This window comes from Coloeus monedula, assembly GCF_965178545.1.
Source record: "Coloeus monedula genome assembly, chromosome: 2".
Taxonomy (NCBI): Eukaryota; Metazoa; Chordata; class Aves; order Passeriformes; family Corvidae; genus Coloeus; species Coloeus monedula.
In genome coordinates, this window is record NC_138782.1 from 23,190,253 (window position 1) to 23,766,968 (window position 576,716).

The 576,716-nt window shown below is 39.6% G+C and overlaps 2 protein-coding genes across 16 annotated transcripts in view; both read left to right on the forward strand.

Annotated features, from left to right (window-relative positions):
* Nucleotides 1-76,131: 76,131 nt before the first annotated feature.
* Nucleotides 76,132-467,048, forward strand: ESRRG (estrogen related receptor gamma). 15 transcript variants are annotated; one of them, XM_082303289.1, is made up of 9 exons: nt 92,653-92,683; nt 125,894-125,939; nt 238,599-238,752; nt 342,898-343,313; nt 355,181-355,297; nt 414,619-414,729; nt 418,979-419,140; nt 451,958-452,227; nt 463,325-467,048. In XM_082303289.1, exons 3-9 carry the CDS (start codon nt 238,718-238,720, stop codon nt 463,567-463,569), a joined length of 1,356 nt encoding a protein of 451 aa, XP_082159415.1. In that variant the 5' UTR covers nt 92,653-92,683; nt 125,894-125,939; nt 238,599-238,717; the 3' UTR covers nt 463,570-467,048. The 15 variants fall into 15 exon arrangements, with proteins under 15 accessions (XP_082159407.1, XP_082159404.1, XP_082159412.1 ...); XM_082303283.1 differs by lacking the exons at nt 92,653-92,683; nt 238,599-238,752 and adding exons at nt 101,932-102,137; nt 126,185-126,219; XM_082303276.1 differs by lacking the exon at nt 92,653-92,683 and adding an exon at nt 101,932-102,137 and having other exon boundaries at nt 238,599-238,657.
* Nucleotides 467,049-496,118: 29,070 nt separating this feature from the next.
* The window catches only part of USH2A (usherin), a gene marked incomplete at its 5' end in the record, with an annotated part of 385,998 nt that continues 305,400 nt past the window's right edge, over nt 496,119-576,716 (forward strand). Inside the window, 15 exons of the mRNA XM_082300920.1 lie at nt 496,119-496,639; nt 501,844-502,009; nt 526,665-526,800; nt 527,959-528,022; nt 530,324-530,618; nt 531,929-532,113; nt 535,192-535,413; nt 536,723-536,816; nt 543,626-543,821; nt 544,593-544,723; nt 554,235-554,430; nt 557,658-558,299; nt 564,379-564,562; nt 569,608-569,771; nt 573,575-573,733. Coding sequence (XP_082157046.1) covers nt 496,119-496,639; nt 501,844-502,009; nt 526,665-526,800; nt 527,959-528,022; nt 530,324-530,618; nt 531,929-532,113; nt 535,192-535,413; nt 536,723-536,816; nt 543,626-543,821; nt 544,593-544,723; nt 554,235-554,430; nt 557,658-558,299; nt 564,379-564,562; nt 569,608-569,771; nt 573,575-573,733 — 3,355 coding nt within the window. The remainder of the gene's footprint in view (nt 496,640-501,843; nt 502,010-526,664; nt 526,801-527,958; nt 528,023-530,323; nt 530,619-531,928; nt 532,114-535,191; nt 535,414-536,722; nt 536,817-543,625; nt 543,822-544,592; nt 544,724-554,234; nt 554,431-557,657; nt 558,300-564,378; nt 564,563-569,607; nt 569,772-573,574; nt 573,734-576,716) is intronic.

A 576,716-nucleotide genomic window follows, 5' to 3' on the forward strand; every position in this document is an offset into this window, starting at 1 on the left:
GACCAATTGGAGCAGTCAAATGAATGAAGTGATCAAAAGCAACAGGGTTTCACCATCCCATAAGGATTAACATGAGAATGTGGTTTAAATGGGCTGTGCTCTGCTGTGCTGCCACCAGCCCAGCCAGGGCTTGGAGCCAGTCAGTGTGTTAGGCTTTTTTCCTGCTAGTTCCCTCTCACACAGTTAATGAGGGTTGCTCCAGACATGCATCTGTTTTACCTTTATATTCTCGCACTAGCATTTAGAGGCCAGAGAAACCCTGGGGCTTTGATACCACTGCCTTTCGTTGATAGTACAACTCTTTAAGAGCTTTTTCCCTCAGATAGATGTCTGGGATTGTGGGGGCAGATGTAAGAACTGCTGTGAGAACTGGTTCTGAATTTGTTGCTCTCAGTAGTCATTCTCGATTGACATAGTTGTTAAAATAATTCCACTATTTTGTGAAGCATTGTGTATTGATAACATTAAATAAGCCTCAGAAGAACCGTGTGAAGCAGAAAATGTAATTACTATTTCTGTAATGCAGATACAGAAACAAAGGCACAAAAGGGATGAGTGACTTGCCCAAGGTCATACAGTAAATCAGCAGTGTAAATATACCTGAGCCCCAGCCACATCCCATTTCCTTATGGGGTGGGTGTATTCAGGAATAAATAGCTGACTTGATTCCATGATCTTTTGCAGTCTTTCAAAGGCTTTCTACTTTTCTCTTTGTAGGCTTCCAGGATGTCCTGATAAACCAACACAAGCACTTCCATAGGCACTAAGGAAAGAGCATCAGGTGGTAACAAAGTCATGCTTGAATTTCTGTTACCAAAGTAGATGGCAATCAAGTGGACTGGGCATCCAAGCCTGGGATGTCTTCTTTACCTGGGAATCAGATTTTGGACTTTCTGCTATGTCTTAGAAAACTAACTGTGGCATAAACGAAGCTTTGGATTTCCAGCCTAGGGGAGCCTATGCACAGATTCATAGACAACTGTCCAAACATAAATGACGATGAGCATGAAAAGAGTATGAAAAATTGAGTATGCACTGGAGAGACAGAACTTAATTCATTAAGTAACTTCAGCATTGACTTCTTAGTGTTATGAGTAAACCCATTAAATCACAGCTCAGATGCATCAGGTTTTGCTCTAAGAATTGAAGCAGAGATATATAAGAACACAGCAAACCAGAAGATTAAAAAGTAGTACTGCATAAGTCAACTGCTAGTTGCTGACATCAATAAAATATTGTCCTTTATTATAGTCATTAGGGAACCTTTTAACAGTCATTAAAATTTCCTAATGCTGTAGTAAAATTTTTAGCTGTTGCCTGGAAAAAAGAAGGTACTCTGAACTATATGGCATGCAAATATTTCAAACAAATGCTGTCATAGGATGGAGGTATTAACAAGTACTTCTTAGAGCTGATGGGTTGTTTTTGGAACACACTCAGGAAAAAATATATATATGAATATATATTATATATAATACAAGAACATTGAGATTTTTCTGGCAATGAAATAGGGATAAATGATTTAAGCCCTTCACAAGGGAGTTGAAACCTATTAATTACGAAGTTCTGATACATATTGACTGGGCTTTGGTGTTGATTTCAGGTCCTAGATAGTGTCTTCCTTTTTTCTTCTGCATTCTGTTTGAAAAATGTGAAATCATTAAATTAAACTGAACAGTTTCAAAAGGTACAGGAAATGTATGATGATGACACTAAACAGAGTAATAGTACAGGAGCATTGCTATTGATTAGGAATGTCTTGGAAAAGCTGTGGTTTAGGTAGCTAGAAGGAAATTTTTATTATTAATTAATTAATTTTTGGAAATACAATAAACTGATATTCAGTGCTACCTATATAGTGTTTGCACTTCAAGTGCAGGCACACAGAGCCAGGATTGTTCTCTTAATACTGTAATGGCAGGAGTGTTTCTCTACTTTGACTGAAGTTCAGTTCGTATGAGCTTGGCACAGGATGTGTGAGACCAATCATATGATTTTTGATACAAAAAGACAGGGAGCTTAGAGAAGCTTCCTACCTGCTCTGTGTGCTGCAAACAGCCCGCCGTGACTGGAAAACTGGGTCATATTCTGATGCATTTTAAATCACAACTGGTAGAAGAAGGCATGGGGAAGCACAACACATCTAACAGCACCAGCAAGGATTAAGGCAAACAGAGCATAAAGTTCTTAAGCAGCATGTTGGCTGGGGAGAGGGGTAATGACTTGAGCCTGGTAACATCTTCTGAGACCTTTTACAGCCTTAAGTATTTAGGTTACACACCATGGGAAAGAGAGCACTTTTGGAGCTGCAGTGCCCCACAGAACGGAGTGAGAGCACTGATGAGAGGGAACACTGACCAGCTGCGGAGTTGTCAGCAGGTAATTTCTTACCTGGGAGAACAGAGAATCTCTGCTCATTGCTCACAGCTTTGATTGCACAGGGGTCTGGTCCAGACACTCAAACTTGCAGTATCTGTTTAAACGGGCTAGTTTCTGGTCTTACATTTAATCTTACCTGGAACCTAAGTGAATCTAAAGCAGTTAGTAAAAATTATATCAAATATATTCCCTTTCTCATAGCAAACCATTTGTATTTAAATGCACAATACACAGATTTTCTCAGTTCTGAAAAATCTTTGTGATTATTCAGATCGGAAGTAAAAACTCGACCATTTGAGGGAAGAATTCTCATTCACACCTTCAAAGAAACAGGTGACATCCAAGAATTATCTTTTCACTTTGCAAGAATGTTCAGTGATGGATCCAGTCTGAGAGTGATATACCGGGTTTCAGTCGCTCTTATCCAGTACCTAATCTTCATCAACTTTTTGGGGCAGCCAAAACTTTCAAAATTTGAGGTTCTGCTTGTATCTGCAGCACAGCTTGATGCAAGGTAAACAGGTGCAGGAAGACCAGTGCTCTGCTGTAGATCAGAGAATTGGATAGGGATTTACTAAAGTTGAAGTAAGCATAGGGCCTTAAAATGTCCAACAAGGTTCATGTATCAGCATGTCCTGGGAGTTCATCCTGCCCTTTGCAGTGTTCTGTGAATGGGTGTTACAGTAAAGAGGCAATGGGAATTTCAGGGGAAACTTCCTGATTTGTCTTTCTCACAGTTAGGACCACCTTATAGCTGTGATATTCTTTAATAACCAGGAAAGTCACTGTGAAAATTTTTAGGGGAGAAATTTCCAGAATATTGGATGAATATTTGTGTTAAGGAACACAAATAGGTTTAAGGATGAATTAGCTGTTTCTTGTAATCTTAACTCTGTTTCATATCATTATGGTACATGGCACATACATTTCACCCTGAAAGAATACTCTGGGCAACATGGAAGATCACAGTGCTCAAATGATGAAAAAGAAAATTGCAACCCATGGGCAGAGAAAACAGAAATTTAATTTAGGTCAGTGTTAGCTATTAGCAGGGTTTTGTCCACGTCTGCAGCTCACCAGTAACCTCTATTGGCTACCTGTTGCCACCAGGTGATGCTTGCCCTGTCCCCTCTTCTGCCATCCATCATGAGGCTGTTACAGATCCCAGGAATATGGATAAGGCTATTTTTTCTTCACTCCTTCCACGATGCACATAACCGAGGACGGTGGTGGGGCAGCGGTGCGGACGAGGATCTCTTTCAGCTCCGAGGGCCGCCTTTCCAGTGTGTGCTCTGTTACTACCTAGTTTAATTAACATCTGTGCCAATCACAGCAGCTGCCTATAAGATAGAGAAGGTTAGCCGAGCATTCAAGAAGATAAATGAGACAAGGGGTTGCCAAGGGGATGGTGTGTCAGACACGTGCCGTGGCTGCAGCGAGCGTACACATCCCCATTAGCTGCACTGCTCTGGAGTCTGGGGGCAGAGCTAAGGCTTTGAGGCAGGGATGATGCATACCTTAACTTCACATTTTTTATATTTAAAAATGGGAATACAGATATACTGGCTATTCTGAAAGGCTATTCATCAGTCAACTTTAACCCTGTAAGAATAGAGCATTAAAGCAGCTAATAGAAACAATTAAATATTTGACATCTGAGAAGGATTTCAGGATTATGTATGGTGTTCCCTCCAGGAAATCTAGAAATACTAGAGCTACCTATGTTCAAATGAAAAGTACCTCGAAACCAGAAAATTTAGAATATCTTGCAAATTAGGGTTCTCTATTCCGACTGCATGCATCATATCCCAGAGTCTCATGACCCAACTGGTGCTATAATAATATGGAAGAGTCCAAGCTTATGTGCCTTACTAAACTTGAGTGCCCTTCCCAAACCTTAACAACCTTTCATATTGTTTTTGGGTTTTTCAGTTCTTTTTATCTGTTTTTTCTTTTAAATTTATTGGGAAAACAAGCCACACTGAGATCATCGTATCTGGACGTATTAGCTTCAGAATGATTGCAGTAAAATCTTTATGCCCCAGCACCCTGACAGCATTGTAATGCAATAGTCAGAGGGGCTAGGCATACAGTGGAATAGTTTTACCATCACGGTCTTGCATCCAAATGGCCTGATAAGACAATCCCTGTAGACATGCAATGAAATCCTTTCCTCCAGTGACAGCATCACAAACTCTAATTGTTAGGCATTATTCTTCCTTTGACATTGACGTGAAACCTGTACTACAAAACACAGATCTCATGCAGGTTTACATTGCATTAGCACACTCTATTATTTACCTATGTACTAATTATTCTCCAGTTATACTGAAGTTGTACAAATGTTTTGGCTTTTCAGTGTTTTCCTGGCCTAGGTGCATTACAATGGTTTTGGAGGGAATAAAGCTTGCTCATCGAGGTTTGAACAGGGAAACACTAGCACTGGCTTGAAAGCATTCAAGCAAATGGTTTGCAGTTCTACAACAGAAAGTTGTTTCTCCTGTTTTTTCCCCCTCAGAAACCTAAATTGTCCATAAAGCAAGTAATCTCAGGTTTACTTACAGCAGGATTTTTATTCTATTTTTCTCCATACCCTTTCATAAAGAAAACCTTTACAAGGAACTCATCAACAGTAAGATAAGAGCTACTGTACACTTCTCTAAAGTTTTTTCTGAAGTGACAAAGAATATTAATTCCCACTGTCACCTATGCATCTGCAGCAGCAATACATTCACAGTAAGTTATAAAGGTGTGGGGGTTTTTAAATTATTTCTAATTTCCTCTCGGCATTTCTTCAAGAGCAGAAGATGATTGGTCTTGGAAGCTGAAGCACAGAGAGTAGTACTGTGCTTAGCTCTACTACTGATTTTCAGTACAGTCACTTTGCTTCAGCAAAGTCTGGGCACCTCTGTGGTGAGGAGTACGGGCCTCCAAGGAGACAGAGGGTGTACGCACAGAAGTGCGCAAAGACAGATACTTGTTCTTTTATAGCACATGTGCAGTCCAACAGAATGCTGTTTCTAAGGGAAAAAACTGAATGAAAGGGCCATCACGGTACCAGTCAGAACAAAAAAATCCTTCCTTTGTTGGCACTCTCATCTGCTTTTTTGTGTGCTCTCCTCCCAAAGGGAAGCAAGGTTGGGAGTTACCCTAGTTGCACAGGGCAACCTGAAGTGGAGAAAACCTCTTCTCCTGTGAGCCTCCCAGGGGACCTTGATTGGTAACTTGGAGAAGAGCAGGGAGCAAAGATTCATCATAATGGAAAAGTCCTAAACTTTGCATGGCCAAAAAAACTAACTTTGTCCTAGGGATGGTTTTGGTAGGTATTAGATGGGGATAGTGGGAAATCACCCTGGCACCTCTGGAAACCCTGGACAAGGCAAGAGTGTCTGGAGATGTTTGCCTAATACCTGGAGGATGCTGGTGGCTGGCAGTGCAGCTCCTCGTTGCCACACCTTCCATGGAAGAAACACGAGGATACTTCGCTCTAATGTAAGATTTTGCATTTCTGTAGACTTCTATCCCCATAAATCAATGAGATATTCACACACTGTCTGTGTGGTGCAAGCTGTAGGCAACACAAATGGTCCAAAAAAATTTTGCTGACATCTGGACTACATTTTATTGGGGCATGCCATCAAAGGTTGTGTCACCAGCTAATCTGGGTTCTCCTTTGTCATGAGCGGGCTGACACTGACAGAAATCAAGACAAAATGCAAGCCTGTTTTTAACTACCAAAAGAGAGTGTGGGTATTCCACCAAGTCCACTACACACTTGAGCATCGTTGTTGATTTCACTTTCAAGGCACTACTCCAGCAGTGCTGAGCAAGCAGTACCAACCCTCTAATAAAATGTTCTAATAAAGAAAAGTTCCAGTGAGTGGCAGGCACTTAGGCTGCAATGGGAGTATTGGTCACATAGGAGTATACGGTTGAAACAGGGGTGTTGGCAGATGAAGATAAAAGAGATACTGCCACCGTTTTCATGGTGAAAATGGTGTGTTTTTATCCCAAAATAAAGCTGCACTGAAGGTTTTGCATTTGAATATTTTCACCCACATAGAGGAAAAAAAAGTCTTTTCGTTAAGGAGTCCCAATGTGTTTTAAAAATGCTTTGGTGCCTTACTCTAAATTTAATGATGCGAGTACCTTTGCAGTGGACTCATTTGGGGTGTATGCATGCATACTTCGTGGATAATGAAGTCATCAGCAGTTGCTTGGCATTACTGGATAACTAAATAAGTACTACAGCATTGTTGTGAAGAAGCTAAAACAGCCTGGGGCAGCCCTATTTTATGCATCTGAGTTTTCCCAAACTAATTCTGCATTCATGAACTGTTGCTATTTGTATCTGGAAGGATGAAGCTTCCAATTTTTTACCCTTTTCTCAGCCTCTTTGGAAAATTTCCCAATTTTTTCTGTTCAAATAAAAATAGTGGGAGTTACCCTTCATATGAAGATGGAGGGAGGGGATGAGGTACACATGAACACAAAGAGTCCCTCAAAGGGCAAATCACTTTTCAATCTGTCTTATGGTAGAAGCATTTTTCAGATGAATCATTACTAGAATACAGCTTCTCGTGTATCAGAGTAACTCAGTTGTTTAATTCACTAATGTATCCACTTGATGTCACTGTCACTGCCCAGTAGAATTGTTAATGTCAAAGGGTTTTCTGGTCACAAAGACTTTGCACCAGTAAGTGACTGAGCTGCACAGACAGCCACCTTTTGGACCCTTCCAGGTAGCTTTATTCCTGTGACAGTCCGTTTTGTTGATGTGGACACTTCTACTTCCTGATCCCCTTCATTCATGTTTTGCGTCTCCCTGAAATGCAAATACTCATTTTTGAAGATTGTATTTTCCTGCATAGAAATGTTCATTCATTTTATTTTTCTTGTACAAGAAAAACATTGTAGCATTACTTTAATGCTTTGTTTTTACTCATTTCTTAAGGATAATGACAATTTTTCTGAAGTCAGTGGATGGCGTTTATTTATTTGTTTATTTAATTATTTATTAATGGCATGAAGCTGAGTCAGGGCAGGTTTAAGTTGCATATCAGGAAAACATTCTCCACCCAGAGAGTGGTTGGGCACTGGAATGGGCTCCCCAAGGAAGTGGTTACAGAACCAGGCCTGACAGAGTTCAAGAAGCATTTGGACAACGCTCAGGCACATGGTGTGATCCTTGGGGTGCCCTGTGCAGGGCCAGGGGTTGGACTCGATCCTGATGGATCCCTTCTAACTTGGCATATTCTGTGATTCTATGTTGCGTCTTCTCTTAGTACTTTTGTCATCATTAGACTTTTTAATTTTACGATGAATGAACTGGTTTTTGCACTTTTCTCTCTTCCTCATTCCAGCATGCTTTTTTGTTTTCCTGCCATCTCCCATAATTTTGTTTACACTCATGGAAGCAAAAAGGTGATGTACATCTGTTCCCTATATATATCTTTTCATAGTGAAAATAGATGTTTCCAAAAAACAGAAAAAACCTAATTTTTAGTTATTTTTGCATCCCTTTCCCCTAGATTTATCAGACTGGAAGATCATCATGTGAGAGGGAGTAGAGCACTTAACTACTTTAAGCTGGGATTTAGGAAATCATCCACAGCAAAACACAGCTATTGCATGTGAACTGTTCCTTGCCAAAGCCCGTTGGCCAGGATCAAGTTCTCTGGGGACAGCTGTATCCTGGTTTAACAGGCCTTGATCCTTTCACTGTTGCCTTCTTGCTGCCTGGGTCATAAACACTTTCTGTCAGTCTATAGCTCTGTCTTCAGTGCCAGAATAAAGATCTGACCTGAGAAAGCATTTCAGTATGTCCTTTGCTCCTTGTTCTGGGTGTCAGCATCTAAGCTGTCCTCCTGCCCCCTCTCTAATGCCACTCTGTTGGAGCCCTTGGAAGGGCTGGAAAGCTGAAGAACTGGCATGCGGTTCTGCATATTTGTGCATGGGACTTTATTATTTTTGTGCACTTAGGTATTATTGTGGGGGCTGGAAAAGAAGATTGTAAGCATTTCATGGAAACATGCACTCAGAGCCAAATCCTCATTAAAAACTGCCTTAGCATCCAGGCCAGGAGAGAATTGCAGGCACAAAGATTATTTGTGTATACTGCACTTTTAGAGGGTTACTGAGATTCATGTTCCTTTCTACAGCATCTCAGACAGTCAAGCTTTGCTCTAACAGGAATTGCCAAGATTTTCCCCTGTGGAGCTACAACAGCTTTACACTGCCCCAGAAGACCAAAGCGACCTTAAAAGTGGTGAAGCAGGAAATAAGAGGATTATATTATTTTGAGAGACAACTTAGAGATGGCATTCTCAAAATCAACACCTCACTTTGCTGCCAAAACAGGATGCATGGCAATGGTGCTGCTTGCCCCAGTTCATGCTCAGCTCTTGCACTCCTGCCCTCTGGGCTGTTGGTAGCCGGTGTTATTTAGAGCCGTCCTTATGCTTGGACTGCAGAGCACTTGCTTGGCATGCAGCCACTCTGGGCTCTGAAGATAGCAGAGGCCAATGCTTCTGCCCTGAGCTGTGCACTCAGGCCATAGCAAATGATCAAGATCAAAGGTTTTGTCTTTTTTTCTTTTCAAAGCTTAGGGGTTAAATTCTTTCCTGTGAAAAGACTCCCTTCAATATATTCTTAAGAGCTGTTTTAAAGGCATTTCGCTCCCTCCCATGGCTAACAGTAATTACCAAGTTGTGCTGAACTGTAATTTTGGAATAGACCATTAGTGGATGGCTGTAGCTATACACCACCATTCCCAAAATTTACCCTTCATCACGCAATGTGAATAGGAGAAGGACTCACCTGAAGGAAACTCAAGTCTGGCACGCTTAGATGACTGTGATTTCCTTTTTTCCATCAAAATCTTAATTCTTTATGAGCTGTTTGTGGCCTTATTAGCATCCCTTTGCAGTACATGAGCAGCACAAGGAAGCTGGAACTGTGGAGAGAGTCTGGTTTATTGCCATAAACAGGGCAGCAGATGTAGCACTGTCCCCACAGCAATCTGCCTTGCTGCCATGTCAGCTAGTAGCAGCTGCAAATATGGCAGTTCTCCATGTTTCACCCTATTCCTCTATTCCTCACTGAGGTGTGAGCTTGCACACCCAGATAATGCTGTTTAAATATTAGTAACTATAGGTTGGGATTTATTCCATTAGTCTTTTTTTTTGGACTGAGGGTGAAACAAGAGGTGAAATCTGAAAAGAGGAAAACTTGTTCGTGAACATTATGGAGAAGAATGGTAGAATGAATAATTTTTAAAATTTTATTCATGTCAGCTGCAAAATTGCTGGAGAACAAAACTTCTTAATACAGAACAAGTCAAAAGCTAGCTGTACATGAATTTTATAGAACACATGTTACATCTAGCTCATCCATTACAGGTGTCTGCATGACCTGGCTCACTATGTTTCTCAATGTAAAGGTTTTGGCTCAGAAGTCTGACAAATCTTTCTGCATGGAAAGTGAATTCTTCAAGCCTTTACCTGCTCTGCAAGGCCTGGCCCAAATATTAAGGAATAATAGACAGGTTTCGAAAGGTATGCTTATAGAGGTGCATCATACAATGTTTCCTGAATGCTGTCAATTATTTTAAGGATTTGTCAGGGTTTTCTTCCCTGCATCGATAGGATTTCAGAATACCCTGATAATAATGCCTTTGTTGACCTCAAGGTCTGACACTAGCAGTATAACTCTCAGCCTGATCTTAGAGACAAAATAATGAGTTTAAAATGTTACAAGAAAAATGGGGTTTATACAGATTGGGATAGAAAAGATTAAGCTGGATGTTAACACACTTCAACAACACATTGTCTGTACTAACCCCAGCAGAGTGAATGGCTGCTATTAAAAGCTGCCATAGAGATGGGGTATGTTCTTCTATGCCTACTGGGAAAGTTTCTCCACTGAAAAGGTTGTCAAGCACTGGAACATGCTGCCCCAGGAAGTGGTTGAGTCACCAACCCTGGAGGTATTTAAAAGCTGTCTAGATGTGGCACTTTGGGATATGGTTTAGTGCTGGGCTTGGCAGTGCTGGGTTAATGGTTGGGCACAATGCTCTTACAGGTCTTTTCCAACCTAAAGGATTTTGAGATTCTGTTCAACTGACTCTATCCACAAGTGACACCAGCTAGTCTTATCTCTAGCTAGTCTTGTCCCTTGTATGTTTATCTCAGACTTCCTTGGTGCTGTGTAACCACCAAACATTTCACGTGGTCTCCAACACTCCCCTGATTGCCGTCCTGGTGTTTACAGTTAGAAAGGACACTCATAAAATCGCCTTTGTAAACCTGAAGGGAGAGTGTCTAGAATAATTTTGGTTTGTTTTTACCTCCATGCTTTTTTGTGAGAAATGAGCTGCAAGGGGCAGCTGGGAGTATGCATAAACATAGTCTTGAAGAAGCAATCAGAAATCTTTTTTTCTAAATTGTAAAAAAGTGGCACTCAAACTATTGATCTGTCTTTCACCAGTCCAGCTCTAATTCTGGGTCCTAAACTGATCAGCAGGTTTACGAAAGCAGCAGCTGAGGCGCTTTCTTTCAGCCAAGAGCAGCATCAGGAGCTGCAGATCTCTCCAGCTTACAGCTGCTTCCATGTAGATTTTATTGAAGAACAAATAAAACTGAATCCATTTGTTGTTCTGCAAGACAACAAAGGTCTGTGTGCTCCAGCGTTAGGCATACCACAAGGAGAAGAGGAATTTCTGCTTCCAAGAAGCAAATGCTTGTGTGTATCTGAGCCAGGCCAGAGAGAGGTCACTTGGATGTTCAGGTTTTCCAAACTCTCACATGTCCTACAGCCTCTGGCACCAGAGAGTGCAGCAATGTAATGCAGCACAAAGGGACTGTGACCCTTTAAGAGTCAGCAAGGCAAAGTGAGAGTGTGAGGGGAGCACGCTCACACCCGACCTCCGACTGGGTGCTGGAGATTGAACTCTCAGTAGGAAAGATACTCCTCCATAGGGAGTCTCCTAGGAAGTAATTTGTTACTGGAAGCAAGACCAGGAAGCACTTCTTGGAGTATATCTGCCATGTGGGCAGTGCCCTCCTGGGTGACTGCACAGCCCCTCAGTGGCTCTGGGAAGGGTCAGACAAGCTGTCCTCACTGCCCAGGCCTGGCCAGACCTATAAACTCTCTCTCACACAGCGCTGCCCTCCTGCAGGAGCGCTTTTCCAGCCTGCCTTCCCAGGACAGCTCTTCCCATTAGGCACAGCCAAGCAGCTGCACCTTCAGCAAGCTGCTTCCCGGCCACCTGCTGCCCATTTTGGTGGTCCAGCTGGTGAGCATTCCTAGGCTTTCACCCGATCTGCCTCTCCTTACCCCGAGGTGATGATATGTTCTCAGACGGGGCCTCAGACCCATGGCTAATGAAGCAAATTGTTCTTGGAACTACTTCCTGAATATTGGCAGCCTTGTTCCTTTGCATCTTAAAAACAAACCCAGATTTTTAATATCACTGAGCACAGTTTGTAAACTCAGGACAACTCTTGCATGTCAAAGACAGTCATGCTACTACTGTATGACACGATGATTGTTTCTTAAATCCCCACAGTATACTGGAGTTCCCTAGTTTGTCTTAAAACCCCTTCTTTTTGTCTCAATGCCCTTAACAGAGTATCTAAACAGTGGCGAAACCCGTTCCAAGCTAATTCCTTTCCCAGTTTTCAGAGAGCAGACGTGAAGACCTCCCACCCTGCAGCCATTATCCCCATATCAACCAGCATAACCCCATGTCAGAGCCCAGCAGAGCCACTGCTCCTCATAAGGGAGCTCACCCTCCAGGTTGCTCACTGCCCATACATTAAATGTAAGCTCTGGCCATCTCCATTTTTTACATACAGCCTGAATACCAGCTAACTGCTCTGGCTGACAAGTGGCTGCAAATCAGGGCTAAAATGATTTCAGGTGTTTCAACACTGATTGGGAGGTAAATGTATATAAGCTTCAACTTGCTTTTACTTATCCTGATCAGGTGCTGTTTAATGAGGAAGGAAAGCCCTTCTAATTAAGCTGAGCTAGCCAGGGTAGAACCACTCTGCTGCCAGCAGATAAAGTTTCTCCTGAAAATATTCCTCTGGTCTTCTCAGAGTGAGCTATCACACCAAGGACAACCCCTTGTGCCCAGGCTGGTTAACTGAGTTGTGACAAGCTTGTTTTTTGACAAGGTTATTAAGGTAAGCAGAATGGCTGGAGATTTTTTTTTTCTTTATCTTGTAGTCAAATTTGGGGAAGCCTATCTAAAAAACTTGGTCATTTTCTTCCCCCCTGTTAAGGGAGAAATGTGTGTCCCCTTTGGAACATGTTGTGAGGGGATGGATATTTTGCTGTGGTTTTACTATGGAAAATCCAAGGTTGGAAAACACTATGCTTGACTCCAGAAACTTTGCCTTATGCATTTTTCAGAAAGTATACTTTTGTGCTGGATCCTCTGACAAAGTACAAATACTGTAAATGGGTTTTTCTTGCTTGGCAAGTATTTTGTGTCTCTAAGTGCCAGAACCACAGATTAAATCCTGAAAAACATTGTCAACCATTAAAAAAAAATATGTATTTTGCCCAGGATACCCAAACCCAAGAATTTATTTAATTTTTGCCTTCCAGTTTTATGGTTAATTCTGAGCTTTCTGGCTGACTTTGTATCTTGGTTGTGCTGATCTGCTCTAGGTTGTTGGGGGTTTTTTTCTATTATATTTTTAGTTGCTGCTTGGGCATATTCAACCTCTAGCATAAATCACTTATTGTATTTTGAAAGTTGGATAATGTGTTTAATGCACCCAACATTGAAAATACACATCTGTTTTGATGTTAGGTGCATCATGGCAGTAAATAGCATCATTTATCTTAATATTTTTCACTTCATATATAAATGAGTAATGAGTTTACATCCATAGAGGTATTTGTAAGCAGCATGCTTTGGTGGTTGCTTTTTTTTTGTTTTCTTCTAGGTTTTTACAGCACATTGTTAGTTTATAGAGAGTTTTTTAATTATTTATTTTGGTGTTTTGTTTTATTTTTTTAATTTCTGGGCGTTCATTAGCTTATCTCTGCCTCCCCCCTGACACAGTGTCTCCACTCTGCCTCCCATCAGGCTGCATTTTATACTTTGTGCCTAGCGTGGATGTTTCTGTGGTTGTGCATTCTTAGCGTTCATCACCAACTGAACTTACTCTGTCCCTGGCCTCTCTGAGCCCAGAGCTGCCATAGATGTGTCTGCTGAGGGGGGAGGATGGAGGCAGCTATCCTGCTTTCCACTCTTTTGCTGATGCCAATTCAGCGTGGGAAGGGAATGCAACAATCTAGTTATTGGGTTAAGTACCAAAGCTGCAATTTTTATTGAAATACAATAATTCAGGCATCAGTGGTGCCTGGCAGATAATAGACCCCGTGGTAGTGAGTGCTCATAAAGCTTGAGGCCACCACATGCCCTGGGCTGCAAAGCAATGTTACCCTCGAGAACCCTGCCTCTTTCTGCCCTTCTGTCTCCCAAACCACAATATTCTTGTCAAGCTGTTTAACAAGAATCATGTTTTCTCATGGTAAATTGTACCCATGCACTATTTTACACTCTTCCCCCTTCTCCCTTTGTAGGGATACAGGGCTAGAAGAAAGCTCTTGGCTTCTGAAACAGTTCTATACTGCCATAGGTATCTATTTCATATTGTTCTGTTTAAAAATATAATAAAATTACATGATCAGGTGGAAAGAAAATTGGGTTGCTTGCCCTCTTACTGGAAGACAGCTCAGGATTCATAGACCTCTGAGCCTCAGAAACTTAGCTCTGGTTTGCAGACTAAAGTTATTTGGCCCATCACCCATGTCTTAATATATGATCACTGTCCTCCAGCTTAAGCAACCCTTTTGTCTCCCTGGTGTCTACTAACAATGACATGTTAGGAAACATCATTTATTTCCACCCTTGCTCTCTTTGTGCTAGACATACCAAGACCTTTAATTCCCACGAAGTGTCCCTGCTGTATAAAACTGAGTAAGAGGTTTGTGGAGTCATGCAGCATCTGGCCTAACATCACCACATCCTCCTAATTTCACGTCTGGCTCCTGCAGTACTGAGAAAGTTGTTCCTTCAGCTCATAATTTACTGCTAGCAGATAAATTCACTGATAATGAGAATCTTCATCCTACTTTCAAAGATGATTGTGAATGCCTCTCCCTGCAGAGATAGTCCTCTCAGATCACAAACCAGATATGATGCTAAAGGCACCATTTGATGTTGGTACCAACCCAACCATTACTATTTGCTTCCTAATTTTGGTTTTTACACACTGTCAGATTTGCATCTCTAATTGTCACTAAATTAAGAAAATTAAATTAACAGCACCAGACTGTGTGGGAAGGGAAAATAGGAATAGGATATGTTCTATGTCTCTTTTCAGTTGGCTTCTACTTTCTTCTAATTAATCACTCAGATTGTGGTGACACTCCTGGAAACTGTCACATATTTTATATAGTTTTTTAAAATATATTTACATATGTGTGTGTATTTTTCTTATTTTATGTATATAAAATAAATGTGTGTATATGTAGAGAGGGAATTAGAAGTTATCTCTCTCTGACATCAGTACTTTACTGCCTGTAGTTCATGGTTCATAATAGATGCATGAGAATTATGTCATTTTCTGTCACAGAGACTGAACAGCACTAGACAACCTCAGTTCTATCCCTGTTTTGCCTGTACATTTTTGGGAGGTGCCATGTGGTAGTGACATCATCCCAGAGAATCCACAAGTGCTACTGTTGGGCCAACAGACATCATACAGAGCAGATTTGTCATTGCAACCATACATTTTCATTTTTCAATGGCTCAGCATGAACATTTCAGGAAGGTCATACCAATGAACCAACACAGAGCTCCAGAGTATCCTGAAAATGGATAAATGTCAAGCTTATCTTTCTTGTTAGACTTTAGGGGCCACTGTGCTTCCATGGGTTGGTGTTTCCAGTCACACAAGTACTTGCATCTCAGACCAGCTGAATTTAGGGAGTGCAAACCAGCCTGATGCGATGGATGCGAAAGCTCCCAGATAAATCAGTTTGGATGATCTTGGTACCCCACTGTACATGAATACATTCAATGAAACAGCAATGCACTGGCACCAGCTTCTCACTTCCAGCTGTGGGAGGCCCACAGGGTGGAGGGAGAAGAGAGAAATACCTGTCTGGGGCCGGCAGCGGGTGGTGGCCCAAGGTCAGGTGTGATCCTCAGCAGTGGGTCAGTGGATGTTATGACAGTCTCGTTGTGCAGCTGCTCTCCCTCTTTCTAAGCTGTCCTAAGAGAAGAGGTGGGAAAGGCTTGTGTACATTTTATTTAATGGCACCTCTTGGTAGTGTCAGTGACCCTAAGATCTGCTCTTGCAGCCAGCAGTGTGTAGGCAAACTGATGGCCCTCTGCCTGCAGCCATGGAGAAATCTGTGGGGCTTGGCGTGGACAAAGCAGTCTGGCCATGTGGTATCAATTTCAGAACCAGAGCCTGGAAAGAGGTTGTTTTACATCTTTAATGCAGTTTCAAACCTTTAAGTAAAGCAGAGTAAATGAATTCATGAACTAAAGGTACCTGAAGAGTCAGAAGTTGCTATATGTCTCCCTAGGCCTGGTGCAATCAAAAAACATTTCTGCACCTTTGGATCAAACTAGGCAGGCCAAAGGCATGTGATATTTTTGGTGGGGCTGCAGCACACTCTGCAACAGTACTTCTTCAAGAAATGTGGTGGTGTGCATCCTGCCACTGTACATATGCACACTAATATAGATTTGCCTGGATCTTTTATTCTTTGTTAATGGATAGTGACTTCTTTCTCTATTGTATAAAAATGTCTCTTGACTAAATTCCTTGAGCTATGAAGCAGTTTAAATTTTTTTTTTTCACCTATATCCTGATGGACAGCAAAATCCAGGGTGTGACAAATGGCACCTGACATCCAGGAAGGAATATATCCTTAAGAATAAATCCATATCTCCAAACTCTCTCTAATTTTCTAGGACAGCCTTTCATTCTAGATCCATATCTACCGCAGTTTCACAAAGACCAGATCTTATTTCTCAGTTCCTGTGAATTACAAGCATTACAAAAGTTCAGTTACAAAACTAAGTTTCTGTTTACTTCAAAAACCTGGCTGAAGTTCCTAGCCATTCCTCTGCATTTTGTATTTAGTTTCAGAATGCAAAATTTAACTTGGAAATATATCCATAATTTGGAGAGCAAAAGGCAAAGAAATTACTCGTCTAGAGGTATGTTTTGTATGTAGCCCAAGAGATCCACGTTTTTTTTGTTCAAAGATGTACTTTTTTAGGGTGGAGAAGGTATACAAGAAAGGCGATACTAAGGCATTAGAGTATTTGAGTATAAACTTGTGGTGGTATTAGTGGATTTGGTGGAATATTGAGCCTTTAGCAGTTGTAACTGAAGTGCTGGAGAGGGAGAGAAACTGATACTATTTCCTTTAAATGTTTGATGGAGTTTGAGGAATTCCTGGGAGTTTGAGGAATTCCTGGGAGTTTGAGGAATTCCTGGGAGTTTGAGGAATTCCTGGGAGTTTGAGGAATTCCTGGGAGTTTGAGGAATTCCTGAGTTTGTTAGAAATGACCACAGGTTTTCTATAGAGGCAGATAGATGTGCTTATAAATACTCATCCACACTCCATGTTTCTGAAACTTCTCATTACAATATTGTATCAACAGCTGTGATTTATGGACATTAATTTCTTTGCTGCTGCTATAAATCATTCTTTTTATAACACTGAGAACACTTCATTCCCTGCTGCCTTCTTATGGAGGTCCTAAGTTTTCTAATTGAAGAGGATTTTATGTTTCCTCATCTCTCTTTATAATCTGGGTGATACCTACAGTGTGGTTTTGTGGTTCATCATTATTTCGTTGCAGCATTTTGGAGCTTCCCAAAGTACTGAAATAAAAAGGAACAGGTAACAAGGAAAACTGATCCACTTGTAACAGAAGGAGGAAGAGACCACGTAGAAAAAGTACCGCAGGTCTTTCATAGAATGCTTTCAAACAATATTCTATTTCTTTCTCTGGATTGCTCTGTGTCTTTTTGAGATGCAGGTTTCTTTACCTTTGCTTAGCAACAAGTTTCTGACTGGGGTTTAAAGGAAGAAACTTAGAGGGCAGGGAGTGCGGGTGTTGCACAAGCCATATATGCTCTGCCTTGAGAAACCTGTCAGTGGTTTGCAAACATGAATACAACAGAAAGGATGTCTGAGAGGTGGGTCAGAAGTTAACAGGATTTTGCCCTACTATGGAAACTTAAGCCTCAGATCGGAAAGTGTTTATGTGATATCACAGTTTGAGTGACAACTGTCAATAGGTGCTGGATGGAGGTGAGGTCGGTATAGATTTTTCTCAAAGGCTGTCTGCTGGTATTGCCTGTCATGAGATAGCTGTCATTTCCAAATCACTCCATATGTTCCATAAACGTAAGGCATCAGCATGCTGGCAGAAACACTGAGGCAGCAACTGTTATGAATTTATTTCTTAGTGACGGTGGTATTCTTTGAACAGTAGTGAATGTAAATTTTCTACACTTATAAAATATTTGGGAGGACCCACAGATTTAGTAAAAGCATTAATTAAGGTATTTTACTTAAATTTGTGTGTTTGGTAAATTTATGGTGTGCAAATCGGTTCTAAGAGTTTTAATTAAGTACCCCAATGTATTTTATGTTTCTTTTAATGGACAGAAAATGACTTTTGCTCAAACGGACTTCATTGTACAGTGTTATGCATTTTTCATCTGATGTGGGGAAAAATCAATTATTTTAAGAGTTCTGTTCTTCTGGCAGTTCATTTAAGTGAATTCTTACTGTGTTAAATGATCATCAGTATTTTCTTTTTACATAGCAACTCTTGTAAAAGTATTGTAATGCACACAAAGAAGTCTAATTTGCCATCACATAGAGAACATTAGTCTTGTGCCTTTTATGGACTCATGAAGCTCTCAGTTTCAGCCACAGTGCTTTAATTTCTATTTGGGTAAAGTTTGTGGGGAAATGAAAATGAAAGATTAAGTAATAGGAAATTGCTCACAGATTTGAATATATCTTTTATTTATTGCAGCTAAGGGGCTGTAATTCTGATGAACCCATTTGTCTCACTGCAGTTCCAACAAGTCCAGTGGAATAAATGAGGAATTGTCTCCATTTGACCTCAGAGTCATTTCTGCAATAGTTACTATGTGCTTTGGGTCATGCAGAAATATTTGTGCTGAAAGCAACACCCAGGTAAATGTAATACAACTCCAAAGAAAAGTTAAATCTGACTTTGTTGCTACTGAATTACGGTTTTGACAAACACATGCATAAAAGATTAATTTGACGTTTTGTCTAAGATTCTGTTTATCTTCCAAACCACAGAAAGAAATATCTCACTCTGGATTTTTTAGCTCAGGGGCTGCTGCACATGATTGTTTTCATAAAATCATGCATTTCTTGATATTCACCCTGGGGTTGAGGGTCTGCAACTCTGGAAAAAAAGGGTTTCTAGAACAATCACATGCTTTTCAACTGCTTTCATGACTACAAAATGAGAAAGGTAATTGCTAACAATGACAAGTTCAGCAGGCTGCAATAAGTCTTACACTTATGTGTATGTATGGGTGTGAAAAGTGTCCTTCTAAAATGGAAAAGAAGGGAAACCCATCTCAAATATAAACACACCAAGTTTTCCATCCTGCTAACTATCTTTGGATGGTTATTAAATTTTGTATTTGGAGTAATTATAGTATTACAAGGCATTTTAGCAGAAGTGAGCCTTTTAAAAAATGTTTAAAGCAGTTTTCCAAGCATGAAAGCAGGTTGAAGACATGAATTTTTAATGTATTTCCAGGATAATGTTTTCAGAACTTTGAGTCATACTTCCTAATCCTAATTTTCTATGAACAGTCACAAACAAAATGCCGTGTACACAACAGCAGTCCCTTTAGAATAAAAGTATTGTTTCAAATGTAGGAATTTGGGGGTTGGGTTTTTTGGTTTGTTTTGTTTGGCTTTTGCTTTTAAAAAGATGCAGAACTGTGACTTGGGTATGCTGCAGGTTCTTTCAGGTTTTATTTTACAGTGTTTACACTGGAGCAGCTCAGGAAGAGCCAGATGTCCAAGGGTTGCAGGCTCAAGAGGTCTGTGATTCATGGAGAGGTGGGGTCAGATGTTCCTGTCCCAGTGATTCATCCCTCCCCTGTCCTGACAACCGACTGTGTGGCATGGCCAGAGCTGAGGGCCTGGTACCACGGTTTAAATCATTATTGATTTCAGTTTACAGGAATATCCCTGGCTGTGAACTGCTGCAGCTGAGGGCTCTGATTCACAGTCTCTGTCAGGCTTAGAAGTGGTGTCTGAGGAGTTTTCTGAGTGCAAGAGCCTCCTTACCAAGTGCATCTAATGCTATACAAATTGGGAACTGGATCTTGGAAAGTTTGCTACCCTTTTGGGAATATTTATTGTGTTCTGCTTAGTATTTGTATGCTTGAGTGTAATACAGAAAAAAAATACAGTTGAAAAACTACTTAAAATAAAGATCTCTGAGAGCAGCAAACATTCATATTGTGGGGGGAAAAGCAGCATGAAAGGCGTGTGTTCAAACTCTTGATCAAATCAAGAAATGGCAATTACTTTCTTGTAAGTTCTTGTAAATGCTAGAAATATTTTTGGTGGAAGAACCTTATTTACACCTTGGTGGAAAAAAATAAAATGGCAGAAGAAAGTATCTTTTCATGGAAGATCAGAAACTTCCTTCTGGCAGGTTCTTCCTATGGTCCAGTAGATTTTTCTTACAGAGAAAAAAAAATCAGACAAACTTTGCAAAAGTAGATGTTCCAACGTCATCGGGAACACTTTCTAATAGAAAAAAAATGTGTGTTGGGGGAGGATTGTATGCACAGGCCAGTCTTTTATTGAGACTAATAGTCCAGGGTTCATCAGTCTAGTAGCTGTGACAATCTCACCTGTCTATATACCCACATATAGGTAAAATAAGTAGATGGCAGCAACCTGCTGAGCCACTGATTTATCTGTAGATTAGATAGAATATGGGCCCTTACATTTGTGCAAAGGTTGTGATACCTGAACTGAAGTTTCAAAGGGGTTTTTATTTATTTCTCCATGAAAACACCTCACAATTCCAGCTGCTCAGAATTCATGTACCTTCCAAGCCACAGCGTGCAAACAAAACAAAGCTTGTTTTGCCATGTCCTTTGTGACTCCCTGTGACTCCCCATATTAAAAGGGCCATACTTCAGTTCCCAGGCAGATAACTTTGGTTATTAGGCTTTTTAGACAGCTATTAAAGGTGTTTCTATATTCTTTTGCTACATAGGATGAATTTGCAACCTGACAGACCACTCTTAGTCATGGCCTCGTGATGCTCAGTGCACATGAGCAGACAAGAAATTGGATTATACCTCAGACTTCCGTTTCCTCATCTGCTCCTCCTTTGCTCTGGGGCAGAACCTTTCTCATCTCCCGTGAATTTCTCTGTTCCTGTCATGCCAGGTCTTTTGGTCAGCATGCAGAGAAGTGCAAACCCAGGCTGTACCCACTTCTTCCCTACCCGTGGCTTTTCTCTGCCTCTTTCTGTCCCTCTGAGACCACCTGGAAGCAGTCCAAAAGAGAACAGTAAGATTGTCAAAATGATTTTTAAAAAATATGGCCTAAATGAGAGGAGTGGAAGAGTTGAATGGTTTAGTGCAGCAAAGAAAACGGGAAATGGAGATGCAAGGACAGGATGCGGTAGCAATCTTCAAAGCTTTGAAAGCCTGAAGCAGAGGGTTGAATCTGTAAATTATCTGGGCTTTTCTTCAGGTCTGCAACAGGTGAGAGGCAGTGGCTAAAGTGCAATAAGACTTCAGAAAAGTTGTCTCATGTTTAAGGTAGGTGGGCAGTGGGATGAACAGGCTGTGACCTCTCCATTGTTGAATGCTGTTAACGAGATTTTTGGACATGCATCTGTCAGCTTTGAGACAAGGGAATGGACAAAGTGATCTTTTGGGAAGTTCCTGACTTGTCCTGATCCAGAAAATAGGGTCAGGAGGGGGGTTGAAACAGGGATATGGCAGGGCCATGCACAGAGTAAGATGCAATTAGGCTGCATGGAGATCAATATTGTTGAGAATTCAAGTATGCAATAAGCCTGTACGAAATACTGGTTGGGCATCATGTATTTTTACAATCACATTTCTGTCTTGGTTCTGATGTCACCCCCATTAGGGAGGGGGCAGGAAGACATAATTCCTTTCATTCTTGTAACACAACTATTGGATGTGAAAATTGCAGCCCACAGCTGCCATGTTTTGAACGTGTTACTGCAGTTCATTTGGAGGTATCCTTGACCCCCCTGGAGTGGGTTAGTGACTTCCTGCTTTCTTAGTGGTATCTTGACCTGCTTCAGACTTGCATTTTATTTACGGGTTTATTTCAAAGCACTGGTTTTGATGTACAAAGCTCTTTTTGGATTGGATCCTGTATATCTCTGAAATTACCTGTCTTTTGTATTTTGCTTCAAGAGTTCAAATTACCTAGAAATTTGAGTTAAGGTGCCTTAAGCCCTACACCAGAAGATGCTGATGGTAGGTTACATTGGCTGTATAATACCTTTCCTCAGTATATGTTGCCCTTCTGGATACTACTTTTTTCTGTAAAGCAAAATGGATGTACACAAGAGCTATGTTTTACTTTCCTTGATTAACCTGAAGACTGCCTTCATGTTAAATGAATTCAGGCAGCTGCTTTGGTTAGGTTTTTGCATTTTATTGTAAACACATTCTTGGACATTCCATGTGACTCATTAAGTAAATAGGAGTAAATGGACTAATCAAGTAAATAGGAGTGGTCATGTAGTAGGTAGCAGTACACTGGCTCATAGTGTTTGCTGGAGTTTTGAAGTCTCTTTGCAGTGTCACCCACAATCTTTACCTGGACATTCACGCCCTTTTTCATGGACAGTTGGAGTAGAGCACTGCCAGCAGTAGGTGTTAGAATATGCTGGGAAGCCAAGCAGCATTACACGTGATGGTGGTGCACAGATTTTTTTTCAGTTGCCTGAGTTGCTGAATTAAGCCAATTTGCTGTTGGCAAAAAGCTGAAAGGCTCATCCACATTGCAGAGGATGATTCCTCTGTCCTGGGACTGGAGGTCTCCCAGGAGGACCAATGTCAGGAGCACACACGTGGTGTGCGCAAGGCAGCGTTCTTCAGGAGCTGATTTATAATTTACCTATTCTAGCCCTAGGCTTGGAGGATGAAAAGTCCTCCACAGCAGTGGAGTTTCATTATGGAAATAGCACAAAATATTTGCTGATTAGTGGCATTCTTTGGGTGTGTTTACTTACTGGTGACACACCTTTCCTCTGTTGAGGAATGACACTATTCTGGCTGCAGCCATGCTGCTTCCCAGGGACTGCTCCAAAGTGTGCCAGCCATTCATTTCACTGGCTGTTTAAGGGAGTTTTATGTGTTGGTCTGAGGAGCTGGTGATGACAGGTATGTTTAAAAAACTGCATACCAGAAAATGTGAACTGCAAACTCTAAAGATGAAAAAGGTTTGCTCTAGTGTCATTTATTTTTAAGGGGGAGAAGGAAACAAAACCTTCAGCTAAATTCATATGTCTTAGAACAGTTATTATTTTATAAACTATTTTAATCTCAGCACAGCACACTCCTTTTTCCTTGGGCAGTTTCTCATTGACTTATCTTCTTAACAATGTGAGTTACTCTAAACAACAACTGTGACATTTTTGCAATTGCAGCTCTTCTGCATGTTTTGGGATACATTTGCTTGAATAAAAACAGGAATTAGGAAAAGAAATATTTAAACAGATTAAGGATTTCAGAACTTGTTCTTCTGGAATAGTCATATTGACAAGAGCTCTGCCATGCTAATACATATTGATTTTCTTTTTTTTTTTTTTTTTTTTCCTATTTTTTTTAATCTTTGATTCTTTTGTTTGGGTGTTCTCCTGAATTACATTTTCTCCAAGCTGCAAACATTAACGAACTTGCACAGAAGAAAAAGAACAAGTAAAAGTAAAGGGGGGGGGGGGGGGGCGGAATCCTTTCCTATCTCTGCAGCTGGCAAGGACCCCTAAACAGCAGGACCAAGCTGTTCTGCTCTGTGTGGGAGGAATAACTTGATAGCTAGTTCAGATTCAGCAAGACAGTTTAAGCAATGCTCCCAAGCTGCTTTGATGTAACAGCTCTTCACTACCAAAAAGAAAAGGTGGCAATCTTATGCACTGACTTCTGGTCTGTGTTAACCAACCAGGCCACACGGTGAAGGGGCAGGGTAGGGCTGGGGAAGACTGGCAGAGACACTTGTGCTACTGTTGCTCCTGTCGCTTCCCATGTGCCTGGAAAGGGTCCAGAAACATGCAAGCAACATCTGACCTCAAGATATCAATGAGCACTTCAAAGTGCCGATCTGTTCATTCATTCTGACTGTCATCATGGCCAAGGCATTGGGAAGATGACAAACCTGATCAAGGCCATGCTGTGTATGTTCTCTGAGATAAGCCAAATGAGAAAGCTGCATAATCATGCTGACAACAGTGATAAACCTTGCTCCTCCCATGCTAATAATATTGTGACTGAATAATGGAATTCATACCCAATTCATGCTTGCTTTAGACACTTGGAATTGGATTGAAAATGCTATTTAACAGTTAAATGCAGCCAATTTCTGGTTTTTTCAAACTGGTAATTCAAGTAAGATGTGGCCAGTTAACACTGGGGGGCTGGGAACACTCTTCTCTCTGTGTTTGAGTTTTGTTGCACAAGTTAGAAAAGCCCAGGTAAATTTCACATAGTTTTATGGCACTCTTAAATGGCAGGCATGATAATTCTGGTCAAGAAAATACAAGCACAGAAGCTGAACTTCTTGGTAATGGTTGAGGATGTGCACAGAACCAGACTGTTCTTGCCTTGGCTCTAAAACAGCAATTTCTCAACAGTTCTGCAGAACTTCTGAAGAGCTCTCAAAGTGAAAACTTCAGTATTTGGGGGACCTAGGGTCATGAAATCAACTGCATAGGTTCTGGTGGATGCTCTTGGTATGGGTCAGCAGTGTGTGGACAGCATTTCTGAGCCTTTTCTGGCACACTGGATGAAAGGAGACAACTTCTTGTTCAAGCCTTGTTAAGTTTGCTGCTGCTAGGAAAAGAATTAAATGGGTAATATGAGTTTTGCTCAAGGCCAGAACACTTGATAGAGTAAATCAGCTCCCTGTATTGCAATGACTAATACCATTGATTATCGCCAGCTGAGAAGTGGGCCCCAAAGAGTATAAAACAATAGTGGATTAGAATGAGCAATCTATTTTCATATATCCAGAATGATTATGTCTCTCTAGAGATGGAGCCAGGCAGAGTTACAGTCAATTATCACTAGTTCCTTTTCATTGGAAAAATAAAATAGAAATTGTTACATCCATTTGTCTTTGTGCTTTGTTGTATCGATACTGTTTGTAGCTTAAAACTAACAGATACTCTGGAAATCAAAATGTTATCCACTTGGATTAACAATGCACACTCCTGTGCTTATATCATTAAATTCTTCTTTTCATTTATTTGCCACCGCATGCTTGATCTTTGTTTTCCTTAGAAATTCAGCCTTATTTACACTATTTTGTGCTTCTCATACCAATTTTTTTAAGTTACACCTGCAGATTTTTATCTGCTTTCCCTCAGCATAAAAGTCTTGGGATCAGCACTTTTCCATTCTCCCATGAAAAGTGATGAGGTCTTGCAAGGGCTTAAGTCATATGATCTGTCTCATTGCTGCCTCAACCAGACACCAGGAGCAACAGCATAAAGCCAGAGCTGTTTTGGCAGCACTTTCCTGAAGTCCCCATGCAGATGCTCTGCATGGTTCACAGTAGAATTAGTAACAGCAATCATTGTCAAAGGCCGAAAATGTCCCTGTTTGGGACCGCTCCTGGCAGCGGGCGGTGACAAATCTGTTCCCTTCACTCGGCACCATGAGATGTCCATGAGCTGCAAAGCCGCCGGTTCTGAGACACTAAATCACATCCTGGGAACAAGCACGACTTGGCCGTGGTACCTGAGGCTCTCCTTGCCTGACATATTACACTGTCAGGCTTTACAAGGCACAGTAGATCTCCATGTTTGGACTCTGCTGAAAGCCCCACTCTCTCTCTTTAATTTGTCAGATGAAGTTCTCCGTATTCAGAGTACATGTAATTGTGATCTGTACATAGAGAATTTAGTAGGAGTTCACTTAAAATGTGCGGCTTGAATAGATAAGCAGTCTTTTCTGAAGTGTTCTGTGATGAATTTTAAACAGCAGCACTGAGCTGTACTGTTTGAAATAAATTTGAAATGCTTTCTCCTACCTGAAACAAAATCGGCTCAATAACTGTTTCTAAGTCTTAGTAGTGTCCTTAAAAGCACAGGCTTCAGTTTGAAGTCAGATATCTTGCACATAACATTTCTACTTAAAATTTTTTAGCCTCAGCTAGGGCAAGGGATTTATTTATTTTATAGTAACAATAGGTATTTTGAAAGTTTCTTTCAGAGGATATAGCTAAACTGAATAGTTGACTTTTAGTGCACCACTGTCTCATCAAACCTAACTGCAAATCCAAAAGTGCCTGTTAGTTGTTCTCCATACGTTCAAGTCAAAACAGTATTCATTTATAAAAATGGGTTATGAAAAGGTTTACACTGTCAAAAGAACAGCATTCAGAAAATAATTTTATTTTCCAGTAGGATGGTGATAGCTTTAGCATATGTTCTAAATAATTATGTATTTTAGATGGCATCATTTTTTTGACTGGGCATTAAAAGATGATGTGTGTCTTACTGTTGCTTATATCAATTTTGCCCCTTTGATTTATGGAAACTAGCATGAAATGGAGATGGGAACTCAACAATATCAGAAGTATTAAATAATTTAATATTTTATTCATTTAATCATGGCCTTACCGGATGCAGGTTGTTGATAACTGGAAGTAGCCAAAGCTAAAATTCCATAGAAGGCAATGGCATAGAGGCAAAGCAGTGCATAACCCAGTTTGTTTCGGCATAACCCAATGAAGACAGTAGAAGTGAATGCATATGTGTATGTATGAGTTAGCTCTTGGTTCTGAAACCTTGATTTCCTGTATCTCTTTCTTTTTTTCCTCCCACATTGGAGATAACAAATGGCAAAATGCAAGTTTAATTCATTCTGAAGACAATGCATGTGAGAAATGAAAAGGAACTTGAATACTGAAATCAAGATTTGGCCATTTGAAAGTAAAATACTTCAATTTTACTAGCGAAATGATGATGCCTTGTTTGAATAATAGTATCAGCTTTTCTTTGCAATCAAGGATCTTCCCCTTCCCACCCAAATAGTAATAGTTTTTTAAAAGTCAGATTTGGGATTGTTTTTGGTACTGATTGCACAAATTAGAAGGTGGAATTGGAGAAACCTATTTCAGTCTTAACAAGTAATTATGTGCTTATTGACATTGAGATGAACACAGATCATCTGCTTTTCATCCTGGATTCCAGCCTATATTCTTGGGGTTGACTCATATGACCAGTAGGTTGGTTAATTGTAATACATGGAGATCCTTCAGCTTTTCTCTCTATGCCAATTCACAAGGATTTTTTGTCTTGGACAAGATTAGAGGGGAGGTCTAATTTCCATGCATGTTTTACCATTTATTACTTCTCCTTTTGTGGCTGTGGTGTTCTTCTTTAGTTAGGGCTATTGGTAAGAATTTTTCAATGAAATGCTAATATTAAACAAAACCTGAAGGTATTCAAACTAAGAAAAATAATTTAAAAGAACAGAAATAGTTTCTAAATGTCTGTAAATTTACATCTTTTATAGTCTTAAATGGAGAAGTCATTCTCAGCTTTGTTATACAGGGGAAAATAATGAGGTATACACTGCATGATGGTAACTCTCTTTAATCAAATTGCAAGCATCCCTAGCTGAGCAAACCGAGCTCTTCTCTGCAGCTAGAGGTCCTTATAGAGCCTTGCCAGGGAGGTCAGAAGGTTTAGACTTCAAGTGATCTCTCTCCTGGGCTATATTCCCTTCTTTGGCTGGATCAAAGGCCATCATGATGATGTTTCTTTGCATGTCTGCTAATAAAGGAGGACTTCCTACAGCCCCAGAATCTGTATGCATCTGAGAAAATAATAATCTCAACTTCAATATTTGCAAAGTAAGCCTTTTTTCCTTTTTTCTTTTTTTTTTTTTTTTTTAATTTTACAAACCCTTGAAGACGTAAACCATAAAATCCCTCTTCAGCAGAAAAACTCAAAAGCTTTTAAAATCAAGGGTTTGGGGCAACTCACTGGGTTTCTTAGCACCCTGTAACTGGCAATACCATAACAATTTCACATAGGAATCTGCATGCCCTTTATTACTTGGTTTTTGCATTATCTTTCAGCAGGGAGGCTTGTTTTCTCTATTATGTTCAATTAATTTTTTTTAATTACAGAATAGAGACAGAGATGCAATCCACAGTGTCGTATTGGTTTCCCATTATGTGACTGAAGTTTATGTCTCTTTTGGGGTATTAAAGTGGAAAGTGAGTGAAGTGAGAAGTAGTAAATGAAAATAAAGCCTAACTTTTTGTAATGGAAAGGTTATATTTTGCAAAATGTGGACTTACGATGCTTCTTGAAGACTCCACCTCTAAGTGTTCAGGATGGTTAGTTGTAGCCTAACTCCTTTTACTATTGTGGGTTCACAGCAATGCTGAATTTTGGCTGTAGACCTTGATGAAGGCCCCCAAAACTGTGATGTTTCTTGCCCATGTTTTTTCTGGGTTTTTTGATGGCAAGACTCAGAACCTCTAATTCTAAAGAGACATGGTCACCATTAGTACTGTGGATTAGGTACAGTAGAAGTGCTCAGCAACCACAAGAAGTCACTTTTAGGTTGATCTCAATACGGAACACAGAGGAGGGGACCTGATAATCTTCTAATGTGTGAAGTTGAATTTCCCCCTTGGAGATGACTAATAAAACTTGTAAAAATTAGGCTGGATATTAGGAAAAAATTCTTTACTGGAAGGATTTTCAAGCACTGAAACAGGCTGCCCAGGGAAGTGGTTGTGTCACCACCCCTGGAGTTATTTAAAACACTATTTACCCCAGGTGGCACAAACTTCCTCTTGGCAATTAGAAGTTATTTGCCACCAGAAGTCTGAAGTCCAGCCAACCTTGGGACAGTGTCTCCCAATTATTGTTTTGAGCCTTTCTTTATGTTGTGACTGTCAGTGCTTGATGAGACTTTGTGGCTGCTTGTTCCTGCTTGTCATTTGACCACACAAGTGCCTGTGTCTTCTCAGTGGAAGGGCCATGTCTTGAGAAATCATTGGTTTGAGTTTGCCCTTTAGATTACTCCACAAGATTACTTTGTCCAGCTTTCTGTATAGCTTATTATTCTAGGCTCTTACCATGCTCAGTCTTTGGATAAACCAGAAACATTTAGGAAATGTCAGCAGTAGAATTTACAAATACACTCACTAGTTCTGGTTAATTGGTGATCAGTTAACCTGAGGCAAAACAGTCTATCACAGAAACACACTAAGCCAGTGCTTACTATGAGTTACCAAAGTGCTTTTTGTTGCTCTTTCTTCCTGAACAGTTTGATTTCAGTGGGGAACTGAGTTAGGATTCTCTAATATGCTCAGCTCTAACTCACCCTTGAAATGTCCAGCCTCTTTCTCCCAGTCAAATATTCTAGAAAAGGAAATTTTCCCTGAAAGCTGTTGTGTCAGACCTGCTGTATCATCACATTTTATTATGGAAGACATCTTTTAAATGTAAGAAAACCTTTTCTTTCTAGGGAAGTGAGTTAAAACAATAGCTCACTTCTTTTTTGTCATTAAGAACCACATATTTGAAGTTATCATAAATTTCTTGAGGTTGAAATAGTGTTAAAATCAGACCCTTCTGTGCTGTTCTCATGGTTCTTACTGAAAAATATACGCCAGGTGAGCAGAATATATTTCTATTTTTGTATGGTTGGGTTTTAAAAGACAAGTGCAATTATTGTATCAGGCAAGTATTATTTAAGACCCAAAAACTAAAATGAGGTTTTGGAAACTCACTCAGGCTCTCCAGTTTTGATCCTCACTAGGATTCTTCTCCCATGCCTGTCCCATTTGAGTAACAAAAGCCAGGCTACACTCTTTTGCAGGGTCTTTTTGGCAGTGGGTTTCAACACCACTTGAACAGCAGACGACAGTATTGTATCCTATTTTCTGTAAGATGAAAGCGAGGTGCAGAAAATCAAATTATTTGTCCCCAAGGTCGTCTATCAAGGCAGGGGTAAAGATAAACTTTACAACTCCAGAGAAGTAGCACAATGATACATTTCTTAAAAGTCACCATGTTGGCTTTTTCTGTATAAGATTTAGTACGACTAAATCTTAGTTGTGAAGGCATTCCTAATAAACAGTAGGTTGTGTCCAAAATTTTTCTTTTTTTAATAGTAGAATGTAGCCATTGCTTAAACCTCTCTCTCTTTGTTCTTTACAAAGAAATTGTCTAAACCACAAGTGCAGCTTACGTACTGGAGCAAAATCCCTGTAGTTTCAGATAATTTGCGATGGTATGGGGTGTACTCTGTGTTCTGCTGGCTGTATATCATTGAAAATCCAGAGGACTTCACAGCAGTGAATGTTTTAGGTTTGCACACATTTGTGGGGATGTTAATACCACATTGTGGGAATAGTGCTGAGTTCCCTGTTATCATGCAAGCAATTGCTAACTGTAGACCTCTGACTTTGTAATTTGTTCTTTATGGACTAGCCTGCAGCCAATAAGCAAAATCAATAGTCTTTGCTGGAAAGTAAGCAAGTGCCAGTGTGTTATGTGACAGGTGAAGATACATGTGCTTACCAGGGGTCAGGGGGCCACATCAAATTTCTCTCTGACTTCTTTTCAAAAAGCTAAATCCATTTAGGGAGCATTCGTCATTGGAAAATGTTGCAGTGGGGAATTAGACAGGCTCCTGCTCTTCTTTTCTCATTTAACGATGTTTGTTTTCAACAGTCTGTTCAATAATGTCACTGAGAAGAAATTATGTGAGAAGAATAAAGTGCTTATAGTCTATTTATTTATTCATTCATTTCTGTAGAATAACACTAGCTGTTGCATTCTCATGTTTATTAATGGTATTGTGGCAGTCCAAATATTTGTTTGTTCTCCTTTTCCTTTGGAAAAAAAGGTGGGATAGAGTAGCGTGGAACAGATTATTTCCTATTTAAGCCTAAGGTGAAGGTTACACACCTCCCAGCAATGTTATATATTTTATATATATATATATATATATATATATGCTTTCCTATACTTGAGTACGACATACATAATATATATGCGGTGATTTTAGCATTGCAGAGTTTGCGAAGTCTCTTGTTTTCCAAGTGGAATGACCAGGATTGAGGCCAGTCAACTCTGCTAGAAAATACAGCAGCAGCAGCTGAGATGGATGCTGCTGGCCTGTGATAGAACAGGCTGTTCATGGGGGATGATACTGGTGCAATTCCCTCTTTTACATTAAATGCTGACAGTGTTTAGTATTCTGAGTTCTAGGGAAGTTGTTATTCAAACCTATCCTATCTCAACAGATCAGACTATAATGAAAGGCAGAAACTGAAGGGGAGTTTTTTCGTGAAATCCTGAAGTTGCTTAGGTTCTTAAACTACCCAAAAAAAGGGCTCTGGTATTTAGAAGTTAAAGTTTTATATTAGCTTTTCATGTTTAAGCACCTAACTTACATTCTTTTGAAAACTTCAGATTCAGTCTAATAGCAAAAATGATAGAAAGCTTAATGCCATTGTTTGCTTCTTATTGAGTGTAGTTGCTCCATTTAATAGCCTGGCCTGCTGCCATGGTACTATCACATACACATGTGCACTCCCAGTCAGGAAAAACAAACAGTCACCACACCGGTTCAATCAGATTAAAGGTTCCCTGTATGAGAGCTGAATACCAAAAACCAGATTGGTGTGTTAGATTTCTCTCATGTCCTGTTTGATTTCTTTAACATGCATAGTAAATGTCTCTTAATTTCTCTACCCCGCTTTCTCTATGGCTGTTACTTGGCTGCTGACTGCACAAGTCATCACTGTAGTGCTTTTAGCTAAGCACTAAATTTGAAGATGTTGAACAATACTCAAAGCTTCCGGAAAGCTGTAGTTGAAGCCCTTCAACCTGGGTTCTGTCATGCTTCATGGCACCTTTTAAACTCCGTCTGAGGGCTCACAGGCTGTTTTTGAAACCGTGTTGTACCTAAAGAATGTCCAGGTTCAGAGTATTCAATAAGACAAATTTTGAAAGTGACTCACGGGGTCTCTCAACCACCAAATCTACAAATTGAAGGAAGCTTGTTTTCAGCATATTTAAACAAGACTGATGCCTTCTTAGCCACAAAATACTTAATTAACACGTTTTAGACAGAAAACCTGTGGGCTCTTCAAAGTTCTGTACCGCTAAATTTGGTTACTATAGGAACAGTTAGTATGTCAAGATATACTTCTCTTCTTGACAAAAATTCCCAAGCAAGTTCTTGAAGTTCTGGGAGACAGCTGAGGAAAAGAAAGGGGCAGGGTGTGGATCTTGCAGCTGATCTTTTTCTCAGGGAATGAGTCTGTCAGCAGACTACAGACAAATCAAGAACCTGCCTTTCCATCTAAGATGTTGTAAAAATTAACTTATAAGGGATTTTTTAGAGTTTGAGAACTGGAAAGATAAATAGCTATTCCAACCTTCCTTTCCTCATTTTCCCTTCAAAGGGTAGCACAGTTGCTGTTCTGTAGTGACAAGATGAGATAAAATTCAAGTGACTTGAGAGATCCCCTGAGCTCCAAGCTACAAAGGGTTGAGGTTAAGCTTGAGGTTTGCCTGCTCAGCTCCTTTTTTTTTTTTTTTTTTATTGGGTCTTAAACCTTTCCCACACTAAATAAACACCCTTTTATAGGCTTTTTTCCTCACAAATAGCAAGTTTTGTAACTTTATATGAAAAAGTCTAGTTGCTGATCCAAACTAAACTCTCCTTCATTGCTAGCAGTCCCTCTGCCCCTGAGAACCACGGTACAGGCCGGTGCTTGCCTGGACCCTGCTCCCATGCTGGGCCTATGTTGGAGCTTCAGGTCTAATCTGTTTTGAACTTCCTGTCCTGGATCTGGTTTTGATCCCCTGGAATATACCTTTTGATCTTGTTTCATGAGGCACATCACCCAAGCGCTACACACCTACCCTGTTGCTGTGCCTGCATGGCCAAAGGTCTGTGATGGTAACGTGGTCAGGTGCATGCAGTCCATCTGTAATTCAGCTAGCACACGTAATTGCAAGAATGCAGAGGGCACAGGTCCTTTGGTGGCCAGCAACTGCAGCACCATGCCAGGGCCCCAGAGGGCTTGCTCGGTTCATGTCTGTGTTGCCGCGCCCTCGCAGCCGCCGCTACTGATTCGTTGCCACGCCGTTGTTCGGCTGCTGAGACAGACCATTCAGTCCAGCTTAACCAGGAGTCTCTTCCTTTTAACTCCCCCAGAACCCTATCATTTATTATCTTGTCTTTTTCTTGCTTTTATACTTGCAAGTATCTCATCAAAAGAAATTACCAGCAAAATTTCTCTGGTGCTTGTCGCTTCCTATTTCATCACCAACACGCAACGTGTACCATTTACAGTAACAACTCCTATCACTTGTGTGATGGCAGAGCTACGCATTTGGTGTGACACATGCAAAGAGAGAGCAGGGGCAGAGGCAAGCAGCTTGTGTTCTAATAGATAACAAAACTTTGGACATACATCGTTCTTGGCAGTGGTCTCCAAAACTGTGATCTGTTGAGGTTTTAATTTTGAGGGCTATCCAGATCATGTCACTTAAATTTATTTTCTTTTCTGCCCAGCTCATCAGCTGCAAGATGTTCTTTTTTCGATATCTTCATTCTGGACATGTTAAAATCAAATAAAATCTTTCTGAGAGGAATACTCTATCACAATTTTATTATCCTTTCTTTCTCAGTGGGTTGCTATGCCAAGTGTTACATTCTATCAAGGAGGGTGGGCTCTATTTGCTTGCAAGATTCTGCTTGCTACAGAGAATGTATCTTACTGTCGACAGGCCTTTCACTGGAAGGGAATCAAGTGAACCTGTCTAGAAATCAACAGTATCTGTGTGAGCACAAAGCATCTTCCATATGGTTACCTATTGCATTATTCTATATTAGCCTGTTTGCTTTCCTTTAAGCCACCTTAAAGTAAAATTGATTCGCTCATCTTTATTAACGAGACCAAAAATACATCATATATTTATGTAGTGTTTAACTTTTTACCATTTCTCTCCTTTTCAAAACACACTGTAAGGATTTCCTGCTTTATACATGTGTTCCTGTAGTGCATGGCATGGTGCTGCTGAGAAAGAAATACTGTTAATATCTATATAAAGCCTAGAGAAGAGCAGAGGCAAATTCTAAAATATTTCACAGAACTGATTCTTGCCTTAATCATTCAGAAACAGTTTCATGGAGAATCAGGGATTTGGAATATTTCTGTGATCTTTGCTTGTCCACTATATAAAATGATTCCTGCTGACCTTAGTGGGTTTTGGGAAAGGTTCCTGGAGTGGCAGAATGGAAACAAGAATGAGATCTAGGATCAATAAAACTTCAAGAGACCATGTGCAATTGTTTCTTAACCATTTTCTTGAAGGTTTATTTTCTGGCAATCATAAATGGGAAAATTTGTTCAATTAATTTAGCTTTTTCTGTTTCTAATAGTGAGTAATAGTCTAATGATTCATTATTTGAAATTCCTCCTAGAGCAAGTTCTTCAGCTAATACCTTTATTCATATACAGAACAACATTTTTAATTACATTAATATATTTTTGCCAAAGGAAGCCTTTTTGTCTGCAGTTTTTCACAGGTAGTTCATTACAAATGCTTAATATTTAAAATTTCTTTGTAATGGGAGATGGAAAATACATGATGCTTAATACCAAATTGTTAACCATAAACATTCCTGCTGATATAACCACTCTAACTGATTCTTAAGACTAGGACAACTAAGTTTAGTAAATTTTGTACACATACACTGGTAAAACTTGCTTTGCTTTAATATTGCTATCTTGCAGTGCTTTCTACAAGAAAATGAAATATTTTTGGAAAAGGAAGCCCTATGTGATTAGAATGCAATTCAAATGAATCAACTTCAGGGAAAAAAGCTCATGCATCAGGTTGTCTTTCCATAAATAACTTTTCTTTAAAGAAAATATGAGATTAGGCTGTCGGTTGGATCAAAATTACTCAAAAATGGTATTAAAAAATATTAAAAAATTAAAATTTCTTGAGTACATGTCCAGTGTGAAAAAGATTGAAACAACTAGTAGTTTTGAAGGTTCTGTTAATAAGAAGTGTTATGTCTGACCAGCTCTCTGAAGAAGTTCTGCTGCTCTCCGCTGAGCAGTAATGTTCACTTTATTTTGTACCTCTAAACAGGCTGGAAAAAAGGTATCAATGTTACCCAGCTGTGGTGCAAATAAATATTCATAACAATGGCACATGCATAGCTAATTGAACAGTTTTTGTTAATATTATACTAGATATTCATGGACATGTGCCTTTTTCTATAATGAAAATACTGCCTAAGGCTAGCTTTGTTTTTCTTGTCAAGAACACTTTATGTGCTTTCATTTAAATGAATATAAACTTCTATTCTCATGACAAAATAATTCACCATTAATTTGGGCAAAGAATTTCTTTATTCCCTTTGTGGTGCATTTTATTGGAAAAGAAAAACCTAAGTGTATCTCAGAAAATTTCTCTATGCATTCTGTCTAATTTCTGTAATAACTGGCATGAATATGTAGGGATTTCAGTGATTACTTGCTGAGTAAATACGGGATATGGGCATATATTTGATTTAAAATTAATCTGTAACGAATTTCTTGAAGTAAATGATTCCTTCACAGATGTTTTCATTGTTTTACACATACAATTTAGGAATGCAAACATTAAAAACACTGCTCTTCCCTTTTTTTTATTTCCTTTTCTTAGTTTGGTTCTTCCTCTATTATTTATAGCTGAGACTCTGACATACCTCTGAGGTATGTTTTGGAAGATGAGTAGAGCTAGAGCGAGGCAAAAAGCAGATCTCACAAATGTGACTGAAAAATGCAGCTGCTGAGAAAGGTCTGAGTATTTTTTTCCTCCACTGTGTAGCAAAGTATATATCCCCTCTTTCACAGGGCTCTTATTTTCTCATCTTATTAACTGTTTATGCAATCCTCTCATTTAAATTTCAGTGATGTTACTTAAAGGAAACAAATGGCACTACACACTGATTTAACTAATGAATTAATTCTGCTCAGAGGCAAATTAAGGCTCCCTAGTAAATAGAATGTAACTATTTCTATTAGGAGAGTGAACCTTAGGCTACTCTGCTGTCTGTGCCACCCAGGTTATTGGCTACTTATGATTCTTTCACCAAGTGCTTAAATTGAAATTCTTGGCAATGGGCTTTTAATCAAGTGTGGATTCCCAATATGGAGTTCAAGCACCTAAAGGGGGGAAAAAGGAAATGTAGGAAAAGCAGGCAAAGACTGACTGTTGCTGGAGATGATGGATCTAAGGCAATACAGTCAGGAAGTTCCTGACTTACTTTAAAATTACTTTTCAGCTTTATAAATTAGTACTTTAAAAAAACCACCACATTGGCTTTCAGGAGTGATAAGCTCCACTGGCATAGAGGTTTTATAGGTAATTATAATGCAAGGCATTATATAGTCTCATAATGCAGACATGCAGTGACTCCCTGGCATATTCCCTTTTTGGATTTAGGAGCCTATTTCCAGCCAGAAGATATTAGTCAATGTTTCCATCACAGACATCTCATTCTGAGTGAGGGAGGTGACATTTCCTTTGCCGTGTGTAGCCTTACCTCATGCTGGATTTCAGATGGTGTCTCAGAGTAAACAAGCTGCCTTCATTCTTCTGCTCCTGACATCATTTAGACCAGTCAGACATTAATTAACCTGGAAAGCTAGAGAGGAAGAGATTTTTCCCATTAGGAAGGGGCAATCTAATGTGATTGGTATGGCCCATGGCTTGTGCTGCCTTTAAGTTCAGAGAAGCTATTTTAGGTTAAACATATGCTGCATCCTGACAACCTGCACAGTCTGCAAACATCCGAGTACACAGAATATAAGCACAATACGGTGTTTAGGAGAAGGAAAATCATGAGACCAAATGGGGTGTATTTTGGCATGCCAGATCTTTAGAAAAACTCTCTGATCTCTGGACAAAAAGGACTGACTTGTTTGTGGCCTGCTACTTTCCTTACAAAAACAATACATTAAAAAAAAAAAAAAAAAAAAAAAAAAAAAAAAAAAAAACAAGCCACCCTGCATGGAAGGTGGTGTGAAAAACTCTCTCTAAAGAGGACATTAAGCAAATCAGAAGGTTGTTACCAAGTTAATTTAAGAAAAGGACATTTGAATTTTATTTAGAATTTTTTTTCCATTTAAGAGCTATTGTAGATGGAAAGAGTGGATATTTAAATAATTCTTAAAGGCAATTATGCTCCTCCCAAAGGAGTAGTACATCTTGAAAAAACAGAAAGTCTTAAAACATTATAAGGTTTCTTTTTTTTTTTTAATCTTTTTAAGTGAATGAGTGTAGCAGAACTTCCCAACTAGCCTCAAAAATTAGAAGATTCTCTGAATGCTGCTATTTGCAAAAGCAGCTGTGAGCTACAATGAATTGTGATTCATGTTTCCATTCCTTTCCTATTCTTGTTCCTACACTGCTCTGACAATGTCTCTAATCCTGAGAATGACTTCTGGCTTTCTCCCTTTTCCCTTATTCCCCCATCCACCCAAAATTTCCTGCTGTATCCAGGTTTTCCACTTTCATTTCTTTTTATAAGAAAATACATTCTTTCCTGGTTTACAGGTTCATCCTCTTACTTATCCATGGCAGGTTCACCTGCTCAACAGCAATCTGTGAACAGGTGCAGGTTTTTATGATGGTACAGAACAGTGCCACCTGGTGATTTTTCCATCATCAATGAGACTTTTAGAGTGTTCTTGGTCAACTTCAGCTCCCTCTCTGTTGATGGGAATTTACATTTAGTGGAAGTATTTCCACTGCTGCAGGAGGCTCTCAGAAATACTGGCTCATTTGTTTTCCATACACTGTAAACATTATCCCTTCTCCTACTCTTACCCAGTCTTGCTTTTTTGCATCATTTAGCTTCCAGTCTAGCAAGTGGTATCAATCTACTGGGCTAATTGTATTTGATGGGTAGTTAACAAACAGAGAAAGGGGCTGATTCAGATTCATCAAGGCCAGATCATGCCTTGAAGGTCTCCAAGAAAAGAAAATGCTGTGTAAATAATGTTGGGCACTGCTAAGAAGAAATAACTTCGTAAAACCCTTAATTGAATCAGATTTCATGGCATTACCACCTTTTCAGACCAAAAGGCAAATGTATTCTCCTGCCAAATCAATGGCCATATATTTCAATTCAAGTTGCTGGAACTGTCCAGATTATCTAAAACAATAAAGATTTTTTTCTGTATACAGTGCATAAAAACACGTTCATGTAGTTTAATATAAAACAAAGGGCTTATCATTAAATTCTTTTAAGATGTTGCTACATCTTATCTCTTGTCCAAACTGTTCCTGTATAAGCTATTTAAATGCTGCTTCAGAGAGATACTGTGTATTTGGCAGAGAAGCCTTTTACCATCAGCAAACAGAAATGTATTTTTGTGTAATGTATCAGGAAAATGTTTTGTGTACAGCAAATGCAGGAAAGTCTCATATAACTCATTGAACAGGATAAAAAGCTGAATCAATGTACACTGCTGCATCCTTTACTAAAAAAACGTGTTGTCATCAGTACTTAACCTTGCATACAGTTGAGAACTGAATTTGATTCTTCCTGTCTCACAGTCAAGCATATTGCAAGAAATAGATCTGCAAACAGATGATGTTCCTTTCATTACAATGCACTTTGTAATGAACTAATGCACTACAATGGATGGCTTCAGTTTTATTTGTTGCATGGTTCCATGCAGGAACAAAACCTGTAGAACCTCTGTCATCAGACATGCAACACTTGAAGTAGGAATCTTATAAAGATGTATTCTTGTGATTTTAATATTCATAGATTTCATTAATATTGGGGGAGGGTTAATTTGTTAACAGGAAAAGTAATATTGATGAGTATAGAGACCATGTCTGGAAAGACACATCTCTTTTCCTCAGATGCTGGCCTCAGGAGTAGCTTTAGATCACACCTCGACTCTTCACAGACCTTTTTATCATCTGACAAATGGGAACACGGAGGCAAGTCTCCTTCAGCAATGGGCCCAGAGACTTACTGATGAGAATGCTCTTTTTGCTTCAGTTTATTTAGCAAAGTAAAAAAAAGATTGGACAATATAATTCATATTTCTCTCTCTTCTGCAAGGCTGCCAATAGGCGTGGAAAGTGAGAAGCAGGAGTAGTTCTGTGACTACGGTTTTGCGAAACTCCTGATCCACCTATTTGGAGGTGTTTCATGGAGATTTGTTTGCTCATGGCCTTCACATGTCCTTAAGAAAAGAAAAAATTGTTTCTTTGCAACAATGACTGGAATGAGAGGATCAAGTGCACTCTCAGCAGGTTTATAACACCAAGCTGATGGGAGTGTTGTTCTGCTGAAGGGCAGGAAGGCTCTGCAGAGGGATTTGGATTAATGGACCAGGGCCAATTTTATGAGGTTCATTAAGGTCAAGTGCCAGGTCCTGGCCTTGGGTCACACCAACCCCAGGCAGCAACACAGGTTGGGGGCAGAGTGGCTGGAAAAGGGCCCAGTGGAAAAGGACCTGGGAGTGCTGGTCACCAGTGGCTGAACTGAATTGAGCTGGTGCGTGCCCAGGGGGCCAAGAAGGCCAGTGGCATCCTGGCCTGTATCAGCAATAGTGTGGCCAGCAGGACCAGGGCAGGGATTATCCCTCTGTACTGGGCACTGGTGAGGCCACCCCTTGAATCCTGTGTCCAGTTCTGGGCCCCTCACTGCAAGAAAGGCATTGAGGGGCTGGAGCAAGTCCGGAGAAGGGCAGCAGAGGTGGGGAAGGGCCTGGAGAGTCAGTCATGTGGGGAGCAGCTGAGAGAGCTGGAGTTGTTTAGTCTGGAGAAATGAAGGCTCAGGGGGGATCTTATTGTCCTCTACAAGTACCTGAAAGGAGGGTGAAGTGAGAAGGGTCAGCCTCTTCTCCCAGGTAACAGGTGACAGGACAAGAGGGAATGGCCTCAAGTTGCATAAGAGAGGTTTAGATTGGATATTATAATTCCTTCACTGAAAGGATAGTTCAGCCATTGGAACAGGCTGCCCAGGGAAGTGGTGGGATCACCATCCCTGGAAGTGTTCAAAAATGGGTTCGTGTGGTGCCTGGGGAGATACTTTAATGGTGAACATGGAGCTGCTGGGTTAAAGGTTGGACTCAATGACCTTTTTCAATGGTAATGATTCTATGATCTTAGGAAAAATAGTGAAAACTCAGTGTTTTGCTTGTTTATTTGATAACACTGCAAATGGAGTAACAGCTGAAGTCCAGTTCACCACCTCAGACTGCATTAAAAGTGCTGTACCATCACACCATTTAATGATGTCTTTTATGGCCACAATAAGATATTTAAAATGAGAGACTTAAACTTTCACGTTTCTTAATTAAAGAGATTTTCTAAACTAGTTGTAACCTGCATTTGGCCTTATGATGCCTCCCAGAATAACAATGATCTACCAGTTAATATGTAAGGCTCACGACTGATTGTTGCTCCTCTTCTTCTGCATATTAAGTAGTGTTCATTAATTAATATTCAGCTTGCTTGCTTCTTGCACACAGGACATCATCTTTGCACTGGGTTCCCAGTAGACAAAAGAATAATTGTAGTTTAAACGAAAAGCTTTAGAGATCCCTTTGAGTGGGGTGTTAAGATTACAAACATGAAAAAGAGTTCAGGGGCTAAAGAAATCTAAGATTTTCATTTTTATATATAGCAACAAAAATGTGGCTCTAACTGGTTTGGTTTGGAAAGTCAGGCTATTATTTGTGTGAATGCCCTAAATATATTCTCTATACAAAATAGAAACTGCAACCAACTGGTTGAAATTTACACTATCAGGTAAATCAGCCTATCTACATTCCCATTGTTTTTCCCAGAAGACACTATATTTTTAGAACTGGTTTTGAAATAGAGATCTTATTTTATTTTGTCACTTAGTTGATATGCACTTGTATGTAAGACCTGGTTAATCTGGTTTCCAGTTTGCACTGATCTAAGGTCTAAGTTTTCAAGTCAAATCTGTTTCTTGTTGAGCTGAAGAACAAAATGCTGTACACAATCACTTTTGTGGCTTTCAACTAGTCTCTTTGCCAAGACTATCAGATGGCAAAAGCTGTTTAGTTTGACAACTGTGCAGAAATTCTGAAAAACAAAAACGCAGCAGCTCATCCCAGTCCTCACTCCTCTGATAGTTAATACTGAGTGCAAGCATGCCTTATTTTGGAAACACTGATTCTACAGCAATTTATTTAATTAATTTTATTAATTTCTACAGAAATTACGATATTAACCTACTCCAATACCGAAAGCAAAAGTTATAAATAGATCTGATTTGTGTGTGTGAGAGAAATTACCCCACAAAACACACACTGCATTCAAACATCTCGAACAACTAGAGAATTTACAGCCACATTTCTGCACTGTGGTCTGACCCTATTTGCAGTCCCTTATAAAAGCAAATAAAAATACATACATTATGAAATTTGCCCCACCAGAAGCTTAAAGTTATCTCTACAGTCACAAAGGAGGTCTGTTTTGCAGCTGCATGTTATTTTCCTTATTTTTAAAGTACCTCCCTCTCAGGGGACCAGAATTTTTTTTTTGTATTTGCTCACTTTTTAAAAATTTTTTTCTTTCCCCACATTTTTTAAACAGTAAGTCTCCCTTTGGGACATGTCACTTGAAGCTTGTGTTTGTCATGCTCCTAGTGCGGGGAAAAAACACACACTAAATTCAATCTTTAAATTAAGCTGTAACCAAGCTTGTATATTCATTAGAGGAGAAAAATTCTCTTCTGAGAAGTTCAAATTGTTTATTGATTTTCATTTCTGTGTTCAAGTGAAGCTTGAGTAAGTCTGTCTCACTGCAGTCCCTCTGGGACAACACTGCCAACAAGTGCATCACATTTCAACCCAAGTGAGCAGTCAGCAACAAAAATCTGAGAATTCCTTTAAAACTATATTAATAAATAGTTAGAGGGTGAGATTTCCAGTTCAATATAGCTGATTCTTTTGCAAAAGGAATAGCAGACTTGAATTGCAGGCTGTGAATGACAATCTTCTTGAAATGCCCAAAACTTAAAAGTCAGCTGAGTGGCAAGTGCAATTAATGCTGTGCTGTTCGGGGGAGTGGGAGGAGGGGGCAGCTCTGCTACATTTTTCTTAAAATCTTGTAATGTCACATTGACACAATTTTGTCCAGCTGTAATCACTTCGGGAGCATCTCAGCAAGAAGAAAAATACACATAAGAGTAGTTACAACACTTGATATCTCTCTTCTCAGTCTCTTCTTAAGAGCACGTCTCAGCAAACAAACATCTTAGGAAAGCATAGAAGTACTGCTTACACAAACCCAGAGCCTGCCTTGGAGGTGGGTGCACTGAGTGGCTGAGCCTTAGTTTTCATGGTACTAATATCTCCTACAAACCATTTAAATATCACACTGTCTAGTAAAAAGTAGGATGAGCTACTTCCTTTCAGTTTCTCAGTGTTAATTTCAATTTTAAAAAAATCTAATTAAATGAATTTCAGTTTATTAAAGACGGCTGATTTTCACCAGGATGCAATTTTTTTACCCTTTCTTTTCCAAGTTCCTAAGTGGGTAAGAAGAGCTTTTTTCAAAAACAAAACACATTTGTATGTTCTGGTCTTGTCACTGGTTAGGAACAGTTTGTGTCAGCAATGTGCAGTAAGACCATGGAAGATAATTCCAGCTTCTCATCATAAAGATAAGCAGGGAAGCAGCATTTTGTGACAAACAGAGAAACATTAATTCAATATCATAGAGGATCCCTTTACTTTCTTTGACTAGTCTTAGGTCAAACTGAAAATATTCCTGTGAGAAATTACCAGCTGTGTTCTTCAATAATCTAGAAATTAGTAGAGGATGTAAAAAAGAAGTTAAAAAGGGGCACAAATAAGCAGAGTCTGTGTCTCTGTTGCACTGCCTTGTATTTTGTGCAGGAGAGAAGGGCAATAATGGCTGAAATGCCTTTTTGAGTAAGATTTGTAGGTGTCAGTGGGCATTTTTTTCATCAGTCTTGTGGACAGCCACTGGTTCCATAGCAAATGGGTTGGCCCAGAGGAAATTACGAGGTTGCATTTCAAAATATGGATGGTGTGTTCGAATTGTCATAATTTCAGAGCATTCTGTGGGGATTTTTTCCTCCTGAGATATCCATGTCGCATGTGGAGTGTGAGGGTTTGAAATATTCATTTCAAATGGCTGTTGATTAAAATATAATGGTGAGGTCATCTATTTCTGAAAGGTCTATTTTGGACAAGATTTATTCAAGAAAAATTAAGTAGGGTTCTAAAACTTGCTCTGAAGATTAATTTTTTTGGTTTAAGAGCAGGACTCTGAAAATGCTTGTGATGCTTTTTAATTACTAGATTATTTTAAATACCAAGTGATGGCTTTTAATTCCATTTAATTTTTTCAGCCAAATTATTCAGGCACTGTTCAAACTGCTCAACTCCCCACTGTTAATGTGTAGGGCAGAAGAAAAAGCACTTGGGCTGTTAGTACTGACCAACTGCTGCAGACCCCATCCCATGGACACAATCTCTAAACTGAAGAAGATTGACTCCTCCCCATTATTCCACTCCTCCCTTCTGCCTCAGCAGACAGATTCTGGCTGCCCACTGGCTTCAGGTTCCATCTAGGTCCAAGAGGGTTACTTCATCTTCTGTCTTTTGTTTCTTACTGACCCTGTGTTTCATCATTCTTTTGCATGGCTCTTGTCATGGATTAGGATGAGGAAAATCCATGTGGACATCCCTCCTCTCATGTGTCTGGTGGTGCAACATCTGCAGATCGCTGTGCTGGAGCTTCTCTCCCTTCAATCTTTGGAGCTGTCCTATTATATAAATATATCACAGAAACTAGATACACGTGCACAGAAATGTTTCTTGGAACAGACTGTTGAAAATGTGTCTCCTACTTCGGTGTTTGTCTGTTGGAATATTTGTTGCAATGAAGAGTTGCATGTACAGGAGACATCAGCTGGGCTAATAGTTTGGTGGTTATGGTTTCCAACCAGTTCAGCAAAGGGACCTCAGCTGCACCTTGAATGTTCCAGAAAATACTCCAGACTGTGGGCAGCTCTGAAATAGCAAAGCTACAGACAAAGGAGCTGAAGGGGAGAAAAAGGGATGTTCAATCCCGAGTTAGCCATTCAGGAGCTTTAAAATTTTTCTAGGTAAAATGTCAGCTATAATGTTTATAGACAGCCATAAACACTTCTGATAGTGTCAGCATCTCACTTTCCAGCTCAAAACAGACAAAATTTTGCTGGAAAATTTCCAGAATACTGTTGTTCAGTGTCACAGTGACAGACTGATGAAATGAATCTGCAAATCCAAAAGTGAAGGGAAGCTAGAATTGAAATGAGACGTTGCACATGTCCTCTATCTAGCAGGCAAAATAAAAAATGTCACTGAGAAAATGATGATTGCTAAATCTCATTGGCAACTTCATTGCTTTATGATTTATTAGGTTCCATATTTCTTTGCTCCTTTACAATTCTCCTTTAATTTTCTCACTTGTTCTAGACTTTTTTGGTCTGTTGTTGGATCTGTTTGTTGATTTGCTGTAAATGTTGATGTCTAAATTTTACAGACTGTTATATAAACAGACTCCAATGACACTACTTGCTTGTATGCAGTTTTCATAGGGGTTTTGGAAGTCTGTGCACAATTATGCAGTATAACAACATAATAATTCATTAAGCCTGAGATCTCCTAAAGACACAGAAATCACCAAAGGTTTTTAGAGAACTATGAGCTGCAAAGAATGATTTGGATAGTAATCTTCCCTCACTTGCCCCCACTCCCCTCCAAAAAGAAGAAATGTTCATGGCATTTTGGACTCTCTTGGTTAGCTGCATACCAGAAGTAGGTCTGCCAAGCTGGCATAGAGCTGAAGGAAAATTTAGAATTTCCACAAATGGCAGGGTGGTTTGAAAGGTGAATGACCTATTCAAAGAGGGTTAATTCAATGTAAGAGGCAATATAACCTTCCACTTCTTAGAGGGATTTCTTCAACCACACATAGAGAGTGTCGAATTGCTTTTCTTTATATAAATGAAGACATTTGGAGAAGAAGATGCTTCTTTTTTTCCCCCCTAGTCCTACAGAGAAAAAACTCTGTATCTGTCTACTTTGAGCAATGGTTTAGGTCCCTCCAGACCATCACACTCTGAGGTGGAGCTTGGTGAAAGCACTGTCCTTCTCACAGGCCTCTGTCTCCTGTTCTTCCCTTAACAGCAGCTGGCTGCCATTAGCTGGATGCTTCCAAACACCTCTGAAGTCCTACAGCATCTGGTCCTTGGGCCACATGCCATAAATGCTAATTTGTGCTGGAGAGAGCCCGAAATCCAATTATTACTGCTTAAGGACAGATTTTTTTTTTTTTTCCCCTCTGCCAGTGCCATTTCTTCCTTATGCTATGCCTTTTGGCCACAGAGGACTAAATCACTCTGAGTAACCTAGATGTGCAAGACAGTTGAAGCTTCACCCTGTAGCACTTCATTATGAGCCACCTACTCAACTAGCTGTATGACCAGTGACCAAGAAAAAGGGCATCTGGGATCTTCTGTTGAATTTTTTGTTTAAAAAAAATAGTATCTCTGTCCTGTTGTTTCATTTTGTCCTGGTTTTAATGAGTTTTATTTATTTATTTATTTATTTATTTAATGTAACTTGAAGTTTGCATTTTGGTGTTGAAGGGAAACTTTTGCGTGACTGTGTCTTCTCCAGGATAGTAATCATTCCTTTCGTGAGGCCTTATTGAAGGGCAGGGAACAAAAAGCAGTAAGGAGAATGATTCTGCTAAAAAGCCTTCTCTGTGTTTCAGTAAATTGTTTCCAGATCCTCTGTTTCACAGAACATCAGCTGACTTCTCTTTTTTATCAGCTATGACATTTTTTTCAAGCCTTTCACATGCAGATTTTTTTTGTGGGGTTCTGGAGGGAAAGTAATTTTATTTTCTCAGATTATTTTATTTCTTCTCTAAAACTTCTATTCCTTTAAATGTATTGTCAGCTGTCCTAGAAAAGTGTTGTGCTTATCTTTACCCATCCTCCTCATCAGCCTTGAATGTGTATGTGATGGTGGTACTATCAATGCACAATTTTTCTTTGGTGAAAAACACTGCACAATTCCCCATCTGCTGTTTCATGTGTGAGGGCTTACTTGTCATCAAAGAGATCCAATTTTTTTCAAAAATCAAGAGTCTACCAGCCAAAAATTAATTCCATCACACACTGAAAACTCTTGGACCTTTTACCAGTTGATTTCCATAAAGGTTCCCTGAATAACATCCTGAGAGGGGACAGGAATCAGTGTGTACTGTCTTGGATATTAAGGGAGATACTGAATGTATAGTTGCATCTAGCCAAATTCTGCCAGGCAACTGTCTCAGAAGAAACTTTAAAAAGAAAAACTTCTCAGAATTAAAATCACTTTAGATTAGGTGAAACAGGCAAGGACACAAATTTTTTGTTTCACAAGGAAGCCTGTTTAGTTGCCTGGTGTCACAGGCTTCTAATTACTCTGGATCTAAGTTTTCCCCTCTTTCAATCGGTCCCTACATGCCTCCTTCAAATAGAAAAAAAGTCTGTCGTGTTTTTACAGGGAGCATGTTAATCTGAGCACTGACCTTCACTGCCTTGTCGTGGCTATGCTCAAAGATGACTTTGTGGGAAGCATTTTCATCGCCCATGTCAAAAACCTTCAATAATTAAAGTTACTATCACATATGTACATTTTTTCCTTTTCTTGTAATAAAAGAAGTCTCCTCCAGAGCAAACAAAGAGAGAAAAAATTAATTGATCTGACACTTGAGCTGAGAAGACATACTTTTAAAGAATACTGCTTAAAGGACAAGGAAGTTTGGAGTCTCCAAAAATTAAAATGAGAATTTGGCCAAGCAAATGAAGGCATCTTCTTTCAATATACTACTTCATGTAAACATGCAAAGTCTTTCTAAATGTCTTTTAATGATGGACCTTATTTCTGAGCTTTAGAAAAGCAGCATGATTAAGCTCAGAGTATGTTTTTTCTGTTACAAAGGCAAGGAAAAAATCACGACTATGTAATTTTATTCCGGATGCGTAAGATATAAAGAATTTTATTTCCACTTCAGCCTGCACACACTTGCTCTGTTTTCTGTAAGTCTTCAGTAGGCTTGGATGTTATACAGGGAACTCATTTGCATCTTCAAAGTTAGATTGGCAGTTAGCAATACTTACAGCTCTTCTAAAAAAGCAACCACTATTTTGCCTAAGGATATTTTATGAACATGGGAGAATATATTCCAATAAATCAATAAACAGTTTAGAAAATGCAGGTCAAGAGGTGGAAAAAAGAGGGGGCAGGGTGAGGGACAAAAACAAAAGCACCCTCTTCTTTGGCAATGGATTGATAATTAATGAAAGAATTAAAGCCTTGCTATTGAAGCATTTGAATATTCATTTTGAGCCATTTATGATAGCAATTCTCTTTCTGCAAATGGAGGCCCTAAGATACAGAATCTGAGATAATATGTGCGATCTATGTACCAGCCCAGTTGTTCTATCAATCATTTTTATGCAGAAGATATTTATATTCTTATTTCATCTATTTGAAGTCCTTCATGTCCAGCTGTCAGTAGAGAGTATGTCAAGGCCCCCAAAACTTTTTATAAAGACTTAAAGAATAAGTCAACAATATTTTACTACTTTTTTTATCTAAACTTGTACATTTTTTGATACCATAAACTCCCTTTAAAAAAACGAGATTTCTTGTCAGAAAGAAGCTACAAGTCTTTAACAGAGTATTCATCATAGCCTGTCTTTATCTTTGCCCACAAGTTCCTTTGCAAGCAATGAACAAGCCTTATAAGAAGCAACTTAACAATAGTGAACGTTGTCTTTGATTATATAAATAAATAAAGCAAGGCAGACATTTGAAACAAAATCACTCCATCAGTTTGTGGCATTCCCATAAAAGGGAGAGAAGAGAAGACAAACATTTATAGGAAGGGAAGTTTTCTCCCCATGTAATGGCCACAATAAATTTATGAGGTGAGGAAAAATAAACGTGAGGAGAAGACATGTTCACCTGATGTTGAAGGAAAGCCTTTCCTGCTTAATACATTGGAGAAATTGTTCAAGAGCTGCTCATCCATGTTAGAAATTATTACCCCTGTAACCCTGCCAAGGACAGTGAGACCTATTGTAGTTGACTGAATAAGTACTGGTCGTTCAAGTTAAAGTGCCACAGGGGCAGCTGTAATTTATACAGCCAATTTTTTTAACACATCCAAAAGTTTTCTTTTTTTTTTTAAAGAAACAGGCCAGAATCTTGGACAACATAAAGTGGTACAGCTAATTAAAGAAAATTGCTCCATTTCAGGTTTTCTGAGCTGTGTCTCTTGTCTACAATGCATCACTTTGTCAATTTGCACATGTTGGTCACTTTTAGCTCTGCCTGAGATCTTGTGTGCTTCTGTTTGTCAGTTGTAACAATCGTGGGAGAGATTTGTTTAATTTTGATTAAGACTGGATTAAAAAAGTGCTAGTCTAAACTTACATGAAAAGCTGGAATGCACAGGAGGGTCACCAAGGGCAGGACAGAGACCTTAGTCTGTGCAGGATTTATTGTGAGTAGACGAGCTTTATGCCAATCACCATCGTTATCAGGAGCTGTATTGCAGGTCAGCAACCAACTTAGAAAGGAGATTGACCATATGGACGTAAACCTAATGGATTTGTATTTTAATAAACAGGACATGCTGATGTAAAATAAAAGAGACATGATAAAGTATCTGATGCCAGCTAACTGGTTTGTTGGACTCAGAAAAAAAAAAAAAGAGTAAAAAAAAAAAAAAAAGCATGTTAGGGTGCAGAGGAGGGTAAGGAGATTCTGGCTTAAAGGGTGCCAAGCCAAAGCCCAGCATATCAGGTCCCTATCAGCACATTCACACGAGCTGGGAGGGAGGGCCGTGCCCAGTAATGATGGGTCTCAGGACTGTGAGTGACTGCTTTTGCGTGCTCTCTACAAGGAGGCTGTCTCTGACCATCTGATCCTGGTTGGTCCTGGTCCTGAAAGCCATCAGATTGAGCAAACAGTGCCAGAGTCTTTCTGCTACTCACCTCTGCACTCTGGGGGCCAGCACCTAACCCTGTATTATGAATTATCTGCATTATAGCAGCAACGACAGTTTAAGTTATCCCTCCTCCCAACTGCTTTCCCCCTTGCCTAAAAGTCTCTCTGTCTCACTATCCAACTGGGGTTTGTGCTCACGTTGTAAACCAGGTCAAGAAAAAGATACGTTTTCAAAAAAATGTCTTTTAATTTGGTTAATCATTGTTTCCACAGATTTCAGATAAGAAGGTGGTAAGTAACATATATGAGGGAGGGAGTAAGTGATGCAAGAGGACTAAAAGATCTCCATCACAAAAGAAAGTTCAGTCTGGATCCCGAATTAAGATTTTGTGGCCTGGACTTGTTTGCAACAATTCATATGCCTCTTGGTGTCTGCTGTAGAGCAGATACAGAACACCATCTGGAAACTCAGAGAAAGGTAGGGGATGTGTTGAGGCGTGTTGAACAATCAGAGGAATTAGAATGGAGGGGGGGCGGAATCAATTACTTGAGAGTTTCCCAGTAGAAAGGACCTCATAGGTGAGATATTAGAAACAGATTCTTCACCCAGAGAGTGGCTGAGGACAGGAACAGGCTCCTTAGGGCAGTGGTCACAGCACCAGGCAGCCTGACAGAGTTCAAGCAGTGTTTGGGCACTCAGGCACACAGTGTGACTCTTGGAGTGTCCTGTGCAGGGCCAGGAGCTGGACTCTCATGATCCTTGTGGGTGCCCTCCAACTCAGCTTTTCCTGTGACTGTGGGATTCAGTTTATACTCATTCACCTTTTAGGTAAACTCCTGTACATCAAGCCATGGGACTTGCATGTAAATGTTGATAGCCTTCTACCTGGTGCCCCAGCTACCAGGATAAAGCCAAGCACCAGCCTTGGCTCCTGCAACTGAGCCAGAAGTGAACAAGTACCTGCCACCTGCAGCTACTCCAGACTGGGGGAGTAAGGATTGGTCTGTCACAGATGTGAGAGGGATGCAAGGAGCTAATACAATCAAGAGAGAGATTTCTTTCTCTTTCATTTTCTGGAGGTTAGAGGTGGAAATATTTTGCACTTTGCACTGTGCCCTTTGGTCATCCCTTCCTTAACTTATTTATTTTCTTTTCCTTTTCTTTAAGTATGGTCTCTAAAGACTGCAGCAGAAAAGGGGTGCTTCTGCTCTCCTAATCAGCAATTCCTTTGCTGTAGTAGAAAATGTTAATACACAAAAGATCAATTCCATAAAGAAACTGGGGACACACAGTTTAGTCCCCATACTTTTCCAATCAAATAAATGTGAGTGCATCCACTTATCTAGTCAGCCAAACACAGAAAGTTTCCAGAACCTATATAACTGGTAGTAATGACAAAAAGGTTTCACATTATCTACCTCATCCACATTTCCTCAGAGATCAATATAGCTGAGCACATCTTCTGCATACTTCCATAAGGAGACAAATATAAAACTTTGTTGCATCAAATGTGTTTAGAAACCAGTTTTTAAATTGAAAATAAGGGGGGGAAATCTGAAAGAATATCAATACAATGTTAGAATTACATTATTTGAAACAAGGATGAATGGGATAACACAAAGTCAAAAGGATTTGCTCAGCAACTTTCCAGCGGTGATAAATGATCTTTGTTAAAACATGGTTGGTACAATGCATTTTACTAACATGTAAAGTGTTTCAGTTTGCTCATTTGAAAATGTCACAATGATGAAATTCCTCAAATGGCTTTGCAATGAGGGGAGCAGATATTAAAACCTTATATCTGATTTATTTTGCTAATTTCAGGCAAGTTCTAGCCTCTTGAAGAGCCATCATTATTTGGCAAATTCGGGCTTTCACTGGTTTGCAGTAAGCACAGTAAGATTGCTGCATGTATCCCACAAAGTGGTTTGGTGGACATTTAGGATTGGAACTTCTACAACCTCTATTTAGAAGCCCTTTTTCACCTCAGGCAAAATACTTAGTGGGGGAGGAACAGACCTCAGGACTACAAAGAGGCTTGGAGGCTTCAGGTGCCATTCACCCCTCTGGAAATGTCTCTCTTGTTTCCTGAGTCTTAGTTCTCCCCTCTGCATGCAGGGATAGCAGCCCATCCCTGCTGTACAAGGGTTCTGTGAGCTAATTAACATCCGTGATTCATTCTAGTACCACTGCAGATGATTTTTTACTTTCCGTGTGGTCCTGTGTGCTTTCATATCCATGAAATGATACTTGTTTCTCTCTTCTTCTGTCCCATATTTGATATGATTCTTGGGCGTGTGTTCATTGACTGGTTTCAAGGCCATTATAATAACCTTGGTTTGTGTTACAGAGCATCAAGCCCATGTGAGGCAGTGGGTCCAGGTGGATGCCATGTCTGCACGACCTGGGTTCATCCACTACACCCTCCATTACACACAGTTCAGTTCTGGTTTGGCCAAGCAGATACAAAAGTATGTAGGACAGCCAAAAATGCCTGGCCTGCAGAGAGTCACCAAAACTATGCCATGACCTGTGCTGGTTTTCTCATGATTAAGCATATGAATTTTCCCCATTGAAAAGCCTTCAATCATTCTTCACAGCTTTCCAAAACAGTGCGAGAATTTCCAAGGGCCTGCACTGTTCAATGCAAAGCAAGCACCAGGCCCCACACCATCACTTTTCTGTAGGAATCCTGGACGGCTCATGGGTATCTGAGAGAGGTCATTTGGATATTAGTGCTCAGGCAGGCAACACCTTGATCCTATGACTTCTCTAACCAAACCTGCATTCAAAGCCAGGTCAGCACCCAAGTCACTCTGCAGGATCCTACCTCTGTGCTCCACAGGCTACTGACAAACCTTCACAGTTCTCTCATGTGCTAGCACTAATTTTGTTCATGGACTTGCACTTAGACATCCAGTTTTGGAGCTGCATTGTGAAGAGGGATGTCTAAATGTACCTTATGGTTGGATTAGGAATAGTAATTTTTAACTTAAAGCTATATTTTTAATCCACTATTTTAGCAGCCAGCCTTTAAATCCCCACACCCTCATGTCACCCCTATGCCCCTGACAATCTACACAACACTGCAGTGTATGTTCTAGTGATATGGTTATCAGCCTTGTTTCTGGAAAAGGAGAGGGAGACACCTTTTCAAGAGAGCCCCACAGCAGGGACAAACAGCACTAAAGCCATGCAGCAGTAGGCTCCCAACACGTTTTTCCTTAAAACTTATTTGTATGACAAATTCACATTAGAGTAAAATAAAGTCTGGATTTTCTCCAGGGTGCTTGAGGGAAAATTCATGAACTCCTGTTGTCCATCAACTGCCCTGACCTCTGCCATACGTAAGTGAAAAGGAAATCATAGCAGGTCTGTTTCCCATCTTGAACCTGCAACTAGCAAAGACAGATGTAAAATGAAAGTGGGACTTCTCTATAGCCTCTAAAGTAAATAAATTACTTGAAATAACAGCTGCAGCAAAATGGATCATTCAGAACACAATGTGTCATTCTTCAAGCTACAAAATGCGTGGCCTCTTTATATTTATGGATGCCCTACTGCTTATGATAATGGAGTGATGAGGCAGAAGAGTAAAAGATTGTCCATTAACACCAGAAAGTGATTTTTTAGCTTGCTGCCTTTGTCTTCATGCCATGGTATGAAAATAACAATAACATGATTTTTATTTGTCAATGTAAATACGTGGCTTTTAAACATATTTCAGAAAGAAAGATTGGATTTATTTCCCGTGTCTTAGGAAGTTAGCTTCACTGAAGCCAAAATAAGTTTTTGGACCCATTTCTGCCCCTCTCAGTTTTATTTTTATCTTTACAGGTTAAATGTGTGTTACTACAGGAGTAATCCCATTCTAGACCATAAACAACAGAGCAGAAACTGATTCTTTATATTATTTGTACAACGTCCTGCACTATTGTAATAAAAATATTTAGTGACAGTAGCACAAATTCTCAGGAACACTCATGCAGTGCAGAACTTTTACATGAAGAGATAAAAATTAAATGTGAAACTTTTTAATCAACTTTGACCTGATAGCTATCACTGTTTTTCTGTGGCTTTTCATTTCACAGTTTGTGAATTCATAAAGAGAACTGGAAAAGTAAAGAAAAACTTGAAATACAATTTCAAATTCTCTTAATTGAACTGTATCACCTGGCCAACGTTTTTTGAGGGATTGGGGATATCTGTTCAAGAAATCATTCCTAATTTTTAACTGTTTCCTTACAGACCAGGAGGTAGATAGGTTTAAAAATTCCCTAATAAACAGGAAAGTGGTTGTTTCCTAAGGTGTATATATGCAGTGTGAAGAAATGCAGCAAAATGTGGCCTCAGTTGACGTGAGCATACAATATATTGATTTTTACGAAGAAATCTTTTGATTCTTTTCTTTCTTTTAGGGAAATGCACTGTTAAGCTTAGTTAAAAGGGAGAGAGACAAACCAAATCCTGAGTTGTCTTTAATGCAGCTTTCTGAAGATGGCTTTATAAAACCAGAGAGCAAAAAGCCATTTTAAAGTGATTTGCAAGAAGGGTATATACCTCTACAGAGAAATCTTGGTTTGGGTCATTTGGATTTCTCTCTTTTCCCTGGAAGCAGCTAGTCAAAACTGTCTGTATGCAACAGAAAGATAAAAATTTCAATTAGGTTGAGTGCTGTCATAAGCAGACTACATGAGAAGGTTTGAGATAATATGCATTACATATTGATGTCTATCAGCCCTGAGAACATAGCCATGTTTTATTCCATGCCCCTTTTGTAGGTTTGGCAGCAGTGGCACCCAATAAAGGCCTAATCATATTAATTTATGCCCCTATCAATTATGCATTCAGATTCCCCCGATAGCTTGTCAGGTTTTATTCACTATTTTCTGAAAAATACGCCTATTACAGTTACTGAGCAAATAGGAGGACTGTCAGAAACAGAGATTTAAAGAATAGTACTTAAAAGGGGTGGGTTTCTTTAATTTATAAATCTTGTACTATCTGTCATGCATTTGTTAGTTTTAAAGGAGGTGACAGTGCAGGGACAGATGTCATGTTAAGGACTTTCTGAAGACAAGGAGAAAAGTCTCCTTAAGAAAGCTCTGTGATTTATTCAACTTTTCGTGGAAGAAAAGTGTTCTGTGGTCTGTAGACGTAGTAAAAATGTAGCATCTTTGCTAGTTTAATATGGGCTTGATTTTGCATCTCTCAATTGATGTGTATCTAAAGAACTTATCAATTTACAGGGTGAAAATACTTTTGTTTTCTGGTACAGGCAACAGTTTTATAGCCAGCAGTGTGGCAGTGTCTCAAACTGTGTTCTTGATCCAGCTCCATCTTTAGGGTTGTCACAAGTGGCAAATAAGAGACAAAAATAGATGTAGTGAGTAAAGAACCCAAATTGCCCCATTCAGTGATATCTACCAAGGAGCTGTGGAGCACTCTGTGCTAGCAACTTAGAAATGGCCTTGGTGTCACTGTGGGATACAAGACAAGGTCCAGCCTGTCAGAGCATTCTCCTTCGGAGTTGAAGTGCTCTTTGGAAGAAAATCTCCCAGATTTCTCCACCTACCACTCTTTGGTTCACATTGCTGGGCAATCTCGGAGGTGACAGGACTCCTTTCTGTGGAGCTAACCCAGGCAATAAAAGCTGCAGGACAGGGCAGCATTTTTCAACCAGGAGCGGGCATTCAGAGCAGGATGATGGTAGAACTGGTCTGGAGACAGGACCAACTGCTAGTCCTTTCCTGTCAAACCAGTAAAAAGGACTGAGCTTTATCCCCAAAAGTTGGAGATCCTGTTCAAATCATAGGCTCTCAACTTGTTTTCTCAGGTTTACTACAAATATATTTAAAGAAAATAATAGATCTTGGCACTGTCACAATCCTCATTTCTTAATACTTGAAACCTGACTGCTATTTTCACCTGCTCCCTGTCACTGACCAAGAGAAGTCCCTCTTTTTCCTCCCTCTGACTGCATCTCCCTCACTCCAAACCTCCACTTCAGCTTCTCCTCCTCTTCCTCATTCACTTCCAACCTCTCCCTCCTACTTCTAAAGCAGCTAACCTGATTTCACATCCTGTTATACCGCTCTCTATGCTTCCAGGCTTTCCCTCCACCCTTTTTTTAAGAATGTGTTTTTTCACTAAGGCCTTTAAGTGTGGAAAAAAACTTTAGAGAAGGTTAAAAAAAAAAAGGGGGGGGAGGAAGGAAACCTCAGAAGTGCTAATGTTGCTGTTTTATCTTATCTGATATTCTGTGTGTGGGATTTGCCTCTCTCTGGGTGAGCCCAAAAATGCATTCCTTCTGGTGTAAGTGGGGCTTAAGATGAAGATAGGCTGAGAGAGTTTGGGTTTTTGAGCCTGGAGAAGAGAAGGCTCCAGGGAGAATTTATAGTGTCTTCCAGGTGCTATAAAGGGAACTACAGGACCAGGACAGCTGGAGAGGGATGTTTTTTTCAAGGGTATGTGGAGATAGGACAAAGGGGAACGGCTTTGATCTGAAAGAGAGTAGGGTTAGATTAGATATTGGAAATAAATTCCTTATTGTGAAGGTGGTGAGGCACTGGAACAGGTTGTCCTGGCCTTGGAAGTGTGCTAAGGGCAGGTTGGATGGAGCTCTGAGCAACATGGTCTTGTGGGAGGTATCCCTGCCCATAACAGGGAGGTTGGAACGAGATAATTTTTAAGGTCCCTTCCAACACAAACTAATCTGATTCTGTGATTAAGGATTTCAGGACATTGGTGGCAGGCCCAGAGTCTCCAGCAGAGGTCTGGGGGCTCCCACTTTGTCCTCACTGCAATGAGTTTAATGCAGTCACCATAGGACGAGCTCTCTTCCCAGTGGCTTTACTGGGCCCTTTTCTTCTAGAGGGATTTCCAACCCATCTCTCACCGTGCCAGGACTTCTCCCCTGCTGAAAAGTTCAGCAGGATAAGCATCATCCTTTTGCATGCTTCAATCCTGGGGAACTCTCAGAGCATCTCGTGCTGTTATGGAGAAAACTATCTCCCCTTCCTTACAGGAGAGGAAGGTGTGAATGGAGAGGATTTCTTTTGACATCTGTGTTTTCACATTATATAGGAAATAAAAATAAACCCTCAGGTCCCTCCTTGGCAAAGTTCTCTCTAGCTCAAATACAGGGGGTAACTGAGGCTATGCTTCTTGTTTTCTTCACCCACTCCTGAGCATGTGCTGCTTTTCAGCGCCATCCAACCACTTCAGTAATTAATGAAGAATGAACTCTTGCCTATTAACAAACTTGTTCTCCTTCCCCTACAAATTCACCTATCCTTGCAAAGTGCTTCACCTTCACAATAGGCTGTACCTTCCCTTTCCTCTGGCTCTTTGAAGATTTTGCTCTTTGTTCAGTGAAGTTCCCCAGTTCCAGGAACATGTACAGCATTACCTAAATCATCCGGTGTTTATTTTGGTCTGATGGTGTTAATGAGGCTTAGCTATGTTACAGCATTTGAAATCTTTGTAGTATCTTAAACATATTGTATCTTAAAGTATCCCCTTCAGGTATGTAAGTATTATCCAAATCATATAAATGGAGAACTAAAAACAAATGTTCAGGGATTTGCCTGAGGCTGTGCAATAAGTCAGTGTCAGAGCCAAGAGTCAAACCCACCCCTTTGTGGTGAGTCAGCCCACGCTGGCATGGTTTGGTGTCTTCCTACCATGGAAATCAGCCTATTCATTGTGCATAGTACTCATTTCAATCATTTCATAAACTGGCTCTAGTAGTTGCCTTCCCTTTAATAACAACTTGCCCAGAAATGCTTTCGCTTGCCTAACTCCATGTACTTCCTACACATCGACAGAGGGAGCAGCATATGGTGTCCACAGCTTGCATAGTTGCTGGGATTTCTTGTGTTTTGGGGATTTTTTTTCTTAAAAAGGTTAGAAATTAAGCAGAGGGGACTGTGTTCCTAAAGGGTTATGAAAATTCCCTCTGTCTGCCTTCAAAATTAGAAAGTATCTGGACAACCATTTACTCTGTGCGGTTTAATACCAGTTCATGCTCCATAATTTTCCTTTCTCTACTTTTTAAGAATTCATCAGGGCTCTTATGGAAGGAAATGTGCACGTGAAAAGAAGAAAACCATACAGGGTGAAGATACATTTGAGAACATTTATGCTGGGAGTCAGTAATCCAAAAAGTGATGAAATGGTAAAGTGACAAGACCTGGCCTGAACATCTGAAACTTTGATGATGTTTGGCAGAGAAAATGAGACCTATTAAAGGGTGCCTCTGGGAAGCTTTACCTTGCATGACCAGAACTTCTACACAACATCTTGGTGCACTCGGTGCTTTCACAGGGCTCATGCTCATGTGAATATGAATGGCTTTGCCAGTACGTTAGTCATCCGCGGCAGTTTAGCCTGCTCTCGGTTCAGATGTGTTTCTGTAACACCTGAGAAGACCTTGTGGTAATGTGCAGTTCAGCCTGACCCTCTGCTGTTGTCTAAGTTCCCTTTTCACAGGATTTTAAGGTATTAGTGGAGTGAAGGATCCTCTCTTCTCTGCTTGCTTTCTCAAACTTCCCCTTTTAAAACTGTAGAGCCTGGGGGTCACTGGTTGGTGTTTAATAACTACCCTAGCAACTTTCTCTCCATCATTGTGCTAGATTTTTATGCTTCAGTATATTTGAGTCTTAAGTGTTTTCCTTGATCAGCCTCTGGATTATAGCATACCACTCACAGAAAGGATAAAAATTATGTATCTTTTAAACTTTGGAGTCAAAGGCACAGAAAAACATTCCTGGCTAGTACTGAGATAGTTTACCTCTTCCTAAAAAACAGTGTAAATATAGCCAGTATCATAAAATGACTTAGAGAAAGCAGAAATGTAGTTAGAGAATAAATTAATCTGTTTGCACAAAAACCAAAGCTGATAACAATATACTCTGAGAGACAAAACAGTTCTTGGTTGGGAAAAAAAGAAATACAGAGACCTCTTCAGACAGTCTCTCTTTACTGTGAGCTGTAATCTGTAGTGGGGAATAGAGCTTGTTTGAGAGGCATCTGAAGAACTGCACAGGGAGAAAGCAAAGAAATAGTGCCTCTGCATGTGATTTTAGAAACAGTCAAGCCAGACCTTTTTTCCGTACATCTCATCACCTAAACTATTCAGGCATGATTCACTGGTAAAATCAGAGCTGCTGGTACGTGATACTGCAGTGATTGATCATTTTGACCTCATACCTTAAGGAGAAACGCATGTGGAAAGGTTTAGAGACTAAAAACTTCAGGTTGAAAACATGCTTCATCTCTGTTTCTGGCTGAAGAGAAGTGTGTGCTTGCAGTCAGCTGTTTTTCCACATGACTTTTGGGTTTAGGTGATCATGTGAGTTCCTGACAGGCAGAGTCATCAACATATTTTCAATTTATTACTTTCCTGTTGCGAAACAGTGTTTTGTAAAAATGGAGATCCCAATAAAAAGATCTATTTCTATTCTGCTTTCCATTCCTTTGAAAAATAAAAGCAATAATTAAAAAAAAAAAAAAAGAGAGGATGTGGGATGGGCGTTCCTCTGCAGAAGTTTTTTTTCTGACAGGCGAAGAATACACACAGGTAATACCATGTTCTATTGTTGTTTCAATCATTAATTTCATACAGTTATTTTAGAGGCCATAATTTCAAACCTGGATTATTCAATACTCACAATAACAATTCACAGAGAAAAAACAAGAACTGATTATAAGGATGAAGAAAGTTATCAACTAGGAGAATATGAAAATTTTCCAAAAATATTATCCAAAATAGAAGTAATAAGAGAATACTTGGTAAGAATCTACAAGTATATGAAAACTTGAATTCCCAAAGGTTTTAAAAATAACGCAGCTTAGTGTCAAGGTGACAAAAAACCAGTAAATTAGAGAAGCTCATAGAAATCTAAAGTTCCTGAAACTCAAGCCAAAAAGTGCTTGAACAGTGAGATTGTTTCAAATATAAAATAATTCTTAAAAGAATTGGAGAAATTTTATGGATTGCGGCACTTATAAGAAAGGGACTACACTGGCAGATTGAAGTATATTAAAGATGGTGAATGTACTATTCCTCATCTTTACACATTGACCTTGTTTCTGTGTTCAGAAACCATATAGAGAGTTGTTGAGTTGGTCAATAAACTAATCCAGCCATCAATAAAGCACACCTTCTTGTTTATTAATATGTGATTAAAAATGTATATGATAAAAAGATATTGACTGAGCAGAGTTTGGGTGACAAGAACAATTATAGCTTCAAGCCTAATCAGTACATGAGCTGTTTAACCCAGTGAAAGTCAATAGTCTATCTCTGAACAATTACACATTTTGTTTTAAATAAAGTATTTGGATTTTGCTAGTGGTCTCATTTTCTCTTCATGATTTAGACATGAACATAGAAACAGAGAGAAACAGCCACAAAATAAATCACCCAGTATAATTCCATTTTATGGTCCTTGTATGATAAATTGGTAAGTACGCAGCAAATAGGATTTGTTTTAATTAAAACTTGCTAGCCACAAATAAATTAAACTTGGAATAAGTATGTCTCTTTTTCATTTGTATTACCAGTTGCACTCATCTTAATCATATTTCTACAATGTCTTAATTTATTTATTCTTAAATATTTCTGTTGTTATTTCAAGTTAAAGTCATAATTTTACTGCATCCAAAGTGTTCCATCTTGATTTCATTAAAGCAGTTTCTTAAACCTAGTAAGAAATTATAATCAAAAGCCATTCAATTTCTCCTTGAGTGATCTTTAGCTTTTACAAACTTTCCTCACAGCTCAATGAGCACTCCAGAGCAGGATGAGAGACTATTCCATAAAGCAGGATGGCTGATGAAAAGTCAGTAGCAACACAGAAAAGTTTGAGCTGGGTGCATCTTTAAACACCAAAATATTCCAGCATAGTGGGCATTCAGCACAAACTGGTTGCTGGTGAATGGTCATACATTCCTGAGTGTGAACACAGGGTCACTGGCTTGTCCCCAAAATGTTAACAATTAACCATGGGCCCAAAGAAAGCAGCATCAGATGACTGGGCTATCCACAAGCAGAACTTTTAGTGCTTTCAGCACTGGTTTGTTGTGCCAGCATTCAAGATCCAGTTAAATCAATGGTACTCCACAAAGTGTTTGCAAGTCGTAAATCTTTTAAGTCCCAGATCAGAAGGCTCCTTATCTATTCCATAAGTATCATGTTCATCAAACAGTTATAGTGACTGGCACTTCCACAGACATTTTTCTAACCTGCTAATCATGTCATCTTCTTAATTCCTTTGCAGGAATAAAATGATAAAGACTTCAGAAACCCAGTCTTTTGCCATTAAAGCTAACAAAATTCCCTAATTTACTCTTGTCAAATGTGTTTGGTTTAGGTGAATGTAAAATTCACCTTGTTCTTGATTGCTGCTGTAGGAAGTTACTGTTTCATAGGGAAGAACAAATGAACAGAAAGAGAAATGTGCCATTGTGCTCACATACCCTTGAAAATGTTGCCTTCTTAGCAATCAGTGTTGACACTATAAACACTCGTTCCTGAGTACTTTTATATTAATACATCTCTTCTGATCCAACCATAAGAGAGCCAATCATCTCTTCTCCTGACTGAAGGAAGAGTCACTGACTCCGAAAAACCAGAGTAAGCCCTCCAGGAGGTCAGTTCCACTTCATTATGGTGCAGTTCCAACATTTGTCCTGGATGTGTCTGCCTCTGATTCTGGCTTGTGAGGAGGTGGCAGACTGGTGTAGGCAGACCATTGGTACAATCCCAGCGTGGCACCTGATGGTCAACAAGTGAAGTTTTCAGTTTCTCATGTCTTGTGAAAGAACACTCACAGAGTGAGCTTTGGTTTGGTGTGTGTCTGGTGGTGTCTGGAGCTTGGGAGAAGCCAGAGAATGATTGTCCAGCCATTGAGGAATTCCTATTTTTAAAATTTCCTCTTTAAATAGATGGTACACTCAGTGCCTCAGGAGTAGGTGTGAGGGTGCAGCAGCTGTGAGTAAAGGGATTGCCCCAAAAGACAAATCAGGTCATCTGAGATAAGAATCTTGCCCCAGGTTGCCTTCAGGAGAAGAGAACTCTGTAGCTGCACAGTGGAGCTTAGGGAAGTCAGCCCCAGCAGCCTGATCACTGTGGAGCTTTCACTGCATAACTTCTCTGCAGGACGAGCCAAGTACAGTAGGAAAGGTCTGAATCTCTTTTATCTGAGGCACTGATACATCTGAGCAATTCCTAACACATTCTAATCTGAAGAAAGAGTTGGATTTGATATCCATCTGTTTCAAGATAAATGTGTTTCTCCATCAAGGCTGGGGCAAATATAAATATGCATGGAAGAAAACTTATTCCTGAAGAGAGGATCCAGTGCACTTTCAGATTAATTAACTGTCCCACCACAATAACATACTGACGAACAGTAAAAAAGATACTCGGGGAGGCAAATTTATTAGGCCTAAAAGTCTATTTTTCTGAGTTTAAATTCACCCATCTGCTTATCTTCAAATAGGGTCTGAATACATCATTGCTGATTATAGGCTCTGTTCCAGTCCATTACTTGATTTAGTCACATGCTTAAAAATACTAGTTCAATTAAGATTGTTGGTACATTTATGACTCTGAATATGTGTACTGCTGTTCTTTATTCTTCCACTGAATAAAACAGGAATTTAATTAATTTTGGATTTTGTTTATTTGTAATGCTCATTCTCAGCTTTTCAGATGAATACTCTAGCATTAACTGTATGATTCTCAGTATTTAGGACAAGCTCACCTGCAAAGCAAATGCCCAAGGTGGGTTGATTTATTGGGAAGGTGAATTAAATAAGTGTGTAGTTACTAAAGAAAAATACATATTTTTCAGGTGCAGAGAACATATGAAATCATTAAAATAGGATAGTGTTGAGGGTTTGTATGATGGCTAAGAATTAATTTCTGGTTTTATTCATCTCAGCACCCTTACTTATCAGTGTGTTTGAGCTTCAGCATCAGCCCCCTCCATGCAATTCTACACCCTTTACCTTCTTCATTGTCATTGCCTTTTGTCCATGCAGAAGAGGGTGGCTTACCGGGCTTTCTGCACACTCTTGTCTTCCATGTTCTATACAGAACAAAATATTAGTTGTGTCTGTTGCAGTGAAAGCATGCTACCTCTGCTTTTATGGGAGCTTCCCTTAAACAGTGAGAATTCAAATACACAGAATCTTCATTCCTGTTATTGTCAATACATTTTATAATGGATATTTAGTTTAAAAGCAATTCCATTTTTTGAAGGGAAAGCTGATCTGAAAACTTATTAAGAGTCAAAAATAATAGCTGCCTGTTACCACTTCTCTGACTTCTCTGCTAAGTGTCACAACTAAGCCTGCATATGCTCATCAACCTCAGAAAGGTGGAGTAACCCTGGGGGGCGGGGAAAAGGGAAAAACTACCCCAGGAATGTAGTTTAGACACTGTAGCTCTTCTCAATAAGTTGAGCTTGGTGCGAGACCAGTGCTCATCTGCCTGTAGTGGGGTGGCTCTTGCCTCTACGAAGTTAGACTTGGCTTGTTTTTACCTCTTTGCAAACCTTCCCCAGGAGTGAGGCCACACAGCAGGCCCAGAATATCTTCCTCATCTTAAATTTAGCTTCACAGACAACTCTGCCTTTCTTTTCCTATGTATTGGTGGTATGGGTGAGTGAGTGTGGAGTTCTTGAACACGTGTGACAAGGATGGACCAGCCACTGCTAGTGGAAACGCCATCCTCGTACCCAGAAAATCACAATAAACTTTCATTTCACTCCTCTCTCTAAACTCACACTGGGAGTGTTGAAGTTAGTGATATCATTGGTGTATTTATGAATAAACCCTTTCCCTTTGAACATGTCTCTATGAAATATTGCAGTGCTATTGCAGGGAGTGCTAAACTTACATTCGAATGATTTATTGTCACCACCCCTCCCTACTGTTGTTTTGGGGCCTTTCACATTACATAGAGATACAGTCAGATTACTGTACATCAAATAGGTACATACTTTTATATAATGATCTATTCATTCACCATGAGTTATAGCCACCTCAGGGTGGGATGATACAGGGTTATCATCACAAGCAAGAGTCAAGCTTTATTGACATAAATACTGGGTCTTTGACTTGGTCAGATACACTGAGAAAAGCTTTTTTTTCCCCTATTCTCTTCTATTATTACTGGCCATGGTGAGAGGAATCTTGCTCTGCGAAGAAGGTGATAATGTATATGATATGCATACAGCAGGAGATATACTGTTTTCCATCAACATGACTTCTGTACTGCATCTTGAAATTGTTTGTTTTGTCATTATCCATGATAATAGGAGAGAGGTGGATGTTGCATCTAAAATTTTGCCTCCGATACAAAATACATTTGCTGTTATCTGGGTCAAATGCAATTCCTAAGCAGCCAGATGGTCACATCTGTGTTGCATAATTAAGATTATATTAGTTGTTCAGTCTTGTAGATTGGTTTAAAAGTGATGGACTTGAAAGCATGCGTTGCTTTGTTAGGAAATCCAAGCACAGTACCTAATGTGAGCAGGAACAAGGCAGAGGCTCTTTTCTCCAGCAGGTCAGCTTTGTCATGCTTGGTTTTGAAATAAGCTCTCTCTTTTATGCACTGGGTACTTCACATAGTTGAGGTCTCTAGAAAGCATTAAGCAATTTACTCTCTAACGTTTCAATCAAGCCTGTGGTTTGCTGGAGAAGAAAAGAGTTAGGCTGTGGTGGTAAAGGCGGTGCTGAAGAGGTCTTTGGCTCAGAGGAAATGACACTTTATTTGTTACAAGTTACCACTCAAAATAATGGTGACTGCTGATTGCATCAGGACTCCTGAAGTCATCTTTGTACTCTGCTCTCATGCAGTCTCTGTGCTACTAAAAACAGGATGAGTCTTCTCTTTTTACATCTGCATTTATTTATCCTACTTGTTGAAGTTATTGGAGGTACAATTTTACAATGCCACCGTGGTTACTGCTGGGCAAAAAAACCTGATGCTGAACTGCGGGTTTAGTCTGAATGAGAGTCTGCTACGAAACAAAGTAGGAGTAGCAAATTACTGTCTCACTTACTGTCTTGGATCAGTGAATGAATTTTAATCCATGGCTAAGCAGACAGTTAATTTGACTTTTTCAGTGAGTGCAGCGACTGCTTGACTCCAGGCCAAGGATCCTCCAGCTGAGGTCAGAACCATGCGCCTGGCGAGGGCACTTCTGAACTCTGACTAAAGAAGAGATTCTGGAGCTCTTCTACATTCTAACATAGAAAACAGAAATTCAAATGTTTAAGAAGTTTGTTTCCCTGTTGTTTGTTAAAGGGTTGTTAGTGTTAAATCCATCCCCCTGAAATACTTCGGGGACTTTAGTCCAGTTCCAAATGAATAGGTTCCAGTGCTACCCTCTAAAAAAGGACTTAAAGATGTGCATATTTGAAGTAAAAAAGTTAGAAAGTACTTGGGCTCTCCTGTTTGGTTGCCCTTTTGCTATTATGCTTAACTTTGGTAGGACAGAAGTGTTAGCTGTGCCACACCTGATCAGCAGATGAGCTGAAATACTGTCTGGAAGGTGGCAACCTGTTACCTGTCATAAGTGCTCAACTCCCTAAAAAGTAAAAAACCCCATTTGTTTAAAAAAAAAAAAAGTGAGATATTACTAATACCCTTAACTTGCAGTGGGACTGGCTGAAATTGAAAGTCAAGGATAGAAATTTGATAAGGAATGAAAAATTGAATAACCAAGGCAAAAACATATTTTAATGGAAATTAAAAAGAACAGCAATAACTTAAGGGATAAACCTTGTGTATCCATATAATATTTTATTCACACACACATGAATTAAAAGAGTCTTACAGGCTCTATAAACATTTAAAGCCAGTAGGAAGTGAGAGTGAAGGACCAATCCCTTGTGCAGGCGCTTTATCATTACACCATCACGTACTAGGAGATGATGAGAAATTTTCCAGGGAAAAAAAATGTTTTCCTCAAAATTCAGAGACAAAATGCCAAGAAACAAAGGGAAAGAGACTGTGCAGTAACCAAAAGGCAAGGCACTATGGCATAAACCTGACGTGAAGCATCTCCAGACACAAGTGCTTTCACTGTTACGGACACGCGCTTTTAGTGTCTTCTGGGTCAGCACCTTATTTCCACGACCTCTGGTGTCCTGGGCTTGTTCTCTTTTTTCCTCCCCTCTCCTCCCTCCTTTTCACAAACAACTTTACAAAGCCTTTGTTTCATCTGCACATGTGCAGTGAAATATGAACACAATTTGACAGGGCAGTGGGGCTTTTCTGCTTGGTCTTCTTCACAAGCACCCCTTTGCCGTGCAGAGTAGGGCATGTGCAAAGCTTTCTTCAGGAGTTATTTCCAGTGTTAAATGTACCTACATGGGGCCATATCTGGGGCATATAAATCCTAATGTTGTTCTTTTCCTGTTCCTCTCCCCATCACATTATAGCATCTGGGTGCTTCTTTTTTGCAGACTGAAATGGAAGGGATGATACCATCCTATCCTTTTTAATAAATCTCTATTCCAAACAAATGAGATTAAAGTACAAAATGCCTCCTAATTTGGGGTATCCAATTAGGGACATTATCTACTTGATTTTTCAACCTGTTTGGCATTCTACATCACTTGGCCTAGTCCATGCAAAGTCCCATGGATTCAGTCTGGGGTAGTGAGTGATTCACTTCAGCTCACCTCCAAAATTTCAATATTGGGCCTCGTCATACGAAAATCTCAACTAATTATTGCCTCTTGAGGCAACTTTCCCTAGAGTGTAGAATCTTTGAGGTGACAGGGGGATGGAAGCAAACTCAGCAGGTAAAATTCAGCTACCACTCTGCCACAAAGCCCTGCTTTCCCTCCTTGTAATTTGCTACCTTGTACATGAGCTATACCCAGTTCTGTGATAAATTAGGCAGGAATCCAGTGAATAAAATCTACAAAGTACTGATCTGTTCCCAGAGGAAGGGGTACCTTGCAGGGTTTCATTTCTGCTTCAGGAAATTTGTGGAATATAATCTGTGTGGTCATGTATCCTAATGTATGGAAGCTGAATCGAGGTGCTGTGAACCCCTTAGGTTAGCCATTTCCTTAGCATCCATGATGTTGATGTGGAGGCTAGTGTTGAATAGATAACACATTTCCTGAGTTCAGTGGTCACACATACACACACAAATTAAAATATGTTTTGAATCATCTCAGAAACACTTCTCTTGAAGGTCAGTTCTTTTTCAGAGTTAGAAAGCAGACTCTATTCCAAATAAAAAAGCATTAATTATGTAGCTGAACTGCATCGGCTAAAAACAGTGGAAAAACCCCCTACATTTTGACTGTCAGAGTTTCTACCATGTTTCAAGTGAAATTCAGCCCAGCTACCCTGGACATCCTGCAATTAAGCATCCTTGCTCTTGGCAGACAGCATTAGCTGGTTTTTCTAGCCTTGCCCTCCTATCTCCCCTGCAGGTTCCTCTACAGAACGGTTTCTCTCTGCTCTCTCTGCACAACCTCTGTGTCTCCTTACCTAATCAGTCCCAGGCTCCTGCCTCAAAACACCAGTCCCAGTGTTTCTCTCTGGCTGGCTTGGCTGCTCCTTTTGCCTGCTCTGTCACAAGCTGGATGGTTTTTTCCTCTGTGCTGTATTCATGTGGAGACCTTTCTTCCTGACACAACCTTCAAATCACTTGGAGCTTAGGAGAGATAGGATTCCTACCTCTCAGATTCTGTGCCAAAGCTCAGGCTCATGGGGGAAACTTGGAGGTGGGGATTAAAGTGGAAATCTAGCCTCACCCCTGTATCCTTAAGCTTCTGTTTGCAGAGAGGGCCAATCTTTAGCAATGCCTTTTTCCTGGTAGAATAAAAGAAATCATTACTGGCCATCTGTTCATTACACAATTTCTAATATTTGTAAGTTAGACACATTTGGATAAATTTTCAGACAGAGAGGGAAAGGCACATTTTAAATAAAAAAGGTCACATTTTGAGGCTATGCTTCAAAGCCTGAGGGCAGCAGAGCATTTCAAAGGAAAAAAGTTTCCATTTTAGTATGAGCAAAACTGTTTATTTTTCCATAACCTTGTTCTTGGAAATGGACAAATTGTTTTGGCAGGTATTTTCAAAATAATCTGCCCAGTACAGACAGTCAGCATATCAGTTTTCAGCCTAAGTGATGATGTTTTTTTCTAAAGCTACATGCAACAGAAAATACGGTCTCTGCTGAGAAACGTTTGCCAACCCCAATACAGGGAATGGCAGTACATCTACCTTAGAATATATATTATCACAGATTACATTTTCTGAGGATTTCTGATTTTTTTTCAAACAACTACTGCCTCGTGGAAAGGCAGTGACTCTCACTTCCCTATTTTAGAGGCAGAAAAACTAAAATAAGAGGAAAGGAAAATGAAAACTAGGGATAGAATAAAAAAATCCCGGTCTGCTCCTTATTCCCCTATTTATGCACCCATTGGTGCCACCTCTGAGGTGTGTTATTTGTGCAATGGTCCTCTGGTCTGGAGTATTGCAGGTGTTCTTTACACGGCACAGACATGCACGTCACAGATAACATCCCTGGTGTAATTACCGTGATTTAACTCTCTGTGATTGAAAGTTTTGGGGGCCTGTAAGAGAGGGCACAGTGGGTGCAGGAGATATCTTCAAATAATAGTTTAATTCAGTTAAGAGCAAGCAGCCTCCATGCTCAGCTTGGATGAGTACATCAGTATGGTATAAAAAAAACAAATTTTAAGCATTTCTGAGGCATCTGATGAAACTCAGGGTCAAGGCCCTGTGGTAGAGAAAGGTGTGAGGGGAAAGCTGTGACAGGGCTGCACCAAGACAGCAGGTTGCTGATGTGACCCACTGGGTGATGGCCGCTGGCTTTGCAGTTGCTCCAAGTTCTCTGGCTGGGGTGAATCCCAGCAAAAGCACGGGCCAGAGATGCTGGAGGCCCAAGGCAGACAAGCTGCATGAAAGTTCCTGCCACAGTCTGGCTCACTTGGGAGAGTAAGAAACACAGTTAAGTGTTAACAGTACGTGATGAGATAGCCCCATGCAGACCAAAAACCTCCACTAAAAACCGTCCCACCAGCAACAACAAATTCCTTAGCTGAAACTGCGGCTCTCTTCAGAGGGCAAAAAATGAAAAAAAAAAAAGGAAAGAATTGCCAAAGCAAACTGCTGACTCCTTTTTTCTTATCAAAACACCACAACATACATCTTAACAGCCTGAAGTAAATCAAATGCGGGGCCAGCTGGAACTGGCCAGTTCTTGACCCTCCATTGATATCAGGTATGTGCTGCACTTCTCTGGCAGATTAAATTGTGATCTCAGGTAACTCAGAGCCCCTAAAATTTTCAGTACGGCTGTTAGGACAAGGCTGAAGGTTTTCTTTGGAAAGAGTCACCACTTAAAAATGTTGGAGTTCTTCCCACTAGAAGGAGATACTCCATTTCTGATGTCAGATGACTTTGCTCCCTCTATATCTCTTATTTTTAAACTCCCCCACAATGCGACAGTGGGACAAAATTCAGACTTAAGGCCAAAGCCTGCAGGTGTGCATCTGAGTAACTGGCAGTCCCCTTTTGCATGGGGAGCTTCCTCTTGGGGGGATTTGGAAGTGTTCCTAGAAATGCATCCCTAAAGAAACCTTTCAGCTCAAGAGAGAAATGGGAGAAGATCTGGGAAAAGTTGCGCAGAGCGCATGGAATTGAGAGCAGCTCACAGGCAGCGGCTCTGAGGAGAGAGTGTGCCCGTGTGTGTGATCAATATAATCTATTGCGAAAGACAGCCTCGGTGCTTCTGTGGGGGAAAGAGATTTAGAAAGAAGGTCTTTAATTATTACCTGCAGAGAAGTTAAAGTGTAACTCGGCAGTAACGTACTCCAGTGCCAGTTTTGGGGGGTGGGGGCCGCATCAAGCATCCAGCCTGCCTGAAGTGTGTATGTGAATGGAAAAATTTAAATTCATTTTAAAACTATGTTTAATTTAACCATGAAGGAAGAAAAATAAGACAAAGCGTTGACGAGGCAACAGCGGAGAGAAAAGGAGTTCATCTTTCAGGCTGCTGACCTCTCTTTGTGCTTCGTGTGGGGGAGCTGCCGAACAGGCTCTGGAGCTTGTAGCACCCACGCGTGAGGCTGTGTTCGCCCCTCACTGGTGTTTGTACCACACCTCCCATAGAGCCCAAACCCTCCGCCTTACTGCCACGGCCTTTTCCTCTCACACGCTGCTCAGGGGTTCCGGTCATAGTCCCCCGCCCGCTTGGATCGCCTCCCCCCTTGCCAGGGCCACCGCTGCCCGCGCAGCGTGAGCGGGGCTGCGCGGCGGGCGGGTGCTGAACTTGCGCATCTCCTCGCCCCTTTGGAAGATCACCTCCTCCCTACAAAAAGGGCAACGAGAGCCCTGGGGTATCCAGGGTCACGCTGATACGGCGGTGTATGTGCGTGTATATATATATAGATATACATACTTATTTTTTTAAGGGAGTTTTGCTTCTTCGGCAGGTCAGCGTGCTAATTAAAAGTTGGTCCAGGTTGGTCACTTGCAGTCCCAGATGTGCTATTAAGACATAACCAAATTACTATGTTTTTTTAAGGTATCAAAATGCAAAATCTCGATAGAAACCCCATTTCCTCCTTACTATTAACTAGCAGTCGCACAGAGAAAATCATTAGAGCTATAATTAAATATGGGTCTATTTTTGATGAATGTCCTGCAAAATAGCCCCAAAATATGATGTAGTAATTTAATTTTTTTTTTCCTTTGGCACTACAGGTGCTAGCTATGTTTTCCCTCCATTTCCCACACCATGTATATTAAACAGGGAGGGAACATTGCTCTATTGTCGGTGGTGACCCCAGACTTCGCCAGAATATTTTGCTCCTCGATATAAAATTGTGAAGTGGGTCTCTCTTTCAAAATCTCTATATTGGTTTTTATAATTACCTCGTGGTCTAAACTTTTTCGCAATCTATTTCTTAAAGGATGAAAAAAAAAAATCGAGAAAGGAAAGGGGGGGAAAAAAGACAGAAACAAAGTTAGCTGCATTAACATTTGCGTTTGTCTCATCCAGGCTGTCAGTAACTTTCCCGGGAGCGGGTCCTATGTTTCTATAGGCGCCCTGCTGAGGCGCGCGTCTGCCCCTGCCTGCCTGCCCCGCCTGCAGCTCGGCCTGACCCCGGCCCCTCGCAGGCCTTGTGCCGCTGCCGCTCCCCCCCGCGCTCCGCCGCGTCCCCGGGCTCCGGCCCTCGCTTCGCGGAACGCGTGCGCTGCACACCCCGGAGAGTGAGCTCTCGCATTCCAATGGAGAGCTAAATAACTCCCAATGTTATTTATTGCAGACAAAGAAAAAAAAAAAAAAGAAAGAAAGAAAAAATAAGGAAAACAAGCAGATTGCACCCCCCCCCACCCCCTTTCATCCCCAAGATTTTATTCTTTCTTCTGGAATATTTTCTCCGCGGCCGGTAACACGCAGTTCGCGGCTTTGGTTTGCGTTGCCCTCGGCCGAGGCTGACCCCCGCAGTGCCTCCGGGACAAGCGGCCGCGGCCGGAGACCAGCGCCGGATGGAGGAACCCCGTGGAGCTCCCGCGGCCGCCAGCCCCGAGCCGACCCCAGAGCCCCGAGCCTGGGCAGGCGCTGGGATTTAAACCCGGCCGGTCTTGCTGTTACCAGGAGCGCGTTTTGTTGGTTTGGGGTTTTGTTTTTCCTTTTTTTCCCCCTTTCTCCTTTGGAAGATACGGAAGGTGACTAATGAAATCCCTTTGCTAATAGTTTATGAGCCATGAGATTGGAAATGTGTGCGGACGGACCAGCGCGCCGGGCTGCGCGTCACTCGGGCGCTGTGGGAGCCGGGCGCGGGGAGGAGAGGGATGCCGGGGTCGCCGCTCCGGCAGCGGCAGTCGCCACCGGGGCCGGGGCTGCCCGTGCGGCCGCTGCGTGTCCGCGCGTGGGCCCTTCCCCAGCGGGGCCGCGGGAGGGAGAGCGGCTCAAAGCGAGAGGGCTCGGGGGGCCCTGCCGCACCCCCCGTGCGCTGCCTGACACGGGCTCCTGCGCGGCCCCGCGGGCGGCACAAAGGCAGCGTGAGCCCTGCCCGGCGCTGCCGAGGCTCAGCGGCGGCCGCCTCCGCCGAGGGGCGTGGGAGCGAGCGGGAGCGACCTTTAGAACCAGTTTGGTTCTAACTGGGGGCGCGGCTCTGGCACGGGTGCCGAAAGCCCCTTTCCTCGGCGATCCTGCGGCAGGTCATGTACGCGGGGACGGGGCGGGAGCGGTGCCGCTGCCCCCCTGCCCGCCCGGTACGCGTGTCGGTGCCACCCGCGCCTGTACAGGAGCGGACATTTCCCATCAAGCCTGTGCCACGGGATGTCCGAGGGCATCGCTACCTCCCTGCCATAAAAACAAAACACTCATCAGCTCCGCTCGGTGTGTGCCATCGAGAGAAGTCGCCGCGGTGCGAACGGGCACCATCTGTCCTGCCATTCCGGGAGACGCAGATATATTTCTTTAGACAGGTCAGCAGTTCTTCCCGGCCAGCCCTGTCAGGCACCTGTCAGGGGAGAAAACCTCTTCATAGCTGCCGCGGTGGGATCCTTATCAGCGGCAGCCCCTCTGCTGACAGGGCCCAGCCTTAAGCTTCCCGCAAATCAATGTCCTCGGGGGACAGGGGGCTGTCGTTACGGGGGGATGCCGAACGTGCCGGTACCGCTCAGACCTCCGACAAAACACGGGAGGGAGGACGGCGGGGGGAGCCGGCCCCGAGGAGCCCGTAGACTGCCCGAGGAAGGCCGGGGTGGGCTCTGGAGCAGGGGGTTCCCCCCGGGCCCCAGCCGTCGGGTCGGCCCCGCTGCCCACGCGCGAAAGGCCGGGCCCCCTGGCACCCCCAAGGACGAGGTTGCGGCGGCGCCCACGCGTGCCCGGGGCTCCGCTGCGCCGGGCGGGACAGCGGCGTGGGGGGACCGCACCGCGGAACCCCCGCAGCCACGTGTTTCGAGGCGCTTTTTCTCGAGTGGGGCCATCGCTCCGTGGCTGACCCAAAACCCCACTCACACACTTCGTCCCTACCAAAGTACCGCCTTCTTCCCTCCTCCCCCCCCCCCCCCCCCCCAATAATTCCGACCTGTTTTCTTTCTGTTCCTCACTTGCTTTCAAAATGAGGGCACGTTCAGGGAAGTCTGCCCGCCCGCCTCCTGCATTTCCACGCGGTATCGCGTGGACATCTTTCCCCCCCCCCCGCCGCAAAAAAAAAAAAAAAAAAAAAAAAAAAAAAAAAAAAAAGAAAACCAAACCAACAACAGGCACCACCACCAAAAGAAAAAACCTCAAACGCGCCGTGTGTTCCCAACTTGGAGTTAAAGTCGGTGCTAACACGGGTCAGTTCCTGCCCCTAGCTGGGAAGGCAGGGAGGAGGATGTAACGTATAGGTAACGTATAGGTTGGTGGGGGGCGGCGATGGGGGGAGGAACAAAAACAACCCCCAAAATAAACAAACAAACAAATCTCGCGCACGATCACAATAAAGTGAAATTCCTTTCTACACACCCACAACTTTAGCTCTGTCTGCTGCCTGGGGGGTTTTAATCTTGCAAAGAGAAAGGGGGGCTCCCTGCGCAAAATTACGCCTTCTTCTCTCATTTGTTAGCTGATTCCATCAAAAAGTTCGCTATTTATAGGCTACACACACGAACCTGGAGTAATACAAACCCTCCCGTGTTGTTGCCCTCGCAAAGTGGCCGGTCCTGAAGCATCTGATCGGGTTTGTGTGTGCGCGCGAGTGAGAGCGAGCCACGCAGAGAGCGCTGCCATCCAAAAGGGGAAAGAAGAGCTCAAGCTGAGAGACTTATTAATTGCTAAGAGCTGCTCTGCCACCAGCCATGTGAGTACCTAACAATGATCACCTTTTGCACAGATGGTCAGCGATCAGGCACAGACACTCTCCGTCCTTTTCCTCCTCCCTCCCCTTTCTTATTTTTTTATTCCCCTTCTGTATCATTCCCACCCACCTTTCCTTTTTTTTTTTTTTTCCCCCCCTTTTTTTTTCTTTTTAGTTTGAGTTTGCACGGTTTATTCCTCATGAAGAGGAGGAATGAAACGTGGGCGAGCGCGGGGGAGAAAATGTGCCGGCGAAGAGGAAGGAAGGAAGGAGTGGTGAAGGGAGAGGAGGAGGAGGGTTTGTTAAGCGATCGCCTTGTCCCCTGAGTCCGAGCCGGCTGGGAATTAGTAACAGCGAGATAGCGGAGGTTGTATTCCTCTCTCTTCCTCCGCTTTTTTTTTTCTGGAGCGCTCAGACCCCCTGACAATTATTACCTTGGTATCAACGCGGACAACGGGCTGTATTCATCAAACCTCATTTAGGGGAATTGAAAGGGAATTAAATATAAATAAATAAAGAGAGAGAGAGAGCTCGAGATCATGCACGGCTAAGGGGGTTTGATCGCTCCGCGTACAGCGATCACTGTCCGTCAGCTCCCAGCCCTCTGTTCAGGCAGGTAGAAAGCGCCCGGAGGAGCACCCCAGTCCCACGGGCTGAGCGTGCGATTTTGGGGTGAGAAGGAGAGCCCCGACCCCTCGCTGCCCCCGCCGCCCCTTCCCCGGTGAGGGGGCAGCGAGGGGCAACGGGGGGGGGGACGACAGGCAGCGCCTTCCTTCCCTTACGCGAGGTCTCAGCGCTTTGCAGGCAGTGCCAGACCTCGGCGTGGCACAGTGCGTGAAACCAAGCCCCACGCAGCAGGCAGGGCACGGCACGTGGGTTTGGGGAATTGCACAGTTGTTTCGAGAGTGGGCAAAAAATGCACTCTGTGATAGGGAACGTGGCTCTCGGAAAGGTAGGTGTCCTGGTTTGTGCAGGAATGCAGGGCTGGGAGACTCCGCGTGGAAAGGGGGTGGGTGTGGAGAGAGAAAGGGAATTTGTTTCCAGCGTGGAGAGGCGCTTTTCTAACCCAACACTCGAGCTCCAATCACACACTCTTGAGGTTAGCGTAGCATTAAATTAACAGGGTCGGGGTTATCCAGGGCATTACACCGCGTGCCCGCGATGTAACCTCTGCTCATTTATACACAAAGAAGAGGGCGAGACGGAGTTATATCTGGAAAGCCAAAGAGCACGGTGAGTATCGGTATTCGCTGCTCTCCCTCCCATGCCTGCGAACAAAGTTCAAAGGCGGCCGGTGCGGGACCGGGGCTGGCTCCTCCGAAGCCCCCCGCTCCCTATGGAGGCGGCAGCGCAGCCGCCTTTGGAGCCAGGACCCCCAGTGCAGCCCCTCCGGGGCGAGCCCTCGCTGAACAGCAAGGAGAACTTGCGGTATCTTGGTTAGAACTTTGCTACTTTACGTAGAGAGGGAAAAAAAAATAATGAAAAAAATTGACTTGGATGCAGCGCTATTTATAGGTGGCGGTAAAGGCTCCTTTTCAATAAGCAGCCGTGGAAAAGAAACGTCAGAAAACTGGTTGCTTTATTGATCCGAGGTGCTGGATGGTCAGAGCCACGCCAACCAGGCTGCAACTACAAAGTCGCGTCTTCTCTCGGGTTAGGCAGCGAGAAGGGAGAATAGGATGAGGGTTTTGCTGGCCACTAGCTTGGATACGATTCAATTCCCAAGCACAGGTACAGGGCAAATGAGTGTGAGATGGAAGACTTTTCCCTTTTCTTTCAGGCACGCACACAATGCGGGGCACCCGCAGGGCTGAAAGTGGGCCAGGGCTACACGGTAGGTATCAGATCACACAAAGCAGAGGAAAGAAATCCAGTTAAAAATACATTAGTTGAAATCAGAGGACGAACTTGATTATTTTTTTTTTTCTTTTAAACAAAGGTGCACGTTAGAACAAGCTGGAAGCACTCCTTGTGCCTGACGGTATCCCCCACGCCCATTGGAAATAAAGCAAGAGGCTTGCTCTTTCTTTACATGTTTTAAACCTTGTTTTAATTAGAATTGCCAAAGTAGGACACCCCGGTGGAAGACGTTTTCAAGTATCCACCTACCTCTCTGCTGTAAGCAGAATTGCTCTCTGCTAAATTGCTTGAAACGCAAAATTCTGCCCCACCCCCAGCTTGGTTTGGCACCTACTCACTTTTTCCCCCCCGAAATTGCAATCGTTTATGAAAGGTTACTCCATTGGGAGGAAAAGAGAAACCCCAAACACCCAGCAGTAATGAGATGAGTGGACTCTGAGAGCCTGGCTTTGCTCTGTACAACAGGCGATGCTTTGGACAGAGAGCGTCCCAAAAAAAAACTCATGCCTTTTTTTTTTTTTTTTTTTGAAGTCACAGATTGGGCGTATCCTTACCCTTCTCCTTTAATTTATTTGATTAAATCATAACCAAAACAGACTCATCAGCTTCTCGTATTTCCTCAGCTGTAACCATACGCGAAACCTTTTATATGGAGACAAGTAATTGGCTTTAGTTAACTCAGGGCACAAGCTACGCTCAAGTTTTCCTCCCGTTCCCAGGGCAGCGTTTCACGCAAAGTTCCAGCTCTGCCTCACGCTCCTTAGTCGCCAGTCTCAGGTTTTTAAACTGTTTATGCCGTTCCCCACCATTCTCTGATTTCTCTAATGAGGGATGCTCACGGCAGCGGCTTGTGGGACGAGGGGGCTCTTCCCCCTCGGGATTTGGGAGTGGCGGGACTGGTTCAGGGAGAGTCCAGCTCGGTTTGAACTCGGAACCCCTCCTGCACCGCGTCCCGCGGCCACCCGCATCCCACCTCGGTACCGGGCTCCCGGATTGTTTGCGCTCCCGTTTACGGGCTAGATATATTTCACCTTCAGGAAAGCGAGGTTCTGTTAGCTCACTTCTATCTTAAATAAAAAAAAAAAGAAGAGGGGGAGGGGGGAAGAAAAACCTCTTAAAGTTTCTCGGGTAAATCTCGTCTTTCTTTTGGTTATTACTCAAATGAAGAACCGCGTCAATTAAGTCCAAATTGGAAATGCCTGCCCGAGAAGAATAATGATAATTCCCTGCCATTCTGTAAGAGGTGGTTGCAGGATGGCACTTAGTGCGTGTGGTCCCTAATGACAGGATTGCTGCCCTGCCCGGTGTTTGGCTCTTCCTGCCCCGCTGGCTTCGCTCTGAGGTCGGGCAGCGACGCCGGGCACAGCTGTCCTGCCCAAACCTTCCCCCTCTTCCCTTGCACCCTGCCCCCAGCCACACGGGGTTTTCACCTCCCACAGCCAGCACAGTATGACCACACCATGAAAACAGATTTAATTACCCCCACCCCTCGATAGGAGGGCAGGGGCCTCCTAGCAACAGGTAACGAAGGCACCTGCAGCTCTTCGAAGTTGTTTAACTGAGAGCAGAGGAAGCAGGACGCTGGCCGAAGGGTCGCTTTCGGTAAGACGGGGTGTCAGGGGAGCGGACTATCAAAAAAGGGCTGTACAGTGATACTTTTGCTAAAGTTTAACGTTGCTGCAAGGGGAGAGGGGCCCCCGCAGCGAAAAGGGACGGCTGCTTCGCCTCGGTTTCTTGCTCGCTGTTGTCGAGGTGCCCCCAAAAGCCCCTCAAGCCGCCCGGCGGAGCGGCCCCAGCTCTGGCACCGCGCTGTGGGGTGGACACGTGTTGCTGTCCCGGGGAACGGGTCGCCTCCGGCCCCCTGCGGGGGATGCTGCCGAGGGTGCTCGGTGCGGGCCCTCGCTGGGACACGGCTGTGCGGGGCAGCCTCCCCCCGCCTATCTCATCGCTGAGAGCACGGCGGGAGCGGGCGCTGCGCGGTCGGGCACAAACCAGACGCCGAGCAAGCCCTGGCAGGGTCCGTGTGAGGGCTCAGAGCCCGCGTGGAGCGCCCACGGCCACCCCGCGGCGTCCCCGCTGAGCAGCCGCCGGGGCTCCGCGGCGGGCGGGCAGGGCTGACCCTGGGGCGGCCGGAGGGGAGGGTCTCCGGCCTGACCCGAAAAGGGGGAGCTCCCCCTTCCCTCCCCTCCCCTCCCCTCCCTTTCCTACCCCTTCCCGGCTCTTTGTTCTTTGCCCCTTTGTTCTTCCTCTCGAAGTTTCCAGGGGGGTTGCTGGTGCGGAGCAAAGTTGCCGAAAGCTGGGGAATTACAATAAGTGGATGTCTGAGCAAGGAAAGAGGGTGGGGGTCCGTTCCCTGGGCTAAGAGCTATTCCCCAAATCCCGCCGCGTTGTCTGCGTGCGCAAGGGGTCGGTGTGGGGTGCTGGAGCCGGGCCGTGCTTGCAGTGATGCTGAAACAGAGGAGGCTTCTGCGGCCACAGCACCAGGGCACCGGGCATCCCCTTTCCCCATTTAAACACGTTCTGGGGAACAAGCGTCCTTTCGGGTGGGAAAGGGAAGAAAATAATAATAATTGGTGAACATGTCGTAATGAGATGAGGTGACAGAGATAAAGGCTTTCTGAATGCTAGATTTTAGGGCACACATATGGTTTGGGATGTACAACCTCAGAATGGCTTTGTCTCCATCTCTTTCTTTTTGCTGTTTTTCGTGCTTGCTTGATAGGGCTATGGTAAGGTGTTGTCAGGAGTTAAATAAGTTGGGGCTTAATTTCAAAGTAAATGGAATATCTTCACAGAACAACATCACAGCTTAAAAGACAGGCTTAGTGTAGTTAATGCGAGATCACAGAGTAGTTCAGTAGTGACAATATTGCCAAAACTTCCCTGGAATAGGAAAACATATTTATTTGTTATAATATGGAGTAGTCTTATCCTCTCTTTACTTAACATTGTTAAATGTTAGAGAACTACAAGTTTATTTTGCCTTGCCCTAAGAAATCCCAAATAACTTCACAAATATCCGTTATCACAGGATTCTTACATCTCCTCCTGATACATGAAAGTAGGAAAACACTTTATTTGGGTGAGTTAGGTATTAGGAAAGCTGATGTGAGAAAGGGAGTTTTGATCCGGTGCATTGGAGTAGGTCACAGCAGGTTACAGGCAGGGCCAGGTCGGAGTCCTGAACTCCAGCACACTTCCCTAACAGTGCTGCTATGCTCCCACCTTTATAATGGATATCATGGATGAATGTATCAGCGTTTGCTGAAAAACTGCATGAATGGAATTCTTGTAATCATGAGAATGTCCACAAATATTTGGTGTTTTTGCATCTTATAGAATTATAGATCTTATAAAATTATTTAAGAAAATATTATATTTGCAGTACTCTTGTATTATAGAAAAATGCCACAAATGTTTATTATTATGTGCTGAATTTCCGAATTTGCATACCTTTTTTTCTTGTATTCAACAAAGTTGAGAATAAGGTGAGATAAGATTGGGGTTGACTAAACAAATGTTCCAGACTGGGATTTTTTTCATGTGAATACACTATTAGGGATCAGCCCATCCTTCTGGCAAAGGTTAAACCCATTTTTCCAGTGAAATTGGGCTTGATTTGAGGTGATGTGGGGCCTGTTTTGGTTTTGTTTTTCCTGATGTCGAGGGCATACAATCCCAGTGAGAGATCTGGAAACCTAGCAACTGTAAAACCCAGCTTTAGATATTTCAAGGTGGCAACTCAAACACAGAAGATAGCCATGAAAACTTTGACCTTTATTATTTAGGACTGTGGTTCGCAGCTGAATGTAATAATTGGTCAGTAGCAAGTTAGAAAAAGATACAGGCATTGCATCAGATATTTTGGTGATAGCTCGATTTTCTAGCTGTGTCTCCACCCAAAAGTCTACTGGCTTATTGTTGAAAGCCAGAGGCCAGCAGCACAGCTTACTGTTCTGTTTAAATCCCAGTGCTCATAATGTGGTGTTGCAATATCCAGGTAAAAATGTCCAATGCCATTTAGAACAAGGAATCTGCCTTAAGCAATGCTGTAATCAGTAATAGCCAACGTTACTGAGAGCCAACAGCTTCTGCAAATGTCTTACTGCCACAAGTTAACCCAAGTACAGCTGTAACTGTGCTCAAAACTAAACAAAAGCAGACGAGTGAGAAGGAGAATAAAAACTTAATTGGAAAAATGGATTTTAGAGAATGCTGCGTGTGATCAACAAAGGCTGTTTCTGTCTCAGTAATGATGATGATAAGAGGGACAAGTGATGTTAGTGGGTGCTCGTTCAAATACAGGGTTTCTGCAGCATCAGAAAAATTATTTTCTGATTCAAAAGCATTCACTAAAGAAAGGGTGGTTGCATTTTTTATGTTAATTAGTCTTTTCTTTTTACCTGTCCTTTTTGCTGATGTAGGTAGATTTCCTTTCAGCAGGTGAGAAATGTATATATATTTTTAAAAATCAAAACAAAACAGACAAGCCCCTACTATTTCCCTTGGAAATTCTGCCATAAAATACAAGTTGCTAAATATTGCACAGGATTTTAGAAGGCAAATCTAAACATACAGTTTGGGATTTTATCATCTTGGTTTTTGGAGCATGGGACAAAACTTCTGTTTTGTAGCAGTTTGTTAAACTGCCGAGCTGTTTAAATGAGATGTCAGGCGAGACCTTTTACCTCTGCGTTTTTATCACCTTTTTCTGTCCATAAGTACTTGCAGAAAACGAGGGGGAAATCCCCATTGTTTTTTGTTTTACTTCCCTTGCATTTGTTACTGTATCTAGAGCAATTCCAAACAGCATCAGTGCAGAGGAATAAGGCATAAAATCAGAATAAGGAGGACATTAAAAATGAACACTCTCTGCTTTGTAATAGATACTTCTAGGCATAGGTGTGAATGAATACTGATTCATTTATACAGTTCTTAAATGGAAAAGCATCAAGTTTACAACAAAGGTAAACAGCATGTCGTGCTGCATTTAGCAGATGTTGGCTTGCTAACTTTAGGAAAACAGAATGGTACCCTTGACATCCCTGCAGAGAATTACATGTTGATAGAAAGGAAAGGAGAGCACATAACTATAAGAATTTTGTTGAGAATGGAGCATTAACAACTTTAATATTGTATTTATTTTCTTTTATTCATTTATCTGAGCTTTAACAAAGCTAATTTTTTTTCTGTAAATGCCCACGTTTAGTTCTGTCAGTATATACCTAACAAAATTAAAAGAGCCTACATGATAATGCAAATCTCAGGCTTTCAAATGTTATAAGTGCCTTATGTGCTTATTATATGTGTAAAATTACCACTAACCATAGTAAATAGTAGTACATTTTGGCTAAGGTTCAGTTGCTGAATAAATAGCGTTTAGATTTTTTCCTTTTATTTTTTTCTTACGGCTATATCATGCATGGAGAGAGCTGGAGCTCATTTCATCCTATAGGATAGGACTACAATTAGGACGTTGACTGAACATTTGCAGAAAAAACTGGCGATAGTGGCGTGCTTCCATTTAAGTATTTCAACTGTTTCAAAATTTCCCATTCTTAATAAAGAGAGTAGTAATAATAAGCTTAGAAACTACTTCCCCATGCTTATATTCTGTCACAAAAGACTTCTTATTCAAAGCACAAAAATAAGTATTTCTCTGTATTTTCTTAGTGACTCACGACCCTGAAGAACAGCACTGGCATAATACAGGCAATCTCCTTCCCACAAAATATTTGCAAGAACTGCATGTTATTGCCCACGTGTGGGATTTTGAAAATATGTCAGTAATGTGTAAGTGGCTGTGGCTCTAAACATGGAGGGAGAAAAGATGATAAATCAGTATCAGCTCATTCTAAGTAACTGATTAAGATAAAGGCTCTGTTCTGTTTTCAATGCAGTTAACACCAAAACTCTCGTGACTTTGAATAGCTTCCTCTTATTGTTTGGGTTGTGGAAATGCTCAGAAATTCCAGCCAGTGTCTTGGTTTTCTCTTGCAGAAATACACAGAACTGACATCATCTTCTTTGTAGAAAGCTGTAGTTTCAGGCTTTAATTTCTACCAAGGTTTCTAGTTAATATTTTTATATTTTTCATCATGCAGTAGGAAATTTGCCATCCTCCCTCTCCCCTGAAATAGTTATCATGTCCATGAGTGGCATCTGTGGTGTTTTGCGTTAAACTATTTCAAACCTCCATTCAAATACTGGATAACAATGATTTTTTTTTTTTTTTTTCATTCATATCAAATACAAATCCTTACATTGATGGCAGTCTTGGGAAGCTGCCAATGAACTGTTGCTGCTAAGTTTAACATCCATTATGATGGCTGTTAAAATGGGTGAGGAACTCGCACATTTTCTTCCGGTTAGGAGAATATTCGGGTAGAACTGAACTAGGTAATTCCATGCAGATGCTTATCACTCAATGCTTTCTGAACAAATTAAATCACTATTTACTATCTTGTTTTACCTTATTCTTTCATATTTTTGTACTCACACAAGAAGAGCAAGACATGTAAAATAGGCTTGCAATTTATAATTTAAAATAGCTCTTCAAATGAGGAATTAAAATAGCACAGATCTCTGAACTGTAAGTAAGAAAATATTTTTTTCTCTTTCTGACTTGGAATTTTCTCTGAATAATTTTGTTCCCTCCTCCCTCCATATTCATCTTGTCTACTTGAAAAATGTTGGAAGTAGTAAGCATTTTAGTAGGATATAGTAGTGACTCTTCTATGTTCAAAGATACTTGAAGTTCTTCATATCATGTCTCTGTAGAAAGTGTTAAATACTTTTAGGGTGACTGAATCTTTTACATATGTCCAAAAAATACTGTAATCCAGTGATGGTTTCCACTGACATCTGGATGTCAAAAGATTTTGCAGCTGCACACATGCATGAACTGCTACTGACATCAGGTACTTTTGGGGCAGGTGGTGTATTCAGGTGACAAAAAATAAATTGAGTTTATACTTCTAAATTTGGTGATACTAACTTCTCCTAAACACTGAGTAGAGAAATTTGCACTTTTTGTTTTTCTTTTTCCAATCTGTAATAACATCTAGCCAGTGGACTAAGCATGATAAATACAGGTATCTATGACAGATACAGATGTCTGTGCACCTCTCTATCTATATATATATCTCACATTACAGCCAAGGAAAAATTTACTCAAGGAGATAAACTTGCTTTAAAGGAAGTGCCACATAAAAGAGAAGCTTTATGCATCCAATGTTATCTGTCTTGGTAGAATAAAGAAATTACTGAAAATGTAGCATCCAACTTTCCTTATGTAAGGAAGGATCATCAGTAGTAGACCCATGTAAGTGAGAGTGACTACAGTGAGTGAATTATATCTCAATTCCTTTACTGATTACCTGGCAAATAAATTTTCATTAATATTTCAAAATAAAAATTATTTAAGAGGGAAAACATACTTAAATTCAACCATAGAATGCTGGGGGGTCTGAAGTTTTTTTGATTGTTTGTTATGGAGCAAGCAGCGTTCATAGGAAAATATTCAAAGTGGGGGGGAACAATAGTTGAGGAACTGTGACAGGACAGGCACAGATCTTTCCTGAACTAACAGAAGATGCAGACCAAATAATTTGTCGCTGGAGTGTTAGGATCTTTCAAATCACATTGAAGCTAATCTTATCTCTAAGGCTGGCATCACATCCATTGAAATCACTGAGATTCATGTTCCATAGTCTGGGACTTCTGCAATCATTGCTAATTTTTGAGTGGCTTATTTTGATATTAATAATTTTAAATGGTTGGGTAGAACAGATGTGGTAAGCCTGTGATTGATTGTAATACTTGACATTTAACAGCTGAGCTTGTTCTGTTCATCCAAGGGGCACCAAAGACATTATCCTGACTTTCATATAAGGGAACTGAGGCACAGAGAGAGAGAAATGACTCTCAGAAGCCCAGGTTTCCAGTGATATGTTGGTGATCAATTTAGGAATACATAGCAGCTTGCATATACCTGCTACACACACGCTGTAGCCTCATAAAGTGCATTCATTTCACGGTGCCTTCACAAACTCCTAAAATCTTTTTTCAACTATTTTCTCTAGAGCTTTGTGACACACTTTCATTTAGTGGCAACCCTTCACTCATCAAATGTCTATAAAGCTTGTACCTTGTGGTCACCTGTATGAGGATTGGAAGACCTGTTAATCTTTCCACTACCCAAATAACTTCTTGGATGTTAACTCCTGTATTTTTAAGTGCAAGAGCAGAATTATGTGAAATCAGATGGAATTACTCTTGCATAGCATTTTTTGGACTGAGGGCATGGAGAGGAAAACTAGGATCCCATTTTGTACATGCTCGTGGCAGCATAAAGCTGAGGCAGAAAACCTGAGCTGTAATGGAAAATAGTGAAGGGCCATTTCTATTGGACTTGTACCTAAAGAACTGCCCCAAGAAGCAGCAAGTGCTGCTGGAACAGAAGAAACTGCTTCTGGATGTTAACTCTGAGTGGTCTTGGTAACTCAGAAAGAAATCTGATATCCTATCTGCACAGGTAGAAAGGTAAAGCAACAGTCTCCTAACAACTGGAAATTACTACACCAATTTCTCAAAAATCATTACTCGTACAAAAGAGTTAAAAAGAAAATAAATTGGTTCTCCTATCATGTATCTGGCTGTAGCAAGTAAGGTTAGGAATATGTTTTTACATTAGCAGCCATTAAAATGAATGACTGTTGATTGTGGTCATGGTTTCTCTTTTTCTGTAGTCTTAACTGAGCACCCACGTCCCAAGGGCTCAGAGCAGGGGCTGAGACTTAGCTGTGCGTGCAAGCCTGATAAGCAGAACACTGAGGTTCTTGGGAAAGTTCCATAGGGACTTGGATGGGGTGTTTGTGAGCTAGTGCCTCTACTTCTCAGCAGAAATTTAGTAGCAAAACATCCTGGTGGATTTTCTAAACTGGTGAGTTTGTTCTACAGCAAGGAACTGTATCATAGTATCCAGTAGCACAGTGCAAAAATTTGCTCTAAGTAAAATCATCCTTGGTGAAATAAGTGAGTAGAAGGAAATAATGGACACAACTAAACTCTGGGTACTGTATATAAAAAACAGCTTTAGGAAAAAAATGGCTTGATGTCAGTCAGTAATGTGAGTTTTCTTGATGTTTCTTTTAATTCTCTGTAACTAAAATGAGAAGTGGCTGCAGCATAAGGGAACTTAAAGAACATGTTAAGCAGTGATGTTTTATGTGCACCTTCTAGTGGGCTGGTGGACACAGTAACATAATACCAGGCTGAAAATTTTCTGCCAAATAAGAGCCATGTTTGGCCATCTCACAGGAGAGGGTAAACGGGGACGCAGAGATCTTTGCAAGGGAAGCAGTTCCCCAGTGTTACCTTCTCCGTGCCCTCCCCTGCAGAATCCCATTCAGAGGATGAGCTCCAGCTTGGCAGCCTGGCTTGCCAGTCCTGCCACACCTGGCTGGACACCAGGTCTCTCCTCCTGTGCCTGCTTTTTGCTGTGCAGAAAGGCAGTGCCAGGTGGCTACGGCTGTCCTCTTTTCTTCTCTCCTTTTGGCTGGAGCTGCCATCTGACCAGAGGGGTAACGTGGGGGAGGCTGATCCCTTCCATGACCTGTTTGGGGCTATGATTGCACAGCCCAAAATTGAAAAGACAGTCCTCTGCACTGAGTCTCCTGCTTTTGGTGAAAATGCTTGGCATTCTGCCATCCAACTACAGAGCAGATTAAATGACTGACACTATTTTGAAGCACCTTTTATTTTCTACTTCACTATCTACAAGTAGATATATACAGATTTTGGGACTATCTTTTAGATTCCTTTCTGAATCTTCTAAGAAGACAAAAACAAGACCAAAATTATCCCTTCTTTATTAAAGTCATTAAAAACCCCACTCTGACAACCACAACCCCAAAATCCATTGGAGCATGTATTTCTACAGAAATCGATAAATTGGTACATATTGTCTTAGATATGACAAAGCTCCTAAAGCTTTTTAAACTTGATGTTTGTAAGCTATTAACAAACCATGATTCAGTAATGCAGTGGAAATAGCATAGCTAAAAAGGAAATAACTTGCCTCCTTGGCAGAATTATCGTTACCCTGCGTGTAGGAAAAGCCTCCATAGCTGGCTGCCTTTGCTGCAATCACTGGTGTACTTTTTTCCCAGGATATCCCATTGTTTGCCACTCTCCTTCCGCAATCATTTTTGTAGTGCTTTCGGATGCAGGAACTTTTTCCGGTGAAACGTTTTGTGCAGCACCTAACAAATTTCCCATCCTACCCTGGATAGTGCTACTATGCTGTAAATGCCTAATGAGAACACATCTCTGGTAGTGTAAATCTGGTGCAGTTACCCTGGTTTTTGTAGCCATTGCTCTGCACTGACACTTGGTTGGGTCTGACAGCAGCAGGTCTCTCGCTCTGCCTTTTGTGGCAAGAGAGAAGGACCTACTATTTTGGGAGTTATTTCTGCCAAAAGCTGAGACCTGTAATCCTGCTAACATCAGAAGGAGAGGAGAACATGCAGCTCTTGGCAGCAGCAAGCCCCACTAATTTCTGCACTGCCCAGAAATTAACTTCAAGAGTCTCAAAATTGTCATTAAAATTCAATTGTTTCCCTTCACATTTAGACATCCGCCCATGGAATAACACCCATTGTGTAACTTCTCCCCCTCTCCCTGGAGGATGGGAAGGTTGCAGCCCTAATGGTGGCTGGAAAGACAGAGGCAAGAAAATGAGCTTACCTTGCTGCTCTAAAGTTAAGCAGTAATCCACATGGCACCAACATTGAAGTACCTAATAATTTGGATGTAGAATTTAATTGCTAAATATTTCCCATTGGTTCTACTTCTGTCTTGGTTATATAAATATCTATAACTTTATTTTTTGTTTTCTTGCTTTTTTTTTTCCCCTGTACGATATAACCAAAATACCATGGAAAAATGCAACTTATCAATTTTTTAATTTGAAAGTGAAGATTGGATTCTCACCTAGGATAAACTGGTATGACTCCCCTGGGCTCTCATTGGCTGCATATCTGGTTTCTAGTCTGTGGCTCTGACCAGGTAATTACCAAATAAAACTTCACCATATCGTAACATTCACATATAGTAACAGAATTGAGGGTTCTGACTGAGGTTAGGCAGTTAAATGTAAGTAAATGCCTTGGTCTGTGGAATAAGATATTTTCACTTTTCTCATAATTTTCCATCAAGAACAACTGGATTAAAACTGGCATTCTCTCCTTCCCATTGGCCTCTTGGCCATCTGCTGAGGCCTGCTGGTTTAAGAGGAAGAATGAGTTCAGTATCACATTTCACTTAGGGGTCTAGAAATGAGCATCTTTAATGCACACCAAATGAGCTAAATTACAGGGGAGTGTTTCCAGCAGGCATTCCAGGGCTGTGAATACAGCCTGGGAATCCATGGGCCAGCATGCTTTGTCACCCTGGCTGATGCTTAGAGGCCTCCCTACATGCTTCTGGTACACCATTTTCTACCTGTATCTATCCCATCTTTGCAAGCACAGCTTTTTGTGTGTGCCTGGGGATGTACTGACGCATTCTGAAAAGTCAGAAGACTCACTGAACTTTTGAAGCTGGATAACGTCAATGTGCTTCAAACAGGGTCTAGATGGAGTTGAGGTCCTTCTATCCAAAATTATTTATGACCTAATATTGACCTATCCATCTTTTAACTTAACATGCCAGGTGAAGTTGTGCAACCTCAGAGAAGATAATTCATACAAACAGCATTGAGGTTCCCTAACCGAGTGTCTTGGGTGCTTTCTTCTCTACTGCAATAGTATCAGTTCCTCTGTCATTATATAAAACAAAACACTTGGAGAATTCAAGTTCAGGGACGAAGAGTTTTGTTTGCTCTTCTTCCACTCTACAAACTAGTCTATGCATAGGCTGCTTCCACTCTCCTTTTGAAGCTCTACCATCAGCATTTAAGGTCATTCAGGCAAGAGAAAGGAAGTAGCAGAGAGCATGACTGTAGGCTCCTGTGAAAACATTGAATTATGTGGGGTAATCCTGGATTTCTGACTTCCAGGACTCCTTTAGCACTTACACATTAAGAATAAAATACATTAATGGGCTTTTGAGAATTCCTGAGATATGACCTTAATCATAGATAGAGCCTATCTGCCATTAAACATAATACCTTCTTGATAGTCACCTCCTGCAACCTTTGCCATTGAGGTCTGTTTGGAAAGGCAAGAGGCATTCTGGAAATCTTGTAGTGAGTACCTGCACCCCCAGGAATTGGGCCCATCACGTACTGTTTTGCACCTGTACTTTCCCCAGTGTGCTGCCTGTCCCTTGCACACACAGCACGGCTGCTGAAGTGTAGGCTCTTAATCGCCTGTTGGTTTAATATTTGTGCAGCATGTCAAAGGGGAAAGGGCTTAAATTCTGTTTGCATTTTAAGTAACTGTCTTGGCAGTTATACAATCCACAGTGTTTATGTTTTTATGGAATGCAGCATTTGTGACTGTTGTTTTAAGAAGTGCAGATATTAAACATGGCCAAGCAGGTTCTACAATGGGTCCGGCCTGGGTCAGCCTCGTACTGGCTGTCAAGGGCATTTGGGGAGGTGCCACTTAGCACTGCACAGTTTGCCTGCTTGTACTGGCATATTATAATGTGGTGATGGCAGTTTGGCAACTTCTATCTCTATCAAGCAAGCCAAATCCTGATCCCTTTACTTACAGCTAGTTCAAACTCCTCTGATGCTAGACTCAACTCTTGTAAAAAGCCAGATGGTAGAAACTAAGAGCTGAGCTTATTCTGAGCAGATTTGGATCTCACATTAGTTGAGGGCCCCACCCTGAATCCTGATCTCTGATAAATTAACTTTTTAATGTTTCATTACTGCTAGGGTACAAGCCAAATGTCTACGCAGATATTTGTGTTCCAAGAGACAAATGCAAGCTCATTTTTTTCTTCTGATTTATAAGTATGTTATGTTTTACAGACATGAGTAACTCATGTGGGATCTTTCCCACAGAGAAAAACCAATGTAAATTCACATGACTCAGGGATTTGTTTCAATGCTCATGTATAAGCTCTCATTAGAAATGATTATGCTTGAAGATCAAAAGAAAGTACACTCACTTGTATTAATGTTTAATGCATAATTCACATTGTTAGAACAAAAAACAAAACAGTCGGTGGTTGTTACGACAAATATCAAACATTGGCACTACTAACCAACTCCCACAGAGGATCCTTCATTGCCTGGCATTGGCTGCGCGCTGAGATTTCCTCTTGCGTATGCCATTGTCTCGGAGATTTAAAGACACCTTCCCCACTGGATGAGTAATGGCCCTGCAATGACAGGAGTGGGGGAGAGCCAGGATACCCCACCACTGCAGGTGGATCCAACGCTCAGAAACCTCTCAGCAGAAGTAGAGTGTACAATAATCCAATCCAATTTTTTTATTCAAGTGGGATTTCAGATCAGGCACGCTCCTATAAAACTCTAACTGCCTTCAATCTGAGTGTAAGATTAGGCTTAATATTTGAGCCTTAATATCAAAACCCATGGTCAAAGTCATCCAGCACCACTGAATCTAAGTACTTGATTTCTCGTTTACGTTTCTTCACGTTTACCTTCTTCAGTCAATGCTTATTTTGTTACCAGAATTATTCTTACTTAAATAAGCAGATTTGGCGTGAGGGAGTTGTAGGTGAAATCCATTCCCTATATCCTTAACCAAGACAAGCACAGTAGGGCAAAGCCATGCTTGTAATCACAAAATGAGAATCCTGTAGGCATCATTGCCTGTTACACCGAGTACCTGGGGCTGCTTCATTTGTGTAAAGGAAGACCCCGGCTAATGTGTGACACGTTTTTGTTCGGTTTTTCTCCCCCCAAAAAAGCAAACCAACAAACAATCTTAAGTTTAAAGGTTAGGAGGCTTCATTCACATCAGAGAATCACCTCAGTTCCATGGGTATCTGTGGCATGGAATGACACTGAATGACGTTTGACAGACTTTGTGCTTGGCACAAGGTAACAAAGCATATTGTATGTTCTCATTATCAGTTCAGTCACTTTGCCATATGCAAGTGATGCGATACACCTGATTCAGAGCAGAGGCAGGGTGGCTGCCTGGGTTTCAGGTAGGTTCTCCCTGATTCAGACCTCTGTAAGCAAACTATAAATTAGCTCTCTATTCTTAAGGTGCCTCACCTGAAGGCCCTGCTGTACTGCAAACTCTTCTGTGAGAATCTGTGAGGTTCCTCATTCAGGAACTAAAATTGCTGAATCAGACTGGGTGCTATTGCTATGAATGGAATGCAGTCAAATGGATGATGGGTGTCTCAGAGAGCAGAGCAGAGCTTTGGGGTTTGTTTTCCTTTTGTTTGGAACAACCCGCTCAAAATATTTATGATTGAGAAGCCAGTGTTTCTTTCAGTAAAGAACCTTTTGTCCTCTTTAGGGCAGCTGAGAAGGTATTTAGAGTATATACTGGTTGAACTGTTTCAGTGGAATACACATGGCATTGCTATCTTGAAACTGATCACAAATACATTTCTGTTGCGGGGTTTTTGTTGAGGAAGAAAAACCTGTAATGAATTGAATATGCTTCATGAGGAAAGAAGTAGGTCACATGTTGGGCTAAATTAACCTCATGTTATACAAAATGACTAAATTCTGTTGTTTTCACCTGTGGGACTCTGGACTTGTCTAAACACCAAATTATTTCAAGGCACTTATTAGGTACCGCAGTAATTACGTTCAACTAAACCCATGTGTAGACAACTCTTACACCAGTGTAACAATTCAGTTTCTTGAATTACCTTAATCCACTTTGAAAGTGGATTAAGTGAAACCAGGAAACAACTCGGTCATTCCAGAATGAATAAACTATCTGAACACAGTTTGGCTTTACATTCACATCCGACCTTATTCCAGCATAATTTTCCTGGGCTGAGAGGTTCTTAGGATATATCTGCATAGCAAATGAATGTATGATTACAGACACACCAACCCTTCCTCTACTCTCACTGGCATGAGTAACAGCAGTAATGAAAGACGGTAGCACAGACTCCAGTAGAGCCTATTAACTGGAGCATATATATGCAGTTGGTTGTGAACAGCCTCTGCTGAAATCCACCTCATCACACCCTCACTTCAGACACAACTCACGTCCTTTAGCCAGATACAGGGGCTGGGAATGCCTCTCTGCATCTCCAGTGTGTACACACCAAAAACTGCATGTGTGATAGGACTGCACAGCAGAGCTAAATGGGAACCAGGTGAATTTAACTTCAGAGGTTAATCACACCAGAGAAGAAGCAGGGCTCGCACATTTTTAATATACACACCTCTGACAACCAAATAAAGCGTCAGCTGTGTGACTGCAGAAGCCAAATTAAATGTGCTGTAGACAAGCACAACTCAGATGACTTCACCAGGGCTGGATGTGACTCCATAGTTGAGATCTTGCTTATTTGGCTGGCACTTGTTTTGTTACCTATCTGCTCATTTATTTTAATGAAATTAATGCATTTTAATGTTCCTTTAAGCACACTCCAAAAATAGCAATTTGATTAACTAATTCACTTTTAAGAGTGTAACAATCACAATGAAAAATCTCTCTGTTAGCTGAGGTATGGTGTAATTGTAACTAGCATCTTGGGTAGCTATGCCATACCCTTTTACACAAATTCCCCACGTCAATCAAAAGAGCCTCACTTAAAAATGAGTGGTGAAATACAGACAACAATCAAGCTCTACACACTGCTTCTCAAATCTATGAAAAGTGTGTGTCAGTAATGTACTCTGTTGAGACAGTAGAGTTAAAATGGGTAAGAATTTAGCATAAAAGCAGTTAAAAATTATTTCAGAACAGAAACATGTAGCAAACTTGTCTTTCTAGCCAAGCCAGAAAGCATCCTGAGTAGTTTACATTTAAAAACAAAACCAAAAAAAACACCCCAGTGCTTTCAATTTCAGGCTTCTTAAAATGATGCTTGGACTGTACAATATTCCAAGAATGATTTCTTTTTCCCGAACTCTTTTTCCAGTTGCAATAGGTGCTCCCAGCATTTAAAATAAACTGCTGCTAAGGGCACTGAGCCCAGCAACAGAGAAGGTGTACACTGACTTTTCCCTGACTTTATCGCCTTATAAAAACTGGAATTGCAATACCTAATTAGTAACAATATTAAGCAAAGGCAATCTTCCCTTTTATTGTATTTAAATGAGGAAAATGAAAGTATTAATGCTAATATTAAGGCAGAACAGAGGCAGTTGCAAAAAATAATTTAGTTTCAGCCCTGCTACATGCATCACTTCACGAACTCCGCTGCGCTAGTTACCTGTGCACTGGCGATGTTGTAACTTGTTATTATAATAGGTGGTGTGAAAAGCAACACAGAAGAGGGACACTTGTCTCAGGGCTCTGCTGGGACGCTCTGCGGTCACAGAGTAGGTGGTGTGGTGCTGCAGCCATGTGTGGTAACAACTGGTTTTTAGATGAAGACGCACTTAAACTCAGGTTGCCATGGGTAGTTTAAGCGAGGCCTAGTTCTGGGAATACTTTTGCATGCGAGTTAAGTCTCACGTGTGAAAATGTCCTCGGAATTTAGGGGGAGCGTTCATGGAGATCTGCAGGATCTGGCTTTGCGAAGCGCACGAACCCAGGGCAGCGGATGCGTGTGGCTGCTGCCATGGCCGGGCACAGCGCTGCCAGCCTGCTCGGCGGTCACAGCGGCCCCGGGGCTGCCGCAGGCCCCGGCTCGCTCTGCTTTAACGCAAACCCTCCCGCCTTCGGGAGCAGCTGCTCGGCTGCCCCAGCAGCAGAGGTGGGAGCGATGGCTCAGGCTCCTCTCACCGAGCCCTGCCAGGGTCTGCGCCAGCGCTTGGCTCTGCTCGGCGGCGACGCCATTGCGCAGCCCGGTGCCCCAGTGCGGCCCGGGCTGCCCGGCCCGCAGCGCCCCCGGGGCGCCCCGGCTCCCGGCGGGGCCGTGGGGCGCTGTGCGCCGGGGCTCCCCCGCCTTCCCTGCAGAGCCCTGCAAGGCATTGGGGGGGCGCGGCGCCGGGCCTGCACGGCAGCAGCGGTGCGGCATCCTCGCTCCTCGCCCGGCCTCCTCTGGCATTCCGGGTGCTTTTTTGTCTTTTTTTTTATTTATTTACTGGGGTTTTTTTGTATGTGTGCGGTGCCCGTTCCCCCGCCCCCGCCGGCCGCTCGGCACATGGCCTGCTAGTGGCCGGCGGCGCGTGTGTCCCCGCGTCCCCTGGGCGAGGTGTCCCGTCCGCCGCCCGCATCCCGGCCGTGGGGGGCTGGCACCCCCTCCCTCCCCATCCCCCCTTTTCTGCAGTCGCCTTTTTGTTGTTGTTGGCTTTTTTTTTTTTTTTCGTGGTTTTGTTTGTGTTTTTTCCAGGTGGGACGTGGCGGTGACCGGCGAGGCTCGCCCGGCACTGAATGTCACCCTGAAGGTAAAATGAAAGACACGGAGATGAACGCATGCCTGCGCCCCGCGCCGCCGCTCCCCCGCGCCCGCCGGCGAGCGGCCGCCACCATCGCGGGGCGGCAGCCCCCGCCGCGCCCCGGATTTCCTGTCCCGGCTTTTCGTTACTGCGCCTTAAAAAAACCAAAAAATCAGAAAAAAAAAAAATCCGCATGCGAAAGAAACGTGCACGTACCCGGTAACGAGCCCAGGAAAAACCCGGCCGCTTCCCCCTGCTCCTGCCAAGTTATCATTGGGAACACAGGCAGGCGCCGTGACGTCCCGGGTCAGGCCGAGTGCGGACCGGCGCTACCAAGGCGGCAGGGAGGCGCGGGGACGCCGCCGGGGCCGGGGCCGCGGGGACCGGGGCCGCCGCCGCCCGCCCGCCGCCGCTCTCCGCCCGCCGGGCCGCGCCCGCCGCCGCCGCCGCCCCCCGCGCCCCCCGCGCCGCCGCCGCGGCGCCGCTCGGCCTCCCGCCCGCCGGCGGCTCCCCCCTCGCCGGCGGAGGTCGCGGGAGCCCAGTTAAAGGAGGCGTGTGTAAAGATTTTGCAATGTCCCTGCATGGTGTTGTAGACTTTCCTAGCAAAGAAACCGGCTTCGGCTTCTTTAAAATCCCCGACGACTCACCTGATTAACCTGCCTGCGGTTCTGAGCTGACCAGGTAAAGCGAGCCCCCGCACCCCGCAACCCCCCGCACCCCCGCCAGCTGACATTGCATGGGGGGCATGTTTGTGCTTGGAGATGAGCCGCTGCCAGGAGCGCTGTACACCCCCACCCCCCCCACCCCCCCCCGCCCCATTCCACCTTCAGCCCTTGCCAATTGCACTTGCTCAGAGTCATTCCCCCCAAAAAAATCCAGCTTTGGAAAAAGCCGCACGACAGCACCGGCCACCCGGGGTTCAGTGGCTCTCGCCTTTCGGACAATCATTTAGAATTACTGGCCCGGGTGTGTGTGTGGGGGGGGTGGGGGGAAGAAGGGAAGGAGAATGATTTTTTGGCTGCTGACAGATGCTACCCCGCAGGTTTTGTGTGTGTGTCCCCCTCCCGCCCAGGGTCAGGAGTGCTGGGAAAGTGACGAGGCTTTAGCCAGCAAGAGTTTAGGGCCGGGGTCCCGGGGTGGCTCCGGCGGCTGCGAGCGGAGCAGGGGGACCGGAGTCTCCCAGCCGGTGCCGGGGCGCGCGTGTCTGTGGCGGCGGCTGCCCGGGCCGCCCTGCCCCCCCCGCCGTGCCCGCTCGGGAGCCCCGAAGTGTCCCGGCTGCGGCGCGGGGCGAGGCCGGCGGGGGGGCCCGTCCTCGTCCCCGTCCCTCCCCCGCCGCTCGCTCCTTCCTGGAACACTTGTGCGGGCGGCCGGCGGGAGCGGAGCAGGCCCGGGGGGAGCCCTGCCCGCCGGGCGGGGGTCAGGGCGCTCCGCTGGCGGCGGCGGGAGCGGCGGCGTGGCCGCCCCACGCGGGACGCGCTCCGCGCCGCCCGTGCCGGGGTATCGGGAGCCGCGGGCGGACGCGCGCACACAAAGGCAGCGGGGCCGCGCGCTCCCGGGATCAGGAGGGGCGCAGGAAAGTGTGCGAAGTCCACGCACTGCTCGCTCCTCCTGGCACTTGGCCCTCCCATCGCCGGCCGTGGGGAGGAGGGGGTTTGGGGAAGCGGCTGCCTGTGGGGTCTGAGTGTGACCTGGCGGTGAGGAATTTTTTTTCCTTTTTAATTAAAAAAAAAAAAAAATTATTTTTTATTTTCCCCTGGTCGTTAATGCGATGAAGGCATGACTGGTCTGGAGGTACATTTTGAAGTGCTGCAGGGGATGCACTCCGTGTACTGGTTCTAGTTAATATGTTTTTCGTGATCCCAGAGAAGAGAGGACTGCATTTAAGAGATGACTAAATAATGGGGGAGGGAAGTAAAAATGAGTAGAATATAAAGGAGACGAAAATGAAGGTGAATGGTAGTGTGGGAAGGCAAGCACTGAGCAGCTTGGGTTTCTCTCCTGTAATTCTCCCCCTCCTCTATAGTGTACCCCCATCCCACTCCACCCCCGCCCCCTGGAATCCTGTCTTTTCATACCATTAAGGAGATTCTAATAGTAAACATAACACAACAGAAAAACAGATGACCCCCCCCACCTCTGCTTGAACCTATCACTGTCTGTGACTGGGAGGGAAATCTAAGTGCCCTTTGTATAAAGCCACCAAAGTTCTAGGCATTTATTAGCTACCCTGTTTAAAATACAACGTATAAAACTTGCTTGATACATTTCATTGTTACTTCCCTGTTTTATTTCAGAGGACAAAATGTTCTGGTGTGGCATGCCTACCCTCACTTTCAGAATGAGAGTAGTTTACAATATAACCTACATTAGATTATACATGGTGTGTGCGTTGCATTTCCACTGAAAATAGCCAAAGACTTAAAATGATGAAGCGACTCGTGGTTATGATCTTCCTTGTCTTGGGAGCATCAAGGTAGCTGTGGTTCATTGTGCTGGGGAGGGGGACTCCGTGGTCTGGGGTGTTTCATGTCTCTACAGGAATCTGGCAGGTTTCCTTTTAGAGGACTTTAAAAATGTGCCAGGGGCAGGAGAAGGTAAACACGACATTCAGCATGCTCATTATCAAAATAAGGAAAACAAATCGATTGCATTAACTGTCTGTGCAGCATCAGAATTATTCCACAGTATTTTGTCAGAAATTAAAAGGTTACCACTAAAGTACTATATCCATATCTCCAGCCTGGCACCACTTATTACTGCAATGGTATTTCAATATTAAGTGATCTTAGAGATATTTCGTCTTTCATTTTGAATCCTGAATTTGAATCAGCATTAGGATGTCAGGGCTGTGAGATAAGGTATAACAAACTAAGTAGACAGCTGAAGGGCTCCTGGTGAAGGTGTTGCTGAGAAGGATATCTTGGGCCGTTCGCAGTAACCTTGTTTACAGGGACATTTCAATTGCAACCTGAATTTCAGCGAGAGGCTGCCTGGACTAATGCCTGCTTGTCTGAAACCCATCACAAGTGTCTTTCGCACTCTAAACCTTCTCTCTGCCTTGCTTGCATACTCGTATAAACTTTTCTGGAAGGTTAGGATGATTTTCTGATATGAAAATTAAGATGTTTTCCTAAGAGGAACACTGCTCTTTGAACTCGTGTACATTAGCAACAAAGTATTCATGAGGTTTGATTTTTTTTTGCTTCTCTGATGTGTCAGGATCAGTAGTTGCACCAGTCTTTTAACTTCATGTATATGGCTTTGATTTATTATATTTTAGCTTCGGCAGTTTTGAGCATATTTTGTGGCACATGAAGTCGGTTCAAGTCAGTATGTGGAAAAGAGGCATATAGTAACAAGGAACAGTTTTGTAGTGATCTGCTAATTTTTTGTTTTCTTTTCCTAAAGCTGTTCCAGGAAAATCACGTGAATTTAGCGAGTGGGTGCTAAACACCAGCAGCAGCATTGATGAAGAAAAATGCTGTTGAAATACTTTGGAATAATAAATAGGATATGTAATGGTCAACCACAAGATAAACATTTTACACGGTGTTTTTATGGCTCTAAATTGGCTGCATTGTAAACCAAGCTCACTACTCTATTAAGTCATCAGAGTTTTCAATTATTTAAGATTTTTAGTCAGGCCATCTAATACAGTCTTCATCATCCCCCATCAGAGAATTATGCATAAGGTTGTAATTCCTTGTTGTTGCTATGTGAAGGCTTTGTTGTAGATGGGGGTTTAATTTTGACTTATCATGACGAATATTGCAAAGCATGCACCCAGGAAAAAAATGATATGGAAATAGCCCCAGTCCTACGAAATGGGGATAGTTACGGCACTGAAATGTACCTAATACAATTTGAGATCCACTCACTAAGAAACCTTGACAGTATCTGCCTTGCAGGTACTGTGCATTTGGAAATACTATATCTCCATTTAAATGCAGATCTTCAGTTTTCTCCAGGGGGCAGTTGGCGAATCTTTCGATTGAACCACCGGTACTAGAAAAACTAACTGAGGATTTACCCATGAACAAGAGACCCTTTCAAGTCTGCCTTTTTGAAATAATGATTATAAAATTTCCTAATATTGCAATTTTATATTGATTTTGAATGCCTTTTCAGAAGTCACAGGAAAGGAATAGTGCCTTTTACTCAAGGTAGGCCAATGTCTGCACACTTGTTTAGCAATCCTAACAGAGAGAACTGCTACAAATAACTTCTTTGTTTTTACATGGGTATTGTGTTTGCATGTGAGTTTTGTCAAATGGACAGAGCAGTCTTGCTTTGATTTTGACCTAGATTCCTCCTGATTATTCCAATACAGCTAGTACCTGCTTATTTCCCACTGTGAAAATAGGAGAACAACTGTTGATGCTATCTAGCTGGGGCTGCATGGGCAGTAGGCACGCATGTCCAGTCCTCTCCCCTCCTCCTCCTTGGCTTCCTTAATAAAATAGCACTGGGGGCTAAAGAGGGAGCAAGCCAGTATTTCCCCTCCTGTGGATTTTCATTCTTTGAGGGTTTGATTCAGAGAAAATGGGGCGGGGAGGAAGAGTAGAATGAGTGAATTTATTCCATCTCCCTATTTGGCATGTGAATTTTGCACACACAGACATGAACAGGGCCATGAAACAAGTCACATACCCACCTTATTCCATATTTGCTGGAAACTCAGTATCAGTAGGTGCCAGTCGTCCTTAGAGGGGCTTGTCCCATCCAGTCCAGTTTCCTGTATTGTTTATCAGCTGTTTAGTTTGCAGTGTAACCCAAGGATTGAATTAAATGCCCAGGACACAGGGAAGTTCCCTGCCCAGGAATGGGAGCTCCCTGTTTGGGGTGGAGACAGGACAAACTACCTGAAAGCAGGGCAGACTGATCTTTTCTGTGCTGGGGGGGAGGGGTCCATGCACTCACTCTATGTGTTCCTGGCCGCTCCTGTCTTCCCATCGTGGGCAAGGGTGCTGCCCGGGGATGCTGCCCTTGTCCCTGTGCCAGAGCCATGAGACTGTGGAAATACCATCCATGTTATGCTTACCTGTTAATGGCATATAACCCACTGGCCTCAGTGCCCCAGAGAAAACGTGCACTTCGGCCTCTGCGTGGAGTTCAGGCGGATCTGCAAAGTCCAATCTTACATGCACCAGCGTTAATGGCCGAGCTCCCATTCAGCTTAATTGATATTCCTATAAACATCTGCAGGTTTCTGTTGCTAGTGGAGGCTACAGCTGGGTGGACTTCTTAAAGGGATGTTTTGCATATTGAGGTTGAAAGGGAAGTCGAGCCTGATACATTAACTTATCATCTGTGTCATTCTCTTGACATCATTTGGATTACTACAAGCATACATGACAAGGAGATTAGGTGCAAGATCTTCACACACACATCCTTTTCTTAGCATGTTGATCACTGGAGATGTTACTTCTCTGAAAACCTTGTTCTAAGTCAAGTCCAGGCAAGCATAAACCTGTGCATGCATATACAAGTGGAGCAAGGCCTATCCTTTATAGTACGGTTTTTTTTCCTTTAATATCTAGGCAAGATCTCTTATTATAACTCAACCATTAGGTGGAAGAAAATGGAACTTTTCTCAAACAGCTTTTCTGTTGGGGAATCTACTGGCAGTTGCTTTGAAGCATGTGTAATTGATTATCATACATTTATTTTAAAAAGGAGACATAACAAGGAATCTAACATGATGTTTTGGAATATATCTTCTCCCCACAATGTTCTTGAGGGAAATGTAAGGTTGCAGGCATCATTTCATGCCCTGTATGTTTTTGAACATAAATCAAAGAAATTGTTGGAGAGTTATAGATGTTCATAGCAACTGTAGCTATAATAAACACATGCAGTATATATTTTCCAAGCTATTTTGTATGGGTGAAAAGCTGAAGCTGGCGTTTTGTACGAACAATTCAACTTAATCACTGAAAATTTATTTCCTAGTTAGGGTGGTTTACCAGCATAGCATGAAGTTGTACACCTTCATTTAAGTTCATCTGGTTATGAAGGCTCAGTTGAAATTGGAAAAGAATTTAAATTGGCTCTAGATACCCTGAATGAATTATTCCCAACATCAGATTTATCGTGATGCCTCCATGGTGATATTTACATCTATATTATCACCTATATTGGTTTCAATGTGTGCTGGATATTTTAGAGACCAAATTAAAGATAAGAAGTGCGAAAACCCAAACAATTTTAATTGTACCCATAGCACGAAATATGAGCATATTTAATACAATGGGACAGAGAATCTTGAATGATTGAGTAGTGCAGAGCTTCTAATGGGAACAGCAAGTAGCTTAGGCATACACAATTCCCAATGATTGTATTAGTTTTGGTTTGAAGTCTTGATAGATGAAAAGCAAAAAGCAACTTTTACGGACCAGTTTCAATGAGAGCCACTCATTCTGTGATGATGAAGAAGGTGTTCCATATTTTGATTAGGATCCATGTGCATTAAAAAGTTAAGAAGAAAATCCAGTAGTCACAGTTATTATGCATATGGATAGACTGAGGAAAGGACACATTCAGGATCTGTGCAGGAATCAGCCAGGTCTAGATGAACAGAGTTTCAGACTTAATATTTAAGCAAAGTCCTAAGTGTCTGAATAAAACAGGTTTCTTGGAGTCTCTGTGTGCTATTGGATTCTGAGATTGATAATTAAAACTGATACTGCTTATTGAAAATTTTGAGACTAGCTGAAAGGTGGGACTTTTAAAAAAGTGTCACTGTGCATCTGCTGGACTTCTGGTTTACTGCAGTTACCTTCAATTGTTCCTCTTTAATTACAAGAGCCTGAAATCTCTTTTTAAATGAGAGAGTGTGTCACTTATTATTTGACTGCTGGAAACAAGGTTTTAAAATATAAAACAAATGTTTACGTAAAAACTGAGAATTTGCTCTGGTTTAGTTGTTTGTAGTATTAGCTATACGTGACTTCTTGATGATATGTTTGAATTTTAAGGCTGTCATGAATGAAACAAGCTTTCTAAATTGTTACAACTGGCAGATGTCAGGAAGACAGGGCATGGCCTATCTTGGACACTTGCACGGGTTTAGACTGTAGAAGAGCAGGCAGTGGGGTTGGCTTCCAAGGGCCACCCTTTCCACTGGGGATAGGAGGGATGGAGCCCTACAGCTTCTGACATCATGTAAGCTCGGGGTCAGCCTCCCCTTCATTTCTCTCCTAGCTCTTGCTCCCCATCCTCTCTGAACATGTTTTTGCGGTCCTGCCTCAATAGCCAGGCTACTTTACCCCACCTTCTGAAGGTTGGAAAACAGGCTTTGAATTGTTACTATTCTCCTTGCTGGATACAATGCTGTGAAAACAAAATTCAATGAGCAAATCAGAAAGGAGTGAAAAGGGAAGTCAGAGTCCTGCAGGTTGAGGTGTATCTCGGAAGACCGGGAGGAGAAAGATTTTGCAATTCCCGTTTGTCCCATGTTCAGAACCTCTGTATACTTTTACAAAAGAAGGTAACTGAAAGAGCTGTGTCCCTGGATGTGTATTGAGCCAGCTGTGACAAGGGGGCATGGTTATATAACAGAGGTAAGGAGAAGTGGAGTCAAATTCAGAGTGGATGTCCTCCAGCCTTGACAAGTGCCAGTGGGTCTGTGCGGGGTAGGACTGCTGGATACAGTCGTGCTGCGTTCAGAACTCTCAGCTTTTCTGTGCTGACAATTGGGTATTTAGAGGCTCTTGAGGAGAAAACTTCATTCACTGAAATTCCTGCTTCCACTGGGATTTTTTTTTTAAACTTGTCTTAAATTAGTGCACTGGGTTTCACCTGGCAAAAAGAACTTGTTTTACTCTGTGCTGAATTTCTAACAGAAAAAAAAAACCCTCTTCTGCCATACTACAGCCAAAAGAGACCAGGTGGGCAAGTGCTGTGAGTGAGTTATGTGCAGTCTGGGCAGCAGGCTGGGCACTGGAGCACAGAGAGCAGGCGGTTCAAGGTCACTCATGGCCCTTCATATGGCACATCTGGGAGCAGGATGCAGAGCCATGAGCTTTAGTCCTTGACTTTTCTCCAGCATGCAATCCCTTTCTCACAGCTTGAGCAACAGAGGGACAGAAGCTGTGCTTTTGCAACATGCACTAAATGTGATGGTGTCAGTTTAGGTGATGTGTCAGAGGTGACACGGGCAGACAGTGAGCCCTGCCTTGTAGCCAGGATTTTGAGTCGCTGCCTTGCAGTGTCCCTTGAGGGAGAAGAGCAAGATTAAACCTGCTGATGCTACCACACACTTCCATTTCTCTGGTCTGACACAGTCCAGGAGTGAACAGGATCCTTCTCCCAAAGGAGAGAGGCAAATTTGGGTGGAAGCACATGTTGAATCAATGTGCTTACCCTGCTATAAATGGTGCCTGCTTTTTACAAAAATTGTTTTTGATGTTTCATTGATCAGATTTTGCTTGTTCTTAATTTTTTGTATTTGAAGGGAGGTGAGGACATGAACTATGGGTGTCTTTGAAAATTGGGCCACAGGCCCTTACACTTGTTTGTGCTTGTGAATGAGTGTGTGCGCACGTGTGCAACGTGTGTACACAGACTTGGATGTTGTGTGTGCACAGGATCTCAATTATTTTGCTATTTGAATCACAGAGCATGTTGTCGTGATGTACTGTCAGTTTTGGTTTCTGCCCTTTGGAATAAAGTTCAAAATATTAAAGAAATAACACGCAATATACTAGTAGCTAGAATAGTCATAGTGCCCGAGGGGAAGAAAGGGTGGTGATTAATCTGTTTCACAAAAGCCCAGGAAAAAACCCTCAACTCCTCCTAACCAAACCCTGCAATGGTGCACTTTTAAAAGGGATTTTTCTAAGTTTTGTTTCTGAGGTTTTCTGGCTATCCTGGAGAGAGAAGTAGGTCCTGTTTGGGAAGCAGCATGCAAGCTCTACGGTCATGCTCTGACTGAGTGCCAGGGGAATGTGTGGTCCCAGTTGCTCTTCGGAGAATCACCCTGGGCTAAATGGTGAAACAACTACATCTGAATTAATTATTGATAATTCTTTAACATCAAATGTGAGGATGTGTTTGGAGTATTGCTTCCCAGTTAAGAGTTGAAATAGTGCTAGCAGATGTATTCTTTTCAAATGTTGCTTTTCTGGTCTTACTAGTTTGCTTGGACAGCAGTAAGAGCTGCAGAAGCTGGTGCAGGTTCTGCCCATCCCTGGTTTGGTTCTGGAGGGCTGAGGCAGGAGCTAAGGGAGCACTAACAGATATTTGGAGTCACACTGAAACTTTGGTTGGAATACCAAATTTGGCAGAATTTGGGATGTTGTGCTCCATGTTTTTAGTCCAACAGGGACCAGGCTAGATCTGGCTGTAGATAAAATACTTAGTGAAAGAACTAGCCCCCTCCCACTTCCCAAATCTTTTGATTTGTACTCTGTATCAGAAAAAAAAAAAGCTCTGAGCAGTGCGTGACTGATGCAGGGCAGGCTCAGGATTAATTTAGGATAAACAGGATGCCTGTTGCACTTAATATAGCAATTCTAAGACAGAAAATGCTTTTGAGTGCAACTAACAGCTTCTCATCTGCAAATGTCACAATCAAGACAAAGCAAAAGATATTGTGGTGAATTCTGCAGTTCACAGTCCTGACACAGTCAGAACCTCCTATTACAGTGAGGGAGACTTCTGCTCGTATCACAGCTGCCTGGGATGCAGGATTTCCTAGTGGCATTAATAAAAATAATACAGTAAATATACCATCTCAAAAGTCCTGCAGGACATGCGGCAAACGCCGGTGGTTTGAACTGGGTGAAGTTGTCAAAGGTTGCTTTGCTCTCCAGAGCCTGGCAGTAGCTCCACTGAAATGTGATGCCATTGGTTTTCAGCAAAGGTTTCTTTCTGCAGGGCTGCAAACAGAGATCAGCTGCTACTGTGTATACACAACTAGGGAGCAAATCAAGCAGCACATTTAAGCAGCCTTTTTAACCCTGAGACTTTCCAAGATTTCTTCTTCACGCAGGAAGTTTCCTTTATATTGTCAGCTGTAGCACTTTGCTCATGTAATGAGATCAGAGCTAGGATCACTGCTGCACAGTAGAAAGACTTCCTTAAGACATTTGTCCTTGAAACTGCACCAAACTCTTGGAAGAACCCAGAACCTGTAAGTATGTATGATATAGGCAACAATAGCACGGTGCAAAGCTGCAATCAACCATTATACAATATCCGATTAGCAGGGCAGGAGGGATTTCTTTTTTCGGATGTTATGTTACATTCATTTTCAATTTGTTCTAAGGAAACAAATCAATTCGGGCTTCTGATACAGTGACTTTGCAGTAGATGAGCTAGTAGTAATATGTTTGATTTAACTATTTGTTGCTGTCATGTAGCTTGTGGGACAAATGTTGTAGCCATCAAATTGTAAAGAACTTTTCTTATGTTTTTAGGCATTTTAAAAGGATTTGGGGGTCCATCTTGCAAATAAGTTTCTGCTTTGCTCTTTGCTTTTGGCAACCCCACCCTACGCCAAACTATAAATAACAAAGCAAACGGAATTAGTCCGTATTGTTCGTAGGTGGCAATAAAATATATTTGTTTACAGGCTTAAATTTAGTCGTTAACAATGTTGCTCTGTTCGGGGTGTTTTTTGTCTTAATTGGATTCTACTCAAGGCTGTCTATTTTGTGTTTTACTATCTTGTCTGTGTCTGTTTAAGTTACTTTGCCGGGACTGCAGTCTGGTTAAACCTGTATTTAAGCACTATTTGTATTCCGAGCACATTTCTGGTAAAATAAGTGTTTGAGATTTTTATTTTTTTTAAAGCCTTGAACAGTATAGTTGTATTAGCAGTGAGCGCCAGAGGAGGCACAACATGGATGAATGTCAGACATAGACCTCGTAACCCAAGTCTGCCCTGTACTAAGTCTGACCCAAACGTGTCCACTTTTGCAACTGCAACTAATAAAAGCCTTGAGCTCCCTTTCAATAAATTTTTCATACACGGTGATACTTCTGTTTATCAGATTAATTTCTCCCAGGTTAGCCTGATTGATAGCTGGATTGTGGTTTCTTAAGAGCTTTCTCCATGAAACCCCACTGAAGAGCTGCATTCCATTTAACCAGTGAATGTAAAAACTGGTAACCATGGATTCAGCCACCACTAACTGTCGAGAGCAATGACTTGTTGTAAACAATACAAATGAGCCAGGATAGCAGAAGCAACCAGACATGAAATGATTTTAATAGAAATTACGGTAAAGGTCATGTGATACTGTATTGGCTTGAATTCAGTGTTAAAGGGAAAGTATTTTGGTTTTTCAGGTTTGATTTAAATGCACATCTCCACTGGCTTCACATCCGTGTAAGACCTCCAGAAGGGCAAATGAAACAGTTCTTTGGGAAAGCCTGTGCTTAATTGCACATTGCGACTTAGGCCCTGATCCTGAAAGTGTAGGAATAGCTACAGTATGTGAATAATCAGTGGGATTATTCCATACTAAAAATTAAGTATGTTTGTAGCATTCAGACCTTTTATAAAATATATATTCTAAGGAAATAATGACCTGTCACTAAAGGTAAATAATGGAAATGCAGGTTTTACTGGTGGTGTGTGGTTTGACTGGAGATTTTTGTTTGCTTCTTTCAATAACGTGCAAAGAAGTTACATTTATCCCTTTGTTTTTAAATGTTATGAGTTTAATTTCTCATCCACTGTGCCTCAAATCCTTTTCCTAATTTATAGCCTCTCTTTTGGAAAACTGGTAAACCATGGTGTCAGCTATTATGATATAGCATGATGATAGGCACATGCAGATCGCATGAGCAGTCGTGTGTCTTGTCTCAGGAATTTCCATCCCTACAAAATCTTTGCTGACTCCCAGCTGTCACATGGCTGTCACTCACAAATTCTAACCATAACCAAATCCTCCTTGCCCGGGCATGCGCTCACCAAACCTCTCTATGTACCCGTAGACACAGGCACCAGTGTCCGTGCTTAAGCACTTTCTCTGCATAAATTGGTCTCTGCCCCAAGCCTGCTGCATTCCATTAATGTTTTTCCCTTAATTTTTTTCCTGGGTGCTACTTCCTTGATGTGCCTGTCCTTTGTAAGGAGGAACCTGGAATAGGAATAGTAGTCAGTATGAAATGCAAGCAAAATTAACTTTATGTGTTATTTAATATAACATTTCAAATTGGTGTGAATTTAAATTCACAACTTTCATGGCCCCCTAAACTTCTTCAAGAAAATTAACCCTTACTGTTCTGTGGACAGAATATTGTCACCTTGCAGTGTGACTGACTTACTGTTTTGTGTATTTATATTTTGTGACATTAATATAATTTGGAAAACTTGTATTGTAAGAGTTCTAGGCTGACGTCTGTTATTTTTATTTTTCTCGGTTATTTCTATATTTCATACGTGTCACATACATCTATGCTGTTTTACCAGTAATTTTGATTTATATATTTTTCAACCAGAAGTATTTTCAACAATTGTCATCAGTCTCTTACAGCTGACCAGACTCAGCCAAGCACAGGTTGCCACTAAAATGGATAGACAGATACAGGACAAATCCTAGTTTCCCTGTTCTTCTGAGCTGCCTTGCCAGACCAAGGGGGCAATTGCTTGTGTGAGTTGGGAAGGTGAGATTTAGTTTCTACATAGATTTACAGCAGGCAAAAATAGACTGAATTCTATTGAAAAGAATTATTTATGAGAATTAAAGGGAAAGCGTTTAAACAGGAATATTTGGGGGGAAAAAATGCCAAATTGCAAAATGTTTTCTGTTGTTTGACTTTGTCAGTGTTGAGAGTTATTGGCGTCCTCCTGTATATCAGACCTGTAAGTCTATTAACATTTTACCAAAAGGGAGGAGGTGGCTGGACAGGAAAGATACCACCTTGACTTTGCGTCTTTATCCTGGAAAGAATCCAGAACCGAAAGTAAAATGCAGGTGAAAGCACAGTGAAACACCAGACCAATATCCAAGTAAATCAGGGAAACCACACTGGCCTCCTTACCATGGGCTGATTACAAAGCATTAGTAATTCCTTCTCCCCTTGAAAACCAGGTGGGGGCTTTATCAATTGTTGAGCCTGCCAGAGGAAACCACGTTTCAGTCTGGAGGGGATAATGCAGTGTTCAGGAAGGAAGGAGTGCACCGTGACTCCATGGACTTCAGTGGCATGGGAGAATGGGCAGTTTTCCTTTGTTTAAAGTAGCTTTGGCATCTTTACGATCTGTGACATGTGCTTATTCTACTCTCCTGTATTTTGCATCGAATACTCATTTTGTAATGCAAAATTTGTAGGAGTTAATGAATGAGTCGCCAGAACTCTTTGCCCATCTGCAGATAGGAAGTACTGGGAAGCAGGTCTCTTTGTTTCCCTCATGGTTTATAAAATTCAGATGCTGGTTGATGGGCAGCTGCAGGAGAATTTTCATTTGGAGCAGAGATCTGGGAAGATGTATTTGAATCCCCAAAATGGAGACCTCAGTGTTTTAAGCACAGAGGAATCTCAGTGATTGCAGTCAGTTAAATGTTACAGTGCATACCTGGGATCTGGCAGAAATATTTACCATTAAAATAATTGGTAATAATTAATAGTATCTGTCTTGTAATAACAGTAATATAGAATGGTAACATTAAGTTGTATTTTATTGTTGTAATTCTATTCTACTTTTATGCCAAGATCACTTCAGTCAATAAGATAATTTGTATGTGAAAATATCATATTTGCAGTTCTTTCAACTAAATTCAAGGGGGGGTAAGTACAGGCACCTTAAAAAATTAAAAATGCATTTGTGATATAGAGATACAAGGTGTAGGGAATAGAGGGTAAACTGTTATCCACATCCACTCACACTTTGCTTCATGGTTGAGACAGCCAACAGCACTGCAGGTAAGTGAGAAATAAATCGGTAACTTTTGCCAGGTGGATTCCTGGCTATTAGAAACTGCACTGAAACTACTTAATTCCATGGAGCATGGCAAACTAGTTGGTCACTGAGTAACAGAAGATCATTCTTTGAATTATTAACCCTTTGTAATCATTACAGTGTTTTTTAAATTTCTGTTCCCTTCTAGTTTTACCTCTTAGCTGGTGTGGGTAATTGAAGTGGTTTTTTGAGGACTTCTGTAGTCATTTTGTCTTTTGAACATTTCCAAATGTACTTCTTCCCATGAGCTATTGGAGACCCATGATTTATGGGTTATAATGTTCTCCAGGTCAGCATAACTGTCACAGGGCCTAAAGACAGGACTGTGATCTGTATCAGCTGCATTAACTTTCCATTAACTTTCCGTGACTAGAACGCGTCTTTGATTATTCTGCATTATTCCTTTGTACAAAATAAGGTCGTTCTCTGTGTAGTTTAGTTTTAACAGAACCAGACTGTCACTGACCATCAGCTTTTGCATGCATAGACTCTCTCCTTCCTGGCAAGGCTTTAGGCCCAGATCCACAAAAGGATTAGATGCCTTAAGTGGGACTTAAGTGGGATTTAGGCATTGAAAGCCCAAACTGAGATCCTCAATATCCCCACTGAACTGCCACCTAACCTTAGAAGTTGCCTAACCTGTGTGAGTGCCTACATTTTCAATATCCAGCTTTCCCAGGTGGCCAGAGATCTGCTTTGGATGTTCTCAAGCACTTCCATCCTGACAAGGTTGAGCCTCTCTGCTCCCATCTTTCCCTCACATCCCAGCAGACTTCAGAAAGTGCAAACTCTTCTTGCAAAATGGTGGATTTCTGTGTGTGATGTCTCTCTCCAGCTGTGTCCTTGAAAGAAAGGACCCTCCAGTAGGTTTCTTTCAGGAGCAGCCTGGGAACCTTGAGAAAGGTATTGAAACTAAAAAAATTGAGTATCACTGCTTAAAAATACAGGTCCTAGAGAAGAAGTGGGGCTACAGATGAATGTGGCCTTGTCCTTCTCCTACTGGCAGCACTGGATCATTCTTGCTCGGCGATGGCTGCTCCTGAGTTGGGTGGCACTGTACGAAGCACAGGAGTGACTAGCAGGGCTGAGGGCTCCATGGCACAGGCACAGCACCTGAAAGTTCGGTACTGGGGTGTGAAATCAGCATTGCTCCCAGAGGTTTTCTTGGAGAATCCAGGCCCTGGTGTTTCATAACAGCAGCATTTGAAGGAAGAGCTCTTTTCTGCAAGAAGTCACTTAGAGTTTCACCTGACTGTGATATATGGTGGATGTTTTGTTTTTTGATAGCCAGACTTATTGGGGTGTTCCATGTGCACACCCAGAAATAATAACCACTTTTTTTAGGGCTTCAGTCTCAAGCATTTCTGGAGCGGTGGCAGGATTGATAGCTGTCTTGCTCTGCGGAGGCCAAAGCAAATGTCTTGTTAGTAGCAGAGTAAGTGGTCCTGTGCCATCACTTATTTCTCAGCTGTACTCGTGACTTTTCATGTGTTCTCAGCCATGTCTGTTGTTTGTTTAAATCCTGCTCAGTTCCTTGATTTATCAGTTTCCTGTAGACTTTTGTTCGAGTAGTCCCAAATGCTATCCTATTTCAAATAAATGCATCCTTATCAGCAAATAGTCTTTCATCAATAGCTTTAACTCTTTCACATAACTCTGCATATGTCCACTTTGACCTTCTCTTTCTCAAAATACTGATTTTTTTTTTTTAAACAGGGACAGTATTTAGGAAATCTCTTAGAATTTCTCCTGAATCTTTCTGTCTTTTTGTGCCAAAGTACCTTTTATCCACATTATTAGATAAGAATATTTTTCTTTTTCTCTCTCTTTTTCTTTTTCCTGAGAGAGAGAACTCTTCTCAGGGAATCCCTAGTTTTTTTAGTTTGTCAAAGATAGCCAGACTGCATCCAATCTTAATATTATTTCTTGCTTGATTTATGGACCTGTGTACAATCCTGAAAACAGAAATACAGAATGTAGAACATATTTGTATAGAGATATAGCCTAGAAATTATAAAAGCACAAAAAAGATATATTTGTAGATTTAGTAACTGCAATCATGAAAAGCTTGTATACAATGAATAAACTTAACGTGTAATGTCAAGTGCACTGTGTGTTCCTTAAAAAGCCTAGAAGTGTTTATGTAGAGGTAGGTAAAATTTGTAGGACTGTCTATGATAATGACACCTTAATAGCTGAAGATATTATTCATGTATTTTTAAAACTAATACAGGGAGATCTGTTATTTTAATGGAGAGTATATGTTGTAAATTAACCTGTAACATTCAATCCTCTCACTTTGTGTTTTCAGAATAGCATGCTTGAATTATTATACATTTACTTTGGCATTTTAGCACACACAAACATTGTGAGCATTAGTTCATCATACATCACGAATGTATGACTATTGTATGGAACCAATTTTAGGTATAGGAAGTTCAGCAAGTATTGTGCCTCGGTGGTTGCCAGATCACTTGCATGCTTGCTAAATCCTATGCACAGTGCTTCCGTTTGCTGGGTTACTCACTGAGCTTTTAATAGTCAACTTAATTTTAGTTAAGGTTCAGTTTAGTAACTCTTGCAATTAGTGGAAAATATTGCCAGCATTCATCTGGTAAACCATATTACTTATGAAAGGCACTCACAGGGTATGTGTGGAGATAAAAGGTAACAGATTCTGGTGGATCCCATCATGACTGGCTTTTAAGGATAAATTACAGAACATTTTAAGAATTGGGGGTAACCTTGCAGAAAACGGAATCTTGAGCTTGTTCATAGGAGGAAGTTTGGTGTCCCTTGCTCACCATTGCTTCCCAATACCGACAGCAGCTCTGCACGTGGGGTCCCCGGCTACCTGTCAGGCCATGGGCTTCACGTCAGCGCCAGTGAGGTGTGCTGCTCCTGAGATGGGCTTGGAACCCTCAGAAAAGCAAGGATTCCTATTTTCAGGGCAAGCTTTTGAGCCCCATCTTGCTTATTTGCTTTGCCTCTCTGAAAACAACTGAGTATGGGAGGTAAGTCTGCTGCTCGACTCAGAATTCTAAGGCAGTTTTATGGGTTGTTTTATGAGTACAGGTAAAGGACTCCAGGTGAGATTTTTTTGCCCTCATATAAAATGAAGATATGATTTCAGCCAGCGTGTTAGTGTCCTGAGAAATGAAATACTGGGGACAATAATCCTAAGTAAGGAATGACTTGGAAATAAAGGCAAATGCTCAACAACCCAATGCAGCAAGAGAGGGTTTTTTCTTTTTTTGCCAAATGAATAGGTTAAAATGGATCTGTCTGATGTTACTGGAAAACGAAAGCCGTATGTTCCCACAGGATGGACACTACAAGGACAGTTAGAGAAGTGTTTTGCCCTGTCAACAATGCTCATGTCTGATCTGGGATTTCTCAGATCCATAAATACCCAAAACGCATATATCTGACAAAATAAGTAGAAACTGTATAACAGAGAAGGCACAAGGGCACATGCTGATTGTGTCTCTTGCTCAGAAGTAAATGCCAGTGACTTCTGAGAGAGTGAAATTCAGGAGTGCATGTCCCGATCCAGTCTGTTGGGCTACAAGCCACTGTCTTGGACCTGCCTTGTGTGAGCAGGGTAATAATATTTTTTTGCCTTAGAAACCTAGTGTAGAAAAGTGGAGACTGTCGATAGGCCCCTCTTGAGGTGGGTGAAGAACAGACATTGGAGAACTCTGATTTGTAGAAGGATGTAGGTAAGTGAAGATCTTTGCATATGAAATCACTCCCAGGTGTATGGAAAAGCATACAGGATAATGTCTTGGCTTCACTGAGATCGGTGGGAATCAGTCTGGATATCACTGTAGGCTCTGCATGTTCGGGTGCTGCTGTGGCGAGTGACAGAAACCCCAGCAGAATCCTAACTGTTGTGTTAGTTTTGGTCTTTACAGGAGAGGTATCACTGCTGGTAATACTGTGGAATAAAAAATTACTGCCAAAGACAGGGGGTTTAAAGCTTTCTGTTTTATATTTTGACCCTGTTATTCTGAGTGATACCAGTATAGAAATTGAAACATCCATGGGGCTTTTTGCAAAGGAGGGCAAGAATGTTCTTGGTTCCCCATTTTTTTCTAGTTACAGGAAACTGAGTATCAAGGTTTTGGATGCTAATCATAAGAGGCCTTGAAAAAGGAAAAAATAGCAATACCTACCTTAGAAGAGTATTTGTTTGTTTGTAAAATTATGTGAACTCCTTGGCAGAAAGGAGCCATAAGAAATTCCAGGCAGTTATTCCTCGGTGATAGAAGTCTGTATTTAGGCTTCTGTTAGTCTCCTTTATTTATAACAAAACCTTTGAATATAATTTCCAAGATGTTCAGCTATCAGAAACGAAGTGATAATGAGGACAGAGGGTAGGTCATGAGTCTGCAAATAAGTGTGAGGAGATGGTGAGCTTAACCTACCAGGTGAAAGAAAAGTCAGTATAGCAACTGCATGAACACTTCAAAGCATGCACCTAGTTTGCTGCACTAACTTAATTATCCCTGCTATAGATATGTTTGACAAACATATCTATAGCCCAGATCCTGTTACTTCTCAGTGGGAAATATCAGAAGGCTTCTGTTTGGTTGCCAGTTGACTGAATCCTTCCTTCTACTTTCTTGCATTAGTCTTTTCAAGGACTTTGCCTACCTCTTTGCTCATCTGATGAACAGAAACTTACCTCTTTCTGTTTAATGGTGGAAAATATTGTGAGATGGAGAATGATGCAGACCGATGGGATGGGTGTAAAATGGTTTTTAAGCAAGTCTGATGAGGATTTAATCGTATTTTAATAAAATACTGCCTGAACCAACCAAAAATTAACTTTTGTCACTCACGCTGAATCAACCGTATTCTGGTGTCAGCACTATTTCTCAGCAAGCATCTTGCTTCCTCTGTGTAATAGTACAGGGTGTTTTTGAGCATCCCAGTGTTGTCAACTTTCTCCACAAACAGTGTGATGTGAAATGTGAAGAGATGGGAGTACCCCAGCTCTTCCATCACACAGAAACGCAAGCCGGTGCCCTGTTCTGTGGCACTAAAACGTGGCCTGCTGTTGGCAAGCTGTGGGATTTAATAGGCAAAGACCGTGGGGAACTTTTCAGCCTTTTAGTCTTTCTGCTTCTGCAAAGTCTGTTATGTGGGGAGGTACAGTTTTTAAACGTGGTCATTTTTAATTCCTGTCCCTGGAGTCTGGCTGACAGATTGGGAGTGCGGAGGATGGGAGTGGGCTGAAAAGACAAGCTGAAAACACAGGATGTATACATACATTAAACTGGAGCAAAACAAAAATAAACTAACTTAGGTGAACACAGATGGGATCTGTTTCAGGGCCACTCCTAACACCTGTTTTAGATGGCCTGTGGTGAAAATCATTAGCTTAAAAAGATGCTATTTATGTCTTGCCTGAGCTGAGTTTACACAAACACCAACAGTTCTAACTGGAGGGAATGGAGATCAAATTTTGGTAGATTTTTTTGATTTTCTTTCCTTTTCTTTGGCTTTTTTTTTTTTTTTTTTTTTTTTTGGTCTGGACAATACTATTTTCATTGCAAACCTTAAAAAAACCCAACCAAATAAAAAAAAAACTTTGACAAGTGTTTGTTTTCATATGCTGTTTATATTAGTTACAGCCCTTGTTCAGAACCCCATAGGCATTGATGTATGCAAAATATAATTTGTTCAACAAATACTTAGAAATCATCAGTGTGGTTTCATAGGTGTAAATCTGAAATCTATCCTCAGCCTTTTGAGGTGTTACCATGGATTCCCACTTTTGTAGCAAAGACGAAAACTTGTTGACAGAAGCTTTCTGATTTGAGAGTGCAGGTGAACATGGGAATGTTTTATCGACTCCCTTTGCTCTCCATGCTGATTTTGACAGGTCATGCTGAAAGTAAGACTTTGAGCTTTCCAAGTATTTCTGCTCCGTGTTGGCATTTGAATTTTGTTACGAAACACTCCTTCTGTGATAATTTCTGCAAGCTTGTCTCTTTTGGAGGAAAGCACTGACTTTTCCCTATTTCTACCAAACTCTCTTCGTGGTTTTGTTTCCTCTATCATCTCTTTTTTTTTTTTTTAATGATTGTTAAACCTACTTTTTCCTTGAATCAAGGTTTTGAGAGGAGGCATTTATAGCTTGATTATTGATTACATTCCTACTGTAACTGAAAGGAGGACTGCATCTTGCATGAAGTATTACTTGCACATGTAGTATCACAGTAACATAGGTGCGTGGTAAGCTGTTACTTTTATACACAGAATGTCTGAAACAATGTATTAAAAGCAATCAGTGCATAGGAAATTAAGTAAAAACTATTCCTTTAATGCACATATGCATCTTACCATACCAGCTGCAAGAGAACTGTGCTCATACTTGGAGGTAGTGATGCAGTCTAATGGAAGGAGCAAGTCCCTAGGAGTAGCTTGCATTCTGGCAAGTCTGCACACTCTTGTAAAGTATTTTGAGATTTCTGGATGATAGAAAGAGCTAAATACTATTTAAGCCTGCTTAGTTAGACAGTAGGCTTTGGTCTGTGTTATTTTTGGTTTGTGTATTGCATGAATAGAGTGTGAAAGTGCCAGGAGAGTCTTTTGTTCTTGCACACTGCACTTTCCTTTGGCCTCTTCTTTTCTGACTTAATCACATTTTGTTGGGTGGTAAAGAATAGAGTAGCTACGTGTGCAATGAGGAGGTGCATAAATAGCAAACATATCGAACTGTGAACAAGAACTGGTTTTTTGGATGCCTCTGGAAGAGCGATGACGCTCTTGGTGTGTTACTGTGAGGAGGTGACAGGTGCATGCTGTCCCGTGATTGTCCATGTAGCTGGTACTTCTTCAGTGTTCAGCAATGTGCTCCCTATCCTATTTTGCTAAAAGGCCACTTATCTAAACAGTGACAGGAGATCAAAGAGTAACCTCAGAGCTCCATTGATGACAGATCTGTATTTATGGCTTTAACAGTACATGTGCAGCTCAAAATCATAACCTCTAGGATAGGAGTTCCAAACTTCCACCATCACACAGGGACCTTTCCTGCTGTGCAATGCCATGGCTGCAGCAGACCCCTTTTCCCTCTGGATTGTGCACAGAAGACCTGTACAGCAGCTCAGGCAGCATGGGCTGCCCAAATACTCAGTTTGCCCTTCCCTCTGGGATGAGGGCAGCAGGCTGGATTTTTCCATATCAGTATGTAATAGCTCACTTAGTACAAGAAACATGCAGTGTAGCTGGAGAACCTTGCTCTGAATAATCATCTGTAACAGCAAGTGAGGATTTCTAAAAGCAGATCACTAATCTGGAAAAATTGTATGTATTGTGTTAAAGGAAGTCTCTGAGCCGCAAATAGATGGATGTTGGGAAGAGTAGTCTGGGGAATTGTCACTATATGCCTGCTCCATGACCTTCACTAAGCATCTGCTGTTTGCCACTGGTCCAAACAAGCCTGTCAGCCTAAGTGGCCCTTTGGTTTCACCTGCTGGGGCTGTTCTAGGTGCAGCAGGGCACGGATGACCGTGAATGTATCTGCATGTGTATGTGCAGGGATGGCTGAGCGGACATTCACTGGGCACTATACAGCAGTGGGCACGTAACTGCATCACATTATAATCCCTTTCCTGATACTTCATCTTATGTTCCTTTCTGACTGTGTATGAAAATGCTCTTGACTACTTTGTGCTTTAAAGACCAGCATATTCAACAAGCTCATTTACCCTTTGTTCTTTGTGTGTCTTCTGTAGTGAGAACCTAAACTCCTGCAATTCTAGCCCTGTGTTTGCAATTCAGCGTGTATGGTTACCAGAATGCCATGGATTTATTACATTATTCTTATTATTGTTACTATTTTGTTTAATTTGCTTCTTGGTTAAGAAGCTGTAAAAATAAGGCCAATCTGTGAAAAAAAGAGATGGTCTAAAACTGATGTTAAATAAATAATCTCTTACCACACCAGAAAAGGAGATGGGACTCTTGCAGCAGTTTTTAATACCATACAGAGGGGGGGATGACACTTCCCTTCAGTGTGGAATGTGAGTGCTGCCTTTGTGAATGGCAGAATATGATGTTATCCTGTGGCATAGTGATTTCACCTGCTCATTTTTAAGGGACTGTCCTGCCTGTGAAGCCTAGGAGCTTCTGTATAATACTATTTAGTTAATTCAAACTCATAATTGTCTCCAAAATATCCTTGTCTAGAGTTTCTATAAAGTCCATAGAAGCTTGATGCATGATGAATTTTTTTTATCAAGCACCTGCTTTCTTTGCCTAGCTCACATATGCAGCAAGGTTGTTTTTACAGTATTAAGAAGTGAGCAATATATTCCATATGCCACCAAGCTTTGTAAAGAATCCTGCTGATGACAATTTCACAGCTGCTGAGAAATAGGCCAAGCCTTCCCTATAAAGTGACAGTAAGGAAAAGCATTTGTACTGGCCATGCATTCTCTCCAACTTTTTCCCTCTTGAAGGAAAATGTTAGCCCTTCTGAACTATGGAACAGCAGATGGTGGCAGAAACCGATTTCTACTGCAAAGCCATTTGGTCAGGAAGTATCAAAAAATGTTTTGGAATTGTGAAAATGAATTCTTGGCTGCAGGGCTACCAGCAGCCTACTAGAAATGAGACACGAAGCAACTGCTTAACAAACCCAAGAGCCTGCTTGGCCTTGAGAGAAATGGCTTTGGTCAAACATTTTGGAAATTAAGAACTTTATACACATAGGGTCTGGACTTCAGAAGTGTTCTGTGGATTATGGATGTTATACAGATTAGATTCTTAATTTCTGGTCACTGGTTGCTTGACCAACTACCAAGAAAGTAGCCTTCAAAATATGCAGAATGACCTCCAGCTGAGACAAGCTTAATATAGCTCCTCCTGGCCTAGTCAGGTGGAACCTTCCCTTTTGGCTCAGCCGATTTGCTGCCCACAGACCATGAAAGTCCCAGGGATCTGGTAACCTACAGGGACACAAAATTAATGCAGAAACAGCACAGGCCACTCTGCTCATGGGTTGTGTTTAGTAGGTTGTGTGTGTCTGCAAGTTGCTGGATGCAGCAGCTTCCTTTGGCGATTCCTGTACCTGACCAAATGCATCTCCTTGGAGAGCAGTTTGAGAAAGAGAATTTGTTTCTTTTTTGGAAGTGACCGTAGTTGTCTGTCTGTGCCATTCACTCTGAAATAAACAACAGCATGTTTTTTCCCTCAGAATTTCCATTGTGAGTCTTAGCCACTCCTATAGAAAATGGCTTGAGAGAACTCCCCATGCATGTGGAACAAAACCGATAGTAGCTGAGCCCTCTTGTTTTATCTATTCTGTTATAAACGTATACCAAATTGTACGGTAATGTCATGTCACCAGAAACACAGAGCAGATGGAAGTATCTTTCCACATACTGACTCATGTTACTCTGATAAAAGGAATTTGTTTCTCTCCTTCTGTCAAGCCTGCTAGCCTCTGGCAAGGGATGCAAGCCTCAGTGAGGAGAACTTTGTCAATAATGTTCAAGTGACCATCTGATTTAAATATACTATCATTGGCCAATATAATTAGCCTGCACCAACAACTGCTTGGAGTAGCCAGTTCTATTTCTTATGTCTGTGTGAGGTAAATTAAGCCAGGTAGTGTTGTTCCAGGTTGAAGAGACCTTGGGGAATTAACCCTTGAAGAAGTAGATATTCAGCTTTTATAAGGATCCTTTCAAGGCCCCAATATGGGACCCTTTGGAGACTATATAATCCTAACAAAGCAAGTGCCAGGTCTCTGAACTGGATGTTGTTACAGAAAAGTGACACCCCCTGAACATGGGTTGCAAACTCTATGTATTAGCTACCAAAAATGTGGTTTGCAAAGCGCCAGAAAAATCCTGACAAATAAAATAACTACAGTGTGCCGTGAGCATCTGAAAAGCAGATACCCTCCATATTTCTTTTTGTGGTGAGTGGTATTTGACTTGATGAGAGCACAGTTCTCAGATTGAAAACACGTGAAGCTGAAGTCAAAAGGGAGACAGTGTAATCATTAACTGACTCACCTTCTAGATGTGACAAGTAATGAACCATTCTAAACTTGCCTGGAGCTTTCTTTGGGACAATACCCACAGGGGAAACCCTCTTACGCTCAAGTGAAGTGTTATCAAATGGGCCCTCTATTTTCCCCAAATGCCAGCTCTTTTCTGTCTTGTCTCTAACCACCTGAGGACATATAACTGCTGATCTCAGCATCCCAGCCAACATTTGCATCTCGGGGCTTGAGTACAGGATAGTAAAATCCCCAACACAGCCGTTTTTATAAAAATTGCATATGCTTTCTGTTTCTTTTTTTCTTACGAGCCTGCTCCCACAATGGGGAAACGTTTTATCTGCCCGTGTTGGGATTTTCATGTTAGCAAACCTCTTTAACCAGCATTTGGCTCTTTCCACTTTCTTACTTTGATTTGGATGACTGCCTGAAGCACCTGCTAATGGCCTGAAGCGTTGGAGCCGAAATTTGCAGTTTGTGTCCCACGATCACTCTGTTTTGTTACCTGCCTTCTGGAGCACCTGCTCCGTGGTCTGGGCTCAAGAGCCTGGTTTCTACCTGCTGACAGCAGCACTCCTCACAACTCTGCCTCTTCTCAGCTTTGTCCTGCACTTTGTCCTGCTCTCCATAGCCTCTGCTTTGGCTTTGCCCCGGTCTTCAAGGTAACATCAGCGCGTCCTGCATGTTCTAGTGCTTGAGAGAAGTATGGTGTTCCTCCTGGTATTTAGGAACAAAGGTGATGCCAAAGTAAATTGCTGATTGTGGTCATCCTAAAACCTTTGCCATGGCATTCACCAGCAGGGTTTTTTAGTTTTTAGAAATAGATTTTATAGGGAAGTTGTGAGCTAGGCCAGCTGGCTGAAATCAGCTTGTAGGTCAGCAGAGGTCAGAAGCCTCATGGTAATTCAGTGTTCAGGAAACATAGGAAATGGCATGGCCACTTAACAGAGAGGGACCAAAAGAAACTCAAAAGACCTGAGGAACACTCCTCCCTTTCTCCCGCTCCCGCTGCCTTTTGAGGATCTGCACGCTTTTCCGTGAGGCTGCTTCTTATGCCTAAACATAGGGAAGGCTGTTAGAAGTAGCTCTTTAGACTGTTTCATGAGAAAAACCTCCTCCTTGTCAAGGGGCAATCCTAATGGAGGATTTCAGCGGTAACAACTTCCAACAGGTTATTTTCTTTCCATTCTGCCTTGGGAAGCATTAGTTTTTTCCCAGAGTCTTGGTTTGTGCCAAGGGTATTGTTTATATGGACCTTCCCTTTCCAAAAAGGTCGTTTTGTTTCTGTGTTAGAAGGATGCTGTTAACAGCAACAGAAGAACCTAAGTACTGGCTTCCTGCTGGTCCCCTTGCTGACAGGGTCATCCTCCTCCCCAGTGAGCTGTATTCCTTATTACAGCCACACTGTGCTCCCCCACCCACCTTCCACACTGGTGCCGTGTGGGGTTCTCCGCTGGAACCATCTTCCTGAGTGCCTAGGCTGCAAACTGGGTCTTGTCCATACCAGGGACATCTGCTCTTGCAGAACTGGGCAGGGCAATGATTGATTTCTTCCCCCCCCCCCCCCCCTCCCCCCCCCCCTTCTTGCTTTCCTTTGGTTGCCTCAAAATAACCCTAATTAATTTTGTGGAGAGTTTAGTGTGCTCCCATCATGGGATTGCTCTTTGTGCGGATCTCTTGCATGCTATATTTAGGTATGGTTTTTGGAACACCATGTGACCCGAATCAGATAACTTCTGAACTACTAATCATGTCTTTGACACTGACTCCCTCTGTGGCTTTGGGGCATTTTACAGTTGTTTTCTTACATACAGAATGAAAACAGATATACTCATCTGCCTGGTAAGAGCTTCTACCAGGTTTAACAAATATTTATGACATTGGTTTAGACTAAATTTGATTATATTGTTTCTACTGTAATCTCAGTTTTATTGTTTCTTAGATGTTTAACAATCAAAAATGATTCATCACCATATTAATTTTTCTTGATGGATGCCCCTATTTCACCACTTTAAAAGAAAGAAACAAGTTTCTTCTATGTTGAACATGAAAATAGGGCAGAAGGAAAAAAGCTAAATGCCCTCATTTCCTGCCCCACACAAATTTTCTTCCTATGTTTACTTGCTGATCGATCCATGGAGATAAAAAGCCCAAAACATTGAACTGAACTATTTCCCTTTGTGCTAGCTACGTCCCTTTTTTAACATGGGAAGTTAGTGATCTGCTTGGTTTTTTCCTGATTTTTTGAGTTGTGCAGCCTGACTTGTATGCTGTCCTCTTGCACTGCTCGAGGCTACTCCAGCCCTGGAAGAAGCTGAGCTCCCTTTGGCTCCACATGCAGCATGGCTGGGGTTTGGAGCCTGTGGTCCATTTCAAGGCGTCATGTCTTTGTTACTCATGTCCATAATTGCTGCTTTCTGTGTCTTGGATACTTCTGCAGGGAGCTGGAGTACTGGGAGTTCTTCTGGCTTTGCCTTTTTTTGTCCTGACCTCTTAAGACCTTTTCATAGGCAAATGGATCAAAAGACCTGTTTGGCCTTTGAGTGATAGGAAAGGAGCTCAGTTTGACCAGGTAGCTAGTCAGATAAAGAAGAGGAGAAATTATGGCAATACTTCCCATCCTTTAGGAAGTAGTGAACAGAGAGGAAGAGAATCCTTCCTTGTTTAAGTCAATTTTATTGTCTAATTATAAATAGTAGCTCTCTTCCTTTTTTAATTCCTTCAGAATTAAATCCTTTGCCCAAGTGCTTATTCTTTCCCTCCTATAACAGCAGTAAAAAGCAAAATAATACATAAACCGAAAAATCAGCTTTGAGAAAATGGCCAATAATGAAATATCTGCCAAAGACTCTGCAATATGTGTCTGTCAGAGAAAAAAAGCAAACATTCGTACATTTGAATCTGTGAAATGTAACTGCACCAGACTAGTTGGGGAAAATTTGTTTGAAGATGTATTACGTTCCACGATCAAATGGAAAAAATGGCACCTGTCATCATATTTAGAAAACAGCTGGGTAACATGGCCAAGTGCCATAGTCTCTTTTCACATGGCCTTTATGCTGAAACCATCCAAGCTCCATTCTCAGCAACTGGAGAAACCCTGTGCCTTTAAATGGTTACAGAAACATCTACTTAGGGGCCAGCTCTTATTGCAGCAAAGCCTGCTTCTGATGCTTCTAATTAGCAGTTAATGGATTATACTTTACTTTTATAACCAACCCAGCAGGCACTCTTCTTTAGTATTTTCCAGCTATTTTTGGTAGAAGATATATGCAGTTGCACTGCTCTTCATGCTTTCATTTTGAGCATGCAGAAAATATTAGAAATAAAGCACTATCTGAGATTATTTTACCACTCAAATGCTTAATTTAAGTCTGATTATGCGTTTCCTAAATGTATTTTCTTTCATCTAATATATTAGAAAAACTGCAATGGGTTAATTGCCCTATCTGATCTAGACTTTGATGCAGAATCTCCTAAATACATACATATTGTTAGCTAAAATATTTATATACCCGGTGAAAAGCCTGGGTTTTTTAGACTTGCAAACACAGGTCCAATATATATTCATTTAGGAAAAAATGTTTTTCTAGGTTAACCCAGTACAGGTACATTCAGAAGTTCCGATGGGCTTGTAGAAACTAATGTTTTTTATCCTTGCTTTGAATTAAAATAGCAATGAGGTTAGTAGCACTAAAGATTTGCAATGCTACGTGTGTGTGTGCACATACATGTGTGGGTATATATATGTGTATATATTGTGTATACACAATATCCATAGCATGTATACAAATTTGGGCATGTGAATACATATCTGTGTTCAATAAAGAAGTAAATTTTCATAGGTTTTAGTTGGAAGTTTATAGTTATACCCCCTCAGGGAATTAATTTTGGTGCCAGTCTCTGGCAGGAAACCTAGTTCACTGAGACTCTTTTAGAACCTGCTCTGTTCACTCAGGCCACGCTTCCAGTACAACAGGGTCTAACATTGGTTAAACTGGAACAGGAGAGGGAGCTCTCACAGCACCAGCCGGGAAAGGGGAGGATGAGGTGCCCAAGCCTAGGAAATGAGGGGGAAAAGAGGGGTAGAAGCCACCAGCTGCAGATGAGATGCACCATCACTCTTTTACTGTGGTTCCTTCACCAAAGTGTCTTCTCCATCCCTTACTTACGTCCCCCCCCAAAAAAAGGAATTGGCTTAAAATGGCTTAAAAAGGCAGGGAATGGCTTAAGAGATAAGCAGTTCCAGGTTAGTCAATGAGAAGCTCAATAAAACCCATCAATGTGCTGTTGTGTCCCAGAAAGCCGACCATATCCTGGGCTACAACAGCAGCTGCGTGGCCAGCAGGGTGAGGGAGGGGATTCTCCCCCTCTCCTGTGCCCTGGTGAGACCCCACCTGGAGTGTTGTGTCCAGCTATGGAGTCCCCAGCATGGCAGAATGTAGACCCAGCAGACTGAGTCTGGAGGAGGCCACAAAGATGCTCAGAGGGCTGGAGTCCTTCTCCTATGCAAACAGGCTGAGAGAGTTGGGGTTGTTCAGCCTGGAGAAGAGAAGGCCCTGAGGAGATTTTATAGTCGCCTGTAAGAAGGAGGGGAGACACTTTTTAGCAGGGTATAATGATAGGACAAGGGAAAATGGCTTTGAACTGACAGAGAGCAGGTTTAGATGAGATATTAGGGAGAAATTCTTTACTGTGAGGGTCGTGAGACACTGGAACAGGTTGCCAAGAGAAACTAGATGCTTCGGCCCTGGCAGTTTTCAAGGCTGGGTTGGATGGTGCTTAGAGCAACCTGGTCTAGTGGAAGCTGTCCCTGCCCATTGGAGTGGGGTTGGAACTAGATGATCATTAGGGTCCCTCCAACCCAAGCAGTTCCATTATTTTATGACTTGCAGCAAAGGAAGTGCCACCTGCAAGACTCCTGCTTTGAAAGCACTACACTTGCCAGGTACAGCACTAAACTGGTATGGTCATGTTGGTTGAAGGCAGTGAATTTCAAAAGGATCTCCAGAAAAAAAATAATTTTACACTATTATTTTTACAGAGCAAATGCTAAAAAGGAAAGGAAGGGAAAGGAAAGGTTGGATAATGGTTATTATGTGAAATAGCTCCCTGACTGTGATGAGACATGGGCAACTTATTTTCTGTCCTGGTTCTTGAGGAGGATGGGTTTGAGCTTTTCCTCTGTCATGTAACATCCCAGTGGAGTAGGAGGAGGAGAATGGCTGTGCAGGGGACGAAGAGCTGTTGTTTCACTGCCACTCACAGCCCCTGCCTGTACTGTAGGTTGGGAACAGAGAGATATCTGCTGGGCAGGGCCAGTCCCACCTTGTTCCTGGAGCAGGTTCTCACTGTTTAATCCATGTCCCTTTCCATTTTTTTCAGGACAGTGCAGCAGGAGACTACCCCTTTCTTGAATTAAGGCCATAGTTGAGCCTCTCTGCAATTGTTTCATGTTTGCTCCCTTGTAATCAGCTGAAGCTATTCTGACATGCTCAAATGTGCTGTTATGTTTCCTTTAAGAAATAATGAGATTAATTAATCTTTTTTTTCTTTTCCCCTTAAAAGATCTCCCTCTCCTTTAGCTCGGTTTTCTCCCTAAACTTCTGCAAAGTTAAAGTCCATCTGTGTGTCTGCACTATCTCATCATACTGCATTGTAAATGGTGTATGAGGGCTGCAGGATCTGCCTTTTCTCAGCCTCTGTCTGAAGTGTTGGTCGAAGCATGTGGCTCCTTAGAGCTGCATTTCTGACCTCCACATCAGAGTAGTGATGGCAAGTCTGAGACATCTCAAGTTCAGTGACAGAATCCCGAGATCTCCATCAGCCAGAGCTCTGGGATTGCCCTTCTGAGTTTTGTCTCTCAGCAGTTTGGTGCCAGGCAAGCCAAGCTTTGCAGTAGTTGAGGTTATTGAGGAGAACTTCATCCAGAAGAGTAAGGCTCCCTCAAGCAGAGTTTGGTTTGAGTTCTCAGAAGGTCAGCGTGGGAAGCTCCGCAGAAAAGCTGAACTTTGATGTTGTCAGCCAAGACAGATTCAGAAGATTTGGGAACATTTTTTTTCCTTCTTTATAATTATATGAAACACGGGAGACCTGTGAATAGGGTATTTTTAGATTGTACTTTCAAATACACAGTATCATAGTATGACAGCAAATTAAAATTCTTATCAAATCCTTTTTTTTTTTTTTTTTAAGAAATGTACTGTAACTCATAGTGGAAAGTTCGGTGAAGAGCAGTGTGCTGCTTGGCACAGGAACTCTGCTCTTGTTAAAAATGAAACATCACTAGTTGCTGTCATTTAGATGAACACTTTTGGAAGTTCTTTTATTTAAGGCTAGCGGATTGGACTTCTAATTTTAACTCATATGGTTTATAATTAGAAACATTTCCAAACTTGTTTACAAACACCTGCACTTGACAGTATGTGTCTGCAATTTTAGAAGGACTCACTTGTCACTTCCAGTGGGGGTTGAGAGGGCATCTGAGTTCTTTGTGTTTGTACAGTTAGTTTCAGGACACTGGAACAAAAGTGCATTTTTTTAAATAAGTATATGAGAATGTGATGTTTTGTGAGGGGGTTGCATGCACCTAGTCAGCAAACAGATCATATTGAGTAGTTGTGGATTATTTCAAAGTCCAGAGGATTGTTAGTTAGTGGTCATTTGGAGCAAGGTCTGAACTGGCACCCAAAGGAGAAATTCCAAGAACTAATTTTAGCAGTTGAGCCTCTCAATTGGAAAAGATGCTTTACAGGTTTTCTGTTTTTATCTGTACTTAAGACATATTACCTTCCTGCCAGCTGTCCTTAAGAAGTTATTCAGAAAGAGTTTTAAATGACTTTTGAATAAATTATTGCATTGTTATTTCATATGAATTTGGAAGTGAGTTTGAGTTGCTGAGCATACAGTGACTGGTGGAGCATGGTTCCCCTTGCTCCTGAGTGGGATGTGGGTGTTAAGTTTGTATGCAACTTGTTTGCAGTGTGGTAAATATCATACTATGTTACTCATTGGTCAAGTGTACAATCACATTAGAAGTAATCAAAATACTTTACCAAAATAAAATAAAAAATCCTTTGGCTCCTTGATATGAACTTTACATCTGACTTTCAGCTGCATCACATAGGTTAACAATGTTGCTTATCAATTTCCAGTGTAATGGGAAAGATTATTGTTGCTAAAAATTGATGCTGCGTAGGAGGATGTCAGGAAGAACCCTCCAAATATGCTTCAAGGGTACATCTGAACCAGAAGTATTCAAAGCAGACTTAAGCAGTAGTGGCATAAGGTGTCCTATTGATTGCTTAATGCTCATGTTGTTCCTAATTAGTGTGAAAAACTCTGGTTAATTAGACCAGCCTGTTTGGCTGTTATGTCTTCTACCAGGGACCATGGTCTTAGAGATAACTCCAATATAGAAGAGGATAAGGAGGCCAACAAAGCAGAATGTTTTTATTTTCTGCTGTTTTGGTGTCCGTAAAAGCACGGACCTGGATCCATTTGGGGAATCCACGTTGATGTCAAAAGATCACGTCCTCAGAGGCACTTACTCTCCTCAATTTCACTGAGTGTGGGTATAAGTGGAATTAGGCACCTAAATACCTTTGTGTGTGTGAAGGCAAACCTGCAGAGCACAGTCTGTATGTTGTGCTTGACCCCTCTGCAGAGCACACAGCAAACACTCACTGGGGGACTCCTCCGAAGCAATTGTTCATAAGTAAACAAACAGATAATTACATAAAGCTTTTGGAGTGTGATGCACAGGTCTGAAGAATTAGGTTTTTCCTTCTGTAAACCAGCTGTGCCTCATATCAGTGATACATACATACATACACAGTTTTAACAAGCATTCACTTTCTGTAGCAAATAGGCTTTTAAAAACAATTTTACTTTTGAAACAAGTAGGCTTACCAAAATTATGATGTTACTTAGATACTGGACAGCATAATTTCTTAGCAAGTATAGCTGCAATTAATAAATTGTGTTGTAACCATATTAGGCTGTTACCATGTTTGAAAATAGCTTCAAGCACAGCTTAGAAGCGCCGGTGTTGTCAGGGTCCCAGTTCACCAGAGTTAGGAATACACGACATTTTAGAAATGGCTCATGATTCAAATATGACCATAGAAATTAGACTTAAGTGGAATTTAATACCACTTCTTGCTTAACTAGAAACTTCTCTTTTTATGGTGAATTCTATCTGGAAATAGCACTTTCACAACTGATGTACTGAGAGAAATGCCAGTGTTTTCAGTTTCCCTCTATTTCTGTTTGCTAGTGTCTGCTCTGTGCCCACTTTCTTAAGTGTTAATATGTAGAAATGTTTCCAAAAAGTTAGAGGAGGCTCAAAAGCAAGATCTGTGCAAGTGTAGAAAGATCCAACTACCCAGCAATGCCTTGAAAATGGGCAAAAACCTCTTTAATATCAGAAGTCTTGACTGACCATGAAGTTAGTGACAAGATTTCTCAGATGCACCTGATAAGAAAGAAAGACCTTTATGGAATATTTTTAGAGTTATCTAACCTGCATGGGCCTGACCAGTTCTTCAGTGAGAATCTTTAGGTGAAGTAGAGTATATGGTGTATGCATGAAGTGATCCATTCTCAGGATAACCTGCCTGGCTCCTATAGGGAAACTGCATGGAAAAATTGTTTCTTTGGGTGCATTTAAAGCGACACTGTCTTCCTCAGGAAGTGGTAATTAAAGTAAATACAGGACACATGAAAAGAAGGAAAATGGGCTTCAGAGTTCTGCTTTGGTTCTTCTCGTAAAAAATAACTCTTACTTCAGGTAAAATTGTTATTCCTCACAAAGAATCCCATGGTAAGATTGAATATTTTGAGCCACAGCATTCACGGTATACCAGAATGATTTCAGAATTGAATTCATATCCAGGTAACTGGGCATATGAAGGTATATCATATACCATCACATACCACAACGGAGGACTCTCAGGGAGGCAATATTTGTTTGTGGTTAGAAATCAGCTGTGGATATAAGGGAACAGCTTGTATATTGCCTGAGGGAGTTAATGGAGGTTCCCAGCCCATGAAGTCCCAGCATTGGAGTTATGGTTGCATCCCCAGGGCTGGAACACTTTGCAAATCCCTGAGATGCAAATCCTTTGCCTGTGTCTCCCATGGTACATAGCTGTAAACCAGTCTTTGAAAGTCCATAAATAGGTGTAAAACATGCATTTCCCATAGAACTAATGATGTTAAAGAAGGACTGTGCCTATTACAATGGCCTATTGAAAATTATCTGTAACTTAAATTTTTGCTTTTATTTTTTATTCCTGGTACATATGTTTTATGTGAGCAGCTCTTTCATATTTCTGCAGTAATTCCATGCCATAAAAATATGTGTGTTTTCTTCTTAAAGAAACTGTTATATGCCAGTTGTACCTGAGCTGAAGGGTTACCCAGAGCAAATGTGTACGAAGTGAAACTGCTTCAGGGTAACCTGCCTTGGTTTAGGGGAGAGTTAATGATAAATTTATTTTCGTGACCTGTCTGCCAAATATTTGTACACTAATTAGGTCCTATTTTGAGGGCAGAGCATGTGAGCTTGCAAGGAACCCCTTGTACAGGATAGGAAGGGCAAGAGGATTTTTGTCCCTAGTGAGTACAAACCCCATCTTTTTCATGTAGCATCACCCAAATATGTGCATTATTTCTAAGTAGCATATGAATCACTGGGCTCATATGGAGGCACTTTTTTAATTGGCTCATGGGAATAGCTGTAGCCAGCTGAGGTGTTCAAGTGTAGAGCATTGGGGAAGAAACTGAACTGAGTCAAGGCATAATCATGGTTTTTACTTTATAGAATGTCTTTTGCTATATAGTAGAAAACTACCCTTATGACTAGTGGCAGGACCTGTTGTATGAGTAATCCAGCCATGGTGCTGGTTGGTATCTTGCTTTTCACTTGAACCTCTCTGCGATACAGGTCTTGGAGGAGTGAGTGCCTGGTGCAGTCTCTGCCTGACTCCTTGGTAAGTTATTCAAGTCTATCTTTCTCTACAACCACTTTCCAAACTGCTGAGTAAAAATAAGGAAATTTTTCATAGAGTGCTATAAAAGAGAGCTGCTAATCGATTTTTCTTATTATTTTATGCCCTGTGATTTTTACACCACCCCCACCAGCTGGTTAATCATGCAAAAGCTGAACACTTCATTAGCCAGAACATGTTTGCCCATGGGCATTTCTGTAGTAAATTAGTTCTTTCTATTTATACAGGTAAGTCATGGCCAAAAGTCTTTAAGGTGCCAAAGGTAAGGGTTCGAATTAATTCTTTTTCTGAGTTTTCAAAAGAACTAGGTTTAACTTTGTGTGCTGTTGATTTGAAATTACTTCTGAATTAAAGATAGCTTGGGTGAAAGAGCATTGTCAGGCTGTTTGGAAATGCATTGTGCCTTTCTGGATCTCAAATTTGGCCTTTGTAGTACAGGCTGCCTTAAAAAATACCCCAAAAAAGCCCAGAACACACACATGCACTCACATATATATACATATATATGTATTTGCACAGTATCTTCATGCAGAAACTCTGCTTCTGTGAGTGGCATGTAGCATATTGACCTGTGTTTTTCCTTTCTTGCTCTGTGCCTTTTACACTATTAATTGAAAATATGTGGTTTGCAGATGCTTTTTTGCCTCAAATCAAATGGTGCCCTCTGAAAGCCTAGTTTAGCTTGACAATGAATTTAGCTTTCAGGCTTTGGCCATTGCAATATTGTTTGAATGCCACCATTTCCTGCAATCAATGTAATTTTATATCTACTTGGAATAGAAAGTCAAGATGGTGATTGCCTTAATTTAACTCAGTGTTGTATTCATTAAGGAGCTGATCCCAAATTCCTTTCAGATCAAAGTCTGTCTTGATTTCAGTGGAACCTTTCGGCGCACAAGGTGTGCGGTAGCCTTCTAAAATGTTGTCATTGTGACTAGTGAATAAAAACTAAATGTGTTGCTAAATTTAGGCTGTTGCTCATGTCAGCTTCCTTTTCTAAATGACGGTAAGTGCATTCCATAAATAGTATGCCTCTTATGTTGTCATATCTCTTTGGCTTGCTTTGCAGTATTTTACAGGATATTTGCAAATGAATTTTGTGTTCAGTAGGCAGGGGATGAAAATAACACTACTCATTGGGACTCCATTAACCCGCAGCTAATGAGGAACCATTTCGAGGGCTGGATGAGTGTAATTCAGATTAGCCTGCGTGCCAGGCTGCTCTGCTCCCGCTCAGGCTCGCCCTGTGCCGCGCTCCGGAAGGACGGAGCCCGGAGCGGCGCAGCTCTGACACTGCCTTTGGCTGGTTAAGTTTTCTGTGCTTCGGTTCCCCTTTTGGAAGGTAGGAGAGGAGAGGGAGTGTGTGTGTGTGTGTGTGTGTGTGTGTGTGTGTGTGTGCATAGATAGGTGACAGTGATCTTGACCTCCATGGTCAGGTGTTCTGGGATGTAATGAAATACTGCTCAAACACTCTACTTGTGCTCGCTGGTTGATAGCATTGTTACTTGTAGAAAAGGGTACTACATGGTGACAGTAAAGGTGGTCCAGACTGGCCCTTAATTAATTTTATTTTCAAAATCTATATTAGTGACTGTCGGGAGGGCACCTGGGCACTTTACATCAATAAAATAATCAATTTAAAAAATGTGTAGACCAGAACTCTGTGTTCACTAACAAAACTCCCGTTCCCTGTTACGACTAAAGGTCAGTCCAAGGCTGGCCAAGCAAGCAGGACTCGCATTCCTGTGCCTTGGCACTTGCCAGGCGTGGCTCTGGCGGAACACCACCGGCAGCAGCTTCCAGATGCCCGTGGCCTCTGCAGAGAAGGGCTCGCTGGTGACCGGTGACTTGTTAACCCCCTGCATGTCTCAAGTTGGTTTCAGGACTGAAGGAAAAGGTGGGGAAAGTCTTAATTTGGAGGCCAGTCCCAATTAAAAATGTGACTTTGCCAGTTGCCAGTACTCCACTGGAGTGCAGGCAGCAGGGACTTGGTGGAGCTGTGCTGCTGGAATAGAGAGAGAGGAAAAGAGACTTTCTTCTGGAAAACAGGCTAGAGATCTCATAACTGAGGAAACTTTATTGACGACAAATGTTACATTATGCAAGCTTAGCAAATTCTCTAGGAATATAATGCTTCCCAGCTTTTTCTTAACATGTGTTAATATTTTATGATACCTGTGCATTAAGGGCCAGTTCCTACAATGTTTAAGTGAGTTTGGGCTGCTAAATTGCCTTTGTGGACTTTTAAAAAAATACTGCTGGTCACTGCAAATTAGCTAAATTCCCAATCTCAGTTAACATGCTGATGATATAAAATCAGCTTCTCTCTGTTTTTCATGTATTAAGTGAGCATGTGTAATTAAATGAAATGTTGATGCAAAGCTGCATTTTATTTATTTCTATTAGTACATTTGGGGCAATAATCCTGCTTTAATATGTATCTAATTGTCCAAGCAGTACTGAAACTAGAAGTTCCTGGACACTGGTGTAATTTTTTGAATGTGAAATGATAATACATTTTCATGTCTTGAAATCCAATTGAACTCAAGCTGAGCTTAAAAGTCCAAGATCTGATTCAGGAGAATTCAGTCCCATCTGGCTGGTGGGTAGCAGGTGTGCAGTGTGTGTTTGAGGGAGGGAGGTGATTGCAGGGACTGAAACATATCTCTTTTCCTGTAAAGCTTTAATTCCAGTTTAATGTTGTGGTCTGAAGCTCTCTGCAGTTTAAGTTCTTGTGTAATTACCTACATCTATTGTTGGTCTCCATTTCTAGACAACATAATGGTGATGGTGAATGGCAGAAGCAAGTAAATGTCCAGCATTATGAAGAAATATGGTTTCTAACTCTCAAAGTTTGGATTTATTTTCTGTAACACCCAAGTCCTTTGTATGGAAGAGTATGTTTTTGCAAATTGATAGAGACGTGATCCTTGAAGACCAAATGAGAAAGGCTTCATTGCAGCGTTCAGGATTAAGGTCTCTTGAGTGTTGTTACATGTTTCCACAGCAGCATAGAGAAGGTTTGTGTCATCTGGGTATTTTTATAAAAGCAAAAACCCCTGTATTATGCAATTTCTGTTTTCATCCCATAACAGACAGGCTCTACATTTTTTATTATTGCAATTATAATGAAGGAGGATTTTTTAAATCTTTATAAGTATTTTAGCAATCTTTTGGATACTTTTTACCTCATAACCTTAAGAAACTTGTCCCAGCCTTTCTCATTTTCCTCTTTCTCTTGCCTTTCTTCGTCTTTTGATCAGATACTGCCAGTCACCCCCTGCCTCTGCCTGGAAGCTTTTTGCTTGGGAGTTCGAGAATCTGCTCTTACTTGACTTTGTCACTAGCTATCAAGTCAGCTCCTTTTCACACTCCTATTAGCTCTTCCTCTTCCAACTTTTAAATATTTTCTCTTCTTTTATTTGTCTTCACTGCTTTATAACTTTGTGCTGAAAAGTCTTCCAGCACGCGAGGTTTTTATGGGAGTTGGCACGCAAAGCGCTTCTTACTTAACAAAATAAGTAAGCAAACATAGTTCTTTTATAGTTTTTGAGTTCACATTACTACAGTAGATGACACTTTTGCTGCTGTATTTCACAGGTTTTTTTCATGGCGAACTGACTTAATTTCTAACGTAGAGTGGAGCTGGTGCTGTGTTGCTGTTGCCAAGGGAAGTCCGTCTGGTTTGACAGATGAAATAATAAACATTTCTCTGGGCATCCCTGTAAAGTTCTCCCTTTTGTTTGTTTGCTTTATGAAGTAAATGGAAGAGGTCACCCCCTTTGATAGAGCAAATTCTTTTTTCTAGCAATCGGGCTTTGCAAGAAAACATTTTTTATTAAGCAAGTCATCCATACCACACCGTAGGCTGTTTGAGTGTAACAGTATGTTACAGTCTGCAAAGTTAATGCAGTTAATATTCAACTGAACTTTTGGGGGGTTGCTAATCCCTTAGGCGGGCTTAGCAGAAAGGGCAAACATATTTATAGCACTTTGAATCAGACTGCAGTGAACAAGTAAGAGTATGTGTTATACCATGCAAATGTTACACAATTTCAGGAAAGCTCAGTGCATAATCATCTTTTAATAGTATTTAAGTTGATGAAATATCTTGTCTGTAAGCAACAGAGTTGTTGGTTCAGTGGACAACAGGTCTGTTAAAATGAAACTCAGTGAAAGGTCTTGAGATCCTGTTCTGGTGGTAAATTGTGAAGGTTCTGAACAGATTTATGGGCTGTCTAATTAGGAGCTAACTGTATTCTTTAAGCTCTGTCATTTGTATTATTCCCTAATAGGATTTAATTGGACTTTGTCACATATCTATGACTGAGTAAGTGCGGGGTTGTCAACAGCCTGTTCCATGTAGACCTTGGTCTATTACTGTCTTTGTAGAAGTAAAAAGATCATTCCTGAGTGGTCTTTGCTCCAGAGTGGAAGTGTGACATTGGACAGAATTTGCTTTGGTTGGAGCCATTGGCACCACAGGCAAAAGGGACAAGAGTTAAGTCACAAGTTGCAGGAAGTTCATGGAGAAACTCAAGTTCTCAGGCTGAGAATGTCCAGCAGTGAGGGTCTCATCTCTGTGAGACAGAAAATCTCCACATTTATGCCATGGACAAAACTTGCACTGAGTGCAAAGCTATATAGTAAAGGGCCCTGTAATGCTACTATCCCATCAGGAGCCAGAAAAAAATAATTACGATCTTGGATTTTACACACAATTTGACTGTGTAGAGTTTTTAGGCAAATGAAAAAGAGATCTGTCATCTGGCAGTCAACAAAAAGTCATTTGTACATTTTTAAAATTTTATTTTATTTTGAAAGAGATTAATGCAGTTGGTAACAGCTGTAATCTGTATGATAGATTTTTAAGGTCAGTTTCTGGTGCCATATCAATGCAGAATACAGGCCTGACAAAGTGGCCATTCTATTGTAATTAAGGTTTTTAATATGTTTTACATTTTGGCTATATCTTCCATTTTTCTAGATATTAACTATTGGAAAGAGTCACTACAACATGGAACCTGACTTTAAAGGGGGCTCAAGTGCCTGAATTTGCACTCAAGTTACTTATTGATTTGCCACCTTACCTGTACCCACTCCCTTCCTTTTTCTTTTGCTCTTTGTGAAGCATATTGGCCATTCATAGTCCTTCAGGAAAAAGTCCTCAACAAAATAAGTGATGTGTCAGAATTGTTGGAAAAATGGAAATATGTTGCCAAAGATTTTCAAATCTATTTGTTATATTTTCAGTTAAAAATACCGTGACTGAGTACCAGAGCAAGTTAAAAATTTGTATTGGAGCTATTTATATCTGAAGTACCTGAAAATAACTAGTTTATTTTGTACAAAATTTGAAATTCCAGAATATACTAAAATATTAGCACAAAGGTCAAAAGCCTCTCCCAAGGAAGGAAGGAAATCAGAAGGGAATTTGGGCTTATCAGGTCTGTAATGGTTGCACACAGGTGATGTGGCTGACCCTGTTGTGGCTTCCTTTGTTTATTCATCCTGAATGTCCCCAGCCCGTCATTGGATCAGCTTCCATGCAAATCCTAAGCGAGATTCAACCTAAGCCTTGACCTCTACAACGTGATCTGGTAGCATTTCTGTCGTTGTACTAAGCAGCAAGTGCAGGGGTCCATTGCAAAGGCCTGACTTCACAGAGTGTGCTGGTGGAGGTGTGCTGGATCTTAGCTACACATCCTGCAACCATCTTGGAGCGTAGAAATGGATTAAACTATCTGCAGTTTTATTATGAAAACAGAGTTAACAGTCTGGTGATGCTAACTGTGTTAAAAGGTGGAGGGGGGGGGTGGTGCGTGTGTTACTGTGCTGAACTCTATACATTTATGAGCTCTTTTTATAGTACTGTTCCCAGCAGCATTCCCAGGAGCAGTCCAGGTCCAATCAGGACTGGTATGCCATTGTGTGAGGTGTTGTTCTAATTCGTGTGTAAATGTGGAGTGGTTGCTGCCCTGAGGATATTACAGTGAAATTACAAACAGGATGAAGAATAGGAGGAGGTGTGGAGGAGGAGGAGGGTGGCTGCAGTAAGGTGCACTTGTCTGGTCAGGGTTGTGGTACATACAGCCTGATACCAAGTGATGGGCATTTCATTATTTATAAGTCTGCTGCCTTCAGAACAATTAGGCTCTTTGTCTTTTGTTTGTGTCTTAGTTGTTTAAGCATAAATGTAGAGAGCACGAAACTAATCGTTCCCAAGATCCTCCTGCTCTGTCTCTAGCAATGACCAACCCCAGGCACCTCAAGTAAAGTTGTAAGAGCCTCACAATGGGCAGACTTGGGATAATCTTCTCTCTACACATTCTCATCCTAATCTTTCATTATTAGGGATTAATTTAAGCTTTGAAGCATGAGGTTTAAAAAAATATTATATTTGTTGTTCCCCCTCCTCCACTGTCAACCTTGTTTAAAATATGAAATATCCTCCCAGGCTTGTCGTCTGAGCTGTTCTCAGGGTAATCCTACCTGCTCCTTGGTATGTTGGCCAAATCTGCAGCTTGAGAGCTACTGTGGTGGTTTTGCTTCCTCTGGTGCCAGAAGGCACTGGTAGATCCTTTTCCCCGAGGAGGTGGGTGAAGGCAGAAGCATGTTGAGCATTATGGCCTGGGTGTTTCCATGTCACCATATGTCAAAGCTGTGATGCTGCAGCTGGATCTCTCCCCTTTCTTTTAATATTTTAGTGGCTAATTTGCAGTAAAGCAGAATAGGAAATAACCATAAATAAATCTGGGAACCTTTGTATTAATTTCTTTTGCTAGCTGTGTACATACGAGCAGCTTGCCATTTGCATATGTGAATCTTGTCATAACAATTTTGGGAAGTGATTTGTTAATAATCAAGTTCTCAGAACAGCTCTAAATCAGTAATTGATGTAGGTCTGGATAAAGCAAGCCTTCCGCCTGCCTGTTTTGTGGAGCATTTTTGGCAAGTTTCAAGCTAGTGTGAAAACTAGCCATCAGAATAAAATTTAGGACAGCTGGGATGCTTTGCAGTGAAGACTTTTGGCTCCACAGTTCAAATAATCACAATAGCAGCTCAATTTAGCCTTTGGCTGGGTAGGTTTGGCAGGGCACAATGAAAAATAATTATTTCATGGCCTGCTTATTTGTCCCTTAACAAATAAACTCTCTGACCTATGCAGGCTTATGTAAATATGCTGCCGTATGTGGGGTTGTAGAACACTGTCATGTCCCCATTTGGAAATATGTTTTATTTTGCCCTCACGTTACAAACTTTTTTTTGGAGTTCTGTTTTGGAAGCAAAGAAAGGCATAGGATGTATCAGATACTGAAGCCCAGACAGCCAGGCATAGAGTCTAAAAAGCCATCTAACAGTCTTTTTTTCTGAAAACACATCCATTAGTATGCAGTGTTTTCACTGCTGTAATAATAAGAGCAATCATGATACGAGCAAGTCCGTCTCTTCGCAGCCTTCCCACGCGGGATGGAGAATGACAGCTCCTAAAGCATTTGGATATTTGCCTGAATGTGTGCTGCTTAGCTAACAGCAGTTCAACTTGCTCTCCATCTTATGGCTTCCTGGATATCCTTCTCAATTTTTTCAGTGACAGCTTAAAATGTGAGATGTGGAGGGGGGAGATAAAAGCTTAGCAAAAGGCTTTTTGTGTGTGTATTTAAGGGGAAGTTTTATTACACTTGATGATGGAAGGATGTGCCACGCTATTTTCTGTTCCTACCATTTTAGTATTTGCACTTTCTGTTGCAGTGGCAGGAGCCAATCCATAACATTGTCTTTCTGCTTCCCCCTCTGGAGGGGGGGAAATACACAGAAGAATACGTATCGGTGGTTTTGTCTTCTGGTGCCACCATTTTGGTCGTGCAGCAGTAAAAGAAAGCCTTTTCCCCAAAGATCTGAAAGATCTCTCTAGAACATCTGCCGTTGCACACTCATGCACATACACACGCACACATGCACAGGCTCTCGCTGAGGTGGCTATGATCTGTTTTTAATAGTGGCACTTCTTCTCAAAGTGTCATTTAAAAAAACATCAGCAGTCATGTCATGCATCGGGATGAATTTCTAAATGTAAATGAGATTCTCTCAGTAATTTATTTACATTTGTTTTCAGCACAACAAATGAGACATCACGTAGCTTCATAATTTCCCATGACCGAGTCACCAGCATGAGGTGTGTAATTTACCCTGATTTAAGATGCTTATCTAGAGGTTCTTGCAACAATACCTGGTGGGCTTTTTAATGCTACTTTTTGCTGGCTTTTAACCCATCTACTTCACCTCCTTCTCTGTATTTTCAGTTAAAAAGAAATATAAATGTGTCTGCTTCTTGAGGCCTTTTTTCAGTAGAGCTGAGAGGGATGGCTTTGTTTCCTTTGTTTAGTATGCTATTTTCCCTGCCATTCCCTTCTCATTTGGTAAAAATCATCAAGGGTTTCCAGAATGTATCTCCATTTACATTATGATGATGCAGGAAAGCAATGCTGATTGTGGACATTTCTGATGGAAAAATGTTTGTCCAGAAGTGAAGCAGTGCAGTGGGAAGCATCCTGCACTCGTTTGTTCTCTCTTCTCAGCTGAAATACTAAATCTTAGTCCTGTTCTTGTCTCTGCTACTGAGTTTAAGTTTCTGATCTGCCTGTAGCTGAAATGATGCTTTGCTTGAGATGGAATGTGAAAGCCAGTTTTCAAATTACATGGACACAGTCATGTACTACAAAACTCATTTATTTTAAGCCTGTAGTTGGACCATTTAGATGTCTAACTACTTGCTTAAGTATTTCAGGTAGGTAGATGATTAAAGGTGCAATGTACCATGCATACAATTTTGTACCTCTTATCTTGCAGACCTGGTTACATCTTGAGTAAAAATCAGGGCAATGGCTTTTGCTATTTTACAGGTTATCAGCACAGGAGAACTGAGATACTTTGATGAAAGTTTCTGGTAAGTCCAAAAGTGGTACAAAATGCTGTAGTTTGGGATGCTATGGTGCAAAAATATTGTACATCTTCATGGAGATCTGCAGATTTAACCCTGTGTGGGTGATCTTTCCCTCATAGGGAGGAAGCATGACATTCCTTTGTGTTAATTCCCAAAGCAAAAATCAGTGTCTTCCTTTAAAGTGAATAAGCATATTCCAAAAAATAATAGATTTGGACTGGTTTTTAATGTGCATTGTACATACTAGGTCCCAGTTGATTTAATTTTGGCCTGCTGGCCATTTCCTTAACATTGCATGGGTCTAGCACCAAATTATGCTGATGGCCTGTCTATCACCAAATTATTTACAGAACTGTGGTTAAATTATAGAAATCTTCCAGACAAGCAGTGCTCTGGGCAAATTATTTCATCAAAGTTATTTTCCATGGTATACTTAAGCAAAAGCTTACAGGAGCAACATTAATCTTTTTTTGGTATGTGATTATGCAGACGTGGTAACAGCCCCCTTTTTAGAAATAGCTTCCTACCTGGGAAACCAGAAGGAAACCATGATATGAAAATTAGTTCTCTCTGTGCTGTCCTCGGTTTGAAGCAAAGGTTTTATGTCAGGGAAACACAGGACTGGGGCCAGCAGTAGGATGGCCATTTCTGCACACTGTCAGCTCCATCCAGGTCTTGGGAAATTTTTTTTCAGAAGACTTTTAACTGCATGCTTCTCTGAATTTGTAAAATCAGGTACTGCAGAAGAAGGTCAGCTTACTTTACTAGTTCTTCATCACATCCAGGCCCAGTGGTCACTGCCCACTTCTCCAGAGAAGAACATTTGTGTGTCTGAAGGCAGTGTAGGCATTTTCTGCATTACCCCCATCTAAGAAGATTTGAGCTGCTGTATAATTATGAAACATACAGAGAGAATATAAATCCTAAAAGCAGCCCTAACTCCCTATTGTAATTGGCATCCTTTCAGACTCTGTTCCAGAGTTTAGAAATACAGTCCGAGTAGAATATCTATACTTGGGTTTATATGTAATGGTCATACCTACTGGTTCACTTGGAAAAATGTTGGCATAGATCACTATTTCAGGACCCTGGGTGCAGTGTTCATGTTTAGCTCGGTGGTTTTTATCACTGTGTACTTTTTTTAGTATTCCATGTTGCCTTGTTTGCACTGTGAGACAAGAATGCCTCCCCAGCCTCTGTGCGGTTGTGCGTTTTTTGTTGAATGAATATAGAAATTCAGGTTTTAAACTGACTCCCATGAATAAATTCTTCTGAGAAAACAGGTTATAAAAATCTGTGTTTTTCAGACCTCTCTCTGCCCACATACTTAGGGTAAAACTCAGTCGTGTGTAGATGGCCCAGAGTCCATCTACATGGGACCTCTGTGCTCAGGGCCCAGATGTGGAAAACCTTACGTGTTTGAGGAAGGACGGCAGACTCCGGAAATTTAGCACGAGAGCTAAAGATTTTTGCAAGCTGAATATCTGATTTAACTTGATTTCTCTCTGGTGTTGGGTGTGGGGCCAGACCTGGGGAACCCCCCTTGGCAGCTCACCCGGGGGGACTCAGAGGCACTTGAGGGGTGACACTCTAATAACTGGGGTTTCATGGTGGTGTTAGAGGATTTTTTTTGGTTTTTTTTGATCAGCAGGATGTGAATATATGTGAAAGCTGGATCTCCTTTACTTGTGATCCTCAGCAGATGCGAGTCTGATTAAGAGTCCCCTTAATTTAGAAATGCTCATAAAGACAGGAAGATACTTAAAGCTGGCTTTGTCAACAAAATGGAGGAGCTGTGCTCTTGGGGCCCATTAACAGCAGTGCCAAGATGGCCACTGCTGCACTAATACTGGGAATTAAGTTTCTACAAAACCCTAGAAGCTCCAAATTGTATATTTCACCAGTTCTTTACTCCCCCAGTTATAATCCATATCTCACTTATTGCTAGAGTCAACAGTCTAATGGTAACAAAAAATACAACCTTTCATCATCCATTGATTTTCAGTCTTTAAAAACTGACAATAAGCTATTTTTTGTCCAATTTCTCAATAAATAGGAACATTTATTGGTTTTCCAGTTTTATTGTATTACATTAGAATATATTTTATGGCATATAGTGGGTAATGTAGTATCAGGAGATATGTTTACGTTCAGCAAGTAACTTTTGAAACTGCATAGCTCAACTGAGATATGTAAACAAATTTGTAATACTAGTTTAATTTAGATTACAATGCAGAATACTCAGCCTGGAGCTCATTTTTCTATTTATTCCATTATGATCCTCTAACTAATGGAAGAGAATTGCCATAAAAAATAATTACGGTAAAGGTGAACATCTACTTTCTTCTCTATCTGAGGGAGAGGGAGGAATTTTGAGGTACAGTAAGCACCATGATATTGGGGTTTATTTCCTAGAAATGCACCACTTACGGTGTTGTATAGGTTGGGCATGTCATAAATTCTGTCTGTGTGATACTGTGTCAAACAACGTGGCACAAACATCATCTTTCTCAGTGACCTCAGTTACATTCTCTCCTCTCGAAAAAGGAGACAAGTTTAAATTGTGATTTAGCTGTGGCAGAACCTTGGATGTAGATCCTGAGTTGCCTCCCCACTGCTGCCTGCCTTCACAGTGGAAGATCACCTGGTAGGTTTTGTTCCTTTCCAGAACCTCTTAGGAGACACTGAAGATCGACAGTTGCCTCTTGCTTATTCTTGTGGTGATAAATGGCAATTTGATTATATTTTTATCTCTGCTATAAAAATAAACCCAGTTTGGGTTTGTTTTGTTGTTTGTTTTTAAATTAAGAAGCAGTTCATTTCTCTTCTGGTGACGTTCTATCCTACACCCAAAGGCAGTAAGCTCAAAGATGTTTCCATTCTAGCACCAGAAAACTTGAGGTGGAGGTGCCTCTGATGAGGTGAGGTTGTACAAAACAATGTCTGCTTTAAACCAGCTGTGCCACTGTGCCACCAGCACTAGCCTTTGCTGACCTGCTGACCTTCTCTGGCTTCAAGGCTATCACAGTGATCATCCTGGCAGGCTTCTCAGGTGAAAACATTCACTTAGATGATGAAACATTTTCCTGAACACTGAATGGGAGACAGTTCTGGCTTATGTTTCATAACTCTTTCACAGTAAGCAAAGAGGGAATCATTTGGGCAAAACACTTCCTTTTGGGTAGATTGGGTGTGATTCTCTGAGGCATGGGCCCTTTCTCATAAGCTGCTGTGGATCTTGTTGTTATCTCTGTCTCACATGATCTGATGTACAAGGAGTTAATAGATATCCAGTGACCAAAGCCATTTATATTTCTCTTTATATACAGAAGTGAAGTGGAGCATGTAAAATTGGAAAGCAGAACCAAACCTGGAATTCTCTAACTTTATGACTAGTGTGTGTGTTATTTTCCCATGATCTTTAATTACATTCTGTTCTGGAGGGGGGAGAAGGGGAATGCTAATCTGGTGCACCAACTGGGGGAAAAACAAACTGTTTTACAGCGGGAGTCTAGATGACAGCACACAGCAAATGCAAAATCTGACATTCATATGAAAGTGAGCTAAGCAAGACCAATAGAAGAGATCCAAAATGACTGCAGCAAGAGGAATGCAAGTGGTTTAAGGAAACCATGGTTTCTCTATTTATTGAAATAGCACAGCCGACCTTTAAGGTGGTGCTGATACAATGTAGATTTTGTCGAGCAGCACCAAGAGAGATGGCTGTCATAAAGGGAATGTGTGATTGGATTCAGGTTCATGAGAAGCTAGGTTTAAAAGAATATTGCCCTTCCCTCTTTGAACATACAGTACAGTGAGGCATGTCTCATTGCACTGAATGGAAAGATGCTATTTTCAGGTCTGCTGTTTGCTGTGCTTGCTAATGAATTTCCAAGGGGTGTTTGAGCCTTGGATATTGACTGTAGAGATGGTTGCAGTCAGTTGGAAGAGATGTGACTGAACATGAAGCTTAGTTCTGTGTGCATACAATCCTGCTCTCTGTGATTTTCCCTCAAGTTGTGCATTCAATATCAGTCTGCAATCATAAATAATTTGTAGAAGTCCAGCTGTGACTTAAGGCTTCTCTACAAACAGCATCCAGGACGCAAAGTCACGTGATAGCCTTTTTTTTCTCTCGCTGACTAAAATAGCCTTTAAAAAACTATTCCCACTTCCAGTCCCAACATTAAAGCTAACTGGGTGGATGATTTTGCTGGGGTACAGCACAAATGGTCTCTGCCCTGTTTCTTGGCCCTGATGTCTTCTTCATCCCCTTGGCTGGGAGCTGGGTCACAGCACGCTGCTGTGCTCTCCTGCGCCACGGGGGCTGAGTTTCTGTGCAGAAGTAAATGTCTTTGCTAAACAGCTTGACTTAGCAGCACTCTACACTTACTATTTATTTGAGTAGGGGATGAGCAGACTGTTTAAAAACAGCACTTCCAGGGTTATTCTAGTGTCATGTTTGAAAGGCAATGGAGAGTCTGGCTCAAAGGTATCCTTTGTAAATAAAGGTTTAGGAACAAGTCTTACCTTGAGTCTTTCCCCTTCATGTTCATTAGCCTACTATTCAAATGTCAGTGGATGTTTTTTTTCTTGGGGGATAGCATGTTTGTTATTCTCTGTGAGAAGAACCCAGGGAAGCTATGATGTGTGTCAGTTTAACACCTTTGAGTGGCATGTGAGGGCATCTCTCCTGCTCCCCAGCACCGCTAAACCATGAATAATCATGGAGCCAATGGGGCAGTATGTCTTATACCTCTCAGCATCAGCTGTGACTGGCGTGGATCCCTGGGGTGAGATCAAGGATGAAATGAACTCCTGTGTGCTTGGATGTGTCGATTATGAGCAGATCATCACTCAACACCCATGTTGTTATCACATTCTGGGCAGTTTACCCCCAGGAACAGTTGTAGCAGTGAGCTTAAATCTGGAATCCAATTTTAATTTTAATTTCTATGTGAACCCCTAGAAAAAAAAAGTTAAGTTATGCTTTGAAAAAGAAAATAAGTGAAAGGTGGAATGAGAGGGTGTGGAATAATCAAGATGTCTTTTTTTCCTCTTTGGTAGATGCTAGGAAGGAACAGGAACATACTGTGACTCCTCTCCTCTTGCTCATTGTTTGTTGATCCAGTCCATTACATACACAGTGGTCTCAACACCTTCAACCACTTCCTACCAGCTCTGTCACTCAGAGGCCAGACTTCACTCCCATACCTTTTAGCACTGCTGTCTCTTGGGGCATTCCCTTGGGACGTCCTCTGCACTTGCTACTTCTTACCACTCTTGGCTGGAGAAAGCACACTGCACTTGCCATCCAAGCCCAGTGGCACACTTAAGCATATAAAGGCCACTTGACATCATTTACATCTTTCATTAACCTTCTAAAGTAGTTTCTCAAAAGGTGCAGTGGCTTTCCTAGCTTTTGTACTCCTTTGGAAGGCTGTAATTTTGGACCACTAGTCTACCTGTGGCCTATAATTGTTATGCAAAACATTGTCCAAACATAACATAACTAATTGCACAATTAAGACTGCTTTCTTCTCATCATCCCATTCATCATGCTCCTCATTCACACCTATAGTCAGCATCTGGCATTAACAAAGGCTGTATTTGTCACATTAATACATACCTTTCGTATTGAAAATGCCTTTTGTGTACTTCTTTGCTCCTTAAGGGTCCTGTTAGCTTATTCAGTAAGCCTGAAAACAGTGTTTAGAAAGCCTTGTAGGGTACGTCCCTTTTTCAGCTGTTTAATAGGAATGTATAATGCAGTGGTACTCCAGGATACAAACAGCAACTCTCAGAGCTCAGAAAAGGAACCTGATACAAGTCACCAAAAGACCCCCCCTTTCCTTAACAACACTGAGGTAAGTAATACAGTGTTTTGCTGTTTTTAAAAATCTGAGGCAAATAATGCAGAATAGCTTTTCTTAACAGCGGACATTTCAAGGTCATTAGTCCTGTTAGTCTGATATAAGGCACATAATGAGTTCTTTCTGATAGTCCACACCAGAACTGAGCAAACCAAACCAACTTGGAAGGTAGTGCAGGAGGTAGCAGGGAAAAGTCCAAGAATATCTGTGAATCAAAATGCAAGAAATTGCCTGGTGCCTTTACCAGCCAGACCTACACAGAAGGTTTTGTTCTGGAAGGGGTTGAGGGTGTGTTTGCCACTCACATAAGGACAGGGTGGGAGCGTCTTTTATTGGAAGCCTAGGAGGTCTGCAGCACCATAATTCTTCTTAGGAAAAGGAAATGATGTAAGTTTCTACTTCTGGAATCTTTCCCCACTACTCTATAAATTTAAAGAAATAAAACACAAACAGAAAATTGATTTTTGAATGACAGTGAATTATTGTCATTAGAGGAACTGTAGTTTTGTGTGAAGGGAAAAAAAGCTCTGTGTACTATATGCTACAGTGTACTATATGCTACTTTCTGAGGCATTACTTAATGTACCAGTCATTGCTGGGAACATGGAGTCCTTTTAATGCTAGTCAGGTAATATGTCATTCTCTCTGTAGAAACTCTGCAGCAGAGACATGAGTTATATACTGATGTAGTTATCAGAAGATCATGTGGTAGCACTAATGTGAGTCACTACAGTGGAGTTTGCCCCATTTGAAATTTTTACATAATTAAAGTGAGTCATTGTCCAAATTCTGCCAAAGTGCAGATGTCTTTAATTTAATATATGCAGTTCAGCCTGCATATGCCTTCCATAGGTGAACATCTTTTCCTTTGTGCACTACCCTGGGTTAGCTCTGGTCAGGGAGACATTTCCCTTTGCCATTCAATGTGCAGTGCTCCCACTGAAATCCATGGCAGTTTCAGAAAAAATATCTGGAACATCCAGACCTCAAACAGACCTCTCAACTTCATTTTATGTTCTGCTGGTAATTCTTTAAATACACATACATAGATCAAAACAAGCATTTTTTTGTTTCTGTAATAACGAAGGATATGGCCCACATTTCCTGGTGAAATACATTCAGTTGCCTTCTGTGACTTCTGTCTCTGTAAGAAGGCAAAGACCAGAGAGAGGATTAAAAAGGTAAGGAAGGTTTCTTTAAGAGAAAGCAAGCTGGACATGCTTACATAAATATCGGACTTTTAAAATTATAAACTTCAAGATGATGGAGGGCTTAGTACTGATGGGGAGTTAAACCAGGTTGCTTTAGCTGAGAACAAGACCACCCGTCATGCAGCTGGCTGAATCACCAATGTTTCTGAGGATTTCACAAATCATTTGGTTTCTGTGCTCTGAAGATGACTACTCTGAGTCATTTGGCTGAAAGGACAGTACCTTTTCTTTCTTTTCCCCTTTCCCTCTTCTCTTTGTCTCATTTTTTTTCTTCCCCTCATCCTTTTTCTCAGCTGCAAATCTAGTTGTTCTCCAGCTAATGCTGAAACATAACAAAAATGTGGTTAACTGTCACATCCAGACATAGCTTGTAGTTTTGCTCGGCAGAGAAGGAACGAACAGGCATATATGGAAATTTTGGGAAATTTTCTGATTAATAATGAGAGATAAAGAAAATTACTAAGGCTGGTTGGCTAATTTCTGAGTCACTGGGTAGATGCTATTTTTTCTTATTTGCCAATCCCTCAATAGGGACCTTAAATAATGTTTTTTACTATAAGTTCTTTCCCAGGGAGGAAAGGAGGTTGTGATACAGGGGAAACTTGTGTATTTGATTTAAAAAGTCAGCTCTTCTCCTGCAGAAGGACTGCAGCCTTACGCAAGAGGGCATCATGCATGCTGGTCCATCCGGAGAGTAGCCAGCCAAAGGGCCATAGGTTTCAAGCACCTTCTGAGAGTCCTGAAGGCTACCTTAGTAGTTTATTGATGCTGGAGATGAGAAATAAAATCTTCCTGTAGTCTCCCTCCCCATGCTGTCAGTTAATACTGCCAGGAAAGAAAGAAGTTCCCACACCTTCACCTTCACTTGCTGCAGAGAAAGGATTACGCAGGTAAGCAGTCCTGCGTGCCAGGTAAATAAACAGACCCAGAAGCATGTGATTTTTGACACTGTCAGTGACTTCTCCCTATTCTGTTATATTTAAGTGTTCTGTCTTCTGTTGTTTGTGATCTCTAAGCTTGTTCCTCTTAACTTTTTTCCCCCCAGAAAAAAATCTTTGTGGCAAAAAATAAAGCCGCATGGATGTGCCAGAATAGTGAAGCACAGTGTCCTAAATGATGTAACTCAGGTTTTGGGAGCAGGATAATTGCAGTAGTGTGATGCTTCTTTTAGAATAATTAGTCTTGCTGAGAACCAGGGTATAAAAGCCTGTGCAGAGCACAGTAATGAGGCAGTTACACCATTTCCAGTATTTGTGTGCCCCTGCATCGCACTGCAGATCAGAGCAGGCGTGCCCACAATGATGGTCAAGGAATGATTTCATCTTTGTAGCCCTGTGCCAGGACTGTGATACAAAATACGTGGGATTCATTCTAAAGGAAAGCAGTACTCATCTTCCATACTAAACCAGGGGGCCTTTGAGATCATTAAGAATCATTTTTACAAAGGAGAGGTTTATGTTTCCGTTCATGGAGCCAAAATCTGTTCTCATGCCCTGTTACTGCCTGGCACTTGCCCATCCAGCAATGAACTCTACTTCAGCTGCGTGCACTTGCAGGTGTTGGGATTTCAATTTCAAAGTACAAACAATTCTAATATTAAAAAGACTGTTTCCCCAGTGGGAATATGGATTGCATGAGCTTTCTGACTTTTCTGTTTTGTCTTTTGATCACATATGATATCACCTTTAGATCTCTCTATCAGTTTGGGGTTTTTTTATCAGCACCACAGTGGACAAAATGTCAGTAGAAGTTAAAGTGGAAAGAGTCCCCAGAGAGATAAAGGTTGTCTTCCACTTCTCACTATATGGTTGACTCTGCTGCCCTTTTCTGCTGGGGTTTAGTCTGCTGGGGCGTTTCTTTGCTTAAGTTAAATTTACTTATCTGTTATATAAATAAGGGATAGCCTTGGCCATTAGGTAAATCTACTGATGGAGGGAAAAGGGATTTTCTAGAGTGCCTCTGTGCCTTTCTGAGACATGGAGTTCAAAAACATCTGATAAGGTAACCTTCAGCTGGTTTTCTGCAATGACTTTTGTCAATGAGCCTTAAAAGCATTGATATTTTCAGGCATTATAGCTGAAGAGTACTGCAATGTCCTTGAACTACCCACCAGCCAAAGAATGACATCTCCAAACTCAGCTGGTGAATTCCCATGTACTTAGTTTTTCCTTCCTCTCTGGGGCGTCCAACTAGAATTACCAGGACCTTGGCTCTACCCAGTATGCAACACTAGACTGGTACCACTCTCAGGTGCTGCCTGGATTTGCTGTTGCCCTCAGAATATTTGCTCCTATATTGTATAGTGAAGATAATCCTTTGTTTAATTTTTTTTTTTAACATTTTGAAAGGAAAATAGGGGTCTCATTCAGGTCTTTACATTTTTGCATGATAGTACAGTTGAACAACGTGTACATGTGTTAATTAAACATCCTGTCTTATCACTGTTTTGGTAAGTGTCCTGTAAATTTAATCACTACGACACCTCTGTACACATTACAATCCTTTTAAAGATCTAGAGAAAAATCCTGGTGGATTATTCAAAGCACTAAATCACACAGAATTACAGTAGTTATTAGAGGCATTAAAACCTCTGATAAGAAGCTTTATCATGCATTTTTGGGGAAGCTTAATCTTTATCAGAGATGACTGTAAATAGAAGGGAACAGTAAAAAAACTTGATAACAGTTTATTTTACAGTACATCAATAATCAGGTACTGTAATTACAGTATAGTTACATATTTATTGCATAGTAGGTAACTACAGTTTATTGGTTTTTTTGTCTTTCTATTATTGCAATTACCTGCAAGACCTGAGCCAACAAAGGGCTTTACTCTATTTCCACTTACCCTGGCTTTACACACGCATGCACACACATATTTACATTACATATATGTTTTGACTACTTCAGAGAAGTTGAACCTGTTTACATGGAGGAGGAACAGGCAATGGACATGCTAAAGATCTCTTCCATGTGTGCATTTATCTAGATTCAGAACTATAAATGAAGGGAATCAGATTTTAGCTGTGGTTATATTTAGCAATCTAATTTTTTCTTCTCTTTTTGGCACTGGAAAAGTTGTGGTATTCTTAATCACTTAGATAAACCTCTCAGTTACAGACCTACTCAGTGTGTGGGTGTTTATATTTTATCTGTACATTATTTATCTCTGTACATCCACATCTGAGTATAGATTAGATTAAGTCTCTGTTAATTGTTCTTGGGCTGTGTGTGCATGCCTGTGTGTATTTCCAGGAGTAACCCTGAAATGTTCTGTCATTTTGGGGTGTAGGCTAAGTGAAGATAGCTGTTTAAGTGTGGCTTCTTCTAATTTAGTGCTGTTTACAATATTAAAGGTTCTAGTTAATTTAAGAGTTGTTGTGAAGCTGGCAGAAGAAATGTTCATGCTGGAATTCAGAGCTTTCCTTGATCACGGGTGATGAAGGTGTAATACAAAATGTAGCCCAGGAGTGGTTTAGAGTGACTTCTGCTCCTCATGCCTTTGGTAGGAGCCCAGCCATACCTCCAAGCACAGATTTGGGCAGCACAGCCTAAATAAGCTACAGAGAATTTGGTGAAAGTCCAAAGAAAAAGCAATGAGGGTGATAAGAGAGCAAGGAAATGTGACCTGTCAGGAAATATGGAAGATATTGGGGGTGCTCGGCCAGGAAAAGAGATCTCTGAGGGACAACATGGCAAAGGGCAGTAGGAATACAAAAGGCTGTGGGAAAAGAAAGTCAGTAATTTGTTCTCCTTGGTGAGACATGGGAGGGAATGGGATGTAATTGGTTCAACAGGACTAAACAAAATTCACATTAGGTATTAGCAATGACCTTCTAAAGCAGATAAAACACCTGAAAAAGGCAATTTGGGATGTTGTGGAATTTCGTCTGTTGGAAATTTTTCAGAAACAGGCATAGGTGGCCCTGCCTGGAGGCACACAGGGGGATAAAAGGCATCAAGACATCTTAACAACACTCGTAGCCCAGTTTTCTGTGCATTGAACCATCTGTTTAAGAATCATGGTTGTGAGAAGGTGGCATGTTCCCAGTTTGCTTGCCAGTGGATCAGAAGAAAAAACAGGTGAATTGCTCATCTAAAATAAAACCTCTGTCCAGTAAAAACCTTGGAAAGAATCAGCACCCACATGTGTCTCTTAAACTACTGAAACTTCATTTCTATCAAGATTTGAGGGCAGATGCTACACTGGCTGAAGCCAGTGGCAAAAACTTCCCCTGGCAGTAGTGGAACCAATGTTAATTTATACCATAAAATCCCTGTGTTTTGCTGACTGTTTTCAGCTAGTGATTGCACATGACAGGCACTGCTTAATAATAAACTAGACAGTAAGATGTATTTAAAGTCTAGTAGCAAGTGTCAATATATACTTAACATACTCTTATTTTCCTTTTCTCTTCCTTCTGATGGAGTAAAATGTCAGGTAATATATTTACTATCCAGGACTTGTTGGTTGGGGGACTCCAACACGTTTAATTTTCAGGTGAAATAACTCAGATTTTTCTCTTCTTATGTGAAACAACTCTAAGTGAGATAACAGTATAACTTTTATTGTTATTTTTTCTAGAAGAAGTTTTGGTTTTATTTCTATAGGAGCTGGCATTTGTAATAAACAGGGAGAGGCAATGACGCAGTGTGAGAATGATTGCTTGATATACCAAAAATTCTTCCTGCAGAAGATGAGGGTACTGGTATGTTAGGCTGGGTTTGTACAGTTCAGTTCAGAGAGGTAATTGTTTGGGGTTTTTTCTCCTAATTTTTGGTCTTATGACTGATGAATAAGTACTGTATTTGCAACTTTTTACCTGTACTGCAAGAAGTCCATGCTCTAGGCCACATGGAAAGTAGGTTGCATTAAGCAATACACTTAAACCTCCAGATGCTTTCCCTGTGGGAAATGCTTCCAGCTGAGACTTAAAAAAAAAAAATTATAACATCCTTTTAATCACAGGTGATCCTCATGGACCCTTTTCCACTTAGCCCACCTTGCTTCAAATGGTCTTCAAAATGCCACACTCATGAGTAACATGGAAATGCAGCACTATCAGGACAGAAAGGTTCAAGTCTTGACTGGGAGGACTAATTCGGGGGATGTTGGTTCCTTTGCAGGTATTTAACAGGAAACATGAATAGAAAGATGCTGAGGTTGCTGTTTATGGCTCAGGCCACTTTCATACAGTCCACTGAGTGTGTTTACAGTGTTCATAATACTGCTGTGGGGTTTCGCCTCCATTTCAGAGAGAAAGGGGTCTCCAGTGGTTTTCTGAACACAGTGTACAAAGGACTTTCTAAATGTTTTTATAGGCTTATGCTATCTCTAATGCTAAGGATTTTAAGGATATGGTTTTTGAAAAATCTGTTTTATTTTAGTAAACATTCTTTCTACAGAGGCACATTAGAGAGGAAAGAATAGGATTATTTAAGGGAGGGGAATTAATTGTGTCACTTCTATACGCATTAGGCAAATTGCCTCACTTATAGTTAAGAGGTAGCATGGGAGTATTTAAGTGTAGGGTACCTGCAATGCACTTTATGATAGTCTTAGCTTATGACCTTATATCATTTTATTTCTCTATTAAAGTAAGACATTCCTCATGGAGTCTGCAATTGTTCACAGTGCTGTAGTTAGCATCTCATGTCCTGATGACTGCATGTTGCACTGTGATAAAACAGGGAAGGAAGTGTTGAGTACTCCAGAAGTTTGTATGGGAATCCAAGAAGTAAAAAGTGATATCTGATATGTAGTAGGAGGGAAGATATGTAAATGAGATGTGAAAATGTCTAACTCATAATTACATTCTATGTGTTTTACCCATAAACCCATTTTAAATGGGTACAGCAGATGCCACAGTAAAGAGAGTAACCTAAAAAGTAATTATGGGCCACCCAGAAATAATAGACTGAGTCCCTGACTCCAGAGGTAGTAAAGACCTCACAGGTCAGTCCGGTGACGATGCTCAGCATTTATGTGTGAATTTGGCATTCCACAGAGGAGTGCTCAGATCTTGAGGAACAGACTGTACTGACTTGGAGCACCCTCCTGCCTTGGGGAGAAGGAAGAGTGACTGATGAAAGATACTGTTTCTGGGCTTTATTTTACATGAAACAAGTTGTCACAGGAGGAGCAAGAGAATGCCTTTGGATACAAGCAGTAGTGAGTTGTTTTCTGCATGAGAACAAATGCTGACCCTGGTGGTGAGTGCTTCCTGTAGCCTGATGCTGTCGGTATTGCTGCTTAAGGGACTTAGGCAGAGGTAGTTTATGGCTCCTGGTAGGTTTTGGGGCACATTGCATGTTACATTGTCCAGTCCTTTGCAGAGGGATAAATTGGGTTGTGAAGAGAGATGCAGCTCTAAGGTTATGTGGACTTTCAAGTCAGAGTTGAAAAACAGACTGTGTTTGGACATTTTCAGGGTTGGGGAACAGTCAGATTCTCAAGCTTACTGCACAGGGCTCTGAGTTCAATAATTAAATTACTGCTGAAAACTTAGATACTATAATTGACATCCACATGTCTCACTCTTAAATACTGAAATGAGTATTTTTTTCCAGTTACCTCAATGGGAAATATTGTAAATTTGGCGTAGTTACCATAGAAGGTATTAAGTTTAGTTATGACCCCTGGAACATCATTTAGCCTCTTGACTGAGAAGTGGGTGATACTTTGTCCTCAATATCGAATCTTAAAACATCAGACAAACTTGTAAAATGCTTCCTACCACTGTCTGTATGCCAAACATATTGCAGTTGCACTTTGAGTGTACAATGTGGCTGGAAGAACAACAGAAAGGGTCTTAGCACAGCCTGTAATGTTTGCAAAAAAAAAAAAGGAACACAGCTGAAATGTTCCTATGTGTGATTAAAAATGTATACCTTCATTTGTTTTTCCTCATGCAGCCAAGTCATAGTAAAAGGAATATACCTGCTCAGGCACCCAGAGTTTCTTCCAGGAAGGTCAGCTCCCAGAAGTGAAATGGAAAAATAAATTAGGTAAGAGTAATGGCTGAGAAAAAAAGTGAACTTTATAGCAAAAAGACAGAAGTAAGATCTCAACATAGGAGATTGGTTTTTTTTGCAGTGCAGGAGTGAATGAGCAGTAAGTTCTTAAGTTATCACAGAACAGGAAATCATCTAAATACATAGATGAAGAAAGGTTTCATTTTCTCCTCTCACCAGTAGCTGTTCTGTGGTTTGCGTTGTTATGACTTTTTACAAGCATTGTTTACACAAAAATCACATTATTCTCCCACTACTGACGTAGCCGGTGATGTAAATGCGCCTGCTCAGGGCCTGTTCCTCAGGGAGGCAGAGCACGCAGGGCTCTCTGAGCACCTCGTGTTGGTCAGCAGCTCCTGATGCCAGGATTTTGGGACCGGCTGCCTTCGTGTTGAGCTCTCTGAGCTCCTTCACGGAAAATGAGATTTGGTACTCAAGGAGAAAGGACCTTGTTTGAGAGCTGCGGTGCAGGGTAAATCTCCCTTTTCCTTCAGCAAAGCATTGCATCCTCTCTCTTCTGAAAAGAGGTACACTCCTGTGAGTCGTAGTCAGGAGGCTGTGGCTGGCAGGATGCAGGATATGGGAACAAATTAACCCAATCTCTGCATTTAGCAGCAATATTAATATTTTCCCAGGAGCACTTACAACGTGTATCTGTTTGTTTGGGGTTTTTTAAGTGACATTAAACTACCTTCAAGGTAGCTCTCTTCCAAAATCCACTGCAGACAGAGAGGAGGGATGGTCTGACAGGAGCTGGTGGCAGCAGGATGGGCTGACTGCATGCTCCCCACCAGCAATGAGTGCTGCTCTGAGTTAAGACATGAGGGGAGGACTTTCGCAGGAAAATAATGAAAACACTGACAGGGTGAGACCACATGCTGAAAGGGAAAACTTATTTCCTTAAGAGGCACAATCATGCTTCATTAAAGGAGCATTGTAAGGAAACAAATAGGATTTTTAAAAAATTGCTTCTCACAGAAACAATAGAAAAGGAATTTCTCGTAGGAAAGGAATGCTAACTGAATTTTTTTTGTGATATAAAAGCATTCCAGTGTTGTGCTTGCAGCCTGTGAGGAAGAGGGAAAGAAAGAAAGTGAAACTAACTGGAAACAGCTGAAACCAGCTTCACTGTATAGGCTGAGAGCAATGAGAGATTAAAAAAATAATTAAATCAGTTAACAGTGTATTAGATAACTTTGTAAGTGTTTACATTTAACAAGGGAAATATTTGTTCTTGTGTGTGTGAATGCAGCCTTTATTTTCATCAGTTTTAGTCTGTCTTGCTTCTAATGGCAGCGAGTTTTCAGCAGAAGAGACAGGCCACCAAGACTCCTGGTTGTTACATGCATAGCTGGAGATTTTAGCAGGTCCAGGTGTAAAGACATTGGAGCAGAATGTATCCTGTAGCTCTGCATTTAATTTCTAACTTTTAATTATTTTCTGTTTCTGAGCAAAGGTTCTGTATTCAGTCTTCTGCCAAACATGATTAGCATTAAACCCAGACCATGCATTATGCCTCTGGACTAGGGGATGCAGGTTTGCTACTTAAATGTTTGGTTTCTTTCTGTCTGCCAACTGCTTCGTTCTGACTATCTGCTGTGGAGCTGTTGTCCCAATGATCTGAGTAATCTTCTTCCTTCAAGCAGCTCTTAAGCATCCGTGTTTTCATGAGGAAATATGTAATTCATTCCATCCCATAGGCCAGTAGTGGAAAAGAGCATGGGGAATGGGAGGTGAACTGGGATGGTGTGCTGGGGAAGACAAGATAAATAGCATAGTACTTATGCAAGAGGGAGAGGGAAAGTCCTGATCCAGGGTTGAGTTTGGCCCATGTGTTGTCTTCTGAGAGACAGTGGGGTCTGGGGAGAGAGCATGCCCAGCAGCACATGCCACAGAGGCACGTGCATGTCCCCGGCATGTCCTTCTATGTCACATGTAGGCACAGGGAACAGAAGTCACCAGCAGCTTCCCACAGCTGTGGCCATCCCCTCAGTAACCTTTGGTGACTGTCACAGTTTACCGTGGCACAGGTATAGATCAAATGGCCCTGGGTTTTGATTTGTGTGGTTGTGATTCATTGGACTGTAGGAGATGTAATTTTGACATGGAATGGCAGAAGTGGAGGTATGTGAGAGCCATCATATAAAATGGTATAAATTGGATCTCATTTGGGACTCTTGCATTGTCTCAGTACCCAGGGATGGCTTAGGCCATAACACCCCTTAGCAGCATAGGAAGAGAGGTGTGTGATTCTCACCTTGGAGGCAAATACTTTCTTCAGTGTCCATGTGCCAGCTGCATCAACTCAGAACACTGTAAGGAGCTCCATTAAGTTCTATTGGGTCCATAATCTGCACATTAAGAAAAATTTACATGATAGATGGAGCTGTTAAAGTCTAATTGGGTAATCAAAAATTAGTTAATGTGCCAAAATATGTATTTAGCTGATAAACTCTAATGGTTCCAAAGGGTTCTAGTATTAATAGAAGGCATGCTTGCACGCTAAGGAGTTGAGAGTAAGATATTGCTCTTGTAACACGCATTTCAAATAAAGATCCCAAAGCACTTGACAGATATTAAATCACTTATTGATTTGATTTTTCCAAAATATGTCCATCCAAGGCTCTGGGGGAATATATGTTAACAATAATGTCAAATTTGCACATAAGTAATAAATTATCATTTCCCCCACTTCCCAAGTCTATCAAGTGCAATAATCACTCCTGCCCTTAAACCCAGTTAAAACCTCTTTAGGCTGGGTCTTCCTTAATTGAACTGTATTAGGTTCCCAAGATATACTGTATCCACTTGAGTGACAAATAAGTTGAATCCCAGTGAAAGTAACTGGTTTGAAAAGGGTTAGAGGTAGAGTAAGTGGCACAGTCAGTAGAAGAACATGTCATTGCTGGTTACTTCTCCTTTACTCTGCAGAGTAACCAGCACAGCATTTGTGTATTCTCGGAGCCAGAAGGATGTTTCAGCATTCTGCAAATAGCTTCCTTACCTATTTGTTCAAATTTCATTATATTTTACATGGAGGACATGAATAAGAATTTTAAAATAACTCTTCTGCTTAATCTTTCCAAAGTGTCCTAATGTATTATTAATAGCATGCCACTCCCACATTATAATGGCATGTGGTTCTGTGTTTGTACAGCATCTAGTGTAATAAGAACCTCATCCAAGAGACTTTTGTAGGCTCTTCTACAGTTCAAACAGATAATGATAGCTTTATTTTAATATAGAAGAAGGTTATCCTTGTTTTATGAAGGAAATGGAGGCAGAAAGGTAACACCTGTCATAGAAGTAGAACTAGACTGCAGGCTCAGATGTTTCTTTTCTGCTCTGGCTGCCACACCACAGCACAGAGGCATTGCTAAAACTTGCAGCTGTTAAACACAATTTATGGTTTGGTTCATATATAATGTGCCTTTATTTCTCTATGGGATTTTTAACAGTAACTATCTTGAGTGTATCAGACCTATTGTGCTCTAAAAAAGCCTCCAGACACTTAGAAGTGCCAGACAGCCAAAGTCCCTTCTGTTCAACTAGGCACACCTTTGAGGAGGGAAAAAGAACATGTCCAAGAAAACTCAAGCTTAGGGTAACCTAATCCTATCTCCATACCATGTAAATATTTAAAGAGAAAATGCAACAACCACATTGTTGAATTTCCTACTTCGGATGACTGTCACATTTTTAATGATAGTTGAATAGTTTTGTATTTTATTTATGTGGTATCATTTGTTTGCTGGGGAATATGAATTGAATGGTTTCCTTGCCTCTGAATTTGAAAATGTATTTTCCCCGATATCATTAGTTGAAGGATGGTACCACATAAATAAATAAATAAGCCAAGTGTTGTGATTGTTTGCTGTCTAATATACATAGATCCAAAAGTATACTGAAATGCTGTTTGAAACAGATGAGTCAATGCCACATTTTCTGACATCTGCCTAGAAAGGGAGAGAAAAAAAAAAATCCTTACAGAGAGGGAAAAACCAGAAACAGTCACTTGGCTTTTTGGGAAAGCTCTGGCCTGAGAAAGGAGCTAGAAGGAAAAAAAAGAGAAGGTGGGGAATAATGAATTCATCAAGCTGAAAATGCACAGGCCAATGGACCGCTTAGATTTCAATAGAAGGCAAATGGAAAGAGAACCCCCATTACTGCTGAGATGCAGTGACACGGCTGCACTAATCGCTTGGTCATGCTTGGGAGACACTAAGCCATCATGGGCCACGACATGGGCAGAACAGGCACCAGGGTTTGTTGTAAGAAAAAATTGTTTATTTAACATCCACAACCAGCATCATCCCTCTCCTTTACCTTGCACCCCCGTGCCCAGATCCATCCCTCTCTGCCGGGGGAGCGCGTGCCAGGCAGCATGGCCGGGCTCCTGCCGCGGAGCAGGCCTGAGCAGCTGATAGCAAGAAGGGAATGGTTTTGGTAGGGTGCAACCAAGGTGGTGACAGGCAGAACTGTCCTGCAGTGGGAATCAATGTCTCACCAAATTGGTCACCCCTTTAAACAGAATTTAGAGCACTTACTAGCTTCAAAATTCATGTAAGTGTTGAGATTACTTTTATGTGAGATACGCCCCCTCTCCTAAAAGAAATAATTCTCTTTGGCTGTTATTTGGACAGCCGGCCATTTCTGTTTGAACAAAAGGGAAGGTGCTGAACCAAGTGATGTTGGGCTGAGAAAATCATACTTTCTGGGACCTTGTTATGGTAACATTGAGGAGAGTCTTCTCCGAGGCTGGTTTTCCAAGGCCAGCTAAGCTTTGGCACAGTTGTGCTGCTTGAATAACGCAGTGCTTGAAAGGAGTGCAGCGTTGGTGCAGGAGCTTGCAAGTGCTGGGCTCTATTCTTGGCTCCTGCCACAGACTTCCTATGTGCTGAGGAACAAATCTTTTAGATCAACGTGCTTTTTTTTGGGGAGGGGTTCTTTTTTTGGTTAGTATTTCCTTGCATTTTAGATCTGTGGGGAATTAAATGGAACGGACATTTAGATTCACTTCCTCCCCCCTTCCTTTAGTAATAGACGAAATGGAGAGGATATAGAAACATGTTTAAAAGATCAAATCAATGCACTTATTTTGTAAGCAGAAACTAAAGCAAACAAGCTGTTGGTTTCTTTAAAAAATACACAACTGCTTTTTTTCCCCAGCCTCCCTGTGAGATAAATCAAAATCAGTCTTTGAAAGATTAATTGAGGAGTCCGTATCTCACAAAAATGTAGGCGATGACTAAAAAAAAAGGGCATAGTGTTGACTAGTAAAACTGTCTAGCTATACAAACCTTTAAAATGAAGAAATTTCCCATCCACATATTTTTTCTGACACATATCTTAATTAGCTCCACAAAAACCACTGCCTACTTCCACTTTCTCATTAATTAGTCCCATGCTACTGTGAAGTGAGCATTGAAAAAATAGCCATTCTTAGTTCCTTGTGTAACAATACAGGACATTACCTTCATTCTGACCAGAGGAGAAGGGAAGACACTCTATGAGAGCACAGCTGTCTTGTAAGACTCCTGAATTAATTTACAGATTTGCATTACATCTGTGTAAGAGAGAATTTTATGTCCTGAACTCACACACACATATATTTTCACGCAAAATTAGTAAATCTACAGTTCTGAACTGTGATCTGCTCTGGGGTGTTCCTCTATGATAAAACTAATATTAGGGAAAGAAAGAGACTAGGAGACCAGAAGTTAATTAAAAATAAAAAATTACATGTGTTTAAGGCAGAAATAAAGAACTGAGAATTCTTTGTTTTCTTCCTCTTTCTGTGGTCCAAAAGGAGAAATAATAATGAAGAAAGAAACCCTAAATTGAGCTCAGCCTACTCTTTAAGAAAAGCCCCCAAAATTCCTTGAATCTGGATAGCTATAGCAGATTCATTTACAAAATTACCATTGCTCCTCCAGAGCAAACTTATTCAGATAAGTTCTGTTTTTGATAACGCATGTGTGTGAGCTTGTTAACCGAACCCATACTTAATGGACTTCTAAGATCTACAGGCCCAAATAGCTTAAAAATGTAATATCTTGAGGATGCTGACCTGTGAAAGCATGCTCCTGAGCTTTCTGAGGGGCCAGGTAACAAATGTAGTTTAGATATTTTCTAGTCAGGTGAAAACTGTCTACTGTGGTGTCACAATTTCTGTTATTAGTGGCTTTAGTTTTATTCTTTGCAAACATGAAGTTGGGGGATTGAGCTGAAACTGATGGACTCACCTAGGAGTTTTCCACCACCAGGAGACCACAGGCCACCTTGTGAGGCAGTCTGCAGTCAGAACAGAGCAGTTTGGAGGGGCTGGAAATGTAGGGATTTATGGCACAGCATCAAAGTGCAGGTAGGTAACCCTGGCAGTACCCACCCTCCAGAAAAATGTGATCCTGAATAGTCCTGAGTTTCCACAAGTTTAACATTATGATATCAGTTATTCAACGTCTCTCTAGTGAATTAAAGTTCAGCCTGAGGATTTATCTGCTGTTGCATCTTGATGAGACAGAAATGATTGAGTTTAGGCTAGGCATAGCTAATTTATCTTAATACAGATGAGGCCTGTGTACCTATCTTCAAGTAAAGATCATGTTTCTCATCATGATATCTGAGAGTCTTTAACTCTCTATCATGAGAACTTCCAGTTCCTCACTTAAAAAAGAATAATTAGAGAATTCAGTATGCCAATTTTATCTGATTAAAAAAAGCATGTAAGCTCTTCACCCATAGTTTGTTGAGCTTATTTTATGTAAGACCAAAGTTGAGTAAAGAGATAGGTCATTGAAAGAAGACTATGTGGCATAGTATGAAGGTTGTTTTTCAGGTTCATAAAGTGATCTGATTTCTTTTTGAGTTCCCAATGTTTGTTTTTATTTAAAATGTCTGTAAGGGTGACTGTTCAGAATGTACTATCCAAGATAATAGCATTAACTGGCATAGCTGCAAAATCAATAATAGTAACAAAAATATACCTCTACTGATTAAGAGTGACATAAAATAAATTTGTTAACTGAAATGGATGTAGTCAACAGTTTAAACACGTGTCTTAAATGCTGTAATGCAATTCAGAGTTCTTATTTTAACTTTTAGATAATTTTTTAAAAGAACCTTTGAAAATATGTATTACGTTTCTCTCCTTATGAAAAGACAAGCTAAACTGAGATAGAAAAGTATATCATTTCCTCTAATAGAGCTCCCACCTGCAAAAATAAACTTGATAACAAAACTGTAGTGTACTAGAGAAAGTAATTGAAATTGGTAATTCATAAACTATAGACTAGCTTTGAAGGACAGGTCTTTGTCATCAGGCTTCATGAGAAACAGCAGAGCAGAAATAAAAATAGATCATTGACCAAAAATATCCTTTTCCAGCTGGGTCATTTAAAGAACTGTCCTTTTTTTTTTAGTCATAAATACATACAGCTGATTCCAAAACTACCCCAAAAAGGGGTCTAACTCTAGAGGTCACATACTCTGGAGGGTTTTGTTGTTGCTTGCTTGCTTGCTTGCTTGCTTTGGATTTTTTTTTTAGAGCAGGAATGGTTATGGGGAGAAAGAAGTGTGATTTGCAAAAATATAAAACCTGCAATAGGATCTTTGAGTCAGGTATGCAAGCATACATTCACCAAGCTGTGACCACCGGGGCATGTGCATCCCAGTCATGTCACTTCCAAGCCCAGCAGATGCAGCTACTTGAAGTCTTCTCTGCACTGACTCATGGGTTTTGGATTTGGCACATAAATGCAGATGTGTGGGCCACATATGCATTAACTTGCTAAAGCTAATTATTTATGTCTGTCACATAAGGAACCTAAAGGCTTTTGGGAACTCAATGGGAGCGCCTTGGGCACTCAACATAGCATCATCATCAAGACACAGGTCAGCAATATGGCAAGCTGATTTTTACCTCATTTTGAAGGGAGAATGAAGAGACTTAGCCATTCATTTAGATGTCTTCAAGCTGTTTGCAGACACCGTAGTTGAGATTAGCTTCTTATAAATCAGGCGGTTTTATATCTATATATGCAGTTGAAAGTCATGGAAGTGCTCTGTTTTTTGTAGATTTATTTTCTTTTTTATTTTCCATTTAGCTGTGAGGATAAGACAAGTAAGAAGTACAATGACCCCATGTGGGTAGAGAGGGCACTGAGGGAAGTGATTTTCACTGTGCAAGGACAGGAGGTCGGCTGGAGTTTAGCTACAAGGATGCTGTGCAGGTACACGCCACACAATGTCCTTGTGTCTCAGCATGCCAGAAAAAGGCTGAGGAGCAGAAGGATGAGCAGCATTTTCAGTGGCAGACCTGCAACAGGACCAGCCACCCCTTGAATGTGAGTGGTGGAAAGCAGGAGGCTGCAGGAGAGGGTCCCCATGGATGTGCACACTGCACGTGCTGAGGTGCCTCTCTGAGCAAGGCACCTGTGCTTGCCACAGCCCTGCGCAGCTTTGCTCCATCCCAGGGAAGCCCAACAAGAGCTAACTAAGTCATGCACTGCAGACAAACACTCTGACATTGACACTGACAATCTTCAGCTTCTGTAAACAGCTTTTGCTCCAGTGGGGGCTGTTTGTTCATGCCAGCTACTTGTTCTGGCTTCCAGCTTAAATGAAAGTTTGGCAAAACTCTGCTTGTGTCCCCTTCACGCAGTGGCATTTCACAGGAAAGACACATCTGGGAGACTACTACAGATGCTTCAGACGTGCAAAATGTTTATTCACTCTATCTCTTAAAATTATTTTAACACTTAGGCACAGCTTGGAGCACAGATATAAAACTAAGTATTGACAAAACAAAAAAGTATGAAGATTCTAGTTCAGGACTATCAGAGATAATGATATCTAAACACCTTAACCTCAAACTCATTAGTCTCACATATCTCAATCAATATGGATTCTCTCAGAAATCAATTTTCAGCAGCAAATATGATTGTTAAATAATTCACAAGTTACAGGCCTTCAGGCAAGAAGAGGTTAGAGAAGCAGAAGGAAGTGGTGATCTTGACCTGAGATGTGATTTCAATTAAACGAGGAGGGCATCTGTAAAACACAGTTTTATGTTCAAGGTGTCAAACTGTTTAAAGAAAAGAGGATTACAGATGTAAATTGCAGTCTAAAGTATTTAAAACACATTCTTATTTTTCATATATTAGCAGAAAGAATTGATCAGCAAGGAATGTGCCATTTTTAGACATCCCAGCCAGTACTACTGGCATAATTTCTTTTGTTTATTTGCTTTTGCTTTTCACCAGTCTTTATTTCACTGCTAATTTATTATGCAGTCTCAGTGAAATGTAGACCTGGTAAAAAACTTCCGGAAATTCTTTCAGATCTTTGGGCATTTCTGGCCAAAGGCATAGGAATTTGTGCTTATTACAAATTTTATTTTCTCATGTCTACTTGGTTCATACCCATGTTTTCATGTTTACTATCAAGGGAATGACAATTCTGAGCAGAAACATTATTTTAGGGATGGAAAGGTTAGCTTGGTGGGATGGTAGTACCACTCCAGCACTTTTCTCAGGGCCTTATCATGCCTACTGCAGCCCATGGAAAGATTTGTATTGATCTGCTGAATCTTGAATCTGACTCTAATTATGCTTGTGTAAATTTGGAGTTGCATCACTGAAGTTAATGGTATAATAACTATATTAGATTAATTCAAATATTCATATTCAGGCGCTGAATTCTTCTGATTTGTAGTTTAGTTGTGATCTCCATAGATGCAAGTTGTAGTTTTAACACAATTTAGAAATCATAATTTAATTAAAAATATTTACTAACCTAATTATTTCTATACCAGACATCTCTTTGAAGTAATTATAATGATACATTTTAATCTGATGTTATCTGTATTCTGCCAGGGATTTTTCAATGGGCATAATTTGGATAAATATCAAGCACTCCAAATGCATTTGAATTCAGCCCAGGTCAATAATGGTATTACTGTCTGAAGGCCCTCGATGGGTTTAGTCAGATGAGCTGGGGAGCTTATTCCAGTTTTGACAGCACTTAGATGCTCTGATGTCAGATACCAGCATAACAATTCAAGTAGGTGGAAGAATTGCAGTAAAAAGGTACCTTTAAGGAGGCACACCTGAGGCTTTTGTGTAAAAACCTAAATTCATTCCTAGTCTTTGAAGTGATCTGAGCTAAGGTTTGGGGTTACCATGCATGAGACAAAACTTGAGTCCCACACATGTTTTTAATTTCTTTCCAAAGCACCCCACCCTTTGTGGTTGGCTGTCAGCCTTTCACCTGCACAGTGTTTCAGTTACATCAAAACTAAAGAGGAGGAGAAAAAAAAAAAAAAAAAAAAAAGAAATCCCAACAATGAACCTTTCCCTCCTGATCTTAGAAATGCTGCGTTAGTTCACCATCTCGAAGATTGTTCAAAACATGAAAAAACCCTACTTCTTAAAATTCTTTCAGTGTCTCTAAAATTACTTCAACCCTTTTCTCTGTTAGCAGATGCATGAAAGAGTAAAGGGCTCTGGTTTTCTCTGCTGTGGATAATGAGTGAATTGTGAGCAGAAGTGAAAGGCAGCACCTGGCTGCTCCTGAGAAGAGGGACAACACTAAGCAAGATCGTAGAGACAGTTTTGTTATGGACTCATGGGAGTGAAGGCTCGATCCCTTTTTCTGTGTCAGATTACTGTGAAAACAGAAAATTTGTATCCATGAATAGGGTCACGGTCTGAGCTCATGTCCAGGAAAGTGAAAGAAGGATCAGGAAGAGTGTTGGTGTTCACTGCTATGGAATTACAGCCAACCACCTAAAAGGGATTTCTGTCAAAAATGGACTAAAGTGAAGTGGAAAAGGTATAACATATTCTTATGTTACTCTTTGTTTCTAGTCTGGTTTTGTGTTGAATGAACTTTGTTTTTAAAAATATATTTTGAAATGTGATTAGTGGTGAATGTCAGTGAAATTTATTGTACTGTTAAAATCCTATTGGGTCTTTGTTTATGAAATGTATTTTCCTGCATTTGAGGTTTAGGGAGGCTTGATAATGAGGCTGTGAAGATTCATGGCCCCTTTTCTGCAGCTTAATTTAGGCTCTATATCAAATATGTAAAAAAACATTATATCTTCCTGCAGCCTGTGTGTGTGATACATTTTGTATTATTTCCCTGCCAATGTTATTTTTTTTACAAATGCAGAGATGGAAAATGGTGACAAACTGACAAGCTTTGCTTTCTGTTGTTTTCTGGACTAGGAAGAGTAAATCTGAAAGCTGCTGTGGATGTAAGTTTTATTAAGGTGAGACGTGCCCATGGTCACATGCTCACTGAAGATTGCATTATTCTTGGCTGCAAGTGTTAGTGGACAGCCAGCAGGGCAATTTGTGGGGAGCTGTTCCAGAGGCCCACTGTCTCTGCTGCCAGCTGAGACCTTCCCCTTCCAGGGTAGGACACCTGAAGATAAACGTCCCCGTCGGAAAGCGGCATGGTGCCCCCAGCCATATGGCAGTGACCTGGCAGTGAGCTTTATTTAGCTGTAGAGGTGTAGCTGAGGGATACTCTCGTCCTTGACTGTAATGAGCTTGGGAGGATGGTGATTACAGTGGAAAGGTGTGACTTAGATTTCCACAGAGTTGGTCTGATCTCCTCCTTGTTCTGCTGATTCTCTGTGCTGCCATCTGTCAGTGCAGAGAGGCTCGGGCATGGTAGGATTGGTCCCCAGGTGATTTTGGTCTGTTGCTCCAACGTAGCATATCTCTTCCAGGGAGGTGTTACTGTACCTGATTTAGAGAACCACCATATATTGATCTGTTCCATAATTTAAGAGGATCTTTAATTCATGTTTTCCCTGTACAGAGGATTATTTTCCTCTCAATGCTCAAATCCTGTCCAAGACCCAGGTTCATTGAGAGTGGTACATAGGTGCCTCTGGACACAATGGCTCCCAGTTCTGCAAATACCCTTTTTGCTAACTTGGTCAAATGACTGTTGCTGGCCATAAGCAGAAATTCTGAGGTATTTCTGGGGGATGGATATATAGGAAGAGTAGGGCAAGATGTTTCCATTTGTTACAGGTGCATCCTTAAGTACAAGAGAAGGGCATTGCTTCCTGCACGTCGGTGTAATTGAAATTAGAACCCTGCCCCAGCAGTCGGTAAAGAAACTGATAAAGATCAATTTTGTTGCCTCACCAAAAACTGAAATATCACAAATTAACCTCCTCTTGCTTACACAATAGAAACTCTGAGTAATCCCACTGAAGGCTGGGGAGTGACATATGTAAAACTCTTGTTCTCTGATCAAGCCCCGAAGTCTTTGCAAGGGAAAGCTTTCATTTGCTGACATCTTTTGGATTGATAGGAGCAGTTAGGGAATGAAACCATCAGCTTCATCTCAAAGATCTCTAGAAGCAGCACATCCCTGCTTTGAATTGTTCCAAGTTGTGTCTTTCAATCCTACCTCTGCTATGTTCGAGATGTTGTTTAGCCAGAAAAAACCCAAATCTTTAGGACCAAGCTTCCCTTTCAGCTGTGTCCTGGGATGTCAAGAGAACAAAGCTCGTTTAATTGTTCTTCATTCAGGATGTGTCACATGGCATTATAATAGTCAAACAATATTCATTAGGCAAAACAATTGCAATAATTATCTTATAAAAAGTCAGGCTGGGTAATTTCTTTTAAAATGAGGATAATCTCCAGAGGAGATTCTGCTCCAGTTTTGGTTTTGTTTGTTTATTTTTGGCTGAATGGTTTTAAATAGAAATTACTGAGGTGTCAATGACCTCTGGGTTCAATTGAATTAAGACATTTAAATGAAGTTTAAGCAATATTGGTATTTGCTGGGAGGTAGAAAATGTTGTATAGGAAACATACTGCAAATTTTGTTTTGAAGCAATGGCAAAAAATCAGGTGGTAGAGTGGTTTTAAGCATTTCAGTAAGTGCCTTGAAATTTGGAAAATGAGATCTTATCCTTAGTCCTCCTCGGGATGTTCTGGTTTTTAATGCTTTGTAACATTACTGGGCGTTTTTTGTTCATCTGTGGGGACTCATACAGGGTATGAAAAACAGCAGCAGCATTCCTCCTCCTTAATTTCTTTTGCTTCTCACTCTTAATGTCATTCCCAAGTATTAGGAAAATCCTGTACGTGGGTCTTATTATACATGATCAGCACAGAAGAAGGACATGCCAGGCGCTAAGTATTTAAAAAGTCAGTCATTTTTACTGGACACCATGATAACTACCCTTCAAAAATCAGGAGCATTTCTAGCAAGCCAAGGTTCTCCTTCTTTGGATTCAGTACAGTAGTTTCCAGAAGACACCAATAGTACTGTGAGATTAATACTAGGATGCAGCTGCATTGATCTTTCTGATGTCATTGCCTTGAATTATTATAAGATACAACTAAAAACCAGATCTGGAATATATATGAATAAGAGCAAGATCCAGGAGTATTTCTCCTCATTCTAATAATGACTTAGTAGACTGAATCTTTGCTTTGAGAAATCCAACTTTATTCTTTATTCCAGTTTTCAAAATACGTTGTTGTTTGTTTTTTTTTTTTTTTTTTTTTAATTTTAAATCTGAAGGGGGTGGGTTGTAGCAAGAAGATTGATCACTGAGAGAGAAGGCTAGGAGCTGATCTGATCATATACTTTCTTATTCAAATTCATGAATAATTTTCACTTGTATGAATTGCCCATTGGAGTCCATAGCACGTCTTATGTGACACAGGATCACTCATGCAAATAAAGGTTTACAGGATGAGGATCTAGGTTGTGTTATTACAGGGTCATTTCCTGTTACATTTCCTTGCCTTTTTTACTTCTTACTCACTAATTTTATGGGTTCAATTCTTCTGGTAGAAGAGGTTGTTGCATCATTAGTAATGGAGCTTATTATTCTTTTTAATATTTGAATTATATCTGAAAAAGCTTGAAAGTGTATTCATTTCTTCAGGAGCATTAATATTAAAAGATGCTACAGTCTTTGAGTTATACTATGGATAATTTAGAAATAATTTTGGCATTTTTCCCCTCTGGCAACTGAAGCCTTTAACCTTACAGGGCTCTGATTTACAGTGACACCACAGTCTTTTCAAAGGCAGCATTATTATGTGACTGGTACTGAAATGGTACAGTCAAAAATAAGCAGAAAGTAATTAAGGAACAAAATTGTTACAATAGGGCAGACCTGACTTGGAGACCTTCTGCTTGCTTTACTTTAACAAGTAGTCCCGTTGCATCTCATTCAGATGTGCCGCAGTAGCATAAACCCAGGAAAAAGCTCCCATGAAGTCATCATTGTAACCAAGGCTGGAATCTGAGACAGAATTATGCATGTGTATGTAGAGGGAGGAAGAGATTGTACAAAATATTCATTTAATTTGAATATGTATAGGACATGAATGAAAGTGTTGGGCCAAATCCTGCTCTCATTTACATTAATGCAGCCCCACAACGTCTGTTGAAGGTAGAATTTGATCTGACATTAGCACAAACTAACTTTTACATTTGCCAGATTCTTATTTGCTCACAGTGTGTGGCCAGCCAGAAATATAAATAAATCAAATCTGTTTCTAGGAAGATTCCAGCAACCCTTTGAAACTTTCCTTCTTTGCATTACAAGAAAAGAAGGGGTAGAAAAAAAGGGGAGAGGATGGAGGGTTACATAAATGAGAGCAGGTGCGGTCGTGCAGAAGTAACTATTCAGCATATGTAAGTGCAGTTGGAAAATCATTGTCTTGCAGAGAACACTTGAAATTGGTCCCTAATGGCCTTGGTTTTTGTCATATGGTCTTGATTATCAGGCTAAAATTGCATTGCCGATGCCTTTAGTGTGAATGAGATGGATGAATAATTATTACGTGCACTGAATACCTCTCTGCGAGGAGGAACCAGGACATCCCCTGGTCACCACAGCTACCATTTCACCTTGCTGTCAAGAAAACTGCAAGTGGCCAATTCATCACTTCCTTATTGTTCTTAAAATATATGTTTATAATAATAAGTGCTCATACCTGCGCTAAGAATGGGCAATGCAAAACCTCAGTGTTGCGAGAAATAGCTGCGAGAACGGTTATTTTTGGGACTCGGGGTGTGCAAGCCCTAAGTGCCTTATCCCTTTTATAAAGACCTTGCTTTATCTTTGTATTCGTGCAGATCTCTGGGGTTATATTAAGGAGCAAAATTAATTCCTAGTAAATAAAACAAGCACGTATGAGATACCCCAAATTAGTTTTGGTGTCTGTTGAGAAATTAGTTGCCATCTTTTTCTTTTTTAGCTGTTAAAAAAGGGGCTCTTGTGCTGCCTTACTTCGCTCTGCCTACCTCGGTCTCCATTACCAGTTACTACCATAATAACAGAAATAGTCATAATGAGATTAACAGGAATCTTATTGCTAGCACTGAGACTCTGTGGTATTGAAAAGATCACCCCCCACTGGCCCCTCCACAGGAAGGGAGATGTGATGATGGTGAGGTTCAGAACAACTCTGACATCCATGAGCATGGCCACACTGCTTGTTCATCGCCTGGATATTTACATTAAGTCATGGCTGGGTGTGACTGCTGCTCAGTCTATGTGCAATCCTTTGCAATAGTGGCAATTAGCTATGGGATCCACCACCAGTTCCTAAATGATGCAGGTTGAGCCACAAATAGGTTGAGCCACAACAGCCTGCGTTTCCTCTTGGCAGCTGATCAGAAGGATTGCATGTGCACAGGGTACAAGTGTTTCAGGACAAGATTTCCAGTGTCTGCAGGTTTGTCTAATTAATTGTGTGTTGCCATTTGCCATTAAAACCCTAATGAAGTGCCTAAAAACAGTTTTGATTAAATAATCAGACAATCACCCCAACTATTCAAATCTACTGATTATCTCCCACCAGTTGTTACAGCAGTGACTGCCTATTACGGACCTAAAAAAATAGCTTACATTTGAAGAAAAGAAAGAAAAAGGTAATAAAAAAATCACATTTAAGAGAATGGGTTTTAACCATGGTTTAGTATTTTCTATCAAATTCTCCAATTACTCTTCTTGCATGACTAAATTAATCATTGCGAAACATTTCCCTTGAACTTACATGTTCTTTTAGACCTGGATTACAGATCTCTACCCCAGGGTGCTGCATCCCTGCGCTCACAACAAAATGTGTACTTAAGACAGGTTAAATATGATCCACTGGTCTGGATGATGACTGATCAAATAAACATCTGAATTAAACCTGAAGTCTGAAATAAAGCACAAGCTGCTAGTCTCAATTTTCAGTTTTCTCTTGTTAGCTATCCCAGGTTGTCTGGCCCAAGGTAAGGTGGATTTTTTTGTTCCCCAGAGTACCAAAAATACCTAAGGAAAAGCCAAGTGACATGCCTAAAGAAAGTGCCAGAACAGGGTTGAGGATTAGGACTTCAGCCAAGCTGCTGTGTAACCCGTCAGCACTTGCAGCAAACTTTGGGTCGCAGCCTGTCCCCCTTGTCTTTCTAAACCAAATATGACAGGCATTGCTCAAGTGGAACTGAGCCATTGACTAATCAAATCACCTGAAGGAAGATCTGATAGTGAAAACCAGATGTTCTGATTGTTTTGGAGATGTAGTCTATCCACTTAGGTAGGATTCAAGTGGTCTGAATCTCCCCCATAGCACCTCACTGATTTCTGTTGATATTGATTTGGATTGGAGCAGCCTTTGGCTTTTTTGAAGTACCATTTTAAAAGCCTTACTCTGTTCAGATAGTGGACATCAGGCTTAGTCTGGGACTGTGATGGAATTTTTTTGAGATTGGAGGTTTTGGCTCTCACAAAGGTCTCGGACTCCTTCTGTATCATGCAGTGTTGCAAAAGGTCATGCATTTCGTAATGTTCTCCCCTGCAATCACTGAGCTGCTACAGGGCATTGCCAGAGGTCACAGCTAAGAGGGTGTCAAGAGTTTCTGGCTGTCCACACATGTGGCTTCCTGAACAGGCTGTGGTAAATTCAAGCTGTGCCTCTTGGTAAAAATTACTGGAGTCATCTTCCTATGATTTCCAACCATAGACATCAGGGATATTATGTAAGGTATGCTATTGGTATTTAAAAAAAAAAAAAAAGGCATAACAAACAACATAAAAAACCTGGATGCTAAAATTTGGTTGTTTATCATGTCTCAGGGTTTTCTTTTAACTTTCTTCTCTAATTGAAAAAGCTAAATTGATTGAAGCATTTGAGCCCTGATTTAGCTTTTAAAAAAAGAAGCAGAAGCTAAAAATGGCTCAGTGAAGCAACTGAAATGCTATCACAAGCTCTTGAGATCGATAAGCTAGGGGAAAAAAAGGAAGAAGAAAAGTTTTTGAGTGACAGTGTAAAAATGGGAAATTTAAATATATCTATATCGTTGCATTTTGCTCCATTGTGGAGTGCATAAAATACACTTTGGCAGTGTGTTTTCATGCAATCTAAAAGGTGATCTCTTAGTAACACTGAATTTGTGTTTATGTTCCAAATTGTAAACTACATTTATAGCAATATTTCTATATCAAGTTATTAATGCCAGAAGTGCTACCTAAGCTTAACTTTACCAATATAACTCAAAATGTAGTTTATAGCACTATAAATAGTAACATTGATATTGACTCTTACAGCAGCATCTAACTCCCTGGAAAGCTGTTTCTGATGCTAAATGAAAATGCAGGAAGCTGACAGTGTATTTATACATACCAGGGAGTACAAATAGTATTTCATAGTTCTCGTTGTTGAAATTCCCTTGTGCTAAAGAGTATTTAAATATTTAGTGGCATTGCCAAATATTCCAATTTTAAAAACAATGTTTGCATGTATATTAAATACATGTTATTACTATCTGTAATAATGCTAACCTCATGAATAAAAATATTAAACAGCAGGCATAATGGCTGTTACCTGTTGTTGGAGACTGATCATTCATGATGGTCTTTCACTTTGTTCCTTGCCTGTTTTTTTGGAGTCTTCTGGGTTTTCGCTAGAGGTCTTCTCACATCTCTGAAACGTCTGGAAATCACAACCGCAACTGCTGACTTCCCCAAACCCTCCTTTAATTGAAGGGTCTGTGATAGGGAGCCACTTAATGGCTTTACCTCTCCTCCTGAACCACACACAGCAAGCTGCTGCATGCAGAACTTTACCTTGTTTAAAGAAAGGAGGAGCAAGGGGGGTCATCAATTCACCAAACCCTGATTTTGACTATTCTGAAAGTAATAAAAAGTTAATCCATTTTTTCCCATACTTTTAATTTAGAATAACGTCTGACAGGTTAAATCATTTAAGAAGTTTGTAATTGGCTGACACCTCATTTTAGGCATTAGCTCAAAGTTCTCACTCCGGACCTCAGAAACACAAATCCAATTCCTTTTTCTTTCTTGGAGGTCTTGAGCTCTGTTCTCAAGAGAAGACCCTGTGCACTGCGTGTCTGAAAAGGAAAATTTCTGAAGATTCCATATAACAATCTATCCAACATGCAACTTCTAAAAAAAGTATCTGCTGAAATGCAAAATTCATTATTCTCTGTCTTTTGCGCTGACATTTTTACTTGCAGTTTGTGGCATAAAAGGGTTTATGTAATTTTTGGCTACATTACACATGCTGAGTAGGACAAGGATGATGTTTCGTGGTTTAGAGTTCTAGGTTTTAGTCTCAGCACTCCTAGAGAATCATTGCTCAAGTATGGACAAGTTTATTTACGGTCTTATTTTCCTCATTTCTAAATTAGCTATGATTGTTTCCTTTGTTGATACCTTACGTAGGTATTATGTATTTTGGATTACTGTGGGCCTCATGAGAGGTGCTTCAAAGTATAAACTATTTTATCTAAGGTGGATATGTTTATTATGTGTGCATGATGTGAATGTGTACTTATGCATATGTTTTGTATCAAAAGCATTATATGTGTTACAAGTTTATCTAGGTTTATGATGTATGTATAACAAGAACACCAAATGAAATTCCTTTACTTGAATGGTAAGTACCATGCCATAGTATTCCCTTTTAAAAGGGTATTCTGTCCACTTTGACAGAATTTTAAGCTACTCACTTATGTGAGCCAAGTTATGCCCTCATAGAATATTTAGTACTCGTGTCAAACTGACTTTAGGATTCTTGGTCCTTTGCATATTTATTCACTGGAGATGAGTAAGCACTGAAGGTTGTGAATGTCCCATGTTGACCTGAGAGGCATAGATCCCTCTGAGATTAAGAAATGTGAGAGGATCCACTCTCTGTAGACCTCCTTAAGTTCTTGCACTTGACTTTTAAGTTCTTCTGCTCTGGTCAGAGCATGTTTTTAGCTGGTGAACCACAGGGATAATTCAGAGGGATGCTGTATGTCAGTAGGATTGTGAAGGTGAACATGAGCAAACCAGCACAAAGATTTGGAAATATCTATGAGGTCAGGGCTGGTTGGTTGGTTTTTTTTTTTCGATGCTGTGGTTGTGCCCAAATCCCCAAAATCTCACTGAATCTTAAACAGTTCACTGGATCATTTTGAAGGAGTGGTAAATAACTCTTCAGTTTCATTAATCGTGATTAGTCATAATACATCTACTTAGATTGTCAGCTGCTGTTGTAAAGAGAGGTTAGAGCAAATGTTCCCTTTTTCAGTCCAGCTGAAAATGCCAGTGCAGAGCTCAGTTTTGTAATTTTTCATGTATTTTAGCTGTTGATATCTGGGATTCTAATTCAGATTTTTATATTCTGAAATGAAATTCTCACTTTGGTCCACCAGAGCCCATGTTTGATGTCTCTTTTCTGATGTGAGTTGTGGCCTTCTCAAGCTTTTCCCTGAGAAGGTGACTATAGGGTAGAAGATTTTTGTCTCTTTTGGACAGCAGTCAGTAAATTTTATGCCTTGTTGGAAGAATATGTTACAATAAATGGGAAGAGGGTTTGCAGTTTTGTAGCTCTGTTCCTTTATCTGCTCAGGAAATAACAGATTAGTGTATTAAACCACACTCTGAGAATGCACCTGATTTTAGAGTATTGCACTTCTGCTTTGCATTTCATTTAAAATACCTTTTAAAACCATTCATACAGTATTCATGAAACATCCTAATAAATACTCTCACAATAACAACTTTTAGAAAAGTTAGGAGTATGCTATTCAGATTATCTTGGGTTTAATTTTTTAATTTTTTTTTCCTCTTTTGTTTTGTATTCCTCTGTTTAATTAGGTGCCTCATCCTCCTTTCCGTCAGAATCCTTTGATTTTATTCTGTCGCAATTTGTGACTTACTGGCTAATTTTAACTGTAGTTTTCTTTACAGTTAAAAAACCACCCCCATATATTCAGATTTGTGACTGTGATTAATGTATGGAAGATAAGATGGGGATATAAAACTAAGAAAGCAAGAGAAAAGGACTGGTACCTGTATATATGGCAACTGTGTCACAGCTCAGTTATTTATTCATCTGAATGATGGATAAGTGGCAAAACTCCCATTGATTTCAGTGGCAGCAGAAGTAAACTCGAAATGAGCAGCTTTCCTACCCGTCTAATGTTCTGAGTACTCAGGTGCTAATTTGCGAAGAAAGATCAACACAGATGGGAAGAGTTATGGCGTGTGGAAGAATAGCTGGTTGAAATGCAGATCCACACAGTAAGGGCCTAATCTGCTTGATGCCACATACCAACTTCAATAAAAGTCAGGGCCCTTGCAGGAATCCAAGTTAAATGCTAGCAAAAAATCTAGACAGAGGCGAGGGAAAACCCCTCACTGGTGTGAAATTGTGTGCACATACAACCTTCCACATACAGCTTTGTACATATGTTTACTTAGAATAAAACGTTAATAAAAGGAACGTGGCATCCAGGAAGACAAAGCATCCAAGGCAACCCATCTGCACTCTTGTCATATGATAGACTTGGACAAACCTAAAGCTGCCAATACAACTGCTCAAGAAGTATGCCAAGGGAGCAGATGCTACCTCTGCAAGGATATTTTCCAAAGTTTGGCATTCAGAATCTTGCAGTTGCCATCCAGAGAGGAAGAAGGTGAGGAAGAGAAGTGGAATGATGTTGCCTTGGCACCTCCTGGTGTCAGCTTTCTCATTTACTTGAGTGAGGTCTTAGCAGTTCTTTCTTTCTTCTTCTGCCTAAGAAAGGCATCTGATGTGGAAGTTAAAAAGGAAAGCAGCTATGTATGAAAGCAGAACACTGTGAAACTTGATACTACCCTTAAAATATTTATTCAAAGGCAAATTCATGAACGTATTTAGATTTATGATGCATAATCATGTTTGGGTTAGCAAAAGGCCCACAGAGGTACGGAATAATTCTGTGAGATCAGAAGCCAGTGGGGATTTTGTGAACTCATGTGGTTGGAATAGAAGATTGTATGGTTTTTTAGGAGAGCAGCCTGAGAGCAATGCCTTTGGAGAAGAGCAGGTCCTGCAGCACCTTTGTTCCCTCAGAAGGCGGGGGCATCCCTTCAGGGCACCGCATGGGTACTGGGTGAGCCAGCGGCGGTGCAGTTGGTTCCATGAATGGGTGAGGAACAAGGAACTGCTTTTGTGTAGACTCTTGCCCACCAGCAAGACCAGGCCATTCACAGTGAGCCCTTGCAGCCTGTGCTGAGGCTGCTGTGGAACACAGTGTGGAAAATGGGGAGGAGCAGGGGCTGCTGTGATACCACTGCTAGCACCCAGCAAGGTAAGCTGGGCCTAGTGCTCTGCCCTGTGGTCAGCACCACCCACTGCCAATTATAGATATTTTCTTTAGAAAAAAATCCTCTACAGATTTGCTTAAATATTTCTCATTGTTTTCATTCCCTCTCATTACTAGTTGTAAAAGGGTAACATGACAGCCAGCAATCCTGTATTCAAGCACTCCGTCTCTTCGGTGCATTGCTTGCAGCCCAGAAAGCCAACTGTATCCTGGGCTGCATCCAAAGCAGTGTGGCCAGCAGGGTGAGGGAGGGGATTCTGCCCCACCTGCAGTACTGCATCCAGCTCTGGGGTCCTCAGCATAGGAAAGACATGGACCTGCTGGACTGAGTCCAGAGAAGGGCCACAAAAATGATCAGGAGTCTGGAGCACCTCTCCTATGAGGAAAAGATGAGAGAGTTGGGGCTGCTAAGCCTGGGCAGATCTTACAGCACCTTCCAGTATCTAAAAGGGGCTTTTAATAAAGATAGAGACAAAACCTTTTAGGAGGGCGTGGTGTGACAGAACAAGGAGTAATGGCTTTAAACTAAAAGAGGGTCTGTTTAGATACAAAGAATAATTTTTTTGCAATGCAGGTGGTAAAACGCTGGAACAAGTGTCCCAGAGAGGTGGTAGATGCCCCATCCCTGAAAACATTCAAGGTCAGATTGGATGGGGCTGTGAGCAACTTGATCTGGTTGAACATGTCCCTGCTCCTTGCAGAGGGGTTGGAGTAGATGACTTCTAAATGTCCCTTCCAACCCAAACTAATCTATGAGTCTGTGATTCATAATCCATGTTATGCTGACATTAGGCCATAGCTGTGAAAAGGTCCCTCTCTGAGCTGATCTGAGGAAACACAAACATATCTGGCTAGTAATGGTCCCTGCTTCCAAAGGTTTGTAGTTTCTTTCAGGCTCGTGCTGATAAATAATGCTCCAGTGATTTCTTTAACATGAGAAAATACTCCTTGAGGCCATGTTCACAGTTCTTATCAAACTTGGCTTTTGGACTAAGCACACTTTTAATCAAGGCCTGCCAGCAGAGGAACTAGTTAGTGATGACCTTTGTTTTGTTTTGGAGTTGGAGCAGGGGGAGAAGGAGGCAGCCTAAAACCCGATTCCCGAGGCTCATCCCTGCCGAGCCATGACCGCCCTGCACTCTCCCCATGCTGGAGGGAGTGCCAGAACCTTGGTTCCAGCCCCTCCAAGGAGGAGAGGGGCGAGCAAGGGAGCCTTGGTCAAGGCTCCCAGCTGCTGGCGACCACCCGAGGCCGAGGGGAAGGAGCCCCAGAGCCAGGAGGAGGCTGAGCCTCTCCGCCCCGCTGTGATCACGCGCAAGAGAGCTCCGTGTTTTCATAAAGCAGCATTTGCCCTTTGCAGCTGCTGGACGCCACAAAAGGTCACCCAAAATTATCTAAATGCATAGTTTCCCTGGTGTGAAGGATGAAGCAGGGAACCTTTGAATGAAGGCAGTGTTTTGGTTTTTTTTTGTCCTGCAAGCGTTCCCTTTGCTGTTACAGTTCCTGCAGTTGAGTGCTCATCACTGGTTGGAGCCAACCTCTGCTTGTGGCCCTGGCGTGACTCTCTCAGGTGTGAACTCTATGTCTGACCAGGTGCAGACCCAGGGACTGAGACTTTGGTCTCATCGGCCCTACATGTCCCTGGAACATTGCAGAAACCCCAACCAACATCTGCCAAGGAGTAGGTTTTATACTGGTTTTCGCAGGGCTTGTTTGACTGGGGGTTAGCAGTGTCCTGAGCAGAAAACCACAGGAACCAAATCTCATTTCCTAGGATTGAAATATAGCAACCAAAGCAGATAATCCTGTCTCATTGTTTTTATGTGTCCCTGAGTCTAAAGTCATTTTTAAAATGTGAGTGATGCAATTTCTTGCATCTTTCATTTAATATGCTGCTTGGTAAACAGTGTTTTAGATTAGTATATTTGTAATTTAAATGAAGACAATACATCAAGTCAAGTCAGAAAAGAAGGAAGAAGTTTAAGCAATGATTGATGCCTCTTTCAGTGTTATACCCTCTTGAAAAAGAAAAAAAGAAAGCATGGGGAGAGGTGAGGTTATTGAGGATCTAGTGGGGAAAGGGAGAAAGAGAGAAACTGTTGTTCATGGGCAGAAATACACTGTTTTTAAAAGCACAGTCAGCTCTGATAGCTGAATCTGTTTTCTTCAAGCGCACTAATAAATTCTGCCTAATTCATTTTTTATTCTCTCTTGGGGTCTGCTTGCAGATTTGCCTCAACAAAGGAAGCATCATGTTACTTCTTTTAAATAATTGATGGCTCTTGGTCCAAGCCAGCTTGAAGGAAATTCAAAAATAGGTACTGATTGAGTAAATACCCTGCCTCCCCCTCTGCTCCCCCCGCCCCCATCCCTTATTTATTTTTGCAGCCTGGGTGATTGGCAGTTGCTGATGATGTCATTTGGGTACACCCAGCACTTAGCAGCTCTGATTTCATTTATGTATTTATTTATATTTAAGAAAAGGAGAAGCTGTTAATTGTAAACTGTCTGATGGAGCTAAGAGCTCTTAATAAATCATCAGCAACCTTGTGCCATAACAACCAGGGATGGACCTTAACAGGGTGAGGTTGGAATTGGTACCAAGAGAGGCATTGGGGAGACTTATGTGCATTCCACTCCTCTTGGCTGTGGGATGTGCTCCTCTCAGGGCACCCCTGGGTCAGTGTTTCTCACCATATTGGTTGTTTGCAGGTTTTGGCATGCCACCTCTGAGAGTAGTGTTGTTTCCATGGAATAAGTCATTTCCCTGGCCAACATGGATTTGCTGAAGCTCTGTGATATCATCTATAAGAATACACCCTTTATAATTTACCTTTTAAATAATTCAAAAAACAGTGTGGTCTAAATTAACAACGAGAAAACCCAGCAATATTTTTCTCCTTTTTTTGTCTAGGTTTCAAGAAGCAGGATGTTCTTACAGCAAATATTGCTGCAGTAAGAACATTTTTGGTGTAAAATACTGCATGGGAGAAAACAGTGGTGAAGTTCACATCTAGCGAGTTTTGCAGTCATACTCTGCAGTCTGCACTCTTCATGCCTCCCCAGTTTTGATAGCAGTGAGCTAAAGGGCTGAAGAAAAGTTTCTGGAAGGTGACTTCTGCGTGAAATTGTTATCCCTCTTAGGGTTTCTTTGTAAGGTATGCCCATGTTTCATAATGTTAATTATGCAACGTTGAATAAGTGACGTTCAACTATAAAAGGGGCTGATAGGAGAAAAATAGGGCACTTTAATTTTTTTCCAAACAGGCAAGTCCTCCTACAGGTCACATCTTGATAAAATATTTTAGTGCATGAAACCAGCACTCACCTAGTAAGTAACATAAGGTCTTCTTGACCTTGCAGCGTTACGTGGGCATGCATGCCATTCGGGTAAACTACTCTAGTGTCCAATACCTTGGAGAAATTGCCAAGTATTTCCTCTGATGCCATGCTTGTCGCCCACGCTTGCCCGCTAACGGCGCTCCGGCCATGGAGCAGTTTGAGCGCCGACAGCCATAGCGGGATCAGGCAGGGCCTTTCCAGCTGGAAGAGCAGAGCACCATCAGGGGCATGTCCACTTGAGTAGGTGCAGATGGACCGCAGCGGACTGGACGTGGCTTGGCTCTGGTCTGGAAGCCATGGCGCTGCTTAGTGCAATGCTGTCATCAGGCAAATACTCTTACTGTTTCTTATTAGTAGTGTTAGATCTAGAAGCTCCAGGACAAAGACTGATCTGTCAGGAATATGCCATATATTTTGCATATTTGTTGTTCTTGTGTCCCTCCTGTAAAGTGAGTATCGTCTTCAGTAAAGTAAGCATGGCAGTTAATCTGATTTACAAAGAAAGCTTTCTTTGAGAAATGGAGTGGTGGAGAGAGGCTTGAGTGTTTCTCCTCTTCCCCTCCAGAAATGAACCTCTGGCATGTGTGCTTAGGGGGACCAGAGCATATAAAAGGGCAACGTGGAGATGGGAGATCAGTATTTCTGTGGCATTACAATCAAGGCAGAAAGAAGTCAAGAATGAAACTTGAAATGATAATACCCAAAAATGCCTTCCAGAATGAGGCATACAATTGCATATTTGGGTATCTACAAAGTGCCCCATACTCTGAGTAGTTCCTCTGACCAGTGTGGTGCACAACAACGTGGTAAGGTCTTTTTCAAGTGATTGTGAATGCTTACGCATTTTTATCCAAGTGCCTGCAGTATTTGGAAACTTCTGTGTGGTGCAAAGTTTGCAAACAGGATTTAGAGGTGTTCAAATTGTCTCTTTATCTGCCAAAAGAACAGGTTAAGAATTACTTTGGTGATGGGAAAAGCTTAAAACCAGCACACTAGCTCACTTTGGGTGTTAATACAGTCTTTAGCCATAGAGGGAAATCTAAGCCTTGCTGAAGGCACAGCATACCAAGGTATATCTAATAGCGTGTGCTTAACTCTGTTGCCTGGGAGCTTTTATTAAATGCAATGGCCAGGAAAATTGACCTCATGTTTTGGGTTTTTTTTTTTTTCTTTTGGGTTGGATCCTGACTCACATCACCTACATGTGTAAAGCCGACAATTTACTGATTTATCAATGAAAAAAACCACTTAGTTGGAAAAAAGAGGAAAAATTTGTGATAAAAACATTGAGCTTTGAAATACCAGCTGCATCAGAGGATATGAGTGGGTTATTGGGTGTAATAGGGACCATTCTATCTGTGAACATGATGCCACACAGCAAATACCAAGAGACAAAGTAGTAGCCAGTTTCTCTGATGGCTGGACTCTCCAGTTCTAAATGCTACTGCAAGCATTCTGTTTAGGAAGGGAGGCTAAAAGCCTCTCAAGGGTACATAGAAAATGCTGATCCTGAATGTATAAATGGACACATTTTAATCCTTAACTTATTAATTATTTCTCATGATTAATTGTAATTATTTTATTACTACTCCAGACCCTTGGGTCAATAGGCACACTGAAGTCTGTATGAAATTTGCTGAAGAATCTCTTGATTTGGTATGTTATCATTTTTATATTGATATTGGACATTATCAGTTGCATTAAAGAGACCAACAGCTATCATGCCATCAAATTACAGGATATATTTGGGTTGCAGGCGTAACTCCATTTCTTTCAGTGTCATCAGATATAACTGTAAATTTAATGCACAAAGGGAAGGGGAAATAATCCCTTCACCCACGAAGACATAAATTAAATGTTACCCCACGCTAAAAAATGTAACCTTAAATGAACCTTACGTTCAGGAAAATTCAGTGCATACATTCAGTGTATATGCTCTGTTCAGGGGGGTGGCAAGTACTTTCAGATTAGTCTGAATTATTGAGGATTTTCTAGTGGGAAAGCTGGGTACCCCCCTCCTTCTGGCTGGCTTTACCTTCCCACTGCCTCTCTCCCCTCAAGTAACCAGAAGAATCTTTTTCTTCTGAACATATAGCTTGTAATATACATAAAAGCAGAGTTTGCTTTGATCCTGACAGCAAAATGTTTATTTTTAAACTGGAACTGGGCTGTTGTCCAGCAATGCTCTTTCCTTTGCATCATGCCCTGCGTTTCAGCTCCGCAGCCTGCCTGGGTGCAGCTGGACCTGCTGCAAGAGGGACTGGGCTTGATGGGTCCTGCTGAGCTCTCTCCCTCCCTCTCCCCCCATTCCTCCTTCTCCTCTGGTTTTGAAATTCAAATTGAATGCAATTTTCAGCTCATTTAAGCCAGAATATACTCTTGCTGAGCTTCAGTGGCTCTTAAATTCAAACTCGAAGGAGAAAACAGATATCATCTGTCACCGAGGGTGGGAAAGGGTGTCCTCCCCACATTTTATTCATGGGAGACAGGGCTTCACTGACTAATTCCAGTCTTTCTGACTAATCACTCACTGGCAAACTAATCAGCTAATCGATGTGACTGGTTTCTTGTAGTTTGGTCTCTTTTTGTAGGGTTTTTTTTTATTATTATTACTCCAGCCTATTTAGTATTTATATTTAAAGTCCTAGAAGTGCCCTAGCTGGAACGCCTGTGTCCACATTTGACGGTACCTGCTCGTTTCTAGTCTCATTGTCCCCATCACAGACTATTCCCTTTAAAGAACTACAGATGAAAATGCCCCAAATTGGACAGTTGGTGGAGAAGAGGCGAGGGAGGAGAGATTTTTCAAAAGAAGCTTAAAAAATAGAAAGGACCAAAGGGAGAAAAAGTGTTAAATCATTAGGTGTTGTTCTGTCAGCAGGCGTAGGACCATGTACATCTACAGGGTACATACCACAGGTACTTATTCTATAAAATCTGTGTCCTATTAACACATGTGGCAATATCTCTTGAGTCATCTGGTGGGAGTCCTGCTTAAAAGTAGAGAAGAAATACAACTCACTGTTCTTTTCCTTACTGCTTTGGGTTTTTTTCTAGTATTATTTTTGAAATAGAAAAAGACTCTTGAAAAGAGGTCCAGCTCCTGCTTTTATTGTACTCCTTTACAAACTTCTTTTTCATTTGGTGAAAATAGCATTAGTTTGGAGAGTGGCAGCTACCTTCAAAAGGAAATGTTGCAAGAAACAGCAATTTGGTAGGTGTAAGGGCAAAACTAAAGTACAATCTGTGCTAGCAGAGAAAATAGGTTGCTTAATCTAACAGCATGATAGCATTTTAATGCTGCTCTGAGCAACATCAACTTGTCACTGGCAAAAATCCACAACCTGAATTTTTGTTGTAACAGAATCTACATGCTGTAAAGGACGTCATAAATAGACGGGACATCTGCAAATGGTGAGAACATATTAAAGTCACACTGGAAAGAATATCAAACACCATGCTGGTCCCTTAATTGTTTTATATGTTCTAAAGCTTTGATATATTACTAAATCTGGCTTAAGGTTGGAAACTGCTGTTCTGGAGCTTTCTTGGTGCCTGTTCCCTGTTCCTCATGCTGGGCAAGGGTTGACATACAGTCAGGGCCCAATCCTGCAAACAGTTTTGTGTTTGGTATGCTAACATCACCCAAACTGAAATGAAACTCTGAGGTAATATTTAGTTATCGCTCTGGTCACCTTATGTACTTCAGTTTAGTGTGTGGTAATCCTGAAAAAAAACCTTTTTGCTGTGGGCTGAACCAAAGCAGAGATTGTGCCTGTGCAGTCGGCTGACTGGTTCATGACAGATGCCTTGCACAGAAGCCGGTGTGCTGTTACGGCAGAACTTGGGTATTTCATATTGGAGAGTCTCTGGCAAAAAGCAGGGCTGAGGAAAGAGGGCACTGTTGGTGTGTGATCAGAGTAGCCCAAGCTCGCCTTTGGGACTGGGCCCCTTCACAACATGGGCAGTGTTGGGAGACCTGGATCTGGATCACAGTGGAGTGAGTTTAGAGAGGTGATAGGCACACGGCTACCAGGGTAGCAGGAATTGATTTCCAGCGGTCTTTGTGGTCATAAATGTTAGCCCTAATGCATTTACAGTTACTGAAGCAGGGGATTTTGGAACCTCTTTTTTAATTAGGCAATTAAATTCAGGCTAAGCCCTGTTTCAGGCACCTCAGTGCCTCTCTGAATCTTCCCCTTTGTCTCCAGTGGCTCTGTTAGACATTGACACTGACCTGCAAAGCTGGTACTACAAGTCCTTATAAAGAAATCTGATATTCCTATGGAAGTTATGATGATGTATGTAAATCAGCTGCCATATCCACACTGTCACCTCTTCAGCTGAAAAAGAAGGGCAAATCATTTCGTTGGTAGCTGCTGAAACCGTCAGCTGCACTGTCATTAATACTCTCCCCTCTTTCCTGGAAACTCGATATGTCAGCTACCTGATGTACCCTTCCTCTTCTAAGAATACATCTCTCCATTCCTTCAAATTCTTCTTGAGCTGGGACCTCCCATCTGCCAGTTTATTGTTCTTCTTCTGGCCCATTAGTTTTTCGTCCCATTCTTTTACCATAGCCTCGTGTTTTTTATAGAATTTTATCATGTGCTAATAACCAGAGTATCTGAGCTCTATCCAGGAGTGTATAAAGTGATGTGTCCAACTGCTGTGATGACATTTTTTTTTACCCCTCCTCTTTCTTGTGGGGAAAACGGTGTGGAGTAAGGCATTAGGTTTTGAATTTTTGTATTGCTGTGTAATGTACACTTACACCATCATGACCCTGGCCACCCTCTGCCTTCAAGGCATCCCTTGAACCACCCCATTCGGACTTCTGTGCTGGATCTGTTCCTCAGGAGTATGCCCAGATTTCTTTTGCTGCTCTGTGAGGAGAGTGTCCATGTAGTCTAAATTCTCTGAAGCAGGTGTTTCTGGACCCTCTCTGTAGATGCCATTGCTGAACTTCTTGTTCTACACCCTGTACTCTGTCTTGCTGCTTAACCCTGATGGTTCCAGAGACCTTCCATGATCAATCCCCTCATCTATAATTGATCCTTCAGGGGCCACATGGCAGCTGAAGCATTTGCACACAAACTTTATACTGGGATTTGTATAATAGAAACTATTTTGCTTTGCAGAAATACAAGAGCTGTAGTAATCCAGGTGATGTAAGAAGTGCCTGCCTCCTTGCTTGGGTGGCTCTCCTGGATCTCACCCCTCCCTGGCCCACCTTCTAGCCCACAGCCATCTCTCTTGGTTTGTGCTTGGGCCATATATGAAGCTTTCCATTCCAGAAAGAAGCAAAACTCTGACAGTTGTCAATAGACATTGGCATTAATGGGATTTTTACTTAAGTCTCTGCGATTCACCTTTTTGTTGTAGCAGTTATTCCCATACAACTGCTTAAAAGTAGCAGTTGTGCCTGTAAGTTTTCCACATGAGTAAACTCTTGTGCACCTCAGGACTCCTGTTAGAGATTTCCACATAAGAAATGATTGGATTGCAAGTCACAAAACTAAAATTGTTGTCCCATCCTGTAAAAAACCTGTTGGTGTGTCTCTGTGGGATGCATATCTACAGAAAGAGTTGCATCTGGTGATATTTCCTCAATAGCAGATTACATGCTGCTGTTCAGAGGTCATTGGGTGACCCGTAAGTCCTTCTTGATTATAACATGCTCAGTGGAGATCACAGTTTCAAATGAACAAACAAGTGCTGACCAAACTGTGGGTGTTTGTGGTATAGAACCTGTAATCAGGTTTTTGCATTTTAATTTTGTATCTACTTTTAAGAATATGTATATTAATTCTTCTGGTTGGTTCTTTATCATTCTCCATACTTTTTAAAAATAATTCTTTTCTTTATAGTGCTTTGAGAAATTTAGTAGTGTAGGATCAGAACTCTTCTCTTTGAAATTATCTTTAAAACTGCTATTGACTTTAACAGGATTAGTGTTCATGTTAGGGAGCCTGAGAAAGTGGTCTCACAGCTCACACAGCATCTGATTCCAAATAACAAACGCCATCAAGTCAACTATTTCTGAGTCACATTTTGTTCCGTCCTGGCACAAGCCAGACTGGGACAACAAATTGTATCACCAAAGAGGCATGACATGAGCCATGCGTGTATTTTCACCAGCCTTTGTATTGCCATGGCAACAATAGTTTTAATTATGGAGAGCCAAAACAGTAAGTTGTATGTCAGATGGGGCTCCATTTCCCTGTGGACAGAACTCTGATTAGCCACTGGAAAAAAGCTTTGTATCTCGGTTTTCCTACCAGTCTGGATTTTATTCTCTGCTTTAGCAGGCAGCTTTTTGTGTTCAGCATGTGAACTTGGAGGGGCTGCAGCCAGCTGGAGGACAGTGGCATGGAAGGAGTTGAAGTGACCCTCCTGTCTCAGGGGCAGCCTGGCACTGTGCTGGTTTGGGTGTTTAGGAATGGTTCTCTCACTAAAGGACTGCTCTTGGCTTCCCTCTAAACCACTGGAGATCTGCAGATTTGGAACGGGCTGGTGTGAAGTGATGTCTAATAATCGGCCTTGACAGTGTTCAAGATTGTGCTTAGGGGGACAGACAAGGAGCTCCACTTCAGCAGTGCACATGAAAATTTGCAAAGCAGATCCACATCTACATCCAGCTGTGGGAAATAAATGTGTCTGCATGGTAGGATGCAGGTCAGGAGTGGCTTTTATCACAGTGGCAAGGGTGTTGTTTAAGTCACTTGTCTGAAGGGGGGTGTAAGGGTAGTGACCAAAAGTGTGTATGCCACTCAGGAAACTCATAACAAGAGAGGAAAAAATTCATTGATGTAAATCAGTGTCTTCATATATATATCTATAAATCAATTATGTGGCCTTCTAATGCACTAATTTCCTGTTTTGTTTGAATGGTGGCCCTTGGTGGTTATGGTAAGGCTGCTTCTGGGTTTGTGAACTTCCTGGCAGTGTTTGAAGAGTAGTGAGGTTGGAGAAGAGATGGAGCCCTGTAATTTTTGTCTGGATCTTCTCTGATCATCTGTGATTTCATGATCACAGGTCTGAGGCAGTGTCATCAGGAGATCATGGCCGGAGATCATGATATCACAGAGAATGAAAGTTGCAAGATCACACTGTTAACTAGAAATTCAATTATTCAAATGTGGTTCCAGCATGCAGGGGGCTCAGCAAGCATGTAGTCTAATATTTAGACTTGCTGAATCTGTAATCTCACTCCTTACAGTGTTATGACAGTTTTTTTTTACAACATGCAACCCCGAGCAAGTAATTCACTGGTAATTTTACTGTTGATTCACTTACACTTCTTGAAATTTAAGAAGTCCTGCCTCTAAGATTTTCATTTTGGAATTTGAGATTGTAAATTAAGCCCTCTTATGAAAGAAAATAAGAAGTTTGCTGTTGTTTTTAATAAGATTTTATGGTAAGTATGGCAACGGCAAGTCTGCCAGTCCCAGCTTTACTGCACGTGTGTAGCTCCGTGCTTTGAGACCCTTGAAATATCTGGTTTTAGGACATCAGCAGGGGGCTAATGAAAAGGCTTTGTTGATTTTAACGAATTGCAAGCCACTGTAGCCAAAATAAATATAATCTGCTTTTTGGATTAGTTGTCACACATGATTTTACCTACTAACAGTGATTAAAGAACCCTGGTGGACCAGAAGCATAGCTACTCTCTAGTGACTCTTGCTAAAATAGCAATAAACAGAAGTAAATAAAGTGTTAGGGCATTAGTTATCTTTAATAAACACTGACACTGCATATAATGTTTGGGAGGAAGCTTCAGAAACCTCCACTGAGTACAGCAGTGTCACTCTTTCTAGCACAGAGTGCATTGGTCATTTTGGATGTCTGGAAATTATGGCATCGCCAAGCCGTGTTCCTTGTCACTGGGCTGCGGTTCCTCCTCGAGAGGTGCTGACCCGACTGCACACCTCATGGAGGCCTTCATCACTCAGCTGTCTTCATCCAGCAGCAGACACCAGGACCAAAGTTGAAAATATCCCAAACTAGAGGGATTATGACAGGAAAATGAAGGGAGTGTTAATTCCTTGTGTAATTCTGCAACCTCCAAACCGCTGTAATTCCATCCAGTTAATGAATGGAGGGTTGGTGCTGGTCTCTCTCTTACCTTTGTCTGTGTAAGCTGATGAACAGAATTACTTTCCCCTGCTGACATCTTTTATCCCTGATATTTTCCCAGTAATCAAGGGTGGGTGTGTTTCCTGATCCCCTTCACATTTGTTGTGAGAGGCAACAATTACACTTGATGGTATTGTACTATTCCTTTGGACTCGTTGTTGCTTTTAATCAGTGGAGAGAAGAAACAAAACAAACGAAAACATGTTCCTTCTTCCAAGAGGGAATTATTGCTGCAGTACTGAATGTTGGGAATGATTTTAGGTTCTTTTGTAGGGGGGATAACACCTTCCTGACAGGAGCAGGGAAGGGAGGAATTTCCTAAAAGGAGCAAAGAAACTCAGGTATTTGGAAATTAAAAAAATTCAAGGGATAGCAAAACATTAGAAATATTACTTTAAGGAAAAATCCTACCAAAATAGGGAGGGGGTGTGAGTTTTCTAATGAGTCTTCAACTTGTATTCATCTGTTCCTAATTGTTCATCCCTGGAAGGCACATGGCACTGTTCTATGAGGAGTTTATCTTTTATATGACAGCTACAAAACTTCAAACTCATCAAGTAAACATCCTCGGGCTTTTAAAGAATTGTATAACTCCTTTTTGATGTGTGGAGTTAGATTCTTGTGTGGTGTTTTTGGTAAAGTCATGCAGCAGTTAAAACGCACTTCTGGCTTTACAGTCTGTGGAAAAAATACTTTGATACCATGCTTGGGAAGGGAGTAAGATCCACCAAGGACCCATCCTTCTCTTGGCTGGCAGTCATTAGGAATTTGGAGACTTGCCCGATGGTGTAATTCAAGTCTTGACTGCATATCTTATTGGTTAAAAATAAGAGCCAACTCCAGCTCATCAGTTTTTGCTAAGAAACTATTGATTGTGATTAGCAAGCTTAAAAATAATTACCTTGTGTGTTCATTGCTATCTTTGGACATACTCTCATATTCCTACTGTTATAGCAAGTATTGAGCAGCACAATAGGGTGATTTGATGACTAAGGTGTTACACCGAGTGGGCGGTAGAAAGGTATTGAGCACGTCTTAATTGTTCCATCTCCTGGGCATGGAGCAAACACACAACACCTACACAGGGGAGAAAACCCACTGGCCTTGCTATGAGCTATCCCTCATGCCCTTGATCCCATGGGGGAAGGTATATCCAGTCCTTCCCAGTTCCAGTCATCACTTTCACCACGTCTTTGGCAGTAGCCACAAGCCCACCCAGCAGCACAGGGATAAAACCCTGGTTTGCTTAGCACCTGGGGAAGGGGGGGATGAGTTTCACCTGGGTTTTAACACCTGCTTTAAAAGCCTGATGGTGCTGATTCATACCTGGTTGCAGGTGACCCTGAATGGCTGACTCAGTTAATGATAACTGAAAGCCTGTCTGCCTCTGGAAGTTGTTGTTCCTGTAGCAGGGACAGTTTCAGCAAGCAGATGAATTTTTGTTCCTTACGGCCCTGTGTACTCAGGTGAACCAGCATCCACTTCAATCTGCTCAAGCCTGGGCCACCTGCTGAGAGTGTGAGAAGAGCTCCCTATACCTGTCAGACTCCTAATGCAGGTCAGTAGCCACTTCAGGGGGCCACCTTCCCCAGGCTTTAACTCTTGAGCACCCCTGGAAAAGCTGATTTTATACCACGTTGTTCCTCTCTGCTGAGAGAGCTAAGGAAGAATAATTTCTGCGTTTAAGTTGGGTGTCAGAAGTTGGGTGGTGAGACTGCTGTATGGTATAACTGTGTGTATACATATATATATGTGTGTGTGTGTGTGTGTATCTTCTATGCCTATAGGATCTCTTTACCCTGTTCTTTAGGTTTCGTATCCCCTATGAATATGTCAGTAATTTCAAATCATACCAATCTGTGATGCCTAGTCTGAGTTTGCATTTTCAATTTACATTTCTCCTAAAGGTTTACTCTCCTACTGGTTTGGTGTGTACCAGGTTTACCCTTGGCAGGCACCTTGCAGGGGCATGCATGGTAATGTGGGTTAGAATGTCAATTATGGGGTGTTTTGCAACCCGGGCTGCTTGCTGTGGGGCTGTGCCTTTCAAACATAACCTCATTGCATAACCAGATAGTGATGTGTGGGGCAGGGTGCAAACTCTTCAGGCCAGCTGCAAGTCACGTGAAACTGAGCGTGTTTTCGTGTCCAGGAGAGGGATTTATTCCAGCTTTTTGTGTGTTAATGGCAGCTTTTGAAATTCAGAGCTAGAATTTACGGGAAGGAGGAAAAAAATCACTTGGTAAAGTATTTCCTGGTGCAATGGTCTTCAGATCAGCCCAGGTGGGAGAGGTGAGTGCTGGGTCACACCAGAGTGACTCCCTTATGTGGATTTTGGATTTTGTGATTTGTGTTGCTTCAAACACATAAAAAGAATGAAATCGCAAGGCTTTGGTACAATAGCAAGGGAAACTGTGGTCTGTGTCAGAGGAGATGCAGATGGACTGCAGCTGCAGCTCTGGGAAAGCAGGGCTGGAGCAGGAGCCCTGAGGGCTGGCTGAGAAGCTGGGGAACCTGGTGGGGAAGGTGCAGCTCTTTTCCTCTCGCTGCCCTACAAGGGATATTACAACAGCCCCAAGGAAGGTCTGGGCTGCACGGACAGAGAGCAGGTGTTGGTTTGGGAAAAAACTTCGCTGACAGGAGTTTCTGACAGCAGCTTTATGCGCTAAAGGTATTGTCATATGCTTTTTAAGACCTTCTAAGTGACTCTAAATCTGTATACTGCAGTAATTTCTCTATAAATATCTGTGTAAACTCTCAATAGACTTGTACATGTAAGCTTTGTATTCCAAACAATTTGCTTCAAAAATATTTGGCCTGACTGAGAAAAATATTGTTGGAAGAGCTATTTCTTTCCCCTGCTGTGTTTAAAGGGGCTTAGACTTGAGTCCTTAAATTCAGCATCCTTTATTAGCATGATTCCAGGATTCTCAAGGATTTATGTAGGAGCCTGAAACATTTAAAATGTTTGTCACATTTAAAACCAAATGCTACAACTTTAAAATTTGATCTATTGGGCTGTACCAGAGCTAGAAGTGAATGTTGTGCTGCTTTTCTGTGGTTTGAGTACCTTCTCCTTCACCCAGGAGACTGCAACGTATTTTTTCGTGTCTGGCTGTCTCAGATACTTACGTGGCTGCAGCTACTGCAGTTTCTGAATGTTTCACAACACTTTGGGGAGAATATTATTACCTTACACATATCACTGGCTCATGAATACTGAGTGCCACAGATGATCTTTGACAAGGTGTTTGGTACCTTTTTTTGGAAAGAAGGGCATGATTTTAGAGCAAGTTTACTAACATATAATGAGCAACTGCAGATTTTGCACATCAGCAGGGGACACTGGGCTGAAACCCATCAGGTCTGGGCCCTGGAGAAGCTGAGCTAGTCACAGGTCCCCTGTTTACTTATTTGCCATGTGAATATAACTGTTATACAGCCTATTGGCTATACAAGCAACTTGTGATCTTAGACAGTTATTTTTTGCGTTGTATTTAACACTTTTCTTGTCAGAAGCAGGGAGAAATACTTCCGCTGGTATGTAAGCTCATGGCTTCGAGTCAACTACAGCTGCTAGCCTGGCAATAATTTGAATTGTTGCAAACACATGGAAAGAGTAAAACAGAAGATACAGGGAAAAGAAAATAATCATCACCAGGGACATTTCTTTAGAATAATTTTATTAGCAGTTCATGTTTGAAGTGATGTCATCCTTTTCGTTCTCTGTATTTAATTGTCCTTCTGAAGCTTGGCATAGCTATTCTGATGTGCAGCAAAAATATTACATCAAAGGTGAATGCTTGAATCCTGGCTGAAAAGTAAAACAGAGGGTGGTGGGACACAGAGCAGGGGGGAGAGCCCCCAAATGACTAAGAGTTCTTGAAAGTAAAATATAAAAGAAAATAATAATTTCTCTCCCCTGACAAATAGTTCAAAAAGTAGCCAACAGTTTGGATCTGGTATGTCACATTGCATACAAATGAAGCAACTGTCACCATCAGTTTCTTTTGAAACCTTTTGATCTTATCTTCTCTAGTAAAGGGCATGTGACTTGATCAGGGCTTCTCTTCTCTGATACATAGTCAGAGTCCTGATCTACTGAAATATCTGTGACAGATTTCTCTACTCAGTTGATACTTTTTTTTTTTTTTTTCCCCCTTTCCCTTCACTGCCTTTGTCTGGGGTGGATATGATTTACCCTTCCCTCTGCACCTAGGAAAGCCAGTTTCCTAATCTGGCAATTTCCAGCTAATCCTGTATATTGTCTTAGTCAGTAGTAGTCTTATACCTGTTTTCTCTTGGCTTGTCAGGCTGCCTTGTTTTTCTAGTAAGAACAGGAAAGCGGAATGACGATATTTTGTAAAGACACATTGGACGTGCAGTTCTTCTGAAAAGTCATGGGGTATGTGTTCTGGCAGTTAATAAAGGATTGTTTTATTGCAGAATACCTTTAAATGGAGTATTTGAATATGCATAGTCAGTATCGTCAGGGGACAGCAGTGGAAGGAAAAGCTTTCTAAAGACCTCTAATACTTAAAAAGCACAGTTTTTATGAGGTATTTATATTTTTAATACAAGCTATAATAGCTAATGAGCTTTACTTGATTAATGTTTTGGTCCAGAACTAGTGAAGTCAAAGAAAATTTTCCCGAGGGGCTAAACTTTGCTACTGTGGCAATTGATGGCAAAGCTGGTTTTGACTTCTCTATGGTGAGACTGCTCTATGAGGGAGAGTTGAAATTAGAACTAAGCCCTAGGAGGTCTTGATGGGCTCCTCTTTGCAGAGTGAAGGCCAGAACAAAATATCCTTGGGTCCACGTATTGTCACTGCTGGGCTTTGCTGCCCAGTTCCTGGTGGAGGACATCCTTCTTGGCGGTGGCCACAGGGTGGTTTCTGCCCCTGCTGGGACCCCAGGAACAATTTGTAAGGTTTGCAGCAGAGACAGAAAGTTTGTACTGATTGGTTTTTTTACTTTTTTTTTTTTTTTTCTTTCCCTGTGGAAAGTAAGCAGTGATTGAGATGTCCAGGAATTGTTTCTATCCAAACTTGCTAATTAGAAAAAGCGCTGGAGTTGCCGAGTAGAACGCAGCATTTAAATGGGTGAAGGTTACTGGGCTGTGTTTGCACAGGAGGTCAGACTGGGTGATCTCTCTAAGCCTGCAGCCAACTCCACCCTGGGGCATGAGGTGCACCCTTGCAAACAGGGAGTTCTCAAAGAGGAAGCCAAAGATTTCCAAGTTCATAGGAGCAACCGTGGGCTGCCCGCTGCCTGGAGCAGGCTCTGCTCCGTTTGGTTTTCCACTCGGCTGCTGTTGTCGGCATGTCCCTGTTAGGAGTAACAAGCTGAGAGAGACTGGGAGCGAGCCTGCAGCGTGCCAGCTCGTCTGGGAGGTGCAGCTGGGTAAAGTGCAGCAGCAAATCCTTCGCAGTGCTGGTACTGAGAGCTGTTTCAGAGAGTGATTTTGTTCTCCGGTGGTTTTAACGTCGCGAACAGTTAGATGTGTTTACGTGGTGAGTGTCCCTGTGTGTGCTGAGGTGGTTTGTGTCAATGTCCCTCAGAGCTGGGGAAAGGTGGCTGTTGGGCTGCTTGTACAGAGGGGTCCCTTTTGGAGTCTTTGTGTAAAAATCTGGGAGAACCAGAATATGTGGGACTGGTCCAGTAGCATGTTCCCTTGTCACTGAACTCCTCAGCTCTTAGTTCCTGGGTTAGCAGAGTAGGAGAGCATGTCAGGACATCCTGCTGGGCTTAGGATGGTGCTTCTGGGCTAGCAAGGAAAGCTAGCAAAGCTAGCTTGACTTTTTCATCTGAAGAATTTGGCTCTTCCGATGTCTGGGCTTTTTCCTCTTCTGTAGTCCTTTGTGTGATGAGTAAGAGCAGAAGTGGTGCCTGAAGAGCGATGGGTTTGTTGAGTGGAGCTGAAGGTCCTAACAGTTGGGATCTTGGAACACAAATAGCATCCAAAAATGGTTTTGCTTTTTATCCATTAACACAAACACAGGTCAGATGTTTTAACTATCAACATGGGTGAAAAATCAGTCTTCCTGATGCTCCACAGGACTACCAGTTCAGTATATTCTGGATGCTTCAGCTCTGGAGTGTGAAAGGCCAGGGACAGAAGCACTAGGAGGTTGCTTTCATTTGCAGATTTTTGCAGCCTCTCCAGCACCCTTTATCTGGGATAGGCAGCACCTCATCAGCCAGCTGCCGAGCTGCTGGTGGTGCCGAGGGCAGGAAGGAAACCTCAGATGTGGCTGGAGATAAACAGGGTGCCATTGAGACCCCCCCCCCCCCCCTGCTTCTCCCCTGGCTGGTGAGATAAGGATGGTGGGGACCTGACAGACTCCTTATTTCCCCATCAAGGAGTGAGGATGTGGGGGGAAAGTGATGTTTAACACTCAGCAGCAGGGCTTAAGAGATCCTGAAAACCACCCATTTGCTTTCAAGGCTTATTCTGCAACCAGCAGAATTTCTCAGGAGGAGGGGATTTTACTGTGTAACAGAAGATTGGGAAATGGAGTGTTTGTAAAGGGAAAAGTAATTCTATTTATGGGCTGGGAGTCAAAGACCTTTTTGGACCTGATCACCTCTATCTGTCTGTTTTGCATACAGGAGACAAGTTGTTGGATAGTTCAAAGTGTTGGCTATTTTATAATAATACTAATAACAATTTAAAGATTTTCCCAGCTGTTGGAGGATGCAGTTTTTCTTTGATAGGCCATTATGTATGCAAGACCAATTGGTAAACTGCAATGTACTGTTCTGTAATTATTCTCCCCTGTAGCTTTAATGAGGAGATCTGTGTGCAGTTTGATGGGAGAATATACTCTGCCGACAGCTACATCGAAAATCAAGACAGGTGTAATCTGCTTACTGTAGTCTGTGAATCCTCACCATGTGGCTATGTTATCTCTAGTGCATGTTTATAGAAAGATGCTTGTAAAAGGATTTAATTTAATGGAATAATGGTAACGGACACTATGAAAATGAAGGGGCTCAAATACTATGGTGAGCAGAGTTGTATAAATGCTAAAGTACATGATTAAAAAATTGGTGTATTACATCATTTAGTTATGTGAAAGGAAAATGCAAATCAAGCCATGGTATGGACTAAAGGATAGCATTCTCTACTACTAACCTAGTCTTAGAACAGACTTTGGGGTATGCACACAGTGATACCTGGTCAGTCGTGCAGATGTCACTAAAGCTCTGCATGGGCCCATTTCCAGGACCCGAGTCCAAAGAGCAAGATATCTTTTAGAAGGCAGATACTCTGCTGAGCTGTAGCCAAAAGCTGCAGCTTTCTTCCAGGTGGAAGAGTAGTTGTGTGATGAAAGGACAAGTTCAAGCTTTGTTTAGGAACCTACTCTGGTGGGGAAGCTTTGAGACTCTCACATGTGATGGGTCTCTGTTTCCTTACCTGCACAGTAATGATAACAATAAACTATTACTAGAAAAGCAGCCCAAATAACTTACTATTTTGAAGCCCATTGAAAAAAAAGGAACATCTCCTTGCTAGCAGCAGTTGCACAGGATGGTTAATTTGGAAAGATAAAATTACTTAGGTCTGTGAATCTAGCTCTTCTTTTCAGAGGCTGAAAGAAATAATACCCGGTCACTCTCCATGGATGTGATTCATTAATTATCAGTCATTCTTAACCACTTGATACTGACATATATCTAACACACTGGAGAGTTTAATATCGGAAAGAATACTTACCATGATTTTTCTCAGCAGTCCATTTTTAAGTGCTGGGGGAGATAATGTGGTGCCAGCACTTTGGTATTGTGTTTCAGATCCAGTGTGACTGTCCTTGAACATGGAGGATGAGTGCACAGAGGGTGGCAAAAAGTTGTTAGCAAGAGCTGTGCTAAGTGTGGCCATCCTTTTCACTGAATTGCTTGAAAGCCTTTGGCTTGTAACATTCACACGTCATGACACTTGGGGTGGGGTTTTTTTCATATTTAACGTTTTTTGTGGTACAGCAAATGAATCTGATTTGTTATTCATACCGAGGGTAGTCAAAGTGCATGATTGGACATAGCATGTTGCTGCATTAAGGAAAATGTGTTTAAAAAAATATTGAGAAGCTCTTCTGCTGAAGAAAGATGGGGATTGGATGGAGCTGGGCATGGCTCTTAATTATTCTTATTCTGCTGATCTTGCTCAGATTTTTGAGTCTGGTGATTGCACTGACGAAGGAGCAGCCTTGATTTCTGCACATATGTTATATTTACTTGTAAAACTGGGCTCACAGATTGCTCTGAAGCTTTTACTGTTCCTGCAGAACATTTTGGTAGTTCCAGCAGTTTGATCACAAATGCAGCATCTCTCTCCTAATGCTGTGCAGGTTGATAAAACAGTTGCCGAGCTGGAATCCCTAAAGAAATTATTAATTATCTGGTTAATGTGCATCAGGCTGTGGGAGTGTGAGATTAATCACCAGTGCTGGGATGAGTTGCTGAAGTGGATTTTGGTTTTTCGTCTCCTGTCACTTGGTAATGGCTTTTCCTTCCTTCACCATCAGGTGAACAGGTGCGGAGATGCTGTATTTTCATTTTCCTGTAGTCGGGAACAGCCGGTGACCAGGAGATGCCTCTTTCTCAGTCCTGCTGCATGAGCAGTTTACAACATGGAGCGCTCCCCGCTTCGGATGTTCCAGCTGCGGGAGATGCTCCTGCAGCACAGGACTGACCTGAGCCTTCCCAGATAAACACATTCGAACACATGTGCCTGGGGAAGAATGCCGGGGGAGGAGTGTTGGGCTGAGCTGGGTCTGGCTCTCCTCTGTTGCTCAGGTCTCAAAGGGGTTGACTTATATTTGGAAGTGGAATTGCAGCTTGACTCCTATTTTGAGTGTATTTATAGTACGTGGAATTTTTCAGTAAATGAACATTCAGCATGCCTCTTTTGTTTAATGTAACAGAAGAAAAATGCGCTCGCTTCTTGCAAAGATGCAGAAGAAGGTGGTTGTAGCTCAGTCTTTAGGGGTGCCATCCTTGAAGCCAATGGGTCGCATTAATATTCAGACACTTGAGACTGAGTTGGAGTCCTTTCCAGTGGTAGTGGATCAGGGCATTGAGGTGCAACACTGCAAGCACTTGTCCTGCCCTGCTAACCATCAGCAGCTGCCTCAGAAATGGTTCAGTGAGGCCCTAATGTTCTTCCAGAGGTCCCTACTGTTTTACACACACTTGCACCACACACTGTGCTGATGGGGAGGAATAAAAGAAAGAAGTAATTTATCTTTTAAATCTGACAGTTGTGTAGCTATGTCAGTCTTGTACACAAAGCCATTAACAGCTCCGCCCCAAGGCCTTTGGTTTCAGTGACTACTCAGGAGGAGAGTATGGAAGGAGCTAAGCACCTAAAGCAGAGCTTGCCTAGGCCAGGACATGTCTCTAGTTAAGAAGAGAAGGAGCTGTAGGCAACAGTGCAACAATCATTCTGCTGATGTGTGCTGCGGGACAGAAGTAGGGTTTGAACCTCTCTCTATCTATAAGGTCTAGGCATTTGGATTACTTTTTCACCTCTAACTACAAGTATTGTTTCTCCCTGAGAAGTCCTGTAAATAACCACAGCCACTGAAACTGAGATGCACAGCACTTGAGACTGGAGACCTGTTTTTAACCTTCTATTTCACTATGTTGTAACAAGTGTTTGGGTTTCTTTTTTTGTTGGTTGGGTTTCTTTTTATGTGCATGTGCAGGTATTGGCCTTAATCAGCTTATGGGGTTTGTTTCTTCTTGGCTAAACCACTGGTGGTTTTTGTCCCTGGTGAAACAAAAATTTTTGATTATCTTGCCACTTCAAGCAGGCAGAGATGTACTTGTATTTGAGATTGCATTGCACTAATCCATTCTTGGGTTTTGCTCTCCATATTGTACTATCCCAAATCCCTGTTCAGCTAAAGATGTTACCTCAGGAGGTGAAGAGATAGGTGTGCAGTTTTCAGAGAATTAGCTTTTTGTAATAGCTGTGTGCTCCACTCTGGAATCCCTGAACAGCCCATGATGGCATAAACATCTATTTGTTTGACAAGCTATGGTATAACTTCACATTAAATGTAGATGACCCATTTGTGTTTGAAACCCCCCTAACCAGCAAGTCAGCATTGCAGCAGTGGGGCTTTAAATGTTAAGCAGTCTTCAGGGCTTCAGGCTGAGTATTTGCACTGGAGTTGTTTGGGTTTCTGCTCCTTGCAGAGCTTCCTGAGCTTGTTGTGATAACTAAAATCAAGTTTACTTTGTTAAGCTCAGCAGTTCCCAGAACTGAAGCGATAACAGGGGGAAAATAAGACCTTTAGGAGGCAAGAAGTGAATTTCTGTCTGTATGGGGATGCAGGTCACTGTCTTTGTGTGACTTTTTGCTGATGGTGTGCCCATTTCTTTATGCATGGTTGTGTGCCTGTGCATGCAGGGGTGCTTGCCCACAGTGATGTACAAAAGCAACACAAAAGGAGTGTAAGACTTGGGAAATGTACTGACCATAAAGGCAGTAACTTGCCAGCCTCTTCTGTAGCTCCGGATCTCTGGTGCTTAAAAATAAGTGGAATAGCAGATTTTCTGATGAGTAAATTGTGCAAATTCATGCCTAATTTACATGTATGATCACCTTGACTGCTTGTACAAATCAGGTAATTGTGCATGCAAATAGCTAATTAACACAATTAGCTGATCTGCTGATGCAGTCTCGGGATCCGTAAGTGTATGCTAGTTATGTAGTTACCATGTATCTCCAAACCAGTTGTATGAAGAAAATATAAGCCCTCGTAATTTAGTAGCTGTGGGGAGTTGCTTATTTTTTAGTATCAGTGGTTTTGGCTTTGGGGTGGAAGTGTCTTATGGGGATCACAATTGTTATTGCAGCTGGAATCCAAAACCACTGAGGTTCAGTAGAAAAGTTTAGTAGAAAAATTTTGCTTCAAAGTAGAAAGTCAGCGTTCCTGCTGATGCACATTCCCAGCACTGCAGCCCATGGCAGGCTAGCTGGTCTGATGGCATGAAGTGCCCTTCCCATATAAATTGTCCATAGTTTGCCTCTATGGTTTCATAAAGTATCTGTGAACAAAGCATTTGCTAAATGCCTACTTATAGCTATTTTTAAATACACAAAGTATTTAATATTTTAAAACTGCCTGCCTCCTTCCACCGTGGTAGAAAAGAATTTACTCAAAAAAGGTTTAAAGGGCAAGTCTCCTGGTTTTATTTGTCTTAGTCTCTTCCTTAACATATTTGACTACTAGGTGAAGATACCCAGGCAAGTTTAAACGTGCAAATTGTTCAAGTTTTGCAACTGCCTCTGTGGACACCAAATACGAGTGCAGGGATTTCAGAACTGTTTCTCCTGTTTCTGTTACTTTTATAGCTCTTGTGGGGTGGACAGATAGCCTTCATCATAGTAATTATTTATAATTTCAAACCAAACATAATGTGAACATGCCATCAGTTCCTACAAGTAATTTAACATCAAGATTTGTGGCTTCACATTGAGTGTGCACAGAAGTAACAGCAAAGTCTTCTGGAGGCAGGTACTTCTTGAACTATCTCTTAAAAAATGTCTCCTAGTTATAAAATAGAAAACCCAAAACCTGTGTATTAGATTTTTGACCTACCTAGGATCTCATTTGCTCTCTGAATTTCCGTTCTTAGAAGTGTATTTTTGCTTTAAAACAAAGATGAAATATGCCATTAGCACGTAATGGACCAGGACTCAAATCCTAACAAAAGTTTTGTGTCCAAGACCATGGCACTGTATGTCTTTCATATTTCTCACATGGGTGTCTGTGGTCTGTAGCATTTTCCTTACTGGGACTTCAAAACAAGCAAAAGCAGCACCGTGCTATGTTCTCCGCAGTAACACTCATTTCCTTAAAATCTCTTCTCTGAGGGGAATTAAGTGAGGCTGAAATATGTCTTTAGAAGAACTGCTATGAAATATTTTACTGTCATCTAGGTGGCCTCCAAACAAAGAACCAAGGGACTTCAGTGTCAAACACAGTGTGGAAAAAACCCTGTTTCTGGTGGAGCCGCATCCATCTAGTGGTAGTTGGGTGCAGGGTCAGGAGAGGAGTGCCAGCCCTGGTGTGGTTACAAAGGGTCTTCTCTGAGGGTCAGTCTGCTTCTAGGCATGTACAGAGGAAACCCTCAAACATGGACAGAAAAATCTACTTTAAAGGTAACTTTTTTTTAAAAAGCAGAATGAAAAGCAAAGTAATGGAGACTTCCACACTTTTTGTCTGCGAACAACATTAAGAAGTTTAAAACCCATATATGATAACCTCCTTTATCAAGCTATGTACTGGTGGCAATTAACACACACCCTCTTTCAAAAATACAAAAACCAAAGCAAAACCAAAAAACACTAAACCCAAGCAAAAATCACCACAAACCTACTCCAAGAAAAATACCGAAATCCAAAGCAAAAAACTTCCCAACCAATCAAAAGAAGTTAAGGGTTGGATGCTAGTCAGCATGCTGATACCTGAGAGCACATGCAGCCCACGGCTTGCTCTTATCAGCTCGTGTGTCCCAGCCCTGGGAACAGAAGGCAAGGCCTTGCTAGTGTGTGCATGGGCTCTTTTCCCCCTCCCAGTGCGTGCTTTGCAATTTAAAGATGCAAAATTCATTGAGTGACAAATGATGATTAGTGAGGAGCTGAGGCCTATCTGCTGCGAGAGGGAGCTGGGGAGGGTGACTTCATTCCTGCTGGTGTCAAGGCTTTCACCTTGCTGCCCTTTAAAGGAACAGTGGCAACTGTCTGCTAAGCATTTTATTTAAAAATTTGTTTCAACAAAAGCAATGGCTTTTATGACTTTTATTACTTGTTATTTCTCAATGAATCCTAAAATGTAAAAAAATAGCTGGTTGTAAAAATCTTTTCCATCATCCATCAGCCAAATTTTCCTATTGACTGTACTGGCGACCTGGAATTGAAAACTAATGGGAAATGAGAAGAAAGCAACAATAAAAATAAGCAGTCTGGTTTTAAATGACAAGCATAATGAGACTAAGGGAGAAACAGAACTGAAATGAACTGAAAATAAGTTTATGTAGGTGTTCATGTTGGGACAGATGAAATCCTTCTTTCTCCAGGAAGCAGAACTGCTTGCAGAACTGTGGCTGAGAGCTGTAATGTGCTCAAGTGTCCCATAGGTGTGTGGTGTTTTTCCTTCTAGCCTGGATCCAGCTGTGGGCTGTACAGTGCCAGTCAGAAAACGAAGGAGCCATTTACTGAACTGTTTAGAACTGGGAAGGGCAGAGGAGACACTTGGCTATGGTGATGATGTTTATGCTTTTGGTTGGTTGAAATCCTCTTAATATCCATTAATACAGGCTTAAAGCCTTCTCTGAAACTTTTGGAATTACCTGTCTTTCTGTTATTTTAAGAGACGGTTCTTTTTCTTTGGATCATTGATGCCCTATTGAATTCAGTGGGAGAACTTGTACCTGTGATGGGATAAAGTTTCCAATCCCTGTTTTACTTCCTTAAGGACTAAAGGAACAGATAGGCTTTAGGTGATCTTTTTTTAAGATCCTTTTTAAGAAGGGAGGCATGTGCCAGGTGGTGAGGTGGCATTGTACAAGCTCATATTATTTTTTTCTCCAGTTACTCATAGGCACTAAATAAATGGTACTGAAAATGCAGTGCTGGTGCAGGTGCCAAGTTGCTGTCATATGCAGATGACTTCTCTCCTTGCCCTTTCCTGTCAAAGGCCTTAGTGCCAGCCAGTGACATGGCTGATTGCCTTTGCCTGATGAAGGGACATTTGAGGGAACAGCTGATGGCTGAACTCCTCTGAAATGGAATTGATGATTGTAGTGGAGGAACCTGTCCTAAGGGTTGGTACCCACATTTTATCTAAAAATGTGTGCCCGCAGGCACTCACTATAGCCTTCAATTCAGGAGCCTGCTTGAAGTCTCTCACGTTGTGATGTCTGCAAAGTATGATCACCATTATCTCCAGGTGTTCAGAAATATTCCCTTCTGGCAAAAGGTGGCCTCTTTCTGGGTAGTTACACCTCTGTCTTGCAGTGCCATTTGGTGTCCCTGGACCTGAAGACAGTAGCACCCAGGCCAGTCTCTTTTGTGCAGTGAATAGGACTGTTGGCCTCAGCAGAGCAAATCTCTGTGAGCATCCTGGTGCTGGCTTCCAGGCAATTTGTAATCCTGGGTGTTTATCTTTCAGTTTCTTTGTGGCTGGGTGTTGCTTGGGTATTTTTATTGAAGTCCTGTGACAAAAAAACATGACAAGTGGCTTTGTGCCGCTAGCACAATAGAGTGCTCTGCAGTAACAGTGCTAACATTTTACCCCCAAAAAGAATCTTCAAGTGGAGTCACAGACAGCTATTCAATGAATTTAAGTGACTGTTCCTCTTGGTCATCTCAGGGTTTTTTGGTTCTATCAATTGACATCTGTCAAAATCCTGTGCTCTGCAGCCAGTGCAGAGCAAGTCTGTGCAGGATTTTCTTGTGGGATAGTCTGAAATGTTTAGGTGGACTTTCCCCAACCTTCCCAGTCACATGTCTGGTCCCATGCATTGAGCCCATGTTTTACTTCATTCTTGTCTCTATCACAACCACAGGGTCTCTGTTTACAGCACAAACAAAATGCTGCTCGAGTTGTTTCCTTTGTGGAGGGGATGAGAGAAGAAGCAACATGTGAGAGATGATAATGTTTCCTTGGTGTGTTGGTACTGGTGACTGTGTGGCAATACTCCCCTAGCACTTCTTGATCCCTGTTTCCATAAAATATAGGCTGTTACACCCTTCAGAAAGCAAAGGAAACATGCCTTGGAAGAGACAAAGGAAAAAGAATTGTGCTTTGTCCTCCAGTGCCTTTATTTACAGAGTTTATCCTGGGAACCTCAAAGCATCACTAAAGAGAAACTCGGTACACAATGACTTGCCTTTCCCAGGGAATCAACAAGCATATTGCATTGACATTTAAGTTTTGAGGTCTTTGTATATCCCTGGTGCAGGAATGAAGCTCCCAGATCAGCTACTGCTGGTGAGGAGACGTAGATGCTTTATTAGGGATAACTTCGTTTATCTCCTTTGACACTTTTCTGATATCTCTTGATCATTAGGGTCTGGATTAAGTGGAAAAAACATTACTTGCACAGATGTTATGTAGCTTATGCCTCAGATCTTTTATGAGAGAGTTTGGGTGCTTAATGTCTCCTAATTCAAAAAAAAAAAAAAAAAAATCAAAGTCTTATGTACAGCTTCCTTCTGTCAGGTGCCAAGATGAGGGTTAGGTGAGCACGTAACAAAAACCTGGATACTTGAAAGTCACATTTCCAGCTGAATTTAAGGAATTGTAGATAAAACACATTGAAAAGAAAAGGGCTGTTTGGGGCTGGGTTTGCATTTCCCAAGTGGGTTAAATGAAATTTAAGGTGTACTCCTCTGCAGCACTCTTGGGAAAGTAGTCACCTGTATTTTCTTTCCCATGAACTTGCATCATGACATCTTTTGTGAAGTACTGCTGTGTATCAGGAACTTGCTGTATGTTCATTCCTGGCTTTGGGAAGAGAGGGTTCTCCAGTAGTGGCATCAGCAGCATTGCACAGATGAGAAAAGGTACTTGGCAGGAGGTACTGGAAGAGTATGGGAAAGTAGGTCTCTATTTATTTGTCTGCCCCCCCCCCCATTTTTCATACCGTTGTATGGGTTTTCAATATTTTGTTCCCAATCCCTACTCCACTGAAAATGTAGCTATTTTTTATAATCAGTAAATATGGCTTTGACTCTGAGCCTGTACCAATGCAGAAATCAAACATTCCTGTGTTTCACTCTGATGGTGTTCCACAGGAACGCAACAGGCATTTCTGGGGCTCCTGGGCTGATGAAAGCTCAGGGAGGCTGCTGTGTTGCTTCACTGTGATAGTGGAAATACCGTGGCAATTTTGAAAGACCTGTCCGAGGGGACTGAAGGATTTAGCAGCCCGATGCACCCTCACCAGGGCAGCCCTTTATTTGTCCTAGTTTGCTCTTCTTCAGCACTTTTCATCTGAGGATTACGAAAAGTGGACTTCACCCTGTGAAGCTGTTACTGTAACCATTTATGGAGGGAGAACTGAGACTCTGACAAACATGACTTTCCAAAGGTTTGCTCTCATGCCAGTAGCACGAACAAGGAGCTGTGCGTCTGTTTCCCAAGCCCTTACTCTTTTGTTCCACATTTTCTTTAACCATGTGGGAGGAAATCCATTTCTACGCAGGGTCTAGCACAACTTATGTAAACAAGGATCGTGTAAGTTGTCAAGTGAGAGCTTCTGCTGGTGCTGCACAGAGGGATAGATTGGTTGAGAACTTTGTGGGCTGCTTCACTAAAGACAAATGACCATGTGAAATTTGATTTGCAGAGGAATTTTCTTCCTAGGAGAATGCAGAACCTCAGCATAAGTAGATCTGCAAGCTAATGATGTAAAAATAGCTTGGATAATAAAAAGCTGGTAAATAGAGGTATGGTAGCAATTGGGATGTATGGGAGAGACAGGCTAAACTGATCTGAGTTTATTATGAGGAATTTATTCTCTCAGAGCTCCTCTGGTTTAACTCAGTCAGCGCCGTGTCAATTTTAGCTAAAGCAGAATACCTTTTGTAGAATTCTAAAGTCATTTTCCTGTAAAACAAAGCAAAAAACTGTTCAGCTGCAAACTTCAGCTCACTCAGAATAATCCACATTTGTTTTGAAGGACTTCAGGGATATATTTCCTTCTGAAGATTCCCATTCTTCTGTATTTTCTTTGCCAAGTGAGTAATTAGTTGCTCCTTGATTATTGCTTATCACTTTATACTTTTTCATGGAGACAGCAAGGGACTGTGAGGCTGTTAATAGCTATGCTCAGATCACCTTTCCTTCTCAAGCATGGTTTTATTAGCTTAAAAATAACAGTGGGAGTGAAATGCTTTTAAGTTCTTGTATTTATTGGTTTTTTTACTGGAATCCTGAGTGCTTTCCAGTGAACACCAGAAGTGCACAGTCTCATTTTTCTTGCCTGGAATTGCTACACCCCAACACCGTGGATCAACAGCATCGGACGCAAAAGCTTGACTTAGGCAGTTTTAGTATGGGATGAAGAAGAGACTTGAAAATTTTCTTTCATCCTTTCAGATGTTCCTAAACATGGCAACAAGCATGGCTCTGCAACAGATGCAATTCTTTCTAGGTCTCTAGGTAACATTTGAACCTGTGTAATGTTCGCAGCACAGCACCGTAAGTAATATTCCAGGAAATGCGCTGCCGCTTGTTAAAAAGGATAGGACCCCAGAGATGCCTTTAAATATGCCTGTAAAGTGAGAGGTGCCAGGAGAAAGATAATATGGCTGATTATAGTTATTTACCTTACATTTTCATTCGCCCTTAACTGGGTGTAATTTAGGGGCATGAAATCTCTTATTGGAAGTGTATTTGCATTAAACAGCTCTAAGCAACCATGAAAGTGCAGAAGCTGAAAAATTGACAGACTGGGTTTCTAGAATCCCAAAGTAGCATTTTTTTAATAGGCATACAAACAAATCAAATAAACATGTTTTGCTTCAACGATTTAAAGAATATGGTCTTTGGAGTAATTTGTCTCTTTTTTTTTTTTTTTTTTTTTTCCCCCCCCCTATCATTTCTAACCTCTTTGCTGCCTATCTCTAGTTTGCAGCTCCTCCTAACAATCTGCAGCAATTTCCAACCCAGCTGTTGTGGTTGCAGTGCATTGTGCCTTTGTTTAGCTTTCCCTGAGCTATCAAATCATGCTATAAAGGGGATTACCTGGCTAGTGATGTTGTTTTTGAGGTCTGCACTTTTTAACAAATAATTGCTTCACAGTGGCTCTTCCCCACCTCCTGCTGCCAAAAAAAAAAAAAAAAAAAAAAAAAAAAAAAAAAAAAAAAAAAAACCTCTGAAAATCAAACTTTACAGTTGGATGGAATCAAGTCTTGCAAGTAAGCACCTTTGGCTAGCTTTGGTAAAACCCCTTCACTTCCTTTGCAAGTAATCATAACCAAGTTGAAATCAATCAAAGAGAAGTGGATCTTTTCAATCAGCTGGTGTGTTTGTAGCAAGACTTAAAAGTCCATGTGTGCTTTTAGAAAAAGACAAACATGTTTTTCCTCTACTGTGATGGCATGTGCTAAGCTTGAGAGATTTATAATCCAACTGTGTGCTGTTAAACAGGTATGATCTTCCACCTCTACCCCCAGCACTCGGTCAGTTCTTTTATAGCCACTGCCTCTCCCACAAGGCAGTTTATTTAACTGATGTTTGTGAAATGTTGTGATCTTCGCATGAATGGAGTTATTGAAGTGAAAAGCATTAGCAATATTTATTTCAGCAGGTTGTGGAATTAACGACTAAGGAAGGAAAACTGGTAAAACTTGCTTTTTAGATGCACAATAGAGTCTTTAAGAAATTTAATTCATGTGTGAGAATGCAGATGTCTGAATTTGTTACAGTATGTATGCTTTGTTAGAAGTTTTCTAACAAATATATATGCTGTTGAAATGTATCTATAGCATTCATTTTACAGTATCTTTTGAGTGTTAAATGGAAGCTAGTGTCTGTCTTGCTCTGCTCAATGCAAAAGATATATTTACTGTACTTGAGTGTCTTCAATTTTGGTTCTCATTTTGCAAACACAGTACATTTTAATTAAGGCTTGTCACTCGAGATCTAATGAATACATTTACTGTAATGTCTCCATCTTCAGGAGGTGAATTTGACTTAGAAATTGTCTCTGTCACAGAGGGCCTGATAATATCAGTTTAAAGATTTCTTTCTTTCCTGGGGAAGAGCAGTTTGTGTCGTTCAACCAGCTCTCACTTAGGTTGTGCCTGCCTAAAAGGTTGCAGAGTGATGTTTAGTGCAACATACACACAAGAAAAGTCTCTAAAGACAAGAACGTACATTTAGCCCAGGGAAGCTTAGGTACGTACATAAGATTGTCCTATTCCCCGCCCTCTCCCCCTTTTTCTTTGACACAGTTTCAAAGGTGGTTTATTGATTATATTTGGAAAGATTAAGAAACTCCTCTCCCCAGTCATGCTTCTGTTGGTATATGAGAGGACTTTGATCAAACAAACAATGAATTGTCCAATACACACAGTAAAAAAAGGAAAAAAAAATCCTATAAAAGCTGGTTTCAGTCGACCTTTTACCTGTGCCTGTTTCTACTCTGGTGGGTGGGGACTGTGCTGGAGGAGGGTTGTTGTCCTCCTGTGTCTCCAACTCATGTTATGGTTGGTGTTAAAATTCCCGCTCTTAATGTTAAGTCTAAACCATAAATACTTTTACTGTCATGCAAATGCCATTTTATGTTCTGCTGTTGTGCAGGAATGTACCAAAAAAGTGAATTTGGAGTCTTCAAGAGGAAGAGAAACAAAGTAAAGCCTCAAATTTTTTGCTTTTCACTGTTGCTGTATTTTAAAGAGTACAATTTTTCCAGCAAGGTAAATCAAGATTATATTATGGTGTTGTGTCCTGGTGTAGTGTTCTGGGAGAAAGGCTTTAGATCCCAACCTTCTCCAGCCTCTTCTATGTCACCATATTCCAAGTGTGTTATACCAGCTTTGTTAGAAAAGGCTGAGGTTTGCACGAAGGAAGAGCCCAGTAGGGGCTGAGTAAAGAAGGAGATGCTGGGGGAACCCCACAAGACACAGGGGTGCCCAAAAGAGCAGCCAGTGGGGGAACAGCCACATCATCATTGGGTGTCCTGGTTAGGGACTTACTTGGCAGGTAATGTGTGATCCAGTGCAAACACTTGGGAAAAGCTATTGCATCTCTTCTGCATGGAGCTCTGTGACAGAAAAAGAATCAAGGCTGCCTCACCCGAATCGTGCCACAGGACTCATCCTTCCCTCTGGCAGCCTATCTCTGCCTCAGGGATGGCAGGAGCAGGCTGGGGACCAGGATGCTCTGCCCTCTGGCTGGCTCTGCAGAGGGGCAAGGAGTTAAGTGCTGCAAAGGGCCCTGAATGGGCCACCCATGAGGTGGCAGGTTATGCTGGTGACAAACGCGTGCCACAGATGGGTACATGCTTTTTTGACCTGCTTTAATTTTTCTAGCTGGGCCTCTAATTGCTGGGGCAAGGTATAGACAAATGCAATAAAAAAGCCAAACAAATCAGAGCTATAGCAAGGCTCTACAAGGAAATACGTTTTAGCAAGACTTTTTTTCCTTAATTAATCGGGATTTTGTTGTCAGGCTAAAACAGACTAAAAATAAACAGCTGTATAGTACTTCATTAAGCTGCCTGCTTGGAGTGATTTTCCCATTGATTAGTCTCAGGGCTAATGCTGGTTCATTCCTCATTTCATTGCTAATTAACATCAGCTCTGCTCCTGACCACTTGACCGCACTCTCTCTATGAACATGTGCTGGTTTGGCAAGTAATAACTTCTCCCTCCCTCTTAAAAGGGAGAATTAAGGTACAAAATAGCTATCAAGAGTAGATCTGTGCCTCTACTGTAAGGAGAGCAAACTGTAAAACCGTGTTGGCCCGTAAGAAGGGTAATAAACGTAGTTTACAGAGCGCAGGAGTTTGATTGAGGAACTATGTAAATACAGATGATGAGCTCAAGCTGCTGTATGAATTGACAGGCTTGGCTCATCTCCTGTCAGTTGAGTTGATTCAGGCTCTTCTGGGATGCTCGTGGTGCAGATTACCTGACCCAGGGGCTTTGGGCTGCTGGCCGTTGGGAAGAGGGCAGCTCTGGATGGGCAGCATTTACTTTTACCAGTCTCTGGAATGTTCTCAGAGTTTGAATAATGAAATACATTGGCCGTGGGTACAGAAAGAGCAGGAAACAACACCATGGTTATAGCTTTGTCAGGCCACTTCCATGCAGGAGGAATATAGATTAAAATAGGGGAGTGAAATACTAGAATTGGCATGGATGCCCTCTGAGGAAATATCTAACAACTTTAATGAAATTAGCAGCCTCTGTTCTGGGTGAAAAGGTCAATTTTTCCATAAAATCCAAGTAAACTGGCATTTTGGAAAACATCTACTAAACTTGGCACAGAATAAATAACGTTATCCCAAAGTCTTGGTTCAATTCCAGATAATAGCTTTTTCTTTTAATTGAATTGGATATTGCATTTCATTTTCAGAAAGTATTTTTTTATTCCTACATTTTGAAGTATTCATATCTCAGAACTAATCAGAAACTCAGCCTTATACAAATCTATCAATCAGAAACAGTCACTGAAGAGAGAGCTTGCCTGAGTGATAATCTTTTTCTACTTACTTTTGAGCAGAATCCTAATTCACTTGTTCATCAATTATATATTTTATACATTTCTGCCATTAATTTAATGGATTTAGGGCTCAGTCTTGCAAACACTTCTGCACGTGAGTAACTTTATTCATACAAGCAGGTGCTCATGTGGGTAAAATCAACCATGTGAGATATTTGTAGGATCAGCTTTGCAGTAAGTTTGTATCCTGACACAAAGCCATTGCATTCCTAACTTCCCTTTGCTGATCTGTAGTAACAAGAAGCATATCTTACTCAAATGAATAAAAAACCCTACTTAAAATATTAGTAAGTGTACTAGTTATGGTAAGAAAGAAGTCATTCCTATGTTTAAGAACATAACCACTTCAGGCCAGGAAGCACTGGCTCCTAATTAAGTATTGCCTGGTTGGTTACATCACATAACCTTCATGGATGATTCTGGAACTAGCCAGAGCAGAGGCTGAAGTGTAGGAAATCCCATGTTATTGTTAACTGACTTTATATACTGCTAGACATTGTGCTGTGGACCTTGTTCAGCTGGAAAATGGAAATGGAATTTTGATTCCTGTTCCTGATACATGCTGCACCTCTTATTTCTAAAATGATGCCTATGATATTTTTAACTTTTCTCATGGGACTTCCATTTCCAGTCCTGCTCAGATGCAAAAAAAAACCCCAGCAAACAAATATTTATATTAATAACAAATAAACCCAAGAAAAATATTTCCTTGAGTGCTCTTTAACTGTAAGGAATCTTGTTTGAAGGAGTGTCTTGGTCTGCATCTTCCTTTTGGTAGGTTGGGACTTATATTCTCTTGCTTACATTCATTGCATCTCATTTTTTCCTCTCCTGTGGAGAGGTATGGGGAAATGCTAAACCACTTATTCATTGCTGGCATAAAAATGACCCCAAAGTTGTTTTCTTCCCTCACACTTCTGTAGTGAAATAAGCGTATCTATATACTTTTGCATCCATGCATTAGGACCAGGCGGAGTTCTTTTGCTGGCGGCGTCCAAGCTGCTTGCTGGTGGTCCTGTATCAAGGGCAACATTCTGAGTAGATTCACTGGCTGCACCATGTGGGGTAACAGAGCCCCCAGGACATGGGGACGAGCTCTGGAACCCCTTTCCATGCTTGGAGCGGACTCCAGCGGTGATGGAGAAGAAGAGCAGGCAGATGCGCCAAGCAGCTTGGACAGGACTGACTTGGAGGCTGTGGGTGCCCTGGAGTATTGCAGGTTTAGCTAAAGCAGTAAATCTGTGGATGGTTCCTTACCTCTTAACAGAGCATTTAATATTGAAGGTTGAGTGTTTTCTGTTTTTCTGCTTTGCCTTTTCATTCAAAGAATGCAAAAGGAAGGAACTAAGACAGCTTTAAAAACCTTTATGAGAGTGTCATGCTTGAAATAAGATCTTAGAGGAGGCTGACTTGGATGACAGAGACTTTGTGATCCTCAGCAGTGGGACTATTTAAGATGTAAACCTTATGATAAAGTTGCTCTTTCTGGCAACTTGTTACCCTCACTATTTAAAAAGAAAATTAATCTTTGAGTTTTCAAAGACACTGTGAGGGCCTCCAGTCATTTGAACTGTAAGTTGGCGTATTGTATTGAATAAGATTCAGTAGCTTCTTGTGTCACTACAGGCTAGAATTTGGTGAATAAAGTACGATTAATAGCTCTTACAAACCTCTGGATGGACACCCAAAGGAGAGGAATAATACACTTGCAGTATTACAAGCCAGCAACATATTAAACATTTTTTTTTTTCCTTAGGAAAGGATTTCCTGTAGAGGTCCTGAAGAAAAATAAGTTTCATTAGTCGAGCATTGAGCAGAGATAGAGCAACAGGATTGATTGTAATAAGCCTCTCCTTTTTGCTGAAATCCATTACTTTCTGAGCTATTAAGTGATGAAAGGGATTAAGAGAATAAAAAAATATAAGCGGGACTGTATTCGTAAATCTAATAAAGTTGATAACAGTAGAGCATTTTGTGAAATTTGCATGTGAATTTATAACATCCTAATCCATCGGCAGGCAGCGTCGCGCTGCAGAGGGAAGGGGGTGCACTGTGCATACAGGATAAAAATGCAAGCACAGAATTTCTGGCCAAGAAGCTTTTTTTTTTTTGCTTTTTTTTCCCCCCCCATATGGATATCCATATGTTTTTATCACAGATTCCATACTTTCAGTGCCAGGATCCATATGTTTAGCTTTTTCTCAAATAAAAGACTATAAAATCATTCTTCATTATCTCTTTCTTCCTAGCTGGTGTTTTTGTAGACATAACCAAATGTGATGCTAGATGGTTGAGGCATACCCAGATAGGCTGCAGTTGGATCTCATCAGAGGTATTTAAAACCAGTACCTAGGGAGTTCAAGGGCTGGATTATCTTCTGAGCATAATGCCCCTTGACAGTGCTTGAACAATGCAGGGGGTGCTATCATCTGATTGCAAAGTCCTGGCAAGGCTCTTCCCCTATAAAAGAGAAGCTCCTTTGGGACCAGCAATGAGAATTTTCCTCCTTTTTATTTTATTTAATTCTCAACCTGCACCTCTGCCTCTGTGCTTCTGGTGAAGGGTGTGTGGTGCAGGGAGATGGCATGACAGGGCTTTATTTCACTTCTGCTTTTTCTGCTTGCCCAAGGCCTGCAGTTGTAGAATAGCAGCAGAATTTAGAAGTGCTGATATAGGGAATTTGGGGTTGGCGTAAGGATGGTGTGTATCACCATCTCCTTGACACGACCCAGTCTGCTCTGTGCCAAGCAGATATCACTCACTGAGAATTGTGCCTAATAAGGTTTTATTTCTCCTTTTCTTTTTTTTTCCTCTTTTGATGGAAATGTTAATATAATGCTTTTTAAATATGTAAAACACAATTCACTGTCCATGGTTAGACCTTGGAATAGGTACCAAGTAACCTTCAATAGTAAAATCTGCATGTTGACTTTGCAGTCAGATCCCATCTTCACTTGGACTTTCAGTCCTTCTTTGCTGGGACAGCATGTGGCAGAAAAGCAGCTGTGGTGTGTGCCTTTCCTTCTCTTGGGAGTTTGATTGCCTGCCAGCAGGTTCTGACTGTCCTGTGGCTGTGGTATTTAATGTGCAGAAGGGGTAAGGAATACCCTGTAATTTTGAATAGGAGAAAATTAGGGTAGTCATAATTACAAGCATTACAGTACACAGTTTCAAAATAAAGCCATCAGTGTGAATATTTTATTCACAGTTCCTGCCTCTAGCCCCTGAAACATAACCCTGAGGCAGGCTTGGAGTTATGCTTTATCCTCTGTATTGCTGACAATAATAGAAATTATTGTGAAAGGTTAATAACCATTGTGCATCGGCGCTGTGGAAGAAGGTGGTAGAAAGAAGAGGCGACTGACTACCTTCTCAGAATAAACAAAGCAGTAGTATCTTGACTTAGAGAGGAGACAATCAGTGCCCTAAGAACCCTACTAAAGCAGCTACATTTTGGCTGGAGTCATTATATTAATTTTCAGGCTAACCTCACTCTATCAGAGACGAAAGTGAAACCTACTGCTGGTATCATTCAAAGCAGACATTACTCCTGATAGGATCTTTAGAGAAACTATAGAAAAATTTAACCTTTCTTGTGAGATTTTTCTTGTAAAAATATGATCCATTTGAGGTTGACTTTAGTTTGTATTTCTGTAGAGCTAACCCATCATTTTTCAATGCTGCCTGTCCTTCCCAGGATTGTGGTGGCTCTGGTGAGATCAGTGGCAGGTTTGTAGTGAGTTGCCTCATAGGTCTTGATTGGCAGTGCAATGAGCCACTGTTCTCCTTTCAGAAATGATTCTCTTGTAAAAGTGCTGTGCTTTTTTTTTTTCCGCTCACCCGGCGTTTGAATACCAGATTGAGCTAATTTTAAGATTCCTCAGGGCAGTGGCACTGCATTCCTTCCACTCCGCTATTCCTTACCACATTACCTCACTGCATCAGCACTCGTATCTCCTGCTGATGGCATCCAGTTTCCATTCCATTCACAGCAGCCAAGGATCATATCTCTGATCCACTTAGAAACACAATGATCTCTACCCCTGAGAATGCAAACGCTTTCTCAGTCAAATCTATTGATCTTCAGGGCTCTATTTCTGGCTTTCCATTCACTCACTCAACGTTTGGGATGCTGCATATTCATTCTGGGCAAAGAGTTAACTTGGCTACTAGGAACTCTGTGAAAAACACTTCTGCAGAATCCAAAGATAGACATGATCTCTTATATATTATTATGTCTGTACAAATACTGCACTTCTTAACTGAGCAAAACAAAAACCTCCCAGCTGGCGCTGTGACAATGACAGACCTGCTCGTGCCATCACATTCTTATCCCAAGCCAACTCACTGAACATGCTAACATTGATATGGGCAAGCACATGCTGAGTTCTGCAAGGGAAGAGGTGAACACAGAGGGTCTCCAGACTAGAGGGGGATTTGCAGTCTAAAAGGAAAAGATGAGACCAGCAGGCAAGGGCTTTGGGTACGAAGAAGGATGTAGTTTGACAAACAAGCAAAATGAGTGAAAGCACTTTAAAGAAAAACATTTTTCTGAAGACCATTGCTGTCAGGGAACTTGCCCCTTCAGGGCTTGACTCTGGGCTCTCTCAGAAGTGTAGTTAAAAGAAAAGCAGGGATTTATGGGGTGAATATTTCAGCATCTCCTTGTAGGTTATGTACTGAAATAGGCCTCTCCTGGAGGTGAGCCCAATATGTTCTTGAGATGGTCCTCAGGAAGCCCACTTCTTCCATCACCAGTAGTACAGGCTAGAGAACAAATACACCTAACTTTGGCTTTGTTGGTGTTCAGATGTTCACTGTCACCCCCAAATAGGATTTTGCTTCTTGAAAGACAGGATTTTTAAGGATTTTCAGGTATTGCTCACCATTGACCTTGAACCCATGTTTAAAAGAAATCCAGGCACCATGATGTTGAGTGAGCTGTGCCTGAGTTAATTTAATTATCTAGACCTTAGACAATTTTGAAAATATTACCTGTAATTCATATCTTCTGGGTTCCAGCTGAGTGGCCTGTTTTCTCTACTTGTACATGACAAATGAATCCACTGTTTTTGTGTGGTTTGGGGTTTTTTTTATTAAATACAAATATTAGGTTACTGCTTGGTCTAAGAGAAGACTTTTGTTATTCAACACTTACACTGCCGGGGGCACAGTAGCTCACCTGGTTTGGTCTTGATTGTGTCACTCTATACCTACAGTTGTTTCCCACAACTCATGGTGCTCAGTCTAAAAACTGATACCATATAGCTAAGTTAGGCAGGAATGGAAGGGGTCCCAGGTGAAATAATTATGGGGTTGACTATTGTGATTATGTATAATTTTAACCTTTCTTAGTATATCACTAAGAGGACTGAGGTATGAGAGAATTTGACTTGTGAAAGAGTATTAAATTTTAACATGAAAACTTACTCTGAGCTTAGATACTGGTTCCCCGTGTGCAGGATTAGTACACAGTTGGTGGTGAGCTGCCTTACTTCACTTTCTTCTTTACCCACAAAAGTTTTCTCCTCTTCTCTTGTGAGCTTTGCCTACAAAGTTGGTTAATACGGAATAACTAGTACACTTCCTTGTAGCTTCCCCATGTAGCCATTTCCTGTCACTGTTCAGCATGTTTGTCAGTATTTCTGAATTTAAACTGAGGGAGGGGCAGGAAATTTTTATTTATTGTAATCAAAAAATGCAGGAATAATAGTGTAAAAATATGAACACTGAAATTCTTATGTGATGTGTTATAATGTCCTTGTCTGGATGTTTCATTGCCTTTACAGTAAATTTTTTATTTAATGTTCTAAAACTCCAGGGACATAATGGTACATGGATGATCTGTCCCTGCTTACAGACATGAAATAGGTGTATATGCATACATACACCCAAGCGAAAGCTTCCTCTCTCTTCATCTTTCTTCCATCTTTACAAACCACTGATCATCTTTGATTCCTGAAGAAACTGAGGGAGTGGGCAGGCATTTTGTAGGAAAAGTTGAGAGCTGCTTGCCCAAGGCTTTGATAAATCCAGTCCTCTTGACTCTGAATCCTGCACCTTAGCTGCCTTCTCCTAGCAAATGATACAGATTGTAATTCTTTGGCATGAAATAAGAAAGACTGATTGCTTTGAAGATTTTATTACTTTGTTTTTCAGTCCTTGCTCCTAGTACACCGTTTGCTAATGCTTTTCCCTCTGAAAGAAAAGAACGTTGAACTCTTTTCCATCTCCATCCCTTATCTCCACATGTACATCTGTGCACGCAGCACCCACAGGTCTTGCTAGAAAAGAGTATCTTCACCAGCAGGTTATCATCATGTGCTCACCAACAAAACACTTCTATACCAGTTTGGGCAGTAGATTTATAAGATTTCGAGTCTCCCTCTTCTTACCCTTTCCCGGTTCCAAATAAAGAACTTCAGAGGGCAAACGTGCCACCGCTGGTAGACGTGTAGCTACTGTCATATTATGGGGTTTTGGTTTGTTTTTTTTCCAGCTACTTGACATTGTTTTACAGCTGGACTGTGCCGCTATTTCCAAAAGGCTCAGCTAATTCTGTTGTCCTTTTTTATCAAGGAAATTCTTGAGAAACCACAATAAAGCAGCTGTAACCCTGGCGATGCTTACAACGGTGGCCAAAAATAGAAATCAGTGCTTCATGCATTTTCTTAATGAGGGTATAGGGGGGTTTTTTCAGTGTGGTCCTTGACACCTAGCCAAGTTAGGGCTTGGCTCTAAATGTTTAGTGCAAGCTTTATAAATAGCCCTGGAGAGAGGGGGCATTTTTTTTCCCAGTGGCGTGCACCCTCTAAGGTGTTGCCCACGCTGGGGCTGCTGGGGGCAGCTGTGCTCTCAGGGCATGACAGAGTGTCTGCAATGAGCCCTTTAGGGCACAGTTGCCAAATACTTTGCAGGAGGTGCCGATCACCTTGGGTCCCTCTTTGCTCGGAGGGGGAGGCTCAGCATCTTGCAGAATTAGGTCTGTAAGCTGTTGTTATTAATAACTGCCTTCATGGTCGTTTTGCTTACAGACAGGATTTATTTGGCTTTTGACTATCAGTGAAAGTGTCCCTATAACTGGATTTTTATGCTCTCTCTGTGCAAATAGAAAATCATGGTTTGTTTGCCAACCCAAATAAGAATTTACAAATGTGGGGGGTTTTTTTCTGTGGCGCATAACATAGCTAGTAAATGGGCATGAAACGGCTGGATGCAGGGATTTTGCAATGTTCCCACAGGCAGAAGAGAGAGAGATGAGAAAAGATGAATTAAAACTTGGGGAAAGTTCAGTCAACAAACTAAGAAGTGCAGACATACTGATTTATAAAGAGACTATAACTTTTAAACATGTACTTTCAATCTGAAGGACTGCAGTAGGGATTTAAAATATGACTATTTAATTTTTTAAAATTACATAAATTAAGTGAACAGCCCATTAATGGGATGCCATCAGGATCACATGGCCAATTCAGTTCAAGTTATATTATCTTGCTGGCCGGATTTGAATAAGAATTAAGAAATTACTATTCAAAGTAGTATGGGACATTGATCCTCATTCACAATGAAATTCGTCACCATAACTACCTGGAATTCCGCTGCTTTCACAGAGGTATTCCACTGAATCTTCTTTATGGAGCAGCTAGAAGGGAATTGTATTAGTTGGCGGAAAAAAGCCGCTAATTAGTTGTTCGGCCTCCGCGTTAAGTAAGTCCCGTCTTGCAGAGGGTTCGCTGATAAGCAGCAGGATGTGTCTAATGACCAGATCCAACAGACACCACCCTCCTCCAGCTGGTCCATCCCTTGACTACAGGTTCACCTCGGGGGCTATTTATCTGTCCCAGCGAAAGGACCTTGCCTCTTTGTCTTGGGGTGACTTTATGATGTGTATCCCATGTCGCTGCCTATGCCCAGAAATTAATTCTTGTGCCTTTCTATGCCTTTAAACTGAGCCTGAGAAGGGGAAGGGAAAACTGAGCAAAACTTTTTCAAAGCAGTTTGCAGCTTGTTCAAGGTCACACAGAGATAGCGACTTTTTTTTCCCCAGCTGCGGCAGGGGAGGGAGGAAGCACCCGGCTTGCTGCTCCCGGGTCAGTTTTTGGCCAGTTGTTCAGCTTCTTTTTCTCCAGAGAGAGACTGAGAGCTGAACTTTTTTTCCTTCCCTGGAATTTCGGATTTTCTCCCTTTTCTACTGGACTGCTTCAATATCAGAGCACACCAGGAGGACTTTCCAGGGGAACAGAGGGCCTGGCCCTGGGCCAAGCCCCAGCTCCGAGGAGACCAAAGGGAGGACTCTGACACTTCCCCAGGTTTTTCCTCCACAGCGAAAGATTTTATTATTTAGCATTATTTTCCTTTTCCCATGTGTTTGTTAAATAAATAGTTTTATCTCCTTCACTTTCCTTCGAGGAAAATTTATTTTTCCCGAACCTGGTGGGGGAGGGGTGGTTGTGCCTTCTCTCAGAGGATGTATTTCTAAATTTGGCCAAACCGGAACACTCTTATTCACAACTGGTGCTTCGTGTTCAAACTTGGCAAATCGAAGCATGTGGTTGAGTTAGCCAAGCTGAGGGATGTCCTCTAAGGATGAATGGTTCTCAGTGCGGTATCTTCCAGAGTCTCCATTAAACTGAATAACCAAAGTGCACCGTTACATGCAACTGTCTAAATACTATTCATGATTTTGGAACCCCAGTTGAAAACACCTAAAAAATGCCAACTTAGTTCTACACTGTCTTAAGAATGCATAAAGAGTAAAACAAAAAGCTGCTACAAATGGTCAAGCAACTTGTGCTACAGTTTAAAGGAACAAGGTCAGCGTTATTAATCTTAACTCTGTTGTTTTAATATTTTGTAAATACTAAATTTTCTTTTTTCTTGACTTGACTGCAGTGCATCTCAAGTCTAATTTCTGTGATAATTAAAATGGGAATATCAGAATCTTTGCACCACTTTTTTCTTGCTCCAGTTTAATTCCATTGACTTGTTGCTAATTTACACTGGCATAAATATAAGACTACTGGGCTCAGCAGTTCAGCACATTGAGATCAAAACCTTTTAAAACCTTTTCCTGACAGAGAACATTTGAAATGGCAGATGCTGAGTATTTGCATTGTTAATCATTTAAAAAATGCGATAGTTGTATATAAATACCAAAAGATAAGTTATACATCCACACATCAACTGAAATTAGCATTCTGGAATTTGCAGTCCATGGAAAGAATGGCAGTAGATGGTCATTAATATTTGTGTTGCTCACTGTTACCTGAAGATTCATAGTCTGGAACCTGCATCTGATGCAACACAGATGTGTTCCCTTGAAAAAACTTCAAGTCTTTTCTGCACCTGGGCTCTCCTAAGGGCACAAATTGCTGTCATAGGTGCTTTTTCCCCATTTTGCTTATAATGAGTTGGTACCAACAATCCATTTTAAATAATTACAAACAAAACATGGGAAATATCCGTGTAATGAAGTTAAGCAATCTACCACTCACTGATGGTTACCTACACTTGTAGGTAAGAACCAAAACCACACTTTTTTTTTTTCCTGTCTTTTACCGTTCTGTAGCATTCTTGCGTATCTCTTCACTACCAGCAACATAACGGGAAAGGGACTTCTTGCAGATTTTACAGCTGTGGCTAAAAGCAGAAGAGCCTAAGAGGAAAGACTAAGCTAGTAAGATTTGCAGTCACATTTGCAGTCCCAGTTGAATCAGAGACACTTTTAGAAAAGCAGCTGGTGATGATCTGAATTTGACCAAAATTCTAAACCTTTGATTTAGCTCGTGTACTGATATTGGTCTTGAGTACCCTTTTTTTGAAACACAATATTGGACTTAATTTTAGAGTATTACTTGGTATCAGTTTTTTAATTTTGACATTAAATTCCAAGTTGGCAGCAGGCTGTACTTGAGGATGCCAGTGGGGCTGTGCTCTGCTTTCTTCAGATGATAGGGAGAGGGGAAATTTGTACACTGAAAATTCAGAGTTTCCTGGTGTGGCATAAACTACAACCAAAGACCTAAAATACAAATTTATATTACTCATCTCTTTTGAAATCACTTAAGCCATAAACATGAGCTTGAATGTTACTTGATGAGGGTCTGCAGTACAGTGAATTCCCAAGTCTTGTGCTTGCCAGACACTGGTGTTGTTATATGACTTCTTTGATGGGATGCTGATTTGGAAAACCAGATGGAAATTCTCATGAAAGAAGCAGATCAAGGATGATAATGTGGGATCTCACTATGACCAGAAGATACGAATATATTTTGTGTGACTGTAAATGTTAACTGAAAGAACTTAAATGCCCCATGAGCTGATCATCTGACAGCAGCCTAAGTTATTTTGGGGGTTTTTTTAGATTTTATTTAAGCCTGTCAAAGTGCTGTTGTATGCAGTGTGGTGGTAACTAGAGACTTCTGTCCCTTTGTTCTAAGCAAAAAGCAGGTATGTATCAAAATGAGTTTCTAACAAATAGTGATTTCGTTTAGACTGACTTTTAAAAGGAGGGTTTTTTTTAACAATTCCTATAGTTTTCTTCTCTGTTATTTCTTTAAATGTTCTGGTTTTCACTGGCATTTGAATGGTCTTGACCTGTCTGCAGAGTTTTACTTATCTGGCCAAAGAAGAGAAACTCTTCAGCGTGTTTTGTGTGGCTAATGGCAATTAATTAACAAAATTTGGAACTGATTTGTTGTAGGGTCAATAAAATTTATTTTACTTCAAAAATAAAAACACTTTAAAGTAGTAAAAAAACCTTCAAAAAGGGACAAATTACTTCAGGCAGGTGTGTGTTGAGGGATTATACAAACAAGTTGTTTGAAGCTGGCTGGCAAGCCATCTACCTATGTGTTAGACCATTTTTTAATGGTATTCTCCTTACCAGCCTTTCATTTTAGCTTTGCCTATCTAAGGGAAATGAGCTTATATGACACCAGGATGGAAAACTTGCATAGTCCCCCAGTTTACAAGTTTTCTGTTGCTTATGGATCAAGGGAATATTTGCCCTCAAAATGAGTACTTAAGCAAGTTGTGTGGTTTGGGGTTTTTTTGTTTTGTTTTTATGGTTTTGTAGGGGTTTTTAAAATTCTTTTGAAAACACAGAGGCACAATTTGTGTGTAAGACTCACGTTCATACAATGGCCTTTTGATCAGAGAACCTGTTGCAGTGCTGTTCTTTGAAAAATATATTGTAAGAGGCTCTGTTTTTTTTGTTTTTAATTTACTGCCAAGCTGTATTGGATCACATAGCTCTGGAGAAAAAAAAAAAAAAGTATATTTTAATTCAAACTTTGCTTGGCATTTAAACCGCTTCTGTTTTGACTTTCAGTTTGAGGCAGTCTTTAGACATGTGCTTAGGCGGAGCTTGGTCAGGTGGATGCACAAGGCTGTGCTCATCTTTAGTGCTGCTCAGCACAAGCTGAAGCAAGTGTTGCCCAAATTCATAGTGCTTTCTTGCAATGGTTTTGGCTGGGAGGGAATCTGGGGCATGGAGGCACTTGATCCTCCTTCCCAACCTCCATCTCATTTGCTATGGGAATTGTGGAAGATTTGCTGCTGGGCCCCACTTTGATGCCCAGGGAAGCCCGTGGCAGGGCTCACTGGTGGTGTGGGTGTCACTGCAGGGGGAAGGGCAGACCTGCAGTAAAAGAGAGATGGCGCCTTTCCTCTGCTGGGGCCACATTAATGCGGCAGTGTGGCCCCAGCTGTCCTTTTTAAACAGCTTTATTTATATATTTTTTTTTCCTCCTGTGGAGTAAGCTGACCAGATTTGCAGTTTATAAAACTGGGACAGCCTAGCAGGGGATAGGGTTGTCCACACACCATCTTCAGGGGATAATAATATCTGTCAGGGAATGACTGTGATGACAATTGCAGAGAAAGGTGAATTGCTGTGTGCGTGTGCCCACGCAGTAAACAGTTCTCTTGAAGAGAGAAAGAAGGGGAATTCTCCCCAACTGGGTGCTGCCTTGTGCTAGAGCTGGAGTGGAGTGCTTGCTGAACTCTGGACAACGTGCTCCTGTAAACTCTTCACCTCGGTATTGTTTAGAGAGAAGGAGAGCTGCAAGAATTGGTTTAAATAAATAAACAGCGCTCACAAGGATCCTTTCAAGCTCCAGGTTTGCAGCTAGAAGTAAAATATTGTGGATAACAAAAAGAAATTGCTCTCCTGCTAGCAGTGTTTTTCTTCTTGCACTGTGGATCTCTCTTTGTACCAGGCACTCAAGCACGACTCCTCCTATTTCTTAATTTCTTGTGTCTCTGCTGGTCCCACAGAGCTGGGGTAATTGATGCTAGGGGCATGCTACAGGGGCTGCCTGTTTGGATGTGGCTCTTCCCAAGGGAGTGGGTTAGTGGGGTACAGCAAGGAAAGGCAGAGCTGTGGTACAATGGGTTTTTGAAGGATTGTTAAGGTAGCTGTTGGATTAGCAGCGACCACTGTACAGAACCTTCTGCTGGTTTGTACCCTCACCCTGAGTTTTCAGAGGAAAAGGTTTTTTCCCCCTGTCTGTTTTTAAGTGGTGTATAGGAAAACTTAAAAAACCAAAACAAAACACAATTTGAAACAATCTTTGTTCCTTGTGTTCTGTCGAGGCCTTGGGGGCAAAGAAGAGCAAGTAGCCCTGAGCCTGCCCAGCTGTTTGAACACCAGCCGTGTTTAGAAACCCACAAGCCCAACAAAACCCTATTTACTTGTTGCTCATAGGATGGGTAATGTTCCGTTCCCCTACCTGGTTTGCAGTGTTCCCAGGGGCACTAAGAGTAAGAATTGCAAACTCGTGCAGGTAGAAAGGAGGATTTGATTGCCTGGGCAAGACTATAACAGCATAGCTGCCAGTTTTTCACTTTTCCTCTATCTTTAAAATTGTAGATTTGGTCTTTTGTCTTTCTTCTGCAGAAGTGGTACATGCACATGTGCATCATACATACGTGTGTGTATGAATATACTTCTCTGGCAGCCACCCAGATCTAAATACTTCTCTTTCAAAGTGCTTTCCAGTCTCTGAACTGAAGCAGAGATACCCAGTAATACTCTACTGTTTGGTCACTGTTAATGGGTACTTCCATATATCCCTGGTGCTCTTATAAACCAAGCCATTTGGATTTTTCCATCACAATTGATGTTTTAAATAGTCAATACAGAAAAATCTCAGCTGTGATATGGCTTGGGGAGTGTCACTAGGAGCTAGATGACTTAATCAGTATGTTTGAAACAAATCTTTGAAAGAGAACAGGAGATGCATGAGAAATTAGAGAGACGGGAATATATTTTCCTTTTAATATGGTGATAGGACCAAATTTAAATGAGGAAAAACTGGGACTGTAAGGCATGTTTTCCAGAAGACACTGAACTGATAAAAGCAGGAGGAAGATTGTATTTGTTGAAAGCCTCTGGTATCTTGAAAATGATATACATCATTCCATTTCTCAGTTTTCACTCTTGTCTAAACAGTTTAAAGACAAAAACTAGACCATCTATTTTGTGTATACATGTGGTTATCTATTTACCCATACACATCAGAGTGTGCACATCTATATATACCCCATAGGTCTGCTTTTAGAATGCTTCTCAGTGATTTTTTTTCTCCTCAACTCCTGGATTTCAGTGTTTTACCCCCTACTTCAAAAAAACCAAGAGATTAAGCAGGACCTGTTATTTTGACATCAAATGCAAGCCCTAAACCGTTGCTAGGATACAGGATGTGGCACTATAATATTGCCATGGTGTAGGGTTATATTGTCTTAAGTGTGGGGAGCAGGCCATATTGTAAATCTAAGTAAGTTGATAGAAGAGATAACGATTGCTGCTCTTACTCTGTAATTAAAAGGAAGGGAATGTGTACAGAACAATTTGGTCAAATACTCCTTTTTTATCTGGACAGTAAGTGAAGCACTATCAATAAGCAATTTCATTACAGTCTGTATGGGTTTTGTATACTTTCATTTTCTATCTGCATTAATTTAGAATAACTCTATGGGTTTATTGTCGTTTAAGCCATGCTAAAATTTGGCTTTGATGTCAGATCTGTTAATTTTCTCACTTTATTTTTCTTTTCTGAACAAATTAATAGAAAGTTGGCTTCTGATTTCAGCAGTATTAATTCAAGTCTGCTTTCTTAAGCTTTCTGTGGGGCCTAAATAAGCTGCAAAGTTGTGGGGGGCAAAATGAAGTGGTTTTGTTGTAGACTTGAGGGAGTTGTATAATTGTCTGTGATGTCACATCTAAATTGGCTCAGATGTAGTGTCTAAGTGAGCCAAATCTAGTGTCTGCGTGACCATACAAAAGAGAAGCGGATGTTTTCATTACTTGTAATTTGTTTTGTCTTTTCAGGATGGAAAAAAACCCCAACAAAACAAATAAAACCACATACACACAAAATGCCCCCCCATGCTGCTCCCAAACCATCAAAATGCAGATTCCTTTCTTTTATTGTTTCTTTTAAATGCAAGTGAGTTGTGTTGAGGAATGGCAGTGGTTGATATGCAGCCCCTGCATGCAGTTGGCACTCGCAGAGCAGCTGGCTCGTGCAGAGTGAAAGCCTGCACTCTGCTGTAGAGCTGGAGTCTCTATCACCGAGGAGAAATAAAGACCTCTTGCTACACAGGTGGCACTCGGGGGCAGGTGCAGATGGAATGTGAACACAGCCACCTCCAGGACCCGTTGTCCACTAAGTGCACACAATGTGCCAGATTAGCACAGCAGCCTCCTCACCTATGAAAATTAAGGATTTTTGTAGGTGAGGATGCTGCCAGTGACTCTTGGCTTCGTCACCAGTGGAGACAGACCATAGGCTGTGCTCCATGGGTCTCACCCAGATGCAAAAACTCCTTTCAATGTGCTTAATGCAAGTGTGTTTGTCCTTATCACAAATGCCAGCCTGAGGGACGTGACGGCTGGCACCTCAGGCAAGCAGTGTTAAGTTGGAGATGGATGAATCGTGAATGTGTTTATTGGGGCCAAAATAATACATGTTTGGATGGAGCATAACTGTGAGCCAAAGTGGTGCTAGGAAAGAGGTTAGTGCCTTCACAGAGAGGTAATGTGAGCTTTCCCACTCTTGAAATGGTGCAGTGAGTGAACCTGCTGGAGGTTGTGCTGGAGCTGGTGAGTCTGTGCTGAGACCACCGGTCAAAGCAGAGGGCAACACTACCTTAAAGCAGCAGAGTTGCTTCCAGCAGGCTTCTCTGTCCTTGCTCCTGCAGCCATTGAGGTGCATCCTATTTGGGAAGCACAATAGGTGTAAGAGGCAAGGATCATGTTCTCCATGTTCCTGTAGCCCAACCTGGCTGTTAATAGCTAAGATGCTATTCCATCTCCAGCAAATATCCAGCCCATTGATAGAGAGCAGATTAGCAATTATTTTAGGGTCATTTTAGTTGAACAATTAAATGCTTCCATACCTGTTTAATCACATCTGTGCAAATATCAAATTGATCCTTGTGAAATCTCTTTTAAGGATGTTAGCTTTGCCTTCCCAGTTTTGTGCATAAAGACACATACGTTCACATCTTGGCTAACAGACACCTGAAAAATCAGATTTCATTGTCGGGGTCTACTAGTCCTCTCTTTTCAGGACACTGATTTAGGAGTCTAACTATGAACCTAAACAAAATGAAGTTCAATGTGCAATAATAGAAGTATAAAACAGTCCACCTATTTTGGCTAAAAAGCCTTCTCCAAGGTCAAAAAGAGATCCAGTAGCAGAGCCAGGAATAGAACTGTTATCTCCCAGGCCTTTTTCTTTTGCTTCTGTCCCAAAAGACACTATGCAAGGTACAATATCCATTTGACAAATTGCACAGTTATGTGATGAATTGCATTTTTAATGCACATTTTATGGCCTCTTTTGGCCACTTCCTACTAATCTATCTTTCCTGGGCTATGTTCTTAACACTCCACAGAGTGGCTATTAAACAACAACACAAAAATGTTCTTCTCTCCCAAATGTAGAATTTACCACAACTTCTCTGGTCTGAAGCAGAGGCCTGGAAATATCCCAGCCTGCTCAGCTGACAGGTTTAAGGCCTGATTGCCTTCAGCCTAAGGGGGTAGGAACAAAGATATGTATGGCAAAAGGGACATGGGAATTCCTAGTTTCTCATTAAAAATATAAATTCCATCTCCCCCTGCATGTTTATAAGGTCTGGTATTTATACATAGTTCTGTGATTTGGTACTAAATGTAATCTGGACTTTTTTTCATAAGATTTGCATCCTTCAGCCAAAGCTTTGCCTCTCATTAACTCCTGTCAAATCTGTAGCAATCACCAAGTTACCAATTGCTTCTTAACTTCATGTATATAACATTCCACATATATGCACACACTGGCCTACCAGGAACATGAATGTATCAGAATATATCAGAAAATGGCTATTTACTGTGATTCTAGCTTCTTGAATTTCTTGCAGTAAATATGGATGTACTATGGTGTAGGATAAAGTGGCTGGACTGGGGCCCAAGTTAGTGGGACATATTCAGACTTATGCTAAGGAAGTGCCTCCAATCAGGACAGCTGGGTGAACAAAAACCAAGTAGTTACCTTTATTCTAAATTAACGTTGCAAATGTACTTAATTTCCAGCAAACCTGATGACCCCTTTTGCTCTCCGTCTTTCTTCCTAGAAGACTGGGAGAAATAAACTTGTTACCACATCAGTTTTATCCTCCTGCCTTTGGCATTTTATATTGTGTTTCTGAAAACATGAACCATGAAAAAAAATCATGTTTATTTTTAAATATGAAACTATGTGGACAATATTATTATTGCATTTCTTGAAATGTGTCCAGAATTCAAACCTGGAGGCAATAGACATTTGAGAGTGAAATTGGCCTCAGACAGTTAATAAATTCTGAGCAGAGATGCATAAATCAGCAAGAGTATTTCACAAACTTCCCCCCCCCCCCCCAAGGGGTGGGGATGGGGGAGGGAAACGTCTTTGGAGAATTGTTTTCTATCAGTTCAGAAAATAGAGAAAAGAATTCAGCAATACCCAGTGCTGGTTAGCAGATTGTCATTTTTTGGGTTTGATGTTCCTGGGTTTAATTGTCTTTCATGTGAACAATGGCAGGAGCTCTCTGGTGTGCCATGCGAGCATGATAAAAGGGGGCCGTTCTTGCATAGCAATGCCTTTTTTTTATTATTAGCGTAAAAAATTAGCAAGCTGGAAGTCGTTAGAAGGAGTTCCATTGGCATTAATTGTAATGCAGCCTGAATTTGTTTGCAGACCAGTGCAGCAAGACAATAGCAGCAGGGAAAAAAGCAATATTAATAGCCTTTTACTTATTGTATCATTTTAGTGAGCCTTAATAAGGTGTCTGCTGTCAACTGGAATTTATTAAAATAAAAAAAAAAGACGTGGTAATTGATGTATTGCAGTAAGTATGGATGAGGGCTCAACTTGATTAATGTATGAGTTGGCTTTTTAAGGCATTTTAAAAAGGCTTCTTAACTGGGTCTTAAGAGACTGGCACAAGCCCACTGTAAACTACCTCATTGCAGTTGGAAAACAGCCTGACAGCTGCTGATGTCTCCTGTGGCTTTGCTTTTTTTTCTGATCAGAGAAAACTGAAGTAATATAGTCCTCGTCAATAATTGCAGTGCTTAAAAATCTTATAAAGGGATTTCTATTCTTCCCTCCGGAGATAACTTTTCAAAGGTTAAATTAGTTTTACTTGTGTGTGCTTCAAATATCTCAGCTCCCAATAAGGATCAAGTTTTGTTTTAAATAAACTGCTAGTTTGTGTGTTGCATTGGATTAGCACCTTCCTGAATACCCTCTGTTTCAGCATGAGATGGACACTACAAAGCACTCGGTTTAAGTCTAGTTGGAGTCTCCCAAAAACCTTCAAAATATTGACTCACTTGGGCTAGTTTAGTTCAGAGAGGGGCCCTGTCTTTTGTTATTCTTTGTGGTGAACATCTGAACTTATCAGCTTTGCTATGCCATCTTACTACTCAACTTTAAGTAGTGGTGGGAAAAATTGTGTGGAGGGAAATGGCAATTAGGGACCCAGCTATCTTTTTTAAACTTCAGAGTGATTTCAAGAAGGTGTCAGCCTAAAATACTGTGTGTAGGTGGTTCTCACTCTGCCAAAATACCAAAGCATATGTGGTAACAGGAAGACCCTAACATATGAGGAGGCTGTTTATGTGGACTATGAGGAAACAGTTTTGTGGAAGTATGGCTTGTAGAGCAGTAGTATTTCTGTAACTATGTGTTGACTTTTTTCCTTCTTGTCCTAGGTCAAAACCCCAACTATTTGACACACAGCATGGAGCAGTTGCTTGTGCTTACATTGTGTTGCATTTGTATTTACCAGGTGGTCTGTGGTCATGCAGACAAATGCCTTGTTGTTAAGAGCAGATGGAGGTGTCCCCTATAGAAATTGTTCAGTTAGTCTGAATTAATATATTCAATACTTTCAGCTGGGGTCACCATGAGCACAAGATATAAGGTGAAGTGACAGTGTCTAGTTCTGTTAAAAATTTCCAGATTTGTGTCCTAGGATAAACTGGCTAGACTAATCAAGGTTCTTCTTTCCATACTGTTGTCTCCATAAGTGCTGCAAATGTCATCCAAGTAGATATCAAAGTCAAAGGGAGAGAAACAGACTTTTAATTTGTTACAGTACCATGTTGTCCTTCCTGATAGTTGCAGGCCTTTCCCAGAGGAAGTGCTCATGCTTCATTAAGGATGTAAGCTTTATTAGGATGGACGTCATCAGGTTCAAGTGTTAGGAAAAGTCACTGCTTGTTAACAAAGGCCATGGCCTTGGATAATGCAACTGTTCTCCTTACTGAAGGCTGTAAGGCAGTGTGGATGATACTGTTCTCCTTGTATTTTTTTTAAAAATATCCTGATCCTGCTTGGAGATCTTGTGTGATGCAATTGTCCTTCTCCAAAGGCTAAAAAGGAGAGCTTGAATGCTCTGTTTTCAGTAAATTCAATCACTCACCAGAGAAAAAGCCTAGCTGAAATTATTTCAGAAGTATGTGTGTAACTTCCAGTGAATTAATCCACAGCCTGCTATATACAAATAATATTTCCTTTAAGATTTCTTCTTCAGGTTTCAAATATAAGAAGTGCAGCAGCACAGCATACGCACTTGCAAGATTTTTTTTTTTTTTTAAAATCTTTTCCTTTCTGGCAGGATTGCTATTAAATGAAATTATTCTATGGTTCTAAGTATGAGTTTCAGTTTCTTTTTACATTAGAAGTGTGAACTTCAACTTCTTTCTATGCAGGCTTCCTTCTGCATGAGAGATGGAACTGGGGCTGATACTTCTAGTAACTTTTGTTTCCTGTCACCTTTATTTTATCCAACAACACTTCCTTCTCCAGTAGCTGTTAGGTAAATCCTTTCTTTCTTCTGTCCTCTGCCAGCAGCTGAGAGGAAACCTGAATGAATTGATAATGATACAGCATTGCATTAATTGCAGTTCCTGCTCCTTCTTCAGCCCATTGGCCATTCAGGCTTTCCAGTTCCAAGCAACACTCCAGTAGCTCTAATATGGCACTGAGGATAATATTTAAATATAAGCATCTTAGACAGTTACTCTTCTAGTTACACCACCGTGGCAGATACCGCAGTGGTCCAACATATCTCTGTGATTTGTGGAAAAAACTCCATGCTGTCCCAATGATTTCTTCATTTAGCCTAACTCACAGTTTACATAATAATTCACTCCAAGGTCTGATTGACCTCGAGTCGTTTTCTCCTTCTCATTTCCTTCTCGCCTTCATTTTTAGGCATGGACTTTTTGAAATCTGCTCCTGAATATACCCAAAGGTTGCAAGCACTTGAAAGCTAAGTGTGGATTCTGATCAAAATTTTACAAATGGTTTCCATTTTATTAAGGAGTCAGATTGAAGACCATTAATAAAATGGAAACTCTGCAGCTTAATCTAACCTTGATATATTTCCAGCCTAATGCATCTGCTTATAGCCCTGTCACCGCTGGATCTGAGCACTGAGAGCATTGTTGAATACATTTTCATACCTTTGCATTTTTTCCCCAACATCCCAAGATAGGCCAATTCTCTGCTGTTCCAGGCATCTTTCTTCCCCTGACTCTGGCTGGGGTTAGAAGACCCGTGCCAGCCTTTATTTGATAACCTGTTTGCTGCTAAGTGTACAGTTTGTTTAGTGGAAGAGGAATGATGCAGAAGGGACATTGAACTTGTGGCAGATTTTGAAGGTGACCAAGACCAGGTGCCATGTTCCTTAGTAACCTTCATGGAAACTTGTGCTGCTGAGCAACTCCACAGGGAAGCCCTGTCCAGACAACTAGCAGTGGTGGGGTGACCTAGCAGGATTCTGCAGGCCTGACTCGTGAGATTGCATTTCACAGAATTCACACTGCCCACCACCTTTGCCTCTGTTTTACCGTGATATTTATGTGGGGCCTTGTGTGAGCTGGTGTCTTTTCTTCCTCCCACCCAAAAATTCAGCTTTCCCAGTTGATGCACAGAGGTGACCTCAACTTCTTAGGCTGCAGGTCAGCTGCAAATCTGGATGAATGGTTTTATCGCTGATTTGTGAGTTATCCCTGAATGATAACTATCACACAACTGTAAGATATTTTTAATTAATGTAATTGTTTTACAGTTGTGATTAGAAAGTGGAATTGGGGGTGTTACAGGGCAAGTGTTTCTTCAGGCATTCAAAACATGTTTCTCCCAGCTCTTCCTGGGACTGAATGACCTTAGCAAATGAGTGAAATAATTGGCTTTGCAACATGGATCCAGTGTTTGGGGGTGATGGCAAATTTGCTTCCACTTGCAGTTTGTGCCTGAAAAAGCCCCATTTCCTCGTTTGCTCAGGTACCGTTACAAAGCCTGGTGCAAAGACCTTTCAGTGGTACCAAAAGAGGTCTCATCTCTCACCGCATCAGAGCACAAATCTCAGATTCCCTCTTCTGAAAGTGGCCTCTAGTTATAACACAAGTAAAATAGAGACGCTCTCTGCCAGACATGCACGGAGACTAGGTGTCTGTGCTGACACATCAATACAAAGAACTGTTATCAGAGGAAAATTTCTCCTTCTAAACCTGGGCTTAAACTAATATGAACAGACATATAAAGGCCCCGGTGGGTGACCTTTCTTCACACGAGAATATGTCTGCTCAGGGATTTCTTAGTTCATGTTAATTGATTGCCTGATGGGATTGATTAACTAATTGATTTACTGTGGTTTGTGATTTAACACAAAGATTGGCCTAGGGTAATCTTCAAAAGTTTTCAATGTGGAAAAGATACTTGGAAAAATCTGGCACTGGCAATGAGTCTTTCTGAGTGCAAATCCAGTGTCTTGTGTTGGATGAATCCCATCGCTGCGGGTGTAATACTTGGCATGAGGAATGCTGTATAGGCTGGGTTAGAGCAAAGCAAGCAGAGGAGAAGAGCGAATTTACAGCATCTTTGTTAACCTGTATTCATTTCATATACTCCTGCTTCGAGTTCGTGTTAATTATGCCAGTGGGGGAGGTATCCATCCTCTCTCTTACCATTTTGCAGGCAGAGGGAGAGGGAATACTGACAGAGTGTGTGCTTAAAATCATTGTCCTTTCCCCTCTTTCTGCAGGAGTGGGCTCCTAATCATTATTCTTCATGTGCTTCTGCTCCCCCCTCACCACCTTGTGTAGATACTCGTGCAGTTCTTACGGTGGGGGTGCAGGGAAAGGCAGGAAAACCCTCTCGGGAGAGCAGCCTTGCAGCAGAGAGTACCCCCGATGCTGTGGTTCACACGTGTCTCTGCCTCCTGGTGAAAAATGCCATTTAGTGTGAGGCACCAGAACCAAAATCCAGATCTGTATGACAATTCAAAAGCATGGTGCAAGCGCCTGGTGGCTGCAGTTGGAATGGTTTTCCTCTTGCTTATATAAACTTGTTTCAAAGAAATCCTGCTGTACACACACAGTGAGGGCGCAATAGACTTTCTATTCTCTCCCTGGGTATTTCTTGGTGCTTGGGAGACTTGGGAAAAAAAAAATATATATATTTCCTATTAATCTGTTTTGAAAATTGTCTTCCCGTATCAAAGCATGTTTAAAAAGCAGATTGCATTTGATAGCAGTAGCTAAAATGCAGTAAGAAGCAGCCTTTTGATCTGTTGCAAATAAACTCTTCTGCAGATAAATACGTTACAAGTGTATTTTTGTTCATTTGCTATCAAATTTAATAACAACCAGTGGAATTGAGTTCAACCAAAATGGTCTCATATCAGACTTTGAATACATACTTTTAAATATTAAAAGATAATGATTTGTATGGCATTGTTATATAATGCATTTCTTGTCTTCTCTTGTGTGCATGTGACGAATTCCAGTCGATAAGCCCAGGACTCTGGAGTCGGTTGTCTGGCTAGTTATTAAGATTAAGATAAGTGCTGAGAAGGGAAAGATACAGCACATTGTACTGCCCTGCTGGGACGGGGCCACCTCGGATTCCAAGTGTAAACAATGCATTAATTCTCCCTGGCTTATTTCAAACCCGAGGTGTACACTGTAAATATTTGGGAAATATGATGGAAAGAGTGTGGAAAGACTTTTCTATTTTTTATCCATTAAATGTTATTACTAAAAAGTGAACCTTACCTCCCCCTTGGGTCCTAATCATTATGCATCTGTAAAAACCCAAGACTAATTTCTGTTAATTACTTATGAAAAGCAACTTTTTTCTCCTTACCCAAGCCATAAAAAAGCAGACAGACATTTGGACGGCGTTATCACTAGTCACTTCATACTGAATGTGCCACAACAATAACAACATAATTAATGCTCACACAGCAGAGCTCAATTAGGGCTTGGGGAGGAGAAGGGGGCCAATACGACTGGAAGGTCTGAGCTGAAGAATACTGAAACTGATGCAAAGTTTCCTTATGATTTCAGTAACCTTTGAATTGGGTCCAAGATGAACGTTAGTGAGATCAGGGCTCTCTGAGCATGTTGGAGCTGTTATTGCTGGTGTCTCTGCAGGGGAACCTTCAGGACATCACTCTGCCTCTGCCAAAGGGGGAGAGGGAGAAAGCTGTCTGTTATTCCAAAATATTAATGAGATATTAAAAACAAGACAACTATCCTGAAGTTCAGTTGTTGATTCTCACTAACTTAAACATGAGCTTTGCTACAAATTGATAGTCAGTGCCTTCAAGGCAGTAAAGTCTAACTTGTCTGTAGGATTGCTGGGAGGAGTGACAGAAAGCAGTAATTTAGAAAGTGTGTTGAAGCTGTGTGCAGTGTAATGTAGACCACTGGGTAGCAATTAATTTTTGTTAATGAATTTAAAACTAGATGTATGGAAGTGGTTATATGAAATGTATATGCTGCTAAACAGCTAACTAGTCCTTGGGGTCTGCGTTGTCATTATCTGTATGTAAATCATTTCAGCCAGCACGATCTAATGAGTCAAAAACTGCTCTGAAACTGTGGCTGAGATTTGCAAGACACTTTTTGAAAAACCTTTTACCCTGCTTCATTGTGTGGCCCTTACAACGAAACTGTGTCTTATCCACTGGCTGATTAATCATGTCTTATGTGGAGACACTTTATAGGTTTTATTGTGTTTCAGAGGAGTTATTTCTAAACCCTAGGAATATCCCATGTTAGTGGAGATGGGAAATTAAGGAACATTCAAAATCATTCAAGAGAAAGAAGGAGCACAGCTGAAAGGTCCCCAGTGACCCCTCCTAAATCTTACCGTTCTTATGTGGCAGGAAATAGATCAAAGAAATAAAATAGTTAACTGTGAAAGGCTATCTGACTAAACCATGCACACCACTGTTTCCTGAGCATCAGAAAGTTCTATTATTGAATTAGAAGCTGTCTCTTTCCTTCATATGCTTGTTAAATCATTGTGCCTCCTTAGTTCCCCTAAGGTATATGCTACAATTTCCTCTTAACCAGCAATGAAGATAAATAGCTCCTGTATCTTTGCTGTTTACAGTTATCTTAGGCAAAACCAAAATTAGAGCAGAATCACTGCAGCATCACAGTGTCTTTACAGAATCTTGGGTATAGGACAAAAAGTTGGAATATCTCAGAAAGGATATATGATACATGAAAACTAAAATATGCATGTGTATGTATATGTATGTATATTTACAACTAATCACTAATAAGACCTCAAAAATAAAAATAATTAAAACAATAGATAAGCCTGATGTGCTGTAACCAGATAATGAAATGTACAGAGCAGACTGGAATATTTGGAATACCACGCTCTGTTTCTCACCTCTTTTTTCACGGCGTGGGCATTATATCATGGTTGTGTACATTCCAGTTAGCTGCAAGTGAGAAATCACTGCTGAGGTCGCTGAAATGTCAGTGCCACAGACGCTGAGGACAAAAATGGATGGAATTCCCTGTTAAAACTCTAATTATCAAAACTCAGATGATCCAAGAGGAAAAGGTCTGTGTCCTATATGCTCTGTACTGCGGTCTAACAGAGACACTGCCTGGCTGAAAAGCCATACAAACAAACCTGTGCCATAACCTATTTCAGATTTTAAAACACTGAGTAAATTTAGTCTCTGGCACACAAATACAGCTTTATGCTGTGTATTTGCTGAATACTCTTGAAACCGGCTACGTGGTTTTTAAGCTCTTTAGCTGAACCCTGTATGGTCTGAAATACCCAGGTCGTTAGCATTCCTGCCAGTTTGATATGATGGAGACCTTTACTTGAACTGACCTCAGAAGGAATAGAAGACTAATTGAGGCAGCCCTAGTTCTAGCTCTCTAGAGGTGTAAAACTGCAAATGGTATCTGGTGCATGCATAAAAAGGTTTACATAGGGAAGAGGGATATGGGAAGGAAAAGAAAGACTTTTCTTTCTCCATGTCTCAGCAGCCTATTCCCCCTTCCCCCTGAAGCTTCAAGAAAAAAAAAAATTCCCATCTTAATGTCATTGCATGGTAAAATAATAAGCAAAATAAAAGATAAAAAAAAGGGAGTGCACCCAAACAATCCAGAAGGTGAAATTAAGACAGTACTTGGGTGCCTCAGGGCTGTAATTAAAACTATCTAGATAAAAAGAGATATTCTACCTCAGATTTATGCTTTGAGAAGAAAAAGTCTGAAAGTAAAACACAGCAAAAGAAATCCGTAATTCCAATGTATTCAAGTCACCCATCAGAAGAAATGGCATTAATTCAGGTACCCAATTACTGTAATGTGGTTCAGAGCACCTCAATAGGTGTTTCAATCTCAAGCCAGGACTAACATTTGTAATCCTTTAAATGCACTTAAGAAATTGATGTTACAGCCCCACAATCTGTTAGGGGCCTTGCTTCCTGGCTGATTGCAAAGTATCCCACCATTAATTGGATCATCAGAATGTGATCCGCGTTCTGGTCCCCGGATTATGTAAGACTGACTTTGCTCTGACGCGCTGAACCAGAGGCTTCTTTTGCTGGATATTTTGACCCTTAATGTAGATAAGTGGTATTTTTCATCAATCTTAGATTGCATTAAAAAAGGGAAATGTCAGTTCAATGTGGGGCGTTTAACTTAATTCAACATCTTTTAATTTAATACCTTAGAAAAGTTAGTCCGTCTCCGACCTGCCGGAGACTTCTGCTGATGGAATGGTTTGTGGAGCAGGGCTGGAGGCACGTCGTTCCTGCTCCATAACACAGTCAGGTCCCAAGAGTCTATGCATGCTTCATCCCTATATGAAAGGAAAAAGTAGAAAAAAACCACAAAACCCAAAAAACCCCAAACCAAAACAACAACAAACCCCCCTCTCCCCCCCACTCCAGAATGGTAACCTGGCCATGCTTTATCAGATTGGTAATGAGTTTCCTCAGCTTCTTTGGACAGTTCCCTAATGACTGCTCTATGTGCCTGAGGGAAAAGAGGCCAAAAAAAAAAAAAAATTCAGTGTTTACTCCCCTTTTTTTTTTTTCCTTGAGCTTCAGGTTTTCTTGATTTTGTTTTTTTAATTTTGTGTGTTTTAATTAATTGGCTCAATATTCTTAATGTGCTTTAGTGCTGCAATAATGGCTGGTCTGAAAATCCTCTACAGAGACTAAACCTAAAATCCTGTTGAAAATATGGGACATTTTTTTCTGACAGAAGGAGGCTTTATCTCAAAAAAAAAATTATATATATATTAGCAGAATAGGAACAGGACATGTTGTAACACTTTTTTTTCCCCTCTTTTTTTTTCGTGTACTGCATCATGAAAGCCTTCCTAGTGCTTCTTCTCCTGATATTGAGTGTGTTTATCCCAGTGGTACAGACAGAAGTTCAAAGGTGTCTGCAAGGTTGCCTTTTTTTTTTCCCAATGAAAACAGTAAGTTTCCCAGTTTTCTGAACATTGCAGTAGGCATCAGATTGATCTGAGTTTTACTGTGGCTTTGGGAAAACCATTACAGGGTAGGGTGTCTCTGGGGCTTGTGAAGATGTTGAGGTGAAGAGAATAACATCAGGTATCATGATCAAGGCTTGGTGTTTCTCCTGGAACTGATGCTTAGTAATCTTGGGTATGGCAATGATTTCAGTAAAATTAGTACTCACTACCTACATTATATATATATAGATATATATGTGTATGTTAAAAATCGCTGTTAGAATCTGACATTTTTGGTGTCTCAGAGAAAGAGCAACCTCTTTTCATCTGTGTCACACAGAGGCAGAAACTCATGGAAGTCATCTGCAGCCGAGGCTGGCTGACTTAGGTCTCCATTTTTTTGTTTTCTGTCAAGATCTCGGTCTCATTTTTCCCACTCTCCCCTCTCCCGCTTCTTTTGCAAGGCATTCAAATTTAGTGTCATACTGTGGGCACTACTGAGGCACAGCAATGGTGAGGAGGTGGCTGGACTTCATGATTCACTGTCATCTTCTAGGCTGTGAGAATTTTTTTAAGAGGTCTTTAGAATTTTACAGGTTGAGAAAAAAAAAAGCTTTTGAGGCAAGACATTTGTTTTGTGAGAAGTGTTTGATCCCAAGGAGAAGCAGATGGAAGAGTGTGGCTCTTGTGCTTCCCCACTCTCCTGCTGGCCAGGACCTATTCAAAGTCTGCCATGTAGGAAAAAAAAAGGTCAAAACTTTGAGGCAAAGAGTTTAATCATGAGGTTTGGGACAGTCTTGTTAGACATCTCATCCATGTGGTTTTTGCAATCACTTGGGATGACACCCTGTGAGTTTTCTTAGCTTGTTAGAGAACATAGCTCTCCTTGTTTTAGTCCACACAATTTAGGTTTTGTAGATTGGCAGAATACCTAGATTAGCCTTCCCGCTGGATTCAGAGACTGCAAATACAGATACATAAAAAGCCTTTTGGTGGGAGATATTTTTGTGATCTTGAACACAGGCAGGAAGAGAACTGGTCTGGCATTTGGATTGAGATGCCTTGTTAACAATTAATTGTGCATTGAGCAGGAGGAGGCAGTTTCTGGTGCTGCATTGGTGGTTTGGGTCCGTGTTGCTGTTACTCATACAAGGTATGCGGTTCATACGTAAGTGCCTGACCTTGCTGGCTGTTTCCCCTCTCCCTTTTTTTCTCTCTCATTTTTTCCTGATATGAACTGAATAGGCAGGCAGATATATCCAGTTCTGGTCAGCCTAATTGGCGCTAGAGGTGATATGGTGCTACACCAGGACAGGGTAACCTTTAGGTTTAGGCTCCTGGCTGGAGCCCAAGAAATACGTGTGCTCCCAGCAGCTCTCTGGCTGGTGCCTTTGAATCACATTGTGTATTGGTCATGGTGGTCTTCTCTCATTGCACTTGTACAGCTCCTGGTGCAGGAGGATCTCACCTGGAACAATAGATACCCCTGAAATGTAAGTAAGAGCCCTGGATAGAGATTCCTATAAGCAGGTGACCAGCTTTCAAAAATCCAATATTCTTCTACCAAGCGTGTTTCATGTTACAGTTGTTTGAATATCTGTGTTCTCCTTAGAACTGCCCCCATGGATGAAGAATGTGAGTTCCTCCTGTAATATTACATAGTTGCTCCACTCACATGTGAAGAGAAGTCTGAAGATGTATACTTAATATATTATCCATAAGGGAATTACACCGGTTTAAGCTTAAATATTTTAATGGGCAGCGTTGAATATTTGGCCATGTTCAATCCTGGCATAAACAGAATCACCTTTCCTGACGTGAGTGAAGCTCTTTCTACTTCTGCCAGACCTAAGTTTAGGTTGGAGACTTCCAGTCTCATAACTCGGCTTGTTCAACACCAATACAAAGCTCTTTTATGAAAAGAGAAATATAAAGCAATATAGGCAAGTCTATAATTACTTTGGCCACAGAACAAACATATTGTTTCTTCCTGCCTGGAAGGGCCTAACCTTCTGCAGGGAGGGTAGGATCTGTGATACCTCCGGTATTGATAGCGTTCCTACAGCAACTGCACTTTCCAGCAAGCTTTGTACTAGCATAAGATGCTTCTGAGTTATTCCATTGTGTGGAGGGGAAAGGAAACTGTCGCTTGTGGCAATGCCTTCCTGGGCAATTGATTTTAAACTGTGCATCTCAGGGTGTTTTGCTGTATGGAGTTGCACTGGAAATGCTTCACTTCCAATCTGTTTAATTGGAGTCTTGGGTGACACTTCTCTGTGGCTTTATCCACGGATAGAAATATGATATACATTTTATCTTTAAGTACACTACAAGGTTGGAGAGTAAAGTTGAGTTTGCTCTGAAGCAGATATATTGGCTTCCCATGCTTTGAAGACAAATGGAGGCTCATCCATCGCTGCTACACCAGTATGCTGGTGCTGTTTCTGGCTGCTTTGGGTTAGGATTTCAGTTTGCCCTTCCTTCCTAATGGGGTCCCTTGGTGGAGAATGCCATCCAAGTGCAGGATGGATGAGGTGCCCTAAGGACCTGTATCAGGCTTGCCTTTTAAGCAGTTCCTTGCTGAACTGTGAACTGGACTTTCCTTGGAGTGCTGTGTGAGGATATGAATTCAACTTTGAGACAAAGAAAGGGAACAAACACCACATACACCAGCATATATCAGCCTGAAAGCACACAGTATTTGGTGGCAGTATTCATATGCATCTAAAATTATTTTCTTGTAATGTCTTCAGTGTTTCCCCAGGGCTCCGTTCTTTGTTCCAACTCCCTGTGGAAGAGGCTGAGAAAAATGGCTGATGTGTTCGCTTCGGCCACTGTCAGCGCCAGGCTCGCAGCAGAATTAATTCTGTCCTCCCTAATGACCATCAGTTACCTCATTGCCAGGGAAGGGGCCCCTCTGTCTGCAGGATCACAGTAATGAAGTTTGGTTACGCAGGAAAACACACTGCAAAGGCTGGAGTGTTCCTGCTTGCCTGTATGGCTGGCTGATACAGGTTTCTCTGTTGGGTGGCACTTACCTGTCCCGGGGCGGCTATCTATGAGCAGCTGGCATGCCTGATGTTTGGCACGTTACTGCTTTCGGTTTTTCTTTGAAAACTAAGCCACATGTTTCCTTCATGTTATGGGGAAAAAGATTTAAAAGAAGTGGGCAGGATGAGACAAACCCACATGCTATATCCATTGTGATCGTGTCCTTCACTGGGGTTCTCGGTTCCCTGAATATGTTTGTGAGACCAAGTGAGTTTCTATACATATGGAATATTTCTTTACATTGGGCTGTGTGCTCTTTTGGGGATTGGACTTTTATTTAAATTCATGAGTCCACCTTTCACACAGGTCCAAATGCACAAAATGCAAATATTTTTCAAGGCAATGTTGCTTATTTTCAGCAACTTCACACCATCTTGCACAATGGTGCAAAACTAGTTCCCTGTTTCTATCTCCCAGGCTGGCACACACTATGAACTTTACCTGTGCAGTTAGTTGGATGCTGTTGATAAAAATGTAGGAGAAAAGTGTCCTAGAAGGGAGCACTAATCAGCAGATTCTGCTATGTTGTGAGCAATAGCTCACATGTACTAGGGTGTGAAGCTGAGCACATCCCTTTTAAATGGTTGGTTTTGGTTTTAGTGTTGAGCCCAGCTGTTCCTTGAAACACTCTGTACAGTACAGTAATTTAGAGTGTAATGATCTTGCATAAGGAGGCAGATGTGAATCACAGGTGAACTACTTCTGAATGATGGCAAGGGTGTGAGCACTCCCCCTGCCCTTGTCTTTCCCCTCCCAGTCTCTCAGTCTCCTAGATTTATTTTCTTGTCTCCCAGATTTATTTTCTCGTCTCCCACTGCTTTTTTGTAACACAGGTGGGCATGTTCCAGTATGAGTCTGATGAGCCTGCTATGCACTGGTTAATCACGGTTCTCATGGTTGATTTTAATGTCTTTTTTCACTTTGTCCTACCCTAAAAGTGTATGTCATAGAGTGAGAAGCAAAACAGAGAACATGTCTTCACCCAGGATTTGGAAGTGGTAGGAAATGACCTCTTAGCCTTCTTTTGCTTTTCAGATCTTTAAGCCCTAAGCCACCCTAAATCTACTGTCCCTATAAAAAGCTGCATTTTAAAAGGCTTTAGGAGGCTTGCTGACCTTGCAACCTACTTTGTAAGGAGTCTGCACCCACAGCTATTAAACAAAATTAATTTCAGCACTTTTAAATTGTTAATCTTGCAAAAGACAACTTGCTTGCTCTCCAGTGATCCCACAGGTCATCATTCTGTGAGCTGCAAGCCATCACCAGGGTTCATGGCTCTCAACATCGTGAGAATGCTTGTGGTCTCCCAAATGCCTTGAAAAATTAATTCCTCTGCCCTCCACGTTTCCTCCCCAGCAGCTCTTGGAGATCTGGGCTCTTCATGAGCTTGTTGTGTGTAGCAGCTATTCACCAGTAGCCCCGCTGCAGATAATTCTCGTTTTGAAGTTACTCTGTCCTAACTCAGTTGCTTCTCAGCTCACAGGAATGAACTTGGGGCAGCAGGACATGAATTCAGGTAGGAAGTGACAGGTTTTGTCTTTGGAGTGTTAGGGTTTCTGTTGAAAGGGTGATGTCTCTGAAGTTATGTTTCCCCGTATCTGTGCGGCAGATGCTTTACCAGGTATTAATTTATTTTGAATCTTCTTAAGTGTATTTTTTCTGCCTGGCCATGAAACTCGAAAATGTTTCCCTTTTTCCTCCAGGTGGGGTATGTATGAATGCACTGGGGGTGGGGGAGAAAGTGCACACTGTATTTGCTATTATCATGCCTGGTTGTCCCTGCTCCTTCCACCTCTTTTGTCTCTGCCACTCAAGCCAATTTCAGCCATCCGCCAACTCTCATTTGGGATAATAGCCTCTCTTTTTACTGTTGTCTTGTCATGTTTGATTCGGCAGCACAAGGGTTTTAAATTAGCCAAAACGTTTGCATGCTGGGCTTACTCCGCTGCCACTACCAGTTGTAGAGCCACTAAACCACTTGATGCTGAAATTGATGATTGCTCGGAAGGAATAAGAAATTGTTGGTGGCTACCGGGAAGATTCATTCACGCCGAGCCCCTTTTAAGAAACCTGGGGGGGAGGGAGAGAGAGATTTCCTTCAGTTTCCTGCTGCCTGGCTGGTGGTTGCATTGTGCTTGTGCCAGGTTCCTGCTGAGTGATTACAGCCTTGCTAGCCTGCGTAGTTCCTGTGATTTCAGCATAAAAACAGAAGAAGAAAAATATAGAGGGAAAGGAAGGGAGGGGGATAAAGCTCCAAAGACTTGCAGTTCAATTCAGTAACACAGAATTGTGAAGTTTTAACTCACTGCCCGCCTTTTTGTTGTTGTTGTTATCTAATTTATTCCCCTGGCTAAAAGTTTACTTGTTAGAAGTTTTACTCTGTAGAAAAACTACTGTATTGGCCTGCCTTTGTTGGTGATACTAAACCCACAGCTGGGCTGTAAGCAGTTTTTAATATTCTCTGGATTAAAAATGATCCATCAACAACGCGATCGGGGATCACCAAGAAACTATACAAACCTCCTAGTAATACCCCTGTATGCCCCCCTAAATGCCTTTTACTTGTTTACATTAGTGTTTAAAGACATGAGGGGCCAGAAGTTATAAGGGAAAAGAAGATGACAGTGCTTGAGAAGCCGTACAAAGAGAAAATAAATGTGGGATTAAATGTGAACAAGTAGGATGGTATGATGGATATAATTATATTTCAGAACTACATACAATCACAAATGCAAAGTGAAAGAATCTTATATTTCTATTGAGTGGATTTCTGTTTGAAGACGGAGTATTTTGTTATTTTAGCTTATTTTTCACATTCCACCACTAACTCCTGGGTTCCAGTGGTGATAGGTAGTCACGTGGTCAGAAAGGTCAGTGAGAGACCCAAGTGTAATGGCTCAGGGTTTCCAAGTCCGAAGACAAACATTATCTATCAGAAAATACTAGCAATTGTTATTTTAAAACAAAACAACCAACCAGACCCTCTATTAGCCATATCTGCAAGTTCCCAGACCGTTAGAGACATGACTTCAGATATATAATTCATTATACAGTGTCACAAGTAAGACCCTAAATAAACACGTGGGAATACGATTGCATGGCATCCAAGCCAAGAAAGATGTTCTCATTGTATCCAGTATTGCTAACATTATTATTACTAATATTCTAGCACTTTTTTCCTGATTACTAAGCCACATGTTCTCTTGCAAAATACGACCTTTTTCTGCCAAAAGGAATAAGAAAAAAGATCTTGTAAATTTGAAGGTGTTGGCATCCAACTTTATTTCTCTTGCATGTAATAAATCCTGAAGAAATCATGTGAATGACTCAAGCTCTAAAAATACAAATCTAACTAAGACACTAAATCTCTAGGGCCCAGCAGTGGTGTGCTGTTGTGCAAGCCCAGCTCTAAGGGCTTCTGTCCATGCCAATTAGCAGTAGGTTGGAAAGCCAGGCAACCATGATGGGTTTAGTCCCGTTATCTAACTGCTGCACTGTTCAGAATTGCTGATTTCCCTGCAAAATCATGACAGATGTATTACAGGAAAATATATTGGTTGAGTAGCTAGTGAGAGAGTTAATGCAAGGGATAATAAGTAGCTAAGGCTACGTCCTCCAGCAGGCTTTGATGTGGTTTGATAATATATGGGACGGGTCAATCTGCCCTATTAGCAAATGTAGCCAGTTTATGCTCTACATACAAACTAGAGATTTGATAAAGCACTAAATTAGTTTTCACAAGGTATTAGATGTTAGATACTTAATGGGATCATCATGCTTTTGCTACACTTGGTTAGGATGTGTTCTGTAACAGAAGCATGCAGCAGCATGACATTTCACCAGGAAAGGAGGCACGTCTTGTGACTGAATCACGAGTCTGGGAATTAGAACGTCCAGGCATTGCTTGGCTTCTGAATTACTGTCTGACTTGCAGAGATGTTTCTCTTTTCACATCTGCAGAATGGGGCTGCGTCCTTCCCTTTCCTCTTTGCCTCCTTGCAAAGCCACCCCTGCTTTCAAAGTGTGGTTTTTTTCATCCTTGGGAGCAAGTAATCATAAATCTGTGACGCTTCAGTTACATGAGACTAATCCTGTCCCACTCAGTAGGTGCTGGGAAAGTCCCTAGACTTGATGTCAGAGAATTTACAGGTTCAAGTAAATCTGGGTAAGAAACTTTAGTAGATTGTGAAAGGAGAAGCTCAGGGTTTTGATGTAGTGCTCCCCAGCTGTGCTCTGCATTTCCTCTGGGCCTGTAGTCAACTAGTAATTTAAAATGTAGCTGAAACCAATAGTTTAGGGAAGCCACTAACATTTTTATAGTTAAAAATCCATTGGCAGGATATGTCATTTGTGTACAGATCTGCGTACCTGTACCTATTCTAGCAGTGGGAAATGTGGGTGAAGAAGTCAGCCTTTCTGGGGCTACACAGCAAATCAGTCTGAAGTGGGTCCTTGGTCTGACCACTCCCTTATCTGAGCTGTTGTTTGGTCCACTAAATGCTGTGGGTTTTGTCTTGCTAAATAAAAACCTAAAACTGCTGGCAGTAGTGTATGCCCACAGCTGCCTTCAGAAAACTGTGCTTTAAAACCCATTAAGTGTTTTGTGTTTCTCACATGGACCTAATTTTTTGCAAACACTATTTTACCCTCTGTTTACAGACACTGTTCTTAAATACATTTGGAATGCATCATTTTACTTTCTGTAACATCTCACTGCGTATGCAAGTAACTGATCCTGAATGACCGCTGCCAGGCTTTGCACTTCGAGCGCTCGGGAGACATTCCTGCCTTTTTGTGAAATGCAGCAGGAGTGTCATGTATAAAATGATCCTGTTTGAAAGGATAGAAGCTGTATCCCAATATAGATCACAGTGGAAAATGACTCAAAATTACATGACAGCTTCTCCCCCATTTACCTTCCTCCCCTCCCTTTCCCTTTCTCAGCCTGTTTCCCAGTTGGGCTGTGGTAAGAAACACATCGTGTATTGTGACATTTTAGTTTACTGTTACTAATAATCCCTTTGCATCTTTCATTAGCATGTTATTTATAGGATTGCAAAAGGGCATTGGTACCACTCAGCCTCTGAGTGATGCTGCCACTGTCCCAAGGATTGAGATGATTTTAAAGGGGGCTGGGTTGCACTCTGGCCCTGGCAGTGGGCTTACCCAGCTCCAGCAGAAGCCTTGGGCTAAAATCCCATGATTTAAACTCCACAGAGGCCAGTGTGGACTTTAGGTGCTTTTATAAACAAGAAGACTTTGCCTCATAACTCCTGCTAAGCCTGCACCTGATGAGCTGCTCGGAGCTGGAGGGCTGTTTTCCCTAATAAATTCCTTTTTTTGAACCCACTTGTTAGTCAAGCGTTGTGCACACTAACTACAGCGAGGGCCCTGGGCATAAATTACTCTCACGTGGCACTGTCTCCAAGCAGCCCCCCAGTTATGGATTACTTTGTTCTCGACTTGACAGGAACATAATTAGAACTGTTGATGAAATCTACCAAATTGTTCCTCCGTGGCCTCAATGGTCAGGAAATTTGGCTGAGTCGTATTTGTCACTGATGTAAAGGCTCTAAACACTTCATATTAACTATGTTATTAATGTGCCCTCTAATCTGTCCGTGAATTGGTAACACTTGGAGGGAGCTTGTGCTCTAATAGCACCTTGTGATGAATTCATTGTAATGCTGCTCAAAAGTTTCTGGAGGGTGGGGGAAAAAAAAAAAGGAACCTTAATAAAAAATGAACATTTCTAGGTTGTTTCTTTTTTCTGTATGTGAATTTTTATGTTGTACAGTTTTGTTTTGTTTTGCTTAACTGGAGATTCATTTAGGCTTTACATTGACAGACCGTTTTCTGTTCTATAGGATTTGCTGACATTTGGGCTGTTTCATTGCCAGAGGAGGCTTTGTGTGTCCCAAAGGAAGTGAGTGATCTGGCCATAACAAATCCTGCCAAAATATTTTAACACCGTTACGATTTTCTAATGCAATGCGTAGTGAATGTGACTAGAAAAGGATGGTGAGTCCATGAAGGGGGTTCGCTCCCTCTCCTCTGCGATTTGTCCGGTGGAACGAGCACGCCGGAGCTGCTGGGGGGTGGGAGACCGCAGCCAGCAGTGGGAGGGGTGTTTGCCTCCTGAAGTGTGTCACTTCAGGTGCAGCAAGGGCTCAGGCTTAATCCTTAAAGCAACCTTTTAAATTTTGGTCCTGCTCTTGAAGTTTGCTGGAGTCCAGGGCCATCAGAGACAGCATTTTAGTCATGTGAGAAAATGTGCTTTGGCTGCTGTAAATGTTCAGTAAGTTTAAAAGGGAAATGTGTTAGGTACTTGTGGATGAGAGAGGGGTTAGTGGCTGAAGGTCCTAGAAGTTGACAAACTCTTACCTTCACAATGAAGGGTTGTCTCGTACTTCAGTATAGTTTTGAGGAACATTATGGTGGCTCTTAACTTTATAAGCAACTCTGCTTAAAGTGCTAGAACACAAAATTAAGAGTTCTCACATGTAGTGTTCAGGGGATAAAGGCAACTCAGACAACCCAATGTTCAGCTTGGAGCTGTAGGTATGGGAAAACTGAAATTTGTATTACCGAGCTATTCTCTAGAGCAGCAGGTAAAGTAACTGCTGTTTTTTTAATACCTGGGTGATTTGTTTCTATTAAATTTAATACTATCCACTCCCCTCTCTCTCTCCCCAATCGCCCCCCCCAAAACCAACCCAAATATAACTTAAGTTAGTATTTGGTAGGCAATTTAAAACTTAAAACCAGTAAGCAGTTTAAAATGTGCTGACTGCAGGATATCAGCCAACATCTTGTGCCCAACATACACCACGTTGGATTACTCTGGCAATTGGCTTCTGCACCAGGGTAAACTTGTGTGTCTTTAGTCAATTTTACATTTATGTGCTTAAAAATAAACGAAGTAGCTGGCCATGTGCACCAGCAAGTTTTGCTTAAGGTAGGAAAGCTACTGACAAATAGAAAACTTGAGCATGGCCACAGCTCTTCCTCAGATGGCCGTAAGTAAAGTCAGGCCTTTTGCTGTTGATGGTGTTTCCCACTTGGATGTTTCCCTGTTTGTTTGGTTTTGAATACCAGACAGAATTGCAAGTTCTCATGCTCATCTCCTGAGCCCTTGTCCAGATTTTCTGGGCTCACACAAACATCCTATTGCCTGTGGCCACCACACATGGCATTTCCCAGCTCCCAGGGGCAATGATGCTGTCACCAAAAGGAGGGAAGTGTTAGCCTGGGAGTTAGGACTTACTTTGAGACTTTATTTTAGGATCTTAATATTAGTAAATGAAATGGGAATCTTAACTCTGCATTTTTCTCATGCAAATCAATCTATTTCTAGTAATGAGCAATTTAAGTTTTTTTTTTTTAATATTGTAGTTGCCATCTCGGGAAATCAGGATCAGAATTCAGGATGCTCAAATTAGGTGTTAGTGCATACAGATATTCTGTTGATGAATCTATTATTAGAATGAAGTAGTATTTTCCATGGGTCTGTTTCTTTTCACTGCTTTTGTCTCTTTTCCTCTCTCAGGTAATTTTGTCTAAGTTTATTCTTCTATTCTTTAATTTCACCTCACCATTTAATTCATTTCTACCAAAGCCATGGGCTCTTTAAGGACTTTCTAAATGATTAGATCTTGTTACTTATTTGCAGTGTGTTCAAAACTGAATTGCATTTTCTTTTGTCATAGTCTTGGTTTATCACTGTTCTAAAATGGGACGTTATTTGGGGCATTCTACCCAAAAGCATTCTTTATGCTGTCCTGGCTGTACTTCATCTGTTTTTCTAATATGCATTTGCTACTAAAAGTTTTCTATAAATGAATGAGTATTGTATTATGCTTGAATGTCATTCATTTTCTGTGTTTGGGGTTTTGTTTTTTTGGGTTTTTTTTTCTTTTTTTTTTTTTCCTTTAGTTTCTAGTGGAAATATCATGTTGTGCATCCTGTACATACAAATCTAATTTGTCATTCAGTAGACCCAAATGCATGAGGAGCAGAGCTTAATCCTGACTTCACTTGTTTAAGAATAGGAAGTAAAACTACTTCTGTGAAAAACAAGGCTCTTACTCAAGGCGGGGAGGCGAGGAATGGGAATTTAATACCAGAATTGGGTCCTATAATATTAATTTGGTCAAACTGTTTGCTCTCATGGTGTCAGCTGTGGAGAGCATATGCTAGGAGATGCTCGTGTTCAAAATCAGGTTGCATAGTTAATCATTCTAAGAAATAGACTTATCACTTCATAAACTCTAGGAAAGACTGTTTTCTTTTCCAAACATTTAAATTACTGAGCCGTTTTATACATTAAAACCCAATTATGACTTGCATGGTATTTCAAAGAGTTTTCAAAGCTATTTCTTCTAAGAACTGTGCACAGTCTGAGGCTTTAGCACTGAGTGGATCATATTTTCAACTGTATCAACTGTGGAGTTTTTTTCTACCACAATAGTGTTTTGAGAATGTTCATTACCAGGCTAATCAGTACAAATCCCAAGCAGCCAGTTCCAGAATATGCTGCATGTCCCCTAAAACTAGCAAACTAAAATCCCAGTGTGGCCATTGAGCACCAGGATATAGCTTAAAAATACTTTATTTCCTTTTTCTAAGATGATAATGACCAGGTTAAAGTAAAGGTTTATTCTGCCACCTCTTTTCTGCCACATTATGCAGACTATGTGCAAAACGCATTGAGAGAGAAATAGAAATCAAGGCATGTTGCAGGATTTTAGGGAATGAGATTCACCTGCTACTGATCAGAAATACCTGTTTTAAACACCACCTTTTTTCTTGGGGCCAACTTAGTACTTGAGCTAACTGTCAGTTTAAAAAAAAACCCCAAGAGTCCAGAACTCCAGAATAATCTTTCATCTTACCCATTTGGGTGCTGGTTTATCAGCAGAGAAGTGTATGTGGATCAGATCACACTAATTTGCTCAGGAAATGACCAGTGTGGTTGTGTATAGTGCAGTAGCCAGGGAGGGGTGTGTTATAAATATGAAGGCATAAAAAATGCATGTGACACTGGCACCACGATGAGAACACTTACCAAAGGTACCCAGTCCTGAGTATAGAAAGTTATTACCAGAGCTTTTGGGAATTAATAGGATGGTGTTTGGTAAATGCTGTATTCCCAAATCACGGCTTAGCTACCACGGATATCAGGGCAAACAAGGTTTGTAAGATGAAGTATTCCTACTTTAAGGGCCAAATAAGAGAGAGAGAGTAAGTTTTCAAATCAGAAGCTGCTTTATAAAGACTTTTATGGACCAAGGATCGCTGTATAGGAAACAGCAAAGCTGTTTGCTTTAACAGAGAGATACAGAAGGGGACTAGGTGGTTCCTCACCCCACTCGTTCTGTATCTTACAGCAGAGCTGAAGTTGAGATGAGAGCCTGGTGCTTCTCTTCATGACAAGACTGTATGAATGAAAGGTTGCAAAGATACTAGAATTTACTAAGTCAAGTCATACTTGTCAATGACTTCTCTTGCTAGATATTTAAAGTTCAAGTGCTTGTTTGCTTTAGTTAAGTGCTCTGAAGTGCTTTTGAAAGTGTTGGCCCATTTATATAAACAAATTGCGAAACTCTATTGATGGTCTTCCTAGTCAGAGTGTGTTACCCAATATTTGAGTATCCTTCCTTGAGCCCCAAAAAGATTTGCACTAGCAACTTCTAACACACATGAGGCCTTGTTAATGGGACATTGTGTAATTTTATCATAGACGTTGCCAGAAATGCAGTTTCTTGGTTGCACACAACCTTGAGGAGAAAATAAGAGGGGAGTCAGTAGCTCAGAAACTTACTTATCCAGAATTTAAGTGTGACTTGAGAAGAAGAACAAGTTGGAGGCCCAATTTCCTCTTGGAACATTTGCAGTGGGGAATTAATACTTACATCTCTCCCACAGTTTTTTCCCCTCTTGCTCAGCTATGCTAACTCAGGAATCTCTTTTAGTGCTTGGAGTCAGGCAACCAAATTTGAACACTTTCTCAAACCATGGGAAAATCCTGTTTGCACACATATGGCCACTCACAGAAAGAAGGGAAGCTACCAACACTGTTAGTGGAGGTGAAAGCTGGGATGGTGTTCAAGTGCTTCCCCCCAGTGATCCCCTACCAGGCAGTGTTGTAGTGCTTCCTTACTAGTTTTTCTCATCATAACATTGCTCTTCTGGAGTGATGTCCTTTAACCTAATGATATTGTTTGATACTGAAAGCCTTAGAATGTCATAAGATTGTATATTGAAAGTTAGCCTTTTTCTGTGGATAAAGAAACACGCATTATTTGGAGGGATCACTGGAGAGACCTTGTCCAGTAAGATCAGGGCAGTTATCTCCAGGAAAAGTAAACTGAATGCCATCAGCAACTATCCCCCAAAATGCAACATAGTGTGAACAATAGGGATGTAGCTGAGTGCTATCTTAAAACTAAAACTGCATCCTTCTTTAAAAAAATAAAAAGCAGCTTGTCTTAATAATTTTAATCTGCATGTGTAGTCTTTTTACCTACCTTATGTACTATTGGCGAGATTCAGGGGGTGTCATAAGCAGGTGAATTTAGAGCTGTTGCTAATTTAAACTGCATTTAATAAAACACAAGTTTGAGATATCTTACAAATCAGTGAATGTGGCATAGTTTGAAGATTGCTTTTGTCAAGTTTGATTAGCTCAAAGAGAAACCTTTTCTAAATATTGGTTGAGAGATTAATCAGACAATGTAAGACCTTGAATTATTCCTCGTCACAGGAAAACAACATAATGTATTATCTCATTTAAAGACTGGGAAAATGGAACTTTTGAGGATTTGAAACTTGTGTTTTAAAGATTCTACCCAAGGCAAAACTTTCAGGCTGTTCTTTTTTTAAACTGACTTGTAATTTTTCCATATTATACTTCACTTTCTACAGCGTATTCCCTTATTACAAGCTGATAGTACCAACATCATTACATTGAAGGATGCTCTCATTATTGACTCCATTCTCAATTAATTATAAGTTTGTCATGTTTTAATGAGTAGGATTAAACTTTCATATTCCAAATATATGTCTTGCATTGCTTGCTTAGAAGCTTTCTAAAGAATGTAGCTGATCGACTTCTCTGAATCTGTACAAGGAAACAAAATATTCTTTGTGCACATTAAAAAGTGTTTACTGTATTTACAAACACTTGCAGAAGAGATTGATTAGCTCTCTACTTTGGAACAAAGTATAGAATTTGGGCAAAAGCTTTGCTGCGCTTTTCTAGCGTTCACTGTCACAAACTGTTGTTGTTTTCACTGAAATAGAAGCTCGTATAAATCTGTTATGTCCTGTAAAATAAAGGATGGCAACAGGGAGAGTAGCACTGATGTGTTTCAGGCACACCCTAATTTTCACTGGGTGATCTGTATTCCTATTCAATAAATCCCAGCTTCCTTCTGTGGCCTTTTTTTGCTCTCCCCCCAAAATGAGATGGTACTTCGTACTTTTACTTAATTGCCCAGTCTTTTAAAAGTGTGGTACATTTGCATCAAAGCTGCTGCCACCTGTGCCTTTCAGATTCGGTCCAGTGCAGCTCTGCAGGGTGTCTATCAGGCTTTCTCTCTTAAGTTCAGTGTGCATTATTAGATCCTGTTCTGTTAACAGAGATCCTGGTCGTATTTTTTAGCAGAAGTTTTATGTTCATTTGTCTTTTGTTTCCTTGTACAGCTTCACACTTTTCTCACTAGTACAGATCAAATAATTTCTAAGAGTGCTTATTCTTTTGCTTATGCGCCTGCAAAACATACACACAGGGTGGATGTATTCCAGCCCTGATGTGGGACCAATTCTGGTGATTTCAGTATGCTTAGGGGTTTTTTTTCCCCTGGTCTATCAATAATAATTAGATACCTGTAAACAATAAGCACCAGTAAGTTTGGACTCTGTCAGTGTAGACACATGGGTGTCATAGCAAGGGCAGGTAAGCAGGTTCCTTAACAAAAAGAAAATCTTTCATTAAATATGTTTTTTCATTGCTTGTTTAGCCTGGATTGAATGAAAAGTAACCTTGCAATGTGAATAGCAATGTCAACTGATATCACAGTCTGGTTAATAACACACGAGCTTGATTTCTAGGGGGTTGGAGCAGCATGTCCCACACCAGGTAGGAACCCAAAGTCCTGGTAAATGCTCGGCAGCAATCTACACCCCAGGCCATTTCTCATGAGACCTGTTACTACAAATAGCCTGTGGCTACATTTGGGTATTCAGGTTTCCACAGGATGTGGCTGCTCTTTCTCACTTACCAGATGGCTTTTCATGTACCATCACCTGTCCTGGTGCTCCTTCGCCTCACTAACAGAGTTGTGACAAGAGCTGTTGGATGGTTGTGAAAGCTGCTTTCTGCATGTGGCCATCATAATTATCACATGTGGGCACCTTTATTTAGCAAGTCCACACATACATTACTGGTGCAAATGTCTTATATTTGGGTACATTCATTTTATATCTTCATTTTATATCACTAATAAAATGGATATGTGGTGTTGATATTTCGCAGCCTAATCAGAAAGAGCCTAATTTAACAAAAAACCTGCTTGATCTAAGGATCAGGCTTTGCATGTCTGTATGATAGGGGATGAATTTCTTCATACCCCTGTTTGGAGGAACATCTGTAGCTCAGTTGTGCCTTTGCACTGGTTGAAAGTAATTTAGTAATCTCAAGCATGGCAATGGAAGTTTTATACTCCACCTCCCCTCTCCCATCCTCAAGCACATTTTGTACATGTACCATCCTTATCATCAGCATCTGTCTTTTGAGTGATGACTTGCTTGTCTCTAGGTCTCTGTCCCTTTATACAATGCCAGATCTAAAATTACATCTGTCTAGAGAGAAAGGCATGATCTCAAAGAATTAGTACTGACCTCAAAATTTTATTGCCAGTAACTACATGTGATATTGGTTTAAATTAACCAGTAATTATTCAGAATCATGTAGGAAAGAGTTAAAAATATTAAACAAAAAAAAATCCCTTTTCCAGGCAACTGGACCCCTTCCTTTCAACACAGCTGTTGCAGGAGGTTTCAATGGTATGAATAAATGTATTTCTTTTAACACTTTTGTTGTTTAAAATGCTATTGTTTCATCTGAGGTGTGAGGAGATGTGCTAACCTTGTCAATGTGGGTGCAGTAGAGCAGAAATGATAACTGTATATACTTTTTTTTTTACAAAAATACAGAGAGTGTGTGTGTGAGAGAGAGGGAGAGACAACTTATTTAAATCCTGAATACAGTCAGACCTCATATGCATTGTTAAAAAAAAGCCCTAAAGAATTGCATATGGATTAGGGGGATGAATATTCTATTATTTCAGTCTGTTCTGCTGATCTTCTTATTGTGACTTTGCGCTTCAGAAATCTGCCAGGAATTTGGCTTTGCTGTACTAGACAGTAATTTTAAATGTGTATCAAGCACTTGATAGTGTATGATTTGCGTGCTGTTGCATTCCCATTCCCTAAATTTTCCACCAATTTATTACTTTTTTCATACTGTTTTAATATTTCAGGATGATGAATATATACAGCATCATTAAAAGTAAATAAAAAATGCATGAAATTAAAAAATGGAATATTAGATGTTTCTTTGCTGTAATCCCTAGGTCCAATAGGAATGAAATGTCTCTGTTCTGTCAAGTAATCCCTAAACATGATTAGGGACCTTGTAGTTTCCACATAGCCCACATAATATTTGTATCATATAAGCCTATTTATGTAAGGTTTGAGTAAAAGTTGTTATTAGAAGACCTATAAACCTATTCTACAATTCAAAAAGATATGCTTGTCTCTTAATCTCTCTACTTTTATTATTTTGCTGGAGATGGCAATATGTCCTTAATTCATATTTCAGAATTCTGTTGCATCTTTTGGGTACTTATATAGAGCGTTAACAATCCCAATGAAATGTATTTTTAAGACAGAGGACTGAGTTCAACAGTTCATCTACTCTTGCAGCTTCTCCTTAAATCCTCATTGGAAGGGATGTGCACCTCTTTCTAGGTCTCTCCTTTGACATCTGGGTTTAATCTGACCTGGGGGTCTGGAGATGGAGAGATCGTTTTTCTCATTTTGGGGAAGGGAAGGTAGAAAGAGGGAGGGGATTAATTTTCTCTGTTTAAATCCTGTGATAATGCATTTTCAGTGATGGCGGTGCTTCTGGCAGCTCCATAGAAAGTTTTAGAAATCAGCTTTTAATTTGATGAGCCTATAGCAGAGTTTTAAAGACAAATAGCTAAAAAGAGGGAAAATGGGGAAAAGCCTTGAATGACAAAAGACTCAGACAGGAGAGACAATGGCCATTGTCTCTGTTTCTTGTGACACAGTTGTGTTGCAGGTGTAACAGCCCAACACTTCCTGTTCCCTGGCTCGGCTTCTTGCCTGGGCAGCAGAAATGCTCATCTTACATGTTGTTAGGCTGAACTCATTACTGTTCAGAGGTATTGCAGTTCCATGGCAGCACAAGGAAGATGAGGAAATAGATAAGAACAGTAACTTATATGCTTGTATGGTTTGAGGAGGCTTTCATGAAGAAAATATTTTCAAATGATAGCAGGGGTCACCTGTGGCAATTCTGTATTTCCCATAAGGAAATCTGAGATTATATTAACCTTGAGCTATCTACCGAAAAAAAACCTGCTGTGGAAATACACCTGTATTGCCTTCCACACTGCAGTGAAATTTACTTTTATTTCATTTTCGGCAGTTAGGGTGGCATTTGAGCAATAGCCCTATTCTTGTATTTATGAACTAAGAGAAGCAAAACTGCTCACTGCTGAGCCCAGGGATCCTCTTCCAGGAAAACTGAGATCAATAGCTGTTATCAAGTCTTCATTTATAGGGAGTGTTAAATGACCACAAAGTCCTGATGTTCGTCAATTAATAGGTCATGCTTAAAAACAGGCTATCTGCCCCCTGCCCCCCACCCCAAGCTACCATAGTGAGAAATTTTGATCTTTGATATCATTTTAAACAGTCACTTTCAGTTGTAACAATTCCTTTTTAGCTGGAATAAGCTGGAATACAGTCTTTTACAGTAGTAAAAGTATTACAGTAGTACCAATAAGTTAGAGATAAATGATAGTTTCCCTCGCCAACCTTCTCCTTCCTGCAAGTAGTGGAAGGTGGGAATAAGATGATGATACTTGAGGCTCGTTTTCTCATCCAAAGCAGGGATTTACAATTATTATTGCAGTTACTTTTGGGTTTTGGTAATCAGCAAAAAGGGAAGTGCACACCCCAACTAGAACAGAACAACCCCTGAAAGCTGAAAAGAAAAGCCTTGCATGCAGATGTGTTTTCAGTTGCCTTTATTTCCTCAGTTTAAGTGGAAAAGAGGGATTTGGGAAAGCAGGAGCTTAATTTAACAAAATAATATTATGCTTTCGATCCTTAAAATGAAGGAATTATTTGGATACTTAGCAGTATAATGTCTTTGAATAATGCTGGTACTTAAGTTAGAAAAAATGATATTGTCAGTGTGCTGTGTTTTCCTCTTACGATGTTTTTACCAATTTGGCATTTATGGGAAGCAATATCATTGTTGAGAAGTTTCCAAATTGCTTTTTATAGAAATCCGCAGAAATTAAATCTCCTCCTTGTTATGAAAATGAAGTGATGTCTTGAGACACTGGTATATTAGCACAAATCTGTGGAGACAATAAGCCAAATTCTGCTTGCAGTTATTGTGTGTCCACTTTTAATAGCTTCAGGAAGCTGTGTTAGCTACAGGCTGTTGCAGGGCATTGTAAATAAGCATATGTTTAACTACAGCATGTGAGCAGTAGTAAGAGGCAGTGTAACATCCCAGCCCTTCTCCCTGTCCCCTTGGACCACGTGGCTCCAAGACATATTGGAAGGAAACACACAAAATGGGTTGGAAGTGAGACCAGTTCAGGGGCAGTCCAGGCGAGCCACTGTTTAATGGGAATGCAGTGCAGAATTATTTTAACTCAGAACCCTCATGGGTCTTCATAGCTGAATTTAAACCACATAAAAGTGCTGTACGTGATGCATTTAAATTCATTGACAGAATTAAGGCGGGACTAAGGCAAGTGCATGATTGATTTTCACAAATACAATCAAATCTAAGAGATGGAGGAATGCAAGATGGATCAAATTTTAAGACCTGATTTACCTACATCAGATATTTAATGGCATGCTTAATTTGATTGCTTCACCAAAAACTACTCACAGTAGTAAAGCCACTGACTAAATGTCTGTGTAATCAAGGGATCTGCATGCATCTACATCTTGATTTCCATGTACAAATAACCAGCAATTAATGGTTCACAATGACTGCAGGGAATGGTTTAAGGTTCAAAATGGCAGCTTTAGGGTTTTGGGGGTCTTTTAGCATTATTTCACTATGTTTTTTAGTAGTATAGGCAGACTTGTGCAAGTCCATGCAAACAGAAGTTTTTTTAACTGGGTTGCAGAAGGCTCTTTATGTCTGTAGCTAGAAGCCATCTCTCTTCAGCAAGATTGAATGCTTTTAATAATGAGATTTAGGCTCTTAATATGAAACCCAACATACTAGCCTACTTCTGTGTAGCCTAAGTGTCCCGTTACGTGGGTTTGTTAATAAAAAAATCAGGAAAGATCTTTGAATAGAGGGATGACAGCTGTTGAATGTGTTCCATAGCAATCCCGAGGCACTGTATACTTTCTTCTTGGGATTTAACATGTTTCTGAGGGAAAAGTCAGCAGTCACTATTGGCACCCTTTTTATTTTTTCTTTTTTAATTCGTCTCATTGTAATGTGTATGAGGTACATTAGCATATCAGACCAAGAGTCTTGAAAATACTGATACATCCTCATTATTTTTACTGTAGTATTTCTATAGCAGTGAATCATCAATTACATTAAGTCTTTTTATTTCCCACAGCACAACTACAGCAATTGAAATTAAGGGTGTTATGCTCACAGTCCCTTTCACCACTCATTCAAGTACAGGCAAACTTTGGCTGTTTTCTCACAGTAACCTTTACAATGCAACAGATAAACATTATTTTTGTTTTAATGACTCCCAAATAATGTCATATTTAAATGAAATGCAGTTTGCCTCAGCAGGGTTCTTTGAATTTATGAGCATTTTTGTCCCATATCCTACAATAATGTGACAAATATTTGCATTTTTACTGTTTCCTTGAATACTTTTAAACACCCATTTTTAGGAGACTTCAGATTGCTTTTGAACATATTTGAACGCATTTTTAGCTATCACCAAGCTTAAAATAGGAACCCTTTTTTCAGCTTATCTTTATTAAACACCTGTAAAAATCAGTGGTATTTCTTTTTTCTTATAAAGCTTTCTTCCTTTAACGAATGCCAGAAATGCTGCACAGTTTGTTCCAGTATGGGCTTCTTTTCTTGGCGGTAATGGGCAGTAAATGGTCTGGTAATGTCTCTTCCATACACACAGACGTTTGCCTGCCTGAATATCATAAACAGAAACGTAAAATTGTAATGAAATGTGCCTGATCTTTAACTATAATCAATTAATATAAGAAATGTTAGGCAGCTTTCAGAAAATATCCGTAATTAAGTCATAGAAATCGATCATTCTGTACAAATGATCATGCTTACAATAAACCTCTAATCTAAAGAGTAGGTGGCCAGGCATGGTTAAAGGCCAATTATTTACTTTTTCTTATTGAATATTCATTTTCCTTTTTATAAAACCATGGGTTTATTTGTCAGGGGAGGGATTTTTAGAGTGTGTTTGTTGTTTGGGGTGTGCTCAGACAGGTACTTCAGAAGAAATTCTATTATTCAGAATCTTTATAATGTAAGTGTGGAGTCAGCAGCTTAATCTTGATGTTCTTGGAGGCAGTTTCACAGAGTTCTTCATGTCTTGACTGAGTTAAGTTTTCTGGTTTCATGTGGTTTTTTTTTCAAGAATGAAAATTGGCTGATTATTTTTAAAGCAATGTTTTCATGTGCTGAATCAAATTTTAAAAAATCAATCACGTTAATTCGTGGTCTCTATACAATCATACTAAGACGTCTCTAACATTCACAGAAGTCAGTGGAAAGGTTTCTGTATTGTTGTTCTCCTGCAAAAAGAACTTGTGTGTATGCTTTTTAATCAAAAAACCCAGCCAAATACCCTGTACAGAATTTCGTAAGTGAAACCAAATAATTTAAAATAAGACTGTGGTTACTCACCAGTCTCCGTTTGAGCACTGTGCTAGATGTTGGTTAAAATTAAACTTCCTTAATGGACTAGCTAGGGAAGGTACGAGTGAAAATAAGAAAGAGGTGACAGAAGTAAATATGCTCGTAAATACAGAAGCACCGTGTTTGCTTTTGTGGCCTTTGATCAAGCCCAGGAGTTTACTTTCAAAGGATATTGCGGGATGCTTGGGAAAGGAACAGCCACCCGGTGTAATTGGAAAGGGGGAAGGTCTGCAGCACGGCGGCTGCTGCTGCTCCTGCCTCTCTGATAAGATTGTAAGAGTTGCTAATATCAGTATTCAGTCTTGTAGCGTGTCAGGGCGCTTTCATGTGAACTGAAGTGAACTGTCTGTACGCGCTCCCTCCCGCGCTCCTTCCCAGCGCTCCGCGCCGCATTGAAGTCAGGGGAGAGGAAAAAAAGATTTGAGGATTGCCCAATTTGTTCTGACATAAAGAGATGTTTAGCTCTGTGAAAGGTGGTGGAGGCAGAGTGCCTGACTGACATTTCAACAGGCTGTCTGCTGGGATTGCTCACTTCATGTCCCTTCATATTCCTGCTGTGTCCTGCGCGAGTGCTCTTGTCTAATCTTCACAGCGAGAGTACCAAGAGTCCCCTGGGCTTCAGTGCTCAATACCTTGTTAGACGGGGCGTACGATGCCACAGCTCCTTCTTTTGTACTCGCTTTTGCTCTAATGCTCAGGCTTCTTTCAAGTCTAATTATTTTATTTTTTAAAGGGATTTGCTAAAATAACTGTGTGTATCTCGTAATCGCCTCGGTCTTCTTTTGGCAATGCCAGATTTGGGGGGTACCAGGTAGAAACACATGGAGGGGAAGATAATAAAAGACCCCAGTAAGTCAAAGCTTTAAGCATCATTCTGTGCTTTTGTTTTTAAATTAAGGCGCATTGACCTCCTTTGGCTGGTTTAGAAAACAGAAGAGAGAAAATACTCATTGAACAAGCAGTGGGAGGTATAACATGTTGATAATAAAGCTGAGACAGTGCCTGATCAGGAACGCTGAACTCCATACCAGGGGATGCAGGGAAGTTCAGTTGTTGAGGGTCTGTGTGCTTTTACAATTCCAAACATGTTGTGATGCATTCTGGCATGCCACATCCTGTTAGATCACATCAGGACAGCCCATGGAGCCAAGTTACGCTAAGAACATGAATTAATGAGAGCTAATGCTCACCTCTTATTGCAGGAACATTATCAGGTACCTTGTTAGCCACATTTCCTATCTGGATTCAATCCTCCTAAAGCAGAGGTGATATTAAAGATATATGCATTATGGTTTGGACAGATAGATACGTTATTTTTCATTAGCCTTCTCAAAATACATTAATTAATGGATGTAGTTTAATCCTTGCTAAGCCATTAAAATTATTCACATACTGCACTCATGGTCTTCCTTTACATCTTGTTAAAGGCACTTCTTTTCCTCAAGCATATTATTGTTGGTGACAAAAAAGGGAATGGTAACATACTCTTCACTTCCTGCAGATCTGGGATCTCCATGCTATGATCCCAAAAAGACATTGCACAGATTCCATAACATACGGCTGCCACTGCTCAAGTTTCCCCTCAGTTTCAAGTTCTGATAAACATCTCTTAATCTCTTTCTCATACAGAGGTGCCATCGTGTGTCTCACCAGGCGAGAGATTTCTCGTGCAAACTCCTATTCTCAGACATACTTTCCAAACTTTTGTGCATAAAGCTGCACCCTTGTTCCTTCCACAAGGGTAGAATGACCTAACAAGGACAGCTACAAAAAACAGGGACCATGAGTAGCTGCGTGGTTTCCCTCAGCCAGTGGCATATCTACTCTCACATTCTGTTTGCTGGGAATCAGCAACGACTTTTTTTCCTGCAATGGACTGAACAGGTGGATATTAAAACTAACTTCTCATCCTTTCTGTAGCACCTACAGCCCAGAAGAGCTGAACTTACATCAGTACACCATTGCAATCCAAGGGTGTTGAATAGGTGCTGTAGAGGTCTCGGCAGAGTCCTGGCTATTCAGAAGATAAAATTCCAGATCTCTGAAATTGGAATAACCAGGGAATTAGCTAGTGAGCTTTCTGCTGTAAGTACGGTCCAGGTGATATCAGAAGGTTTTAAAAAGAGGTTTGATGGATCTAAGGCACTCCAGAAAAGGCTCACACATAAATAAGGATCATTTAGAAAAGGGGATACCAAGGAGACAGTGCCAGTTTTGCCCATCTTAGTTGGTCAGGTATCCCAAACTCCCATGGGTATTTCAGTGTGAAGAAGCCCACTGGCAAAATGTCTTCATCCTTCAGGCTGTAGTCCAACAGTTTGTGATGTATGTCTAATTTAAACGTGTGAGCAATTCAAGAGGTGGGGGGGGGCAAGTTGTGTCTCGTGTTACATACATTTAGTGGTTTACTGCATTGAGTGCTAAGCAAGAGCTGTTTGCTCCCAGTAGGAAGGAAGCCAGTGCATGGGAGATGTTCAGAGGTACAGACAGACAAATGCCTGTTGGTGTGTATGTGCTTACAGGCTTGCTTCCTTCCTATTTGCTTTTGTGTGCACACACGTATCATTATGTAATATGTCACCTATATCATTAATTTAATTGTTTTATGAAACTTGCACTTGCCTCTGCAAGCTTAGCAGTGAAGCCCATGCTGTTAACTGAGGTTGGTTATTTCCAAATAGCTGATTACAGAAGTTACCATCAATTTAACAGAAGTTGTGTTTATTTAAAAATTGACTTAAAAGACAGTAAATGACTTGATGACTCATTAAATCAATTTAAAAATTGACTTAAAGTGCAGTAAGTGACTCATTATGTTAAACTATAGAAAGACACACAATGAAAAAAAGAAACCTGGCAGGAAGTTGTAGCTTCGTATCCTGATTTATTTTTGTTCAGAATAAAATGGTCCAATTACCAAAAGTAGACACAAGGACATCTACCTGACTATCACAAAATTCTCAGGTACTAAAAGCACTGCCATTAAGGGAGGGGCCAAGGGTCACTGAAATACTTCCCTGATTTTTATATCAATAAATGTAGTTTACAATAATGCTTTGGCTGGGAGATATTTAGCTGCATACCAGGATACTATTAAGTTACTAATACTGAGTAACTGTTCTATATGTCTCTAGATTTGTTGAACATAATGTCTATATGTTAAACAGTTTTCTATGGTATTTAAAAATTGACATTTCAAAGAGTGTAATAGCATAATGAAATGTAAACTGAAAACAGGAATGAGTTAATTAGACTAATGATCCCTTGACTCCTTTATTAGCCAGCTCTTTAGAAATTGGGATTAGCTTTGTTTTCTCTGCTGAATAAAGACAGGAAGGATGATGTTGATTCTAGTAAATGACAGCACCAGAAGAAATTAGCGTTTTCCTGTTCGTTATAGGTTTCATCATGTGAGATAAAAATTTAGCCTTCCTGCATGCATACCTTATTTCATTACACTTTGAGTTTCACTTGGATTGAAAGAGAAATCAGGAAAATAATTTAGGAATGCCTACTGATTTCACATCATGATTTTAAGGGTAATCCACTCTATGTGATTTCTGGACTTAAAACTTTGTAACTCTTTGTGCAAACCTGGAGTAGACTGGGTTTGAATTTAAATGAAGTCTTCAGAAAATGCCAGTTTGACAAGTTTTTGATCTAGGTTTTGAACACTTAATTTCTCTTCTCTGTAAGAGAGTGGTTTGCATGTCTCTCTTGCTTTTAAGGGCTATCAAGAAGCACAAGAATTATCTGTATAGGGCTTCAAACCAAGCATGCACAGAGAAACAAAATAGTTTTTACAACAAATAGGAGGATTCGTAAGTCAGCAGCTGTTAGCAAAACAACATCATTAAAACTTCTAGCAATTCCAGACCTTGCTCTCGGGACTCGCTCAGGCCAAGCGAAACCTTAAATAAAGTGCTGAATTATAGGCAGGAAGAAGAAAACCAGAATTTAAATTGGTAGGAATTAGCGATGATTCACTAAGCTAATTTCTGCCCTCCATTTCCCTTGTGTGATGGTGCGCGGGGCAGCGCTGGGATGAGGGAGGGCAGAGTGGGAGCTGCTGACAGCCAACTTTTAAGTTTGGATTCTTTCTGGTAGATCTTTATCCTGCAAAGTAATGAGCTCCTCAGCTTCCCCTGAAACCTATAGGTATAGAGGGCACCCAGCGCCGTGCAGGATCAGATCTTTAACGAATGCCTGAGGAATACAGAATTCATCACACAAATGAGGCGACGGAGAGGAGGTGGCAGCAGTTGAGTTATGAAGCTTTTTAGTTACAGGCAGGGTTCGTTTGCTCTCCTGCACGCCCTTGTTAAGCGTTCTGTGAGCACCACACTGAAGCAGAAGTAATAATGCCACTTGTTTACAGTTCAGTGTTTTCAGCTTTCTGGAGGGCGCTTTTGAAGAGGTGTGGCGGGGTGGCAGTCAGCACACTCGGGCGTCACTGCTCCTCTCCTCCTTTATGGAAAGGAGCATCTGGGACCCATCACATGCCTGTTAGTTGTTCCCGAGGTGCTGCCCGGTGGCTCTTTGGTGTGAGGCTCGCGGGATGCTTGGTTTTGGCCTGTCCTGGGCAGGGGGTGCGGCCCGTGCGCCGCACGCAGCAGAGCTGGGCACCACTCGTAGTCCATCGCTGCGCCTGACCTTGCGGCTCACTATTAATTGGAACTAGCGGAATTAAAATTTTCCATTCTTTTGCATTGTCATGCCTCACGTTGATAAGCACAAAGAAATGTAAATAAAAAAGACCTATTTCACAACCCTAGCTACAACCTTTTTGTTTTATGACAAAAGACAGTTAATTAGCATACTAGCAGTAAGCAGCCTTCCCAAACTCGTGCTAATTATGTATTCTGTTGACCGTGACTCCAGTCATAAGGTAATTGGCTTGCAGCAACATGACATTTCAAATCATCTCTTGAAATTACATCAAAAAGCCAGCCTGTTTTGTTTTGATAGGGGAACAATCAATTTGATAAGTGGTAACACAGCTCATTGTTTCACATTAATTAGACTAATTGCAGCATGTTAGCCTCTGAAATAGACAGAACTTGGAGAAGACAAAGGCTGTGGCCTTTAGCATGCAGTGCATGTGGTGGTTCCACTTGCTTGCACATACTGTAGGCAGAAAACAGAGTTGTTAGGATTCAGCCTTGCGGGAGACTGGGTGTTAACAGTGGTTTGATGTGTTATGCTTAATCCACTGGCTTTCAATTATAAGATCCATGTTCAAAAAATCCCTGAGAGAGGAAGGGGGGAAGAAAAAAATAGCCATTTCGATACTAATGGTGATAAAGTTTTTGGTCATCTTCTGTTTCATGTCTCCTGAAAGATGAAGCAGAAATCTGGCCACAGGATCTCTTCTATGTTGTGGCACTGAGGGATGTGACTTAGTCGTGGACTTGGTACTTGCTGGGTTCATGGTCAGACTTGATCTTCCAATCTAAATGACGCGATGATTCTATGTTTATGGACTATAATATCTTTCCTGGAGAAGGCTTTACTTTTGTTCTTGCTTTTCCTGCCCATTCCCACAAATGTTTATTTCTTAGGATACCTCAGCTGGGCTATTTTTATTTTCACTTTTATATTTACTTAAGAATAATGTATGGGGAAAAAAAGTAATGCGTAGTGGATGGATTACTGAAAACAGATAGCAGAGATACATAACCCACCCACGCATTTCTAATTTAGAGCATCTTTGCCTGCTGTTGAGATTACCAATTGTACCTAGCTCTCTGATGATTTTTATGATCAAGCTATGTCATCTGTAGATTGACATGACCAAATGAATTTCGCTTGTGACCTAATTGAAATGTAAACCAAAGTTTTAAGAGATGAAAATTTTAAGGGGTTATCTCAGTCCACAGGCTTGTGGACTTCATTGCTGTTCACAGCTTGGTACAGTGCTTCTTGCACTTCAAACCCAACATCAGGCCACTGGGTATGTAAAAATGTGTTCTTTGACCAGTACAGTGCTAGTATGTTTGGTAAACAGGGTCATAGTCAGCAACTTTTCAAAGACTGAAGCATCAGACTCTGGATTCCAAAACTGTGAATGCTGATGAGATCACATGCATGAGACCAACTCTGCCTTTTATTCTGCAGTTCTGTAGTCAGCCTGTACCATCAGAGCATTTTACCTTTTGTAATTACCTCCATTCAACAAAATATTTCATCACTTAAAAAAAATGTCGATTAGAAACAAAGAACAAAAAAGAGAGATTGGGGGACAATCCTTAATCATTGAATTGCTTACATGAAAGCTGTAATTCTTCAGTTGCACTCCACGGAAGACAAGGTATTTCTTTTGAAGTGAGATGAGGAAATTTTGGCAAGTCTGGACACAGACTTCCCTTAGACATCTTTGCTTCTGTTACTCCCCCTCACATACACGCCCCAGTCATTGACTGGTTAGACAGTAAAACCTTTGGGGCAGAGATTTTGATAAATTTGCCTGTAGTCTGTCTTTGGAGAAGAGTAATTTCATTTAAATCAAAGACTTTGTTCTAACAGCTGAACATTCTATTTGCTCATGGAAGCTCTATTTTTATTAGTTTTGCTTATGCTTTATGTTGGCCCCTTAGCAAATGGTCATAAACTCTGTTTTAGATCCAGCTACCAGTGACTTCATATTACTGATTTATTTCTGTCATTTACCGGCAAGAATATATTTTTTTAAATGTATTCTAAGCATTTCATTCCTCTCCACTTCCTCTCTCCCATGCCTCCCTTTACTTTCCTTCTCCTTCAACCTTTAAACCACCTTTCATTGAGATTAAAATGATGCCCAGATTAGCGATGTAACTACCCTAATGTGCCGCTTGTACTAAGAAGTCCTGGGCTTAATACAGGAGGTGAATTGGAAAGAAGCAGAAGATTGGAGCCTTTTAGCATTCAGTTTAAGTGCTGGTTCCACTTGCCTGAGCACAAGCTGGAGCCAGTGCTGTTAGGATGCAAGCCTGCACCCTCGCTGTCACTGCTGGTCCTTCTGTAGTCAGGTTCCTGCTTGGAGCAGAGCAAATCTTTGCTCAGTTAAGCGCGCGTCAGTCACTGGCAAGTTTGGCTGCCAGCCCAGGTTTGTTAGACTTTTCTATGGTGCACCTGAATGAGATATTGAGAAGACACGGCTACCTAAACAGAGCCTAGGAGCACTGGATGTATTTAAAAAAAAAAAAAAAAAAAAATTAAATTGTCAAGGGGATGACAGAATAATTTTGAGAATATAACTTCCAGTGCTTGCCTGGGAGGTTTTCAATAAGGAGCCTGCAATGCCTGCTTGGTGACACATCCTGTGTGATCTTGTTTAAATACCTTTCTCTGTTTTCTTGAAATCCAAGACTAAAAGGTATTGCTGACTTCTGACGGAGAAACAGGGGCATGGGCAAAACATAGCTTAGCAAGCTGAAACACATTGATACCACCCTGCAAAGGTGCTGAGCTCGTTCAAAGGCACCAAATGGCTGCTTTGGGCTTACGTCAACAGTGGGCACTCAGCTACACGTAGGATTGTGCTTTTAAATAGCTTGGCTATTATCCAGTCAAAGTCAACAGGACCATCTTCAAATGGAAAAGGCACGGCGAGAAATAAAGTTGCAAAGTTTTGGGTTGTGTGAAGGCACAGGCAGTGGGTATTCTGCACAGTAAGTTGAGGAAAATCAGGGACAGGGTGAAAAGAGATAAAATAGGAATAGTTTTTAAATAGGAATTGCTGGCAGAGCTATTAATCACACAAGTCTTTGAGCCGTAAGGATTGCATGAGCGGAGCTAATACGAAGGAAGAGAGATACTTCGCTGATATCCTGAAATAGACTATTAAAAGCAACAAGGAAAATTAAAGGGAGATAATGTCTGAACAGATTAATGACATGAAATAACAATTTTAAAAACCCCAAATCTACAGACAACTCCCAAATTTCTTCAAATATCCAAATCCCCATGTGCGACTGTTTTTTAGTATGGGACAGCCTTGTAATAATCAATTTTGCCAAGTTGCTGGTCTTGTTGTACAGTCTCAGCTCTGAGCTTTGACTCTGATCTCATTTACACTAGTCAAATAAATCAAACTTTCTGCTGTTTCTCTGGCTGTACACTGCAACAGTGACCAGAACGTGGACTCTGCTAGAGTCTGTGTGGTTTTTAGCACAAGATTTCACAGCACTTCTGAAGCAGGTTAGAAAAGGAAGAGAAAAAAGCATTTGTCATTGCTGTCTAAGGTAGGCCACCACCTGCTCTTTACAGATTGCCAAACTAAATGGGGACTTGATGCAGGCAGGGGCTTTTTCTCTGAAAAGAGGAATCAAGAATTTGTGAATATAAGACAGAGACTTGAGGCATAACTTTTATCATCATATTTCTTGTCAAAATCTACATCATCATCTTTGAAATGATGGCATCATTGCAGTAGATTCAGGACAAACTGAACACAGGCTGAGGGCTTTGCACAGGAGATTAATCTTTTCCTTACATTGGATGTTTTTTTTTAAAAAAGTCCTCTTCTTGCTATTTCTATGACCTTCCACCCCTAATGTGCAGTTGTAGCTGTTTAATGAAAGAAAACAAACTTTAATTCTGTACTGACCTGGACTTGTGAAACAAGCAGGGTTTTCAGTGATGCTTTCATAAGCTATAAATCAGTGTAAAATTTAGCTCATATTACATTCTCATTGAAAATGGGTTATATGATAATTTATGTTGAGCTGATCATAACTAAGCACCTCATAGTAGTGTCCTTCAAAAAATTTTAATCAAGATTGTCTTTCTCTCTCCACCTCTCTTGGTGCAATTTCAAGAGGTGTATTTGCATGTCAATCCGCACGTGTCACTGGAGTTATTCCACTGGAGCAAGCACAACATCCCGGCTGCGTACGTGTTTTACAGCAGCATAATGTCAGGTGACTCTCTGCATTTATTTCTGATTTGTGCTAGTGGAAGAGTCAGACCCTTAATTCTCTTAAGCCCTGAAAACAGGGGTATTTCCAAGTGCCTGTCAGATCTGTTTTCCAAGTCTTCTTGTGCTTTGCAGTGACTGCAATGAACAATGTAGGGGGGGAAACTGTGGATCCTATGAGAATCACTGAGCTGGTCCAAGCTTTTATTTTAAAATCGGTATCAAAAAGTGTTTCTAAGTGTGTTTGACATTTGCTTTCAGATGACTGTTTTCTCTTGAGGTTTTTCCTCTGTTTATTGTATGATGAACAGCAAAGGGATTCCAGAGAGGTGTCTTGGGCAGCAAATACCTGGCGACTCCTCTCCAGGACCAAATTGCCAAAAGTTCTTTACATCAAGGGCCATCTTATTTTACAGTATTTATGCAATCTTTAATATGGTGGGGTTGTACAGCGAGGACAGAGTTGCTCCATAATTGGTGATAATTAACAGTTTCCCACCTAAGTATGTATAATCAAGACAAACAGGTTGGGGAGAGGTGTGTTGGTAAGAGTGGGTGTGTTGATTTCTCATGCAGGCTTTTTTCTTTTTCATAATTAAAGGCTTATGGTATGAAGTTACAAATGGGTGGACTCCTGGTAGAATCCTAGAAAGGATAAACAAGTTTTAAACAGATTTTGAATGGCTATTGAAGACAAAGATTATGAGCTATGACCAGAGAAGTTTGGCTTGAGAAGCCCAGCAGAGCAGAGTTTTAGTTAGACTAAAGTGTTAAGCTTGCTACGTGTCAAGTTTGACAGCCAAGATCTAAGTAGTTTTCATGCCATGGTGAAGCTTTGGATTTGAAGGTAGGAGACTTGGGATTTGTTGAGCAGCAGCTGAAGTGGAGGAGTAGGAAAACCAAGATACAGAAAATATAGTTGGACAATGGTAGCTGTAGCCACAGCAGGTGAAGTGAGCTGGGGGAAGCTGGGATGGTGGAAGTAGAGACGTTGCTTCTTTGGCAGACACTGCAACTTGCTCTGTATAGAAAAGTGAGGAGATGCTCAGTATATTTGCCCCTAGAGCCTACAAAATCAGTAGTCCCTACCAGGCTTCATATTTTGTAAGTCTCATAAAATTAATGGAGATATTGCCACAAACCACTCTCTCTTCTCTCCCACCCTTTGGCTGCATATTGTCTTTTTTTTTTTTTTTTTTAACTTTTCCTTGCTGCCAGTAAACATTAAAAGTTCAGGCTGAGGTGTTTCCAAATTTCTTTTCCTTCCCACCAGTTGTTTCTGGCTGTATTCCAGAGAGGGAGAGAAGATGACAGGTTTTCATTGGTCACTTAATTGTGTATGTCCATTGGTTTTTATGACTTTCAAATTTATATTTTTGTGTGCTTAGGGGCTTTTGTGACAAGGTGCTAATGGGTTCCTGGCTGGGCAAGCACCTGTGTCAGAAAGTGTTTCATTGTGTCCCTTGTATTTCCACCTCTGACTGCTTTTATTAGCTTGCATATATACCTTTATTGCAACCCCCGATCTACTTCTGTTTGTGGGGGTTTTTTGTGGATGTATAATCTGCGTGTACAAAGGAAACTAATAGTCTTATATGGAAAATAAGCTTTTAATATAGAGAGAAAATGGAAGTTGGAAAATGAATTTGTAGATGTGCCTGAGAGACAAGAAAGCTAGGAGATACAGAAACAACTTGGACCACTGACTTGTCCAGGGGTTTTATCACATGGTCTGAGAAGTTCTGCAGTGTGGGCTGTGGATAGCTGGCAGGTATCCTGCTGCTGGAAGATCTCATTTCCCACTGTTAGGCTGCACAAAATGGTAGATAACAGTACCCTACCAGGTTTCCTAATAGAGTGCTTCCAAATGAGCACCTGCTGTAGCTGCTCCTGCCTAATGATTGTGAAAGTGAGGAGAAATGGCATCTGTGGCTTTAAAAGAGAAGCAAAGCACCCACAAGGTGATCTCTGCATTAGACTGTAATCTACATTAGGAAGAAGACCTTAAGTCCCCTCAGGACATTGTATTTAAACTTGTGCTCCAGTTGCAGTAATGCAAATTCTGCTTCTGCAAAGAAGATAAAGGCAAGCTATTATTTTTTGCTTATTTGGCTGATATTTCCTCAAATATAAGTTATTTATTGATGAGCTGATGCATTTTGGGAGATTAGGTTGGTTTCCCATCTTATTTATATGCAATAATTTAGCATTTTATTCCAGCCCAAATGTGGAAAAAATTTGTTGCAGAATTTGGCCATTTTAGCACTACAGCTAAATAAGTGACTAATATAGAGTATTCTGGCCCTTGTTCTAAGGAGTTGTCATCACCTCTTTCAATGGAAAATTATTATCCTTTTTTATCCTTCCTAGTTTGCTCTTGCACATGGTTTTGCCCTCTGCACTTCTCCAAAGGTAAAGACCTGCTGATCAGCTTCAGGGTGGGAGAAAAAACCAAGGTTTAGCGGGTTGGGGTTCCCTGAAAATAGAGTAGATTTAGAAATGTGTTTAGTCAACAGACCTTCTGAATAGAACAAAGACCTTAACTTCCAAATCTATAGGACATGACATGAACAATAAAGGATCTCTTGAGACCCACGGAATGTATCCTGGCATAGGTCTCACAAATGGGTTTTGTATATTAGTTTATACAGTCATGTTATAACAGAGAGATGGCCAAGAACAGGGGAACAGGAAATATAAATGAGATTTTTATGACCCAAATGTGCATATGAAATGTGGGACAGACTGGATTCAAAATCAGTTCCATATTGTGGGACCTGCCTTTAACACGGGAATTGCAGGTTTTTTCCATTGTGTTCCAAAGACAAAAGACTATATGATGCTACAAAAAAAAAAAGGATTATATTTAAGCCTCTACAAATTTAAATACATATATTGTTTTTCACTCCCTTTCCAGACAGATTAGCAAAAACTATACTTCATGTGTTTGTCCTTTCCAACTGATAGACATCTTAAATGATTTTGTTTTAACTGATCTATAAACATCTTTCCTAAAAGGCAAATGCCCATTAAAAAACAAGCATGTCTGATTACTCCTGATCTGGTGATGATGTATGGAAGGTTTTCTTCTCTCTGTACAAGGAGGGAGAGAGATGATTTTTCTTGAAGTTTTCTGTCTCTATGGTTTTTTGTAAGTGCTACTTTATTGGTGGTTGGTTTTTAATTCAGCAGTGTATTATAAAAGCTTGTCCCCTTAGAAGCCTTCCATCTACCCCTGGCTAATAACAATGACAGTGCACTGGGAGCTCATTTAACACGTGGGCTGGACTGCAAGCTGTGCCCTGCTCCTTTTGCTGGGAAAACAGCTGCCAAGATGCCTTTTGAGACTCTTTGGGCTGAATTCTTCTCCATCCCAGCCCTGCTGTACTTTGCAGCAACTTCAGGGCTACTCTCTGTTTGTAGATGAATATTCATACATAATACCCACAAACCCAACAAATTACAGGAAGAAATCTGTTCTGGTGGTCTCTGTCCAACCCCCAGCAGGGTGCTGAAGGAAGCAAGGCAGCAGTTCTAAGTGAGATGGATATTGGGGCTTGAAGCTTGCACCTTGAGTCCTCATAATCTGTTGTCCCCACAACCAAATTCACCTTCCAGATATGCTGCTGTGAGAATTTGAGTAATTCAATGTCATTAATTAAGTTATTCTAGAATTACTCCAGTGTAGCTGTGAACAAAATTAAGCCTCTAGTCTGTTCTGGGAAATTAGACAGATCTGTTTTTTTCTAAGTGGTTTCTAATACATTTCATTAGGAAATTATTTGATGAATGTCATCTAGTCTTTGGGGATTGGTACAGTGTCTGGGGTTTGAACACCCTGACAATTTGTAGCTGGCCAAAAGGAATGAAAGGCTAATTTCTGCAGGGAGCACTTCAATATTTTTAATCTTTTTTTTTCCCCCAAAGTGTAGAATGCTCTGAAGGTGTCATAAATACATGGAATAGGAGATTCATTCCTAAGGACCTCAGAATGCTCCAGCTTATTTACCTAAATGAGCTTGGCTCAGTTGGTTGGAGCATGCTGCTAGTAACACCCAGGTTGTGGGTTCCCTATATGGGCCAGTCACTTAAGAGTTGGGCTTCATGGTCCTTGTGGGTCCCTTCCAATTCAGAATATTCTGTGACCTGTGATCTTAAAGCTTGTCCTTGTCATGGTATTAGTTTGTGTCTGTGTCAGTTGTAATTTTCACCAGCGAACAGTCCACAAGCAAGAGGCAGAGATTCAATTATACTTTTCTTAAACTTCATAAAAAAATAAATCACCTAGGTGTTGTTCTGCCATGACTTCACAGTTTCTAAGGTCCCAGAAAAACTTTATGCTGAGGCTGATGCAATATTCTTGGCCAAAGAACAACTTATCTGAGTTCACTGGAAACCTGAAGAGAGGTGAATCCACCAAGGTCAATGGCACAATTATATAATTTTTGCCTTGTGAATAAACAGATGTTCTATTTCATGAGTATTCACACCTATAGTATTGGACATTAGGTGAAATATCCCAGCCTGCTGATGCATCTAAAAAAGGTTTGTTTTTAGAAAAAAAGCCAGGGAAAACTTTTAAATTCTGTTGAATGCAGTCATAAATGTGGAATATACATCACTTTTGTTGATTTTCAATCCTATTTCACTCATGTTGGGAATAGAGGAGTCGACCAGGGTCTTGGTTAAAATTGCAAACTTTTTCTGTTTTATTTTGGGGTTTTTTGTTTATTTGTCTTCGGTTTTAAATATTGGCAGGGTACTTTGGATTTGTGCAAACACAAGTGAAATCTGACCCACTGGACTTCTGTTGCTTCCTTGAACCAGGACTTAAGTAAAGGATGTTGTTAAAAATTTAAAATTCCTGTTATATTCAGGAAATAAAACAACTAGTCAGCCAAGAAGTGGACCTTGAATTGTGCTTGGGGCCATTTTTTTTCAGATACTATTACTGCATATTAATTCATTTTTTCTGCATCAAATTGATATGTCAGATTTTTCTGGTTTCTCCAGTTATTCTATGTGACTCTGATGATACAGAAGAAAAACTGTGCCTTTTTTGGCTGGTTATGTGCCTGTGTTTGTTTCTCTTACACTGTCAGAACAATGCTGAGCCACTGAAGTTTACCTGTAACTTCAGCATAGTGAATCCTTATTGCTTTGAACACATGAGCTCTTTCCTTGTCTTGGCTATTTCCCTTGTTACTTTTAAATCCTCTCTTCTGCCATTCTCTTCTTGTGCCTGTTTGTCTTTTCTTACACGTGTGTTAGATAAGTAGCTCTTCTTCCTTCACAAATACATACCTGACATTAAGTGTGTTAATATTTGCCTGCCAGAGAAATTAGAAGAGGGGTGGAAGAGGATCAGGATAGGCAAGAAGGTTTGTGGATGAGCACATTTCTTAGTCTGTCTGTCCAGTCTTTGTCCTCTAGACTAAACTGTATTTACTATAATGTTGTTCATAACTTGTTGGCAGCACTGAGCATCATTTCAGCTGCACACAGAAATGCACCTGCCCGGCCTCTTTGGCCGCTGCCTTCCAATGACAGAGTAACAGTAAGAGAATAGCAAGAGGTAAGTAAGTGGAGGATCCCTTGCCATGTATGATTTTTTTGTTTTATTTCTTTCTCTCAAGATGCAAATGTTAGCCTGACAGTGTTCAAAGAGAAATGTCAAGAAAGAAAATGGAAAAGTTGGGAGTATTTATTGTGCTGGTATGTCAATCCCTTATACACCCTGTATAAAGCCAAAAGAGTTCAAGCCTATTACCTGATGCTTTTAAATTGTATTAATAAATGTCAGTAAAATCCGGGGCAGTTAGAGCCTAACCACACCTGTATGAATATCTTCAGCTATGTTTAAACTATTTCTAACAAGAAAAACCCCACCCTTTGCTTTTTTTATGGAGTTACTTTGCCTTCCTCTGTGCCTTTGGTCTCCAGTCTCTGTGGTTTTATCTATAATCACCAATAGCACCTGGACAGTTGTGTGCAAGACCTTCAACTTAATGTTCACAGAGCTTCACCAAACTAAGTGGACACACTATAGTTAATAAGAGGGTTTTCTTAGAGTTTAGTGAGGCTCAACAAGAAATGCAAACTAGGGAATGACCTTTTTTCTTTGCCTTCCTTTGAAAAAGTAGGAAAAGTGAAAAAGACAGTTTGTCCCACTGGAACCTTTTTGGAAGTATGTCAGGGAGCAGCAGAAGGAAAAAGAAAGTTGGAAGAAAAATATTAACGTGATATTCTGGATTCCTCGATACAAGGCTTATGATAATTTAAAATATGTGTAATTGTTGAAGTCCCAGTGAAGTCTGTTTGCTCTTACAAAAGGACTTGCTGGAGAGACAGGCAGATTAAGGGACTGCGAATGGGACCCAAGAGTCACTCAGTTGTAAAATCAAGAACAAAGGGGAAAATTCCTCAGATTCATCTTCTGTTCTGACCCACTTAGTGTGTTGTTGCAAACAGATAGAGTGAAATAATTCTGAATGTGGTGTTTAAACCAATTTTCCGAAGGAGAAATGAGCCCAACTTAAAGCCAGCCATAGCTAAGTGAATTATTTCCTTTTTTTGACTATGACAGTTATCTTGAAATAGCTCTTTGATGAAATCCCCTCCTCTTTCAAGTCCTTGGAAAAACTCCTACGATGAGATTCATTTCATCTAAGTTTAGACATCTCTAGTGTAAACTTCTATATCCGAGCTCCACATCCTCGACTCTCTTTATAGCTGGTGGAGAGAAACAGGCCCTTCTAGGGTGCGATTCATCTCCTTTGTTTCAGAGGGCTACTTTAGAAGGCAGAAATTCAACACTTCCAGTACCTGCCTCTCTCTCTCTCAATTTTAAAGAGATACTAAACTTCGGTGGCATCACACTCATCTAGTCAGAGGAAACCCACCTGTTGTGACTTAGGAGGGGAATTGGATACCCACATTTTTCATTTGGGAAGACATCATTGGCTGTATGTAGGAAAGGCTGAAGATTGCAGATTGGCAGTCCATTTTGGTTATGGTCTCAGCTGCTTTCACACCTCTACCTGTAATCTCAGCGTTCTGTTGTGTGAACATACAAAGAACTGTAGAAAATCTGTTGGAGTTGTGTCAGGGTGTTCAAGCTTACTCTCAAAGGTACTGCTCTTGTGCACCTACACTGTCTTCATTCCTTTTCCTAAAACCACAAGTAAATGCTGTGAAACAGTCAACTCAGTCATCACCCCAAAACATTCTGGGAAGTCTTTAAGAGTCCATTCAGAGGAACGCTAAAAGACAGTAAGTTAGTCTGATACCTCTTCACTTCTTGGACAAGTAGTCTTTCCATTCCTAGCTTAAGATAGTGATGAACCTAAGGAGAAATAGGCACAGACCATAATGCAAAGTGGAAGATTTAAGAAATCATCAATGCTACACAGAGATCAAGACTTAACGCTGAGAGCATGCAAAGCAGCAGTCAGGAGGTAGCAGCTCTTCTGCTGAGTTTCATCACATCGTCTTGTGAAACAGATTTGATCACTTAAAGGTGGAAAATAGTAGTTGAACTTTTGGGGGGGGGGGGGTTTAAGTGAATAAAAAAGACATGCTGGGGGTAATACTGAAAGTGCTGTTTAAGTGCTTTCACTCTTGTGATTGGGATATCCTTTATTTAGGATATGTTGCTTAGCAAAGGCTGTCTGTGCAGGGATAGAATAAAATCAAGGTAAAAATCTCTTGTAATTTAAAATGGTCTGGTATGTTGTGACTTGCTGTTACATATGGTGAGGGGGTCGGTGACTTAATTGCTTAATTCACTGCAATTTATTCACTGGATAGTGGGTATGTAGCAGAGCTCTTTGTTTCCTTGCAGCCCTTGCTAGCCAGGTGTCTGAGTAGAGGCTGATGTCTCCGCCATGGTGGTCACCTGGGCACTGAAGAGCTGAGATTAGAGCTGAAAATTACTTCTTTGGTCAATGGGCCATCGCCTTGCTTTGGTGTACGTAATTCAGCATAGCTTGGCATGGCAGTTCTTATGTGATGACTGACACTCTGGCCTGCTGGTTTCTTAGATAGTTTATTTTTCTGGCCATTAAGAAGTGGAGGTGTGGACTTAAAGGAGGAGTTGTTGTATCTGAAGTGCGTGCATGGAACCTTTCATGTCTGAAAGGACTTGATACGTGGGTGAGAAAGGAAATCAGAGCCTTGAGAAGGTTTTAACAAGACTGAGACTGTGGGAGGAAAGCAGTAGAGAAGTTGGGCTGGCAAATGATGAAGGAAGAAAGAGCATTTAAGTTGTTTATAACTCCTTGGAACCTCAGGGGTGGATGGTTGTTCTGTCCATTTAAATCCAGAATAACATAATTGCTGCTCATGTCCTCATGTGTGAGCTGAATCGATGATGTGGTGTCTGATGTTTTGTCCCTTGGAAAAGGAATACTTCAGATGAGACTTCTTCTGGGTTTACAGTCACCCCTCACATTGTTTTGGTGGGATCCAAAAGAAACTTTGCAAAATCTTTTGTGTGATGGACAATAGCTTGTCTTATAAGAAAATAAGAGTCTTTCATACAGAGGAAAAAAGGGGAGGAAAAAACCATACCACTGCTACCACTCTCTCCTCACCCCCCTAAAAATAAACAAAAAAACTGCACCAACAAATGACAAACCAACCAAAAGAGGTTCATGTCTTTCATATGTTTGCAAGGGAGTAAAGCAGTAAACTAGCTTCTTTTTTTTTTTTTTTCAGATTTGTATAATTAGTTGCCTTTTTGGGAATTCTTAACTGTAAAATATTTCAGCCTTGTTGAAATAGAAAATTGTGCTTAGCTGTTCTATATGAAGTGCTTTAGGATTTTCTTAAGATGAACTGTGTTACAGCACCTGAAGGCACTATGTTGTCAGTACACTGTGTGGTACCGTTGTTTCCCTTCAGTTCTGTCAGTCTTCCTCTTTCTTTGCCCCCATTTTCTCCTGGTGAAAACATCTACTTGTGGTTTTGCTTCAGTAGTGTTACTTGGCAGTTTATTTCCCATCATTAACACACCTGTATGTACCTGATCTAAAGGCAAGCGAAGATGAGGGAATGTTTTCCCTTCAGATCAGCGGATTTCAGATATGACCCTCAGCAGATGATTATCAAATGCTGAAATTCACATCTGAATAAAGGGGGGGGGAGTGTTTGTAGAAATGCTTTCTTTAGCCTAAGGGATAGCAGTCGATACTGAAAGTGAGATGAAAACTGACTTTTTGCAGAACAGAGATTTCATTTTAACTAAGTATTTTTTCCCTTTATTCTTCTCTTCTCTGAAAAAATGTTAAATGCGTTGAGTCAGGGAGACATTCTGTGCTGCATTAGAATAGCCATCAACGTCAGTCGAGACCATTTGGATCATGTCACTTGTCCTAAAGTGTGTAGCTGTTTTTAAAGAAAGAACATGTCATGTTCTGTACAGGGATCTTTAATGCATGAAACTTGTTTGAAGCAATAATAAATCAAGTCCTTGCTGCTAAAACCAGTGTCTGGTTTTTCCCTCGTGACAATCTCTCTCCTTCCGTGTGTAAAAACTGAGACAATAGAAAGAACAATTCTGCACCCACAGGTATTGCAAACAAGTATGATCGCAACTAACTAAATACATATATCTGGCAAAATAAGGAACTGAGTTATAATTGTCCTATGCATTTGCCACAATGTTTAATAATGTGCTCTTTTCGTACAGCCATCGTTATAGGAGGTTGCAAGCTGTGTAGAGATATTTTCATTATTCATGCTCTATTGAGTAGGCAGTTCTGCAGACATTTTTCTCACCTCTCCTAAAAAAGTGGAATAATTAAGAGCAAGCAGAGTGCTTGAGATGTGTTTGCCTATCATTTTCCACTCTTTTATGCAAGTATTAGTTCTATTAGATTCAAGCCAGTTACCAGTGATGTAAAGAAAAATTGGTCTTTTGCATTTTTTTCTCTTTATTAATTATTGGTTTTGACTGTGCATAGCCATAACTAATACAAGTAAAGGAAATGTAAATGCAAATCCATTTAAATTAATCTGGAGTAGTTAAGAATTGCAGGCTATTTTAGCAGCATGACTTAGTTTCAAAAGCGCTGTGAGAAGATGACAGAAATCTTAGGCCTGGCAAATGTTATTTCTGCCTACAATGAACAGTAGTGTAATCATAATTACGAATGGGTGATGCAAGATCCCCACTTGGGCTTCAGCAAGGGTTGAAGTTTAATCAGACAAAGGATTCAAGGGTTTGATTCTTTTTCACCTTGTAAAATTATTCAGTCTTTCTTCCTCTACAGATTCACCACCTTTATATTCGGGCAGTAAGTCTTGAGTATGAAAATGTATATTTTTTTCCTTTTATGGATAGACAACAAAATCCCCAAAACTCAAAGCAAAATGGTGGGGAGAATCAAAGTGTCAGCACTAAGGGCTGGAGGCCCTGTACTGCAATGGGAGTGGACTGAGTCCAGAAGTAGAGCCAGGCACCTCCCAAACTGGGTGATCTGTACTGGGATGCTCAGTAAGCACCATGGAGTGCCCACTCACTCCTCCATGAGAAAATCAACTAAGGTGCCAAGCAGTGCCAGCTAAAATTATGTTTGCTTTTTAAATATTCCTGGGCTCCAGTCCACTGGGGGCTGCAGAAGGATCAGAAGTGCATTTTTCATAGACCAGGATTTGAAAAGGAGGTTGTAATGACTTTGAGTTATGTCAAGAAAAAGCTTGACTTCAGCCAGTGACCTTGAGCTGAAAAACATTAGCCCATTATCAGCACCTTGAACCATGATGTCGCTTCGTATGGTTTCGCTTATGTAGATTGGTTTATTTATTTTTTTAATCTGGTGCAACATAGTAGAGGTAACCATCAGTTTGTTATAAACCCGAGTGCTCTCTTGACCTTTCTCCTTCCAGTCCGAGTGCAGTAGAAAACTGAGGTAGCAAAGGCTTGTTTGTTGTTCCACTCACTGGGCTGCTGAGAACTTCCAGTTTCCAGCAGCTCGGCTCCGAGAAGCAGGCTCGAGCGTGGAGGCACAACACGGGAACTGTTGTCATTTGTTGCCATGATGACAGTGTCAACTTAACTACAGCTGACAAACAGTTTTTAAATAGAACATTTCAGTTCATTATAGTATTCTCCATCTGGTTTTTTTCACCATCTGCATACATGCAAAACATCTGAGAAATGCTACCACAATGGTTTAGTTTACTTACCTAGCCACTAACATTAATTAGTTGTTGAGAGTGGTAGTTTAGGGAGCAAGTAAAATGATGGAATTCTCCCCTCAGTAAAGGAAACTATTTTATTTATTCAACAAAAGATGCCCAGTAGACTTGTTTCCACATTTAGAGAGTGATTTTCCAATTGATTTTTTTGAGCATACGTTCTATATTGTTGGGGATTTCTTTTGCTACTTTGTTACCTCTTGCTTTTGCCACATTTTGCTTCCTTCCGAAAAGCATCTGCCACCTCTATTTCCAGTGTGGAACTGGTAACAGAAGGCAAGCACCATTTCATAATTAAATCAGGCTGCTGGGGTCAAATTTAGAGACTTTTATTCATGGCTTTGCCACTGGCCCACTCTGTGACCTTGAGCAAGTTGCGCATTGCTGTATCTCAGTTTACCTATAGGTAAACTAATATTGACTTCCCTTGAGGGGATATCATGAGGCTTAATTAAGCATCTGCAAAGATGTGTGAGATAGAGGACTGAAAGCTGCCATAGACATTCAAATGACGACGACAATGATGATTTGTGCCCAATTGCACCACTTCTCACAGACCCACCACCGTAGCTACTGCGGGGATTAGTTGTCAGGTGAACTATGAATCCATCAATTCATCCATCATTCACCCCCTTATAGACTGAGCCCAGCTGGCCAGCTTTGCTTATTAGTAGCTTTTAATAAATCAAATCATATTTGCTCTTTTAATTGTATCTTAAAGGGTAGCATGACTCTTTGCTTTTAAATTAAAAACAGTGTAACAATGTAGACATTAGAAGCTGTGCTGCCGTTCTTGAGGGTGCTGCTCTCAAACTGTTGACTGGGTTGAAAATATACATTGAAGGAACCTCATAAATTCTGGCGGAGGACTTTCTCTGGTTGCTGAATGCCTCTTTTGCTAAGTTTAGGCATCCTTGTTTGTAAACCCTCTCAGAGCATTGTCCCAGTAATCACAATTTAAAAATTATAATCTAGACATCCACAGGAATACAGGGTGAAAATAATTGAGGATTGCTGTTTGGTGGCAGTAACAGCCATGTCCATTTGGGGGTGGGTAAAAAAAAGGCCCAAATTAAGTAAAAGCAGATTAATGAATTTTTCAAGGTATACTTTATTGTGATTTTAATTTTTAAATTATGCTGGCCAAAAATGGAATGGGTATAACAAGTTGACATGTTTTATTTTTAATCTAGGGCAAACTTGTATCTTACAAATCTTATTAAAAAGGAGTATATCCACTAAAATATTGATAACATAATTTCCTTTAAATTTGGTTCTCAGTCATATGAAAAGCAAAGGGCCTACATGGAAATGGCTACTCTTAAGATATTCCTACACATTGAAATCAGTGGATGTAGCCTAGCTGCCTACTTTGGCCCATTACTAATTTATAGTAAATTGAGCAATATTTCTTTTATTAACATAACCTGCATGCCAAGTCATATAGGAATTCCTCACCAAGTACTGAAAAGGGTGAGGGTTAAAAACAGCAGGAGTTTCCCATTGATTTTCAGCAAGCTTTTGCCCAATGTCTTACTGTATTTTGGATCATCAGCCTTGGAGTTTTGGATTTTACCTTTCCATCATGTGCAAAACTTGATTCAAGGGTGCCTTGTAGATAAAATCAAAAAGGGGTCATTGGCCTCTTTAGCTGTCCAGACAAGCTTCACCCTCAAACTTGACTGTTTCTAGAGGAATTGCATAATGATAATAATTCGTTCAAATGACAAGCAGGAAAATCAACACAGTGTGCGCAGTCAATAATTTCTAACTTCTGAGAGGAGATCAAAGAGGAAGGCAGCAGGGAGGAGGAGTAGCCTTATATAAAAGTGTAAAGGAAAAACTCTCAGTAACTGAGATAGCGCTACGAGGAGATAACAGAATTCAAAAAGATTTATTTAAAAAGCAAACAAAGTAGTTAACTGGAGAATTCAACTACTGGAACATAAACTGAGCATGCTAAATGGAGCAGTAAGCTGAAACGATATTTTTTTGGACATGTTGTTCCCATATTTGACCTGAAGGCCCTCTTTTACACCGTAAAAGCATGTGAAAAGCACAGACAGATTTGAGATCTTTATCACCAAACACTAGTGATAGGAGGAATATGCACTGAAGCTGGGCTTCCCAGCAGAGCATAGCACAGATCCCTGTGGTCCTCAGGGCCAGGAAAAAATGGGAAAAACCCAAGGGTGGGCAGGTGTCCTCACTGGTGGCTACTGGGCACATGTACTGATGAATGTTGTGGAGGAAGGGCAATATGTTGGTGTTGGAGCTCCTGCTCTTGTGGTGGTGTGCATGGCTGAGCAATGCAGGTTTCCTCAGAAGCAGTAGGGTTTAGTATTTTTCTCACCTAGTTATTTCAATTTAAAAAGCCCTTCAACAGCAAAGGAAGAAGGGATGTTGCAAATAAGCATAGCATCTCACGTGAAACAGTGGTGTGTACAGAGCACACAGCCACATTCAGCATCTCTGAAATCAGTCAGGATTGGGTTTGAGCACCTGTCAGGAGGGTTTAAGAAACTGGAAAGATGAAAATCAGCAAGAAAGTGTCCCCAAGAGTTTAAGGGAGGTATTGAGGTGGACTGGCAAAGGAGAGAGTGGTTTGGTTGAAGACACTGTCAGGAGTGGATGAGGCAGAGCACTGAAGGCCATTTGAGCTAATGATGTACACAAGCACAGGGAAGCACAAGTGTAGGTACGGCAAGGACCCTGCAGTCAAAGAATTTAGGAGGAATTTCCTTACAGTTAAATAAAATACAAAGGTCAGGAATCAAAGCAAGAGAACAGTACAGGGAGAATAATTTTGTCTGTGTATTAATGTTGGTTTTGTACTTCCCCACCCAAAGACTAATCCATCATAAAAATATATTAATAGTGTGTCTAGGGATGTGTGGTTTTTCTGTCATCAGCCTAAATTGGAGGGGACTGTTTTGTGTTGAAGTAGCTTGTCTTTTCCACTTGCAGAAAATTTTCCTTTTGCTCCCTCCCCAACATCTTTCTTTTATTATTTATTTTTTCTAAACTTCAGCAGCTGTCTGAAGTGACTTTACTCCAGGATCCCACAGTTGGATAAAAGAACAAAATACAGGAAGATAAGTTCTTAAAATCACTCTGGGCTTTCTTTAATGGTAATCATTAGCCCTGTTCTGAACTCTATTGACAAAATGCTGGAGTAGTCTTGAAAGCCGAGCAAGTGCTCTCTTAAAGGAAGAACTGGTTAATTAGAAGATCTAATGCAAGTGACCTAATTCTGCAGCTCAGCACTAACTTTTCTAGCACACAATAACGTGAAGATTGGAAATGATACGTATTGATTCATTTAAGTCAACAAGTTGAAATCTTGAGTGGAAAGTTAATTTCTCCTTAGCTATTTAAAATCATCTTTACACACCACTATTAGGTATTTTTTTGCCTGCAATTTGATCACCAGCTTGGAACTCACATATTAGTATGTACAGGGAGGCACAGACACACAGAGAAGATATTTAATGGTCAAAGAATGAGGGCACCATGCCTTTGTTCATGAGAGGCAGAGCTCAGTGTTACTAAGTTATCTTGTAGCAAGTGCAAATGTTCTTTTTTTTAAAAAAAAAAAAAAAATAGAAATTTACTTTTAATCACTTAAACAGCCATTGTTGAGGGTTGAAAGTTATTGCTAAGGATATGTAAGTGTTTTCACCATAAATCAGAGTATAACAATGTCACTGTATTTTGGGATCCAAGAATAGCTCTTTTAAAGGTAACAGTATTTTCTGTCCCCTCCCCTCAGCTTTAAGTAGCAAAGATGTGTAAAATAATTTTCCTGGATTCAGATGAATATTTTAGCCATAACTCAAGAGGATCCTATAAATTATTCCTCACTAGGCTTGGTAAGATTTATGCATAACATACCAGCATTGTTCTGGTTTCCTTTTTCTGTAGATGAGATGCTGGTGAATTGTGATTCCTTACAACCTTTTGCTGTAGTATTCCACCTGAATTTCAGGAACAGTTGCAAGTGTGTATCTTTAGAAAGGTATGGTGCAAAGGAGGATTTCCCCATCCCACTTTAGATGTTCAGTTAGGGCGTCAGAATATCCTTCTGGAGGGCCTCTCCTCCATCCATTGACTGTGTTTGGGTGTCTGCAGGAGCTCTGAAACACAGCTGATCTGGACATCTGTGATACTGGCTCCAGAGGCTTCCCTATCCATAATGTACTGCGGAGTGCAAAGCGCATATGTGTTCCGCTCTGGTGCCTGGACAATTTGTGCTCTTAACTTCACTGCATTTCCTGAAAGAGGCTTTGGAGGCACCAGGTCAAAGCAACTTCTTAGTACTAATTAAGAAGGAAGGTGTTTGGGGTCTTTTCAAGAGAAATGTTGGAAATTTAGCTGTAGACCAGACTTGTTCTTCTTTCAGGCTGACTTAACAGTGCAAAGACTGAGCTATGAAGATCATGGCTGAGGAATGAACTGGTCGTCCTAAAAAACTCTATTCTTTTTTCTATTTTTTTTTTCTTTTTAAATTTTTTTTCTAATTAGAGCCTTTGATGCTGTTAAATAAATTAAGTGAGCCTGTTTCAAAGAGATAATTTGTGGGGATCATATATATCAAAGAGAAGAGTTAGCTGAGAAAAGAAGCACTGAAAAAAATCCTCAAAATAATTGGCAAAATTGTTTGATACCGGTTTTTAGTCATAAGGAATTACAGTTATATGAACACAATGTAGCTCATGTTCAGTATTGTTAATTCACTACTACTTCATAAGTCAGACATGAATATAACATAGTCTGAACCTTTGTGGCGTATGCTGATGGTGCGATGTGGGTTCAGCTTGTTCTATCTGCTTGATCCCTGGATTGCTGGCTGTAGCTTATCCTTGTTCTGTAATGCATGAGTTAAGAGCCTAGCTTTTTGACTGGGACTGGAATAAGCTGGGGAACAGTGCACTGGCTTGTGATGAGAGATGGGACCAAACTCATACACATGGGTGTTCCTTCACTGGGAGAGATTCAGACTACTTTTATTTTCAAGAATTTCCAGTCTGCTGAGTTATAATAACAAAAGGAATTGAAGGAAAATCCAGCATGCTGATTTCAGTAGACCATAGTCTCTTGAACAGTACGGCAACATTTACCTCTAATCATTTGTAATTCAGCTCCAGTTTGTAGTAGCTGAATATGATTTCAGTTGATGGAGGTTTAGGCAGATGCTTACATGGAGGGTTCAGTTCTGTGTAGATAACTCTGCCCTTTGTAATAAATTTTTCCCACCTAGTTGGTAGTTTCACAAGAGAAACTGACAGGATCACTTCTGCACCTTCTCACCTTTGTAAGGTTTATTTCCAGGCATGAGTTAAGCCATGTTGATAACCGAAGGAAGCTGTTGCATGTCTGGTGTTTTGGTTTGGTTTGGTTTGGATTTTTTTTTAATCTGTAAGAATGAGCCCTGGGAAAATTGGCAGATGTAAAATTATTTAGTTAAATCTAGATCAGACACTGTAGGAAACTTCTAAAGGACTTGATGCATAATGATACATGAATTTCATTGAAGATGAATGCATACTAATAAGAACTGGGCTGGAAAAGTTTTGCTACTTGTCTGCCTAAAACTTTCACTATTTGCCTAACTGTACTATAAAATAACTATATCAACTCAGAAAAGAAACCTGGCCATCAATACCAGTGGTTACTTGAAAACATCTGCTCACTGCATAGCTTCAGTCAAAAGACAGGTTTAGGTACATGCAGAAAGAATAAAGAATAATATGGAAAATACAGTAATGCCATTATGTAAATAATGCTGGTTCATCAAGTGGGTGACACCATCTCAAACAGGGTATTACAAATTTACCAGGAGCTCAGAGCGAGGCAAGAAGAATGATCAAGTGCATGGGAAAACTCTTATATGAGGAGAGATTGAAAAGACTGGGATTGCTGCCTTCGAGAGGAGATGAATAAAAAAGAACATGATAAGACTCTAAAATTCATTATTTTGCATAGAGAAGGCAGTCTGGGAAGAGTTTTTCTCTCTTTCTCCTGACACAAGAATAGGGGAACATTATAGAAAGATGGCTGATAAGTAATAATTTTTCACCTGGTGTGCAATTAGGTAATGGACTTCTTTGCTCTGGGCAGTTGCTACGGGATTTAATGTGTTTTAGGAAAAAGTCTGGCAATTTATATGAATGAGAATATTCTGTGTTGTTATGATCTGTTAAAAAGAAGACTACTAAAAGATCTGACATTATATGCTTTAAGTTTGCACCCTTAATTGCTAGGAGACATTGGAAGGACTCTTTCCTGGGGGATGGGTTATCCCAGATCTGCCTAGTGCAGAGGGGCTTTTTTGCATTTTCTGCTGACACATCACATTCTAGTTATAGTTCTAGATGAAACTAGATTTGAGCCTGTGTGGCAATTTCTGTGTTCCTGGTTGTTTCATTGTCAGGCTATTTCAATGGCTGTTGATGCCAGCTCAAATTTACAGCCGTATTACGTTGTGCAAGCTGCTTGTGGCATGAACTGTCCTTTTGTTTGAAACTTCTTCAGCATTTACAAGACAGTAGGTCATGGTCTATGAGCACAGTTATAAGCACAGTGGTAATACAAACAACGAATAGTAATTGTCCATGTGAACATGTAGAAAACATCCCCCAACTACAGGAATAAATTATTAATGGTGGTGGCAGTTATGCATCATATATGGAATTGTTTATTATTGCAATTGTCTTGCTCTCTGTGCAGGAAAGAGCTTGTGGCAGGAGACAATATATTAGCAAGGAAAACATTTCTCCTTGAAAACCAGTGTCCAACTCCACCTTGAGGTCCTCACTCAAATGTTTGTTACTTCTGCCTAATCCCAAACTGGCAGGACTTCACACCACAAAAACTACATGACAGTCTTGCTCAGCATTTAAGTTAGTCAAGAAAAATGCAGTATCTTTGGCCTTCAGAGACTTTCAGGGCCATATCCTTCCCATGATACTTGTGTAGCAGTTAACCACACTGCTATAGAGTGCCCTAGAGAGAATATAGCCTGTGCAATAGTTGTCCACTCACTGTTCCTCCAGTGACTGCTCAGTTGTTGAAAAGCAGCCTGCAGACTGCGTGTACACACAACTCTGTGCACGTATAAGTTTGTGTGTATGTACCCACAAATACATGTACCTGAATATATAGTCAAGTGCATACACACCTTAAAACTTTTCAGAGGAGATGACCACCTCCTGCTGTTGGAAATTCTTCTAGGGAGCTCAGCACACCAGTGTGTGGTCCCAAAAGGAAGCACTGAAAAACTTGGCAATCCCACGAGGTTAATAAAGTTCGCTGTTGCTTAAATTAGATCAGTGTAATTCACTGCATCTCTAGCGGAAATTAAATTTGTGCTTAAAACTAAAGAGCAAGCTAGCCAGGTTCAGGAGCACATTTGGGATGCAAAATACATTAGGCCTGTCGCAAGTTGGTTATTGCTTCCAGTGCCTTGAACTCTTCACATGAAAGTAGTCTCTGATACGAGAAGTTACTGGTGGTGTTATGCATACTATTTGTGATCTGAACTCCTTGTATTTTTATTATTTTATTTTTATTCTTTCCTCTCAACTCTTCCAAGAAAAGAGGAGGAGAAAAATCGGGGAAATTTGTTCAGTCTGTTCAATCTTTATGGCAGACTAATGAGATACTAACCATCAAGCCACCTCCTTTGTGCAGATATTTATCTGCATTGACAAGCCAGTTTGCTGCACTGCTTTGATTCTTACGAGTATACAAGAGAGAATCAAATGGGGTTGTTAACACAGCCTGTAAGAAGCCATCAAACTTTCCATCTCTCTGACATAAACCTGTGTTTTTGTTGTTTTCTGCGAACAGTGTATGAGGTTTCTGCTGCATTCTGAAATGGATGTGCAACACAGCTGAAGGATTATTGTTTTTCCCCCTCCCTTGGAAATGACAATGTGGAGCTTTCCACAGATACTTAGCATGGAGGAGCAGCTGTGGTTTCTCATCAGACGTCATTATTAAAAATATAGAAACATTATGGGTTCTAAGTATGGGCAGATTTTTTTTGTTAGGGTGCTACTTCCTGGTAGATTGCACTAGGAAGCTGGAGATGAAGCTACTGTATGCAGACAAATCCATATTGTTGCTGTCTGCGTGCTTGCTGTGAAACTGCTCTACAGCTATACAGTTTGAAAGCAGAATCTCATGAAAGTAAAATCAGCATAAAAGTCAGGTTTAGACTTCTATATTCATATTTATGAATTTGAAAAACCTCCACCATGATCTTATCTGGAGCTGTGGTAGCAGTTGACAACAAATGTGCCCTTGAGAAAACTGTACAATAATGCAGTGGAATCGTGGATATTCCTTCCTAGTACTAGTTGCCTTCGTTGATGTTGTTATTAATAACAACAGTGATAATTATTTTTAGAAGCTTGGGTGCCACAGAAGGTTTCTGCTGGCCTGCAACTATTGCTCAGCTGAACTAGCTTTGTGTTCGTAATAACTACTGTGTGGTGGGTTTGCCTTTATACTTTGTTAACAATGCAGGGTGACTCTGTCCTCCCAGACTGTTGGGTTTACGGGCTCATGAAAATTCAAGGTAATTAAATTTGTTCTTCTGAAGTACTCAGTTTATTTCACTACTGCTATACAAGCTACATTAGTTCACATTCATTTCTCAAACACAGGGTCCCCGGTTTTCCCCATTAGGTTTTTCTATACACTCATAGCCATTCTAAATAAAATTCAGTCTTTCTTAACAAAGTACAAGTAAAATTTCCTCTTGTTCCTTTTCATTATCAAGATAAAAAATTTAAGTTTTTTGTAATTACAAATACTCTGTTTAGGCTTTTGAGGTGGTCAGGTAGAGATGCCTAGAAGCACGCTGTGATGTTTGAGAAGGTTAGGTAACAGAAGTTAGTTTTTTATTTTCTCAGATAGCAATCTCTACTGTTACCTGAAAAATGTCTTAATATAAAACTTGACACAGAAGGCTAACTGGGGACTAACAAGCTGAACATGCCACAGAGAAGATGCTCCATAGCAAGTGTAAATATAGCACAGTAAAATTAAGAAAAGATGATAAATCTCATTTTGATTCAACCTATACATATCAAATTTTAATACCATTTGAAAGACACTGTGTTTAGGTTTATGGGGTGAATTCTCCAGTCTTTGGACAGAAACCCATTAAACTGAGGGCCTGAAGACTAGACAGTTTAAAATATGCCAAGACTAAGCAGAGAGAGTTTTGGGGGTCTTATAGAGACAAGTCGGGAAGGAGGAACATTTTTATAATACTTGTAACAGTATTTCTTATACTAATAACTGAGACTCCTACTGCATAGATTGTGAAACCTTCTTTCCTATGGGAATTTCATTCATTGAAGGTGTTCAACTGATTAAGTAAACTGCCCAGAGTGCCAGTTAAAAGGGTAGACTTAAATTTTCCATATTTACAGTACTTGGAAATCAAAGCCAGCCTGATCTTTATGGCAAACCCTGTTACAAAGTCCAAGTGTCTACTTTGTTTAAAGGGCTTGTATCTCTTTGTTTAAATAGCCTTTTGATAAGTAAAAATATAATAGCTGATGATTGCCTTTGGATTTGCCTATCAGGATGGGCTTTCAGGGCTGTAGTCCTGAGTTTCTTTTTGTTTTGTACCCATGTTATTAATAAATGAAGCACACAGGTCTTTGAACTTCCAACAAGCACAAATGCCTGTATGTCTGTAAGCTTGAGGTCACGTGTTCACGTCCGCATGTGGCATTTCGGTCTGGGTTTGTGTTTCTTTTTCAATGGAAGCGGTTGCTGAATGGAGCATTTGATCAAGGGTTTTCAAATTACACTTCTGTAATTCAGATGTAATTAAAATTATTGGTCAGACAGAGTGGAAGTTGTACAGGTAGAGGGAAAAAAGGACAGAGAGGAATGAAATGAGCAAAGTAGGGGAAATTAGTATGTGGATAAGATTATAAGAAAAGTAACTAAGAGGAGGAAGAGCAGGAACTGAGAGAAGGAAGATGAGAGAAACTGGGAGGTGATTATTTGCAGAGATTATTTTATTTGAAGAGTTACTAATCCCAGTGCTCTGAGTTGTCACTTGTTTGGCAGCATAGTGACATTTTTGTTGAGAAGGAAGAGCATGGCATAAGTTTTCCAGGATGGATGCACGGATTTGTTTTGTTATCCAAATACAAATAAATCTGAAGCTTACGGGGATTAAGGAATATTTTATGTTGCTTCTGCTGGGAATTGCCCTTTGGTTCCTTATTGTAGTTCCCACCTGAACAAGGTCTTCATGGATGTCTTTGCATTGCTGAGAGAGGAGCAACAGCATCACCCTGCTGTTGCCTGCTCAGGTTGTGTTACCAGCTTCAGCAGCAGGTGTGCTGCCCTCCTTTTATACATGCTGGGGAAGATGGATCAGTCTGCAATGGGAAAGGCAGCTGACAGGTGTGTGGGGTTACTCTGCATAACAGCATTTGACATCTCAAAAACAAGAGAGTAGACCTTTCTCCAGATTGGACTTTAAATAAACTATGACTTTGGGATCAGGCCTGCAGGATCTACAGAGAGCTGTTGGTTGAGTTTACTCTTACCGGAATGTATTTTCTCTGACCTGCATTGGCCCTTGAAAGTGGAAAGTCTGCACTTGATGATTATGACTTTATTTTCACTGGCTCTTTCAATAATTGAGCTTTAAAACTGGGTACAATTTCCTGATTATAAAGTAGAAAATATTAACCTAATACACTGGTGCATTAGGAGGGGCACCTTCAAACAGTGACCTCCACTTTTTCTATAATCTCAAAAGTATGGGGCACACCTGTATCATGGTAAGCATAAAGTACCACTGCAACAGGACTCACTCCACTTGGCTTGTTCGCTTCCGGGGCTGTATGGGACACGCACTGCAACATATTCTGTGAAAATATGGCTTGTAATATTATATGACTCATATAATCAGGAAATATTGAGCATTATGGCACATTTAGTATTTGTCTTTGAATTGCTATAGACCTGAATACTTCGGATGCTCAGAAATAAATCTAATGAAGAGAAGAAGAAAAGTGCTGGGATCAAGGTTGGTGGCTGTTACTAAGAGTAAATAAAAGTACAAGCATTCATTCAACTGTTTCTTACAAACCAAAGATATTCTATCAGCCGCTTAGTTATGATCATGCTTCTTTCTCTTTGATAATATTTTCTGTTTGTTAGTACTTTTTTTAAAGGGATACATTAATTGTCCAGATACTAGAGATTGGGTTTTGTAACTCTACGGTTGCCAGCATCTTTGCCCAAAATTTTGGTGCAGAGAGCTGTTAGCAGTTATTTTTATTTCTTAGCAGTGCTTTAGCAATTGTTCTTCAGAAGAATTTTACTTGGGATTCAAGATTATTTTTGAACACAAGAGGGGATGTATACCTGCCAACATTTCTCCTCTCTGAAAAAAGATGTATAGGAAAGACATAAAGATACCACTTCTGCCTCGCACTGGAGAGCTTTCTGGAAAGGTGTCAGGCTGGAAACATGGTAGTTGATTTTTCTCCAAAAAAAGGAGGCTTTGGAATTGACTGGCTTGCATGTGATGTTGCTTTCTTCCCCCCCCCCCCCCCCCCTTTTTTTTTTCCTTTTTCATTTTCTTTGCGGCCTCTCCCAACCCTCTCCCCCCGCCAACACGAGATGGCTCTGTGGGATAATAAGCCTGGCCAGTTTGGGATCTGAACACAATCTCACTCGCTCTCATGTTGTCTGGCACTTGAACAGGAGTGACAGGCTTTGGTTCCTTTATCAAATAACTCAGTGTATCTATTTTTGTAAGCCGTGTCATTGGCTGAAAAATGCAGGTCCCTCTACAATTATGGGGCATGACCGGGAGCAACAGAGGCAGCCGGGCTTCTCTTGGACTCCTACCAGTTAATTGAAATTCTACTCGAGCCAGTTGAGATGGGAAGTGATATGAAGATGTGGAAAAACCTGAGTTGAATTGATTTTCCTTCTCTCTCTTTCCCCCACCTTTTTATTTTTTTTTTGTTTAATGAGAAAAGAAAAAGACAATTATTTGTGTTTATTAAGGGACTTTAATACAAGTCCTGAGGGACAGACCACAAAAGAGTGAGGGCTCACATCTATTGCTGGTTTTGGTTTCTTTTGTGTTTTCTAAATGAAGAGAGAGAAAAAATTTTGCATACTTTCGCCGTGTTGACAAGTATCTGTAGCTCAGTGTGCTAAATATAACCAGGGAATACGTACAGAAACTACATAAGCATTAGTAGTGTGGCATTACAGAAGATGTTTTCAGTATACCTGCCCACCAGTGTTTGCCTGACATGACTTTTGCTTACCCCTAAGAATTTTTAGTGGCAAGCACTAATTCTGCTTGGTTTCAATTCTTTCTTGATGAACAAATGCTCAGGATTCTTTTACTGTTGAGGCCTGTGAGCCCTAGGGTAAGATTATTTTGGTACATTGGTGACAGTAAGGCCAAAAAATTGCTTCAGGCTTACCTTGAGCAGCAAAAACTTTTTTTCCATTGCCCCCATGATGCGAGCACTTGCCATTGGAGATGTCTGTCCTCTTACCCCCACTCACTTGGATTACCATTTGGTCAAAAGAAACTTTTTTCTTCTTACTTTGAAAGAACACATGTATGCATTTGTTTCAAATTTGGGACATCGTAATTCATGCCAGACTCGACAGATTTAAGAGAAATGAGAAGAGAGTTAAAATCTATTTTGTACAAGTGCATTAGAGATAAACACACGTTGTAATTTTTCAAAATATGCAAGCTTCTAATATATGCCCACCCTTGCGTATCAGATAAGGGTGTGGTAGCACTAGAAAGCATATAGGATAAATTTCTTTTTGTTTCTTTTATGGAGGAATGTAAGAGGCATTTGCAGAAGCTATTGTGAAATTTTCTTCAGCACTAGGATTGGTTATTGGTGTCTTTTTAAAGTGTCGTTGGGTTCTATTGGCTGCTGCTGCTATAAATTTGAACACATGAAGTGATGGCAACCTTTGCTTCTACAAACACTAATGAAAGTTTAAGGTGATTAATAGTCCTTTGACTTGAGCCTTTGTATAAAACCCCTCAATTGTTATAAACACATGTGCCATTATAGGCTTAATCCAGAATGAATGATTTTCCAGCACAATTAGGTAAATCTCCAAGTTATCAGTTCACCTGGCTGATTAAGCTCATTGAAATACCCTTGTGCACTAACTTGGAAATAGTTTGACTTTGCTAATATTGAAAAATAAGCATGAAATGGTATAAGCAATAAATAAATATGCCTTAGGCTTTGGCCACAATTTAAGGAGGAAAAATCTTTGGGAAAAGGCTGGAAGCATGATATTAACTGGGTTTGGTTTGATATTTGGACAAAGAAATCACTGCTCTGAGCTGAGCAGAGAGATAAGCGCCTTGACTTGCAATAGATTAAGAGCCCTGCATTGGTTAGAACAAACCATGTTTGAGACTCTCCCCAAGTGCCGCCACGTTTAGATTTAAGATTAACTGCAGCAGAATGGTGGAGCGGCTGTTTGTTTTATGAAACAATCACTAATGACATTAAACAGACGGTGCCCCTTCCAACACGATTGTTCATTTGCGATAAACTGAGAGAAGCCCACAAGAGATTGGAAAAGAAAACTCGTAAGTGCTTCATTTTCAGGCTCTTACAATGTCCTATTGGAGGTGACAATTAGTGAAAGAGAAGAAGAATCTAACTCCTAACACATTTAGAAATTTTCTTTTTTTTTTTTTTTTTAATTTTTGGAGAGGAGGGGATTGACGACGACAAAACAAATAATTTGTAAATATTAGCTTCACTCTATCTTTATGCCAAGGAGCTGCATGGTAATAATATAATGACAAGGTTTTCTATGCAGACTTTTTCTAATTCTCTCCCTCCCCTTGCTTCTGTCAGTGTGAAGCCCACACTAAGCATTAACACTATTAAAAAGAGTGTTATCTATTAGTTCAATTAGACATCAGACATTTATTTTCCAATGTATTTGAAGACTGATTTGATTTGGGTCCAATCATTTAAAAATAAGAGAGCAGAGCTGTGTACAGAGCTGTGTACAGATATCTGTAGCTCTGAAGTCTTAATTGCAAATTCAGATAAGGATTAGAAGGGGCTGTATCTCTGTAGACCAAAGGTATTTGCTAATACCTGAGATATAAAAGTGGTTAAATTCAATATTTACTAATTTCGGATTTCCACTTTGGATTTTGATTAAGCTTTTTGGTTGAAAACCCCATGTTATTAAGCTGTGATGAGGGAAAAAGCAACTCTTTCATAAGCCTCGTTTTAACGCCTTATTTCAAATAATTTATTTTGGACCTTCTAAAAGCTGCTGCAGTACTTCATTTAGAGGGAAAAAAACCCCTGCAGTAAAACAAACAAAAACATTGTCCAATGCTTGTTGTAGCATTAAGCTTTTGTTTTGTACACAAAGAAATATATTAATAAAAAGTGGTTTAAAATGCTTATTACTGAGATGGTTTGTTTTGAAACACAGGCTTTTTCACAGCAGTTTTTACACTTCATTGTGTACTATGAAAGACACGCTAAGTAGAGGTTGTCAGGTTCCCATCTGAAGTAGACTACTGCTGTGGAATGGAGCCATTTATGATGCCACTCAAGCAGGACTAATCTAGACTAGATCTCTTATAAATAACCAGCCAACAAAAATACCAAATCATTCTCTCTTTCTGATTGAAGCAGGCAGAGTCACTGTTTTAAAGAGCGGGAGATGCTCCTTATGAAGACATATTGCAAGAATTAGTGAATCCCCTGAATATAGTTGCCCAGCAAACCTCAGCCTTCTGGAGGAATCAAGACAAGTTTCATATAGATGAGATTTTTGGAGATTCGTGCTTTGTTTTTCAGGCTATCTTTTGATAGAGGGGTTCTCTCTGGTTTTGTTTTTGAGTTATTGACTCTGACTGTTGTAAATCTCCTGTTGTAAAACTTCACACTGTATGTATGTTCTAACCTGCTGTAAGTGGTCTCCCCACATGGTGTAAATGTTGGTTTATGAACCCTGCCTTCTCCAGACAGGGTTCCTGAGATCACGTCCTCCTAGCAAGGGATGGGCTAAAACTGCCTTTTGTGTTTCACATGTGTTTTGGCAACATGGTGCTCAGTCTTCCAGTCCTTATTTACATGACTGGTCCTTCTTATGAATAATTGAACTTCTGTATATTGCTCATGGAAAGGAAAAAAGACAAACCACTTAAAAGTCATGTCTTCCCACTAGGAAATATGTTCCTGCTTAAAAGGAAGGATATTCGTAATTTTTGGAGGCTAGAGCGACTTTTCTGTGTTTATGTTTAGGCATCAGGAGTATGTAATTATTCTTAAAATAATAATTCTGCATTATTGACCAGAAGGACTGGGAAGGTAAGTAGAATACTTTTGGCTCCAAGGATATGCTCAGCAATTTGCTGATTAACTTGCCCCTTGTTTTGAAAACTACCTCTTGCTTTAGGGACTCATAAAATGTGGCAGGCACCAATTCAGTGCCCCGAGTCTCTCTGGTACAGAATGCAGCCAGCACTGGCGCTGATGTCACTCACAGCACGCCTTTGCCATGCCAACACCTACGCTCTTCACTCTTTTGGAGGGAAAACCCTTGGTGAGAAGTAATCTCTGAACCAATGGTTATTCATTCATGCTGTTAAGGAGTAAGTGAGGTTCAGTGTTCACCTGGTTTTAAGGCTAGAGAAGTTTTGTCAAGTTTACTTCTGATTCTGTTGTCTTGGATTTAGGTTTTTGCAAATTTCAGATTGGCTATTAATATATAGCAAATAAATTTACCTTTTATTAAAGAACCAGGACAGAGATCAAATAGTTTGTTATAGAAAAACTTGAAGGATGGATGTTAAGAAAATGCAAGAAATGGCATCTGTAGTATTTTCAACAATAACATTTATAGGTAATTCTTTGTTCTGTCTTTGTACTAGATTAAGTATCTGAATTAATTCTATAAAGATGACTTAAAGGTTCTGTAAAAATCATTATGTGGGTGACATATTAATGTTTCATAGGACTTTGGATGTTTTCTGGAAGTTGCTAGTGTCTGAAGAGTTGTGCATATAACTGTAGTTTAGGTATTTCCTAATGCATCTTTAAGCCATGTTGGTTAGTGTTCCTGGCAGGTCAATAATAAAAGGAAAATAGTAAAAATTATCTTTCTGGAATTGTTGCTTGATAAAGGTATTTTCTTATTTCATCTGTCTCTAGATTAGTTTTGTGCTGGTATGAGTGCATTCTAACTCTATTGAAGCAAATCCTTTCAAGTCTGAAGCTGGTGATGTCACAAGCAATAACATTTGGCCCAGTGTAGTTATAAGCATCCATCAAATAAAAACCATGGACTAAGAACCAGTAAACTCTCATACCTGTATTGAGGTGCATACACTATTTTCTGATGTGGAGAATGACAGGAAAATAATATTGATACTGTTACTGAGAAGACAGACAGGACAATCAGTTTTGACATGGTGGACAGCACCTTGGGGAAAATGTAGGGGTGGGGTAAAGTAGAAGAGACAAGTTATACCATGTGTCCTTCAAAATATTTGGAATCTGTGGTTTTGAGATATAGCAGTTTTGTGATAAACTTCCCTTTTTATGACTTAGGGGAAAGAGGAATGCTAAAGGCAGCATCGTTTCTGACCTAGGTAAAGACTCTGAGCAATGGCTGTGAGACAGCCAAGTGTGACATCCAGGGTGATAGTAGGGGTAGTGCTTGTTGCTGAGCTGCTGAAGGCTGGGCAAAGAAAATAGACAAGTGATAATAAACAGAATCTTTATGCATTTTTTTTTGCTGAGTTTAACATTTGTATAGAACCTCTCTGATAAAACGGCAATGAGTTGCTCAAAATGGTTCCTTAAAATAGAGTCCATCAAAGGTTCCCGTCTTAATCCTATTTTTAAACATTTCTCTTTTTCAGGTACTCTATATATGTATTATCTGTCTGTGTATCTCTGTGCCTTTTGGCCTACTGCAGTTTCGTTGTGTACAAAATGTCTTAAGGTCCATGGCTCTGTCTCTTGTTTACATTTTAGCATAGAAATAAGCAAGAATTTGTCTGTCTCCAGTGCCAGAATATGCTCTCTTTTTTGTTGGGCAGCGTCACAGATACTCTTTGTGTCTGGCTGTTACTTGTCTCTCAAGACAGTCAGTAAGACACAATTGAGTGTCATCAGTGTGATAGCACTTAATATAATATGCTGAATTGGAATGATAATCCCTTATAGCAAGGCTTGTATTTTACCTGTTAGTTTGCAATGTCTCTTATGACTGCCTGAAGTAAATGGAGAAATATGCAAAGGCAAGTCTCTTCAGAGGCACAAAAAATAAAGATACAAAAGGCAGAATGCTTGTGTTAAAGGTCATATTTAAAAAGAAAAAACAAAGATAAACAAATAAACCAAACAACATAAACCCCTTTGAAGTTAGGGAATAATCTTTTGACGTCAGAAAAGTCCAATGAGGGTTGCTTGAATAACGTGTAGGCTTTTGACCTTTACAGTATAGTCAAATAAAGAACATCTAGTACTTGCATTGACTATTCAGATCTGTGGCCAAGAAGTCTTTAAATGTTCCAGATTGGAAGGTGGCAACTCATTATATTTCAGGCTGACTTGAGACAGAAATTTGAGTTATTTTCCCTAATGGTGCGTGTCTTGCCTTTGTGGTGGAAGTAACTTGAGTCCAGCTTTCAGATTTGAGCCTAGCAATTAACATGGTATTAAAGCTGTCTCATTTGACTTGGACAAGATGCTAATATCTGAAGATCTGCTAGAGATCTTGGTAGCTTTGAAAAGCCGATCCACCTCTTCTAAAATTGAGGAGTCAGAAATTAAGCCACGTAATTCATGACGATTTTTCTGTCTGCAGTGTGAACTTGTTTCATTTTTCAGTAGTTTCATAAATACTGAAACTACTGCATCAGACTATTAGTATTTCTTATGTGTCTCCATATAAGTTACTCTGAGCTAATCAGAGTGCATTTACCAATTTTTCACAATGTTAGCAACAATCTGTTAGTTGGTGTCTGGTATTTAAGTCTCTCTTGCCGAAGTTTCAATCTCCAAGGCTGAGAAATAAATCTGGTTCTTTGAATAGCAATGAGAGAGACTGGTAAGCATTTTAAAAAAGGTAGACAGGGTTCAGCTACTAGTATTTTTAACAAAGTTTTTATCTTCTTGATATTTATTCTGGGGGCAAAGGCTGAATTGTTTTCTGAATGGGTGTTTCTAGTGCTTGTAGAGAAAAGGTAGTTTAAGGTGCAGAACCATTCTAATATACTTGCTCTGCGTCTTTTATTGAAAGTACCACTTTCAGCAGCTGCATCTTTCCAGAGCTAAGTGAAACTGCTTAAAATACTTCAGTGGTGTAAGATTCCCTGATAAGCCCTTCTAACTTGGAGCTTTCAGGTGGTGCCCCAGGAACTCCCAGTTACTGATGTCACTAGCCAGTATTTCTGCATTAGATTGCTGGGAACACAGGTAACACACGTTAAGCATCCTTCAGCTTCCGCATTTATCAGTGGAATTGCTTTACCTTCAACTACTGTACACGGCCGTAGGTAAACAGAGAAGAATGTGGTGAGAAAGTACACAGGAGAAGGATTTATACGAGGAAAAGTTGCGTCTGCTTTGTTCAATGAACAAAAGAAAATAACGTTTTGAAAGGCTGCAAGTATTAGTGTGTTATTATCACATCTTACTTTCTGCAGGCAAAAAAAAACAAAGGAAGAGGAAGTTTAAAGGACAGAAAGAACTTTTCTGAGAGACAGAAATCCTCTCTCTACTATCTACGTATTTAGCATAGATGATGTGGTTTGTGTGCTACAAGTACCACAGCTATTTTGTCTGTCTGGGCGCGTGATGCGTTTGCCAGATTAGAAACATTAGTGCCCTCTATTGTTCATCAGAGAACTGCAAATATTTTTACAGATTATGATCCTTATTATCGTTCTTGGTATCAAACAGATTTTAACAAAACCCACGCACAGTATAAAGGCATACTTCTGTAAGCTAAACTGCTTCTTCAAGTAGAGTGCATATGTTTTTTTCACTCCCTCAACATTCTGCTACAACTTTCTCTGCTATACGAAATGCAATAAAATAAATTATAACCCCCACTAGGGGAAAATATCTTGAAATACCTATAGAAATAGATATTCTTTTTGCTCACATATTTGCTGACAAGTTCACTTCTTTCTGTGTGTATTTTTTAGTAGCAAAGATATTTTTAATCAAGTCATTCTCGGGTGTCTGAAAAGAAAATGTTTTGAAATAAATATTGCCTATTTTTTCCCTCAAAATTGTGTTTTATTTCAAGAAATTGGACTTTTATTATTTTTATAGGCTAGCAGAAATATGAGAGAGTGTAACTTTTCATAAGAACAATAGAAAAATAACGTGGCCAAGCTGTGGTTGGTTTGTTTTGGTTTTTTTTTTTTTTTTTACTACATTAAAGTGAACTGCAAGAATGACAACTTCATTCAAGCAGATCATTTGGAATTACATTAAACAGCTGCTATTAAACAGCTGACAACAAAGGAGACCATTTTGATCTCGACAGCAGAGAGATTCGAGCAGCATGCTCCCTCAGTGATGCTATGAAGAACACATTGTGCTCTTGTATACCAACACGCAGTGTACTCCCCACTGTGCTTGTTGCCAAACACCGTTTTTTCAAATCACTTTGTATTCAGTCAGGGATCCGGGAAGTCCAAATCCAGCCAGACAAATGCAGAACAGCTTAGTTGAAGCAGCTTTAACAGGTGCCATCAGCACAGACTTGTCGAACCAGAGAGACAAGGCAAACAGCTATGAAGTGGTGGTCAATAGGGTGTGGATTTGCCCCACTGCACATGATGGCACAGGGTACTAAATAGCTTTGTTGGCACAGAGGCTGGCTTGTGGCACTTGGGTAGAGGGGAGGGAATGTGACAAGAAAAATACGTGGTCACTTCTTACAGACAGAGCCTGCTAGACTTTTATGCTCACGTTAATTTGTTCTTCTCAGTCATGCCAGACTCCGAGTGGACCAGAATAAAATGAGCATACCTGTAAAGGGATAAATGCAATGAACGTAGGATTGATTTAAGAGGGTGCTTCCCATGCTTGAGATAGTTGACTGAAGGATGAGGAATAAAATAAGAGTGGAGATAATTGGATGGGTTCTTGTCTTATGCTGTCCTTGTCTTTCAGGGTACGAGAGGCATCCCTTCATTATATCACTGTAATCTGCCATTGCTTGTAATACGCCACATGTGTTGCCCACAGAGTTGTGTTACCTCTTCCCAGTGTGGAGCTGTCCTGCACTTTCAGTGCTTTTTCAGCCATAACCTTGACCCACTCCTGCTGACCTTCTTCTGGAGGTGTGGATTTTTTTTCAGGTGGTGTAACAGTGACAGGAAATAGGTTACAATACTTAAAGCAATTGTTTATTCTACTATTTTCCTTAAGTAAGGACATTGTGTAGTGGTCTCTGAATACAAAGGGACACAGCTGATCAGTGGACTAGAATATGTTTTACTGCCTTCTAGCAAAGGAGGGAAAATCCAGCAAATGACCTGGCAAATGTTCAGATTTGAATTTCAATTTGAAATTTATTGTTTGCAATATTGGAGAAATATGAAACTTTAGCCCCCTGAGAAATTTTGCAAGGCATTAAACTAAATTTTTCTGTTAGCCCCTTAGTTTTTGTTTTATATCTGTATTAACCTCAAAAATTCTTGTCACCTGCACAGAAATTATGTGAAAGAAGATGTGAAAAGTTGTCAGATGTGGCTCTACCAGTCACAGAACCATTTTGCAGGCTTGTTTTAAAGAATGTGTAGTATTGGTAAGGACAGAAATTATAAGCTTTGCATTAGAAGATGCTTAGCTTGGCCAGAAGCTGCACACTTTGTCTGGTTTACTGTAAGAAAAATTCTACTTTTATTGTTGCTATCACACTAATGATTGGTAAAACCAGGAAGGTGGCCTGGACAGAAGTGTTTAGAAATAAATGATTGTGAGGAGTGTCTGTCCTTGTCACACAGAATAGAAAGTAGTGAATTGTGTTCATGTTGGATGTGTGCACTTCCACTGTAGAAGAAATTGAATTTAAATGGGATGGTAGTCATGCTGGACTGTGTATCTTGAGTTAAAAAAATCCTTGTATGGAAACTTTTGTACTGCACTTTATGCAAAATAATTCAAGCTACATTGCATATGAGTTACCTCATTGGTCAATTCTTCCCCTTGTTTCATCATATCTCTAACCTGCACTTGTCCAAGGAACTGTCTGACCTGAAAATTGTTGTCATACATGTAATTTGTGAATTCTCATCAAGTTAGCTCTCTCCTTGCTAAGTTAGAGTCTTACGATGTTTGTATGTTTGTGGAATTGAGTGTTGTCCTTAAAGGCAGTGGTTCTTGGTGGGAGCAGGTGAACCCATCCTCGTAGGCTCAGCCTCAGGGGAGAGGCTGTGCCTCCTCCCTGCTCAAGGCAGAAGAGATGGGTGGAGTTTTTCTCTCAGTCTTTGCAGAAAGCCAGCTAGATATTTCTGATTTACTTCTGACTTATTTTCTGCTGAGCCCAAGATGTCTCTTTTTGTGAGCTGGATTACATTTAGTGAAACACAAGTCTGTATTGACATGAAAAGAAAGCACATACTTAAGTCAAGCATTGGATATCCACATTTACAGAGGTCTGACTGCATGTTATGTCCAGCACCATGCAATGTCTTGTACATTTATTTTTAGCCAATGAGGAAAAATCCTGTAGAGATGTCATGAAAACTCAAGTAATAAGCAAATAAAAATCTCAAAGAGATCAGGCTGAAAAAGCCTAAAGCAGCCTTGTTTCTTTATGTGCTTCAAGTAATGGCTTCAAGTAATTTGTCTTTAACTGATACATATTCTTCTCAACATACAGCTCAGTGTTAAGGAGCTGACATTCAATGGCAAGCCACAAGAAGGCTGAAAAGGCAGCATCATGAATAGCGAACTCTCTCTTGGTTTCCTTGACACCTGCATAGTGCATACTGCCAACTATGATAAATGGAGCAGAAATATAGACACTTACTAAAAAGATGGAGCAGAAGTTAAAGGCTGGAGTGAGAGACATAGAAAGATGTATGCTTGATCTCACTTGGAAAGAGAAACAAATGGGTAGGGGAGCAAGTGAAGTTGAATGACATCTTGAAGACAGGAAAGGACTGAGGCTGAAGTGGCAGGAGGCCAGCAAGAAGAGCAGATGGGAGGTGGGACACGTTTATTACCAAAGAGGCCATTGGATGGTAACAGTGCACATACTGCTAGAGAAACAGATGAGGTGAGCTGATAATTTTTCTGAATTCTATCTGAACGTGTCTCCTATTCAGATTCCTCATTTCTTGAACTTGGTATACTTTTTGGGAAACTTCCCTGGCAGATGGAAGAAAACTGTGCCATGTGATGCTCAGAAAAGCGATCATCAGAGAGAGCAGGAGGGGGGAGCTGAGCTGTGTTCCAGAATATTTGAACTTGTGATCCAGAATATTTTTGTAAATGGGAAGTATTGTGTTTGTAATTCTAAACTGTTGCCCCTGGAAGAGAAAAGTAACATTAGAGAAGCATATTTTAATAAAGCTGAATTGGCCAGAACAGTTCTTCCCTTACTGCAGGGATTGGACAAAATATACCATGTTGTTTGGCTTGAGTGGCCACTATTGTCTTACAAATCTTGTGTAAATTGACAGATGAGTGAGTTTGACCTGATGCTGGGAAAAAAACCCAACAAACCAGCTGACCTTGTAAAAGCCCCAAAGAGCAGAAGAAATGATGTTTTGCCTGCAGGGCTCATTAATTAGTTGAATTTCTCATCTAATCCTTCTGGGTCAGCTGTGTTGCTTAGCCTACTCCAGAAGGGACAGGCTTGTAGAAACCATCATGACAGGTATCTTCAAGATGCAATACACAGGCATAAACTATGTATACATTCAGCAAGGTATATGCTACAACTTCTGTCCTTGCATGTTAATGAAGGGGTAGAAGTAAAGGGTTATTTTCGTTTGGATAGTTACAGCAAGCTGGATAGTTACAGCAAGCCTTTTACATGATCTGATTTGAGATTAAAATAAACCTTGGACCAATCTGTGGAAAAATGTTTTCCTTGGTTTCTTTTCTTTACTCAGCTACCACATCTCTCTCCCCAGCTACCACATCTCTCTCCCATCTGTACTAATTGTTGTTTTAATAAATCAACAAAAACAAGTAGTTCCAACAATGTAGAAGTATGTGAAACCTCACAGTGTCTCTGGCACTACAGTCTAGAAAAGTGTTTTAAAATACTGACTTATTAGTAGCAATTATTTAATTCAGTCCTATGCTTTAGTTTGATCACAGCAAGTGTAAGGACTAACTTTTGCTCTGCGCTGCACCATATGCAGATGCCTTGTATGAAGTTTGCTCATATGCCTGCACAATTAAAGGTAAAAGTGATCTGTCACCTTGACAGAGTTTGAGGGATCTGCAGTGCTTTAGGAGGTGTGATTCCAGGACAATGTTAGTTTCATACCTTCTTGGCAATAAAGCCATTCTTGGTGCTAAGGATAATAAAAGTTGGCTGTTCCCTTACGAGCACTTGAAGAGCAGAATGCACTCCAGCCTCTTGCTCCAACTCATGCAAAGGCAACAACCACAGAAGCTTTTGTTGCATCAATATTAGTAAAATTTAAAGCAATGGGCTGCTTTAAGGAGCTTTGGGTTTCCTTTGAATCTGAGTAAGTGTTCTGCGTTCCTCACTGCCTCTGTGCTTAACTGCCTTGTTTTTTGGCAATAGTAATATCATTTTATGTTAACGTGATGATATTCATGCCTGTAAATCTTCAAAACTGTGTGAGTGAGGAAAAGATAGAGCATCACTACTCTTTGCAACCACCTCTAGGGAGAAATTCAGCATTTGTTCAACAGCAAAGAATAAACTTACCTGGAAGTTCAGGACAATTAAAGTATAAGCTAGCAGTTTAAAATTTCTTATGCTATGTAAAAGGTATATTGTGCTTTAGGATATACTATTTGGGACAAAAAGAGGTACACTCTCCCACTTCCCTCTCCATGCTTGCTGCCCCAGATTACTTCTGCATATACAAATAAACATCTGGATAACCCTCTTCACAATGAAGTTTCTCATACTCGAGATTAAGGCCTATTTTGTTACCCTGAGTATTTGAGAGCAAGAGCGAGAGGGACAAGGAGACAGATACAATGTGTAAGTGTGTGTGTGTGTATATACATATATATATAGAAAAAAAAATATATATATATATATATAATGTAAATCCAGACTAAAGCCAAAGTGTCTACAGAACCATGTCACTGTAATTTTTTTTCCTTTCTGTTTAAAGCCCTAGCCTGTATTATAGCTGGCTTAAGTCCTGTCATAACACAAGTTTGATCTGGAGGTTTCAGCTTTTGCAGGTTTCTTCGTGTCATTTCTAACTTTTAAACCAGACGATATTAATTTTGAAGGAATTAGCCGGAAATTTCCTCGTAGTGCAATGAAATGGCATGAGTTAGCTAGCCTAGCTGCTAAAGGTTTTCTAATGAAAACTAGGGTGATATGAAATTTTCCTGATAAAAGGATCTGTAGGTTTCATCTGCTGTATTAAATGCCAGCCTAAAAGGGACGGCGGGAGACCCAAATTGTTGACTAGATATTATCTACTTTTACATTCCGGGGACACTCCTTTACGCTCCAAACAAAGCCTGAAAATCTGGAGGGTTGGCACTGTTTTCTTCCTTGAGGCTGGCGAGCTCCTTAAGAGTCTCGGTCGCATTTTCTTGTATTTTATTGTTAATTCTCTTAACAGGCTCCTTTTCGGATGCCATGCGAGGGTGTCAGGCTGTGGCGTGGCCAGGTGTTTGTGTGACCGCCATCCCCCCAGGGCCGGGGAGGGGTGGGGGGGGGGGGGACACCAGGAGGTGTTGAGTGCTGAATGTTAAGCTCGTTCCTTTGTATGGCTTAGAAATCTCTGTTGTCCGGAATTGTACAGATAAGGCAGACCCATTTGCTTCATTGTCAGGCAATGTAGCTGAATAGAAATGCAAATGTGACATAAGGGGACTGCGCTGGGGAGGCGTTTGCTGTTACCTCCTCTAACAGTGTTCCTGGCTGTTGGAAAATTCCTGCAGAATCTAAGGGGTGTGGGGGGTTTAAAAAAATTTTTTTTTTCTTTTTTTTAATAATTACCTACAGGTTCTAGGAAAGATTGTTCTAAAGAAAATACCTCTCCCTTGCTGATGCTTTTATTTTTATGCAGTAGAACGGCTGGGTTTTAACTCCCTTATCAAGAGCTGCATGCACTGCCCAGACTAAATTGGGAGCATCTCCACACTGTTTGACAAATAGATTTTTTGTAAACTGATTTAGCCTTTTCATTGTTTGCATTTCATTATATAGCAGACTTCATGTCACAAAATCGGTATTCATTCAAAATAGAGAATTTAGAGATAGGACTGTAGCCAGATAAAAAAATATTGCACAGCTCAGGTCTATTAACCATAGAATAATAGCAAGTCAGTGATCCAAGGGGTAGTTCTTCTGCAGGGAAGGGCTAACATAACTGAGGTCAGGAGTCAGACCTCAGGACTTCAAATGTGGCTGTCACCAGATTTACAAGTAAATCTACTGGGAAAACAGGGAAAATGAAGGGACCTTGCAGGATAAGGAGAGAGAAAGGCAGCCCAGCTCTTTCATCTTATATCTCAGGCTTCTCAGTGGATGAAGAATAAAAGTCTGATTTGCTTAAGTGCTTCACTTTATTCAAAAACTCCAAGTTGCATCTTCCAAAGCATGATTCAAGTCAGGTTTAGCTAATTTATTTAGAAAAGTAACATTAAAAGAGATCCTATTTTTGTTTTTCTGCCAAATTCATTATTGAATAAAAGACTGTTAGAATTCTGAAAATATGTGTACTAAATGCAAGCAGTGCTAAAGAATGCAGATATGGCCTTTAATAACACTGGAGAAGTTTATGTTAATGCCTTGGGAGCAAATAATCTGAAGTTGAACTAAACGGGTCAGTAGGAAGACTGAGTTGCAACTTTTCCTTTTGATATTTTATATCTGAGAGCCTTTCCAATTTTTTAAGCCTATTGTTTCCTTGACAATATTAGAGAAATTCTTATCTGTCTCTTAACAGTCACATTGTAATGGTTGCATGCAGAAATTGCTTTAGATTTTCTTGCTATAACAACTCCCTGGCATTATCCTCCTGCTTATAAACTGCAGTTCCTTTGGACACAGTCCTGGAAGGGTTCAAATCAGGTAACAGCAAGGGTGTTCCCCAGGAAATCAGTATTTCATTTTGGGTAGTATTGTTTGAACTCAGGCTCAGATAAATTGTAACCATATTATTCTGGGTTACCTGGTCAGTAAAGATACTGCATTATGGCCCTAGTATTAGATCTGTTTCCTAGATGCACAAAAAATGGACGTACTTTGAGGAATTAGGTAATCAGGAATCTGTTACACAATGTTAAAGCATTGTAGGTTATCAGGATTCTGTTCTGCACTGCTGAGGTATTGAGTGGGGGTTGTGTGCTACTCAAGTCACCATGCATTTGATTGAGGAAAGAATGTAAAATCTGGCTGTCACCTGGAAGCTCTGTAAGCTTGGAGGGACAAAATTAATAAAGTGGCTTCTAACTAGAATGAAAGATAGAGACATTCTCTTCTGTATGCATGTGTTGGTTCAGCTTACTTTCTTGTCACCTACTTTTTGTGTGTGAAGACATGTAGGTAACCAAGAGCCTATAGTATAATACATTTACATGTGGTTTGTGTAGGTATAGGAACACACAGAGATATATCTGCAGTAATTGAACCAAATTGTTTGTGATACAAGTGTCAGAAGTGCAGTAAGTCTAAAGGCTGTACTTTCTGGATCATTTCACACCTTGAGTGACTGCTTTAGCAATGAAATATTGACTGGATCTGCTTAAAAGTCATACTGCTATTTTATTGCTTTATTCAGCATAATCAGAATCAAATAATTATAATTCTTACTTTTCCTTTTTTATCTGTGAAAGACAGAAGTTTATGTCGTAGGCAAGTTTAACTCGATTTCTGGAAATGTAACACCTGAAATGGGGGCAGAGCTGGTGGGAGGCAAAACCAGCCTAATATGAAAACTTAAATTTGCATGTTTCTTAAAAAATGAATTAAGATATAAATTCAAATTTGCAAGTAAATGAATTAAGCTGAAAGAGCATATGCATAACGTTTACACCTTAACCATTATATGTGGAGCTAAATCTATTGATTTGAGATTGAATAATTGAGCAGGGCTAACTGTCTGGTCAATAGAAGTGAAGCTGCTACAGGACAGAAACAGAGTTTATAATAGAAGGCTTTAGCTGCAGAAGGATGTCATTATGATTATATGCTGTCATTTGATCATACTTACTAATAGATCCAGAAAAAATATTTTAATTGTAATAATGTAAGTTAACACAGGTATTTTTGTTAGTGTGACTCTTATGTATTGTATTAATGATGTTAATGTTCCCTTAAAGGTTAGTGTGCAAGTCTAATGGTGATAGCAGGACTGCTGCACTTGTGTTGGTGTGCACTGGCATCTTCTTGGTGGGCGTTCTAAATCTCCTACCCCCCACTAAGTGGAAAGGAATATAGCAATGCTGAACAGCATCTCAGTGCAGCCTGACACATCAGATCTTGGACTTTCAGGGGGCTGGAGCTGAAGGAGCTGGGAAAAGAGCGGTCGGTGGTAAATTCCACTTTTCTTTCAAACTCCTGGAACCACACAGTTACCATCTGGGAGCTGTATATCCATGATAACCTTTCTTTTAAGTCTCTTTGTCTTAATGGTTGGGAGAAGTACAAGGAGTTCTTAATGTCTTCCTAGGCACACAAGTGTGTGTCCAAGAAATCATGTAACCTGCAGTCTAATTATGCCCCTAAACAAAGTTTACATTTTCGAGTGCTCAGTCAGTCAGCTGATAGAGGCATTTAAAAAAGGCACGTATACTGAAACAATCAGAATTCTGTTACTACAGGGACAGAGTCCAGTGGCCTTCATGGAAGCCTCTACCTATTTTAGATCTTGGTGTCTAGAGATAAGAGTAGCTATTACTTTATGGGGAGGAAGGATTTGTTTACTCTTGAGCATCTGAACTCAGCCTTTGTTACCAATGGTTTCAGAGCTGTTAATTTCCCATGGTGAAAGCTCTTTTCACCAGCACAATCAGGTTATCCTGAGCTGAGAATGTTTCACTAGTCTCATTTGTCTCCAGTATTAATTCTGTGCCAAATTCTTGCTTCCTAGGTCAGTGAAATGTTAGAGAATCTCACCTCGATCTTAGCGAGAACAGTTACAGGCTGCTTTATTATATTGAATTGTTCCTTAATAGTTATGGATAACAGGACAACCATGTAGAAAGTCCCTACTTGATAAACAGATTGGGGGTTTGTGACTTTCAGTAGTTAAAATAGATGCCTTCCTGAGGCTGGTATTTATTGTAGCTAACCTGTGTTTAATTTAGTGTTCCTTGCACCTTTAAAAAGTGCAACCCCTTTAATCTGTTGTCTTTAAAAGCATGTATTAGATGTCAGACAACATAAAGGCAGTATGTAGAGATAACCCTGATGTAAGTGATGGTTCCAGTCATCTAGTGTATGGATAAAAGATTTCCAAGGCTATGTTACTTGGCAGTTCAACATGATCTAGCTGTTTGTTAATCAGAGAACACGAGAAGAACAAAGGATGGAGAACAAAAATGTTGAAAAAAAAGTGTTGTATAGCTAGAAGATGTACAGTGGGACAAGTAACACGGGGGTAGGATTGGATAAAGCAGTCATGGAAACAATGAGCCATAAGAGGGCAAAATTTGTTTCACTTTGTTTCTTGTGACTTGAGTTTGTTGGTAAAGGGGATAACATTTTGTATTCAGGCAGAGAGCATGTTCTGTAAATCTCTTCAGTTACCCGTTCCCTGGGTGTCGCAATAGATTAAGTCGCTGTGTGATGATATGACACCGCCATCACTCGTCTTCCTGGGATATTGCTGGAGGCAACAACAAACCTGTGTCTTTGGCACATGTGAAGGAATTTAGTGCTTGAGGGGTTAAATTACACAGGCTCCCCTGTGGATCAGCTTATGCTTGGACAGTAATAATAGCAATAACATTAATAATAAAAATGCCAGAGTGAAGGGAGTGGAGGGGGAGCAGGGGGAGAAAAAGGCAGAAGAGTGATGGAAGATGGGCTGGGACGGTCGGGGGTGGGGGAAGGCAGGCTGGAGGATGCGTTTTGTACAGCAGGTGTCCCGGCTCCACGTCAGATGTCGTAGGAGCCTCTGCGACATGGACATTCCCAAATAGATGGCACAAAAGCTTTGAGGGTGGTTGGTGGCTCTGTGCGTGTCTGCGCTCTTGCTTCAAGCCATGATATCCTAGGGCAGTGTAACAAGCAATTCGTGTCAGCTCACAGTAAAGATTATTGGTGTTTTCACTGGGGAAATATTTACGCTCCATCTTCTTCTATTTTTAGCGCTTTGAGCTTGCAGTCAGGTAGAAGGGCAGGTGGGGGAGTGGGAAGAGACCCATTGAGGGACACGTCTCATCCCTCAATTAGATGGAGCTAAACCCCTAATCTTGCTTAGGAATAGCTGCTGATGCTAAGTTTTCTTCTTTCCCTTCTGGTTTAGTGGGATATTCCATTTCACTGCAGTATAGGTGATAGAATGGGATGTCAACTGGAATGTTTTGATTCTAACAGCATAAATGCATTTTAAGGAAGGTATTTTTACATAGGTGAGGCCTCCAGAAAGAAATCCACCAAAAGGTGATGTAAGTGCAGAATAAAGTATTGGGGATTTTTGGTTGGTTTTTTTTTTTTTTTTTTAAATTCCTGGGTAGAAAAGCCATCACAGTAAAAGACAGCAATTTATTGCATTGCTGGGGGAAAAAAACCAAAAACCAAACTAAAACAAAAAACAACAAACAAAGAGAGAAATCTGAATTTGTTCTCTTTCAGATTTGTTGTTTATAATAATAATCCTTCTAGTGAAAAGGGCTAATTTACCCTTTCTATAGGAATATTTTAAGTGTGATTATCATAATATCACAGCTGCTGAAAAGGTCTAAAATAGGGCATTGACCTTGAACGTGTTCCTGCGTTTAGTATGTGGTGCTTAACATTCAAGAAACAATACAACTGCAACTCATTTATAAATGTATAATCTCAAAATGTTAACTCTTACTCTGTAAATACATGCCACAAGGATTGTAAAAAGCTTGCAGTATCCCATGAAGTACATGTGGTATTTTATCAGTGTAAATATGTATAAGATTTTCAAGATTTCTGCTGGGAATACTCCATAACTAAAGTAAGTTTTCCCTTTGGTACTGCACTAGTTTATGATTTAATTTTTACTGACATTCCACCAGTCATATTATTAGCTTCACAAAATGAAAGTGAAATAATCCTGTATTAATTAAACAGAGCAACTGAATTCCCTCAGTCATCTTATCCTTGGCTGTCTGAGACAGTAATGCACTTCAGTTTCTCTGAAGAAACTTACACTAAAAAAAGAGCTTGGGGTGATAGTGAGATATCCATATTGAAGTGTGTGCCTGAATTATCTTTAGGGAGGAGACCTTTTTTGGTGGGTGACAGGCAATGTGCGTGCGGTTCCCTTTTTCTGGTTTTTTGTTTTTTGGGGGTTTTTTTCTTTTCTTTTTTCCCTTTCTTTCATTTAGTCAGAGGCTTTGGAAAAGGTGTTTTGTCAAGAGAATAATATTCATTTATAGCAGTGTGAACAGATTCTATTCTGTACCAGTGAAAGCAGTCATTTAAATACCCATACCCATGCCCTTGAAAATAAAACAAGGAGAAAATATGGAGTATTTATTTGAGACCAGATAAATTGAATGTAGTTCAGTAACATGGTAAGGCAATTGCTGTTATTTCACAGAGATATTTTTTATATGCTGGAACTGAGTGTAGCAGCAAAAGCTAAAAGCCTTGCTCTGTGTATTTGTGAACACGCTGTGGAAAAGTTCTAAGGAGCATCAGAGACTGTGTTGTGTGAGCTTTTTTCCCTAAGATCAAAACAAAGAGTAATTAATGGTAAATACAGGCTGAAGTAGCAGATGGCTTTTAAGTAATAATAACTTGACAGCGTTTGTCCAACTATATTCAAACAGGTGAGCAGAATTTGGAACTTTTGAGGCATTAGTGTTTTTAAAAACTCATTAGCAGCATATCCAGGGGTGCACCAAGTGCCTTCCAGTGAGAGGCACAAAAGAGAAGTAGACAGTGGCAATACTGTTCTAATGTAAATATCACTGTAGCATAGAGTGAGATCACATCTGAGTTGTGCTTCTTTAGTCAGTGATTGTGAATAAAGAGAAGATCACGTATTTGATGACACGTCAGTATTTATTTCAAACTCTTAACAATATGGTATTTTCCAGCTGGACTTTGAATAAGGTTCCATAGTGTATTGCAAATTTCTGTCTAAAGTTAACAGTATGCTTATTCCCAAATAAATCCTCAGCAGCTACCAGACTTTCACATTCTTGCTGCTTCCCTGCTGGCTTAAGCTTGTTGCTCCTTTTGGTAAATACACATTTGACACAATGCACTGTGAGGCTTCTGTGAAGTGCCACTGAACCTTACTTCAGTTGCCTTGAGTGGTTGTGCTTTAAGAATCTGGCCCTTCTGATGCCTTGAAATGTCTGTAGTATTTAGATGTGAAGATGCTTAAAGATGTACTGTTTGGCACACAGGGAAAATTAGATGCACAGAGACATGGAAATGGAGATGCTGCTCAGCAATGCCCCTTGACTGGTACAGGCACTCCTGACAATTTTTCCCTTCCCCTCTCTTGATTCCATTACCACTGTTTCATATAGACTCCTTGTGGTAAGATTTTGCACTGTACATTTTGATAAGTTATTGCAGATGTGTGTTTGCATGCACGTTGTTATTGTGTATTCCCTGACAAAATTCAGTAAACTGATGCCTGGTTTACTTTTTCCCCTCCCCTACTACTGCTTTTATTTATTTCTACAGAAGAGCTTAAAATGAAGCTACAGTTAGCCCCAGTTTATTTGCTGCTGTAATCTCTTTCTTATCTTGGTTTTTTTTTTTTCCTCCACTTTCCCCAAACTGATCTGTAACTGTGAAACCCAAGTTCAAGAATGTAGCTGGAATTCCAGGCCCCAGTCTGGTGGAGGTGACACTTTCAGTCCCTGGGGGAAGAAGCCAACTGCTTTGTTTATCAACATGCAAAGTACAGCACAGTATTTCTGGTTCTCCAAGAGGCAGCACTGGCAGGGCAGAGAGCTGCTTGCTTGGATGAAAGATGCTTGATAGAAAACTAGCGATGGCTCACAGGGGGAGAGGAAAAATGCATTATTTGGGAGTGTAGAGGAGGGTGGGGGACAACAAGCTCACAAGGTAGTGGAAACTATGGGAATGTGAAAACGAGGGCTTACAGGAAGACAGACCATGACAGGAGGAGAGACCATTGTGTTTCAGCCCCTGAATATAAAATCTTAGGAGATAATGAACAAAAGTAGGAATGAAGCTAACCTGTGCTTTGGTAAGTTTCAAAGTGGATTAGCTGTCAGATTTTAAGGAAGGTGTATTCCAAGGAATGTAATACAGAAAAGTGACCATATCAAATCACACATTTACAGGGATTCATTTATGGGTGATTTTTATGTAAGAAAAAGACATACACATGTATTGAAAGCATTTTGGAATAAAAAATATTGAAAAATAGATATTTTGGGTATAAATTTATAAACAGACATACTCATATACTTATAAATCTACACACAGAGATACTCAGTACAAACAATGTATTTGTATGTTTTGCTCATGTGCACATGTAAATCAGTTTATAAGACTTGTATTTTGAGTATATAGTCATACAGATAACTATACATAAAGACATCATATTCAAGTTCGATTTGATTCCAAAATCTACATTTATCAAATTGTTACTTAAAGAGGATGTTCTAACACAGTAACATGATTTAATGCCTCTCGTTTTAAAATTTGGTAAAAACTGCTATTTTTTTTTTGTCCATGATGTTTCTACAGAGTATTTAAATTTTACTCTATATTTCAGAGCTTTTTAATTCACTGCTCACAAGCAAATTTACATCTTAATTGCAGAGTTCACATTTAACAATATAGACAGCATAATGTTACTGGTAATTAAGCTTTTACTACCTGCTTTTCTATACAGTGGTCTGAGATGTAGTTTTGCTGTGTGAGTTCTGATTCCTAAAATTGCAAGTATTTATACCAGTTTCGTAGGAAGCAGGCCCAGTCTTCACATAAGGTTAAATACAGAACACTGGAATCTCTTTGCTGTAAACATAGACAAACATGTCTATTGAACCTGTATATGTTGGAATTTGGTCCTGTTTCTGTATTTTTTTTTTGTGTGTGTGTAAAATGCTGTGAAACAGATCTGGAGAGGGCATTTCTGTTGCCATTTGTGAATGGTATTACTGCACTCTAGGGTTCGCACTGATTTGTTTTGATCTAAAAGACTGCCAATTGCATCATGTTAGGGCTCCAGTCACAAAAGATCTTATAAGAGTTGAGCTGCATTCTAAGAAATTACTGTCTTTCCAGTGTCGGTTTGGTTTTTTTTCTGGAGAGAAACAGCCTGCATCTGTTTTCACTGGTAGGGGCAGAAACGCTTTGAACCTGGAAGATATGTATGGTGCTTTAGTTGTAATATTAAGTAAAGGTGGTAGCTTTTGAAAAAAAAATTCATCCCATATTCATTACCAAGCCTTTTAAAAATGGGATATATGCATGTGTTTCAGTGCAAACAGTGTCCCTAATGTCCCTAAATTTGAATATGGTCATAGTGTTGGAACAAGTTTAATCAGGAATTTTTCATATACCAGAGAACAACTCTGAGCTGGCTGTAAGCAGTGTTTTGCTGGAACCCGGCTTGGTGATGTTTATGCCGGCTTGCCTATATGGCTATGTGCTTATTGCCCCTTTAGTTCAGCAAAACTTACTTTACAAAAAACCCAAACCCCCAAACACTGTAGAGGTCTAGGCACCCTCTCAGATTTACTAATGCAGAGCTATTCCAGTGCAACCCTTATCTCATTAAAATGAGGCAGGTTGAGTTGGTACACTAATCCCTGCACACTAACAGAGAAAATTGATCAGTTCTGGATCTTTTCTCATTTCTAAATATACACATTTAAACATCCAAATATTCCCACAGGGACGCATGCCTTATATATATACACACAACCCCCCCATGTTACGATGGCGCTATAACCTGTATAGGAACACGCATACCTGTATTGGCTCCCAGTAACACCCATTATGTTAAGGGCTGGAATTGAGTGCTCGTTTTGATAGGAATGTATTTTTTCTTTCTTTTTTCTTTTTGTTTTTAACTAAGTAGAAAAGGAACCTTTAATTTTTAAATAGGAAATTATATATCTCTATATTAGATAGTTGTTATAATTTTTATATGTTTTTATGTATGCTATCATATATACATAGTCAAATTCCAGCCCGCTCCCCCTCCCTTTTCCCCCCAAAAGTAACTCGCACGACAATGAAAAGTTGAGTTACCCAGAGGCTTCGGCAGGCTGCGCTTGGCGTTATAATTATTTGTTTTTCCCCGGCGCCGAGCAGTTCCAAAGGTTAGGGAAGCGGCGTTCAGGAGAGCGCGCCGGGAGCCGAGCCCGGCTGCCGCCACAGCGAAACGCCACGACCGGCAGCAGCGGCGGCGGCGGCGCAAACTTCATCCTCTACCTTTGCGCGCAATCCTTAACCGGGAGCCTGCCAAGGTACCTGCCGAAGTTGGGGCCGGGCGGGAAGGGAAGGCGGGCGGGAGGGAAGGAGGGAAGCGGAGCGAGCAGCCCCCGCCGGTCGGTCCGGCGGCGCGGGCACGTCCGCGGGCTCTGCCCCGGCCGCCGCTGCCGCCTCAGGCCGCTCCCCCGTCCCCACCCTCTACCTGCCGCGCGCCCCGCGCGCCGGGCCGCCCCGGCGCCCCTGGCGCCTGATTGGCCGCGGCCCCACCAATCGGCCGTCCCCCCGGGCCGGGGGGATGCATATGTACAGCCCTGCTGCATATTCATGAGCTCCGCGCGGGGCTTTAAGTCCTTGATTAGGCGCGCCGGCGAGCTTTTGGTCCCCGCCCGCCGCCGCCGCCGCCGCCGCCGCGCCCGGAGCGCGCCCGTGCCAAGTGCGCGGCGCTCGGCCACGGAAACTTTGCTTTCACCGCGGGGGCGCACGGAGGATGGTCGCCGGGCGCACATGGATTCGGTAGAACTTTGCCTGCCGGAGCCGCTCTCCCTGCACTACGAGGAAGAGTAGGTACCGCTCCCCGCCCCCACCCCACCGCCGCACGCCGCCTGCCCCAAAACATGACAGGCGCCTAAGACGCCCCTGCAGGTAACGCTGCGCCGCGGCCGCGGGCGGGAGCCGGCCCGGGGCGCTGCGCGGCCGCTGCGAGCCGTGGGGGGGGGGGCCGAGCGGGAGGCGCCCGGCGGGAGCGGTGCTGGCGGCGGGCGAGCGCCCGGCCCCGCGGCCGCCCCGGCGCTCGCCGTCTGACAGGTGCGCCGGCTCCCCTGGCAGCGCCGGCGGAGAGGCGGCGGTGGGCGGGAGGGAGCCCGCGCCGCGCTGGGGCGCCGGCCGGGAGCGGCCGCCGGCGCGGTGCCCGGTGCGGTGGCGGCCGCCGGTGCGGTGCGAGCGCCCTGCCGGGGGGCGCCGCTCCGGACCCGCGGCGTCAGCGGCCGGGGGGGCGGCGTGGGGCACTTGGCGGGGTCCGCGCCGCACGGCGTGTCCCTCCCCGCGCCCGCTTCTCTCCACAAAAGGCAGCCGAACACACTTTTTAAGGAGCCGCAGTTCTTGGCTGGCACTTCTCAGCTACCTGGCGGAGTGACTCCGGCGGAAAGCGTGGCGCCCAAACAGAACCGGGCGGTCTGGGGCTGAGGAGCGGCTCCTGGACTTGATTTCAGCCCGCAGTCGGGATTAAATATTAGTATATCTCGGGAGCTGTCACCGGTTCATTTTTCTTCATGTCGAGCCACTTACGTCGCTGTGCCCTGGTGTTAGGCCGGGAGTGACAGGAGCGCCGAGGAGAAGCCCCGGCTGGCAGCCAGCATCGCCCCAGCCGCGGCCGCGGAGAGGCTGCACGGAAGGTGACAGTGTACTATAGGTAGATGCCCACTAGCTGTCCTTGCTGCCTGCACAGTGCATGGCTGGTGGTAATTAAGCCAGGCATGAAAAGTGAATGCCGTGATCGCATGTTAGGGCCATAATATGGGAAGTAACAAATAGCCTGGCTCACAGGAATACAGTTTGGGAAGGGGACGCGGGGAAAACCCACTGTAGTGTCTTGGGGGTGAAGAAAAGAAAATAAACAGAGGTAGGGTGCCCCCTCAGCTATGGTTTATAGGTCAGCGCACTGTATATAGTGTAAGATAGCTTCGTAATGTAAGAGTGCAGTTTCCATACCTTTTACTAACAGTGACACGTTTTTCATAAAATACATAAAAAGACGATAAGTTGAGTATTCTATGGTTTTCGGGTGGGTTTTTTTTGTTTGTTTTTCTTTTTTGTGGATGTTTCAGCCCCCCACCCCCCCAAAGGAGCTTTCTTGAATTTACCTTCTTACAGCTAATTTGAATGATTAGTTTAGATAAGCCTCTTAGAGTAGATGCATTTAAATGAAATCGGGGCACATGTCTTTTTGGCTCTGGTGCAAGATTCAGACTAATTTTTTTCTTCCTCTGGCTCAATTAAAAGTCATGTTAAAACACTCCCAATATATTGTCTGAGTGCAGGGCTGGAGGCATGTGGGATTGAGTGGACACAGAGGAAGAACTAACATTCAGAAACATATCTGCTTCTCCATCTCAATTAATAAACACCAGAGTTTTACACATTGTTAATATCCATAGTAACTGTGGTTTGACTACATACTGTAACATGCATGCACGCATGTAAGCATAAGGACATACAAATAGATGTAGGAATTTCTGCAGTTCTCATGGATGAGGGTAGAGAGGATTCAAGCTAAAAATTGTCCGAACATTTTGGGAGTGCACAGACATCTGTCTGACCATCACTAGGTATGCTTTGATTTTAAGGCAGAGCTTGTTAAAGAATGCAATAACTTAAAGCCAGCTGCAGTCTTAGCTTTTTGCTCTTTCAGCAATAACAATAGCATTAATAATTACTAATAGTTAATAAGCTAACAGATGCAATAAATATATCTGCTCATTTTGACATAGACGTGTCAGTTTAATAATTTTAAATGAATCACTGCGTTCATAACGGGAAATCTCCTTCAACCTCTGATTAAAATGTAACGTTGACTAAAGGATTATAGAGCGGACTTAATTTTACTGACTGTTTTAACAGTTGTCACAGCTGTTGGAAGAAGGAAAGGCAATTGAAACACTCCAGAAAAGCAGGGGGGGTAGGGAGTGGAGAGAACAGGAGTAGTTTAGTAAATTTAAACATGGTCTCTGAATGCCAAACATAGAAAATTGAGGAGATTTGTAACTCCAGAAAGCTTCTAAACGCTACATTTGCGTTCTGTGGCTCACTGTGTTTCATTCGTTTGAACGTGTAGCTGCTTTCCCAGTTTCTCCATTTAAAAACATACAATAGTGTTTAAATGTGAAACAAATTCATCTGTTCCCGTGCCTAGATTTTCATCTTACAACACAACCGATAGAATACGCAGATGACAAGAAATAAAGGTTGCGTAGAATGGCTGTAACATTTAAAAAGTGGACATAGGTGTCACATCATGTGAGTACTTCAGTGCAGTGATGGTTGGTGTACATATTTTATATTTTTCTAACCATTCTCATGTTGTGATGTGGGAATGGTCTGTGGAGTCACCCTGTGAGTCTGGCCGGATTACGTTTGTGTATGGATGAATATGAGTGTATGCGTTATTCACGTGTACATATATTTGTGTGTTTGTGTGCGTGCAAGGTGATTATGTGCTAAACATAAGAGTTTATGTCAGTTTCATTCTTTAAAATATTTTGGCATAGCTTCTAATTGCTGAAGAATTTTTTTAGAGGTGTCTTTCATTTGTAAAGGCAGGAAAGGGGCAGGCTGAAGAACGCTTCTTTGTGAAGTGGGAAGCAGCACTTGATTCCGCTCCACGGTTTCTCCAGGCTCTGAAAGTCTTTAACCTCGCCCGTTTGTCTTACTAGATAGCTTGTTACTGAGAAATAAAGCCCCAGGCTGATGTTCCGGTGGGTACCCGGTGTGTGGGGTGGCACACAACCCTGGGCAGGCGTACAGCCCCTGCCTGGCCTCTCCCAGGGCTCTCCCTTTGGGCAGCAGGCAGGCCTTGGTCCCTTCTTCCTTCCCTGTTTCCGGTCGTAGGGCTTTGCTTTTTTTCATTCTGCTACACTGCTGGCAAGTTTTTGAATCCTGCAGAAAGTATAAAGGATTTGTGTTGAAATGCCTGTCTGGCAGATTTTCCTTTACTGGGGCTTGCCCCTCTTTTAGTGATGGGTGCTCATTTTAATGTGTTTATGGTTGTGCTCTTTTATTTACTGAGCCTGGTGCGTTGCAGCGGTAATTAACCCGTGTTATTAGCAAAGCCCTTGTGGATATCCATTAATTCTCTCGAATGGCTGATCATTTTTTTCATACTTCCCCCCCCACCCCCCCCACCCCGTTTATTCCTAAGAATCACTGTCCTTTTTCTCACAGACCATAAGCTTTTAACATTTCCTACAAATTTCTTTTTAAACTGAGGCAGGTAGAAGGGCATCATCCCCATAGTTCCATAATAAAGAATAACTATTGTCTTAACAAACTGTTTTCAAAGATGCTAATGGGAAGCAAAACAACTGTGAGAATCTGTAGGGAACAATTTATTTAATTATTATTTTTCAAAACACATGCTTAATGATAAGAAAAGAGATAAGAATTTCCCTAGCTTTTTTTTGCGTAGCTGCATTAGCTGCTGTGAATATTTTAGTGTTCATATTTTAATCAGATTTCAACTTAGTTAATAGCACTTTGGGCATTTAAAAAATATTGAGCCAGCAGAAAAATACTTGTGCTTGCACTGCTGAGAAAAGATAAGGGCCACCTCATTAGCCAACCCTACTTTTGCAATTAATTTCAAATACATGGTGCTATTCATCAAATAGAGAAGGTAACTTGTCTATGATAATATTTAACAATACTTGAAGTCCACTTTGCTTAGAGTAGCTAAAAAGTATGATATGTCTATTCTCACAGATGTGTCAGTCCACACACTGTGCTGCTGTTTCTGTATGTTACAAAGTTACAGTAGAAAAATTATGGTATAAAATATAATATATTCATGAGTAAGTGGCAAGATTATTCGTTTTGCAGAACAGTTTTTAAAGGACTGACCCTGGGCCTACAGGGAGGTTGCTTGTACCTTTGTGGAGCTATAAGTAGGAATGAAAAAAATGCTTATTTGAACCTTTCAAGGAGGTATATAAGATAATTATCTTTTTGCGTAGAATAAATAAAATGCATAGGATAAGTAGGAAAAAAATACGAAAGCGATTCTTGCTCCTATTGAAGCCTGAAGTAGCCTTTGTCTATAAGATAAGCTTTGCTATGAATTCTTTTTCACAGCAAATTCATGAAGGGAAGAAACAATAAAATGTTGATCCGTTACAAGTGCATATGAGCCTCACGCTACTGAGCTCTCTAGAGGAAATCTGTGATTATGCTGGGCCAGTTTGTTCAGTTTTTATCTCTTTTACATCCACTGGCCTTGTATTAAATTGTCATTGTCCTAAAGCACATGAGAGAGAAATGAATTGCATTTCTCGACATGCTCTGACAGTGAAATATTTGGCCTCTCTGTCTCCAATCATACTCATATGTATGTTTGATAGTGCGGGGATGACACCAACAGTCGCTGCAGCTTGACACTCCACTTATTACATGTTCTTTTACATTTCGTGTATCGTCTTTTCGGCGTCACTTAGGTAGTCATACATGCACAGTCGTATCTGTAGCAGCATGTACGTACGTGGTTTTGTTTTGTTTCCATTTAATGTGAAATCTTCTGTCTGTGCACAGCAAGTTTTGTGTTCAAACACGTTTATATGCATGCCTCTGTGTGTGTGTTCCAGGTGTATAGTGTATTCCTTATGCAGTTTTGGCAATGTACATCTATTGTTGTGTGTTAGCCACAGACATATACACAGTAAGTATATATATATATATGCAGAGCTATATAACTTCCCTGTGTGCAGTTGCTTGTCAAAAAGCAGCTGCCTTTATGTGGTTTTATGTGGTTTTTTTCTTATCCACGAGAAGAGAGCTGGCTAGCAATGTAAAGTATTTACACCTCATTTTATATCAGATTCTCCATGTAATCTAGCAGGTTTTGTATTGTACTCACAGTTTTGCTTTTAAAAGATGCTGTATTTTTTTATAAAATTCTTCTCTTCCAAGTAAAGTAAATGAAAAGTCCAACATTTATTCACATTACTGTAAGTTTTGGCTGTCAAACAGATATTTATTTTTTCAGCTAAATATATATTTGGACGCACAGTTATATTTGCATCTAAAGACTGTAATTATTTTTAGGGCAGAAGCCTCCTGCATATGGTTGTTAATATACATCATGATGTCCTCAGACAAAAATATAAAATACATACTCAATTTTAATGGTCCTTAGTCCTCTCCAAAAGTCCTATGGTTGTGGGGTTTTTTGTTTTCTTCTTTTGTTATGGTTCTGTTGTCCAGAAGTAAAAATTCCATGAAACATTAAAGAAAAATATTAAACTGAATTGTATACTGCTATTTCAGATAGTATTGCTTAATTATTCTTTGAAGGACTTGATACTGCTTTTTCAGTAGCACTTTGGAGAGTAACTTCTATAGGACATTGCCTTTTGACTTGTGTGTCTCATGAAACAATTTATGTATTTTCTGTGTTACAGAAGCTTTAAATCTCTTCGGTTTGCTTACATAATGCTTGTAATGTTTTTCAGTCAATTTGTATTTCCTTCAAACAAAGAAGGGTTTTGCTCTTCGCTGTTCCTTAATATAGCAGGTTTGCATCAAAGGGAATCTTATCTAATTTCCAATTATTTTCCTCTTTTAAGTAGCATAGCTTTTTAATCAGAGCATCATTACCCATTTCTTTTAAAATTGAAATAAAAATTATTTTTTCACTTCAGCTTCCTGTACTTGCTAGAAAAAATGTCTGTTAACAGCCTAATGAAAGTTAGAGCGATATAAGTACCCTTACAGAGTATAAAACAAGCATATGCTGTTTTTCTTTACCGCTGAATGTCTTATTCTTACCGTGGGTCACCATCCTGAATTTTTATGTCATCGAGATGAAATTTTCTTATTTAGATAAAAATGATTTACAAGACAAAGCAAAACAAACAAACAAAAAAACTAACACAAAACTTACTTTTTTGTGACACTAATACAGAACCTTAAGTATGAAATTGGAGGAGGATCGCCATATACTGTGGTAAGTTAGTATAGCAGGGTGTATGAAATGGAGGGGCCTTGTTCTCGGTCTCATCAAGCCATTTATAATATCCTTGTACAAAATTGTGCACATTTATTTGTATTATAACCTGCTGAAATGTGATTGGTTACCCTTACGCACATGAGAATAGTCTAAATATATCCTTTTATCATACAATGAAAATTATATTCTCTTTCCCTGGGTAAAAACTCTTTGCAGCTTTGAGCTGCTGTCTTTATATGGGAGGCAGATTCTCTTAAAGGGTTCTATTCTGAAACCAAACTTTAAGATAAAGTGGTATGGGGTTTTCCAAGTTATTACTCCGTAGCGTAGTGTAGATGTCTCTTACCACTCTGTGTGTTTTCATGTTGCTATAAGTGAAAAAAAAACCCTGCACATCTCCTTTTCATCATTTTGATTGGAACTACATACCATATGTAATGTGTTTTGGCAGCACTTACCTAGCCAAAGAAAACAAATTAATATTAGCCATGCTGAGGGGTGTCAGAAGTATCACAGATGTGTCGATTTAGCTTTGCTCCATCACACACTCTTTCCTTAAACAACTGGTCAAGCTGTTGCAAAATGTAGTGTTGGCTACAGTGAGATTCTAATAGGTGTGATCAGAGATTGATGGCTTTGGCAAGTTAGAATGAGAAGATGATGTGGAGTTGCTGTTGCTTGTTTTGAATGGCCTCAGAAAAAAGCCCCAACCCTAAACAAACAAAAAAAAGAAAGAAAAATTAAAAAACCCTAAAAATACAATTAAAAAATTATAAGCCAGTCATGTGTGCACACACACCCCCACCCCCCAAGCCAGCTAGATATGAAACAATTTAAAGTCCTGTAGATGTAGAGATGCTGCTGAGTGAAATGAAAAAGTCATATTTAAAATGTACTGCTAGCTTGTTCCTCAGCATTTCCGAAATTCCTTCCCATATAGAGGTGCTAGGATGGGTGGGGAGGAGTTGGCTTGTTTTATTCAGTCTGTTCTTATCTGTGATATTGCTGCTCTTTCCCCCTTTCTCTCTTATTTCTGGATTTTGTTTCTAGAGCTGTTTTTGGAAGAAACACTTTTTTCAATCTCACACATGAATATTTTTAAGGAAATACAAAACAGGAAAATCTAGTAAAAACAATAGTTAACAAAATGGTGCAGTCATACTCTTTTATGTACTCTTTGCAGAGTACTACTGGCAGTTTGTGTTGTTTTCCATATATTGAAAATGTAAGAGAAAGGATCAAGCAATTTTCTATGTATTCTTTATTTACTTTTAAATTTTTTTTCTGTCTCCAGATTGGCTGTAGGATGTGGTTCCTGTCTTTGTGAAGGATGAATGCCAGTGTCCTTTTGTGTTTAAGTTGGTATTTTATTGCTTTAGGTGGACTGTGATATACTTGGTTGGCAAGTATTAATGCTAAAATAGTTTTCAGAGGTATTAATTTCAGCAAGTCTGTGAAGCTTTCTCCTGTGCAATTATTTTTTCACTTTTAAGGAAAAAAAAAAAGAAAAAGCCTGTAGTTAAAAAAAAACCCCTAAAACTCATGTGCCATCTAAAACAGATTTAGTGTGCATTTCCAAAGCAAATGCCCGTGTATTGCTAGCAAAACTATCTTTGAAGAATGGTAAAATTCTTACGGCAAAAAGTGGAATTTTTTTTTCACCCCTTACCATGGTAGTTTAATGCTCTGTGAATGCTGGGTGTCCTCTACTGAATTATATTCACTTTTCTATCAGTGAAAGAATTCCCTGTCAGTGTTCTTAGAGCGGCTGCCACCATGATGGGACGGATGAGATGTTCTGAAGTGGCACGAAATGCTACGTCTGCAACCAGCTGTTCCCCTCAGCATTAAAGGGGTGACACTGGGATTCCCCATAGCTGGGTAGCATCCAGGGACACCCCGTGGCTCTCCTGGCAGGGGCCGCTGGGGCCCAGTTGGTGCTGGGCGATATTTCGGGCGCGGAGCAGCCACTGCTGGTGGCTGACATTGGTATGAATGACACCTGTCCCATCAATCACCAGGCCCTGGTGTCACAGATGGAGAAACAACAATCGGCCGCATTACCCGGCGCTGCACACTTGGCTTAGTTCGGCTCATTGTTCTCCCACAAATCTCGGGGATGGCTGGTTCTGCGCCGGGAGCCCAGGCAGAGGCGCGGGATGGGCTCAGGTGGTGGCACGGGCCTGCCCTTCGCTGCTCCATCAGAGGTACTCAGGGAAAGGCTGTCCCTGGGAGGGGGCGGTGGGAAGGAGCCTCCACGCAGGGGCTGGAGCTTCAGCTTCCAGGAAGGCTGCAATTAATCAAAGAGCTGAAACTCAGGATTTCTCCTGGCGTTCCAGAAGTTTTCATTTTGTGAGCCGAAAGCGCCCGGTGCGCAGCCAGGTTAACATTTAACTCTTCAAATCCTGTGCTCTTCCTGGGAATACCCTGTCACCCTGAGGAGAATGAAGGGGATGCTGTGCCTGTTTCCTATGGATGTGCAGCAGCAAAATCTTCAAAGCTGTGGCCCTTCCAAAGTAGTTGGGCTGATACTATTCCTCAGTAGTTAGCACTGAAAATTCTGTATCTGAGACACTGAATGAAAAGGAGAGTTGCCAAGAGGCTTTTTTGGAGGAGAGTGGGGGATTTGTTTTGTTTTTGTGGTGGGTCTTTTAGTGCCAGGTGGATGTTGGATCATGAGAAATCACTGTCTTGTTCCGGACACAACCAGTAAAGGTATTTAAATGCTTTCAGACACTGTATCCATTTTCCTTTCTTTCTTTCTTTCACTTTCTCACCCCTTGCAAATCAGAGACAGTTCTTAGAGGACAGGAGAATAAAATAAACAAAAAAGTAAATAGAAATGATTTTTTTTATACTTGTAAGGCCTGTGTCAGATCTGTTTTGAATGCATTTGAAACCTATTGCTTCCACACTCTTTTCCAAGTAGTACCAGATAAATGCCTGTGAAATATTGAGAGGGAAGTGATCATTCTTCACAAAATTCTTCTCATTTTTTCCCTTCCTACATCCCTTTTGTGTTAAGCACTACGGAGTGACTGTATTTTTGTTGTAAGCTCTAATTCACTGCTGCTGGTATAGTTACAACTAATGTGCAGCAGAAAACCTGTAATATGCTAGAAACAGGCTAGAAACAAGCTGAAGACACAGCTTATGTTTGATTGTGTGTAAATACAGTTAGTTAGTTGGGTTTATCTGATAGCCTGGCAGAAAGAGAGAGGAGCAGTACAAACTGTTTTCAGTAACTGTGCTGTTCATACACCTGATAAGATTGAGAGTGCTTTTGAACTACTGATATGCTTTGAATAAGAAAAGAATAATCACATCCATTGGCACCGGCTTATCAGGAATGAAGTAAAATGCCAGCACTTTTACATTAGCAAAAGTAAATGTTTTAGACACTTTGGGCCTTTTTTCCATTTAAATTAAATAGCAGGGTGCTTTTGAGTGTGCTATAATGAATGGAAGGATTTATTACCTTGACAAAATTACAGGTGAATGTGTTGAGAGAGGAGTCCTCGGCAACAATAACAGCTCTTTGATAAGTGGCTACATCTATTCATGCTTTTGGTACGGAAATGCAGCAATTTTATCCTTTCTTGCTTTGTGAAGTGCAGTGGCTAACTTGCAACGTGCAGTTCTTCATAGTGTAATGTGCTTGTGCAGTTTGTAACATACTGGCCATACATTTAATATTCGGTACCTAACACGGCTGTTCATAAAACAGTGCTTGGTCATTTACCAGTGTGTCCGCTGCCTTCGGTTGCTGTGTATTTTCATGTTTGAAAAAGAATGTATCTCAGAGCCTTTGCTGGGAAGGCAAGGTGTGATTCATCATTAACTTACCCCAGCAGGCATGAAGCATGCTCAGATGCACTATTATTTTCTCGAAGTTTGCTGATGTTCATTTCTGTACCCTTTTTAAAATTTTATTTCTAGGTTGTTTTTCTTTCACATGCCTACAATTAATTTTGGGATATTCAAATTTGATGAATGATAGTGCAAGAGCATATTTGATTGATTCTGGATTATTATTGATTACTGTCAATGAGATCACTGTGACACTTTGAAATCAATGATATGTGATTAAACCAAGGCTCCACTGTTCTATACATTAGGTAGCAGTCGGGAATTTAGGAACTGAATGTTCACGAGCTATGAATTGAGAAAATGTTCAGATTTAAATAGCCTTTTGTTTGGCATTTATTCACCAAAATAATGTTTCTTGGGAAAGTTAGTTTTCCCAAGTGCGAGCTTTCAGTAAAGGAAAGGTCATTGATCTAAGGTTTATTAAATTTTAGCTAAAAACAACTGGCTCCATTTGGGTGTAAAATAATTTAAGTACTTACTGCAGGCAACCTTCATGCTTTAGAGCTGTTGCTCAAAGGTTTCATTCTTCTATGAAGATGTCAACTGTAAATATAAAAATGCATCACTGAAAATGTAATGGTTTAGAGATTCTAACTGAAATAAAAATTCCTGCCTGGGGAAAGTACTATAATCAAAATAAAGTAGTCTTAACTTTTTTTTTTTTTTTTCTTCTGTGGAGGCTGCACTTGAAAAGAGTGCTTCAAGGCAGCAGGTAGCAATGTTGGTAGGGAATGCCAATTTTTATTTATTTATTTATTTATTCTCCCCCACAGATGATGATAGTCTATCTTTGGAATCAGCAGTACACTTCAGCCACTAATACAGGCAATATGTAAGTTGATGCTGCCTGTGAAGTGCAGTATCCTGGCATTTAAGTCAACTTTATAATCTGGCAAAAACCCTACTTGACAATATTAAAATCTAACTTCTGAAGCATTCTTATTTCTGAAAGCTTTTTATGTCTTTTTGTATCTTTTTAGCATATATTAGATTTCTTAAGAGCAGTGGCATGGATGTACACTTGATGGATGACTGGGGTGGGGATTCTTCTTCCCCACTTGTCGTCCCCTCCCCCTTTCCCCCCCCTAATTTTAAAAAAAGGTGTAATACTTGTGCATTAGGTAATGCTGCATCTGTTTGAAGAAATCTTTTCAAGTGCAGCCTCCACAGAAGAAATAAAAAGAAGTTAAGACTACTTTATTTTGAATATGGTGCTTATTATAGGAATACCACGGATGCAGCTGTTTGACAGAATTAACACGGAGCTTTTGTACCGTTGTTAGCTAAGTTAGTAGAGATTTTCCAAGGTAAGAAGGACAGTCTGCTGCAAAGGTCTTGCTCGCATCTATCTGAAGAAATCTTTAGCTTCTACTGATAGTGGACTGATTAGAAAATAAATGGAAGGAACGCCATTTATTTTAACAGATTTTGGATCAGTCTCTGTAACTGATTTAAAAAAAAAAAAGAATGAATGATTTGGTAGTATTTTAAAATAAATCAATGAAGAAATGGAGCCTGTGTCCAAGGACTCACTGCCAGGATGTGACATTTGCACTAGTATAGAGTTGCCTAAGGGAGTGTGACCAGGAAATACTAAGATTACCCCATAATATTTTCTGTATGAGCTTAAAAGCAGTGTTGGCATTATGCCTGTATCTTCAGTCTTGGGTTGCCTAAAGAGGAGGTAGAAATCCTTCAGATGGAGATGGTAAGACAAAGTGAGACTGGCCCCTTTTTTACTTGGTTTTACATCTGAATTGCAAGAGAAGCTGAAATGCTGAATTTGCATAAAGGTTAATTTATGTTGGTTTGTTTCTAGTGATGAATTTGGGGTGTGAAGCTGTAACATGGAATACATACGTCTGCTTGATGCGTATGACCTTTTTTTATATATGCAGAAACACCTTGGTGTTCCTATGCAGAATTCAGAAATCACAAAGGATGGTCACTCAGCGTGTCTTTGCCTATGCAAAATAAATTTTAATAGGTGGAGAATTGCCTTGACTGGCCTCCAACCAACATTTTATTTATGAAAAGGTTTATATAGTGTTTGAGAGATATAGGAACTTGGCTCTTGGACAGGAAGCATTTTTCTCTTTGTAGAAAGAAATAGGCCAAGATGGCATAACAGGATAAAGGAGACAGAATTTGCTCTCCAGGTATTCTGATGCTTGTTTATGTTATTTTAGTCTTAAGAAGAGTACCAGAAAGTGGATGTGAAAATACTATGTACTGCCCTCCATTTTAGAGACTTTTCTAGTGCAAAACTTTGTTGTAGATAACAGTGCCTGCATCTGAGTCTCTGAGTTGGTAAACGTGCACGTGATTTCTGTCCCTGATCTCAATGCACATTTTGCTTCAATGTATTCACCCAACAAAAGGCTTCTGTTTTCATTTGGTTTCCGACCCTTGAGTTTCTTATTCTGCTTGGCTATGAACACCATGTCATTTCACACCTATTCCTTTAACCACAGATCATTTGTGATGACCACATTTTTGTCTTGGATAAAGCACTCAATTTTCTGTACAAATGAAGCCACAGGTGTGACTTTATGGCCTTTTTTTAATGCTTAAGTGTGTAGATCAGTGTTGAGATTAAGAAACAAAACCTGATTTCTACAACAGTAACATCTTGAATTTCATGTGAAAATATGTTGAAGGAAGTTGTGGTTTTTCTTTAATCTGCAAAAGCCTGTTTCTGTAAAGGTTCACAAAAGGATGCATTATCAGCATTCAGTACTTCTCTTAGAGCAAAGCCTATTATTTTATTAGGCACAAAGGAAAAGGTGAGTTACACAGCATATATTTATAAAGGTTGTGTCCTTAACATTTGTCTCTAAGATTTGCTATCTGGAGAAGAACTCCTAGAAAAGCTAGGCATGAGGACTAAATATAAGTGTGTGCACTTAAACCCCAGTTTTAAATTTCGAACAGTTGGGATTAGTAGAGTAAGGAAAAGGAAACAGTTTTTGCACAGCAGTTGGGTTTTTGTTTCCACTTTAGTGATTAGTTTTTTTGTTGGACCTGGTGACGATTGTCTGGGAGCGGCACAAACCACAACCCAGCAGCAGGCTGCTAGTCAGCAGCAGGTGTGAACAACATAAAACAGGATTAATGCTGAACCAGAGTGTGCACTAAAAACAGAACCCCTGTGTTGGTTTTACAAGGGCAGTAAGATAGAAGCGCTCTTCTCGTGTTTACTAAACAGTGTTTAGTGGACTATGTAAATGGCTCTGCTCAGCTGCAAAGGAATAAGTGCAAGAATTACTATGCATTTGAGATTTTTAAAGACACTTTTTCCTCCTTTAAGAGTGTTCCTCTGTTACTGTTAAACCAAAGGCAGAAAGGTAAATGTCAAGGTGTTCAAAGTTAGTGCTTCAGAACTGAAGCGGAGGGAAGGGAGGATGGAACGTCAGTGTTCAGTGTTTAAACTTTCTTAGTCACTGACATAGAGGGGGAGGTAGATTTTACTGTCTTTTTGAAATTACACCTTTGCAATTTAGGGTTTAATGTCTGCTTCTTTCTTCTGTACCCATTTCCTTTTAAAAGGCAGCTTTTCCATTCCTTTGTGTTTGCATATTTGGGAGCTGTTAAAACTGTGTATTTATTATATCCATTACATTCAACATCAAAATCTGCCTTCATTTATGCTCTGTATTATTTTTCTCTTTCCCATTATTCCTGGAACAGGTTTGAGAAGAGATTTGTATCTATCAAGCTGCATTTACACTATATACATAGTTTGATTTGAAAAATAAGAAGACAACAAAAGAAAAGCAAAACAAAAAAATAACCATACCCAAATCGAAAAAACCCTCAGCAAAAAAACCTCGAACAAAAGAAAAAAACCAAACTCTCAGTTCCAAACCACTCCGAAACCAAAACACTAACCCACAAAAAACACAACTCATTTTTCCTGAAGTGGTAAGCATTTTCAGAAGTTCTGCAAACTCAGCCTTAGGAAAAATCATCAGATCTGTTTGCAGAGCTCTGAGGAAAATTTAATCCTCTTGAAAATCAACTTCATGTTATTTATATCAAGTCCAGTTTAAGTATAATTATGTCTTCTTTCCTATTATGTTCTTATGGGATTGGGATTCACAATTACTTTTCTCATAGACTAACCAGAATGAAGTTTTTTTTGATCATTCAGTCTCCTTTCATCATGCTAGTTGCTTGCAAGTTGCCAGGTTATAGATATGAATTTACCCATGCTTTTTTTTTTTTTCCTTTTGGTTTGGGTTTTTTTGCTCTGAAATGCTTTTATGAACCATAGCTGCTTTTGTAGGGTCCAGATCATGTCTTCACGGACACCTCCGCAACTTGACTCTTTTTGCTTCAGGACATCCCTATACACCTCTCTAGAGAGGTACAGGTCTGATTTTTGAGGGGATACGTTGGGATAGGATGAGAGCTTTGCTTATGCATGTTGTCCACAAGGCAACGGCAAGAATTACCCAAACAGGAAGATTGCATGCACTCTGGTTCAGAAATCTGAAGTTAAATAGAATTGAGTAGGTTTGTTTGAGAGCAAAAAATAGTCAAGAATTAATCTATTTTCTAAAACACCTGGAGCAGTCACTTTACCTTATTAATTAGTGGATTTAAATCCATCATTAAAAGCAATTGCTTTAGTACCTACACTGTGAAAACATACCTAAAACCTTATAAAAGTAATGATTTCATTGTTTCTTACTGCATTTCCCCCTTCCACGTAGAGTTAGGTACACAGTTTCAATGCTAAGAATATACATGATTGTTTCAACAATGAGTTTTGATATTGAAAACAGAAGGCTTGGGAAATCCTAATTTTCTAATGTATTGATTTTTTATCACTAGTGAAACAAGCTCACCAACATAATACACATTTTGAATCCAAGTGTGGTTCTGTGATTGCTGCTCCAATAATGTGTGTGTTAGTGTTATGGCAACCTGGAGGTGGCTCAGAGGTTTAATTTTAAAGAGGATGTTCCTGCATGTTCAGAGTTCTGTTCATCTGTTGTTGCTGAGAAAACAGCTTATATCATCATAGTGAAATCATGACTTGTGTGATAGCATTTGTAAAGTGCACTGCTTTTACTGGCCCTCTGTGATGTTGTAAACTGGTTACTATAGCTTGAAATGCTTTTGTGTACCTGGTAGTACATAGTTCACCGTTTTCAGGAGTTGCTGGTACCAAAATCGGTTGTGTAGGTTTATGAGTTTGCATGTATGATCCCTGGGTTGTTTGACCTTTTTATTTTTTTCTGCTCTCTCTTCCTTTTTTTTTTTTTTACCTTTTTTTTTTTCTCAGAGGTGGTAATATCAAACCTTGAAGTTCAGGATTTTCAGTTAGGACATGTAAGCATACAGAAGTTGTGCTGCTTATCCAAAGTTTATCCTGAGTGCTTAACCTCTTTGGCCTTAGAATCAGTCTGGGCATCCCATGAAAGCAGTCTGTCCCTTGAGGTTTTCTGTAATTCCTGGTTTCTGCCAGGTCAGAAATAAACAAGAATAGACTTTTTCATAATGCTGCTATGTCTTCTCCCTGGGCCAGATGAATCTAGATGCTGTATTATGATGTTTATTATTGTTTGAGTCCCTAATGAGTGTGTTTAAATCCCTGAAGAGATAAGTTCTTGTTTGTTTCAGGTTTCCTTTGCCAGTTTGGACCAGTTCTCATTTACCCATGCAGGTTTATTTACAGTCAGTTTCTCTTTCCAGTTATACCAGTATGCTCAGGGGAAGCAGAATATCATACAGGACATGTCTCAACTCACACTTTTTCTTTTGCCTTCAGCGTCATGGAAATGCTTATTCTGATTAAAAAAAAAAAACCAAACCAAAATGGTATTTTGACTCAGTAGTTGAGTGAAATTGTCAGTCAGTCCTGTATGAGGTACCCTGTTACCATTTATATACCAATATAAATTATATATATTTATATACCGATCTATATTATGGAAGTATAGAGGCCCTGTCATGCTACTGTGTTTGGTGTACAATGTGTAAATGCATAGGTAATTCCTATTCAAGGACTTTACTGACTACAAATACAAGCAATTCATTAAAGCTGCAGAAAAGGGCACAGCATGCTTCTCTAATGTGGCAAGTCCAACCATACGCTCTATGTGTGCCTATGTAGTTGCATAAAACCTGTGTATGTGATGTTGTATCTTTTATTTAAGCACACCAAGAAAGGCTACCAAGGAAGTATGGGTCTTTTTTTGCAGATCAACAGATATCTACCTGATGTTTGAGGGAGAGGTGGGTGGTTTCATCTGTGTCATCTCAGAGAAGGTGAAGATAATGAGAAGGAGGTAGAGGTAGAAGCGCTGTGAGAGGAAGACACCAGGGAACAACACAGGCTGCTGTCATTGACGTGGCACAAGGGGTGGGAGAAAAGGTTGGAGAGACAAATCTGGATAGTACAGAATTGCATAGAGCATCTGACTGACTGCTTACATTTAATACCTTTCTGCAATATGATTTTTAAAAATGGTCCTTGAACAGTGATTTCAGTTAATACACTGTATCAGTTGCCTGCTGACTTGAAAAAGAAAATGAAGTTAATTGCTTCTGCTTATTTGGACAGCTGTACATTTTATAGAAAAAGGGCAGCTTCTGACATACAGTGATACTGGTGCCAGTCAAACTCTGCCAGATGTGTCACCAGATTTCTGTTTTTTTCTCTTTCAAGTATTCTTGTTCAAAGCGTGTATTATAATTTCAGGGTTTTTTTCTTACCATCTTCTTCACTGTATTTTGCCCAGTGTTCCAAAGAGGAAAGTATCACATGACATTGTTAATTTTTGCAGTCAGACAGACCTACTGCCTCAGCTTTAGTTTGCATTTTCCCTAGCAGTGTCAAAATATTTTGTAATAAACTTACTAGTTCTATATATCCCTTAAGATAGGTAGAAGAGATTCAGTTAAGAAACGTACTACATAGATGGAAACTGGGGCCTTGCGCTGTAGATATACTAGGTGTTAAAACTTAATCTGAAAACTGTGACCATGTACCAGAAGATATATAGATTTATATATTAAAAAATGAGACTAGTTACCTGTGAAATAGTAGAGGTATTTGGAAACTGAAGGAGAATCAAAATTTTTGTGAAGTCATGAGTTTAAGATCTTGATAAGATTTCGGGCCTGTTTTGTTTTATGTACAGCACTCAGGGGCTTGCTGGAGAATAGAGATGAAGTTTTCTCCTTTAAGGGAAGAGAGAGGGGAAATGCTCCTTACACACTCATAAATAATTGCATTTTGGTTAAGAAAGCAAATAAGCATCTGGTCATTTATTTAACTAGTTCCCACAGTATTGTACGTAAAGGGTTTTTTCCCCTCTGCGTGCTGCTTTCTGCTACACTGATGATAATGTACCTGGAAGGAAAAGGCAGCCCGGGCTGAGGCAGCCAGCGTCAGACAGGGCGGGCTGCCATCTGTCCCACCTGCTGCATTCATGTGTCCATCTGGTTACTGCAATAGCTCATTGCGGGCTTCAACAGAGCAACATTCAGGCTGAAAAGAAGGCAGTGTGAATTATTTAGGTAGCTAGTGTAAATAAAGAGAGGGGGAGAGGAGCAAAGGAGGGGAGTTGTGAGAGGGAGAAAACGCTCTCTTACTCCTAGATGCTTTGGAATGTGTTAATGCATGAGAGCGTTTGATTTGCATATAGATTTAGATGTATAGATCATTGTGAAGATTACAAGCCAATGAGTTTTATCTAGATTTAGATAGCTCTCAGCCTGGTTTGCGCATAAAATATAGCCAGTTTCAGGAGGAGAATCTTTGGGGACTTTAAACCTAAGTGAAACTGATGAAATGTAATGCTTTTAGGTATTAATTTAGCAGAAATAAAATATTTCCTTTAAGGGCTTTCTGTGCCCTTTGTTAACCAAGAATTTATAACTGCTTTGCATAGTAAGTGCTTTATACACACTGTGTGGTTTTGATTTGGTTATAGTTACATTTGTAGTCATCTGTACTCTATTCTAAGAGGAAAAGCAGTTGACAAATGCTTTTCCTTTTTATTCTCTCATGTTTATCAGGTGAAGATTAAATCCGGTCATCAAACAAATAATTTTCCAGCTGTCAGTGTATATATTGTTACACAGACAAGTATATACATGCTTTTCTGCCTACATGAACATGCACAGAACATGTAAATCTTTTAAAATATTTTTAATGGAGGTAAGAAAACAGAATTTCATAATTACAGTGACCTTAAAAAAATAAGTAGGTTTATTTTCAAGTTGCTTGCTTGAATTTCAAAATGACCACCAGAAGATTTAGACTGTGGTGGATTATTTATTTCTAAAATTGAATTATTTTTAGAAAAGAAAAATCATTAGTGCTTGATTTGAACATAAAAGTTCATCCTTCAGTTCTAAGCATTTTAATAATAGTCGTGCCATGTCAGATTTTTTTAAAATGTTTGCTACATTAGTCCAGTGCTGTGCTAAAAAAAAAAAATTTGGCTTCCGACTTCAGTATGTTTCCTAATGTCAGATTCTTTTTGCTTTCGAATTTTAAGTGTCACACATCCCTGGGCCAAAGAACAAAACCAGGATCATCTTAAGAGGAATCCTTGAAATTGTAGGAGGGTTTTGTGTCTTTGTTTTGCTTGGGTTTAGATCTGCAGAAGAAAAGGACACGGCATCTTGAAATCCCAGCAGCCTGGCTACTTCTCTAAGATTTGCATGAAATTCAGCTGCAGCCTTCAAAGGGATTTGAGTGGATTGGATTCTTTAAGGTTAGTCCATGTCAAACCTATTAAGTTCAATTCACATGCAAAACCCTTTTTACGTTTTTTTTTAAGCCAATAAGGCTCTAACTACTATTAAGGCGGCATGGTGTACTTGCAGTAGAGCGTCCATGGTAATGGATCACCCTACTGGCACGTGTAACTAACCAATAATCCATTTTGTCATCTCTCAAATTAAAAGATCCAGTGTCCTGTATCTTCCTCAGATTGAAGAGGTACTGTTTGCAAAAGTTGAGGTCTGGAGACGATTTTGAAGTATCTGAGTCAGTTTGCATATCCATCTTATATCTAAAATGTGATTTCCCCCATTAAAGGAAGATTAATTTAGCCTTTGAAAGTAACTTAAACTCTATGATTCTTAACTTTCCAGGTCTTTGAGTTCTTACTCTTCCCATAGAGTTATTCCACTGTTAAGTAAGTTTAGGAGCACAATATATGTGCTGTGGTGAATTGGGAGGCATTGCAGGGGGGAAAAAAATGGTGGAAATACTTTATGGTGTATAAAAGGATTAGTGGCTACTTCAGAACTGCAAGGACATGGCTTTAAAAAGAACAGTTAAATTTTAAATTTAAGAGCCAATTGAGGAAATTCTGTGTATCTCGTGGACGTTTAGGCTGAGGCCTCTAAATGCCTTGTCCACCAGCTGGCTGTGAAAGGAGTACCAAATGGAACACGCTCTGCCTCAATTAGATATCGTCAGAATAAATGGATGTTGGTAGGAATTTGGGTTAAATAAGGGGCACCCAGCATTCTCTGAGGTTGTCTCTCATCCTGGAGCTTTCTGCCCTGTGTGAGGTCTGCAAGATATGCCCTTCATTTTGTGGACGGCTCTGTGTTGTTACGCTTTCGTTTGAACATAGCAGAAGTTCTTCTAAAGTGCTGGCCAGATCCTGTAACCAGGTGAGCTGAATCTTGAAATCAATTGTGTCTTTACTGCATGGAATCCAATTCATTTGCTTCCACAGTGCCTGCACTGCCAGCTGGACTGTCAGTTACTGGCAGGATGCTGGATTCAAAGTTCTGATACCAGTCAAACTCGCTGAATTTTGCTCAGTTTAAAAGGTTTAAGTGAGGGGAAAGTAGTATCTTCTCCCTGTATTTTTTCTTATTGCAGTTTGAATGTTGTGTTTCATGCTCAAAGAAAGCACTGCTTTCGGTTTAGATCAAAAATTGTTGATTTGTGTGCGCTGGTTGAGAACAGGATATTTCCATTGACTTAAGGTTACAGGTGCTCCAATTCTTTTAAAAATATTGTTCTATTAAACACTGCAAATAAGCATTTTTTCTTTTTCTATATTTCAAGGACACATATTTCATATTTAGGGTGTTCTTTTTTTACCAGCAGAAGGTGAAGAAGCTGCTTCTTAAATGAAACACTAACTTTTGGGACTATATCCTGCAAAGTTTGCATGCCCAAGTCATTTGATAGAGGTAGTAAATTTCCTGGCAAAGTACTTGAAGGAAGGGGTTAAAGGATAATAAAACCGTTTCCAGTTGGCCAGGTTCACTTGCATCTTGTGAAACAAATATCTAGATTTTTCGAGTATAGCAAAGAACAAAATTAACAAATACTATAATTAATTGTCTTGTGCTTAGCTTTTTCCCCCCTATTTTTGTTTGTTTTCATCTTTTTAAAGATCTAAAGTTCCTCTGACCTATGTTCAGAATTTTTTCTTGAGTTTCATGACCTCTGAGTAATTTTTTTTAAAAAGTACCTAAACCAGGAATGCTGTAGCAGGTAAAAGATTACATGTAAGATATGGAATTCTGTATTTGCATGTAAGTTCATAATTCTTCATCTAAACCTTCTTTACTGATAGCTCTCAAGCTCTTCAGAGTTGTACAGAGCTTACAGCTTTTAATATTGAGGCCTTGTAGTATTAATATGCCTATTTACACCATTATTAATTATATAGCAATCCCTAGCATTTATGTTGCTATTTTGTTGCGTTCCATAAACGCTGCTGTTTTCCTGCTTGTTATGGTGAGTGAGTCATGTTGATACATGCATTTTTCACGTGTTGGTATTTGGGGAGGTAAAGTTAGTATTTTGCTGATGGAATAAAGGGGGTGAGAAGCCTGTCTAGATGTGTGAATTCTCATGTCCTTGGCACCCAGAACTTTGTTGCTGAGAATATTGCAAATATCTCTTTGAAGAGTACAGTCATGTTGTAAGGATTACATATTTGTGGTGTCCTGGTGGAGTGGTTCTTTCAGCAAAAGCGCAATTTGCTATAATACTTCTTCGGAGTGTTGGAATAAACACAAAAAACCTATATTGATACTACTAACCCCAGGTAAAAAATAACACATCTGGCTAAATTAAATTAAAATTTTTAACAACTTTAGGTTCTAGTAACATAAAAAGAGACTGTCATCCTTGTTCTTGTTTATACTTGTTGGCAGTCCCTGAGTGAAGGTAGAACTGGGAGAGCAAGACAGAGGGAGAAAGGTTAAATGGCAGAGGAGTTGAATTGCTTCAGTGACAGATTCTCTCCAGAAAGGCATTGAGTTGTTTTAAGGATTAGTTTGGGAAAACTTGAGTTGAATGCACTTCTCTGCTGTGCATGTATTGCATTGCTAATGCTGCCAGGCACTTATTTTTCATAAAAACAAAGTTTACTTTCCAAAATGAGATTAGAGAGCACTGGGGAAATTTTAAAAAGCCAAGTTAAAAATTGTAAGTGTCATCAGCTGCAAAACTGGTTGGCATTTTCCCTGTGTCATTTTATTGTGAGATTCTTAAAACACTAGAGCAGATTATTAAAACAGTATACATTTTACTCTTACATTATGATAATAATAACACCAGAGAAATGTTGCAGAAAATATTATCAGTGATCTAAGGGTAAATGTAGTTTCTCAGTCAAAACCCTTACCAAGTTCTTTATGAATCTCTATTTGTTCCCAGTGGAGATCTGTCATCGCTGCAAAGTAGTTCTTACAGTAAGAATCTTGCATCCTATCAGCTAGTCTTGAACATTTTCTCCTGGAAAAGCCTCACCATATGAGCTGGGAGTCCGGGAGGCTGTGTGCGCAGTCCCTCTTCAGAAAAAATGCGCTCAATCTGTTTCAGACGAGTTCCCCGAAAGATGGGTTAAATCAACTGATTGAGCTGATTTTCTCTCTTGAGGTGATATTTTATTTATATGATAAAATGCTTGGAAAGTGATTAATTTGTCAGGGGAACATCTTGTTACTGTAAATTTGCCGAATGTGTAATAAAATTGCCATAACACAGATGGGAAAATGAAGATCTTTTAAAATGAAATAACTGAGCAGTCTGCCTACATTTTCAGCACTTAAAATTAACTTAGTTAAATTTCTTTGTCATTTTTACCCCTGGCAGAGTGCAGGCTGGGGAAGATTAGTGGCAAATGCGTGGTGTGAGTTTGTATGTGTTGTGGGTGGAGGGTACGGGAACAGGCTCTCTAGTTTTCCTTCTGTATCAGAAGGATCTGATAGATTTATTAAATTTCTGCCAGGGATTGAGTGAATTTTAAAAAATTAAAATATACAGGTCAGATACTCCTTCCCAGTAGCAGAGAGTTTAAAAATAGGGGGCCTTTGTGGGCAGGAACCTCAAGTTATTAAGATGTACATGAAATAGTGCTTTTGTGCCACTTTGTGCAGGATTGCTTTAGAATGAGAGCTAAATAGTGTAATACACTTCTTAAGTCTTTTTATTGCAGTCTCATATTGTAGGGAATATAACTTAGATTATCGAGGGGTATACTTGAAAAGGCAAAGGAAGGAATCCCTTCCCTGTGCCTGCATTGCAGTGTGTAACAAGTGAAAATAGCATTAGTTGAAGGAACAGTGCCTTTTATTCCTACATTTTACTACTACCTGTCCATTTGTCCACCAAAATGAGCCACTTATCATGCTTCTGTGTTTTTCCCTCACAACTTAAAGAATTATGAAAGGAAAATTCAATTTTTTGTGTCCTTTTATGACAGGTATACTGGATACTGTGGTCATTTGGATTAAAAACATATCCATCACCACAAGCTGACAGGTTATTATTATGTCTTCTTTGAATATATGAATTTTATCCCTACATGTTGGAAGTCTAAGAACGGGAACTTTTTATATAAATAATTATCCTGGTGGTGATGTACTGCATACTGTTGCCATATTTTTTCGCTTTTACAGCATTCTTGGCCTTCTCACCCATAACATAAATCTCGGGCTCTCATATTTAACACAACCTGTAGAATAACCATGCCTGTATAATGTACAGTCAGCCAATCCCACATCATCATTTGGCTATCGTTTTTTGTTGTCCTATGACGGATGTTTCAGTTGATGCCCCGTTTTGGATTTTACAGAACGATGCAGCCAGCCAGGGGTAGATGAGAGTGGCCTCTTTCAGGTGTTCATGCTGATCTCCACAAGCACCCTCAGTTTATTAAGCTTCCAACTATAGGCAGTTAAAGTCTTGAGTATATTGGTGTTATCTTAGTTGCTCATAATTTATTTTTCAGAACACCAGGCTATTCATTCCATGAAGCAATAGTAATACAGAGATTTACTGTCAGACGCTCTACTGTGTAAAGAACTGGGGAAGAAGTGGAGCACATTTGGTGTATGTTCTAAGCAGATGCTTAGTGATATGATTCTTATACCAGATCTCAGTCCTATCATGAGAAAAAAAATCTGTTTCCTAATCTGGTAAAATTATCATTTAATGCCATCCTGTTAACTGATCAGGGCTGATCCTTGGTTTGATGAGCATCCTGAACTTGTGTTGAAACTGGCGAGGCACAGAACTTTTCTGGATCAGATGTGTGTTGTTGAATTTACTGGTGGATAACTGGTGGAATGCCATGCTTTCTTCAGGCCAATCTTCCTTTCACTGCTTACTCAAGGACAGTCACCTTAAACAGAACTTTTAGCTGTAAAAGAAATAAATACTTGATCTAGTCTTAATACTGGTGAAATAACTGAAGCAAATCTGTTGTTAAAATACAGCTGAAATTTGCAGTGTGCAATATGGAGTAATTAATGCTGATGTGTTCATGTAAAGCTTTTCTTGGACAAGCTTCTTGATGACATTTTCCAGAAGAAGTGGCCACGGGTGAAACATGTAATGATTGCAGTGTATTGATACAATTGCTTTATAATTGCAAGTAGCAACATCCCTGATCTGCATGTTATAATTGGGCAGGTACATATTTGTTACTTTAGATGACTTTTCTCGAATATGCTGAATTTCTTTCTTCTTTTCCCTCTGACTCCCACCAAAATAGAAGGCAGAAGTTAAAGAGAGTAGAAACAATATCAGGACTTCACAAGAAGCTTATCCTGGAAATTTACAGAGTCATGCAAACATTTTAAAAGTGAAAGGCTTTGTTTCCTGACCTTTGCTGCTGATAGCAGAGGCAAATCTCTGACATGTAAACCTAATGGCATAAATAGGTTTGAATTACACATAGTAATATGTGAAGAACAGGGAACTGTGAAAAGCCAAAGGTTTATTTATTTTTTTGTAAAAATCTGTAATCACACGTTAAAATCCAGGATAGACTAGAAAATACTTAAGCTGCATAGGTTTTGCTTCTATAAATTCTCTGATTTATCTCAACATGTGATGAATTCGGTCATCAGTACCGCACCCAAGTAACATACTAAACTATTTGTTTTGTCTATTTCTATTTCCAGTGCTTCCAGAATCAAGATAGATAAACAAAGAAAGAGTAGAATTCAATGGAAGAGAGGTTTTTTTATTCTTCCTACAGTTTTCATTTACAGCTATTACGGGCTTCATAGTATAGAAATAAAAATGTTGTGTGTTAACAGACAGAGTCATATTACTCAAATGCTTTAGTTCAAATAAATAAATAGACTGCTGTGCTCTCTGAGTCCTTGCATGTCAGTGTGGTTTTCCTTGGGTGCAGTAGGTTATGGTAATCCACTTGCATCTTGTGTATCAAGAGTATCAGGACCTTAGACCCTCTGAAATCACAGGCTGGGTTAGGAAGTAACACCATTAGCTGGTATAAATTTGCAGAGCTTCAGAATTGCTGGGTTTTTTCCCCCGTACCCAAGGTTTTGACCCACAATGAGTGGCAGATGTGCTGTATTTGGAACAAATTTGATTTTGTTTTTCTAGCTACTATTCCCATTAAAATAACAGACCCAACACCGTTTATAAAATTACCCAGGCAATTTAAGCACTTTGAGAATCAAGCAGTGATATTGGAGGAGGAGTCTTCTTCAGAATTCATGTTCATCTTTAGAACTGACATCTCTCTGTTCTTGGCTCTTTCACAGCAGTTAAAAATTTATTTATGGAAGGAATAGTGGAATTTTTTTTACGCGTTCCTCTTTCATATAATGAAAACTAGCAGTCCTTTTCGCATTTTGTAGAAAACAAACTATTCTGATAAATTGTATTTGTAAAGTATTTGATCAATACTTTACCAAAGTATTTATTTGCCTAGTATCGTCTCCCCTCTTTGATTTTGAATCCTTAAAAAAAACCCCACCCCAATCATAAAAACCTTGGGCTGTTCACAACTACACATTGTTCGCACATTACCCTATGTGCTGGCTAATGGTGTTCTTGCCGTAGGCTTTATATTTGGAAAGGCTTCACAAGAAGAAATTGCGATTAAATTAACAGAAAAATAGACATTTTAAATTGGGAGTAAGAAGAAATTTAATTAAGTGTTAAAATTAAGTTTTCCATTTAGAAAAAAAACCCTATATATTTCATTTCTGAGGTTGAAGGCAAGTTCTCTTCTCAGAAGTAAATTTTCAAACTTCCAAGGCATGTTTTGATCAAAGCCATAGAAAACAAACAAAATACACTGGATTGGAATTCTTCCAAACCATGATAGGGTTCCTGTGCCATGATGTTGTTCCTGTTGAGTAGTGATAGACAACTCTTCACCTTTCTGTGTTTTGTTTTGTGCATCTGTAGGACTGAGATAGGGGTACTCTCTGGAAATGTGTTAAAAATGAGTAAGTTAAAGATCATTATTAATAAATAGTACCATAACAGTATGATTAGAAATATTTGCCTAGGTCTGTTTCCTTGCTTAAATATTGATTTCAAGTGATCTGGTCAGAGAGCTCTGTGTGGGAACCAGGAAAGCTGAGTCAACCCTAGAACGCAGGAGCTGAGGGACTTCGCTGTCTGAGAACACTTAGCCACAGAAAAGGCCTGGTCCCCTACATTGTTTTCAAGTCCTGCAAAAGTGATTAAGATTTTTGGCATCGTAACACTAAAAGTAAAAAAGTAAGACTATGGCACTCCAGAGACTGTTTTAAACCACTTTCAATTTTTGTCCCTACCTTTTAGGTTTCCTACAGTTATTTGCATCTCATAATTTCAAAGGAATGTTTTCTCCCTTCTAGAATCTTACATATCACTCCTTTTAGTTTCTTTAGCAAAAATACAGTTTCAAGCTTTCGATATGAGACCGTGACAAAGTGATTTTATAGCCAGTACTGAAAGTGACTAAACTTGACAACAATTGTGTTTTATGACAACCACTGCTTTCATGTCCACAGCCTACTTCCCCATCATCAGCTGTGATTTTTTTTCCTCCTTTTTTTCTCTCCCCTCCTCCCCCCCATGACTTTTTTCAAATGTGAGCAATTCTGTATCTCTGCGCTGACTGAAAACAAATCCTTTTACCAGGAGTGCATTTTAATGGGCAGCATGCTTCACTTAAGTCACCAGAACCTAAACTGTATAATATTCAATTTTTTACCAACCTGGGACCAAAGCTTTTTCTTGAGAGCGATGTTCGTAAGAGTAGTGGAAGAATTAGTATTACAGAACTAAACCAGATTAGGAGGGAATGTGAATTAGATTTGGTAACAGATGGTGCCGTGGAAATTAAAGGTGCTTTGCGAATGGAAGCGACAGCAGCTTGCCTCTTTTCCTCTCCTGTCTCTCTCTTTCATGCGCTTGATAGACGGGTATAAATCACAACAATCCCTTCTTGACAGCCAATTTCAAGAATTTGATCTGGTTAAAGACATGGCTTTCCTGCTCCACTCACTGAAACTGGCTGCTATTTTATTTTTATACAGCACCTTGTCATATTTAGGAAAGTGGAATCACCTGCCTCACTTTAATGAAATTTTCTTTAATTACAGTTTTAGCTCTTTAGTGTTAATTACTTTTCCATTCAGCTTGAATTCTCGGGCTGTCTCATAGGGATGTATTTCTCTCCCCCACCCCACCTCCTTGCACTATTCACGCATATGCTTTCATTTTTCTAAAGATGCTTCTCGTTGTTGGAAGTTGTTGTCAGATCCATTATAATTAGATCCTAATTATCAAAATCATCATTATTGTGTAGGAAGAGGAAGCATTGTAAACAACTGTTTTAGGATCTTGTTTTACAGAGGAGAAACCTTTCAGGATATATGTGAATAATAAACAAACAAACAAAAAAGCCCTACTGAAAACTCTAGGAAACATATAAAGGTCTGGAGGGCAAACCCCCTCCTTGGAAGGAAAATGTACCCAGGTTTTATATCTATTCCTCAGAGATAATTCCTCTAATCCCATATTTTTTCAGAAAAGATCAGAATAAAATTACCCTGTTTCAGTTTGCTTATGTAAATACTCATCTTTGCTCCTCTCATTCAGGTTCCAGATACAAAAATCACTTTTTTGATGTGCGTCAGGATTGACTTATGGTTGCCTTAATACAATTACTTTTTCTGTGTATAAGGCAGCAAGTGTAAGTGAAGGGACTGCTGTGATGCATGGAGATGTGGAGATGCTTCTGCCATACACTGAAAGTCCTCAGAGTGAAAGAGAAAAATAATGGACTGTAGCTAAAAGAAAAAAATATAAAAATAAAACCTTCTCAAACTAGGAGAAGATCTGTAGAGCTGGCAACTAACAGTTGGTAGAAATAAAGCTTCCTACTGGCAGTCAAATCAAATGTAGTAACAACTCAACGACTCCCTGCTGCTTGCTGACAGCATGGTGTAACACACTGGGACAAACATTCACTTAAACACTGATTGAAGGAAAACGTCATTTCCCCACTCCCCAAGTAGCTTTTTGGTTGCGTGTGCGAGCGCACATGTGTGTGTAGGGGGGGATTTAAATCCAGTGGCATGTGTCTGGGAGGACAGCACACCCTGGGAGCCAGCTGAGTGAGGGGGTGGGAAAAGGATCACTTGCTTTATAAGTTTTAGTCCTGAGTCTTTTAAGACGCTCACTCTCTGATACTATTTCTGGTGTGTTCTCTCTAATCGGTTCTCCAATTTAACAGAGCCTGGCATGCAAATTATAATTCTCCTGCTATAAATCTGCAGAAAATCGGTGAGGGAGCTGGGTGGGGAGACAGGTACATGGTGTGCACACACCTACACTCTGCCTTTCAGCCATGGAATGAAATTGCTGCCAGAAATTGTGAAAAATCTCATGATGCAAGCTTTGACTCTCTCTTGAGACTGAAGGCATTTTTTTGTCTTCTTTTTCCTTTTGGAAAGTGATGAATGACAGCTGTGTCTCTCTGATCTGTAGTACTGGCTTTCTGACTGGTGCAAGTAACTACTTTTGATGCTGTAATCATTTCAAAATAATCCTCCTTTAGAAAGCCTGTTGTGTTCTTGAATGAATCTTTACTTACTTTTGTAGTTTTTTATTTTTATCTCTTGAAGTAGCTGAATGTAGCATTTCATTTTCTTTTGCTCTTTCAAATGATTTCCCTTAATAAAAAGAATCCTCACAATTAATAGCCGACTCCTTCACACTTTACCATGTCCTCTGGGGGCTGGAGACATCAGGTGGATCCCACCTGATACCACTGAAATATAACCACAAGTAGAATGATGCTCCATAACAGAAAAGAATTTAACTTCTTAACCAGAGTGTTTGCTGTCTTACAGCATGTGACATGAATTGTTAGTCTGCATTTGGAGTAATAAAATCTTACTCTTCCTGATCAGTATACTGATTTACATATGGTGAGGCTTGGCCATCGTTCTGATAGTCACATAACAGCCTTTTTGATTGGAACTTTTTGGGCATGAGAATGCTCCTGGTTTGAGTTGGTGCAACTCTCAACTCTTCTCTTGCTGCAGAGCTGGCTGTTTTCAGGGATGTTAAGTACTGTAACAAAAAAAAAAAAGTGTGTATATGTGTATATATATATATATATTAGGCTAAAAGTCACTATATGAGAGAAGGTAAGTCTAAGGTATATTACAGTGGTTGGATTGTAGCTTCAAACAACAGCCATGTTCTAGCTGTAAAAATGTTAGAGACCCCGGAGAAAAATGTTAGAGACACACTAAAAACTAAGTAGGTATATGAAGTATTCCCTGAGATTTAAGTTGTATCAGAACCATAATAAATACACAAAATCCAATAAATCTCTTCTGTGTTTAACTTTGAGGCATTCTAGAATGATTTTGTTTTGAAGTGCCATCTCCCTCTGTTGCTTTCTCCTCAATATTTACCTCTTTTTTTTTTTAAGTATTTGAAAGCTAAATCATCAGGGCATACCGAAAAGGTATCTTTTCCTACTTAAAAAACATGAGATCCATATAAGGAGGCAAGTCTTTTCTGCAGTGAACTTTCTTTGGTGATGGCCTGCCTAGTAGTAGGGCATAACAGCTAATAGGATATTTCCTGCATAAAACACATGCAAAATTTAAGGTCACTGGTGCAATTTTTTATATATGCTTTTATTTTTTGCCTTGCAGACAGAGGGTTTGTTTGTTTGTTTTTTTCAGTGTGTTGCAGTGACATGTATTGGGTACAGCGGACAACTGTGCCACTGAGGGCTGGCACCTTTTCAGATGTCTGGTGTTTTGGCTCAAAGGTGTGGTCTTTGAGTATTATTCCTCATTTTTGTTCCTAAAAGAGTACCTGATGTAAAGAATAATAATTTTTCCATTTGAAAAGATTTAAATCATGTTGCCTCTAAGTGCTTCAGCTTTTAAATTCAGAAGAGTTTTATGTTATAGTCTGTCGAACCATAGGATCTGTATGCTGCAGAGCCTGTGCATGTCTAAGGATACATTTAATTAAACCAGCATTAGTGTATCTATACAGACTTATTAAAACACTTAGTTTGTCTCAATAATATTGATTAAATAGCAGTAGTTTGTTTAATCTAAGTGTATTTTTGCTATTACTACATTACTTCCAAGTAATCAGGGTAATAGTCATCATCAGTGAAATATCACGTTAGTTATGAGGTAATGCCATAAGAATTGATTTAGACTTGGCAGGAAAGGAAGGCTTTCTGTCATATAGTGCCAAAGCCTGATTTGGACTATCAGAATGAGAGTTTTAAACATAATTTCTGTTTGTATAAACAGGGTGTGTTTTATAGGCTTATAGGTTATTCCATACTCTGAGTATCCATTATATCAAGGAACACCTCAGACAGTTAATTATGCAAAACATCATGTAAGTAATTACACAGTATTATTATGCATTTAACAGTTTTATTGATTTGCCAGTTGCTCACTTACAGTATTTAGAGCTATAAACAAGAGATGCTCACCCTCAATTGAAATAGATCCAAGGAAATGAGCTAAAGATAAATGACACTAGTATGCATTGTTGCATCAGATGTAATCCTTAAACGTAGGAGCTGTCAACAGGATAATTTGCAACACATTGGGGTATCTCAGGATCATTTCCTTCTTGTTAACAAAGTTTATCAACCAGGAAGCATGGGGAATCAACTTCAGATAGAACGGGAAGCAATAATGAATATTTATATACGGTGGGTGAGGAGGTTTAAATAATTCCCCCTCGTTTTGGAGGGTCTGTAGTCAGCCACTTGAAAATTTTGCTTTTTTGAAAGCAGCACAGAAAACAAAAGTGCAGCCGCTCAGATGAGGTGCAAATGTGAAGGGTCTGAGATAATGGTTTGTTTGGCTTGTTTTGTTGAGCTAAAAATGAGCACGCACAGTAGTGCAGTCTTCACTGCACTCTGTGTAGGAAGTGCTTTAGCAGAGCTTGGGTAGATCCCATACAGAGCAACAGCAACTGTTTGGGAAGCTGGATCCTCTGTCAGCAGTCACCAGCTAGCTCAGGCCACTGCTGGTAACAACATGATGGCTTCAAGCATTGCTTCTTCTCTTCCGGCTGCTGCTGGCTTTGACAGCTGCTCTGGAAGAAGTCACTGGCTTGCTTTGCTTTCGCTTACCAAGGTGTAGTGGGGAAGGTTTCAAGAAACCATAAAAGAAAGAAGAAATTACAAAAAGCAATGAAACATTCAGCTTTTCTTAACAACCCCCACCCTACTCCCCAGAAAAAAACCCACCAAACCCCCACAGCTGTTCTCTTTTGCATCGGGTACTCCTCACTATGTGGTTGTACATGTGTGTTGATTAATCAAGACCTTGAGCCTAATAACAGTTTTGTTTGTGCATGCATAGGACAAGATTAGCAATACTTTGCAATTAATGATCTCATCCACTAGGTTAACCAAGCAGGCCTTACAATATTTCTTATTAAAAGAAGAAATCCTTTCTTTTCCTTCCTCCAACTAAGCCAGTGCACCTTAATGCAATGATGATATGTTAGACCCAGCAGTTGTCAAAGCATCGTATTACTGTGATGCCATAATGACACCCTGTCTCTGTAAAGTAGTCATGTTTTCTCAAATCACACGTTGCACCGTTGATTTCTGACATGACACTTCATTCAGTCACTTTCCTTTTCTTCGGCGTCTCCATTCTCTGACAATAGCAGCTGGTGCCCATTTTCCTACTAAGTGATTCACATTTTACCACTTTACTGGAGTGCAATTAGCTGGAGCAGAAAAAAAATGCTCAGTGTAAAGCAGCTCGGCTGAAATTGTTACTCAGCTCTTTAACAGGACCTGGCGAATGTCTTGAGGTGTTGTCGTGGGCGTCGGTGCGAGAAGCAACGTTTTAGTTTCTTTGCACACGTGTTTTTTTTCTCTGTTACAGTCAGGGAAGTGACTATGGGAATTCACTGGAACACGCTGACTCTTTTCTTGTCTGCTGATTTTAGTATAGACCTGCGAAATGATACTGAAAGTAAGCACAGTATTTAGAAGGAAATGTGGCATTTATAGTCAAAGCGAGGATCTGACTTCCGTTCCTGACTGTACAGACTTTCTGTGTTACTTAGACAAAGAGATTCTTTAATGCATTGGCTTTCACAGTTAAAGTCCGAGGATAGCAAGACCTTTTTGGTAGACATCCATGTGAGAGGAAGGTATTGGAGGAAAATCAGATGGATGGTACTGTTAGTGTGAAAAGTACCTAGGGGTGCATAATAACACCTACCTCGCTGATGCTCCCACGTCATTACAAATGTCAGCTGCTAACAACCTATTCTGATCTTTATGGAAATAGGGCAATTATCTCTTCAAGAAAAGAAAATACTTTATGTGCAGGTAAAAGTGGACTTTAGTGTTGGTCTGCAGTAAAGCTGGTCACTTTAGTTATTGTAACTAATTATTACTGCCACTGATACCACCAGTGCGGGTCTGAAGTAGTGAATGATGCCGTAAGCAGAGCTTTTGCTTCTTGAAAAACAAATGTGAATTGTGTTCATGGGTTATGAGGTATGGGCATGTTGTTTTGACCTCCTTTGGGTATTGGTAATAAGGGAGATGAAGGAAAAGTAACTTTGTGAACCAGTTATATATATGGATGGAATATAAAGAGCTTCCAGTAGCTTGAATGAGGCTTTCTTTCTTAAGGCTATATACCGTAATCAGATGCAGTTAATTTTTGCATTCTAGTTGTATATTGATACTGATTTAGCCAGTGTCAGCACTGTCAATATCATTAGTAATGTGGCAGGTAGATGGAAATATGAATGTGATTGCATTAATAAATTCTTAATATATTCAGCCTTTCATAAGCACATAGCATTACAATTTATTCGCTATTGTTTAAGACCATTTTAAAGAAGAAGTTGCCTATTGAAGTGCTCTGTCATTGTACATTTCTGCCAGCAGTTCCTGGCTTCAGGTTTTGCTTAAATGAGGATGTTTTGAAGTAAATTTAGTGTAGACATGAAGAGTTAATGCTGCATATTCCATATTAGCCATGGCTTGCAGCACCTTATATATTTCCTCTTGTATATGGGCATGGAAATGCTTGTAGAGCCTGTTGTTACTTTTCCTGAAGCTACTGAAAGGAAAGTTTACCCAAGATCTCCCACTTGTTAGAAACCTTACTTCAGAACAGCCCACCACAAATGGAGCTGCCATTTATTTGACTTAAAATCTAGTAAAGAAAAAAAAACAACCCCACCAAGGCTTTAAAATAAATACTGTACGTTTTTATATGACACATGTTATTTCTATTCATAAACCTTAACTAAATTTAGATTTTTATTAATCCAATGTGACCTAAAAATTTTGCATTAACAGCACAATGTGGAATTGGGCTTATTCTCTTCGAATGCAGATAAAGCCATCATCTTGAAAATAGCTCTTTCTGACAAAAAGGTGTTCTTTTGAAATAAAGTCTTATTCACTACATTCCTCTTAGAGTTAATGTGAATTTTAGTGCCTCTAATTTTAGATTGAAGTGAGGTCTAGAATAAAACCCACTGGCTGACAATTGAATTTATAGATAGTTGTGAATATTTCAGGCTTGAATAATAGAGCTGTAGAATTTCAGACACAGAGAGGAAGAGAGAATTAAGCTCCAACTGTAGTTTTACACTATAATGCAATGGTGTCTAGGAATTCTTCAGTGTAACGAGCTAAGTAGTAATTAGGAGGGAACTGAGGGAGGGATTTTACAGAGATCTAGCTTAGGCATTATTCCAAATGTTCAGCATGATAATTTGATGGTGGTCACACCTGCCATCCGTTTTAGATGGCTCTTGAATTACTTTTGTTCAGGAGTGGTGCAGTAACGAAGGAGTGAAAGCCGTAGGTGTCTGTTGCCCACCCACAGCCAGTACCCAGCCTTGTCTCTGTTTCACCTTCTGGGGGTTGAGAAAGTTTTTGTTCTCAGAGTCAGGCGCTGTTGTTTTCGCTTTTCCTTGGAATAGTTAATGTTTTAACCGCATTTACACTTTGCCAGCATGCACCAATCCAGTCTGTACTGTTGAAGCTGGAGCCAAAAGCAGCTCTGTCTTGGTTATTACCAGAACCTGCTACTTCAGAAGCATCAGCAGACAGGCTTTAGCATAGGCAGCACGGGTGATCAGATTTTAGTGCTTGTTAGAACTGAGATGGTATTTTGGTTCTGACTGCTTGGAGTGGGAGACAGCTACTTCTGTACTGGCCAAAACAACATGCAGTTGACTAGCTAATTAATTGCAATTTTTTTTTTTGTTTTTCTGGAAGGAGAAGGGTGACATTCGAGCTCATTATTGCACAAATTAGATTTAAAAAATCGGCAGTGGGAGTCTCATACAGGAACGTGCCACCACGTCTGGTTATGACAGACTGTAGGCAGTGACTGCTAGAGCTGTATTTTGAGAATTTAAGTGTGGAGTCTTGGCAGAAGGCAGGTGAAAATAGAACCAAGTACCTGTTTAGTCAATGAAAGGATCTTAGTATTAGTGTGTAGAAAAATAACGTAAAAAATTAGCTGGTAAAATGTGAAAGTTAATTGATAATTTTAATCATAGCTGTATAAAATTCAGTGTCAAAGCAAGAGGAGAGAGAGACAGAGAGACACCATGTTTTAGTACCCTAATAACTTCTAACTCTAGTCTAAGATCGTAATGTATGTGAGAGCGGTCCAGTAATTATAAGGTAATAAGTGGAGTGGTGGTGTAAGTGCTCTAAATTAAAAGGAATTCGCAGAGCTGCTGTAAGTCAGTGCCGACCTGCTTTCTTTCAAACGTTGACTTGAGAAAAGTGCTTAGCCCAGAGTGCAAGTAGAAAGACAAGAGAGAGCTATCTATTAATTACAGCACTCATTAACAGTGACGGCTACAAGGCAGCAGATGCAGAAGAAAAGGCACACGCTACTGCAGGCTGGCAAGGGGATTTCCCCCCCTCCAGTTCTTGAGGAAAGGACAACACAAGCAGGTGGTCCACTGTAATAAGATATTTTCACGGCTTTAACCTTCCCATTTCCTTGGTTTATTTGCTGACACCAGATAGCTTGCTCCTTCCACCTCCCCAAATAAGCCCTGATTTTAAGTTTAGAGGGTAACATTTCTCTACATCAATCTGGCTGGTTTCCAAATTCACACATTGTTTGTTTTCAATAGAATTTTACAGTAAAAATTAGAACAATTGAGAAGTCTAAATAAAATCCGTGGGCACTGGGTGAATCTCATCTTAAACACTTATCTTTAATGAAGGGTCAGGCTTTGATCTCCATTACCCCCATTGGAAAGGAAGCCAACTCTTGATTTATGTCTTTTTTCCATTGGTGAATTTGATTCCAGATATTAAAGTAGAAATTGATGAAAATTTTTTATTTTTAAATAAAAAGAAGTGGAAGAGTGAAGATCTCAAAAATTACTTCAGAAAATTAAGTTGGTCAAATTGTCTGAATTTACGTATTTTCTTTGAAAACACAGATCCATAGCTCCAGGTGGTGTTATGGGATAGTTGCTTTTCTGCAGTTAATGTTTCTAAAGAAATGTTCATAACTATCATCTGAACTCTGGCAGTTTCTGAGAGTACTGTCAGGAAAATGTTGTATAAGCCATTTGCTACTGTGGTCTCATAATTGCAGCTGGAGAAAATGAGGATAATATCTGAATCAGAGCTTACTAATTATTATTTTTGTCCTTTGTTCACCCTAAAATGTGTTAAAAAATAATAAAAACACTTGGGAATGGAAATAGACAAAGGTTTCTCCCCCATCCTCCCTGTAGAAAGTACTAACTTGTTGGATCAGATATTGTATGGTTTTATTTCAGATGCTTAATTCTGAAACTCTGAGAACTGAGAAGACAAAATCTCACCTTCTGAAAGACAAAACTTTTATGTTAAATTTCCTCTAATATATTTTTTTAATCCAAGAATGGAACATGTAAAATGACAGATCCTATAGAGCTGTAGATATATGGGATAGTGGCATAGTTATTACTGGTTAGTCTGAGGATAATGGCTAGAAAGTAATTGCAGCCACAGCTGATGAATCATTTCACTTAGATTTTGTGAAAATGGAGTTCAGCCTTAATTATTTGTTAGAGTACCCCATTGATGTGCTACTTCGTTACTAAATAGCTGTATCTATAATAAAGCAATATTAATGAAGGAAAAAAAAGATTGCAAGAGACTTGCTCTTCAGTTCTGGGATCAGATCAATACATGATGGATACGTGTTTTAGTTGAGTGTCTTGACAAATATTAATTACAGAGCAGAACATTTATGTGATTAAACTTGGAAATATTTGTTTCTGGTAATGGTGGAATTTACAGAAAGAAAGTACAGATGGAAAAATGAAGACATTTAATAGCCAAGCTATGTAATAGGAATTTTTAAATTTTTTGACTTGCTGGATGACAAGTCCAGAATTTAGAGTTGATGTGAAGTTGACATGTAGCCTGGAGGGCAGGTGGAGGGGACAACGGACAGATTTGGTCTCTTTAAAGTTTTTGTTTACTGCCTGTCTGGAGCTTTGACAAAGCTCTGTCATGCCCTTATGCTGATTACCTTCATGTAGAACAAGAAGTATTGACTAATGAATGAATGATGTGCAGTCCCTAACCCTTCCAGAGCAGCCTTAAAGAGCACTGTCTTTAATACACAGATTCTTCTTTCTCTCTCTCCCCACTGCAGGCTTCTCTGCAGAATGTCAAGCAAAGATCGACACATTGATTCCAGCTGTTCGTCGTACATCAAGACGGAACCGTCGAGCCCCGCCTCTCTGACGGACAGCATCAACCACCACAGCCCCGGTGGCTCCTCCGACGCCAGCGGGAGCTACAGTTCCACCATGAATGGGCATCAGAACGGGCTGGACTCGCCTCCCCTCTACCCCTCGGCCACAGGGCTCGGGGGCAACGGGCCGGTCAGGAAACGGTACGATGACTGCTCCAGTACCATCGCTGAAGACTCACAGACCAAGTGTGAATATATGCTGAACTCCATGCCCAAAAGACTCTGTTTGGTGTGCGGTGACATTGCATCAGGGTACCACTATGGAGTGGCCTCCTGCGAGGCCTGCAAGGCTTTCTTCAAGAGGACAATTCAAGGTTGGTTATTTGTTAAGCTTCCTTTCTTTTGCTCAAAATGAAAACGTACAGTCTCTGGTTGAAGCCTGTTAGGACTTCAGACTGTGCCCTTTCATTCTTCGTACTGCTTGGTCCTACAGATGTTGCTCATGAAGAAGCCGCTTTGGTCTTCTTTGGGAGTTCTGTCTGTCACATTTAGCTTAGTGCCATGTTTATTTTGATTCTAGAAAATAGAAAAACGCTGGTGCTATCCAGTGGGTGTTCAGATTTGTTTTCTCTGTGAGTTTGTCTGGATTCCCATAAATGATTGTTGTGAAGAAAGTGGAGCATTTTCTGAAGGTTGTCATGGATGCCTCTTGAACACACCTTGTGGCTGGCACACAGGATCATGCTTGTGTGTTGCTCCTAGGGTACACTACTGCTGTACTTAAATTGTTACAGAAATCCAGTTTATATTTGTTAAAGAACCATTGTATGTATATTGATACTGGAATGGAACAAAATGCAGTGGTGTAGTGCTTTGTGCATATCAGTGTATTGATAACTGGTCTTTCACTCACTATATATAGTGGCCATAAGTGGGTTCAACAAATAACTGTAAGATCACATTCTAAGGAGAGTAAGTTGGCAGCTTTTGGTCTCTGCTCAGTATTTTTTACTAACCTGCTCTTGATATGTATTATAAATATGCCACATATTTTGGCATAAATTAGTACAAATGGGAAAATTTGCATGACTGCTTCTTCTAGCTTCAGAACCTATGGAGACAAAATAACCTTCTACTTTGATTTAGATATCATCCTTTCAAGTAAAATTGAAGGTGCTTTATTTAAAGAACATGAGGCCAAGCTTGGCCTGTGCAGGAATATAGTGTCACATTAAATTAAACTCAGACTTCAGAGACTAAAATTAGGCTGCTAAGTCCAAATTTAAGCTCCTCAATAAAACCTGCTTGATTTCATACGTGTTGAGCACCTGAAATTCTCAGGAAAGACAGTGCAATCTGGTGATATATACTTTTCTTTTTAACAATGAACATAAAGTGAGCTTCGGTTTATAATTTCACATAACCCCAGACTGGAAACATTTGGTCAAGATTTCTTAAGTATAGTGCTTCCATATTTAATTTAAAATTAATAAGGAAAAATAATGAATGTTAATTTAATTTATTTATTGCTGAGGCAATGGCCGTTTTATTCTTCTCTCATCCATTTTGCTGCTGGGGAGATTTGGGCGTTCTACCAGCACAAAGTAACCATTTTATGAGGGCCATACAGCCACTAAAAAAAAAAATTAGACTTCAGTTGTTATAGTGGAACTAAGTGTTACATTGTTGACAACCAGTAAACAAAGATTCCTAGTGGTGGCATGGGTTTACGTGTAAAATGAACACACATACAGAAACTGTGCTCATTTCAAGTCTCTGTTTTGGAAATGGGGGGGGGAGGGAAGAAAAAAAAAAAAAAAATAAAAAGAGGTAGTTGATTTCACTTGACCTTCAAGGACATTTTCAGAAAAGCTCAAAAAATGTTTCCACTGAAGCAATTTGTATTTTATACTAAACTTCAAGCACCAGTTTCAACTGGCAACTCTGTTTTTATAAATGGTATTTAATTGCTGTGTAATAGCTGTCCTACAGGACTGAATTGATGCACGATTATTTTAGTTGCATTTTGAGCACAAAAAAAAAATGCTACAGAAACGAAAACTGATTGAAGTGTTGACTTCTGGCAGTAATAGGTAACCTGCAATTTTACACCACACCACATACAGCAAGTTTCTGGGCATGGGAGCACAAGGCAGAGACGTCATTCTCCAGATTAGCAACCTGGACTTGGCCACGCAGCTCAAGTTAGAACTGGCAGCTGTGCAAAAAGTCTCTGTGCGGTTAGAGCACGAGCTGCATCAGCAGGTGACAGTGCTGTGAAGACAAAAAAAATGCAGTAAGGCAAAACCAAGCTTTGAAAGGAAAAGCCATAAGGAAGAAACTAAGAATAGGAAGTATGTTACCCACCATAATGTCACAGCAGCATCTTCAGTAATGGTCCTGAGTAAACTAGCACAACTACTGAGAGTTTTCAGGTACCATCCAAAATAGTGGAAGCTACTTGGGTGAATCAAACCATGCGTTGTGGTAGGTGACAAAAAGTAGATAAGGAAAAGGTGCTTCCTCATGATTTGAATGGGAAAATCCTGCCTTTAGGCTTGCATGAAGAATAATTCCCCTGAGGTTTTTTGCTCGAATTGATAGAATTTAGTTCCAGTGTTCTGGAGGTCATTCTTCCTTGTACTGTTTCACTTCCTTTTTCATATCATGTTCCTTCTCTCTCTTTCTGCATGTTCTTGAAATGAGTTTGCTGCTGCATAACTGCAAGTAAGAAAACAGGAGAGCAGAAATAAACACAACAGACTTTGAAATACAGAATAGAAAACCAGACTGCCTGAAGAGTCCAATATTGTGACTGTGCATATATAGGGATAACATGTTTCAGCTCAAAGAATTGCTTATTTTAAATGCTAATAACTTAATTGTGATGGGTACTTTGTTATAGATTCAATGAAAAAGAACATTTGACTTCCCAAACCTTTGTTGATCATTCACGAGTTTACTAAATTAGCTCAGGCCTGTAGATCCTCAGTGCTGTTCCTTTTGAAATCGTGGGCACAGCTGCCCTGCCTTCAGTGAGAGGAAGGCTGAGCTTGATAAAGTTAATTTATGAGGCACATCCTGTGTTCATGTAAGGCCCAATGTCCTTTCCATGAGTCAGTGGGAGTCTTTCATGCCAGAGGAGTCTCTTGAAGTCTCAGTAGGTGGAGGCCACAGGCAGCTGCTCAGAGAGCCAGCAGTTACTTGAACACCACCACCATCTCACATAAGACAGAAGCATCACAGCGCACCTAGTAGTTCCTACACAAGACAGGTACCACTCTAATGAATGCACCTGTTTTTAAGGGTAATGGAGATTATCCTTCCCTTTCAGATTTAGCAATTAATCCTAAAAAACATCCATTCCTGCCTCTTGAATCAATCTGTGCTCATTTTCTTAAATGTTAAGAAATTAAATGAACCCTGTTTCGAAGTGTAAGAAGGAGTAATTTTGTCTTTTTAGAATATATGTTTTTAACATAGCCCAAAAATACATTTGCAGTTGTGGTAAAGTGTGCATAATTACGATAAAAATCAATAATATTAGAAAAAATTAGAAACAAGCAATTTCCTGGCTAAAAAAAAATGAAACAAAAAAAAAAACCCACCAAAAAAGAGCTCAATATATAAAATTGATGTCTTCTTAGGTCATAGTAGAATGCAGTGATGTTCTGCCCCTTTTGTGAGATACAAGGTATGGAAGAACTGGATGTTCTCTCTGCTCAGCCTAGTACTCACTCAGCTGCAGCTCTCAGTTTGCTTCTGGGATAATTTACATGGTGGCTGATTGCAAGTGTCTCACAGAAATACACACACAGCCAAATCTTCCCAAAATTGGCTTAACATAAGGGCTAGTAGAAAATAGCAACATCTAAAAATAGTTACAGGTCCATTGATTTTTAGGGTCTCTTCACAGTTTTTGCTGTGCACTGTATTATCTTGAAAACTCCAAGCTTTCATTAAAAGAAAGAGAGGAAAAAAAAGAATTTTCACTTGTCAGCTGGGTGCAAAGTCTTGTGTTTGACACAGAGGTCTTGCACTTACTAGATATTTTGTAGTGAATATTTAGTGTAAATATATTTCTCATAGTTTTTATTTGGTCAGTTATCATAAAGGCTAGTAAGTACACATTTTCATTAATAATAGTGTGATTACTCAGTGCCCGTAACTTAAACATTTCAGCAGGTGGATTGAACTGGTATTCCTGCTTTCAAGAGAAGGATGATAGGACTTACAGGTTCAAAGACAGTTGATGATCCTATTACATGTTAGCATTTATCTCTCTAAAATAATGGCCTGCATCTGGGAAACTTTCTTTCTCCCTCCTTCCAAATTGTCCAAACTGTTGTCTTGGGACTCTTTAAGCTAGCCTGAAAAGAGAGTGTGTAAAGCCTGCACATTCCTCCTAAGGCTTCTTGCAAAAGTCTTAGAGCTTACTTATAATTTCCTTGGATACTGTTTGAACTTTCCCCACAAAAGCTAAATATTTTGCATTCAGTAGTCTTTGTTCCTGGACTTTGTTTTTTTGTTTGTTGGGGTTTTTGGTTTTTGTTTATATGTTTATTTTTTAAGGAAAAACTATTGGATGAACAGTAGTGAGACATCACTTTCCTGTGTATACACAGGGTGAGCAAAGCAAGAGTTAGTAAGAAGCCCTGCAGTCACACCCTCACTGTGTCTTCATTTAAGAGCTTCATCCCTTAGAGTTGCTGCCTGTCCATGTCTCCCAACACAAACAGGAAATACTCTATCCTTGAAATGCTGTTGTCTTTTTGGTCATTATGGGAACTAGACCAAGTCTGCCATCTCATTTTATGCTGCTCAGCTAAGAGCCTTCAGCTCTACAGTTCTGCAGGGATGGTCCTATTGTCTTCAAAGCCTGCCCAAACTGCTTTGTACTTTTTTCAGCTTCTTGGTTACTCAGAGTTGTTTTTAATCCCTCTAGTAATTGGAGTTTTTCAGTCCTCTTTAGAGTGTTGACCCATTATTGAGCCAGTTTGGTCTGTAAATGTACTAACAATTTACAGTAAATATTTCTTTTTTTCAATCGGGAAGTTTTAATCAAGAAAGTTAGAACTAGCTATGTACATTCAGACAACATAAAGTTTGATTTGAAGTTGCACATGACCGAAGTGGCTTCCAAAGGGTATTTTGCATCTCTGAAAGCTGTCTTCTGTAATACATTTTTATGGAGGAAATGAAAGCAAATTAAACAAGATTTTATGGCTTTTCAGCATCTTTGCTGATAGCTAAGATTATTGTTGTTTTGTAGAAGGGTAGGGTGGAGTCTCACATCTTGGTGCACTGGCCTGTGGACCTTGGCTCTGGTGCAAAGATGGCAGCCCTCCAGTGAGTCGAACACTAAATGTCACCTGAATCCATCATTTCCCGATTAAATCATTCACCTTCCTTACATAAGTGAAAGTCTGTGCATCAGCATTTCTTTCAAAGAATATTTTAAGCAAGCAGTGATAGATATCTTCCCTTTTTCCCAATTTCTCTGTGCCTGTGGGCCAGGCAGAGTAGCAAGTGAGTATTTTTAATTCCTTCCAACACATCTTTTAATCCTGTCATAATGTCATTGCATAGCTACGGCAGCTAAACAGGATGAGACAATAAAATATAAACATGCTGAAATCTGAGAACCAGAGAGAAGTTTAAAAGTATACAGATTGTTCTTTTTTACTACCTCTGCTTTTCTTACAACCTTGAAAATTGTACAAAGCATTTAGATGATATGGGAGTAAGAATGAGCATCCTGATTGGTGCATGGCTATTTTGAACCCATCAGAAATACTGAGAAAGAGATGTGATGTACAAATCATGCTGGTACACTAGTATGTATCAATGCCATTATAATTAGGTCTGGATCTCCTTTTGTTACAAACATCTCTGAAAGCCTCCAGCCCACTTACAAAACCCCGTCTCATTTGAAAACAGAGACATGTGAAGTCTCAGCTAGCAAGTGATTTATATTAATGTTTCTATAAATTTTTCAATGACTTTTTTTCTGGTGTGAAAGTCATTCGGTTTGCAGCTTTACAGACAGATATCCTGTGTGCTTATAAACAAACAATGACAATCCTCCATGCTATCTTGGTAGCATGTATCAAAACTGACCTAGATAAAATACCAGTAGGGACCAAATGTAGATAGCTCAATCTTTCTGACTTGAACAGCTCTTAAGTGACTACCAGGTAGCAGGGGATCAGTTCCCTCTGTGCCTTCAAAGCACTGATTCTCTTTTAAGGTGACCTAAATGCCCTTCATTTCTCTTGAAGATAAAGAAGTTGACTCCAGTGGGAATCAAAGGTAGTTGGGCCCTTACAGGTTCAACACTCCCTAATATCAGCCCGATTTTGAAAATTATGGTGACTTTCTATGATGTTGGAAACCCATCTTCCTGAAGCTAAAGGCTGATACAAAACTGTCATGTAGTCAGACGAGCCAGCATCACCTTTACATTTTTGCTTTAAATCACCATATTGCTTTCTAAGAATAAAAGAAACAAAAAATATTTTTCAAGTTCTAAATACGTTATTGTTCAGTAACACAGAATACTGATTTCTTCAAAGCAACTCAACATAGTGATTTCACTAAAATGGTCTTTTAAGCTGTTTGTGTCCCTTTGTCAAACACCATATTTAAAAACTAGCTGCTCCTCCTTAGTTACTATTTTAACAGAAAAAGCAACATAAGCAACGAAGATGAAACATAATCCTTCGTACATGGTTCTGTCACCTTGAAAAAATACTTGAGATGTTTGGGAACCAAATTTTTAAATGTTCTGTGACTCTGTGTGTACAGTATTGTTTCTGAAGTCATCTGGGTAAAAAGTTGTGAATACGGTCAACTTTAGGCTTAATCATCTCCAGATGACCTGTAGCAGAATTCATAGGTCTGTAATTCGTAGAGCTTTCTTACAGTATCAGATGAATCTGAGTCTGAGGATTTGTCAGCCAAAAACTGGATTCAGTTAGGTTCAAATCTGATCTCATTCCAGCCTGACCCCACTTCTGAAACCTTACAGATGAGGGTACTTTACATATGGAAATATTTACTCAGACTTAAATTCAGCTAAGTTCTGACTGCAAAGTAGGGGGCAGAGTCTGGAAGAACTGAAACTTTAACCTGAGGGAAAATATTTTCACTTTATCCAGTTCAGCTTCATTAAGACCTATAAACATCAAATAGATTTTTAAGTCTTGTACTTTTTCTCTGTCCTTCTTTTCAGTTAGCCTGTTACTCTTGATTTCCAAGAGCACCTCATTCTTAGTTTCTCAGGAACTATTCTGTTCTGGTTGGATTATGTATAAAGGTGTGACCTAACATATTGTAATTCACTCTCTGTGTTAGCTTAGATTTTGTTGTGTCTCTCTTTCTAAGAGTTCTCTTTTATTAAATCCCAGGAGACCTATGGCTATAATCCTGGCTACTTTACATTTTTGGAGTTTTGATGCATAGCAATCCACGGACAAGCAGGTGTATTCCTTTAAGTCTGTCACCCAGGAAAAGAGAGCATGAAGGTGATACCTGGGGTAAACCTCACTGCAGAAAGACTTAAATCCAGTCAAGCAGTAGTCTCTATGAAGAATGAGAACACTTAATTTTTTAATGACAAAGTTTTGAAAAAAAGGTATTATGCTACAGAAGGTGAAAGAGAAACTTCAGGAGAAAAATGGAACATTATTGAACTGAAATGCAGCTTTGTGATCAGATTATAGCATAAAATTATTACATTGAAGGAATGTTGGTTCATTTGGTTTTTTCCTTTTTTTCTTCTGAAGCTACATTCCAACACAGTAAAAGTTTCAATACTGGTACCTTCAGTATTCCTTCTGCTTATTTTAAGTGGCTCGTGGCTATTCTTTCCAAACACATTTTCACCCTGTATCTAAGTCTTCCTCATAGCTTTTACTTGTCCAAAGATTTTCTGAGCATATTCCAACAGCTTGTAGCAATCCTTTTACATTTTTAGTGTTATAGTGTCAAATATTGTAGCATGAAAAGGGAAATAAAGCTTCTGCTAGAACTTGATGTCTGCAGCTTCTATTTTTGTCAGTATTGCTGGGAGAGAGACCCCTGTTTCAGCCTGTTTCTAGAGCCAGCTTCTCACTCTCAGTGTCTGGGAGGTTCTGAAGTTGTGGCTGTTGATGACAGTAACTTCTGCCAAGGCAGGAGGCCCAGTGCTTTCAGTGACCTCTTCTTTGCTGTGGTTCTTGCTTCTCTTCTTCTGTTACCTTTAGTGTTGCTGGCAGTTCTGGGCAAGAAATGGCCAGAATGGTTTTGAGAATCTTGGCTAAGTTCATTCAGTTGCCTGACTTGTAAAGCCATCGAGTAAGTCCCTGTACCATTAAAATTAGTCTGTCTTCCCACCTCATCCGTACTTCATCTGTGAGGTAAAAAGAATGGTACCTTGGCCCACTGGTCCTTGAGCTGGGTATAAAGATGTGACCATCTGAAGCTTCTAAAATTGGAGAGCTGGGTATGCGGTGGAAGTTTTAGCAGCTCACCTGCTCAGGATCAAATGGCATCATGTTTTCAGTGAGTCAGTTGTTCTTGATAGGCACAGTGTGTTAGAAGTAATTTCTCATCTTCTGGCTGTGATAATAAAATTTAACAAATCAGTAGAAAAAGGAACTGGTTTTAAATAAACATTCCTCAGTACATGGAGAAAGAAAAGGGGCTTAGGCTGATATAAATCCCATTATATTATTCTAGCACAGGGAATTGTGTTTGGGGAGTGAAGATTTGACATATATTTTTATTTTCAAGCGTCATACTAATTTATATTACTCAGCCCTTTAACTGCCAAACTGTAAAAGTCCATTACGCTACTGAAAGGAATATACAAATTATCCCCTGGCACTTCGGGCAGGAGTTTTACATATACGCTGTTATTCTATCAGCCAGCTAGCTGCACGATTCTATTAAGGAGTAAGTGAGAAAATTATATTGCCTGCAAACTAATTGTACAAAAGACTCTGAAATAAGTAATCAGAGCCCAGTTCTTTCTGAAAACCAGCCAGGAGATATTATAAATTGCTCGATCGCTCTTGTCAGCCCAGTTTAAAGACCCAGAGCTGCCATGTTGATTTTGTTCACTGTATAACACAACTTCCTCTCCAGCTGTTGACAGGACTGGGCAAACTTGGCTTACACTCCTCCTAGCTGTTCAGTTTCAGCCTTTAATATCTTGAAGGAAGCAAGGAATTGGTAGAGTTTCTGTCTGGATCTTCCTCTGAAATAAAATGCAGATCTGAGTATCTTGAATGGAAATTCATGTCTAGGAGTAAATAAGAAATTATGAAAGCTCTAATGACCTGGAATGTGCAGTAAATTCAGGTTCATAACAAAAATAAATTCACTAACACTTTGAGTGCTAGGTGAAACTCATTTTAAGTATGATATACCTAACCACTGCATCTATATGTGGAGACAAAATGTTAGTTCCTTGAACTCTTACTGCAGTGTAGCCATATTCTAAAATGCTGGAACACTTTAGAGGAACCAGCTATGGTCCACATCATAAGATGTGGATCTTTGCTTCTCTTCCTGTAACTGTTGAACTCATTGGAGGAATTCTGTGCAGCATCTTCGAAGTTCATTTTCCAACACCAAAAATGAAGATTGAGCATCTGCTGTAAAATACAATTCGTTAAAGAAAAACAGTCTGAATTGAAAGGAGATTCCTCCTCTAAGCTTAAGTACTGGAATCCAAGTGACTAGAATAATAGCTCCTTTTAGCATTCTTTAGGTGTCAAGAATTTGCAGGAAAAGTAAGTTACACTGTGCACGCTGCAGACTGTTGCATAGTGTGCACAAATGTGAAATGTCAGGGTTAGAAGTGTCTGCATAATGAAACGAGCAATCTTGCATTTACCTTTCTGGTTCTGAATGCTACTTTTTGGTGTTGGCATCTGTATCTTTGGACAGGGCCTCTTGCTATAGAGGGAATGTTTCACCTGCCCTGGTAGAGAGCTTTGCTTCTTGAAGTTCTCCGTTACGATCTCGATCTTGTTTTCGATCAAGATAGTTTCTGACCTTGTGCAAAGGTATCTTTGACCTTGTGCAAAGCATTTCTGATTCCCTGTTTCTTTTTTTTTTTTTTTTAATAGGGATGGTAATACATTTATTACTGTAGTATAATGAAGTTCATTAGATACAGTTTGTGAAAGGCTTTGAAGGTCTTCCTGTGTAGTGGTTGTACCTTTCTAAGAATGCCTTGTTAGAGTGGGAGGATAATGTGAATTCTTTTTTAAGCTGGCCCTTACTATCATTTTCTACCTATCCTTCCAAAAGTGTTATTTCCTATGTTTTCTGATGTGTATTGCGAAGACATTTCGCAGGAACTGTTGTGCTGAATTCCCCACCCACCATAACCTTCAGTTTCTTAAACAGCTTTCTCCACAGCACAGACAGGGGAAAAGGACAAAACTGCTTTGACTTTTGTCATTAGCATTCAGACATACCAAGATCTGTTTTACTCACCAGCATTGCTAACTCACTCATGCAGCAATGTCCAGGAAGAGGAAAGCCTGCAAAGGCCTGAAAAGGTTGTGCCAAATATGCTGGTTGTGTTGGCAGAGTATACATTGTGCCATGCAGACCTCCTTCATCATAAATACTTACTCAGTTTTCAGTAGATGCAAGTGGTTTTAAGTATTACTTCCTGTTGAATTAGTAGTTGCTGAGCATTTGAGTCTTTGTGCAATCTGCAATCCACTAATGTGATATTTAATGAGGAGACATCAGTCTGGAGAAAGGTAGTCAATATAAATCAGTGTTTACAAAGTGTGATTAACTCTGAAATATTTCATCAATGCTGTGGTCCCAGGCAGACTCTATGCTAATTATTAGAACCTGTGCATGTTTCAGGGGACTCTGATGGACCCTGAGTGCAGCAAACATGGAGCAGCAAAATTGCGATTATGCTCGGACTGTCTCTGATGACAATTTATGCATTTGATGTGATGACCTCTTGCTTCCCAAGAGGGCAATAAACAGAATGCATTTTCATTAAGATACTAATGCACTTAATCACAGGGGGAAAGGGTTAGAAAATAAAGAAATACCTTTAAAGCAAGATGTGACAGACTGATGGGGAAGATACTTGATTTTAAAAAGTCAGTATCCTGGTGTAACTTCCGACTGCTGCAAAGTCTGTCATACTGGATGTAGTCATGGGCAATAGGATGCATGGCTGGGCAGATGAATAAGCTGAGCTAAGGTGTTTTATGAAAAGAGCAGTGGTACTAGGGCAAAAGAAAGCAGATGTTCTCCCATTTGGACTTGGATACTCAAAGATGTGATTTTAAAAAACGCCAAGAAAACTACTCATGTATTTTACTCATTTGTTTGCAAGCTTTTCTTTTCTTATTTTTGAGGAGAAATAACAGGTACTAAGCAGTAACAAAAAAAAAAAAAAAAAAAAAAAGAGAGAGACTGCTTTGTCCAGGACTCACATTTAAGGGTCTAGCTTGTTGTAGGCCTTAAGGGGGCAGTTGAGAGAAGCAGAGGCAAAGGCAAGCATCTCTTCAGTTTTTGTTATTCTGACAGCTTGGCAGGAATGATCCTACTCCTAATGCCTCTCAGTACAAGAACTTGGTCTAAAGTATAGACGGAAGGGGAGATGTCCTAGAGCAGAGATGTGGCCTGGCAGCTGTAGAATGTGCTAGATGTGGTTGTAACAGTCCCGCTGAGCCCTGCCTGATGCTCTGTGCCAGCTGTGGTGGAAGAAGAAGGGTGAATCTCTGTAGTAGCTGTTGTGGTTGATTGTGCAGTAAAGCAGTCCTCTTGTATTCTAGGCAAAGAGAGACTAATGAAATTGGCTAAAAAGGAAAATTAAGAGTGCTCAGAGAAGGAACCTGATCATGTGGCTTGGTACAGAAAATAAATTACAAAATTTCTTCCTTCTACCAGCAGGAATAATATTGTATGTGAAGGATTTTGGTAGGGACCATATTTGAAGTGAGACACAGACTCACATTAATTGTGGTTTTGTATATATTTCTTTCATATAGATACCTAGATTAAAAAAAAAAAAAAAGAGTAAAAAACCTTCATCTTTTAACTCAGCTGTTTATTTTTACTTGAAAGGCATTTCCTTTCTGTAGCACTGCTAACTCTTGATATATTCCAAAGGGAAATACAACAGCAATTATATGAGTACTTTTGTATATCTGTTGTGTTGGTTAGTCAGTGATTCTGAACACCTCTTTCCCTGTCTGTCCCATCACAGGTAACATAGAGTACAGCTGCCCAGCAACGAATGAATGTGAAATCACAAAGCGCAGACGCAAGTCCTGCCAAGCCTGCCGCTTCATGAAGTGTCTAAAAGTTGGCATGCTGAAAGAAGGTAAGACTGACCACCTCAGTATGTATCTCTCTGCAAACACTTGCTGCAACTGTAGGGCAATCAGGAAAGAAGAGAGGCTGGTGAGTGTTCTAATCACTTATTGATTGCAAAGGCAATTTTCATGTATACTTGCTCTTTCTGACATCTGCTTCTTAAGCTATTGAATCATGCTTTATCCACCTAGAGTTCATAATCTTGTGTAGTACAGCAAAATGTACCTCAACATTCAATCATCCTTCAGTAAGTAACTGATAGAATAACCATCAGGGTTCTCAAAGATTTCTTTCCTCCATTCCTTATCCACTGTTACTCTGTCTGAGTTCTGGCAGGAAACCAAAACACACACTGTGCCTTCCTTTCCCTGCTTTTATTCAGTTGTCATTCCACCAGGACAAATGGAAAGGTTACTTCTAAATTAAACAGGTGTAAGTGTTGAGTGTGTGTACTGAAGTTACTGTAACTACACTGGAGCAAATGGTGGTGTGCAGAAGAGGAGAATCCACCGCCCCTTTTTTTTTTTTCCTAAAAGTGTCTGAGAACCCCTGCGCCTCACTGTAAGTATGCATTGAATGTTTTAATTCGTCAGTTACATTTTGAAGGTATTGAACATAAGAAAATGTTCTCAAGAAATGGTGCTGTCTCACCTGGAACCTGCTTCATCTGTGTTACACAAAGAGGTGATTCCTTAAATCTCACTTGCCTGCTATACACTTATATTGCTGTTAATGTATATGCAAGAATACACTTCTAAGTCCATATATTGTATGCATTATTATTGTAGAGCACTGTCACCACCAAGAAAGATGCCATGGATGTCTGAACTAGATAAACATTTGAAATAAAATCAACATAATGTTCTCGAAGTATTGTATTCAGTGGAGAGTACTTTGTGTTAAGCAACCCCTTTAAAACAGTTGCTTGCAATTTTGCTTTGTCAGTGCTTGGAAACTCAGCTTTAACAGCTGGGTGACTTTTGCAAATGGTTTGATGGTAATGTAAAGCAGGTTAAGTATACAGCTACCAGGGTAAAATCCAAGAAACAGCCTAGACCAGTGGAGAGATGATGGGCAAATTAGGCCTATCACGCACCTACAGACATATTCTTATTGGATTATACTTACTAAGAATAAACCTTGTTCTGTGCAACTGCTTTGGCAGATGCTATGATCCTGTGAGCCAAATCCTGCTGTCCTTAGTCTTACTTGAGCAAAACTCCTGTCAGATTTGATGGAGATTTTGCCTCAGTAAGAATGGCAGGATTTGACCCTCTCTTCAGTGGTGATGGGAGAGTTCTTACTTGCCAAAATCCTCATATAACTGAGCACTAGGGGCAGTTACTTGAAAGTGAAATTACGATGCTTAGATAAACTGTAGAAAGAAAGGGATGACTGGGTATGGTATCTTTTGAAAGGCACTGTGCTTCTTAGCATCTTTTTTTAGTAAGTTAAGACCCTGTATCACTAGTCCTAATAAACAGATATATTAGGCAACTTCTTTGAAAATAAAACAGTGCTAGCAAGAGCACATGCAGGTGAATTGATTTAATCCTTTTCCTTTAAATTTTGAGGGCGCTATTGTGCATCCATTAACATACATATTTTTAAAAATCTAGGCTGTGCACAGCTTCTGGGACTGCAAGACAAAGTTAAGTGTCTCTTCTACAAATGAGTAATTATCTCAGCAAATCTGTGTGCAGATTTACTATGTTTCTGCATACAATTTTGTTAACTGAGATAATTTAGTTAGACAATACAGATGTACATTGTGAGTCAAATTTTTTTGTTTGAATGTTCGTTGTCCATGGATTCAAATCAATCCCACAAGTTTTCTTAATAAGAATTGCATGAATTTTCTACTCTAAATGTACATACCTTTTTCTGAATGTTCTGCAATGACAAAATAACTAATTGCTTTGAAATGGCAGTATTGTTTATCTGCTACCTAATATATCAACCTGCAAGAACTTAAAAGGCCATTTTATTTTCTTTCCCCCTTTAGTGGCCAGTTTTTAAACCATATTGATTCACAGCACATGTGTAAGATTGTACTTGTAGTAAAGATTTTTTTTTTTCTTGTTTTAAGGTAGTTTTGGAGCTGGATGTTGTTGTTTTTACTTATGGGAAAGTCTGGAGATGACTTTTTGACTTGGACCACATCCACAAAGATAATATACTGACTTCTTCCATATGTAAAGTGGTATAAATTTATTGATTAGCATGGTCTTAAAATAAGCTGAAATTATTCTTGCTGTATCTCAAGTGTTTCTTTATGTACAAACAAGGATTTCAGTCCCATGCAGCATGTCAGAGATCATGCTGCAGTAAATCTATTCAAATGTAAACCTGTTCAATTCAATTACCAGTTTATAATAAAATTTGCTGCTGCAGCCTCCACGTTTGTCACAGCAGTCTCTACATGCTGATGGCACAGCATGCCTGGAAATTGACAGCCTAAATCTATTTACAAAAAAAATTTAGTTGCAGACCTGAAATAAAATCAAGTTTAAGCAGCTTTGAGAGGAGCATCACATTCCTTACAAGAACAGCACATCTGCCAGGGTGCATTTTCTCCAGAAATCTTACCATTTTTGTGGGGGTTTTCTTGTAGAAATTTTCCTTAACAAACTGTTTTTAAGTGTAATCCAAAGTGAAACAATTATCAGACTTTGTGTTTCCCTTCACATTTGAAAGGACTTTATAACGTCATTTTGCGAATTGTCATATAAATTTCATTATAGAAATCACAGTGCCTGGAATAAGACTCTCAGTTTTAGTGGCTTCTAGGGCAAAGTCCAAAAACCACTTAGAGCAAATGTACAGAGTGGCTTCCTTTATGACATCTGCATGTTGAATCATTTATGTGACAAGATAATGGTGTTTTTCATCAAGCACCGAGCGTTTCTGTGGGAGACCTGGTGTTAGGGTTGTGGGGCTGTGTTTTGGGGTCAAATCCTGGGAGGGAATTGGGATTTCTGGTCACATGGAATACAGGGTGGAGTAAGGATTTTCTGTATCTATTCTCATGGATGTTGGTGGAGCTTAACCACCAACACCTAGATCAAGATTCTTAATAAATTGTGAGTTGTGGGCCAGGAGCCAGAGAGGGAATGCTAAAGCAATGCTGGGCTGGGCTGGAGTGGGATTGAGGCCCTGGCCCCTGGCTGCATCTCGTGTTGAGTATCACAAGAAAGTTTGTACAGACTGATCTGGAGGAACTTGTCAGTTTAGTTCAGCCCATGGATTGTTACTTGAAAATGTGTCTGGAGCTATGGATGGGTTTAGAGTATGTGTTACACTTCATACTGTAGCATTCAGCATAGGCTGATGAGCTTTTTAGGCACAGGACAAATACGAGGGTGTTGTGTTTTTATCTACTTTTCTAGGTAATGGTTATTAGCAGCAAAGCACAATACATTTCACTCAAAAAAGAAAATTTACATTTTTCTATTTTTAATTTTGTGTGTCAGTGTTACAAAAAAATCAGATTTTTAAGTATCACAATTGATTCTTCTACCAAAATACAGTTTCTTTGACTGCACTTACTTTTTGGTGGATTGTCTCAGATTAATGAGAACAGATGAAACAACATTAAAGATTCTTGTATAGTCTAAGGAGAAACTTTTCAAATGTATCCCTTGAGATTTCTTGAAATAATATTGCAATTGCTAAAAGGGTGCAGGGAGACACATACAACAATTTGCCCTTTTTAAAAATGAACATTTTTAAGACATTCCATAGTTTTCACTTCTGTTGGTTTATAATCTGTCTTTTAAGTTTGGCCTTTCAAACTCTTTGGAAGCCAGTGATTAGTTTGCTTCAGGTGGTAGAATTAAGTCTGTGTTCATGTGCAAGACTGAGTATTTTTGGCTATTTCCCTTTTTATACAGCTAGTTGGACTGAGGAAAAAGGGCTTGATTTTTTTTCTTTTCTAAGAAGAAAAACTATATATAAAATGCATAAGATAGTACAGGAAATCTTGAGTAGATACTTGACTTTTTAAAATCTTCCTATTGCTAGGTGATCTGACTAGAATTCAGCTTGTAGTTTTTAATTAGTACTATGTGCCTGTTAATATTTGTGGGACTATTTGCTAGCATGTGCTTGTGGTAGATGATACTATTCCAAGTTTATGATGTCTTGTTCTGCAGAGCTTCCCATGTGATATAATTCCAATGGAGTAATTACTCCAAAATAAAATTACTTTTTGTTTCAAATGCAACATTTGTATAACTGTTTGTTCAAGAGGTTATTCCATATGTTTTAGTTTTCACCATAGAGGCAAAGCCATAGCCTCGATTTTACCTGTCCCTGTGTTGTAGGGAGGTTGAAGACTGCAGTTGAGAGGGGAATCTGTTGAGTGGCACTAATGCTGCTTTTAGACCATGTGGAACATTGCATACTGTTTTAGCTCTCACAGTTCGATGCAGTAGTACTTTGTATTTTTACCAGGACTGTTGACACCAAAACATTTCCCATGTGTCTCTCATGTCTGGTATTTGGGTGTTTTCAGAATTTGTTATGGACTGTTTGCAGTGGCTGATCTTCATTGCTTGTTATTTCAGAAAGTCTAGTTCCTAAATGGGTGATGTATGTAAACAAATCTAAGTTTATATGAAAAGTAAAGTATACTACGATAAAATGGTATGGGTTGCTTCATGTAAGTATGTTTGTATTTTCCTTAGGAATGGATGGCCTTTATAAATTTTCATCAGTCACTTTGTACCCAGTTAGAATAGGCAGAGTAACAAAATTCCAGCTTAATTAGTCCTGCTATTACAAATGAGAGGCCAGATCCTCACCAAGTATTAGTGGAAGATCTTGGAGCTGTGTTAGATTGCTGCTCATTTGGCAGGTTTAGCAATCTGTGCTATGGGGAAATCAGCAATATACCTTTTTGTGTCTGTGAATCTTCACAGTTGCTCATACATGAGCCATCATTTAGGCTCTAAAAATGAACAGAAACTCTCTGAGCTCTTCATCTGGCAGTGCTGACTTGATGTGTAACCCTTCCCATGCAGTGCAGTTTGCACGTTGTACTTGCACAGCTCGATGAGTAGCCCTTACCACTTCTCGTTCATTAGTTTGCTTGGGTTTTTTGAGAATTCATACAGGCCCTCAAAGAGATCTCAGCATCCCTAAGGAAATGGTAAGGCAGTAGTTAGAATCAGACTTGTAAAGAATTTCTGGACTTTCAAGTTTTTTCCTTCAGCTGTGATTTGAATAAAAGCAATTACTGACAGTTCTAAAAATACTTGAACATTTTAGGTGGTCATGTAATGAATCAAAAGATAATTACACATGAGTTACACTTCTTCTTAACATGCTAAAATTGGGAGTCTCTAAAATATTTTTGCTTCACACTTGGACAGATTTCATTAATTAAAATATAAGAATACATTTTTAAAAGAGGTATGTGTATTTTAAAGCCTAAATTACTGAGTTTATTATGGAGAGATTACCATATGAACATCTTTGGCTTGTGTTAAGCAGCAGATCGGATTAAATTATCATATTGATCCTTTCTGGCTTTGACAGTCTACGAAAATGAATCTAATACAGCAAGGAGAACAGGCAGCTCGAGTTTAGTCTTATGTAAAGAGATGCATGATATGCAGAGGAGCAGATTAATGGATTCTCTCTCAAAATAATAAATAAAACTAAGCAATCTTCTTTATGACTAAAAATGTGTTATCACCTATGTTTTGAGGGTAGTGAAAAAGCCTGCTTAATAGGATTCCTTCTAACAGCTCTTTTGAAAAGACCTGTGCATAAGACATTGCCAAGGTAAATTTCTCTCACAAGTCTAATACCATTAGTCTGCCAAGACGAAAGCAGAAATTATTATGGACGAAGTTTTAGTTTCTGCTGCTTTCAGAAATTAGAACAAAGGAAAGGAGAAAGCATTAATGGTATTCAAAGAAAATATTTCTGTACAGGATGACAGTTAATAGAGCGGCGGTGACCTCAGTGATATTTCTTATGCTCTCTATCGTAATATTACACTTAAGGAGCTCCTCCATTAATGCAGGATGTTAAACAAACCTCCTGTGTTACAACATCAGGAGATAACATAGTGCGTCTTCTGTTGATGTCTCTTCCAAATATCAGCTCTCTTTTATGTTCCAATGTATTATGAAGGCATTTGGTTTCTAGTAGTGATATTTTTTTCAACTGTTTCTTTTCCTCTTCTGTTCCTTCTTTTCCCCCTTTCTTCCCTTCCTTCCCCATTCACCCATTCCCCTCTTTTCTTCCTTGCTTTTATTTCTCTCTTTTCTTCACTTTTATTTCTTCCTTTCCCATTTTTCTTTTCCCCCTTCCCCTTTGCACTCCCTTTCTTTCTTTCCTTCAGCATGTGCTTGCTTTAATATATACTGGGACCTGTTAAATCTCCTTGGAAACAATAGAAGCTCATCTCTAAGTGTTGTTGGTGTTCATAAGTAGGCTTCTTTGCTCCTAACCAAAATGTGACCTGATAGCCCAGTTCACACATTAGAACTGACAGCCCAATTTGTCTGCTCTAAAACTCAGCTCATGACTATCCACTCTCTGTAACTGATGAGGAAGGACAAACTATTCAACTGCAGGTTAGTGTTTATAGTGAGCTCAAGCAACTAGCTCTTCTATTCATCAACTAGAAGAATACCCCAGAAAAAGCAAATATTGGAGATGTGAATATTCTTCCCGAGTTTAGAAATCACACAAAAGCACCTACAGCTCCCACCGAGTGTCGGCCTCCTGAGGAGTTTTCATGGTGCTTGTGTTGCAGCATTGTGCCACTCCGATTTGTGTTGTTTCTGAGTATTTTGGTGAGTAAGACAGAGACATCCCAGCAATTCACTGGACTTGGTCTTTAAACAAAACTTCTCTCCTTCTAGATCCAATTTTGTTTGACAGTTGTCCCTTTATACAAATGCTCCACTTTCATAAAAGAGGAGGTATGAAGTGAATGTGGAGAAAGCAGTATTGTTTATAAATCTGAGTTTGAGAACTATTTACATTTCTTGGCTTTACACAGATCTGTGAATGGGGAGGTTTTTGTGTTAGCATTTGCAAATCTGAGGTCAGAGCTGTTTGCTGGCTCACTCACCAGCAGCTTCCATGAGATTAGATGTTAGGTTTGAGTCTGCTCACACAGTCGTTGCTTCTGAGAATCCTAGTGACAGCAGTTGTTTGCAAAGAATGCTTTCAACCTAAAGTTACTTTGTACTTTTGTTATTGCAAATAATGAGTTTGAAAGATGTTGAATAGGATTAAATTTTACAGTAATTTTCTTAGTGCACATACCTTACATATTACTTGCTCAGAATTGGAAGGAGTAGGTTCTGCAGATTCATGAGTCTACTTAAATTGGAATACTATTAAAAATTAATCACTTTGTACTAATATTTTCTCATCATAATCTGAGGTGGTTAACTGCACATCCTCATTTGTCATAGTTCTTCTTTTCATCCTAAAATAAGGAAGCAGCATTTTCCTTATTTTACTAGAAAATATTAAATTTTTTGCAAAAGATGTTTGTTGGATTCAGCCCCTATGAACATTTGCTTATGCACTGGAAGTATAGTGACAGCAATATAAGTAATAAGGGTGGGTAGAGACAAGTCTGAAGGATGTAGGACTTTTCCCAGGATCTCACAGACAAATAGCTGCCTTTCATTCTTGGTCTCTGCCACCCATGAATACATCCATCAGTGTGGCAATGCCGTTTATCGCAGAGCACTTGAATTCTTGTGTGTGGGTCCTGCCCTATATTAAATAGGGGTCATTTTGTAAAGAGTAACATTAATGTAATCTGTATTCTTCACTTTTCTCTGTTTCTGCTGTGCATTCCCTTGTACATCCCCTGCTTGGGTGGAATAGGTGTAGCATCTCTGGTAGAGGTACATTTAAGGGTAATGCATATGCATATCTCTAAAGTGCCCCTCTGGAGCCAGCCTTTCTGTATTTTACTCAGCCCTTGCTTGGGCAGCACTCCATCTCCTCACTAAGTCTCTTGATGCATAAAATCTTTGTAGCAACAACAAAATATATGGTAGGATTATTTGGGGTGAAGGGCTGAAATGATGCAGGTGCCGGTAATTAGAATCCATGTGGCAGGTGTACAGGCAGACTTTTTCTGCTTGGGATGGATTGGCACCGAAAAGCCTGGAGGTTGAGGAGCTCTCTTGGCCTCTTCACTCAGTCAAAGCAATGAGTTTGTTGAAAAGCAAGAAGATTTCTACCTGCAGTTGTTACCTCTGACCTCATATAGTGCCATCCCTCAAATGTTTCACACTTCTACATCTCTGCTGTCCTACAAAAAAAAAAGGTAGAATCAATGTGAGTTTTGAGACATTAATGTAACTAAGCCACAGTTTTCTCTCTGACCAGTCATTGCCCTTTTATAAGCTGAGGTGTTTCTGCAAGTGGTGAGCCTTTGCCAGTTCTACTCACTGAATCACTGGAATATGAAGTTGGAATATTATTTCATTTGGAGTTTGTAATGTTGCTTTTGTGGTTGAAAGTCAGCAGTCTGAAATCTGAAATTAATGTGATCCTCTGTAATGAATTGTCCTTTTGTCAGCTTTTGCCATGCTTACTAGCTGTTCTAGTAATAGATCTCATCTAACCAGTCTTTCCTTTTTTCTTTTCTTTCTTTTTCTTTTCTTAGGGTATTTATATGACAGAAAAGGGAAACTATGAGGGGAGTCTGTTGTGCTCACAATAGTCACTTAATATAGCTATTAGTCTTTATAAATGAAAAACACAGCTTTATTTTAAGTCTCAATAGGCTTTTATTAGATTAATGATTCTGGAGAAAGTCAAACACAGCTATGTTAAATATATACACTTACTGAATAATATCAATATTTTCCTTTTTGCTCTTTATTGTTCCGGCAAAGCTAATAAGTGTATCTGTTTTTCTCTGAAGCATCTGGTTTAGGTCTCAGGATCATCAGGTATAAGATGAGAAGTCAGTTTGATTTACAGTTTTAGTTTAGCAGATCCAAAATCAACACTCCCTACAACTTGGTTGCATAGGGTCTTACTGCAGTCCATGTTAAAACTGTTAATTATTAAAATACTTAATTTAGAAAAATTGAAATACTTTCTAAAAGAAAGCCTGCGTGATACTGTCCCTTAATCAGCTTAACTCCAGTCTGTGCCCTTAGTGGCAGAATTGTTGGTGTGCTGTAAATGTTTATCAGCAAAACTACTTGACTAGCAAGAGAGAATGTTGATAACTTGCTGCGTGCTGAGCACACACAGACCCTAGGAAAAAAGAAGTAGTACAAGACCATCATCCTCATCTTTTGTCTCCTTTTCTTTTCATCTTCAGCCAGTCATTAGTCCATACAGTGCTGTTCTTGTCATTTTCAGTCAGCAATGTGAAAATTACTTCACCAATGCCCTATGTCTCTTAATACTCCCTTTCAGTCCTGTGGGTGGCTGACTGAAGACAAGCCATGTCTTCTCTTCTGATCTGAATCAATCAACAGATCAGTCTTGTATCATTTGTTCAGCACTTGTCCAGCCACATACTGCTTTTCATCTGCCAGATTGGGTTTACAATGGTCTCCAGGGTCTGCAGTTGCTATGCTCTCTCTCGTTTTCATATTTTCTGTAGTTCAGTCAAAGCTTTAGAAATGGGCACCTTACATTTCATTAGATGGTCCATCTCACGTTTCAGTGGTTAATATTTGGGAAGAGGAACTTGTTTTAAGTCACCAGAACTACTCCATTTCTGGGTATGAAGTGGTATCAGTTATGGTAAGATGACTTAAGAGATGGCATAAATACACTTTGGATCCAGATTGAGGGTACCTGCCTGTTAATATTGAAGTGTTAAGAGAGGTCTTGCTCTGAACTCATTTTTCAGGCCGCAAGCCACTTGCTGGCTTCCCTGTCAAACTTTTAATGAAAGCTCTTAAGTTTCTGGTTTGAAGACAGAATAGACTACTAAATATCAAAATAAAGGAAAATGAATGTTTCCCTTAAAAAGTAGCAATCTGTTTTATAATACCAGTTTAAATGTATTGCTTATGTGAATTCTTGCTCGAAGATGGAGTAGAAAAGTTTCTGGGAAGTTATAACTCAGGTGAAGAATTGGGCTGAGATAATAAGGGATTGAATAGGCTCTGCGTTCTCAACAGCCCTCAAGAACAGCACCCAAAATACAAGTCTCTGAGTGTATTTCAGACAAAAAGAGGCTGGAACACCTCTTGAGTCTGGTGTGCACAGCCATAGTCTTTGCTGGTCTTCCATCTGCTGGAGTGTGCCACATGCCCCATGGCTTGATCCTGTGTGAGATGCAAAGGGATGCAGTAACTGGAGAAAAAAGCCACAGAGCAGCTAAGATGACATAAGATTCTTCTCTTTTCTCTTTTTATCTTCTCTCGTTTTCCTGACTTTCTATTTATTTCCTCTTCCAAACCACTATTGCATCAGAAGAATGCTGATGAGAAAATAGTTGCTGTGAGCACATATCCTCCAGGCAGTGTTTTTTTTCTGGCCAGGTGGGAGAGAGAATCATTAATTTCTTGAGGTTCTTGTTAGCTGACTCACTGTTTCGTGTGGACTAGTCAGACTGAATGACTGTATTTCCTTCTGGGCATCCTGGTATTGCTGGAGATACCCATCCTGGCAAGATGCTTCAGCTCATCTCCAATTAAAATACTTGTTATGGAGGTATTAAACACAGCTGATTAATGAAGTTAGAAAAAACATTTGAATGCAGAGCGTTAAGGTTTCCAACATTAGTGTTCCTCTACAGAGAGGTGTGTGCGGTGAGAAAGCGTTTGGCATGTTAGCAATCCATCCCATTTTGTTCTCATTTGCTTTCTCTAATTTCCTGCCTTTTTTAATGCAGGTTAGCTGAAATAAGTACTCTTTCCCTCCTCTTCACCGTTCCCTCCCCATTTATGGAATAGCCCATAACACGTGCCTGTAAAGTGGCTTCTTGGGAATTTGCAAGTCTTTGAATGTGTTATCTGATTAAAGGGATGTATGTGTCTTTAATTCTCGTCTGCAGTTTCACCTCTGACCCCATCTGTTAAAGTGGAAAAGGGCTGAGAGTCAGCAAAGTCCCAGATTCAACCCAGATAACCTGCAGTGTGCACATTTGAATGCTTTAACTCCTTGGTTGCCCCTGAAAATTACATACTTAATTAAGTGACAGGTTTAGTTGGAAAATGTGGTGGGTCTGATATGAGACAGGTGAATTGTTTGTTTTGTTGATATGCTTAAGGTAGGATAATTTAGTCCTGGCTTCACCTTTTCTGTTAAAGAAGAAATGAACATGTGACATAAACATGTATAAGATCTTGTTTGCATGTGTGTAATTTCATTTATTTATTTATTTTAATAGACCAGTTTCTTACTTACAGAAAAAAAGTGAAAATTCAAACCCCTGTTTGTTACATATACTCCCTTTTGGAAAAAGAAGCTGAATTATGTGGTTGGAAATGATGTTGCAGTTTTGGATGGGATTTTTAAATACCTCTGAATAAGGCAGTAGAAATACCATCATTGAAAGATTGAAGTAGATGACATGAGAGTTATTTACATTATATTTTGTTAATATTGTGCTTTTTTGCAGAACAAAGTGACTGTGGATTTTCTGTGCTTCACATATAGATACCATAACTCATGAGAATATCCCAATATGTTTGAACCTGTGGATGTTTTGCTTTTTGCTCTGGTCATTTTCTTTTCTAGCTTTCAAACATTCTTAAAACCGAAAGGATTTTCAGTATCCCAGATCCATCCCTCTTCTCTGGAAGCTAGAGCCAAATTCTTCCCCCACTTACATCTGTTCAACTCTGGTGGTTTCACTTATGCTACGTGGCTGTAACAATGCAGAATTTGTCCTAATCTGCCCTTTCTTTTTTTGATGGAGAATATGCACATGCAAAGTGTACGTGAGCACAGTAAGTTGAACTGCAAATACAAAAAATGTATGTATATTGTGTGTGTGTGTACACACAAATAGATAAACAGCACACAGATAGGTTTGATAGTATATCTACTGTACATAATATTGTAAATGGTGTCTTGCTGTGCTGGAATCTAGGCAATATGAGTTCAGTACTAAAGTGTTCAAGTTGCACCTGAGCTAGCTGGAGCCTGCCAGCCTCTGCAAGCCCACTGAGAGCATCTGTCTCGCCACCACCTTGCTCATGCTGTGTCCTCTGCAGGCTCTCCGATTCTTCCGACTATGAGCATAAATCATCCACCTGTCAGGAGCTCGAGCTGCCTGGATTATGCAATGCCTGCCTTCATTTGGAGATGGTGTGAGCAGAAGATTGCGGCAAATGGTTTGCATTCATTTTAATGCTGCTCCCGCATCTCTTCAGCTTTAATGAGGGTTCAGGGTGGTGACAACTCCCTGAGACAATGGAAGTCCTAGAGACCCAAGCTTTCTTTGTATGTTTGTATGGCCTAGTTTAGATTTTTTTTTTTTTTTTTTTTTTTTTTTCCCTTTTTGGCTTTTTTCCCCCTCCCTTTTTTTTCATCCCCCCTCCAAAGAAATGAATGGCTTGAAAATTGAGGCAGAGAACTGGTACTGCACAAAGCCAGCTGTCCATAGCTCTGCTTTTTGGCCTTGTAATACTTCCCTCCAGCTGAGCAATGAAGAATTTAAAAATCAGTCATGTTTAATGTTGATTGTCCATTTGTGCTGTCTAAAGCTGCATAGTGCCTAGTTGCCTTCAGTTCAATGTGTAAAAATCCTACCTTTGCATTTTATTCAGTTACAGGTGTATTGAATTACATGATTAAGGGTCGCATACCATGTTGTATATTCCAAATTTAAAGTACAGATCCTCTATCTTAAGGTCTCCTTGCGTTAACAAAAAAAAAAAATCGACTTTCAGTAAAATTGTCTTATTTCAGCTTGGTAGACCTGAACTAAATTCCTTATTCACTCATAATTTTCATAATGAATTCTAGACAGAATAAATATTAGTATTTATTCATCTGTGTAAACAGAAGGAAAAAAATGGAGGTTGGGAGACAAAAGCAGAGAAGTCCTTTCAAAGGCAAATGTTGAAGGTGGTGAAGCGGTGAAGAGAATTTGTGTCTTCACACCTATAGTATCTGTCTGCCCCTAACCTCAAACAAATCCCACCAGATTCTTGCAGGTACAGCCTTTAGACTGTAGCCTTATGTTCTTAGTGGCCTGAAAAATACATGGTAGTAGTAATAGTAAAATACTTAATTTTGATACTACTCAGTAGTTAGCAGGGTAAGTCCACATTTAGTATCCTAATGCTACAGGTTTGCTGGTTTTCGCCCATATTTAAGGAAAAAAACTTGTTGAATACTTTTGAAACACCTTGCACTTGTGCAACATTATTTTTCTGCAGTGAATGTGTCATGACCTTGTCAACAATTTTTTTGGAGAATATTTATTTTAGACTATTAGAGAGCACCTGTGATATGTAGGCAGTAATGTCCCCATTTTACAATATTAAACCTCAGACAAAGAGAACAAGAGTTGCTTAGTAAAAGTCACATGTGGTGTTAGAGGTGCAGCTAGGAGAAGAACTTCTGCTCCAAGATTAATGTGTCATTCAGCCTGGGACTTCAAAGTCCAGCCATGTCCACCCCTTTCTCACCCAGTGACTGAAAGAGAGAAAGGTTTATTGCTTGTTCATTTGGGGTTTTACATTACTCTTTTTAACACTTCCCTTTACATGGGAACTGCTCAATCAGCTGCTGGTGAAAAGAATCCTAAAAGGTAAAGTCAAATTAAGGGCAGCTTTTGTCAACAGGGAAAATAAAGCACTGTATTTCAATGCACCTGTATATTTCCCGTTGATATTAACAGAAGATGCTTAGACACGTGGAGAGGAATGTGTGTTGCCAAAATACTTAAATTTTTCTCATGGTGAAAATTTCCCCAGCTGACAAGTAGCACGAGTGGCAGCTGAATGTGGAGTACATAGTGTGTGGAACACACACTCCTGAATTGCAGCAATACTTGGAAACTCTGCCGGTGTCTGTGTTCTGCTGCTTTGGTCTGAAAGCCAGGGAGTTTCATGCAACCTGGTCATACTTAACTAGGACCACACAGAGCAAGAGAGGTTTTTTAATAGGCTGTTTGGGGAAGAGTGGAGACCCTAGTGTGTTTAGACTTTGAGAGCTTTACTGTGAGACTTATTTGCTTCTGGTTGCAAGCTACCCTTCCATGCCATTCCCTCCCCCCTCCAGTTGTAATTTGATGGAAAGCCAGCGGTACTGCAGTTTTATGCAAAGCCTCCAGTGAACTCAGAAAAGATTATTATTTCTCACTTTGTCTTTACAGATAACTTTAAAATTTTATGCATCAGAACGCAGGATTATCTGAAGACACAAATGCAACACAACACTGACAAAATCAGATGAAAAATCTCACTCTTTCAGCTATGAAGAAATTAGATTTATCATCAGAAAAGCATTCTCTTTTCATTTTCTGAAAGGTGCTTTTTGACAGACCCTTTGCAGTGGACGTCATGCTCACAAAACATGCTGTCACAGGGCTATTTGAATATGGTGACAGGCTCATTATCATGTTGAAGACAACTGACAACACTGCAGACTAGAAATGGACAGGCTTGCCAATCAGCTGTTGAAAGGATTGCAGTTGAAATAGAGGTTTTTTTTGTTCTGAGAACAGTAGTACAAATTGACTACATTAATTCTTTTTATTATGGTTGCATACACTGTAGTTAAGGGTCCGTCACTGTTTCCATTATAAATCCCTGTTTCCAAGGGTTTATTAGTAGACCATAAAAAATGGTTCCTGTTGAAATTTTGCATTAAAAATATATATTACCCTAACAGAACAAAATTTCTGTGGTAACTGTGTGGAGGAGGGAGGGCAGAGAAAGGGATTGACTGATTTTAGCTGAAAATTGCATAAAGCTGAATGCATTATTATTTTTATAGAATCTTAGATGTCCAAGAGTTTTATAGACAGGTTTGTGCCTCGTGGGTTTACAATTTCTGGATGCAGTGCTGCCAACACTTATTATGGGATGGGATTTTCCTGGTAGTTTCACTGGAATTAGTAAAGCACCAAACCTTATCTGCAGTAGTAGGTATTTGCAGATTCAGGTTGAGTAGTCAAACAATCTTGAGAAGTTGTTTTGCCTTTTCACGGACCTCAAAAATAGTGAGGTTGGGGTTTTTGTTTTGTTTTAATACTAATCTGGGATGTTAAATGATGACCTGAGATACAGGGAATTTTGTATATATAGTGGTATTCCAAGCTGAAATGATTCCACCAATATACTTCATTTATGTGAAGTGAAAAGATTGGTGGAATTTATCTGCTTTAATCGGAGGTGGTGGTCCTGGGATATCTTTTAATAGTGGAATTTCCCAGGTATTGGAGTTCATGCCGCTGTAGTTTCTAGAGTGATCTACAGCATCATACTTCTGTGCAAATGCAGGAGTGTCTGTTTTGACAGGTCTGAACAGCTCACAAGGTGTTGTCTGCTTAGCTCTGGAAGCAAGGATGTTCCTCTGAGTCCCCTGAGAGCCTGATGTAGCAGGCATTCTCAGAGCACCCCGTCACACCTCAGCACATGGACACCACACCCGGTGTCTGCAGTCATCATTTCTCCTGTACCATCCTGGTGATCCCACTGCTGTGCCTCAGCAACAGCCAGTTTGTGGAAAGGGAGAGGTAATGTTTCTGCATCCAGGATGATTGCTTTTTTTTTTCCACACCCTTGCCATAACAGAGCTTTTTCCCAGGAGCTGGAATATCTTTTCATTCATCATACAGTGGGGGGTGTCAAATCTATGTAATCTATATATGCTCTAAACTAGAAGGAACTGATGTTGTATTTTCTAAGAGAAGAAATCCAAGTATGCTGGAGAAAAGGCATGTTGACCTACCTTCCTGCAGAAACAGGAATAGGAGGCCAAGAGTCCTGAAAGGAGCAAGGTATTTCCGGGAAGCCTGGTGGAAGCACATGTCTGAAAGTTAGTTACGAATTGTATACAAAAACTAGGTATAGGTGGCAGCAGTATGTGTACATTGGCTCATTTATATTCTGCACTGAGGGCCTGCCTTTCCCCATGCTTTGTACAGGAAGCGTGGATCTCTCTTCAGGATCCAGCTGCATTTGGTGGGTCAGATGGAAGAAACACCGTGGTACATAGGAGGTACATATCCTTTTGTGGGAGTTGGTTAAGTATAAAATGAGATACTGAAATAGAAAAAGTCTACTTGTAGACCCCCCAGTTATTAAATTCGTTTATCACCCAATATGAATCTTTAATACGTTCACTAAATATTTGGTGTGAGGCTGATCCAGAAGGAAGACAGAGTTTTGCACAGAGTTTTGCTTAGAGCGTTTTGCTGGAAGCTTACAAGGAAAAATGATTTTACTTTGTAGTTCCATGGCTTCAAACATTTGCAGCCTTAATTGATGCTCATTTGATTACTTGATTTCAAAGCACAATCAATTACCTTAATGCATATCACTGTTCTCACAACTACGGTGATTGCAAAATTGTGAATGTAAAAATGGAAGTCACTTCTGAAAATTAAGTCTGCAATTCTATTTGCAAAGTCAGAACTCTGACTCTCATGAATCACATCAGCACAGAGCAAAGGGGAGTATATTGTCATATTGCCTGAGCTATTATAATATATCAGGTCAATTGTGTGCATACTTAAAATCTTTAAAATATTTATGCTTCTCTATTGAAGTCAGTCGTCTGTTTCTAGGAGGAAACTTCCTGAAGATACATTAACTAATGCAGGATGTTGAACCTAAAAAGTAGTGTTCAGTTGCGAATTACTAAGGAAGGATTTTGTCTTTTCATGAAATCATGGCTCCACCGAAGTCAGTGGCAAAGTTGCTGTTGGTCTGGGGGCAGATGGGTTTTCATGGAGTGAGTAATTCTAATGATTAAATCAGATGATTGGAGTCAAGACTTTATTTCTATTCCAGAACAAGACACTTCTACTTAGTGTGCCTCCAGCAAAAATATAATAGATACAATAATATGGAGCTCACCTGCATGTTGTGAGGCTTATTGAATTAATATTTATGGAACACTTCAAGATTCTTTGATAGAAAGTGCTATATGGCTGCATACTATTACAATAAAGTCCTGAAAAGCAAATCAATCTGGAGTTAGTCTTATCCAGTTATAACTATCTGCTGGAGCTGCCTATCATGTTAGAGAGAAGAAAGAAAAGAAAACTAGAAACAATAAGTATTAAAAAGAAATCCCAAATATTTAGAAACCTTGGGCTTAATGTTTCAATTAACATTTGTGGTTAGACCCTTTTTTAATGCTCTGCTAGCTAGATTCCTGATTGAAACCAAGCGTAACATAGTAACTTTGTGTGGTTTGGGAGAGTAAATTAATATTTCCTTCTTCTGCCGTAAATTGCTTCAGAGAGCACACATCCTACACCTCGCCTACCAGACATGTAAATAGCATTATCTTTGAATCATTGGTTCCAGCAATGCCATGTATGAACAAATATTGTTGATTCATTGATGCGGGGGTTTTTGTTGGCTAAGTATTTTCATATTTGCTTTTGAAAAGAAAACAAATACTCTTACCATTAAAAGCTGCATTGATTTGAAATGAGCTACACATAAGGGTGGACTAATTACCTAATTTTTCTTCTCATCAATCAAACTCTCATTACCTTGAACATCCCTCCGAAAAGTTAACAGAAGACCTGAACAGCAGTCTTTAAAGAGAGTGTTACAAACAGCAGTGCCCTGAAAAAAACTACCCCAAATGTAAGTGTGCTGAAGAGACATTGGTTGAATTAAACTATTCATATCATGCAGACAAAGCAGCTTATCAGGTGTGTGACTTCATTTTGCCTATCACCAAGTGCAGGAAGAAAACTCTGAAATCTAGGCTATGAAGCCTGGAGGATATTGATGTTTTAGCAAAACAACACAGGCATGGAATATTCTTTTTCCCCAGGACTGACCTAGTAAATTGTGCAAGCACCAGGAGAAATTTTGCCACCTGTCCCTTGTAATCAAGACCTGTCCCTTACTTAGTCTCATTTCAGTGATATAATTAAATGACACCATTTTCCCATTTATGTTGCATGAACACTGCCAGAATCCTATAGTCTTATCCAGGTACCCAGGAATGTGACTTAATTTGTTTCTAAAGCCAAAAAAATAATCATTTGAACATGGTCCCTTGCCCTAATAGCTAACCCAGCATGGTATATTAGAATACTGTTGTTGCAACATTCACTGCAAAAATCAATAATCCACTAGATGGAGCAGAATAGAAGTTTAAAAACTGAGTCAAGTCTGGTATTTTAAGAAACAGAATTGAGTATCAAAGTGCCAGAACTCAGACAAAACAGCAGAAAAACACAACAGTAGTATTTTTGCGGTGCGTAGTTCTAGTAAATCAAGCAGCTTTACAGTCATTCGTGGATTAATGTTGCAGTTCTGCTTTGTGGTTCTCTGTTCTTCTCTAAGGGATAAAATGAGGATTAATCTCTGCTCTAGAAGTGGTGATGATGAGAAAATTTTGGAGAACAAAGATGTTTCTAGGAAAGAGAAATAATTTGTTTCCTTTCCTAAAACAAAAGCAGTTTTTTTCATTGGAGAAACAATAATAAGACAATCAGAGAAAGGAATCATAAGGTTTATTTTCTAGAAGTTGTTGCTCATTATTTTCTGGATAAACTGAGTTATTAGGATATTTTGAGTGTGGATTTTGGGTGTGAAATCACAACCTATTTTAATATAAATAATCCTTGCATTAATACCCCCTTCAAAGAGCTGCAGGAACATGATGACAATCATATTAGCAAGTAGATTGATGAAGATGGCAGACAAGGCTCCAGTTGCACAGTTCATCCAGTTTCTATTGCAGGTGTATATTAGTCATAACTTACAGCCTGCTTATTCTGTCCTGGGCCTCCTGTGAAAGGGGTGGCCAATTATGGCAATGTGAAGTGGTTGGTTGATGAAAATACATATGGGAAAGATTGGTCTTAGTGTTGAAGTTACATATTTTGCAAACAAAAGGAAAGATACAGTCAGTATTTCAGGGAAACAGCTATCAAATTTAGCTTGTGAAATTTGTAAATGGGCTTTATTGTTGCCTAAGCAAGGCTTTGAACCCAGGTCTCTGGAGATGAAAGCCCCAGGCATTAACCATTTGCAATATCTCACCTTCAGCTTTGTGTTTAATAAAATGCTTTAGATAGATGCAGGTGAGCTTTATTTGCTTAATACTGATTGCTTTGCCTTCTTTGAATGAAGATTTGAAGAACTTTGATAAAGTAATTTAAAAGTTGTCCATTTCCATATTCCTGGATATTTCTGTGTATCTGAAGCTGCTCTCTTTAAATTACAACAGATAGGCTTCCCATAGAATAAATGTAGAGATGATACTTTCTTTTTCTGTGTTTTTTTTTTTGTCTAAATAGGAACTTGTGACAATTAAAACCTTCCCATTCTTATCCCTAACTGCCCCCCATTGTTTTGGTGTATTATGGCAGTGCAATCTGAAGTTTTTTCTTTCTCCAGAAAGGACTCTTACCTGAAATTCTAATTCTAATGATGTAAAGTATTCATATTACTTCTCATCCTGTACTACTGTACAATATCAGTATGAGCTAGTGATAATCTGGTGGATTTCTCCCCATGCTTATTCTCTTTTTCAATATATTATTGATTTCTAAAATACCTCGAGATTTGCTGTTGCTACAGAAATACCCGGTGTTAACATTTGTAGTTATGCATACATGTTGGGAAAAGAATAGCCTGAACTTCCTGCATTACAGGATATATTTTCTCTCTCCTCTTCTTTTCCTTTTCCTCTTACAGCATGAGTTGGTGTTTTGTCCATCAACAAATGATTGTTTTCCTTTATTTCTGCTGAGTGTTCACATGCACATTTACTTTAAATCAGTACAATATGTATAGAATTGATACCCATTTTCTCTGAAGTACCAGTTTTAGTCTCAGTGGCTGATAATCATCAGTTTTTCTTACAACTGTAAAGCTGTTCTGCTTCAGGTTTGAACCAATGCATCATCATGAGCCCATGGCTTACAGGCCACAAAGGTCTTCGTTGAATACAGTCTTAAGTTAAACTTCTCTCTTTCTTGTTCTCAATGTTGGCCAGACACCGAGAACCTTCTGAGGTCATGTTGGGACAGGATCTCCAAATGAGCCAGGAACTGTGCAGGAGAGTTGTCCAAGTGCTTTTTTTAAAAAAAAAGTGTCATCTTGGTGCACACTGGTTGGCACACAGTCTACAAGTAATCTATCTCAATTCAGCTATCATTTTCCCTTATTTTTCATTTTACAAATATTAATGCATGAGCCTGAACTCCTTTCTTTGAAATATTCCTCCTTCCCTTCTCTCTTTTCCCAAGGACATCTGTGCCAAAACACTGTAGTTCAGCATGCCAATGGTCTCTCATGTCACTGAAGTACAGAAGGTGTCCATGCTCAGCATATCTGAAGAAAAGTAATTTTAGTCTTGGTTTTATACTTTTTTCTGTCTGTCAGTTTTGATGCACACTGAGGGCTATGATCCATGAGTAGAAAGTCCTGCTGGGTGTCAGGTTGAAGATAGTAATGAATTTCATGGGCTGTAGCAGGCTTGGACCCTAAATAAACCACGGGTTTTGTGAAGGGGGTAGAGTGTGGACAGGGCATAAAGTCCTCTCATTCCTCTTTTTCATGTGTTGGGCACAAAGAAAAGATTTTGTCTGTATTGGGGGAAGAGTAGAGAAAGAGGCAGTTCTTTGTCTAAAGAACAACAGGGCAATAACCAGTTGGTCACTTCTATGCTATTAGTGTGAAATGTTTATTGCTGAACCGTGGTGTTCTACCCATTGTCTGGTGTGTGTGATAAAGTAGGTTGCAGATGGCTTTGTCACACCCAGGCTTGCGAAAGGGCAAGTGAATCTCAGTGAAATTAATTTGCATCTTCTCCTGAGTTTGCAGGACAAAGTTGCAAATTGAGTCATAGCTGATGATGTAGGGCAGGTTCAGCTCTTTGCAAGTGTATGTTTGCTACAATACGTGAAGGATGATGTGGAAACTTAAGCACATAGCTCTGCATTAGTTGTAGCAGCGAGGTATTCATTGCAGTACAGAAAAGACTCAGTCTGGCATCCTTTGTTTACAAGTGCTCACAAAATAACTTCTGTTGAAGCTAGCTAGATAGAAGGGGGATGTGGGCTCATTCTCCTTGCACAGATCATCAGGAATGAACAAAAGCAGTGACAGCCAATTAAAAAAAAAAAAAAAAAAAAGCTGTGTGTTAAGCAGTTTTGATTTGTAGGAATACGGGCTGTGAAATTGTTTAGGATGTTTCCATGCAACTAACTAGAGAAATATTTCCTAAACATTTCTGTTCAGTTCTCATGAGAGAACTCATTTTTTTCAAGAGTTCAAAATATTGTGAAAGCACAGTCTTAGCCGGTAGTTTAAAAAACCCAGTAAGACCAAATAGGAACAATATTAAAAAGATGAAAATAAAAACCTTGAAAAGATGGTGAAACTGAAAGTTCTGATGGGATTGTCCTAACAAAATGGAAACCGTCCTGTTAGGAAAGATTTTTTTGTTAAACTATGCCGTCACACACTGAGTCCTGTAGTACTGTTCTGTGGGTTTGTGTGTGTGGTTGCCTGTGGTTTATTAGCTCTGCAGTTCTTCAAAGTCCTGCTCAGGATCATCTTGTTAGAAGAGAGAAGTTAGTTTTAAATTGCAAAATTGAAGAAAAAGGTCTTAAATAGAAGCCAGGTTGCTCTTAGAGGAGTAGTCTGTGGTAAAAGAGATGTGTTCAAAAGAAGCATTTCCAGGTAAATATTTGTTTGCATATTAATAATTATGTGCAAGCAGTAGAAGAGAAATTAAAACCCAAATATATGTGGCAAATAAACTACCCTGTGCAACATGATTGAGGGTCCTGTGCTTAGAAGACTGTTTTGCAGAAATAAGTCTCTGTGAATGTGTCTAAAGGTGTTAAATTTTTTGTAAGCGTGAGTACTTTACCTATTCTATTGTCAGTGCATACTAATAAAGAAAACCCTTAGGCTTGATTTCAATGATGTTTAATTTAGTCTCACAGTAAAAGCAAACTCAGTTTTACTATACTACAACTTTATATGATGGCCTGAATAGCATGAAAACAGCAGTAGGTCATCTATTTTTTCAGTTATTGTTCTAATACCCTGACTTGTCCATCAAATGTTAATGGCTATTGTCTCATGTACAACAATAACTGTATGCTTGAGTTATTTTGTGATGCAATACAATATGAACATTAATTTTTGCACCATGTTTTAACAAAATGAATTTTAGTATTAAAATCAGAATAGTAAATGATCAATGTCATTAACCAGCAGTATTGATTTACTGTGGAAATTTAGTTATAAATTAGGCCTGATCCATAATCCATTGAACGCTTTCTAAAATCTTGAGACTTCTGTGACTACACCTGGTAAATGAGAGAAATTTTCCCACATTTTTCTTTTGATTAATTTTAATTGTTTATGCAATTTTGTTCAAGTAGGAGTAGTGGCACTTTCACACAGGGCTGTCTTTGGATTTTTGTTTTGTTTCTTTTTATTGAGTTTAATGTCTGGAAGCATAGGCTACCCCACCAATGTGAGGACTGGAAGTGAAATAGATGTGTCTCTGTTCATTCCACAGCCAGAAGGAATGAGCAGTAAGCTAGCAGTATACTTGACAAAATAAATGACAAATACAGATGTTTCAGTAGGAGTAGAAAATACTAGTTACAGAACTCAGCACTGAAATAGCACCAATGGCATTTAAAATACGTAAGAACAAAACCCTTATATTCTAATTGGACATTATCTCCTTGAATTCAATTTCCTCCTTTCACTCATCCACATAATTTTTGATAGTAAGGCTTCACCATGCCCAGTAGAAGTTAAGGAAGTGACTTATCCTCTCCTGAAGTATTTCTGCAGTGATGCACAAGGTGCTAGTGATGCCGCTGCTCACAGAAGGCATTGTTAGACTGCGCTGAAGGGACAGCGTTCCCTTGAGACCCAGACAGTTTGCCCAAGCAGTGTGTTTGTAGACTGCTGCTAAAAACAATTTCACTCCCAGACCACTGGACTTCTTACAGTCTAATTTTGGCTATATATGAGGGTTACTTAAATGCAGAGATAACATTAATCTTTCAGTAGCAACAAGTGCTGGCTGTGGTTAAGACCAGGAGCTTAGCATTCCTGCAATCAAAATGTTGTTGCTGGACATGAGTAGTATAGTGTGTGATCATTTCTGAACATTAAATCTAACCTGGGTTGAGTTCAGCTCTGCTACGTGATACCATGTTGCCTCACATGGCACTGTTCTGCCCCTTTGGTCCTTGAAGATACGGGACAGCAATTAGCAAGTATCTCATTTAATTGGCAGGAGTTCATGTAGTATCAGCCCCCGTGCCCTCATGATGCTTGCCTAAATAAGTGTTTCTATTTCTGCAGACAGTAGGCATTTGGATTTTTTTTTTAAACACTATAACTGCCTGGGCTTAGTGTTACAAATCATGAAACATTTTGTTTATGCATTATAAATAGTGATATCTATTTATAAATCAAAGGCACTCTGTTCTCGCTCTATTCCTAGGAGGCCTTTGGTTGTGTTAGCATTACCCACACACGTGCTTCCATTTTGTTGCCCAGGAAGCTAAATAGAAATATATGACTCTTAGCTGGCCTCATTAATGAAACAATAGATATGGGTTGGGTGCAGAATCTGAAGGAGCCACTGAAAAATGTAATAAGCAGCAAGGGGAAAAAAAGAAACCTCAACAAACTGAAGATACTTTAAATTATTAAAAAATGTTATTCATGGGAAGCAATGCAGGGTTTTATTTAGAGAGGTAGAAGGAAAACCCTGAGGTGGTAGAGGATTCCTAAAGGGTGGAGAACAGTTTATCTTTGTACCACAGTCATATGGGGACAATTTATTCTCATCTTGGAAGAACAGGAAATATTTTAAAGTTAATAATGTTTCTGCCACCTTCCTCTCCCCTCCTATCATGCTTACAGTCAAAGGTGAAAGCCTACCCTGCATCCCCTGTGACTGGTACAGAATCTACATCAGAAGCAAAGAGATGAGGGAAAGAAGAAGAGTGGAATGAGATCAGCTCTGTGGTTTGTGACAGCCCATAAAACTAGAGCAGCCTTTACAGAAACTGGAGCTGAGTAGAGCGCATAAAAAGCCAGTAATCACCTCTAAACATGGGCCAGTTGGCAATCCCATGCTGTGGCTGTTTGTCATTACAATAGGATATCTTGCTGCAAATCAACAGATCATGTTCTAATAGTCATATGTACTAACAGCAGAGAAACATTTGTTGCTGTTTCTTTCAAGCCCTGTGGATGGGATTTATCACTGTGTGACAATCCCTGGCCCACTGATCTTGCGGTTTGAAAGAAACTGCAGATTCTAGTGCAAGGAAGTTGCTGGAGTAACTGGTATTGGTGGTGTTTGCTATGCTCTCCCCTCATTGCAACCTGGGAAGCATCTCTTCAGCTCAGCTGGTACCTTGCTCATCTGGGTAATGTATTAGCCCTAATACTGAATTTGGAGCAAGTAGTTCCCCGTGATAGTTAATAGCAAGAAAAAGGATGTAGTAAGGTGTTACTGCTCTGGTTTTCTTGTGTGAACCCACAGTTTCAGAGGGGGTTTTCTGCACAGCCTCACCCTGCTGGCATGGTAAAGCCAGTGCTTCCTCAGCGAGGGCATGTACAATTCCCAGCACAGCTGTAGGGATAAGCTACTGCAGACACCTCAGATGCACTCCTGCCACAACAGACCTGCTGACCCGGGGCCTCGCAGTGCTCTCAGGGCTCTGTTTAGGGTGAAGTGCCATTTGCTGCCCATGTAAACATATACATGCCCGCTCCCCCTCCCCGTGTCAGACACCGCAGAGACCCTGCCTTTAATAGGCAAGGTTGGAAGGATAGAGTGTGGCACATGGGCCCAGTCTTCCTTTTTATAAATCGGTAACAATGGGGTGTTGACAGGCCTTGAAGCCTAGACAGGCTACAGGGGTCATCACGATAAGGAAGGATTAGTGTATATAATTTGCCAAATATGGCGCCAGCCACCAGCTGGGTTTTTCTGCACATGGCAGATTATCTACAGGAGCTTCATGGCATTCACCTTAGCTGCTGGCTGTGTTTATTAGTAAATGTGTTGCTGCTTCCAGTTTAAGAATTACATGCTAAACAGGGAATGCATGCAAACGAGATGAAAGAAGTTGTGGTTTAAATTAAATGACTGGGGACAAAAAAAAATAGTGTGTACTGTACAGTCTTTAAGTATAAATACTTTTCAGTGTACCGTATCTGTTTTTCCCCTAAGATTTTCACTTGAGAGATTTTGTATGCATCTTCATTCTTAGTAAATAAAGCTGTTTCTAACTTAATTCCCCGGAGGATATAGTTATCCTGCCCAAAGATCAATGGTCAACAGAAAATATAAAGAGCCCCTAGATCAGATCTTTGACTGCTTTGTGGTAGATAGCTAAACTGCCCACCTTAAAACGTTAAGAGAACGATAAATGCTGTAAATTCTTGGCTGCAGTGAAGAAGAACTTGTTAACCCCAAAGTTACTGGAAATAGATACGGTCAAATTCTAACAACATTGCTGTGTTGTAAACTGTATTTATTCCTTAAAAGAAAAGCAAAACCAGAGAGATTTAGTCAATGCTTGCAAGTATTCTCCAAATCAGGTTTTCACTGACTGTGTTAATTTGCAGTTCAGGGTAGTGTCATACTTCTGATCTTCTAGACGATACCATGCCAATTTACGGCAGTTTGTACAAATGCTTAAAAATTAATACACATGCAGTTACTTTTTTTTTTCTTTTCATTTACTTGAAGGTTTTATTTATGAGTATGACAGTTCCTTTAAAGTAAGATGGTGCAGTCCCTTTGTGCTTCCTTCCTCAGTACCTGAATAAGCTCCCCCATAAAAGAAAAGACACAGTGTAAATGAAATTTTGCAAGTCATTCAAGGATGCAGCAAAAGACATAATTGACTTTTTGGACCATTTTTAGAACAAACTCTCTCAAGGCCTTTTTTTCCTCTCACAGCAACACTTTCCACTGCACTAGATCTGACAAGACTGTATGCATTACTTTATTTTGATACTGACATTTAAACAATAAAATAAAGCCATTTAAAACAAATAGTGGTGCTTCAAGTGTCTGAGCTGTCAAGATATCAAATTATATAACTTGGAAAAATCAGAATTCATTGTTAATGGTATGCACTTAACACAAAGGGTCGCTGGAGTACTAACCAGATATATATTCAGCTACCATGTTGGAGCTAACAGGCTGTATTCCTTTAGATAGAATTGACTATATTCACTTAAATGGACTTGACTCTAGTACAATCACTGTATTCAAATGTCAAAAAAAAGAGAAAGAGGATGTCACGTAGGGTCACAAATTATGTTGGATTTTGACAGATTGTAGCCTTGCTTTACAAGAGCAGTAACATCTCATTTGTCACCGTTTGATCTGTAAGTGCGGGAATGAGAGCGGAAGGCCCTCCATCTCCACCGCAATTTAATCGCTCTGAGGCCGACAGTGGCAGCTAAAGCCACCTGCCCATGCACTGTACTGCTGATCTGTTTTAATTTAATCGTCCGTCAGCTGGGATGAAAGCATAAATCGTCTCCCTTTGATCTGCAAACGGTGTGGGTTTTTTGTAAAGCGTGGTGCAGAATCAGGGAGACAGTTTTCACGTTTAGTGCAACATGGACAACATGGGCTTGAAGAGCTTGTATGTGATATTTCACTGTAGTATTAAAGCAAGAAGTTGTTCTTTTTGTAAATTGATACAAAACAGCATAAGGGGTTTTCTTAGAAAAGAGGATCATTGAGGAGGTTATTGATTTAATAATGTGTTAATTATTCAAGTTTGAAAAGCCAGCTTCTACTCTTAAATAACTTAAACATCTTTAAAACTCTGAAGACCCTTAAGTCACCTTTTTTACAAGACCAGGGGATAGGAAAAATTATTTGGTCATAACACAGTAGTTCTGTGAACTGTCAGCTATATACTGGGCATGTTATTTAGTTACATTATTGCATGTAAATGGAAAAGGGATGATCTTTACATAACAAACAGACAAAAAAAGTCTGCCTTCTCCAGTGGAAAATCTTGCCTTTTTCTGGTATTGTTGGAAGTTTTGTTGAAGGCCAAAATGTTATGTACACATCAAATATGGTTGGTAGGCCAAACCTTGCTTTGGCACGTACACCCTTTCATGGAAAGAACTAGCATGAATACAAGTGAAAGTAAAATTGTAACATTTGGACAAAACCTTTCTTATTACAGTTTTTTTACAGAGTAGATAGGGGAAAAAAAGGATTTGTCCATTTCTCTTCTCCCTCTTGGCCCCTTCTCCCAACCCTTTACAGCTTCCTTTTTCAGGCTTGTGCCTTTCTTAGTTTTTGCACTTGGCCTCTCACGTGAGGTACATCATTCCTGGTTTTGATGCTGTACATTTGTGCAGCACCTCCCTGAGCTCCTTGTCAATTCCAGCTGGTCCTTCCAGTGCTCCTGTCTTTAAATCTGAAGCAGGACAGCAGCAGAAGGCTCACCACTCAACTGTGAGAATTTTGACTTACCCCATAAGCTTCAAAATGCACCATCTCTTCTCCCTTTCTTATGAAAGCTTTAGGGACTGTACTCCCAGGTCGAATTCTGATTTGCCAAAATGAAAATCAAAATCTCACAAATCCTCCCCAAAATTCATACAAATACATACACACATATATTCTCTGCAGTGACATTTTTCTGATTGGGATTGAAGGTATGAACTGCGCAGTGAGGTCTATAAATATCTTTTCACTAGTGCTGAGACTATTGTATGGTTTCCCTTTTGGGAGAAGGGTTTTTTTGTGGTCACATGTCAAAACTGGGAAGTTCCTTTACTAATAAAAAACACGGTGTGTTTTCTTGACCTCTCAGAGAGCAGAGAACAGACCACAGTTTGTAAGAATCCCTCCTCTTTGAGTGACTAAACATATTTTATTTACCAATCTTGGCAACCTTTTGCTTGAGAAGGTTTTCTATCTCCATTATTTGTAGCAGGATTTTATTATTTGGCAAAAGACTCTGTCTTGGGATAAAGAAATGTTTATGCTTTCTCTTGTAAAATTCCATTCGGCATATGCTGGAATACAAATAGTGAAAAATTGCCTTTGTTCTTCTTTTGCTTTCATTCCTCATGAAAATTTTGTCAGGGTGACAATATAATAAATAATTGTGGCGTTGCTGTGGCCCTGGAATGGGGAGGGAGAGGGAACCATGCTGCTTTCTCCCAGCACAGGTCCAGCTTGTGGAGCAACCAGGCCCTGACCACTTTGAGAGCGCTGTTTTAGTCTAAAACAAATAAACACATTTTCTTGGGGAAAGAAGAAGAAAAAGAACACCGAAAAACCTTACTCTTGTCCCCAAAGTTGACCTCTGAGACTGACCCAGATCCCTGGGTCATAAGCTCACTCAGCATGGGACCGGGGAAAGACAAATGGGTCAGACTATTCCTAGCCCTGCTAAGTGACCCTTTCTCATCCTGAGTTTTCTGTTACAAGTTGAGGTGGATAGGAATCCTCCAAGAACACTCAGTGGTGCAGTTCTGAAATTTAAGTGTTAAGAGGTTGCTGACAAAGCACACGAAACAGAAAGATTTTTGTGCTTGCAAATACTGCAAATTGCTGTATCTTCCTCAGTTTCAAAAATATATCTGGAATGTCATATGTGTTCAGGCTAGTAACAACGCATAGCAAAAGGATATTAATTTGCAGAGTTCAGCATTATTTGCCTAATTTTCTGTATAAAGTCTGATGCAAAAGCAAGCAGAAATTAAGGCTGGATGAACTATAGTCAGTCATGATGTTTTCTAGCTTCTGACTTCTTGCCTTTGTGGACCAAACCTGGGGATGGCTGTGCAGTGTTTGTAACTGCAAGGGGCTTTAGATGGAATAATGAAGTACGTGGATGTGTGCACCCTGCGTAGTGTAAATTATGGTGACAGTTATCTTAAGCCGTGTGTAGGTAATGATAACACAAATAGCAATAAATGTCATATAGCCTTATACTGAACCATCATCTAATCAGTCCTAGGAAGGTTTATTTAAATGTATTTAAATAAAAGCAATCTAAAGCAGCAAAAGAGGACAAATTAATTTTCATGCTAAATTTTTATCTGAGATAAAATTACTTTGCAAGTCTGAATAGCTTGTTTTCCCTAAAGAGGAAAGATTTTTACCAAAATTTAGTCTTCACAGTGATTCTTCATGTACATGGGGCATTGCTTCACTGAATTTTTAATTGAGATGATAAATTAGCTCTTCATTTTTGACTGCTGATTAGCAAAAGGCCTGTTTTCTAATCCCAGTGCAGTAACTGGCAACACTTTCACTGAGCTACTGGGTATGGGATGGACTTCATAGTACTAAACCATAACATCCTGAAAGATATTTCCAATGAGACTATCTTTTTATTCCAGCTTTGTGAAAGATGATGTCAGTCTGGTTTTTTACCCCCTTCACCCATCCAGTCCTTTCCCTTCTTACTATTTTGGGTGTTTTTTATTAGCTTTTCTATTGGAATTCTGGACTCCATTATGCTGCAGTCAGATAAGTACAAATACAAACCACACCATGCTGCTATCAATACGGTCCTCTCTTAAAACTCCAGCACACACAACAAACACAGATAACTCCCTCCTGATAAAGTCCTTGTATCTACTTAGACTAAGTAGTGTAATGAAAGTGAAGGCAAAGACACAAATGTTTCACAACATATGATAGGTTTGTGGAAAGTACAGTAACAACTAATGACTTGGGAGAAAACCATTCAAGAGCATTGCAGTTATTTATGGGCTCTCAAGAGTCCATTCATCTGCTTTTCATTTGTGATATTTGTATTGGTTTTGCCAGTGTGTCCTTGCATTCATTCATGCTCTCTATTCTTCTGTGTTGATGTCACTTTTGACAGCAGTCACCAGGAATTCCCTCTGGTTGCAAAAAGCAGAAGCAGTAATAGGAGGATATGGCTGCCATACCCTGGTAGCAATATATAATGTATAATTATATATATTATATAATGTATAATTATATATATTATATAATGTATAATTAGCACTTCTGCCTATGTTTTTCTTTATGTATTTTGATGTTCTGTTTACAGCTTGAGGTGTATTGCTTATATCCATTTACACAGTCTTCTTCTCAGTGTGTGTGGCTGAGTGTACATCGTGAGTGGTGGTAGCACCGTTGTGTGCCAAGTTCTGTCTGTACATGTGCACACACACAGGTCAAACAACCTGCTCTCTCCTCATGGCACCCTTACAGATGTAAGCTCTGTGTAAGATGCAGCTCTGTGTTTTATCTTATATAGTATTGGGAAACCTGTTTGGTTCCTTCAGCCGCGTGTTTATGGTTTGTTACCATTAAGGGGAACAGGATTTGATGCCTCAAGTAGGTCAGTTCTCCATATAAAAGGCCAGTTGTTTTATAGCTGGAAAACTGGAGAAACTCTTAACTTCTTTACTACTTCTTGTCGTACTGGTTTGTAAAGTTGACACACACACATTTGCACACATCTGTCATGGATTATTGTGAATTACACATTCAAGAGGTCTCCATGATCCTAATGGCATTATTAAATATTCACCTTAACTGTACAGACCATGGCAGCCAGAAATGGTTGTGGGTACAAATAATTTTTCAGCCTGTCTGTTCTTAAGACAAAAGCAATAAAGCAAGCTATTATTTAAATTGATAAAAGATGCAAACACAGCTTCCCTGGGTTTCTAGATTTATAGTAAAAGAATAAATATTTCATTGGTGATCCTAATTAAAGATTGGTCAAAGATTCATCCATGTCTTTTACTTACAGTATCTATCAGACCTGATTAGGAAAAGTAACATTTGTAGTACTGTCTACTAGCTGGAAAAAAAAAGCAATGTTCCATGAAGCCCACTTTACCAGATAATGTTTGTTTTATTAGCCTTTGTTTAGTGAGGTGTTAGCAAAGAATTCAAAAAACTAGTTTCTGGTAGGAAAAAAAATGAGTAAGAATTAATTTTTTAAAAACTCAGATCTGTACTGTGCAAATATTGTATCAGGGGAAAACTGTTAAAAACCTACCATTTCCGTAATTGATTTCCATGTGGATAATGGATATACCCTGAGGAATGGATATAGCTAAAAATCTCAATAACACAGGCAAAAATTAAGTAAAGCCTAATGGTAATATCTTACGCTTTTTTTATAACATCCAATTAAAAAAAAAAAAAAAAAAAAAGAACCTAGGAATATGTTTTTGTAGTGACACTACTTTCTGAATTAGAAACCTGGGTTTTCCCTTATTTGATCAGGTTGAAAATCTGTCATTCTGCTATGTTGTTTCCATCAGAGATAGAATAACTGATTCTTTCAAGACAAAGCATTCAAGTACTTAACATCCTTATGTGGTTAATATTTGGAGAGTGGGGGAATATTTTTTCCAAATATTCTTTAATTCTCTGGCAAGTTGATAAGGCATATTCTGCTGTTTTACCTAACTAGTCTTAATTCTGGTCCTTTTTTCTGCAAGTGCTAAATCTGTCAGCCCACTTGACTGCAGGATTTGGCCCAAAAAGTATTGAGGTCAGATAGTAGCTTGGAAAAAAAGCTGCCAATGCTCTTCTGTCTTCTTGTGTTACATATCTGGGAACCTTTTGTAGGTCTTCTTTTTCTGTCTCAGACCTAAGATTTTTTTTTTCTTTATAATATAAGCTTTAATTGAATTTTTTACATCAGAACTAAAATAATAAATACGACTGAAGGTATTTGTATCTGTGAGAATGTGTTTTGTTTTCAAATTTTTTTCTTCTTTCCATATTAGTAAAAATTCTTTAGATTTAATAAGTTCAATGCAGCCACAATCTGGTTGATATATTAATGAAGAACTTAGTTCTGGAAATTTTTTCAAGAGACCCAAATAGATAAACAGTCCTGGAATTTATTTAAAAAGCAATTACTCCTCTCTTTTCCAGAGAATAAAGTTCAGAAGTTACATAAAGCCTCTTCTCCAAATGGTTTATTCAGAGTATACTTATTTTATACTGTTTTCATTAATGAAAATACTGAGTAACTGTTAGTTTAAACCATGTCTTTAGTGACCTCCACAAACTAGGTTCCTGCATGTGTTCACCATATATTCAGATTTAAATTTCAGATGAGATAAATAAACAGTTTCGTTCAGATAAACAGCTGATTTTGTTCCTCTCATGTTATATTAATATTAGTATTATGGAGTCTTCTGTACCCTTGCTTTACTTCCTGACTAGCTGATAATTGGGTTGGCAGAGTATAGCTGGGGTCATCTTGTTTAGCTTATCTGCACAAGAGAAAGAGTGGCAAATAATAAGGGAAAGCAGCAATAAAATAGTGAAAAAAAATGAAAGGAAGATTTAATCTTTGACCAATTTGAAACATATCCTAGAGAATCCATGGAGAAAAAGATAAAGTGTGACTATGAGTAAGTTAACTAAACACATTACAGTGTGTGAGAGTAAATGGAGTTAGTCCATTGTACATGTTTAATTTCCTATTAGTCTCTGGCGTTTACTACTCCAGTCTGAGTTGGGGCATCTGTAAATTCAGTTAAATACAGTGCATTGTCTAAACATATCACAGCTCCAATCAGTCACCCGGGCTGCTGATAAGAAGCCTCTTGTATTATTGAATCTACAATAGGGAGGCTCTGCAGGCACAAAGATAACAGCTAGGTATTTCACTTTAAGTATGAGGAAAAGCAGTGACTCGCCTTTGCTGCTGCAGCTCTGACATTTATTACTACTCCCTGATTTGTTTTATACTACTGATGTGAATTTGGTTTCAAGTGTTTTATATCTCTTCTTATTTCTAACTTAAGACCTCTATCTGGAAACAGTAAGGAAAAACAAGCAAACCAAAATCAACTTTCATGATACTGCATAGATAGCAACAACTTGGGCACTTCCCAGTGCTTTAAGAATGTCTTGCTACTTTCATGCCTTAAGGATGAAACAGAGGCTTTTGTTTATTCTTGCACCATTTTGTTCCTTTAGATTAAAGGAATTTCAGTGATGTTGCTTTAGAAATGAAGCTTCTGTAGAGAGAGTGTGAATCTGGCTGTAATAGTTGGGGATTTAGACTTTTCAAGTGTTTGAGGAGTTCTTTCCTTATAGCCCTTGAGTTGGAAACAAAATAATAAGCAAGTCCTATCAGGAGGTGTTGATGCAGATAGAAGTACTCTGTGCAGACTTTGTTAAATACAGACAGAAACTGTGGATAAATATGGGATTGACAGTGACCGTCTTTCAGGGTGGTGTTTCTCTATTTAACAATGTCTTTTTAGTCATAAATTTTTGGCAGACTTCAGGTGTTTAGGATAAAATTTCTGCCCAAATATACACTCGTATGCCTTATTTTCCATAACACATGTATGTATTAATAATTATATATTATTACTATCAATATATTACTGTTAATATATGTATATTGTTAATACAAGGATATATGTACAGACAGCAGGTCTATATAGAACCAAGAGTATTGATATGTATCATATCATAGATAATTAAACATTTATATGCTATTTATTTACCTATGAACTGCATTATATTTAAAAATCAGGAATTCTAATCCTGAAACATCACACCAGATAGTTTCCTATGGTTTCTCCCTTCTAGAAAGATGCCTGTTTTTATACTATAGTTAATATATTTAGTGTTCTTAACTAATTGGTGATTTTATAGGTTTTCTTTATGGTTTGATACGTTTATGCGGAGCCATACATAGTTTTTCAGTGACTTTGTAATAGAAGGTTTGTAGCTTCTCAGATATTAATTATTCATTTCATAAGGCTTCTTCTTGTACACATATGTTGAATTACAGCTCTATTTCTTGATGTAGTTTGCATGAGTTTGTTTAACTCTCAGTTATACCTGTTCTATTATAATAAGTTTTATTTCTGCTGCCATCTAACTTCATAAAGTTTGGTTTCCTAGTTGATGCTACGGAAGTAAAATTTCTAAAGGATATACCCCAAAGATAAAATAACCTCAACAAACCTCCCAGCAAGATCCCTAGTAAGCACAAAACCAAAACAAAGAAGGAAAATAGTAAGATTTGCTTCCATCCTTTGATCCAAGGCACTGGAGAATGTTACGTAGATGCAGGTTCCGAAGCAAGTAAATGCTCTTGTACTGCTGGGCAAAAAACAGGTCTGATTAAGCATTCAGCATCTTGTCTCTTTGACTGCTGCTAGCAGAGTTCCTGGTAGCAAATACATCATGGCTCTCTCTGTAACTAAGATTCAGCAAAAATTCAGCCAATTTACGGCTGTTTTTATCTTTCTGCATAAGCTTACATCCTTTCTGTGTTCCACCAAACACAATTAAAAGGTACTCTTAAGTTGATCTGTATGTTCAGGAATGTCAGCTGATGGGCTTCTAAGGGAATTCCATGTGGTCAGCCCCTGTAGAGAGGCAGTGACAGTAATACATATTCTGGAGGACAGAAAGGATGTGCAGGACTTACTTGTAATAGGAAACAAAACTGATGAAAAGCCTTTTCCTAGGCATTTAAAAATTAAAGATATGTAGTATTGCAGCGTTTTCCCCCCCCCTTGCTTTTAAATAAAACGCAATTATTACACAATTTTTTGGTTTGTAGCACGGGTTATTGCAAAGCTGGTGTTCATTCGCGTTTGTAAGCGCACAGAGCTGGGCTTTATTCTTTCTGATACAGTGAGCATCAAAGGTATGGCTAACATGGCAGGCCAGCACATTGCTCGCCGCGTTAAATGGGAGAGTGAAGCTTTGTGCAGCCAAACATAGACACAAGAAGAAGCAAGCAGCTAAAGGAGGTGGCAGGTAGGGAAATTGCAAAGGGGAGAGTGCTACCAGTTGATGATAAAAGCAAAGTCAAGGGTGACGATTAGGCTGCAAAAAACCAGTAAGTGCTAGGATTGCTCCCAGGAGACAAAGAATTCAAGACGTTGCCATGCCTTTAGAAAAACCTCTTAATTTTGTAGAATAAAATGTCAATCACTTCTGTCCACAGATACAGCCCCTAGTGCACACCAGCAGTGATAGGTAGGGATCTCTCTAGTGAGACCTGTGGGGACCAAGGAGAGATTGCACGTACTCTAGTCAGAGGTTGAAATTACTAGGGAAAGCTATGGAGGGTATTCATTTAACAAGAATTCACCAAAGCCAAAATTCAGAATGGCTAGAATTTGAAAAGGGGTAAGAGGAATCATGACTTGAGAGTGATCAGATATGAAATGCTCCAATCTAGCAAAGCCAAAGTTGATTCAAACACTGTTTTATACAAAAGCACAATCATTTCCAGCTTCTCACTGAGGATTAGAAGTATTGAAATATATGTTTCCTCACAGTTTTCTTGAAATTTAAAAAAGGGAGCTACCAGAACAATTCTAGAGATTGTAGGAGAAATACTTCAGTGAAGTTTCATCAGTGTAAATACTCAGTTTTGTAATGGCAGTACATGTTTTGGTGTGTTTTCAGCTTAACTGTTGTTATTCATTTAACCTCAGTCTTTGTGTTGGAAGAGACTAGTTATATTCCAGGTTAATTTGGTGTTGTGTTAAGTGGCAAACTAGGTTCAGCAGAGGTTTACCTAATGGAAGTAAACTATTGCAGTTGTTGCCCAGCCCATTTGGAGTCCGTCAGCATTGCCAAACCAGCATCCAGATTGGCATATCTTGAAACACTGGCATCATCTGTGCCCGGATTTCATTATCCACTGTGTTACAGGTTGGTTACAAACGTATGTCAGGGTTGTTTGGAAAGCTTGTGAAACGTCTGTCTGGACTGGCCTTCAGTTTCTCCCATGAGGTAACTCCTGAATTTTCACAAACATCTATTTGGCCTTGGTGCTGGAGCTGTCCTTGGCTCAGAGCAATGGAATGGGACAGCCTGTTTCCTGAGAGTCAGAAAGCTACGAGACATCTGTGTCACACAGGTACTGAGGCTTGAGCCACAAAAAAACCCCATACTGCTCTCCCACTCAGTTATGTTACTCCATACAATTACAAAGGTGACTGTGAAACAACTTCAGTGCAAGTCAGTGGACCTGCAGTAAAGTCAGACGGGTAAGCAGAAACTTCTCTAGTGTCTTCTTTTCGTGGTGAAGTGGAATAGTGTCAGTCTCTGTGCTTTGGCCCAGCTCCAAGATGAATGTTATGTGTTGCAATTTTTCATTGGACATTTCATATGACATCAGTAAATTTGTAATTAAAAGTTAATGTTACTCATTTATCAATATAAGTGATGAGTACTTTTTACTAGTTGATAAGCAGCACCATAACCTGGAAAACACAGAATAATCACAGTTTTTAAAATAGGTTTTTGTGAGATCAAAGTTAGTTGTAGGGGTACTAGAGGGAAGAACTAAAACTTTGAGTTTCCTTTTGTAAGCAAATCAAGGGCCAAACAGATTGGATCTCTCTTCTGTTAAAAGACAGTATATGGGATATCAGTAACCAATTTTTCTTCAGGTAATTCAGCTGATTTTCTTTTAAGAGGTCCCAAGGTCTTTCTCTTTCCTAGTAGACAGCTTCTTCCTAGGTATTAGCAGTTTGAGGAAGGTTAAATTGCGCTTTCATAGATTAGGATTTGTTAGCAGATGTGGTTATTGGTACTGTGTGCTTTCCTAATCCCTCTTCAGTATTGGTGCATCTCCAACCTTACCAGTTTAATTAACATTGAAATTCTCATATTATTTTGGTGTACTGATTACAGGCAAAGACTAAGTGGAAGTCAGTTTGGTATCCCAAGAGACTTCAGTGTTAACAATGCAGGAAGACACTTTTTTCCATTTCTCCCCCTTCCTGAACTCCAGATAAGCAGTAGGCCCCAGTTAGATTTCATTACTATCACACACTCTTCATGGTCATCTTTTAATATTTGAAAGGATCATTTGTTAACTGGAAATGGTCAATTTTTTTTTCTTTGGCTTTTGAAATATAATTTTCAATTTTTAATTTGATTCATTTAGATGAAATCATTAATCAGGGTTGAAACTGAGTTAATTTTCTGGAAAATAAATGAGGTTGTTAGAGTGAACGTTATTAAGTGGGCTCTTTGCTCGAAAGGGATAATAGCTGAAAATATGGAAGACTTTGAGAACTATAGCAGTTGAGGGATGAAAAACAGAAAGGTTTTTTTTTCTAGCTAAGTGCAGTAATTTTTTAAAGGAAACTAGGCATAAGAGGAATATTTCAGAACTATCATTATTAAAGTAAGTGTTACAGAGTAAATAACCTAAATATATCTATGAATTAAAATCCTACAGAGCAAGGGTATGGATGGTGATTTTTAAAGTATTCTATTTTTACAGAATTGTGTGCTCCTTCTAAATCTCAGTATTTGCTATTCCAAGCAATGCCCACTTGATTTTTGTGACAGAGAAACATTATTTTCAGTAGCTCAGCAGAGGTACAGCCATCCAGGTAGAAAGCAAGCTTTTGTAGACAGGGAGTACGGGCCACTAAACCATTTTTTCAGTCTGACCCAAATTCAGCTCCTGGCCTTGAGACGGTTCTGTTTGCTTATTCTCTGGAGTTTACTGCATGATACAAAGTGATTAAGATAGCCAGCAAAATCTCTTACAAACGCAACCAAAGAACAAGGGATTGGACTAGACAGGCAACATCCTAGATTTACCATTCAAGTTTATTTCAGTTAACTACAACATTTGTTTTGCATTGTTTCCTAATGCCATCTACTTTCTGCTAATCTTTTGCTTAAAACCATGGTCTGTTGGTTTTGGGGTTTTTTTCTCCCCTGGAAGATAGGGCTGCCTCCTCTCTTCTGATAGGAAAGAATTTCTTCCCTTCAAGTGCTCCAGTCTTCGCTCAAGAGTTATCATAACACTAAGCACTTAGTGGCCTTAGGTCAAAATTTTTGATGGAGCATTACAAGTCTGTTTAGGTTTTCTTTAATGCCTGTGTGCTCATTAAGGACCATTTTGAAGTCTGTTACTGGGAATGAATGATAAAATCTGTAGGTGCCTTAGCCAACAAGGTGTTTCCTTGTAGGTGTTTTTTCAACTGCCCTGTCCAATAGGATAATAATAAATACTACAGAGGGAAACAGGAGTACATGCCACACCAAAAAGAGACTTCTCAAATGGAGAAGGGTGGAAAAGTTTCTGCAGTGGAGCAGAAAGTCACATGGAAGTGAAAATTACTCTGGAATGTAGTTATTTTACTTTTGTGATGTGCTTTTCCCTGATAAGAGAGACAGTAATAATGATCTAACTTGGTTTAAGCTAGAAATACTACTCTCTTAAAAATGTAAATCTCAGTTGGAGTTCACTTTTCCTTTCCCTTTAAAAAGGGACAACAGCAGCAAACAAATCTGAATCCTGGCAGACACGGAAGCTGAGTTTGTATATCCCTTCTGCTAACGAAGTTAACTACAGAGAGGATAACTACTGGCTTCTAAAGGTCAAAAACAGTATTTGAAAGATGGTTATTTTAAGACTGAGCAGAACAAATGTTGATTTACAATTTCATTTTCAGTTACATCATCATGATGTAATAAATCACAGTGGTGTAACAACCTTGAGTGAGCAGAGTATAGCATGTTAAACCAAAACAGCATTTGTGTGGTATAAGTATTTTTGGGCAATGCTAACTGATTTTGAGCTACAGGAAGGAAATACTTCTCTTCTGGAATAAGAGAAGGTCCTGAAGTCCCTACACATGATTAAGATCAGTCACTTAGCATCAATTTGTCAATTGCAATTAGTTACTACTAATGGGTTTTGTATCCAGCCTTCATTGTAGACCCTGCTTGCTAATAGGAACAGATTAGTGGCTCAGCCAGGGAGGCCAGAGGCCCCAGTTCTTAATAATATAATTTAGTATTAAGAACAGTAGGTTTATGGTAGTATTACATAGATGCTATGAGGGAACGAAGGGGGCCTGCTAAATCTCCGTAGTTCTGTACCTTTGAGGTCAATAAAGTGCTGTAAGTAGCAGAAGCAAGATCATGCCTATGCTGTGCCAGGAACTTACTTTCAAATCTATCATGCACACACACCTTCAGGTTTAATTGTCTTTGTTTTCGATATGTAGTGTATTTTGGGATGCAGAAGCTGTTTCTCATAGGATATATTGACAGAACTTCTTAAAATCATTCCAATTTTAAATCAGGTTTTGAGATATTCATGTTGAGAATGCATTTGTTGTTTTTGCATGACTTGTAGTTTTGCTTCTTGATTTGGTTATAATACTGGCTGCTTATCTCACAATTCCACAAAATGTCCAGAGACTGTCACGAGCCATTTCAGACTCTCAAACTACTATGTGAGTAAGGTTGGCATAAAGTTATTTCCTAACCAAGGCTGGGACTTTTCCAGGACTTTGCTGCATTTGGTACTCATGAATAAAAAATAGCCTGTGGCAGGGAGGGCACGAGGGAGCATGAAGATGGGATCAGGGCAGAAGGATGGCATGCAGTGTCACAGTGATGGTGGGTAGAGAGGGACCCACTGGTCAAACTGAGCATGTAGGGATGCCATGGTTACTAAACAGCACTTTGCATCTTGCTTGGAGGCAGTTTCTGACAGGTGGCTTTGCTACTGCCTGTGATTTCAGAAGCTGAGTCTGTGAAGCCAAATCAGACTATCTCCCAACTCCCCTTTCCTTCTTCTATGATGTAGTCCAGCTTTCTGTTTCTGTTTTCTTTGGTGTTCAGTCCTGGACAGCTTCGTATTTTCTTGCAGTGTTTTGTGGTATCTTTGGACACAGCTCTTTCTAATCCTTTCTTGCATCAAGAAGTTTCTTAAAGGGAAAATCGTGTTGCTTTTATTATGTAAAAATATAACAGAAATTTGCTTTAATTTTGGATATTCTGCCCTCCAATGATCATTTGCAGTTTCTGGATAACCTTTAGTGTTTGTCTTAGGACGGTGTTGCAAAAGTCAAGGCTCTATTACATACTCACATTAGAAGTCTTTCCAGTCAGGATAGGCTGCTTTACTTCCCTCTGCCTTGTTATTGACTCTGTTTTCAAACCGTGCCATTAGAACTCCTTAACAATGAGAAACTTGCTATCTGAAACCGCCCCACACTTAGAAGGGGCAGCAGTGAACAGCAGTGCTGGTCCTCTGAACGTGAATCTAGAAATAGTAATAGCAGTGGTAATAAGGTGGTAAGGGTAGACACTGGAAATTGTCTGGTAGAGTGACACCATTCAGAGAGCACCCTGAGGGAAACCTCCCTGTCTAAAACTCTGCAAGAATTTTTGCAGAATGATCACTCCTTGCTCCCACATATCTTCCCTTTCTGGTAAGTTTTAACTGCAGATACCTGTATTAGTTGGACCTTCACCTTAAGCTGAACAAGACATTCTGCTTCTTTGGTACATTCCTGATGTGGACAGACTAGGAATATAAGACCAGCAAATAATTTTTGTTTGAGTGGATTTTGAGCCAGATGTTAGATGGTAGGAATATCTGTGCCTTGAGCCATTGCTCACTTGGTTCTCCACCTGTCCAGCTACAGCTGATGCAGAAGCACAGCATTTTAAGGGATGGACAGTTAATTGCTTTGTTCCTTAGGGTATATTTTGTGTAAGCTTTTCAAAATATAACAGATTTTTCTATCCACTATACAGTAGTAGCTATCCATTTAAATGAATTTATCTGTAAAATCCAACAGCAGGGAAATATTTGTAAAAGTTTGTGTTTCTTTCATGTCTCCTTACTGTGCATCAAACAGTGCCAGGAACTGGACATTCACAAAATAGTTAGGATGTCACTGAATGAAACATGTCAATTCAGGTTTGGCCTGAGTCATTCTGTACACAGATGCAAACATATGCCACTGATTGTAAAAAATTTTAATTTATTTGCTGTTTGGATAAGGAAGCTGAAGCTGTGATTCACATGTTTCTGAACTGAGTGCACTGGGATGGGATAACCATCTGTCCTGAAAGGGAGATGCTCGGCTGTGTGTGCCTACTGATGTTAACACGGGCTACTGGCTAGCAGTCATACCGAAGCAGTTGCCAAAGGTTTAAGAGTACACGAAGAAAAATGAGTTAAAGTGACCATTTTTAAGGGGCTTCTGAAGCTTTTAAAGAAAAAGCAGTGTTTGTGAGTGCAATAGTCCTGCTTCAAGTTCCGTATTTCAAGCTAAGCTTACCAATTTAATTTTAATCCCTTTCAAATGCCTTGGTCATGCTTTGAAGATAGCAAACCGCCCCCTCAAGCTCTGAAGCTGAGCACTGGCCCTTTTTGTTTCCACAAGCCGAAAATAAAGTGTTCGCATGAGCTCATTTACAGAGAGTAGAGTTGGCAGCCTTATCAGGAGAGGAGAAAAGAGCTCTGAAGATGAAAAGCTATCGCTGTGACAGAAGTCTTTATTAGGTTGGGCAGTAACGGAACGTAGTGTACACGGGATAAAGTGATGGCTACCTAGAGCATTTAGGGAAAACCAGAAGACTAATAATGTTTTATGTTGTTCTTAGACTGGCTTCTTTGGTGATCCCTCTGGCCTAGGGATGTTTGGAGTGAAAAAGGGGACTATGTAAACAGAATGCTGTCTGTACAATCTACAGCCTCTGCTGGTCACAAAAAACAGTGAGTCATAAAAAGGAAAAGTAGAGATGAGTCATTATATAGTTTTATAATTACTCGGCATTCCCTGTTGTGGCAACCCTCTGCTATAGAGTTTGCTAGGAGACAGACTTTGATTGAAAATCCCTTTATCCAGTTTCACACGTATGTGAAATCCCATTTACAACAAATATTTCTGTTGTTGAAATTCACATATTTCAGGACAATTTTTTAAATAATACAGATGATATACAAGGTCAGCTTTATACTGATAATAAAGTTTAATTCCACTAATCTTCCCCTTGTCATTGACAACCTATATGGCTTATTGTTGTTTTTACTTAAGGTTTTTTCCTGTTCATTTGTTAGATTTCCTTCTTCATTAAAGATCGTGTCCTCTTGCTAACCCAGGATTAAAGCCATGGCAACATTTTGTAGGCAACCATGTCTTCACAACCTAAACCCATTAGAATTAGTGGTACATTAGCTAAAAGAAAAAAAAATGGATAACTACTTGTTTCTGTGATTCTTATAAATTTCACAGCTGCTGTGAAATTCAAATAGAGACCTGTATTGCTTTTATGGGTATCTCTGCCCCCCAGTAAAAGCAAAAAAGGCTTTACTTGAAGTTTTGAATTGCCTTCTTTAATGCCTTCAAACAATAGACCCATTTCTTCATTTAATTAAAACAGTAAAAGTTGTGGCTCAACCATACAGATTGACAGAGGACTGTAATTGATTTGGCTCATTTCTTTTTTTTTAATCACAATTAACAATAAAACACAGTGCATTTTTCTGGAGAAGTAACTGAGTAAAAAACAATGAAAAAGAAAGATAAATGGCAGTAATACTGCTTACATTAATTAGGAGGGTATGTTGGGTATTATGCTGGAAAAAGTCTGCAATTGAGCTTTTAGTGGCATGGGAGTTTCAGTTGCAGTTTTCTCTGAGTAAGGACTGCAGGCATTTGTTCATCAGGAAAACTGTATAAAATTGCTGGATCCTAATAACAGATCTTTGTGCAGTGGAACATGGCACTGATCTCTAAGTGTGTCCTCAGGTAAACTGTTCCATAATAAAGAATAAAGTGTGATGGAAAACCTTCTCTTGAAACAGACTTACCAGTTTTTTCCTGGGCTCTGTCAAGTTCCTGTATTTGAGTGGAAAAAAAGCACCAATATTTATTGGTCCTGCATCCAAATTTAATTTTTAAAGGGTTTTCAACAGTTATACATCAAAACTGAAGGGGAGGAACAACATGTCCACAATCCAACAGACTTTTTATATGAGGTTCTTGCAGCTTTACAATAGTTTTGTTCCTTCACTGTGCTTACTTTGTTGCTAATCAGTATTTAGTCTGCTTACTCACATTAATAATGTAAGTTGAAACTAGCACTAAATAACCGTTTGTTTTTTTTTTTTTTTGGTGGTATTTATTGATGAATGAAAAGGCCATGAAGGAATTCTTTGTCTTGGCCTAGCTATTCTCAGTGGAGGAATTACTAGTCTAGCCATTGATCTTTGCCATTGGCAGGATTGACTGTGTTGCAATTGCATGTAGTAAGATAGGTTTTCTGTCCTCATTTCCAAACTGACGTCGTTTTACACTTCTTAAAATCAAATAATATGCATTAACCAGTTTGGCATTGTCCTTTTGTGAATCGCCATTCATTTTGGAATTCATGACCTGTGAGAAGTATCTAGGAAGTGTTTGATTATGGCCCAGTTCAACTGCAATAGTCTGAGATGAGCAGGTAAATCTCTCTCACTGTGAGTTGCATTGGTTTATGCACCTGCCAGCACAGGCAGAATTTCTTCACTGATGCTTCAGACCTCATGTGCATAACAGTTAACCTGCTTGTTTGTTTGTTACTGTTGTGAAGTACATTCATGGTAGAAACTTTTATTTTAAATTCCCTTTTAAAGCTCAGCACGTTGAGCCTCCCTTTCTTCTGCGCATGCTGCCAGCAGAGGATTGTCTCTAGATAAATTATGCCCTCTCTTTCTTAAACAAGATTAAAGACCTTCTCTGGCTGTTAAGTATCCAGCACTTGAAATCTCAGTCTGTTTAGTTCACTGTGGCAATTGCCAACTGTGTGGAGTTTTGATGAGGATTGTATACTGTAGTGGTACAATGTACAACACGATTTAAGAAATGTAAACTATAGAGAGCATTTTTTGATGTTTAGCACAAAGATGAAGATCCATTCCTCAGAGTAGAACCAATAGAATGGAACAAATTAAAAACAAGCACATGAAAAGCTTTTTTACTCTGTCTTTATTTATGTAACTACAAGGAGAATTCCCTCATCTTTTAATTAAATAGGTTTAAAAATGAAAACGCCCATGCAGAGGTTTTAAAACTTATTTTGGTGCTGTTTTGTGGAAATGATTTTGAATAAAAAATGTGCTACACTGTTTCAGATGTGGGAAAGGTGCCAATCAAAATCAAGAATTCTGGCTCTGAATTTATTTGAGGTTTGGTATTTTTTTATGTGGAATTACTAATCTTTTGGTCTGTGGAAGTTTTACAAAACATTTACTCTGAATGTAAAAGGGAAAGATTGTCAGTATAAACTTGGCAGTGCAGTCTCATTTTTTTCTTTTGTGGGCTCATAATCTCAATTTAAAGGTCCAGGTAAAACTAAAATTCTGCTGGGCTGATGGATTTAGGATATATGGCCAAATTTCCTATTGATCTAGTGCTTAACTGCAAGTTAACCTAGTTCCAAGAAATATGCAAATACCATCACTGAGAGAACAGTAGACCCCACAAAAATTTGGCACAAAGTAGAGGTGTTTATTACACTTCCACTCTTCGTGGATAGTTTGAAAAGAAGATCACGGAGCAATCTAAAAGGAAAGGCACAGGCTGGAGAGAATAATAAAGAGGTATCAATCCACCACACCACACCATCTCTGACACAATGGCATGACAAGTGGAAAATAACTTAACTCTGTAAAATAGGGAAAAGGCAGTAAAAAATGAATTGTGTTATAGTTTCTAAAACCTGCCTCAATTCAAGAAACAAATGCTCCTGAGCAGTGCCAAGGTGTACGATTTTCACATAAATCTCACATGTCAGCAAATGGGAAACATGTAAAAACCGTAAGAAACAGTTTCAGAAAATACCAGATTTGTTAAGACCATTGAGATCACTGATTTAAGAAGGTCCCATCTCCAATCCCAAAGGCCTTCCTCATAGGACCCATCCTCAGTGCTGTGTGTTTTGATTTTCTCCAGTAAACGATATTCCCAGAAAATATAGTCATATTTCGTATAACTGATGCACAATTTTGCTGCATAAAAGCATAATTAGAGGTGTTTTCTTCAATGATCAGTTCCTTCCTTTTTTCCAGATTTAACAAAGTTAAGGCTTCAAAGAAGAGCATTTGAATCGGTTTCCTTTGAAAATACGGGCAAGATCTTATTTCTGTTACGTCACTTTATAGTAATGCAGTAATCTGTGCTTTCTTGTTCAGTTTTCTCTGCATGTTTCTGTACTGTTCTACTGAATATATCTTGTCCAGATTAAAATTAGTAGGAAAAAAACTTGAACATCTAAAAATGGATTCAAATTAAATATTTTCTGGAACAAATGAACACATTGCAGAAGGAGGTTCTGATCCAAAGAAAAGAGTTCTAAGGTTAAGGAGAGGGAAAGAAAAAGGAGGAAGAAACAGATTTGTTTTGCTTAAATAACAGTCCTAGGTACAATTTTGGATCTTGTGAGAGTAATGTGGAAATGCAGCGATGGGCAGAATCTAAATGTGGAAAACTGAACCACACAGAAACCTTTTTTGCCAGTAGTTCTCCAGAACGTCACTTCTTGAGTTTAGTTTCCTGTATTTGTATTAATAATTGCCTTTGTAAGGCAGGATAAAAGAGTGAGTAAGGAATTTTGACTCTTAGCTTTTTAGCCATTAAGCAATGCAGTGTTATTGGTTAGAGTTACTCTGTGCTGTGCAAAGCACACACAGCCTTTAGTGATCATTCTCTGAAGAGTTCCTGCTGGAGAAAGAGAAGTGTACTCACTGCAGGCCATTATGGATCTTGTAATCTCCTTTTCCTTTAAACCTGTGTCTGTTTTCCTGATCACAGAGTGACAACAATGACATTTTTTCATGAGGAACTCACAGAACCCAGGGAACTCATCTACACTCAGGCACAATTTAACTGCCAGTTATGAAGTTAGAACTTATATCTATGTACATCTGTATCTTTGTGCTTTCTTTGGTCAGATCAAGAAGAATAGATTAGTAATAAAAATAAATTCTATGTATCTTTCCTTTAGATAACATTTACAGTTTCATAATCTGGCTTTCAAAGGAATGAAAGGCCTTGAAACTAAATGATGGTTGTGCTAAATGCATTTCTGGTGCTCTTGGCAATAGTATCAAGTAAATATTTTTCATGTGATCTATTACCACTTTGCATGAATATTTTAAGTTGTGATTGTCCTTCCTTGACCTAATCATTTCATTGTCTTCATACAATTACAAAGATATGTGAACGTTTCAAGTAAAATCTCCTGTGAACATACTTTGACTATATAGACAAGAAAAGTAAACTTAAAATTGCAGAATGTTAGGAGAACTTGCATTTAAGTGATTGTTTCAGAAGGCAAAAGAACAGTATCCTTAGTAATTCCAAATTCTAAGGTTTCAATCAAAAAATAAAAAAGGAAGAAAAATAGTGCTAAAAGAATGCCCTGTTCAAGTATGTCAGGAGGAACTACAGTAACAGGTGAAAGGGCACTATGCATGTCATGGAAAGAGACAGTGTTTCATAATCTGTCCAACGCTCTTCTTGCAAGAAACTTTGGATTTCTAATAAAGATGCAGTATAATTTGACTGTTACTGAATTTTATGGTGATCTAGTGGTGATCACAGAGTCATAGAATCATAGAATATGCTGAGTTGGAAGGGGCCTTCAAGTCCAACTCCTGGCCCTGCACAGGATGCCCCAAGAGTCACACCCTGTGTCTGAGAGCATTGTTCAAATGCTTCTTGAACTCTGTCAGGCTGGTGCTGTGACCACTTCCCTGGGAGCCTGTTCCAGCGCCCAGACACACCCTAGGTGAAATACCTTTATAATGATGAGAAAAGGCTTGGTTGAGATGTTGCAGTGGAAACCACAAACACAATTTTGGGCCAAATTGTACAAGTTATACACACACTTCCTGGTCAAGTTGCTCAAAACCCATCCTTGGAAGAGGATTATACACATTTGTTCAGTTTGAGGGTGCTAGTTCTAAATACCTAGAAATGCTCTTCTAGGTTTCTATTTGTGGATTTGTTTCATTAAGTTATTTTATACATAACCTGTCACCTTTTTACTCAGTAAATTCTACTCTTGAGTCTTAATGTCTTAAATTGGGTGTCACATTCCATAGGAATATATAGTGATGTGTTTAAAAGAAAAAAGAAAGAATGAATTGAGTCCAATGTATCTGTTTTAATGGAGGGAAGAGAACTTTGGGACATATATATAGCAGAAGACTTTGAAAGCAGCACAATATTTGGAATAAAATACAAAGGCAATGAAAGTAAACTCTTGGCTCTTCCTGCCTTTAGAAGTAGCTCTGGAGATGTGTGCAGACTTTGGTAGAGCTATAATAGATTTGCAATGCATTGAGTGAGAAGACCTTGGTTTCCTGTTTGGTAAATATTCTTTTCATGGCCCCTAGAAAAACAAAATATGCGTGTGTTTAGCATTGCACATGGTGAATATTCCCATCGAGATCTGCATTCAGAAGGATGGTAGACATGTATCAATTTAAATAGACTGTGCTTGTCGGGAATTATTGACTTTTTAAATTCTGCATTTGTTAAAATTCTATATAAAAATAATTTATCAGGAAATTTTATGCTTTATTTCCTCTTTCAAATAATGCTCATGTAATTATGTTGCCCAGTTACTTGTATTAACATACTTTTACACTGTATGGGTTTTCTTCGTAGCAGTTGCCACTACAACCTAAAGAAAAATATTGTCCTCAGACAAGCATCTTTTACATAAAGGCATTTTAAACAGGGAGGAGTTGTTTCTTGTGTAAAAGAATAATTCTTGTGACAAAAATTGTTGACCTTTTTTCTCTTTGTTTTGTTCATTTAGGCTGGCTAAAATTACATACATATTCATGTATTTTAATAAGAACAAAGCATTACTCTTGGATATTTTCCATAAATTTGTTCTCATAAGCAATTTGATAGACATCTACTATAAGTGTAATGGGGGAAGTTTACAGTAAATCAGTCTGTCTGGTTTAGAAAACTAGAATTTATTAACCCATTTCCCAAAGGCCCAGTGTTACCTGTGAGATTAGAAGAAAATTGTCACTGTTCCTGTTTTAGAGCAGGGACACTTTATAATCTGACTATATGTCTAATTATTTAAAAACTTACCGTGCTTTATTGAAGTGAAATCAATTTACCTCATAACGTGAATTGTTTGTAACATTATAGGCAGTGGAAAAGTCTGGGAAATGCTGAGCATATTTGCAGTTATGTTTTTCAGCTGGGATCTTCTGCATAGGCTCTGATCCGTTCCTGTTGGTAACCACAAAAGAACAGTCAATATGCTGGTTAACCAATATGCTTCTGTATGGAAAGCTTCTAGCAGTAGTATCAATGAAGTGGTATCACTAATAAACCTTCCATTAATTGCTCAAGGAGTACCTCGAGATGAGACTCAGAGGCCACAGGCAGGGTAACCTGTCACTCCAGTGTGTCAGGCAGAATGTCAGGTTGTGAGGCTGGCAGGGTATGTGAGCTGAGGTATACAATCACTCACACTCAGGGCATGAATGAAGTACTAAGCATGTTTGGGAGAATACTTAAAATTGAAAATTATGAATTAGATCTTTTTTTCTTTTAGGGCCACAGAACTTGGTCTGTACCTGTTAAGTCCTTGTGTTTTATTTTCTTTTCCATTCCTTTATGAAGTTGAAACACAAATATACACATGTGTTATAGGAATTGTAAAAAATTAATCTTGTGTTCTTTTCACACTTTAGCTGATATCACCAGATATTATCTTAATATTTTTATATGTATGTATCTACAGTAATATCTCTGTCCTTTTTGTGCTAAGGGAAAGGAAGTGCATGTTAGATGATTAGCAAAATAGTATGCATTTTAATCTTGCATTTTATTTTAATCTTGCAGTGTTCCACCACATCTGATAGTTTTATATACATCTACCCATATAACTCAGTTGAAGGACTGCAGCCTTCTCTTGTAAAATTAAATAATTTTAAAAATTTATTCCCTATTTTGCTCCTCACTTAACCTTAGCAATCAGAACTTGATCAATTAATTTTGGTGGTTTTCTGCTCAGTTTCACTTTCTGATTCTTATGTATTCACAATTCTTTGATAGTAATATTCATGGAAGAACAGGGGAAATGTTATATACAAACAAAAGAAAAGGCATTTAAACTTTTTTTTTTTTTAAATAAATTTTTGGTAATACAGAATACCTTTTTAAAAATGCAAAGGCTTTGAGGTCTGACAGCATTCCTTCAACCTAATCTTCCACTGACACCTGCAATATTGTCAGTACTCTGGAAAATGTTGGGGCAAATGTTTGTACACTCTGGCACTTTGTATAAAATACAAATACTTATTTCTTGAGAAAAGTTCCATGGATGGGATCATGGTCTTCCATTAAATGCCATTTGTAAAATCCCTTCCTGGCAAGGCCATTTAGAATGTTTTTACCTGCCACCTCCAGAAACCATAATGTATGCAGAGGACATATCTCCTTTTTTTTGTTTCCATCTTCCAGAGCAATGGACAATTGTAATAGGAAACAATTCCACTACATTGACATTCTACATAATGTTCTTTATTTTACTCTGCTATGTCTTGATTTGATGCCCCTCTAGCCACTAAATTTGGAAATTTGTTTTGTTGCTGAGCAGTCATCACTTTAATGCACTGCATATAATGAAACAAAAAAACTTAAATCTTTTCTTCCACATTAACTCTGAGATTTTCAGGCAGAAGGAGCACTGAACAAGAAGGTGCTGTGTCAGTACCTTCCAGTCTGAACATACTAACCCAGATCACTGTTTTTTCTCAGACAAAACAGCTGACAAAGACAGTACTTTTTAAAATAGGCAAGTGCTCAGACAAATCAGAAAGGGAGTAGAAACCAGGAATTTCAGATTCCCGACGGCCATAAAGTGTGCCCATCTGTGCTATGTACCCATATAAGCCACTGGTGAACTTTACTCTTGTAGCAGACAGAATTGTAAGAAACAGAAAGTTGCAGTACATGGACAGGAAGTGCAAAGTACAGAAAAACCCTGTCATTTGCCAAAGACATCTGAAACTAGTAATATAAAATCTTCCTTTATCTTTAGGTTAGAATTATCTTGTTGTACTGCAAGATTACTCCAAATGAAAGCCTGCTGTGTAACTCCTAGCTAGTTTTGAAAAACATTTGCAAACGGAATAACAGTACAGAGGGCAAAATGCTCATATTTTGGCTGCCAGAAAGCCAAAAAGTAAGAATATCTACCACATTTTCTAAGTCAAGATCGTATTTTCATATCAAGTCAGTGCATAGGTTTAAAAGTACCCGTTTTTTTTAGCATCAGACTGGTGTCCGTACTCATTAAATTACTTCAGATATTTTAAATCTCCATTTAGGAAACTTTCCTAGTGTTTCTATTGCAGTCTTCTGTATAAGTCAAATTGATAGAGTATACTTAAAAACATATACTTATAAGTCATAGTAAGATATAATCAGTGCACCTAAAAATGTGTTAGCTGCAAACAGAAGCTGAGACATGATATAAGCTGCTTGGGCTGTTCTCCCGTTGTGCCCCCTGCTCTAGATTCTGTAGAGCCATAAAATAGCATGCAGAAGACAGAGGGAAGAAGTTCAGAATTCTGCTGTACCTTTTGAGGAAGCTTGAAAGGATCAAGTCTGAAATGGATGCAGTTCCACAAATCATTCTGTTAGTCTTTGAAAGAATAAAGGAAAAGCAGGGAAGAATTGCGTAGTGTTTCACCACAAGTTTAGCTCATAATTACTTAATACATAAATATGAGAAAGATTGCAGAGATAGGGTTGTTATGGGTGTACTAAGAGAAAAGACAATGTAAAAATGATGTTTTCATGAATAAGCTGTGGAGAAATCCAAATTTCTGAGAGGAAAACATATATTTGCACTGAGGCCAATTTATACTCCAGCATTATAGAGTTCCCTTAGCTATAAAGGTAAGTCTCACTCAATTTGCCAGTTGAGTGCAATTTGGAAAGGAAATTTTGCTTGTCTTACTTTTGTATAGTTCATCACAGAATGGCTGCTCCTTGAGAAAATGAGAAAGATTTTGTCCCAAAGGGAAAAAAAAAAGTCTAACCAAAAAAAAACCCCAAAGTTAGGGGATCATATTTGTTAGGGTAAAAAACTTGGTATTTCAGTAAATTTTACATCTGTTTTAAAGCTCTAGTATGATGAGCCATCCTTTAGTTTACTCTGGTTCTGTTCCAGCAGAATGAAGTCACTTTCTGTAGGTAGAAATCCACATTCTAAGTGGGATGTTTCTTGGTCCCAGTAGAACTGATACTATTTTGTATAACTGTTTCAACTCACACTATTAAGAACTTTCCTGTGACTTCTGGATCTCAGATTAATTCCAGAATCCCACATCCTCCAAGTCACTAACTGAAATATTGTAAAACTGCACATTATTGTATCTGAAAAGGGTATTGAGATCTTGTTCATGCTGCTGGTACTTCACAGTCTGATTATTGTAACGCATTTCATTTCAATCTTCCCTTCTCTCTTGAGAGTTGCCAGCAAATGGTCCAGAACTTCAGTTAGACTTCTTTTCTATTAGAGTTGTCACCAGCGTAGCTCGTGAATTCTTTATAAGCTCTACTGATGTGATCTAGAATACAGGCCTGCTTTTGACCTTCACGTGTTGGCATGGCCTTGCTCAAGCTTACTTTTTGACCTTTCTGTCTCCTGATGTTCTGTGCCCTCTCCTTGGATCATCAGCCAAGCTGCCTTTCCCAGTCTGGGCTTGTCACCTTTAAAGTAATGGTTACAAGTGTATTGATGCAGTAATGACTTTACAGCCCAGCAAGCTCCACTTCGTTAAATTGGTTGTAATTTGAACTCTGAAACAAGATAGCATCTTCTGTAATTATATTTAAATAAATTAAGGTTAGAACTGTGGTGTTTAGTTAGTGATAGATTGCCTTTATTTATTCTTATACCTTGTCCCAGGACATTGTATGCATAATTAAAAAAATAAGGCATATACTCTCATATAGTATGGTTATGATATATAAGCACATTGACATGAAATTTAATGGTGCAATTAGCAACAGTATTTTCTGTGTTATTCATAGAAGCTGTTGCAGTATTTTACACTGCTTCCTAGTAATTAGTATATTAGTAATGCAGGTGATGGGGAGAGAAGTATTATGTAATGGTAACTGCTTCATTTCAGAAACACCAGGGCTTTATGTATATTCAGCCTTAGTTCTGCATTGCTTTTGCTTTGCATTTTACAAATATGTACATTTTGCTGCAACACAGGCTCTTCCTAGCTTTGAAAAAGGGAAGGAAAAGAAGTGGAAGCTATATAACCTGTATTTACTGGCCTAATTTCAGTCTTTTTTAAAATCAGCTTGAGTCTAGCATAGTTCCACTGAAAATCTGGTAGCATAACACTTGGAAAAGATCAAATTTAGGCACTAGTAACTGAGTGTATGGAGTGTATCTCTTCCAAAAAAGACAGATTTTTTTTCTGAGGTCTTATGTGAAGTGTAAAAGATACTCTTTTGTAATATTTGAGAGCTAATCATGGGATAATGGGTGTTGCATGTTTAATGCAACAGTGTAGCTGTCATGTTTTTCTTTTTTTTTTAAATTTTCTTCTTTCTTTCTGCACATTCACCTCTTCTTGAACAGAAATAAAAGGTTCAAGGCTTGTCAGCATCAGTTTATAGATAGCTGTTTAAAAATAATGAGGTATTGGGTATTGTAAGGCTCAGGGCTGTCTTGCCAGACTCATTTATTTCCATTCACCTTTTGTCAGAATTGCAGACAGAAGACATTCAATTAAAACTTGTCACCTGTTGCGTGTGACCTAATTTGTATTTGTGAGTGTCACAGATTAGGATACATATGGAGCCATTTAAAAATGTAAAGTAACAATAGGATTCTTAAACATTTTATGCCACATTTTCTTCATGTGAACATCTTTGTTTATGGACCATTCTTCAATGGAAATCACTTGGGCTAAGAAATAATAGAATTTATTTACACGAAGTCTCATTTACATGGGAAAACTAAGGGGATTTTATTCACGTTCTTTTGTGGTTTAATGCATAAATGACAGAGCACAAAATTTCAGCATGTAGATGATTAGTTCATGCAAAGTTAATGTTCCTTTCAAGAGAGGTTGAGTACTGAGCTGTGTAAGTAATGCATTTATCAGTTCTTTTGTCAAACTGAAAAAAACAAACCACTGGGCTTTAACCTAAGAGATGTTTTTATCGGTTTCTTTGCAAAAGTCTAGCCTTCTCATCCCCTTCTTCCAGGACAAAAATGGAATTTCCAAAATGCTGCTTACATTTGGTTGCCTAGAAACTTTGTTTATTATTAAACATAAGCAAAATCTGAAGTATTGGTTTGAAGCACTTGTTTTGCAAAAGCAATATTTTTCTCTTTTGATTTTTCAACCTGGAACAATTCACTGAGTACTTTAGTTAGCCCAAATATTTAAGGTTTTTTTATAATAAACTGATTTTTGCAAATCATTGCAGAGGAACATATAAATTAAACAACTTATAGTCACAGATCAAGTTAGATGTTAAAGTAATAAAAGCACTGGTTTGTTTTTCAGTCAATTATATGGGTCAGTTCATTAATTAATTGCTTTATAGGCACCTCTTGAGAACAGCCAATTTTATCCCATATTAACAAATGCTTTTTGGTCCTAGCTGAATGTAAAGTAGGAGGATGATTTTTAGACTTCCTAAACTAATCTAAATAATGTGTTTAATTGCGCAGGTGGCTATAGGAAGACAAAACACTAAAGTCTTCCCTTCCTAATTGTTAATTCAGTCATAGATCAGGAAAACTTTAATGTGAGTCATAGCTTGTATCTTCTTTGATGAATTAGGGCTCTGTTTTCAAAATATTACCTGCCTGGTAGACACGTATTTTACATCTCTAGCTGAATTTTTACCTGCGTAGGGTATTATCCAAATGCTTCATAGACTGATTGCAGAAGCTCTTTGTCATCCTTGTAGTTCAGCACATAAAACAAGTATGCAGATCCAGAAAAAAAGATAGGTCATATTGTCCTATTTCTTCAGCTGTGTTACTTTCCTGCATGTTTCTACTGTATTGGGAGAGGTCTTTCATGGTTTAAAGTATTTTTTCCACCACAAATCTTTCAGACTGTAGGATTAATGCACTGAACTCTAATCCCAAACTGTAGAGGTTGCTGAAGTGTCTAAAGAGTATCTGGATGACTGTGCATTCTTAAATCTCAATACATTGTGTCTGTGTTCGTGGTAGAAGAATGAGCTAGTTTTTCCGGTTTATGTAAATAAAAGCAAAACACTGAGTTTATAATATTCACTCAAGCTTGCTCAGCAATCTTAGAATTAATCACAGTATATGCAAGTGAACTGGAACACTCTATCAAGATGTTGTCCCAAAGGAGAACCACTTTGGAACCTGCCATTAAAATTATTTTTGTGCTTTCCAGTTTTGCTGTTAATCTGTGGGGTTTTGCCTCTGCTGCTGATGTTCCTCTAGAGCTTGGCAAGATGTAGTTATGTGGGTATTCATTCTTACCTGTCTCACTATTGACAGTGCTGGGAATCGTGCAGACATCTGTAGAAAATAGATTGTTAGCCAGTTACATATCTCAAAAAATGAGATAGGAATGTTTTTCATACATATCAAATGCTTTGTTAGAGGTGGAGCTTGCCAGAGTGGCGTTAATGTCGAACATACCAGCTTGCCATGAGTGTGTTACGTAGGGGGAACAGGAAGGGAGCAGAATATGAAATTCCTGAAGGAGGTCAAAATTGCACATTCCAGTCTGATTTCAAACCTGTTCTTTACTGATGTACTGGAAGATAAAGAGGGATTTTTGATTTATTCAAATATTAATTCGTATTTAAGTGAATTACATTTCCAAAATAAAAAGCTCCCCTAAGTAAAGGTAGTGAACAAGTTCGTACAGACAGTCCTAAGTAGGCCTTGATTTGAAGGTTTGGGCTAATGCCTACCAATGTAGCTTGGGAATTTCTTGTGGATATAGAGCTCTGTGGAAAGAACAAGAATGTTTACGGGTCAAGTGAACAGATGAACACTGGAAGCTTCTGGCCAAGGTAAGGAGGGGATGGAGAAGAAGCCTAGAGATGGATGATAAAGGGGTAAATAGTGGTGGATGATAAAAGGAGCAAATAGTGTACTTTTACCATGGGTTGCATCAGTATGGAAAATGAGATGACATGGTTAAATAGTATTTTCATACTGAGGACCTGAATTGCAAAACCAGTAATGTATTGGCGTATGGGCAATCTTTTTGGTTATGTAGCATCATCACAGTGGGTACCTGTCCTGCATGACGTCTTCAAGGCAGTGTGAAAAAAGGACCACAGAACAGGAATAATAATATACATTTACTAGCAGGGGAGAAACAGATGAGAAAATACAAAGAATATGAGTTCAGGTTTGCCTATGTTAAGTTTGTTTAGACTAAAGTGCCTGGTGGGGAGCTCATATGGTACATCAGCCCTGGTCTTCAGTTGTTTCTTTGCAAGACTTTATGGACACATTTAGTGTAGAGTAAGTGGCCAATGTGATTTTGTTGTGTGTTGCATAGCATTTGATAGAAATCATGCAAAGATTATGTAAGGAGCCAGGAGGTAAACTTTTTTTGTAGAAGGTTATATAGTGACTATATAAAAGCATTTTTTCCCTTCAAGAGCAGCTGGAGAATTTATTTTGTTTTATCAGTATGTGTAATTGCTTTCTTTTGAAAAAGTAGCTATTGCATTGATTTACATAGTTTCCATCTCTCCACGTATTACAGTTCTATAGTGCAAGCCTCATCTTCTGAGATTTGTAAGTCATGTCTAAATCTCTGACTCCCCATCACTCCTGTACAAATGAGTTCATGACTTGTGCTTGTCCTGAGATGTGAGTGTGTTGCACTTGAGCGTTGAAAGTAACTGGTCTCTTGACTGGTGGCAAGCCTATTCTTAATATTTCTACCCTGTGGTCATCCCTGGTTTTCCCATTAGGGTTCTTGGTTTTGTTTCTCTGTGAAAGGCTTTTAAAATCAGCATGTGAAGAATTAACTTCCTTGTCTGCAGTGGAGCCGTGTTCAGTGACAGGAATGGATGTTTTGACCCTGAAGAACTGTAATCATAATACGTACAGTGCAGTTCATTGGGAAATGTTACATGATTTTTCACGGGTGGAGTGGGTGTCTTTCTTTTCACTTCATGGTTGAGGACTAATAGGGTGAGTGAACTGAGATGCTGAAGGTTTTGTAAAGCCACAATGCATAGTAGAGCTGAAGCAGAGGTCTGCTTAATTTCTCCAGATATCACAATATCCTCCTTAATAGTCTGAATACAGACTATGTGGAATTCAGTTACATCTGTGACTGATGTAATGCTCCTCCTGCCCCAAATGAGGATTTTTGTGGACAAAATTATTTTTATTTCTTCCCTTTGTTATTCTAACAAAGGAGGCATCAGTTGCTACTCTCTTGAGAGCAGATAAACAGATCTTTATGTAATGAATTCTCTCATACAAGCTATAGGAGTTACAGGGGAATATGCATGCATATACTCCTGAACCTCTGGATTTCGGTTTGCTACATGCCAAACTCCAAAGTTTTTATGAATGTCGGATGGGTATAGTTTCTTAAGCAGTGTCTTGCACTGTGTTTACTTCTATAAAGACCCTTGGGAAATAAAATACCACTTAGGGTATGTTAGATTATCAGAAATTGCTTCCAAAGTATCTACTTTCTTATAGCACTAGGAGCAAGGAAATCTTAGGAGCCAAAATGATGGTAAACTCTGTCAGTTTTAATGGAAGGGTTATAAATCTCTACTTTATAGTCTATTGGTGTTATGTTATCAAAACTGTTTTCACATTAAAATTGGAATTAGTTCTGTTATAGACTTAGGTAATTTTAAAATGTGCAATACAATTGCTCCCCAGTTATCTAGAAGTTGGGGTTTTTAAAAAGAAAGCTTTATTTACAGATATAGTGATACATATTAGGTGAAGGCAGAGATCTAAGTAAAATTTTGCTATTGTGACACTTTTCTGTATTTCCTCCCATTGAGTATGTGAATGGCTTGAATGTGTATCTCATCTAATGCAAAGGAGGTAAAAAAAATTGTTCATCTTGGTAGATTTATATTAATTTAAGCTTCAGTTCCATTACTTTTTGATTAAACATACTTCTGTCCGATGTTATCCATCCTTTATCACTATGAAATCTGTTCCCAAGCAGAAAGAAGGATGGCATCTGAATTATGCAGAAATCATTTTCTGTCTATTTTTCTTCAAATGATGGGCAGTCTTTTTCATAATCCCACCAATATTGCATGTGGCTTGTTCTAATCCTCTGCCTATTTCTGAATATTCAACTATCAAACCTTGGGGTTTTGCTATTTGTTTTTATGGCAAGGTGTATTGTCCTGGATGTCATTTGCTTCAGGTGTAGCTCAAACTTCCGATTCAAGTGTGAAAAACAGTGAGTTATCTTTAGTTTTGGAAAGATTTGAGGTGTCAGTTTTTAAACTGGTTCTGTAGTTCAGGCATTTCCCAGTATAAATTTAAAACCAAACAGAAATAACTATGCTCTGTTGATTGAATCAGCATAAACTTTATCAAACAGCTTGGACCACAAATCAGTCACAAGTTACATAGGTAACTACTATAAATAAGATTCTGTTCATAATTATGCACTGACCTCTTGGGCTATGTGGTTCATTTGTCATTTGTGTTACTGTTTAAATCATGTGATCCACACAAATACAACTGGTGACATACAGTGAGAAATGTACTTCTTGGGTTTGATGGAGTGACATACAGAGTCTTCTGCACTAAACCAAGTGAAATTTCACTGTTAAGTGTAGGTGATCATTGCCTGCTTTCCTGGTAAGCAAAAGCTGTTGAGCACTGTTGTGTACCACTCACTGAATTATAATTGCAGATGTTGGTTGTGTCCTTAAAACAAACATCTCATTCCTGTGTTGGTAACCCAGGAAATACGAGCAAAAAAGAAACAAAACCACCCCATCCAACAGTTGGCCTTGGATTTCCGGCTAGTTGGCAAAACAGTTTTCCTTTACCAAAACCCAGTCTATCCTTTTTGTTTTTTGAGAAGGAAAGAGGACTGACAGATGTTTCTTGGTAACTAGACTGCCCTACCAGTGCAAGTCCATAGACAGCACGTAAACTCTGTGCTGTGTTCTTCTTGCTGTGCACATGAACTGTAACTTCTTTGGTGGTGGATTCTCCTGCTGTCCAGAAGCCAGCTCTGGAGGTATTTTGTGCAAGGGAGACATCAGAGGGCTGGAAAGTAGAAGAGTGGGGCACAATAATAGCAATAGAAAATATACATAGAGGGAGGAGAGCTAAAATAGACGATGAGAAGTGAGAAAGTGAGTTGCACTTTGTTACATCGCTCACAGGGGCCATTGATACTTAATGTGTCCTTGCATTCTTGTGTTGTTAAATCCATGTCATCAGGGACAAATTTTGCACTTGGTTTTACTCGTCCTGTTGCTCTGCATATGTGCCAAGTTCTTCAGCTTCCGTGTTATGTTACTACTTGGTTTTAGTCACATTCATCCTGGTTGTTTGGAAATCTGCCTGGGTGACTCAGAAAGAAAAAAAAAATTTCCTTGATTTGTAAGACCTACTGTCTTTGCAGCCTTTCTCCTTGTTTCATTTTGTCAATGAGAGCAGCTATAGCTCGTTTCAGGAAGGTAAATTCCCAGGTATCCATACAAACCGGGCAGCAGAATGCTGTACTGAAGGAATGAACAGTATGGTGGTAGAACACAAATGTTAATTCATCACTGTTGACATCTAAATGCACAGCCATACAATTTCTTTCAAATCCTCATGAACAATTTCAGTCTTTAAGCCACATGTACAGTCTTATTTTACTGGGGATACTTACTTTGTATCCTCCAGCCATGTTAGTCCATCTTAATTTGGTTTTGACTATCTAAACTGTATACAGCACTCATTGTTTCTAAAGTTCTAATTCTCTGTACTTCTCTGCTCATAATGTTATGCTTCTACATCCATGGTGTTTATTACAGCTTTGAAATTCTGCTTCTGGCAAAGATGACTTAAGATTAGGCTCTTTCAAATGGAAACTAAACTTGTTAGCTGTTTTTAATAATATGTAGAAATGAATGAATGGTTTCAAATGAACAGGAAATTATGCTGTATACTTAGTCTTGCATGTGTGAAACTCTAAACTGCTTGCAAATACTTGTAATGCTGACTTCCCATGCTTTCCAAAATTAATCTTTTGAAATAAACATGCTTTTAATATAAATATTGGAAGGCAGGAAATAGGAGATGGTTACCTGAAAGGCATGCTCATAATGTATTTAATTACATGTTTGCTTGTGTTTCCAAATGTAGGTGTGCGCCTAGACCGAGTACGTGGAGGTCGCCAGAAGTACAAGCGCAGAATAGATGCAGAGAACAGCCCATACCTGAACCCTCAGCTAGTTCAGCCAGCAAAAAAGCCATGTGAGTACACTACATACACAGCATTTCTCTCTGAGTGCAAGCTATTGACTCCTAGCCCTGTTTGTCACGCTCATTCTGAGTGGAACAGGGGTTTGGTCAGAAAATAATACCATGAAGACTATATCAATTTAGCTGTTAACAGGTTTTATTTTAAATACGCTCATCTTTCTCAAGTGGAGTTGAACAGAGAGTGTTTTTACAGGTGGAAGTGTATAAAAGCATGGTTTATGCAGTGCAAATTTTACATTTACAGGTTATCTTTATTTTCAGTGGTACATAAAATGGTTCATACTGTGATCATTAGCTCATTGAAGCTTCTACTTTCAGATTTCACAAGAAAGTGATTTTTGTAGTTTTCACTAACTAAATGAGTTTGACTGCTCAACCTCCCAATGAAAATACATTAAGAGCCTCATTAATTTATACCTATAGATTAATACACTACCTAGCATTAGATTAAAACAGCAATATGCCACACTAATAACAAAGCTGAAATTGGTAGTTTGGGCTCTAGTACCCTCATGGATTTTTTTTTGCTTTGTTTAGTTATGTTTTAATAATGTCCTTGATTGTATCTAGCCAGGCTGAAATTAAGAGAGAAAGAGATGATCATCTCACTGCTAAAATACAAGTTCCATCCTCTTTGCGATTAACTAAAAATAGTTAGGGGTTTTGCTTTGCAGCTTATATAAACTCAAGCAGTGACTGTACTAATTCCATGAAGTAAATTTAATAGCATTATAGCTGTAGTGCAAGAGGCTGGTATATTACCCTGCAAAGACACACAGGCTGTATCAAGTGTTGTAAACTCTTCCGATTTCGAATGGGAATACACACGTCCACTTGCTCCTGCTGAGGAGGTTAATTTGCTCCTAACATGGATAAATAAGCCAGTGAAATAAAGAGGGCACATTCCTTCTTGTCTTCCATTTGCCTCTGCCCCTAAGCCTCTGACAACACACATGGCAGTTTTAGCCCCTTGAAAATACCTGGCTGTGTGGAAAATGGAATCTGTTTCCGATGGTGTTCCCCAGTAGGGGACAGTGCTGTGTACAATACGTTTGAGCATATGGGGATCTGGAGAGCAAATAAACAGTCTTTGAACTGTAAGTGAAAGGGCATTTTAGCTGTGTCAAAGAAAAAACAGCCAGTTTTACATAAAATTAAGGCTTAAGTGAACATATGGCATAGTTTCCTTTTGCCTTTCCAAAAAACATTATGCTGATTATATTCCTTCAATTGTCCAATCTGGCATCTTCTACTCAGCCTCTATAAGCTGTCCCACTGTTCTGTAAATACAATCTAGGGCTGCACTAAGCAGATTTTGCACATTATAATAAAAACTTTCTGATAATACAATAAAATTTAATAAACTCTAATGCTTAATTTCATTAGAGGTTTAGTTTTCCTGGGTGCACAGATTGTCAGTTTTTCATTTACTTGATACTGTCATTGAGTAGAAATGTTGAAAGCCTAACATACCACAAAAAGCCAAGACCAAACAGACAAAAAAAAAAAATCCAACCCAAAAGCTCCAAGCCCTTAAGATATGAACAGAGGTTAATGCAGTTGTACTGAAATGCAAGAATCTCTGTGTAAACCCAAGATTATTGCAACGTGGTGCATTACATTACCTATAAGGCGATAACTACACCGATTTCTGTTAGCTCCAGTTGTCTGAGATAAACTAACCTCCTCATAAATCATTACTCATTATCTGAGTGCCTCCCTCCGTTTTCCTTAGCTGGTCCAAGTACAAACAATTTTGTAACAAACACTTTAAAGCTTAGTTTTAAAATCCTGACAGGTAAGTGTCCAGACTTGAAACAGTTGAATCTGTTTTGTGTGGAAGTAGCCTGGGAGATTTTCTGGACCCTGACTGATAGTTTGTGCATAACAAAGGCACAGGAATGAAAATTGGGTTCTATTGATTCTAATTAGGGAAACATTAAATAAGATTTACCTAGAAACAGTGCTCATGGCTATTCAATTTCCTGAGTGATGGAGTTTTCTGAGTACATTCAGAATTTTCCTATGTTCTGTGCTAATGCATGTGCCAATACATGTAGCTTTTCCCCCCTATAAGGAAAGAGCAGATGTTGGGAAGATCTTACCTACACCTGCTTCTGATCTCTATTGTATTTTCCAGCTTCACTGTGAAATTTAATGGCCTGCCTGTAGATCTTATTGATGGCAAAAATAAAAAGGATTTGAGATTTTGCAAATCCTAGTCAAAATACACAATATTCCTAAATCATCTACAGAATGCCATTGGTGAGGAACCTCATACAAGAATGAAAGTGGTTCTTTGGCCATTTCTTATGCTTCAGGGGAAAAACCCCAGAACTTGGGGATGAGGGTGCTTCTTCATTCATTTCTCATGGATTAAAAACCCAAAAAGTAGAAGTCCTCAGCTGCATATGCTTGGATGTTGACAAACTGTTAATTAATTTATCCTATTTTCCTAACCAGTTAAAAATATTGGAATTTGGGAAGAAATAATGTTATCCTTTCTTACTTACATGTTTTCTGTGCGAAATTGAACAGGTTATGAAGAGACTGTTTAAAAAATAAAAAAAGGTGCAAAGGCTGTTTGCCAGTATAAGTTAAAACTACCATCTGTCATTTTAAAATAAGAATAGAATTCCTCATTAATCAGTTTGATAATCAGTAGGCTACTGAGATCAAGAATTGCATCAGTTGGCGTAGTTCCTATGGTTCATATAAAGCCATGAATATGTCCCCTTGTAATAAAACCTGCTTGATATGATGGTTTCCAGTTGGCTCTTGCACTTACTATAGGAAGGACTAACATATATCACAGCTTCTGACACACATATTTGGAATAAGGCAAAAATTGTAGAGACAGTAGATCAGAATCAAGAAGTCTTTGTCACTAAAGAGCAATAAAGTATCAGAAATCTGAATTGAGTATTTTATGGAAATACGTCATGGACTAGTAGGGATCCTCTCTGACACTGCTGGGCAAACACATCCCAGTCAGCTTCCATTGCAGGAAGACAGTGTAGTCCATCCTGTGACTTACATGCAGATGGGGAAAATTATACTAATTCTGGCAGCATTCTCTGCACTCAGAAAATACTTGGTGTCTTCTCATGGTGGAATCCCATTTATATCAAGCCCCATAACTTTTGATCTGACTGAAGGGAACAGATTAATGTAAAATCACAAAGGGTGCCATTTGGGCTTTAAATTCTGATGGTGCATTTGAGGTCAAAAGATGTACCTACCAGGGAAAGTAAAATGTAAATATACTGGGAAGTATAGTAATGTACCCTGTATTAGGAGGCTTAATGAATTAGTCCTTTTCCCATTTTTCAGTTCTGCTTAAATTGCTGAGTAATAAATCAGGCCCCTGTATAGAGATAAAATATTTCCATTGTGCCTTCACATGGATATAGTGCACATTTTATGTTTATCCTACTTACAGAATAGCAACACCGTATTGTAAGTCTTGCAAGTTCTTTTATTCTTATTTCCTCTCAGCACTTTTCCATATAACTTAATTGATTATTCCAAATAGATTTCACAAGTCATCTGAATGAAAAAGTAAATATTTAACCCATAAATGAAAATGCTATATAGATAAAAATAAGCAGTGTGTGACTATGATAAAGTATCATTCTTTGCACAAAACCAGTTTTCAGAGGTAGAGTTTGCATACTTTCATACTTTGCTTAGTTTTACACTCTTTATTCTCTTTGATTTTATGTTTTTTTCCTGTTTAGAAATGAGGAGATCATGAGTCTGGTTTTGTACATGAAGAATGGTAGCTGGGGTCACTGACAGAAGTTACAGATTTCAGTGATTGACTAAGTGTATGTGGTATTTACTCACTCAAAAATACCCCTGCCTTTAAGGGGTGGGGTGGGTTGCAAGTAATTAGATAAAGGCGAAACCTACCTATTTGCACAGTCCCAAATACATTATAATGCATTAATCTTTTCCTATAAAGTTTGTACTCTGGTAATAAAAGGGGGTCATGTATTTTTATGTTCCATTAAATTTATTATGTTAAGAACATACATGTCTGGCTTGATAAACACTGTTAATGGATCATATCTGTTTGTGCTGTAACCACTTGTAGAAGGCCATGAAGTTACAATATGGTGTAATTAGGTTCAGTGTCTTAAGACAAGTTCTTGTGCACTTTGAAATCTGAGCCATCTGTTTGCAATGTAGAATGATGCTACTGGTGATCTTGTAATGTTCTGGACCATTTTTACAGATAACAAGATTGTCTCCCATTTGCTGGTGGCTGAACCAGAGAAGATCTATGCTATGCCTGACCCCACTGTTCCAGACAGTGACATCAAAGCACTTACCACTCTTTGTGACCTGGCAGACAGAGAACTGGTGGTGATCATTGGATGGGCTAAGCATATTCCAGGTATATACAGTATTTATTACAAATAGACAACATACAGAAATCATCGCATGGGTTATTCTGTGCTGGTAAAAAATACTATTTTTTCTCTCCCTACGATGCATAAAGTTTTCGTAAGGCTCCAGAATATTCCCACAGAACATAGTTTAGATGAACATGTATCTTACCTTGGAGGTAGTGGTGCTGTTGCTGCAAGTGTTACCGTGTTAATGAGTTTTAGATGCTGCTTAGAGAATTTTTTTTTCTTTCATGTATTGCTTTTATTAAGGTAAACTTCCCTTGCTATCCAGAGCATTAGCCTGGTATAAAGGGTCATACAAGTCCTCTCTTCTGTAGTCATCTGATTCAGTAGTATTTGAATGTAAGTCTGGCTCCTCTGTTACATAAATGCAGCACTACTGACCACAGGAGGCGAAAAAATTCAGTTATATTTTGGCAAGGCACAGAGGAATTGTTCTCTTCATTGATCGATCTAGTGTGAGAACTGAATTGTACCAGCAATTCAGTAGAAAGAACGGAATTGTCCCAAAAAGTCTCCTCTTACAACTTAGTATTTCCTTGGTCTGCATGGAATGGATTGCAGTCTGTGTCACATAAATGCACTGATATTATAAAAGCTGACTGGCACTCTTATTAGCAAGAAAAATGGGGGTCATCAAAAGCAGTTTCTCAGAAGATTAGCAATTCCTTCAGATAACATTTCAGGTGTATTTTTCCCCCTCCCCAGTGCTGAGGTGTTTATTCTTGCTCTGTGAGATAGCAGACGAACTTACAGAAGTCTCCAGGGTTCTCAGTCTATCACCTTTCACAAATGGTAAAGTCACACAAAAAAAGGTCAGCTTTTTCTCTTGTTTCTTAAGGTATTTTTCTAGTCCAGCAGATGAGTGAGCATGCTGGTGTGTTTTCATCAGCTCATTAGTTTTCTAATTTTGATAGTGGAGCCTTATTAAGCATGAGAGTGGATAACCTTTAATTCCTCAGAGTAATACGTCATTCTCATTTTAGATGTGATTTTGGAACTCCTTAATAGTAGAATAAATAATCCGGTCAGCTGTTTGTTTATCAGAGTTAAATGCATTTTCTTTCTAATTTCAAAAGAAATTGCAAAGAAATATTTCTGCTGTTTGTTTCTTTTTTTTTCTGTTGTGCTAACCAGTTCTTCTGGGTCATCTTAGATAAATATAAACACAATATATGTATAAAAAGCAAAGTGAAGAATAATTTGTACCTTTATGAAATGTTTTTGGTCACTTCAGAGGAAAGACAACAGCCTACAGACACTAAAATAGTCAGTTGGAATTTAGTCATTCTCTGTGCCACAAACGGTGTATAAACAAGCTCTTGTATCACAAGCAATGTTTTTCTGGTACAGTTAACTTATTTCTGTCTCCTTAAACTAGTTTGTCTTTATGCTTTGAATGCTACAGTAATTTCTTTAATCAAATTGATGGAAGTCCCTTTCCCAGCCCACACTGAAACCAATTTATTGGTCATGATACGCCGGCTATGTTGCTAACAGTCGTAACGAACTGTCAGGCAATATCGCAGTGCAGCTAATTTGAAGTCATTAGGTGTGCAGCGTTCAGGCAACAATTTGTTACAGTGGTTAGGAACACAGCTGACATTTCTGAATGGCTTTGTTCAGAGCAGTTCTAGATGAGCCCAAGCAAATTGTAAACTAATTTAAACATCACTCTGTATTATAGTAGCTACTTTGTCTTACACTGGTTGCTAATAAAGCACCCCAAATTAAGTCAAAATGAGTTAAGTAGGTGAGTTTGAGTTTCATCTTTGGAAGATACCTAGATCACCTTAACCAAAATAGAGTAGCTCTCAAAGAAGTCAGTCATGCTCCGTAGCAGTTGCAGGAGAACTTTTGTCAGTCTGATTTGTGAATATGCTGTATAGCTTGGATTTGGCTGGAGGGATGGGAAGAGCAGAGGGATGAGACTAAGCAGCCTTTAAAATTACGGCTTTGGTTAGTGTGGAGAAGGTATTGGATGCTGTAAGCTGGCCTTGAAAATTTAAAGTCTGCAATCTAAACCACTTGAGGAACTTACCTGCCACAAGGACAGCATTTTAGTACAAAGTAAACTGAAACCATACCTACAGCGGTAAAGCCACCCTAGGGAATTGTGCTTACCTGATTTAATTTACAAATGAGAATTTAAAAAAAAACCCCAGGAAACAAAGGCAATCTTTTTATAAGCCTTCAGGTAACAGAGGACAGTGATAAAATCTGTGCTTGTTGTCTGGCATTTGATCATAAAAATCAAAATGCAACAGGGCTGGACATGCTAAACGGCAATTATGTTGGGTGTTTGTGGCTTGGTTTTGAATGCTGGAGTATGGCTCCACTCGGACTGCCTACGCTCAGCTAATGTCTGGCACAAAACAACCTCTGGAAGAGCCTGGATTGGTGCTGCCTGTTTGCTAAGCTAACAAATGTTACTGTAGGCAGAAGCATAACAGGATGGGCAAAAGGATGAATTAGGAAAGGGGTGCAAATTGCATAAAAGTTCACTGCAGCTTGGTGGACTAAGTAAACCCTTGGTGTAAATCTCGTAGAGTCGATTAATTATACCAGTAGTGAATTTGTGCCTAGCACAGCAAAGCAGCAATCAGCAAATCTTTCTTTACTATAGTGATTTCTTAAGGTTCAGTGTAATTAAAGGCCCTTATATATCAGGTGCTTAATAACTAATAAAGATCTCAGCTCTAAAGCATTGCAAAGTAAAATTTGTCTTTGTGGAGGAAGCCGAAGCAATGTTTTTGCTCTTCTGAAAAAAAGTCTTTTAATAGGATTATCTACGAAAAGGTAACAATGCAATATTCATTCTGCCCTGGCCAACTGTTTCCCCTTTCAGTCATAGACTAAAAAATGTTTTCAAATTGCACGAAGTTCAAGTCCTTTCATAAAATCATTAGTATTTTTGTGGTATTGGAAATATTTCAATAGTTGCTTTTATTGAACAAAAAGTCTATACCATCTACAAAAGGAAATATTGAAAGAAAAATATATATGGAAAGGCTTTATCAGTAAATAGAATTAGTCTCCTTGCATTTATAAATCAAATAAATGGAGAGTGTGTTGTTATGAAACATGACCATGTCTTATCTGAAGAAGAAAAAGATCACAATGGCATTAGGAAATGCTTGACTTTAGTTAGAGAGGCGTAAGGGCACAAGAACAGATGATGGTGCCCTAATAGCCCTTTTTAAGAATGACAGGGCCCCGCCATTAGCATCCTTTTATATCCTTGGAAATTGCTCATGCCTCGCTTTTATGGTTCCTATCTGCCTGACTCTTTTTTATTTCTCTTTCAATTTCATCCGCGCTCGGATAAGCGCATGCTAACACAATATGATTGAGCTGTAAAATGGAACGCTGTCGCCTCTAATCTCTTTTATGTAGATATGGAGGTACTTCCACACTCCACTTCATTCTCTCTCCATTGTTGGCCTTTTTAGAATGTGTTGCCGAGTAATGGAGGCTCAGTCAAATATTAGAGCTAGGTTTCACAGGGTGTGATAAGAAGATTATCAGGCCAGCAGTCAGATCTATTGTTGTTCTTTGTGTCAGATTAAAATATTCTGATGTACTGTAACTTTGTTAGTAAAATACTGAAGGTGCTTAGGGAAGAGGCTGATGCTGCTTGGTCTCCTGCCTGGTGAGACAAAACTACTAACTGACCTAAATAAATTGTAAATATATTAGGAAGCCTCTGCAAGACTTATTTTATTTCATTTCATTTCATTTCATTTCACTTCATTTTACTTTATTTTACTTTATTTTTCTTTATTTTTCTTTATTTATCTTTTACATAAGGAAGCCTTTCTTAATTCAGTATTTTCTGGTAGTTGAGTTTCTTCCCCATCACATTGTATTTTGGGGTGTTTCCATTTCATTGGTTGCATTATATTAATTGAACTTTCTCTGTAGAGGGTGCCTTTCTGCTGATACCTACTCATAGTAACAGCGTTGTTTCGGCGTGATTTTTGTAACTCTCTCATTGACGTTCACCAAAATGTGCAACATTCTTTCATATTAAGTGGAGGCAGCAAACATTAAGCTCTTAAAAATGTGCATAACAGGAAGCTAAAGACAAAATGTTCTCTACAAAATTTGCATGCATGAAAAAACATAAACCAGACCGTAAAAATCAACTTTTTGCACTTAAGATGAAAAAACTGTTTGGAAACAGTAAATCAGACTAATACATCAAAAATAACTAGTTATATTATTTAGTAAAATAAGCCTGCTTGTCTTCAACTGTTTTTTTAGCAGAACAGTGTTCAGGGAAGGGAATATTAGAAATTGATACTGCCACTGGTGCTAATATTTTAAAAAAAAGTGGAAAAAAGGGCATTATTTTAATGTAACAAATACAAGGATGTTCTGACTATTTTGCTGTTAATGTTTTGTGAAACACTGTTGTTCCAGCATACTCTTTGTGGAGGACAATATTTAAGCTTTCCTTTCCAAAGCAGCTCTCAGGGGTGTAGTTTGACATTCTAATACTTGAACAAGAACGTGATTTGCTGCAGAGTTGTCATTTCTAAAATGCCCTTTTCTCACCATGTGTTTCAGAAGTACCACCTCATGTAGGTAAAAGTGCAGAAAAAAGTTTACCACAATGACTTCTGTGGATTGTTACTGGGGCAGCCCATAGAGAATCTCAGCTCTGCAAGGGGGACAGGTGTCTTCCTGTATGTATGTCTGTACCATGCTGCCTGCTGGTGTAAAGTTTGTTCTTTGTGCTCAGCCTTCTCTAGTCTCTTGTGCTGCTAGCAGGATTTAGGGCCATTTCAGATGCAGTCCTGCAGCTTCTGAGAGCACCCCATCACATGCTGTCCGTCCACAGACAGCTGGACATGTAAATGTGGTGTTCGCTGCTCATGTGACATGGAATGGAGTATGAGTTGTGAGGTGCTAAGAGGTTGGCAGTAATAATAACTTGAGCCTCCCGGGGAATCAGGACATCCTGCCCTTTCTCAGTGTGCTAACTGGGACACTTTATCAAAAGCCTGGTATCTGCCCTTCTTTTAACTCCTTCTACAAACATGCTTTAAGTACAGAAACCAGACCTGCTCTTCCTATGAGGGAAACGTTCTTGAACTCACAGCTTGTGTGACATGTGATCTAAGGCAGACCATTCCCTGGGCCTTGAGGGTAGAGATTTCAGCCAAGAGGTTTCTCAAAAACTGGTGACTTCCTTGACCTCTGTCACTGAATTGTACAATATGGGAAATCAGCAATTGGCAGCCGGTTTTATTTTTGAGCATTAGCATGGATGGACCACCCGACACTGCCGGGGTTTAGATCACCATGTTGATTCGGGTTTCTCTTAAGCAGAATGGAACAGCAGTGTGCCTAAAATGCCAGCAGTTCATCTGTCCTGTCATTTGAAGTGCTAGGAATGGTGGCAATTTTCATTTTTTTTATATTGTGAAGGTAGTATCACAGAGAGGGCTTAAGTGATTTTGCAAGGCAGGGAGGAAGAGGTAGGGTAATGCATGGAATAAACACATCCACAAGTCTCCTAGCATTTTCAAAACAAAACAAGGGTCTGTACTGTGGCAAAAGGTAGTAACCAAAGGATCTGTTTGGGTTTTTAAAAATTTCAGCTGATTTCAGTACAAAAGAGTAGTGGCTTTGTGTACAACTAGAGATGCATACACTCCTAGTGTGTCTGCAAGTTCCAGTTCAGAACTGAGAGAGACAGCACTGGAGAAGTGAGAAGGTTTCTAATAATGCTAGACATAGATGTCCTGGGGTAAAAAAAGCACTTTGGTTTCCAGGTTAGTCACTTCTGGCATTTTTTTACTTGCATTAAATTAACCAAGGGGGGAAAACAATAATCCCAAACATATAAACATCTCACCACCTGCAAATTATATGTGAATATAAAATAAATGTGCAGTACAACTCAAGAAAAGCAGCTGAAACTCTTGCCAGTTATAACTTCAAAATCTCTACCTATTTGTTGAAAAAGCTAGTTTAAGAGTAATCATCACCAAAATCATAACAAAGTAAAAAAATGGAATTAGCAGGTAACAAAAGAACTCAGCTCAATTTTTATCTTTTAACATAGCGGGAGTTTTTAGGACAAAAAGTCCCTTATTTTAAAATATCCTCTTCTTTCAAGATCAAAATTAAACAGTGACTGTAAGTCTCTCTTAGGTTCACCTTTTATTCATGTACAAGTACTTGCTTTTTCCTACTGAGTGAGTGACTGCCTTTTTTTTGTTTGGTCGCCTTTTTTTTTTTTTTTTTTTTTTTTTCTTTTTTTTTTTTTTTCTTTTTTTGAGTCAGTCCTCTCCCTCCACCCATGCCCCCAACATTCACACTACACTGTCTGGCTGTTGCACTTTTTTTTTTTTTTTCCCAGTGTCCCCCTTTATCTGCCTCAACCAATCTCCAAATGAATGCATGTCTATCATGGCCTTAGCTTTGACACTCTGGATATATTGATTAATAGTTGCCCTAAGCTCCTTTTAGCAAATCAAATTTTCACTTTTAGCAAGGATTTCGCCTCTGATTTATTCAGCAAAGTGAAATGCACTAAATTGACTTTGACATTCAGGGAAAATGGCTGAAAAACAAAGAGGGGAGGAAAGAGATATAAATTGTGTGGCAGCTGGAGACTTCAAGCATAAAAGAGGCCGTTTTCTATAGAATATCACTGGTTAATTTGGAAACATACATTTAAGCAGGAGTATAAATTATTTTCTTAAAATTAGATGGTTTTTAGACTGAGGATTTGGGATATAATAAGGTTTACTTAGAAAAATGCAATATATTCAACCCAAATTCATCACTTGCTAATCATGGTGCAAGTGTGGGATCCACTTTTGTTGCCACTAATAATTATTATGTTAAACGAGAGACAAAGAGGTTTCTGAGTAGTTTTATAATGAGGTGCTAAATTGGTAAATATCTTCCTACCATTGCATTATGTTGTTCACTCCTGTGGCCCTTTAAAAATAAGAAATGATTAATAAAAAGAGAGCAAATCAACAGTAATGAATGCCAGTGCTTTTCATTTTCTTTCTATAAACAAAAACCGGCTAGTTTCTGAGTCTTAAATGCAAAAGCATGAAAAGATGTAGCAGCCATTTGCTATTATTCTTCCAGCAAAATCAAGTGTTGTATTACCTCGGGTGACTCACAGACTGAGTTAGAGATCCTGCTTCCTTGCTCACTGATGTTGTATCACTGAAGTACCAGGAGGCTGCAAATGCCCCCTTGCATATTTGCAAGTTTTCAAATGCACTGCTAAATGGAATAAAGAAGAGGGGAAAAGAATGAGAAAAATTATTATTCTGTTCCATTAGCAGATCTAGATGTTTTTGAGGGGAGTGTACAAATATGCGAACTAAAACTGCAGGAAATTGTTTGGGCTTGTTCCATGGTCAGATACTACAACAAAAATTTTTTTTAAATTACGTATGATAGTTTGTTCAGTTAATCTATAGAGACAGACCAGGAGCCTTTGGTAGGATCAGTTGTCATGGGTGTACAAGTCAAATGTGCTGTGCCAGCCTCTGTTGTTTAAGGATCTGGCCCTGGAGGGATAAATCCCCATCAGTAGTCAGTGTATCAGTGGGAGCTGAGAGTTTCCTTTGTCCCCTGTGTGTACTCACCACCTCAGGACTCTGCAGCACCATGCAGAATCGAGGTCTAAGCAAGTATTTCTACTCAGGGGACAACAATACTCACCTTTGTACCCACTTCTTGTGTGACAAACGGGTTTACTAGATTAGGTCTGTGTAAATTGCAGATGACTCAGTAGCAGTTTTCCTTCTTCTAAGCCAACAAGGAATTAATCTTATTACCAGAGGGTAAGAAGTCTAAATGTATCTTAACCTTTTTAATTTTGCTGTAATCTCCATTCTCCTTTTTTTTTTTTTTTTTTTTTTTTTTGGAAGCAAGCTGGATGTGAGGCTGCAGTAATAATGGCCTTTTGCAAGTGGGACAGTATCTGGAGTGCCATACCTGACACAGCTGGGCACATGAGATTTTCAGGCATGTGACTATTCCATCATCACTCCCCCATAATATAGCTTAACCTTATTAAAAGACCACCAGTTAAGAGCACACTTGTATGAAAGAATTGAAACTTCTGAAATAGGCTTTGCGGGGGTGTCCTTTCCCAAACTTCCCTAACCTGTACAGTTCATACCTCAAGGATGGCCAGCTTCTTATGAGTAATGCATGGCTGCAAGGCAGGAAGATGCCTTGCTCAGAAACAGAGGAAGAAAGTTGGAACAAATCTTTATTATTCCTTAGCTGAGGAATTTGCAGAAGAGGCAGATGCAGCAGAACTGAGCCTGTCATTCATGTTCACTAAGTATCACTTTTGTATTTACAGGACTCCTCTCCTCTAAAAAAATAAAGCTTTTTTTAACCAGATTCACAGTTTAAAGACCGTCCAAATGAAAAGGGTTTTTTTCAGTTTTAAAATTCCTGAAAGCTTTGTTGGAGATAAGATGATCAGTGTTATATGTCATTTAAGTTGCCCTCTGAAAGGATCGTGGCAGACACTGGGAACGCAGAAGTAAAATTAGAGCAAGATAGCCCTCTTATGGTAACTATTTAGGCCATTTTAAACTAAACATTTGACTTGCTCATCTAACTAAGCCTCCAACAAAAATATATTTACTTTGTTCTGGGTGGGGAAGAAAAGAGCACCTTCTCAGTCATACATGTTGATACTGTAAATCCAGGATGGGAGGAGGGAGGGGGGAAAGAGCCAGTTGCTTAGGTTGGATTTAGAGCAGACAGGTCTCCACCTGTATGACTGGGTCAGAGACACAGGATGGTCTAGTTTCCTAAAGTCAGCTGAGACCAGTTAAATCCTGTAATTCTAAGAATGCCTCTACTTTCTCCCTGGATAAGTTCAGCTTCACACCTGCTTAACCTACATTAGAATAGGATTAATTACCTGAATTGCAATGCCCCCTTAGCCAGTCAGCACGTTTCTGGCAGGGCACATGGTGACCTGGGTCTGGTTATATATAGTGTATGAATAACAGGGGAGCACCTGGGCTATAATGGCAGGGCTCAGTCTAGTCTGATAAAAGAATCAGCAGTTTTTAAAAAATGAGTCTGCAGTAATCACCTTCTGCAGCAGCTGGATCATACAAGGGCTTTATGAACTCATGTCTTCATTGGTAGTAAGCTTTTTTGTGGGGCAGTGCTCAATTTATGCACACACATACGTATAGGCATGTATGTGTGTGCAGAAAGAATCCTAGGAAACACAGAATCCAAAGAATGCGAGTACTGGATGCCCCTGTATTTAATTACTTGGAAGGAGCACTTGACTGTAACTTTTGAGTCAGTGTTCCATGTTACTTTAATTCATCATCTCCAAGTTTATTACTGCAGAGCAGGCAGTATTAAAATATTTTGGTAATTCTTCATGCAAGAAAACACACAACCTTCCTTTCATTTAAAAACGTGTTCTGGAAAGTTCTCTGAGAGTATGTTGGTCTGGCTGAGGTATTTTCCCCACCAAACTCCTGAGGCACATATTATAGACGTGTGGAAATTTCACAGTATAGCTCTGACCCTTCTCCCCAAGATGTTTTCATCTGCCGTGTTGTGCACCATCAGTTTCAATCATCTGCATTAACAGCTGAGGTGAAATCAAATACTGAAATGAGATGCAACTGCAGATACAGAAGGCTCCAAGTTCAATGGAAATGGCACTTGCAGAGTAGAGTCATCTCGCTTAGCAAGTCCTGACATGTTCTGCATGAGAACACTGGAGCAGAGAGTTGTGGTGAGGGTGGAGAAGAGGCGGGGCAAATCTGCAGTTTTCTTGCATCCTGCTGTTGGAGATTAAGGGGGAACAGTTTAGCAGATAATGACTGCCGCTCATACATTTTTTCAAAGAAGTTGCTCTTCTAGCATAAGTATCTCGTGACACTGGCAGGCTGCAGCGTGCATTTCTAGCCAGAGATTTCTTCTGGCTATGCTTTAGCATCATGCCTGCCTTGCTGAGCAGGCATTAGACTCCAAACTTGCTATGGTTCTAGCTGTATCTGGTAACTGTGACCCATGTGTCTTTCATTAATTAACTGTGCTTGCAGTGAGAAGAATTTAGAGTCCTTCCCTGTATCAGTTTCTTGTAGAAAGCCATTCTACTCTGTGATCCGTTCTTCACTTTTCACTACTTTTCAGGGATAAAGTTAACTGTTGGGTGGATTCAGGAGCAGGTTGCTTAGTGTCAGTGAATCTTCAGCTACAGATATAACATGTAAAATGCATTGTGAATTCCAGATGATCTTCATTCAGTGAGATTATAGGAGTAAATTTTGAAGAGTTTCTTTGTGTTTCGAGTTACTTGGACGTTTTCCATACCCCATTAATGAGTTGTGCTGAATGCTTTGCTGAATATATTCAACCCAAATTTGGAGTTTGCCGGATTGTGCCTGGCACATCAGTGGTGATGGGTAATTTATTGTGTTCTGTAATCCTCCTGTGAAGGACACCATGGCCTCTCTAATCAAGAGGCCACTGGGAAACAGGGTGCTCCAGACAGGCAGTGCAGATAGGGCTGGGAACAAGCAGGGCACATGCTGTGCAGGATTATTCCTGCTTCCTTTGTAGCATAAACCTACAGAGGGCAGTGTTTGACAGGAGGCTTAGGTGGGCATTTCAGGAGGTAAAGTCAAGAAAAGAGGCTTTTGACAAGGAACATTTGCATGTTCATAACCAGCAGCATGATAATCAGCCAGCATCAATGACAGACATACAATCTTTCAGAGAACCAGCTCGGAGGAAAAAAAAAGTACACCTAAAACCAGCTTGTGACAGGGTGATAGGAACACAGGCTGCCATGGGCCTCCTGAGTTCCAGTGCTGCAGCCAACACAGATGAACTCGAATTTGCCATTGATAGCTGCACGGACAAGTGTACTGTCTCCATGGTAGAAAGTGGTAGCTATTTATATACTGAATGGCAATACTAAACAATTTAGGAGAAGCACTGAAGTGTGTCCTATCCAATTAAAAATGCAGTGAGAATTTTAGGTAGGCAAAATGTAATTATTTAATTGGAATTTGACCGGGATGCTTTTCCACTGTTAAAATAAGTATAAATTACATGAGCTATAAAACTTTAAATTATGAAAATATTTTGAGGTCTTTGAGCATGGTAATTGGAGCTATATATTCAACTTTGTTTTTAACCTGACACTTCATAATGGCTGTTCCCTAAAGCAAGGTTTTTTTTACATTATCGAATATCCCTTAGTGAAGCAAATTAGCAATCAGTCTGGAAAATATTTAAGTAGCACAATCACATTATTTACACAGGCATTGTGCAGCGTTCTCTGTGTTCCCAAATATATGTAGGATCACTTCCTCAGCTGTCAGCATTCACGCTCAAACCTCTCTCTTTAGTGAAGCTTTATATGAAAATCTATTTAGGCCAATAGAAAGACTTGCCTTGATTTCACTGCTTTGGATCAATCCCTAAATATGCAGGTCACAATCTGAAACCTGTATGGACCTCAGAGCTTTATTATTTGCCTTCTGCTTGAATTACCACTTTTGTGTAAATGGAGGGGGACTTTGTGCAATTCCTTGCACAAAGTTTTTTTTTCTTTTAATTTTTTTTTATTATTACTATTAATGAGAAAGAATCCTACTGTGGAGAATTAGGGTCATTTACTTTAAGCTGAGTAAGAGTCTGCTCTTTTCTAGAACCATATTTCAGTTCTCACACGAACATCAGCATCTGGCCAGAATACAATGTCTGCTGCAACAGAAACCCTGCATTTAATGTTTGGAATAATTTTAAATCAACATCCAGCATACCCCTGGAAGTAGGTTCTCTGATGCTGTGGCCACAGTCAGTGATTCCAGTTCCTTGAATTGTGTCATCCAAAATATACTCTGCAATTAACTTTCCATCAGGTTGAGGAATTCCAGGTATTTATTCTGTAAATTTTCTGCTTGTGGGGACTGTTCTCCTGGGGTTCCCTGAATTAGAGACACTTTTTATTTTTTTATGCCGTTTTTCCCGTTCTCATTCAGTAAAGGCTTTTTTTGTCATAGAGTTTTGCTCTTTGACTTTTTGCTCACTGCTTTTTAAGAACTGAAGGCACTGTAAGTCCTCTCCTGGTACTCCCATTGATACATTTGTACAGTGCTGAGGTACAGGCTCCATGTTACATCCATACTTGGCTCGTTATCCTCTTATCAAGCTCTTTGCATCCCTTTGTTTATTTGAGGAGACAGGAAGACTGTGTGAAGGCTGCTTAGTCAGGGATATCAGCGTTGTTGGCAGGGGAGTGATTGCCAGTTGAAAAACAAGGCATTATTGCTCATTTTTTCCCTCTTATTAGTTTGATTACATTTGCAAATCAAATCAATCCATCAGACATGATCAGGCCTCGTCCGCATTTTAAGGAATAGTAATCTCCGTCTAATAAGATGCAAATGTGTCACATCGGTAAGTAACCAATAAATCATCGTCTTGTCTTTGGCAATCATTAAATATCAGAACCAACAGTCAATTTTTAGTATTTTCAATTTGCGATATGCCGCTGGAATATAAAGATAGATGGACGTAATTACACAAACCAAACACTATTTCAGTTCATTCCAGACAGCAAATTTAGTGGAAGGTATAACTGGCTTGTCATCACACTACATTATTCCTGGCGGTTCATGCAAAGTTCACAGACAAGCTTCAAATGGACATTGCTTTTTTTACTTCCCTTAACAACATTCCCACTGCCACCACCAAACTTCAATAAATGACTTGAAATGCTGTAGGACATCACTTCCATCAGTGCACAAAAAGACACAGGAAGAGAAACATTACCCCTTTTCCTAGTGCAGGTACCTTGTGCCTGTGTAAGACTGAAGGCCGAAAGTTTCCTAATGCTTGCTGCATTCTTCCTCTCTCTTTCTCTTCCTTTCTTTGTAGACATTTTTAACTGAAATTTCAGTTTTTCCTTGGACAGAGTAAGTTTTTCACAATTTTTTCAAGTTACCTCAGGTTTAGTAATTACAAAACAAGCAAAGACAGAGAGTGAGAAGGATTGGCACACCAGCTTCCCTCCCTCTCTCTTCTTATCCCCATCTTTTAGAGGAGTGAAAATTCAAATTGTTTTTCTTTATCCTTTTTTTTTTTCAAATTGATTTGGGATTTGGGAAAATTGATTGCCTCATGTGCATCCCAGGCATTAATTGATACGTTTATTGTCTGATTTGTGATGTCTTGCTTTGTATGAATGACTCTATTTGTGTACAGCAATTTACATGCTTTTCAAGAGAAAAAGAGACATAAGATTACACCCTGGCTTCAGGAGTGACAAAAATAAACCAAAACCTCATCTTAAGCAGCATAGCTTTTACCTGGATATTTTTGACTGACTTAATAATATAGGGTACAGGCCCTAAAATTGCAGACCTGCAGGGAGACTACTAATTTCAACAGGAATTTGGGCCTGTTGGAAATGATATTATTGAGCCTTCTTACAGTGCTGAGTGACATGAGGGGGGGGAGAGAGAGTGCAAAATACTGTCTCTCTGCTCCGACACAAGCAGAGCTATGCGGAAGTAAGAAAAGAGGATTTTGTAGGCTTGTGCTGACTTAGTGTAGGTTTCCAGCACACCAAAGTCAGACAGTGGGCTTACTGTGCTTGACCTTAAGAAACTTCTTGCCATGAGTTGTATGGCCTGGGTGGACCTGCTGCTGCAGCATCCTGTTAGTTGTGTTTGTTTCAGCTAACTTGCTTTGGGAAGCTGAATCTCAGGTGCTTTGGAGTGACCTGTGGAGAGATTCTTTAGCCCCCTCTGTGAGAAGATAGTTTTCACAGTAGCAGTTTGATTTGATTTAGTAACTGAATTAAATGGAAATTAGTGAAGAGGCTTTCTAGTGAGCACACCTACTTGCTTTGGGTTCCCCATCATGTTGAACAAAGGATGGGGAGAGCGGTTGTGAAAACGTGAGCAAGTAAGTCCTGGACAGACACCGCATTTTACTCATTCTTGGTATCAAAATTCTTGTTCTTTAATGAGGAGAAATTGCAAAGAAATACTTGTAAGCTACACACAGCGTTGATTCCACATGCCAGAGATTTAGACAACTTAAAATGTACCATCAATTAACAAACATTTCTTGTTATTTTGAAAAAAAAGATGTTATTATCTGTATATATCAATTTTTATCCTCAAACTGCTGTCAATCTCTAGCAGCTTTGTGAAGACAAGAGGTTTATGCCAGATCTAAATGAAGCAAGTAAGTAATTGTAGCTCTTGTCTTAACAAAGTTAGAGCTTCCTGGCATTTTACATCAGTGTATTTCTGGATGTTCCATACCTCAGTTGCTAGACTGGTGCTGCCGAGTTGTCGTGCAAAAGTCTCCCATTTTTGTAATCTCCAGAGATTCTGGTGAGGTAAAGCTGCACACAGAGGCCATGTACCTAAGAAGCTCAGCACCAGAACCTTATGTTCTGTCTAACCATTTTACATACGACCGTGGTATGTTTAATTTGCTTTTCCATCACATCAATAATGGGTCTAATTGAAAAAACTGGCAGAACTATATACAGCCTAACTACCAGTGTGAGTGTTTTCAGGAAATCAGAGATGTTGCACAGCTACACAAGTGACACCTGTGTTAGTGCTGCACCTTTGCTACCGATGTGTACAGAAACAAACATTACTCAGGTGCAGCACCTGTACCAATTGATCACTCTGCTATCAGAATTAATCACCTGGCATTCAGCTTAGAGAATAAAATTTACATCTTAATGTGTGACGCTTATTCCAGCACGTACACACATGTACTACTAAAAATGATACTATTCACTCCTCTTGGAGAGTGTGCATCTATTTTTGTAGGCCTAGCAGGTCTTGTTCCTAATGTTAATTCCCAGACACTTAGGGTGGGTGCAACATCTTTTCAAATAGAAACTCATACAGGACTGTGTAATAAAATAGATTGTGGTCCTGGAGTTGCATGTCTCATATCCTGTCCTCACTCTCGCAAGAGAAAGGGATTTTTGAGGATATTTAGTGCTTCGCAGAAAATAACCCATGTGAAGATAAATACATAAGTAAAGTTTGGCAGTGTACAAGATGGGATAGCCCAGCCATGGTGCAGGTGCATCGGCTGACAGTGTGGAGGAGCTTGTGTGTGAACAGAGCAAACTCCTACTGACAGGAGTGCTTGGTTACACAAAGTCTGGTCAACATCTGTGGGGCTGGTGCAAAGATCCGGGCCAGGTGCACCAACTGCAAGATGAGGATTCCAAAACGCTAATTTTAAAAAGAAGAAATGAGGATTTCAGCTTTTATGTTTTGTATAATTGCAGAGCTTGTGGGGTTTTGAAATATGGCAAAGCCTTAGTCATTAGCATTGGGCAATCACTTTTGCTGTTCAAAGAAAAATAGTAACAATAGAAAAGGTATTGTACATTGAGACATGGAAATGTAATGCTTTTCAGGGGAATTTTGTGGGGATTTTTTACTATGTGGCTAATTACATATTTACATGTAACGGCACTAGCAGAGCCATTACAGTCCATTGGGTAAATAAATAATATGCATTTTAAAACCATTTATAAATATGTATTTATTTGATGGACCAGAACGGGTTTTTGAAGTCATTCTCATCCTCTGAGTAAATAATATATGGATTGCTTTTAAAAATAAATATGTATTTCTCCAATAGACATTCCAGGCAATTGAGTAAATAATATGCGTTTTTCATATATTAAAAAAAAAATACATACAAATGTATAGAAATCTGGCCTAAATATGTATCTTTCTGAGCAAAATGACTAGAAAGGTGTCAGGCTTAGCTTTGAAATTTCTGTTTAGAATTGTCAGTTTGTATCACAGCCTAGAGTAAATTAAATGTATTTTGTGCATTTTCATACATACAGTACAATATCAGTGTTTGTTTACAGTTTTACAACACTGGTGCACTTGACTCACTCAGTGCTATAAAGTCAGCACTATGTGGTCAAGGTCCTAGTTGTACTTTGCGTTCATCCTAATTCAATGCCAGACATTCATTTTGTGGGCATAGTCCTGCATCCATAGAAATACATGGGGAAAAAATGGTCACCTTAGTAGAAGCCACCTCAAACTCCGTTGTATTGCTCAACTTTAACCAAAAAAAGGTCTATAAAGTATATTCGACGTTTCTGAAAAGTATATGAAATGGATGAAGGGTTAAACTGGCTAAAATACTTAGAAAAGGATGGAGCTCAACTTTAACACTTCCTCTTCATGCTCTTTTGGTCTATTTCTCACTCTTGGCTAGTGGGCAAAGTGTGAAAAAACATGAAGCTCCTTTTCTAAATATTTTAGCCAGTTTATCCCTTCATCCACTTCATATACTTTTTAGAAACGTTGAATATACTTTGTAGACTTTTTTTTTGTTAAAATATTTGTTGTTGTTTTCAGACATTAAATGAATAAAATAGCATAACAGCCCTGTTAATTTATATATATATATATATATATATATATATATATAGTATCTGTAGTTTGCACAGAAAGACTGTGAGACAGAGAGGGATTTTGTGACTCCATCAGAATTACAGAAACCCATAGTGGAAGATTTGGGAGACCAAGTTCTTCCTCATATTCTTCCTTTATAAATGTACCTCATACTTCATTTATGCTTCTGACATCATCTGTGATACAGTCCTGAAAGCTCCTGATGTTAGTAAGTTATTTAGCTCTTTGACAGGGGTGTATTTGGCAAGTGCCAGCTATAAATGACTTGTGCCCTGTGCAGTCAGGATAGCTAAGCAGGGTTTTGACAGAACAGATGACAAAATTCTTACCCCTTTCCTTCTCAGATCACATAGATAGGGCACATAACATCTATAAGGGAAGCCTACAGTGAATGTTGGTTAAAGAAGGATCAACAAGAAACAGACATTTGAAAGCAGATGTCTGGGACAAGAAGAAAGCCAAAGAAGCAAGAGATGATCCAGCAGTATTAGCACATGAAAATTTTGATTTAGACCTCTCTAAGGGCACATACTTACAAAGTACAACTGTGTTTTCTGTGTAATCTCTAAAATTACTGACAAATGTGCCCAAATACCTGATGGTAGAGCCCAACACTTGGTGGATGCAAGAATGTAGAAATAGGGTAAGGATTGCAAAATAAAGCCCAAGTCTAAGCTTTTGAGAGCAGTGAGAGCTGCACAGTTAAAAAAAGTGTAGTTAAATTGGTGTGCACCAGTTAAAGAGAGGGCATTGCTGGTGGCACTATAAATTGACATATGGTGCCCAGAAAGAGTAAGAGGGTCTGACGGCAGAAGAATGCAAAGAAAAGGAGGAAAGCTGAAAGCAACAGTGAGGAAAACATGATTACATCGAGTATCTCTGGGCATACTTAACGCTCCTCTGTAAAGCACAAAAGTAACTGAGATACTGTTGAGTGCCTGCCTGGTCATTATCAGTCATAGGTGTGCTGAGACAGAGTTGCAGGAGTATCTCATCATGCCGAACATGAAGGAAGAGAAGGAAGGTGGCGATATTAAAGATGATCTGGGGAAGGGTGTCTGTGCATTAAAAGATAGGAGACTTGAAATACAACAGGAAAGTGCTGAGGGATAAGATGGCACAATTGCAAAAGAAAGAGTTTGTATCTCAGTCACTCTGTGGCCATATTGAATATGACTGTTAAATTCTTTCTATAATTAAAAGAGATAGGAACATTCATACATTTTGTTGCAAATTGATATGATCTTTTTTGTCAGTGATCTGAATAAGATTGTACTATAGTTTTTAATTTAGCAGATTAAGAAGCACAATTAAAATATCATGAAAAAGATCATAATCTAAACCTCTGGGGTTTTTTTGCTTATCCCTGCCAAGTTGATAACAAGAGCCGGTGTATGTAACAATTACCTTTACTACTGTAAATTTACTCTAGTTTGTGGGCTGAAGTGTTAATAAATACCTTGCAGTATTCCAGAGGGAGAAGCTTTCCATCTAATTAATAAAACTGGGAAGAATACCCAGGACACTGAACCATATCTTTCTTATTAGTGTTGGCTTCTACAAAGTAGAATCCCTGAATCTCAACACATTAGTAAATGTCATACTCCTGGGTTGCACAGAGACCTCTTGAAAAACTGCTGATTTGCTGTGGAAAAAAATCACCATAGATTTCAGAAACAATTCAGCTAGGGAATACCAAGTGTAGAAAATCAGTGTAAAGCATGGCATGCATTATAGCAGCTACAATTTGTCCCCCATTTGGTGAATACTGAAAGAGGAAACATACAATTATACACCCTTTTCCCTTTTATTTTTGGTCTGTCCTCATGCTAATATCTTTCCCCTGTCTGAATGTGGTCTTACTGCAGTCAGGGGTTTTTTGAGACTTAGCAAAACCTCTCATTTATGTGTTCTCTAAAGCAGGTTTCTTAAAAACAATTTCTACTCATATGTAAGATACATGCTGCTGTTCATTAAAAAAAAACCAAACCCAAAAATCACTTGAAGGAAAATGTTTTAAGACCAATACTGAAAAGAAAGTCTTTCACTAAATACATAAGGCTGATTACCTTTTCCTTTGCAGTAATTTGTATTTGGCAAAAACAAACTCTAACTTTGCCTCAGCTAGTTCTCTTTCAAGGTAGTTTGCACTAAACTAGAAATTAACTTTCTGACACACACAAAATTCTTCACTGTACTTTCTTAAAGTCTTACAGTACTCTTAAATTACAGAATACTGATGACAGGCATTGTCTGACAGGCTAGACATTTACTTTAGAGGTTAAAACTTCATGCATTTAATTTGTAAAATAAAAAATTTAAGGTGGTATTTACGCGTTTTCTCACATTACCATCATTATTAGATCAGTGTAGCAAACTGGTATTACTACCTCCAATAGAAATAGAAATAACATCTTTGTATTTACTTCCTACTTGAAGTGTTTGCTCTGAAAAATGCTCTTGCTGTGTATATTCATAGCTGCTTTTTACTCTACTGCTAAGAGTGATGAGGAGGATAAAAAGACATAAAGCCACAGAGCTTATCTGTGAGGTTGATGCTAATTTGGTTAAATGAGTCCACCGGACTCATTTAGAAAGTAGAGAAGGTAAAAGATCTTCCAGCTTCTTTGTCTACATCCATTCTTCTCAATTTCCCTATTGCATGTTTTATCAGACCTCTTCACCAAATTCTGGTAAATTCTTAGAGGCAATTTAAAGTCCTGTCCAGGAATTATAGTCGTGTGGTGTTTGTATAGTCTAGTTTGTAGATGTTCTGATGTACTGTGTGTGCTTAAACCTTTTGATTTGGGTTTGGTTGGGTTATTTTCCCCATTAAGAATGCTTATGAGGCTTCCACGTACACTACAAGGAATAGATCTGTTCACACCGTGTACAGTGAATACCCACCATACATTCAGTTTCAGTGAAGCATGTTAAAAGCAGATACTGGTCCTTACAGACCATATATCAAGCATCCTTGTCATTATGCTGGAGGAACCTGAATTGTGCATTCCCTTGCCTGTCTTCAGGTTCAGCTTTGTTGACCAGTGACCCCTTGTGACTCTGTTCCCTGTTTCAGAAAACACTTCTTTGATCTGACCCGGGTGATTACATTATTATTTTGTCCTTCAGCAAAGACAGTTTTTTGTATGAGAAGAAAGGACATATTTAATAAGCAAAGAATACAAGTTAATGAGCAGGTGATCTTTATTCATTTCGGTAGCTTTTAGAAACCCTGGGCTTGCTCAGTACAAATGCGTGCATACACAGGCTTATGCAAACATACACTAATACGTGCACCTGTCTGCTTTTGTGGCTGTCATAACACAGTGGATCTTCCTTATCCATTGTTTTCGTCTTTCCATAGTAGCAGTAGAGTGAGAGCTCAGTTGCTGTGATTTTGAAATTCTTTGCCTGGGGCACATCTCTCTAGGCTCTTCTGTTCTGAGTTCCACTTGTTAGGAGTAGGTTCCAAACACCTCAAAGAGGGCAGCCGAAATTCTGAGGCTTCAGTTTTTAGGAAACTAGGAACTGAATGCTATAGGTCATCAACGCGTGCTGCTGTCTTCAGCAGTGATCAGCCTCAGGGGAGGGGACATCAACCCCATAGTAGGCAGAAGCCTCAGGGAAACTTTTTTTAATTCCTTATGCTTAGAGGTTAGATAAAATAAGGAAGAAAAGTGTCTTTATCCTCTTAATTTGGATTTGGAGTAGTAATACCTAGAGCTATTCTGGCTGTCCATGTAACCATCAGCTCCCTCTCTGAGTTCTTGGCTTCAGTGACATCCTTTGGCAAGAAGTTCTCCAGTCCAGCTACTCTGTGAATGAAGAATTTCCCTTTGTCTTCCATTTTGAATTTCCTGCATTTTACTGTAGTGGTGCTTGGTCTGTGTTTTGAGACAGACAGAATAAAAGCTTTAAAACTACTTTTTATATCATTAATTTATCTACACTTCTACTGCATTCTCTCATACTATCACTATTTTGAGGAAGACAATTCCTGCTTTCTGAGTCTCTTTTCATAAGAGTTTTCTTAGGCACTGCTTTCCTTTCTCTGAACCTCCTCTAAATCTGTCATGTTTTCTCTGGAAAGGGCCAAGCCATTCTGTTGATCTATTAGAAATCAGAGAGTACTGTTGATATTTTTATTTTAACTTCTCTTGTCTTCCTGAAGTTCTTTTAGCCTCAGCCATGAGCATGGCATCAGCTTCACAACTGACCGTGGGCTACTGGAATGGGTACTAACAGAAGCAGTTTCCAAGCTGATGTTTTCACACTCTTCCCTGGACTCTTTCAGAATTGGTCAGGAGCTGCAGCTCTCCATTTCTTTTTCTCACCTAGAGATCATTTAGTCAGCCTTGTCTCACTCTGGAGGGACTAACACTGCATACTCAGAAGGCCTCCTGTCTTAAATTAAAGAGGGCATTGATGGAGGTCACCTCCATAACTAGGGCATAAACTACATTCTGGTGCTGCAGGTACCAAGAGCATATATAATCCCCTTGTTTCTTTAACTTGCACTGAATTTTAGAAGTATTTTCATTTTCAGACTGAAAATAAAATAATGTTGGACAACGTTGCATGAAATTGCATCTCTGGTGCTGCCTCCAGTGAAAGCCTATCATCTAACTTCACCTCTGTGCATCTGCTCAAAATAATGCATTTAGAAATCAGGGATGGTTGCTTTTTTCAGTCTCAGAAGCAAGTGACCTGGATTCACTTTAAAAATACGATTTGCAAACTTGTTGACTAGGATTCTTCATTTGGAGGATGACTTGATTTGTCCACATAAATCCCCTTTGTCAAATTTAATAGATGGATAAAATGACCCCTTGCCTTCCATATAAAATTTACAGTCCTTAAAAAATACGGAATTTTGTGGGGGGAAGTGTGAGGGGGTTTTGCATCTTTAAGAAACCAAACAAATTCCAAACTGAATAAGAGAGACAGAGAAGGTTGCCTTTTTGCAAGCCGCCAGCTTTCCCAAGTGTCTCATCCTCTCCCCTCTGTCATCCTGAGGCAATGTGCCTGCATTTGTGTGTAGATTTATAGTTTATCTTTATCTATGGCTTCATCTGTAGGTAGCTATTATAGCCACCTTGCCTGGATATTGTTTGGGCCTGATAGATCTGTCTGTAGTTCATCAAAGGCGAGCTGAGTGGCTAAAAGCCATTGGGTCCAGCTGAGGATGAAATACGAGCCATCAGCCTTGGTAATGGCTGTAAAATTTCATAATTACACGGCCTTTATTACATTGCATAATGATCCTGAAGCAGTATGGAACAATTAATTAAGATTTTCAACCGTGGCTCTTTCAGAAATTAAAAGGTGCTAGTGGCTGAGAAATGGGGAAGTGTCTTGTCCTAAAAGCATTAGGGATGCTTAAGAAGTACTTCCTGGGTACTTAAAAAAAAAGAAAAAAAAAGGGGAAGGAAAAAGAAGAGAAGAAAAAAGACAAGAAAAAGAAGATAACTAGTTAAGCAGCTAATGTCAGAGTAAAATTTTTGTACTTGACTGCTAATTCTTAATGTCAAAGCTGGATCTAAAATTCCTGCAATAGTCACTGCCATAAAGCTGTTCTTTTCTGTTCTGTAAAAATCTTCATGCCTTTTTTCCTCTGTGTTCTGTTCTAGCCATTTGTCACATTTATAGAAGTTGAGCTCTGCACATTATTAAATAAATGCATGCCGTGACTCAGGAGGAGGGTCACTTAGCTGCGTATTGGGTGTACTGACCAAGGATTTACTCTTACCCACTTTCTCATGTCTGAGGCCATTGAAATTCTTTGAAGATCTCTGCAGTTTGACAGACATCCCCAAGGAAGATTTTTTTTTCTTTACTGTTTTGATATTTTCCTTCCTTCCTTTTCATCTTGTAAATGCAGCATGTCAGATGTAATATAATATTTTCCATGAGATTGACCTCAGACCTGATCAGAAGTAATTAGATTCCTAAGGTGCTGCAAAGGTGTCTCATGGATTTCTGATGTACATACTGAAAGAAAAAGTGCTTATATATGTGCAGGGAATAGGCAGGGAGAAACAAGAGGCCTGAAGCTGTGTGTGTGCACATTACCTGTTGTGATCAACTGCTGGGTACAATTCGGGGGGCTAACAAATTGTAATCCAGGTGGGATGTGGAGTACTCGCTGTGCCAATGACAGTAAAACTGGTGAAGACAGCAAAAATAACCCTGATGTTCTCCATGAGCCAGCAAAGCTTTCAGGTCTTTAGGGGAAGGAATCTCCTTTTCACTATGTGCCTTCCCCTCTCCCTCAAAACTGTTCTGATTCATGCAAACTCTCTATGTAACTCTTATGTTGGATAAGCATTGAATGTTACTGTTTTTAAACTGACCAGTCATCATGTATGGTCCTGTCGTTGTAAATATTTGATGAGAAGCTAAGGTCTCTCCAAGGCACCTCTAATAATAAACTTCCTGCAGGAAATTTAGAAAGGATTATGTGTTTCAAGGAGGAGCCGGCCGCTTAAAGTAAATTCTCTTGTTGAGTCATTTATTCCCTTAATAGGAATTTTCTGATCTGCTGTCATTCTTGTTCACACACTGGGTGTCACTGCCTCTAAACCACTTGTCATTCTTTAATGGAAACAAAATAGTCATTGCAGTCAGAGCCGCAATGTCATTCCACTACCCCTTGCTGCGTCGGCAATAGTGAAAATGACAGAGCGGCTCTCAGTAGGGGTAATTAAAATGTAAATATTGATATTTTATTATTTGAAATTACTTTCCAGTGCGGCATTTAATATCTCTCCATCTGTGCGGCTCTGTTTAGCGGTCACTTTAGTGCAGCTCTGGGATGCCAAGCGGCGGCTTGATCCCCGTTATGTCAAAATGCTTGTTGCTGCTTAATTTTGATATCTAATTAAGTGGAAAAGTACAGTCCACACTGTAATCCATGGCATCTTAACCAGCTGCTTGGGTATATTTAGAATTAATCTCCACTATGGAATCATCCTAATGTATGCAATTAAGAGTCTGCCGATGGCTAATTAGGTGTATTAGAATCAGGCAGCTTCCATTTTTTTTTCTTTTCTTTTTTCTGTCTTTTTTTTTTTCCCTGTGTGTGGACTGTTGTAGACTTAAGACACAGCCTCCAGAGATGATGTTAATGGGACATGCACACTCAACTAGGTAAACTAGAAATTTCACATTCACGTAGGAGAATATGTGCCTCTCTTCCCCAAACCAGGGAGACTGTAAACATCATCTGAAATTTTTGGCATCTGCAGCACATTAAGAAAATCAACTAACCAGCAGAAAAGTTTTAAAAATTAGGAAGAAGATGGAAGATGTGTAGGACAGTGGTCTGAGCTGTTATTTTCCTGCCACAGGGTGGGAGGGGATATTTACCCAAAATTTTGCAATCTGAAGATTTTGTTTTGGCAATGGAAAGAGATTTTAGGTAGCTCAGCACACACAGGGTTAACAGAGATACGTTGATTGGCTCACAAGCGTGGTTGTCTCCATATGCTAATACATTCCTGTATTGGATTCATAATATTAACATGATTGGGGAATTCCTGGAAACCTGACTTTGCCTGATGGAAAGACGGAGGGAGCAGGGATTGCCACAGCTCTCAGGGAGGAAATGACTGGTGGCTTCCCCAGGGGAGCAAAAGGCAAACAGCAGTGACCCAGCACTCTTTGCGGAAAAGCCCTCTCAAAGCAGACCTGTAGAGGTTACAAATAAAAGGCAACATATATTAAATGCACAAGAAATCCCTCCTTTCTGTGGAAAAAAACCCTAGAAGTGATACTTTACAATCCAGCAAAGTTGATTTTGAAGACTAGTGTGCTGAAGAAGCTTGAGCTTTTAAATTTCTTGATATCCCTAGTCAATATATGTGATTGTTGGGAGGCTGATGCGTACAAAGGTTGAAGCAAGCAGCACCTGAACCAGCACTGATTGTTTTTACTAGTTTAGCAAGGTTCCTCTGTCAAGTTTGTGCTTTTTTTTTTTTTTGTTTAGTTGAGTAAAAATTAAAAAGGAGGAAAAAGGGTGGGCACTTTTTAATTGTGTGTGATTGTAGTTATATTTCTGCTAGCTGAACTCTTGGAAGGATCTAGGTAAGGCATACCACACACAGGATATGCAGATATTATGCTGGCTATTTTAAGCTGAACTGTATTGCTTTTCTCTAGAATGGATTTTGGAAGAAATTCAGCCCTGTTCGTTGTACTCTTTATTTTTCATCTATGTTCACTTTACTAATAACTTAGTGTAGTTTTTATTTTTCCGCCTACAAACCTGGCTTTATTGTACTCATACTCAAATACATATATCCAGAACAGACTGAAGAAGAATTTGGGTGAAATCAATATTTATGTTGAAAATATGATTAATGGGTTTTTTTATAAAGGCTCAATGAAAAAAAACCTAATCAAGGCCATAAATACAATCCTGCTCCATTTTCTCTGTGATTTTAGGAGCACACCATATCATGACATCCGCCTCTGCTATCTTCAGTAAGGGGACGAAAAAAAATCCTGTACTCTAGCCAAACCGTATTTGAAGGTTAAATTTTAAAGAACTGGAAGAGTTAACTTTAAAGAAGCAGATCAGATCACATATGTAGTGCATTGAAAAGATCACCCTCAGGAATCTGTGAGTTCATACTGGTGACCTGAAGGAGACTTACAGCTTCATTGCGCCATATTGCACTACTAGTCTGAATTTTTAAACTTTTTACATTGTCCATGTCTTAGAATTCAGCGCCTCACTGCAGGGAGGTAATGCACCAGAAGTCCTAACTGTCTTACATGGACAAAAAAAAAAGGGGGATTAAAAAAAAAAAAAAAGCAGTTTCCTGGAAAACACTTATCAAGTGTTTCTCTGTTCTCAGAGCACCTGGTGATAAAGCAAAATATAAGTGTTTCATCTTATATCTTTTTAATGTAAGGTTGGTGTGAGCTTGCAGTAAAGCTGTTTAAAATTGTGAAAGTTCCAGTGGTAAAATCAGCCCGAAGGGAAAATCAGGTATTAATCTGTTTAACTCTCTTGTCTTACATTTTCCTTTTTCTCAGTGAATACTGAGATAATAAGGTGTGAAATTATAATGGAAATAAAGAGTACAATACTTTAAACATTTCCAAAAATGCCATTGTAAAGTAGACATAGAACTTCATATACGGAGGTCCTACCAACTATGTTCTGAAGCAAGGGCAACTCACTAGGTTTTTTTTATCTTTAGTGGTTCACTGCAGAGTGTTAGCAACTGGTTATGTGAAGTCAGGGAGACATCCTTAATCAGTCCTATTTTCCAGCTCCTTTCCATTACTAATGCTAAAGAAGCAGCTCACAAGATCTTGCACTTTAACTAGAAATAGGAAATTTAAAAGCAGCTGCCTGGAAATATTTGGGTGGTTGGAGAAGGGTGCCTCTGCTCTCAGTACTGAAATCAGTTCGAACTGTAGTGGGTTACATCTCACTGTGTGCATCTGACCCTGGGAAGAAATGACAGGCTCAAATTGCTCCTGTTTAGTGTTATCATGTAAGGTTTCACAGGGTAAAAGACAAACCAGAAATACTCCTAACTGGTATTTAAATTACATTAACACCTTTTTGTATAGCTTGAGTGAAAGGTCACGCTAGACAAGCAGCATCTTCACTGTTTATAAATGTCTAATTTGCTGCTTTTAAATTGCTGTGAACTTCACTTACTTAGTCCTGCTGAATGAATCCAGTGTTGCAAATACTTCTGACAAGCGAATATTTGCTTAGCGAGAATCCATTGTTCATAATGGATTGAGAGGGACATGCAGTGTGAATGCATTTTTATTGCCATGCCATCTCTCTGCTGTTGTTTCAGTGAGATGAAAGTAGCGTTGCGATAACAGCCCCGGGTTTCTTAGTGCTCTGCGTGGCATTTCCCGTCCTCCTGGTAGATGTTAGTGAAAAAATGCTTATCACAGGCATTTTTCCATGTTATAAAATATGAAAAAAAAAATGTATATTTTATAAGAACTTGGACAGCAAGAGTTAGGAATACAAACACACTTAAAGAAAACCTGAGGAAAGTACGCAGGCTGGGCTGAAAACATCCCAGCACTCTCCAAATGCCCTTTTTTTTTTTTTTTTTTTTTTTTACTATTTTTTTTGTAATTCGAGGCAGAGTGACTCCTGGGCACCTCTGTGTGTGCAGCCCAAGCTGCCCTCTCCCAGGGCTGCACAGATAACAGATGGCAGTCGCCACTCGTCGTGCCGCTCACAACAGAGCCCCGGTGCTGCCTTTGCAGTGCTCTGCCGTGGTGGCAGGAGGAGAGGGGAGGCTGCACAGCAAAGCATCGCCCGGGAAGGGCGGTGCTCTCCCTGTGCAAACCTTACTGGAGGGAATCAGTTTCTAAGAGTATCTTTAATTGCAGAAACCCAGTTCGAAACAGCGTGGAAGCTGAATCCAGCAAACGGCTTAAGTCGAGCCTTTGGTTGCATTTCTGGTCACTTGGAGTTTGTGCTTTGGAACTTGATTTTTCATTTCCAAGTCTGGGCAAATACCTGCGTTTTTTTATTTTGTGAGATGACACCTTTCACGTGAGAATTCTCAGTGAGACTAAATTTCAGCTTGTTATGGGCATCAAGTGCATTAGCCTTTGACTAGGGGCTCCGTAAGCAAAGGGGTATGAAAAAAAAACCCCAAACCAAACCTGAAATAATGGATTCACCCTGGCATAATGAGTTGTATCTGTTTCTGTTCCAGCTTTCAGGAAATTTCATCCATAATCTGGGAAATATGTTTGGTGATTAGTGAGAGCACTCTCCTTCTGCTTAATGGTTCTCAAAACCACTGAAATATTTGTGGGTCTTGATACGTATTTTTAGACTACACAGTACTTTTAAATGTAATTAAATCCAATTTTTCTTGAATTAATATAATAAAAAGGATCTCTTAATTCAGATATATGTGGGAGATTGAGCCCTGCATGTAGCCTGAAAAAATGAATTATGCCATCCTCTTCCTTGGATTTTTGAGAGAATAATAGTAAAGGACAGTGAGGCTATGAAGCTTTCTTTCAGCAAATGCTATGACCATGTCTAGAAAACATTACATAGCCCTAGCAGAAATTTCACTGCTGAAATTTCCCTGGCCTTTGTTTACATCCCTGGAAGGCAGCTGAAGTTGCTGGATGGATCCAAGCTCTTGGCTGAGTGTGCGCCAGGGAGGGAGAGGAGGGCAGAGTGACAGCTGTACATCTGAGAGTGTGTTGGACACAAGTCTGATCTTGAAATGGAGTTTCTGTATATTCACCTCAGTGCAGCCAGGATAAGCCTTTGGTCTGCTCTTGGTTATTTGACCATGAGGCCACGCACTCTCTAAGTAAAGTAATCCAAGCTAAAAGAATTTTTTTTTAAAGTATTTATTATATTAGTTTGTTTTTTTGAAAGTGGTGACTCTACATCATTTTTGAAATGAAAAAAAACGGTACTGGAAACATCAGTACCCATAAAACATTTAGAAAGAAGTTAATCTATCAAAATTAAGTGTAAATAATTTAAAAATCCCAGTCTTGATATTTCGATTGTGTAAATGTATTGAATCGGCAACACACTAGTGAACATGTCATTTTCAAGCACAGCTTTGATTATAAAAAATGTAAATGAAGATATTTGAAGTACAAACCAGGGCAAGAAAGAGGAGTATTTTACTCATAAAGGTAACAATCACACAAACAACCGGTAAAATAAATAGGAGGCAATTATCAGAAAAGTGAAGCAACTCCCAGATTTGCCAGCAATTTCGTAGCTGGTTTGATCAAATATTCAGATTTCTGAATGCATACCAAAGTGGAAGGGAAATTCAGTCCCTGCAAAGTGAAATAAACTCTAGGATTTAAGTCTGAGTAGCCTCATTGAGGCATTGCATCAAATGTTTACAGATGAAAACAATGTTAAGTCCAGCCACTGTCTTTTTTTTTTTGGCCAGTAGTTCTCGAAGTGCTGTGTGCAAGGCACAGATCTTACTTTGGCACTTGACCATCTGCAGCTGCTTCACTCTGGCCCCTAGTGAGTTAGTGTCCATGAAGTCCATCTTAATGAAGTAGAGGAAAGGGTCTTCAGGAATATAAAAGATTTACCCTGCTTAGCATGGAGCTGTGTGCAATGTGAAATAGAGAGCAAGTGGTGCATGTGCTGATATTTGAAAAGATCTGTGGTTTAAACAGCCCTGTTGAAGAGGCTGTGAACTGTGTTTGGAGCTGGCTTGGAGTGCTGAGCACTGCAGAGTGCAGTCAGCTCGATGCCCCTTGTTCCTATAATAAAAATGCTAAGGCCTTTTTACCTATTTATGTCTTCTTCCTTTGAGCTTTGGGTTTACTGGTATGCAAAAGGAAAAAAAAAACAAGCATATGTTCAGTTGCTCAATCAACCTTTTCTCAGTCCACACTCAGTGATCTCAGTGAGTCATTACGGCATAATTACAATATGAGTGTGATACACTGTTTGTAGAAAAGTATCTATTTTTAGCAGAAGAAACACTACAGTCCCTGAAAGGAGGAGAAAGAAAGGGAAAAAAGGAAGAAAATCTGTAACCAGCAAATGAGTGCTATTGTTAACTGATATTACGAGACACTCCGTAGATTTACAGTGCTTGCACTCAGCCACATAAAAACCACACTGGGAAGAATGCCTACCAGGGGTTAAATTCATATGCCTGCGCTGCAGCCTATTTCTGTCAACACTCAGCTCAGGAAATAAACATTTATGCTTTCTGAAATGGAAGTGTATTTTTGAAGACTAGCCGTCAGATATTTTTTGCCCTTCACACTTTCAAATGCTTAGCCTTTTTTGTAAGTTGACTGCAAAGTGCATCAGTTTGCTAGGCAAAAAGAAAAAAAAAACCTTGACAAGTGCCCATGGCATCGTTGTCAAGCACACGAGCGTCTAGTAGAAGATGGCAGGAGGGTTGGCACAAAACATGCTTCCTTCAAGCTTCTTACCTCAGGGGTACCTGACTCTTGAGAAGCCTTTCAATCCTTCCAAATGACGTTATTGCAGACTGTCATCTGGTTTTTTTGGAGTGTGCTGTACTGCAGATAAACATGCTATTTAACTGCAGGTCAAGGTACAGAGTCATCCTGCCAGCAAACGCCTGAGATACATCAGATGGCACTGACTTGGGGAGGGAGATGGAGAGGGATCAAACTTGTCACCACTATGGTACATGCTAAAGGGGGAGAAAGGTGCACAACATTGTATTTTAAAATGTTATTACACAGTTCTGCGTTGAAAGCGGTGACCTGCAAGGCTCCGAAGGATTAAGGACCCACCAACGCATGACAAAGTTCCAACCCACACCATCATGCAGCATCTCAGGGTGGTTTGGACAGAGCTTGGAGATGGGACTGGAGAGGCTAACACTGGTCAGAAGGCTGAAAGGGTCCAAGTTGGAGACTTCTTAAAAAATAGTTACAATTTAATATAGAAGATAACCCCTTGTCAGGGAGCATGGTTGATCTGGAGGATTCACGTAACAAAAACTCAGAGTTTGACATGAAATAAGTAAAACCTTCTCTACACAATTAAAAATAAATCTCTGTTTATAAGTATATAAGCCTGTGTAATCTATTATTTTAACTGTGACTTGTTGAACACATATTAAAAGGGCATTGCTGTGATACAAGAGACATGCTGGATGCTTTCACATTTTCTGAAAAACCAAAATACAACAAAAACAGATTAATTACAACTTGATTCAGCTTTGCATTCCCACGAGGGATGCCTTTAAAAGTTAAAACATGCTTTCACTGAACAGGCTTTCAAGGGAAAGTTACTTCGATCAGGAGCAAAATAGTCATGTTGATTTGATTTATTATTGAAGAGTGGAACAGCATGCTTTCTATTTGCCAGTTTTTCTAGAATGTAAAAATTTCTTTTGATTTTTTGATGTGTCATACAAAAACAACTGGTATATTTACTGCCCCAGAATGCAGATTTTTCAAGAGTGCAGTACAATAAATTATATCAACATCCCATTTTTCCCCCTCACAGGGCATATTCTTTGACTGTAGCACACAATAAATGTTACTGAAACATAGCATTATTTATTTTTAAAAAAATAAATCCAATGCTAACAAACCTGTATGAAAATAGATAAGTGAATAAAAGAAGGAAGTTGGGGAGTTTTTTTGAGGGATAAAAAAGAATACAGAGAGAAATTGCAGGTTAAACTTTTTAAAATCAAAACTGATTTTATTGCCTTTTGCTTAATTAAACCTTTCAGAAGTGTGTGAAACATTATTATAGCTGAAAAATTGTTAATTTGTAAATCACAGGGACAAAAGGGCTCCACTGCAACTTTAAAGTTTCTATGCACGTAAATGTCAATAGAGTGCCTTCTCCATCATCAGCACTAAATTCACATTGATGCCTCTTTTCTTCTCTGTATTGATCCTTCCATGAGAACGTAGATTTGTATCTGTTAATTAATGCGTCCTGAAACAGCGTTTGTATTAATCAGGCAGATAAGAAAAATTGGATGCCTGCACCCTCATGACAACCGTAAAAGTGCTGGCCCTGATAAAATCGTGGATGGACCTCAATAAAAAAGTTCCTCCTTCCACTCAATAAACTAATCATCCTGCTTTTAATTATTCGGCAGAAAGATGTGTGGAGATTGGAGAATGTGTAAATCTATTTACTAACAGCAGTGTCTGGGAGGGAGAATGGGGCTGTCACAGGACGGTGCTGCAGGCTACATTCTCTGTCCATCTGCTGCTGCAGAAAAACTGGTTCTTGAAAGCCAGCAAGGAACAGAAATGTTGGAGCTAATTGAAATCATGAATTCCTCCCTATAACCTTTGAAATGATTATTTCTTCTCCATTTCCCTCTTATTTATTTTAATCACAGATGTGTTATTTTCCATTGTCACATCTTCAAGGGTTTCCTGTTGTTGTTGGATCAGGTTTTGTTGTTGTTGTTTTTTTTTTTTAAAGGTAGAGAGCTATGGTTCTATCACAAGACTCAAAAGACAGTAAGAGAAAATGAAAACAAATAAGGAGGGAGAGAAAAATGAGAGAGAGAGCACATGCAGCCAGTTTTATATTTCATTTTTTATGGATGCCTGGTGGTTTGGATGTGGGCTTTTCCTTTTTATTGTATTAGTTTTGCTGCTTAGTGCTTATAGAGAAAATCTTGTTTGGAGTAGATGCCTTGCAGATTTGCTAGTTTATGATATATTCTTGCTTGACTGTAACTCTCGACTTTAAAAACAGAAAACTGCATTTAAGTGTAATTGAACACCAAACAGAATGTTCTTACAGCGGGAACCCTGTCAAAGGACATGTAAGCAACTCCATAAACAACTAAAGGAAAGCCTCAGACATGTCTTAAGACCCTTTAAGAAAAGCTTGACTAATCCCCTTTGATGATTTTATTAAGTACTTGGGGTTGATGGTGCCAACTGGCAAACTGCTGCATTTCACCAAGAGGCCAGGAAAATCACTTCCTCTCCCATATTGTTTTCTAGTACCTAATGTGATTGGGATATTAGCAGTTTGATATAATAAATTAACAGGTACTGTAAACAAGAGTCTGAAAAGGTAAGACAGTAAAGATGTTTGCCCTTAGTGATCCTATTAGGAAAGACAGCAGGGAGAGGGGGGAAAAAAAAGCAAAAGTTAAATTCATTAAGAGGCTTTTGATAAATTCTTGGTTGCCCTCACAAAGAGGATCGTGTGACTGCTATTCATGTGGCACTTCAGTGTGCCACCCTGTTATTTCAACAAGTGTAGTAGTGGCAGGAGCCAGGACAGAAGTGATCGGTGTCTTTTCTGAGAAGGGTGGGTGTTACTTCTCTTTTCCCTGAAGTTGAAGTTCAAAGAGAATTTTTCTCTTTTCCATCATTACCTTAATTCTATTAAAACATCGAATCTTCTCTTTCAAAAAAGTTTTCTTTTTTTTCTCCTAAATTATCCTTCTTGGATTATGGTAGTGCTGGATAGAGTCAGCAGATCCCTGTTTCACAGTATTAGGTTTTTACAACTAAGCACAAGAATTTCAGGACAAAGAAGATATCATACAAATCACAGATTGCCACTGCAGAGCCCCACGAATTAATATGATTTTTACAGGAAGAGCCTACAAATTCCTGCTTGTTTAAAACTTTTGTTTTGATTAGAAAATGTTTGGGTTTATGTTGATTTATTTTCCTGTAGTAGGATGGGAAGGTGACACGCAAAAGCAGAAGGGGGAATAATAGAATGCATGCATGTTTTATCACAATGTATATAAAAACAAATTGAAAAGAGGATCAGATTTCCAAATGTGCTTAATATTTTTCCTGTTTTTTTTTTTTTTTCCTGTTCAGGATTCTCCACTTTGTCTCTAGCTGACCAGATGAGCCTTCTGCAGAGTGCTTGGATGGAGATCTTGATTCTCGGTGTTGTATACCGGTCACTTTCTTTTGAGGATGAGCTTGTATATGCTGAAGATTATATTATGGATGAAGACCAATCCAAACTGGCAGGCCTTCTTGACCTTAACAATGCCATACTGCAGCTGGTAAAGAAATACAAGAGCATGAAGCTGGAGAAAGAAGAATTTGTCACCCTCAAAGCTATAGCACTTGCTAATTCAGGTTGGCAGAGTGGCATGATGGTTGCTACATTTTTAATGTGTCTTTCTTTTTCTTTCTTTCTTTCTCTTTCTTTCTTTCTTTCTTTCTTTCTTTCTTTCTTTCTTTCTTTCTTTCTTTCTTTCTTTCTTTCTTCTAAATATTTTCTGTGTGCTTGCTTAAAACAGGATTTTATAATAAGAAATTGCTGATCAGACTTTAATCTAAAAGGCAACAAATGAAGCAGTTCAAACTAAGAACAACTTTCTGGTTCAAAGTAATTGTGGAATATGTTCCTAAGGGAGTGGAGAATATTCCACTGTATGATCTGGAGAGTGTTTTACAGGCAGAGATCCCTTCAAGTGAATATAGATGTTGTTCTCCTAAATCCATTTCTTAATCCAGACAAGTCTAATCATTGCAATTAAAGCGAAAGAAAGGATGCTGGAGAATATGTTGTGTATTTTCTCTTTAAAGGCAGCCACTGATTATTTGATAGTCTGAATTCAGGATATGGGAGGAGGGAGGAAATCCATATTGAGTCTCACAAGGACCACACCTTACCTTACGGATCCTTTGCATTTATGAGAGTGCTTCTGCAAAAAATTATTACCTGTGCAGAAAGAGTTAAAAAATCTCAGAAAGAATTTTTTTTCCTGCATTTGAATTTAAAAGTGCTGAAGCAGTGAATACTGTCAGATAAGTAAAAATCGTTTGTGCTTTGTTGTTTTTCTTTTTGTGTCTCCTTAATGCTTTATTGTGGTCTTAAGTCCCTTTTAGCATTTGCATAAAGTTCACGATAGATCCCTCTTTAATGACGTGCCGATCATTAGATACCTGTGTGTCAATAACATGCTCTGATGCTATGTTCCATTGACAGTCACACCGTGCCCCTCCATCTGCTTTTGTTTTGACCCTATCTTTGAACTTTATCTTGGTTGCTGGCCAGTAGTTTTCCCTTTAATTACAAGAAGGAAACTGTCAATAAAATCTGTTAAATGGGATGCAATGAGTGGCTTGAATGGGCGGACGGCTATTTGTTCAAATTCTGCAGCATTCAAGGTATTGACAGTTTGTTTTCTGGGGCCATATGTGACGATCAATCTCAGGCTGGGCTCAGCCGCGCTGAAAAATGAAAAACCAGATTGCTTTTGCTTACTTGTGGATGACGACTTGTGATTTGGCGCGGTCCTAGTGAGATGAGACCTTCTGCCCAAATTGCCCCCCTGAGAGCCAGGACGCGTGACTGTTTTTAGAAATAATTTTTTAATTGATTTTGTAATTAACAGTTCATCTACAATATTGATGCATGAATCCTCAGATTGATAGGAGGGAAATTGTTTTCAACAATGAAGTTGTACTTTCCTATTTATCTTTGTAATGTGATTTAGCACTCTGCATTTTTAATTGGAAATATAATTCAAAAACATGCAAAGCCAAAATGCTTATTAGTTTCTTTGTAAAATATTCTCCATCCCACTAACTCTGCCCTTAATTTTAGAATATTATCTTATTCCAGATTAAACAAAATGCTGAAATGCCTCTCAAAGATCAAAATTATTCTTAATTGAAGATTTATTTATAATTTTTGACCATTGTAACTAGACACTTGAGGATGCTTTGCAGCTCCAGGAAGGTTATTTCTCAAAATTGGTCATGCTTAATGATCAGAGCAAGGAAGTTATCTGCAATTAGGAGTCTAAATGGAGAAGGGTTTTTGTATTTATTTAAATTCTGTAATTCAGAGACTGAATTAGAAATGTTTCTGCAGTTTACTTGACAAAAAGGATGAGGGCTAGAATATAGGGATATGACTCACACCTTCCCCCAGCCCAAAAAAAAAAAAAAAGACATGCAGTGTTTAAGTAATAATAAAAAATAACTGCTGCCAAAAAAAAGTTTAGTCATACACTGTGCATAGAGTGTATCAAAATCATCTGTAGCTTCATTAACTTCACTGGAAATTACAACCAGGATAATGTCAGAGATAAATACAGTTCAGCATACTAAAATTCAGGGCACATTGAAGTGAAAACATTTCCTTTCCTCATCTTAAAAGAAATAAAATTGCTGTCTTAAAATGAAACTGTTGCAAGGAGGAGTTAAAAAGTAGCCCAGCCATTCCACTTCCCTTTCAACAGAGTGTTTTGGCTGCTGTCATTTAGTGTTTCAGCTTCAGGTTGTGCATGCAGCAGATACCAAACTTCTACCAGCTGTAGCTACACTAACCTGTAGGTGTAAAATAGTATCTACAGAATTACAACCCATCAGTGGCTATCAGATCCTTAGTGTTTTCTTTACAAATGCTGCTAAAATTAAAATAAAATTTAAGGTGGATTGATTTTTTTTTTCTTTTTTTTAATAGACAAGAGCAGAATAGCTTATTTTCATACAACTAGGAACTTGGTTAATGTAAATGCAGCTATATTAAAAAAAAACCAAAATGCCATTAGAAAATCAACCAGTAGCAATTCACATTTTAATATATTTTGTTGCTGCTTCTGCTTTCTTCCATTGTTTGTTCTTCCACTTTAAAATATATTAGCCTTTTTATAGCTGTGGAGAGTATAGTAAGAAATCTTGGGTGTTTCAGACATTTTTGTCATATCCACACTGTCTAGAAAGATTCCCAGTTTGACTCTACTGTAAACAGTAGACAAAGATGGTTTTATAGCTGTGTATCTGTGTTAGTGATTTATGATACAGTGTCATAGTACTTTCCCTGCTGGTGTTTGGAAGCAGGAAAAAGAAATTGTAGATTGTCTTCATATCGATTGTATTTTGTTTGAATAAATACCACAAGCTTTGTTTTGGCCAACAAATCTCAGTAGCGTGAGCATTAAAACACACTCTTTTCTTTAGGCCTGCAGAGCCCATTTGTGCAGTGCTGGATCTGAGATAATCCAGCCATTTGGTCCCTAAAAGGTGGGGAGGAGTAGCAGTTTTTCAGGGAGATTCTCTGACAGCCGCTATCAAATGTTCCCTGTGCAGGGCTGGCAGTGCCACACCACTTCCATAAATTTCCAGAAATGCAGGATGTGGCATTGTAGATGTTGTGGATTGTCACTGATTTCACACTGAGTGCATATAGACTCTGAGAAGTCTAAATGCACATGTAAGAGCACAATGCTGAAATGCATAAACATTTCAGTCCTGCGTGCGTTAGGTCTGTACAGGCATTTCAGCAGTTACATTTAATATGTAAATACGGAATTTATCAGGTTAGATTTAAGCATCTGCATTGATTTGATAGTAATTAACACAGCCTTTATACTTCAGCTCCAGAGAAGTCACTCTTTCCTTGGCATTGTCCTTGTCCTGCCCGTATCACGAGTTCCTCCCTTCTTTCCCTGCCTTCTGTACACAAAAGCCAGGAGGTACCTGGAAGCCGTGGGATGCGGCTGCCCTGCGTTCCGCCTCACACCGCCCAAATGAGGCAAGCTGGCACCAATGAGCACTTTGTTTACCCACGCAGAAAATCAACTTTGAATGGTTTCCAAAACATGCATGTACCAATTACTTCCTCGTGTGTAAGGGAAGGTGAAATATTTACAAAATATGTTTGAAGTGTACACAAGTGCAGGCACGCACATGGGAATGCTCCAGCACAGAAAAGAGGAGCTGCTCATCTCTTCTGTGCTAGGACGTGCTCCCATGTATTGATTAGGGAAATACTAAATAGGAAGTTGCAGGTGAGCAGTTTTTTGAAATTGCCTAATCAGTAAGGACTGAACTGGACCTCCAAGCCAAATGTTGCAGAAGAGCTTAGGAGTCACAACTGAGACCAGAGTTTTAAGAGAGGCTGAGGTCCCATCGAAGACCTAACATAAGGAACTGGAGTGTCATAATACATCAGCACCTTTGAAAATTTGATATCTGTGCATCTGCTTCATAGGCTGCTGGCCTCTTGAAAAACCTGATCCAAATGTGGATGCTAGGCATTTAAAAGTACAGCCCTATGCACTGCTGAAAATTTAATCTTAAATGCTAAGTTACTGGCTGTGTAGCCTGTACCAAAAGAAGGAGAAAGGGACTTCTGCTCACCATCACATTATCACATTTCTGGTCTTTGATATTAACTCTCCTAAAAAAAAAAAAATTGCCCTTTCAGTACTGAAGGAGTGTGAACCAAAAAGTATCTTGTGCATTTTAGCATAATAAAGTGCTGATCAATACTGGTGCCAGTAAAGTAACACTGTCATCTCATCCTGTTAAAAAATTAGTAAGTTCTTATAAGTTTTTTAGCTTTCCAGACACAGTGTACTCAGAGCACTAGGCTATCACCATTATATGATATTATCATAATAGAAATTAATTGGTAGAGCCCAGTAAATCACTTACTCCACAGGACATCATCTTTATTCCCAGTGCATGTCACAATGTGCTATATTTCATTTCTAATAATGTCCATTTTTTCATTTTGTTTTATATAGTCATCTTGTTAGTGTTAGAATTCATGATTAAGACATATCTATCTTGACTGGGCATATATCTATCTATATCTATATCTGTATCTGTATCTCTATATATGTATACACACACAGCTGTGTGTTAAGGGTGTGTTACCAGTGTTTATTTTGACAAATATAAATAGCAAGGTCTTAACTCTTTCATGTAGTTTTGTATAGAGAGTAGTACAGCATAGAAACAAATTTTTAGAAAAGGAAGTCACCACTATAATCAGTTTTCATGTTGCTTGAAGACAGTTTATTCCTCATATTCCATTTTCATGTAATGAAATTGATGACACCCAGAATTCTCAGAGAAAATAAATAACTGTTGCCATTTGCTTAATGTTAGCATTAGGAAATGGCAGCTGAGTTAATCAGTGGTTAATTAATGGTTGATCAATGGTTAATCATAATTTTTTTTTTTTTCTGGAAGCTGCTCTAATAACTGAGTAACTTGGAGCTATTCCTCACTTAGGGAATAAGCAGATACTAGTTTCATGTTGGTAGCATGAGACTCACAAAGGGCAAGAAGCAAGGTCAAGCTTAGTTGTTCTCAATGGTAATTTTAATTTCTTGTATCTTACAGTGAATAAAAAGTACTTTGAAGCCTTCATTCTTCTAGTTGGTGTTTCAAACCCCAGCTCTATCATTTGAGTTCACTTTCTCCAGGCTTTTGTTGGCCTTATGGTGTAGGGTCTTGAACCAGTTCATACTGTGCTATTTGTTCTGCTTTGCAGGAAATATTCCTGTATTTATTGTCCTCACTACCTCTCCTAGTGGAAAGTAAGCCATTTCAGGAATGAAGACGAAAATGTTGGTTTACTGTGTTTTAACTTCCTTATGTCAGTGGTTTTAGCTCACTGCTAATCCAGTTAGTCCCTGAAATAAACTCCCAGTTCTGGGAAGTAATTTCTCTTCTTACAACGTCTTCATTTCCTACTGTGTTTTAAAAACTGTTTTGAGGCTTCCATTTTCATCTGTTCTGAAAAGTAGGCCAAACCAGGGCAGTCCAGACTAAGGCCTCGTTCACTAAAATCAATCACACAAGCCTTTGTTTTGTGTTTTTGGTTTTCACTGCCTATAATTCCTATGCACGATTCTTAATTTATTCCTCTTTCATTTTCAGCATCTATTCTGATTGAAATGTCTGTTTCCAATAGAGTACTCCAGATGTCAGACCATTTTTGCCATATTCTTTTGTAAAGAAAAATATGCTATTTGTCACTGTGTTTGTGTCTTAGCCTAACCATGCAGATCCCAGCAAACAGTTCTGCTCAGGGAAGACAGGCAGGTGGTCAAAATAAAGTATATTTGTTTACCCAACACAGGGAAGACCAAAGTAAGTATCTGGGGCAATTTCAGCTCTAGGTGGAAAAAGGGCAGGAATTCTTGCTGGGTGAGAGAACTGAGAACTTAGTTTCATTTGCTGTTGGCAATTTCCATGGGTTGCTTCTGTCTTAAGCAATATACTTTTCAAAATGTCACTGTGTTGTATTTCTCATAAAAATACACAGAAACACAGTGTGGGCAAGCACCTTCTGTCCCTGTGCAAACCTGGCACATATTTCAGGGGGAGAGGAAGGGGTTCTGTAGTTCTGAGAACAGTTCACCCAGTGATAAACACTGCAGTGGGTTTTGTGGGGTTTTTGAATTGGCAGTACAATCTAGATAAAAAATCTGTTTTATTTGAGACATAACCCAGATTAGGATTTTTTTCATTCTTACATAAAGCAAAAACCATTTTGCTTTTTGTTCTTAATCTTGATCCCATCCAGTTCTTCCAGGATCCTAGAGCTTTCTAAAGGGATTTCTCCAGACTGAGCCTGTGAACTGCTCAGCTGTATGGAATCAGAAACATCACAGCAGTTGCTGTATTTCAAGTACTTATTGGTATCTACCTTTGCAATGTGGTTTACCAGCATCTTAATGTGTGTATTCACTGCTACATGCTCCCTGCTGCTTGATTCACGGTCTTATTTTCTTTTTGCTGTCTGAATTTTCTGACATGAAGAAACACTTCATTTAAGACCCCTGGTTTTCTTCCACTTCCTAGTGACATTATATACAAAATGCATAGATACCAGCCTTTCACTTTCCTCAGAGTGGGCTTTTGAGAGGTTTTCTTGCCCTCAGTTCAGGTGCTTTCCAATTTTTACCTAGTTGTTGCCCTTTGTGATGTGTTCTAAATGATTCCTGTGTGGCTGGGTGTTTGTTTGCTGCATTTGAGATGAAGCTTGAATTTTAAATGAGGTAGATTGTAATCTGAGTTTCTGTCTGGACCTTGAGGTGTTTTTCTTGAATGAGAACTCCGGTTTTCTCCTATTTCTGTGCAATGATCTGATCAATCAGCTGATCACAAGAGGTACAATTCTATTTTCCCATCCTGTGATGGTGAAAGAAAGCCTTTGCAAGGATAGAATGAGATTCTCCAAGCAGAGCTCAATGAGTCCATGTACTCATTTGTTGATCTCACTCTCTCCCATGGCAGCTTTGATCAGGAATAATGTTTTCCCTGCCAGTGAAATCCCATGTTCTCAGCAGTTGTATCAACAAGTCTTGTGTTTGTCTGTTTTCAGTTTCACCAGCCTGGGATGATGTTTTTGTAGGGCATTTTACGATCAAATTCTGCTATCTTTCAAATGACACTTAGAAATGACCCTGTTTAATTTCATTGTTTAGACAAGTGCTGATTTTTAAGTGTATTAATCTGGGTGTAAGTTTCCTCTGGATATTACCTGTGTGGGATATAACTGTAAATTATTCAGACTGCCTGCAAAGCCACTTATAAAAAACCCCAAACCAGCCCATAAACAAAAGAAAAGGGTTTTTCATGGTATAGGAAGAACATTCAAACTCACTTATAATTCAGTTTCATGTTTTCTGTGGAATTCTTGCTTTCTTTCCAGATTGTCACACAAATTGTGTGTGTTTCCTTAAATTACAGTGGTTCTTGATGGCATCACTGAGGATTGGGTTTATCCCAATACATGAACAATATTTAGCAAATAGTTAGCCTGCTCTGAATTCACTTCTACATCTGCCAGTCTGTAGTTACTGAAAAGATTTCTCTCTTTTATTTTTCCTCCTCTTTTCCCCTTGGCTAGTTCAGCATCTTCAACCATTTTCCTTATTTTCAAAGGCTACACCTGAGGGACTAAGATCTACATTCATTTAATATCAGGAATAAAGTGGAAGTTCCAGACTGCAAGGCTAAAACTTGAAGAAGGATTTTTGTAGAGATTAATATTTTCCTGGGCAATCTGCAAGCTGAATCATGGTCTAATTAAATAGCACAGATTTATTGAGTTTGTGTTTAAACATTGGCAGACCCTAGAATGAGTAAAGCTGAAATGAGTTTGAATCTTTTCTGTAAATGGGGAGTTAAATTATCATAGTAATTTGATTACATAATTTTTAAATCTTTCAAGCTAAATCACCATTTAAAAAGAACAGTTTGAAGTCTTAATCACCACTGGAAATGCCCCTCTGCCTGCTGTTTTTTCTTACCCCATTCCTTGTAACCAAATCTGTTCCCCAAGGCACAGCTTCCTGCACTGATCCATGAACCACCATTTGGCAGTGGAGAGCTGGCTGGGCACATTCTTCCCAGCTACTAAATTAATTTCAAAGATAGCAACAAAATACATTAAATGCTTTACTACATTTATCTTCCGTGTAAGTAACTGCCCTGTTTACCAGAGGGGTAGTACACAATCATCCCTGCAAGAAGAGGGTAAGAGCCCTTGGTTTTGGATGTTGTCCACACAGAGGAAGAGTTTGAGAGTAATTTGGAATGTAATATCTGTGTCAGAGGGTGGGTTTTGATTCCTTTCTGAGGCATGTTCTCTTCTTTTCCCTCCTCACTCACTTTCATTGTAAGTAATATGTAGAGTGTAGAGATTCCTAACACTGCAGGCCAAATTGCTCTCCAAACTGCAGAGTTAAACATCTTAGACAAGTTTCACCTCTGTGTGAGAAATGCATTTAGTCTGGACTCCATACATCTATTTTCAAACTTATGGTCACTGTTACAAATACCGACTCTGGGAAGAATCAGACCAGTTTTCTAAAGGGTTAAAAACTAAACCTCTGTAGTCACATTCTCCAGAAAGACCTGTCTCTTCATGCAGTATGGTGGAAAAAAAAAAAAAAAAAAAAGTCAAAAAAAAAAAAAAAAGTCATGAGAACAGTCAGTCTTGACTCATCAAGGATTTGTTGCAGGTAAAGTGCTCCTATTTGGTTCCCCAGAAAATCTGGCCTTGGCACTGTGGATCTGGGAAGAGGAGGAAAAAATGTGTAATTTCTGCACAAATAGCACATGGCTTATGGAAAAATTGTTTGGAGTAGCAGATCATGTGTTCTGTAGCACAGCAGTGAATATCCAAGGACTTGGTAAAGAGTTAGGGAGTAAAGACAACAATTTTTTTGGAGATTGCATTCCAAATTAAGCCTGGTAGCTGGACACTATGCTTAAGACATCAGTCACGTCTGTATGTGTGTGTTAGCATGTCTGTATCGATTACATCTGTTTGTAGGACACAGAATTCAGGGGGTTTGTCTTATTGACACAGAATTACTAAATAGAACTACCCTATTAGAAAACTATCAAAAATGCATGGATTTGGGGAATGGTCTCACATTAATTAGAACTAAATTTTGCTAGAGGTAATATTTGCCTGTCATCTTTTTCAAAATGTTGTAGCCTCCTTTATCCCTAGGAGAGAGATTTCTGTGTCTGTGCTTTCAGCACAGTGCACCTTGATGTGCAGTATCACATCCCAGCAGCATATATCTTAGCTGCATGCTTCTTAGAGCATGTATTCACTAAGACTCAGAATTATTAAACATGTAAAATTCCCATAGGACTCCATTATGTGTAATTAACAGATAAACTGTCATCAGAATCAATAAAACGTGCTAAATGATCCAAACTTGTATATAATTAAGTGTCTGTTTTAGAGCAGGAGCTGTAACTTCTATTTTTTTTTTTTTCTTTTCAATTTGCACATTTGTTGTGACAATAAGAGCTGGAACATTTTTGTTAACCTGTTACTTACTGGTTTGTGTTTCAGTTTACATGTTTGTGTTTGAAAGGAGACAGGTATTTACTGTCTGGCCTAATTATCTGAGGAAATAGTTGCATGTCAGCTTTTAGGAAATGAATCTTAGATGCATCTTAATTCTCTGAATATAATTCAGATATTTGAAGCACATGCAAAATTTGATGTTTAATCAACAGGGTAAAACATGAGGCTCTGTCAAATACTGATCCAGAGCATCAGACTGCTGGTTACAGGGCATGGAAACGTTGATGGAAGTGGGTTTTTCACCATCCAGAGCCTCAGTTGTTATTCTGTCTGGGAACAGGAGCTTTATTCCAAACCCAAAAATTAGGATGCAAAGCAGTGTTATACTAAGTAGAATTTCCAAGGATGAACTTCAATCGTGCTGTGTCCCAGTTTCACCCTAGGCAAAGTGTGGCCTGCCCCTGGGGCTTGTACCCCCTCACAGCAGTTGTATTTTCATGTGGTGTTTTATTGGCTCTGTAAGTCTGTTGACCCTCCCAATTTTGGTAGCTGATAGGGACTGTTTGGTGGCCTCTTTCACCAATGACTGTTTTTCCTTACTTGCATTCACCTCACTTTGGACCACATCAGGGTTTCTTTGGCATTTATGACTACATAAAAGTCAGAGAATTAGGGCTGCTCATCCAAAGTAATCTCAGCATGGTTCAGTAACTGCGTGTTCTCAGGGACATCTTCACTTTCTGTAGCTATCCAGTTGAGGGGTTTACAGTTATTTCAGTTACATATTTGCTCTTTATTTCACACTTCCATTGCTTTAATCTTTTTGGGTCATGGAGCAGTTTAGTTTAGTTCCTGGTGTGTGTTGTGTCTGGGCCTGTCACTCAATACTTACACCACCAAGGCATCTCACCTGCAAAGGTGCAGGGCATGGTGTTTGCTTTGAGTCTTTTATAAAAAATGCAAAACCCAACACTAACAAGATAAACCACTGTCTGAGGGGGTGGGAGAGAAGGATTACACCTTGTAGGAGATGTCAGCTTCACCAAACAAAAGCTGTTCAGTAACACGCTAAGTATTGCCTGTCTGTCTGAATATATCTGAGGGAGAAAAAATTGCCTAACCTATCAGGAAATCCCATCGAACCAGCATTTCACTTGTGTTGGTGCAGTGGTCCCAATCCCACAGTCAGTGTCTCTGAGCAGTGGTGACGTGACATCCATGGCTTCCAAGTCAGCAGCCTTGGAACCTGACACAGAATTTTGCTGAGCTATTCCACAGTAGGGCATCCTTGCTTCATCCTTGCTTCCCTGACAGAATGCAGCCCTCCATTCCTTCAGCCCCTTGGTACTGTCATTCCTTCAAAGCAGTAACCATACAGATGGTTTGGGGAGCACTGAGGGTGACTGTTTTACTTGTTTGAGGAGGATGAGGAGAAGAATTACGTACCCAAGAGTTAATTGTACGTTTGTAGTTCCACAGCGTTTCAATACACTTTCCCAAAGGTCAATACAGAAATTAATGGGTAATTATCTTCTTTCTCTGTGAAAGGGGATGGGCAGAACCAGTGAAACCAGTGCAGCCACAGCATTATCAAACTCCTGGCACACCAGACTGAAACCTCCTGTTGCTCCTTTGTTTTGCAGACTCAATGCACATAGAGGATGTTGAGGCAGTGCAGAAACTTCAGGATGTCTTACACGAGGCTCTGCAGGATTACGAGGCCGGGCAGCACATGGAAGACCCTCGTCGTGCAGGCAAGATGTTGATGACTCTCCCGCTTCTGAGGCAAACCTCCACCAAGGCTGTGCAGCATTTCTACAACATCAAACTGGAAGGCAAAGTCCCCATGCACAAACTTTTTTTGGAAATGCTGGAGGCCAAGGTCTGACTAAAGCATCATGGGCTTCCCCATCATGCACGTTTTAAAAAAAAAAAAAAAAAGAAAAAAAAAAGGGAAAATAAACAGGATAATAATGGCAAAGAAACTTAGTGTTTAATTAAGGAAAAAATGACTAAATGACTGCACTGATATTTAGCAGCAAGACTGTGAAGCAGCTTTCAACTTTTTCTTCTGTGTCTTTCTGATGCAGTTTTTTCTTTTCCTTTTCCTTTTCTCTCTTTTCCTTTCCGTTCTTTCCTTTCGTTTTTTCCTTTTTCTCTTTTTTTTTCCTTTGCTGCTGAACTTTTTAAAAGAGGTCTCTAATTGAAGAGAGATGGAAGCCAGGCCTGCCAAAGGATGGAAATCCATAATATGGATGCCAGTGAACTTATTATGAACCATAATGTCCCCAATGACAAAGGAATCAAAGAGAGAACCACCGTACCTAGCAGTACAGTACAACACGATGAACTGACTGAATGCAGTATTAGATTTCATAGGAGCAGTCTCTAATTAGACGACTAAGCGACGATGCATCGGCTGCTTCTTATCATTGCATTTTCCATCTAGATCAGTTACAGCCATTTGATTCCTTAATTGTTTTATCAAGTCTTCCAGATATTTCTTAGGTTAGCTACAATGTAACTTTTTCAGGGAATAGTTTAAGCTTTATTCATTCATGCAATACTAAAGAGAAAGAAATACTGCATTTTTGTGCTGGCTTGAACAATGATGAACAATAATGAAGGACAAATGAATCCTGAAGGAAGATTTTTTTAAATGTTTCGTTTCTTCTTACTAATGGAGATTTTTTTGTACCAGCTTTACCAGTTTTCAGCCATTTATTAATGTGGGAATTTATCTTACTAAAGCAATAGTCGAAGGGAAGGTGCATATTATCACGGATGCAATTTATGTTGTGTGCCAGTCTGGTCCAAAACATCCAGTTTCTTAACATGAGCTCCAGTTTATAACTAAATGTTCACTGACTCAAAGGATTAGATTACACCTGCAGTATATCCGAGTAGTCTAACATATAAATACTCCATGTCGAATACCAATCCGTAACGGTGTTGGGAGACAGCGGCTGTGCAGGGGCGCGGTCGCCGAGTGATTTCTAACTGCTTCAGTTGCAAATGAACGAGATACTACTGCCTGTTTGCAAAATTGTAACCTCACACGCAGGAAAACCCTATCAACCAATAGTAGCTTAGAGGCAATGAGGCAAATGCCGCCGTTTGCAAAATTAAGAAATCAGAGTAGTAGACTTCTGACCAAATTGAAGAATTTAACACTTCTATACCTTACTTATTGATTTAGATTTTTGTTTGTAAATGGCGATCCTTAACAAGTAGCTAAACCAGTATATGTGCTTTTCAACCAGTATTGTCACAGCATGAAAGTCAGTCAGTTTCAAGACTGTTACGAGGTGTAATCTAATGTATAAACCGATTAGATGCCCCCAGAAAACTACAGTCGCTAAATAACCAATAAACAATAACCTCCATCAAATGCTATACCAATGTACCAGTGTTAGTAGCTGCTCCCTGTACTATGTGAACATCCTTATTCTATGTACACAGATGTAATTAAAATTGTAATCCTAACAAACAAAAGAAATGTAGTTCAGCTTTTCAATGTTTCATGTTTGCTGTGCTTTTCTGAATTTTTATGTTGCATTCAAAGACTGTTGTCTTGTTCTTCTTGTGGTGTTTGGATTCTTGTGGTGTGTGCTTATAGACACAGGGTAGAATTAGAGACAATATTGGATGTACAATTCCTCAGGAGATTACAGTAGTATATTCTATTCCTTACCGGTAATAAAGTTCTTCCTAGTAATAATTAAGAGATCAAAACTCCAAACAAATACTCGTTATGAACAGATACACACTGAAATCATAATATTTTCAAAACAAGGGATAATTTCTGTAACAGTTTATTATAGAATACCAATGTATAGCTTAGAAATAAAACTTTGAATATTTCAAGATTATAGATAAGTCTAATTTTTAAATGCTGTAAATATAGCTTTTATTCAATCATCTCTCAGATGTTGTTATTAACTCGCTCTGTGTTGTTGCAAAACTTTTTTGGTGCGGACAAGTTTCCAAAACTATTGCTACGTGTGTGCTTTAAACAAAATAACAATGGGCCGATGCTCCCTCGGCCTAGTGCTAGGAAAAAAAAAAAACTGTGTATCTATCATTAGCTATATGGGACTATATTGTAGATTGTGTTTTCTCAGTAGAGAAGTGACTGTAGTGTGATTCTAGGTAAATCATCATTAGCAATTCATTCAGATGGTCAATAACTTGAAATTTATAGCTGTGATAGGAGTTCAGAAATTGGCACATCCCTTTTGAAAAATGTCAAAAAAAAAAAAAAATACAACTCCTGGGAAAAAGGTGCTGATTCTATAAGATTATTTATATATGTAAGAGTGCAAAAAAAAAGTTTATTTTCCAGAAAGTTTGTGCAGGGTTTAAGTTGCTACTGTTCAAGTACACTATATATATATAAATATATAATATAAATATTGTTTTTGCTGTATCACATTAAAGAACTTGGGCTTCAGGGTGAAAAGCCAATCAACTAGAAGTATACAAAAAACACAGAAAAAATGGAGATGTGTTAAAGGCACACGGTGCAAACTTTAGTTTTCATTTTCTGTAATTTTTTGGAGCTGCAAAAGAACAAGTATCTCAAGACTGTAAAACCATTACCTGAAACTTAGCTAAAAAAACTGCACGGGCTTTATAATGTTGTTCATCTTAAACCTTGCTGGAGAAGAGTTCTTTCAAGACCACTTACTTAATGTGAAGTGTTGGGAAAATTTCAAAGGGTGTATGTTTTAGCCATAACAATTTAATTTCTATTTTTGCTTCATTTTTTAATTTTTTCTTATTTAAAGCAATATGATTGTGTAACTCCCAGAAGTTACACATTTGTTTCAATCAGATCAGATTGTTGTATTTATTCCACTATTTTGCATTTAAATGATAACATAAAAAGATATAAAAAATTAAAACTGCTATTTTTCTTATAGAAGAGAAAATGGGTGTTGGTGATTGTATTTTAATTATTTAAGCGTCTCTGTTTACCTGCCTAGGAAAACATTTTACGGCAGTCTTATCGTGCAAAGATCGCAAAAGGACAAAAAAAATTAAACTGCTTATAATAATCCAGGAGTTGCATAATAGCCAGTAGTTAAAAACTGAAACGAAACAACAAATGAAAACAAACATGTCTATAGCTGTAGATGGGCTTCACATCTGTATAGCAATCAACTGTATATTTTTGTGATGTGTATCATACCGTGTGCTCCAACCAATGTCCATTTGTGTAAATGTATTTATTTTATATTGTATATATTGTTAAATGCAAAAAGGAGATATGATTCTGTAACTCCAATCAGTTCAGATGTGTAACTCAAATTATTATGCCTTTCAGGATGATGGTAGAGCAATATTAAACAAGCTTCCACTTTTGATTGCTTTTATTTTATTTTTTGTGTTGTGGGGTTTTTTTGGTTTTGTTTTCTTTTTTGGAGGAGGAAACAGAGCAATTAGCGTTGCCTTTTGTTACTTCCATTCAAAATGGAGCCAGCGTTTGCACTTCTCCCTTAAAGTATGATGTGAGTGTAAATAAATGCTATATAAAGCCTTGTCAGAATGAACCCCAGTGTGGTACAAGACATTTTGCATACTCTTAAATATGCAAAATGTCTCATAGCACATTAGAATTCAGGCTGGCAGGCCTTTATATAGCACTTATTTAATCTTAAAGCATCTTCACATCAACCTGCATTACTCAAAATCATTGCCTCTCTGTCAATGTCATAAAAGAAAACTTTCCCACTATTTTAAGATCACATTAATATCATATAGAAGTAGTTTTTTTGCTTTCTCCATCAACAACCGATTCTATCATTCATTTCCTACTGCAGGAAACTCCTTTAATGTGTTCTGAGTAAAAATAAAAATAAACTAAGAAAAAAAGCTGTATTATTTGATGCAGTGTTGCTGAATGGAAGTAAACAGCCCCCAGAGCAGTGATACAGATTGGTGTTAGTGAAGAGCACCAAAAGCTGTTGGCATCCAGGCAGGTTAAAGAGCGCGGGGGCAAAGCGGCCGTAAATGGGCTCTGGGCCCCGTCCCTCTGAAGGGCTGCAGCCCCCCTCGCTCAGGCTCAGCCCCTCTGTCTTGTGGACCCTTCTGGAACCCTCACAGAAGTGCTAATGTGTGCTTTTCTTGCTTTTTAGCCTATCTTGATAGTGTTTTGTCGTTGTGTTCACCAGCGTGTTTCTCACCTTCGCTCCCGCCGTCCTCTGGAGGTTCTGGTGATGGCACAGGGGCCGCGGAGCGCAGCGGTGCTGCTCGGGGACAGGAGCGGTGTCAGCCGAGGGACCGGGGCAGCACCAGGGGCTCTTTGTGCTTCACAGCCTCCAAGTGCCAACACAGCGAGAGGCACCCCTGCCCTGCTACCAGCACTGCCTGTATTTTAGCTCTCCTAGGAAATAGGGGGAGTTTTTCTGAGTAAAAGGAGCAGCAGAGCAATAGGAAGATGAATCCTGCATGGACTCTTTAAAGATGATCAGAACTGGGCTTTAGTGTTGATGCATACACACACACAGTATGCGTGCACAGAGCTGGCTTTCCCCCTTTTTTTTACTATTCCCCCCCCCCCTTTTTATTAGTTTCCTGTTTTTTCATTATTGCAAAGTACCTCTTCAAAGGAAAACATAATAGTGCACCGTAAAAGTGAAAAAGACAGTGTTACAAATATTCACATACAAGGGAAAATAATCTGTAAAATGTGACACTCCTAGACTTCCTCAATATGTGATTGACCCTAATCATTGACTAAAGTTTTCACATGCAATTAAAAAATCATGCTTTCTGTACCATTTTTCATGAGAGGATCATGAAGCACCATACAACAGAAAATGAGCATCACAGAAGAAAAAGTACACAGAACTCTCAGATGAAGCCACTTCTAGGGCTCTGTCTCTGCAGAGTTTTTCTGGGTTTTTTTTCTTTCTTCTCCCTATGCTGTCTTCTGCAGTAAAGCCAGGATGGGCACAGAAATCCATTGCAAATGTTTCAGTAGGAATCTGTGGGGAATTTGGCTAGGAGCACAAACCTTTCTAAACTCTGGAAATAGCTACTTAGTCTTCAAAGAAAATTAAAAAGGGCTTGGGTCACTGGCCTTTGTAGCTCAGACAATAACACTCTAGCTGCTAGAGTTCTCAGCTGCTGCAGCCCCAGCCTGTGGCTACCACACCCCTTGGCTGAAGTACGGAGATGGCAAACCAAGAGTCTTCCCACTGGGGGCACGGCTCAGTGAAATCAGGCTTTGACTGACACGCTTTGCATGGCCCTTCCCCTCCCCTACTCTGCCTGCCCCCCAGATAAGAGAGGCCATCCCAGGCCAAGAGTGGGGTTTTGCCTCTGGAGGTGCTTGTCTGGCAGCTCCACTGCCCCTCACTGCCTCACTGGCACCTGTGCCCTCGGCCAGAGGCGTCAGTGTGGATCTGAAAGGAAAACGCCACTCCCTGAGCTGGCTCCTGCGTGGCATGGGATTTGTGGTGGGCTACAAGTTTTCTCTGAAGCTTTGCAGTCAAGTAATGTCTTCAAACGTGATGTCATTTGGGCTCTTTGGTTGGTCGGTGGGAATTTTTTGAACTTGGGAGTTCGCAGCATGAGAAGGTCCAGCAAACACCAGTGAAAGTGTCCTGGTGTGGGCCCTGCAGCCGATCCTTTCTCAGTGACAGAAATGGCAGGAAAAGCACATGCCAGTCAGTGCTATTGCATGTGCAGTTACGTGTGCTTCTTAATAATGCCAGTGCTGAAAGACTAAATATGGATAAAAAAACAAACCACCAAAAACAAAAGGAAGATTTTGAAAGATAGCAGAAATGGAAATATTGTCCTCAGACAAGCCCTCACGTTGTACATTTTTAAGTGACCTCCTGCAGCATTGCCCTAGTGTGAAAAAAACCTACCCTAAGCACAAAAACACCTGAGATTTTTTTTGTGTACAGGCTTCTGCAGGAGAAAACACCTCTTTTTAAAGATTTTTAACATTACCTTCCTGGATCTTGCACCAAACTCAAGAATGGGGCAGGTTCCATCGGTTTCCTACATTTTCTTCTATAGCCTTTGTTAATTTTCCTTATCAGCTTTCTTCACTTGCACCTTTCCTTTCCTTTGCATTTCCTCTCTCTTGTGTAATGTAGGTCTCTGATTTCACATGGCACTTTGCTAATTACTCTACCCTTCGTTATACTGCCTGCCTGCCGTAGCTGCATCACAAGGCGCGTGTTTTCTCGTGCGATGAAAAGCTGATTCTGTGTGTCCATAGGTTGCCTTTAACATACAGATCACAAACTTCCTCCTTGTGGTTGCTATTAGAGAAGGGGAAAAAACCCCACGTAGCTGTGGAGAAGAATATGGATGCATTTATTTGCTTTTACCATTTTTATCCCAAAGTGTTTGTGCTGCCACATCCTGGCCATGCTAATCGTTAGTGTTTCATTAAGATTAAGGGTCGCTGACTCCTGGTGTTCACATTCCCAAGCTGGCTCCTTACAATCTCCCTTAATATAAAGAAGCAAGTGGTGCTAGATTGATTACACACAGGCTCTTATTATTAAGCAGAACAGAAAAGAAAGGAATTTCAAAATATAATCCTCCGCTCCCAGGAGTATTTGTCTTGTTCTCCATGAAGTTAAAGGTCTGAAATAATGTGCCCATCAGGAGCTCAATGTTGCATGTCCATGCCAGTTGGTCCAAGGGCTTGTTATGATGGTAATGACCTGCTGAAACGTGAGCTTTGATGGCAACAATACAATTGCTACCAGCTCACCCGCTGGGAGAAATATTTTATTATTGTCAAATGCCCTCCGCAGAGATTTGTTTTGCCTGTTCCTGTTTAAATTAAATTCAGAGCAGAACTGCATTATTATTTCTCTAGAGTATATTTGAAATAAACAACTAGTCTCCAAATTTAGGATTCCTGGTTAGTTTAAATTTTCTTATTAGCAGAAAAATTACAATAGGTGACAACATAGCTGCAGGAATATTATTATGGCAGCCATATGAGAGATTTACACACTGAGAGCATGGCCTAAAAGCACAAGAACTCCCTTCTACTTTACAAATGCCAGCCAAATTAATAATTAACTGTGCCATAAATTCTCCAGCCTTCAAAAATGATGTCAGTGCTCTTCTGTGTCACACTAGAGGAATTTTGTCATAAGACTAAGTGGTGTTCTTTATGAAGAGTGTTACTTATATGTAGAAAGCAGCCAGGAAAACAGCCCTTGCCACTCCATATTACAGCAGCTTGGTGAACAAGTGACAGCAGGACTTCAGAGTCATTTACTGCTGCTTTCTCAAGGCAAAACTATCTCCTTACGCCTGTGAAACAGAGCAAATTTTGTTCCACATTAAATGGGCCAGATTATCTCTTCCACAAGCTAAAGAGACAACACTAAATCCCAGCTCATGTAATTTCCTTCAAAATTGTTCTGCTCGGGCTGGGTGTTCCCAGGAGCGCCACCAGCAGAATTATCCAGCAATTCAGCTGTACTTAAATTGGCAGATGTTGGAGATTTAAGACAGTCCTGGAGCCTTAGCACAAATCCTCCACTTCTCTGCTGCCTTGTGGCCTCTCCTCCCTCTCCAGCCGATGCCACAGTGGCTGCCCGCTGCCAGCAGCTGATCCCATGGACTGCCAAGCTGCTGGGCTGTGCCATCCCTGCCTTGTCCAGTCCAGCACCCAGAGCCGGCAGGGCGGCAGGAGATGTGCTGTGGGTTTGCATCTCTGTCTGCTTGCAAAGAGGCTCTAACCCTGCGTTTGGCATTCCTGGGGCCCCGTTGTGCACTTGTTTGCCTTTTCCCTGTCTCCCGAGCGCTCGTGCTGGTGAAAAGCTGCTCCATCTAAAGGCTGGGTGATTTTTGTGCCCTGCTTTGCTGACAGAAGCGTTCCCCAGAGAGGCCCTTGAGCAGGGGATCCGAGCAAGGGCGGGGGACAGCGGTGAGGCAGCGAAGGGTGCGAGGGCAGGTCATCTGCCCCGTGTCAGGACATCCATTAGAGGAGCTGCCACACACCTGCAGAGGGAGGAGCGCTTTCAGGGGAGGGGAGGGCTGCTGGGCACACTTCCCCTGCAGAAATCCCCCCATCACCTGCGCTTCCCAGCTCCTTGGCAAGCTGCCACCCACCCACACCAGCCGTCGGCTGACTGGCACAGAGCAGGGGCTGCTGGAGCCAGACCCACGAGCTGGTGTGGCTGAGGATGGAAGTCTTTTGCAAAGTACAGAAGTTTGCCCAGCTGGGAGTGTAGGCAACCTACTGCAGCAGCCCCTCAAAAGGCTTTTTAGAGAGAGAGTTAGAGGGTAAATGGCAAGTGAAAGGGGTTAAAAGAAAAAATATTTTTAAATCACAAGTGCTTTATGAATCACACTCCTAACACTCTCCAGTTCAATCTACCATGCTCGATCTAATTTCACAGCTTCATTGGGAATGGCCACAAGGTGAGGGACTGGCAGTAAGAGGAAGTCAATAAGGGCAGAATTCTCATACCAGGCTGCGAAGGAGTCACAGCAGTGCCAGTGTTACTTGCCTGAGGTTAACTTGGGGTCTACAGGGCTCCTGGGTAGTACTGAATGGAAAAGCTCCTATCATCCTCAGTAGTTTCCTTCTTCACCACTACCCTGATTCAAATTTAAAAATAAATATCTGGGTTTGAATCCCAGGGAGCACCTCTACATTCTGACACAGAAATGTTTCAGTCTTCCCTGGGGTCTGCAAGCCTCACACCCCTCACACTCACCAAGTACACAGGTGTCTCTCCTTGGCCACAGCTGACCCTTCTCTGAATATTCTGTCCTTTCCTGTGTAACAAAAACACCTTAATGAATGAGGTGTCTATAGCCCATCGAGGCTGAGCTGTACGGATCAGTCACAGGCATGGAATAACCTCCTCTAGCAGGGGCTGGATCCCAGGTCATGCCCGTGGTTTCCACCTCAGTTAACTCCCAGCAGGTTGTTCCCACTCTGCTGTGATGAAACCTCAGCATAATCACACAGCCACTTTCTGTGATCGCAGAAGAAGTGATAAGTAAGAAAATCCTCCTCGAGCCCAGCCTTTTACTCCTTCTTCTCCTCCAGGCTCTTCATTCTCCTCCCCTCTGCAGGACCATCTCTGTGTTACCAATGCTGGGCCAAATGATTTAATGTGGGGTAGAAGGAGGGAGTGATATTTTCCTTCCAGGAAGGGTGCTTTCCCCATCCTGTGGCTCCCAGCTCTGGGCTCAGGTTTCCAGCCTACACAGTTATTTCTGTCAGGAAGAAGGACCAGCATAAAATTTATTTGGGCTGGCCCTGGGGATGACATGGAATAGAAGTTACTCCTGTCCCTAAGATTCAAGTGAGTGGTCCTTAAGTATCCTTAAGGTCCTTAAATGGTCCTTAAGCATCCTTGCAGATGCTTAAGTTCAGGCTTAAGCCCAGGCTTTATGAAGAATATTGTAATATAGTCTCAGTAGACACACGTTTTTAGTTTTTATCCTTTCTCTCTGGTTGTCCATGCAGCCTCCATGAGGCTTCCTCGCAATCAGCTTTCTCTGAATGGGCTCTTTCCCAAAAAGAGTGACCCTCTCCCACCTCCCCACACTGTGCTGTTGTGGTTTAAAGACACTTTTGGTTCTCCCCCACTCCCAGGTTACTGGCTCAGGGTCAGCCTACCCCAGCAGTCATATATTGCTCCAGATGAGGCTGACATCAGCCCTGCCCTGGAGCATCCAGGGTTGATTCCACTCCTCTGCTCAAGGCACCCTAAAAGCCACAGCATGATCCTTGTACAAGAGTGGCTGTTTCTGCAGAGTTTAAACGTGCAGAGTGCAATGCAGAGCTTGCAGCAGTGCCAGTGACCTGGTCATCTGTGTTTTCTGAGGTGCAGCAACTGGGAGAAGGAATACAAATCCGTATCAGTAAGTTTCTCTCTTGCTCTGGTTAGTGTGAACTTGGACACCCATTTACTGGCTCTTTTCTCTCTCTAGGGTGGAGATACACTCCCATGTCCCACTAAGAGTGTGGGATATAATTAATCTGTCCATCTATATAAGCAAGGACTGATATTGTCCATGTATTCCACTCCTTACATATGGATAAAACCAAACTGTGGTGGGAGGGAATAGGTCATTCCTTGAGCCCAGTTGCAGATGCTGTGAGGCAACAATGACTGATGCAGACAACTACAGGGATGCACTGCTTTGGCTTTGTATGTCAGATTGGAGTGAAATAAGCAAGTTCTTCAATTTCTTTCCATGACTCTTCATCCTCTCCCATTATTATATCTTATCCTCTGACTACAGCAACAACAAAAAAATTGTCTTTGATATATTTGAGATTGTGGTACGTTGATGGATTTCGGGCAAATTGTTAAGATGGGCCTTGATAATGCTGTAAGATGGAAACGTGCCTACACTTGCAATATATGAGGTTTTACATAGTTCCTACATTGATTCCCTTGCTCCTTTGTCACCTCGACAGAGACCCACTCACAAGGTGACCATGACAAAAGTGTACAATGGAGAGGGGGGATCCCTTCCCCCTCCTTCCCGTGCTCCTTTACATTGACCAAATGTCTTTCTAAATGACTTGCTGAGCCAGGCTATTCTTATATCTTACATATAAATGGACTCTGTCTTACAACCAGAAGATTCAGGGGAAAAAAATTTCAGCTCCCAATGTGAAAAGATTAAGGTCAGTCACTTTACACTACAAAACCCTTTCACCAGAGCAGCATAACAAAAGGATCCACGAGCCTATCCACAACATGGTTTATAGCTCCAAGAAAAACAAGAGAGTCTACGACATCCTTTTAGGACTGTACCACTTCTTTATAGACTCCCAACAGAAACAGCTGGGCAGAGGAAGGTGATATTAAATAGGAAGAAAAGCTGACTTGTCTCCCTACTTTCATTAACTTACTGGTATATTTTTTTATGGGGAGAACACATGCAACCTTGTTCAGCATGAGAGAGTCACAGAAAATGTATCACATTTTGGATCCCACTGGGTCACCCCGCAGCAAATGCAGCGCTACCTGGGATCCAAATCTCCACGACGGGTGGCTCTGAGCCTTTATGCCTCTTTGTTTCCTGCATCAGTGTCTAAAAGCAGGCAACAGAAGCTCTGTGGCTCAATACCTGTGCAGCACAACACGCTACTTGGACTGTTGCAGTTTGGAAATGCCATTCATGAAGTCAAATGCTCTTAACAGATGTTTCAGCTTAAAGATAAATTAATTTTATTTGGCACCGTGGCCCAGCCAAATTGCACTTCTTTCAGTAGACTTCATTTTGGCAAAGCAATGTGTATCAGAAAGGACTTACCTAATGCATAAAAAAATCTATTTAAATTTATAGACCATGCCAACAGCAATGGGGATCTGGAGCGGAGTTTGGTTAATATAGATAAACTAATGGTGGCCAGAAGGGGTAGCATACAGCAGTCATCAAGCATGCCCATGGATTTGGAAGAATTTGAAGATGAGAAGGTCATGTCCATGTTAGAAGAGGGAGGCAAAATCTGCAGAAAGGAAAAGAGACCTATATGAAACAAAATGCAGCTGTGACAGGGGAGAGAGAGAGAAATATGGACAGAAGAGAGAAAGAATGTATGTAGGAATGGAGTAGGGAATAAATGCTCCAGTGTGCTTTTTTGTTATGCTCATAACAGCCTACCACTGGTGCAGTCAATACAGTTATGTTCCAGTGTTATTATCATTAGTAGTGGTATTAAGTCAGTGCAGAGTATTAATTGCACCAACAAGGCTAAGAAGGTAGGAGGCAGATACTGGGATAAAGAAGCACCTTAACAAAAAATCAGAACACTGCTCTTTGCTTTTGTGATACAGAACAAAGGGTGGCCTGAGCTGGGATCCCCTCTGGAGCTGATGGGGCTGTTGTGGTCTTTGTCACACCTGTGACAGCAGGAGGCTTCCAGGTGCTTTAGCCTAAATTGCCCTCATCTGGCATCAGTTTCAGTGATGCCCTGGGGCAATGAAGTCTGAGGAACAGGAAGTTCTACTCCCTCTGCATTTAAGGCAGAAAGAGAGAAATTGGGGGTTTTTGCTGGGTTGGGGCTGGTGTAGTTTAGTCCTTGGGCAGAAAATGTAGGGTGAAACAACATTTTCTCTGACCTGCCAGGCACTCTCAGAGATGAATGCTGATGTTATACAGGAGCTGCTTAAAATCCAGCAGGTTGGTTGTTTTAACTACAATTAAAAGCCTGGGCAGATTACCAGTGTTTGGACTGAGTGGGCGATGGAGCACTTCATCAGCATGTTCTGCGGAAGCACTTCTGAGCTAAAGGGCTCAGAGAAAGGATTGCATGAAAAAAAAGGTGGGTGGGCACAAGTAACAGCGAGCAGGTTACAAGGTACCAAGTGCTTAATTAAAGGCAAGGGTTGTCCCATGAAGCCAAGAGAGTAAAGCCCCATCCTGGTCAGGGTGCAAACTGCTCTGTGTGCTTTGGCAGCTGGTGTTGAACTATGGAAAGGCAGGATGTGTGTCCATGTTCCACCTTCTATATAGGCAGCTATTTTTGGAAGCTAATTAGCCCTGTTTAGGAGTGGTGTTAATGTATATTTGTGAGACATAGGATTAGAAAGCAGAAGGCCTCAGCTTGTTGGAAATCAATTTTAATATCCCTATGGCTCTGGTAGTGTGTCAATACACCATATACATGTCTTACAGAGGCTTCTCTTTTGCAATTAAGTCCCCCTGATTTACTGCAGACATGACACTCAGACTGAAAGAGCTGGGGAGGGGTTTTATTCTCAAGGAAAAGGGGAAAACCAAGGATAGTGTTCGTAAGTTCCTAATCATAACTGCTTCTTTTGCTTATTTTAAGTACATATTTGCTGCTGAGAGATTGTCATTTGGCAGGGAGAGTATTTTTTGCTGGTTTTAGACTTTTCTCTGCATTTTACACTTGCAGCGTTACTGCAGCCTCTTGGCTTCTCTTCTGAACCTCAGCTCTCAAACTGAAGGGATCAATCTGTGTACTGGGATGAGGCATGGATATTGAAGAGGACATGGAAACCTTTAAAGGAATAATAAATTATCTCTATATCTGCCTTTTGCATAAAGCTTCCTCCTATTTGCCAAACATATGGAAAGAATAAAATTGCCATGCTTTATCCAGTGGCCCACAATTTGTCTTGGATTGAATTATGGCTGCAGCCCAAGAAAGAGGAGGAGGAGAAACCCGTGTGCAGGCAGGGTGGCTTTGGCAGCACCTGGCAGGAATTCTGCCACTGTTAGGGATCAGTTTGTGGGGACAATGTTTCACTCTAGGTCTTCCAGGAACCATGTTCACTCTCCTTCAGCCTCCAGCTTTCTCTGGAGACTGCAGCATGGGTATTTACTCCTTTTCTTTTAATTTATTCCAAACTGATTTGCACTAGCTCCTGGCCAGAATGCAGGATTTTCTTCACAAGCACATATGCCATTTTTACACTGGTTAAATGAGGAAAAATCTTGTGTAAAACATGTTCTACTTAGTGCACATGTAATATGTTTTTGTAAGTATTTTATACTGAAGTAATTTTGCAACAGTCTTAGGAAACAAACCAAACTAGGTACAACTAATCTGCACAGATTAATTTTGTTCTCCAGCCCATGTCTGTGGGGTGGCAATCTTGCCATGCTTATTGATTATCAGACAAGACTACTAATCCCCTTAAGGTCATTAAGTGTACTTAATTAAAGAGCAGTTAGCAAGCTTCTCTTTACCAAGTTAATAGTGGCTGTTAAAAGTGATTTGTACATTACCAATATGCCAGCCATTAATCTAAAAGTCAATTTGTCATTTATATTTTCCCAAACAAATATATTCAGCAGGCTTTGAAGGTGGCTAGAAAGTGTTCAGCATCTGTTCTTGCAGTTTGTGTAAGGAAGAAACTCTGCTTTCTTAAACTCTAAGGCTTAGGCTGAAGCAATTTCCACCTAATCTCTTCTGTAGGTCAATGATTTGTCCCGCCCTGAATTGGCAGGGGGAGGAGAAGCTAAAAATCCTGGGAATATTCAGTTCTGGCAAGTTTGACCAAAGGTAAGCAAGATGGGAAAGCTCAAAGCCTTCTCTGACAGAAACCCTGAAGCTCTTTGTCTTTTTCACTGGTAATAGGCAAAGGGGAAGTTTCAGAGAAGCTTCTCAAAAAAGGAGGGACAGGCACTGATCCTGTGATCACCACAGATCCTTCTCTGTGGTGACCAGTGACAGGACCTGAGGGAATGGCATGAAACTGTGTTAGGAGGTTTAGGTTGGATATTGGGAAAAATTTTCACCCAGAGTGTGGCTGGGCTCCCCAGGGCAGTGGTCACAGCACCAGGCCTGACACAGCTCAAGAAGAGTTGGATGATGCTCTCAGGTCCATGGGGTGACCCTTGGGCTGTCCTGCGCAGGGCCAGGAGTTGGACTCGATGATCCTTGTGTGACCCTTCCAATTCAGGTTATTCTGTGATCCTATGAAATTCAAGGAAGGAGGCTGAGGGATAAGGAAGGAGAATCAGAGACATTGATGGTGAGAAGGGAGGGTAAGGGAATGCAATGCTATAGAAATCTGAATTTCATTGGTCTGTGAATATCAAACTTAATTTTTTCATTACTGTATACAAACATAAACACATACCAGTTTCAATATGATATATTTCCAGATTAAATGTATAATGAAATACATAATGTTTTCTGATTCTTAATGCATACATAATTTGTTTTGAGAGACATATATAGACTGAACCTTGAATATGGATCTTACTTCGCTGACAGAAACCCCTTGCTACAATTAAAGCAAGCATTCCTTAGCAAAACACAATACATCTGTCATTTTCTCTCTCCTACAAATTTAAATATGTAATTTAAGACCAAAAGCAAATGTATCTAGAAAATTACAACCCCTCAACTGAGCTCCTTTTAGGGTGCAGGGTAGGATGAGCATCGCCCTGGGGCTGGGGGTGTAGAGGTGTGGTCATTTATAACAGAATAGTTGCTTCTGAGCATACCCACCCCTGCCTCAGGTACCTCTGAACAGTGCTTAGTGAGGCTCTTCTAGACACGTTGTCAGCCAGTGAGGAAAGCAGTTGCTTTCTCTGTTTGGCCTGAATAGGTCACTTTGCAAGAGTGGAAAGTTCAGTTCACGGGACTGGAGGAAGTCTCAGGGTTGAGAACTCACCTGTAGAATATTTTAGACTTCAGAAACTTGCAAGGATAAATGTCAGTCACAGAAGTATTGTTTTAACCCATATTAAGGCTCATTTATTTGCCTACAATATTTTATTTTTCTGCTGTATCTGAGATATATATGTATATAAGTCTTTGACAAAGATAGACCCCTTTGTTGTAACCTTCTTTTCCCATTAAAAAATGGATTCTATACTTGCCAATGGGATAAAATTCTCATTTTGATCTCTAGATGCAAATATATCCGTAAGCCAGGATAAAACATTATCTGTCCTGATCATACAACCAGTGTCATTCTGTGATAACACCTGCATTTGAGAATTTCTTTATAATATATTATTTTTGCTTTACTAATCAAGCCTGTTTAGAAAGTTATCAGGCACCTTGACTTATGGTGAAGGTCTGTCTTTGGCAGAAGGACTGATTGAAATGTTTTGCCTGCTCCACTGTATCAGCAGGGCTTTCTGTGATGATGTTGGAAATTAGACCTTGTTTTAAAAAAAAACCAAACCAAAACAACAAAAAAAGTGAAACACACACACAACAAAAAAACCAAACAAATAAACACCAAATGTGCCAGAAGAATTTTGGTCTAAGTGAATCAGTTCTCCAATTAAATTGAAGGTTTGGCAGCACAAAAATATAAGAAAACAAGGATTGGGGAGAAAATTGTGGTGGAAGGGAGGAACTGTGATTTTATTATTAGGTTTTTTATTATCATTTCATGCTGCTGCTGAGAAAATGTATGTGGGTCTGTTCAGGCAAGGTGGAACAAATTGTGTGAAGCAGTGCCCACCTGGGAACAGCAGTTTATTTTCTGTGCTTAATAAAAACTTAAGAGCACAACCTAGATTTTACATTTTTGTTAATTCTTTAGGTCAGTCACATTAGAAAACTATATAGTAATTCTTATTTGTGTGTAAACAAGGAGAGAGAATACTTTATAGTTGTGAGGCTGCCTTTTCTTTTCTTTTTTTTTTTTTTTTTTTTTTTTTTTTTTTTTTTTTTTTTTTTTTTTTTTTTTTGGCCAAACCAGCATCTCTCCTGAAAAATCGTTTGGTTCCCACTAGGGTGCCAAGGAGAGGTTTTTCACAGCAATGGGCAGGGACAGCAACAGACTTGAGGCTCAGCTGGAGCACCTGTGCAGTCATCTTAATTTTGAAAATGTATATACTGGTAAATGACAGAGCTCCCTCCCCCAAATACATTTAATCTGGAAATCTCCAAGCAGCTTATCTGCTAACAATCTTTTAATATTCTATTTATTTATTTATTATTGCTGCTTGGGCTGCTCATATAATCAGATAAAGGTCATTAAGCCAAATTTATGATTAAATAGGATAAAACTATTTATTCTCTTTACTCAGCCTATTAATGTTATAGCTTATGCTGACTAGATGTCGATAATTCAAATGAAGTTGCTACATTTTTCAAATATCATAATTATATGAAAAAGCTATATTATCTCATTGTGAGGATTACTTTCCACTACCTTATCTGCCATAATGTCTGCACATATTGGCCTTCAGATTTCCTCGTGCTGCTAACTGCAGACATTCCTCTAAGTCTCCCATCTGGTATCTGCATTAACCTCCACATAGTTTCATTATGTTATTTTATTCCTTAAGTCATTGTTAAGGATTTAAGGGACTGTTTGTCAGGCTTTTCCATGTTTGCTTGCAAAACAAAGTATCTAGTGTTTTCTCTTTTAATTGCAGCCAAATTGTTTGTGGTATGAGACTGTCACAGCATAAAGCAATTGCTTCATGATTTCAGAACACATTAAGGGAAGAGTATTCTTTCAAAACTATGTTCACTAAAATGTAATTGACTTCAGCACCTACCTCAAAACTGTGGATCCTTGTAGGCTTCCTGGTTTGGGAAAAACAGACCTTAAGGCCACCCTAAGGCAGAGCACACCTTGCATCTCCTTCCCTTGTAAGAACTCTGTGGTATTTGAGTGTTTTCAAGAGAAAAGCTCCTGTAGTTCGGGCCCTTAGAATTTTTACCAACTTTTTTTCTCCTTTTAATTGTCTATGACCTTGTCTTGAGAGAGGCCTAATTAGAAGCTCGTAAGGGCCACAGCTAATTTGATGAGGTTTGTGTAAATGCAGACTGCAAAAGGAAAGCTGGGTTCCTCAGCCAGTCCCTGTTGTCACAGGTAGCTCCAGTTTACTCCAGTTTCTAAGGTGCCTGACAGAGATCTGAACTCATCCACGTGTGGTAGAGTCCTGGAAAAGAAGTGATGATGTGACCAGCCTAATGCAAATGACACTCTCCTAGTGTGGGTGCCGAGGCTGAGCCTCATTATGACAGACTAGTGACCACATGGCAGTAGAAAATTTGAAAACATGGCAGAAAAAGATAAATTTTACCCAGAAAATATTTTGTGGTAGTCTATTTGAAAGGTTCCCAAGTAACTACAAAGCAGAAGTGTAAACTAGATTTCAAAAAATAATTTATTCACTGTTTATATCCTGAAATTTTCTTATAACTAGATTTCCAATTCTTTGTAAGAATTACTTAGTTCACTTCCAGATTGTCTGCTGTCTTGACTCTCTTCCTATAGAAATTGGACAGTTTTCTCCTCATTGCTGACTTCTGCCTTCCCCTTCATTCTCCAGGTTTTTGAGTTTCCTGTTCTCTCAACAGCTGGTCTCAATTTCATCATCCAAAACTTCATTTCTCTAGGAAATCAGGCAAATGAATTGTCTTCATCCATGTTTAAAACAAATTCATTCTAAATTAGTCTGTGCCCCTTCAGTGTTAATTTTCCATGACTATTATAGTCATTGAGCTTTATGGCATGAACACAAGCAAATATTAAGTTTGAAGGCTTAAACGTTTTTCAGTGAATTTTAAATTGTGAGCTACATCTTCAGCTGTGATCTGAGTCAGTAGGAGTCTTCAAAGCCAAGTGCTAGGGTTTGTATGATGTGGTGACAACAGTAGCATTGTGTCCTCTTCGTGCCAGTTGAAGAGCTGGCCTGTCACTAGTCAAAATAAGTTGCTTCAAATTATTATTATGAACAACTTGTTTTAAAACAAATTACTTAAATTACTCAGCTACAGAACCAAACTTATTAAATGTAGCTAAGTATCACCTCAGTGTGGCCTGAGGTTGGCATAAATGAGCTATTTGCTATTTTGTTCTGGGATAGTTGTTTGAAAATTATTTAACATTCATTACAGTAGTAAACATTTAAATGTGACACACACTGAAGAATTTTGTAGTTGATTTGGAAACCTGGGAATCTCATGCATCCATGAGGCTTGGGAACACTTCTGAGATACAAGCAAGATGTATCTCTGACATATGACTCTTTATCTGAGGAAGTCAAGATATGAATCTTAGGGAGTCAGTCATGACCAGAAGTGGTGTCTTGGCTCCTCCTCTGAACTATTCTCCAAAGGAACCTAATTTGGGTGGACTAAATTATCCCTTAGAAAAGCCTCACTATCTGCACTCAGTACAAAAGCATATAAACCTATTCATCATGTATTTAATACTCTTACAACCTTTTTCTACCTGCAGTCGCTTAGCTGAAGCTTATTTCACAGTTCTTAACACTCCCCTGAACAATTAGGGTACTGGTAAATACTGTCAATCTTTTACTTAATCTTTAAAGCAAAATGGAAAAGGAATGTATGAAGTATTACTTCACTCTTGTGTGTATTTTGAGAATGTAGTATTAGATGATGGAAATATTTAATTCCTTGTCAACTTGATCCAGTTTGATTTGGTGATGAGGAAGTTATCATTGCATGGTGCTTCTATGAAGGTAAATTTGACTCAGGGTATGTCAGGAGACAGTGTAAGTGTCCAAAGAAAACAGTTCCACTGAACAGATGTCCTCGTCACAGAACTTGATCCCCTGTTGGCTTTTTAGAGAGAAGTAAAATGCTGAGAAAACATGGACTGAGTTACTTCTGTGGAGATCAGTACCCCACATCCAGGCTAAAGCATGTTGGCAACCAGTCCACGGATATTTTATTTCTATTTTCATCGGCAATACAGTCAAACAAGCACTCAGTATTTCCACAGGGTGGGATGGGGGAGAGTTTCTATAATAAAAAGCTGGTGTTAAGTCTGACAGCTTCAAAAGGAAGGATTTCAGCATCTTTCAAGTTCCCTGTCACTTGCTATCCAGCTGTTACTGTGGACTAATATATCAAACAGGTTTCAGATGGTTTCAGTGATGCTCAGTGTTTCATTTAAATTTGTAAAAACGTGTCCTATTTATCAGACCAGTAGTGTTTTGCATATGCTTTTTATAGCTAGGAGTATTTGCCTTCATGGCATCGTGTGAAACAAACACCCTTGAGTCCCTGCTCCTCGTGCCATTTCAGCTCTCTCCTTATGTGTTGCTATTGGTGCTTTAGTTCAGGCTTCCCTGATGTATCAGTGGATGCACCCTCAGGAGCTTTACGTGGCAGGGAGAAGTATCCCAGCTCTTGATTATAAGAGACTGACAGATTGGTCACGAATGCCAACGACTAGCAGGCATTTTCTACACTCAGCCTTTATAGAAAATGCTCAAAATAAAAAGGCTTGGAGTTGGGGTATGAAGCAGGGGGAAGGCAAGACACTGTATCTTGTCAGCTCCTTTTTCATTCTGTTTGCCTAGAAGCAGTTTTCATCTCATTTGAATAGAAAAGAGCACTGGCAAGTGGAGGAGACCAAGCCTGCTACTGGAAGATGATGTGTGTGACAATGCTTGGGTTATGGGGAGCAAACACTGCATCCCAGTTCAGCTGTAGTTATCCTTTCTTTAAACAGATGCTCAGGGAAGACTGTGAATCAGCTTTATGGAAGCAAGCTCCACATTCAGATTACAGAACAGGAGTAAGTTTCAAATTGCAGATATCTGTTTTCTCCTCTTCTTGTTAATTTCTGGACTTATTTGTGGTTAATATTATCCTGGAAGTAAAGCCTTGGAAGGCTTTAATTGCTCCACAAATTGAGTATGGTCCTTGCATAGGGTAAAGTATCATAAAACCAACTTAGAAGCAAGGAAGAGAAGAACCATCTAAAATATCCAAGAGGGACACTGTCTCCTATAAGTCAGCAAACTGTAGGTGGAAAGAATTCTACATTTTGACTCTGGTTTTTGTCATCTGTCATTTGACCAGGAGCTGAGTCATAGTAATTTGAGAATCTGTCAAAAGAGAAAGTATTAATCTCCCAGTTAGACACATGATTTTACCTTGACACTGAACACGTCAGGCAGTTGAAATGATAAAACAATAGAGAGAAACAAATCTTAAGCTGAGTAACCTGAGCTATCTCATTTTGAGTCATGCTGGAGGTCCCAAGTCAATACCCTGGGCTACCTCCAAACACCTCAAAGGCTTGAATTGGCTTCAGGGTTTTCCAGACTCCCACTTCTGTTGTGAGACTGCTCTGAGTTTAACCATGACTTCCTGGATCACGACTTCCAAATGAAAATTTCTTCAGAGCTGTTCCCCTACAAATATTCATGCCAAATTTATGTTCCCCAGCCCTTCTGAGTAAATTTTCTTGCAGATTTCAGTCAGGCTATTCAAATGAAGCTGAAAGATGGGAAATAGCTCTGTAATATTGAATTATGGAGAGGTGAAAAACAAAGTGACAGAACTCTTTGTCTCAAATTTTGTTGTTCTTTATACCTAGGCAAAGCATGCCTTATACTGTATGTAAGTTGAGAAGGATGGATCTGAACTTTCTTTTAATATGCTAAACTATCACATACTGACAGGACATCTCCTTCAACCTCTGCAGCAGATTAAGGGCACATTTCATGATGGAGAACTGTGATTTCAAAGGGCACTTGCTGTAACTACAAACAGGGTAGACTTAGTCTGTCCCTTGGAGATCAAATACCATTAGAAGTGCAATCTAATGTTCTGCTCACGATGATAGTGAGGTCCCAGGTTTTCTGGGCCTCAGAAATGCTACAGCAGTTTCCAGTACTTCTACCAATATGACTAAATATCAATACTTTCCTAGTTGCAAAAGACGTTTGTCCTTTGCAAAAAAAAAAAAAAAAAAAAAAAGAGAGAGAGAAATAACTTCAGTTTACTTAGTTTACTTTAGACCCTGATTTTAGTCAGATTGGGAAATTGTGCATAGACCCCAAGAGGTGCAAGAGAATTAAAAGCTGGCAACAAATTTTGATGGCATTAGAAACTTTAACAGCATTTTCCTTAAGTGGGCAAGGAATTTGGCTGCAAGAATAATCATGAAAGCTTGTGTGTATTCTGAAATCACTTAGGTATGTTTCTTTTTATTTGGAGAGAAAAATTTCCCAGCAGAATGGGAATCATGTGATACAGGTGATCCACTCTCTGCCCACAAATAATGAACTACCATATTGTCATATCTTCATCTGAACATTATGATGTCATTATTAGCTCTCCTAAAAACTTAATAAGCCTCAGCAAAAGACCAAAGTTCAGTCCTCACAGGATGGTTGGCAAGATCAGAGTAAAAGCTGGGATGGATATTAGTGAACGAGTTTATAAGATGAAACATAACTGAAAAAGTTTACAGAATATAAAATTCCATTCTTTGTTGAGCCTATTACCTCTAACTGAAACTAGGAAGGAGTATCACAAGTCATTTGTAACTAATGAAAGATATATTTCTAGGCTGGACTACTGAAGTCAGTGGTTTTTGCTTTCTTCTAAATACAGTGCCTTATGCATGAAACTTTCAAACACTTGTTAATTTTCCCAGTTGTGCAAGCACTAGATTACTATGGAGATAACTGGATAAATAAGTTAAAAATTAAATAATTCAAAAACTGAAAGCAATTTCAAACGCTGAAAGATTCTAAAGTAGATAACAAATGTCAAAAGGCTGGATGTACAATGAAATGCTTAGAAAACAAACCATGACATACCTATCAATGATTTATATAACTGAGTTAATTTTGAGTATGTTTTAAAAAAGTTTAAGGGGAATGTTTCAGAGTTTGGGTTTTTTTGGTAAACAACTACTTCTTGAATAATTAGTAGAAATTAATGGAAAAATAATTGTATTCTTTTGGAAATTAATTTCAAAAAAGCAGTGTGTATTCAAAGGACTTCTGGAATCTACTTTAATGACTGGGAAGTAAATTGCACCTTTAAAATATGCAAATAAGGTGTTTCATTAATAGTCATCTTGGCCCTGAAAACTGGACCGTAACATGAGCCCACTTTCTCATTTACACTGTTATCCTCATGTTATGCTGATATGCTGGTATCTTTAGTGCTACCTGGTAAAATTTGTATTAAAAATTAACATCAAGTGTGTGGATGATGACAGTAATTACTTTTCTCTATCCCAACCATCCAAAGGCTCGAAAGGCATAAATACAGATGTTTGCGTGATTTTTGTCAAGGTGTCCTTGAATGAGAGGATTTAAACCTCGACAGTGTCGCTTGGGCCCAAGCCAAGTCATGTGTCCTCATTGGTCTTGAGGCTTTTCCTGTGAATGCAGCTGTCACTCTCCTTTGCAGAGTATCCTAATGGAATGAGACTTCTCTGTCCAGTCCCTGTCTAAGCCTATGGATGTGTGGCTGAGGCTCTGGGAACCCCCAGCTATTTAGCACCCCTCACTTGAGCTTGATAGTTTTTCACTGCTCTGAAACCAACTCTGCAAAAAAAAAAAAAAAAAAAACAAACCCTCTTAATTATGAGGTTTATAAAATTATGTATTAAGGAAATTAGCTTGATTAAAAATATATGCATGTATCATACTTAAGAGATGTGCAAAGTGCAAGGGGATCATTGCCTGCTATATTTGAACCTTCTCTATATGCACAGGCTTCATTGCTGTGGCAATATTGATAAAGCTAAAGCAGTGCATTCCCCAGTTTCCAGCTGTATCAGTAGAAGCATATTGGTGCACATACCGTTTGTTTCCCTTCCCTTAGGAGAACTGGGATATTAGGATTTACATTTCCTCAGAGATTTTGCAATTGGACTGTGGCTGTATCAAATTGCTTGCATTTTTTGCATACTCCTGATGAAAATTGCACTGACATTTGAGTATATTCATTAGGATGGTCATGAAAATGCAATGGTAATGGTGCAAAGTAGTTCTGCCTCTCACAAAACAAATGGAACACATTTTCTTATGGTTTTGTCTATTTAATGATGTCCTGTTTATCTTACACACACATTCTGTCCCTTTTCCTCTGTTTTCTGATGTAGCTGTTAAGATCCTGGTCATCAGGTGCTGTGCCTTGTCAAGGAAATATGTGTAATTACAGGTGCACTGAGTACAGCCAAGGAGAATGTATCATGACTGAGTTCTGCCCCCTTTTCCATCAATGGTATAATTAATTTAGTTATCTTCCTTTGCCTTTGCTAGCAGTTTTTGAATTCTCTGGGCCTCTTCCCCTCTAAAGTTTCTGGAAAGGAGAAAGATACTGTAGGTACTCTGTCTGGGGGGTGCTCGGTGCAGGTTCAGACGGTCGGGACGGTGACGGATGGAGACGAGAGATCTCTGTAGTCAGATCTTGGAACATGCAGTTTATTGCAAAGGGCGTGGGTACAGGGGCACTGCTTAGAGCTGCAGCTGGCAGCTCTGAGCAGGCCCAAGAGAGCAAGAGAGTAAGTGGGTAAGTAAAGAGAGAGAATAGTAAGAGAGAATAGTAAGAGTCTATAGTAAGAGTCTAGTAAGAGTCTATAGTAAGAGTCCCTGAAGTCCTGGTTACAATACAATAAATCATCTTCTGTACTGAATATTCTAATTGTCACTAACCAATCTAATACAAGATACAAATCCTATAGCATTTACATACAGCCTATAAGAGTTCTTATATTACCATAGAGTGTTACATCTTAACTTCTAAAAACTACTCTTTGGACCCCTTCTGCTGAGCTAGTAGGGTCTGCTCTGACCCTTGGACCTGCCTGCAAGCAGAGGGTATTGTTCAATCAAGAGGGGATTACCTTCAGTTGGCCATACCATTGTTTTCCAGTTGTTCAGTAACTAAGACTTGGTATCTCAAAGGTGGCTTTCATTTCGATGTCGCTTATAGTTTTCATATTCCCAAAATCTTTTGTCAGGCAATCATATTTATAAGGCTTTCCTGTTTCATCTTCCCCAACAGATACCAGGAAGCATGATATCCTGGAAAGTCATGCCTCACTCTACATAACTGGTTCAAAACTACCATGAGCCCTGGCCTCAGAAGGAGACTTTAGCGATCAAATAAATTTACAACTTGGGATATGTTTCCTCAAAGCAGACTGAGACCATCTAAAAGCTTGCTGCATTTAGAACGGATGATCCTGTTCTTGCCAATATCCTTGTACCCAATTTTGGCACTCACTGGACTCCTTGGTGAGTGGATTCAATCTGCTAAATCCTCTGGGCGGAGTGGGACTGCCCATTTGGGCAGCAGTCAGCTCTTAGACTCGTTCTGCTGCATCCTCTACCAGCACCCTTTCCCTCTGATTATCCTGACATGCTTCTTATGCTGTGTCCTTGTCTCCCACTGGACTTGCTTATCAAGCTTTCTAGATCTACATTTATTCAACTAGAATGCAGTTAAATCAACCCTTCCTCACAGAGCTGTTCCACTGGGAGTTTTGTGGTCAAAAACAAAAGGTCTGTTTCATCTGCAGTCACTTTTCTTACTGCTGGGGACTTCTCTGCTTCCCTGTGCTGTCACCCAGCACTTGGAAGGAATTTCCAGTCTTTCTCTTTAGAGCATCTTCACCAGCAGAGTTGTAAATCCATAATTCCTTGCTGTGACTAATAGTGTGTATTTTCATGTTGTTAATCCTATTTCTACTATAATATATAATATAATCTATATGTTGATCATATAGAAAAGACTTATAAAGTGCAGGGTCCTTCTATTAAAAAAAATGCCCTAGGGTATATCACCGTGTCCCGCAGCCATAGGGAGGAGGAGGAGAGAAGATCCAGCAGGCAGGAATTGTGCAGCAAGATTGATTTATTTAATTATTTTGCAAACTCTTTATAGACTTTTTTCTTCATAGTCTAATTGGACAAAGGATCAGCCACCCCTTGGGGTGATTGGCTAAAATCCTAAAACATCCATTGTCAAAATATTTTTCTACTGTACCATAAACAAGACTTTTCAAGGTGGCAGGTGTTTCATTGTTTACAGAACTCTGCTACCTCTTCTGTGAGAGAGAAAAGTCTCTCACGGACTTAGAAAATAGCAAGAAAATCCTTGCTAGCAGCATTTTTGTATCCACATCCTACTATCAATTTTCTTTTGCCATGGGATATTAATTACTGACTGCCCTCTAACATTTCACAGGACCGGTCCATTGGAGCATTTGGCCGTCATATAATACTTCCAATTTTTGGCTTTTAATAGTAGACCTTTTTGTTCATAGCTGAAACTAGATTTACTGCTAAGTTAAGCAGTTTCCTGAACTTCAGAAAAAGGGTTGGTTTTGACATTTGACAGCTAAACTCAGAAATTTTACTGCACTTGATAATTCTTTGGCAATTTGTTCCTTTCTGCACGTGTCATGGTGCTTTGCTAAATTCAGCATCAACCTTTTTGATCTGTAGATAAGGAAACTAAGGTAAAGACATGCAGTTACTGATTTCTTAGCTCTGATTAGGACTTGCATTTTTCTGACTGCTTTGTTTCTTCTTTGAATATCTTCCCTTCATCTAGCATCTGAATTTTATTGGTTTTTTTAAACTAGCCTATAGTTATCCTACAATTCTAGAAAAGTATGAAATCCCACGGTGCATGCCAATGCTCCTCAGAATGTATGGTATAGACTAAGGTGCACAAAATGTCTTAATGCAGTTACAGGAGATGGACTTGTTAAAGATAACTGGGAATAATGAACACATCAAAGTTAGGGTGGTGAATAATGTTAATGTTTCACAGGCAGAAGTTTAACAAGCTTAACTCAGTGTTTCTGGGGAGACCTCTGTCTCTTTGTATATAACGCAGTTTCAAAATTATTCTTGAAAGAAGAAGGCGCCAGGAGCAGAGGAATCACTACTTTAAAGAAAAGAATGAGGCTTCTACAGGCACTGGATGCCTTTGAAAGATGGCACATAATACAGCAGGTGAAACTCTGGAGGGAAACAGTAGGGATGGTGCAGTTCTTCCTCTGTATCGGTCTGAAGTGGAGAGAGTACCTAAATTCAGCTGCATGATGTTCCTGAGGCAGACACATCCATCCAGAGATGAGGGAATAAATGGGTCCTGGTGGCTGGGAATTTTTTGAAGAGCTGTTACTTGAGGAGGCAATCTGCACTGTGATGGCTCAGGGGAGCTGTAAAGGGGTGGGAGGAACGGAAGAAGACAGGCCTACACCCAACTTGCTTTTTTCTTAGTTCCTTGTTGGGGGGAGCAGATGGGGAGACAGCAGCAGCTCTTCCCTGGTCTTGCTCTTGCTGCTCATCAGGGATGTCACTGGTGCAGCAGGAAGGGTTTAATTGCTCCTCCTGGCATGGGGAGACCTTCAATGCGTCTTTCCTATACAGGAAAGGAGGGCATTGTGATTCTGCTCTGGAGATGATGAAGCTCTTGGTTCATCATTCCTGGGTCAGCTAACCCAGCAGCTAAGCAAAGCACAGCAATAACCAGTTTATGGCTCTGGAGTGCTTCCTTCAGGTCTCTCCCTCATGATATATAGAAGAGAGAGAGCCCGTGAGAAGAAAAAGATTTACCACAAACTTTAGAGAATTTTGGACTGAGGTAAGTGCAGGCAGAAGCTTTCAGGGGAAAGGGAAGGTGAATAAGAAGAGAGATGGAAAACTAAAGGTCACAGTATTTATGAGATGTCTGTGCTGTGAAGGAGAGGGATACATTGAAAAGCAGAAGAAATGGGTGGGAAATAAGTATTCTGAGGGCAGAGGATGATAAAGGTTTGAGGGACCTGGGGTTTGTTGAAGAGTTGTTCTGAATAGAAAGTGATCAGATCCTTACAGGAGTAAATAGGAGGAGATGTTTGGGGAAGAAATATGTCCTGGGGAATGATAATATGACTTAATTTGCTGTAGTGATTTGCAAGAAGCAACAGGAGGGACTATGAAATAAATGTGAATTTAGAAGCTGAAGAAGAAGGACATAAATGCAGGGATTTTGACAAAAAGATATTATAAAGATAGGTATTTTGAGAATTGTGAAATAGTAATTTTCAAGAAGAAAAAGCACGAGTTGAACATTTATAGGAGGAAATGATTATGCTCATGTTGTATGATGTAGTCTTCGATCAAAAGCCAGACTCATATGTCTTTAGAAAATTGCCTAATTATTTGATACTTGAACAAATCCTAATTTACCTTTCTGACATGTGGAAGAGGTTTGGGGTCTCTTTGTGTTTGTTTGGGGTTTTTTTGTTTGTTTGGTTTTGTTTGTTTGTTTGCTGGGGTTTTTTTTACAAAGCAGAGGACACCTTTGAAAATAAGGGCAGGATCTTTAGAAGAAACGTTACCTTTGGTGAATCTGTCTGCAATGTCTCAAGTATAAGTCTCTTCAGAAAATTTTTGGTTGTTGACTGCTCCTCCTAGCAGTCATGAAATAGGGGAGTATAGCAGAAGGTCTAAAGGAAAATGAAAAGTAGAGGCAGGGTTTTGATTGAGAGTCTAGAGAAGGCGTTGATTGTTGATGAAAACAGAGAATTGATTAATTGGGTACAGATAACATATCAAAAGGGTTGAAGGCTAGAGGATGGAGTGGAGAATGAGTTTGTTTGGGGTTTTTTTTTAAGAATGGGCTAATAAAAGAGAAATTGTCACCTGGACATGTCCTGTGCTGGTAACTGCCAGGAAAACGTATGATGGCTTGGGGTATGAGGAGGTGTGGAGGAAATAACAGGAGAGAAAATGTCGATTATCAGAGCTCAAGGTGCTCCAGCTGTACAGGACAGCATTTCCTGCTTGGACAGGCCATTATTACAGCCTATCATGGTCAGTGAAAAGAAACTGTGCAAAGAAGTCCTTGCAAAGGTTTCCTTTTTCTGGATTTACCATATGGAGATGTACACTGCAGCTCCGTATTTTCATGGGAAGGAAGCCTGTAAAGCTCATTGCCTAAAAGAGTCTTTTGTTTCTGCCTTTCTAGTAACAAAGGAAGTTTTTGGTGCTAAAATAAGTGGTGTGATGCACTGTACTTCTAAAGCTGTTAAAAGGCTCTTAACAGCTCTATAAAATACTTGCCGCCTCCTCCTGTGCTTTCAGGAAATTTTACTCTAATATTTATTTCACTGGCTTATACAGAATTTCCTCCCTTTTAAAATGTAGGTTGTTAATTATTTCTGGGTTGTCATGATCAACTCCCCTCCAGCTATTAAAATGTACTTGCATTGTAGTTTTATTATTGCTTGCAAAATATTAGAAAAAATAATTTTGCTTGACAGTTGAATTTGAAGTATACGTATTGACTCGGCAATGCAAATGGATCTTTTATGTTAATTTCCTGCAAATATTCAAGTAGTGGAGTTTTACAGGAAAAAGCACTCATAAAAGCAAGTCTTTATGAATATTCACTGAAAGTGAATTTTGAATGGTACACTTGAGCCTAATCTTTGAAAGTCATGCTGTGTGGGCTAGTTTACATAGATCACTTCACACTATAGCAAAAACTGTAGCATTCAACTAGTCAGCACTGCACAAATAGGAGCTAATGTTGGTTTTAAGGGGTTTGCAGAAAATGATAAAAAAGCAAGCTTACAATACACTGCAAAATTCTGCATTTTTTCAGAACTCTTTATGAACAGAAGACAAGGCAAAATTGATAAACAAATTAGGTGTCTAGACTTCACCCACCACTGATGAAAACATTTAAAAGCAGAACACTTTGTGTTGGTGCAGAACACTCATGGTGTCTTGGGAGAGAAATGTATTGCCTGAAATTCAACTTCAAACATCCCAGGAATTCTAGGAAATTAAGTTAGCATTGCACTGTGTAAGTATAAAACATATACATGCAACTGAGCACTGTTTGTGCACACCAGTTTTGTAAAATTGGCGTTTTGAGTAAGTGTATTGCTGTATTCCCTTCATCGTTTTACTTTTTCATCCTACCAGAGGATCATTGTTACCAAGTCAAACACACTGAAATTTGGCAATGGTCGTGTTAAGCTTGCCTTTTATGCAAACTTAATTAGTCCCTGTGGTTTTATCATCTTCAATAAGATGTTCTGCTGAGCATGTGCAAATAGGTATTTTTGAGGGCTTACAACTTAATTTTAGGAAGATGACTTCTCATATAAAAGTTAGCTTCAGAGTATTTGAATTTTAGACATGTGGTCTTCTAAATTTTCTAGTCAAGGCACAGACTGCTTTAAAACAAACCAGGCTTTATGGTTTCTTTTCCTCAGCAACCTGCCCTGACCTCCTAGAGCCTCTGTGTGTCCTGAGACACTCTGCTAGCCATGGGTTAAGAAAACAACTGCTATGGAAAGGGTTTTTTTTTTGATAATGCTGTCTACCATGGATAGGGTGTTGAACCATTAGGATCAGGCCCCCATTTAGATCACAACTTTCTGGTGCAGGTCAGATTCTCCAGTGACAGTAGGGTTGCTTAAAGTACCCCAGGGGCTAATGAGGGCTTTCTTTCCTGATGAAATGAACAGTAGTAACTAAAAGCTTGAAACACTCAAATTATGTCACTTTCCTTGTCTCACAATTCTAATTCTGTTAAATGGGCACAAGGTATTCTTCATGAGAATTCATTGCATAATACTAGCACACCTTTTTTTTTTTTTTTTTCTTCCCTGTTTTCATATGTGTATGTTAAAAAGCTGTCAAAACTTTCCTGTGAATAGGACCCGTATTTCCTGCAAAATCACTCTCAGGTTTTTTTGTTTGTGGTACAGTGTATGGTGCATGCCTGTTCCTGGTTGCAAAGGTCTTCGGATGCTTTCTCATCTTTTAACCTCCTGCAGGTAGTTTATTGATTATAGTCCTGATGAACAAAAATGTAGTGATCCTTGACCTGGATAACTGTTGGCCTGCAAAGTGGTTTTGCAGGGTTTGTACTGCTGTCTTGTATATTTGGATGAAATATGCAAAGGGAAAAATTGTCATTTCTGCTTGTTATTTTGGGGAATAGAGGGTGTAAATGAGTCAGGGCCATTTTCCCAAATGGAGCGCTATTGAAATATGCTACAGTCTGCCTGGGAGGTGGTGAGGCTCTCACGTACTTGCAGAATATAACAGAAAGTGCATTTTGTGGTGAATGTACCCTGACTTTCCTTTCAGACATCTGTTAGGTCTGCAAAGATTCTTGGAGCAAGACTCGCTGGTTGCTAGAAAGTGGTGGGAGTGAGCAAAACATGATTTTATTTTATTTTATTTTTTTAAATATTTCAGGACTGCCAAGAAATAGTCAGAAGCCAGTTGAGTGCTTTTGGCCACTTGGTAAGTTCCCACCTTTGTCAGGCGCATGCTCCATGCTCATAGTCGTTCCCACTGTTTGATGTCCTGAGATGGTAGCTAATAACTAGGATTTTATTACCATATTCTCTGTCTGTTCTCTCTCCCTGTGTTCTGTAAGACCTGGTTTGTTCCTGATGTGCAAAAGCTCTGGCCATCGCACTGTCAATGGTACTGTGGTAGCATGTGGTCTGACTGTATTTATCTAGAAATGCTTTATGGGCTGACTTCTTGCACTGTGCCTCAGACAAACGTTTTCCCCCCAGCCCTTCTGTGGTAAACAAAGTTCTCTACATTTGAATACTTTAGGGCATGTAATTCTGACAACAGAGCTAGGATGCTGAATGACTACCAGAACATGAAAACACTGCCAAGTGACTGATAACACTTCAGCAGGAATGACTATTTATCTTTTATGACCTTAGGAAAAAGATCTGTATTAAAGCAGAGATGTTCCAGGAATGGTCAAGGAGCTTGTTTGATATGGGATGAAGGGCTTGTTAAAATGCATTAAGAGTTATGACAGAGGATGATTTCCCAGCAGTTGTATATGTTGCCGAAGAATTTTGTCACTATGTAGCCAGCAAAAGTCCAAATATGCTAAGGTGACAAGTTACTGGAGGCAGTATCAACAAAATCGTAGGGAAAGATACCAGCCAGGTTGCAGCTCCCGCAACTTCCATAATAAAGATAAAATTTATAGATGCTTCATATATCCTCAGGGGACGTATTAATTGGTGCTTCTCTGTCCAGAAACACACGTAAACAACCCGCTGTAGCTCATGCTCAGCTCACCGACGACAGCTTTGCCGCTCATTTGTGCCCGCTCCGCAGAGCGCTACCGAAGGGAGAAATGGGATTCGAGAGAAAAAAAAAAAACAACTCCTGAGGATGTTTCTTCGCTGCACAGCTCAGCCCGGCGGAGCTGTTCCCTGCGCGGGTGCAGGCGATCCCAGCGCTCCGCTCCCGCCCGGCCGGCGCTGCCGCTTTAACGCGGCGGGGCCGCGGGGGCGGGGAAAGGCCGCGGCGTTGCCGGGCGACGGCGGCGTCGCCGCGGGGAGCGCCGGGCTCCGCTGGCCCCGCTGGCTGCGCGCCGCTCCCGGCCGGGCAATAGCTCTAAATCAGCCCTTCCACCGCTGCCCCGGCCCGCTGCGCCCCGGCACAGGCGCTCGCTGTTAGAAAAAGCTCCACATGGGACAGATGGGGAAGGTGGTTTTAATCAGCTTTGCCGAGCGCTGAGAGGAGCAGCCGGCGTGAGGTGGGCGGCGGGGTAAGGCGTGAGGGGACGGTAGGAACACCGCTCCCGCTCCTGGCTCCCTGGGGAACGGGGGTGTCCCTCGGCGTGCCCGGGAATAGCGCGGTGGGGATGGCAGCTCCCAGGGAGTGGTGCGAGACTGAGGTAAGCGCCGGGGGGCCGTAGGCGTGAGGTCCAAGCAACTCGCCTGAAACCCTCGGCAGAGACTTTCGGAGGCCCAAGTTGCATGTCCCGGTTTGCTGCCGTGTCCCGTATTCCTTGCTGTGACACACAGAGCCAGGTGACACGACAGATCCGGGATAAACTCCCTTCGGCCATGAGCCTGCGCGCCCTCGAGTCGGCCTAATCCCATGGCCTTGCTCGGAGAAATGTCTCGGCCCTAGCCGGCAAGGGTGGGCAGGTGGGCCTGCTGGCTGGAATCTGGACGAAGAATTCTGACCCTTGAAATCCCTAGCCGGGCATCATCTCTGCTGGTGCAAAAGAGCAGGTTCCTCCTACGGACTGTGTCTGTTTTCTGTGGTTTGCAGATCCCGGCTGTCAGCCACGTGCGTTTAGCTGGCCAGAAGATGTAGATGTCCCTTGTGACTGAGTCCTTGCATGGGCGTTATGAGGATGAAATGCTACATAAACTCTTAAAGCACAGCACCTGAGGACATTGCTACCGACATGGACTTCATTATTTATTTATGTTTGCTTTAATCAGGAGGAGCTTTTCTGTAAACATGAATTGCTGGGCTCTTTCCTTGAGATGTCGTTTCTTGTTTCATGCTATTGAAACATTAATCTTAACTTATTATGACTCCTTTGTGTTGGTCAGCTCTCAGGGACATTTCCCTAGGCTTGAAAATGTGGGAGCTTTCAAGAATGTGTCAATTGTGCCAAGTCAAGCCACTTGTGGGCTGCCAGACCGAAGTACTTTTTGTCATAGCTCAGTAGCCGTTCAAAGTATTATATCCTGCACTCAGAGGTTTTGTGTTCAGGAATGTCCATATAGGTCTTCACCTTCGTCCTACAAACAGCTTCTTTCAGAAGGCCTTGGTACCTGTATCACAGAGGATAAAAGGGACTTGCATCCAGGGTCCTCCAGCAACGCTTCCAGTTTTATTTTTCATAATCACAAGGATTGCTTCTCTACTCCCCGTTCTCCAAGGCTTGGAGCTTCATTTACGTTAACTGTATGGTTGAAACCTGAGCAAGAAGGTGTAATGTAAGTAGTATTGAAGGTGTTTACTTTCCTGGTGCTCTTAAAAAAATTGACCGTTGTAGGCATGGTCATTATTAGCAAGCTCTTTAAACTTTCAAAAGGTGTGGTGGGAAACTCTGACATTTATAGAGCCGTATTTAGGTTGGGGTCTTCCCAGATGTCAAGACAAGTGGCTTCAGTTTCAGCAACATTGACTGATGGTAGTTCAATTGCTTTTAATGTTTGGAACTGTTCATACATAAGGTGCATGTCTATTATCAAAAAGAGAAATTTGACTTTCCAATTCACATTCCTCCTGAAAGCTGCTAGAAAATTATGTTGTCAGATGGTTGTGCTGTTGCTGCTTTCATGATGGAAAAAAAAATTATCTGTGATGTTAGGACTTTTCCAACACAAAGCACCCAAAAATGTATATTTTGGAGCCATAGAAGAGAGGTCATAGTGTTCCTGGAAGATGTGAGGAATGTTGCCTGACTGGCAGACTGTGTTGCTGCTTTAACAAACTGTTCCACTGTTTAAACTGCTAGTGAAGTTTCACTAGGTGCTCACAAAGTAGAGGTGGCTAAGCGTGCTCCCTCTCCTATTTGCCTACATGTTGCGTTTTCAGGAAATAGCTCTGTTAGAAGTGACCTTTCGGCTTGACTGGGCCTTACTTACAAACCTGCTTTTTGAAAAACACATCCCAGATCCTACAAAGAAGTTCCTGTCATCGATCACAAAATGCAGAGCCTCCTACTCTTTCTTACCTTCGTTGTGCAGATCTCTTTAAAATAAAGCACACAAAGAGTATAGTTTGTTCCTTCACACTACATGCCACAAATGATTTTGTACTTGTGTTCATAACTTATTCTTAGAATGTAGCTAATGATCTGCTTTGTTGAGGCACTCTTGATACTTGTTTTGCATGCTGCTGTGAAATAGTAAGTTGTCTAAGGGTAGCAAAATCATCAGAAAAAATAGAAATATCTAAAATTGTAATGCAAAATTATGGTAGTTTTATGCAGTGATAATTACCTCAAAAAACTCAACCTAACTGTAGAATTTGTGGTTAGGGATGAGAAATAAATGAGATCTGCAGAGCAAAAGGGACTTTTGTTTGAGTTGATTTTAAATCATTTCAGCTGGCGGTATGTGCAAAGGCGTCTCTGGAGCTTTGGCGTATGGTTGTTTTTATAGACAGCATTTTCTATATAGTGGTTGAATCTCGAATGTCAGAGAGTCCATTTCTGTTGTTGTCCCGTGCTGTGAGTTCATGTCCACACACGTGGGCACATCAGAGTCTCCTTCAGCAGAGCACATGCCTAACTTGGAGCAGAAGCATCCTGCTAATTTCCAAGCAAGCTGTTGCAGCGATGTGTTGAGTGAGATCTGTGAAAGTCTTTTGTCAATGGGATAGGCTTTGATGCATGGAGCCTAAAACAATGAAATGTTATGTCCTTGGTTTCAAATGATTAAGTGCTGTGAAGAAACCAGACTCTACTGATGACTGATAAGCCATGGACTAGTGTAAAAGATTAGCTTCCAATTGCTACTGTGTTAATAACTACACAGTGTACATATTCCTGTTCAGTGGGTTTTATAGATCACTTTAAAATTTTAATGTTTTTATTCAATTTTTGTAATAGATCACTTCGTTCTTATGTATTGTGAGGTTTGCTGCTACTCAACATGTAGAAAAGAAATGGTAAAGCCCAGTCCTGAAAATTGAAGATGGACAGCAGTGATTCCTGTGGTCAGGATGATATGCCACTGTCCAGGTGGTTTTGTTTCACTGTTCACAGAAAGAACGGTGTTAATTTTTCTTTTTTCATAAAAGGAATACTGAGCTCCAGCTCTGGTGGAACAGTTGTTGCACATGAGTAGCCATTGAAGCTTGACTCAGAAGGCATCTTAGAAAAGAGAAATAATTTACCAGCAAACTAAGATGCTTTCCCTTTTATTATATTGGTTTAGTGAATCCTTCAGGTTGGCAGATGGAGTTTGACTTACTGGATGTCCTACATTTTGCAGTCCCTGATGGGGAATTGTCACTGTTACATGTCATTTGTGAGACCTTTTAAACCCCATTATCACAGCAGAGGAGCACCACAGAACTGGGATGCATTCTAACAAAGTCTTTGTGTTCCCACCAAAGCATTAGGAAGATCAGCAAGAACGAGCTGCTCATTTTGCCAGTAGAGTGATTGAGAGTTTAACAAGGTTTTTTTTTTTTTTTTACTTGCAAAGTGCTCTTACATGAAGTACAGCAGGCCCTTGTGTTTTGGACATGCCATCCTAATGTGTTTTTGTGCTGAATTGTATATGGTCTGCCTGTGAGTGTGTGTGCTTAGGAAAGAAGCTAGGAGTGTTGCTGCACAGTATCCCATTACATCCTGTGACATTCTGATACGCGTGTACCCACGTAAGAGAATAGCAGGATTTTTGTTAGAAGTTACTGTGCTAGCTGAAATGAGAGTGAGTGATGTGAGGATCCAAGTCTGAAGGCCCTTTAAAGATTGCAGATAAGCAGAGACACCAAGAATTTTTTTCATCAGTTTCATATGTGAAGTTTTCTCATGCGAATCTGGGAGACGATACACTTTGACACACAGAGAGGAGTCATGTTACAGATTTATTTGAAGCCCTGATGTTCTTCTAAGATGTTTAGTAGAGATATTTGTAGGCATGCTTTTAAGTCACTGCATATTAGAAATATTGAAAGAAAAGCAAGAGAAGAGTGACAAAGCATTGACATTTGTACTCCAGTCTTTAAATTTACTTTCTCTTTAGGCAGTAAGTGAGCAGGGTTCTTGCCCCTGATTTCATTCTTGCCTCATGCTTCCTTCTTGCTGCATGTACTCATCAGTTAATGTAATTGCCTTCAGTAAGCCTGTGTGTACCCTGTATGTAAGCTTTAGCACAATATAGGAAACCATGTATGATGATAACCCTTCACAGTGGAATAGGATAAGAACATGGGTACAAGCTTAGCATATGTGAGTAACCATAACAGGCTGCTTGTATCAGTTAGTGTGAACTGGAGCAAGTTCAGATGCCCAGAAGATACTGGTGGTGGCAAGAAGTGAGCTGAGACCTTTTACAGGCAAAAGGATCAGCAGGAATGGCCTGACGTGAAGTGGGTAGCACATATATGTTTTCACTTTATTTATCTAAGGGACTAAAATCATATGGTATTAATATCCATTCATATGTTTTACATTAGGAATTAGACTGAAAGGGGTATTTGCTGTAAGATACCGTGCATCTGATTTTGAACCAGTGCAGATGTTTCCATTTGCTCCAGTTAATGTGTGGGAAACACCAGTGCGGCCACGTTAGATTCTCTAGAATCTTTTTCTCTTTGAAAGCTGACTGAGTGGATTTGTGTTAATTGCTTTTTTCCCCTCCAACCCCACCACTGAGATATATGTAGTCAGGTACTGGCTCCGTGGGACTGCAGGTTACCAGAAGTTGAAGACTTCACAAAGAACAGTGGCTTCTCTCTGTAATCATGGCTGAAATGGAAAATCAAGCTGAGAGGCAGAAGTAATGCTTCCTCCTATTTCACCTGTGTTAGAACTAGTTTGGATTTTTTCTTTTTTCTTTTTCCTCCCTCTCTTCTCTTTTCCCTCTTGATTTTGCTCTTTTACTAGTAAGTCACATTTCACATTTGTTCTTTCCAGTTTTCAAAGTGATGTACATCAAGGTCACTTCCCTTCTTAAAGTCATGACACCTTTGGGGATAAAAACAATGTGGGGATGTTTGTTTTAGATAACTAAAATAAACAAAACCCTGGATTATCCAATTATTGTTTATCCAGGAACGGGGTAAATCCAGTTCCTAAATATTTTGCTACTTAGCTGAGCCTTCCTTCACATTTATTATCTAACAAAACTAGCATGTTTACAAGCAAACAAAATATTGAAAAGACCAGTGGACAATTTATTAAGAAATGTGGTTTTAGTAAGGTTGGGAAAACAGAAGTCTTCATTTTGCATGGTATTTCATTGACAGCATTCCAGCAGGCTAAAATAGTAACAGGAGGAATTAATTTTTTCTCTTGGATTTAAAGGTGAATTAGTGAATAATGGCAGTATCAAAGAACAGCCTTTTTGATACTTTTCTTTTATAAATGTAGAGTAGGTGAAGACACTTATCAGTAGATAGGGGTTTTTTGGTTTTTTTGCCTCTGAAATATGTGTAAGTAAATACTAATCTCATATAAATTTTAAATGCTTCCCTCTTGTGACTTAGTGCACTGATTTAGTCTGGTGTAACTGTTAAAATATTTGACTTTTTGTGGATCAGTACATTGGGAACTGTATTTCTTGAGCAGCTCAAATGGGAAGGGTAGAACTTTATAATCTTTTCTTGTATTTATGATTACTTTAATAAAATACATCATGGTTTCACAAGCTTATGGAGCCTGTGCTTTCTCAGAACTCTTGACATCATGGTGATTGGATTGGCAAAAATATTTCAGCAGCTTGAAATGAAAAATGGGTTGCTGTGGATGGTATTCTCTGTACCTTATATGTCATTGTTGTGTTTGCTGTTGATGTGACTTTTGTGGGGAAAAAATCCTAATAAGTGTCTGAATATCCTTCTTGCCTTGCTCTAGTTTCTTAGGTTAAAGAAAAACACTGCAAAGGGGAGAGTGTAGGGTAAGCTGGTGTTAGGGCTGTCTTACTTGAACAGATTGGGTGGAAAGATGGAAGACTTATTACCAAAGCATGTAGTTTGTACTGCTTTTTGTGGTTATATGCCATTTGCCTTGTTAGACTAAGGGAAGTTAAAGTGCCTCCACAGGATGTACTGAGTTGCACAGCTTTGTATGAGAAGTGTGTCAGAGACCTGCACAGTCACTGTAGTTTCTGTCATGGAACCTTCAAAGAAGAGGCATGTGGGACCTCTCTTCCACCCCCAAATGAACTGGGGTTGCAAGCACTCAATAAAAAAAAGCAAAACCCGAAAACCAACCAACCAAAACCCCAAAACAACCCAAAAACCTCACAGATCAAGACAGAAAATATCTTTGCTGAAGTTCTTTTACACTTAGTACATCCTGTGACTTTCGCTGTCACTGAGCATCTTCTCAAGAGCTGTATTTTTAATGTTTATTTTAATACATTCTGGTTAGCATCACTTTACAGGATAGCACCTTGGCAAGAATGTGTATATGTGTGTGCCTCTGACCTTATGTTGTTTTTCTTGGTTATTTCCAAAGGTGTGTGATAGAAAAGGCTATTGATGGGCAGACTGTGTTCAAACTCACAATCTCTGAGAAAGAGACCATGTTTTATTATCGCACAGTAAATGGTTTGCAGCCACCAATAAAAGTAATGACACTGGGGAGAATTCTTGTGAAGAAATGGATTCATCTTAGTGTGCAGGTGAGTAAAATAAAAACCATTTAATATTTGTTGAAATACAACATTTGTATGCGAGTGGTATAACTGTATAAATATAAAAGAATAAATTGGGGGATGTAAATGATAACTCTTGAGTCTGGAAGGTAAGGATCTTAATTTGGGAGCTAATTTTGAGTAAGTTGCTAATTTAGCACTGGAAAGAAATGCTGTGCTCATTCTTCTGAACAAACAGACTACAAAACTGAAAATTCTCACCTTTAAGTACATGAGTATGTGAGGTGAAGAAAAGCTTGTACTAATATCTTAGGTACTTATATCTGACATTACCAATTAGTCTTGGGTCTCTGTTTATTTCCTGTAGATGAGAATACCATTCTCATCTGTACATGCTAGTGTACTTACCTTATGGAGGTGTGTCCCATTTAATTTAAAGAGTGCACATAAGTAAGTAACTCACAAGTAAATGTGTCAGTTTCTGCAGGATCAGTCAAGCTAGTAAGTGACAGAGCTATTACCTCTTATTTTAAAAATACGATTCAGAATTGTTAGAGTACAATTCTTGTGTTCTAAAAGTCTTCTGTTGACATAACTTTTTAATAAGTGTACAAATATCCACTGAGGATAAAGCAAATTTGAGTTTGTTAAAATTTAAACTGTATGTACAAAAATCAGTAAACAAACATGGAAGAAATTAAAATTCAGTTATTTGCATGTCTTGTAATTCCCAACAGGCACCCTAGTAAATTCTGTTTGTCAGCCAAGTTCAACTAATAATTATAAACCACAATTATCAGGTATTGAAATGTTTATCTTCTCCTTCCTTCATTTCCTTTATCCGTTCTATTAAATTTCATTTGGTCTACAGCACAATCAAGCATAGTTTTGCTGCTTTCTTGAAACTTGCTAAAAGGTATTGACTGTGATTTGGATTTTTAGTGCTGATCTTGTCACTTGTAAGGAGTATCTAAGCCAACGTCTTGATTTTTTTTGCAGTTTTGTTTTTTTTTTTCCAGGATAACGGCATGGTAGTGTGAATAAGATTTCTGCTGTTGGATTAAAAGAGTGACCTTAAGGTAGAACTAATGAACTTTACACTTCAAGCACTCCAAGGGTGCTATATTACTGCTGTTGCTGTCAGCCACATTTTGTACCTCAGAAACTGCTAAAGCCTGGCATAGCCAAGTGAAAGTGAAAGGGCTGGTTAAATACACACAAAGATGCTGAACTGCATTACAAAGGAACATGAAGCACCCTGTGGAATTTGCTCCTTTGTTTCTCTGCAGAAGGTTGTTCAATTCATAGCAGGAGTAAAGGAGTATAGCTTCTAGACCCTCAAAGGAACTGCAGGCTTAATGCCTTTTCCAAGTTTCTGAGCTCAGAACTTTCCTGGGCTTGGTGCTATTGTAGAATTCAGCTTGCCATTAAAAATGATAGTGGCTGCAGCGTGATCCATTTAGCCCTTGGCCTGGCTATCAAACTTCAGGCAGAGGTCTGGGGTTTTGTTTTTTTGTTTTTAGCAGGTGTCCAAAAGCATTTTTTTTCCATAAATGGAGAAATAAATGGAAAATGAGAATACAAGAGAGACCATACAAAAATATGCAAAAGTAACTTGCATCTGGAAGTGTGTGTCTGTCATACACATAGATGCTAGGCAACAGACACCATTACAGAGGAGTGTGAAGTATTGGTTACAGATGTGAAACTGAATTTAGAGAGAAAAAAAATATGGTGGGATGGCAGATATGTTTGGAATTCAGGTGTAAGAGCATATGCCTATTCAGGAATGATAAAAATGAAAGCTAAGTGGTGGAATAGCACCAAATAGTAATTAAATGATAAGAGGGAAGGAAAGAAGAAAGGATGGCACAGACTGAAAATAATTTCTTTGGAATAAAATAATTCTAGGGGAAGAGAAGGCTAGTAAATTAATTCTACTGAGGTAATCTAGGAATTTAAATCCTTGGGTTTGTATTTAGATGTGTAATTTCTTAGAGGGAACTACTACTAAGAACCGTGTCATTGCAGAGACTTATTTTCCAGTTTATAGCTGGGAAATTTAAGTTCTACTAACAAGAGCAGAGCCCAAACATTCCTGTGTGTTCTGCATGAAGGGTTTCTTCATTGAGTAGTTGCTGGAGCAGAAAGTCTGGGTATACCAGCTTTGTTAAGTGATGAGGGCATTATCAGAGATGTAGGTCTCAAGAATAATGTTGAGCATTCATAACTAGAGTCAGATGAAATAGAAGAGTAAACAGGTCTTTGGTTTTCTAAGTACACTTCTAGGTTTCAAAGAGAACAAACAAATGCAACTGTTTTAATGAAACAAGGTAAACTTTGGAGTCCAGAGATTGAATGGAAAAAAAAGCCTGGGGTTTTTTAAAAATTAATATAATAGAATTAAGAGAAATTTCTGCCCTTAAAGGAAAAAAATATGGATATGTACTGCCCAGGCTTATCTGTGTGAATAAGCACCTTTGCAGTTAGAGAGGGCAGAGTGTGTGAGCATTGGGGAATGGGGAAGAAAATTCACAGAGAATGCTATGCAGGATAGAAATAAAACTACAAAGTGGTTGATATGAATTAGACTGTCAAATGGTAAAAAATTCTTGGGGGTTTTTTTTTTTTTTTGTATAAGAAGGCAAGACCTGAGTCTAGTGAAAGTGTGCTTGAGATTAAGGATGATTTGAGTAAGGTCCCCAGAATAAATAAATACTTTGCTTCTGTTTTCAGTAGTCACAGAGCAAAACCAATCAGGGCAACAGAAATTAATGTATGGAGACAAAAGTGATCTGAAGAGTAGAAACATGAATTTGCAAGCTTATTGTGAACATGCTGCTGCAATCAGATGGCCTTTGTCCAAAAATTCTGACAGAACTGGCGCATAAAATCCTGTGACCAAGAGATACTCTATGCAAAGTTACCAGTAGAGATGGAGCTATAATGCTTATATTTAGGAAGGGTGCCATGTTGATGCCAGCCAGCAGCCAAGCACCTGGGCCCTCCTCACCCCTGCCAGTGGAACAAGGGAGACACCAGAAATAGCAAAAGTGAGAAAAACTCATGAAGGAAAGGGGCTGAGAGGGGAGCAAATGATGTAAAGGCAATCACTCACCACCTCCCACAAGCAGACCACTGCCCATCCAATTTCTTAGCAGCAGACCACCTTGGAAATAAATCCCCTATCTCCTCAAATTCCTTCTTCTACCCTAGTTTTTATTGCTGAGCATGAGGCTATAGAATAAGGAATATCTTTGTCCCAGCTGTCTCCCTTCCCAGTTTTTTGGCCTGACCCTGGCTTACTGCTGAGGTGGGATGAGGAGTTCAACTGGGAAAAGAGAAAGGCTTGCCACTGGTCAAGCTCTCTTCAGAAATGACTTAGATACTAATGTGTTATCCATGCTGTTTTAGCCAAAAATTTGAAACATGGCACCCTACAGGGTGTTGTGAAAAAATTTACCTCCACCCCAGCCAAAGCCTGTACCAAGAGGAAGGAAAAAGGATCTTGGCAATGCAGAACTATTTGTCTTGATGCAGTGGCATACGAGGATTTAGAAAAGATCTTTGAAGAAATAGATAAAGATGTGGAGCTAAATGAAAAAGGGGATAAAATGCAGCATGGATTTACTATAGATAGCTCATCACTGTCTAACCTCTTAGCTGTTTTTTGATGAGAAAGCTGATTTTCATGCAAAGTAAATGTGTCAGATTTCCTCTATCTGGAGTTGAGTTTAGCATTGATGTGACAACCTATGAGAAGTTGTAGGGTCAAAGGGAATGCTTATGGGAAAGGTTGGCAATAGATACTGCTCATAGAAACTTGCTTATAATCCTGGGGAGGGGGGAGGCAAAAACCCAATTGAATTGTTTGAGAATTAGTTTTTGGACCACCCTTGTGCTTTAATTTTATTAATGATCTTGCACAAATATTGAGAGTGTACCTATCATAGTAGCTGGTAACAGACATAATCAGGAAGGGGAACAGTAAGATGTCATACGGGAAGAATGGCATGACCAAAAAGACTAGGGGAACTGGCATGAAACAAAGTTGGTATTACAAAATGCAAAGTAGTGAACTTGAAATTCCTCACAAAATTTTTTTACTGTTCTAGTTGTTTTCAGTTGATGAGGATCAAGTCTTTCAGGTTTCTGAAATTTTTAGGGCCCTTCTGGGTGTTTGATCTTGATTTAATGATATTTTTCACTGTATATATTGGCAAAAACTCTGAAGGTACTCACTGGAGTAAAAGATATATAGCCTTAACTTAAAAGAATCTGGTATGCACTGAAGTGAAATCTCAAAAAAATTGGTGTCTTAAAATCTTAACTTTTAAAGAAATAAAAGAACTGAGCATAGCAGTGCATAATTAAGGCCAATGGTGTACCATATTATCTCTGCAAAGTGAAACAAAGATCAGATTTATGCCACTTAATAACAGCGGCACCATTGTGTATTTTCTTTTTCAGTTTCACTGTTAAGTGTCTTTTCACTTTCCCTTTGATACTTCAGAATTTATTTAACCAATTAAGAAGAGTGGAGTTTAAACATGAATTTGCAGATACAGATGAGGCTGCTGAAACAGGAGAGTCTTTGAGAACATGTCAGATTGATGTTTTGGTTTCATATTTAGTGTCTGCAATTATAAAAATAGTCTTTTTGCTAGACTTTATTTTGCCTGATCATATCTATGTAACTCTGCCATGTTTTGGCAGACTATAGCACATTAAAAGCTTTGGAAAGTAAGTTTAAAATCTAAATGCAGAGAGGTAACCGTGACTGAATTACTCTCCTGGGAGGAAAATGCTCTTAGAGTGCCTATTGAAATCAGCATTATCATTTCAATACATGTCAAATATGAGTCATTTCCTAGTTTAGGCAAAATTTCTTTATAAATCTTTAAATCTTCCACTTCTTTCAAGAAAAGGTTGAAGTACTTATGATTTAATGAGACCGCTTTACCTCATAACTGTTTGACTATCAAGAGAAAACTTGTCCTTTCCAATTTGTGAAATACTTTTATTTTCTGCACAAGTTTTTGAATACTTTACAATTTATTTTATAAGCAAAGAACCTGAGACTTAAAAGCAGGGTGGCAAACATTTATTCTATATACTCCGTGTATGTATAACTAAATACAGGGTGTTCTAAACTGTGTGGTCCTTAAGTTTAATAAGGACATGAGAAAGCAAGAAAGCATTTTGATTTAACAAACCACTTTGATCTCCTCTTTGAAGTCATCACTTACTATCTGTTAAGAGTAGTTTGTCAGGTCCAAGAAGGGAGCGGAGAGTTTGCATTAATTCTACATTTTGGAGCTTCTTGTCTATTAATTGCGATTGTGTGTTGAAAATATTTAGGAGGATGCAGTCTATCCACATGGCTGGTGCTCTGTTCCCACCAGACAGTGGAAATAAAACATGTGTTAGTCTTCATGTATTTGAGTGTGTGTTTGGAGAACTGTTCACAGACACAGTGAGCATAGAGCTACTTCATCATCTGCTCTGCTGCTGTTGCAGGCCATTCAGGTACTGCTGCTGGACATGCAGCCTCCATATTCCTTGATATTAGTAAAAATTTTTTTGTGTGTTTTTCCTGCATGCAGAGGTCCTACTATGGTTCTTGCCTCTTCTCCTCCTGTTCTATGGGTATTAGGATGCTGACTGTGTAAATTTGGAAGCTCTATTGTTGTAACTTCAGCTTCTTGAGAAAACAGGGTATTTCTCAGATGATTCTTTCTACTCCCACTGTCTCTTAAACTACTTATTTTCTAGCCTGAGTATGAGTTTGAATATATTTACAGATTTAAATTTGCAGTCTTGCAGCTGCCTCGGAACACAAGACAAGGAACATCGCCTGGGCTAAGATTTTAATTTCAGAGAATGGCAAAAATACAGGTTTTGTCAATGCCATCTTGATTCCGCTTCTGGAAATTGCAAATGCTTTTTGTAATTGAAGTTGCAAATTCCACTGAAATCTGCCCAGACTTGGTTATATATGGTAGGAATGGAATTAAGCCTTTGTGTGGCCAGTGCTGAGAGGAGGTGGTGTTGAATGTTTTGCAGAAGCCATGCCTGATTTGTCTGGAGAGTTTCAAGATTTGAAAACCGTCAATTTTCAATTTGCTTTGCAAATGGTTTGTTTCCTTATACAAAAATAAGTTGCAGCCAGTTAAATTGTATTTTTAATGATGAAAACACAATGTTAATAATGATTTGCCTTCTTTTATTTCCCTTAGTCTCAAAAATTTAAATGTCCTGAAGGTCTCAGGTACTTTTGTGTGCCCTTGAGTTGTGTGGGGAGAAACCTGGAAAGTTGGGAAGTGTCTCCTTGTACTTGTTATAGCTGGTTGGTATACTATACTGAGACTTGCAGTGTGCTTTGGTTATGGGAAGAGTTCTCGATACAGGTTGGCTTTCTGTCTATTTTGAGTCGTGTTTTACTACTGATATGCTTCAATTTGATTCCTTTTTGGGGAGACCAAGCTTGAAGTTGTAGAGTGGAGTAGCACCATTTAGAGCGCACCATTTGCAGTGTGGGCAGAAGGTCCTTCAGCAGGTAGTTCTTGGCACGCACAGTGTGTGAGTAGAAAACTGGCAACTGATTCCAACATCTTTGCTGGTAAAGATGGATCACAAATACTGTCCTTTCCTCTTTATGCTGTGCAAATTGCTAAGTAAATGTCTTTACAGGATACTTGAAACTTTTTTTGATGAGTCTAAAAACTTCATGAGTACAATGAAAGAGCAGCTTTTGTCTTCCTGTTTGTTTGTTTGTTTGGGGGGTTTTATTTATTTTTTTTAAAGTGATTTCTACATTTGGTTCAGGTTTTTGTAGCTTAAAGACAGACTTAAATCAGAAGTCTGATCAAGAAATGGAAGATGAAACTTTCAGGTTGTCCTTTGTGCAACCTCCATTATTTATGTGTGAACTCTGTCTTACATCTTGCGTTAACATCTATGCATGCAGCAAATGGAGGGTGACATGAATTACGCGTGTAGATCTTGTACAACGCAAAATCAGTGTGTGCTGGTGGCAGTCCAGAGAGGGAATCTTGTTGTAAGACTTCACATGTATCATTTTCTCATGGAAGCAAAGAATATTTCCTGGCTCTGAACAACTTATCAGCTTGTCTGGAAGGTAGAATGTTCTAGGATGGGAGAGGGGGAGGAACACCTCCTGTCCATGTATCTCATTCCAGTGCCTTGGCTCAATAATGCTGTAATTTTTTGCATCATTTAAGGACTGCTCTGTTTGATAGCTGTCTAGATAGCCTGTCTTGGAGTATGAAAGAAGAGTATATGAATAGGAACAACTTTCTTTTAGATCTATCAGTGACTAATTTTCTGACTTATTTTGAAGCTCCTTAAGCTGGACTGTCTTGAATAGTCACTAATTGACCTGTTTTTAGTTTAATAGTCTAATTTTTCTTATAATTTATATATTAGCATATATATAATTTATATTTTGGCATTGGATCTTGTGACGTCACTCTTGTGACTATGAGTTTCTCATATGGAATTATGGCTGTATGAAATTGTTCTTTATTTTAAATCTTCTGTCTGTCTTTACTTTAAAACTTTTTTGCCAATTTCTTTTGCCAGTTTCTTTCTCTTTATCAGTCTCATACTATTTGATATTTTGGTTATAGAACGCGATCATGTGTTAAAATAGTTTATAAATGAGATTTCTCCTTATATTGAAGCCATTCTGCAGTTTGTTCATCCATATCGAACTTTTCTCAAACTTTTGGGGCTATTTGAGGATGCAAGGGACAGAACTCCACTTGTTATCCGAGACCCTTCGCACCATAAATTTCTAAGCAATAAAGTTTTGTGGGCTTATTTTTAATTTCTTTCCTAATAAGGGATGTTTCTCTTTGTTCATTAGTGAGGGACTCTATAGTAAGTCCAAGACCACTTGGAGCAGTGACTGTTCAGAATTTAGTGTTGTGTTTACATGGATAAGAACATTTTTCTCTTGTCAGCTACCTTGTGGTTAACACAATTAGTCTATTGCTTTACTCCCTGTTCCTTAACAATTTTGAGATCCTTTGTCACTTTGAAGTAAGCTTTGACTTTTATTGTCTGCATGTATTCAGTCCTTTTTTTTTCATCTCACTAACCACTGTTTTCAAGCCTGTACAAAATGTTAAATAGCAGAGATTGTTGGAGCTACTTAGTGGTAAGGTACTGTCTGTGTGAAATGGGACCATTTAATCTCTCCCAAGTTTGAAACCTTTCTAGAAAGCCAGTATATTATATTGGTCAGTTCTTTTTATCTACATGCATCTTTACTTCAAAGAAATCAAATTGGATCTTGACTTCCTTCCACAAAAGTTATGTTGCCTTTTCTAGTGTACAGTATTAATCCATGTGCTTTTCCAACCAATTCATCCAGGACAGACTTGATTTGATGGATTCTCAGAAGAAATGGTCCAAGACCTGGTCATGCATCATGTCTATAATTTTAATTTCCGCGTTGTTCTTTGCTCTTTGCAGGGTTAATTGAAAATAGGTCAGAGGGTTTTTTTTTCCCCCCCTGCTTCTTTTCTGATCTTCCATTGAATCTGAAGGTGCTCTTTTTATTAAAAAAAAAAAAAAAAAAAAAAAAAAAGGCTGCAATACCAGCTTCTGTAATATGTTTTAATACAGTTAGCTCATTTACTTTATCAAAATTTGAGCTTTCTTTAAGGCATAGGAACACTTTTCAGTGGTGTGATCTGTGTAATTCCTGACATTCAGGTTCAAACATCTTGGGCTTTAGATTTCAAAGACAGATATATTGTGTCATAATTCACAGTCTATGTGCATGCTTAGTTAGGACATTTCTGGTTTAGATACTTGATTTTTCTCCTCCTGCTTTTTGTTTCTTTCCCAATTTGGTATACAAATAAACTGGCTCTATTTGGGTACAGGAGCAGCTGACCCTCCTTTGATTCTATCTGTTCTAAAAAAGGGTTTCAATTTGGAATTGACCTAAATCCCTTCCTCCAAGCACTGTTTGTGTGCAGAGTCATGCAGCCTTGCTTGTCTGACCCTTCGTGATACTGGCAGCATTTCAAAGAAAGGCACTGACTTTTTATCTTCTGCCTCCTGAATAAAAGCCAAAATATTTTCCTCTCGAACCTCTCCACTTTCCAGTGGTGTTCAGGTGTATCCTTGCTATTGACTGATTGTAGATGGCCTATCTTGTGAGGTTCATCCTCGTGGCACCTCTAAGCAAATCATCATGTGATACTCAGTGGCAGCATAGAATAAACCATCAACATTGCTCCTAATCTGACGTTTCAGAACTTCATGCTTCTGTTTCTTTCCATTGAAATGCTTACCCTTGAAGATTTATCCTCAGCACTCAGAGATATGTGAATTTCTCTTTCCAGCTTGATGACCAGGTTGCATGGAACTTTTGTGGTTCTTGGAAGCAGGACTGGTCAAAAGAAAAAGCCTGTCGTCTTTCTGAGATTCTCTAATTACTACTTACTTGTGCCTTATGTATGTACCTCTTGTCTGTAAGTCAGGTAATTATACATGTAACAGGTTGCATTGCCACTCTTCTGCTGAACTTTCGAGGGCATTTATTTATGTTTGAAGGGCTTTATCCTTTTCCTTAAATTGTGTTTGTTGACATCCTCATATATGTTTTTCAGTAATCTCCCTGGCTTTTCTGTGCTTTAACTCAAGGCCTGTACTCTAAAGTGCACAGGACACCACTTTATAAGCAGCCTCCCCATGTCATCTCCTGGCCCATCTCTAGCAAAATGGGGCTGAGGGAGCTGCTGCATAAACGATTTCATTTAGCTTTTTCCAGAAATAAACTACCAAAAATAAGCTACCAAAACACTGTCCTCCAAAGTCCATTTTTGGTCTCTGTTCGATTAACAGCACAGTTTGGATCTATGGCAAAGCTTGGCTGCTAAGATGCTTGGTAACTCTGGAGAAAAGCAGTTATAAAAAATGAAAATTGAAGCTGACAGTGAATTGCCATAAAAAAGAGTGTTGGGGAGTTACAGTACAAAGGAGTAGTTGAATGACCATTTCTAAAGGACTTTGTGATGGAGGGAAGAAAGCAGGGCACAGAGGAAGAGGGAAAGGCGCCTGAAGTAAGGTTGTGGGGAGGAATATGAAAAGAATCAAAGACAGAATTTTGTGGCTCCTTGACCATGAAAAGAAACTAAGCCCTCAAAGAAAAGATGAGACTTTATTTGCAAAAATCCCTTAACTGGATACATGGAACTTTTTGTGGCAAGGCATTCAGAGGGCAAGAATAATTGCTTTCTTCTTATGTAAATTATCCCCCCAAAAAGACAGAGGAATGGATTTTCTAGTTTTCAGTCCCAACAGAGCTGTTCAGCTCTGTTTTTCAGAACCAGTGTATTCTTGCATTAAATTTGGGAATGACTGAGAAGTCACACTACTGAGTGGTGCAAAATGGTGCAAAATCATCAGATATAATCAATTTAAAAGACTAGAATTTAATATGCTGCTGATAGTGTAATACAGGGTTAATAATTGTATATTAGTAACAGCTCCCCTCATTTGTGTAGGTATGTGCTTGTTCTTTGACTAGTGAAGCACAGAGACTTTATTCAGAAGGGACATTTCATTTGACATCCACATCTCATCCCTAATTTACATGATTACAAGTAGTTCGTGAAAATTCTGAATCAGTGGTTTTGCTGTATTTTAAATGGAGGGGACAGAGAGAAAATGTGCATTGTTACGAGATTATCTAAAATGTACTTTCTGACCTTTTGTTTCAATTAATTGTGGCAAGTCTATGTAACTGTTTAAACTACTAAAAAGCAGCTTGTTGAATCCTTAATACTTGTTTCCTTTCATGTTACTGTAGTGATCACTGAATGTTGGATCTGATTTGTTCTTTGACTTAGGGAAAATAGAGTCATTATGGAGCAAGAAAGCAATTGTTCTTCACGCATTTGCAGATCTGGTGACTAGGATCCTCTCATGGTTTTTTGTTTGGAACTCATTTACAGCACAGGTGTCACTTGTTAAAGCTTTCCATGTAAAAAGAATAGGGTTTGATTGATGGTTAAAGTAGTGGTTTAACAGCAAAGCTTATTTGTTAATTACTTTCGTTTCTAACAGAATCTGTATTTGCAGTTTTGCGCTCTTGGCTTCTCTGTGCCACTGCCCTGCCCCGATGTGTTTGTTCTGTCCTGAGGCATCAGTAATAGATTGATACAGCTCTACTGGCACTGGCAATACAGAATATTTTTCATTGGTGCAGTGCTGGCTGGAGTAGAAAGTGGCATAGCTGTAATTAACCATTTTAATACTAGTTCATACTACTGAATACTTCCAAAGTACTGGTCAACAAAAGATTAAGTGAAAATTGCCAATCTAAAATTGGAATGATTACTATGTGCAAAATGATCACTAATCACAGATTCAATGTTTATTTTAAAGCAGTGTTTACTTTTTAAAGTACTGATTCTTTAAAAATACAATTTCAAAAGCTGTCTCTTTTCACATTGATCTTTCTTTGTCTCTAGCCTGATTTATCAGATAATTGAGTATGGGTTACATCACTCAGTTTTAATGCAGTACTAAAATCACCCCATATGAAAAATGAACAGCATGCATGTTTCTTATTTTGGATCCTTCTGCTTGCTGTCACTTGCATTTTTGCATCTTGAAGCTTTGTTCATGAAATAGCTATTAGTTTTTATTAAGCTTGTAAACTGCCTTATGGATCAGTCTGCCTTCCAGTTGCTTTTTGATTTTGCTGTTTGGGGTCAAGTTTATATTAATACATGGCTTATTCTTGAAGAGAGTTAATTGCTTCGGGAGCATTCCAGGGTTCCTTTCCCCCCACCCCTGTCCACCCTTTTTTTTTTTTAATTTCTGTTGTTCATCAGGGAATTTGAGCTGAACTAGTGGATCTATGCACAAAAAGAAAGACTTGGATTGAAGGAAAACCATTTCCCACTGAGAAGGGATTAACATTGTAGGAGATAGTGAAAAAGAGAAGTAAAGGAGGGCAAAGAGAAAAGCTAAATATCTTTTATACAAATGCTAGGAGCATATGTAATAAGACTGCTGAATGGGAGTGACATGTTTTCAAGGATAAGGAAGATATTATTGGAATAAGAGAGACAACCAGGAAAATGAAGGGGGATTTAAAATGCCAAGATACAGTTTCAGTGAAGGGAGACTAATATTAAGCTGAAAGAGATGTAACAATATTGCTGAGGGATGATACTCCATCTGCAGTAGGAAACACTCCTGCTCTCACCCCCTCCATTTAATTTTTTTCTTTTTTAACTACTTTTTTTAAAACTAAGTTCAGTGGTTTGTATGCAAGGACGTCTTAATGTAGTTGGGATTCTTGGCTGCTGTACCAGACTTGCTGGTGGTCAGAAAAAAAGCCCCAGCAATAGAAGTATTTAAGACATACAGTGGTCCCTAAGAAAACCAGAACTTTGATTTGAAGAATGCTGGTGCATTGAAGAGTAGGGAGAGAGATTGTTAGAGATCACTTATGATATGGACTGTGTTAAAACTACAAATGAGAGCATGTTTCTGCTGTCACTGTAAGGTTGTTGCCTTTATGCTGTTAATGAAACAGTGTAGAATATTGTCACAGTTATGGAAAGATGTAAATATAAATCTGTATGTGGAGACAAGAAGCAAAATCAAATGATCAAAAATCATGAAATTTGAAATGGTTGTGGGGTGGGGGTTTGGGCTAGATGGAAAAGCAGCCCTAAAGTTATTGATTTTAGCAAAGCTAACTTTGAAGGAAAGCAAAATGCTCCTGGGGTTTTTGCCTGCAATCCTGTGATGAATGGGAAATCCACTCCACACAAGTAGAGAGTACATAGTGTATAAAACACGTAGAGAGGCTGCAATTAAAATTCATCCCAGTTAAGTCAAGAAAAGGAAAGGCCGATATGGGCCTGAGGCAAAAGAAGGAAAGGCAAAGAGACAACTTGCCCCTCCCGACCTTATGCTTTTTCCTTCCCCTTCGCTGTTCTTTACCATTTCTTCTACTGTCCCTTTATCCTCTCCAGCCCTTCTGTTTTAAGATAGTTCTGTCACTGTGGTCCCCTGATGAGGTTTCTTCCTCAAGTCTCTTGTTTTTTTCACACTGGATTTCTCAGAGTGTGGGCATAACTGTTCAGAGTGCTTATAACATGGCCACGAGTCTTTCTCCCCTCTTCTCCCCAAAAATGCTTACACTGTGCATCACCTTAAACATGGTTGCAAGCTGTATATAGCAGACATATTTTTTGTTTCCCAACTTCTTTTATCTGTTTGTGAATCTGGAATGGTTTCAGTTCAATGTGTGGCAAGGGAAGCTGGGGAGGGCAAGTGAGGGGGTATGTAACAACTTGTATAGATGGTGTGTATATATGAAAATCTTTAGAAAAAGACACTATGCTGTACTGGAACATCTACTGCTGAAATGGCAGGATTTCTTGAGAGCCAAGAGTGAAACAGGCACATACATAGTGGTATTCCTTTCTTTTGTGCAGAGTCAGGACACAAATTGTGTCTTCTTTTGGGACTGTCTGTGCAAGTTGCTTTATTGTTGAACCTCCCACATACACACGTTATCAGACATCTTGTTTCAAGGTGTAAAGAACAGATATGAGGAAGAAAGTAAATTTAACATATTTAAAGTCTGAATCTGGGCAGGTATAAAATGACATTGCTGAAGCTGTAGGCAGTTTATAGTAGCTGAAGATCTGGCCCTTAACTACTGCAGTTTGAACAAATTTTGATCTGGCATTGTATTTTTAAAGGTGAACAAAGATTATAATGCCAGAAGTGGATTTTGGAGAGATATTTAATGGGACATTGGTGGAAGATTGAATGGTCTTTTTCTGTCAATCTGTATTCTCTGTTTTTCTTTTTTAAATTGCAGTGATTTGTTAACTGCAGAAATTGGCAACAGGCAGAGAGCATGACCATGTGGTCTTATGGCATTCAGCTGATGACCTGTTTCTGACGATGGTATGAGGGTTCATAAAGTTTAGTTCCATGTGTATTGTGATGATAGTTGCATCTATATTTAAAGCTTTCTGTCACTGAAGCACTCTTGGTGTTGTCAGATGTCTATTGGACTGGATGAGCTGCAACTTCTTGCAATTGAATGTCAATAAGACCAAAGCAATTTTGGTTGATTCATAGCACCAGCTTAAGCATATTCACTTGCACAGATTACATTTGACAGATAGTTACCTTCAGCTGAACTCTGTGGTTAGAAGCCTTGGTATATTCTTGACAGTGAGCTTAGAGCTGATGCCTTATGTTTATTTCATATCCTGTTTTTGCCTTCCTAATACTGCATGTGTATGTCTACATTTAAATAAATTCACAGCTGAAGTACTAGTCACTCCACTTGTTATCTCTGGACAGAATGTTGTGATGAGTCAATTTCAGTATTTAAAAAATACTGAAATGGGTGTTTTTTCCCCATTTAGGCAGTTTTAATTTCAAAAGCTATCTAATCAAGGATTTTTTTTTTATCAGGAACTTCTGGAAAAGTGTCTGTCAAAGTCTAACAAGAAGAGGATAAGAAAAAAAGGTAGAGGATATAAGCCAAGATGAAAAAGTATTATTCTTCTTGGAATGTTTTTCTGGCATTCTATCAGTTTTCTGGCCTGCAGGGAAATATAGTCAGCCCAGGTGTTCTTGCCCTATTATGTTAGTGAAAGTTAAAATCCTCTGGATTCTGGAACAGGATTGTGCACAGTGTCATCAAATACTGATGTGTGTTAGCATCCCCTATAAATTTTGTAAAGAAAAGCATCTTTCCTTGTCATTTCTCATAACAGTTCTAAAATAGTGTAGGTTAAAATAGTTTCAATCCTTGATTCAGTTAGTTGATCCTGTTTATGGGTGAACTTACATACATTGCAACTTCATTTGGAACATACTGAAGAACCACACTTTTGAATTATTTCAAACCATTTCCCTCCATGGGTTCCTAGTCAGTTTAAAGCAGCATCCTGATTTTGAAGAAAAAAATCAGTGATTTAACACCAAGTACCTTGTACATATGCTGTTTCCACTCACTCACAAGTTCAGTTTCTGTTCTTAAAGGCAAAGGTGATTTTCCTGTAAAGCTTAAGGAGATCCTGAAAGGCAGATTTTTTTACTTCCTTCTCTCAGTGAAGAATAGGACTGCAGCATCCTTGAATTTTGATATGAATGAACCAGAAGTAAAGTACTTTAATTAAGAGGCTTGTAGTTGCATATTTCAGCTAGACTGACGTGTTCTGGTGAGAGGACAGAGTTGACTCTGTAGTTTTGGCAAGAGTTACGTAATGAATCTCAGCCTAGAATGATGTTGGCAGGTCTTCTAAAAATGACAAAATGGTTGAAAGTAAAGGAATATCCCCTAGCCATGGATGGTAATTTAAGCACCTTCTTTTTGGAAATCATCATAATAAATTCCCTGGCCGTGTTGTTACTTGTGTTAGTAGTGGCAATGAAAAGCCTCAAACCCTCTTTGTTTTCTTCCCGTAAAATGCTGTTTGTCCTGAGAACCAAAGAAGTGTGAAAAGCATCATGTTGAAACCTCCACCGTAGCCAGGGTTGCACCTTGCCTCTACCATCTTCTATTCTTTTCCTTCAGACTTGCAGCTAAGTTGCTTCAAAGACTTGAAATACAGAGGGGTGAATTTGGGTTTGGTTGGGGGCACGGAGTTCCTACAGGTTAAAAACTATGGTTTTTGCCATGTGACGGTAGTATAGGATTTGAATATGGAAACAGGAATTTAGAAATGTGAACCAATCATTTAACAACAGCAGATAAAATTGATTTTATTATGTGTGTAGCTTTTGCATTTGCTGTAAGATTTTGGGCATACAAACTAAAAACAGCGCTGAAGATTTGAAATTGTGACAAGGTTGTAGCTGGAACAGCACCAGCCTCACTGGCAAACTCATCAGGCAGTTCTGTTGCTGGTACAGAAGGTGCCATTTGTCTGTCAAGTGTTATGCAGATAGATTATCGGAGCTGGCTTGTCCTCTTGGATATTATTCTTTAGTTTCCACAGCCCTCCCTCCCACAACCCCCCTGTCCCTATTAACGTGGTTATTAGCGTCTTTTTTGGTCTGTTTGAGAACAAGTTCATAGACAAATTCCTTCTGACATATCCTTGTTCTCATATGTTTGCTACATAAATTCATTATCTCTTGCCAAGCTTTAGATCTGCCAAGTTCCCTCTGTGTTGTCTCAATTTTCATTCCAGAGAAAAAAAAGTAAAACGCAAAGTGCAAAACACTAAAAATGAACTCTTTATATTTTAAAGGTTGTAAGCTTTGTCTCTGAGAGAGGGAAAAACAAACAAAAAAAAGACCACAGGAGACTTTGATGTATGTAAGACATCTGCCCAAACATCTCTAGCAATAATGTCATCACAGCAATAGTTCTTATTCTTGAATTATTTGTTCAGCTAAGGTTTTAAATTTGGGTTAGGCTGCATTTGGTACTTTGGAGGGAGAGCTAAGCAATATGGGACTGTAGGAGCAGGCTCTGTGCTAGTGCTGGTGAGTCATATGTGGAGTATGGAGTAGAAGGTGGTTGAGTGTTATGTGGAATCCTGACTCATCTGCAGAGGTTAAACTGTGGGAACCTCTTTACTTTCTGAAGCAGTCATAAGGTGGTTGATAGATTATCTGAAGGGTTGGGAGAAGTAGAGGAGTTTTGGGGTCTTGTGGTTATAGAATCGTAGAATATCCTGAGTTGGAAGAGACCCACACAGATGATAGAAGTCCTACTCCTGGCCCTGCAGAGCACCAGCCCCAGGTGTGCCTGAGAGCATTATCCAAATGCTTCTTGAACTCTGCCAGGCTTGGGCTGTGACTGCTTCCGTGGGGATCCTGTTCCAGAGCCCAACCACCCTCTGGATGTGAACCTTTTCCCAGTGTCTGGCCTAAATCTCCCTTGACACAGCCTCATGTCATTCTCTTGGGTCCTGTCACTGATCACCAGGGAGAAGAGATCAGTGCCTGCCCCTCTCCTTCCTAGGTTAAACTATTTTGTTCCCTGTTTGTATTAATGTTTGAGAAAAATAGTACTTGGGGGCAAGAATCTGCTCCCACCTGTATTCACTACATTTATCACATTGTTTAGGTTTTTTGTTGCTGTTGTTTTGGTTTTGGTTTTTTTTTTCTTTTTGTTTGGTTGGTTTTTTTAAAGCTAAATGTAAATATAGTAGATAAAAAAGAGGTAATAGAAATTAGTAGAATAACGCAAAATGAGAATAAGGCAAAAATGGGGGCTGGGTAAGGAGCCTTTAAAATGAATGTTTAAGGTGTGTAAATGCTGCAATTTATTCAGTGAGGAAAGGTGTTGAATTGTGGCAGAAAGTTGTTTGCCATTTCTGATTCATCAATTTAGGGACATGTAGACGCTCAGATTTAAAAAAAATATGTAAAATGCTGCATTGTGGTTTTTGGTGACTAGCTCTGCTTAAATGACAGCTGAAAGTAAGCTTGGATTCATGCTAGTGGTTTCATCCTGGTTTTTCTCCCCAAATTATTTTGCTGACGTCCATATCACTGACCTTTCCTCTTTACAGAAAATCATTTATGAAATATTAAAGCTGTGTGGAAGCCTTTGTAATTGCAGCTTCAGCAAGATTTGCAATTATGCAAGAAAATACTGAAATACATACCTTTGTGCATCTCATCTCTTTGATATGCAAAAGCCCTTTACTCTTGCTTTTATTAACTGTTACGCTTCTGTTTCTCACCTGCTTTTGCAGAGGAAATATCTGAACCTGCATGTCCCCCAGTGGTAGAATATGCTGTATATCTTTATATGAGGAGGCAAAAAGAGCATATTTAGACAGGTTGAAGGTGAAAAAGATTTTTATGCTCAAGTTTCTGATTAGACCATTATAGCAGCATCACTAATTCCCCTCCTTCCATCTATTGTCTTCTTTCCTCTGTTGTCATCAGAGACCACTGTTGATTTGTTGACTCTATTAAGGTATTCAAGGAAGCCACAGGCCTGTCATTTTGGTCATAACCTTAATCTGTTTTCTCACCTTGGGAGAAAATGTGTTAATACACTGTCTGTTTCTATAGAATGAACTCATTGAGAAAGTTCCTGATGCAACAAATCTGCAATACATTTAGAAGGTAAAAAGGTTTTCTGAATCTTGGTTATTTTAACAGATAGCAAGCTATGTTTAGGTGGCAATTTTTATAAGTACCATACCCAATTAAGTGACAGTAAGTAATTTTAACAGTATGTTATGTGGTAATTTTTGAGCTGGATGAGTTGCAGCTCCTCCTGATTTCTAATAATCTCTGATTCCTTGTTATTTCTGAATGATTAAGCAGATCATTTATGCTAACTTCTGCTTTAATTTACATCTCTGTGAAGACTGTGTAACTTTATTGATTCTGGAGTTGCTTTTGTTTTTAAGACAAGTAAAGGGAGAGGCCATTTCTGCTGGCTTGCTGATTTGGAAAATAAATGGAACTTTTTTTTTTTTTTGCCTTACAGGTAAATTGTATAGCTGCCTAATTGCTTCTCATAAAACACGTTAGAACTCTTCATATTGTGTATCACCTTTATAATGATTATTCTAATTCTGCGTAACCACTTGCTGTGCAAATAGGGCTTATTTTAAGGAAAATGAAAACAGACTTGTTTGAGTTTTTTTACAGTTTATTTTTTGTTCTCTTATTTGGGGGACAATTTGCTTTTCTTTCTTGTATTTGGGAAACTGACGTGTTTTAGTTTGTATAAATTTTTAAAATTTAACTTGCATTTGCAGGCTAGCTAAATTTGCATTTTTAATGTAAAAATTAGCTTCTTTTTTTTTTTTCTTCTTTTAATTTTAGTACGCAACTATCTGATTTTTGGAATAATCTTGCTCACTGTCAGGTTTATTTCATAGATCCCTGAGCTGCTCCTCTTTCATCTTATTTGAAAACAGTAGTGTCCGTTACATGTACTGGACTGTAACCATTTCCTAGTATTGGAAGGTGCATTTTTGGTCCGAGTTTTATCTGTGTCGGTCAGTCCTGCCCCTGCCTTCTGAGACTGTGTGATGGTCTGAATAGCTGTAAGAGCTGAAGTTGCAGTTGAAGTGCTTGCCATCACTAAGTTGGCTGGAAAATTAAGTAGGCCAGGGTTGGTATCATTTGGCTTAAATGACTGGAAAATATTTTTTTTCCTTTCGTTTTTGGTGCCAGAGTTCTCTATGTTGTGGAACTCCTCATTTATGGCCTAAAAATCTGGGAAGAAATCCTTCTGGTTTATTAATCTGTCTTGCCAGACACTGGGATCTACTTATTAGAACAAAAGATGATGGAAGGAAATGTTAAGATTAAATTGTATTTTATGGTTACTAGAAGCTATGATGAATAAGAGTAAAAAGAATGTATATCCAACCAGTGGATGAGATTAATGTTGTCTTGAAATAACTCCCTTTAACTTATCTGTAATATTTTAATAAATCTTACCCATGCCAATAAATATTGGAATAGGAAAGACAACATACAGGAAAAGGTTGTACTAACTGAAAAAAAAGGTGTCTCTGAAGCATATAATAATTGCAAATTAAAATATTTGGGGATGAGACTACTGCATTTGTTGGTTGTGTGTCATTTAGTACAGTGAAGCTTTGGTCCCTGGTTAGTGATCTTTAGCTCTGCTGTGATACACTTAGGGATTCTTAAGGATTATTTTTTTAATGGAACTTAAAGGATTCTTTTCTGTGTCTCTCCTTCCTATCTTATTTATTAGAAATCATTTTCCATGAGGTATATGGGTGGTATTAATATTAGGATTGACTTCTAATGGAAAAATCTTACTAATGCAAAAAGATCGTAGTGTTCACTGAAGAAAGGTTCAGTTAAATTCATTTATTTTGGCTGAAATGGTGCAATTCAATTCCACATGGAAGAGACTAAAATTGTCTCAGTTGCCTTTATACATATATGTAAGAGGACATTTTGATGACAGGATGATTAATGTGTGTGAAGAAAAAGCGTATGTTGCTTAAGTGGGCCAGATACCACACATGTACATTAAAAGGGAATAAATGTGAGTGTTATTATGTGACAGCCAAAACTTTGTAGATTGAGATCTCAGAACTCCCCCAAACTGGCTTTGGCTTCTAAAGGGTCGTTGTAGTTCAAAAAAGTGGAGTCTATGTAACTGTGTCTTGTACTTGATAGCAAAATCTCTTCTGCCCCTGTGTTAATGATGAGGAATATTAGGCTATTTGTTTTTTAAAAGTGTATTGTTAATTTTTATTGTATTACTACTGATTTTTACAATACCTATTATACTCTTTACTTTTAACAGTTATACTATTCATTTATTTATACATTGTTATACCAGTAGGCGTTATAACTATAGATATCAGTACAACACACGGCTTATAAAAAAAACCAGAAAGAAAAAAACCATGGTATTCTTCAGTCAAGGAGCTTCTGCTTTTTGCCGTAGTGCCTTAGCCAGTGCAACTGCTCTGAAGTGGAATATTTGGTTGTGATGTTTCTTTTTTGCCACACAGATTACTGCAGTATAGTGGAAGTTAGCAGTTCTGTTAGCATTTAGTACATGAAAATAGTGGCTTTTGTTTACATGGCAGTTCTATCTGATCCAAACAGAGTGGCGAAATTCACGTTAAATTTCATTGTTGTGTTTTCAGGAGTAGAATCTGAAGAGCACAGATCTTTAGGTGAGAAAATAAAGTTGTAATATGTTTCCTGTACCTATATCATTTTATTAACAATAACACAGACGCAATCCTGTGCCACGTTCTCTGGAATGACCCTGCTTGAACAGGGAGGTTGGACCATGTGATCCACTGTGGTCCCTCCCAATCTGTGATTTTGTGATTCTGCAGTACCGTGACCTATAGGGCAAGAAAGGTTTCTTAGGCAGGAAGGGGTTTTATTTGGTATTGTGGTCTCTGATGCACAATTTGCTTGTGCTAGAGAACTGTAAGCTTAATTTGGGATGCACCGAAGGAACTTGCCTCTCAGCTCTTTGGTCCAGCACCTCTCATCTTGAAATTCTTTTGGATCATACCAAGAGTGCAATTAGAGGAAAGAGTATTGCTATCTTTCACCACCTCAGTTCACCATCAAATGGATTTTCCATTGCTTGGAATTGGTGTTAGGTTCTATGTTGGCAGAGGCTGATGTAGTTTCAGAGCAAATATATCTTAGTAACTAATCCTTGCTACCTCCTTGAGAGGTGATTTGCTGTATCTGACAGATGGGCAAGCAGAGGAGCGTGAGATGGTTTCAGGGCTGGGATTAGAGTGCTGATGTCCCAGGCTTCTGGTTCTGTGCTCTCCACAACAAAGCCAACCTTTCCTACCCATCTCCTGCTACTCTCTTGTGGCAAATTCCTATTGAATGTTATTAATAAGGACAACAGGAGAATAATCCTGTTGTCCTAGTCAGGAGGGAAACTGTTCTTTTAGTTCTGTGCTATTGTATGGAATTTAATGCTAACAGTCAGGAGACCTTAACTAACTACATCAAACAGCCCATCCGGTGCCAGCCTTTCTTCTTATTTAGCTTAGTCTGAACTGAAACCAAACTTTGAGACTTCCTCTCTTCCCACAGTGGAGAGCCACTGGGATTTTTTATACCACACATGGTTTCCCTCCTACATTTTCCTCCCATGTCAGATATTCATACCCCTTTTAATAACCAGCAGGGGGATCATTACATTGAGCTACTGCCAAATGCATAATGACTGCTGCCTTTGCCTTGCACAGTCACTGCACTACTGATATCCAATTCAGCATTGTAAAGTGCTTAGGGCTACCTTGAGGATGTGCTATATTAAACCCAACTATTCTAAATCCTATTTAATACAAAGAGATTGGTGGTGGGGGAGGGGGGAGGGAGATTTAAAATTGTTGTTAGTCACCTATTTTCAACAAGTGAAAATACCTGGTCACTTAGGGCCCGATTCTGTCCCTCTTAAGTCATAAATAGACCCCCTGATTTTTGTATGGGGTGCATGGAGGTGAGCACTCTGCTTGCCACAAGGGGAGGCAGAATTGGGTCCTATAGAGCTGTGCCTGAGACAGTAAGTTTGCAAGGAGCTGATGGGGCTGAGCGTGCCCATTTCTGAATTCCCCCTACAAATGTTTTACAGTGGAAACAGGAAAGCGGAAACATGCTTCATATCTGACTGAAAATAAAGGTACTCTTAAACTTGTAAAAGGCAACATTTTTATTTGAATGATATGACAGAGCTGCCACAGGAGTGTTACCTGCTATAAAGAAAGCTTAAGAATTATTACCTTTATTAGACCAGTGACACTGAGCTTTAGCCATACATTTCTAACTTCTGTCCCTCTACAGAGACAATTTTCTTTTCTTAAATAAACTGTCATGCTAGTGTTAATATATTGTTGGCTCCCTCATACTCTGAGAATACTGCTGATATAAAACATGTATATGTTAGATTGGTAATAGTATCTTTAGTGTAGCTGACTAGAACAAATGTGTTTCCCTCATGGCTGTGCTAATGTGATAAAGGAAAATTGGCTGTTCATCAGCTTTTGGCTGGGTAAAGACAGTAGAGATGGAACCACATTCTTTTTTATGCATTAATACCACTGAGAACTTTTCACTAGTTATATTTCATGTGCAGGCATGTTGTGCAAAGATGTTGTAAAACATGAGATAATGCTACAAATAACAAAGTAGAAAAGCCTGTATCTTTTATGATGATAACAGTCAAACACCAAATGACAGTAACAGGCTGTAAAAAATGTGATGCAGAAAAAAAATGCAGTGTAACCACAATATATACATATACTTAGGCTCTTGCAAATAGGGCATCAGATGTTTAGAGGGCTTTGAATTAAAATTAAATAAAAAACTGTTGTATTTAGGTCATTGATGTGTCAACACAAAAGATAATTTAAAATGGAGAGATGTATTTTGAGCAGTGAAACTCATATGCAATAACTTTTTGAACAAATCTCAAGGCTTAGTAATTATGATAATAGCCTTCAAATTTCCATCAGTGGAAGGGCAATAAATATTCCTGTCTAAATTTGGGAAATATTGACTGAATCTGGAAATGGCAATAAAGCTCAGCATGCATGTGTATGTTTGAAAGTACAGTTTAAGGAGGAAAAATTCATTTGTACAATTTTGTGTGAAGCCAAAAAAAAAAAAAAAAGCCAAACAAACCCCTCCATGTTATTTCATGTTTTCTTTCTTAAAATGCTGATAGACTCATGTTGCCCAAGGCACTGATGCTGATCATCTGAGCTCAGATTTATAGATAATTGTGTCCGTTTATCTTGGTCTGGAATTTGAAAGACTTTATTGTCAGAGTAGTATTGTCTGTGCTTATATTGTGGTTTTCAAGCTGGTATTTTGTTAACTGGGAAAAAAGTTCTCTTTCCTTTTTTTGCAACAAATTATTCTGGTTTGTAAACCTTCTATGTCCTCACATAGGTATTGTTCTTATGGAAGCAATAATGCCAGGTTTATTTTGTTTTGATTCACGTGACTATCAAGGTGGGCTAAAGGGCTCTATTTTTATTGGCCTTGATAGACATGATTCACCAGGCATCCATACCTTCAAAATTTAAAAAATGCTCTGTAAATTGGCAGCAACAAAATGGTGTTTCAAAATTTGAAAGCTATCAAGTTCTCATGTGAAAAAAGCTTTATGCAAGCTAAACATTGCTAAAACCCAAGTAATTTTATTTTTTTGGTAAATAAATCACTTTCTGAAATAAAAGTTTTAGCTAAGTCCAACTTAGTTTCTCTAATTAACTTCATTAATGGGATGACTATAGCAATGACTATAGCCACAATACTTCTGGTTTTCATTTGTGAAGGCCTGGAATTTTTAAATGATAGTATTGAATTTCCTAAAATGTAAGGCTGAAAGACGCTCCCATAGTATTAAACTTTTCCTAATTTTAGGTAACCTAAATCTAAAGATTTCTAATGCAAAACCCCCCCCAACTTTATAAAAGCTCAGCATCTTGTTACTTTGTGGAGCTGGGAGAATGCCATAAAGTATTTCTATGAAGGTTAGCTCAGATTTAAAATGAATTGGCAGGGAAGGGAGCACTTGCAGGAAACAGTACCCTGGGGTGCTGGCTGAGTGCATATTCCTAGCCAAGGGTTCCTTTGATGTAAGGGAATTACCCAGTGGGTGTACAGCAGATGTAGGCACTTTCTATACTGTTCCCTTCAGCCCTTGAAGAAAGAAGCATGCTGGGGTTAGGGAGGCATTTTGGGGGGTTTTAGAGGCCTGTGTTTGGTTATCCTGAGCATGGTGTACAGCCCCTTGAGGCCTGTTTGAAGTGATGTATGAGAAGAGTTGTGACAGCTGTAACACGTGCCCATGGCCCGAAGTGGTGATGGAGCTCTAAACCAGCCTCGTACCTTGTGAAACACACCCACCCTTCTTTTCTGCTCTTCCCCTCCAACTCCACCAGATCCCTGTACTGTAGTTCCTTCTTTGATTTAACTCGTGTAGAAATTTTATACTCTCTGCATCTGGGTGATGATCTAGTAATGAAAAACAGGTAACTGCTTTCAGTAGGCACCAAAAATAGAGACAGCAAATAGCCTGAGGTAATGTTATCAGTTAATCAGTGATAGACAAAAAAAAGTAGAGAAATAAAAGTGATTGCATGATAAAGCATGTGTTTCCCCCTTTACATTGATTCTATAGGTGCATCACAGCCGAATTAGTTTCTTCTTGAATGGCTGGGAAGATGATAACACACCTTTTGATTCAAGGACTCTTATGGGAACAGTTGCAGATACTGATGCTGATGGTATTCTGCAAATTGGACAAAGCTTCACAGGTAAATCTTGTAGTACTTTAGTGGAACGCACTGGATAGTCAAAATAAAATATTCATGATGTGGTTAAAAGAAGAGTGTGGGTAATTTAAAGTTATCTATATGCTGAGAAGTAATACCTTACTGCAGAAGAAAATTCTTATTGTACAATTAGCTTTCTCAAAAGATTGTCTGAAGATAGAATAAATTATGACCATCTACCAAACATCTATGTGTTCCTGCATCTAGGTAAGTTTTCCTGCATTCGCTAAAACATGTATGTAAAGTGACTTATTCCGCTAATTTCTGATCATAGTTTCTCTGAGTAAATGTAGGGAACTGTTTCAGAATGGAATTGTGCATGGCCCCTAGACTACACTCCTCTTTCTGCAGTCAGGAGCAGAGCTGAAGGTTTCTGGCTGTCTATGTTCTTCAGTTCTATCAATAATCATGTAAACCATGTCAGAATGAGAATATTTCAGCCTCTAGTAATGGCTGAGAGTTTCTCTTCATCTGCATCTAGAGTTTTATATGGACTATATCATGACATGATCATTGAAGAACAGTGGGGGATGTTTTATTGCTTTTCGCTAATTCTTGGCTTTGCAGGTGTAAGAACACTGACTGTTGCTCTTCAGGAACATGCACAATTTGAAGTTAACTCCTAAATATATGTCACATAAACAGTTTTATTGTGGCTTTGGGCAAGAAAGTATTCTGTGCTCCGTTTCTTAAAGCTTGTATTTGGAAATGTATTTTGTTGCGGTTTTGATTTTGAATACTGGATAGCTAATAATCATGTAAAAGAAAGGAATATTTTAAAATGCTTTTTATCTTTATTGTATAAATTGATAGGTACAGTTGTACCTACTGTATCTCTTCTCTAATTAGAGGTGGCACATGGACTGGCTCATTACTTCTGTCTAATGAGCCGATGCCTGTGCCACCTCTCTAATCAGAAAAGAGATAGGTACAAAATGTTCTTATAAAGTTATTATAAATCATTCTTTTTTATCAAAAAAATTAAGTCACTGCCCTCTATAGTTTTGTCCAGGTCCAAGCTGGTTTCATTCAGGAGGGGTAATTGTGCAGGAGAGATTTCTGAGTGCTGAATTAAAGGTGCTCTCAAGCAATGCAAAGCTGCCTTCTGCTCAATAGATTATTTATAGTGTATTTTCTTAGGTTTAGAGCAATTTGTTGGAAGAATGCAAGATTTCCGATTTTACCCAGTGGCACTTACAAACAGGTAAAGAACTTTTATTTTTGTAACAAAATAAGAGTGTGGCGAGAACAAAGTGTAGATAACAATATGCTTATTTCCCAAAGTATAGTGCTTTTCAGATGTTGCCTTTAGATAATTTCTTATGACGATGTAGTTTCCTGATCCTCATTTCAAAGATTACCTTTAATATAAAAAATCTTGAGTTAAAATAAATACAACAAATTAATATGTTTTGCTTTTGAACTGTTGCTTAAGTAGGCTTGATGTGTGTAGTGGTGTATGTATACACATGTAGTGAAACTGTAATAAATATGTGCTCTCCTTGTTATTGTTGTCCTTGCTACAACCTGACTTAGTATATATTCTGCAGAGAGTAGATCCAGTTGCTAGATTTCAGTGCTTGAAAACTGTCTAGGTGTTATCTACTCATCATAATTCTGACATAATAGTGTGTGCTGATAAACTTAGTCCTGGTGGATAAGACTTGCTAAGCTTCCTTCAAGCTCCGTGTAAACTGTAGGGCAAGGGAGCGCAGCAGACTAGTCCAGTTTTGACCACTCAAATACCGGTGATGTAGATGAGGAGGACAGGCACTCCAGCTGATTAGCACGCTGCCTTTGTTGCAGGAAGCTTGGCTCCATGTGTTTAGCTGTTGCTTTCCTCTGGTTTCCCTTCCCCACAGTATCCATGTCAGGTATTCTTGGTGTACCCCTGCCCCGAGGTGCCACTGTCCCTTGCTCTCTAGATGAGATTGTCACCATAAGGCACCAATGACTTTGCTACCTCAGCCCACAGAGCCCTGGGTAATTGCTTTGACTTCCTCTGTTCCCGAGGCCAAACTACTGTTGCCACTGCAATTTCTGTTGCCCTCCAGCCTCCCTTCCTAGCACATTACAAAGAAATGTTACCTTTGTTATCCAGCTCATGCTGGATTAATCCAGTCAATTCAGGCTGGCCAGAAGTAGTCAGGTCCTATTTGTCTGCATGGTGCTTCTGGGGAGGCTGCACACAATGACACTCGGGACTGCAGACCTTCAGGCTACTTAATGATAGTCTTTCAATAAGATGTAGAGCAGTTTCCTCGGAGCTCAGCTGTCTGCAGGACATTATGATGAACTGAGCTCCTGTGAATTGGAAGTATTAATGTGAATCTGAATTCCAAGTTTTATGAAAATCATGTTGGTTGTATTTCTCAGAGCAATGCTTGTCAAATCTTTTGAACTACAGTTTAGGTCAGTGAAATGAATAAAGCTTAACAATTGAAAATGAAGGTATTTTACAGACTGTTTTGACCTACTGATGTCTTTGTAGATTTGGTTTTATATCCACAAATAACTTGGTCCAAAATGTTTGTCTGGGATAAACTGGGAAGGAAAGTCTTGCCTGCATGCCAATCAATGAGGCTCTGGCTGTGTAAAAGATCCTGACTCTGGGTTCTGTGGAAGTTGTAGTGGCAGCTAGCAAGTATTTATTTGCTTAATAAGCACACAAAATTATGTTCTTACTGATAAAGTAGGAAAATGGGAAAAGTAACAAGATTTAAATATAAAAATTCAGTATCTTCTAGACTCACAGAATCCTTCCTTTACATCAGAGGTGAGCAGATAAAGAACTATCCATGTCATTCATATCTACTTGCTTGCCTGCCTACATACCTTTGTATCTATTTCAGTTGCTGATGTCAGAGGGAACTGAAGTATCTCAATGATTTGGCATGACTAGGTTGATTGCAGTTAAAAAAGTGGGCATTTTTATTAAAATTAGTTAAAAGTGAAAATATTTCTATCCAGGTTTTCTAAGGTACAATATAGTATTGTTCAAGCTGGTCTTTTCGGAGGATTTGAGTGCAAAAATTGAACTTTACTGTAGTTATAGGCAGTATATTGATACTATGGTGTGTTTAAGAACAGGATCCAGACTGCTGATTGGAGTCAGACATGATGTTGCAATAAAATGTTAAGAGTTTTTCTCCTTGCATCAATGGCTGGATTCATCCTATCTAACTTTAGACATCCCACCAAAGAACTCATTTCCCTCAGTGCCCTGTGTCTGAAGAACTCCATATGTGTGGAGCAATGAAAGAAGCTCCTGAGAGGTTCTTCACAGGTATTTTCTGAAGGTGCCTGCTGCTCTACCACTGGTAATGTAGAGACCCTGAGGGGGGCTTAGTTCCTGGTTGATTGCCCCATTTTTATGAGCTTAACTCAGGAGTTTAGGGCTTCTACTATAATCTAAACTGAATTTTGTTTAATCTATGAGCCTAGATGCACAAAGTAACATTTGTTCTTTTTGTCATGTATGCAATTACTATTTGTGCTGTGACAGAGACATTTTGGAAGTATTCTCTGGAAAATTCCCTCATCTTCATACCCAGTCTGAATGCCGCTGTCCTGGAAGTCATCCCCGGGTACACCCTTTGATACAGCGGTACTGCATCCCTAATGGTGCAGATGATACAACTAATGACAGGGTGCTGAGGCTGGATGCAGAAGCCCATCCTCTCTACTACATCAATGATAATGACATTGGGACCACCTGGATTTCATCTGTGTTTGCTAATACTGCAAGCCTGGATCGTGGTGTTTCAATCACAATAGATTTACAAAATGGACAGTATCAGGTAATGAGAAGATGACGTTTGCCATTTATTAAATCAAAACTAAGAAAAGATTTTTGTAAACATTGCATTGCAATTTTGAAGAAATTCAAACCTTATGCTTTAAAATGTTATCCTTAGAGGACCAGGAAGAAAGTTTCCTTTATTGGCATATAACAGTGCAGAAGGCAACCGGATGCATTATGGTTTGTGGCATTCTCTTTCAATGTGCCTGTTGTAACGAGCAGTGATCTGGAATAGGTATACAAGAGTAGATACCCTGTGTGAAGGCACCAATACTTAGAAACTGATAGTTGTCTTTAAACTCCACTTTTGTAAATTTCAACTTTAATTTTAATTTCTTTTAAAACCTGAGGTGCTTGTTTTGTACATGCTGGTAGAAAACTGACTGCAGACAAATAAAATTTAATGTATCGAAAGCACACTGACATATTAGAGGGTGCTTCTGTTTGTAGGTGTTCCGGAGGTGGCCAATTAGCCTCCCAAGGAATACGGAAGGCAATACATTGCCTATCCTGCAATGATAGGCAGGCATGGTTACTGAAGAGGCTGTATTACATCTAGCACTCCACTAGGCTGTTGAAGAGTGTCAGGATGTCTTGGAAGGAGGGACATACCAGTAGTGGAGCTGCATTCACAACAGGGAATTCACCAAATTTCTGTGTATTCTTGCTGGCTGGCCTTTTTCTTTTTTTTTTTATATTAATGGTGAGAAGGGAAAGAATATGATGACGGGCTTTGGCTACATATGTAAAAATTAATCATTTAGTTAAAAATTATTTTAAATGTATGTGAAATTCTTGGCTTTTGCTTATTTAATACACACATTTCTGCTTAAGTAGTATGCTGAGGGAAATGCTCTTTGAAACGCTCTTTGAAACAACACAGGTATTTGATGAGATTCTGAGCTAGAAATACGGAGAATTCAAAAAAGAAATTACCTGTTATCAGACAAACAACTCGTCAAATGTTTGGCAGCACAAAGTTACAACTTTCATTTTTACCTAAATAATGTTGCTGTAACAAATTGTGGACCTGACTGTGTAGTGCATTTTCAAATGGTCTTCGAGATAAAGTGAAGTTCTGATGCAACAGGTCGGTAATTGTGTGATAGTGTCTGAGAGATCAAAGAGCTTGTTCAACAAAAAAGGTTCTCTTCGGCTTTAGTTGGGAATATGTGGGGTGAAATATGGCTGCTTCTGTCTGGGAGTGGTAAAGCAGACTGTATAGTTACATAAAAAAGAAGTTGATATTCTCCTTGTTTCATGACTTAACCATTAATATCACTCCATAAATTTGTTATCTTCTTGTAGGTATTCTATATTATACTGCAGTTCTTTAGCCCACACCCTGAAGCAGTAAGAATTGAAAGAAAAAAAAGAGATGATCTAAAATGGGAAGACTGGCAGTATTTTGCTAGAAATTGCAGTATTTTTGGAATGGAGGACAATGGATCTCTGGAAAAACCAGACTCTGTCAACTGTCTTCAGATGCATAGGTATGAGTGGGTATTATCTGCATAATACAGATACTTTGAACAGGTAACATCCTGACACAATTCATTTCTATGTCCCAATGAGATAGAATCTTTTAATTTGGTGCACTCATTTTTTTATGGACTGCTGAGTATATAAAAGATCCTAAACATGACCTTTTGACTCAAGCTTGCCAAAAAGTCTTCTGTCATTTTTATCAGATTTTACTCATTTATGAGTGTGACACAATTGATTCCTCTGTTATTTTTGAGGTAGTTTTGAAATTTTACGTGTCAGTGTTTTGATGGCTATTGTCAGTAGAATTACAGAACATTGAGAGGATGAGTGGAGGAAGGTGCTGATACAACATTGTTTCAAACTGCCTAGGGAATGTGAAAGTCTACCTTCTGATCTCTGGGAGTGCAACTTGTTCTGAAGCTTAGGAAAGAGGCCAGACTGAAGTACAAAAGCCAGTTGTTCAACCCTGCTAGTGTTCATTCAAGACATGTAAGAAATGGGTTGAAAATGGTATCTTGAAGCTTTCTCATCTTTCTAAGCAAGAACCAATATAAAACTGTGGAAGAGGGGCAAGAAGGATTAGTGCCTTTTAGAAGTATGTTGCAAGCCCGTTTACTCTCAATTAATCATATGAAAATTTAAATCTTTATAATATATAAACATTTCATAAATCTAGTGTATAACATGTATAATAGTTAATATGTTATCATTTTAAACACACATGCATGTATGTACACACACATATATATAGAATTGAATCTATACCACTACATCTATTCAAATACATTCTCTCTTGCCTGAGTTCAGATGCCAGTCAGTATTAGGCTTGTTTAGTACTTGGCTGGAAATCAGTGAGAAAATACATTACCAGGTGCTGTAGGCATTTAGCTTTTTTGGTTTTTTTTTTCCCTTTTGCTACCTTTCTAAGACTTTTCAGGTGTCAGCAGCTTTGTCTGTTCTCCAGGAATTCAGAATTCTGAGGAGAGGAGCATATGGTCATTTGAGTTACACTACTTTTCAGCAAAGGACTCTGAGCTTTATTGCTGATACATGGACCAGAGGGTAGAGGAGAAGGGAAATATCTTAAGTAAGACAAATGTTTTTGGATAAAATAACCCAAGTGGGGTGTAATACCACTTTCACCCCAAAAATATGTATTTGTATAATTTTTAAAAAGAACTGAGGAGTGAAGTAAGAACTGTTTCCATGAATGTTTTCTAAGCAGCACAGTTTCTCACCATCAGTTAAAATGTAAATGATGATAGGAAGTGATACAAATGAGTAATTTTTGGGTACAGCTGATGTTCGGAAAGCTTTAAATGATAAGACATATTGGTGAATATTCTGTGTGCTCAAAGAGGAGTTACTGTGGAAACAATGCTCCAAATTTATGTCAGCAGTGTAACAGAGTTCCCTGGAGGATTTTATTGTAAAACAAAACTTGTTTCTCTCTCTTTCTCTCATACCCACAAACTTGTAACTGCCAAGACATGTCCAGATTGTCTGTCCAGGATTTAGACACCAGTGCCCTTGTGTCCTGGTGGCCTGTCCAGGATTCCCTGGGTTTAAATGGAAGGCAAATGACCTTGGCTTTGAAATCCTTACCGTAACTTGATGGTTCTTGTTTTGGTGACCAGATGCTAGTACTGAATGGACTCTTTTTTGTGTCCTTTAGGAAATGAAAGTGATTAAGGTTTTTGTTTCTCCATCCTGTACCACCTATGTAAGTTAGGAGTTGCTCACTGTCTTTTATCCCCCTGTCAGAGGCTTGAATCTTTGCTTAGTCTGAATATTGGCTGACCCTTATTTTAGAATCTCCTTTGTTTTCCTGGTTTCCTGAAAGACTGCATGTAGATGCTCTAAAATCTTGATGACCTGCTTATCTAGTTGCCATCAGCCTTACAGTGTTTCTGCTGTTCCTTCTGATGCTTCCATACCAACGTGGTGTTGTTTATCTCCCATTCGTACCTGTCTAAACATTTCCGTTGCAGTTCTATAAGTCATGGAAGAAAAATACTGTATTTAAATTTCTGTGGAGGGGAAGAGAAGACATAATCATCCAGAGAAACTTACAGATATATTCCACTGAGATTTTTGTGAAGCGCTAACCTGGATTAGGAGCACAGGAAATTCAAAGATCCTTCATGAAGATAGAAGAGCGTGTCTCAGCAGACCTAGCCTAACTAGAAATCTCATCTTTCAAAAACTGGCATATTTTGAAGTGACATTTTTTGAATGTTGCATGTCAGGTGCCAGGTGATAACGTGGGGATACCTATTTTTAATGATCCCATGTAGATGTGCAAATAAGCAGACATTCTTCTCTCTTCCAGAGGCTAAACTCTGCCTAGCACATAGACCAACATGATGTGATTCATACCAAATTGTGCAAATGTGCAGTTTATATTTACTTGTTTACTCAGCTTTACTTGAATTCTCAGGATTGTCCTTCCCCTTCCTGGGCTTAAATAGGCAGCTTTACTCTCAATCTTTCTGCTTTCCATTAAATTACCTTGCACTTCACTTGCTGGAAGGTGGCATGTGTTTCTAACTCTGCTAGCTCATCAAGTGAGATGATATGGTCCTGTGACTCTGGAATTCAAAATATAGCAATTGTTTCTGTATGTTTTTTGTGTGTGTTTAGCAGGTATATTACTAACAATGTGAGCCTATTAATTATTGTGTTATTGTGAATGAATGATTTCCTTATGTGATTCAAGCCTAGTTCATATTTCTCAAGAACAGTGGGTTAAACTTTTTGAAAATGTGTGCGGATGTCACTGTATCAGTCACACTTTAATCATATTTTGAAGTTGCCTGCTAAAGGCTTTACTTTTTTAATTGGAAACTTTAGGTTTGGAGAGGAGCATGGTAGTTTAGGGCAAAACAGACATATAGAAGACATTCTTTTCCCCTTCTTGAACTCTGATGACTGGGAATCCACTGAGATAAGAATTTTTACCCAGAAAGCATGAAACCACCATGGACAGCTGAGACTCTCTCTGAGAAACAGGGTGTAAAAGACAGAATCTGTAAAATATGTAGTATTTTGATTTTAATTTGTTTTCCTCTCTATTTAAACAGCTTTACACCCTATTCTCGTGGTAATCTAACTTTCAGTGTTCTTACCCCGGAACCAAATCACCGACCTGGTTACAATGATTTTTATAATACTCCATCTCTCCAAGAATTTGTAAAAGCTACGCAATTGAGGATTCATCTCCACGGCCAGTATCACACTACTGAACCTTGGGTCAATTTTAGGCATAGGTACTATGGAGTTAATGAAGTTACAGTCAGTGGAAGGTAAGTGTTCCGTGACTCTTCCCATACCTAGCACTGCCTCTGGCTATTACAGCTGTGCACAGCATATAAGGACCTGCCTAAAATTTGATCACCTTGTTCTGCTTTTACATGTATGATTGAGAAAGGAAGTTGGTCTGAAGTAGTGTATCCAGTTGGAAATGACTGGTGTACTGTTTTTTAAAAACGTTTGCTCACATGTTATTTTACAATTAATTACACTTATTACACAAATCTGTCAAAAGCAATCCTTTCCTTAGAATTACCAATGCCTCTAAGCAAAGGCTTATGATTGAAATGATGGCTTCTGCTTTACTTTAGTAACTCTTCCAAGCTATAGATTCTCAGACATGGCAATTTTAACAGTCAATGCAGAGCTCATTCTTTGTTTTAGTTGGAGTTTTCCTTTCGAAATTGGGTAGCTGTCAGTAAAACTGTTGTATTATCTGTGACTGACAACTTTATTGTATATGATAAGTGTGCTGTCTTGTGAAAGGACTAATTATGCCCTGTAAATACTATGCAAATTTGGCAATGAAATAGTTTCTAAGAAGCATATGGTGCAGATTTGTAAGTATTATTATTCCTGAAATTATTTTGGTAGTTCTCATTTTGAGAGAAAGCACCCTGTTAGAAGTCATGTTTACCATAAAATTTTCTGTGTTATTAATATATTTTGATTATTGTTTTAGATGTATTATGATAATGCATTTACTAAAAGAACTTTATCTCAGTGACAATATAACAGTAAAATAATTTCAGCTGTAGTTTGCAGAGCTATGCCATGCCTCCAGAAGAGCAGCCCTTCCAGTAGAGTGGTATGGTTATTGGCTATTAATTAAGACTCTACACAGATTTTATTTTATTAAGAAATGGACATTTTAACTGAGATAAAATGGGTTAAAATGCAAAATTATTCCTGATATGGTTAAGATTTCTTGAAAAACTAGAAATAAACTGGAAGTCTTAATATTGATGAACAATTAATAATTTATTTAATAAAATTTTACATATTGATGTTACTTATTGAAATACAGTTTTCATTATATATCATATAAGGCAAGAGTAGCTCCTACTACATGTTCATTTTTATTTTCTTGAAAAACAATTGTTGATGCTTAAAAATATATTGAGTGAAGTAGTCTTTTGTAGTTTACTTCACCTAAGAACATTCTCTTTGGTGACATTTATTTGTTCTTAATAAAGAACCAGACTATGTAATACACAAAATTGACTTTTTGACTGTGTAATCTATTGTTGGAAAGATGTTTTTTCATGTTTGAACTTTAGACACTACCTATTGTTCTTTCAGGTGTAATTGCCATGGCCATGCTGATGATTGTGACACAGCTATGAAACCATACCGGTGCCTATGCGTCAAGGAAAGCTACACAGAAGGAAATAATGTGAGTCTCTCCTTTGTCTATCTGTGCCACCTATGAACAGCCTCAACACTGGGATTTTAGTCCTGGGAAGGAGTATGTATATGTGTGTGTAGTCTTCTCTTTTATAGGGAAACTTTCTGTAGCAGATTTGCATCAATTAATGAAACAGATATATTCCACTCTCCATCCTCACCAAAAGCCATTCCACCATAGACCATTAGGAATGTTGTGTTCAGGGGTTTGATTTCTTGTTAGAGATTATGCTACTTTCAAACTTTAGATGCAAACCTGAGATTAGACTGTGAGCATCTAGTAAAGATTGTCTGCTGTAGCAACTAGCAAGAGTCCTGTAGAAATAAGGTACTATTCCATGGTAGTTTTAGTTTGCTCCTATAGGCTCCAGACCCATTCAGTAGTTAGAATGGAGTAGGCAAAGTCCTGGAGTTCAGCTTCCAATTTAGTTTCATTTGAAAGGAGACAGTTCAAGTGGTCTGTAATGCAATCCAAAGCGGCATAAATGCAAAATCATACTTTTCCTTTTTTTTCCCCTAACAGTTTAATAATTCCTGGCCATGGAAGAACCAAAATGGGGTTGATTACTATAAGTCATGGTATTCTAGATAAATATGTAGAGGGAAGCTCAAGATAATGGTACCACTTCACACTTGTTTCATGCAGACTTTGGTTTTCTTGGAAGCTGTTCACATACAACTTAACAAAAGCAGAACCATGATGTGTGAGTAGAAAGAACTTGCTCAAAGAAAAGATTCCCTAGATTAATTATTTATCTCAAAAAAAAAAAAAAAGGAAAAGAAGTTGAGGTTAAGAAGGAGTGAGCTACGTTAAAGGAATGAGTCCCTCAATCTCACTGAATGTTAGGTTTCCGTTGTGAGTACATGTTATATTCCTTGCTATGTTTATGCCTTTTGGAAATAGCCTTTCTAAAAATTAAGAAGGCGTTATGTTGGAATAGCAACAGCAGTAGCAAACGAGAGACTAATCACGTATCAAAAAAACCCCCAAGCAGTCTGTGCTTGCTGGAACAGAGTGAGGAGAAGTAACCTCAGAGCATTTGATATACTGCTTATGATCATGTGAAAGATCTTTGTAAAATTTCATAGGGGATCTAAGTTTTCTTGCTTCTTAAGAAAAAGGATCTACAGTCTAAATGGGACTTGAACAGAAATTTTGAGTTTTTAGATGGGTCAAATTAGAAAAAAAATTCAAGCTGACAGTGTCCCTTTAATTAGAACACACATTGTGAAATGTTACTTTGTAAGGATTAATTATAAATATTTAATAAGATCTGGAAGTTCACCAAGCACTCTTGCAAGACTTATGCTACCTTGTGAAAACAAACTAAATACATTTTAATGATGTATCTGCCTTATCAGATATTTCCTGTCAATGTTAATGTGTTGTTCCACTGAGTGTCACATCTTTGATTTGGCATATAGGCATTGTAACTATAATTGAGGTGCTTGAATTAACTGTATTAATTCAGAGTACAATAAGGTTGCTGTTTAATTATTTTTCTCATTCTTTAATAACAGTGCCAGTATCTATTAAATATGAAATAAAGTAGCAGTAGTAATAGAATTAATATTTGGAAATATATAACTGAATACTTTGAATTTTATCGAAGATTTACATGGAATCCAAACAGCTTAAATATTTTTATATTTTTTTTTTTTTGGTAGGGCTAGCACTTAACAGCAAAACCAAAATCCATCCTGATTTTTGACTATCATTGGCACTGATAAAACTCTGTCTTATAGATTTAGACCTGTTTCTTTGGCTCCCACCCTAGTGAATTAGGAATTGTAAAAAAAAAAAATTTATTTATATAGTTTTTTTGCTTTAAGTCAGCATTTGGTGAAGCGAGGTTCCAAATATAACTTTTTTGGTAGAGAAAAGGAAAATATTTTTGAGAAGAAAGAGCAGTATCAGCAAGCAGCCTTTTTTTAATGTCAGTTCTGTGGTAGCTGTGAGTAAGTCACCAGAACCGAGGACCTATAAGAAAGTTTTTCACTTTAGGGTGGGTTTTTGAGTATCTTGGACCAGAAATCAGAGATCCTTGAAAAGCTTTTTACATATGGCAGAGTATGTTTTTGTCCCATTTACACTTAATACAGCTAAAATTACCATCTTGAATTTATCTGGCATATACAATCTGGCTAGCTGCTGTGCAGCAAAGCACAGAAATGAAAAGTTTGCATAACTGTTACAAATAGAAATCTTAGTCTAGGTACTTGCATCACTATGTTATAAAATTTGACATACCAAATGGATTTATTTTTTTTTCCCTAAGTTCCATTTTGGTGAAGAATGATGATGAAATATGTTGCTATGAAATCTGAGATGATGGGAAGAAGGGGTTGCTTAAGAATTATTTGCAGATGTTGAGGGGCAAGATTATGAAAAAAGAGGAAATTAATCCTCACAAAGCTTGTCTTTCATTTTATGAAAAAAAATGTTCAGCTTCTTCATTTACAAATGATTCTGTAAATGCCTTGGGTCCAACTTTGGGAAATAGCTCTGTCTTTTGCAAATGGAAACTGAGGGACTGAGAGTGGAGTCCAGATTTTGTTAACATTTATATGCAAAGATTAATTTGTAGACTTGAACATAAAAATATGTTCAAAAACTTTCCAAGCTGTCACATGAAAAGCTGGAAACAGCACATAAAAGAACAAGACAGTCAAGCAAGGTCAGCCTTACATTGCAACCTCAGAGCCTCTTTTAAATCAATCATATAGAACTTACTAGAGAGAGGTAATGGTGAAATGTACAGGAATAATTATAGAAATCATAATAGAAAATAGAATTTTAAATAAATAAAACAACTCTGATAAATGCTTGAGAAGATATGAATGGAAGTGAGAGATTGACTGGATGCAGTAAAAACTTCAGGTCTTCAGAGTTTTCCATGCAAATAATGGTCTTAAACATTTGAGGTCTGGAAACTGGGTATATGGCATATGTTGATTTATCAAGAATTGAATAAATAAGACTTTTTATGTTGTTACAGAAGGAATCTATGTCAACCTTAGTTAAAGGTCAATCTGTATCATGTTAGATGTTGGAATTAATCATAAATAGTACGTGAGGAGCTGCAAATATTGACCACATTATACTCAATAAAAAAGAGTTCTCCCTTGTAGAAACAAGCAAGCCAGCAAAAATTGCTCTTTTTGGTACATGGAGCCTTTGGGATGGAGTCCCATAAGACACCTTTCTTTTCTATTCTGTCTTTTTTGGTCCCTTGGAGTTACTAAGAATGTTCTAATTTTGGTGGGTTTTTTTTTCTTCCCCTAGTAAAACCTGGCTTTTAAGTTTAAAAGCTCTTTGATCTTTGGGGAGTTCACAAGAGACAGAGGTAGTTCACATGTAGTCTTGGTAGATAGTCAAATGCTGTAGTGAGGGTGCTGGTGAAAGCCATGAGGAAATTAAGACTATCTTTAGAGCAGTCTATGCCAAAATAGGTATACCCTAGAAGCCATATTTATTTGGCTAAGGAAATGAAATGGAGTAAAAGCGTAGTGGTTGGATACAGAAGAGGATCTGGTAGGTAGGAAAAAATTGTATATGATTAGCTACCCCATTACAGTCAACACTTCCAGGGCAGCATGGATGTGGGTGCTAAATATGATGGAGCTGTTCAAAGACAAGTCAGCATTTCAAAATGCCTGAGAAGGTGGCAATCTAACCTTGGCATCACTTCATCAGATTTTTAAATAGTGTACTTTTGATAATGTGTACTACAGAAGCATATTTATAAGTATTGTAGGTGTGTATGTACACTGTTTATTGCAACTGAGCTTTGATGAGTGTGGGCTGCAAACTCCTACATAGGTTACAAAAAGAAAAAAAGGAAATTAATTCCACATAAAATAGATAGATGTAGAAAAGGATGCCCTTGAGAGGCAAGCAGCAGGATATTTAACAAGTGTTGGAGTAGAAGGTTCTAGTTAATCATGACTTATTGCAAGTTTTAAAGTATTGTTACTGTTGCCTTCTGAAGTATTTCTTTGGATATTTGTTGACTATTTCTTCAGAGGCACTGTTCTCAGAATTCTTAGGGCCTAAAAATGAACCTGGTACATAAAGGCTTAGGCTGAAGTCACTGATGATCTTTCTGTAAGTATGCTGGGTTCCGGAATCTTGAAGTTAAATTTTAAAATAATAATTTTAGTAAAAAAATCTTGAATTATTGGAAATCAGTTTTTAATCATAGTTTTAGACTAATGAATTGGGCCAAGTTAAGCTTGGTATTTTGGCCACCTGGCTCCATGTGATGTTTTCTCAGGAAACTTTTCACAAAAGGTGAGTAGTTCAGATACTGTATATCAAGAAGGCATGCTTGTTATTGGCCGAAGGGAAAACCACATATATAACATGTTTTCTGGAGGGCCTAGCTGTAACTGAGAATAATGACATGTTCCTGGGTTTTACAATTATGGAGAAAGGTTTTGTTAAGCATTAACATCCTTTGTAAATCTGCTAGACCTTGTCAAGTGCTTTTTTGGAAATGTACCTATCCATTTTACATGTGGTAGCCAAGAACCAGACCCTAAATCTCTCGATTTGCAAACCGCAATTGCTATGCTTTGGACAAATGCAGAGTTTAGATTTGGTGAATGAAGGCCTGAAGAGGGCCTCAGGCCATGTACATCATCATGCTACCAAAAGTGAAACTTCAGCCCTGGAGGTCTGGAAGTTAAATGCAATTCTTAATGTAATAAAAGTGTGACAAACAACAGGGTGAGGTGGGGGAACCAGTGCTCATTTTTGTTGCATGAAGGTGTGACAACTGCTAGAAGAACAAATGTTTCACACTCATTGCCAACTTCTGAATGGCTGCTTTTTTTGCCAAGACTTTTAGAAGGAGGTTGTAGATGGGGGGAGTCAATGGTTTCTCCCAGATAGCAAGTGATAGAACAAGAGGAAATAACCTCAAGTTGCAGTAGAGAACATTTCGATGGATATTAGGAAAAATTCCTTCTCTGACAGGGTTGTCAGCGATTGGAACAGGCTACCCAGGGAAAGTGATGGCATCACTGTCCTTGGAAGTGTTTAAAAGTGTGTAGATGTGGCTTTCAGGGACGTGGTTTAGTGGTGAACCTGGCAGTGTTAGGTTAATAGTTGAACTTGGTGATCTTAAAGGTCTTTTCCAAACCTAGTAATTATGCAATTCATTCAAGTTTTGTCAAAAAGTCACAGAACAAGAGATGTTTCATAGAAGCTCCTTGCTATGTAATCAGATGCCATCTTTTTCTCTCTTACTCCTTCATGCTTGTGTGTCATTTAACAATAGGTGCAAGCACAGGTGTGCATAAGTAACTGATCCAAGATTAAATCTGAAATGAGATGATGAATGCTTTCAGCTGCCGTGTGGCTGGCCATGCACAAATGGAAACTCAGGGCTGGCAGGTTGGTAGCTATTCCTGCGCTGTTTTCCTTTCAAGGAGGACATATTTCCATAGACATGCTGGGAGGAGGGAGCTGCATGAGCTGGATAGCTTGGCTGTTAGCTTGTTTCTTTGTTGTGCTTCCCAAGTTGTGCCATGCCTGAATGAACCCTCCTGTCTCATGTTGTTGGGTGCTGTGTGATGCTGATTTTTCTCAATGAGGAGAGAGAGGGGAGACGGATGTAAACCAGGGAAGGACTTGAATAAGTTTGAGCTATGTGACTTGTGAAGAGTTATAGTCAAGGTGTTGCCCTTAGTGCACTTAAAATGAGATAATCACAATTAGGCAGTGATTGCTCTGATAAACAAAGGCCAGAGTTCAGTCTCAAGTGAAACCCTGCTAGTTCTCATCCTGAAAGCTCCTTTTTTTTCTCACTGTGGTGATATTGTGTGTTTCTGTTGTTTTGAACAGATTAGAAAAGTGTCCGTTGGTTATTGCTGCCTTATTGCTTACTTTTTATTTCATGTATTAAAACTAAATTTCAACAGATAAATTCTTCTGCTTTCATTTTCTCTCCCAAGTGGCTTTTGTTATAATTTGTGACTGGTCTGCAATTCTTGGAGTATATTAAGCTTATGGTTTTTAATTCAGTTTATTTTACACACAGTTGATGCTTTCCCAGCACCAGCTGTGAGTGAAACAGTTTAGAAACTTTGGTACAGTTTCCTAGTTTTCAGGGTATAGGTGATATAGACACATTAATAAATAACTGTGCTTGGAATGACAGCCATGAAGAAAGATGAGCATGCTTCTGAAAGTGAAGAAGGAAGTTACCCAAAACCAAAAAGTTACCCAAATACTTAACAGAAGCAACTTATTTTGAAGCATTTAAATTCCTTCTGAAAGACTGAACTTATGATTGCAGTATATTTTGCTTCTTTTGTTTCACTCTTGAGGTCAAATGATAATAGTACAAACTACAGCTATTACAATGTTAGAAATTACAAGAACAGACATTGTTTAAAATGCATCCAAATGGGTGGATTAGGTGAATGTCTTCTGTGCCATAAACACAGCAAACACCATTTTGCATCTTTAAAGGTTTGAGTAAATCTGAGTCTCAGGATGTTAGCCCGTGTTGAATATCTAAATTCTTAACATTTTGATCTTCTGCCCACTTTACTTGGTTTTACTCTGTTTTTAAAATTACTTAAAAAGGTTAAAATAATAATTAAAAATGTTGGGTTTGTTATTTCCCTTTGTGCTTCCTCACTTTTTGTCTAAACCCAATATTATTAATATTTAAATTGGGGAAAACATAGAAAAAAATACAAACATAGAGACTATAATAGTAAACTTGTGAGATGAAGAAATATGTCTGAGAAGCAGCATTTTCTTTTCTTTCTGATTTATTTCAGTGTGATCGCTGTTTGCCATTGTACAATGACAAGCCTTTTCGTCCAGGTGACCAAGTTCATGCCTATAATTGCAAACCATGTCAGTGTTACAGCCATGCAGAAAGCTGCCACTATGACTTAGCAATGGATCCTTTTCCTCAGGAACACCACCGAGGCGGTGGCGGAGTGTGTGATAACTGTCAGCACAACACAGCTGGTAAGTCAAAGAGAACGGACTGTTTATTTTACAGCTCCTTTTTGACTAAGTCTTGTGTCAGCTGAAATTACTAATTGCTCCACGGCTGACAGTCCAATGAATTCTCATGTATATGTATTTTTAAACTATTCAGATAGTCAGGTAACAACAGTGGTGTCAGTTCTTAAGCCATGGGAAAATACTGTAAAATTTAATCCAATCTTGTATAAAAACTTTAATGCAAAACACATTCTAATAAATAATTAAAACATATAGTTTCCAAGCTATTCCCATTACATGTGCTAGGGCATTTAAATCCAAAGTACATACTTACTGGACCGGTTTTACAGACAACATCTAAAAAAGTTGTCAAATTTTGCTCTAATATTAGTTTCTTGTTTATTGAATAAAGGTAGGTAGTATATTTGAATACTTTTTTAAAAAAATCTCTACTACTTCAGTTTTCTTGGCTTTATCTAATAAAGAGAAAAAAGAAAAGTTTCAGGTTCAGTTTTTCCAAAAAAAATGTATAGGCATTTGCATGGCACAGCTTTTATATAAGTGTGGTATTATATAACAGATGGAAGTTTAATGGAGTAAAACATAGTTTGTAACAGGTTCATTGTTTCATATGCTCTGGATCACTAAATTGGCAGGTAGAGATGAAAGGTGCATTAAAATGGACGTCCTGAAAATTATAGAATTCTCTCAAAGGAATAGTCTTTAATTTTGAATTATACAGCTAATTTTAATGAATTGGAAGCCATAATGCATAACCTTTCTTTCATGCAGGAAGGAACTGTGAGCTGTGCAAGGATTTCCATTACAGACAAGCAGGTGCAGATCTTTCAGCCATTGATGTTTGCAAACCCTGCGACTGTTATGCAACAGGCACCAAAAATAAGAGCCTCCTGTGTGATAATGTAAGTAGCCTCAATAGAGAAAAAGGAGAAAACATTTCAATCAGCTGGGTAGACAGCCATAAGATTTTACAAAGTGTATTCAGGTGGTAACTAGTCTATTTAAAAAATGCTTAAGTTCATCCTTTTCAAAATGATAATTGACTTACATCAGACATTTGAAAGCTGAGAAAACAGAGAGGAATTTGAGATGTACTGCTGAAGAGTTACTCATCTAGATCAGCAACAGACATAAAAGATGCTGTATGAATAGTAGTTTTGGGATGCTACCTCTGCACTCAGTAATGTTAAAACATCTAGGTTTTGAATGTTTTTGAAGGTCTTGATATTGTCTTGAAGTTACTAAAAGGTTTTGAAAATTCAGGCAATAAGCCGAGCCTGAAATTGAACTAAAATTAAGCTACTTTTCCCTGTAATAAGACAAGGATTGATCTCCCTTTTAATTTATAAAGTCCATTAAAAATAAAAGAAACCCACAAAGTGATGCTGAAAAGAGAACACCGTCAGCTATGCTTTTTAAACCAATGGACCTCATTGACATGCAAGCTGTCTAGTCCAATAACTAATCTATCTGTAACTTTTAAAACACGCATGTTGGAAAAAAAGCAGGAAGTGTTTAAAATCTGGAACATATACTAAAGATACATTGTGGTTTGTGTTCTATTCACATATGTTCTGTCCATTGCCAAAATCTAAATTTTGTTACGAATAGGGAAGAAATAATTGCTTTGAAATTTATTTTAAAGGTAGAACTTATTCTACAGGTAAATGTGATAGAACTTCTTCAGCTTGTTGCCACTTTTCCTGTCTCTTCTTTTTTCAAGACTTCTATTAGTAAAGCCATCTCTGGTTTTTTTTGTCATATGTCTCTTGTCCCTGCATTTTATTTAACAGTGAACTCTTGTGGATCCTGTTGTATTTTCCTCAGTTCTACAGTGGTACAGATACATGCCCAGTTTGACTCAGTGCACCTCACAGGACTCATGCATTGGTACATATTCTGTGTGACATGCAAATTTATCACAATATGTTTTTTAAAATAGTCCACTGTGTTACAAAGAGAAATTATTTTATAATTTTCAGTCTTCTGAGGTAACACACTGCCAGTAACACAGAAGTGGAAAAAAAAGCTTGCAAAACACAGGTATCAATGTTAGGACTATTTTTCAAGACATAGGAGGAATGAAAGCAAATGTTAATTTATGTATGCAGGGTTTGTGGTGAAATGTTAACCTAAATCAGCTTTAACTGTGATTAATAATCAGAGGAACAGTAGTTTACAGAAATCAGTGCTTTATACTTAAATATACAAGAATGTTGATAATGCTTGACTATGAAAGTATGGACAGGGAGATAAAATGGGAAAAATGGGGGAGACTGTATTGCTCAATAAAGCATCAATTGCTGCAGTAGAAGCAGAGCAGGGAGAAATGATTGAGAGGCATTAAAGAATAGATTAATAAGGCTGGGGACTAAAGGCTGAAATGAATTGCATGAAATAGGAAGGCATCATTGGAGGAAGTGTTTCCAAATTTGACCTGTGGAAGATGGAATCATAAGGAATAAGGACCCTACTCATGAAAATTAATTGTCACATCACATTGATAATTTTCAAGGAAATTTGCCAAAAATGGGGCAGAATACACTTTTACTGCATAACTCATCACTTTCTTCAGATCATCAACCTTTTTTTCTTTTTGCAAAGTGCCACTTTAGTCACTAAGTTCCAAGAGGTACAGAGTTCCAAAATTAATCCCTTGAATCACAAAACAATCTGTTGAATCACACAGAAAGAGCATTTGCTCATCAAATGAAGTATTATTCATGCTGATAGTTTGCAAGATGTGTAGAAGAGCTGACTGTAACACAGTTGCTCCCATCTCAGTTTTTGGACTGAAAACTTTATGCCTCTTCTGCACTCTACCCTTGGTGAGAAATGCATGTAGGTATGGAGCATTTCTCCCTTGCAGCATTTCTCAGTTCTCATACATCTGAAGATCACGTCCACCTACAGATCACTGTGTAACTTCAGTTGTATTTTAAAGTTCGAACTAACACAGTAAAACTTCAAAACTGTGACTTTATGGCTTACAGTAACAAGTGGGATTTTAGGAGAGTGGTGTAGCAGTGCCTCCATGAGCAATTCAGTAGGTGTTTTTGCAGAGTGAGATTTTCCTTTGAGACTGGTGAGTAAAAGAGAGAATTGCTACAGCCTGATAAAATTTGTCCACTTTGCTGGTTATTGATGTTTAATCATTCTAGAAAAGATGGTTGCATCCTCTTTGTGAGCATTTGTCAGGAAATATTCCAATCAATCAGGAAGTCCAGATGAACTATTCGAGTGCTTGAGTTTTATGAGTGAAAGAATTGGCTGCCTTCTTCCTTTCTCCCTAACCATTCACACATGAGAAAGTTCTACCAGAATACTGCTGATGTGCTCATTCTTGCTCTAGCTGGAGATTAATTTCTTCTGGCCCTCATACTAAAGTCCTTTACTCATTTTCCTGTGCTGCTTTTTACCCAGACTGCTCTACAAATGCTTACATATTCTATCAGGCATGGCAGTTGGTAGTCCTGTCATGATTCTATTATAGTAAGGCATATATAATGCTGGGGAAAAAGAGCACTCTTTTCCTGGGCATTTGTTTTTAGGCAAACCTGAAAGTGCTGCTATTGCCCTTATCTAGTTTTTGGAAGTAACATCCTGGTCTCAGTGAATTTAGTCATCTTTCTTTACTCAGCTTTTGCTGATTTTTTGAAAATTTACTCTTAACATCCAAATAAATATGTATCATGTACTAGTTGTTGTGAGGAAGCTGTATTTTACCTGCAGAGGATATTGTTTGGAGTTGCAAAGGCTTAATTGCCTTCTGTCAAGGTGGCAGCTGTATTGTCTCATCTTGCAAGAAAACTCTTTCTAAGGCAAGAAAATGAACAAAATATTAGTTACTGTTTTCTCTGAAGAGTCACATGAAAGCAGATTCCAGTACTGCCAAGTAACTATCTGAACAGACTTCAGATTTCACCTTTCTGCACACTCCCTAAATACTGGTTTTTAAAAATTATATATATATATACACAAAACAAAAATAGTATCTCTATTTCTATTTTCACTTCTGAGTTAATTCTTTTATCTAAAATTAGAATGAGCATTCCCATTTTCATTTTTCCATCTACACAGTTTTCAACCCGTTTGTTGTGATTGACAATAAATAAATAAATGCAATGTGTGTTGCGAGGGGAAGAACATAGGTTAAAGCAGTTAATTAAGGGGATTTCAGTCAACAGATATACCAAAGAGAATAAGGAATGTAAAGGGTGCAAATGTGTCAATGAAAAATATTGTGCATAGTGGAGTCCATAAAAAATCAAGTTATCAAACACTGTGTGTATTCTGAATCCTGGATTTCCCTTAATGGAAGGCCTTTAACCTTATTGCTAAAATGAGGGAAAATGAGCTTTTTATGTTCTGTAATCCTATGGCTTTGTTTCTGATGGATTTTGTAAAGTGGAAATGCTGGTTTTCTGTGAGAGTTTATTTGTGAGATTTGGTTCATCCCACCCCTTGGAGTGTTGTGGGCAGAGGGTAAATGCCTCATTTTACGTTTTGAGCAAAAGTAGTAGAAAGCTACTGACTTTTGAAAGTCATCGTACGTGATGACAAGAAGAGATATCAGGGGAGTGCAAAGGAACTTCATTATTGCTGCTTATTCAATTTTCAGTTCCCAAAGCTGACATCCCGAGAATACTCTCAGGTATTTGGTGTCAGACCATTAACCTATGTGTGTGAGCCAGCACACTGTACCACTCTCATTTCCTAAACTGAAGAAAAGGAAAGGAAAAGTCCTCAACCTCCTTGCTCCCCCTTCCTGAGACTGCAGACAGCTAGATGCTGGGGTCCTTGCCAAATTTGTATCAAATAAGAAGATAGTGAGAAATATATGATTAGCATTTATATCAAAAAGGCAGAACATTGAGACCGGTATCAATCAATTACAAAACTGGTGATGGCAGGATGAACTTCATGCCAGACCTAAATATACCCCTGAGTCTTGCAATGCCCTAAAACTTGCATTGAGTCAAGGGAAGGTGCTTCTGAGCTGCTAGAGAGTAAATAATTGAAATTAGTAATGACTTGGCCAATTATAAAAGGTTATTTTTGTCAGCTGTTTCGGGCTTTAAATCCAGAAGTTAACTTTGGAAAAAGAAACTTCAAATGCCAGCTTCATTTGTTTTATTTCATAAGATCAAGCCTCATACCACATTTATTGTCCAGAATTGGAGAGACTTTCTGATTACATTTTTGACAGTATGTTGCTTCTATTACAGACACCAAAGAATAGCAATTTGAAATTACAGGCATATCCAAGGAGAAGAAGTTGATTTTAACTTTCAGAAAGGCTTAGGAAAATGATTTTTTCAGCAAATTGCGATTTATGCTGTGAGAATTCCTATGGCCAACAAGAGTTTAAGTAGTCAGAAGTTATATTTCGGATACTATAGTATGTACATGTTGAATATCTACTAGGTGAGTGCTATGGCTAAACAGTTTGCTGTGCTCCAAGCAATGATGAAGACAAGTCTTTGGAACGTGTCACCCCTTGTCCTGGGTGCTTAAATCTCTTGTTAAGTCCTCATATCAGTTTAGTAACTGGACACTGAAAGAGTTTCTGAATAGGCTTCACCTTGAATTTGTCATTCTAGATGTGATGTGTTCGGTTAAACTGTCCCCCAATTAATGAGTGCTATCACTAGAGTCTAAAGCAGCTGAACTGCTCAGTAGATCTAAAATTCAGAAGCCTTAAGGAGTTGGATTCATGATTAAGGGCAGTGAGGATGCAGGTGTGGTTTGTGCAGGAGAAGGTTGCTGGCATATCTTTTGTAAGTGTTTACATTCAAAGATATAGGAATAATGTGTATTTCATACGTCAGTTATAAACGACAGAAAGGATACATGTGAACTGAGCATCAGTGATTTTCTGTATCAAATAACAATTGTAATTATTAGGTCCCAAGACACACCACCACTTGGTAGTAATGCTTGGCCAGGTTCATTTTCAGAGTGAACAGTATAGACAGATATTTTCCATCAGTGATTTAGTACCAGGTCATGGTCATGTTAATACACAGGCTGTTTCTGTCTGCTGACTGTTTGGGTCAGAACCAGGCTTCTCAGGCATAAGTAATGGGAGGCACAGATTGCTTTCTGCTCTTCTATAACCAGTACCAGTTATAGAAAATGGAAGTACTTTTTCTTAAATGGCAGATAACATTTGAATTGGGGAAAAGGGGAAGTTTCAATTGTATCTCCAGTGCACAACTGGTGAAATTCTGGTTAACAAAACCTTTAAATATTCATTGCTGCCAATATTTTCAATGATACCATAGTTTCCAGAATAAGCTAGAATTACAGAAATAATAACAGTAATAACAAAAATTGCCTATTTCCTTCATAATTCACTTGGATTTTATGTAGTTATTGAAATGGTTTGTTCTCCCCATTTTTTAGGTTTCCACGTTATAACCTGTGGTACATATTTTTCTACGGTGTTATCAATGTTTATTAGCCTGTGTAACATCTTTGAAACAGTATTCACTACCAAGCATTTCACAGGTGATTTTGATGCTTCTCGGTCTGTACAGAGAAATTAAAGATACCATTTTTCTACATTTCTCATTTTTAAGTCAAATTTTCTCCAGATTAAGCCCAAATATTCTGCAAATGGTTTTGGTGGCTGGTTCCTGGATAAGATTTTATTCTTTTAGTTGGCCAGACACTTCTTTGTTGTTTGAAGAGTCATATTTGTTCTTCAAGCAAGTATGTCCCCCCATTAAGTTTGGGGACATACATTTTCTGCAAGTGCATGTGATGAAAATTACTGCTTCTTGTAATAGCTTGACACAAAATTATACTGAAGATACTGGTATTCTTTGCTTCTTTTAGCACTTAGTAATCTACATTTTTCCCTTGTTGCATCTGGAAATACCTACCCTTTGCTCACAATTAGCCACAGGTTTCCACATATTCAGGATTAGAACAGCTATGCTGAGACTCATCTGGCACATTATCCTCTCTGATAGTTACCAGAAGCATGATCCTGCTGTGATGTGCTTTTCTAGATTTCAGTTATTTACTTGAGCTAAAATCAGGATTTCCATCTGAGTAGTCACGTTTGGTGTCCACATATGGAATTAATCTAACTAAATCTTTAAAGCAATTAATTCCTCTAAGTTTACTTAGAATTTCCTAGGTGTTCTATCTTACAACTTGAGAAAAAAAGAATATTAATTCTGTAAGACATTTATGATTATGTAGCCATGCATTCCCTTCATTTCAGTCCTTTATTTCCAAACTGTAAAGTCTTTATTGTCTTTTCATTTGTATCATTGCTTATTCTACTCGCTCTGTGACCTCTTATTTTAGAGAGGGTAACCAGATATACAAATTATGTAAAGAGTTGATAAAAACCAGATTTTTATGACAGGATGAGACTTCCTGTGTAATTTTCACTTATTTTCTTGATAATTCCAGTATTCTTATTGTCTTTTTAATGGCCTCAGAGCTTCCAAATGATTTGTAGGGGAAATGGAACAGCTTTAACAGCTTCTTTCTTGAGTGGTAGCAGCTAATTTTGGACTTACCACTGTCTACCTATAGTCAGTGTTGATTTTCCCCAGGCATTAAGTTTGTACTTCTTGATATAGAAATTAATTTGACTTTTTGATCATCCATTTGGTTCAGTGTATGTGATATATTAAGATGTTGCTGACTTAAAGAAATGCAGTAGTATCATGTAGCATGATTTTCCTTTGGGGAAAAAAGTACCAATCTTTTCCAATATATCATTTTAATTTCTAGTAGAATGTAGAATAATAATACAAAACTGCCTACTAGAATGTAGATCTCAGAAACTTCCATGCAGCCTTTTAAGGAGATTGATGTAATTTTACTCCTTTTTTATGGTGCCGATTTAAATAATTAGTTCAATGATTTTATATTTTGGTTCATCTAGAACTTCAGTCTCAGGTGTAGTCACTTTTCAACAGATGAGATTTTGCTAAAATATTTTTCTTCTGATGTTTTTGGTTTTAAATCAGTCTTAAAAACCTTTCCTGAAATAAAAAGGTAGCACCCCTTTCATAGTGAAGAGCCGTGGAAGACTTTCTTTGTGATCTCTGTTGTGGTTCTCTTTCCTGAATGCTACACATAATCATAAAAGCTTTAGTTGGTCATCTGCTCTCCTCAAAGCAGAATTGTTGTCAGTGCTATATCCAGTCAGTCATGATTTTGTCTGGATAAATCTTGATATCTCTGGGAATAGAGATTCCACATCCCCTCTGGATAGCCTGGCTGCACTTATCTTTTAGTGAAAAGTTTCAATGTTCCACTCTGAATCTGCTGATCATACCACTTAATTATTAATTGCCCCCACTGATTCTCTGGTGGTCTTCCTTTGTTTCTGACATTTAATTTTTTTTTTTCCTTCATGCTTTAGGCATGTTGCTTGTTAAATGCTCATTTTTGTGTTGCCTTCCTCTAGTTTTAAAATTTGGTGGTGGTTATCCTCTCTTATTTAGCTTCCTATTTTGATCTTATTTTCACTTATTGAAGGTGACGTTTTGCGTGTAATGTTTTCCTTCCTGTGGTAGCTTTTGGAGTAACTTCAAAGTTTTTTTGGGTGTGAGTTGAGTGCTGTTGTGTAACCTTTGTATGCTGCAATCGCTAACACAAAAAATGTTTCTTTTACAGTTATGCATTAAACTGGGTATTTTTCTTCATTTAGGATTAAACTCAGAGTTGCTTTTCACATGTGAGTTCTCTGATGAATGGCTATGATGCATGACTGGGTCTCTTATAATACACTAAATATCTAGATCAAATCCAGTCTAAAAGGGAATTGACTTGAAAATCCTTGTTGCTGTGTTTTCTGGTGTTGTGGTCTTTTAACTCTTCTTGTACTTGCTGTTGTCCTGCCTTTTTAATATCTACGTCATCCTGAAAAATAAGGCTGCTGCATCAGTAATAGATCTCTATCAAGAAGTCATATTAAAGAGATTTTATGGACTACAGAACCCTTTTATGAGGAAGGGGGTTAGGAGTACATGCTTCTCTAACTTTTATTCTGTATTTTCTGCACTAAGAATTTACTATTAGATGTTGAAATACTCTATTTTGTATTAATAAAGCTTTGAGCTTCACTGTAGATTTGAGGGTGTGATAATGTTTACTTTAAGTGGAACTTCCAAGTAGCTTTGTCTCTACTGTTGTTTCAGCTTTACTTGACTCATGGATTAAAGATTAAAAAGGCAACTGTTAAGAGAAATTTTTGTTTCAATAACTAACTAAAAGCAAAGTACATTGAACTACATCTGTTGATGATATAGATGAATATTGTTTTGAATTACTTTACTTTTTCATATTTGTAAATATTTGCACTAAAAAAATACAGTGACCCAAAGAAAATTCCTTATAACACAGAGTTTCTCTATTTGCTTCCATCTCTGCGTTTCCCAGAACACTTTAGGTATAAAAGTTATTTTTTGTTCCTTGATTATGAATCCTAAACCTTTTGCTAATTCCCATCTCTGTGTTGCTTTGATCCCCTGGTATTATTTTTACGTTGTGCCTTAACCAGTGTCTTTGTTTCTTCATCCCTGTGCTGTTGCTCTTTCCCTGTGGTTTGTTTCCCCACCACACTGGAAAGTGATGAATGCAGAGACTGGGGTTTTGCCATGGCTTTCAGAGGTCTGAAACTGAGGTAGCTTTTCAGGAGCCCTTAGATCGTGCACAAGATGTGAGACTCGTACTCTCCGATCTTGGTCCAGGCATAACAGACGATGTGTCACCTCCTCCTGAATAGTAATGCTAAACATGTAAGGAGAGGATGAGCACCTTTACATACCCCCACTGAAGTGGAATGTTTGGGATCCCAGCTGAACCAAGAAAAGAGAGAGAGAAGTTTTCAGTTGCTGAGCTGTTGGATCACATCCTTCAGTAAAGGCAGAGGAAGTGCACCTTGGATGAGTAATCAGAAAGGAAAACCTTCAATTTTGTTTCATTAACTAACGTTTTCACTAAAATAAATAAGCATATGGGCAGAACAAAAAATGCAAAACTTGACCTTTGAAGATGACAGTTCTTTATGGTGATTCAAAAAATACTTGTTTTAATAGAAGTTACCATGTATACAATGCTGTTTGGTAAATATTCTTTGAAGGTTCTCTGTCCAGATGGTAAATACGGCCGCATTGTTTACTCACTTCTTTTTCCCTTCTGTTTTGAAAGAACAGGACTTTTAAACTCTATTTAAAAGTCGAATAGTTACGCTCATTCAACATTTCTCTTTTTTCCCCTCTCTCAACAAATTAAAAAAATGCTCACAGGCTTATTTTTCTTTTCTGTTCCATTTAAAATTTTCTCCTCCCCACCTCATACTCCCATTCTTGTAGCTAATGAATGTATCATCTAAAAATAGATATGTTCATCATTCTGTAATATTTTGTATCTTTCTAGATTGGAGGCCAGTGTAATTGTAAGAGACATGTGTCTGGCAGACAATGCAATCAGTGCCAGGAAGGATTCTACAATCTGCAACAGTCAAACCCTGATGGCTGCAATCCCTGTAACTGTAATACCTCTGGGACAGTCAATGGAGATATTACCTGTCACCAAAATTCAGGACAGTGCAAGTGCAAACCAAATGTTATTGGTATGTGTAATGTAAGAGTTCGGAGCCATTTTTCTTGTTTTCTCTGGGAATAAAACACACTTGGTTTCTAAATGAAAGGTATAGAAAGCTTCTTTGCTGAAGGCAGATTGCAAAAATGAGTGAAATTAACTGTTGGAAAATTATTAATTTAATAATTCTATCAAACTACAGCTTGAAGCTTAGTTTAATCAACCCTTTAGCAGTTCCTTTATGGCATAGCTACGTTAGCTTACATAGCTCCATACTAATAAGTCACAGAAATAATGTAATTTGCTTACTGCGTAGATGTTTCTTTTAGGAAATTAACACTTTTTCAATGTATTTTATACTTAATGAGTTCTAAGCAAATTGTTTCCATGCTAGTTTTCTTAATAGACCAAAATAAATGGATTTTTTTCTCAAAATATTCTGTGCTACAGGGTCCTTTGTGATAAATCTATCAATTTTTTTCTATTATATTTCTTTGAACTGTTCCTATGAAATGCAAAATAAGTCAACATAATTCCACAGATCATGTACATAGCTAGGGTTAGTTATCAAGGGCCACATAATTTTAATTTTGTAATTCAATGCCAAGCTGATTATAATAAACTGCTACCTTCTGTGTTATTTATCATTTTTTTTACAAGACGTGCTTTTTTGTTTGTTACTCCCACAGGTATTTTTCAGAAATTAGATTTGATTATAGCAATTTATTACTTCCAGCATATTTGAGGGGAGCCACAGCCACATAAGGACAAAATTTATCAAGTGCCCAAAATACACAGTATATATAATACACTTTGAAATGTTGATGTATGGGAATATTATGCAAGGAGAATTTCCTGATAAAGTGAGCCTTGCATGGTAACTGTACATGTCTCAGACTATACATATGTCTCAAAAAGAAAAATTCATTTTCTGCTTTGTTATTAACAGAATTAGTAATCTATTTTTTCTTCACCCTAACCAGGTTCTGGGTTGCATTAATAATGTTCATGTTAATATATTTGATATTATATATGCCCTCACTTGTGAACATTGACTCATTTGTAATGTTGTAAGTCTTTGTTGCTTTTGGAAATTAGAAGATGGAAGAAAATGCAGAATAACAACAAATAAAGAAAATAGCTGTAAACAGATTGAGGCCTGAACAGTTTCAGTCCTTCTTCCTGTGGAATGCTGTATTTTTCATACAATAAAAAAGGTGCTAGGAGTAGAAAAATAACCTCTGTGCATCTTAAACCCTTTCTCTACCTTCAAGAAGAAGGACTTCAGAGCATTCTTAATTATATATTCTTTGCCCACATTTTACATTTGAACTTGGGAAAACAACTCGCTGGCAATTTGGCAGACAAGAAGTGCAGAGTCTGGTTCTCACATACTTGGTTGTCTACATTTAAATTTTATCCCCCTCATGAAAACATTAAGTATTGTTTTTATTTTCACTGGAAGAGTTATTAAAAAAAAAGTGTAGATCTGTGCTTTCTGTACTTATCTGTAGCTATGATGGGGGTCTGTAGTTATGCAAGTGTTTGTTTGCCGAGTAAAGACCTAATTCTTTCCAGAGTAGATTCTCTTTATTTTCCAAACCAATCGTAAATAAGCTTCTGTATATTGAAACATGTGCAGCAAACTTTACCAGAGAGCTTTCCTCTTTGGATTTCTAAATTGGTTTTTAGAGCAATCTGTCTATTGCCATTTCATCTATTTAAACAAACACGATAACAGAAAAATGCAACTATGGAATGCAATGTTATGAAACATGAACTGTTAGAGTTAACACAACTGTTAAATCTTACTAATGATTCTATCACCAGTAAAATACATTAGCACCAATAATTTTATTAAAGTAGGTCATTCATCTAGAATAAAAAGGTAGAAGAATGTGAATTAAATGCCAAGCGTGCTAACTCCCCTGTACTTGTTAACATTGAATGTGATGCCCTGTAGGCCTTCCTCAGTATCGTTAGGAATAGATTACCTGTCAGGAATATGTATGGCATATTCAAATAAGCACTGCGCATATTTTTAAAACTGATATGATATGAATCCATGTAGACCAATTTTAATAGTTCAAAATGAGTCATAATTCTTGTTAACAATACAGTTATTTTTAAAATTTGCAGCAATAGTGGTCCTTTTTTATTTTCCTTATTGAAATTAAATGATATGCCTTAGGTGAGTCATTCATCACTGTTAAAGGAACTCGCCTTCTGTTGGAGTTTTTGAGTTTTTATCCATATATATAATGCATTCCCTACCATTTTTAGTTTTATTTTTCTACATTGCTAGATGTATTTTTGTATGGTTTTGTATTTTTTTAAATGATGACAATATTTTGCTAGAAGATTGTATTTATATTTTCCTATATGAAACAATTAAGTCATAGCTTCAAAGTGAAGGATTTTCCTACTACAGGGGAAAAATACATAACTGAATTTGCATTTTTCGTATAATAATCTAGTTTGCTTTCTTGTAATGTACATTTTATAAACTAACATATAAATGCCATCCCTTGGGGCAGGGATAAAGCAAGTGTTGACTTTGAAAACACGGCTAGTAAAACTACAGGATGAAGCATGAAGAAAAGGGTTTCTATTTTAATGTACTGCAGAGTTAACGAAATCATTTAGATAAAAACATTTCATTTTCGATTATGGAAAATATTTTCTGCTTTCAGTAAGGGCTAACGATAAAGACTAACATAAATGCAATCAATGGTAAAACTGAACTATGGTGTTAAGCAAATAATTTGTTATAATTAGTCTAACTTGTGCTGTCCTAGTGTATATTTAATGTTTTAATATAATATATTAATCTATTATCAGAACAGATTGTGAGCCCAGTGCAATTCTCTGTGTATTGCATTTCTACAATATAGGGTGAAGAGTTCACCTAGGCATTGATTGTGCAACAGGTGCTGTTCTGGGGGACAAGGAGATTAATTCTGCTTTGTCTTAGAAATGTTACAAAGAATCTCTTGCAGAAGTGTCTTAAATTGTATTGAGAGGCCAGCAGAAAGACATTGCTTCTGAAACAAATTGGAAAAGTAAACAGATTTTTGGGATGCCACAGTTACTCAATTGATTTGTGCAGCCTTGTCACTCCTGTTAATTATGTTGGTGAAGAATATTAGTCCTCCCTTTTTTTTTATTTCAAGTGTAGTAAACTTACCCTTTTTAAAAATGAAATTAATAGCTTTTAAGGTTTGGGGGTTTTTTTATTAATTCCTTTTCTCTTTCCAGGTCTTAGGTGTGATAGTTGCAATTTTGGATTTAAAGCTCTCAGATATTCTAATGAAGATGGATGTGAGCCTTGTTGGTGCAACAGCCATGGCTCAGTGAGCCAATTCTGCAACCCTCTCTCCGGGCAGTGCAATTGTAAAGAGCAAGTGAAAGGGCTTCTCTGTGACACCTGCATGGACAACTTTTATGGGCTGGATGTAACCGGTTGTAAGGCTTGTGAATGTGATGCTGCAGGGTCGATTTCGGGAACCGTGTGTGACGCGAGGACGGGGCAATGTGCGTGTAAACCAAATATCGGGGGAAGGCGCTGCGACGAGTGCCTGGATGGGTACTACAGAGTGCAGAAAAGTCACTCCTTTCTTTGTCTGCCATGTAACTGCGAGAAGGCAGGGACAGTAAATGGCTCTCTGCTTTGTGACAAATCGACAGGACAGTGTCCTTGCAAAGCTGGTGTCACTGGCCTTCGGTGCAGTCAGTGCGTGCTGCGTGCGTACAACCTCAGCATGAGCAACGTCCGCGGCTGCCAGCCCTGTGACTGTGACGCTCTGGGCACGTTGGCAGGAACAGTTTGTGACCATGTTTCTGGGCAGTGTGTCTGTCTGCCTCAGCGCCAGGGGAGAAGGTGTGATGAGTGTAAACCAGGTAAGGAAATTGGAAGACAATCGATTTGATGTAGTAAGTTTTAATTTGTTTGTTATAATTTCCTACAGTTTTTAATGTGTGTTTAAACAGCTTCATGTCTGACATGTCTCTGACATATGTTACTACTTTTTCTGTTTCTTCCTAACTGTGTTGAGAAGGAAGCATTATTATCCTAATCACCATCAAATATTTATTCTATTTCCAGATGCTCTATAATTTGTATTATTACTGCAGTTTCAACATGTCCAAAATAAGGTTAGGTTGCTTCTAGATATTGAGAAAATATACAAGTAATCATGTTCCACTCCCTGAATAAGAGGTAAATTGGCATAATTTAATGAACAGCAGCTATCCTCATAATGAGAAATGTGGATTTGGAAGGCAGAGTGCATGCTCTTCAGGAAGGGCACTTCATGCATAAAGCTGAACATGGCAGGAGGCGCAGAAATGGTTGCTTAAACTTTGATGAGGCTGGCAAACATGCCACTTAGAAAGCATTCACCTGCCTTGCTGTGTTGGGGTTATGCTGGCTTGCACAAGGACTGCTTACAGTTCGGCCCTACAAGTAGGTGATACTTGCAGTTGCTACATGCTTGTTCAAGATTTTGTGCCATATTTTTAAACAGAGTTTAAAAGTTCATTGTAAGTGGAGAGCTCTGTAGTTATATTTCAATGTTTTTGTTTTAAAAAGTAGGTGGGTAAAGTGAAACTATAGGTAATATTAACCTACCCTTCATCATAATATTAAGCAGATAGATTTTGGTCAAGTTAAATACATATGCAATTTATTCAAGTAGCAGGTCACATTAAAAGGTACATTATAGCTCCATTGGTTTTAATATGCCATTCAGTAATTTGAACAGAGGTTAAAAAAGCTGCTTAACCTCCATTAAGTATTTTTTAAAATGCTTTCGTTTAAATTATTTTAGGTACATATACTAATAAATAAGGCAGCATTCTGTTTTTCTTAGTTCCTCCTCCAGTGCTATTTGACCTGCTAACCCTCTGTAGCAGCCACTTAATCAGAGATCGGCAGAAGAGTGATGTCAAGGCTCCCCGAGTCAGTGACCGCCCTTGTCCTTGGAAAAGAAAGGCCAGGGTTTATGCAGAACTAAATGGTTTAAAAAGGTTTAATTGATAGTGTGAACAGGCTGGTTTGTAGAAAAGCTTACATGGCGCTCAGAGGAATAGTCCCACAATAGTTCCTGTTAAAAAGAGAAATAATTTTAAAAAGTATTTGTGTAAGCATTATTTTTAACTTTTCTAACTGACAGCTAAAAGCATGTATGTGCTGAGCACTGAGCTCTGTGCAGCAGGTGAAAGTGTAAATTCTTATCTTTGTAAAAGCACTGTATTGCTCTTAGGAGAACACAGTGAGCTGTGCTATTTTCACTGTTTTAGTGAGAGCTTATTTCGATGTTTAATATTTCTAACTTTTATATAAATATTCTTTGTTAGTGTGTTCTAGAAGAGACTTTTCTCCAAAACAGGGAAGAGTATATAAAAAGTCTTCCATATAGAAATACAGATTTTAATTGGTTTCAAGTGCTGTAAACACGTCCTATGGCTTTGTCCTGGGACAAAGATAAGAAAACATACCCCAAATGTATAAGAAAATGTACTCCAAGTGTATATGTAGCCAACACAGCCTAATTAAATCACACAAAAATGAGTTAATACTGGCAGCCCTGAAAACGTACTGACGATTTCTGAGTCTGTTGGGACATTTCAAGTCTATGACACAAGTTAAGTGGCGCTTAAAATAACATCCCAGTGTAGCATATCTTTTATGTGCTTTGATAAAATCCAGGAAGTTTCCAAAAGTTACCAAAATCTTAATGCAGGAAGAGTTGTCAATTGAGAAAAGATCAAAATGGTTGTAGCTTTTGGAAATTGTTTTATAAGCAGTATAGCTCTTTTTGGAGCATTCAGCCATGTGTTTCATCTATTAGGCTGTATCCATGGCCTCTTGTTGATTTACCAAAATATGAATATTGATCTAATATCAATATCCAACTGAGATGGACAAAAACTCTCTAACAGTTTAGAGTTAGAAAGTGTATGTTTTATTTGGTGCCAGGCACTGCGTGGGATAGCTCCCTAAGATGCAGGGCCCCGATCCAAACAAACACAGAGCTTTTTATTTACAAAAATTATGAATATCCAAAATACAAATGCATATTCATAACATTAACACCTCCCATTCTCCGCTTCGTATGGAAATGAGCTTAAATGCCATTAAGCATGCATAGTGTGTGTTCTGAATTGAATCGGTGGTCTTGAATTGGGTTAGTGGTCTTAAAAAGATGAAGTAACTCATCTTCCTCGTTTTGACCTTTTTGCTTCTCTGAACTTTAACAATCCTAATTACTTTAGTGACCTCTAAGTTTCCTCTTGCATGACTTTTGAACGGTTTCCCAGCAAGGGAGGAAATTGGTTCCCTACACCAACTTACCAAAGTTTCTATTCCTTGTTCTAAGCACAGCTAAGCAAACATACAAATGACAGATCATCAGTTATTTGGTAATCAGTTACTAACATCTTAAAACCCATTTCAGGTCCAGGTCTCTTAACTATTTTAATTAACTCTAGCTGGGCCCAAATTCCTTCCTATTCTAACTAATTTCAACACAGCTAGCCTATAACTACAATCTTTATGTTTCTTCTAAATCTGTGTTTCATTGTTTTCCAGTTTGTTCTCATACAAGTAAGATTTTGGTAGATTGGCGTACATTTTATCTTTTGTTTAAACTAATGGTGTTTGCAAAGAGAGGAGCACTTGATTCTAACATGAAGCAAAGTGAAAGAGCAGTTTTACCTTGTACAGAAACCTGCTTTTGAGATGTCGTAGTTTGCAGTGGTTCAAACACAGGTTCTCTTCAGCTCCCAAATCATTGTGAACATTTTGTCCCCGCCTCGTTCTGAAACTGTTACTGACTGGGATTTGTGCCTCACAAATGCTATTCAGCACAGGTCTTGGGTCTGGTTAGGAGACCAGCAAAGCTGTAAAAAAGGCGTTTTTAAAGTTCTTTACTCCATAAACACAGGTTTGCATAGAATGCTACGTAGTATGGCAAAGATGTAAAGTAGCATGTAGGATGTGTGTCTGGGCACCAATACTGAGGGTTTGTGTACATACTACCTCTGTTGGCCAGAAAAATATGAATTATCTTGTGACACCACTGCTGGTGTGGTTAACTGTGCATTTTGAAACCCAGCCCATGGTTAAAAAATGAGCTGCTGGAGATGGTAAGCCTGTAAAAGTGCTAAGGAATTGGTCATGTTCCTTCTCTATACAGAGGGAGAAATGCTAAGAGGATGATTAAAAAAAAGCTGAATACTTTGCTATGACTTTCATTCTTCCTTTTGAAGAGTATGTTTGATTGACAAATGTGATCAGTTATGGTTGAATTGAAAAAAAAATCTGAAAAAGAATAAGCATAATACTAGTTATATACATAGATATCACAGAGATTTGCAGTGGCTGTCTTAAAATTGGAAATTGGCTCTATTATACAACAGTGGATCCTTCATAAAGCAACTTTTATGAGCCCTTCTAACCTTGCTGTAAATTAAGCTTGCATTAAGTTGTTACTCTTTCCTAGGTGGAGCCAAATTCTAGATGGTGGAAGTAAATAATAATAATAATGATTATGACAAACAGTATGAATTTGTAACCTGATGTTTTCTCTTTTTCGCTCCACATTTAATCATATTAATTCACTTACAAATTAGTTGGGGGAAGAAATTTTTTGTCTCTTCCTATCCCTCACTTTTAAAAACAATTTTGCCTTTACCTGCTACTTCAGGGGGAAAAAAGTAATTGTGGTAGTGTCCAGAAACTTTTAAAGCATTTCTAAAAGATTATAATAAAAAATATCCTACCAAATCCTTCACTGCTCTACAGTGGTTTAGGAATTATGGCTGTAGGAGAGCCAAGATGTTTAACACTAAGGTATAGATTATAACTAGTAATTTCACTGCTACAATAAAAGCAGTATATGCTGTAGTAATTGATCCTGCTCAGGGAAAATGAATTTATTTTCTAGAGATGTGCTTATTTGCCCATTATATCATAGACTTCTCTTAGATGTTATTTTATACAAAAGAATCATAAAATCATAGTTCCATGCAAAATTTTGGACGGACAAGGATCTGGTTTAGCCTGAGTGCTTATCATTTACCACAACTATAAAATGGGTCCTGAAGAAGTGCTTTGACCTTTTGCAGGAGTCCAAGGCTTAAACTTGTTTCCAACCTTCCTGTTAGGTTCTGCGAGTGGAGTCGTTCATTGTGCTCAGGAGTGACATTGCTGGGAAATGGTCTCCCCTATTTATGCACAGGATGGGCACTGTGCAGCGCAGAGAAGTGCAGCAGGAGATAATACATGCTGCCTCACTAATAACTTCAGGCTATTTGCTCTCCGTGGTGCCTCAGTTCGGGGCCTCTCTGGAATAAAGTGCCAACAGCGTGGTTTTTTATGATGCGAATGTATGTTAACTGGAGACTGATATCACTTCACTGTCCACTTGAGATTTATCTCACTGAGGACCAGAGGCTAAACTTGAACAAAGATTTGAGCAGTAAAATTCTAATGTTTTCAATTTGTTTAGTTCCTCTGCTATTTGGATATGAGCTCACAGTGCAACACTGCTGCAAAGGCAGAGAATACCACCCTAGGGGTGTATATATAGAGCTATCTCTTGTAAGACAAATAATAAGGCCTCGGGCAATATGACATGTTACAATATAATTTTGGGCTCCTTATTATAAAGCAGGACATCGGGAAGTTATTGGACAGCAAAAAATATTCAGTAGCTGAGAACATGACTAAGAAACTACTGATTGAACTTGATCTGGAGAGAGGGCAAGTGTCTGAGAATGCTGTGTGTCTCAGTAGCAGCTGAAATCTTTCTATTGAAGTTGTAAAATAATAACTAATAACCACCAGCTAAGGGAGATAGAAACTCATATCAATGGCCCTATTTTAGGATTCATGTTCCAAGATAGGTGCTTGCTGTTGTCTAGTGTCTCTTAATACTGTGCCATCAGGACTGGTTGCAGAGCTGTTGTGCATTGCTACATTTTTAATAAACTGTTCCAATCCAAAGGGGGGGGAGGGGGAGAATAAAGAGAAGAACCTGTGTGAAAAAAATAGTTAAACATTTATTAATGATCAGGTGAAAATAGAAAATATTTTGGAAACTTACGTAATTATATTTTTTTACTAGTGTGCCATTACTTAAATTGTCTTCTGATCAGAAAGAAATTATTAAGAATGGAGTAAGACCATACATAGTGAAATAGATTATGCAAATGGAACACCATCATTAAGAGAATGTATCTAACAGCTCTTTTGTTAGGAACTTCTGGTGAGGTTGTGAATAATGGGTAAATTTTTTGATGACCAGATTAGAGGTGTATAAATTGTATCTAACTGTATTTATTAGTAATGTGTTAAAGGTATAAATAAAGATTGCTGGTGAGGGCAATAGGATGAAAGATGGCATAGCAGAAGCATACCAGATATAGTGTGGGGAATGTGAAGTGAATGCTCAAGTTCATAATTGGAAATAATACACAAGGAGAAGGAATTTGGAGTGAAAGCACTTTAACAGCAGATAAGTATCTTTCTTTTATCAGTTTATTAGTTTCTGTAAAAGTATTTGTGTAGGACACAAGCTCTGTGTTAAGGAGTAAAATGTAAATTTTACCTAGAACCTGGTAATGCTCATCAAATGTAGCTTTTCCAAACACTATAATGTTTCAAGGATTAAGTCAACCACTGGTTGAGAAAAATTAGGAGACATTCTTAAGAAGTTATGTGCATTTCTTATGGTTTGCAGCTGTTCATTTTCAGAGCTGAGATCCCAGACTAGAATGGACAAATGTCTCTTCCCTGTTATTTTTTTGTTTCTAGTGTTTGTGGTGCATTCATGAGTACTTCTGAAATCCTTGGGTCTTTACTTTCCCCACAGACATGTTAACATACTCTACTCCCCCCTATTTTGCATTTGCTCTGGCTAGGAGTCTGAAGAGAGATAACAAAAGGATTCTCAAAATCCCTTTTTTCCCCCAGGTTTTTATTTTTCTCCATCCAGCATCACTGGCTGTCTGCCATGCCTGTGCCACATAGCTGGTTCTGTGAATCAGATCTGTGATAAACTCACTGGCCAATGTAGTTGCCAAGATGCCTCTGTGACAGGACAGACATGTGAACGGTGCAAAGAACTTTATTTTGGATTTGACTCTGTCACAGGCAGGTGAGTGTTTCTTTTTTACAGGTCACTTATATCATCCTTGTTACATGTTTTCTCATGGCTCAGTCAAGGGTTTAGTGACAATGAAAAGATGTGTTTGAGTTACATTAATCCTTCTATGAGTTCACGTGTGCACTCTGATTTATGTGTGATACATTACACAATCCCCAGTGCTCCCATGAGCTGAAGGAAATAGAAATTTTGCCATGGATTTAGAAACAGCATGAAAGGTGTATAAGGCTAAGTTATAGCAATTTCTTAATTGGTTCCCTATGTTGTCTCTGCATCTTCAGTAAGATGTGCTGTTTTCTGAGGTCTTAAATATTGACTATTAAAATGCAGGGAATTTGCCATTCTTATAACTAATGAATGATTTGGAAAATTTCAGGAAGATTTAGTGGGGGACAGTGGGGAGGGAAAGGGAGAACTACAGATATCCCTGACTTTTCAAATTTCTTTTGGTAACAGCAGTACAAATATTCCCTGCACCTTTATTCTTAAAGATTATTTTTTCTGAAGCAGTGTATTCTTTTTCAACATTTTGTTATGTGCCACAGGGTAAATTGTATTTCTAATGTAGCCAGGGGTCTTTAGGTACACTGGAATTATATGGATTCCCTGGATTATAAGGAGGAAACATATTTATATAGTGCACTGTTAATTCAACTATTGCTCTTTTTTTTTCAGGATTATCTTTCATGCCTAGTCCTCACAATCTCAATTTCCTTTTTAAAATATTTTCCACAAAGATTGCACAGCCCTTCTGCTGTCATCTTTTCATGCAGACTGATGGTGTTAAATTTTTTTGTTATATATGGTATTTTTGCCTTTAAAAAAACCCAAACCACATACCACAGGCAGAAGCAAAATCTGTACAATGTTCCCCTCCCTCTGCTCCTCTCCCTGAGCTAGTGTGGGGTAGACGTGCTTTTAGGCAGTGATTATCAGTGTCATCTTGCATATATTTGACATTATTCTGCAGATTTTTCATTTTAACTTTTATGTTACTGTCACTCATTAGGAGATTTTTAAAATTATTTTTTACTGTTTCGGGTCACAGAGGCATCTGCTAATGGCCATAAAGTAATCTGTAGGAATAAGGACTTCCTATTTTCACTTCCTGTCATTTCTAATGGTGAGAAATAAAGTCTGTGTAATATTAAAGTTCCCTTTGAAATATATTTTCCTTATTATTAATGATACCTTTTTTTAGTTACTTGAAATAGATTATCCCCCCACCCCTCAGTTTTAGCACATTTGTGCTAAGCAATAGCTTTTCTGAGCTAGATATTCAATTTCAAATATCTGCATTTTAACCTGTCTTTTGAAATTCAAAAAGTGAAAATATAAATTGCCTAGATCCAGACTTTGTTGTAAAGATAGAAAGTTTTTAGAGTTCTGGAATTTGAATCTGAGTTGTCTTTAATGTCTTAATACTAATTCATCCTCATGGCAGTATTGAAGACTACTCTGGTAGTACATTAACATGACTAACCTGTGTTGCATTTTCTTGGCTTCCTTTTCATTGTTGTCTTTTTGGGCAATGTACCTCTGTTCCTCAGGCACAAACTTTTATCCACTGAAAATGATAATGCAGGTCTTTATTTGTTAATCTATTTTATTCCATTTCTTTAACTGTTACTATCTTCATAAAAAAAGTAATATGCTTTTTCTTTCTCCATAAAGTTGCCAGGTCATTTAAGCCATCCTTGCTCCAAGTGTCTTTTAAGGACAGAAAAGGATGTGAGCTATCTGCAGTGGCAAAGACATATCTGTCTTTGCACAATAGCACAAAAGAAGCAAAAGTTGTGATACACAGAGATTGTGAGGCTTTAAAATTCTCCTGCTCTGAGGAATATGTGAGCTGATTTATTTTGTGGTGCTTTCCAGATACAACAGGAACTCCATATTCTTTAATGCATTTCAGGTTATGAAGCCGGAAAATTTTCTTGGGAATTAAAGAATTAGAAATACTGGGTGTTTGCAGCAGTCTGAGCAGATCTGTAATGGTTATGGGCATCTGTACACCTTTGAAATGCTTTACCTCTGTATTGTTTACTATAATGAACTGGTCAATGAACATTGCAAATTGTTTATCTATTTATATATATATCTTGACAGATTACTGTTTATGAAATCCATTTAGCAAGTGAGGTTTTCCCATAAGGATGAAAAATGAAGATTTTAAACAGATTGCTGGAGAGGCTCTAACTGCACCTAGAGAGTCAATGTAATAAAGGTTTCTCTATATTAATATTACAAAAACCATTTATCCTCAGAAAATCAATATCACAATTCATCTTGGCATGACATTTCTCTTTCCACGTTTTAAAAGTCTGTTTTCCTTGATTATATACAATTCTGTTTTAATAAAACTCAATTATATTTGACTCTGAGTACCTTGAAAAAGTAGCATTTAGCAAGAATGCTGAAAATATTTCTCACATGATTAAAAGTTACTTATCTTTTTAAAGAATTGGATATTTTTTTGAAAATCCTTAATTGACTGAATCCTTAATCCTGACTGAAAAGCATGAACTATGCCTAACAACAAATCTAGTTCTAGTTTTCTGCAGGGTAAAAAAAAAAGATGCACGTGATTACACAAAAATAATATGTAATCCCATGGAGCAGAATATGATGAAATATATGCTGTTATTTGCAGGATCAGGAGCCTCATTCAGTATAGGTGAACTTTTCCTAGAAGAAAAATGCAACAAGTAGAAAGGAACAGCCCCACCCTGCCAGTCTGAGAACTATCACTGTGACTGTATGGGTATTGAGTTTGATTGTCATGTGTGTATGATGATCAAAACTAGAATAATCAGGAGACTCTTATTCATAAGAGGTGCAATAATATACAGAACAGTAAGAGAAGCTTGTCTTTCTCTGTTTATCTATCGAGAAACTTTTGTTAACACCCCCCACACTAAATAATCATCATGTAATGAAATTATGAAATAATAATAAAATATTGTCTTACTGAGCAAGTAATTGTTATTATTTTTTTTTCCTTTGGTAACGAAACAGGGTTTTTAGTCATGATGTTAAAGGACTCTAAACAAAACCTCTATTTAAAGGGGGATTTGGATGCACTGTCTATAGATGAAAAGACTTTTGAAAAAATTGCCCTTTTTTCTTGACTGTAAAAGAGAGCAAACTACAGTATAGTGGTTTCCAAGAGAGAATGTATTTTATTTATTCTCAAAAGGATATTAGTCCATAAAACAAATTTGCAGCTTATTTTGCAGCTTTAGCTTTTATCAGCCTTTTTAAGGGTGTTGAATGATTCCCCGGGAGATCACACAGCACAAGCTGCTGTGGAGTAAAGGAGCTCTAATACAGAGAGCTCTGTGATAGGCAGAAAATGTATGTGAAGGGTTTTCTTAAGCTTGTTTAAAAATCTGACACATTTAATGCCTATTTCACTGATTATTGACCTGAATTTTAGTGTCCTAATGTGAAAACAGTTTCCACCTTCCCTTCCTCTCTCTCTTGCCTTAAAAAGCTAACACCTAAAACATAATTGAACTCACTTTTATTTCTGCTTTCATATAGATAGAGAGAGGTATAGACCCTGGTATGATGGTGGTGACTGGGAAAATGGCAAAGTAACTTGTGTAAAGGCACCACCACATATTTCCTTGGATCTGGTGAAACTGGCCAAGGAAAGATCAGCCAAATGTAAATTGATTCCTGTGTGGTCTTAGGCTTAGCACACTAAAGGGGACATAGCATGACTGTCTTGGACTTCTTTGGTTTCTTTTTGCTGCTTCATCACCTTGGGACCTGGCATCTGGAGTAATTTAAAGTTCCCTTGAGGCTGATGTTGCTTATGCTTGAGAATTGGAGTTTCCCAGCTCAGAGCAAGGGGAGGAAGCATAGACTTCCCAATATGTTTTAGCTGCGATGTACCTTCCCACATTTCTCCCAGATGATGTTTTTTCAGAACTCTTTTAGTCTGCAGCAATTAAAATATAGTGAAATTAGAATCTAAAGTATGAAGTTTTCTTTGCCATAGTTGACTTTGTTATGAATAATAATGTCAGTCTATATTGCAAGGGGTAGCATAACAGTATTTGTAGTAATTTGCCTAATTTCTGACATGTTCTGACTCTTTGAATATTTGCACAACCTGACATTGGTATCTGTGCTGTAAATGAGTGTCAGTGGGGAAATAGTGTATCAAGTGAAGACCAGGTTGATCACAAGAGGTTTCACATGCAAAAGCCAAAGCATAAATTAATCCTGAAAGTATTCTACTGCTGCCAGAGAGATTTGCAGAATTGAAGTGTGGCATTTGTGTGATACCAGTGCTTTTAAATTTTTTGTTCTTTTTAATTTAAAAATAATTTACGTGCACATTTAATTAATTATTTGCTGTAGTTATTTCAAATTTTGTCCTTCAGGCTGCAAAGAAATCATGTTTCCTGTTATAATATTATTGTTTCTGCTGGGTTTTTTCCTGTCACTGTTTTCATCTGAGGTTTTCTTCTCTCCATTTTGGTCACCATTCGTTCTCCTTTATTTACAGCATGTTATTTTTTTCAACATTAAGTTGCCTTTGTGGACAAGAAATTATTAATTGATTTATTTTTTCCAACTAAAGCCTAGTTTCCCCTGAGTAGAAGATTGCATATTTTTGCAGAAAGCTCTGCTTCTGGTCGCATATGTATCACTGAATTCTGCAGCTCTCAAGAACGGTTGCGTGAGTAAGGATGCAGGACTGAGTGCATAATGTGTTTATTACCAAACATTAGTATCCAGTTTGTGTATGGATCAATATATATAAAAGCTCTTTAATTCTAAGCCATTTTTATATAAATTAGAATATTATTCTGGCAGCAAAATATTTATTTTTATAGTGGGTGCCTTTTTTGTAAGTTTATTTTAATCAGACTAATAGATTTTCTGCTCTGTTTCAGACTACTGAACTGTTTATGATGTTTTAATTATGTTGCCCAAGAATCTTTTAAACAAAACCCTACTGTGCTTAACTGAAATGTTGATGTGTGTTGATCACTTCCTTGATTTGTTTTTGTTTATAGATGTCAGCACTGTAATTGTCATCCTGCAGGAGCCATTAGTAGGACTTGTCATCTTGTTACTGGACAGTGTGTTTGTAAACAATTTGTAACTGGCTTGAAATGTGACAACTGTGTTCCCGATGCCAGTAATTTGGATGTCCACAACCTCTTTGGCTGCAGTAAAAGTAAGTGGATGTTAGGTCTTAAAAGCATGTCTTTCAAATTAAAGTTCTTAATTGATTTAGTGAGTTGAATTAGGTCTGCAGTACTAAAACTGGGGTTTGTTCCCTCCTCACCTCCAAATATAGGGCAACTGAAGTTGGGGTGATTTTCACTGTATCTTAGGACTGTTTTTTAGAGAGATGTACAGAATCCTTTGTGTCATACACACCTTAGGCTTGCAGTCTAACCCGGGGAGAAGTGACAACTCATAATTCCCTTGCACATGTTCTTTGTAGTGACCAATCCAGAGTTCCTCCTTTAGTCACATAAATGCAACAGCATTTGTACAAGTTACAGCTTAGCCCCCTTTCCTGCCACAGACAGGATGCAGGACACATGCCTTCAGAAGGTCTGTTGAAAACCTGCTCTTGGTGACTAATTCCAAATCTTCTCCCCAGTGCGACGTAGCTTTGCCTTTCTTCTCCAGGGGCGCTTTTCCAGTCAGTTTGGGAAAATATGTGATGTGATGTAACACAGTATCATAAATTGGTGTGTGTGAGGTGGGGCCAATGCTATGTTGAGGGTCAATTCATGAATTGTAATGAAACAAGTTGCGATGGAACATCTGGATATGAGGATCCCCAGCACCCAGTCTCCAAGGTGGCAGGGCTTTTAAAGAGGTAAAGCCAAAACTATAAGTTGTAAGGAAACTGAGTACTTAAGATGTCTTTGGGTCAATGTTCAGACATGGGTTCTGAGGACATCATGCTGCGCAATGCCAAACCATGTGGGGAGGGCCTCAGCTCACTCTGGAAGAGCTGGGTTACATTTTGGTGGCACACCTTACTGCCATACACAGTTAACAGCCCAGTCTTGGAAGTCCTGTAAGCAGTGAGTGAGGAATGCTGCAGATGCTAATTGGACATTCTGTCAGCAGGCCTAATTAATAATGGCCACACTGGTCATACTGTGACAGCTCAGGTAGCCATGTGCAACAACAGGGTCAGGTATTCCCAAGTTATCTCTGGAATATGTTTCTGGATCCTCCTTCAGCAAAACATTGCTTTGCGTGTTCTGCATGGGTATTTATATGATATTCATAACTGTGATATGTGAAAACTATAGATTTGCAAGCAGAGATGTAAATGCATAAAGTATTTGGAGGTAGAGACAGCTCTCACTTTTGATATCAGTTTGTATTTCATTGTAAATCAGTTTAAATTTCAAATAATATGCATTGTAGAATGCATAGCATTATAAATGGATGTCATAAAGAGACTGTTTTGTTTCCAAAGATGACTTTTTTTAGCTTTCTTCAAAGTTTGGAAGTGTTTAAATAGTTTTGCTTTGTTTGTCCCTGTACTCTTCTGTAGAAGGCACAGTATCTATTGTTTGGACAGTTGATTAGCTCGTTGTTTCTTTAAAAAATGTAAGATGTTTCAACTGAATGTGTAATAATAATAATACATGGCACTTTTATGATGCTGTTCATCTTCAAAGTGCTTTACAAACATAAGCCAACCTACTTATTTGTGTTGGGATACACATTGGATAAAGGTCAATAGCAATTCAACTATAAAATTGATTAATAATAGTATGACATGGAGAAATAATACCATAGATTTTAGTTAGATAAAAGTACATCAGGCAGTATTCCAAATGACAAGCTGAGTCCTCTTCTGGACATAAAGGATATAGCAACTGAAGTCTTTTGGTTATTCATACCAAAATATTTAAACTTGTTGCGTACATACGGAGCTTTGCCTGGCTTGGCATTTGTGGTTATTTTCCTTAGCAATTTTTCTACTTAGTGATATCTTAGATAAAATGTGCAATACAGTACTTTGCTTACGTATTTAAAATTCAAACCAGCAAACATATGGAAGCAATATGCAGTAGTGTGAGACTGCCAGTGGAGAATGAAGGTGATGCTGGTAAACTTCTGTGATTGCTCAGGTCTTGTAAGTATGTGTTACATGGAGAAAATATTTCTTAAATGCCAAAGGGATTTGGGAACCCTTGTTTCCTCTGATTCTCAAACTTTACTCCTGTAGTCACTTTAGCATACATTCACTTCCTAAGTGAGATGAACTCAAAAGCTCCAGATTGGCAGCAGAACAACAACCTATGCTTTTTAAGGGGAGATGATGATTATGTTCTGTTCAATCCAATGAATCCTAGAAATTTTTTGTGCTATTTCTTGGCTGAAATACTTCAGTAGAAGCAGGGCTTTTCATTATCTTACTCAAAATAGCTTCATCTCACTTTCTAGATTTGTATTAAAAACCTTTATATAGTGTGGCCCACTGATTTTAGCATAAGTCTCTACATCTATCACTTGTGTGGCTTGAGGTCTTCATGACATTTTCCCTCTGCAACTTCAGTCTTTGCTTCTTGTCTCCTGTTAGCTTGGCTGAACAGATTTTAGTAATTAACTTTTGGTGATATTAATAAAATATCCACATAATGGAGAAGATTATAGTTTATAAAAAGAAGAAAAAAATTCCATGTTTCTAGTCTTGATGTTCTCCTATAATATTTAATGTAGGGGAGGAAAGGTAATTGGGTGGTTCTGAATCCAGCTCCTGGTAGCTTACTCCATGTGCTGATTTCTATACTACCCTGGGCTATTCTCATTCCTTGACCAAATGTTTTCCTCTAGATCCACACTCCCTTGATGAAGAGGATGGGGAAATGGCAGAGTCTGCCTTTCATAGCAGTTACTATCTGCCCAAACAGACCTGTCTTGTTCTGTGCTAATGCATGGTGTAAGGAAGGACAGAGGGTAGGGCTGTCCTCAGTGTAACTGGATTGCTGGAGATTCTACAGCAAGCTGTGGACTCATGCTCTGACCTGAATAATAACATAAATACAGAATCATGGAATCATCTAGATTGGAAAGGACCTTTGAGATAATTGAGTCCATCCATAAAAATGTATGTTTATGTCAACATGTGTGTATCTATGTATATGAAGTTTAATTACTGAGTATTAGCTATTATGTTAGGAAGGACCATGATCATGCATTTGGATTACAAAAGAGATATAGGGGGGGACTTTGAATGCTCTTTCTTAAAATGTGAGGTACTTGGCTTTTGAACTTCAAGTTTTTTTTCTCTTTTTTGATACTAGTGCAATTAAGTAGCACATTTTTCAAAGTTAATGGAGGTGGTAGAGTCGTATTTTGGTAAATAAGCATGTCAAGCTGATTTTTTAAAATGTTAGGTACTTTGCACTCATGGGTTTCAATTTCATTGGAAACAAATGGAAGTCAATTACGTAAATAAACTTCAAAATCTTGCCCTTTATGTTTTTGTGAATTTGTTATATTAAGTAAGCTTATTTTAACACTTCAGTAAGATCTGGACTTAGTTGGACTTTGCATTTGTATTCTGCTGGAGGATGTTATGCCTGGTCTATGCTAAAATGGAATGAATTCTCTGAAAAAATAAATCCTACTTGAACTAGAAACTTCAATGTGACCAGATAAATATGTTCTTGTTTTATAGAGGTCTTGAAATACATTGAAAAAAAAAAAAAAGTGTTTGGGAAACACTTGCTTTATTTTGGAGTTGAAAGGAGGATTAAGTTTATTCATCATTTGTTTAAATATATACACTTGTTTCATGGATAAAAAGCTTTGTTGGAGTGCATTTGGATGGATTGATTTAGTCTGTTAGTGTCTTGCCCTGGTGACCATGCATTTAGTCAACGGGTTTTTTTTTGGTGAAGAAAGCTTAGCAGTTTCTTAGCATTTTTCTTGAAATTTATGTGATTATTGATCACCTTCGTTTTTGCATCCTCCTTTTTTTTGTGTATGCTTTAGCTCCTTTTCAGCAACCTCCTCCTACAGGAGAAGTTCTCAATTCTTCTGTTATCAATCTTTCATGGAGTTCCCCTGACTCTCCAAATTCTAACAAACTTATTTACCAGCTGTATAGGGATGAGGAAGAAATTTATGCAACTGAAGACTACCATCCTTATAGTAAGTAAGGTGACATCAAAGATTTTGTATTTGTGTGTGTGTGTATCTATATCTATGTGTGGTGTTTCTTAGCTATTTCTCATTTCTGTTGTTACCGTTCTTTGTGGTTTTGAATACATTTTTCTGTTTTCCTTTAATGAGTTAGTGTTCTGTGTTATAAATTCTGCTTGAAAGAAATTAATACCCTAGTCTAAAATCTGGCAAATGGAATCACCCAAAATGGCTGATAATTATTTTACTTTTTAATCTGAAAAACTTTAAAATTGAGTTACCAAAAGTATTTATTGAAAATATACACAGATGCCAAAACCCTAAGAGTCAAAGATAAAGAATTAGGGTGAACAGAAGAGACCATAATGTGCTTAAACTTCTTTTTTCATCTTCCTAGTTTTAAACTGTTAACAGATAGGAAAGCTTTTTGTGGCCTCTAACTTTTAGCACCTTCTGTTAAGCTATCAGTGTAGCTCCTGGTTTGTCTTTAGCAGCACCACTTCTCTCATTTTGAGGCTTGCCAAGGGATCCTCAGAAGGCAATCCTAAAGGATTCGACACTCTGTCCAAGCTGGAAAGGCCATTTTGTGCTAATATTGATCCACTTATCAAAGAAAAGGAGAGGTGTTTGGATACTGTTTGTATGTATACATGGCACACAAGTGGGTTTTTTTTAAGAGGACAGGAGTGGTTTAATGCCACTAAGGTTTGACCTCTGTTCTCGGAGCTTCTTTAGTTTGTTGCAGTTTCTTACCAATGCAGCATTAATGCTTTGCAGAAGTTGAGTCTCTCTAATTGTTGGTGTGTACTCTGGAGGGAAGAAAAAAAAAAGCTGTTTTTCAATGGAAGTACAGATCCTTTGGAATGCACCTCCCATTTCTATGTTTTGGTTCATGCTGCAGTGTTACAGTTCATTACTATGTGGCTTATGTTGTGAATTTGGGCACTCTGCAGTACATACAGTGAGGAAAGGTATGTGACCCCATGTAAGCATGGGATTAAGTGACTGAGAAAGAAACATTAAAAAAAATTCAGAGAACAAACAGAGAATATTCCAACTCCTTAATTTTGTTTAAAGGCCTAACTTTAGTAAAAATGCAAATTAATTTAAAAGGAAAAGCTTTGATACTTCGTTGTTATAAATCTGTTTAGCAATCTACTTAAAATGGTGCATTGTTGAGGGTGTTATTTCATGATACTACCTACACACTTTGTAAAGCAAAAATTTCTATATTTAGCTGGATAATGAGACATTAGCATATTTCTATTTAACAAAAAATTATCTTCTTAAAAACCTAGATCTGGTTTCAAAAGACATTTTTGACATTTCCTGGAAATCCCCCTAATTAGTGACATGAAATCAACTGCTGGTGTTTGAATATCAAAAATACATTGTTAATGCTGGCAGAAATTTTCATAATGTTATTTTTTTTCTTAGTATAGTATGAAATTTGTGGTGCTTATGAGCTGAGAGTACAACTGGATCAACATTATCTTATGGCTAAATGAGAGTTTTGTAGAGAGTGAACTTCCCAAGGAAAACTAAGAAAAATCTTCTAAATCAGCATGGTGACGTGGATGATAGTATTGCAGAATGCCCAATTAAAACAGTGTTTTGTTAGCTGCTCTGAAAAACCTAAGCCTCAGATTTCCCAGAGTAGTCTTTGTCTTGAGGATAAAATTAACTACTTGCTCTAAAATGTGAAAAAACATCCAAAGTTACTAACAATTCTAACTCCAAGTTGAGTTGTTCTAATTACTTACAAACGTAACTAAATACAAAATCATAAACTCATTAAGGATGGAAAAGACCTCTAAGATCATTGAGTCAAATTATTAACCCAGCACTGTCGTGGCACCACTAAGCCATGTCCCCTAGTGCTACATCCATCCTTTTTGAACACTTCCAGACATCTTGATTCCACTACTGACAGGCAGCTTATTCCAAAGCCTGACCACCCTTTCCATGAAGAAATTTTTCCTAATATCTAATCGCCTAATACCCAATATCCAACCTCCTCTAGCGCAATTTGAGGTCATTTCTTTTCATCCTGTTACTTGAGAGAAGACTCTGACCCTCACATGGCTACATCCTCCTTCCAGGTGGTTGTACAGAGTGATAAGGTCTCTCCTGAGCCCCTTTTCTCCACAGTAACCCCAACTCCCTTAGCAGCTCCTCACAGGACTTGTGCTCCAGACTCTTCCTCAGCTCCATTGCCCTTCTCTGGACTTGCTCCAGCACCTCAGTGTTTTTCTTGTAGTGAGGAGCTCAGAACTGGACACAGGATTTGAGGTGGGGCCTCACCAGTGCCAAGTGCAGAGGGAGATGCTGCCGCATCTTCTGCTTGCTCACTACTAACTCACAAGAAGTCTCAGTAGCAACTATTCAGCTGGCAGAGTTGTTCCCTGTGTGGATTTACAGAGAGGATGTAGAAATAGCTTCATCCTCTTCATTTGCTTTGAAAAAGTTTGAGTATCTGTGCTCTGACATATATTACTCAATGTTTTCTATTTCTTAAGGCAAAATAATGTATGGTGGCATGATTGTACATAAATTCATACTGTGCTGTGCTGAATAAGATGTGTAACTGCTTCTGGGATATGCACAGGAGCTGTTAATGGCCATTGGTACTAAAAAGATGCTAAAAAATCTACTAACTAAGAATAATGGAAAGTAGGGGTGAGGAAGGTAAATACAAGCTTTGTACATGCCTTTTTAATAATTATTTGCACTTTTGTTTCACTTCTTATCTAAGATCAAATGCTTTTCAAATGAGATATTAAGCATTGTTGTAGAAGTGAGGAAGTGAAAGCACACAAAGGTGAAATAATTGGTCTTATGCCATCAAATTAATCAAAAAACAGAGGTCTGAAAATTTGCACAATGGTTTGGGGTTTTTTTCTAAATTATATTCACTCATATTGATGCTGATTTACATTTGAAATAATTATTTTGAAGAAAAAGAGGAATGAGAAGATAATTGTATTAATCT

Coding starts and splice junctions, on each gene's coding strand:
- ESRRG (XM_082303276.1), top strand. CDS start 102,040: ATGAGATCAGAGCTAGGATCACTGCTGCACAGTAGAAAGACTTCCTTA. Junction 125,940..238,598: donor AGTCTCTGCCTGACTCCTTG/GTAAGTTATTCA, acceptor TCTGTTCTATAG/GATTTGCTGACATTTGGGCT. Junction 343,314..355,180: donor CTTCAAGAGGACAATTCAAG/GTTGGTTATTTG, acceptor GTCCCATCACAG/GTAACATAGAGTACAGCTGC.